General features: G+C 44.4%; 1 protein-coding gene and 1 pseudogene across 4 annotated transcripts; both read left to right on the forward strand.

Moving 5' to 3' along the window:
* Positions 1-23,291: 23,291 nt before the first annotated feature.
* IL17REL (interleukin 17 receptor E like) lies at positions 23,292-268,986 on the forward strand. 4 transcript variants are annotated; one of them, XM_073573470.1, is made up of 10 exons: positions 23,292-23,450; positions 190,865-190,892; positions 193,206-193,355; positions 208,661-208,767; positions 212,234-212,348; positions 231,442-231,486; positions 231,773-231,912; positions 236,296-236,367; positions 236,712-236,766; positions 268,833-268,986. In XM_073573470.1, the coding sequence occupies exons 1-10, from the start codon at positions 23,307-23,309 to the stop codon at positions 268,886-268,888; spliced, it is 912 nt and encodes a 303-aa protein (XP_073429571.1). In that variant the 5' UTR covers positions 23,292-23,306; the 3' UTR covers positions 268,889-268,986. The 4 variants fall into 4 exon arrangements, with proteins under 4 accessions (XP_073429571.1, XP_073429573.1, XP_073429572.1 ...); XM_073573471.1 differs by lacking the exon at positions 23,292-23,450 and adding an exon at positions 129,923-130,078; XM_073573472.1 differs by lacking the exon at positions 193,206-193,355.
* Positions 268,987-406,922: 137,936 nt separating this feature from the next.
* LOC141087834 (uncharacterized) lies at positions 406,923-407,547 on the forward strand (annotated as a pseudogene).
* The last annotated feature ends 169,169 nt before the right edge of the window (positions 407,548-576,716 follow it).

Consider the following 576,716-nt stretch of genomic DNA (forward strand, 5'->3'; position numbering starts at 1 on the left):
AAATGGGGGAGGGGGGAGTGGGGGCTGTACACAATGAAGGGGGGGTGACTGGGGCCTGTATATGATGAAGGGGGGGTGACTGGGGCCTGTATATGATGAAGGAGGGGTGACTGGGGCCTGTATATGATGAAGGAGGGGTGACTGGGGCCTGTATATGATGAAGGAGGGGTGACTGGGGCCTGTATATGATGAAGGAGGGGTGACTGGGGCCTGTATATGATGAAGGGAGGGGTGACTGGGGCCTGTATATGATGAAGGGAGGGTGACTGGGGCCTGTATATGATGAAGGAGGGGTGACTGGGGCCTGTATATGATGAAGGGGGTGTGACTGGGGCCTGTATATGATGAAGGGGGTGACTGGGGCCTGTCTATGATGAAGGGGGGTGACTGGGGCCTGTATATGATGAAGGGGGGGGTGACTGGGGTTGTACAGGATGAAGGGGGTGAGTGGGGGCTTCACAGGATGAAGGGGGGATGAGTGGGGGCTTCACATGATGAAGGGGGGTGAGTGGGGCTGCACATGATGAAGGGGGGGTGAGTGGGGCTGCACATGAAGTTGGGGGGGAAGGGGACTGCACATGATAAAATGGAAGGGGGGATAAGGGGCTGCAAATGATGAAGTGGCACTGCAGATGAAGTGAGTGGGTGATAGGGGACTGCAATGGATGAAGTAAGGGGACTTCAAATTAAAGTGGGGACATTAAAGTGGATCCCCTATGGCCAGGATCACGTTGGGCGATTTTGTGCGTATTGGCCGTAGGCCTACAGCTTATGTGCAACGTCTTTTTAGGCCATGTCCACACGTGGTGGAATGGTGGCGGGTTTTCCGTATGGACCCGCAGCAAACCAAGTGCTGCGGTCCGTACGGCTGTCAATTCCCGCACGGGGACCGCAGCGCTCAGGTGGGAAGGGGGGTACAGGGGCCCAGGTTTTATGAACAGCCCCGGGCCCATAGTCCACTTAATCCGCCACTGGTGACATCAACCCCACAAATGAGAGCACCACTTGCCACCAAATACAGGGCAAGTGGGAAGAGCAGGGAAGAGTGTCAGAATTGGTGCATCTAATAGATGTGCCTTTTCTGGGCATTTAGGGGCTGCTATTTTTAGGCCCTCAACTGTCAGCTTTAGCAAAGTTGGTTGTCAAAAATGTAGGGACCCCATGCCATTTTATTTAAATAAATAAAAAAAAAAACAGCGTACGGACCCCTCTATTCTTGATAACCAACCTTGCTGAAGATGACAATACAGGATGAAGCAGCATCTGCATGCTATAGAAACTGTCAGCTCTGCACTGGAGCTTTTATCTCCATTAGGCTGGTTACACACTAGCATTTGTTCCTGCAGTGTAGGGCTGCGTACTTTTTCCCTTAAGATCCACCTACTGTCTCATGCGTCCTGCGTACCTATATTTAACATTGTGTACGCAGGGACATGCGTTGTATGCAGATGCATTCCCATGCATGGTTTTGAAATGCCCTATGAACGCAAAATGTGAGTCATGCCACACATTTTTTAGACAAGCTCATGCACCAGCATAACAGAGTACAAGTCTGACACATTGTGAAAAACTGGAGAGGACTGTGCAGAAGTATCTGGAGCTCAATATCAATATCAATTCTATCAGGGGGTGGTATGGACCGTTTTGCACTTTGGTCTTTAGAATTGGAAGAGTGGCCTAAGCTCGCCTGTCACACCTTGGAGGTTTTTTCATGCCCGCCAGCCAGCATTCTCTCAGAACGTATCTTGAGGACTGCTGGTGGTATCCTGATGGATAAGCGCATCCGGATGTCCCCTGAAAGTGTACACCGTCCAATCTTTCATCAAAATGAACAAGTCATGGATCTCCAATTACTTTTGCACCCCAGTCACAGACTTGGTGATGACGTAGTTTTTAGTGTCATGCATTGATCTTGCATTATTTCAGCATGTGCCACCTTTGTGGTGTCTTCTGTGCATGATGTTACTACTTTCTGCTGATGTTACAGACAATTTTTTAAAATATGGAGTTGGGTCTTCATCTGGTGGGTTGCCTGTGGTGGAAGGTATGTCAGAGGCCGATTAAATATTTCTACTCTATGGAAATTGATGCCACTTTAGTGGTGTGTGACAATAATTTTTTGAAATGTGGAGAATCCAAGTTGGGTCTCCTTCTGGTGGATTGCCTGTATAAGTAGGACTCCCAGACAGGCAAGCCTGCACTTACTTTCAGTCAACTACCTTTGTTACTTTCCTTACATTATCTACTCTACTAATATTACTGTATGAAACTAATGTTTGTGTCATCTGAGTCTTAAAAAATTGGAGGTGTTGCATGATGTATCAGGTCTGTCTGCTTAGAAGGCTTACACCGCTCCCTTAACCACCAAGTCCTCATTGAAACTTAACTTCTAAGCTGTAAATGGTTGGCCAGACCCTGATATTTGCAAATTTCTACTGTGGGTAAATTGATGCCACTTTTCATGGTGTCTGCCCCTAATTTTAGCTGTTTGGGAAGCTTTTTGTCACCCCTTTAAGGTGTTGTCTATGCGTTTGGTTTAGCCTCTCAATGAATCTAATGGGGTTTGAGTACGTTCATCGAATCGAACCTAACCAACTTTTGAAAGGTTCATCTCTAGTGATAGGCTGCAGTGTTTGCACTGTTTCGTTGTTCTATGCTTCCTCAATAATTGAACAGGGCATATTTATAAGTGTGTTCAAAACAAATTCCTGACAATTTTTATCATGTTCCTGAAACACTCCGGTGATGATAGTCATATTTGATAATCACATGCAGGAATGGTTTGTTCCTCAATAATACTATACTCTCCTCTTTTTGTTTATAAATTGACCAGAAATGCTTCCCCATTTCTTGCCTATGAGGTCAATCAACCTGATTTACTGCAAAGATAAACTCAAGTCTATTTTTACCCATTTCCCTTTTTGCAAATTAGGGCCATGTTCTGTTCAGTTAATGGTTAAATTATTTATTTTTAATCTCTACTTATCAAATTACTATTATTCTTATTTTAAGATTTTAAAGCAGTTGTTCAGCAGTGAAAAATACGTTGTCAAAAAGCTCCAGATCGTACACAGGCCAGTGGGAATGTAAGATGGTGGGGATTAAGGATTATCACTTTTTTTTTTAATGACTGAATACTTTATCAAAAAATTGTCCACACTGGAAAAACTTCATTAAAGCAATCACCAAAGTTTTGTAATTAGTAACAAAGGCCTTATGAATATTTAACCCCACTGTGCTACGCTGAGAAAAGGCTCACTTGTGGCATTGTTTGGGAGCGCATTTAAATTGGAGAGTTGCACAGTCAAGGTATATGTAATCTAATATATAAAGCTCAACGTGTGTGTGTGTGTGTGTGTGTGTGTGTGTGTATGTATGTACAGTATGTATGTATGTATGTATGTATGTATGTATGTCCGGGATTGGCATCCGCACCATTGCAGCCACAGCCATAAAATTTTGCACAGTCACACGTCTTGACCCCGAGAGCGTCATAGGCTATGCTGTGATGTGAAATTTTAACCCCGCGCGTTCCAATTCTCCAAACAATTTTGCCCCTATCTACATAATGGGGAAAAAGTGTATGTATTGGCATCTGCACCGTCGCAGTTACAGCCACAAAATTTTGCACAGTCACACGTCTGGACCCCAAGCGTGTCATAGGCTATGTTGTGAGGCAAAATTTTAACGCCGCGCGTTCCAATTCACCAAACAATTTTGCCCCTATCTACATAATGGGGGAAAAGTGTATGTATTGGCATCTGCACCGTCGTACCTACAGCCACAAAATTTTGCACAGTCACACGTCTGCACCCCGAGAGCATCATAGGCTATGTTGTGAGGTGAAATTTTAGCCCCACGCGTTCCAATTCACCAAACAATTTTGCCCCTATCTACATAATGGGGGAAAAGTCTATGTATTGGCATCTGCACCGTCGTACCTACAGTCACAAAATTTTGCACAGTCACATGTCTGGACCCCGAGAGCGTCATAGGCTATGTTATGAGGCAAAATTTTAACCCCACGCGCTCCAATTCACCAAACAATTTTGCCCCTACCTACATAATGGGGAAAAAGTGAAAGGAAAAGTGTTGGAGGCAAATTGACAGCTGCCAGATGTGAACAAGGGGGACTGAAAGAATGAGAGCGATGGCGCCAAAGAGTATATACCATACAGTTGCTAAGTTGGGGCCCTGACATGAGATACTCACCACACACGGGGATATGAACACACACACAAAATGCGCCACACACTACCACGTGCTTCAACACATATACCACCCTCAGCACACATTTCACCACACATATACCAACCTCGCCACATAAAAGTCAAAACACCAAAGTCGCCACTCAAAACTCACCATGCTGTCCCAGAGCTGTTTAAAAGATGAAAAATGAGCTGTGATTGGTTGCTATCAGCAACAGTTTTCTTTGTAGACAGTTGTGGTAACTGAGGCCTATTATTCTTAGCATTTCTATGGTGTTATCGTCCTTCTGTAAAGCTGGAAATAACACAATTTATTACCGTGCCAATACAGACCACCCTCTGACACAGACTGCAGGGGGAGCCCAGTATCACACAGGATAGGATTAGATACACAGCTCAGCAGTCAGTATCACACAGAATAGTATTAGATACACGGCTCAGCAGACAGTATCACACAGGATAGGAAAAGATACACGGCTCAGCAGACAGTATCACACAGGATAGGAATAGATACACGGCTCAGCAGACAGTACATACAGGATAGGATTAGATACGCAGCTCAGCACACAGTATCACACAGAATAGTATTAGATACACGGCTCAGCAGACAGTATCACACAGAATAGGATTAGATACACGGCTCAGCAGTCAGTATCACACAGGATAGGATTAGATGCACGGTTTTTATGTGCTATATAATCATTATGATTTGTTATAACTCACCACAGTTGGTTACTATGCCCAGGCAACACCGGGTTCTTCAGCTAGTCTAATATATAAAGCTCAATGTGGGTGTGTGTGTGTGTGTGTGTGTGTGTGTGTGTGTGTATGTATGTGTGTATGTCCGGGATTGGCATCTGCACCGTCGCAGCTACAGCCACAAAATTTGGCACAGTCACACGTCTGGACCACGAGAGCGTCATAGGCTATGTTGTGAGGCAAAATTTTAACCCCGAGCATTCCAATTCACCAAACAATTTTGCCCCTATCTACATAATGGGGAAAAAGTGTATGTATTGACATCTGCACCGTCATAGCTACAGCCACAAAATTTTGCACAGCCACACATCTGGACCCCGAGAGCGTCATAGGCTATGTTGTGAGGCAAAAATGTTTTTTATATAACTGGATATTTATTGATTTTCCAATAGAAATTTACAGAATGATAACACATCAAGATACAATGCATGTAATCATTCAATGCAAAACTGTTAAACATAATAGAGACAAATATAATTGACAAGACAGTGAAACACGAGGGAGGGAAGGAGGAAAGATCCCAGGGAAAGATGGCACATTTTGCTGAGTAAATATCGATACTAAGCCTTCCGAGCCCAGTATACGTCCCACAGATTCCACGTTGCTTCAAAACTTTCAAATGTATTATTTATTAAAGCAGTGAGATGTTCCATACTTCGTATGTCCTGTATGCGGGAATGCAACTCGTTAAGGGATGGAGGATAAGCCAGCCTCCACTTCCTTTCTATTAAACATCTTGCGGCTGTGGTCAGATGTAAAAGAATCTGCTGAATCCTACTTCCAATCTGGAATGGGGGGATATTGAGCAAGTAGAATTTATGGTCTAATGGAATATGAAGACCCGTAACTTCGAAGATTAAAGTTTTGACCCTACTCCAAAACCCTTGTATAACTGAACAAGTCCAAAAAATATGGGTTAGGTCTCCATCATCAGAACCGCATCTCCAACATTGCCCAAATATATTAGGCTTAAATTTATGCAATAACGAAGGAATATGATACCAAAACATAAGTAATTTAAACTGGTTTTCCTTATACGTATAACAAGTGGAAGTCTTAGTTGCCCTCCTCCAGACCCCCTGCCACACACCCGGAGAAAGATTCCCCCAAGAAACCCTCCCACCTGTCCATATAGGAGTGTCTTGGAGACTCCTCCAGATACGGGTCTAATAAAATCCTATAGATATCAGACCCTTGGTCGATACTCCTGCCCTGCAGAGTCTCTCAAAGCGGGTTGGTTTGGAGACTACTAAGGAAGAGTAAAGAGACTGCATATAATGCCTAATTTGTAAATACTGATAGAAAGAGTTTGAAGGTAAGTCGAAGCCCGATTGTATCTTATCAAAAGGTAACAAGGATCTAGAGTGACTATCAACTATATCAGCAAAACAAAAAAGTCGCTTATCAAACCACAACTTAATCAAGTTCCCCCTAAAGCTGTCTGGTAGTTTGGGATTAAACAAAAAGGAGGTTAGTGGAGAGCATTTTGACATCAGTGGGAATTTTTTCATACAGGTATTCCAAATCCTCTTAGTGAAAGCTATTGGTCCCAACATGTGAGTCGAGTTTATTTGAGGTAGTTGCCCATAGATAAGAGTTGGGGTGGATTGGAGCCATCCACAACTTCTCAATCGCCATCCACCTAGAGAATGCTCTAGGTGCAGACCAGGCTGGGATACATCTCAAATGAGTTGCCCAATAATATTTGGTAATATCTGGAACACCCAAACCTCCTCTATCTCTGCTAGCTAACATAATTTGGTTTTTGATCCTGTGCCTTTTATGGGCCCAGATAAAGTGGATGATGGAAGACTGAATACCCTTCAGGTCTCCAGGAGGGACCGCAATGGGGAGAGTCTCAAATAAATATAGTAGCTTCGGGAGAATAGCCATTTTAACCGCTGATATTCTCCCAAATAGGGATAGTGGTAAGTTATTCCAATTATTAAGTATTCGTTTCAATTCCGAAAACAATTGGGGTAATTATGTTTGAATAATAAGTTGTATCTAGAGGTCAGCAGCACTCCCAAATATTTCAGGGCAGTATCCTGCCGTTTGTAGTTATACAGTCATATGTTAAAGTTTGGGCACCCATATTAATGTTAACCTTTTTTCTTTATAACAATTTTGGTTTTTGCAACAGCTATTTCAGTTTCATATATCTAATAACTGATGGACTCAGTTATATTTCTGGATTCAAATGAGGTTTATTGTACTAACAGAAAATGTGCAATCTGCATTTAAACAAAATTTGACCGGTGCAAAAGTATGGGCACCTCAACATAAAAGTGACATTAATATTTCGTAGATACTCATTTTTCAAAAATAACAGCCTCTAGTCGCTTCCTGTAGCTATTAATGAGTTCCTGGATCCTGGATGAAGGTATTTGTGACCATTCCTGTTTACAAAACAATTCCAGTTCAGTTAAGTTTGATGGTCGCCGAGCATGGACAGCCCGCTTCAAATCATCCCACAGATGTTCAATGATATTCAGGTCTGGGGACTGAGATGGCCATTCCAGAACATTGTAATTGTTCCTCTGCATGAATGCCTGAGTAGATTTGGAGCGGTGTTTTGGATCATTGTCTTGCTGAAATATCCATCCCCTGCATAACTTCAACTTCATCACTGATTCTTGCACATTATTGTCAAGAATCTGCTGATACTGAGTTGAACCCATGCGACCCTCAACTTTAACAAGATTCCCAGTGCCGGCATTGGCCACACAGCCCCAAAGCATGATGGAACCTCCACCAAATTTTACTGTGGGTAGCAAGTGTTTTTCTTGGAATGCTGTGTTTTTTAGCCTCCATGCATAACGCCTTTTTGTATGACCAAACAACTCAATCTTTGTTTCATCAGTCCACAGGACCTTCTTCCAAAATGTAACTGGCTTGTCCAAATGTGCTTTTGCATACCTCAGGCGACTCTGTTTGTGGCGTGCTTGCAGAAACGGCTTCTTTCGCATCACTCTCCCATACAGCTTCTCCTTGTGCAAAGTGCGCTGTATTGTTGACCGATGCACAGTGACACCATCTGCAGCAAGATGCTGCTGCAGGCCTTTGGAGGTGGTCTGTGGATTGTCCTTGACTGTTCTCACCATTCTTCTCTGCCTTTCTGATATTTTTCTTGGCCTGCCACTTCTGGGCTTAACAAGAACTGTACCTGTGTTCTTCCATTTCCTTACTATGTTCCTCACAGTGGAAACTGACAGGTTAAATCTCTGAGACAACTTTTTGTATCCTTCCCCTGAAAAGCTATGTTGAATAATCTTTGTTTTCAGATCATTTGAGAGTTGTTTTGAGGAGCCCATGATGCCACTCTTCATAGGAGAATCAAATAGGAGAACTACTTGCAAGTGGCCACCTTAAATACCCTTTCTCATGATTTGATACACCTGGCTATGAAGTTCAAAGCTCAATGAGGTTACAAAACCAATTTAGTGCTTCAGGATGTCAGTAAAAAGTAGTTAGGAGTGTTCAAATCAAGAAAATGATAAGGGTGCCCATACTTTTGCATTGGTCAAATTTTGTTTAAATGCAGATTGCACATTTTCTGTTAGTACAATAAACCTCATTTGAATCCAGAAATATAACCGAGTCCGTCAGTTATTAGATATATGAAACTGAAATAGCTGTTGCAAAAACCACAATTGTTATAAAGAAAAAAGGTTAACATTAATAGGGGTGCCCAAACTTTAACATATGACTGTAATTACCTTTTGAGGAGCTTAATGATCTGTCTGGAATATTAAGGGGAAGAGCCTCCGTTTTTGCTTTATTTATTTTATAACCCGAGAGCTGGCCAAACTGTTTTAGAAGTGAATGCAGACTGGGTAGGGTTGTATGTGGCTGGTTCAGAGTTAAGAGCACGTCATCAGCAAATAAAGACAGTTTAAATTCTTTATCTCTAACCATCACTCCCCCAATGTTCGGGTCAAGGCGTATAGCCGCAGCTAGTGGTTCTATACACATAACGAAGAGTAATGGAGAGAGTGGGCAACCTTGTCGGGTGCCAATAAAAATTGGAAAAGGCTGAGACAATGCATGGGGTAACTTTACAGCCGCCGATGGGTGTGTGTACAAACTTTTTAGGGCGGTTATAAAAGGTCCAGAAATGCCAAAATAAGCCAGTGTTTGAAACATAAATGGCCACCCAAGACGATCAAAAGCCTTTTCAGCATCTAAGCTAAGTAAAAGTGCTGATTTCTCTGTTTTATTGATCACTTCAATAAGGTCGATTACCTTTCTTGTGTTATCTCCCCCCTGTCTGCATGTAACAAAACCCACTTGGTCTTTATGAATTAAATGGGGAAGCAGGGTAGACAACCGTAGAGCCACCAATTTGGTAAAAATTTTTAAGTCTGCATTAAGTAAGGCTATAGGCCTATAATTGGCACATTCTAAAGGGTCCCTTCCTGGTTTGGGAATAAGGGTGATATAAGAGTGAAGCATGGTGGGTGGAATTGGCAAGCCTGTCAAGAATTTGTTAAATAACTTGACTAAGTGCGGGGTTAGTATGGTGCTATATGTTTTATAGTAGAAATACGTTAGTACATCTGGACCGGGGGATTTACCATTGGGAAGAAGAGAAAGGACATCCAAAACCTCCTCCTGCGAGATATCCCCGTTAAGAGAAGACAAAGCTTCTATATTAAGTGAAGGAAGATTGCACTTTTGGAGAAAGGATTGCATAACTCTCCTCCCCACATCTGAGTCCGGTGGCAAATTGCTCGGTAAGTTATATAGTTTAGATAAATATCCCTGGAACATATTTGCAATTTTAACAGGGTCATATATTATTGCTCCCTTTTCATCTCTGAGAGCATATATTGAAGACTGACTTTTGTCATCCCTGAGCTATCTCGCCAATAGTGTATGAGACTTATTTCCTTTTTCATAGTATTTTTGTCTACTATAAAGTAACATTTTTTCAGTTTTGTAGTTAATAGAGTTGAGCGATACCGTCCGATACTTCAAAGTATCGGATCGGAATGGATCGGCCGATCTTAAAAAAAGTATCGGTATCGCCGATTCCGATACCGGAAGTCCCATTCAAGTCTATGGGACTTCCGGTATCGGAATAAGAAAAATCCTGTTTTTCTCTTGTACAGCCTCTCTGGGGTCTGTACGGGCCTTTCGGGGGGCTGTGCCGGCCTGCCAGGGGGTCTGTGCAGGCTCCGGTGGTCTGTGCCGGCCTGCCGGGGGGGCTGTGCAGGCTCCGGGGGGCTGTGCCGGCCTGCCGGGGGGCTGTGCAGGCTCCGGGGGGCTGTGCCGGCCTGCCGGGGGGCTGTGCAGGCTTCGGGGGTCTGTGCAGGCATCGTCCGATGGGACTACAAGTCCCATCGGGCGATGCCTGCTACCATGACAGTGATTGACACATTAGCCAATGATGGGACAGTAGTAGTCCCATCATCCGGCTAATGTGTTGAATGTAAAAAAAAAAATTAAAAAAAAATTACATGCTACATACATACAACATGCATACTACATACATGCTACATTCATACTACATACTACATACATGCTACATTCATACTATATGCAACATACATACTACATATATACTACATGCATGCAACATGCATACTACATACACTCACTGGCCACTTTATTAGGTACACCTGTCCAACTGTGTGTTAAGACTTAATTTCTAATCAGCCAATCACATGGCGGCAACTCAGTGCATTTAGGCATGTAGACATGGTCAAGACAATCTCCTGCAGTTCAAACCGAGCATCAGTATGGGGAAGAAAGGTGATTTGAGTGCCTTTGAACGTGGCATGATTGTTGGTGCCAGAAGGGCTGGTCTGAGTATTTCAGAAACTGCTGATCTACTGGGATTTTCACGCACAACCATCTCTAGGGTTTACAGAGAATGGTCCGAAAAAGAAAAAAAATCCAGTGAGCGGCAGTTCTGTGGCCGGAAATGCCTTGTTGATGCCAGAGGTCAGAGGAGAATGGGCATACTGGTTCGAGCTGATAGAAAGGCAACAGTGACTCAAATTGCCACCCGTTACAACCAAGGTAGGCAGAAGAGCATCTCTGAACGCACAGTGCGTCGAACTTTGAGGCAGATGGGCTACAGCAGCAGAAGACCACACTGGGTACCACTCCTCTCAGCTAAGAACAGGAAACTGAGGCTACAATTTGCACAAGCTCATCGAAATTGGACAGTAGAAGATTGGAAAAACGTTGCCTGGTCTGATGAGTCTCGATTTCTGCTGCGACATTCGGATGGTAGGGTCAGAATTTGGCGTAAACAACATGAAAGCATGGATCCATCCAGCCTTGTATCAACGGTTCAGGCTGGTGGTGGTGGTGTCATGGTGTGGGGAATTTTTCTTGGCACTCTTTGGGCCCCTTGGTACCAATTGAGCATCGTTGCAACGCAACAGCCTACCTGAGTATTGTTGCTGACCATGTCCATCCCTTTATGACCACAATGTACCCAACATCTGATGGCTACTTTCAGCAGGATAATGCGCCATGTCATAAAGCTCGAATCATCTCAGATTGGTTTCTTGAACATGACAATGAGTTCACTGTACTCAAATGGCCTCCTCAGTCACCAGATCTCAATCCAATAGAGCATCTTTGGGATGTGGTGGAATGGGAGATTCGCATCAGGGATGTGCAGCCGACAAATCTGCGCCAACTGTGTGATGCCATCATGTCAATATGGTCCAAAATCTCTGAGGAATGCTTCCAGCACCTTGTTGAATCTCTGCCACGAAGAATTGAGGCAGTTCTGAAGGCAAAAGGGGGTCCAACCCGTTACTAGCATGGTGTACCTAATAAAGTGGCCAGTGAGTGTATATACTACATGCAACATACTACATATATACTACATGCAACATATATACTACATATATACTACATATATACTACATACATACTGCATGCTACATACATACTACATGCTACATACATACTACATACATACTACATATATGCTACATACATACTACATACATACTACATGCTACATACATACTACATATATACTACATACATACTACATACATGCTACATACATACTACATGCTACATACATACCACATACATGCTACATACATACTGCATGCTACATGCATGCTACATACATACTACATGCTACATACATACCACATATATACTACATACATACTACATACAATACATTCATACAATACATACATAGACATACAGTACATATAACATAGAGTAACATACTTACCAATACTTGTCACATTGTTCCCCGAAGCCATTGTCTTTTACGGAATAAATATTAACATAACAAACCACAAAAATACTCACCCACGATCCGAAGCAGTCCACGAGTGTGTCCCACGACGATCTTGGGTAGAGAAATGCAGCATCAGCTGTTGCTGCCGTTCTCTACGGGCTGCAGGAATCCAATGACGGAAGGTAGGTATCCTTCCGCACTGTATTCCTCCGCCACTTAAAAAAAAAAAAGTCCCTAGTCTCACTTTATGCCATTACAGCAATGGCATAAAGTGAGACTAGGGACTTTTTTTTTTAAGTGGCGGAGGAATACAGTGCGGAAGGATACCTACCTTCCGTCATTGGATTCCTGCAGCCCGTAGAGAACGGCAGCAACAGCTGATGCTGCAGTTCTTCACCCAAGATCGTCGTGGGACACACTCGTGGACTGCTTCGGATCGTGGGTGAGTATTTTTGTGGTTTGTTATGTTAATATTTATTCTGTAAAAGACAATGGCTTCGGGGAACAATGTGACAAGTATTGGTAAGTATGTTACTCTATGTTATATGTACTGTATGTCTATGTATGTATTGTATGAATGTATTGTATGTAGTATGTATGTAGTATATATGTGGTATGTATGTAGCATGTATGTAGTATGTATGTAGCATGCATGTAGCATGCAGTATGTATGTAGCATGCATGTAGTATATATGTAGTATGTATGTAGCATGTAGTATGTATGTAGTATGTATGTGGTATGTATGTAGCATGTAGTATGTATGTAGCATGCATGTAGTATGTATGTAGTATGTATGTAGTATATATGTAGTATGTATGTAGCATGTAGTATGTATGTAGCATGCATGTAGTATATATGTAGTATGTATGTAGTATGTATGTAGCATGTAGTATGTATGTAGCATGCATGTAGTATGTATGTAGTATGCATGTAGTATATATGTAGTATGTATGTAGCATGTAGTATGTATGTAGTATATATGTAGCATGTAGTATGTATGTAGCATGCATGTAGTATGTATGTAGTATGTATGTAGTATGTATGTAGTATGTATGTAGTATGTATGTGGTATGTATGTGGTATGTATGTGGTATGTATGTAGCATGTAGTATGTATGTAGCATGCATGTAGTATTTTTTTTTTTTTTTAACATTTAACACATTAGCCGGATGATGGGACTACTACTGTCCCATCATTGGCTAATGTGTCAATCACTGTCATGGTAGCAGGCATCGCCAGATGGGACTTGTAGTCCCATCGGACGATGCTTGCACAGACCCCCGGACATCAGCACAGCCCCCCGGCAGGCCGGCACAGCCCCCCGGCAGGCCGGTACAGACCCCCACAGGGTGCACAGACCACCGGCAGGCCGGCACAGCCCCCCGGCAGGCCGGTACAGACCCCCACAGGGTGCACAGCCCCCCCGGCAGGCCGGTACAGACCCCCACAGGGTGCACAGACCACCGGCAGGCCGGCACAGCCCCCCCAGCAGGCCGGTACAGACCCCGGGCAGTCCACACAGCCCCCCGGCAGGCCGGCAGAGACCCCCGGAAGGCCCGAAATGACGGCGCATCATGATGCGCACACACTGCGCATCATGATGACGTCAGGCTGTCAATCAACTTTGAACTTCCGATTCCGATGCCGACTTCCGATATTGAAAAAATATCGGAAGTCGGTATCGGAATTCCGATACAGCAAGTATTGGCCGATACCCGATACTTGCGGTATCGGAATGCTCAACACTAGTAGTTAATAATGTCTTTTAATTGGGAGCGCGTACAGACAATATCCCTTAAGATTCTTTTGGATAGGGTAGCGGCAAGCCTAGCCTCAAGATCCCTCAACTGGGCAACAAGCAAGCCCGTCTGGTGAGCTCTATCCTTTTTAATACGAGAACCTAGGGCTATACAGTCACCACGGAAAACAGCTTTGTTTGCTTCCCACACAGTCGAAAAATCAGAAACTGACTCCTTATTAATGTCAAAATATTCAGCTATCTTCCCCCCCAACTCCTCTCTATGTTGCGGTCTCTTAAGCAGGGTCTCGTTGAGTCTCCAATGGCATACTTTAGTCTGTGCTGAGGATTGAGTGAGGGTGAGCATTACAGGTTCATGATCCGACCACGATATTATCCCAATATCTGTGTCTAATGTCAGTCTGAGGGTTTGTATATTGCCAAAAAAGAAGTCTATTCTAGTATAAGTACCGTGCGGAGGGGAGAAAAAGGTGTAGGTCTGCTGTGTGAGATGGTTAATACGCCAAAGATCAAAAAGGCCAAACCTGCGTATTAGTTTTCTAAAGTCCTCAGATACTCTACGTTGAGATCTGTTTGGCTGCATTCTATGTATGGAGAGCCTATCTAATGTGTCTGAAAAAATAACATTAAAATCCCCTCCAATAACCCAGGCGGACAGGGGTAGTCTGGATAATTTCAAAAATATTCGATTAAGGAAGGAAATTTGTAAGGTGTTGGTACATATATATTACATAGCATAATTGGTATATCCTTGTATGTGCCTTGTAATATAATATATCTTCCCTGGGGATCCAATATCTCTGATGTTATTTGTATAGGGCATGTTCTAGAAATTAGGATGGCCACACCTGCTTTTTTCTTGACTTGAGAGGCTAAGTAAATTTTGGGATATAAATGTTTGGCAAAGTTGCAATTTCCACTAAGATTTAAATGGGTTTCCTGCAAGAAAGCTATATCTGCACCATGCACCCATAACTCATTGAGGACCATACACCTCTTAGTATTAGAGTTGAGACCCTTTACATTTAGTGTTAATATTTTAGCCATTATCTTGGTAGAAAAGAGAAAAGAACAATGCACACAACGTTTTACCCAGGATGCTATGGAACGATTCTCTCCTCTGAGGATCATCAAATTCTGAAACTTCTTTGAGAGAGCAAGAGAATATCATTATATGCCCCACAAACTTGTAGGAGGAGATACAAAAGGAAAGAGGGGAGACAAAGACAAAACAGTACAATAATTTACTACAGATAGAATCCAAAAAATACAACAATGGCTTTACCAAAAAATGAGGAGAGAGAGGAGGCAAAGAGCTAGTCTGTCTCCTCATCTCTCCCCTCTGTGGGTAGGGTGGGCACACCCAACCTTACCTAGTCATTTTTCTAGAAAGGAACTGGGTAAAAAAAAAAAAAACTGCCCCCCCTTTTGTGAGGAAGTCGTGGTAAGAGACACCCAAAACACCGCAAGTGCGAAACACTAAAGAACAAAATATTCTATGCTGTCCTTTACCCACCGTCCAAAACAGAAGAACAGCTAAAAAGAAATTACCAAAATGTCAGAGAGGATGTGTAGTCATAAACTTTAGACTGACATATAGAAGGAGGATCAGTCAGAGCCCAGCTTCCGAAAAAAAAAAAAAAAGGTTGCTGAAGCATATATGATTGGAGTCATCAAGAATCAAAAGGTCAGGGAAAGAGAAAAAAAAAAAAACACAACTCCTCAAGATGGATCCAGTTGTGTGATATCCCGGGAAGAAGGGCCTCTCTTCTTGGACTCAACATTCTGCCAGATTGGCGGAGGTGATATGGGAGGCATGACCAAGTCCCAGTCTGTCAGGTCGGGGAGCGATATCTCCAGATCAGAGCAGAAAGCTGGAAGGTCCTTGAAGGAGCGTAAGGTAGTTGACTGTCCATTTCTCACAACAATGAGAGAAAAGGGGTACCCCCAGCGATACTGTAGGTTTTTATTTTTCAATACGATGAGAAGTGGCTTCAGATGTCTTCTCCTTTGAAGGGTGATCCACGACAAGTCAGGATACAGTTGGATAGAGGCTCCATTAAATTCAAGTTTATGGAGAGCATGAGCCCTGGACATGATGGACTCTTTTGTTTGAAAGTCATGGATGCAGCATATCACATCTCGGGGCTGAGATTGAGCTCCCTTGGGGCGGAGGGTCCTATGTGCTCTATCCAGCTTTATTTTATGGGATGAAGTTTGACCCAGTATTGAATTGAAGATGGATTCGAGTACTGTATACAGATCTTCTGAACCAGCTGCTTCAGGGATACCCCTCACCCTAATGTTATTGCGGCGCCCTCTGTTGTCCAAGTCTTCCAAATGTTTATTTGTCTTGCCCATCACTTTAGCGTATGAAATTATGTGGCGCTGCAGTTTTGAGACATATTGTCTAGTAGCATCGTACTCCGTTTCCACAGCATCCACTCTATCTGCAAGGAGCTTCACATCCTGACGCATGGACTTAATCTCTGCCCTACATGCATCTCTCACCTCGGACACCAGGGACTTGAAATCCTCTTTAGTTGGAAGGTGCCTGAGATATCGCTACAGAGATTTGTTGTCTAGTTGGAGATCTGCATCTCCAGAATCAGCGTCCAACATAGGGTCCTGTGAAGCCCCCTCAGCGTCATTAAGTGAGGCCAGCACTGAGAACGATGAAGCGCCCCTCAGGTCCCCTTCAGGAGTGTCCGACCATGTCCCCTGACCCTTTGTGTTTCCCCTAGCAGATGGCTGCCTTTGTGATTTTGGAGGCATGCTGTCTATTAAGCGAGTTTGCTGAGGTGCAGGAGAAAGAGGAAAATGTGATATAGTGCACGCAGCAGACGAAGTCCCTGCAAGTGTATTTAGATTGTCAGGGTAGAAACAGGCAGCGTGTGGAGATATTTTTACTTTGGTAAACCCTGAATCCACCTTATTTCTGCGCTTTAGCTGTACTGCAGAAAACTCAGCACATGTTTGCAGCCCCTGAGTGCAGGCATTAGGACCCTGTTGCTGCAGCACCAGCTTGTCAGTGTTTTCTCCTAAGGCCGGGGTCACACTGGCGAGGAATACGGACGAGTGAGAGGCGTTAAAAGCACGCATTACACACGGACAAATTATTCTCTATGGGGCAGCTCCCAACAGCCGTATATTTCTCATCCGTATTCTACGGTCCGTGCCAATCGCAGCTTGCTGCGATTGTCAGTGTTCTACACCCGTAATACGCCAATGCAAGTCTATGGGTGCGCAAAAAATACGGATTACACACGGAACACACGTGTGACCTGCGAGAAATACGCACCCGGTGTCTTTTAGACAAGCCGGCAATTCAGTTCGCGATACAGTAAACTCACACTGACAGTTTTAATAAAGAAACGAAAGTATAGATATAGACATATATATATATATATATATATATATATATATATGCATTCTATGTGTCTAAATCTATTCTTTGGTTTCTGTTATAAACCCTGTCATAGGGCTCCATTATATGTCCATTTTGCAAGCCTGCGAGAAAATCTCGCCATACGGATTACATACGGATGCTGACATGCGGAAAATACACGACCACACCTTGCTTACGGATGGCCTACGGAGCACTATTTAGGGGTCATTCATCCGTATTACGCATGTAAAATACGGACCGTATTTTGCGTCGGTTAGTGTGACCCCGGCCTTACACAGCTCTCCTCACTAACCTCCTCCGTCAGGTGTTCTCCTGAGCTAATATCAGAGTCCTGGATCTCCTTCTTCTTCAACACTCTGCACAGCAGAGGCCAGAGAGCACGAAGTGCAGGCTGTTTATCTAGCTTATCAAGATGGCGCCGGAGTCTGTTCAATAGCACAGGGACATGTGCTTCCCTCTTCACGTGATGATTTAAGAAGGTAAGATGATGCAGAATCCTCCCTATCTTCAGAGGAACTCTGGCCGATGTCCTCCCTCTCTTTTTAGCCAATTTGTATGTCAGTTGGGCATGTAATCCTCTCTATAAGGATGGCAGGCTCAGGAGCAGAAGTTCTATACTTCCATCGAGTGCAGTTCCCAGACACGCCCCCGTGAGGCAAAATTTTAACCCCGCGTGTTCCAATTCACCAAACAATTTTGCCCCTTTCAACATAATGGGGAAAAAGTGTATGTATTGGCATCTGCACCGTCGTACCTACAGCCACAAAATTTTGCACAGTCACACGTCTGGACCCTGAGAGCGTCATAGGCTATATTGTGAGGCAAAATTTTAACCCCATGTGTTCCAATTCACCAAACAATTTTGCCCCTATCTACATAATGGGGAAAAAGTGAAAGGAAAAGTGTTGGAGGCAAATTGACAGCTGCCAGATGTGAACATGGGGGACTTAAAGAATGAGAGCGATGGCGCCAAAGAGTATATACCATACAGTTGCTAAGGTGGGGCCCTGACAAGGGATACTCACCACACACGGGGATATGAACACACACACAAAATGCACCACACACTACCACGTGCTTCAACACATATACCACCCTCAGCACACATTTCACCACACATACACCAACCTTGCCACATAAAAGTCGAAACACAAAAGTCGCCACTCAAAACTCGCCACGCTGTCCCAGAGCTGTTTAAAAGATGAAAAATGAGCTGTGATTGGTTGCTATCAGCAACAGTTGTGGTAACTGAGGCCTAATATTCTTATCATTTCTATGGTGTTATCGTCCTTCTCTAAAGCTGGAAATAACACAATTTATTACCGTGCCAACAAAGACCACCCTCTGACACAGACTGCAGGGGGAGCCCAGTATCAAACAGGATAGGATTAGATACACGGCTCAGCAGTCAGTATCACACAGGAGAGAATTAGACACATGGCTCAGCAGTCAGTATCACACAGGAGAGGATTAGACACACGGCTCAGCAGACAGTATCACACAGAATAGGATTAGATACACAGCTCAGCAGTCAGTATCATACAGGATAGGACTAGATACACAGCTCAGCAGTCAGTATCACACAGGAGAGGATTAGACACATGGCTCAGCAGTCAGTATCACACAGGAGAGGATTAGACACATGGCTCAGCAGTCAGTATCACACAGGATAGGATTAGATACACAGCTCAGCAGACAGTATCACACAGGATAGGATTAGATGCACCGTTTTTATGTGCAATATAATCATTATAATTTGTTGTAGCTAACCACAGTTGGTTACTATGCCCAGACAACGCTGGGCTCTTCAGCTAGTCTAATATATAAAGCTCAATGTGTGATACTGTGTATGTATGTCCGGGATTGGCATCCACAGCGTCGCAGCTACAGCCACAAAATTTGGCACTGTCATACATCTGTACATCGAGAGCGTCATAGGCTATGTTGTGAGGTGAAATTTTAACCCTGCGCGTTCCAATTCACCAAACAATTTTGCCCCTATCAATGTGGCACCCCCAGGAGTATGGTCACCACAGTGGCATTACCTTCCTCCTAGGGAGTGTGATGTCATGCTTGGAAGCAATAAAGGGTCTCTCTGTCAGGTAAATACAACACACAGCACAGTTCTCACTCTAGGCCAGCAGAGGGAACTCTGAACCAAAATTGGGGGAGGAGCTGCTCTCTGGGGGCCAGGAAGGGGAAGTTTAGTCAGTTCCTGTGAGGAGGGCGAAGCGCTGGAGGATTGAACAGAGTTCAGGCTCACTTCTAGCGTGGCGCATGGTTTCGGATTCCGGTCTCCGAGTTTGTATGGATACTGATGTTCCTGCAGCAGAAACCGGAGGAATATGAAGCTGTAAATGCTCTGTTTCCACATAAGACTCAGAGGCACAACAGCAACGTGTGAGCCAGAAGAAGGAGGCTACAACTGTCTGCCATACGAGGGGGCTCTAAAAGAGAGTAAGCAAGAGGAACTTCAGTGTAACTCAGTACTGCATGTACCTCAAAGCGCTAGAAAGGAGACTACACAACCCATCTGCATAGAGAGACTCCTGAGTTGCTTCTAGGCTGGCCAACTCCTGTTCCATCTGTAATCTGGAACCTGGACTGCACTTGCAAAGCAAAGTAAAGGTAAAGGAAACTGCACCCTGTTGTGTCATTGCCTTCTTCCTGCAACCCCTTCAGCACTGCTACATCTCTGTGCCTAACATTGCACCCTCTTCCTCAACACCTATTCTCACTGCCCTGGGATTACAGCTCTACCTGTGGGGAGCTATTACATCTTGCTGCCTTATACCATCTGTCCCAGAGGATCTGCCTGCAGCGTCGGCTTAACCCCTTCATTGCCGAGCACCACAGGTGGGGTCACGTATCATCCAATTACAAACTTTAGCCAGCCACGCTTAACCCCTTTTACATGGACGCCCAGGGCCATGGACCGAGTCACTGCTACTGTGACACTTCCCTCTGAGATACCGGCCCGGTACCGAGTACCCCACTGCTCTGGTGGGCGATCCATCTACATAATGGGGAAAAAGTATATGTATGTATTGGCATCTGCACCGTCGTAGCTACAGCCACAAAATTTTGCACAGTCACATGTCTGGACCCCGAGCGCGTCATAGGCTATGTTATGAGGCAAAACTTTAACCCCGCGCTCCAATTCACCAAACAATATTGCCCCTATCTACATAATGGGGGAAAAGTGAAAGGAAAAGTGTTGGAGGCAAATTGACAGCTGCCAGATGTGAACAAAGGGGACTGAAAGAATGAGAGCGATGGCGCCAAAGAGTATATACCGTACAGTTGCTAAGGTGGGTCCCTGACATGAGATACCACACACGGGGATATGAACACACACACAAAATGCACCACACACTACCACGTGCTTCAACACACATACCCCACCCTCAGCACACATTTCACCACACATACACCAACCTCGCCACATAAAAGTCAAAACACAAAAGTCGACACTCAAAACACACCATGCTGTCCCAGAACTTTTTAAAAGATGAAAAATGAGCTGTGATTGGTTGCTATCAGCAACAGTTTTCTTTGTAGACAGTTGTGGTAACTGAGGCCTATTATTCTTAGCATTTCTATGGTGTTATCGTCCTTCTCTAAAGCTGGAAATAACACAATTCATTACCGTGCCAACACAGACCACCCTCTGACACAGACTGCAGGGGGAGCCCAGTATCACACAGGATAGGATTAGATACACGGCTCGGCAGTCAGTATCACACAGGAGAGGATTAGACATATGGCTCAGCAGGCAGTATCACACAGGATAGGATTAGATACACAGCTCAGCAGTCAGTATCACACAGGATAGGAATAGATACACGGCTCAGCAGACAGTATCACACAGGATAGGATTAGATATGCAGCTCAGCACACAGTATCACAAAGAATAGTATTAGATACACGGCTCAGCAGACAGTATCACACAGGATAAGATTAGATGCACGGTTTTTATGTGCAATATAATCATTATAATTTGTTATAACTAACCACAGTTGGTTATTATGCCCAGGCAACGCCGAGCTCTTCAGCTAGTCTATTTATATAATTGCCTTGTAATGTTTTCATTTCCTGTTCTGTCCAGATGTCACCGTATCCCAGAATTCCAAGCGGAGGAAGTTCACCAACCGCCATATTGTGACACCCAAGTGATGGGTATGTCAATATTGCTGCTGGTACCAACCTATTGCGCAGTACCACCAGCGGAACACCGTCGCACCATGCACACACTCTATACGCTGTACTCTCTCACACGGGTGCAGAGTAGAACAATTAGTTTTTAGGTACACTACTCCCACAGACATGGGTTCATAGTAGAACAATTTGTGTTTAGGCACACTAATCCCACAGACACGGACACGGGTGCCAAGTATAAAAAATAATCAACAACTTGGGGCGCTACGTGGGGGATACAATAGCAGCAAATAAACAGACAATGCCACCTCTTTCTCCAGACATTGATAGAATAGTTATAAAAATATAAATATCTGCGCTGATATGTATCCTATACTCCAAAAAATATTTTTTTAAAAGTCAGATAAAACACGCTTACAAATTTCCTATACTACTCTAACATTAAAACCACAGAAAGAGGAAAGAACCTCCAATATTTGAGAAAAAAACAAAACAGACAGAGATGCTTACTTGTATAAGCAGGCCTCAATACAAATGCACTAACAGGGCGCAGCGGACCCAAGTGAAATGGCAACTGCACAGGTGCAATAATACCTAATGAAACAGCCAGCCTACAATCAGGGATTGGCCGTGTGGCACACCAGTGCAGAAGAAATAATCCGCATGTGGCAGTGTTCACACAGGGAATGCAGAGCTTCTGGTTCACAGCCTCTTAGTAACACCATATAGGGGGCTGCCCAGTGCTAACTATAATGCATCCTGTGTGAACAGAGGCCACAGTTTACAGAACCATTTGGGCCCAACTGCACCCTGAAAGGATAAAAAGTGCACAAAAACATATCAATATATGTAAGGTATTGGTTAATATTATGGCCATAATACGTAAGCTGGCAAACTAACGTCAAAGTTCCTTACTCTTGCCAGTCCTACTCTAAAATGAAAACCACAGAAAAGAGGAAAGAATCCTCCAGTATTTGAGAAAAAAAACAAAACAGACAGAGATGCTTACTTGAGGTTCTTTCCTCTTTCTGTGGTTTTCATGTTAGAGTAGGACTGGCAAGAGTAAGGAACTTTGACGTTAGTTTGCCAGCTTACGTATTATGGCCATAATATTAACCAATACCTTACATATATTGATATGTTTTTGTGCACTTTTTATATTTCTTCCAGGGTGCAGTTGGGCCCAAATGGTTCTGCAAACTGTGGCCTCTGTTCACACAGGATGCATTATAGTTAGCATTGGGCAGCCCCCCATATGGTGTTACTAAGAGGCTGTGAACCAGAAGCTCTGCATTCCCTGTGTGAACACTGCCACATGCGGAGTATTTTTGTGCACTGGTGTGCCACACGGCCAATCCCTGATTGTAGGCTGGCTGTTTCATTAGGTATTATTGCACCTGTGCAGTTGCCATTTCACTATAGTCCGCTGCGCCCTGTTAGTGCATTTGTATTGAGGCCTGTCTATACAGGTAAGCATCTCTGTCTGTTTTGTTTTTTCTCAAATATTGGAGGATTCTTTACTCTTTCTGTGGTTTTAATGTTAGAGTAGGTCTGGCAAGAGTAAGGAACTTTGACGTTAGTTTGCCAGCTTACGTAATATGGCCATAATATTAACCAATACCTTACATATATTGATATGTTTTAGTGCACTTTTTATCTTTTCAGGGTGCAGTTGGGCCGGGTCGGACGAAACTCCGACTTTTTTGCCCTAGTCGGACCAGTTTCATCTGAAACAAATTTTGTTTCATGAAACCCGATCCGACTAAAGTCGCTCAACTCTAATAATGAATATTGACATTGAGACTATAAACCTTTCCAATACAAGGACCTTGGCATTTAATGCACATCGTGGGAGCAGTGACCCTGCTAGTTCAACTCTGAATCAGGACTACAGACTATCATCTGAATACGACTTCAGCTGCGAAAAGGTATTCCTTTGTGATAATGGTGACATGGATTTAGGCTTTTGAGATTTGGAACTATCATTAGCCTGTTCTGTTAGGCACAATTTTGATTTGCATCGTAGATTGTTTTATTTTATCATTTATCTGTAATATAGGAAATTTGTAAGCGTTTATCTGACTTTAAAAAAAATATTTTTTGGAGTATAGGATACATATCAGCGCAGATATTTATATTTTTATAAGTGTAAAAAATAGTTTTAGGCAGACTACTCGTACAGACATGGTGTGCAGGATATAAAAATTGGTTTTAGGCACACTACTGCCACATACATTGCATACAGTAGATGTAGAGTAGAACAATTTGGTTTTATTAACACGTCCCACAGACATGGGTGCACTGCAGAGTTTAAAAAAATGTGTTTTAGGCACACTGCTCCCACAGACATAGGTGTAGAGTACAAAAAATTGATTGTAGGTACACTATTCTCACGGACATGGGTGCAGAGTAGAAAAATGGGTTTTTAGCACACTACTCCCACAGACATGGGTGCAGAGTATAAAAAGTTGGTTTTAGGCACATTACTCCACAGACATGGCTTCAGAGTGCACTCAGACAGGCTCTTTTGCAGAGTGTGCACAGAGAACCTAATACAGTCCCTACGCTGAGCAGAGAATTGTGGTGGCACCCATGACCCAGCATTTATACAGGCTGGGTCACATGGTGCGCCTTCCCATCACAGCCATGCCAATACTTGCCACACAGGATACTAGCTAGACTATATAACTAATAAACAACCACCTAGCTAACTACCTAAAATCTAGCATCAAACAGTCCCAGCATTAGAAGCAGCCTCTCTGCGCTTTTACGGTGTCAAAATTGTGCTAAAACAAGATATCTGTTCTTTATATGTAGAGGGACATGTGATTTCAGCAGCCAATGGCACAAGTTGTTGTGTCAGGACATTGTGGATGCTTCCTGCTCCCTGATTGGCTAGCCGCAATGTCCACATATAAGTTATTAAAGTTAAATCAGCCGCACTCTCAGTCATTTGCAAATTAATTCATTTAATTTATGTAAATTTTACACCACAATTAAAAAGAATTTTTTTTTCGTGTGACTGGCAGAAAGATTCTGTAGCGAGTGACGTTTCGACCTTTAATTGATTAATTTGCAAATGACTGAGAGTGCGGCTGATTTAACTTTAATATGTTTGATTGTGGATATGTCCAGTTCAGCTAGCACCTCCTTTACCCTACAAGCTGTGTGCGCCTCCTTTCTACTTTTCCACATATAAAATTCGAAGGAAAATAAAACACAGTTTAAAAGCACACCGATCTTCTGACCTCTGAAAACCCCCTCCCCTCATCAAACACTCATGATACACAACAATTATTGTAGTCAAAGTACTGAAAATACTTTAGTGGCAACGCAAATATTTTTTCGCACTTTACCAAATGTTTCCGATTTTTCACGATTTTATAAAATTCTGCTCATGTTTCCAATCACAAATCCGAATGTGCCATATTCATTTAAAATTTATGTTTGCTAATCGTTTTCCAAACAAATTCACTCATCGCTAATTACTACATCTGTATTTATGTCAGGAGCATAAATTTAACACTTTAGTGACTGAGCAAAAAGTTAAAACTCTAAAGTTTGTAATTTTATGTAATAACTCTGGAATGTTACAACATATCCCAGTGGTTTTGAAATTGTTTTTTTTTTCATGGCACATTATACTTTATGATAGTTGTAAATTTAGGTTGATATGTTTTGCGTTTGTTTATGAAAATATCAGAAATTTGACAAAAATGTAAAAAAACATCAATTTTAACACTTTATACTGTTAATCCAGAGTTGTCAAATGTCCTTTTACTGTGTTAGGATGATACAAGTTTAAAAAATTTTGCAGCAAATTTTTTAGGGAATTTATGAAACTTACTGTATATTTTAGGGATCTATTCCATTTTGAAGTGGCTTTGTGCGACTTGTATGTTGGAAATTGTACCAAAATGATACCATTATAAAAACAGGATTCCTCAACATATTTTAAACTACTGGCAAGTAGTTTATTACCAATTCAGGTGCTTTTTAGTAATTAATGCAAAGTGGCATGACAAGAATGAAAAATTAAACTTCTGCCACTAAAATGTTGTTAACTTCTTAACAAAAAGTAGATTGCACTGGCGATTAGCACTCCGTGTCCGCCCAGCTGCCTAGTTTGATTAGCAACAGTCACCTGTTACCTGGGCATAAACAGTATGTACAAAATTAAAATAAAATTCAAACAGCACTGCAGGGAATAGAAAGATGTACACATAATGCACGTATTGAAACAAAGGAAAAAATATATAAATGTAATGCGGTGTAATATTATGCTATACATGGGTATAAAAAGGAGGGATAAAGTGTACTTAATAGGTACTGAAAATGTGGTGTATAGTGGTATGCCACAATAAACTCCAGAGAACAGTCATAAGTACACTGCGGTCCCGTTAGTAGCAATTAAATAGATATACTGGGAACCGTGCGGTGTAATAAATCAATTCAAGCTCTGCGCTGTTGGTTGACTGAACTTGTCTCATTAGAGGTGGAATAAATATTTTTGAGTCTGTGTTGTGCAATAGAACACTGTGTGCTGCACTATAGGTAAAAGGAATCAGTGTTACTGAAGTATGGTAGTGAAAGGCGCTGTCAATGGTGGTAGGCAGAGTTGCTGATCTTACAGATCGTTAGTCTGTGTGTCAGGATCGTAACAGAATAGAAGAAAAATCACAAGTGAGGATTTGATTCCTTTAACCTGGCGAAAGTATGCCACGGAGGTCCTGTGAAGTCCTCATGGATATTCAGCCCTTCAAGGGGAAAAGGAGGTGAATTGCTTGTCTAAATGTGCCTGCTGCCCGGTGTATGCAGGTTGATCACAGTCAAAACTGCTGCCCCGGCCCGGTGGTGCACCTTGAAGATGGTGATCACTGCTGCTTGACCTCAGTGGTGAGTGATTTGCTGGCTATTGCTGGATACTTGTGTGTGACGTCACTAAGGTCCAAGTTTGAGCCGATTCCAATCTGATGCATTTCAAATGCTACTGCTTTCTTTTTCAGTGATGGCTCAATTTGGATCAATCAGACTTTTAATAGTGGCAGGATTAAATACGTAAATTATCTGAGTTCCTGGCAGCGCTTACACATAAAACAGTTGCAGGTACAGTGGGGCAAAAAAGTATTTAGTCAGTCAGCAATAGTGCAAGTTCCACCACTTAAAAAGATGAGAGGCGTCTGTAATTTACATCATAGGTAGACCTCAACTATGGGAGACAAACTGAGAAAAAAAAATCCAGAAAATCACATTGTCTGTTTTTTTTTCATTTTATTTGCATATTATGGTGGAAAATAAGTATTTGGTTAGAAACAAGCAATCAAGATTTCTGGCTCTCACAGACCTGTAACTTCTTCTTTAAGAGTCTCCTCTTTCCTCCACTCATTACCTGTAGTAATGGCACCTGTTTAAACTTGTTATCAGTATAAAAAGACACCTGTGCACACCCTCAAACAGTCTGACTCCAAACTCCACTATGGTGAAGACCAAAGAGCTGTCAAAGGACACCAGAAACAAAATTGTAGCCCTGCACCAGGCTGGGAAGACTGAATCTGCAATAGCCAACCAGCTTGGAGTGAAGAAATCAACTGTGGGAGCAATAATTAGAAAATGGAAGACATACAAGACCACTGATAATCTCCCTCGATCTGGTGCTCCACGCAAAATCCCACCCCGTGGGGTCAGAATGATCACAAGAACGGTGAGCAAAATTCCCAGAACCACGCGGGGGGACCTAGTGAATGAACTGCAGAGAGCTGGGACCAATGTAACAAGGCCTACCATAAGTAACACACTACGCCACCATGGACTCAGATCCTGCAGTGCCAGACGTGTCCCACTGCTTAAGCCTGTACATGTCCGGGCCCGTCTGAAGTTTGCTAGAGAGCATTTGGATGATCCAGAGGAGTTTTGGGAGAATGTCCTATGGTCTGATGAAACCAAACTGGAACTGTTTGGTAGAAACACAACTTGTCGTGTTTGGAGGAAAAAGAATACGGAGTTGCATCCATCAAACACCATACCTACTGTAAAGCATGGTGGTGGAAACATCATGCTTTGGGGCTGTTTCTCTGCAAAGGGGCCAGGACGACTGATCCGGGTACATGAAAGAATGAATGGGGCCATGTATCGTGAGATTTTGAGTGCAAACCTCCTTCCATCAGCAAGGGCATTGAAGATGAAACGTGGCTGGGTCTTTCAACATGACAATGATCCAAAGCACACTGCCAGGGCAACGAAGGAGTGGCTTCGTAAGAAGCATTTCAAGGTCTTGGAGTGGCCTAGCCAGTCTCCAGATCTCAACCCTATAGAAAACCTTTGGAGGGAGTTGAAAGTCCGTGTTGCCAAGCGAAAAGCCAAAAACATCATTGCTCTAGAAGAGATCTGCATGGAGGAATGGGCCAACATACCAACAACAGTGTGTGGCAACCTTGTGAAGACTTACAGAAAACGTTTGACCTCTGTCATTGCCAACAAAGGATATATCACAAAGTATTGAGATGAAATTTTGTTTCTGACCAAATACTTATTTTCCACCATAATATGCAAATAAAATGAAAAAAAAAAACAGACAATGTGATTTTCTGGATTTTTTTTTTCTCAGTTTGTCTCCCATAGTTGAGGTCTACCTATGATGTAAATTACAGACGCCTCTCATCTTTTTAAGTGGTGGAACTTGCACTATTGCTGACTGACTAAATACTTTTTTGCCCCACTGTATATACATATGATTCATCCAGTTTTTGTACTTATTTGACAAAGTTTTTAACTGGAATACACATCATTTTATTTTTATTGAAATCCAAACAGTTCAACCTTACTGTTAAGGCCATTAAGTCTTAAAGTATTGAGGGCAAAAATCCGTTGGATTTCTTTATGAGACATATTTTTTAATAAAATCACCACTCCTCCCGTCCTCTTTCAATATTTTAATGCCCCACATTTAAGTGTCTGAATTAATGTCGTACGGTTTTTCCGCATAATGGTTGGACAGGGGGTGTTTATCAAATTTTTTTGTGATATTGCGAATATGCTCCACTATTCGTTTGGTCAAAGGTCTTTTTGTACGTCTCACGTATTTTTTGCAATATATCACCCCTTTTGTTTGCTAGGAAATAAAATCATGAATGGTGGATGTGTCCTCTATTCTATTAAATTCCTTTCTTTTCTGGAGGAGTAATGTATGGCACACTTTGCACGGATTACATGGTACAAATCCATTCATGTTAATATATGATGCTATAAGTGCATTGTCTGGTATCGTTCTTTGTGCACTAGGAGCTATCAGGTTTCCAATATTTTGTGCCTTTCTAAAAAAAAAAAAAAAAAAAGTAAGCCTGCTCCAGCAATAACTCACATATTATTTTATCCTTTTTTAATCGGTTCTAATATTTTTTCATTAAAAAATATTGGAAATATTGGAGTTTATTGTGGTATACCAGTATACACCACATTTTCAGTACGTATTGGGTATTCTGTATCCCACCTTTTTATACCCATTTATAGCACAATATTAACACCACATTACATTTATATATTTTTCCTTTGTTTCATTACTTGCATTATGTGTACATGCTTCTATTCCTCCCACAGCACCGTTTGAATTTTATTTTAACTTCTTAACAGGCCATTATAGCTGGCAGCCTCGAAAGCCATTACTTAGCCTTGGTTGCCATGTCAACCTTCAAGGTAACAAAATCATGATCTCAGGGTACCAATGGAGTTAACAGGGGAGCCCCCATGCTCTGCTAACGATGTAGAGCCTGCTATCTCTATTGACAGCAGCATCTATGGGGTTAATTGGTAGGTGCCAACATCAATTGTGGCTGATGCAGCAGGGTATACCATGGAGTACAGGTCTTATATCTAAGATCAGTAAAAAGTCTCATTGGCGGTTATTAAATGGCTAAAAATAAAACTCTGTAGCATGCTTAATCCTAACAGTGTGTAATGTACTCACTGTAATGAATACATTCACTTACAATATATTAAGTACATTACACAATCCAATCCGGTAATAAAACAATTCTATTATTGAGGTAGTTTAAAAAGGTTCAAAAAGACCCCGAAGCCTGACGCGTTTCTGATGTGCAACGACACCCTTACTCATAGGACATAAGCGGTAGAATGAAGAGAGACCATATAAAACAAAATGGAAACGGTTGAACTAATTAATGTCATTGGAGAACAGACCGCTGTGAAAAAATAAACCAAATCAATGACCAAACATTAACATCACCATAGAAGTATACAAATAAATGAATCCATTAGACATTTAATTCTACTGCTGAAAACCATAATGAGTGAATGAAATTTAACAAAATTAATATACAAACAAAAATTAACCTATATATATATATATATATATATATATATATAAATATGCTCAAAATCTGTAGTAGCCCGCTCTATACAATTCCACAATTCTCGCTCAATTTGGGTGAAATTTGACACGCAACCTCTCCACCCACAGGAGCAGAATACTGCGCATGTTACATCTCACTAGCGTCCCCTCGTCATGAGATTGGGGCCCCCGAAGTTAGGCCCTATACATATAATGGGGAAATATGAAATCTGTAGTAGCCCACTCTATACAAATCCACAGTTTTCACCCGATTTGGGTGAAATTTGGCACTCCCCCTCTTCACCCACAGAAGAAGAATACTGTGCACCTTAAATCTCGCTAGCCTCCCCCAGTCATGAGATTGAGGCCCTTTAATTTACGCCCTATACATATAATGGAGGAATGTGAAGGTGAAAGTAAAAATGCTGAGGGGAAAACAACAGGGACGAATTATAGTGACGGCGCCAAAGAGTCGCTGCTAAAGGGGCCACAACACCACACACAACACAAAAACACGGACGGTTAGTGTGCACCAGCACGCGATTCATGGACCTCTACTCGTGGCAATCCACGTTTGTGTGGTTTATGAGATGAACCTCATTCTGTTGTCTATGGATCATTATTCCCACAGATAAATTCTTGAAAAAGGCATTATAGCCGAAACGTCGATTATAATTTTTTTCTGTGGATCATTTATCACATTTTCTTTTGGGTCTATCACTAAATGGAATTATGACACGCAATAAACTTTGCTCTTGGATCATTTGAATTCTCTCTTTTTGTGTGCCGAGGTTGTTTGTAGTATATACAGTATTGAATTTTTACCTCTGAGCACCTGATAACAAACAGTGAGCACCCTGATCATCTCTATTATATTAACACAAAAACATGTCACAAAAACTATACAAACATCACACAGACAGCACACATACTGTACACCAACTCACAAGCACAACACACACAAATGCCACACCACACAAATACCAGATCACTCTATACACACAACACAAACACCACCCCACAAATACCACAATACTACCCCATAAATACCACATGCACAACACACACATGCACACAAGGACCACACACGCATGCAAACACAATCAGATGAATGCACCCTACACACACAGGCGAACATTACTGAGCAGCAATATTGGTCAGGTGAAAAACACCTCATAGTAAGATTGTCATTATTGCTTACTATACAGGGAGCTTTTATCACTGAAGCTGCTGAGGTTAAGTGAAAGCTGAGCTCTGATTTGTTGCTATGGGCAACTAGACAAGTCTGCCTGTGAGGTGGTTTTCATTACTGAGATGTGAGCTCCTTCAGGTCATAGTAATACTGTGTGAGGGCTGCTCTGTATTTACTATTCATCTTATTACATCTCTTATCAGTGTCAGATGAATACTAAAGGGTCATAATACTAAGGACTGTTTTTTAAAATGCCACCCAAAAAGTGACCATCTATTGGGCAAGTTCATCCAAAAGCTAAGAAAGCAAAATTGTGTCAAATCGCTGAGACAAGTTAACAGCGTGACAACAGAGTAACAGGAATATCGTCTTCACAGGAATCGGATAAGGCAGGCTGAAACTTGCAAAGTAATTGTTTGGGATGAATGTACCATGGCGCACAAAAAAGCAGTCTAGGCCCTTGATTGCACCTTGAAAGATCTGAGGGGAACTGATCATTTAATGGGGAGAATTGTAATTTTTGCAGGTGACTTCTGCCAGACATTACCTGTTCTTAAGGGTGCAACACTAGCGGATGAGCTGAATGACTCTCTAAAATCTTCTTATCTGTGGATACATGTTCAGAAGCAAACTTTTACTACTAATGTGCAGGTTCATTTGATGGGAAATACAACTGCAGACAAATTTACACACCAGCTACTATGCCTTGGAAAAGACAGGTTCCCTACTGATCCACTACTGGTCTCATTTCCTTTCCAGAAGATTTTTGTGAAATGACATCTTCAGTAATGGAACTTATTGACCAAGTTTCCCTTTGGGAATGGCATGAATAGTATTTTTAGGATCGGAGCTCGAGGACAGTAAAATAGTGTTCCCAGCAGTGCTTTCTTTGGTATAGTGAAGATTCAACTCTATTAGAGGCAATGTTACCCTGCAAATAAATGTCAAGAAAAAGGAACTGGCAGTGAAATGTAAGTTACATTCATTTGAATTGAGATAGGATATGAAGGCAAGATATGTGGACACTTCTCACTGCCACACCATGAGCACGTCGTCTACATATCTGACATACCAGACTATAGACATATAGAATGGGTTGTTATCGGAAAAAATACAAAAATTCATTCCACCAGGAAACAAACAAAATAGCTAGTGAAGGGGGAAATTTAGAGCCCATCAAGGCACCAAGAATTTGAAGGAAAAAGCATGAATGAAACAAAAAAATTATGCTTTAAAAGATACTCAAGGGACATCAGGATATATTGTTTTAACTGTGTTGAATATGCACTGTATTTGTCAAGATGATATTTAACTGCAACTAATGCTAGAGAGTGGGGAATTGAAGAAAATAAATTTATAACATAGCAAGTAGCAAATTTAAAGGTGAACTTCCATATGAATTTATCAAAGACAAGCAACACCATGGACATGTCCTTGAGAAAACCTAGAGTTCTGGTAATAAGGGGCTGGAGGTGGCCATCAAGCTACTCGCTGAGAATTCTGAATGAAAATCCTAACCGTGTAATGTACTTACTGTAATGAATACATTCACTCAATGTAATGAGCACATTACACACTGTTAGGATTTGGCTCTGCTTGCTGATTCCAGTGGTCATCACGTGACCACGCATATATGATTTTAACACTTACAGTCACATGCCAACTAGCTTCTTATCCTGCTTTTCTCAATGAAGCAGAAGCTATAGGTTTTCAGTGAACATTGAGAGAATCAAGGAGATAAACTAGTCTGTACATGATTGTACATGTGCAAATCATAAATATGAGTGGTCACATGATGACTACTCAAATGTACACGAGGGGGAGCCGAATTGAATTTTTGTGCCTTGTGCATGGAAACCTAGATTTGCTTTTCATTTAATAATACTGTATATAGGCCTGTTGAAGCCACTTTAGAATTGAATTAGTCGCTAAGAAGTAGATTTGGATATCGATTTGAAAAAATTGTTCACAAGGCCGAGTCTGGCTACATCTTTAAGGGGTAAAATGCTGCATTTATTTTGGCACATTTTAAAAGTGGAGTTTCCAAGTCTAGATATTTATGTGTCAAGGTAATTGTAAATAATTATGGGTGTTGCCATATAATACATTTGGATTTTCCAGTTCCTACTTCCTTCATGTTAGCTTACTTGTCATACTAACAGACTCTGAAATCATTTATTATCATGATATATTAGTAAATTACACGTTAGCAACATGATTCTGTATGTCTGTTCAATATTTAGAGCCATCTGCTTCTGAAAAAAGCCACTTCATAATAATGCAGAACCTTTCTGCTATTGGCATACATTTATGGCCGAAAGTGTTGGCACCCATTAAATTGTTCCATAAAACAAAGTATTTTTATCAGAAAATGATTACAATTACGCGTTTTGTTATACACATTTTTTTCCTTGGTGTGTATTGGAGCAACACAAAAAAACAGAATAAAAGGCCAATTGAACAATTTTGTTAGGCACATTTGTGGGGTTTATGTGAAATTATGTCCAATTTGCCTTTTTTCTGTGTTTTTTTTGTGTTGCTTCACTACACATAAAGCAAATAAACATGTGTATAACAAAACGTGTAATTGCAATAATTTTCTGGGCTAAATACTTCATTTTTTGGAGCAATCTTAAGGTGTCAACGCTTTGACTGTATACTAGTCGGTCCATAAATCAGACCAGACAACTACCTACTGTATTTTCTCCACACAGATCATTGGTTTGTGTGAAGAACTGTTGGTGTGTACAGACACATTGGTTATTATTGGATCAGTGAACTGTCTGTTGAGCACAATGACTCAAAACATGACCATCTGTTATGATTGAGTCACCGTAGGAGGCAAAACCAGAAATGCTAGCTAAGTCCAGAAAACCAGAGAGGTTGGCAGCTATCGGATTGCAGACCCCTGATCCTATCCACAACAACTAACAGTAGCCGTGGGGGGTTCCTACGATGCCCTAGACCCCTCGATCACAGCCGGAGAATTAAATAGGCCTAAAGAAAGAAAGGGGAATCTAAACTGCCCCAGAGCAGACCCCAAAGCATTAGGCAGCCCCCAACATATAATGACGGTGAAGCAAGATGAAAACACTAACACAGACAGAAAGATAGACTGAGCAAAGACGGGGCCCAAACTACCTAGATAGGAAAGGACAGGAAGGCTGCTGTCTGCAATCCGTGAAAAACCCTATGAAAATAAGAGCCAACAGACTGACAGTGAAAAAGGCCCTGAAGACGCTAGGCTTCAAAAAAGCTATGTCAGTACTCAGGAATATTCTGAAGACAGAGCAACCGGCAAAAGGAGATTCAGCTCATCCCAGCAGGGAATGGCAGAATCCAGAAAAGCAAGGAAAACAAAAACAAAACATAAATGCAAACAGGCAAAGCAGAAAACTTAGCTTTAGGGAAGCAGGAATCAGACTGGTGTCCTAGAAGTCCACAGAGAAATCACCCGCAGGGCAGAAGGGCGTCGGCAGCCTTATATCCAGTCAGTGACTCCTCTCAGCCAGTCATCCTCATTAGGCTCAGGTGTCTGATAATCAGGCTCATTACCTTCCTTTACCAGAATAGGGAGTTCACCAGACCTCAGTGACGAAGGGGAAAATTAACTCACAACAACCATCTGAACGAGACCCATCTGCCAGCTGAGCTACTGCAATAACAGGTAGTGTCTGTGCCAAATAGATTTAAAAAATTCACAATTTGCCAATGACAACTATACCCTAACTAAAGATTCTTAAATTAAAATATTTTTATTTCTAAATTTAAATTATATCATAAGGAGCAAAGTGCTTATTTAAAATTGCAGTGTCTATATTGTTTTATTTCTTGCCAGTTTATTAGCCACCGGGGGTAGGCAATTCCCTCCCTTTTCAGTATACTATCTATGCTTTTCCATTATCTGTATATTTCCTTGGAGGTAAGTTTTATTCAATTCTTCCCCTCTCAATAAGATCAAGTTCCAGTGGACTAGTTCATGGTTTGGTTGGTATTCCGTAGGGGTAAGTATTATTCAATTCTTCTCCTCTCAGTAAAGTTAAAGTGAATAATTCACTGATTAGGGAATGCTTATTATTTCCCTATATGTAAAGCATAGTATAGGACCTCAACTCAATGTTGTCCATTTAAATAATATCTTTTTAAGAGTGGCTGTTGAGTTTCTAAGACTATTAGTCCTATATTCGGTGTGCTGCACCATTTGCATACCTCCCAACTCCACACCCATTTCCCAACTAGTCACACCCAACCACACCCATTCAGCACTGCTGATCACACTGGTACTGAGGGCACAGTGAATGGCATTATGGGCACAGTGGCTGGTACTGTGGGCACACTGACAGGTCCTTAGGAAAAGAATGAAAGAAAACAGAGAGAAAAAAGAACAGAAAGAGGAAGAACATTGAGAGAAGAAAGGAAAGAGAGCGAAAGAAAGAACAGAGAGCGGGGAAAGAAAGAAAGAAAGAGGGGAAAGAAAAAACAGAGAGAACAGAGACAGAACAGAGAGAGAATGAAAAAAAGAAAGATTAGAGAGAGAGAAAAAAAACAGAGAAAGAAAGAGAACGAACAGAAAGAGAGAGAGAAAGAGAGCAGAGAGAAAGAAAGAGAGGAAAGAAACAGAGAGAGAGAGAGAAGGAAAGAAACAGAGAGAGAAAGATTCTATAAAGATACTGTAGCAGCCCGGCACCCATTGTAATGCCCACCTGGGCCTCCTGGTGCAGGACATATTATGATCCGCTCACATGGCCGGCATCTCCAATTCCAAGGCGATCCCTCTGTCCGCGCTGTCGGAGGAGGACATGGTGATGGATCTGAAGTATTCCCTGAAGTGCCTCCATTGTTCCGTCACAATCTCCTCATGAAATTACCTCACTTCCGGTCAGTTTCCAGCACATCACTTCCGGTGGAATGTCATATACGAGTTTTAAAGTGCTCCTCAGTACTCCTGTGTCCGAGAAAAGCCCGCTTTGTATGTCTCGTACACACTTGGCTCCACTTCGTACACACATGGCTCCACTTCGTACACCTCGTACATGAGGCTGCACTCCGTACACCTCGTACACTCGCGGCTCCGCTTTGTACACCTCGTACACACGCTGCTCTGCTCCGTACATCTTGTACACACACTGCTCCGCTCCGTATACCTTGTACACACACTGCTCCGCTCCGTACACCTCGTACACATGCTGCTCTGCTCCGTACATCTTGTACACACACTGCTCCGCTCCGTACACACACGGCTCTGCTCCGTACACAAGCGGCTCTGCTCCGTACATCTTGTACACACATTGCTCCGCTCCGTATACCTTGTACACACACTGCTCCGCTCCGTACACCTTGTACACACAGCTCCGCTCCGTACACACACGGCTCTGCTCCGTACACCTCGTACACACGCGGCTCTGCTCCGTACACACGTGGCTCTGCTCCGTACACCTCGTACACACGCGGCTCTGCTCCGTACACACGTGGCTCTGCTCCGTACACCTCGTACACACGTGGCTCTGTGTTATAAATTTATGTTAGAATTCTATGGAGCCCGATGACGTGGGTCAGAAATTAAGACAGACACGGTATATCACAGTTCAAGATGTGTATATATATCTTATTGCAGAAATATGCACTTCAGCTGACAGATGCAAAGCAGACAATAAGACAGTCTCAGTAGTATGCACAAGTAATAGTACAGACCGAGGGTGTGAATACCAGTCCAGCAATGGGAGAACAGACCGTAGCAGAGGTGGGTGCAGAGCAGGTATAGCAGCAGAGTCCTTCCGTGGTATGTAGATACGCGAACAAGCGGGGTATCCCGAAGAGTAGAAGGGGCAAACAGGTTGCTAGTCCTTCCAGCTTGGCAGCAAGTAAAGAACAAGATACACAAGCAATGCAGAGTTCCCTTATGTATACAGCAAACAGGAAACAAGGAGTCTCAGACAGGAAACAAGATGGCACCCGTGAAGCCAGCAACTCCATCTTGGTTAAGGGCAGAATCCATAAGAAGTAAGGGCAAGAGCAGACAAAACAGATATACAATCCCAGTCCTTACACACTGCTACGTACACCTCGTACACACATGGCTTCACTCCGTACACTTCGTATACACACAGCTCTGCTACATCCACGCTGTAAATCCGTCCTGACCCCACAGAGAAACTTCACCTCATCCAGCACCATGACAACCAGCACAGCAGAGTTCTGCAGAGTGCAGATACTGAGGCCCCTGATCATGTGACCCCTGACTCCTCCCCTCCTGTGACCTCATCACAGGTCCTGTGCCACAGCCACAGAGCAGCCTAGTGCATCATTGCAGGCTGCGGTGGGTCTCTATGGGAGGGTGAGGATGGGGGTGGTGCATGGGGGGCGTGGCGGCTCAGTGCAGAGTCCCGGGCAGGAAGCGGGGGGGTCAAAAACAGGACTGTCCCGCAAGAATCGGGACGGTTGGGAGCTATGCATTTGTGCTATTTATGTTTTGTGTTTGTGCTTGCATTTATTGCTGTGGGTTCAACTGCAGTCGCCATACTGATCCTGATATTCCTTGTGAGCCTTTACAGTCCTTACTGCCCACGTGCTTACCTCCTAGCTGCATCTTGGAATGCTGAGTCTAAGAATACGTGCAGTGTTTGACACGTGTTCGGTGTCTCACATTTGTTTTCTCTGCACCTGCCACCTGCAACTGCAACTAATTTGATGACTTATAACACCATCTATTATTTTTAAATGACTAAATAAAGACTTCATTATTTTTATGCTTGAAGCTGCATTCGTAGTTTTCCATACTATTTGAATCTACGCTGTTGTGAGTTCATTTTCCCCTTCGTCACTGAGGTCTGGTGAACTCCCTATTCTGGTAAAGGAAGGTAATGAGCCTGATTATCAGGCACCTGAGCCTAATGAGGATGACTGGCTGAGTGGAGTCAGACTGGATATAAGGCTGCCGACGCCCTTCTGCCCTGTGGGTGATTTCTCTGTGGACTTCTAGGACACCAGTCTGATTCCTGCTTCCCTAAAGCTGTTTTCTGCTTTGCCTGTTTGCATTTATGTTTTGTTTTTGTTTTCCTTGCTTTTCTGGATTCTGCCATTCCCTGCTGGGATGAGCTGAATCTCCTTTTGCCGGTTGCTCTGTCTTCAGAATATTCCTGAGTACTGACATAGCTTTTTTTCATCTTGCTTCACCGTCATTATATGTTGGGGGCTGCCTATTGCTTTGGGGTCTGCTCTGGGGCAGTTTAGATTTCCCCTTTCTTTCTTTAGGCCTATTTAATTCTCCGGCTGTGATCGAGGGGTCTAGGGCATTGTAGGAACCCCCCACGGCTACTGTTAGTTGTTGTGATAGGATCAGGGGTCTGCAATCCGATAGCTGCCTACCTCTCTGGTTTTCTGGACTTGGCTAGCATTTCTGTTTTTGCCTCCTACGGTGACTCAATCATAGCAGAATCACCCGCCATACCGCAGATCCTAGGGTACTCAATAGCAGGAAAGAATTGTGTTAAAAAAAAAAAAAAAGTGTGTGTATATTCTTTCCTCTATGTCTCTGAGGCCGTAGGGGGAATTTTTTTTTTCTCTCAATGGAGATAAAGCAATTGTCTGATCGTGTGGAGCAGCTCGCTGCGGAAGTGCGGGGAATTTCTGCCTACCTTGCTCGTTCGCATGCTGTTGAACCAAAGATCCCTACACCTGATGTGTTTTTTGGGGATTGATCTAAATTTTTGAGTTTCAAAAATAATTGTAAATTATTTTTTGCCTTGAAGCCTAACTCGTCAGGGAGCTCCGCGCAGCAAGTTAAAATTGTCATCTCTTTGCTGCGCGGCGATCCCCAGGATTGGGCGTTTTCTTTGAAACCAGATGATCCTATTCTGACTAATGTGAACGCATTCTTTCAAGCTTTGGGGTTGTTGTATGACGAACCTAATGCTATTGATCAGGCTGAAAAGACCCTGTTGGCATTGAACCAGGGTCGAGATTCTGCAGAGTTGTACTGTCAAAAGTTCCGAAAGTGGGCAGTCCTTACTACCTGGAATGATAATGCCTTGGCTGCTCTCTTTCGGAAGGGTTTGTCAGAAGCCGTAAAAGATACTTTGGTGGGATTTCCTGTTCCTTCTGGTATGGACGATTCTATGTCATTAGCCATTCAGGTTGATCGGCGTTTACGTGAACACAGGATTGCACGAGAGGTGTTGCCACCAGTTGAACAGACGTCTGAACCTATGCAATGTGATAGAGTTTTGTCTAAGGCGCAACGTAAGGAGTTCAGAAGGCGTAATAAGCTGTGTTTTTTCTGTGACGATGCCTCGCATATTATTTCTGTTTGTTCTAAACGAGAGAAACGCTTTGCACACACGTTTTCTGTTGGTGGTGTTCAACCTAAGTTTCTTCTGGCAATTACTCTGATCTGCTCCCTGTCCACATTTTCCGCCAAGGCTTTTGTGGATTCGGGAGCAGCGCTAAACCTAATGGACTTGGATTTTGCTAAACGTTGTGGATTTCCAATGACACCTCTGCAGACGCCTATCCCTTTGAGGGGGATTGATGCTACTCCTTTGGCTAAAAATAAACCTCAGTTTTGGACCCAGGTGGTCATGCGGGTCACCCCAGACTATCAAGAAAATTGCAGATTTTTGGTGTTGCATGATGCCGTTGTTCTGGGGTTTCCCTGGTTGCAAATTCATAATCCAGTTTTGGATTGGAAGTCTGTGTCTGTGGTGAGTTGGGGTTGTCGGTGTGCCTTTAGTGAGGCTCCGGTTTTTTCCACCTCTCCTCAGTCGCATGATGTTCCTGACTATTTGGCGGACTTTTATGATGTATTTAGTGAGAATGAGTCTGCGTCCTTGCCTCCTCATAGGAGTTATGACTGTGCAATTGAACTAAGCCCGGGGTGTAAATTTCCCAAGGGTCGGCTCTTCAATTTATCTGTACCCGAGCACGAGGCTATGCGGTCCTATATTAAGGAGGCGTTGGAGAAGGGTCATATTAGACCATCCTCTTCACCCTTAGGTGCCGGGTTTTTTTTTTGTGGCCAAAAAGGATGGTTCTTTAAGGCCTTGTATTGATTATCGTGCCCTCAATAAAATTACTATTAAATATCAGTATCCGTTACCCCTGATTTCGGATCTATTCTCTAGAGTTAGAGGTGCTTGCTGGTTTACCAAGCTTGACCTCAGGGGGGCGTATAATCTTATCCGCATTAAGCAGGGGGATGAATGGAAGACGGCGTTTAATACTCCGGAGGGACACTTTGAGTACCTGGTGATGCCTTTTGGGCTCACTAATGCCCCTTCTGTCTTCCAGTGCTTCATGAACGATATTTTCTGAGACTTTGTTGATAAATTTTTGATTATCTATCTGGATGATATTTTGATCTTCTCCAAGGATTGGGATTCTCATGTGGAACATATTCGGACTGTGTTCCGGATCTTGAGGGAGAATTCCCTGTATGTCAAAGGATCGAAATGCCTTTTTGGAGTACAGAGGATTTCATTTTTGGGATTTATTTTGTCTCCGTCAACTATTGAAATGGACCCGGCCAAGGTACAGGCCATTTATGATTGGGTTCAGCCCACTTCTTTGAAGGCCCTCCAGAAGTTTTTGGGTTTTGCTAATTTTTATCGGAAATTTATAGCAAAATTTTCTAGTATTGCCAAGCCATTGACTGATCTGACTAAGAAGGGTGCTGATGTGTTGAATTGGTCTCCGGAGGCTGTTGCTTCCTTTCAGGAGCTGAAGCGATGATTTACCTCCGCCCCGGTTTTGCGGCAACCTGATGTCTCACTCCCGTACCAGGTAGAGGTGGATGCTTCTGAGATTGGTGCAGGAGCTGTTTTGCCCCAAAAGGATCCTGCAACATCTAAAATGAATCCCTGTGCTTTCTTTTCCCGAAAGTTCTCTCCATCTGAACGTAACTATGATGTGGGGAATCGGGAACTGTTGGCCATGAAATGGGCATTTGAGGAGTGGAGACATTGGTTGGAGGGAGCTAAACATCAAGTTGTGGTCCTCACTGACCACAAGAATTTGATTTACCTAGAGTCGGCTAAACGCTTGAACCCTAGACAGGCTAGGTGGGCCTTGTTTTTTACAGGTTTTGATTTTGTGGTCTCTTTTCTTCCTGGAACTAAGAATGTCAAGGCAGATGCCCTCTCTAGGAGTTTCTCTGCTGATTCTCCTGTGGTGACCAAGCCTGCTACCATCTTAGGCGAAGGGGTAGTTCTTTCTGCCATCTCGCCCGATTTGAGACTTGCTCTGCAAGAGTTCCAGGAGGACAAACCTGAGCATTGTCCCAGTGGAAAGTTGTATGTTCCTGACCAGTGGAAGAAGAGAGTGATGTCTGAAGTTCATTGCTCTGCATTGGCTGGTCATCCAGGTATTTTTGGTACTAGAGATCTGGTGAGTCGCTCTTTTTGGTGGCCCACCTTGTCTCATGATGTCAGGAATTTTGTGCAGTCCTGTGGGACTTGCTCCCGGTCTAAATCTTGTTCTCGCTCTAGTGGGTTGTTGATGCCTTTGCCGGTCCCCAGGAGGCCATGGACCCATATTTCAATGGATTTCATCTCTGATATGCCGGTGTCTCAAAGAATGACTGTTATTTGGGTGATTTGTGATAGGTTCTCTAAGATGGTTCATCTTGTACCACTCCCTAAGTTGCCATCTTCCTCTGAGTTGGTGCCCCTGTTTTTGCAACAGGTGGTCCGCTTGCACGGGATTCCTGAGAACATTGTATCTGACAGAGGAGTTCAGTTTGTGTCTAGATTTTGGAGGACTTTCTGTTCCAAGCTGGGAATTCAGTTGTCCTTCTCCTCTGCTTTTCATCCTCAGACCAATGGGCAGACAGAGAGAACAAACCAGACCTTGGAGTCGTATTTGAGATGTTTTATTTCCGCTGATCAGGATGATTGGGTTTCATTTTTGCCCTTGGCCGAATTTGCATTAAATAATAGAGCTAGTTCTGCCACTTTGATGTCACCTTTTTTTTGTAACTTTGGGTTTCATCCTCGATTTTCTTCAGGGCAGGTGGAGCCTTCTGCCTGCCCAGGTGTTGACACTGTGGTGGAGAGAATGCACCAGATCTGGGACCAAGTGGTGGATAAGTTATCTCTCTCCCAGGAAAAGGCCCAGCGGTTTTCCAATCGACATAGGACCATTGGTCCCCAGTTTAAGATTGGTGATATGGTGTGGTTATCATCAAAATATATTGCTATGAAGGTGGCTTCTCCTAAGTTTAAGCCTAGATTTATTGGACCTTACAAGATTTTGGAGATTATTAATCCGGTCTCTTTTCGTTTGGCTCTTCCTGTCACATTTAAAATCCATAATGTGTTCCATAAGTCCTTGTTGAAGAGGTTTGTTGAACCAGTTGTTCCTGGGGTTGCACCTCCAGACCCTGTATTGGTTGAAGGTAACATGGAATATGAGGTAGAGAAAATACTGGATTCCCGTCTGGCTAGACGGAGACTCCAGTATTTGGTTAAGTGGAAGGGTTATGGTCAGGAGGATAATTCCTGGGTCTCTGCCTCTGATATTCATGCCAAAAGATTGGTGCGTGCCTTTCATCGGGCTCACCCTGATCGCCCTGGTGGCGTGGTTGAGGGTTCGGTGACCCCTCCTCAAGGGGGAGGTACTGTTGTGAGTTCATTTTCCCCTTCGTCACTGAGGTCTGGTGAACTCCCTATTCTGGTAAAGGAAGGTAATGAGCCTGATTATCAGGCACCTGAGCCTAATGAGGATGACTGGCTGAGTGGAGTCACTGACTGGATATAAGGCTGCCGACGCCCTTCTGCCCTGCGGGTGATTTCTCTGTGGACTTCTAGGACACCAGTCTGATTCCTGCTTCCCTAAAGCTAAGTTTTCTGCTTTGCCTGTTTGCATTTATGTTTTGTTTTTGTTTTCCTTGCTTTTCTGGATTCTGCCATTCCCTGCTGGGATGAGCTGAATCTCCTTTTGCCGGTTGCTCTGTCTTCAGAATATTCCTGAGTACTGACATAGCTTTTTTGAAGCCTAGCGTCTTCAGGGCCTTTTTCACTGTCAGTCTGTTGGCTCTTATTTTCATAGGGTTTTTCACGGATTGCAGACAGCAGCCTTCCTGTCCTTTCCTATCTAGGTAGTTTAGGCCCCGTCTTTGCTCAGTCTATCTTTCTGTCTGTGTTAGTGTTTTCATCTTGCTTCACCGACATTAAATCTTGGGGGCTGCCTATTGCTTTGGGGTCTGCTCTGGGGCAGTTTAGATTTCCCCTTTCTTTCTTTAGGCCTATTTAATTCTCCGGCTGTGATCGAGGGGTCTATGGCATCGTAGGAACCCCCCACGGCTACTGTTAGTTGTTGTGATAGGATCAGGGGTCTGCAATCCGATAGCTGCCAACCTCTCTGGTTTTCTGGACTTAGCTAGCATTTCTGTTTTTGCCTCCTACGGTGACTCAATCATAACACTACGCCTTGGTTCGTTTGCCCACATGGACCTAAGGCTTAGAGGACCCACCTTATCTGTTGGGCCTTAAAAAAAACCCTTAGAGTATGTGCACACAGAACATCAATATCAGGTTTATATTGTTTTTCTATTTGTTGCTACTTTTAAAAATGAAAAACACTTTAACCCCTTTACCCCCAAGGGTGGTTTGCACGTTAATGATCAGGCCAATTTTTACAATTCTGACCACTATCCCTTTATGAGGTAATAACTCTGAAACTCTTCCATAGATCCTGGTGATTCTGACATTGTTTTCTCGTGACATATTGTACTTCATGTTAGTGGTAAAATTTCATTCATATAACTTGCGTTTATTTGTGAAAAAAATGGAAATTTAGCGAAAATTTAGAAAATTTCGCAATTTTGCAACTTTAAATTTTTATGCCCTTAAATCACAGAGATATGACACACAAAAAACTTAATAAGTAACATTTCCCACATGTTTACTTTACATCAGCACAATTTTGGAACCAAAATTCTTTTTGTTAGGAACTTATAAGGGTTAAAATTAACCAGCGATTTCTCATTTTTTCAACACCATTTTATTTTTACGAACCCCATCACATTTGAAGTCACTTTGAGGGGTCTATATGATAGAAAATCCCCAAAAGTGACACCATTCTAAAAACTGCACCCCTCAAGGTGCTCAAAACCACATTCAAGAAGTTTCTTAACCCTTCAGGTGCTTCACAAGAATTTTTTGAATGTTTAAAAAAAATGAACATTTAACTTTTTTTCATAAAAAAAATTACTTCAGGTCCAATTTTTTTTTATTTTACCAAGGGTAACAGGAGAAATTAGACTGCAAAAGTTATTGTGCAATTTGTCCTGAGTACGCTGATACCTGATATATGGGGGGAACCACTGTTTCGGCACATGGCAGAGCTCAGAAGGGAAGGAGCGCCGTTTGACTTTTTCAATGCAAAATTGGCTGGAATTCAGATCGGACGCCATGTCACGTTTGGAGAGCCCCTGATGTACCTAAAAAGTGGAAATCCCCCACAAGTGATCCCATTTTGGAAACTAGACCTCCCAAGGAACTTATCTAGATATGTGGTGAGAACTTTGAACTCACAAGGGCTTTACAGAAGTTTATAACGTACAGCCGTACAATTAAACAATTATATTTTTTTTCACAAAAATGATCTTTTCACCCCCAATTTTTATTTTCCCAAGGGTACCAGGACCATAAATGTTATTGTGCAATTTGCCCTGAGTACGCTGATACCCCATATGTGGGTGTAAACGACTATTTGGGCGCATGGCAGAGCTTGGAAGGGAAGCACCGCCATTTGACTTTTTTGGCTGGAAGTGAGATCGGACACCGTGTCGCATTTGGAAAGCCTCTGATGTACCAAAACAGTGGAAACCCCCCACAAATGACACCATTTTGGAAACTAGACCCCCCAAGGAACTTATCTAGATGTGTGGTGAGAACTTTGAACCCCCAAGGGCTTCACAGAAGTTTATAACGTACAGCCGTACAATTAAAAAAAATCACATTTTTTCCACAAAAATGATCTTTTCACCCTCAATTTTTATTTTTCTCAAGGGTAACAGGACCCCAAAAGTTATTGTGCAATTTGTCCTGAGTACGCTGATACCCCACATGTGGGGGTAAACCACTATTTGGGCACAAGGCAGAGCTCGGAAGGGAAGCAGCGCCATTTGACTTTTTTGGCTGGAATTGAGATCGGACACCATGTCGCGTTTTGAAAGCCCCTGATGTACCAAAACAGTGGAAACCCCCCACAAATGACACCATTTTGGAAACTAGACCTCCTAAGGAACTTATCTAGATGTCTGGTGAGCACTTTGAACCCCCCAGTGCTTCACAGAAGTTTATAACACCCGGGCGTGAAAATAAAAAAATCATATTTTTTGCACAAACATGATCTTTTAGTCCCCAATTTTTTTATTTTCCCAAGGGTAACAGGAGAAATTGGACCCCAAAAGTTGTTGCTCAATTTGTCCTGAGTCCGCTGATACCCCATATGTGGGAGAAAACTACTGTATGGGCACACGTCGGGGCTCGGAAGGGAAGTAGTGACGTTTTGGAATGCAGACTTTGATGGAATGGTTTGCGGGTGTCATGTCGCAGTTGGAGAGCCTCTGATGTGCCTAAACTGTTGAAACTCCCCACAAGTGACCCCATTTTGGAAACTAGACCCCCCCATGGAACTTATATAGATGTGTGGTGAGCACTTTGAACCCCCAAGTGCTTCACAGAAGTTTATAATGTCCGGGCGTGAAAATAAAAAATCATATTTTTTCCACAAACATGATCTTTTAGTCCCCAATTTTTTTATTTTCCCAAGGGTAACAGGAGAAATTAGACCCCAACAGTTGTTGTCCAATTTGTCCTGAGTACGCTGATACCCCATATGTGGGAGAAAACTACTGTATGGGCACACGTCAGGGCTTGGAAGGGAAGTAGTGACGTTTTGGAATGCAGACTTTGATGGAATGGTTTACGGGTGTCATGTCGCGTTTGGAGAGCCTCTGATGTGCCTAAACTGTTGAAACTCCCCACAAGTGACCCCATTTTGGAAACTAGACCCCCCCATGGAACTTATCTAGATGTGTGGTGAGCACTTTGAACCCCCAAGTGCTTCACAGAAGTTTATAACGTCCGGGCGTGAAAATAAAAAAATCATATTTTTTTCCACAAAGATGATATTTTTGCCCCCAATTTATTATTTTCCTAAGGGTAACAGGAGAAATTGGACCCCAAAAGTTGTTTTGAAATTTGTCCTGAGTAGGCTGATACCCCATATGTGGGGGTAAACGACTGTTTGGGCGCATGGCAGAGGTTGGAAGGGAAGGAGCACCATTTGACTTTTTCAACGCAGAATTGGCTGGAATTGAGATCAGACGCCATGTTGCGTTTGGAGAGCACCTGATGTGCCTAAACAGTAGAAACCCCCCAATTCTAACTCCAACCCTAACCCCAACACACCCCTAACCATAATCTCAGCCCTAGCCCTAACCCTAGCCCTAACGGGAAAATGGAAATAAATACATTTTTTTTTTAAATTTTATTATTTTTCCCTAACTAAGGGGGTGATAACGGGGGGTTTGATTTACTATTTATGGCAGGTTTTTATTTTTGGCAGCTATCGCACGCTTAAAAACGATTTTTATTGTAAAAATAGTTTTTGCATCACCACATTTTGAGACCTATAATTTTTCCGTATTTTGACCCACAGAGTCATGTGAGGTCTTATTTTTTGCAGGACGAGTTGACGTTTCTATTGGTACCATTTTCGGGCGCTTGACTTTTTTTATCGCTTTTTATTCCAATTTTTTGGGACGCAGAATGAACAAAAACCAGCATTCAAGAATTTCTTTTGGGGGGTGCGTTTACAACGTTCCGGGTGCGGTAAAATTGATAAGGTGGTTTTATTCTTCGGGTCAGTAGGGTTACAGCGATACCTCATTTATGTCTTTTTTTATGTTTTGTCGCTTTTATGCAATGAAAACAATTTTATATAAAAAATAATTATTTTTGCATCGCTTTATTCTGCGAGCTATAACTTTTTAATTTTTTCGCTGATGACACTGTATTGTGGCTCGTTTTTTGCGGGACAAAATGTTTTCAGCGGTACCATGGATATTTATATGCGTCTTTTTGATCGCGCGTTATTGCACTTTTTGCTCGGCGGTATGATAATAAATCATTATTTTTTGCTTCGTTTTTTATTTTTATTTTTTAAGGGGTTCGCTAAAGGGGTTAACTAATGGGACAGTTTTATAGGGCGGGTCATTACGGACGCGGCGATCCAAAATATGTGTACTTTTATTGTTTAGTTTTTTTTATTTCCAAAAATTGAATTTATTAGGGAATTTTTTTTTTTTTTAATTTATTTAGCGATTTTTTAAAAATTATTTTTACACTTTTTTTTTTTCTTTTTTTAACTTTATTAGGTTGTCCCAGGGGGGACATCACTGTCCTGTGACAGATCACTGTTCTGTCACATCACAGATCACTGTGACAGATCAGCAATCTGTCACAGGCATAGACGCAGACTTCCTCATGCCTGCGCTTTGCAGGCACTGAGGAAGCCAGCTCCCTGCAGGCCCGCGAAGGTCCCCGTCGCCATCTTGGATTTGGGGACCTGCAGGGATGGAGCCCCCCGCAGCAGCGCTGCACATTGCGCTGCTGTGAGGGGCTCAGAGAAGCACGGAGGGAGCCCCCTCCCTGCCGATGCTTCCCTTTAACCCCCGGCCCGGTACACCGCGATCGTGTTTGATCGCGGTGTGCAAGGGGTTAACGTGTCGGGGGCGATCTGTGACTGCCCCTGACACATAGTGCCGGGTGTCAGCTGTGATAATCAGCTGACACCCGGCCGCGATTAGCTGCGCTCCTCCCGTGGGTGCAGCTGATCGCGCTAGACGTACTATCCCATCCACGGGCATAGGGGCCCGGGTCCCATGGACGGGATAGTACGTCTGATATCAGAAAGGGGTTAAAAAAACAAATTTGCTTTTCCATTTTTTTGAGTTAAAATGTTTTTATTTTGTCTACTGAAAGAGTTATGAGAGGGCTTGTGTTAGTACTTACTGTATACTGCATGGTGAATGGTGTATAAAAAAAGCTCCTACAAGATATGCGCTCCAATATGGCCCACTTCTGTTCTGAGCTACTGAAAAGTAGTTTTTGACCACATAAGATTATTGGCATGTAAGGAACCTCTCATGATGAGGTTTGCTTTGTGATTTCTAAGCATCCGATTACAGTACTCCTTAATATGTTTAAGAGATCTGGGGGTTTGCTGGCAACCCCTATTCAGGCCACAAATGGTTTGATGGTATGGGGTTCTTGAAAATATGCAATAGAAACCAAACCAAAGTCCTATATAGAAAGATCAAAACATCTTTACTGGAATTCCTTAAATAGAACTGTAACAATCGATAGCAGGAAATATACTTCCATTACAATTCTTCTGTATCAAACAGATGCCTTATTCTTAAACATAAAACACACAACATTTTGATGGCATTAATATTTAATATTATACATGAGTGTCAGAGTACTTCCCATGCTTTCTAGCTATAGTCTTTCCTTTCTTTATCCTCCACTATAGGTGTGCCTTTGTGTTCCCTCCTGGTCAGAATAGAAACTCCTCTCTTCCAGGACCAGCTAACACAGTGCCTTTTGTAGCCCACTTTTTCTAGAAGCCCTGGGGAATTACACAGTCTGGGGCTAAACCAATGTTATATTGAAAAAGATGTAATTTTTCATTTTCACTATCCACATCATGGGAGGTTAGAACAGCGCGCTACCAGTGCTGCGTGCTGTAAATGCCATTGTCATAGATTGACAGCAGCATCTAACAGGTTAACAGCCATGGATGGAGCTCCACTCGTGGCTGTTAAACACAGATAAATAACACGGCCATCATCTATCAGTAAAGAAGTAAATCATATATCGGGGATGGGTTGGAGGCATAAAAAAAAAGCAAGATTCAAAAATTGGGAAATTTTTGGCAAATTTTAGTAAATAATCGCAAATAATATCGACCTTAATTTACCACTAATGTAAAGTTCCATGTGTCATAAAAAACCCTCAAAATCACTGAGACATACAGTATAGAAGCATTTCAGAGATCTTTTCACATAATGTGGCACGTCAGATTTGAAAAATGTGCCCTGGTCAGGAAGGTGAAAACAGGCTTCAGTGGGAAGGGGTCACTTCAGTGAACACAACACAATAATTAGAATTCTCTGTTTTTACAGTGGTGCAATCTGAAATTATGTATGTGTAAAAAATGCAAAACTTTTGGCAAACACCCATGGGGTTTTAATGCTTGCTATATACCTTTATGAATTCCTTGTAGGGCGTAGTTTTTCAGAATGGGATTTATTCTGAGGTTTTCCATTACACTTGTATAGGCCTCAAAGACTCTGTTAATGTGATAAGGTGCCCAAAAACAATTCAAGCAAAATTTGAGTTTCAAATGTCAAACAGCACTCCATCCCTTCTGCATCCCATTGTTTGTGCTACCACTAGTATAAGAACACATATGAGGCAAAACCCCCGAAAAAAAAAAGGAGCATATATAGTGCCCAATTGGGACAGTCCTATGCTGTCTCTTCTATTGAAGCCTTACCTTGGGTCAGTGTAAATGTGGTCAGAGCAGAACAGGGGCTCGACAAACATCTGCCCATGGGACGCTGTACTGATTATTATTTATTTATATAGCACCATTGATTCCATGGTGCTGTACATGAGAAGGGGTAACATACAAAGTACAGATATCACTTACAGTAAACTATTACTCTTTGAAAATTAAAACTATAGGGCTACATAACATTTCCCTGGAAAAAATTACATTTTAATTTTAGCATTTTCTTATTCTTTAATTCCTGTATGTCAGGAGTGATTAACATTTTTTCTGTCAAGGGCGATTTGGATATTTCTACCATAATTCGGGACCACACAAAATTATCAACTTGAAAATTTCCTTGGTATATTTGGTCAAACAATGAATTAAACTCATCCCTAATGTGATGTCTGGAGCTGCTTCTCTTTGATGTGACATGGGATGTTAGGTGATCATGTTGCTTCTCAAAACGTTTCCAGATTTGCGTCGGTTTGGGGAGCATACAACTTTGTGATAAGTTTTGTAAAAGGACTAACTGGAGTAAATAAATCACACAGGAGATGCTGGGCAGGAACATCACACAAGGGAAGATGTGGCTGGAGCAAGGGGCGGACCTACCGCCCTTGCAGACCGTGCATTGCACTGGGGGCCCCGGAGGAGAGGGGGCCCCTCCAGCACCGCATGGCTAATTATGTCAAAATTCAAATTAGCCATGTGTAGTGCAATGAGGAGAGCAGCGCTGCCGGAGGCAAAGGGGCCCCTGTGTACCAGGCAGTGCAGGAGAGTAGACAGGAGCCTGGAGCAACGCAGGCACGAGGAGAAGGTGAGGAGTGTGTTGTTGTGTTTTTTTGTTTTTTTTAAATCAGTGTGAGTACTGGACTGTGGGGCCATGCTGGGGGGACTATATACCATTCTGGGGGGGCTATATACCATGCTGGGGGGCTATATACCATTCTGGGCTGTATTATACCATGCTGGGGGGGGCTATATACCATGCTGGGGGGCTATATACTATGCTGGGCGGTATTATACCATGCTGGGGGGGCTATTTACCATGCAGGGCTGTATTATACCATGCTGGGGGGGCTATATACCATGGTGGGCTGTATTATACCATGCTGGGGGGCTATATACCATGCTGAGCTGTATTATACCATGCTGGGGGGGCTATATACCATGCTGGACTGTGGGGCCATGCTGGGGGGGCTGTATACCATGTTGGGGGGCTATATACCATGCTGGCTGTATTATACCATTCTGGGGGGCTGTATACCATGCTGGGCTGTATTATACCATGGTGGGCTATATACCATGGTGGGCTGTATACTATGGTGGGCTGGGCTATATACCATGTGGTGCTGGGCTATATACTATGCGGCTGTGTTATATACCATGGGGGGTATATTTTACATTATATTCTATAAGGGGAGGCTGTGTTATATAATATGGGGGGCTACATTATATTCTATGGGGAGGTGGGCTGTATTATATTCTATTTGGGGCTACATTATATTCTATGGGGGGCTGTATTTATTATATTGTATGGGGGCTGAATTATACTATATGAGGAGGGCTACATTGTATTCTATGGAGGGGCTACATTATACTATATAAGGGGCTGCAATATATCCTATGAGGGAGTTGCCATATATTCTATGGAGGGCTGCATTATACTATATGGGGGGGACTGCATTATATTCTATGGGGGGGGTTACATTATGTTCTATACAGATATTATATCCAGCCCTGCATAGCCTCAATATTAGATAGCAACAAAATAACAAATAACTTTGTTGCCCTATGAAGGGTTGGGGGGGGGCGAAAAATTTCTCACACTACAGTCTGTGTCCGCCCCTGGCTGGAGCATACACATCACAGGAGATGCTGGGGCTGGAACATATACTTCAAGGGAGACATTTGAGGCTGGAGCACATCACAGGAGACATTGGGGCTGGAGGCTGAAGCATATCATAGGGGATATTGGAGGCTGGAGCACATCACAAGATACATTGAGGCTGAAGCACATCACAGGAGATGTTGGGTCTGGAGCACAACGCAGGAGAAATTGGGGCTGAAGCACATCACAGGATAAATTGGGGTTGCTGCTTATGTCTTCATCTATGGGACGGGAATGCATAAAATATGTTTTGACACTGGCACTGGACAATTTCAGCATGTAATCCTTCGATGCATTAGCACGCAGCATTCAGTAGTGAACACTGCATGCACATGCTTGCAGTGCAAGAGTTTAAAAGGCCAGTGGTGGCAAAACGCGGCTGCAGGTGAAAAACTGCAGTCATTGAAAAAGGTGATTGTTGGCAGAAAAGGTAATCCCCTGCGGCCCGTGGGCCAGAGGTTCCCCACCCCTGTTGTAACTGATGTTCATGAAGGGCTAAGAAACTTACTGAATGTGGTTTTGAATACTTTGAGGCGTCATTTTTAGGGTGTTTATCTAATATATAAAGCTCAATGTGTATGCATGTATGTGTGTATGTCTGGGATTGGCATCCGCACCGTCGCAGCTACAGCCACAAAATTTTGCACAGTCACACGTCTGGACCCCGAGAGCGTCATAGGCTATGTTGTGAGGCGAAATTTTAACCCTGCGCGTTCCAATTCATCAAACAATTTTGCCTATTATTCTTATCCTTTCTATGGTGTTATCGTCCTTCTGTAAAGCTGGAAATAACACAGTTTATTACCGTGCCAACACAGACTACCCTCTGACACAGACTGCAGGGGGAGCCCAGTATCACACAGGATAGGATTAGATACACGGCTCAGCAGTCAGTATCACACAGGATAGGATTAGATACACAGCTCAGCAGTCAGTATCACATAGGATAGGATTAGATACATGGCTCAGCAGTCAGTATCACACAGGATAGGATTAGCTACATGGCTCAGTAGTCAGTATCACACAGGATAGGATTAGATGCACAGCTCAGCAGTCAGTATCACACAGGAGAGGATTAGATACACAGCTCAGCAGTCAGTATCACATAGGATAGGATTAGATACACGGCTCAGCAGTCAGTATCACACAGGATAGGATTAGATACATGGCTCAGCAGTCAGTATCACACAGGATAGGAATAGATACACAGCATCACACAGAATAGTATTAGTTACTTGGCTCAGCAGACAGTATCACACAGAATAGGATTAGATACACGGCTCTGCAGTCAGTATCACACAGGAGAGGATTAGATACACAGCTCAGCAGTCAGTATCACACAGGATAGGATAAGTAGATACACGTCTCAGCAGTTAGTATCACACAGGATAGGAATAGATATACACGGCTCCGCAGACAGTATCACAGGTTAGGATTAGATACACAACTCAGCACACAGTATCACACAGAATAGTATTAGATACATGGCTCAGCAGACAGTATCACACAGAATGGGATTAGATACACGGCTTTGCAGTCAGTATCACACAGGATAGGATTAGATTCACGGATCAGCAGTCAGTATCACACAGGAAAGTATTAGATACACGGGTCTGGACCTGTGTGTTGGTGACTTGGTGTGGTTGTCCTCAAGGAACATTAAGTTGAAGGTTCCCTCTTGGAAACTGGGCCCCTGGTTCATCTATCCTTATAAGATTGTGACCGTCGCCAATCCCGTAGCATTCTGCCTTGCCGTCCGCTATTAGGATCCATAATGTGCTTCATCGATCTCTACTCAAAAAATGTGTTGCGTCCTCTGTACCATCACAGCTAACTCCATCTCCATTCATTGTGGATGGAAATTTGGAATTTTAAATAGCCAAGATCGTTGATTTTCACTTAGTTCGTCGGTCGCTTCAGTATCTGGTGCACTGGAAGGGATACGGTTTTCAAGAGATGATGTGGTTACCAGCATTTGATGCCCATGCGGCCAGGCTGATCCGGTATTTTCAAGTGGAACACCCTGATAAACCCGGTTCTGAGGTTCCGGTTTATGTGTGTGTATTTGTATGATTGGAATTTTCCTTTATCCCTGTTCGTATTACCTGGTTAGTCTGGTTATTATGGTTATTATTGTTACTATGGTACACTACTGCTGCCTTCTTCCCTGAGTGGGGGAAGGGTACTGACTGAAGGCGGGGATTCGGGAGCTAAGGCAAGGTACGTGCCCCTGACGTCTTCACCATCAGAAGTAGTCCAGGGATCGGGGCGAGCTAGGGTGCCCCTATCGTTAGGAACAGGAAAGAAGCCCCTGGTCCTGGGACACCCAATAACAGAATTGTGACACCATCGATTCCACACAGGCAAAAAAATCAAACCATAGATGTCCATAAATTAAATTATGTGCAATAATAAGAAATTGGATCCAGTTGTATAACCACATAGGTGGGTTGCGTTGCTGGAGTAAATCAATTCTTCAGAAAGCATGATGAGGAAAAGGCTTTTTATTCAGAACGTGTTTCAACGTCATACTGGTGTCTTTTTCAAGTGAAAAAGGTACGGCATTGAAACGCATTGTGAATAAAAAGCATTTTCCTCATCATCTTTTCTGAAGATTTAATTTACTTTAGCAGTGCAGCTTACCTACGTGTTTATCCAACTGGATCCAATAGCTCCTGGAAGCTTCTACCAGCCATGGGGCAGCAGCAGCTATTTTTCTTCATGCCTACATAGGAGTTGTGGCTGTTAGAACACCACCAGGTAAGCGTAACCAGCAATTTCCTACTCGCCCTCCAAAGGGTATCACCCTATTGTGCGCTCTGTTTCCCATTCCTAGATTTACACATAATAATAAGAAATGACACAGGTGAAAGGGATTGAACACGCTTACTGAAATTTATTTGATACATCATACAAAAGCCTTCATTGCTGATGACAGCTTCAAGACGCCTCCTTTATGGAGAAAATAGTCGTGTGCTCTGCTTAGGTGCGATTTTGGCCGATTCTTCTGCAAAAACACTCTTAAAATCCTGAAGGTTCTGTAGGTTCCTTCTATGAACTCTGAAATATAGTTCCTTTCATAAATTTTCTATTGGATTCAGGTGAGATGGTTGGCTGGGTCATTCTAGCAGCTTTATTTGTTTTCTCTGAAACCAATTGAGTGTTTCCTTGGTTGCGTGTTTGAGATTATTGTCTTGCTGAAATGTCCATCCTCATTTCATCTTCATCATCCAGGTAGATGGCAGCAGATTTTTATCAAGAATGCCTCTGTACATTTGTCCATTCGTCCTTCTTTCATTTACATGAAGTTTGCCAGGGCAATATGCTGAAAAACAGTCCCACTCTGTGATGTTCTCACCTCCAAACTTCACTGTTGGTATGGTGTTTTTGGGTCTTTTAGCTTCAAACATAGTGAGTATTATGGCATCCAAAGAGTTCAATTTTGGTCTAATTTGACTATTCTGATGTGTCTAAATATCATTGAACAAACTAAACACGCTTCAACATGCTTTTTTGTTCAGCAATGGCGTCTTGTGTGGTGAGGGTGCATACAGGCCATGGAGATTGAGTGCTTTATTTATAGTTTTCTTTGGAAAAATTATACCTACAGATTCCAGGTCTTTCTATAGCTCTCTTCAGGTGGTCCTTGGCTCTTGGACAACTCTTCTGATAATTCTTTTCACTCCTCTGTCTGAAATCTTGCGGTGAGCACTTGGTCATGACTGGTTTATGGTGACATTATATTATTTCCACTTCTGGATTATGGCTACAACAGTGGTTACTTGACCCCTCAGTAGTTTAGGAATTCTTTTGTAACCAATGCCATCTGAATGTTTTGTAACTATAAGGTTTCAAAGGTTTTCAGACAGCTCACAAGTTTTACCCATCATGGCATCTTTATTGTATAGCACCTTGGTAATGAGATACCTTTTTATAGGCCATCAGTTGAATCAGCTAATTTTATTTTTCACTAAGTAGCAGGATTGCTTTCTAATTAATGATAGATTTCAGCTAGTATCATTACTTTCCATGTCTTTTTGCACCAGTCTTTCTTCATGTGCTCATTCCTTTTCCCTGTGCCATTTCTCATTATTACACATAACTTAATTTATGGACATTTATGGTTTGATTTCTTTGCCTGTGAGAATTGGGTGGGGTGTTACCGACATCTGGTGAGAGAATTTAATGTCAACAGCATCTTTGGAAACATATTTACTTAGAAAATTGGTAACATGCTCAATACTTATTTCACCCCACTGTATGTACAGTCATATGTTAAAGTTTGGGCACCCCTATTAATGTTAACCTTTTTTCTTTATAACAATTTTGGTTTTTGCAACAGCTATTTCAGTTTCATATATTTAATAATTGATGGACTCAGTCATATTTCTGGATTCAAATGAGGTTTATTGTACTAACAGAAAATGTGCAATCTGCATTTAAACAAAATTTGACCGGTGCAAAAGTATGGGCACCTCAACATAAAAGTGACATTAATATTTCATAGATCCTCCTTTTGCAAAAATAACAGCCTCTAGTCGCTTCCTGTAGCTATTAATGAGATCCTGGATGAAGGTATTTGTGACCATTCCTGTTTACAAAACAATTCCAGTTCAGTTAAGTTTGATGGTCGCCGAGCATGGACAGCCCGCTTCAAATCATCCCACAGATGTTCAATGATATTCAGGTCTGGGGACTGGGATGGTCATTCCAGAACATTGTAATTGTTCCTCTGCACGAATGCCTGAGTAGATTTGGAGCGGTGGTTTTGGATCATTGTCTTGCTGAAATATCTATCCCCTGCGTAACTTCAACTTTGTCACTGATTCTTGCACATTATTGTCAAGAATCTGCTGATACTGAGTTGAATCCATGCGACCCTCAACTTTAACAAGATTCCTGATGCCGGCATTGGCCACACAGGCCCAAAGCATGATGGAACCTCCACCAAATTTTACTGTGGGTAGCAAATGTTTTTCTAGGAATGCTGTGGTTTTTAGCCTCCATGCATATCACCTTTTTGTATGACCAAACAACTCAATCTTTGTTTCATCAGTCCACAGGACCTTCTGCCAAAATGTAACTGGCTTGTCCAAATGTGCTTTTGCATACCTCAGGCGACTCTGTTTGTGGCGTGCTTGCAGAAACGGCTTCTTTCGCATCACTCTCCCATACAGCTTCTCCTTGTGCAAAGTGCGCTGTATTGTTGACCGATGCACAGTGACACCATCTGCAGCAAGATGATGCTGCAGGTCTTTGGAGGTGGTCTGTGGATTGTCCTTGACTGTTCTCACCATTCTTCTTCTCTGCCTTTCTGATATTTTTCTTGGCCTGTCACTTCTGGGCTTAACAAGAACTGTACCTGTGTTCTTCCATTTCCTTACTATGTTCCTCACAGTGGAAACTGATAGGTTAAATCTCTGAGACAACTTTTTGTATCCTTCCCCTGAAAAGCTATGTTGAATAATCTTTGTTTTCAGATCATTTGAGAGTTGTTTTGAGGAGCCCATGATGCCACTCTTCATAGGAGAATCAAACAGGAGAACTACTTGCAAGTGGCCACCTTAAATACCTTTTCTCATGATTTGATACACCTGGCTATGAAGTTCAAAGCTCAATGAGGTTACAAAACCAATTTAGTGCTTCAGGAAGTCAGTAAAAAGTCGTTAGGAGTGTTCAAATCAAGAAAATGATAAGGGTGCCCATACTTTTGCACCAGTCAAATTTTGTTTAAATGCAGATTGCACATTTTCATTTTACAATGTTCTGGAATGGCCATCCCAGTCCCCAGACCTGAATATCATTGAACATCTGTGGGATGATTTGAAGCGGGCTGTCCATGCTCGGCGACCATCAAACTTAACTGAACTGGAATTGTTTTGTAAACAGGAATGGTCACAAATACCTTCATCCAGGATCCAGGAACTCATTAATAGCTACAGGAAGCAACTAGAGGCTGTTATTTTTGCAAAAGGAGGATCTACGAAATATTAATGTCACTTTTATGTTGAGGTGCCCATACTTTTGCACTGGTCAAATTTTGTTTAAATGCAGATTGCACATTTTCTGTTAGTACAATAAACCTCATTTGAATCCAGAAATATAACATCAGTTATTAGATATATGAAACTGAAATAGCTGTTGCAAAAACCAAAATTGTTATAAAGGAAAAAGGTTAACATTAATAGGGGTGCCCAAATTTTAACATATGACTGTATGTATGTATGTATATATATATATATATATATATATATATATATATACTGCTCAAAAAAATAATGGGAACACTATTCCATTTGCAACATGCTGTTTGTGTTCCCTTTATTTTTTTGAGCATTCAATATATACTGTATTGTTATGTTCAAATACCATATAAGGCCAGGACCGTAGCTCTGTGGTTAGCACTGTAGTTTTGCAGTGCTGGAGTCCTAGGTTCAGATCTCAACAACAACAGCATCAATGAGGATTCTGCATGTTTGTGTGGCTTTCCTCTGGGTACTCTGGTTTCCCCCTACACCAGAAAGACAAACTAATATTAGATTGTGGGCACCATTGGGGACAGTGGTGATGTTTATAAAGCGCTGCAAAATTACTTGCGCTATATAATTGATTAACATAAATAAATGCTCTTATTATGAGTTTTCAAGTGCAACTGAATTCACCATGTTTGCTAAAACTACACCTGGCTGCCTACATCATATTCTGATGCTAACTATTGATAAATGTATTTCAATAAAAATACTTGTCCTTTTTATGTTTTGATAAGATGCTAGATATTGTTCTATATTGTTTCTAGCATATTCAATAAGGGGAAGTAATGAACAATGTAATAAAGGTGGAAAATATATAGAGGAGAGAGCTTTCAATCTATTGGAGTGGGACAATAAGAAGCTGCCTGGGACCCAAAATGGACTAGTTAGGTATCTCCCTATAGTATGGGCCCACTTTCCAGGGTTTTCTCTGAAACATTGCTACATTTCAGTGTAAACCATGTTTGGCTGCAATAGTGCAGCCAGGCTTTGATTCATGCTTACTGTGGTTTGGGCAGCATGAATTGAGTGATAAGTTCTCTTTAAGTTTAATATTAAAATTATAGCAAAGAATTGGAATTGGAAAATAATACTGCCCTGGAATATCTTACCATAAAAAACAGATCCATGTGGAGCTCAAAACAGGATCAGCAGATCAAATGCAAATAATGGTCCTTTTCAATTTGATGCATTTTAATCCAGTGTACTGCTCAATCTGGGCTGCAGAGCGCCAGTCTTAAAGGGGTTGTCCGGGCTTTTCACATAATCTCTGTACATATCTGGGCTGCAGAATTATGACAATAAGTAATTTACTTTCTGTCACTAGCTTGCACGGTTAGGCATGCAAATGATGGAGGGGGTGCTGGAAATGATGGAGCAGGCCTGCAAATGATGGAGGGGGTGCTGGAAATGATGAAGGGGGCTGCAAATGATGGAGGGGGTGCTGGAAATGATGGAGCAGGCCTGCAAATGATGGAGGGGGTGCTGGAAATGATGAAGGGGGCTGCAAATGATGGAGGGGGTGCTGGAAATGATGGAGCAGGCCTGCAAATGATGGAGGGGGTGCTGGAAATGATGAAGGGGGCTGCAAATGATGGAGGGGGTGCTGGAAATGATGGAGGGGCCTGCAAATGATGCAGGGGGCTACAAATGATGGATGGGGTGCTGGAAATGATGGAGGGGGTGCTGGAAATGATGGAGGGGGCTGCAAATGATGAAGGGGGCTGCAAATGATGGAGGGGGTGCTGGAAATGATGGAGGGGGCTGCAAATGATGGAGGGGGTGCTGGAAATGATGGAGCAGACCTGCAAATGATGGAGGGGGTGCTGGAAATGATGGAGGGGGTGCTGGAAATGATGGAGGGGCCTGCAAATGATGGAGGGGGTGCTGGAAATGATGGAGCAGGCCTGCAAATGATGGAGGGGGTGCTGGAAATGATGGAGGGGGTGCTGGAAATGATGGAGGGGCCTGCAAATGATGGAGGGGGTGCTGGAAATGATGGAGGGGGTGCTGGAAATGATGGAGGGGCCTGCAAATGATGGAGGGGGTGCTGGAAATGATGGAGCAGGCCTGCAAATGATGAAGGGGGCTGCAAATGATGGAGGGGGTGCTGGATATGATGGAGGGGGCTGCAAATGATGGAGGGGGTGACGTAAATGATAAAGCCGGCCTGCAAATGATGGAGGGGGCTGCCAATGATGGAAGGGGCTGTAAATGATGGAGTGGGCGTGCAAATGATGGAGGGGGTGCTGGAAATGATGGAGCGTGCCTGTAAATAATGGAGGAGGTGCTGGAAATGATGGAGGAAGCTGCAAATGTTGGAGGGGGTTGCAAATGATGGAGGAGGTGCTGGAAATGATGGAGCAGGCCTGCAAATGATGAAGGGGGCTGCAAATGATGGAGGGGGTGCTGGATATGATGGAGGGGGCTGCAAATGATGGAGGGGGTGACGTAAATGATAAAGCCGGCCTGCAAATGATGGAGGGGGCTGCCAATGATGGAAGGGGCTGTAAATGATGGAGTGGGCGTGCAAATGATGGAGGGGGTGCTGGAAATGATGGAGCGTGCCTGTAAATAATGGAGGAGGTGCTGGAAATGATGGAGGAAGCTGCAAATGTTGGAGGGGGTTGCAAATGATGGAGGAGGTGCTGGAAATGATGAAGCAGGCCAGCAAATGATGGAGGGGGTGCTGGAAATGGAGGGGAGCTGGAAATGATAGTGGGGCTGCAAATGATAGAGGGGGCTGCCAATGATGGAGGGGGGCTGCAGTGCAAATGATGGAGGGATGCTGCCAATGATGGAGGGGGGTGCTGCCAATAATGGAGGGGGGTGCTGCAAATGATGGAGGGGGTGCTGCAGTGCAAATGATGGAGGGGGTGTTGCCAATGATGAGAGCGGGGCTGCCAATGATGAAGGGGGGCTACAAATGATGGAGGGGGTGCTGAAAATGATGAAAGGGGGATGCAAATGATGGAGGGGGTGCTGCAATTTGCAAATTATGGAATGGGCTTGCAAATGTTGGAAGGGGCTGCAAATGAGGAAGGGGGCTGCAAATGACGAAGGGGGCTGCATATCATGATGTGAGGGAGGGGATAGGGGACTGCACATGAATGAAAGGGGACTGCACATAAAGTGAGGGGGTAAGGGGGACTGCAAATGATGAAGAGAGGGGGGAAGGGGACAGCGAATGATGAAGTGAGGGGGACTGCAAATGATGAAATGTGGGATGGGGACAGCAATTGAATTGAAGGTGGGGGATGGGGAGAACAAATGAGGACCTGGGGTGGAGCAAATAATGAATTTTCAGGGTGATGGGAGTAAATGATGTATTGAATGTGGGGTAGAGCAGTTGGTAATGAATAGAGGGTGGGAGAGAAAGACATGACAATGAATTGGGGAGGAAGGGGCATATAAATATAATGAATTGGGGGAGCGGGAGGCACATATTGGGGGACATTGAGGATGCAGTGACTGGTAATGAATTGGAGGAAGAATACAGGGGCTAATTAATGTACTGTATATATTTATTAGGTGGGGAAATTGCTATTTATTGTTGGTGGGGGCGCAGTGGTGAATTATAATTTATATTTGGAATGGTGCATTATTATATATTAATGGTGGGTGCACGTCTGTATTTGGATGTGTAGTGTAGAAGAAAGGGGAAAAATGGGGAATGTGCTCTGGAAGCCGTGCTCAAGGTAACTTTGTGTTATTTTATGCATAGACGAGTCCTGGCTGAAAGAAATGATGGCGGTCTGCCCTGCATAAAAAAGAAAAGCAAAGATGAGGGACATCATCTGGAGACGTCACTGGTGAATCAGTGTGCTACCTGTACACTGACACTATACACTATAACCTGTTCACTGTGCACTATATACAGAGCTTCTGTGTATAATGTCACAGGTAATCACTGTATTACCTGGACACTGACACTGTATACAGAGCGCCTGTGTATAATATCACTGATGAGCTCTGTATTACCTGTACACTATATACAGTTGTGGCCAAAAGTATTGACACCCCTGCAATTCTGTCAGATAATACTCAGTTTCTTCCTGAAAATGATTGCAAACACAAATTCTTTGGTATTATTGTCTTCATTTAATCTGTCTTAAATGAAAAAACACAAAAGAGAATGAAGCAAAAAGCAAAATATTGATCATTTCACACAAAACTCCAAAAATGGGCCAGACAAAAGTATTGGCACCCTCAGCCTAATACTTGATTGCACAACTTTTAGCCAAAATAACTGCGACCAACCGCTTCCGGTAACCATCAATGAGTTTCTTACAATGCTCTGCTGGAATTTTAGACCATTCTTCTTTGGCAAACTTCTCCAGGTCCCTGATATTTGAAGGGTGCCTTCTCCAAACTGCCATTTTTAGATCTCTCCACAGGTGTTCTATGGGATTCAGGTCTGGACTCATTGCTGGCCACCTTAGAAGTCTCCAGTGCTTTCTCTCAAACCATTTTCTAGTGCTTTTTGAAGTGTGTTTTGGGTCATTGTCCTGCTGGAAGACCCATGACCTCTGAGAGAGACCCAGCTTTCTCACACTGGGCCTTACATTATGCTGCAAAATTTGTTGGTAGCTAATTTTTCTTTTCCGTCCACATCTAGGGAGGTTAGCCACAGTGCCATGGGCTTTAAACTTCTTGATGACACTGCGCACGGTAGACACAGGAACATTCAGGTCTTTAGAGATGGACTTGTAGCCTTGAGATTGCTCATGCTTCCTCACAATTTGGTTTCTCAAGTCCTCAGACAGTTCTTTGGTCTTCTTTCTTTTCTCCATGCTCAATGTGGTACACACAAGGACACAGGACAGAGGTTGAGTCAACTTTAATCCATGTCAACTGGCTGCAAGTGTGATTTAGTTATTGCCAACACCTGTTAGGTGCCACAGGTAAGTTACAGGTGCTGTTAATTACACAAATTGGAGAAGCATCACATGATTTTTTGAACAGTGCCAATACTTTTGTCCACCCTCTTTTTTATGTTTGGTGTGGAATTATATCCAATTTGGCTTTAGGGCAATTCTTTTTGTGTTTTTTCATTGAAGACAAATTAAATGAAGATAATAATACCAAAGAATTTGTGTTTGCAATCATTTTCAGGAAGAAACTGAGTATTATCTGACAGAATTGCAGGGGTGTCAATACTTTTGGCCACAACTGTACAAAGCTCCTGTGTTTAATGGCATTAGTGTTGTGTATTTTTTTTATTAATGATCTGTATTGTAGTATTCGGTCACTATATGGTGGTAGTATGTGATCTGGTTAAGGTGTGGCGGTATTTCTCCCTGTATGTGGTATTATTTGGCACTATGTGATGGTAATATGTGGTATGGTTATGGTATGGAGGTATTTGTTCCTTATATATGGTATTATTCGGTCGCTATGTGATGGTAATATTTGGTCTGATCATGGTGTGACAGTTTTTGTCCCTTGTACGTGGTATTAATGGTCATTCTAAAAAATATATGCGACTCATTCCCTTAAAGAAAAATAAATAAAAATAAACCCAAAAAGAGTATTGGATATTTTAGGAAATGTTTAATAAGTAAGAGTAGAATATGGCCCGGCCAAAAGAGTCTACCTTGTTGTGGTGGTGGCTTAAAAATTATTTTGGCCAAAACAAAAGCTGCTGGTTATGTATGTGATCTGGTGTTTGCTGGGAACTGTTAATAGATTGGTGAGGATGTGGTGTAGAAGATGAGTTTTTCCAAGAGCGGGCGGTGGGACTGTGGCAGGCTCGAGGTGTGGAGGCAGAACTGGGGTGGTGCCTGGGTGGAGTCTCAAGGGGTCCCGAAAATTTTGCCAGTATGGGGCCCCGAAATTCCTAGTGGCAGCCCTGACTGTAATCATGTATGTGTTCTGCAGGACTGGTATCTACCAATATACGGTTCCTGTAAGGTGGGACTAGTTCTCTTTTTGGTAGCTTTTTTTTTTTTTATTTATTTAGTAACAGCTTAATGTGTTTCGGTCATTATGTAGTAGAAGGTGTATGGTGGTGTCATTGGTCTGATTAGAGTGTTTTGTTATGTAGAGGTAATGGTCATATTATATTATGTATTCGCGGTGTGGTGGTGATGGTAGTGGGCATTGTGCAGACGTATTGTTTTGGCCTTTTATAGTAGTAATATTGATCATATTGGTCTTTGCATTGTGTGTTTTTGGGTAGCAACAGTGGTATACTTTAATTATATATACATGCTATTTTAAATGGCTAAAGGTTGGTCTCATGGGGAGTCATGCTTTTTGGGGCTTGGGCCCTTGAGCTTTAAGGACCCTGGGAATGCCCCTGCCATATTGTATGTTTGTAAGTAAGCTCAGTTATGGTACCATATCTAAGCAGTAACCTTGGTTCTGATACTGTATTGATGTAGCAATCTAGATTCTGGTTCAATATGTATGCCATAAGCTTGGTTCTGTTTCTGTATCTTGTAGTAGACATAGTAAGCTCTGTTCTGCTTCCTTATCTCTGTAGTAAGCTCTGTTCTGCTTCCTTATCTCTCTAGTAAGCTCGGTTCTGCTCCCATATCTCTGGAGTAAGCTCCGTTCTGCTCCCATATCTCTGTAGTAAGCTTGCTTCTGCTCCCATATCTCCATAGTAAATTCGATTCTGCTCCCTTATCTCTGTTGTAAACTCGGTTCTGATCCCTTATCTCTGTAGTAAGCTCAGTTCTACTCCTTTATTTCTGTAGTAAGCTCGGTTCTGCTTCCATAGCTCTGTAGTAAACTCGGTTCTGCTTCCATACCTCTGTAGTCAGTTTCCTTCTGTTACAGTATCTATGTAGGCAGCAGGCTTGGTTCTGCTCCCATATCTCTGTAGTAAGCTCAATTCTGCTCCCTTACCTCTGTTGTAAACTCAGTTCTGCTCCCTTACCTCTGTAGTAAGCTTGGTTCTACTCCTTTATTTCTGTAGTAAGTTTGGTTCTGCTTCCATAGCTCTGTAGTAAGCTCTGTTCTGTTCCCATATCTCTGCTGTAAGCTCGGTTCTGCTTCCATATCTCTGTAGTCAGCTTGCTTCTGTTACAGTATCTATGTAGGCAGCAAGCTTGGTTCTGCTCCCATATCTCTGTTGTAAGCTCGGTTCTTCCCCCATGTCTCTCTAGTAAGCTTGGTTCTGCTCCCATAGCTCGGTAATAAGCTCGGGTCTGCTTCCATATGTCTGTAGTAAGCTCGGTTCTGCTCCCATATCTCTGCAGTAAGTTGGTTCTGCTCCCATAGCTCTGTAGTAAGCTCTGCTCTGCTCCCATATCTCTGTCGTAAGCTCCGCTCTTTTCCCATTTCTCTGTGGTAAGCTTGGTTCTGCTCCCATATCTCTGTAGTAAGCTCCAGTCAGTTTCCTTGTCTACGTAGCAATCTTGGTTCCGGTCTCGTGTCTATGTAGTCAGCTTGCTTCTGTTACAGTATCTATGTAGGCAGCAAACTTGGTTCTGTTCCCATATATATGCAGCTAGCTCCGTTCTGTTCCCATATCTATGTACCAGCCTGTTATTAAAGTCTATTATCTCTGCCGCTTTAATACAGCGGCCAGAGGTAAGCAGGGCAAAAGCATCACAACAGGAGGGCCACTGGCTTGTGAGTGTCTCCCAGGCTGAAAAGTGCCAGCCGGCCCCTGACGGTTTTCTAGATATTCTGAACAGAACGTCCAAGGGGGGTGTTATGGCATTGAAATGAGAACTAGTTGTAACCTCCTACTCTACTCCAAACATGCCCTCTAGTGCAACAACCCCACCCTCCATAGCTACAGGCCCTCCCCGTCCACATGAAGAAGACCTCATAACACAGTAACAAATCCTCCCCTCCAGCAGCCTCAGTGCAGAGAGAAGCTGCTCCTCCCCCAGACACACGCTGAACAGTGTTCTATGGAAAGTGAAACTAGTGAGGAGGAGGGAAAATCATCCTGTATTCTGGGCCACTTCATGATTACAATACATAACTCATTATCAGTAATTCCTTCCCTCACTGTCCCAGGCTGCTGGCAGCAGTGAGAACAGACTGTGTGATGGCCAGTGATGGGGGTCTGCAGCTTCTAATCTGCACAGGGGATGGCAGTCACTGATGTAATCTGTTGTGTGACAAAGCCTCTGCTGTGTGAATGAGACAGCTCTGTGTCACTGATGTCTTCACACAGCAGCAGATTTGGTGCAGTGTATGTGTGAGCACTGTGTCTCTAATGACACAAATACTGATGGGAGCAGCCTGTCCAATCAGCAGCTGTAACAGTGGGAAGTGTTGGGGGGTGTATGTATGGAGATATATATGATACTATGGATTCTGATACTATAAATAAAGGGCTTGTTTGTGTTGTTGAGGAGCCCTTCCTTCATTCCTTCCTAGCTTTTCACTATTCCTTTCTGACCCTGGCATACCTCCAGCCTGTGTAAGGTGTGTACCTATATCCTATCACTTTATAATGTTTCTAGCAGAAATACATAACCGGTGCACGCGGACCATTCACCTCTGCCAGTGCTGAGAAAGACAAGCTGCAATTTATTGATGTATTTTCCCATCACCTCTGGGCAATTTTCTGTTTTTTCTGTTTTTCCCTCTCCTTCTTCCATAACTTTTCCGTCTCGCTCTACACAAGAAGAAATGCGTAGAGCAAGACAGGGAGTGGGGGAGCAGGTGAATAAGCCCCGCCCAGCGGACCGGACCGTGGCAGTTTACATACATCTGAACCGATATAAAAAAGGTATTTATGCATGAAAGGTGCGGGGTCAGGGGGAAACAAAAGTACTAAGAGAATCTATATGTGACACACAATTGAATGATATCATTATATGATATCTCAAAAAAGGGGTGACAGATTCCCTTTAAGAACTTGTTGGTTAGTTGTTGTAAGCAGACATCTTGTAATGGAGGAATGCTTCACAAGTCTCATGTAATAATAAGCCTGGAGATATCCAAGGAGTTTGATCCATGACAGGAAACAAATGACAGAACAACCTCTGTGATTGTGAACTATGTCTATTGTCACCGCTATGCAGTGGTTATCTGTCACCTCCTACATGTCCTCTGAATCCTGCACAACAGACATGACCTCATCCCAAACAGCCACATGGCACCATGACAGTATTGATTCCACACACCAATCTCATTCTTTTCTCTCATGCAAGGCAAGTTGCTGCCAAGTGGTTTTACAGCTTGAAAGCCTTGGAAATAAAAGCTATATAGATCAGTTTGCATTTTTAGGCATGCACACAACCATGGTAGACTGCACTTTGATAAGCTAAAAGTTGCCTAAAAAGACAGACACCGCCATAACAGAGGCCAGATTGAGTCCAATGAGAATTTGCCTACTTCACTGTAGTATATGGTTCTTTGGGGGTTCAAAATTTGGTTCTTTACGGATTCAGATGGATACCCATAAAGATTGATGTTACAACAAATGCCAGGAGGTAGATACTTGGCAATAACCTATGGTATAGTCGTACGGGGTGCGGGTGCAAAATTGGACTAGTAAAATAGGTACCGTATATTTGTCCCTTTCCTGATTTCCTGTTATTTTGCATGTTTGTCACATTTAAATGTTTCATATCACCAAACAAACGTTAATATTACGCAAAGATAACACACGTTAAACACAAATTTAAATGGTCTTTATTATTAAGGGAAAAAGAAAACCTACAGGGCCCTGTGTGAAAAAGTGAGTGCTCCCCCCCCCCCTTAAAACATAAATTAACTGTGGTTTATAACATCTTTGGGAAGCTGAGTTCAAAATCTGTATCCACATCCAGGTTTGTTTATTGCCACTCCTGTTCTTAATCAAGAAATCACTTACACAGGAAATACCTGACAAAGTGAAGTAGACCAAAAGATCCTCAATAGCTAGACATCATGCTGCTATCTAAAGATATACTGGAAAAAAATGAGAAACAAAGTAATTGAGATCTATCAATCTGGAAATGATTATAAAGCCGTTTCTAAAGTTTAAAGTTTTGGGACTCCAGTGAGCCACAGTGAGAGCCATTATCCACAAATTCTAAAAACATGGACCAATGGTGAACCTTCCTAAGAATGGCCAGCTGACCAAAATTACCCCAAGAGCGCAGTGACGACTCACCCAAGAGGTCACAAAAGACCCCACAACAACATCCAAAGACCTGCAGGCCTCACTTGCCTCAGTTAAGGTCAGTGTTCATGACTCCAAACTAAGAAAGAGACTGCACATTTCTGGAACTTTGACTCAAAGTCAATTCATAGTGGATCAATTCAATCATCTTTGGTCAATATGTTGTATTATTAGCCTGCAGAACAAACTTGCATCGCATAGCACCTACTGGACACTTTACTTAATGGCTATTGCTTTGTGCAAACCCTGTAAATATATTACATTGCTACTGAGTGTAAATATTTTGGGGAAATTTCTTAAGACTAGCCTTTTAAACTAAAGTAATATTATATTATAAAATAGGCCCAATAAATTCCCCCATAGGTTCCCCCTGTGAGCAAGTATGTAAATTATTGAAAAATATGACCTTTTGTGTAAAACTGGACGCAAACAATTACTGACAAAAATTGTTTCCTTTTATTTTATTTACGTAGGAACTTACAGATTGCAGATTGGTTAGTTGGAGTTCAGCCATCACTGATTACTCATTTTACTGATTTTTGGCCAGAACTAAATTGTTTTTATGTGTTTAGACTGGGGAATGGGTGACACAGGGACCATGCATATCTCTTTTGATTTACCTTGCAGGAAAATTAAGTAAAAAAGAACTTGCATAATATTTTGATGCAAATAACATTTGAGAAAATAAACATCCTATTATCCTATACCTAAAAAAAAAAACCTCATAATGAAACAATATTCTGTCCCTTGACATTTCCTGTAGTCGGACCACAAAAGTATTTGGTCAGCGCACATGTTAAATCACATTTAGTCTTGGGCACAGCACTGCAATTTGGCTTACTGTATATACTCGTGTATAAGCCGACCCCCCTAATTTTGCCACAAAAAACTGGGAAAGCTTATTGACTCGTGTATAAGCCGAGGGTGGAATCCATAGACTATGCCCCCATATGCTGCTCCATAGTTTATGCCCCCATATGCTGCTCCATAGAATATGCCCCCATATGCTGCTCCATAGACTATGCCCCCATATACTGCTCCACTCCATAGACTATGCCCTCATATACTGCTCCATAGAATATGCCCCATATGCTGCTCCATAGACTATGCCCCCATATGCTGCCCCATAGAATATGCCCCCAATATGCTGCCCCATAGACTACGCCCTCATATACTGCCCCATAGACTATGCCCCCATATACTGCTCCATAGACTATGCCCTCATATACTGCTCCATAGACTATGCCCTCATTTACTGCTCCATAGACTATGCCCCCATATGCTGCCCCATAGAATATGCCCCATATGCTGCTCCATAGAATATGCCCCCATATGCTGCCCCATAGACTATGCCCCCATATGGTTCCCCATAGAATATGCCCCCAATATACTGCCCCATAGACTATGCCCTCATATACTGCCCCTTAGACTGCGCCCTCATATACTGCCCCATAGACTATGCCCCCATATACTGCTCCATAGACTATGCCCTCATATACTGCTCCATAGACTATGCCCTCATATGCTGCTCCATAGACTATGCCCCCATATGCTGACCCATAGACTATGCCCCCATGTACTGCTCCATAGACTATGCCCCCATATGCTGCCCCATAGAATATGCCCCCATATGCTGCCCCATAGAATATGCCCCCATATGCTGCTCCATAGACTATGCCCCCATATGCTGCTCCATAGAATATGCCCCCATATGCTGCAAAAAATATGCCATACTCACCTCTCCTGGGTCCATCGCCGCGGTCTGCCACTTCTTGTGTCAGTGACTGTTCAGCCAGCAGAGGGGCGGCGCGCACTAATCACGTCACCACGCCCCCTGCTGCCTAAACGTCACTGACACAGGATGCAGCAGAGACAGCGGTGAGCAGCGATGGACCAGGGGACAGGTGAATATCGCTATACTCACCCATCCTGCCGCGGTCTCTGCAGCCTCGCTCGCTTCTCCACTGTCTCCCTTCCCTTCCTGTCTTCAGCGGTCATGTAGTACTGCTCATTACCACTCATGAATATGCGCATATTCATGAGTGGTAATGAGCGGCACCACGTGACCACTGAAGACAGGAAGGGAGACAGTGGAGAAGCGAGCGAGGCTGCAGAGACCACGGCAGGACAGGTAAGTATGATCTGACACCCCCGCTCCCCCTCTCCCACCGACCCCCAGGTATATAACCCGTGTATAAGCCGAGAAGGGGACTTTCAGCCCCCAAAAAATGGGCTGAGAATCTCGGCTTATACGCGAGTATATACGGTAATTCCTACCCAAATATTACATTGAGTTACATGTAATGTACAACTTTTTCTGCTGACAACAATTTGTCATCTAGCAGCAGGCTAAGACTAAGGCCAAACACTGTGCAACTATTAGAAGTTATCTAATGTAATTTTATAAATAGACTATCTTCCTTTTTATTATCAGAATTTTGATAATCCATAAATAATAAGATCAAATCTTCTTTAATGTAGATAAAATTTGTCATGGGAAGCAAATAAACACAGGTGTGGATTTTAAGGTAAGTTTTGCTGGAGGTTGCGTTGTCATTTTCTTTACCAAATTTATCAAACTGTTGCAAGATATTTAAAAAAATTGAGGCAGCTTTACATATAATGTAACACTTGATTACAGTTGATTTTTCACTCCATTACCTACAGGAGTGAAGGTGTGTTTCCACGGGGCGCATTCTTTCAGTATTTGCTGCAGATTGGACGCTGCGTACAGCCACAGCATCCAATCTGCAGCGTCCAGATGTTCCAGCATAGTGGAGGGGATTTTATGAAATCCCATCTCTACTATGTGTACAAACAAGCAGGCGGCAGACCTGAGTAACCGGACATGCGGCGCGCCTTTTTAGAACACAGCATGTCTACTTATCTTGCGGAGACGCTCAGTCTCCGCAAGATAAATAACACATTCTATGAATAGGATGCGGTGATTCCGCATGTGTTCGATGAACATATGCAGAATCACCTGGCGTACAAAAGGGAGCAGCGCTTTGGGTGGAGCCGGGTATCTGCTGCGTCCAAAGCACTACCAATACGCCTCATGGACACATACCCTGAGAAGTGCAATTTTTTAAAAAGTCTATGGCCCAGATTATATTAAAGGGGTTGTCCAGGCTTTTCCGGGCTTTTCACATAATCTCAGTACATATCGCATGCTGTGATTGTACACATATATCGTCCGAGTCTCGCCAATGCAAATCTATGGGTGCGAGAAAAACTCGGACACCACACGGACCACCAGTGTAGCTTGCGACAAATACGCACACATTTTCCTCATTTCAGCCCATTGAGCCATTTAATTCGATGGGGGAAATCAGTGAGAAATGTAAAGCCATATGCATTTCATACGGATGTCATACGGATGGATAGATGCGAGGAAATTGCATCATCGCATTGCACACGGATCACTATACGGAGAACATTGGTGCAATTCTCGACCTAGAGAGTTGGTCCGATTTTTGATACGGCAAGTGTGACTCCGGCCTTACACGTACTCTCATTTATGGACACCTATGGTTTGATTCCTTTGCCTGTCTGGATTGGATGGGTTTTTACTTACATCTACTGAGAATTTCATGTCAATGGCACCTATTTAAAAATATATTTACTTAGAAAATTGGTGACATGTTCAATACTTATTTCTCTAGATGGATTTCCACAAAAGGCAAAATAATAATAAAAAAACCTACTGTACGTTTTTATTTTATGCTGTGGCTCCTATTACATCATCTGTCCAGCATGAAAAATTTGGTGAAAGGTCCTCATTAATATTATCCTTTGACATACGGCAAAGCAGTTTCCTCTTACAGATGCAAAGCAATTTCCAGCTTCCTCTAACCCCTTTATGACCTTAGAAGTATCCATATGTTCAGGTTGGCTAGTGCTTACTGACCTTGGATGTAAGGATGCATCCTGGTGATTTTGCGCACACAGAGGCTGTGTGCACATGATTGCCACCAGGTGTCAGCTGATTCTGACACCTGGCTACGCTCCTGGCACTTTATCCCCCTAAATGATGCAATTAATGCGATTGCAGCATTTAGCGAGTAGGCAGAGGGAAGACAGTCCCTCTGTCCTTGGATCAGCACCTCCGCAATGTTATAGTGGAGGCCCATTCGTTGCCATGGTGACCTGATGTCGTCATGGCGACATCTGGGTCACCAGGCACTAGCAAGCTAGTTACATCAATGCTCATGCACTGCTATGCTTTATAACTATGAACACGCTGCCAAAAGTGAAAGTCCCCATAAGTGGGACTAAGTAAAAAAAAAAGTGAAACAGTTGTAAAAACATTTAAAAAATTACAAACTAGTAAACAAAAAAAAATATTGTACCCATAAAAAAAATTATGAAACAAACAAAAAAATATAAGTAAACATATTTGAAATAGCCGCGTCCGGAACAACCCGACCAATAAAAATTTCCCACCAGATTACCCCTTTAGTGACCATCATAAAAAATAAATAAAAATAAGGCAAAAAATGATGCTTTATCATCATACCGGCAAACAGAAAGTGGAATTAATTTCAATCAAAAGACGAATGTAAATAAATATGGTATTGCTGAAAAGATCATCTTATCCTGCAGAAAACAAGCCACCATACAGCTCCATCTACAGAAAAATAAAAAAGTTATAGCGATGCAAAAATATTTTATTCTATTAAACAGTTTTTATTGTGCTAAAGCGCCAAAACATAAAAAAAATTATATAAATTATATTACTGGGGTATCACTGCAATCGTACTGATCTAAAGACTAAAGCTTATTTATTAATTTTACCATACACGAAATGGCAGAAAAAAATCCAAAAACAGTTCCTGAATTGTTTTTTTATTTATTCTGCCTCCCAAAAGTTTTTGTTGGAAAACTGAGAAATCGCTGGTCAACTTTTAACCCCAGTAACTTCCTAAGGCTATGTGCACACGCTGCGGATTGGTCTGCGGATTTTTCCGCACGGATTTTGCAAAATCCGCAGGTCAGAAAACCTGTGGTTTATCTGCGGATTAGCCTGCGGTTTTGCCCCGCAGAAAAGAATGACATGTCAATTCTTTCTGCGGATTGGAAACCGCAGCAAAAACCGCGTGGAAAATTCTGCACCATGTGCACTGCGGTTTCCATTTTCCATAGGATATTATGGTACTGTACAACGCAGCAGAAAATGCTGCGGATCCGCAGGGCCAAATCCGCTGTGGATCTGCAGCAGAATCCGCAGCGTGTGCACATACCCTAACAAAAAAAAAATACATTTCAAAAATTGCGCTGATATTTAGTAGACATGTGGGAAATGCTATGTATTAACTATTTTGTGTGATATTACTCTCTGATTGAAAGGCATAAACATTAAAAGTTTAAAAGTGACACATTTTTGCCAAATTTCCATTTTTTTCTCAAATAAATGCAAGTTATATCGAAAAATGTTACCAATGTCATAAAGTACAATATGTCATGAAAAAACAATCTTAGAATCAGTGGGACCTGAGGTATTCCAGAGTTAACACTTCATAAAGTGACAGTGGCCAGAATTAGCCGGGTTATGAAGATAAAAAACAGCCTTGTGGAATAAAGGGAATCAATATTATATAGTATTATGTTTATTAAAAATATATATTTTTTTATCAATAAAATTATTGACAGGGGACATATTGTTCCTTATGGAGACATGTGATAAAACTTTTGTGTCAAGTGAAGCTTATATTTTAAAAGAACATGAGCTTTGTTTGAGCCGATGCATTTTTAGAAATAAGAGTAATATAAATGTATGCAAATTTTGTAATCTTAAAACAGTTTTAGTGACTTCAAATAAAGATAAATAGCTTATCTAGATGTATGATATGTTCATTCGTATTATTATTGTCATTTTCAGTAAGCAACAGAGCTTTTCATTCAGGGCTCCTACTTGGTGAGTCCATCAAATATGATATGCAAACACACGCTTGGTCTCATTCAAATACATACTTGTAAAGAAATGCCATCTAAATATATTGTATTAAAGTCATAAATATTGTGTTCAAACTTGTCAGAAGTAAATAGTTAATAAAAAAAAACTTTCCTAGGTGCAGCTAAGTAATAATTGCCATTGGCGTCTTTTCCTATTAATTTTCAAAGTCTTTTACCCTGTTGCACAATATCAGAATTTTACATGTTACTATTATTAGAACAAATTATATATAACATTGCAAATCCTTATTGTTTAAACATGTCCACTTATCAGAAATTAAATATACTGTTTAAAATAACCAGGGCATGATATGCAGGAAAAATAGCCTTTATTCAATGTCAAATATTAAAAACATGATTGGAATATACAGCTTTGGCAAAAACAGAGACCACCGCATCAAAACCCTGTCATGGGCAGCCCATTCTCCAGACCTGAACCCCATTGAAAACCCGTGGAATGTAATCAAGAGGATGATGGATAGTCACAAGCCATCAAACAAAGAACTGCTTTAATTTTTGCGCCAGAAGCAGTGTGATAGACTGGTGGAAAGCATGCCAAGATGCATGAAAGCTGTGATTAAAAATCATGGTTATTCCACAATATATTGATTTCTGAACTCTTTGTCAGTAGTTTATAGAATAAAAGAGCAATTTACATTTTACTCAAAAATATACCTATAAAGAGAAAAAACAGAAACTGAATATTTGGAAGTGGTCTCTTAATTTTTGCCAGCGCTGTATAGCTGGGGAACTATAAAATGCTTTAATTCATTGGTACAATGGTGCATATGTACACCTCACTGTCATTTATTTGTAAGCTTTAGTAAAGTTGCTGTTGTAAAGAATGTTGTAGTACAGCTAGGCTTCCTGAAAGTAGTTTCTGTTCTGTTTTTCCAAATATTACTGACTGACAAACACATATCCCTCCCTATCTCAAACTGTCTCATAAATTCTGTAATATGTGAGTGTCTTCCAAAACAAATCATTTGTAAATCAATTACCATATTTTTTGGATTATAAAACGCACTTTCTCCCCCCAAATTAGGGGAGGGGGGAATGGGCGTGCATCTTATAATGCGGATATACCTTACCGGCGGCGGTGGAGCAGGGTCCCAGGGTCGCTGCTGGAGCAGGAAAGAGTGGAGCGTTGCTTCAAGATGCAGGCTGGGATGAGGGGGTGTCCAGATGTGCGGTGCACCGCTGCAGGTGCTGCGAGTGTCCACCGCTGCGGGGACACTGCCAACACTTTGTGAAAGGCCAGAACCCCCGCAGTACCATGGTTTCCTATGCAGTGGATTCGGGAAAATAGCTGCCAGGGGCCGCCCCCGGTACCCATTTTCCTGGAGTCTACCGCATAGGAAACCTTGGAACTGCGAGGCCTCTGGCCTTTCAAAAAAATGTCAGCAGAGCCCCCACAGCAACGGACACCCGCAGCAGCAAGCTGCACAGACAGACACCCCCTCATCCCAGCATGCCACCTGCAGCAACGCTCCACTTATGCCTCCTCCAGCAGCGACCCTGGGATCCCGCTTCACCACAGCCACCACCTCTGGTAAGCAATAAGACGCATGAATTATAAGAAACATCACTATTTTATGAAAAAAGTTATTTTCCTATTTTTCACCTCAAAATTTGTGGTGCATCTTATAATCCGGAGCGTCTTATAATCCGCAAAATACGGTATCACCTGATGTCTGCCTCAAGCCCTCAAAATCTACAGTATATTTAATATGGTAATTCAGTATTCAATACTAGCTCAAGTAAATGGTGCTTTCCTAATTGGCTTACAATCTATTGCTTTAAATGGTACTTAATTTGCAAAATATTTTTTATATATTATATTATATGGTGGTGGGACGGTGTTCTCTCAAAACACAACTCACCTGCAGGAACGTGCACACAACGGTGTATAAGTGCAGTAGTAAGTCTATGTGTCTATGTAAGTCTATGTGTCTGTAAACCACTCTCACGATAGGTGCACATGCGATGCCCGCTAGAGCATTGGGTTACTTGGTACCGGGCGGGTCAGTTCTTCAGGGGATGTCACGGCAGCAGTGACCCGGTCCGTGGCCCTGGGCGTGCAATACAATGATTTTGGGGAAATGTTTATAGGGTATTAATTCATGACACCACCCGTGGTGTTCGACAATGATAATGTGGCCGACGCTGCAGTTCAGATCCACTGGGGCAGTTGGTGACGCAGCAGAGTTGGTACAGCTCTCCACGGGAAGAGCTAGTCCCTAGGGCAGTTATGGTGCAAAATGTGATCGTGGTGGTTGTAGTGCAAGGCAAGTGAAGCTGTAAATAAATCGGAGGACACCGTGGAGTGCAGTCTTCACACTTTTACTCACAGTTCTTCCAGTTACAATCCCCCAGCCAGGGTGCTGTGTCCTCTGGGTCAGTGGTCCAGCCAGTTCTCAGGTAATTTGGGGTACACTGTACCAGAACCCCCTTCTGATGTTCCTTCCCTGGTCGTCTCACTGTGCTGGCTCCCGTCTCTCCTCCCCCTTCACACACAGTGTCCCAAGCCAGCAGCCTCGGATCCTGTCGGGTGACGTTCTCTTGGTCCTCTTGATCCTATCTGGCTGCCTTTTCAGCGTATCTGTGCGGATTTAGCTGTCGCACATACAGATACTACAGCCTCCGGTTTTCTAGCTACAGTCCTACAGTCTTTCTACTAGTCTGAGGCCGGTCCCCTACTGCGATCTGGTCCCTCCACCCAACTACAGTCGCTGTGGATTCGGGCACCACGGGTGGATTCTTCACTTCCCGTGCTCCTAGGACCCCTTCTTTTTCTTCTCACTCTTCTCTAGTCTTGGGACGAGCTCCTCACTCCTCCAGTCCCCTTCACCAACTGTCCTCTCTTCCTGACGACTACTCCAACTGTCACACCTGTTACCATGACAACTCTCCGCTCCCAACTGTCAGCTTTCTCTCCAGCTGTCCTATCCTTATTCCTTCCTTCACCCACACCCTCTACCAGTTCCTCCCTGGCCTAAAGAGGTCTAGTGTTTTGTACTAGTGTGTGGGTCCTGGATAGTGCTCCCTCCTTACCTGAGAGTGGGGTACCACACCTCTGGCTGAGGTGCAGTACCTTTGTGGCTATTGGACCCTCAGGGGTGCCACACACATGAACGTATTTTCAATCTGAGTGCTGTCCATGAAAAATCCACAGCAAACTCACCAATGTCATTCAATGGGGCAATGCAGACTAGCACATTTTTTTACTGACCCAAATCTGTGTTTGAAAAATATCACAGCCTGCACTAGTTTCTTCGGCTACTTTCACACATCAGGTTTTCGGCGTCAGGCGCGATCCGGCGTCGTGCCGGAACGCCGGATCCGGCAAATGTTTCGTAAAACCGGATGTGACGGATCCGGTTTTCTGCCGGATCCGTCTTTTTCTTGACAGACAAAACCGGATCCGTCTCATCCGGTTCATCCGTTTTTCTATCCGTTTTTCGACGGATTACGCCGGATCCGGTTTTTAAAATTGACCCTTGTGGCCTTCCGAACGGGATTGGCTACTGGAAAACTATATATAGCATGTTCCTACAGCCCTTCTTTGACAGGTTGTAGAGGAGAAAGTGCAGGTTGGAGAGAAGAGCAAGTTACTGGCGAAGATGGATGTTGTCATTGGAAATATTTTGAAGAATTTGGCGGATTTTATAGCGGAGGCGAATCGTTTGAGGGTGATTGTTCTGGAGAAGGAGAGAGCAAGACAGCAGCGCATCAGGCATCGTAGACGACGTTTGTGGATCCACCCCATCACAGCCAAGAGAATGACGCGTGGGGTCTATTCTACACTCTGCATGGACCTTCGACGAAACCCGGATACATTTTTTGGATATGTTAGGATGAAAATGGAGAATTTTGATTACTTGGTGGAGCGCATTGCACACCTCATAAGAAAAGCGGACACCTATTGCCGCTTCTCTGTTTCACCCGCAGAGCGTCTGATGGTGACTTTAAGGTAAGCCACATTTATTGGATATGCTCGCATCAGAGCACACTTTCACTGCAATCTTGTTGGTGGTAGTTTGTATCTCCAAGTGTTATAGGTCAGTTTTGGTATGTAATGCAGTGATTTAAAACTAATTTATTGTTTTTTAATTCCCCACAGATTTCTTGCAACTGGAGAATCCCTTTCGTCACTGCATTTCCAGTACAGACTCGGGATTTCCACCATATCTGGAATTGTGAAGTACACATGCCGTGCACTGTGGGACTCCTTAGCTGAAGAGTTTTTACCAGAGCCCACAACAGAGAGGTGGATTGAAATTGCTGACAAGTTTCAACAGATATGTCAGTTTCCAAACTGCTTGGGTGCTGTGGACGGGAAACATATCCGCATTGTAAAGCCAGCTGGATCGGAATATTTCAATTACAAGAAATATTTTTCAATTGTCCTCATGGCCATCGCTGACGCGGAATACAAATTTATTGCGGTTGATATTGGGGCCTATGGCCGCTCCAATGACTCTCAAGTTTTCAAACTGTCTGCCATGGGGCGTAAACTGTATGGAAACACCTTCCAGTTCCCACCACCTAGACCGCTGCCGCAAACATCTGGTCCACCTATGCCATTTGTCTGTGTAGGGGATGAAGCCTTCCAGCTGTCAGAACACCTTTTGAAACCGTACTCTAGCAGAGGATTGACAAGACCAAAACGCATTTTTAATTACCGCCTCACAAGAGCAAGAAGAATGGTTGAATGTACCTTTGGTATTCTGACAGCCAAATGGCGGGTCCTATTGACTGCGATCAACCTCAAGACAGAAACTGTGGACGAGGTGATCAAAGCGTGCGTGGTACTCCACAATTTTGTTATCTGCAAGGAACCCATTTCCATTGAGGACACCTCTGAAGAAACCACCTTGCAAGATTACCATGACATTACCACTAGAAGTTCTGTGACGGTTTCAGTAATGAGGGACAATTTTGCAATATACTTTGTCACCTCAAGGCAGAGTACACTGGCAGGATGACAGAGTGTGAAAGATTTGTGCCCTAACCAAACTTGTGTACCTTCTGGACCAACAGTATATACCTTTGCCAACCAAAGTTGGCTATCTTGTCATGGTCTTACTATTTTTAGCTTTAGGCCACAGGTGTGTACCTGGTTGTGTTTTATGCAAAGTATTTCACCTTTTAACAAAAGTTGTGTACATTGTTAGGAAATCACCAACAATAAACAACTTTTTAGGTGAAATACTTTGCTTCAAACACAACCAGGAACACAACTGTGGCAAAAAGCTAAAATTTACCCACAGTTATATACCTAGTTTTGAATACCATTTCACCTTTTAAATACCCTGTATTTAACCTTTTTCGCCGCAGAAAGAAATGACAGACAACCAGTGTAAAATAATTTAACTTTTATTGAAAAATGTTTTTTTTAGTAAACTTTTTTAAAATTTTAATAAACTTGTTTAATAAAGCTTTGAAACCATAAAACTGGTCATTTTTATTTAAATACACACATTATAAATCTGTGTAGTGTGTGGTGGAAATACTGCTGGAGGGGCTGCGGGACACTTCGACACTGGGAGTGTGGAGAGAGGACTGGGATCGTGGTGGGGAAGGAACAGTTAGAGGTGAAGGTGTGGAAAAAACTACAGAATGGGTGGACATGTGGGAAGCAGAAGAGGTGGTGGGTGGTGGAGTGGAGGGTTGGGCAGGGACTGTAGGAGCAGATGTTGATGGCAAGTTGTATGGGGAAGGAGTTTGGTACGGGGCAGGTTGCTGGAAGTGGGGAGATGTCTGGTACGGGGCAGGTTGCTGGAAGTGGGGAGATGTCTGGTACGGGGCAGGTTGCTGGAAGTGGGGAGATGTCTGGTACTGGGGAGTTTGCAGGTACTGGGGAGGTTGCTGGTACTGGGGAGGTTGCTGGTACTGGGGAGGTTGCTGGTACTGGGGAGGTTGCTGGTACTGGGGAGGTTGCTGGTGCTGGGGAGGTTGCTGGTGCTGGGGAGGTTGCTGGTGCTGGGGAGGTGGATGGTGCTGGGGAGGTGGATGGTATGTAATAGGAGGGGGAGGATGGAAAGTGGCTGGAGGGGGTGTAGATGTAATAGGAGGGGGAGGATGGAAAGTGGCTGGAGGGGGTGTAGATGTAATAGGAGGGGGAGGATGGAAAGTGGCTGGAGGGGGTGTAGATGTAATAGGAGGGGGAGGATGGAAAGTGGCTGGAGGGGGTGCAGGTGGAGGAACTACTGTGGTGGGAGGAGGAGGTTGGGAGGTAACTTGCTGGAGAGCAGCGTGGCATGAATGCATTACATGCATCTGCTGGGCAGGAGAGAGCGTTTCCATGCGCTCCACAACAGACCTGAAAAAGGTGTGGTTTGGCGAAGATCTTGCTTCTGAATGCATGGTTTGCAGAAGTGTCTTCACCTCCAGAATGCTGGAGTTGATCTGCTGATAGCCTGCGGAGATTTGCTCTGACAAGACTTTTAGACAGTTCTGGAAAGATGCATTCAGATGCAAGAACTCTGGCGCATAAGTCTTTTCCTGACCCCTCTGCCGCTGCCGCCCAGTACCCGCAGTAGCTCACTGTGCTGTGGAATAAAGAGAAAAAAAAAACAATTAAAATACTGACATGGTATGGCCCTGGCTGAAAAAAAAAATTTACATCTAACATTTTTTTTCACATGTGGTGTGTAATATTTACCTTCTAGTGACCATTGTTTCCCGGAGGAACGACAGGGCTTCTGCGTACTTGCTCCTGCGTCCTCCAGATCCACTCGGGGCCCGCATCTCTTTATTGAACTCCTTCTTGAAACGATCCCTCACAGACCGCCACCGATTCACAATTCTGTTCCCTGAAACGAGAAAGGACAAAGTGGTTAGTATACAACATCAGTGTTTCCCAAACTCCAGTCCTCATGGTCCCCAGGGGTCATGTTTTCAGGATTTCCATAGTAAATAGAAATCCTGAACACATGATCCGTGGGGACCACGAGGACTGGAGTTCGGGAAACACTGGTTTACATCAAGCAACCGGTACTGTATATACTTACGCTCTTTAATCTGGGCCCGAACATCGAGGTCCTCCCAGCGGCCCACAAGGAGCGAACAGATTTCCTCCCAGAGTCGTCGGGTAACGATAAGGTCAGCGTGGCGGCGGTCAGCCATATTCCAGAGCGGCTCCCTTTCTCTGACGAGATCGATGAGGTGGTCCACATCGAGTCCTCCATCCTCACCGTCAGAGTCGGGAGCACGCTGTGAAGGCTGTTAAAGAAAAAGACAAAAATAACATAATTAGCCTCCACAAAAGAAATGAAATAAAAAGTGCAAAAAAACAAAGCAAAAATATTTATACTTACACGCTGGTGACCGCCGCGTTGCTGTCGCCGACGACCCTGGGAGGCACTGCGAGGACCTCTTGGCCGAGCACCAGATTGGGAAGACTAGAGAAGAAAACAAAAAATGTTATGTCTTTGGATGTCGGCATTTGTTTGCTGTGTGTGGTCTGCAGAACATTGTTTTCTATGTGTTGTGTGTAGTGTGATGTTGTGTTTCTGTGTTTGATGCAAAAAACTTACCAATTGTGAGCCCACTCCAAGTGTCTGTCCACCCCTTCCTTCTTCTTCTGGGAGCTCCTCTTCATCTTGTGAATCCTGTTTTGAAATAAAAGGCAATGAATAGACATATATTACAGAGATGATGGATTTTGGAAATAAAAACTTACCGTCAAACGCTGACGATGCGAGGGAGGGCTCCCAGAAGATGATGTGCTGTCTTCCTGGTGGCCACACTCCATGCCTGTGGGTGGTGTTCCACCTGCTGCCATTGCTGCTGCTGCTGCTGCATCTATTGGGCGGCTGTTGAATAAAGAGAAACAAAGGGCCAATGAATATCTTGATATTCAATAGCCCTAGTTTGGAGGAATGGGGGATTTGATAATTACCGTCTCTCATCTGCTGCTGGCCTCCCCTCCTCAGCATGTTCCATTTGCTGCTCCATTTGGGGTGGTGGTGGTGCTGATGGTGCTGCAGTGGTCTCCTGCCTTCTCCTGCTGCGCTTGGTTGCTTTCTTGGGTGGCATGTTGGGTGTGGCTGTGGGTCCCACTGTCTTGCTTTTATATATGTCTTGTGGGCAGAGCTTCTGAGCATGCTCAGACCAAAAAAACCGGATCCGGCGCATTGCGGCGCTCATAGGCTTTCATTGTGTGAAAAAGCCGGACGCGCCGGATCCGGCGTGTCCGGCTTTTACGTCGGAGACAAAAAACGTTACAGTAGCCGTTTTTTCCAGATGCCGGATCACGACACATTGCCGGATCCGGCGAAAACCGGATGAAACGCATGGCCATCCGGCGCGATCCGGCGCAAATGCAAGTCAATGGGGGGGAAACCGGATCCGGCATTGCATTTCGCCGGATCCGGTTTCTGTCAAAAGCGCCGGATCGCGCCTGACGGCGAAAACCTGATGTGTGAAAGAGGCCTTCTGCATATCAGATGAGACTCACCATTCACGTCTGTAAAAAAAATATCATATGCCATACACAGACTCAGTATAGAATCCATTTTTTTTCTGGATACATTACAATTCTGTAACATTGCAAACTGTAAGGCCGGAGTCACACTGGTGAGGAATACGGGTGAGTGAGAGGCGCTAAAAGCACGCATTAGACACGGACAAATGATTCTCTATGAGGTCACTCGCACCAGGCGTATATTTCTCATCCGTATCCTATGCTCCGTGCCAATCGCAGCATGCTGCGATTGTCAGCGTACTACGCCCGTAGTGCGCCAATGCAAGTCTATGGGTACGCAAAAAATACGGATTACACACGGAACACACGTGTGACCTGCGAGCAATACGCAGGTCTTTTGGCTGGTGACAGGAAATGGGCCAATCCATCATCAGGAAGCCTAGACATGAAAATGAGCTCAAAAAGCGCTCCAGACATCCAGGAAGTACGCCTCCAAGGAGTACAGCAGCAGCATGGCGTCCATGTACATTAATGTTGAGATGCTCATTGTCCTGGTGCAGGAGCGTCCCGAAATATGGGACCCACGCGATGCAAATTATGCTAACCGGACAAGAAAGGAGGCGTCATGGAGGCGCATCTGTCGCCAGATGTAACATGACTTTGGTGACCGACCACGTGATGAGCAGCATAAAATTCGTAAGTGCAACGCTAAACATCATTAACCTTAGTGCGCAAAAAAAAGGAATATAGAATCAGCACCCCCCTTCCTGTGCATGTACTTTTATTAGCCTCATCAGGCTGTTACATTTGGATGTGACACGTGGCTTCACACAGCCATAATTTGGGGTTAGGCCACAAGCTCCTCATCCTCCTAGCCAAAAAAATTATTTTAAGTATAGCTAATGAGACCCTGTGTATCTGCCCAATTACATATTCCACCATGGGTAGAACGCACACCCCAGAAGGCCCCATGCCTAGACTACTGTTAGAAAATGTGACCTCTCAAATATGTGAATTTGACAATACAGTGGGGCAAAAAAGTATTTAGTCAGTCAGCAATAGTGCAAGTTCCACCACTTAAAAAGATGAGAGGCGTCTGTAATTTACATCATAGGCAGACCTCAACTATGGGAGACAAACTGAGAAAAAAAAATCCAGAAAATCACATTGTCTGTTTTTTTTTCATTTTATTTGCATATTATGGTGGAAAATAAGTATTTGGTCAGAAACAAAATTTCATCTCAATACTTTGTGATATATCCTTTGTTGGCAATGACAGAGGTCAAACGTTTTCTGTAAGTCTTCACAAGGTTGCCACACACTGTTGTTGGTATGTTGGCCCATTCCTCCATGCAGATCTCCTCTAGAGCAGTGATGTTTTTGGCTTTTCGCTTGGCAACACGGACTTTCAACTCCCTCCAAAGGTTTTCTATAGGGTTGAGATCTGGAGACTGGCTAGGCCACTCCAGGACCTTGAAATGCTTCTTACGAAGCCACTCCTTCGTTGCCCTGGCAGTGTGCTTTGGATCATTGTCATGTTGAAAGACCCAGCCACGTTTCATCATCAATGCCCTTGCTGATGGAAGGAGGTTTGCACTCAAAATCTCACGATACATGGCCCCATTCATTCTTTCATGTACCCGGATCAGTCGTCCTGGCCCCTTTGCAGAGAAACAGCCCCAAAGCATGATGTTTCCACCACCATGCTTTACAGTAGGTATGGTGTTTGATGGATGCAACTCAGTATTCTTTTTCCTCCAAACACGACAAGTTGTGTTTCTACCAAACAGTTCCAGTTTGGTTTCATCAGACCATAGGACATTCTCCCAAAACTCCTCTGGATCATCCAAATGCTCTCTAGCAAACTTCAGACGGGCCCGGACATGTACAGGCTTAAGCAGTGGGACACGTCTGGCACTGCAGGATCTGAGTCCATGGTGGCGTAGTGTGTTACTTATGGTAGGCCTTGTTACATTGGTCCCAGCTCTCTGCAGTTCATTCACTAGGTCCCCCCGCGTGGTTCTGGGATTTTTGCTCACCGTTCTTGTGATCATTCTGACCCCACGGGGTGGGATTTTGCGTGGAGCACCAGATCGAGGGAGATTATCAGTGGTCTTGTATGTCTTCCATTTTCTAATTATTGCTCCCACAGTTGATTTCTTCACTCCAAGCTGATTGGCTATTGCAGATTCAGTCTTCCCAGCCTGGTGCAGGGCTACAATTTTGTTTCTGGTGTCCTTTGACAGCTCTTTGGTCTTCACCATAGTGGAGTTTGGAGTCAGACTGTTTGAGGGTGTGCACAGGTGTCTTTTTATACTGATAACAAGTTTAGACAGGTGCCATTACTACAGGTAATGAGTGGAGGAAAGAGGAGACTCTTAAAGAAGAAGTTACAGGTCTGTGAGAGCCAGAAATCTTGATTGCTTGTTTCTGACCAAATACTTATTTTCCACCATAATATGCAAATAAAATGAAAAAAAAACAGACAATGTGATTTTCTGGATTTTTTTTTCTCAGTTTGTCTCCCATAGTTGAGGTCTACCTATGATGTAAATTACAGATGCCTCTCATCTTTTAAAGTGGTGGATAGAGTTGAGCGAAACGGGTCGAAAAAATTCAAAAGTCGCCGACTTTTGGCAAAGTCGGGTTTCATGAAACGAAACCCGACCCTAGGATGAGGTTGGCCACGAGGTCGGCGACTTACGCGCCAAAGTTGCGTTTCAAAAGTTTGTTTTGCGCTCTTTTTCAGCCAATCAGGATCCACGGACACTGTGGGCAACGTGATGACATAGGCACGGGTCACCACCATCTTTCAGAAGGGCATGCAAGTGATTGGCTTGCTTTGGTGGGCGTCACAGGGGGTATAAAAGGGCGTGCACGCCGACCGCCATCTTACTTCTGCCGATCTTAGCATAGGGAGAGGTTGCTGCTGATTCTGTAGGGAGAGCGTTAGGCAGGGAAGAAGACCAAAAAACTGCTTCTGCTGCTAGCGATTTGGCCTGCACAACACACCAGTCACTGTGTGTGCAGTGCAAGGGGAGGCTATATAGTGGTGTATCAGTGGTGTTGGTTGTTGGGCTGCCTCTAAGGCTTCCTGACAGGCTGGCATTGCTGTTTACCCACTGCTCCGCAAACTGCTTTTTTAAAAGCAATCCAATCTCACTTATCCTCTAGTCACTTAGGTCACAGCTGTGCCATCGAGCCTGTCACATAGCGCTCAGATATTCATTGGGCCTCACACAATTCAAAAGTGTCCAGTGTCCAAAAGTGTGTGCAGAGATTCAAACTCTCACTTATCCTCTAGTCACTTAGGTCACAGCTGTGCCATCGAGCTTGTCACATAGCGCTCAGATATTCATTGGGCCTCACACAATCCAAAAGTGTCCAGTGTCCAAAAGTGTGTGCAGAGATTCAAACTCTCACTTATCCTCTAGTCACTTAGGTCACAGCTGTGCCATCGAGCCTGTCGCATAGCGCTCAGATATCAGTGGGCCTCACACAATCCAAAAGTGTCCAGTGTCCAAAAGTGTGTGCAGAGATTCAAAATCTCACTTATTCTCTAGTCACTTAGGTCACAGCTGTGCCATCGAGCCTGTCACATAGCGCTCAGATATCAGTGGGCCTCACACAATCCAAAAGTGTCCAGTGTCCAAAAGTGTGTGCAGAAATTCAAAATCTCCCCTGTCCTATAGACACCTTGTTTTACATACTATATAGTTTGTTGGATTTTGTCTACATTTCTACCAAAAATGAGGAAGGCTGGTGGAAGAGGCCGTGGAATTGGGCGGGGGTTGGCAGCTGGTAATGATGGTGTTGGTGGTGGATCTGATGGTAGTGGCAAGAGCAAAATAGGACCGAATGCAGGAGGTGTTGAGCCTGCGTCATCGTCTGGCTACATAAGGCCTCGAACGCTTAGTTTTCTAGGAGTTGGCAAACCGCTTTTAAAGGCAGAGCATCAGGAAAAAGTTTTGTCTTACATTGCTGACTCAGCCTCCAGCTCTATTGCCTCCTCTTCTTCAGTTGTAAAAAGTAAAAGCACTGAGTCGTCATTGGAGGCTCATGTTCATGAACCACACCTTTCCTTGTGTCCTTCACCCCAACCAAGATTGAAGGATGACGCAGGCCATACTACTGATTACTCCATGGAGCTGTTTTCACATACCATGCCTGGATTATCAAGTGAAATGGTGAATTACCCAGGCCAAGATGAATCTGACATGGAGTGCACTGATGCACAGCCGCTGATGGATGATTCTGCTGGTACATTCACTCAGAGCACTACATTGTCCTCGCAGTGTACAGAGCCAGATTCTGACCCTGATGAGACTCAGGTGCCCCTTCCCGCACACTATACCACCATACACGGTGACACAGAGAAAGGTGCACATGACATAGAAGAGGAGGTGATGGATGACCCAGTTGTTGACCCAGATTGGCATCCATTGGGGGAAGAGGGTGCTGCTTCCAATAGCTCAGATGAGGAGCATCCACAGCAGACATCGACATCGCAACAGCTGTTATCTGGCAGGCCCGGAGCACTCCAAAGACAGGTTCCAAACATCAAAATAGTTGCTGGACAGCTTGTCCAGAGGGTCAAAAGATCCAGTGGCGGATTATAATGAGGTCAATTTGGGCAGTTGCCCCGGGCCCAGTGGGGTTAAGGGGCCCACAGCCCAGGCCAGTAAATTGCCCCATTATAATCCGCCACCGCGCAGGGCCGGATTATAGGCAGGGCAGGCGGGGCTTCAGCCCCGGGGCCCCCACCACAAGAGCTTCTAAGGGGGCCCCCACCACATTCCTGCTGGCTGCTGCAATGGCACTCCATCTTCTCCCCACCTAAAAGTGAGTGACCGTGGGGGCGGCATTATGTGCTCTGCTACCAGCAGCATCTACAAGTAGCGTGAACGCTGATGCTGCTGGTAGCGTGCAAAGGCTTGTGATGAGATCACAGGAGGTAAGGTGTCAGGGCCCCCGATCATGTGACCCCTGTCTCCTCCCCTCCTGTGACCTCATCACAGGTCCTGTGCGCACAGAGCACTGAGAGCAGCCATGTATGTGGAGTGCGGCTCTGCGGGTGGAGGTCGGTGCTGGAGGCTCCATTATTCTCTATGTGGAGTGCGGCTCTGCGGGTGGAGGTCGGTGCCGGAGGCTCCATTATTCTATGGGGAGTGTGGCTATGCGGGTGGAGGTCGGTGCCGGAGGCTCCATTATTCTCTATGTGGAGTGCGGCTCTGCGGGTGGAGGTCGGTGCCGGAGGCTCCATTATTCTCTATGTGGAGTGCGGCTCTGCGGGTGGAGGTCGGTGCCGGAGGCTCCATTATTCTCTATGTGGAGTGCGGCTCTGCGGGTGGAGGTCGGTGCTGGAGGCTCCATTATTCTCTATGTGGAGTGCGGCTCTGCAGGTGGAGGTCGGTGCTGGAGGCTCCATTATTCTCTATGTGGAGTGTGGCTCTGCGGGTGGAGGTCGGTGCTGGAGGCTCCATTATTCTCTATGTGGAGTGGGGCTCTGCGGGTGGAGGTCGGTGCTGGAGGCTCCATTATTCTCTATGTGGAGTGCGGCTCTGCGGGTGGAGGTCGGTGCCGGAGGCTCCATTATTCTCTATGTGGAGTGCGGCTCTGCGGGTGGAGGTCGGTGCTGGAGGCCCCATTCTCTATGTAGAGTGTGGCTCTACGATTCGTGACCCCCGTCACGTGACGAGGGGGGCCCACAGAGTCTGAACTGCCCCGGGCCCTGGCTACCCTTAATCCACCCCTGAAAAGATCACAGCGTGCTAGGCCGCAAAATGTCTGCCAAAGTAGGAAGAGTGCAGTGTGGCACTTTTTTGAACAAAATCCTCATGATCAGGCCAAGGTTATCTGTAAGAAGTGCGCAAAGACCTTTAGCCGAGGGAAAAATCTGAAAAATTTGAATACCAGTTGCATGCTTAGACATTTAACCAGCATGCACTTGCAAGCGTGGACACAACACCAAACCTCAAGTGCCACATGTGCAACTGATCACAACGAAGGTAGTCAGCAACGCTACATTGTTTCCCCCACTGGTTAGCACAGCAGCAAATGTTGAGGTGTCGTTGCAAGGCCACAGCAGTCAGGGAATCCCACTGTTATATCAACGAAAGACTGATTCTAGGCCATCAGAAAGAACACCAACTCCATCACCATCATCAACCCTCTCTCAGTCCGCCCTGTCCACCGCTACTTCCACCATATGCAGCTCTCAAGTCCAGCTCACCCTCCCAGACACTATGAGTAGGTCAAGAAAGTACTCAGTCTCTCATCCGCGTACACTGGGTTTGAACGCCCACATTGCCAAACTAATCTCGTTTGAGATGATGCCCTTTCGGTTGGTGGAAAGCACAGCTTTCCGCGAACTCATGGCCTATGCAGTACCACGCTATGACCTACCCAGTCGCCACTTCTTCTCTCGCAAAGCCATCCCAGCCCTCCACCATCATGTGAAAGACCGCATTGTCCATGCACTCAAGCAGTCAGTGAGCGGAAAGGTGCACCTCACAACTGATGCATGGTCCAGTCGGCATGGCCAGGGCCGTTACGTGTCCATCACTGCGCACTGGGTTAATGTGGTGGATGCAGGGTCCACAGGGGACAGCGGTGGTGGGACAGTGCTGCCTAGCCCACGGTATAGGAAACAGTTGGCTGTAGGCGTTCCACCCTCCTCCTCCTCCAGAAGCGAAAGCTCGTCCACAGAGCGCAGTCGTACGAGCACTCCATCTGCAGCTGCCACTGTTGCACACGATGTGTCCCCCTATCGAGCAGCTAGTGGAAAGCGTCAGCAGGCTGTGTTGCAGATGATGTGTTTGGGCGACAGACATACCGCCGAGGTGCTGGCCGAGTACTTGAAGCGACAAACTGAGTCATGGCTGGGCAGTGTACATCTTGAGGCAGGCAAGGTAGTTAGTGATAACGGCCGTAATTTTGTGGCAGCCATAGCCCTTTCAAAACTCAGCCACATACCTTGCTTGGCTCACACCTTGAACCTGGTGGTGCAGTGCTTCCTCAAAAATTATCCGGAGTTAACAGCCCTGCTCCAGAAGGTGCGAAGACTGTGCGCGCACATCCGCCGGTCGCCTGTACACTCCGTTCGTATGCAGAAGCTGCAGCGATTGCTCCACCTTCCCAACCACTGCCTCATTATCGACATTGCAACAAGGTGGAACTCCACCCTGCACATGGTGGAGCGGCTGTGCGAGCAGAGGCAGGCCATAATGCATTTGTGGGAGGATACACGGCCAGGCACTTTGAGAGCAGACATGGAGTTGACAGGTGTGCAGTGGTCGAAGCTGAAAGACCTCTGTAAAGTCCTTCAGTGTTTTGAGGAATGCACACGGCTGGTAAGCGCAGACGACGCCATCCTAAGCATGAGCATCCCACTTATGCGTCTGCTCACGCAAACTTTGACGCACCTTAAGGAGCAGGCGTCTGCAGCCAATGTTGATGAGGAGGAAGAGGAGGAGGGAATCCTTGATGACATTCAGCCATTGTCTGCTCAGGGACCTCTCCTGGACGAGGTGGAGGAAGAAGAGGAGGAGGAGGATGATGATGGGGATGATTACTTAGGGGAGGAGGATGCATCTCGTGGGGCAAGTGAAAATGTTGGCGTGGCAAGGTCTGGTACAGGGTTTGTGCGTGACTGGAGGGATGTGGATTTGCCAGAAAGTGCTCCTCCAACCAGCACTCGCAGTGCATCATTGACACCGGGAACATTGGCCCACATGTCAGATTATGCCTTGCGGATCCTAAAAAGGGACCCCCGCATTGCCAAAATGATGAATGATGACGACTACTGGTTGGCCAGCATCCTGGATCCACGCTATAAAGGCAAATTACAAAACATCATGCCACAGGAGAACCTTGACCTAATATTGGCTAATAAACAAGCAACTCTGGTAAATCGGTTGCTTGAGGCATTCCCAGCACACAGCAGCGGTGATGGTTCTCACACGAGCCGTACGGGCCGGGGGCAGCTTGGCAGAGGTGTTCGTGGTGCACACAGCAGAAGTGGCGTTGGAGACAGGGGTTTCATGACAATGTTGTGGACTGATTTTTCAAATACCGCTCACACAACTGGTAATACTGCATCGATGGAAAGTGACAGGAGACAGCAGTTGTCAACTATGGTTACAAACTACTTTTCCTCCCATATCGATGTTCTCCCACACAGGTCATTCCCCTTTGACTATTGGGCCGCTAAACTGGACACCTGGCCTGAATTGGCACAATATGCCTTACAGGAGCTCGCTTGCCCAGCTGCAAGTGTGCTATGGGAAAGAGTCTTCAGTGCAGCTGGATCAATCCTGACAGAAAAAATGACCCGTCTGTCAACCCAAAATGTGGATGATCTAACCTTCATTAAAATGAACCATGCATGGGTTTCCAAGGATTTTGTCCCACCTTCCCCTGATGACACATAGGGTGACAGAAAAATGGCTTGCTTTGGTCCACCTCTTCCTGGGACTTCACCTATTTCGCCTTTTGCATCAGCTGAATGTCCAACATCAACATATGCCACTTTCTAAAACTCCCTAACTGTGCTGCCTCCCCCCCATGGCCGGAGTCACCACCTAGCGCACGACACCGTGCGAGTGCCGTTGCCCTGGACAGGTGGGTAGGCCGACTCTTGGGCACGGGCACTGGCACAGGGTCCCTCATAGTGCAATCAAGTGTCTCTGACGGTGGTGGTGCACACCCGCCGTCAGACACACCGCTGTACTATGAGGGGCCCAGTGCCAGTACCGATGCCCACGAGTGGGCCCCCCTTGGTTGGGCAGGGCCCCAGCATTTGCAATCTTTACTTCTCCCTGCTCCTCCGCTGTGTAATCTGGGCCGTCAAATCCATACTGTGCCTGACACCGTCTGAGCCTGCCTCCTGAGACATATATTTTGAATGTGTACGCTATCCATACATGTTATCCGGGGATACGGTACCCTTTCTAACCTTTGTGCAATCACGTGCAATCCATACTGTGCCTGACACCGTCTGAGCCTGCCTCCTGAGACATATATTTTGAATGTGTACGATATCCATACATGTTATCCGGGGATACGGTACCCTTTCTAACCTTTGTGCAATCACGTGCAATCCATACTGGGCCTAACACCATCTGAGCCTGCCTCCTGAGACATATATTTTGAATGTGTACGCTATCCATACATGTTATCCGGGGATACGGTACCCTTTCTAACTTTTGTGCAATCACGTGCAATCCATACTGGGCCTAACACCGTCTGAGCCTGCCTCCTGAGACATATATTTTGAATGTGTACGCTATCCATACATGTTATCCGGGGATACGGTACCCTTTCTAACCTTTGTGCAATCACGTGCAATCCATACTGGGCCTGACACCGTCTGAGCCTGCCTCCTGAGACATATATTTTGAATGTGTACGCTATCCATACATGTTATCCGGGGATACGGTACCCTTTCTAACCTTTGTGCAATCACGTGCAATCCATACTGGGCCTGACACCGTCTGAGCCTGCCTCCTGAGACATATATTTTGAATGTGTACGCTATCCATACATGTTATCCGGGGATACGGTACCCTTTCTAACCTTTGTGCAATCACGTGCAATCCATACTGGGCCTAACACCGTCTGAGCCTGCCTCCTGAGACATATATTTTGAATGTGTACGCTATCCATACATGTTATCTGGGGATACGGTACCCTTTCTAACCTTTGTGCAATCACGTGTAATCCATACTGGGCGTGAGAACGGCTGGCAAGCTACAGCACCTGTGGTTTGCACACGTAAGTTTTTCATTTTTTCAGGAATGACGGTTAGGCCTAATTCCGGAACTGCAGTTGACCTGCACTTACTGGGAAATCATTGTTCGCGGGTAATAATTGTAATCACTCAGTGATCCCCATCACTAACGTTGTTCAGCGGGTTATCTGCACCTGTAAGCGACAAACGCTGGCCTTTTCAGTGTAGCGCACATGCAGCCACGGACATGTAAGGGCATGACACACCAGTTATTGGCCAATCTCATGTTCCAGAGCCTCACGTGTCCCTCTAGTAAGCCGGACTCGGACCGCGGGGCATGACGGAGTCTCGTTCGTTAACGGAATTAAGCTTGCAATGTGTGCATCTGTTCTGTAGCTGGCATGGTTGAGGTTTCCCAGGTGGAGTCGAATTTAACCGTAGGCTCCACTCCTGGTGGTGCACTTCTGGACATTCCTTTAAGGTTCAGCTTTGCAACCATACTGCCCACGTAAAACAAACACTTTGCCTTCATGAACGCTGTTTGGAGGGTCATGACTCGTGGGAATAACGCCGCCCAATCAGTTAACCTGCTAGAGAGATCCTTCGTTGCTCCCAAGCATGACATCACACTCCCTAGGAGGAAGGGAATGCCACTGTGGCGACCGTACTACTGGGGGCGACACAAGTGCACTGATGCCCAGCGACTGCTCGATGAATCTGCTGGTACATTGACCCAGACCACTACATTCCCCTCTCACGCTACACGGCCTGAATCTGACCCTGATGAAACTCAGGTTACCCTTCCCATATACAGTTCCATCTTACACGGTGACAAAGAGGAAGCTGCAGATGAAAGTGCAGGTTTGGCCCACCCGCCATCAGACACACCACCGTACTATCAGGGGCCCTGTGCCAGTGCCGTCGCCAACGAGTGGGCCCCCCCTGCTTGCTCAGGATCACAGCACTTGCAAGGTTGAAATACTGTGCAGTGAGATGGAAGATGGGGACGACGAGGAGTCCAGACTAGTCCAGGGATTCCCTAGCGAGGAGACTTATTTGATTGTTTTCAATGTTGGGACAACAATTTTTGGGGAGCACTATACTCTGGAGAATGATAGATGGGGCCCACCATACACTGGAACATTCCAAAGGTGGACATCAGACACTGGAGCAGCATTTACAGGGCCCATTATACACTAGAGCATTAGAAATGGGGCCCATTATGTTTGGAGCATTATTTGGGCCCATAAGACAGTGGAGCTTCATCCGTGGGAACCAACATATACTGTAGCATTATGTGGAGCTCATCATATACTGTTTCAAACATTATATGGGACCAATGATTCTGTATGGAGAAATAGATGGGCCTCGTCATGAGATGTAAAAAGTGAGGTATTTTTCATTGTACTATACCGCTATTTCTCTGCCGTATCGGAGCATGATGAGTTGTGGTATGTGTTAAAGGGGCGCTCTTTCGCCCAGGGCACATGAAAACCTGCAGCCAGCCCTCCCCCCCCACAACTTTAGCCAAATAACCCCCATTTTTCAGTGCGTAACTTGTATTATGAAGTTAATTAAGGTTGACAAGCTTAAGTAAGAAGAATTGATGTTTTTGGCATTCAAATGGGCACTGTAGGTGTGTTTCCTGTCCTCCTCTCACTGCCGACTTTTATTCCCCATTGACTTACATTGGGTTTCGTGTTTCGGGACGACCCCGACTTTTCCCTATAATCGGACGATCTTGCTCGACCCGACTTTTGGAAAAGTCGGGTTTCACGAAACGAAACGCGACCCTAAAAAACCAAAAGTCGCTCAACTCTAGTGGTGGAACTTGCACTATTGCTGACTGACTAAATACTTTTTTGCCCCACTGTATTTCCTGTCACATTGCAGTGGAAGATGTGATGAAACGCTGGCGAAGCATCCGGGACCAGTTCCGCCGGGAACGCCAGCAGCGGTCCAGGAGTGGGGATGCTGGATATGTCAAAAGAAAGTACATATACTATGACCGGCTGTCCTTCCTCGCCCCAATTCTGGATCTGAGACCGTAAGTACATACCTCACACCACATTACACAAATACATTACACAAATACTTTACAGGGACAAAAATATTGATGTATTTTTGCCTCTGTTCTATTTCATAACAGAACTCAATCCAAACTTACGGATCGAGGAACAGCCTCAGAGGCAGAGCCCATTATAAATCCTGTAGGGGATGAGGTGGCTGGCCCATCTTCTCCCCCTACAAGAAGGATGGCTGAAGATTAGGCATCACAGGACAACACAATGGCTGGCCTACACACAACACCACCAGGACGGTCTGCTGCTGCCACATCACCCATCCTGGAAGAGCCGGGCAACTTGAGCAGCAGCCCAACTGCCCAGATCAGGTCCTCCCCACAGGCTGCTCTTACATCACGGCGAACAAGAAGAAGGCGCCAGGTCACTATTCAAGAGAGCAGGACCAATGTGGACACAGGGGTGCTCAATTATTTGTCTAGAGTAACTACAGATGATGGGGAGGAGGCCTATGCACGTAGCCTCACCCTTTATCTTCGTGCCCTTACCTGTGAGGTCCAGCTCTGTATTAGGGGATGTATTCAGATCCTGCTTGATGCAAGCACCCCCCCAATACCCCATATGAGGTTTTTGAATTTCTGGAGAGGTGGCAGCTCTCACCACAAAATCTAATGCGCATGAGACCATCCACACAGATGCTTGCTCAAGCAGGGTCCGAACAGCCCCTAATACGTGGGCCAACACCTCAACCCCTTCCTCCCCCTACCCAACCTTCTATTCCGCAGCCCCAAATGTCATCCTCAAGCCAACCCCACCAATATGGCCACTTGTACCCACCCAGTGTTGGAGGCTGGTCCCAACCTGGTTGGGGACGATCTGGCTATCTTGGTGGGTATGAGCCACGTGCCTACCACAGCCAACAAGAAGCCCCTCACCATCATCATTACTCTGGCCAGTATCCCCAACAGTCCCAGGAGGCAGGACAATTCCAGCATCATGGGCAACAGTATGGCCCCACACAGAGCGATGTTGGCCACAGTGTCCAGCAGCACCCACAGGCTGTTCTTCCACGTTCCCTTTCCCCAACCTATGAGGATTTATGATTCTGATGGGGGGGAGATGTCCAGTGAGTTTTAACTGGTGCTCCTAATAGAAAGGAAAAAACAGGTGTTCTCCATCACCAACATTTAGAACATAATTTAACATTCACATTTTTAAACAATGTTTTCCAAACATATGAAACAATCCATCATGACAGGCAACGCTACCTCACACCTTTCAGACAGATATTACATGTGTGTACAAAAGAGAATATTTAAACGCGCTATACTGTAAAATGAAAGGATGAAAATACACTACTCACTTGCTAAGGCCTAGGAAAGGCGTGCTGGCCTTAGTGAAGTAGTCACCTTTTTTGCTAGCAATCTCTAGTAAAAAAAATCAAGGCGACCAGCATTCAGAATATCACGCTCTCTCTATGTCTTAACAAGTGAGTTTTGTATTTTCATCCTTTCCAGTATAGCATGCTTAAATATTCTGTTCTACAGACAGGTAATATCTGTATGAAAGCAGTGAGGTAGCCTTGCCTGTCATGGTGGAATCTTTCTATGATTGGAAAACATTATGAGGAAATGTGAGTGTTATCTTGTAGCCTTTATTTTGGTGATGGAGCTCACCTTTTGTTGGCAAATCTAGTTTAATCTAGTCATGCAGCAATGTTGTTATTGCCTAATCTTTGTTGGTGTTTTGTTATGTAATGTTAATTTTAAAAAAAGTTAAAGAAGGCACAAAGGGTCATTTTGCCCATTGCCAAAATTTTCTTATGGCAATATTATGTTTGCCTTTAAGCAAACCAAAAAAAAAAAAGGCAAAACTAAAAATTTGTCTACTCTAGTTAACGACTCTGTGATTTTTCATAATCCCTCACAACATACTAACAGACACAAACCAATACAATGAAACACTCATAGAATCATAAGGGCTTGAGTAATATATATTTAGACACAATTAAAGAAACAAATTAACATATAACATAGACACAGCATGCTCTTGCCAAGAAGTTGCCCCCTCAGGTGAGATAAAGTAATTAGTGAAAATATCACGCACTTTTAGGCCAGAGAGCAGTCTACGTTGAGGGTTCATAGGTGGTCTCACCCTGCGCACATTGTCCGGCCTACGCACAACACCATCAGAGGAGGAACAATCATGTATCCTGGTGAAGTTATGCAGAACAACACAGGCTTTCACAACTTCATTCACATTTTGCTCACTCAACTGAATGGCAGACTGGAGTACCCGCCATTTGGCACAAAGAATCCCAAGGGAACACTCCACCAGTCGCCTAGCACGTGATAGGAGCAAGTTAAAAATTCTGCGCCTGTGGTCAAGGTTGCGCCGGGGATATGGCCTCATGACATTGCGCGATAACTGAAAGGCCTCATCTGCCACAAGGACATAAGGGACTGATTCTTCGGGGGAGCCTGCTAGCTGGCGTGGTGGTGGTAGATCCAACTGGTTGGTGCGTAGCCGCCGAGCCATTATGGAAGTACTGAAGACTCTAGAGTCTCCCGTCCTTCCATAGGCCCCAATGTCAACAATTATAAACTTGTATTGAGGGTCTACCAGAGCCAACAATACAACAGAAAAGTATTGTTTATAATTGAAGAATTGGGAACCAGAGTTCGGCGGCTTACGCACCCTGATATGTTTGCCATCCAGGGCCCCAATACAATTTGGAAACTGGCAGTCCTCCTCAAAGTCCCTTGATATCCTTAACCAGTCTTCCATCCTGGGCTCGGGCATGACCACTTGATGGAGTCTTGTCCAGATTTCTGTACATGTAGACCTCACTATGCCTGAAATGGTTGACTTTCCAATGAGAAACTCATGGTGGAGGGCGGCATAAGACAGGCCAGTGGACAGGAAGCTGTAGAACAACAGAAATAGTTAAGTTTAGAATGGCTAAAGTAAAAAAAAATCAGTTACATGCCGACCAAACTTGGTAGGAATTGAGAGAGAATAACACACACATATTTGGTGGCACAATGACTAAGTGATATGCAGGACATATTGGATGTAACATTCTGGTGTGTCAGTCGAAACATATTTGGAGTAAGATGAGGGCATTAAACTTTGTCCAAGAAGGCCAAAAAACATATTTTAGCACACACATTATGAACATAGAGAATGTGGTTGTGTAGTACATACCGTATTGTGAGTAGAAGTCGCTCCTCTGCAGATATCGCTTTGCGCATCCTTGTGTCCTGAAAGGTTATCCCAGGGCGCACTGTCTCCAAGAGTCGATCAAATATGGAAATGCTCATGCGACAGTACTGGTAAAATTTCTCTGGATGCTCCCGCAGAGAAGAATAGAGGCGGTGAAAATGACCTCTTGTGAGTTGTTGCCTCAAAAGTGGATGGACCCACATGCGTCTCCTCCTCCGTGGATCCACTATCACTGGGTATGGTTGCCCAAAGCGCCGTGACAAAAGCCAGGTAAAGAGAACCTGCTCAGTTGTATTGAATCTCTGACCCTCTGCCATGCTGCACAAAGAACACCAACACACCTCGTGAAAGCAAGGTGACAAATGGACAGAATGGAGGCAGCCACCTGTTTCTGAGTGTCTAAATAGGGTGCAGGCTAATGATTTAAATTGTTTGCAGGCCTCAAAACCGTTAAATGTCCATTTTGCAAGGCTGCGAGAAAATCTCACCATACGGATTGCATACGGATGCCACACGGATTACATACGGATGCAGACATGCGCAAAATACGCGACCTCACCTTGCTTACGGATGGCCTACGGAGCACTATTTAGGGGTCATTCATCCGTATTACGCATGTAAACTACGGACCGTATTTTGCGCAGGTTAGTGTGACTCCAGCCTAAATGGTCTTGTAAATGATTAGAAGCTGCTGCTGTAAAAAACAGATTGCACACGGACTGCAACCAGGTGACAAGTGAGAAAAAATTAATCTGACTTTTCTAGATAAAACTGATAATGTTTTTAATACATTTGTGCACACAGAGAGTATTAATTACATTGGCCACACCATCCTTCATTACACAAATACACATCACCTGATCTGCTTCATACAATAACACAGTTATACATATTTTCAAAATTTGTCAGTTTCAGTTATGAGATGAGCCATTTCCTAATGATTTTGACCTCCTGAATTCAAATCTGACAATGAAAACTTTAGTTGGCTCTTGTTTCTATATTAACCCCTTCACCCCCAAGGGTGGTTTGCACGTTCATGACCGGGCCAATTTTTACAATTCTGACCACTGTCCCTTTATGAGGTAATAACTCTGAAACGCTTCCATGGATCCCGGTGATTCTGACATTTTTATCTCGTGACATATTGTACTTCATGTTAGTGGTAAAATTTCATTCATATAACTTACGTTTATTTGTGAAAAAAACGGAAATTTGGCGAAAATTTCACAATTTTTCAACTTTGAATTTTTATGCCCTTAAATCACAGAGATACGGCACACAAAAAACTTAATAAGTAACATTTCCCACATGTTTACTTTACATCAGCACAATTTTGGAACCAAAATTTTTTTTTGTTAAGAAGTTATAAGGGTTAAAATTTGACCAGCGATTTCTCATTTTTACAACACCATTTTATTTTTACGGACCACATCACATTTGAAGTCACTTTGAGGGGTCTATATGATAGAAAATACCCAAAAGTGACAACATTCTAAAAACTGCACCCCTCAAGGTGCTCAAAACAACATTCAAGAAGTTTATTAACCCTTCAGGTGCTTCACAAGAATTTTTTGAATATTTAAAAAAAATGAACATTTAACTTTTTTTCACAAAAAAAAAAAATTCAGGTTCAAATTTTTTTATTTTACCAAGGGTAAAAGGAGAAATTGGACTGGAAATGTTATTGTGCAATTTGTCCTGAGTACGTTGATACCTGATATGTGGGGGGAACCACTGTTTCGGCGCATGGCAGAGCTCAGAAGGGAAGGAGCGTCGTTTGACTTTTTCAATGCAAAATTGGCTGGAATTCTGATCGGACGCCATGTCATGTTTGGAGAGCCCCTGATGTACCTAAACAGTGGAAACCCCCCACAAGTGACCCCATTTTGTAAACTAGACCCCCCAAGGAACTTATCTAGATATGTGGTGAGAACTTTGAACCCACAAGGGCTTCACAGAAGTTTATAACGTACAGCGGTACAATTAAAAAATCATATTTTTTCCAGAAAAATGATCTTTTCACCGCCAATTTTTATTTTCCCAAGGGTAACAGGACCCTAAAAGTTATTGTGCAATTTGTCCTGAGTACGCTGATACCCCATATGTGAGTGTAAATGACTATTTGGGCGCATGGCAGAGCTCGGAAGGGAAGCAGCGCCATTTGACTTTTTTGGTTGGAATTGAGATCGGACACCATGTCGCGTTTGGAAAGCCCCTGATGTACCTAAACAGTGGAATCCCCCCACAAGTGACCCTATTTTGTAAACTAGACCCCCTAAGGAATTTATCTAGATGTGTGGTGAGCGCTTTGAACTCCCCCAGTGCTTCACAGAAGTTTATAACGCCCGAGCGTGAAAATAAAAAAATCGTATTTTTTCCACAAACATGATTATTTAGTCCCCTTTTTTATTTTCCCAAGGGTACAAGGAGAAATTGGACCCCAAAAGTTGTTGTCCAATTTGTCCTGAGCATGCTGATACCCCATATGTGGAAGAAAACTACTGTATGGGCACACACCGTGGCTCGGAAGGGAAGTAGTGACGTTTTGGAATGCAGACTTTGATGGAATGGTCTGCGGGTGTCATGTTGCCTTTGGAGAGCTCCTGATGTACCTAAACTGTGGAAACCCCCCCACAAGTGACCCCATTCTGGAAACTAGACCCCCCAAGGAACTTATCTATATGTGTGGTGAGCACTTTGAACCCCCAGTGCTTTACAGAAGTTTATAATGCCTGGGCGTGAAAATAAAAAAATCATATTTTTTTTCCACAAAAATGATATTTTTGCCCCCAATTTTTTATTTTCCTAAGGGAACCAGGAGAAAATGGACCCCAAAAGTTGTTTTGCAATTTGTCCTGAGTAGGCTGATACCCTACATGTGGGGGTAAAACACTGTTTGGGCACATGGCAGAGCTTGGAAGGGAAGGAGCACCATTTGACTTTTTCAACGCAGAATTGGCTGGAATTGAGATCAGACGCCATGTTGCATTTGGAGAGCCCCTGATGTGCCCAAACAGTGGAAACCCCCCAATTCTAACTCCAACCCTAACCCGTAACACACACCTATCTCTAATCTCAGCCCTAACTCTAGCCCTAACCCTAAAACTAATGGGAAAATAGAAATAAACACATTTTTTAAATTTTATTATTTTCCCTACGCTGGTGATAAAGGAGGGTTTGATTTACTATTTATAGTGGGTTTTTATGTTTGGCAGCTGTCGCACGCTAAAAGACACTTTTTATTGCAAAAATAGTTTTTGCATCACCACATTTTGAGAGCTATAATTTTTCTATATTTTGACCCACAGAGTCAAGTGAGGTCTTATTTTTTGCGGGACGAGTTGACGTTTTTATTAGTACCATTTTTGGGCACGTGACGTTTTTTGATCGCTTTTTATTCCGATTTTTGGGACGCAGAATGAACAAAAACCAGCATTTCATGAATTTCTTTTGGGGGTGCGTTTACACCGTTCCGCGTGTGGTAAAATTGATCAAGTGGTTTTATTCTTCAGGTCAGTATGATTACAGCAATACCTCATTTATGTTTTTCATGTTTTGGCACTTTTATGCAATGAAAACAATTTTATATAAAAAATAATTATTTTTGCATCACTTTATTCTGCAAGCTATAACTTTTTTATTTTTTCGCTAATGATGCTGTATCACAGCTCGTTTTTTGCGGGACAAGATGACGTTTTCAGCGGTACCATGGTTATTTATATCCGTCTTTTTGATCGTGCGTTATTGCACTTTTTGTTCGGCGGTATGATAATACAGCATTGTTTTTTGCTTTGCTTTTTATTTTTTTTTAAGGGGTTCACTAAAGGGGTTAACTAATGGGACAGTTTTATAGTGCGGGTCGTTACAGATGCGTCGATACTAAATATGTGTCCTTTTATTGTTTTTTTATTTCCAATAAATGAATTTATTAGGGAATTTTTTTATTTAGCGATTTTTTTATAAATTATTTTTACTTTTTTTTAAACTTTATTATGCTAGTTTCACACTAGCATTCTAGCGTTCTCGGGCACAGAGCAGGGCCGCCGCTTACCTCCACCCTCGGCTGCGCCCCCTCCAGTCAGCTCCTCCTAGGTTTGCATGACGCTGCATGCGATCAACGTACCATATATTTAGCATTGGGTACGCTGACCATGCGCTGGTCATGCGCTGGATTAATTTTGCTGGTGCTGCGCCCTTTTGGCTCTGCGCCCAGAGCAAAAAAATGCAACACAGCGTTTTTGTGCGCTGGGCACAGCGCCAAAAGGGTGCAGCACCAGCAAAATCAGACCAGCCCACGGTCTGCGTACTCAACGCTAAATATACGGTACGCTGACCGCACGCAACATCATGTGATCCTAGGAGGAGCTGACAGGAGGGGGCGCAGCCTGGGGCGGAGCTAAGCGGCGGTCCTGCGCTGTGCCCGAGAATGCTAGTGTGAAACTAGCCTTACATTGTCCCAGATGGGGACATCACTGTCATGTGTCAGATCGCTGATCTGACACGTCACACAGCGCTGTGTCAGATCAGCGATCTGACAGGCGCTGCACAAGGCTTCCTCATGCCTGCGCTCTGCAGGCACTGAGGAAGCCACCTGCCTGTAGGCCCTTGAAGGTCCCCGCCGCCATATTGGATCTGGGGACCTGCAGGGAAGAAGGCCCCCAGAGCAGCGCAGCACATCGTGCTGCACTGGGGGTCTCAGGGAAGCACGGAAGGAGCCCCTTCCCTGCCGATTCTTCTCTAAACCCGCGGTACTCTGCGATCATGTTTGATCGCAGTGTGCCAGGGGTTAACGTGCAGGGGCGCCTGACAAATAGTGCTGGGTATCAGCTGTGATAATCAACCCCCCCCAGTAGTGCCACTGATCGCGATGGCGTACTATCCTGTCCCCAGTCATAGGGGCCCGGGTACCGTGGACGGGATAGTACGTCAGATGTCAGGAAGGGGTTAACATCAGCCCACAGTCGTCGGCTTTTCCTCTCCTGATTATGAAAATTATGCGGGAGCCCACGCAATTTTTTTAAATTTTTTTGAGATAATGTGTTTCATGCAGATTTCTGACAGTTACTGTTTTGTTACAGCATATGTAGGTTAATTATGTTAACCTACATAGTCTGGTGACTGTATGTGTGTATATGTCTTTATTTAACTCTTCATGTACCGTTTTATTAATGAGGGTATCTGGCTGACACCTGTTCATTACTAAAATTCGGGCTTGATATAATATGTGCATATATATATACAGTTGTGGCCAAAAGTATTGACACCCCTGCAATTCTGTCAGATAATACTCAGTTTCTTCCTGAAAATGATTGCAAACACAAATTCTTTGGTATTATTATCTTCATTTAATTTGTCTTAAATGAAAAAACACAACTGAGAATGAAGCAAAAAGCAAAACATTGATCATTTCACACAAAACTCCAAAAATGGGCCAGACAAAAGTATTGGCACCCTCAGCCTAACACTTGGTTGCACAACCTTTAGCCAAAATAACTGCGACCAACCACTTCTGGTAACCATCAATGAGTTTCTTACAATGCTCTGCTGGAATTTTAGACCATTCTTCTTTGGCAAACTGCTCCAGGTCCCTGATATTTGAAGGGTGCCTTCTCCAAACTGCCATTTTTAGATCTCTCCACAGGTGTTCTATGGGATTCAGGTCTGGACTCATTGCTGGCCACCTTAGAAGTCTCCAGTGCTTTCTCTCAAACCATTTTCTAGTGCTTTTTGAAGTGTGTTATGGGTCATTGTCCTGCTGGAAGACCCATGACCTCTGAGAGAGACCCATGTTTCTCACACTGGGCCTTACATTATGCTGCAAAATTTGTTGGTAGTCTTCTGACTTCATAATGCCATGCACACGGTGAAGCAGTCCAGTGCCAGAGGCAGCAAAGCAACCCCAAACCATCAGGGAACCTCCGCCATGTTTGACTGTTCTTTTCTTTGAATGCCTCTTTTTTTCTCCTGTAAACTCTATGTTGGTGCCTTTGCCCAAAAAGCTCTACTTTTGTCTCATCTAACCAGAGAACATTCTTCCAAAACGTTTTAGGCTTTTTCAGGTAAGTTTTGGCAAACTCCAGCCTGGCTTTTTTATGTCTCGGGGTAAGAAGTGAGGTCTTCCTGGGTCTCCTACCATACAGCCCCTTTTCATTCAGATGCCAACGGATAGTACGGGTTGACACTGTTGTACCCTCGGACTGCAGGGCAGCTTGAACTTGTTTGGATGTTAGTCGAGGTTCTTTATCCAACATCCGCACAATCTTGCCTTGAAATCTCTTGTCAACTTTTCTTTTCCGTCCACATCTAGGGAGGTTAGCCACAGTGCCATGGGCTTTAAACTTCTTGATGACACTGCGCACGGTAGACACAGGAACGAAATTCAGGTCTTTGGAGATGGACTTGTAGCCTTGAGATTGCTCATGCTTCCTCACAATTTGGTTTCTCAAGTCCTCAGACAGTTCTTTGGTCTTCTTTCTTTTCTCCATGCTCAATGTGGTACACACAAGGACACAGGACAGAGGGTGAGTCAACTTTAATCCATGTCAACTGGCTGGAAGTGTGATTTAGTTATTGCCAACACCTGATAGGTGCCACAGGTAAGTTACAGGTGCTGTTAATTACACAAATTAGAGGAGCATCACATGATTTTTCGAACAGTGCCAATACTTTTGTCCACCCTCTTTTTTATGTTTGGTGTGGAATTCTATCCAATTTGGCTTTAGGACAATTTTTTTTGTGTTTTCTTCATATAAGACTAATTAAATGAAGATAATACCAAAGAATTTGGGTTTGCAATCATTTTCAGGAAGAAACTGAGTATTATCTGCAGAATTGCAGGGGTGTCAATACTTTTGGCCACAACTGTATATTCACTTATATTTGCTTTGTGTGTGTAAACATTATAAATTTTAAAATTTTGACACATATGTAATGACATTATGGTCTTCAATGGAGAATGAAATAGAAGAGGAAATGACATCACAATTCTTTTTTTTTAATAATATATCTATTTGGCTATATGGATTTGCAAAAATGCATCACAAACGTGCATAGTTTCCACTGCGTTTTTCTGCCAAGAGAAGCAGAAACCTTGCAGAAATTTCTGCAAGCAAATACGCAACGTGCGCACATAGCCATAAGTATAGTGCTGTTGGACTGCCCATACTATGTGATCATGGACAGCAGCTTTAATCCAGGAAAGCAGCACAGGCCTTAATTATATGCGCTGTTGTTTCTGCTCAACATCAGGAATCTATGTATTTACCATCTGCAGCTAAAACACTTGTTTATCTTGTGATGTCTTCAGGATGTTTCGTATTATTTGGAAGCATATAAACATATGTAAAGTTTGTGTTCAGGATCTAATCATGTTATTTATGGAAAATATGCATGGAAAAACCCTTCATAAAACTGTCCTGTGTCTTTCTTGGTAAGACTATCAACAATCCTAGGAAATATGTCAACAGCTTCAGTACAAAAGTCCCGTGCTCCTGATGTATTTTGATTAGGGCTCAATTGTTTCCAGAACTCTAAATTGCATAGAGATTGTAAGGTTAAAGAGGCAAATGCAATCACATTAACACTGTACATTTTCTCTTCAACATGTCTGATTGTCTTATACAATTTAATTTAGAAAAAAACACATTTGCTACAAGTTTAATTTGAAAAATATATTTAATTATAAGTTGCAGCTGTTTATCTACTGTGGGAAACTGCAGTTTTTCAATTGATATCCAGAAATGGACCAATAGAGGGCGTTAAACGCCTGTTTACAAAAAGCTACAGAAGAGGTTTGTCTTCAAAAAGATTTGCATAGCTGGAATTTTCCAACAAACTAACCTTTTAAGCAAAAGTAATTCACTTTCTCACACTTAGGCGAAGGTCACAGGAGTGTATTTTCCCTTATCCGAGAAAATCAGTCCAGTTATGCTAATTACACTCTGCTCAAACTCTGTTCAGAATATGGGAAAAAAACATTGTCCTCCATTCTGTCAGTTCGTGAAAAAAACCAATTCAACCCAGTGCATTTCAATTTTTTTCCTATCCGAATATCAGATGCAAATAGTTTTTTTTCCTCTGATGGACTCAAGGCCCTGTTACACATAACGATGTCCCAGCGATCCCACCAACGATCCGACATGGATGGGATCGCTGGGACATAGTTAGCTGATCGTGGGTGAGCTGTCACATAGACAGCCCCTCCAGCGATCAGGACCAGCGAGCAAGCTGGTATCCAACGTAAACATTGGGTTTCTAAGGCTGTGTGCACACGCTGCGGATTCCGCTGCGGACACACAGCGGTTTTGGCCGCTGCGGACACGCAGCAGTTTTAGCTGCGGTGTACAGTACCATTCATTTGAATGGGAAAAAAAAAACGCTGTGCCGACGCTGCGGAAAAAACCGCGCGGATTTGCTGCGGTTTTGAATCCGCAGAAAGAATTGCATGTCAATTCTTTCTGCGGAAACCGCTGCGGGTTCCTATCTCCACCATTGTGGAGATAGTGAATCCGCAGGACCAAACCGCAGGCAAAACCGCAGATAATCCGCAGGTCTTTGGACCTGCGGATTATCTGCGGTTTTTGCAAAATCCGTGCGGATTAATCCGCAGCGGATTCCGCAGCGTGTGCACGTACCCTAAGAGCCACGTATCAGAAACACGATGTTTACGTTGGATACCAGCATGCAGCGTCGCTGATCGCTGGCTCCCGCTGCCACATGCAGCGATGAGCGCTGGCCAGCGGGAGACCAGCAATGAAAAAACGGCCCAGGACGATCCAGCACGATCAGCGATACCCAGTGGGGGGGGGCGGTCGCTGCTGGATGTCACACACAGCGATATTGCTGGAGAGATCGCTGATGTGTCACAAAATCAGCGATCTCACCAGCGATATTGCTGTGTGTAACGGGGCCTTTAGTCTAAGGAATAAAATCGGACATGTAAAGTGTACTTCATAAATTAGCTTTAAAGAGATTCTTTGCTCAGTAGATCATTTCACAATGGGAAGACATGGGGGTGAAGAAGTAAAAGGCATATTCGCCCTTGGACTCTGCTCGACCAATCGGTGACTTCAGCATTCAAGTAATGGTTGATGATGTCCATACTTCTGACCCGCAGAGACCGTTGTAGCAGATACTGCCATCCAGGAGTGTGTATGCCTGTTGTTATTGTTTTACCCCTATTGTTACCCAGTGTGAAATGTAACTATTATGTGAAGAACTACTTTAAAAGAAAAGTTGTTAGGGCTAGCATGTACACAGAGACACCTATAATTGAGCAGCTACCAAAGGATTGGGGCACCTGGCCTCATAAAGACATCCTTTTGTGGAGACAGGGCTGGTTTCTGCTTTTTTGACATGTCCAGTAATCTCCTTACCATTCACACTGACAGTGCGCTCTCTTGCCGACTCATCACTTCTCATCAGAGCTGGCGAGGGAGCGCACTGACAATGCACACTAAGAAGAATAGTTCATAGTGACAAGGGAGCTTGTATTGAGCATACATCAGAATTGACAAATGATGCATGCTCAATAGGAGGATTTGCCCAGCCTCTGAAATGTCCATCACCGATGAACCGTCATTTTAGCAACTGCAGCCTCTGCCCCCTGATTATGGCTCATTTGAGTTTCCCAGCATGCACTGGAGGTTCTCAAGCAAAGCGTCATGAAACAGGAAATAAGCAAAAAAAATAACCAAACAGTTAGTGTAGTGAGAGAATGATAGGGAATTTTTAATTAAAGTATATTAGAAAAGAGATTAGATTAACACATTAAATAGATGGACATGTAGTATATGATTAAAATAAATGTTAGTTTCGAACCAACTCTCACTCTGCCTCTTTTTGTTGTGGAAAGTGAGAGGAAATTTTTACATTGTTTCAAGTTTTTGAAGAGGATTTGGAGTTTTTATTCAGTTGCTGATGCAAGTACTCCTAAAGCCCCCGTCACACACAGCGATCTCGCTAGCGAGATCGCTGCTGAGTCACAAGTTTTGTGGCGCAACAGCGATCTCACCAGCGAGATCGCTGTGTGTGACACTTACCAGCGACCGGCCCCCCGGCCGGGTATCGCTGATTGTCCTGGAATGGCCAGGACATTTTTTGGATCTCTGGTCTCCCGCTGGCCAGCACGCATTGCTGCATGTGGCAGGCGGGAGACCAGCGATTAGCGAGCTGGCGCTTGTAACTAAGGTAAACATCGGGTTTCCGCTTAGAAACCCGATGTGTACCTTAGTTACCAGCGTACTGGTGCAGGGAGCTGGTAACCAAGGTACATATCGGGTTTCTAAGTGCCGCGCGCCGCTTAGAAACCTGATATTTACCTTGGTTACCAGCTCCCTGCACCAGCGCGCTGGTAACTAAGGTACACAGTGGGTAACTAAGCGACGTGCGTCGCTTGTTACCCGCGTGTCGCTGGTGCTGATCGCTGGTGAAGCTGCCTGTTTGACAGCTCACCAGCAATCATGTAGCGACAAACCAGCGATCCTGACAAGGTCATATCGTTGTCGGGATCGCTGGTGCGTCACTATGTGTGACGGGGCCCTAAGAAACCTCATTGTGAACAAATCCTTATTGTTATAATTAAGGTATGTCACTTACTATTTAAGGCTAATTTCTAAATCTTATTTGCCTTTATTAACAGTGAAAAATAGCTAGAAAAAAATGTTCAAAGCCTGTATGCTGAAATTGTTACACTAGATATTGTGTGTGCTGACATCATATGCTATACATACAGGGGTTGGACAAAATAATGGAAACACCTGGAAACATCAACAAAAGTTAGTTTAACATGGTGTAGGTCCTCCTTTTGCGGCAATTACAGCCTCAATTCTCCGAGGTATGGATTCATAAAAGGTGTGACTTGTTTCCAAAGGAATTTTAGCCCATTCTTCAGTTAAAACACCCTCCAGTTCTTTGAGCAACGATGGCGGTGGAAATCGACGTCTAACTTGAGTCTCTAAAACCGACCATAAATGCTCAATAATGTTGAGGTCTGGAGATTGTGGGGGCCAGATGAGATGCTCAACTTCATTACAATGTTCCTCGTGCCATGCTTTAACGATTCGAGCTGTATGAATTGGTGCATTATCATCCTGAAAGATGGCGTTCCCCTTCGGGAACAGTGCTTGAACCATAGGATGCACTTGGTCACTCAAAATGCCTAAACAATCGCGGCTGTTAATTCTTCCATGAAGGGATTTCATTGGCCCGGCGGATCTCCACGAAATAGCACCGCAGATCATCACAGAACCTCCGCCATGTTTTACAGTTGGGAGAAGGCAGTCTGGATGGAATGCTTCTTTCGGCTGTCTCCAAAAATACAGGTCGGAAATAGGGTAAACGATGATTCGTCTGAGAATATCACATGTTTCCACTGCTCGAGGGACCAATTCTGGAGGTTTCTACACCACTCTAAACGCTTGGAAACATTTGTCATTGAGCGCAGCGGTTTTCGAATTGCAGCTCTTCCGTGGAATCCAGATTTGTGCAGCTCCCGACGAACAGTTTTCGTGGAAACTGGGTTCTGTAGGTGTTCATTGAGCTCAGCAGTGATTTTCGGAGCAGTGGTCTTGCGATCCTCTCTCACAATTTGCTTTAGAGTCTGACGGTCTCTCTCAGTCAACTTCGGCTTTCGGCCGGACCTGTGCTTTGCTGCAGACGTTTTTCCTTCTCTTTGAAACGCAGTCATTACATTGGAGACAGTACCTCTTGACACGCCAAGCATTCGGGCACTTTCTGTTACACTAGTGCCTGCCATACGAGCACCAACAATTTGGCCTCTTTGAAAATACGAGAGGTCTGCCATTGGTATCAGGTTCTCATCAATGTTCTTACAATTCTGCAAAACAAACAGTTATTTACATACACATATCACATAACACAAATAATTAACTACAAAACATTACCATATGTCACGGTTTGCATGTTTATAACATGTTCGAAGATAATGATGCCAAAACGTTAGGTGTTTCCATTATTTTGTCCAACCCCTGTATAGTATGTATAACTTCTGGATTGCAGTGTAAAACTGACAGGCAGCTTAACAGGCCCTGCCTCGGGCAGTACATACAGTGTCAAGGGTTATCCTGCCTATTATTTTGATGTAGAACACATGTGAGGTAAAAGCTGTGGTTTGGACTGTTGGTGTTGCTATTTATTTTAATTTCATATTGTCACATTATCCAATGAGTTCCTACAATATTCCCTACCTGCTGACATTCTCATATGTTCACACAGTGGCTACGACCTTGAATTAATGCAGAAAAGTGCTTTACATTGCTATAAAGTAATATTGCAGTGCAATATAAAAGCAGTAAGAATATAAAAATACTTGCGTATGCCAAAAATAAAAAAAGTAAACATACGGTACATAATAACTGCACTCCTATCAACCAGAACTGTAAAGTTATTACATTATTTAATCCATTCAGTGAATGCTGTGAAAATCCAAAAATAAAAAAAAATTTCAGGATTTACCTATATTCTTGGAGCCTCAATCAGGCATCTGTTTTATTGTTTATACGTGAAAAGAAAAATTGGAACAATTTTCGTCAGTGTATTGAATCCAATTTTCAGTCAACTTTGCCATGTGGCATCTGGTTTGCTATGCATTTTTTCCCAAGTTTCTTGGACTCTATAGTGTCCATTTTTTTCAGAGAACCAGTGTTAAGTTAACATGTAGTGACTAGTAAATATCTTCTTAAGGCTCTGTCACTGGAGAAATAAAAAAACATATATTGCTTGACGAAGACAGGGGAAAAAAAATAAAATAGCAACACCTGCAAGGGCAAAACAAGATGGGGTGTAAAGAGGATATATTATTGAGAACCTAACATTGGTTGCCGGCTTACTGTGCAGGAGTAAAGGTGAATCTCATAGGCAATCCACGCATTATAATAATTCAGGACCATTATTCATGGTGACAGATTCACTGCTCTATAAATGGTAAAAATTAAATGATACCCGACTCTACAGAGAGTCATTGGATGGTTTTTACTTCCTGAGGCATTATCAGGATATTTTTATTTAATTAGGCTATTTTAGCTGAATTCTTTTTTTTTTTTTAATAGCGTTCTGACACTGTGCGGCGCACACACTCCAAGCTCCTCTGCCAGGAGGAAATTAACTTTATTCCCCCAGGAAGCGTTCGGCTTCCAGTCATAGGAATGACGCTGGCACAGTGATTGCTCAGCGTATAGAGAGCTGTGACTGTGCCCGTGCCTCCGGTACTGACTGACATCTGGCTCTAATGATGAGCTGTCTGTCAGTTAGTGCCAGGGGGCGCAGTTTCAACATAGAGAGCGGTGACTGAAATTGTGCCAGCGCCACTCCCATGACTGGAAGCCGAATGCTGCCGGGGGAATAAAGTTAATTTTCTTGCGGCAATGGGGCTCTTGGTGCTTTAGCTACATAGTGTCAGAATGCGATTAACCTGCTGATCAACCTCATATCTGCAGGTTAATAGTGTTTTTTTACATGACAGGTTCCCTTTGAAGGCATATTGAACACAGTGGTAGCAGTGCTAATGCATGTTAGTGTGAGGAGACTGCAGGCACGTAGGATGCAGTAACTGACTGTACACAGACCAAGGGTGAAAGGGGTTTATTATACAGTAGAAACTCCACACAGTGAGAAAACTGAGGGATAATATTCCCTAATACAGCAAAAGGCTGACAATACAATAAAATATAACTTATCACTCAGGCGCCAGTCACAGTTGAACTTCTGTCTGTGACTGGTGCTGCCTAGATTGCATCGCAGTGGAGGTCTGTCACAATCCTGAGGTAAATGAATGTAGTATCTTTTGACGTTTGTGGTGTCCTCCCGTGGTCCTGATGATGGCGGCGAATCTTCGGGATCCTGATGTGGGTCTTGGGTCCAGCAGATGAGGTGATGAAGAGGGATACATCCTTATCCTCAGTGGCGAGTGTACCAACACTATGGAGATTTGCAGTACTGCCCAAACACAGTTTGCAATGGGCAGCCTGGTTAGCTGTGCCAAATCGACACACGCCTAAATCCCGTTCACAGACCTTATCTCTGATGGTCAGTATTGTCAGCTGGGGTGGCTGTGGCAGCGTTGTCTGTTGTGTCAGCGGTCTCAGCGAGGGCAGTGGTGTCTGAGCGGTACTCAGTCGACGGTCTCCTGTCAAAGCGCTCTGCCGTCCCAGGCTTTGCTCTGCTCTACCCAGACGCCTCTCAGCTGATTTTACCTCACAGGCATCCCGTGCGCCCGAAGTTCCCGCCCAAACTGTCTGGCCACTCACGCGCTGCAGCTCTGTCCGCTTAGCCACGCTCCCCTTTTCTCAAACACAGTGTACGGTCTGGAGTCTCATGCTTTCTATCGGTGACAGTTCCAACAGTTCTGGACCCCTAACAGGAGTTAGTTCCTTCCCCTTACATGAATAATAATCTTAAAGAGAGCCATCAGAACGTTTTTACATATGGAAGGAATGATATAGACATATAGGCGCTTGTCTCCCAATACGAAATGAAATCTTATTCTGTAGGGATCCAACGTGTGAGTCCTGTTGATTTTAATTTAGAAGCCATATACAAATCAGAATGGAATTATGCAGGGTAGTGTCAATGTATTTGGAAAAAACATGCCCCCAGTGTATTTCGAATCTAATCTGTATAAGGCTTCAACTCTAGATTTCTTGTGACTGGCACATCAAATCTCTACAAAAAAAGATATATTTTTTATTATTGGGGCAAGCGATTATACAGTGATACCACTACTTCCATATGCAAATCCGTGCTGACAGGCTCCCTGTACGCTTACACATACGCTGTTTGGCAATATACCTTTAATGCTTACTTGTTTAGTAAATACAAGTAAAGCATACTGCAAAATTACCGTAGTCAGATTTTTTAATGAAAAAATGTATTTTCATGAAGAATAAGTGCCTAAAGAAGCCATACCACTATTCCACTACTTCTATAGGTAAGATAAGCTGGCAGGTTCCCTTTAAATGACTTTGTGAAGTTGCATGGATCTAGACCCGATTTTGTGTGTGATTATGGCATATGATATATATCTTATTATATCCACATTATGTACTACGTAGTAGGTAATAATACAGGTTTACAACTTTGTAGTGAAGATTTGCCAAAATTTGCAAATTCCTCACAACTGGATTTGATTTGGAGGCTGTAGTAAGTAGTAAGTATAAGCCCTAAAAAATGGTGTTATGTAAATTAGTTTTACTTGTTATGGTTCAGTCTAGGTTAATATTCCCCTTGCCACTCACACACAATGAGGCACAATATTACATACTAGGCTGTCTTGTGACATGTTGTTGCATTATGCCTTTAGTCTTCATTTATGTCTGAATCTCTATATATAAATCTGAATGTGTGTGTGTATGTATGTATCACCAACCAATCACGAAGCACCTTTCATTTCACCAGAGCTGTTCAAAAGAAGCTAAGCTGTGATTGGTTGCTATGACCAACAGTTTTCCTTGCAACCAATCTCTAAGCATCTCTCATTTCACCAGAGCTGGTTAAAAGTAGCTGAGCTGTGATTGGTTGCTATGCGCAGGTTTTCCCACTTGACAACACCTCAGCAGACATTGACATGGTGGGAGAAATCTAACATCCCCAGGAACATAAGCTCCAGCCATCAACTGTCCCCCAGAAAGGAGCAATGAGTACATGACAGAAATGAATCCCTCCTTCCATGTAGTACTTTCCCCACAATTCACCTGAATACACCCATATAACACGTAATGCTTTTCCTATAACAACCCATTCAATATGTACTATACTGCATACAGATGCTTTACATCCATGAGCAACTCAGCTGGACAAATTACAAGTTGACGGTGCATGAAAATGTGTGTGAAGGTTTCTCTACCTGCCTGCCCGTGTCTGATCCCTGTCCTTCCACTCGGGTCCTGTGTCCTTGCTCCATCTTGCCTGTCTCTCTCTGTCTTCTGCTGTCCTAATCCAGTCCATCCCAAGCCGCCCCTCTTGGTACCGGCTGCTGTGGCATTCGAATCCCTGGGCCTGCTCCTAATGGTCCCTGTATAGGGGTCGGCTCCACGTGGTTGCTCGCCCGGGGCCCCTCGGTGCCGTTGTCCAGAGGGTCCACTCCTGGAGTCCTGCCTCGTCTAGCGAAATGCTAACAGTACGATCAGGCCATGGATTCCGCCGGTACTTCTGTCCCTCCTCAAAAGGATTTGCTCTTTCTGCGGGAGAACCAAGGGAGCATAATGTCCGTAATGAAATCCATGGACTCCCGTCTGTCAGCTTTTCAGGCTGCCGATCTGGGAAATGCTGCTCAGCTGGCCAGTCTCCAACAGGAGCTGGGCCAGCAGCGTGACACCCAGTCCCATATCTTAACTTATATGGCCTCAGTAGACAATCTCTTGGTGGCTCTCCAGTCCACCGCCGCGGCATCTGCGCCTGCTCCCTGTCCCGTTTCTTTTCCATCTCCTCGCCTCGCCAAACCACCCCGGTTCAATGGTGACCCCAAACACTGCAGGGGGTTCTTAAACCAATGTAGCCTTCACTTTGAGCTGCTGCCTCACCAGTATCCCTCTGATAGGGCCAAAGTAGCCTTTATTATGTCCCATCTGGAGGGGGAGGCCCTGTCTTGGCTAAACCCTCTCTGGGAGAGGGACGATCCCATGGTCTCGAACCTTCCGGTCTTTTTGAATACGTTCCGGAGGGTCTTTGACGAGCCAGGTTGGCTAGCCTCTCTTACTGAGTCCCTTTTCAACCTCCATCAGGGCGCCCTCACCGTCGGACAGTATGCTATCGGGTTCCGCACACTTTCCTCTGAATTAGGATGGAATAAAGCGGCACTGGTGGGGGCATTCTGGCGTGGTCTCTCGGGCAGGATAAAAGATGAGTTGGCAGGTCAAGATACCCTCACCACTCTCGAGGACCTTATTTCCCTGGCTACCCGCATAGATCTCCGGTTTCAGGAGCACGCCTGGGAGTCAGCTAGAGACAGGAGATCCACTAGACCAGTTCTTTCCGCCAACCGTTCCTCTAGTCCACGTCCAGCTGGGGTTCCCCATACTCCTCCGTCCGAACCGATGCAGGTTGACTGTGTCAAGTTGGCCGAGGTCTGGCAGAGAGAGAGACGGGCACAAGGCCTATGTCTCAATTGTGGTGGAGCTTCGCATTTCATCTGTTCCTGTCCTGAGAGACCGGGAAACTCTTCCGCCTAGGCCAGGTAAGAGAGGCCTCCCTAGGTGTCCATGATTCCTCTCAACCTCTTACAATGTCCGTTCTTTTGATTTCAGGGCAGAGGCGCAGCTCCGAGGTGGCTTACATGGATTCGGGCTCAGCAGGTAACTTCATCCGGCGTGAAGAGGTGGAGAAGTACCAGATTCCCATGGTCACTCTGAAGAATCCTCGGCTAATTGCGTCGGTAGATGGCTGACAGTTACAGGTACCCGTCACCATGGTCACTGAGGAGGTAGACTTGCAAGTTGGCGCCCTACACCGTGAAAGAATGGCCTTCTATGTGCTGCCTAGTCTTTCCCACGTGATCCTCCTGGGGCTTCCGTGGCTACGAACACATCAGCCAGTTCTTGACTGGTCATCCGGGGAGGTTCTTCACTGGGGACACTCGTGCCATGATCGGTGCCTGAACCCTATTCATCCAGCTGGTTCTTCACGTCCACCTTCTGACCTCTCGGGCCTACCCTCGGCCTATAGGTCCTACGTAGACGTCTTTGATAAGAAGGAAGCGGAGATCCTTCCCCCGCACTGGCCTTTTGACTGTCCCATCGAGCTAGTCCCCGGTTCCACCCCTCCTTGGGGTAGGATCTACCCACTGTCTCCTGCAGAGACCTTGGCCATGTCCGAATACGTCTGGGAGAACCTCGCCAAGGGTTTCATACGGAAATCCTCCTCTCCCGCAGGAGCCGGTTTTTTCTTCGTCAAAAAGAAGGACGGGTCTCTGCGGATGTGCATTGATAATAGGGGCTTGAACGACATCACCATCAAGAACAGGTACCCCCTTCCTCTCATTCCGGAGCTGTTTGATCACCTCAGAGGAGCACGGATTTTCTCCAAGATAGACCTCAGAGGAGCCTACAATCTGATCCGCATCCGCGTAGGCGATGAATGGAAGACCGCTTTTAACACTCGAGACGGTCACTATGAGTACCTTGTCATGCCCTTTGGTCTGTGCAATACTCCCGCTGTGTTTCAAGAATTCGTCAATGAGATCTTCCGGGACCTCTTGTACTCCTGTGTGGTAGTGTACTTGGACAACATTCTTGTCTTCTCGCCAGACCTTTTGTCTCATAGGAGGAGTGTCCACTTGGTTCTTCAGCGCCTTCGAGAGAATCGCCTGTATGCTAAGATGGAGAAATGTCTCTTTGAGCAAACCTGGCCTACATCATCTCCGACGCTGGATTGAAGATGGATCCGGAGAAACTGTCCGCCATTCTCAAGTGGCCCCGTCCCGTCGGCATAAGAGCTATCCAACGGTTTCTCGGATTCGCCAATTATTACAGGCAAATTTATTCCTCATTTTTCTTCAATCACCAAAACCATTTCCGCCCTCACCCGAAAGGGGACGAGTCCCAATTCTTGGACCACGGAGGCTGAAGAGGCCTTTCTGACACTAAAACGGGCATTTTCCACAGCTCCAGTCTTGTCCTGTCCCGAGAGCAGCAAACCCTTTGTGCTAGAGGTGGATGCCTCCTCAACAGGAGCCAGGGCTGTACTGTCTCAGAAAACCATCTCTGGTTGCCTACGCCCCTTTGGATTCTTTTCCAAGGCCTTTTGTCCATCAGAGTGCAATTACTCGATTGGCGACCGTGAACTCTTGGCCATAAAATTGGCCTTGAAAGAGTGGCGTCACCTTCTGGAGGGGGCTGTCCACCCTTTTGTGATTTACTCAGACCACAAAAACCTAGCCTATCTCCAGTCCGCCCAGAGACTCAATCCTCGACAGGCTAGGTGGTCCTTGTTTTTCGCTCGCTTCAATTTTGAGCTCCATTTTCGCCCGGGTGACAAGAACACCAAAGCTGATGCCTTATCCAGAGTCTTCCAGCAGTCCGAGGATGGAGAGGAACCTGCTCACATTATTGAACCCTCAAGGATAATCACCATGGCTCCTGTGAATCTGCTTTCTCCACCCCCAGGCAAGACTCTCATGCCCGAGGATGCCAAGAGAAGAGTCCTACTCTGGGGCCATTCCTCCAAACTGGCAGGCCATGCCAGAACCAAGAAGTCTCTCACTCATCTCTTGGCACTACTGGTGGCCTACCCTCCGCCAAGATGTGGCGACTTCGTGGCCTTTTGTCCTTCTTGCGCAAGAAACAAAGTACCACGACGGCCTCCACCCGACTTGCTGCTTCCCCTGCCTGTCCCTACGGTACCTTGGGAACACATCGCCATGGATTTTATCACCGACTTGCCCCGCTCATCTGGCTGCACGGTGGTTCTAGTGGTGGTAGATCGTTTTTCCAATATGGCACATTTTATCCCGTTGACCGGACTTCCCTCTGCTCCTGAACTAGCCAAAATCTTTATCTATCAGATTTTCAGGCTCCATGGTCTACCTCAACGCATTGTGTCGGACTGGGGAGTCCAGTTTACTTCCAAGTTCTGGAGGGCACTTTGCAAACTCTTGGATACATCCTTAGATTTTTCCTCCGCCTACCATCCGCAGACTAATGGGCAAGTGGAGTGAACTAACCAGACGTTGACTGGATATCTACGTCATTTTTCCAACGTCCACCAAAATGACTAGGTCGACCTGCTTCCCTGGGCGGAGTTTGCCTACTACAACTATACCGGCGAATCCTCGACCAAATCTCCATTTTTTGTGGTGTTTGGCAGTCATCCCGGCCTTCCTCTACCTGTAGGCTCTGCTTCCGAAGTACCTGCGGCCAACTCTGTGTCCCTGGAATTCTCTGAGATCTGGGCCGAGACCAACACAGCACTCAAGAAAGCCAGTGAGCGGATGAAGAATCACGCAGACAAGAGGAGATTGGATCCTCCGCCGTTTCATATTGGGGATAAAGTCTGGCTTTCATCCAAATATATCCGGCTAAAATTACCCTCGTACAAGTTGGGCCCCCGGTACATCGGTCCCTTTGAGATTCTTGATTGTGTCAATGAAGTCACCTACAAGTTGAAGTTGCCTGCTTCGCTTCGAGTCCCGAACACCTTCCACGTCTCTCTCCTGAAACCTGTGGTACTAAATCGGTTTCACTCCTCACCGTGTTCCGTGCCTCGGCCGGTTGGTACCGACAACACCATCGAGGTAAGAGATATTCTCGCCATGAAAAGAGTCAGGGGAAGGCCCTTTTTCCTTATTGACTGGAAGGGTTTTGGTTCTGAGGAGAGGTCCTGGGAGCTCCGGGAGAACATCAACGCTCCCCACATTCTCAGGAGATTTTTTGCCAATCGCAGTGGGGGGCGGCTTAAGGGGGGGGTACTGTCACAGCCCCCATCACGCCCCGCTGTACTTACCTGCCCGCTCCCGCGCCGCAGCCTCTCTTCTCCCGTCAGCCGCAGTGTCCTGTGACCGGCCTGCGATGTCCTTGCATGCTTTGCGCATGCGCCGTAGGCCGCGGCCACGTCCTTCCTTCTCTTCTTATGCTCCGGCGGTGCCCTGACTCGGAAGCACCGCCGGACCAATTGGGGCCGCTTCCAGGCTATTTCAGGCCGCCCTCCTGTAATAGAGGTGCCTGATTGTTGTGTTCTTTTCTGCACGCTAGGCCCCCGTGCCCTTGCCCTGTGCACTGTGCCTGGTTCTCACCACTCTCTGCGCTTCCTATTACAGCCCTACTCCGGTCCTGCCCGTGCCTTATTCCTGCCGTCCTACTCCAGTAATGCCTGCCCGTGCTTGATTCATGCCGTCCTGCTCCGGTCCTTCCTGCCCGTGCCTGATTCCTGCCGTCCTACTCCGATCCTGCCTGCCGGTGCCTGATTCCTGCCATCCTACTCCGGTCCTGCCTGCTCATGCCTGATTCCTGCCGTCCTACTCCGGTCCTGCCCATGCCTGATTCTTGCCTTGCTCCATCCTGCCTGCCCGTGTCTGATCCCTGTTCTTCCACTCGGGTCCTGTGTCCTTGCTCTGTCCTGCCTGTCTCTCTGTCTTCTGCTGTCCTACTCCAGTCCATCCTGAGCCGCCCCTCTTGGTACAGGCTGCCGTGGCATTTGAATCCCTGGGCCTGCTCCTAATGGTCCCTGTATAGGGGTCAACTACACCTGGTTGTTTGCCCGGGGCCCCTCGGGGCCGCGGTCCCGAGGATCCACTCCTGGAGTCCTGCCTCGCCTAGCGAAACGCTAACACCATGTTTCTGTGCAATTTCACTATTCTACTTTTACTGGCTCTGAAGTGATAATGTGGGATATTAGGGGTAGTAGTCCGTTGGCTCTGGCTGATGGGATGATGTGGGATATTAGGGATAGTAGCTCTGGCTGACGGGATGATGGGGGATAGTATAGTGAATGTGGCTATGCGGAGTGGGCGGGGCTATACACTCAGCATTATATATATAGATATAATCATTATAATTTGTTATAACTAATCGTAGTTAGTTACTATGCACTGGCAGCAGCGGGCTCTTCAGCTAGTTACTTCTAAAGCTTGTATAGGTAATCATGACAGCAGCGTGCATGTAGAGAACAGTCTTTATTAGTCTGCATATTGATATATGACCATATGTTTTACACTGTGCTGCTAATGGATCAATGTTACATTCTTCTGATGCAACTTAATATAGATTTTTTTTTTAGATTTAAATCTGTAGTTGTGAAAACTTTGAGGTTACATATTATAATGATTGATACCAGTACTGGATACAAGATATAGTGACTGTAAGGGCAGAGACAGACTGCCGTATTTCTTGTGCGAGAATTGCATCGTAAACCTCATACTGGCTGTCGGCTCTCCAGAACCCACGGAGCACTAGGCGGAGGAGGGCATGACTTTGGGAGGGGTGGACCTTTAACTCCTGCAGTTTTGTTTGTATAGTGGTATAGATTCTAAGCAAGAGTGATGTTGCTTTAAGATGATAGTAAAAACTTGGCACTCAAAAGGAAAAATAGATTTGACAGTTCCTTTATTGTACAAAACATCCAGTTCAACACACTTGAACGTTTTCGGTCATACAATAGACCTTCATCAGAAAAGGAATTTCACAGTTGGTTTAACTGAAAGGAGCTGTAATGGAAAATTCCATATATTATTAAAGAGACAGCTGGCATGTGTGGCACTATTCAGTACTGAGTGTATTGGTATACAAAAGTGGGTAAATGGTGTCTGATGAGCAGCAGATAAAGGGGATGAGGACCTTATGAAGCGGAGAAACACTGGATTGCAGGAATAGGACCACAAGGTATCCTGGTAAATTAGTATATATGTCCACAAATGGAGCTGAGATTTATTTAGAAGATATGCCACGAGTTGTGCATAGCAAGCCTGAGTCCCCAATGAGGAAACGGTACTTTTATGCTGAAGGGTTAAGTCCTGTCCAGGTAAGTATGCCCCAGGAGGAGAGGTCGCGCTGGTAAGAAAGGCACAATAAGTGCAAGGGAATAGCGCTGCTTCTGTGTCCGGGCGTGTGTGCAGCTGAGAGAGAGACGCTCCTATATAGTATGCCGCTGCCTGGTGTGTTACTATGAGGAAGGTGAGGCTTATATAGGGTAGGTAACTCAGTCTCTGTGAGGAGGGGGTCGGCTGGTCTCTCTCTGGTAGGAGGGTGGGGGCTGGTCTCTCTCTGGTAGGAGGGTGGGGGCTGGGCTCTCTCTGGTAGGAGGGTGGGGGCTGGGCTCTCTCTGGTAGGAGGGTGGGGCTGGGCTCTCTCTGGTAGGAGGGTGGGGGCTGGGCTCTCTCTGGTAGGAGGGTGGGGGCTGGGCTCTCTCTGGTAGGAGGGTGGGGGCTGGGCTCTCTGGTAGGAGGGTGGGGGCTGGGCTCTCTCTGGTAGGAGGGTGGGGGCTGGGCTCTCTCTGGTAGGAGGGTGGGGGCTTATATAGATTAGATCAGTGGTCCCCAACCTTTTTTGCACCAGGGACCGGCTTGAACCAAGACCATTCTTCCATGGCCCGGCAGGGCGGGGATGGAGGTGTGACAGGGGCGGGGCTTTGGTCATAAGGGGGCGGGGCTATGGACGCGGTTGTAGTTTAGCAGTGCATATTTATCATTTAATTATAACATTTTTAATGTGACTCAACTCACCATAGGTTTTGAATGAGTGGGAGCACCTGGCTTGTTTCTCTGTTTCAGTGGGAGCACTGGGCTACTTCTACTGATGACCGTCACTGCTAATGATGATTGGAACCTACAAGGAAATGGAGCATTGAGCACTTAAGAACAATTGTACTGGAGTACTGTACATGCTGATTATTTTCTAATCATCAGAAAATGTATGTGTGGTCCCCCCCATCCAGCTCTGTGTGGCTCCCCCTGTTGTATGCATGGCTCCCCTGTCCCATCCTGTACACATGGCTCTGCTCCCACTCTCCCTCCCTTGTATATATGGCTCCGTTCCCACTCTCCCTCCCCTGTATATATGGCTCCGCTCCCACTCTCCCTCCCTTGTATATATGGCTCTGCTCCCACTCTCCCTCCCTTGTACATATGGCTCCGCTCCCACTCTCCCTCCCTTGTATATATGGCTCCGCTCCCACTCTCCCTCCCCTGTATATATGGCTCCGCTCCCACTCTCCCTCCCCTGTGTATATGGCTCCGCTCCCACTCTCCCTCCCCTGTATATATGGCTCTGCTCCCACTCTCCCTCCCCTGTATATATGGCTCCGCTCCCACCCTCCCTCCCTTGTATATATGGCTCCGCTCCCACCCTCCCTCCCTTGTATATATGGCTCCGCTCCCACTCTCCCTCCCTTGTATATATGGCTCCGCTCCCACTCTCCCTCCCCTGTGTATATGGCTCCGCTCCCACTCTCCCTCCCCTGTATATATGGCTCTGCTCCCACTCTCCCTCCCCTGTATATATGGCTCCGCTCCCACCCTCCCTCCCTTGTATATATGGCTCCGCTCCCACTCTCCCTCCCCTGTATATATGGCTCCGCTCCCACTCTCCCTCCCCTGTGTATATGGCTCCGCTCCCACTCTCCCTCCCCTGTATATATGGCTCTGCTCCCACTCTCCCTCCCCTGTATATATGGCTCCGCTCCCACCCTCCCTTGTATATATGGCTCCGCTCCCACTCTCCCTCCCTTGTATATATGGCTCCGCTCCCACTCTCCCTCCCCTGTGTATATGGCTCCGCTCCCACTCTCCCTCCCCTGTATATATGGCTCTGCTCCCACTCTCCCTCCCCTGTATATATGGCTCCGCTCCCACCCTCCCTCCCTTGTATATATGGCTCCGCTCCCACCCTCCCTCCCTTGTATATATGGCTCCGCTCCCACTCTCCCTCCCTTGTATATATGGCTCCGCTCCCACTCTCCCTCCCTTGTATATATGGCTCCGCTCCCACTCTCCCTCCCCTGTATATATGGCTCCGCTCCCACCCTCCCTCCCTTGTATATATGGCTCCGCTCCCACTCTCCCTCCCTTGTGTATATGGCTCCGCTCCCACTCTCCCTCCCCTGTGTATATGGCTCCGCTCCCACTCTCCCTCCCCTGTATATATGGCTCCGCTCCCACTCTCCCTCCCCTGTATATATGGCTCCGCTCCCACTCTCCCTCCCCTGTATATATGGCTCCGCTCCCACTCTCCCTCCCCTGTATATATGGCTCGGCTCCCACTCTCCCTCCCCTGTATATATGGCTCCGCTCCACTCTCCCTCCCCTGTATATATGGCTCCGCTCCCACTCTCCCTCCCCTGTATATATGGCTCCGCTCCCACTCTCCCTCCCCTGTATATATGGCTCCGCTCCCACTCTCCCTCCCCTGTATATATGGCTCCGCTCCCACTCTCCCTCCCCTGTATATATGGCTCGGCTCCCACTCTCCCTCCCCTGTATATATGGCTCCGCTCCCACTCTCCCTCCCCTGTATATATGGCTCCGCTCCCACTCTCCCTCCCCTGTATATATGGCTCGGCTCCCACTCTCCCTCCCCTGTGTATATGGCTCCGCTCCCACTCTCCCTCCCCTGTATATATGGCTCGGCTCCCACTCTCCCTCCCCTGTGTATATGGCTCCGCTCCCACTCTCCCTCCCCTGTATATATGGCTCCGCTCCCACTCTCCCTCCCCTGTATATATGGCTCCGCTCCCACTCTCCCTCCCCTGTATATATGGCTCCGCTCCCACTCTCCCTCCCCTGTGTATATGGCTCCGCTCCCACTCTCCCTCCCTTGTATATATGGCTCCGCTCCCACTCTCCCTCCCCTGTATATATGGCTCCGCTCCCACTCTCCCTCCCTTGTATATATGGCTCCGCTCCCACTCTCCCTCTCCTGTGTATATGGCTCCGCTCCCACTCTCCCTCCCCTGTATATATGGCTCGGCTCCCACTCTCCCTCCCCTGTGTATATGGCTCCGCTCCCACTCTCCCTCCCCTGTATATATGGCTCCGCTCCCACTCTCCCTCCCCTGTATATATGGCTCCGCTCCCACTCTCCCTCCCCTGTATATATGGCTCCGCTCCCACTCTCCCTCCCTTGTATATATGGCTCCGCTCCCACTCTCCCTCCCCTGTATATATGGCTCCGCTCCCACTCTCCCTCCCTTGTATATATGGCTCCGCTCCCACTCTCCCTCCCCTGTATATATGGCTCCGCTCCCACTCTCCCTCCCTTGTATATATGGCTCCGCTCCCACTCTCCCTCCCTTATATATATGGCTCCGCTCCCACTCTCCCTCCCTTGTATATATGGCTCCGCTCCCACTCTCCCTCTCCTGTGTATATGGCTCCGCTCCCACTCTCCCTCCCCTGTATATATGGCTCGGCTCCCACTCTCCCTCCCCTGTGTATATGGCTCCGCTCCCACTCTCCCTCCCCTGTATATATGGCTCCGCTCCCACTCTCCCTCCCCTGTATATATGGCTCCGCTCCCACTCTCCCTCCCCTGTATATATGGCTCCGCTCCCACTCTCCCTCCCTTGTATATATGGCTCCGCTCCCACTCTCCCTCCCCTGTATATATGGCTCCGCTCCCACTCTCCCTCCCTTGTATATATGGCTCCGCTCCCACTCTCCCTCCCTTGTATATATGGCTCCGCTCCCACTCTCCCTCCCCTGTATATATGGCTCTGCTCCGCTCCCACTCTCCCTCCCCTGTATATATGGCTCTGCTCCGCTCCCACTCTCCCTCCCCTGTATATATGGCTCTGCTCCCACTCTTCCTCCCCTGTGTATATGGCTCCGCTCCCACTCTCCCTCCCTTGTACATATGGCTCCGCTCCCACTCTCCCTCCCTTGTATATATGGCTCCGCTCCCACTCTCCCTCCCTTGTATATATGGCTCTGCTTCCACTCTCCCTCCCCTGTATATATGGCTCCGCTCCCACTCTCCCTCCCCTGTGTATATGGCTCCGCTCCCACTCTCCCTCCCTTGTACATATGACTCCGCTCCCGCTCTCCCTCCCCTGTATATATGGCTCCGCTCCCACTCTCCCTCCCCTGTATATATGGCTCCGCTCCCATTCTCCCTCCCCTGTGTATATGGCTCCGCTCCCACTCTCCCTCCCTTATGGCTCCGCTGGGCTCCCCCATCCTCCCCATCATACTTACCCTCACGTCGCTGAACTTCCTTCCCGTCGCTCCACGTCCCTGCATCTCGCGGCGCTTCAGCTTCTTCCTGTGCGGAGCGGTCACGTGCTACCGCTCATTAAGGTCCATGAATATGGACGCCACGCCTATGGGAGATGAGTGGCGTCCATATTCATGACCTTAAATGAGCGGTAGCACGTGACCGCTCAGCGCTGGATGAAGCCGCCGCGGGATGCAGGGTGAGTATCAGCTGCTGCACCGCCCCCCCGGCTCCCCTTGTGTCCGCGGACCGGCAAGGGCACTGCAACGGCCCGGTGCTGGGCCGCGGACCGGCGGTTGGGGACCCCTGGATTAGATAATTCTGTCTCTGTCCTTCTTTCTCTCATCAGACGAACTCCGGGAGACATCATCAGGCACATGCAGGGATGTATAATACCAGGGTTATCACTTCACATTACAGCTGATAGGAGCACACTCACCTCAGACATCGTGTATTAGTGTAGTATCAGCACCTACATCATAGATGGGATTAATATTACCTCAGAAATTCACATAGCCACCAGGTTTACCTCATGTGGCTGCTGCAAGTTACTTCACACACTTCAGAGGCGGCCGCTCCTCTGTGATCTCCCTGCAGACATGGCTGGTATATCACATTACTGCTGTATAATACAGAGTCTTCATGAGCTTGGGGTGCTACTGACTGTGTAATATGGAAAACAAGGGACTGTGTGCTGATATTGGCCATGACACATTCACATATGTCTAGAGACTGGTGAGAGGAGAGCAAGTTGGGGGATGGTATATGGAGGATAGGACAGAGCTGGGACACATACAGTGTCTGCCATTACTATGGTGGAGCTGGGCAGTGACCTATTTCTGGAGACTGGTGAGAGGAGAGCAGTCGGGGGATGATAGATGGCGGATAGGACAGAGCATAGAAACATACAGTGTCTGCCATTACTATGGTGGAGCTGGGCAGTGACATATTTCTAGAGACTGGTGAGAAAAGAGCAGTCGGGGGATGATAGATGGCGGATAGGACTGAGCATGGAAACATACAGTGTCTACCATTACTATGGTGGAGCTGGGCAGTGACATATTTCTGGAGACTGGTGAGAGGAGGCAGTTGGGGGATGATAGATGGAGGATAGGACAGAGCATGGAAACATACAGTGTCTACCATTACTATGGTGGAGCTGGGCAGTGGGCAGTGACATATTTCTGGAGACTGGTGAGAGGAGAGCAGTTGGGGGATGGTATATGGAGGATAGGACAGAGCTGGGACACATACAGTGTCTGCCATTACTATGGTGGAGCTGGGCAGTGACATATTTCTAGAGACTGGTGAGAAGAGAGCAGTCGGGGGATGATATATGGAGGATAGGACAGAGCTGGGACACATACAGTGTCTGCCATTACTATGGTGGAGCTGGGCAGTGACATATTTCTAGAGACTGGTGAGAAGAGAGCAGTCGGGGGGATGATAGATGGAGGATAGGACAAAGCATGGAAACATACAGTGTCTGCCATTACTATGGTGGAACTGGGCAGTGACATATTTCTAGAGACTGGTGAGAAGAGAGCAGTCGGGGGATGATATATGGAGGATAGGACAGAGCTGGGACACATACAGTGTCTGCCATTACTATGGTGGAGCTGGGCAGTGACATATTTCTAGAGACTGGTGAGAGGAGAGCAGTTGGGGGATGGTATATGGAGGATAGGACAGAGCTGGGACACATACAGTGTCTGCCATTACTATGGTGGAGCTGGGCAGTGACATATTTCTAGAGACTGGTGAGAAGAGAGCAGTCGGGGGGATGATAGATGGAGGATAGGACAAAGCATGGAAACATACAGTGTCTGCCATTACTATGGTGGAACTGGGCAGTGACATATTTCTAGAGACTGGTGAGAAGAGAGCAGTCGGGGGATGATATATGGAGGATAGGACAGAGCTGGGACACATACAGTGTCTGCCATTACTATGGTGGAGCTGGGCAGTGACATATTTCTAGAGACTGGTGAGAGGAGAGCAGTTGGGGGATGGTATATGGAGGATAGGACAGAGCTGGGACACATACAGTGTCTGCCATTACTATGGTGGAGCTGGGCAGTGACCTATTTCTGGAGACTGGTGAGAGGAGAGCAGTCGGGGGATGATAGATGGCGGATAGGACAGAGCATAGAAACATACAGTGTCTGCCATTACTATGGTGGAGCTGGGCAGTGACATATTTCTAGAGACAGGTGAGAAAAGAGCAGTCGGGGGATGATAGATGGCGGATAGGACTGAGCATGGAAACATACAGTGTCTACCATTACTATGGTGGAGCTGGGCAGTGACATATTTCTGGAGACTGGTGAGAGGAGGCAGTTGGGGGATGATAGATGGAGGATAGGACAGAGCATGGAAACATACAGTGTCTACCATTACTATGGTGGAGCTGGGCAGTGGGCAGTGACATATTTCTGGAGACTGGTGAGAGGAGAGCAGTTGGGGGATGGTATATGGAGGATAGGACAGAGCTGGGACACATACAGTGTCTGCCATTACTATGGTGGAGCTGGGCAGTGACATATTTCTAGAGACTGGTGAGAAGAGAGCAGTCGGGGGATGATATATGGAGGATAGGACAGAGCTGGGACACATACAGTGTCTGCCATTACTATGGTGGAGCTGGGCAGTGACATATTTCTAGAGACTGGTGAGAAGAGAGCAGTCGGGGGGATGATAGATGGAGGATAGGACAAAGCATGGAAACATACAGTGTCTGCCATTACTATGGTGGAACTGGGCAGTGACATATTTCTAGAGACTGGTGAGAAGAGAGCAGTCGGGGGATGATATATGGAGGATAGGACAGAGCTGGGACACATACAGTGTCTGCCATTACTATGGTGGAGCTGGGCAGTGACATATTTCTAGAGACTGGTGAGAGGAGAGCAGTTGGGGGATGGTATATGGAGGATAGGACAGAGCTGGGACACATACAGTGTCTGCCATTACTATGGTGGAGCTGGGCAGTGACATATTTCTAGAGACTGGTGAGAAGAGAGCAGTCGGGGGGATGATAGATGGAGGATAGGACAAAGCATGGAAACATACAGTGTCTGCCATTACTATGGTGGAACTGGGCAGTGACATATTTCTAGAGACTGGTGAGAAGAGAGCAGTCGGGGGATGATATATGGAGGATAGGACAGAGCTGGGACACATACAGTGTCTGCCATTACTATGGTGGAGCTGGGCAGTGACATATTTCTAGAGACTGGTGAGAGGAGAGCAGTTGGGGGATGGTATATGGAGGATAGGACAGAGCTGGGACACATACAGTGTCTGCCATTACTATGGTGGAGCTGGGCAGTGACCTATTTCTGGAGACTGGTGAGAGGAGAGCAGTCGGGGGATGATAGATGGCGGATAGGACAGAGCATAGAAACATACAGTGTCTGCCATTACTATGGTGGAGCTGGGCAGTGACCTATTTCTAGAGACTGGTGAGAAAAGAGCAGTCGGGGGATGATAGATGGCGGATAGGACTGAGCATGGAAACATACAGTGTCTACCATTACTATGGTGGAGCTGGGCAGTGACATATTTCTGGAGACTGGTGAGAGGAGGCAGTTGGGGGATGATAGATGGAGGATAGGACAGAGCATGGAAACATACAGTGTCTACCATTACTATGGTGGAGCTGGGCAGTGGGCAGTGACATATTTCTGGAGACTGGTGAGAGGAGAGCAGTTGGGGGATGGTATATGGAGGATAGGACAGAGCTGGGACACATACAGTGTCTGCCATTACTATGGTGGAGCTGGGCAGTGACATATTTCTAGAGACTGGTGAGAAGAGAGCAGTCGGGGGATGATATATGGAGGATAGGACAGAGCTGGGACACATACAGTGTCTGCCATTACTATGGTGGAGCTGGGCAGTGACATATTTCTGGAGACTGGTGAGAGGAGAGCAGTTGGGGGATGGTATATGGAGGATAGGACAGAGCTGGGACACATACAGTGTCTGCCATTACTATGGTGGAGCTGGGCAGTGACATATTTCTAGAGACTGGTGAGAAGAGAGCAGTCGGGGGGATGATAGATGGAGGATAGGACAAAGCATGGAAACATACAGTGTCTGCCATTACTATGGTGGAACTGGGCAGTGACATATTTCTAGAGACTGGTGAGAAGAGAGCAGTCGGGGGATGATATATGGAGGATAGGACAGAGCTGGGACACATACAGTGTCTGCCATTACTATGGTGGAGCTGGGCAGTGACATATTTCTAGAGACTGGTGAGAGGAGAGCAGTTGGGGGATGGTATATGGAGGATAGGACAGAGCTGGGACACATACAGTGTCTGCCATTACTATGGTGGAGCTGGGCAGTGACATATTTCTAGAGACTGGTGAGAAGAGAGCAGTTGGGGGATGATAGATGGAGGATAGGACAGAGCATGGAAACATACAGTGTCTGCCATTACTATGGTGGAGCTGGGCAGTGACATATTTCTGGAGACTGGTGAGAGGAGAGCAGTTGGGGGATGGTATATGGAGGATAGGACAGAGCTGGGACACATACAGTGTCTGCCATTACTATGGTGGAGCTGGGCAGTGACATATTTCTGGAGACTGGTGAGAGGAGAGCAGTCGGGGGATGATAGATGGAGGATAGGACAGAGCATGGAAACATACAGTGTCTACTATTACTATGGTGGAGCTGGGGAGTGACATATTTCTGGAGACTGGTGAGAGGAGACCAGTCAGGGGATGATAGATGGAGGATAGGACAGAGCATGGACACATACAGTGTCTGCCATTACTATGGTGGAGCTGGGGAGTGACATATTTCTGGAGACTGGTGAGAGGAGAGCAGTTGGGGGATGGTATATGGAGGATAGGACAGAGCTGGGACACATACAGTGTCTGCTATTACTATGGTGGAGCTGGGGAGTGACATATTTCTGGAGACTGGTGAGAGGAGACCAGTCAGGGGATGATAGATGGAGGATAGGACAGAGCTGGGACACATACAGTGTCTGCCATTACTATGGTGGAGCTGGGCAGTGACATATTTCTGGAGACTGGTGAGAGGAGAGCAGTTGGGGGATGGTATATGGAGGATAGGACAGAGCTGGGACACATACAGTGTCTGCTATTACTATGGTGGATAGCACAGGCCTGAGTGGATTACCTGGAGCCTTAGCATATATGTTTAATCACTTAAAAATGTCAGTGAGGTGTCCATATGCACCACTGTACCCATTAATTAAAGCATTTTATAGTTCCCCAGCTATACAGCTCTGTCAAAAATTAAGAGACCACTGCAAAATTTTCAGTTTGTCTGATTATTATTGTTATAGGTATATTTTTGAGTAAAATGTAAATTGCTCCTTTATTCTATAAACTACTGACAACATGTCTTCGGATTTCCAAGCTCTAAATTTTGCATTTATTTTCAGAAAATGAGAAATGGCCAAAATAAGGGCTCATACTCACATGCGAGAAACTGAGTCTCACAAGTCAATACCCGGCACTGTCGCCGGCACTCGGATCGGAGCATTCAGCTGCATAGAAATACATGCTCAGGTCAGGAGAGGTGGCGGTACAGTCCGTGCAGTACAATGGGATTCTCGCATGAGTTATATGGCCGTCTGACTCGGCCCTAAAAGTCATCATATGTTACCTCTGTCTGATCCAATTCAGACTCTACGGGCTCATACCCACTTGCGAGAAAAAAAACGTCCGATTTCCAGACTGAAAAAAATGGACGAGTGTCATGCGAGTACAATGCGATTTTTCTCACATAGCATCCGTATGGTATCCGTATCACATCCGTATTCAATGCGTTTTTTTTCTCTGCAACTATTTTTCTACAGTCATTTACAGGACCATTTACAGTGTTCTATGACACAGAATGGTAATGTATCCGTAAAAAATGGATGGAAAACAGATTGTCCGCTTTTTATCACACCCAATGACTTGCATTGGCGAGTCTCATCTGAAAATCGCAGGAAATCGCGGCATGCTGCGATTTTTTTTCTCAGTCCGATTTTGGCTGAGAAAAAAAAAATCGCAAATGAGATGTCACCTATTGAATAATATTGGCCCGAGTGCAATCCGATTTTTTTAGGGGATTGCACTCGTCCGTATTTCTCTCCAGTGAGTATGACCCCTACATATGATTATCTTATTACAAAATGTACCCAAATTAGGGAACTTTTTTTTCCTGTTGCATCATTAAGGTGTGACAAGGAGGGGTTTAACCCATAAAAGCAAGACTGTGTTCTTCTTCCTCTATGTGCTCAGAGCTTTCACTCACAGTGAGTGTAGTCATGATACCTAACAGCACAAGATGCTCTTTTCTGTGTTGGAAAAGTTGTGGATCTCATTTTCTCATTATATTCTTCTTTGGAATTGCTAACTGTCATTCAGTACAGAGAATTAAAGACTGCGGGATAATGTGCTCTCAGGTAAGAGCTTATCAGGCATGTTAAAGTTCTATTCCTCAGCAGATGAAATGATAGATAATACAACTACATATTCTATTCTGATGTATAGCCTGCAATGTCTTGGAGAATGTTCATTTCTATATTTTATTTCAGAATTATTGCATATTTGTAAATATGTATAAAACAAATTGATACAATTTATATCAAAGCCTATATAGAGAAGTTTATACAGCAATGCATTTATACACTTATGTTAAGATCGGATGATGGACACAGCATTACAAATGACAGATCAGTCTTATGCTCTCATGTATTTTACATCTTTTGGCTGCTTTTTAAAATAATTAAATTTTATGATGAAAAGCTAAGCTTATACTAAACAACCTTTGGTATGTATAGAAAAATTGGGAATGTTGGTAAATTAATTTCTATTCTATCATAATGGTCATATAATTGAAATTACAACAAGAAATGTATGTACAGAAGGTGGAATTAAACACAAACTCCTTGAGAACCACAAATGTTCTTCATTTTCCTAAAGCATACCTGTAAACAGTAGTAATTTTTCCAGCAGATAACACTAGATGTCGCTGGTGCTGAAAGTCTCTGTGCATTACTATAGAATCCTTGTAATGTTTTCCAACACAACCTACCTCTGTTAACTACAGTGGTCTTTTGGAGGGGGCAGTCGGGATTCCTCATACACACTGTCAGCTGATCCTGCCAACAGTCTTTATGGGGGTCTATACAGAGATAATCTTATAATTTTCTTCTCCCTCTTGTACTTATTTCTGTAGTTTGTATTCATTCTGTCCTACTTTTAAAGAAAATTATCAAAACCTCCACTAACTAGTGATGAGTGAACGTGCTCAGATAAAGCGTTATCCAAACATACTTGTGTGCTAACAGAGTGTCTTCAACATGCTCGAAAAATATTTTCAATTTCCCTCGGACTGTTAGGCAATTCCAGCATGTGTTGCAACTGTCAAAAATATTATTCGAGCATGTCGAAAACTATCGGTTGGCATACGAGCATGCTCGAATAACGCTAATATGATGGTGAGCTTCGTCTGTTATAGATATCGCAAAGTGCTGCAGAGTACAGCATGGTGGAAAATGGGAGCATCAGCCAGGGCTTCTGAGGAGGAAGCAAATGTTTTAGGCTGTCCCAGATTTCTATTAGGAAGTACATCTAAGTTACGGTCAATAGACAAAGCTGAGTCCTAAGGGTATATTTACATGTAGCAAACATATCCTTGTTTTTGCATCAAACACATGGAATTCAGCCATTCAGATGAATGGGTCAGTCGCAGAAGTTTCTGCAACAAATCTGCCACATATAAAGGTACAGTATGTTCACATGTGACACAGAACATCCAGTGTGGAATCAGTCAAGGTGTCACGATTTAGCTGTCGGGTGACCCGGGACTAGGGGCTCATTCCAAATCTCTACCACTAGGGAGCTCTCTAGTTCGCCCTATTCCCTGGGATACTTCTGAAGGTGAAGATGCCGAGGCCACCACCCTTGCATTATCTCCTGAATCAGCCCTCCATCTATGTTCTTCCCTCACACAGGGAAGAGGGGCGCTATTGTCCACTGCAGTACACCAACCCGCTGAACAAAGCAACACAAGAGAGGGTAAATTGAAATATAAAGCATACAGATATTCATTCACATATAACAGAGGAATGCATCGGGGAGTGGAGGATGGAGGAATATTCAATGTCAGAGGAGGTAAGGGAATTATCACACTAACAAACCACGCAATAGTCATAGATAACTCCGCCACAACTCTTTCTCATATAAACACCTCTCCATCAAGCCATGCAGCATAAGCTATCTCTGCCATGAGTTTGAATAAGGACCCAGATTATAAAGGGGATGGGAGTGGGTAACTGAGCTCAGCTGAGAGCGCATACTCCCTGAGTTTCCAACATGGCTGATTAACCCCTGTTCTGCCAAAAGAAATAACACCATTTAAAAAGGAGAAGTGTTTGTTTTCAGCACAGGAGTAGGATCAATCAGACGCTGTAGACTTCTGGCTCTTCTCTGCTGTGGTAACCCCGTGACAGTACCCTTTCTTCTACGAGGGACCTCGAAACCTCAGGATCAGGTTTATCAGGGTGTGACTCGTGAAAAGACCGGATCAATCTGGCCACAGGACGTCAGATGCTGTTACCCACATCCTCTAATCAGGACCGTACTCCCTCCAATGTACCTGATACTGAAGTGACCAAAGAAAAAATGAGAATCCATGATTTTCACAATCTGAAACTCCAAGTTTCCATCGACAATGACAGGAGACGGTGGCAGTGGTGATGGTATTGAAGATGTGACATATTTTTTGAGGAGATATGAAAATTAGTAGAGAAAGCTACTGACCAAGAAAACACAGGGATCACCACAAAATATGAATTTTATTAATTTCAGAAAGACAACACCATTATAAAAACATTTAAAAAGTCATAAAATGACACATGCAAAGCACAGAAGGCTCATAATAGAGCCAACAAGACTCACCCCGTTATGAAAACAAGTAAGTTAGCTCGAGAATAAATGATAATACACAGTGATTATACCTATAAGCATATTATGTCACAAGATCCCCCCTTCAACTCCTGCTAATGAAATTGCAAAAGGCCCATGATAATGGACGGGCCACAATAATCAATATGTCTTAATATAAACCAGAGTTTAGACAATATTTGACCAATAAGACACAAGATATAAAAGGACAGTTAGATGCCCACATACAATACCAGGGGGGAGGTTAGACATATTAACAAGATAACAATTAACAAAATGTACCCCTACACTGTGAAGGAGCCACATACATGATCTGACTTCCACCTGATGAAGACGGATCCTCCGTCGAAACACGTTGTGGTTTTAACCCATCTCTTGTCTGAGTCTCTTTCCTGCGCTCCTAAGACCGTTTCCATTTTCTCAAAACATACATGATCTGGGACACAGTGCGACAGATAATGCAGAGGAATTAGACAACCTGTGAAATAAATGACACCTATAGGGAAGCCAATAAGGCTAAGAGTATACAAAACACAAAGATTGTATCCTGCCAGCGCTGTCCCGGAGTAATACTGCTCACATGGGGGGAGCTTGTGGAGTGCCCGACGCGTGTCGCCACCTCAAGGTGGCTTCGTCAGGGGCTGGAGAGTCAGTCTGATCTATGTCCTATAAATATGTTCAATAATCAGAGAAGGTAATGCAATGCAGCCGCGGCGACATACCTGAATAGCCGCATTAAAAATGGAGACCGGGAGACATAGTCACGCTGGAGACAGAGGTGTGGTCTGAGACTCATGGTCATTTCCTGATTGGGGCTGTATGACGTATCAAACGTCAGTGTGCAAGCGCCGAATAGATGGTTGCCACAGTAACAGGGAGGAAGCATTGAAATGCTGTGTGACGTATCAAGTATCAATACGCAAACGCCAAATAGATGGTTGCCACAGTAACAAGGAGGAAGCATTGAAGTGCTGTGTAACGTGTTAGATGCCTAACACGCAGGCGCAGAGCGAGCGGTTACCATAGTAGCAGCAAGGAGGAGTCATTATAGTGCTGTATAAAGTGTAGAGTTACCAATGCGCAGGCGCAGAGCAGACAGTTACCACCATGACGGGTAGAGACACAGTTGTATAATCTAACGTGTCATATCACCAATGTGCAGGCGCAGAACAGGCAATTGCTCGAGTAGCAAGGGCAAATGCTAATGAAATAGTTTAATAGCACTCACAGCATTGTCAAAAGTGAGGCAGGTGAATATCGCAGTAGCAAAAGATGGCGCTGTTGATTAAAGTTAACACATTCTACTCATCATCAATGTTCAATACACCAAATAAGTGAGAGAGCATGTTTAATAAATAATCAATATAAAAGTTCAAAAAAGGCTAAAATAGAGCCTGAACAAGATGGAATATGTTAGAGATCAAAAAACGCCTACTATCATATGCTGGGCCAAATGCACAAGCGATGAGGGGCTCCGCGCACCATACCTGTAAACAAGCAAGTGTACACAGACACCCCCATAATCGCCAATGTACATACGGACCAGACACGATTATTAAAATTGCAAAAGGAAGTACAAATATGAAGCAGCATATGATGCTGACAAAAACAAATGTAAAAACAATGGTGTGCATGATACAATAGTGGCAGACAAATCACCACAGAATGACACGCAATAACACCACCTTTGCTACAGTGCCAAACAGGCACAAGTGGAGGGGGGGAGGGAAAAGGGGGGTGGAAGTCCCTCCATATAATTGTTTTCAAAATAAAAAGACATCCCAAGTCCACTACTCCCACATTTCATGGTTGATATCTCCAGATAATCCTAACAAGTTATAAATGGAACAGAGCGTGCAAAAGTTTAACAAAATATTTAATATAAGTATGCAAACGCTTTACAATGAAATTGCCCAAATAGAGCAAGCGCCAGGTCAGGCCAAGAGTTCAAATAAAGACCCCTAATGATGGTCATGTAATTAGGGATAGTTTTTCACACTAGTTTTAATCAAGTGATAAGCCAAGTAATAAGTAGTATAACTCCACAAGCACCTCCCAGATTTTTCAAAAGATAGATTGCGAATTATAAATTAGGAGTGTGCGATAATGAAACATTTTAATCTAATGATGGTACAAACCATACAGTAGTGAAAAAGGAAGATTCCACAAGCTCCTCCCTGTAACTAAACACACTAAGCCACAGGATATTTACCTGAAGGAATGGCAGATACCATACATAGGAAAAATGAAACTAAACAAGCTCCTCCTCAGTGCCAAAAAAGGTTTGAATAGGCGTTAACAACCATAGAAGGCATAAAATGCCCAAGGACAATGGGGAGACATAAAAGGAAAGCAAAAAAACACACACAATGAGAGGAGATATCAATGAAATACAATATGGATCCTAAAGATGGGTGGCAAAGCAAGGCAGAATGCTACGGGATTGACGATGGCTATGATCTTATACGGATCGATAAACCTGGGACCCAGTTTCTAAGATGGAACCATCAACTTAATTTTCCTAGAGGACAGCCACACTAAGTCACCAACACACAGGTCCAGACCCACTAAACATCTCCGATCAGCCACAGTATTATATTTGGATCCCATCTTTCTCAAATTATTAGTAACTCCCTGCCATATGTAATAGATGACGAAAACCGTTCCTCTTCAGGTAATCCAGAAAGATGATTCTTATTAAATGAGATGAACTGAGGATGGAATCCATACGCCCCCAAAAACGGGGACTTACCAGTAGATTCATGATAACAATTACTTAATGTGAATTCGGCTAATGGTAAATAGATAACCAATCCTCCTGATTCTCAGACACAAAACACATAAGATAAGTTTCCAGATTCTGGTTAACCCGTTTAGTCTGCCCATAAGACTGCGGGTGAAATGCAGAAGAAAATGACAGATGGATCCTCAGATGGGTGCAAAATGCCCTCCAAAACTGTAACCCCTGGTGAGAAACAGTTTCGGTCTGGATCCCATGTAATTTTTCAATTTACCTGATGAAAATTTGCGCCAAGGTGTTTGGTAATGCTGGTAATGCAATAAAATGAGACATCTAAGGCTACTTTCACACATCAGGTTTTCGGCGTCAGGCGCGATCCGGCGTCGTGCCGGAATGCCGGATCCGGCAAATGTTTTGTAAAACCTGAAGTGCCGGATCCGGTTTTCTGCCGGATCCGTCTTGTTCTTGACAGACAAAACCGGATCCGTCTCATCCGGTTCATCCGTTTTTCTATCCGTTTTTCTATCCGTTTTTCGACGGATTACGCCGGATCCGGTTTTTAAAATTGACCCTTGTGGCCTTCCGAACGGGATTGGCTACTGGAAAACTAGATATAGCATGTTCCTACAGCCCTTCTTTGACAGGTTGTAGAGAAGAAAGTGCAGGTTGGAGAGAAGAGCAAGTTACTGGCGAAGATGGATGTTGTCATTGGAAATATTACCACTAGAAGTTCTGTGACGGTTTCAGGGACAATTTTCCATTATACTTTATGTCACCTCAAGGCAGAGTACACTGGGATGACAGAGTGTGAAAGATTTGTGCCCTAAACTTGTGTACCTTCTGGACCAACAGTATATACCTTTGCCAACCAAAGTTGGCTATCTTGTCATGGTCTTACTATTTTTAGCTTTAGGCCACAGGTGTGTACCTGGTTGTGTTTTATGCAAAGTATTTCACCTTTTAACAAAAGTTGTGTACATTAGGAAATCACCAACAATAAACACAACTTTTTAGGTGAAATACTTTGCTTCAAACACAACCAGGAACACAACTGTGGCAAAAAGCTAAAATTTACCCACAGTTATATACCTGGTTTTGAATACCTTTTTACCTTTGAAATACCCTGTATTTAACCTTTTTTTTAAAACATAGTTCGCCGCAGAAAGAAATGACAGACAACCATTGTGAAACGAATTTAACTTTTATTTAAATTTTTTTTTTTTTTATGTTTTTAAAGTGCAAAAACTTTTTTAATAAAGGTTTTAAACCCAATGGGCATTTTTATTACAACAAAAAAACATTACAAATCTGTGTACTGTGGGGTGGAAATACTGCTGGAGGGGCTGCGGGACACTTCGACACTGGGTGTGTGGAGAGAGGACTGGGATCGTGGTGGGGAAGGAACAGTTAGAGGTGAAGGTGTGGAAAAAGCTACAGAATGGGTGGACATGTGGGAGGCAGAAGAGGTGGTGGGCGGTGGAGTGGAGGGTTGGGCAGGGACTGTAGGAGCAGATGATGTTGATGGAAAGTTGTATGGGGAAGGAGTTTGGTACGGGGAAGGAGTTTGGGACGGGGCAGGTTGCTGGAAGTGGGGAGATGTCTGGTACTGGTGAGGTTGCTGGTATGTAATAGGAGGGGGAGGATGGAAAGTGGCTGGAGGGGGTGCAGATGTAATAGGAGGGGGAGGATGGAAAGTGGCTGGAGGGGGTGCAGGTGGAGGAACTACAGTGGTGGGAGTTGGAGGTTGGGAGGTAACCTGCTGTAGAGCACCGTGGCACGAATGCATTACATGCATCTGCTGGGTAGGAGATAGTGTTGCCATGCGCTCCACAACAGACCTGAAAAAGGTGTGGTTTGGCGAAGATCTTGCTTCTGAATGCATGGTTTGCAGAAGTGTCTTCACCTCCAGAATGCTGGAGTTGATCTGCTGAAAGCCTGCGGCGATTTGCTCTGACAAGACTTTGAGACAGTTCTGGAAAGATGCATTCAGATGCAATAACTCTTGCGCATAACTCTTTTCCTGACCCCTCTGCCGCTGCCGCCCAGTACCCGCAGGTGTACTAGAGGCGGCAGGGGCAGAAGGGTGGGGTAAAGGGAAAGCGATCTCCTCACCAGCAGCTTCATGTAATGTAGGCGGCCACGATGCTCCTGTGCTGGTGGATGGGACAGATGGGTCGAATGTGTGGGAAGGCTGGGAAGGTGCAGATGTACCGGGGCGGTCGAAGTGTCCCTCGGTGCCGGTCTCCTCAGGGATCGCCTCAGAAGGGTCCAATCGTGCAGGCTCCCGAGTGCTGCTCACCGTGCTGTGTAATAAAGAGAAAAAAAAACAATTAAAATGCTGACATGGTATGGCCCTGGCTGAAAAAAAAAAGTTACATCTAACATTTTTTTCACATGTGGTGTGTAATATTTACCTTCTGGTGAGCATTGTTTCCCGGAGGAACGACAGGGCTTGTGCGTACTTGTACTTGCTCCTGCGTCCTCCAGATCCACTCGGGGCCCGCATCTCTTTATTGAACTCCTTCTTGAAACGATCCCTCACAGACCGCCACCGATTCACAATTCTGTTCCCTGAAACGAGAAAGGAGTGGTTAGTATACAACATCAGTGTTTCACAAACTCCAGTCCTCATGGTCCCCAGGGGTCATGTTTTCAGGATTTCCATAGTAAATAGAAATCCTGAACACATGATCCGTGGGGACCACGAGGACTGGAGTTCGGGAAACACTGGTTTACATCAAGCAACCGTTACTGTATATACTTACGCTCTTTAATCTGGGCCCGAGCTTCGAGGTCCTCCCAGCGGCCCACAAGGAGAGAACAGATTTCCTCCCAGAGTCGTCGGGTAATGATCAGGTCAGCGTGGCGGCGGTCAGCCATATTCCAGAGCGGCTCCCTTTCTCTGACGAGATCGATGAGGCGGTCCACATCAATCCCTCCATCCTCACCGTCAGAGTCGGGAGCACGCTGTGAAGGCTGTTAAAGAAAAAGACAAAAATAACATAATTAGCCTCCACAAAAGAAATGAAATAAAAAGTGCAAAAAAACAAAGCAAAAATATTTATACTTACACGCTGGTGACCGCCGCGTTGCTGTCGCCGACGACCCTGGGAGGCACTGCGAGGACCTCTTGGCCGAGCACCAGATTGGGAATACTAGAGAAGAAAACAAAAAATGTTATGTCTTTGGATGTAGGCATTTGTTTGCTGTGTGTGGTCTGCAGAACATTGTTTTCTATGTGTTGTGTGTAGTGTGATGTTGTGTTTCTGCGTTTGATGCAAAAAACTTACCAATTGTGAGCCCACTCCAGGTGTCTGTCCAACCCTTCCTTCTTCTTCTGGGAGCTCCTCTTCATCTTGTGATTCCTGTTTTGAAATAAAAGGCAATGAATAGACATATATTACAGAGATGATGGATTTTGGAAATAAAAACTTACCGTCAAACGCTGACGATGCGAGGGAGGGCTCCCAGAAGAAGATGTGCTGTCCTGTTGATGGCCAGACTCCATGGCTGTGGGTATTGCTGCTGCCAGTGATGCCATTTCTGCTGCTGCTGCTGCATCTCTTTGGCGGCTGTTGAATAAAGAGAAACAAAGGGCCAATGAATATCTTGATATTCCATGGCCCTAGTTTGGAGGAATGGGGGATTTGATAATTACCGTCTCTCATCTGCTTCTGGACTCCCCTCCCGTTCAGCATGCTGCTCCATTTGGGGTGGTGCTGATGGTGCTGCTGCTGCATCTCTTTGGCGGCTGTTGAATAAAGAGAAACAAAGGGCCAATGAATATCTTGATATTCCATGGCCCTAGTTTGGAGGAATGGGGGATTTGATAATTACCGTCTCTCATCTGCTTCTGGACTCCCCTCCCGTTCAGCATGCTGCTCCATTTGGGGTGTTGCTGATGGTGCTGCTGCTGCAGATGTCTGCTGCCTTCTCCTGCTCCTGGTTCTTGGCTTGGGTGGCATGTTGGGTGTGGCTGAGGGTCCCATTGTCTTGCTTTTATATATCTCCTGTGGGCAGAGCTACTGAGCATGCTCAGACCAAAAAAACCGGATCCGGCCACCGGATCCGGCTTTCGCCGGATCCGGCGCATTGCGGCGCTCATAGGCTTTCATTGTGTGAAAAAGCCGGACGCGCCGGATCCGGCGTGTCCGGCTTTTTCGCCGGAGACAAAAAACGTTACAGTAGACGTTTTTTCCAGACGCCGGATCGCGACACATTGCGACACATTGCCGGATCCGGCGAAAACCGGATGAAACGCATGGCCATCCGGCGCGATCCGGCGCAAATGCAAGTCAATGGGGGGGAAACCGGATCCGGCATTGCATTTCGCCGGATCCGGTTTCTGTCAAAAGCGCCGGATCGCGCCTGACGGCGAAAACCTGATGTGTGAAAGAGGCCTAACTGAATCTACCATCATCAGAATTACAGTATTCCACGCCGACATTGGTAGATCTGTGATAAAATCAACCGAGTGAGTCCAAGGTCTACTGGGAACTTCCAATGATTGGAGAGACCCCAATGGATGAGTAGGAGAGGTCTTGGAGCATGCACAGACACTGCAGGTGGCTACATACTCCCGAACATCCTGAGGAATCCCTGACCACCAAAAACGCAGAGTAAGACTATCAGTGGTGGCTTTATTACCAGGATGTCCATCCAAGACCGAATTGTGATGTTCACCAAGGAGGACTCTTAGACGAAGATTAACAGGAACAGTTTACCTAGTGGACAGACAGCAGGGTTGTCCTCCTGAGCGTCTCTTTCCAGATAGGATGATATAGATGCTATAGCCACCTCTTTTTGTAGAATAGGAACTGGTTCACAATTATTTCCTCCCCAGGAAAACAATGAGATGAGGCATCTGCCTTAATGTTTTGTTCCAGCCTATATGTGACAAGAAAGCTATACCTGGTAAATAACAATGCCCATCTTGCCTGTTAAGGCATTAGATGTTTTATAGATTCCAAATATATCAGGTTCTTATGATCTGTGATCATCATAACCAGATGAACTGCTCCCTCTAAAAAATGACGATATTCTTCAAAAGCCCACTTGATTGCCAAGAGTTCCCTGTTACCAATGTCATAATTGTTCTCTGTGGATGATAGTTTTTTCGTAAAATAAGCACATGGGCAGGCACCATTTACCAGGAGACACACCCCGCGACAACACAGCCCCACTCCCATCTCAGATGCATCAACCTCAACGATAAAAGGCTGAGAGATGTTTGGCTGTATGAGGATCAGCGCAGATGAAAAATACCTCTTCAAAATATCGAAAGCCTGGACCACTTGAAAAAGTCTGTCTCCTTCCTACTCATATCCGTAAGAGGTTTGGCTACTACCGTAAAGTTTTTGATGCGCTTATGGTAGTAGTTGGTGAAACCTGAAAACCTTTGTAACACCTTCAAATCCTCAGGTTGTTGCCAATCCAATACTGCCCGGACTTTTGCTGGATCCATGCGAAAGCTGGTAGAAAAAAACACATCCTAGGAAAGGGATCTTCTCAACCAAAAACATACACTTTTCGGGTTTGACATATAATTTATTGTATCTGAGTATATGTAACAACTGCCTGACATTTACCTGATGTGACTCAAGGTCAGGTGAATAAATTAATGTCATCCAGATAGATAACCGCAAATCTACCTACCAGGTGACTAAAAATGTCATTTACAGTGTGCTTGTCAACCCAAAAGGCATCACCAGGTTCTCATAGTGTCCCTCAGGCGTATTGAATGCTGTTTTCCACTCATCCCCCTCTTTAATGTGAATGAGATTATAAGCCCCCCTAAGGTCCAGTTTTGTAAACCATTTTGTTCCTACAATGTGATTAAAGAAGTCCCGAATGAGAGGGAACGGATAAGGATCTCGGACTGTGATCATATGGAGTTTGCGGAAATCTAGGCATGGGCATAACCTCCCATCTCTTTTATTTACAAAAAGGACCCCACAGCAATGGGGGACGAGTATGGCCTGATATGACCCTTTGCCTAACTTTCCGCGATATAGCCCTCCTATCTGGACCAGAGATATTATACAGACTGCTTTTATACAGCTTGGCACTAGTAATAAGATTAAGGGTGCACTCATAAGGATGATGGGGAAGAAGTTCATGGCACCCCTGCTCTGAGAACATATCCCCAAAATTAGACAAGTATTTCGGCACAGACTGGGTATCCAGCAAGTCGGGTACTCAAGCAGTGTCCTTGACAATATTTACTCCACTTTAACACTTCCTCAGTCTGCCAATCTACTACAGGATTGTGCAGAATGAGCCAAAGAAGTCCAAGAACCACAGGTCAGGGCAGACCCTCTGGCACATAACAGTTTATCACCTCAGAGTGCTTGGCCCTACCTGAAGATGTAAACCTCGGACAACTTGAGTAAAATACCCTTGTCTCAAGGGGGCGAAGTCGATGGTGATTATGGGCATGGGTCTAGACAGTGTATGTGGATTGAGGCCTTGGACTTGGATTAACCTAGCGTTGATCAAATTAAACCCCGGCCCACTGTCCAGATATGCAGGCACATCTACCTTAATTTCATCCAGGTGAATTTCTACCTTACTGTTAGCCCCTCACAGAATAGGCTACAGAGTGCGACATCATTCCACTTAATGTCCATGGCCCACCATCGAAACTTGGAGGAATACTCCGCCGGCCGGATTCCTTGCTGAAGATGGTGCAGTGTGGGCTCAGCCAAGGAGACATGGTCGGGGTCGTCGTATATAAGGCCCAGCGCCCCCAAAAAATCCTCCACCATCTGAGGCGACTGGGAGTCAGACGGGAGACAAAACATCCATGCTTGGGGTCCCCCTGAAGGAGCGATATTATTATCCCCATACATTACTCCTCTGTACCTGAGGAAGCAGGACATAACTTAAAGTACAGTTTACAGGCCTCCCTGAAAACAGCAAACTTGTCACTCCCCACCCGAGAGAACCTGTCAGACAAAGCAATCTTGGGCTCCACTACGGTTTGCCTGGGAGACGTGATTCCTGAAATACCAAGCATACAAATGTTCACTCACATATATCACAGGAATGCACCGGGGAGTGGAGGATGGAGGAATAACCAAAGTAAGAGGAGGTTATCACACTTACAAATCACACAAACAGGGGAGGGCTGGGCATGGGGACAGAAGGGCAATTGCCCCCTAGTCTGGTCTCCTAGCTGCAGCTTTTGGCCGTTCAGCCACACATCACTTTAGAAGCTGCATTGTACCTTTAATTGCTCTTTCCAACAAGCAGCATCATGCTGAATGGTGGAGTAAAGGTCACTTGAGGCTGTAATGTCCTTCCAGCTCTCTAATTGGTGGAGAAGCCGTCCCTATGTGTTGTACTGTATTCTTCCTGCTCAGTATGCTCCCTTAATCAGAGCAGAAAGCAGACAGTGCAGCACTGCTGAAGAGGCTGTCGGTTGCCCCTATTCAGTGTATACCTGTGTATGTTTGCATGTATGTGTGTGTGATGACATGTGTATGTGTACATACATGTTCTTGTGTTCTTGGAGGTGTGTATATGTGCATCCGTTGTAAAGCAGCGGTGTCCACGCTGTGCAGTTATGAGGCAAGCAAGTTCAAAAACAAAAAGGTTTTTATTGTCCAACAAAACTCACTCAGTGCACAGCATGCTGTATCTTCGGGATCGCAGCCGGGAAGCAACAAAACAGTCCGTGGCAAGTTGCCGTGAGCGACCGCATTGCCTGGGTATGAAAGGGGTGCCAGACCTTGGATCAGCTTGGCCCTGTGTTGCCTCACACAGGGAGCTCTGCAGACCACTGCTCTGTCTCTCTGCAAGTCAGAACTGACACACCCAAAACCCTTTCTGCAGGGTTTTTTTCTCCTTTCTCCAATCTGTGGCCATAGGCCACTTATAAGACCTGGGCTGGAGGAAACGGACTGGACCCCACTACCTTCCTGCAGTCCGTTTCAAAAATAAAAGCCCATACCGGGTTTTCCTGAATAAACTCCTTGGTCCAAATAACTTGACCAGGCTCCAACTCACTTTTATTCTGCCCTGTGAGTCACAGGCACACTGCTGCGACGACAGGGCACTCCAGCGGATCTAATACGCTTCTGAGCGCATTCTGGGGGACACATAGCGACCCTCACATATGACTCCGGTCGCTGCCTCACACCGTGTATATGGTGAAATGTGTGAGTATATTTGGTGACATGTGTACATGTGCATTTTTGTATGTGAACTGTGTATAAGCACAACCGTGTACGTGGTGACCTGCGTGGGTGAGTGTGCACGTAGTGACTTGTGTGTGTATGAATGTGTACATAATGACATGAGTGTGCATGTGGAGATGTGGGTGTGAATGTGCATGTGGTGACGTGTGCATTAAGGTGTACGTGGTGACCTGTGTGTGTATGTGGTGATGTGTGCATCCGTGTACATGGTGACATACTGTATGTAAGTTTGCAGTAACGTATTTACAGTATATGTGCTTCAGTTTACATGGTGATGTGCATATGAATGCATTTGTATGTGTGCATAGTGACATGTGTGTGAGTATATGCGTGGTGATGTTTGTGCCTCTGTGGTGACCTGTGTATGTGTGCATCCTTGTAAATGGTAACCTGCGTGTGTCTCTGTACATGGGGATGTGTAGTTGCAAATCTCTGTATCCCTGTTAATGCGCAGTAAGCTGGGTGTATGCACACCAGATTTATCAATGCACTGTGTGCTTAGTGAAGCAGCGGTGACACAGACTCTGTCAGCCATTAGCGCCAACTTTGAAAATCTCGCGTTTGGCTGTGTCCTTACATCACTGCTGCCTCCTTGGGCATGCGCAGGGCGACAATGAAGCCGGGGTGCATGCATACAGCTTCACTGCGTGTTTGGAGGGTGTTAGAAGCTGTGGGGTGTCAGTGGTGTCACTCACTGCTACTATCTCTGCCCCCTTATGACCTCTTCTTTCAGAGTTAGAAGATGTGATGGCAGAGATAGAAGCACATCTCCCACAGACTCAGTCACCTTGCAAGACATCTTCAGAGGCTAATCTTAAAGAGAACCTGTCAACAGAAAAAATACTATCAACCTGCAGATATGGGGTTAATCTGCAGGTTAATAGAGTTCTTAACCTGCCCAGCGCCTTCAGTTAGCCAAATGCTGCAGGGAGAAAATTAACTTTATTCTCCATGTAGCATTCACGTTTTAGTCATGGAGACTGTGCCGACACAGGTTCAGTCACCACTCTGAATCTACAGAGTGGCGTCTGTAACCGCACACTCGCATTGACTAATGCTCTGCATTGGGGAGGGCTGTCAATCAGGGCCAGGGGCGCAGTTACAGCCATCACTCTGTATACTCAGAGCATTGACTGAACCTGCATCGGCACTTCCCCCTCCCCGTGACTGAAACCTGAACGCTGGAGGGGTGAATAAAGTTCTCGGCTAAGTGAGGGTGCTGGGCAGATTAGTAACACTATTAACCTGCAGATTATTTCCATAGCTGCAGGTTAATAGCATTTTTCTGCAGTCAGGCTCCCTTTAAACAAAACATCACAGGAAAAGACGTAAAAAAAATACTTTTAGAGATTAGATAGGTAGGGAGAATTGTAAGGTGTTGTGTAATAAATCTCATTACAAAGTAGTTAGGGTGGAAGGATAGAAATTTACAAAGGACATTATAGGTACCGAACCATACCGCTAATGTTGGCAGTGCAGGTGTAAGATTCATTAAGAGGTGCACTTAGCACTTAATGAATTAGGCACATCTTATCACTGGTATGCACCTTGCCAAAAGTGTACATTTCTTGCTTAAGTTAGGCCTCTAAATTGTTGTAACTTTTGAAGAATTTGGTTGACGGGCTTCACCATACCACTTGCCGCCCATGTTCTTACTACTTTGGTGTATCTGGCTAAGACTGGTTGAAAATAGCGAAAGTCACAACATTTTTTTAACAACTTAGAGATGTGGACAAATTTTCAGACTTTTCAAAGTGTATTATGCCCGAATTCTAGCAAAAATACTTTGATGAATTGTGGCCTAAGTGTATTAGAGGTTTCAGTACACAAATAAAACTAAAGTTTTTTGACGTCACCGCACGAACACTGCCGGAAAAAGCCGAAGACTGCCGAGTGCAGTGAATACTGCCGGCAGTTAATGAGCGGTCCTGGAAGCAGATGCGGCCAGAGACAGCAGGACGGGAGGACGCGTCGCTGGACAGGTAAGTACGGTGGCTCAGTGGTTAGCACTGCAGCGCTGGAGTCCTGGGTTCAAATCCCACAAAGGACAACATCTGCAAGGAGTCTGTGTGTTCTCCCCATGTTTGCATGGGTTTCCTCCGGGTGCTCCAGTTTCCTCCCACATTCCAAAGACATACTGATAGATTTAGATTGTGAGCCCCATCTGGGACAGCGATGATAATGTGTGCAAACTGTAAAGCGCTGCAGAATATGTTAGCGCTATATAAAAATAAAGATTATTATTATTAAGTATAATTAGAATGGCCCATATCTGTAAAGTTCAAGTTCGGGGTTCGGACGCAAGTTCGTATCATCTCCGGCTCCGAACTCGAACTTTACAAAAAACTCGGGCGAACCCGCCGATCCCGAACCTCGGGGGGGTTCGCCCATCGCTATTGATCGAAATTCCTATTAATTTATATGGTAATTCTGACCACTTCTCTAATGACAGAAAAGTGCAATGTGTTTCTGTTCTTGAAATATGTCAACCTCATTGGTGAGACTTGCATCTATTATAAATTTATGACACATCTTGTGTGTATGTGATAAATGTAAGAGATATAACTAATCCTTTAATTAGGTACATGGTATACTGACATATATTTTATGCAAATCATTTTTTAATTTATAAAAAATTCAGTCATTGTGTACGTATTCACAGTTGGCAGATAAAATAGTCCACAAAGTCCATGTAAAAACACTGTACAATTTCTTGCAATGAACTGGAAGCTGGAATAAGTGTAAAGTCTTGCGTACACACATGCGATGTTTAGGGGACTCTGTCTGAGGATAGCTTCACACTAGCGTTTTGGCCCGCTGGCCGTGCGCTAGTAGGATTTTGTGTGTGCTGCGCCCTTTTGACGGTCCGCCGACGTGCGCAGAACGCACCATGTTGCATTTTGGTGCGCTCGGAGCACCGTCAAAAGGGCGCAGTGCACGCAAAATTCTACTAGCGCACGGCCAGCGCATGGTCTGTGCGATACTAGGAGGAGATGACCGGAGGGGGGCGGGGCTTAGCGGCGGCCGCGCGCTGCGGGCCAGAACGCTAGTGTGAAGCTAGCTTGACACATGCAAATACCCTCTTCAGAGGGACAGAGGACTGGAATACTACTGAAAACTAATGTACCTAGCAATCCTAAAAATCAATATTGAACCCATAAAAGGCCTAGTCATATGATTTAGAATAAGAAGCTGAACCAGAAACTCTATTTGCAGTCATATGTTGCTGGGTGTTTGGCCCTCATCAGTGCAAAGCAGGAGATCTGGTTTGGCTAGGTAAAAAACCTCTGACAGGAGTTCTAAGGGGTAAAGTTTCTTCATATAGACAGTGCCAAGTTGGTGTTGTTGTTTATGCCAATCTGGAACTCTCCACAAAAAGAATTATTACCGCTTAGGTTGCCTGGCATGTTGCATGAATGAGAAAGATTCATGAGCGTATGCATTTAATGGTCATTTGGCCTGGTTATAGATACATAATCTGTTTTTAAGTGGATATTAGTGCATTAGACAACATTGAAATTCTGTGATGTCGGCCGGGGCGTGCACATGGGTACATGGGAGACGTATCAGCACTTATGTGGCTGAAATGGTAAATGATCCACTACATAATGGCGGCGTCAGATAGGAAGTAAATGAAAGGAGGTATTTTTGGGACCTAAAATCATGGCGCAGACGAACTATATGAAGTGGAGACATATAAGGAGCATAAGTACTATGACCCCATTTTCCTCTATCACTTTGACTAGGTTGTAAGGTCGCTATAAATGACCAGTGGTCACCACATACCCATTGATACCTGCAACCAGGCATGACATCTGATGCTCGGAGGGAGCATTCATAAATTAATACATCATGGGCCTCCTGATGAACTCCTTTTACGGGAGGGAAACGCGTCGAGGCGATTTTTCATTGGCCATGAGCTAAGTTCTTACATATTTGTCAATTTTGTTGATTTAATACTTGGGGATAGTGCAATTTGAGCTGGGTGAACAATGGCTTATTGTTTTTGGGCATGAAGCAATATGAAAATATGCTGTTATGGGGGATTAGAGGTAATAGCAGCGGTTGGTGATTTGAGAAATGTTTATCAATGCTGTTTAAGAATACTCAGATGGTTGTATATCTGTTTTGATTGATACCTTACCCCCTTTATTTGAAACTGCCTTTGTCAAAGTACTATCACCCCGCCTACTATATATATTGAGGTGATTTTTCAGTGGCCATGAGCTAAGTTCCTACATATTTGTTAATTTGCTGATTTTTTTTTTTTTTTTTTTTGGGACAGTGCAATTTTCAGCCTGAGCGATCAATGGCTCATTGTTTTGGGCATGATGCAATATGAAAAATGTGTTGTTGGGGATTAGAGGCAATAGCAGCGTTTTGTGATGTGAGAAATGTACATTAATGCTGCTTAAAGAACATTTAAATGATTGTGTATCTGTTCTGATTGATATCTTACCCCCTTTACTTGCAACTGCCTTTGCTAATGCACTATTATCCCATACACTGTACACATCAGTTTGCAGATATATTTTTTTGTTATTATTATTAAAACATTTTTTGTCTTTGGGGGGGATCTTTTCAGGGATAATTCTAAGTTATTACCCCTGTCTCCCTTGGCCATATGTTCTGACACCCTCTTTCCTCTTTCTGGGTGAGAAGTGTAGGGGTCAGTAAGGGTCAGCCCACGTGGAGCGGGGGCACCAGAGTAACGTAGGGTGTAAAAGCTCCGCTGTCAGGCAGGGAGACACCTAAATAGGGTTATTTAGACCCCTTTTCCTCCCAAAGCAAATGTTTACAAATCTGCCAAAAATTAGAGTTTTTTCCAGTTACTATTCCTCACATTTTTGTCTTGGTGGTTTGTGGCATGGGGTTATTATTTATTATATTTTTGTCCCCGGCCATCTGTTGTACTCCAAGCTGATGTCATTTAGATAGGAGTCAACAGGGTGATTAGGGAGAGCCGCCGAGGAGCGGGGGCGCCATTTGCGTATCAAGAGGGTGCCAACCTCCGCTGTCAGGTAGGAGAGAGATATAGGGCCCTATAGGGACAAATAGGTTTGTGACCCTCTACCTGACATTGGGACGACTCTCTAGTGTTTGTGGCTGGATTTTGAAAATCAGCAATAAGCCTATTTTTGTTTGCCTGTTTTTTGAAGTTTTGAAAACTTTTTAATGATTGGTTAATAAAGTATCTTTTAAGGATTGATTTTTTTTGTATATGAGCCGTTGAATAATTAATCCAGAATTATATTTATTAAGAACATTGAAATTCACCAATTTGCACAGCTTTTTCAGGGAAATTGGATTTTGCAGAGAAGTTATTTTCTGCAAATTGGATATCTTTTATTATGCTTTGTGGTCTCTCTTCAGACCCCACAACATAATAAAAGTAATATGTAAAAAATACAAAAGATACTTGTTTTCACCACCGGAGTGGCTTTCCAGCCCTTCTGCTCTTCACTGTCAACTGTTCAGTCTTTGTTGCATCTTCTTATTAATGTTACGAGCGCCGAATCCCTTGGCCTCTTCACGCTAGGCCAGGATTTCTGGCTGTGATGTAATGACACCACAACCTATGCCATGAACTTGTGTGTGCATACACAGACCCATTCCAGACCTGATGAGAACCAGTTCAGGCCTTAGATTTCAGTGCTCGTGGCAGTGATAAGAAGATTTGATGAGTACCGGACAGGTGATGATGAAGAGTGGAGGGGCTGGTGAGCTGGGTGGTAAAATTTTCTTTTTTTTTCTTTTTGATGGTCCTTTGCAGTTTAAAAAACTGTGAGCGAGCGACCATCATTTTGCTGAATCTGCACATAAGCAATTTACAAAAATATTAATATTATATGTAATATTCGAGTAAAATCCACTCAAATATATTAGCTCATCTCTATTGGTTAGCCAATAGCTCCATAGGTCTAAATATATATCATGTGATCTCAGCTTCAAATTTGACTGCTCCTCTAGTCTGGAGACATGTCCTACTTTGTTGATCCAGTGGTGAATAGAGCCAACCTCTGTAGATTTCCTTTTCTATTGAATTCAAATTTGTTTAGCTGCAAGAAATAGGTTTCAGAAATACATTGAGTTGGATCATGATACTGTAGGGAAATATTTTGGGAGGACAGGGAAATGTCGTGTTAGGCCTCTTTCACATGTCAGTGTGTCCGGTACATGTGGTGACAGTTTTCACATATACCGGAGACAATGTGTGTCCGTGGCCAAAATACACTGACATGTCCGTTTTATTAACATCAGCACGGGCTGCAAAACATGCTTCACACATGTACACTGATGGTTGCAGCCCCCAGCTGTCAGTTTTGCCTGGCTGGTTATCAAAAATACAGGGTAACCCATGGCATTTTTTAAATGTATTTAATTATTTATAGCAGAGGTGGCAGCTGATGAATACTCCCATCAGCGGCCACTTACTCTCACTGTTATTAGCAGCAGGTGTAGGCTGATAGGAGTAATAGTCCCATCACCCGCTGCCTGCTCTCATTGTTATCAGCTGAATATAACTCTCAACATTCTCCCCTGTTCGCGATGATCATCGCCACAGCAGGGGAGAATGATGAGAGCCGTCTTCAGCACCCAGAGCCGTGGAACAGCTCTAACTGTACCGCTGCTTCCCTTGCACCATGTCATCTGTGTGTCATCAGTAGAGTTGAGCGATACCGTCCGATACTTCAAAGTATCGGATCGGAATGGATCGGCCGATCTTAAAAAAAAGTATAGGTATCGCCGATTCCGATACCGGAAGTCCCATTCAAGTCTATGGGACTTCCGGTATCGGAATAAGAAAAACCCTGTTTTTGCCTTGTACAGCCTCTCTGGGGTCTGTACGGGCCTTTCGGGGGGCTGTGCCGGCCTGCCAGGGGGTCTGTGCAGGCTCCGGTGGTCTGTGCCGGCCTGCCGGGGGGCTGTGCCGGCCTGCCGGTGGTCTGTGCAGGCTCCGGTGGGCTGTGCCGGCCTGCCGGGGGGCTGTGCCGGCCTGCCGGTGGTCTGTGCAGGCTCCGGTGGGCTGTGCCGGCCTGCCGGGGGGCTGTGCCGGCCTGCCGGTGGTCTGTGCAGGCTTCGGGGGTCTGTGCAGGCATCGTCCGATGGGACTACAAGTCCCATCGGGCGATGCCTGCTACCATGACAGTGATTGACACATTAGCCAATGATGGGACAGTAGTAGTCCCATCATCCGGCTAATGTGTTGAATGTAAAAAAAAAATAAAAATTACATGCTACATACATGCTACATACATACAACATGCATACTACATACATGCTACATTCATACTACATACTACATACATGCTACATTCATACTACATATATACTACATGCAACATACATACTACATATATACTACATGCATGCAACATGCATACTACATATATACTACATGCAACATACATACTACATATATACTACATGCATGCAACATGCATACTACATATATACTACATGCTACATGCATACTACATATATGCTACATACATACTACATATATACTACATGCATGCTACATACATACTGCATGCTACATACATACTACATGCTACATACATACTACATATATGCTACATACATACTACATATATACTACATGCATGCTACATACATACTGCATGCTACATACATACTACATGCTACATACATACCACATATATACTACATACATACTACATGCATGCTACATGCTACATACATACCACATACATACTACATACATACTACATGCATGCTACATGCATGCTACATGCTACATACATAACACATATATACTACATGCATGCTACATACATACTACATGCTACATACATACCACATACATACTACATACATACTACATACATACTACATGCATGCTACATACATACTACATGCTACATACATACTACATATATACTACATGCATGCTACATACATACTACATGCTACATACATACTACATATATACTACATGCATGCTACATACATACTACATACATACTACATGCATGCTACATACATACTACATGCTACATACATACCACATACATACTACATATATACTACATGCATGCTACATACATACTGCATGCTACATGCATGCTACATACATACTACATACATACTACATGCTACATACATACCACATATATACTACATACATACTACATACAATACATTCATACAATACATACATAGACATACAGTACATATAACATAGAGTAACATACTTACCAATACTTGTCACATTGTTCCCCGAAGCCATTGTCTTTTACGGAATAAATATTAACATAACAAACCACAAAAATACTCACCCACGATCCGAAGCAGTCCACGAGTGTGTCCCACGACGATCTTGTGTAGAGAACTGCAGCATCAGCTGATGCTGCCGTTCTCTACGGGCTGCAGGAATCCAATGATGGAAGGTAGGTATCCTTCCGCACTGTATTCCTCCGCCACTTAAAAAAAAAAAAGTCCCTAGTCTCACTTTATGCCATTGCTGTGTGGGAATTTCCCACGCAGCAATGGCATAAAGTGAGACTAGGGACTTTTTTTTTTAAGTGGCGGAGGAATACAGTGTGGAAGGATACCTACCTTCCATCATTGGATTCCTGCAGCCCGTAGAGAACGGCAGCATCAGTTGATGCTGCAGTTCTCTACCCAAGATCGTCGTGGGACACACTCGTGGACTGCTTCGGATCGTGGGTGAGTATTTTTGTGGTTTGTTATGTTAATATTTATTCCGTAAAAGACAATGGCTTCGGGGAACAATGTGACAAGTATTGGTAAGTATGTTACTCTATGTTATATGTACTGTATGTCTATGTATTGTATGAATGTATTGTATGTAGTATATATGTGGTATGTATGTAGCATGTAGTATGTATGTAGTATGTATGTAGCATGCATGTAGCATGCAGTATGTATGTAGCATGCATGTAGTATATATGTAGTATGTATGTAGCATGTAGTATGTATGTAGTATGTATGTGGTATGTATGTAGCATGTAGTATGTATGTAGCATGTAGTATGTATGTAGCATGCATGTAGTATGTATGTAGTATATATGTAGTATGTATGTAGCATGTAGTATGTATGTAGCATGCATGTAGTATATATGTAGCATGTAGCATGCATGTAGTATGTATGTAGTATGTATGTAGTATGTATGTGGTATGTATGTAGCATGTAGTATGTATGTAGCATGCATGTAGTATATATGTGTTATGTATGTAGTATGTATGTAGTATGTATGTGGTATGTATGTAGCATGCATGTAGTATGTATGTAGTATGTATGTAGTATGTATGTAGTATGTATGTAGCATGCAGTATGTATGTAGCATGTATGTAGTATGTATGTAGTATATATGTAGTATGTATGTAGCATGTAGTATGTATGTAGCATGCATGTAGTATATATGTGTTATGTATGTAGCATGCATGTAGTATGTATGTAGTATGTATGTAGTATGTATGTAGTATGTATGTAGCATGCATGTAGTATGTATGTAGTATATATGTGGTATGTATGTAGTATGTATGTAGTATATATGTAGTATGTATGTAGCATGCATGTAGTATGTATGTAGTATATATGTGGTATGTATGTAGTATGTATGTAGTATGTATGTAGCATGCAGTATGTATGTAGCATGCATTTAGTATATATGTAGTATGTATGTAGCATGTAGTATGTATGTAGCATGCATGTAGTATATATGTAGCATGCATGTAGTATATATGTAGTATGTATGTAGCATGTAGTATGTATGTAGCATGCATGTAGTATGTATATAGTATGTATGTAGTATTTTTTTTTTTTTTTTAACATTTAACACATTAGCCGGATGATGGGACTACTACTGTCCCATCATTGGCTAATGTGTCAATCACTGTCATGGTAGCAGGCATCGCCAGATGGGACTTATAGTCCCATCGGACGATGCTTGCACAGACCCCCGGACATCAGCACAGCCCCCCGGCAGGCCGGCACAGCCCCCCGGCAGGCCGGTACAGACCCCCCACAGGGTGCACAGACCACCGGCAGGCCGGCACAGCCCCCCGGCAGGCCGGTACAGACCCCCACAGGGTGCACAGACCACCGGCAGGCTGGCACAGCCCCCCGGCAGGCCGGTACAGACCCCGGGCAGTCCACACAGCCCCCCGGCAGGCCGGCAGAGACCCCCGGAAGGCCCGAAATGACGGCGCATCATGATGCGCACACACCGCGCATCATGATGACGTCATTTCGGCTGTCAATCAACTTTGAACTTCCGATTCCGATGCCGACTTCCGATATTGAAAAAATATCGGAAGTCGGTATCGGAATTCCGATACAGCAAGTATCGGCCGATACCCGATACTTGCGGTATCGGAATGCTCAACACTAGTCATCAGTGTGCACATTTGGGACGTTTTGTGGCTAATGCTGCTGTTAAAACAACTGACATGTCAGCATATTTTGCTGACGGACACATGGTCCGTGAAAACAACTGACATGTGCACATAACCATTCACTTGAATGAGTCTACGTGTGTGTCTGCGATACATATGAAAACTATCATCACATGTACCAGACACACTAATGTGTGAAAGAGGACTAAGAGATAGTTAATTGTCTTAAAAAACTCTTGTCAAAAGGCATGCAATGAGCACATGCCCACCGTGCATCACATAATTCTTATTTTAAAATGAAGACATCCATGTACTATTGTACTTAGTGAGTGAATATGTTCGTATTTGGTTCCAAATACGATCGGCAGCAAATATTGTTTTTGCAATATTCATCAAACACAGCTGAACATCATTAGAGTCAATGGGAGTAGAAATTAGCGAATATGTTAGGAACCGATCATAAGACAAACATACATTCGGCACAAATAGGGTACCCATGTGACACGAATATGGCAAATTCAGATTCGACAACCGAATCCGAACAAATTCGCTCAACTCTAGTAAGGAGTAGGGATTTTTTTGTTCATAAAGAATTATCATTCTGTGATGAAATTATGCAGTATATCTATAATACTTTTTGTTAAAATCATGAATTACTCTACATCCTGATATATGGAAGGCGGCCTCTGAGTGTAAACAAGTATATTTCTATTCACTGACAAAAAACTGAGATTTGAACATAAAAAAACAGAGTATGGTTGAAAGTTGTGGAGTTCTTCATTATTCAGTGATTACGCTTAATTACCAATAAAGTATGTGTGCTATCTTTTGATCAGATATGGTACAATGCATGCATTGCTTTATTCGTAAAAAGGGAATTTGTCATGTCCATAAATGCAATTTATCTGCAGTTGTAGGGTAAATCTGCAGATAAATGGAGGCTAAAATCATGTCTTTTTACTGGAAGCATGGCTGCAGAGTGAAAATGAAGTCATTTTCTACCTGTAGCATCTCGCTAGCTGTTTTTGGGGCAGTGCAGAGAGCAGTGACAATTACCACTTATTATACCCTGAGCGTGGCTGTGGTCGCTCGACAGCACTTTGTGAACAATGTATCTGTGCAGAGCAGGTTGTTAATTAAAATGTTGGAGATTGATTACAGTGCACTCAGTGTGTAGTCCAACCCCTGCAGCGCTCCTCTGACTGGAATCAAGAGGCTGCAGGGAGAATACATTTTCATTTTCTTCCTAAAACCGTGCTTTCAATAAGGTAGGCAGACAAGCAGATGTGATTTTAATGCTATTTACCTGCAGAGTAACTCTATATCTGCAGGTAAATAGTACTTCAGAATGGAGAGTTGACTTCCAGTCAATCAGAAGTTATGGTCAAAAGATGGGGACCCGAACCGGAGCAGTGCTGGGGAAAGCTGAAGATGGCAGGTGGTGAGTATAATATTAGGAGCTGGGATCTTACATTAGTAGCACCACTTCAGTGCTGAAATAAAATTTAAAAACACTGGAGTGGTGCTTTAATGGCACAAGTCCAATTGAACCCAATTTTGCATTAATATATACTTCTACTATCCATGGCACACAACTTTTCCCTGGAACAAGTGGCTTAACACTTGGGACGCACAGGGTGAATGTAGGGATATGTATATAAGGGCTAGATGTGGACAGCCCTTGTAAAGGTGGGAGTCTGGGTGATAGGATTATGCCAGCTTTTACAGGGCTTAACAGGGCTACTTAATCTTTCCCCTCTCCATGAATCCTGGTGATTCAAGAACGGATTCTGACAGCTTACGCCCTTCAACACTTGGGTGAGATTGTTCTATATTGTTATTGGTTTTTCGAAATGAGTTTATTTCTCACCCATCATATGGTCTTTTGATTATGTTGGTACCCGTTTTCTATGGGTTTTAACCATATTTGCATTTGTATTGATTTATTTTTTGTTTTGAGTGGTCATTCCCCCTAACAGTTTCAAGATCAATATTGAATTATATCCAGTCTGTTTGACATGTAGAACTGCGATCAATTGTTATATTTTCTTGGACATTGAGTTTTTGTATTATTCTCTTGGTTAGCTATATATATATAGCAACTAGTGTTCTATACACTCCTTGTTTTTTGTGGTAGCTTTTATACATTTCTTAGTAAAAGTTATGTTTTAAATACTGTCTCGTTGCTGACATTCTATATTTGTGAGAGATTCGTGGGTTTTCATCCAATTTTTGGTTTTCTTTTTAACAAAGGACAGCATTCATGTCTCTTTACTAGAATGGTTTTTGTTGTGATACTATTAATAGTATACTTTTATAATGGGAATCTCATTCTTTATATTTGCTTTTTGAAGTTTCTGTTCTCTTCCTTCGTATCTGGGGCATTCATTATAATGTCACTGAAATAAGGGAACTACTTTAGCTGCAAATATTGTGTAAACTGAGACATCTGCTTGTTTGTGTTATACACTGTCACTCGTCTTTTATTACCCCTAGTGCTATGAGTAACGCGTGAATACAGTTATTCATCCTGAACATTACAATGCTGGTTTATTTATTCCTAGTTTCCTTCTACTGTTTCCTTGTTACACAGAACTTCCCGTTCTGCTACAGTAAATTGTTGGCCCGTGAACTTTTGTTTTGATCATTCACAGACTTCTCTATTTTATTAGCTAATAGAAACTAAAAAATAATTCAGTCATTATAACCCGGAATGGTCTAGTTTTTGGTCTGATTGCCGGAATTCAGTAAGACTGGGGCTTTACAAGGACGTCTTGTGTGACAATGAAATTTCAGCGACACATTTCAACATTGGCTGTAATGAATTCATATGCTGTCAAATTGCAACGTACTGCAACACAGAGTTGAAAATGTTTCCAAATATGTTAGAGTTTCACTCTATTGTCACAAATCGCACGCGGCTCACTTACCATAGACTCCAATAAGAGTCGCGCGCAACATGTGACTTTTTTGCAACTTGGTTGTTTTATTTACCAGGAAATCACAACTCTAAAATAGTCGCAGAAAAGTTGCACAGTTGTTTTTGGACAGGCAACTTGTCTGAGAACTGCTATCGTGTCACGCATGTTACCCTTGCCTAAATATGGGCGTCAAGCAAAAAAATCAATGCTATAGTGTGGCCCCATATGGCATCTGATTTTTTTCTCACACCCATAGACTTCAATAGGTGAGTCTCATCTGATTTTGCACAGCCACACCAAAGCGAAGCAGTTCCAGGAATCACATTAGGGCTAAGTTAATTAAATGTTTGACCAAATATAGAAGGGTAATTTTCAAGTTGATAATTTTGCATGGCCCTTGAAGGATAGTATAAAATATGGTCCTTGGCAGAAAAAAGGTTCTCCACCTCTGATCTACGGGATAAAATGCCTATCGAGTAGATGTTTGACCTTAATGATACAATAACTGTTTGGCGTCGGGTTCCTGCAGCTGCACAGCAGGAATCCAGAGCCATACATCCAGCGGTCTCCCATTCCTTTCCAACCGCTCAGGGACCTGCACAGCAATCTCGGCGATCCAGGCACCCTGCTCAGACCAACTCTCTTGGTCTGGATGTTGCTGCCACCTCTGGACCAGCAATGGTAGTGCAGCCTGTTTTGCAGGAAACCACTCCAGAGGCTAAGTCCTCTCGCAGCGCTACTGGGCATGCTCACGAGACGATCTCCCAGTGGAGATCGGGGGTCACGTGCTCAGGTCCTTGTCCTGATTTGATTGGCCCATTTCAGAGGTCTGGAAGGTCCAGGAAGCGCATGACTATAAAAGGCCGGCATGGCTGCTCGGCCATGCGCTAGTATAGGCTATACTTGCTTTGTGTGAATGGTGACGGATGTATGATTTTGGTGACTTACTCATTATGAAACCCCTTCCCTCTGATATTACGCATGTGGATAGGGTATTAGAGTTATAGTCAGCGCCAGTCAGTGGTAAGCCATACGCCACAGTGCATACCGCACCGCTACACTAGCGTCCGATAGTGTGAAGCCTCACGGCACTGTCGTATAGTGGCAGTAGTAACTGCTGCGCTGCAGTTAGCAGCACTTACCGGCGTCCGCGGTAGCGACGCCGCACGCATGGTTGGTCAAGACGGACACCGACCTCTGTCTTGGGCCGTGTCCTGTGACCATATACCGTGTGTGCACGCCGGCTGAGACCTGTGAAGCTAACAGGCTCGGCATTTATGCTTTAGTGCCTCTGTGAGTTTAACAGAGTCCGCTCTGCGCACCTCGGGTGACGTTTAACCCGAGCGCAGTATACCGCCATATAGCGAGTCTGCCATTACTCAGCAGTGGTTGTTGCACCTACTGCACGGTGGACCCCGGACGGCGAACGCACTTCCTATTATTTATATTTAGTGCGTTCCGCTGTCCCTAACAATAACTCTATAATCTAGTCAACTTCAGTGTTTTGTTTAAGAAATCTAAGATATGGGTACTGCATTAATTTGCAAACAGCCTTGTGTTTGGTAGTAAGATAAAAAAAAAGCAAAAGAAAAAACCCTCAGCTCCACAGGGGTGCAAAAGGTAAGGGTCACGTTCTCACCTCCATAGCTGCAACAAACTTCTGTTGAAGACACACTATGCATTATGATGAGCTATTTGACTGCAGAGGTCCATAAAGTATTCTTGATCAGGTCCCTTCTTAAGTCTGTGTCTGCCCATTGGTGAACCAATTTCCATGCCAGCGTCCTCACAACTTCTGATTAGAAGACCCGGTGTGACATCATACATGTCATTACTCCACAGCGATGTCATCTTACAGGGTCTACTAATCAGAAAAAGCACTGGGAATGCTGGCTGGTAGGAGAATGTTCGCAGGGCACCAACCTTGCGGCCACTACCAATTTGCCTGCTGGTCCAATGGTGAATCTTTTTGCTAAACAATTTTTGGCTTACCAATATAACTAGAAAACATAAGAACGTAATAATGTTGTATTTATTAGATACAGTACCTAAATGCAGAAGGGCTATTTTTTTTTTTAGGTTTTATAAACAGTAATTAAGTTCTTAGCAACATGCATTGTTTTTTTATCCTCAGCTTTTCCCAAATTTTTGACCTATGATAATCTCTTAGAGAACATGTAAAAAGGTTGTCATGCAAATTGCTCCACCAAAGAACAATTTTTTAATTAACATATTTTTTTCCACATATTTTCTTTCAACGTGTATAGATATTGCTGATACATACCTGTTTTGACCCCCTTATGTTCTTTTAATTAATTCTCAGGTCATGTTTTGTACCTCTAACCTTTCATAGAACTGTTGTTGAAGAACATTTTTATTTTTTTTTAACTGCAACAACATAATGAACAGCAGAAATGAAATTGCATTTTTTTGCGACAGACTACATGTCTCATAGAATAAAGGAAATACAGCAGAATCTATCCTTTTCGACACCCAAACTGAGCTGCTCATGTCAAACAGAAGTGTCAAGGGGTTTCTTCAGTAAAGACATCGCTCCAAATTTACTACTTGATGGGAACTTTATACAGGCGCATCTTTTAGACAAAAAATGTTATTGGGCAGATGTGGGAAAGCCCTTTATCATTCTTTGGATGGAAACACTACTGCCCCTTGTCCTGGAGCTCTGGTGGTGTAAATCATTAGGATAAGCTTTGCATAATCCTGTTTCAGTTAACATTTCCGTGTCTAAATTCCATCAAATATATCAGTTAAGCTAACAAAACAATGAATGTAATTAAACAAAACCCCAATGTACTGTTCATACTTCCGAGAACTAGATATATTCTTATTAGGCAACACCCTAAACATACTATTGTGGAAACTAAATTAGCAAAATCTATTTAAGGAAACTGAAAGGGTCATAATGGCAAGGACCGAGTCTGTAAAAATAATATTAACTAAACATAAATACCCCACTCTTTTGGTAATAATTTCATGCATGTTATTTTATTATTGTACTTTAGTTATAAGACATTAACATATTTAGTAACTTTATAGAGTTCAGAATTTTGCTATTGCATTACTAACATACGGTACATTGATGCCAAAAAATCTGTATAATTTGCACATATCCAAACAAGAAGTATACAGCTGTTTGTTAAAGGGCAATTTTATTTTTATTTTCTCTTCAACTCTGTCTGCCAGAAAATTAAAAAGTAACTTTTTTGTTATTTTTATATAAGTCAATTGTACATGTAAAAATAAGCTACTTTGTACTATATCCTATCAGAAAGCTTCTTCCACCTCCTAGACATATCTTTCACTCTCAATTGACAAGTAAAATCTGTCTTCATTATTAATTTTCAGATTGATGAGACAGAAGATGTTGTTGCTGCTTATAAAATTCTATGGCGAGAGGTGTGGACAGAGGAGGGAGGAGATAGAGGCAGACACGGACATTCTGCTGCAAGTTCTCCTGAAACGATCATTAGACCATGTTCACATGTTCAGTATTTGTCAGTATTTTGACTTACAGATACTGATGTAAAATTCTGTCCAAATACTGAACGTGTAACCGTGGCCTTACACTTTTACCGCTTGTGATCTTGGGAATTAACATGAACAACCAGACTTACAATGGCCCAAATTGAACCAGTTCACACATACACAGTGACATACAGGTTTGTTTCCACCTTAGACATACTTCTCATTGAATCAGGAGCATCTAAATGTGGTATGTGCCTCACCACAAGTTTTACTTCAGTCAGGGTCTGTAGTGAGATTTGAGGTGTAGCGACCCCACCTTTTGTCGTGAATTTGATAAGGGTAGGTTGCCACTTCTCTTCTGTCCACTTTGTTGAAGCTGGGCGAAAATGGTGTGAAAACACCCAAAGTCACAATATTTTAGGGCAGCCTCATATTGCACTAAAACTTTGCAATTTTTCAAAGCTTTTGTCACGCTCGCGCCTAAGATGATTGGCGCGAGCCAGGGGGCTGTGGCCCCACTGTTCCACAAACCAGACTACCCTGGAAGGGGCGTGACTACGGCAGCTACCTCAGTCTTCACTGTAGCCTCTGATGGTGAGGTCAGGCTTGTGCGGCAGGTAGCTGCCGGGTGCCACTCCAAGGTGGTGTCTGGCTGTGGCTGCTGATCCCACTCGGGAACAGGACACCTGGACAGGTGTAAGTGACAAGCAGGCTGAGAGACAGGGCAAGCGGGCACGGCTTGAGACACAGGGCAGGCGGGCACAGCTTGAGACACAGGGCAGGCGGGCATGGCTTGAGACACAGGGCAGGTAGGTATGGTGTGCGAAGGAACAGGTAGGGTCCTGTTCACACAGCAGGAGCGGGTACTGGCTGGAAGGAATGGAATATGGAGGAACAGGTAGGGTCCTGTTCAAATAGGAGGTGCAGGTACGGGTACGGATAGGAGAGAGTGGAATATGACAAAAGCAGGAGTGCGGAGTAGGTTGAGCCACAGGAGCATGGAGTAGGCGGAGCTTGCAAGAGCACGGAGTAGGCAGAGCTTGCAAGAGCGTGGAGTAGGCAGAGCTTGCAAGAGCGCGGAGTAGGCAGAGCTTGCAAGAGCGCGGAGTAGGCAGAGCTTGCAAGAGCGCAGAGTAGGCAGAGCTTGCAAGAGCGCAAGGGAGGTGGAGCTTGCAAGAGCGCAAGGGAGGCGGAGCTTGCAAGAGCGCCATGGACAGACAGGGAGGACACAGGGAAAGACAGCAGGGAAAGGAACCACAGACAAGGAGACTGACAGACAGACAGAGGTAAGACAGAGTTCAGACAGAGACACAGTACAAGACAAGGTACAGGGACCGAAGGATACAGGGACCAGGATATTCTGCCTCCTGGAGGGCGAGCAAAGAAGTACCAGGCAAGTACTCAGTCAAAGCTAGGACAAGACAGGGACCAGGATATAAGCCTCCTGGCGGGCACTCAGAGTGTACTAGAAATTTCCAGGGAGCAATGCACCTAGGATTTCACTGATTGAGCACCTTTGCTGGCTGCCGCAGTGTTTTCTTTGACTGGTTTCCTTGAGGTCAGTGATTGTTTTGTGATGTTGGTCTACTAGGCATTGCTCCCACTTAGCCAGAATCCTACTCCACACTGATGAGGGGCAACACCCCAAAACAGCTGTCTGTGGATGGATACCTGGCCTTGGTATTTCCCTTGTCATATCTGTAAACTCGTAAAGAGCTGGATATTGACTTAAAGGGCCACTTAATATGGTGGTAATGGTGGTTTCCTAAAGGAGCCACTCCTTGGCTGGGTCCTTCCCTGGAGGAATATCTGGCTATTCCCATGTTTGAGACTCTTAAATGAGGCTCCATGGACTCTATTTGCATATTAGAAATGCTAGGAGTAAAGCCTCTCAAGGAAGGCAAGATAAAGGACAGGGCCTGGCAAAGGTTAGTGGGTGTGGCGACCCTATATAGTAAAGGGCTCCAGGTGATTGGTCGGGGACAGATTAGACCGCTGTACCCTGACTGCATAAGAAGCAGAGAGTTCAGGCGCCGCCCCCCTATACACACAGTCAGGAAACATGGAGAGCAAGCAGGAAAACAAGAGGCAAAGAGAATGGAGCTGGCAGCAGACAGAAATTACCGCATGACCTGGAGCAGTGAGTAAGTTGGTGTGCGGGGATGGGAGGCCATGCAGTGATGCCAGCAGGGTTGTTACAGCTTTTTAAGCTATAATTCATGTAAAAGCTTTTATAAATCGGGCCCATAGAGCATATTTACAGGATCTAAATATCTGATAGATGTGGGTCTCCATGTTTTATCGAGTTTGGCTGTTGCCTGAACTTCCAAAGAAGTGAATGGAGAGAACTGCATACATCTGCACTTGCACAGCTCTAAAGATTCCATATGTTTTAAGTAGACCCATGTTTGGAAGTAAAACTGGCCAAATACATGAGGCATCTGACAGTCAAATATTTGTTTGGCAGACAGCTATTTCTTCTCACAACTCCATACACATCATTACTCAGCCGTTATTCAACTGGGAGGAAAAAGCCACTACCAATAATTAATCTATACAACTCACACTGCAAGAAGACAGTAGGATCACCCTCCCGGGGCTGTGGGGTACTCGGTACCGGGCCGGTGTCAGCGGGATGTGTCACAGCAGCGGTGACCCGGACCGTGGCCATGGGCGTCCAAATAATAGGGGAGATTGTGAATGGTGGAATGTAGTTAGATGTATAGTTTGTGACGCCACCTGTGGTGATCGGCAAATGAGGTGTTAGGCCGATGCTGCTTGTAGATCCTCTGGGGCTGGTGGTAGGTTGCAGCCAAGATGGTGAAGCTCCCCACAGGTGGAGCTGTAGCCCCAGGGCAGTGTAGGTGTAATGGATGAGGAGAGGCACAGGCGGTGTGGAAGCTGGTACCCAGATGTAGCAGTGCTGAGTGTGTTGGCGCAAGAATCAATGGAGGACACTGGGGCTTGTAGTTCCAAAGCTTTACTCACAGTCTGTAGTACACACAGGTGCCTGCCTCTGGGCCGTGTCCTCCGGGTCAGAGACTCAGTCAACCTCCAGGCAAGATGGAAAGCTCCCCTCCAACACTCCGCCAACATGTACCTTTCTGAACGTCTCCTCTATAGCGCCTTTAAGTGTGAAGATCTCCTAGCACTGAGTTACACTGGAGTTCCTCCTGACAGATGTTCCCAAGAACTCTACTTGTATGGCAGACAGCTGTAGCCTGCTTCGGGGACTCCCTTCTCCTGAGTCCCGGCTCTCTATCCGTGTTGCTGTTGTGCCCCAAGTCTTAGATGGTAGTAGTGCATTTACAGCCGACTACTCCACCGGTGTCTGCTGCAAAACCATAAGTGTCCATACAACCTCGGGGACCGGGCCCCGGCCTTGCGCTTAGAACCTATAGGCAGGGTCCTTCCTCTAACCCACGTCCTCTCTGTTCTCTTTTACTCCTTCGTTCCGTACTAATCTCTCTCTCTTATGGATGCTTAGGTTACAGTTCAATGTCCTTCCTCCTTTCCTTTCCTGTGCCAGCTGGCTCAGATCACTGAGGCAGCTACAGCACTCCTTCCTCCATCCCTTCTTCCAGGGATACCCACTCCTCTCCGAGTGGCTCTCCTTCTGATTGTCCTCACGGACTGCCCTCACGGACTGACCTCCCGGACTGACCTGTAATTCTCAACCTCCCCGCTCTTTTGTGTATTCTAACTCCACCCACCTCCCAGCACGTTTAATGTTCCAAGCAGGGAGCCACCAAAGGTGCTCTGCTATACTCTATGCAAGAGCCGCAATGTGGCTTTGCTAAACTACTGTGTTGTGTGGGGTGTGAGTGTTGGAGCGTGGAAAGGAGTTCCCACCTTACCTGGATTGTGGGGCACTACACCTTAGGAGAAGGTGCAGTACCTCTGTGGCGGCCGAGCCTCAGGGGCACCACACATGCCATTATTCAGCTACAGCTATGGAATTACGGTAATTAATAATTTGTAGTTCTTGCTGCCTTGTAGCATGAGTTGTGAATGTTATTGCAGCCCTGGAAGAGAAAGAAGCTATGCTGACGACCTATGGACAGGTGTAGCACTGTTTATGGATGAAAGTATGTATGTACTTGCAAACCTGTACAATCGTTTAACAGCTTCCCAATGAAGCCTGTGTTCACCTTCCTGACTAGGCCAAATTTTTCAAATCTGATGTGTCAATTTATGTGGTAATAACTTTGGAATACTTCATATCCCAGTGATCCTGAGATTGTTTTTACTTGATACATTTTACTTTGTTAGTAGTAAATTTAGGTTGATATGTTTTGCATTTGTTTATGAAAATATCTAAAATTTGATGAAAATTTAGAAAAATTTGCAGTTCTGAAATTTTGTTATAAAATTAAACTAGATAATCATATCATGCATCATTTTGTAAATGTATTTTCGTTAGTATATTAGAAGGGTTAGCATCAATCTATCCTTTTATGGACCACTTTACTTTTGAAGTGACTTTTAGTGACGTATGTGTCAGAATACCCCCCCGCCAACAAGATTCATTTTTAAAAAATATACCCCTAAAAGTAGTCAGAAAAGCATTCAAAAATATGTTAGCCTTTTAGGTGCAAAATGGAATGAAGAAAATGAAAAATTATATTTTTTCAATCAAAATGTTGCATTTCCCACTGTCGATCCTTGTGTTCTTCCAAGGTATGCACCATTGCTAGACGAGTCTAGTGGTGACTTTTGCATCGAGAATTCAGGAGTATTCCTTTGTATGTGGTGTCGGAAGAGATAGCTGTAGGTCAAATGATTGTTTGGCCGACAGTTGTCTAATGTGTATGGAGGACTTTAGTGAAACATAGGATTGTGAGATGAAATAAAGCTGATCTTCTCGGTAATGTTAATTCTTAATAATTGTTTCAGCTCCAAAGGGTTAAAAGAATGCTTTTTTTTTACATAATTAAAACTTTATAATCCAAGTGAAAAAATAGTAGAAAAAAATCTTCTGAGGCACAAGTAAATGTTTTAACACTAGAATTACCGGAGGGGTCAATTTGACCCTTTCGCTATTTCTTTTTCCTATAATTTCTAAAATTTTAACAAATGAGTTATGACTTTTTGTGACTTTTATTTATTCGTGGTAGTGTATATTTTAGGACACAAAAATGAATTGTAACTTTTTCAGGGGCCCGGATTTTACAATTCATACCTATAAATACTGAAGGGGTCAATTTGACCCCGTACATAAAAGTAGTAGTAGGCAAGTCACCTAATATTACAGAGTACAGAAAATCACAGTGGTTCTCCTTAGTTGTAGAGTGTAATTGTATCTTTGCATATCAGGGATGATTCAGCATTTTGTTTTGTCTAAACTTGTCTGAATATGTTTGACCAATGTCTCTTGTAGCGATTTCTGTCTGCACTTCAGTAGCAAACATTACAGTTGAAGCTACAACTCTGCATGTTTGTACAGTGTCATTTTATTACTTCTGCGATCTTACAAGTCTCTTTTTGCGACGTATATTTGAAGCATGAGTAAGCAGAGGGGTCTGACAAGTGATGAAATTTTGAAATGTCTTCAAAATTTATCTGAAAATGAGTCAGAAGAAGTGGCCCATCATCCGCAATGTCTGAACCACAAACAAAAGGACAAGAAATCCGCAAGCGTCGAAAATGTGGAGTTGGAAGATGCAACGAAAACAAAACAACTAAAACTTGCGCAAGCTGTAACAAACCAGTTTGTGGAAAATGCACTGGGAAAGTGGAAGAAAGTACTGTTTGTGCTAACTGTTGGACACCGCATGCTATGACCATGTAAAAGGAAAATGCGTGCTGTACTTGATCTTAACACTGTTCCTACTAAGCTAAAATAAATGTTCTTTAATTTGTTGGCAACAAAAAAGTTTTTACTCCAGAGTCAGTACTTTTGATTGGGGGTTAAAATGACCCCTAATGTTTGTTATAGGTATTATGAAACATGCGGTAGTTTAAGTGTTAACACAAGAGTTAAAATAATGAAATATATGCAGTACCTGTAGAATATAATATAAAGCAAGGAGGAAATAAAGGACAGACTGGCTGGGTTTTGTGTGCAATATGCTATGAATAATAATTTCCTTGTTTGTAAGATGGCAGTGCAAAATCCTGATTGAGGAAGTAGAAGCAGAAAAACATATTCAAAGCAAGTCATTTAGTGCTCTTTATGTTTTAGGCATTTAGACTATTTAGAGTATGAACTACCTCCATTGTAACAATCGCTTTATATATCATGAAGATCTATTTGTGTGCTTGGGAACTTTCACACATACTGGATTTGCAGAAAAGTTTTGCAGCAAATCAGGATAAAGTTGCAGGGGGATTTATAGCAGCAAATCTGCACCAAATTTTCTGGAGTTTGTTATTGATTTCCCTGCAGAAACAGCCCCTCAAATCAACCAAACATTACACACGCCTCCACTGTAACTCCCATTGCAAAGCTTCATATGTGCCTCCTTTGCTGGTATCTCTGCATGTCATGCCTTCTTTGCTGATGTCTTGTCATACGTGTAAATGTCATGACCGGAGGGCCATGTAGGTGAGACCAGCATGGGACAATGCATGAATGCATTGTGGAGAAAGTATTTTGCTGCAGATATGTATGGCAAAAACTGCTCAGTTGGCTCCCTCATTGAATTCAATGGAAAAATCAAATCTGCTACAAAACCATAGCATACGTTGTCATGCTGAAAATGTAAAAATCTGAAATGCAGGTTAGTTTCTGTATAGTAATTGCTGGCAGCATATACAGTTGTGGCCAAGAGTTCTGAAATTGACCCAGATTTTGGTTTTCAAAAAGTTTGCTGCTTCAGTGTTTTTTAGTCTTTTAGTCAGATACTTACCGATGTACAATTCTAAGTATTTCATACATTTCTAAACTTTTATTAACAAATACATTAGCAGAGATGAGAGAATATTTCAATGTTTGGTTCGGATTACAATCGTCGAATTTGCAATATTCGCCTATTAATTCGTCGAATATTCACCTAACATAACCGAACGCCATTCAGGTCAAAGGGAGGCAAAAACAAGCGCATGCGCAACACCTTATAACAGCCACAAATGCTGTCAAAACACATCAAATGAGGGACAGATACCAGGAAAGTTAGCCAGGCATGAGGTATCGGGTCTGGGACAGCATTTACAGCTTTCAATTGAACATCACAGTGAAGCAAGGTGGGTGAAGGATCAGTATAGGCCTCTTTTGCTGGGAGCCCTGATACCAAATGCAACACCTCTACCTGCTTTCATGCTGAGCCACACTCAGGTGGCACAAATATCAGTTTTGCAGACTACCATTGACAGAAAAATTAAGGATAGTAACATGGATAGTAACACGGACAGTATAATAGGGACTGCTAGGTCTTACACTACACTCAATCCAACAGATGGACACTGTCACGTCGCCGTCAGACACAGGGACTGCTGTTCCTGCCTCGGCCACTGGGAGGCGCCGGACTGTCACGTTGCCATCAGATACAGGGACTGCTGTTCCGGTCTCAACCATTGGGAGGCGCCGGGCGGTCACGTCGCCGTCAGACTCGGGGACGGCTGTTCCTGCCTCGGCCACTAGGAGGCACCGTGGTTTCCCCGTGGGTGGTGGTGACAGAGAAGGGGCTCCTGCGCAGGCATCTGTTGGGCGCAGGCTCCGCTCCTCTGTCAGTCACGAAAGGGTTGGTGCATCACCATCTGGCCTGGTCCTGAGGGCGGTCCAAATGACATCATCAGACTGTGAACCTGTGAGGGATAGCCTGATCCTTCAAATACCTTGGGGCCTGTCTTGTAGCCCGCCAGATATAGTCTTGGTTTCCCCAGTGTGCTAGTTTGTTATTTGCTATCTTTTATTCTGACCTTTGCCTGGATTTCTGACTCTGCTCCTGCCTGACGATTTTGTACCTCTGCTGCCCTCCTGGTTTACGACTCTGACCTTGGCCTGGTTTTTGACGCTGCGACTGCCTAACAATTTTGTACCTCTGCCTCCCTCCCGGTTTATGACTCTGACCTTGGCCTGGATTTGACTCTGTTACTGTCTGCAGTTTTTGTACCTCTGCTGCCCGCCTGGTTTAGACTTGGATTCCTGACTACGCTTTTTTTGGTCCCATTTTTTAATCCCTTTCTGGCGACCGTCCTGCTCTGGTCCGCTGCTCTTATTCAGACAGCTACCTCCTGGGCTCTGCTGTAAATCCAGATCCCTGTATAGGGGTAAAGGGTATCGGGGTTGCTCGGGGTGCTCTCTTACTGCAGCCCAGACCCGCAGACGGACGTCACAGACACCCAACCAGGAGTGTTCAGATTTCCAAAAATTATTGGCAGACACCACCAAAGTGGCAATAATTTCCCCCAGTAGAAATAGTATAATAGGGACCGATAGGTCTTCTACTAAGCCCAATCCAACAGATGGACACCCAACCAGGAGTGCTCATATTTAAACAAATAAAGGCCTTTCACCACAGAAGGTGCATCAATTTCACCACAGTAGAAATAGTATAATAGGGACCGACAGGTCTTCCACTAAACCCAATCCAAGAGATGGACACCCAACCAGAAGTGTTCACATTTCAAAAAATTATTGTCAGACACCACCAAAGTGGCATCAATTTCACCACAATGGAAATAGTATAATAGGCACTGAAAGGTCTACCATCTACCACTAAACCCAATCCAGCAGATGGACACCCAACCAGGAATGTTCATATTTCCAATAATTACTGACAGACACCATCAAAGTGGTATCATTTCCACCACAATAGAAATAGTATAATAGGGACTGACAGGTCTTCCACTACGCCCAATCCAACAGATGGACACCCAACCAGGAGTGTTCACATTTAAACAAATGAGGGCCTTACACCACAGAAGTGACATCAGTTTCACCACAGTAGAAATAGTATAATAGGGACTTATGGGTCTTCCACTATGCCCAATCTAGCAGATGGACACCCAACCAGGAGTGTTCACATTTAAACAAATGAGGGCCTTACACCACAGAAGTGACATCAATTTCACCACAGTAGAAATAGTATAATAGGGACTGACAGGTCTTCCACTACACCCAATTCAGCAGATGGACACCCAACCTGTAGTTTTCACATTTTACAAAATGAGGGCGTGACACCACCTAAGTGGAATAACTGTCACGAAAATAGACATAGTATAATTAGGACCAACACATCATCCACTACAGCTTACCCATTAGATGTAGACCAACCATGACTGTTCACATTTCCACAAATTTGTGTTAACATCAGCAGCAGCAGCCAGAGCATGCACAGAAGCCACACTAAAGATATCACAGAGTGCAGTTACGTGACATTCAAAAATCACACTAAAAAGTGCAATATCACCTAGTCTGTACAGTCTGTGATTGGGGTGCAAAAGTCTTTGGCGATCCATGATTTGTGCATCTTGATGAAAGTTAGGCAGTCTACACTTTCAGGGGACAGCCGGCTGCGTTTATCCATCAGGACACCACCAGCAGCACTGAAGACACGTTCTGAGAGACCACTGGCTGCCGGACACGATAAAACCTCCAAGTCGTGTTAGGCAAGCTCAGGCCACTCCTCCATTTTGGAAAACCAAAATGTGAAAGGGTCCAAACCCTCCCTGATGGGTTTGATATTCAGTTCTTCATACTCCTGCACTATCCTCTCCATTTGTTCACTATGTGCAAGACTTGGATTCTGTTGTGCTGGTGCATGATTTGGTCTAAAAAAAAGTGTCAAAGGACTCACAGAAATTGCTTCTTTCACTTATACCACTGCTGCTGCTGCTAATGTTTTGGCGTTGACAAATTGGCATGCTGGAGGTTGGAAGTCTAGCTGCAATGCGAACTGTGTGCTTCACTGCTGTCTTGGGGAAAAACTCTCTTAAGGTTGTGTAAAAGCATGTTTCCCTACTCCAGCATTTGCAGGTCCCTTTCAAGGGCGGGAAGCATCTGGCAAAATTTTGTTTTATAACGTGGATCTAACAAAGTGGCAACCCAGTAGTCAGCAGTATTGCTAATCATAACTATACGAAGATCATGTTGCAGATAGTGCAGCAAGAAGGCACTCATATGTCAGGCTCTAACAGGTCCAAGTGCATGCTGTGTTGGTGGCTTGGTAACGATGAGGCTTGTTTCTTCTGTCCCCTCCCACCAACCACGAACATCATAGATGGAAGGATCATCCTCTTCATCTGATAGTTGCTTGTCCATCACCTCTTCCTCCTCCATTTATTTCTCAGATCTTGCACCTTCGATAACAGTTTGTTATCTCCAGCCCCTCTCGATCACAGTAATCCACTCTCCCTTGACACCCACCTGTGTGACGACAGTCTTAAACTTAGAGACAATGTTATCCCTTCTGTATCCTCTGCTTCCTCCTCTTCTTTTTGGGACCACCATCTTCTCCCCCAGGCTATTCAAAGTCTGCTCCAGCATATAGATTACTGGAATAGTGATGCTAATGATGGCATAGTCAGTTCTAACCATCTTAGTAGCCATTTTGAAACTGTGCAGAAGGGTACAGAGGTCCTTAATCTGTGCCCACTCTGTAAGTGGGATATGCGCCACATCCGTACTGTGCTAACCCAGGCTATATGACATAACATACGTCAGGGCTATGTCGTTGTTGATGCAACAGTCGCTGCAATATGTGCAGAGTGGAATTCCACTGTGTCGGCACATCTCATATCAGCCTGTTAACTGGCATTGACAAAGACCTTTGTATCGATGCAATTTGATGACCAGAGGGTTGCACATGGTGGAAATAAACACACAGCTTATATGCTTTCTGGGGCAGCTCACCCAGGCCAAGATCGTGGCGGAGAAAATGCTGTATCACCAGGTTGAGGATGTGAGCCATGCAAGGCACATGTGTGAGCTTGCCGTGCCATAGGGCCGCCAGCAGGTTCGCACCATTATCGGACACGGCCTTCCCTGGATGCAGGTTCAGCTGAGACAGCCATTGATCAAACTCAGACTGGAGAGCTGTCCACAACTCTTCAGCTGTATGACTGCAATCTCCAAGGCATATCAATTTTAAAACTGCCTGATTGCGGTGAACCCTGGCTGCGCAGTATGGAGGTGTTGGGGATTTGCTCTGCACTGTTGGAATGCGTGTCTCATTAAGGCAGAGGTTGATGGCACAGGTGGAGGCCCTAGAGGAAATAGAGGAGGCAGAAGCAGTGGAGGAAGTTTTAAATGTAGAGTTTTGTCCTGCAAGCCTTCGGGATTCCAAGACTTGTGGAGCAGAGTCTGTCCCTACAGCCACCAGAGTCACCCAGTTCCTAGTCAGTGAGATAATGCCTTTGGCCATGCTTACTTGTGCAAGTGTCTGTGGTGAAATGCACCCTGGCAGACAGAGATTTAGTCAAGGAACAGGTGATGTTGTCTGGGACATGCTGGTGTAACGCAGGTACATCTTTCTTAGAATAGTAATGGTGACTGGGCAATTGGTACTGGGTGACTGTGATGGCCACCAGCTTTTGGAAACCATCTGTATCTACCAGGTGGAAAAGCAGTATTTCCGTGGCCAACAGATTGGAGATGGTGGGGTTCAACTTCTTAGCTTTGTCATGTGTCAATTAGCAAGGGTATATACACCAATATCAAATTTATCCAGATAGCAATTGGTATGGATTAAATTAAACATAACTTTTATTAAATCATTAAAATCTTGTAAAGTGCCAGCAAAGTGCAAAAAAGTGCTTGTGCATAGTGCGTTAAAAACCACAATCTGTACAATACCGCATCAATGTCCTTTAATGAAGGACCAAAAAATGGTTGCATGCAGGTGCAATTGTATCTCAGTGCACCCTTACTTTAGTTCAGTTGTCAATACCACATAGACACAACTGATATATTCAGGAATTCTTATATTGGACCTATTATATTACTACAACCAGTCTATAGCATTAGGTCTCAAGTTTATCAACAAGTATGTCCTTCATAAACACAGAGCGGACTTTCCATTAGTCAATATGTTTAGAATTATATTCACATGCGTTATTTAATAAAGCAGTATGATTTGCATATCACTCATAAAGCACAGTATGTTGGAGTATATCATTTCTCCACAAAACACTGCAGTATTATCGCTCTCATGGTAGACATTAAAAAAAATCAACTGTATTTATCTTATATGCCATACTCCTGTACAACATTTTCTTGTGATAAGCTCATAGTGGAAGGAATACAAGGTTCAGCATAGTTTCATGCCCACAAGAGTAGCCCTGTTCCTCACATCTGTCACCCAACGCATTTCATCTAATATAGAATCATCAGGGGTGTCCTGACATTGTGGATTGAGAAACTTGTGGTGTGCTCATTCTCTGAGATGGGTCAAAAACAGCAGGCATGTCCGCTTCCGTTACAGCTGACTGGAGCGGGTAAAGAACCCAAGGTTCTGTGGTCGAAGACCTGCATTTCAATAGTTGGCACGGTAACAGAGGAGGAGGAAGAAGCAGCAGATGCAATTGACGGGGCGACTGATGGTGTTGAGCTCCGCATTTTTTTGCAGCAGGATTCCTAGAGTAAAGCATGTTGATTGTGCATGTGAAAGTTCATAAACGTAGAAGTCAAATTATTGCACTTTTTACCTCAACTCAATTTTTTTGCAAAATTTGGCATATTATGTGAGTTGGCTCATTCTTTGCAGTGTCAACAAAGGCCCAGGCTAGGCAACCCTTGCCACCCCTGCAATCTGCAGACCAGCAGACGCTACTGGTCACAGGCACAGTTGTGGCTGAGGATGCATTGCTCGTCGTGGCGGCATCACTACGTGTCGGCAAAACATACAGTGCAACGTATCTTCCACGTGTTCCTCTTCAGATGACCTACTCAGCTGTGTGCCTCTGTGTTCATGCCAACTGGGATCTAACACCTCATCTCATCATCATCATCATCTGTTATCACATTTCACACCCTATAAGTCACCCTCCTCATCTTCCTGCCCTGACAGCACAGACCATCTGCGTGACCCTCAGATATCTGAGTCTCATGAGGATCACCTCCCACCCAGGGGTTAACATCTGATGATGAGGGTCAGGATGCTGTTCGGACCCTACTTCATCCTGCCTGGATCCAAGCTAAAAAAATGTTATGCATCGGTGCATATTTCCTCCTCTTGACTCTGTGAAGCTTTTGAGTACACTTCTGAAGACCATGGCATAAAATGTGTGAACAGCTCTTCAGACTCAGCTATCTGTGGTTCTGTACAGTCAGCTGTATGGTTGGGATGTGGGGAGGGGGGAGCAAGGGGAATTTTGGTGCCACCTCTGTGGACTGTACTGGGTGAGATGTTGAGGTGGAGGAAGTGGAGAAGTCACTTGAAGCCAGGGGCGTATCTAGGGGGGGGCAGCCGGGGCAGTTGCCCCGGGTGCAGCCAGCAGGGGGGCGCAGTCAGGCCGCAGTGTCCCTCCCTGGTGGCTGTGTTCTGCCACCCCCCAGGCCTGAGAGTCGGCGGTTCTCTGTGTCAGCTGTAAAGCTGACAGCTGGCGCAGAGAAGGTGCGCGTGCCGGCTCCCAGGGATCAACCGCACTGGCGTCTACACAGGCACCAGTGCAATTGAAGCTCGGACCGCCGGGTCAGAGCGACGTCAGCAGCATGATCAGGTCATGTGATCATGCTGCTGACGTCACTCCCCGGCGCCCAGAGCGAACGCTCAGCGCTGGTGGTAAGTGTGCTCCAATGTGGAGCTGAAGAAACCACCGAAGATGGGGGTTGTTAATGTGTGGGGGGGTTAATGAGTGGAGATGAGGTTAATGTGGGGATGGGGATTAATGTGTGTGGGGGTTAAAGAGTGGGGATGGGGTTAATGTGGGGATGGGGATTAATGTGTGTGGGGGGTTAATGAGTGGGGATGGGGGGGTTAAAGAGTGGGGATGGGGGTTACTGTGTGGGGGGGTTAAAGAGAGGGGATGGGGGTTACTGTGTGGGGGGGTTAAAGAGTGGGGATGAGGTTAATGTGTAGTGGGGTTAATAAGTGCGGATGGGGTTACTGTGTGGGGGGTAAAGAGTGGGGATGGGGTTAATGTGTAGTGGGGTTAATAAGTGGGGATGGGGTTACTGTGTGGGGGTAAAGAGTGGGGATGGGGGTTAATGTGTGTGGGGTTAATGAGTGGGGATGGGGGTTAATGAGTGGGGATGGGGGTTAATGTGTGGGGGGTTAATGAGTGGGGATGGGGGTTAATGTGTGGCGGGTTAATGAGTGGGGATGGGGGTTATTGAGTGGGGGGTTAATGAGTGGGGATGGGGGTTATTGAATGGGGATGGAATTAATTTGTGGAGGGCTAATGAGTGGGGATGGAATTAATGTGTGGGGGATTTGGAGTGGGGGGGTACATAATGTGTTGGGGGATTTGGGAGTATGGACGGGGGGTTAATGAGTGGGGATGGAATTAATGAGTGGGGATGGGGGTTATTGTTTGGGGGGGTTAATGAGTAGGGATGGGGTTAATATGTGGGGGATTTGGAGTGTGGATGGGGGGTATTTATTGTGTGTTAGGGATTTGGAGTGTGGAGATTTGAGGACACAGAGTATGTATGAAGAAACAGTATGGGGGTTGGGTGCAGACAGTATGGGGAGCGAACGGGTTAATGTACTGTATGTGGACACAATATGGGGAGTCAGGGGTATGTGTGAGCAGACAGTATAGAGAGTGAGGGGGTAAATATATGAGGAGACAGTATGGTGAACAGGTGGGATGATAGAGGAGGGAGGGGAATAGTGTGAGGCGACAGTATATTGCAGATATTTGTATTTAGGAGCATTATAATGACACTTCTATCTTTAAGGCATCGTGTGGAGATTTGCTGCAGAAGACCGGAGAAGATGGAAGTCTGCAGAGGCCGCCTGTGGATGAGAAAACTCATCATGAGGTCTGGACAAGAAGAAGAAAAGGAGAACGACTCCAGAGATGTCATCTATAAGGTATCTGGATGTAAATATTATTTGTGATACTGACTAATTCTCATGTTTTTATTTGTTAAAGGGGTTGTCCAGGTCTGTGCTGAGTCTGCAGACATTCTATGTGACTGCAGACTTCTGAATTCTCACAGTGCTCACTGAACGCTGTCAGGATTCTCTCGTGCCGGTAATTTACATACATACGGTCACATGCTGACTAGACATGTGTGGCCTCACTCAATGAAAATGAACGGAGCGAGGCCGGGCACGTCTAGTCGGAGTGTGGCCAGAAGTATATAAATCACATGCTTGTGCTGACATGACTGTACATCGGCAAGGGAGAATCCTAAAAGTGTGCAGTGCATTTGTTGTGAGAATTCAGAAGCTGCAATGTCAGGATTCAGCTCTGCAGGTTCCAGTAGTCATCACATGGACACTTCACTCATATGCGATTTTCATACTTGACAACGAGCTTCTCTTCCTGCTTTCAGTTTTTTACTGAACATTGAGAGCATTAGGGAGAGCAGCTCGTGGGTACATGGCTAAGTGTGCAAGTCGCATATGTACTTGGTGTGGGGGGGGGGGGGGGCGCGGAACCAAATTCTTGCCCCGGGTGCCAGGAAGCCTAGATACGCCTCTGCTTGAAGCTGCACTTGCCATCCACTCAAGCACATGATCTTTCTGGGCATCAATGACAAGGCGTGCTGCTGTGCATCTGCCAAAGAAAGGTAGTGGAGTAGCCCATCCAGTAACAGAAGTTGTCAGGTGTCTTTGCATAGGATGTGACATTGGTTCACTAGTGCTTCATAAACATTACCACCTACCCCACGTACACCTTGATCATCAAGCCTAATTCCCCTTCCCCTTCCACTTTTTCCCAGTCATGTTGCTCAGATAGTGTGGTAGGAGCACAGTATTAGCAACAAAAAATTAGATTTTAAACTGTGCACCACCTCTGCAAACAGCTGAATTTCAGCGAGAGTAAATTCCAATTTGAAATATGGCATGCTATATCGTGTTAGTCACAGAAAAAATATTTGTTTGAGCGTGAATGAAGCCTGTATGACAAAGAAGATATGCTACAAACAATTTGAAAGTCAGGTCCCCTACTGTATGACACTAGGAACAGAAGGATTTTTTGTTGGCCTGTGTCAGGCCTCTATAACACACTAGATGCTACAAACTATTTGAAAGTCATGTCCCCTACTTTATGACACTAGAAACAGAAAGATTTTTTTTTTGGTGACCTCTGGATCAGGCCTCTACAGCTTAATTTCAACCCAACAAAATAAAAAAGTGTGATACGGCAGGTTGTCTAACTTTTTGCAACTGAAAAATTATAATTTTTTTTAATGTGCCTTAGGTCTGCAGACAGTTTCATATCACCCCAGCACAAAATAACAAGGTGGGATACAACAGGCTGTTTCACATTTAGCTACTCAAAATATATTATTTAGAAAGCTATACTCGTGCATGGAGCACAATAGAAGCAGTGCACAACACACTTGTAGGACATGTGCCCTGCTGGCTTTGTCTGTGGACCTCAATAATGGCCAAAAAAAAGTGCTGGAAGATAAATTTTACAGCCACACTGGACACTAGCTAGCTATACTATCTATACAACCACCTAGCTAACTAGTTAAAATCTTGCTGCTAACAGTGTCAAAATGGCGCTAAAACAAGATGTCCGCTATTTATATGGAGAATAACATGTGACTTCAGCAGCCAATGACACAAGCCGTTGTGTCAGTATATTGTTTGTGATTCCTGCGTCCTGATTGGCTAGTTGCAATGTGAACACATAAAGTTAGAGGAAAAAATGACTGTTTACAAGAACGCCGCACCTCTGAGCTCTGCAAAGCCTCTCCCCTCATCAAACACGTGATACACCACCATTATCATTGCTAAATTGCTGAAAATACTTTTATGGCAATGCAAATATTTTCCCCCACTTTTACTGAATGTTACCGATTTTTTCCGATTTTATAAAATGTTAGTCGTGTTTCTGATCATGAATCCAAATGTGCTTTATTCGTGCCAAATTTATGTTTGGCGATCATTTTCTGAACAAATTCACTCATCACTATACATTTGGCGTATAAAAAAAACTCAATTTTTACAGCGTTGGTCCTTATTTTTGAGGACTTCTGCAATTCGACCTGGCATTATGGTTATCAACTTCTGTGACAAATCCTGTCTAACTGACAAATATTCTTACCTAATCAATGCTTGCAGTTTATCACAATTTCTGTGTTTGATGCACCAAACAGTCTGAAAGGGGCTTCATCAGAGAAAATAACTTTGCAGGGAGCACAGGGATTGGACTGCTGATGTCTGTGTACAGTTATTTTCATTGATGAAGCCCCCTTCAGATTGCTTCATCTGGAAGAATGATTGTCTGGAGAAGTAAAGATGAGCTCTACCATGAGTCCTGTGTTGTGGCAATGAGAAAGCATTATGAGATCATTCATATGTGGAGTTGCTTTTCGTCCAAGGGAATGGGCTCATTCACAATTTTGCCTAACAACACTACCATGAATAAAGAATGGTATTAAAACCATCCTTCAAGAGCAACTTCGCCCAATCTAAGAGCAATTTGGCTATGAACACTGCTTTTTCCAGCATGATAGAGCACCATGTCACAATAAATAGTTAGAACCAAGTGTTTTCGGGTACAAACCATTGAAATTCATTGCCAAGAAACAAACCACATCTCTCTTACGTCTGTCAGAGGCTGCAGGCTCAAAATGGCTACCTCAGGCAGACTTCATGCTAGCCACTCTATATGGCAAAATCCCAGAGAAACCAGGATACCCTTTAAATCATGTACAGGGATCTGGTGTTAAAACAAGATCTAGTGGATTCCACTATAGAAGGACTGCTGGTCAGATGCAACAAAGGTCACCAAGCAGGGTTAAAGCCAAGAAGTTGAGTCAATGACAAAATAATGCAGCAAGCAGGTAGTCAAAATTCAAGCCGCAGACAAAATCAGGAGGTCTGCGCAGGGACAAAATTGTAAACAACGAGAATAGTGAAAAAATCAATCCGAGGTCAAAAGCCAAGACTGTCCATTGGAAAATAGCAAGGCAAGTTATACAGAAGCAGGTCAGAATATAACTGGCAGTGGACAACAGGATTTTAAGATCTTAAATAGTTACCAACCCCAACAAAACCATACACCATTTAACTCTATTTCTCCCATTATGGATGAGACTACAGGGCTTCACGGTGTCTCAGTGCTTAGCACTGCAGCCTTGCAGCGCTGGGTTCCTGGGTTCAAATCTGCAACATCATATGTAATAATAATATATTTCTTATTTTATCTCCAAGAACAAAAAAACATATTGTGTTAACGGTTTAGAAACCTATTTACAACCATTTTATTACAGTCTTTTAATTCTTACAAATAAAGTAATTACTTAACCAAGTTAAACAAATTACGACTCGAGTACTATATAGACATTATTTTGAGTCTGGAATGTATGGACATCACCAAATAGTAACCTACATGCATTAAATTTACCTTCAATGATCACATTACTTAAAAACATTTTAACCCCTTCACAATGCGGCCAATTTTTGCTTTTGTGTCTTAGTTTTTTCCTCCCCTTCTTCCTACGGCCATAACTGTTTAATATTTCTGGACACATAGACATATGAGGGCTTATTTTTTTGTGGGACGAGTTGTACTTTTGAATGACGTAATTAATTTTACCACATAGAACACTGGAAAATGAGGAAAAAAAATCCAAGTGGGGAGAAATTGTGGGGAAAAAACGCAATTCTGACATTGTTTTTGGTATTGTTTTTACAGTGTACATTTGATGTAAAAATTACCTTGCAATATGATTCTCCACATCAGTATATGATTGTGGTGATACCAAAAATGTCCAGTTTTTTTATTATTTTAGTGGCAAAAAAAATCAGAAGTTTGAAAATTACATTTTTTTTTGTATCGCCATTTTCTGAGACTTGTAACGTTTTTCATTTTTTGGCTGATATAGTTGTTTTATGATTTATAATGATGAGCGAATGTTTTTGGGTGTTATCCAAGTATCCATAAAACATGCAACCGCAGAGACTCGAACATATTATCCAAGCATGCCCAAGATACTCGGATAACAACTGAGCATGCTGGGATAATACGTTATCGGAGCACGTTCTTTCATCACTAATGGCTTATTTTTTGCAGGGCAAGACAATTTTTTTAATGATACTATTTTGGGATGCTTTGATCCCTGGTTACAGCAATTTTTGTGGTATTGCAGCAACCAAAAAAACGTATTTAAAAGGAGCTTTGTAATGACAAGCACGGAGGTCTTCAACAGCCCCCCTGCTGTCATAGCAACACATGGGTGACCCGCAATCACGTCACAGTCGTTGATGGGCTCATGGAATGACATGTGGCGCACCCGCCAGTGCAGTGGGGATACTTGGTACCGGTCTGGTCCTTAAAAGCATGTGTCACAGCAGCAGCGACCCAGTCCGTGGCCCTGGGCGTCAAATAAAAGGGAATATTCACAGGGGGAAAATAAAGAGTTTGTAAAGAATTCATGATGCCTCCTGTGGTTTCTAGTCAGAGGTGACCAGCTCTGCAGGACAGATCCTCTGGGACTGATGGTGATGCAGCAGAGTTGGTATAACTCTCCACAGGCAGAGCTTTGTCCCAGGGCACAGCTGGGTGCAGTTCCAAAGGTTTACTCACAGTTCTGGTGTGCACAGATGCCCGCTTAGTGCTCCGTCCTCCAGGTGAGGGTTTCAGTCAACTCCCAGGTAGATCAGGATCCACCTTCCCAGGACTCCCTTCAGTCTGTGCCTTTCCTGGCCATCTCACTGTGCTGGTTTTCTACTACTCTTCCTACCCAACACCTCACAGTCAGTGTCCCTGGCCAGCAGCCGTGGACCTTGTCAGTTAACATCTTCTCTGCGTTCCCTTGCTCACTTATGGCTGCCTTTCTGGAGAAGATAACTGTGTATTGTGGCTGAGGTACTTATAGGTGCCTCTACCTCCGGCTTGCTAGTTGAGTCTGATGATATCTCCACTAGGCTAGAGGGCCGGTACCCCACTGCGACCTGATCCCTCCACCCAACATTAGTTGGCATGGAAAGAGCCACATGGGCAGTATGGTCGCTGTGCCATACCTCTGGGATCCCTTCCCTCTTCAGGGAGCTTCCTTCTGTTTCTTTCCTTCAGTCTTTCCAGGGAGCTGTGTTATGATTGAGTCACCGTAGGAGGCAAAAACAGAAATGCTAGCTAAGTCCTGAAAACCAGAGAAGTTGGCAACTATCAGATTGCAGACCACTGAACCTATCAACACAACTAGCAGTAGCCGTGGGGGGTTCCTACGATGACCTAGACCCCTCGATCACAGCCGGAGAGATACATAGGCCTAAAGAAGGAAAGGGGAAATCTAACTGCCCCAGAGCAGACCCCAAAGCAATAGGCAGCCCCCCACATATAATGACGGTGAAGCAAGATGAAAACACTTACACAGACAGAAAGACAGGCTGAGCAAAGACGGGGCCCAAAAACTACCTAGATAGGAACGGATAGGAAGGCTGCTGTCTGCAATCTGCCAAAACCCTTTCAGAGACAAAAGCCAACAAGCTGATATAAAAATGGCCCTGAAGCAACTAAGCTTCAAAAACTAAATCAGCACTCAGGTACCTTCAAAGACAGAGCTCACGGAACACTGCAAACTCCAGCAGGGAGTGGCAGAATCCAAAAAGCAAGAAAAACAAAAAAACAAATCTTAGATGCAAAAGGCAAAACAGAAACTTAGCTTTAGGAGAGCAGGAATCAGACTGGTGTCCAAGAGTCCACAGAGAAATCACCCGCAGGGCAGCAAGGGCGTAGGCTGCCTTAAATCCAGTCAGTGACTCCACTCAGCCAATCGTCTTCATTAGTCCCAGGTGTCTGATAATCAGGCTCACTACCTTCCTTCACTAGAATAGGGAGTTCACCAGGCCTCAGTGACGGAGGGGAAAATGAACTCACAACAGTACCCCCCCTTGAGGAGGGGTCACCGAACCCTCAACAACGCTACCAGGGCGATCAGGGTGAGCCCGATGAAAGGCACGCACCAATCTTTTGGCATGAATATCAGAGGCAGAGACCCAGGAATTATCCTCCTGACCATAACCCTTCCACTTAACCAAATACTGGAGTCTCCGTCTAGCCAGACGGGAATCCAGAATTTTCTCTACCTCATATTCCAAGTTACCTTCAACCAATACAGGGTCCGGAGGTGCCACCTCAGGCACAACTGGCTCAACAAACCTCTTCAACAAGGACTTATGGAACACATTATGGATCTTAAATGTGACAGGAAGAGCCAAACGAAAAGAGACCGGATTAATAATCTCCAAAATCTTGTAAGGTCCAATAAATCTAGGCTTAAACTTAGGAGAAGCCACCTTCATAGCAATATTTTTTGGTGATAACCACACCATATCACCAATCTTAAACTGGGGAGCAATGGTCCTATGTCGATTGGAAAACCGCTGGGCCTTTTCCTGGGAGAGAGATAACTTATCCACCACTTGGTCCCAGATCTGGTGCATTCTCTCCACCACAGTATCAACACCTGGGCAGGCAGAAGGCTCCACCTGCCCTGAAGAAAATCGAGGGTGAAAACCAAAGTTACAAAAAAAAGGTGACATCAAAGTGGCAGAATCCAAAAAGCAAGAAAAACAAAAACAAATCTTAGATGCAAAAGGCAAAACAGAAACTTAGCTTTAGGAGAGCAGGAATCAGACTGGTGTCCAAGAGTCCACAGAGAAATCACCCGCAGGGCAGCAAGGGCGTAGGCTGCCTTAAATCCAGTCAGTGACTCCACTCAGCCAATCGTCTTCATGAGTCCCAGGTGTCTGATAATCAGGCTCACTACCTTCCTTCACTAGAATAGGGAGTTCACCAGGCCTCAGTGACGGAGGGGAAAATGAACTCACAACAGTACGCTCAGGTTTGTCCTCCTGGAACTCTTGCAGAGCAAGTCTCAAATCGGGCGGGTGATTCTGTTATGATTGAGTCACCGTAGGAGGCTAAAACAGAAATGCTAGCTAAGTCCTGAAAACCAGAGAAGTTGGCAACTATCAGATTGCAGACCCCTGAACCTATCAACACAACTAGCAGTAGCCGTGGGGGGTTCCTACGATGACCTAGACCCCTCGATCACAGCCGGAGAGATACATAGGCCTAAAGAAGGAAAGGGGAAATCTAACTGCCCCAGAGCAGACCCCAAAGCAATAGGCAGCCCCCCACATATAATGACGGTGAAGCAAGATGAAAACACTTACACAGACAGAAAGACAGGCTGAGCAAAGACGGGGCCCAAAAACTACCTAGATAGGAACGGATAGGAAGGCTGCTGTCTGCAATCTGCCAAAACCCTTTCAGAGACAAAAGCCAACAAGCTGATATAAAAATGGCCCTGAAGCAACTAAGCTTCAAAAACTAAATCAGCACTCAGGTACCTTCAAAGACAGAGCTCACGGAACACTGCACACTCCAGCAGGGAGTGGCAGAATCCAAAAAGCAAGAAAAACAAAAAAACAAATCTTAGATGCAAAAGGCAAAACAGAAACTTAGCTTTAGGAGAGCAGGAATCAGACTGGTGTCCAAGAGTCCACAGAGAAATCACCCGCAGGGCAGCAAGGGCGTAGGCTGCCTTAAATCCAGTCAGTGACTCCACTCAGCCAATCGTCTTCATTAGTCCCAGGTGTCTGATAATCAGGCTCACTACCTTCCTTCACTAGAATAGGGAGTTCACCAGGCCTCAGTGACGGAGGGTAAAATGAACTCACAACAGAGCTGCTTGTCAGCACGTCTGCTCCCTTTCACTTCCCCTTCAGTTCTCTCTTCTCCCGCTCTCATCCTACTAGCTCCACCACCCACCTCCCAACACCCTTTACTACCCAGGCAGGGTTGAAATCATCCTCCCCTAGGGTACATCCAGGGTGCCCTGCTGCTATAGGGTGTGTGTTGGCTGCAGGTGTTAGAGTCCTGTGAGGTGCCCCTTCCTTACCTGAGAGTGGGGCAACACACCTCTGGGTGAGGTGCAGTACCTCTGTGGCGACTGAACCCTTAGGGGTGCCACACATGCCCCCATGCTGGTGCGTGTTAAATTGCACCACCAGCGATTGTTGCAGGCAGGTCCTGGGTGTAACACACAGCTGTGACCTGCAGAGTATGGAGCAGGCTTACCCATAAGCCTGCTCCATACACCCATCTCTGAGTTGCGCTGTATACAGCTCTGGCAAAAATTAAGAGACCACTTTTAAATGTTCAGTTTGTCTGATTTTTCTCTTTATAGGTATATTTTTAAGTAAAATCTAAAAATTGTTCTTTTAGTCTATAAACTTCAGACATGTCTCCGAATCTCCAAACAATACATTTTGTATTTTTCTCTGACAAAGATAAATGGTCAAAATTTAAAAAAAAAGCCCAGTGCTTTCAGACCTCAAATAATGCAAAGGAAACAAGTTCATAATCATTTAGAAGCAACAATACTAATGTTTTAACTCAGGAAGAGTTCTGAAATCAATATTTTGTGGAAAAACTATGATTTTTAAAAACAGCTTTCATGCGTCTTGGCATGCTTTCCACCAGTCTTTCACACTGCTCCTGGCACAAAAATTTAAGCAGTTCCTCTTTGTTTGATGGCTTGTGACTATCCATCATCCTCTTGATTACATTCTAGAAGTTAACAATGGGGTTTAGGTTTGGAGAATGGGCTGGCCATGACAGGGTTTTGATGTGGTGGTCTCTTAATTTTTGCCAGAGCTGTATGTATGGCGGATATTGTGAAGGGTTTAAAAATGATTTTGTCTTACCCTTCAACAATCACTAAAATGTTTCAGGTACCTGGTGTCTCCATTCTGGCTAAATAGCTGTCAACTGCCTGCTGTCAAGTGTGATTCATATCTAGCATCAAAGATGCTGAGACGGTTTATAGAAAGTGGGATTGGTCTATGTCTTTCTGCGCTTGCTGTTTTCTTAAGCTGCGTACAGATATAACAAGGAGGCAGGCTATCAGTTCTAAGCAGGCAAACCACTGTGCAATGTGAAGTGCAATGCATGCAGCATATCAAAGTTCATTCCTGAAACTTCTTCAATAAATGATGGACTCATGATCCCCTCCTCTCCATCTTCACTCCCTTCTCATCATTCTGGAATACGTTACTATTAGTTTCATCTCTTCATAAAACTTTGTTGCAGAACTGGTTCGCCTTTTCTAACATAGTCTATCCCATTTCTGATATTTGGGACTATTTGTTAATTTGTGGGGCTCTATCTGCTGAGATCAGTCATTAAAGAGTATTTTATTTAATTAATTACGCTTTGTAATGTTTTTGATCTTTGCTATATACTGCATTACCTTATTCTGTTTCCGTCTACTTTTAATCACATGCTGAAAGTGCTGACTTATCTGTCTACCACTTGCTGGCTTAGCAGCTGATTTGGATTGCAGCTCCAGGTAAGTTACACTAAGTGAAGGAGAGTTTCTATACTCTTCTCCATGCTCAGACACTTTCCTATGAACATTTTTAGCTTGGTTTTAAAGATAAAAGGAAGCAAAACATGGTAATGAAATATATTACAAAGATTCATAACTTTACAAAGGCTGATCAATAATTATATAAAATAAGTTAGTTACTTGTTAACCATTGCACTGCTTTGTGGACAAATTGCTGGTGATACAACAGGCATCCTAGAGGTGGAATACCCTATTACTTAATCCCTTACCGACATATGAAGTACTGGTACATCATATGCCATCTTACTGACTTTGATGCAGTCTCAGGAACTGAGCCTACATCTTTTCCTGCACACGATGGCTGTATTATTCAGTCATCATCAACAGCTGTATTAAACTGCAAGGGAAGGAGTACTAGAAACGCCCCAAGATAAAGAGTAAAAAAAATAACCTTTATTAACCCCTTCCCGACCTGTGACAGCGTATGCGTCATGAAAGTCGGTGCCAATCCGACCTATGACGCATACCCTGTGTCATGAATTCAAAGCCCCCCTGCGGGTCGGGTGACCGGGGTCACTGAAAGGTTACCTGACCCGCAGATACAGGGGGCTTTGTAATTCACCACAGGGGGCGTCGCTTCGCCCCCACGTGGCTACGATCGCTCTGATTGGCTGTTAAAAGTGAAACAGCCAATCAGAGCGATAGTAATATTTCATCAATGAAAATTGATGAAATATTACAATCCAGCCATGGCCGATGCTGCAGTAGCATCGGACGTGGCTGGAGACACCGATTCGACCCCCCCACTGGTGATCGCCCCCCCGCCACTGAATGACAGCGGCGATCTGCTGCCGCTGTCATCATCTGCCCCCCCTCCCACTCCCTCCGCTCCCCGCCAGCTTCCGATAACCCCCTCACCCACTCTCACCTCCCCCGGCACCTTCTAAGTCCCCAAGTCGCTCCCGGTGTCCGGCGGGTCCGGTTCATGGGTGCCGCCATCTTGGAAAATGGTGGGCGCATGCGCAGTGCGCCCGCCCGAATCTGCCGGCTGCAGATTCCATTATTTCATTTTGATCACTCTCACAGTGATCAAAATGAAATAAACAGTAAATGAATCCCCCGATTATCACCCCCATAGGTAGACATAACTAATAAAATAAAGAAAATATTTTTATTTTTATTTTTCCATCAGGGTTAGGGTTAGGGTTGGAAAGAGGGTTAGGGTTAGGGTTGGAAAGAGGATAGGGTTGGAAAGAGGGTTAGGGTTAGGGTTGGAAAGAGGGTTAGGGTTGAAAAGAGGGTTAGGGTTGGAAAGAGGGTTAGGGTTGGAAAGAGGGTTAGGGTTGGAATTAGGGTTAGGGTTGGAAAAAGGGTTAGGGTTGGAATTAGGGTTAGGGTTGAAAAGAAGGTTAGGGTTGGAATTAGGGTTAGGGTTGGAATTAGGGTTAGGGTTAGAATTAGGGTTAGGCTTGTGGTTAGTGTTATGGTTAGTGTTGGGGTTAGGAGTGTGTTGGGGTTAGGTTTATGGTTAGGGTTGGGATTAGGGTTAGGGGTGTGTTGGGGTTAGGGTTGTGGTTAGGGGTGTGTTGGGGTTAGGGTTGGAGTTAGAATTGAGGGGTTTCCACTGTTTAGGCACATCAGGGGGTCTCCAAACACGATATGGTGCAACCTTTGATTCCAGCCAATTTTGCGTTCAAAAAGTCAAACGGTGCTCCCTCCCTTCCAAGCCCCGACGTGTGCCCAAACAGTGGTTTACCCCCACATATGGGGTATCAGCGTACTCAGGAAAAATTTCACAATAACTTTTGGGGTCTAATTTCTCCTGTTACCCTTGGGAAAATAAAAAATTGGGGGCTAAAAAATTATTTTTGTGGAAAAAAAATGTTTTTTTCATTTTCACGTCTCTGCATTATAAACTTCTGTGAAGCACTTGGGGGTTGAAAGTGCTCACCATACATCCATATAAGTTCCTTGGAAGGTCTAGTTTCCAAAATGGGGTCACTTGTGGGGGGTTTCCACTGTTTAGGCACATCAGGGGCTCTGCAAACGTAATGACCGCAGACTATTCCATCAAAGTCTGCATTTCAAAACGTCACTACTTCCATTCTGAGCCCTGACGTGTGCCCAAACAATGGTTCCCCCACACATATGGGGTATCAGCATACTCAGGACAAACTGGACAACAACTTTTGGGGTCCAATTTATCCTGTTACCCTTGTGAAAAAAAAAATTGCGGGCTAAAAATCATTTTTTTTGAGGGAAAAAAATGATTTTTTATTTTCACGGCTCTGCGTTATAAACTTCTGTGAAGCACTTGGGGGTTCAAGGTGCTCACCACACATCTAGATAAGTTCCTTGGGGGGTCTAGTTTCCAAAACGGGGTCACTTGTGGGGAGTTTCTACTGTTTAGGCACACAGGGGCTCAGCAAATGTAACATGATGCCCGCAGACCATTCCATCAACGTCAGCATTTCAAAATGTCACTACTTCCCTGCTGAGACCCAACGTGTGCCCAAACAGTGGTCCCCCCCCACATGTGGGATACCAGCGTACTCAGGACAAACTGGACAACAACTTTTGGGGTCCAATTTCTCCTGGTACCCTTGTGAAAATAAAAAATTGGCGACTAAAAAATTTCTTTTTAGGAAAAAAAAAGATTTTTTATTTTCACTGCTCTGCATTATAAACTTCTGTGAATCACCTGGGGGTTCAAAGTGCTCACTATGCATCTAGATAAGTTCCTTAGGGGGTCTAGTTTCCAAAATGGGGTCATTTGTGGGGGAGCTCCAAAGTTTAGGCACACAGGGGATCTCCAAACACGACATGGTGTCCGCTAACGATTGGAGCTAATTTTCATTTCAAAAAGTCAAATGGCGCTCATTCCCTTCTGCGCCCTGCCGTGCACCCAAACTGTGCCCCCCCCACATATGGGGTACCAGCGTACTCAGGACAATCTGGACAACAACTTTTGTGGTCCAATTTCTCCTGTTACCCTTGTGAAAATAAAAAATAGCGTGCTAAAAAATAATTTTTGAGGAAAAAAAATGTTTTTATTTTCACTGCTCTATGTTATAAACTTTTGTGAGGCACTTGGGGGTTCAAAGTGCTCACTACACATCTAGATAAGTTCCTTAAGGGGTCTAGTTTCCAAAATGGTGTCACTTGTGGGGGAGCTCCAATGTTTAGGCACACAGGGGCTCTCCAAACGCGACATGGTGTCCGATAACGATTGGAGCTAATTTTCCTTTCAAAAAGTCAAATGGCGCTCCTTCCCTTCCGGGCCCTGCCGTGCACCCAAACAGTGGTTTATGACCACATATGAGATATTGGTGTGCTCAGGAGAAATTGTCCAACAAATTTTAGGATCCATTTTATCCTGTTGCCCATGTGAAAATGAAAAAACTGAGGCTAAAAGATAATTTTTGTGAAAGAAAAGTACTTTTTTTTTTTACGGATCAATTTGAGAAGCACCTGGGGGTTCAAAGTGATCACTATGCATCTAGATAAGTTCCTTGGGGGGTCTAGTTTCCAAAATGGGGTCACTTGTGGGGGAGCTCCAGTGTTTAGGCACACAGCGACTCTCCAAAACGCGACATGGCAAGAGCTAAATATTCCAGCATACTTTCCATTCAAAAAGTCAAATGGCGCTCCTTCCCTTCTGAGCCCTGCCATGCGCCCAAACAGTGGTTTATGACCACATATGAAGTATCGGTGTACTCAGGGGAAATTGCCCAACAAATTTTAGGATCCATTTTATCCTGTTGCCCATGTGAAAATGAAAAAATTGATGCTGAAAGGAAATTTGTGTTGGAAAAATTAAAATGTCCATTTTTTCCTTCCACATTGCTTTAGCTGCTGTGAAACACCTGAAGGGTTAATAATCTTCTTGAATGTGGTTTTGAGTAGCTTGAGGGGTTCAGTTTTTAGAATGGTGTCACTTTTGGGTATTTTCTGCCATATAGACCCCTCAAAGTGACTTCAAATGTGAGGTGGTCCCTAAAAAAAATGGTTTTGTAAATTTTGTTGTAAAAATGAGAAATCACTGGTCAACTTTTAACCCTTATAACTTCCTAACAAAAAAATATTTTTCTTCCAAAATTGTGCTGATGTAAAGTAGACATGTGGGAAATGTTATTTAGTAACTATTTTGTGTCACATAACTCTCTAGTTTAACAGAATAAAAATTCAAAATTTGAAAATTGCAAAATTTTCAAAATTTTCGCCAAATTTCTGATTTTAATAAACGCAAAAATTACCGACCTAAATTTACCACTAACATGAAGCCCAATATGTCACGAAAAAACAATCTCAGAATCGCTAGGATGCGTTGAAGCGTTCCAGAGTTATTACCTCATAAAGGGACACTGGTTAGAATTGCAAAAAATGGCCAGGTCATTAAGGTCAAAATAGGCTGGGTCATGAAGGGGTTAAATAATTAGACATAGTCAACATCACATATGACATAAAAAAACAAAAGAAAAAAGAAAAAAATGAGGAAACAATAAGGGAAGGTTACAAGTCCATTGTTAGGCTTGGGCAAGCAAGAGAAGTGTAAATATCTAAACCATCAGACTAAGGTGCAAAAACTATCATTTACATGGTATCACTGAAAGGATTAATAATAAAAGAGGCATCAAGGTGTCAGTCTAAGGGCTCATACTCATGATTCTCGTGTGAGTCTCTCGCAAGAATACCCGGCACTGCCGCCGGCACTTGGACCGCAGCGTGCGGCTGCATAGAAATTCATGTAGTCGCACGCTCCAGTCCGAGTACTGGCGGCAGTGCCAGCTTTTCACGCAAGAGACTAGCACGAGAATCGTGCGAGTCTCTCGCAAGTGAGTATGAGCCTTTATACATGCTAATGCCACTAAAAAATGCTCACCCATAATTAGCCAGGACTGGAGGATGACCTTCTCATGCCCCAAGCTATACAATGGACTTGTAACCTTCCCTCTGTGTACCTGTTAATGTTTCCTCCTTTTTTCTTTTGCTTTTTATGTCATATGTGATGTTGACTATTTGTCTAATCATTTAATAAAGGTTATTTTTTTACTATTTATCTAGGGGTGTGTCTAGTACTTCTTCCCTTGCTGTTTAAAATGTTATTTTTGGAGTATTTCACTTGATAAAATACTTTATTGATATATTGGGAGAGTTGTAATTGAATCATGCTCTCGGCCTTTGGTAACAGAACGTGCTTTTTGATTATTGTATTTGATTATCAACAGCCGTGTCTGGAGCGAAGCTCTGCCCGTGACTGTTAACCTGTTAAATGTTGCTGTTAATTTGTGACATTTGTAACACACGTCCCGAGGGGCGTGCTGTGCTAACTATCCTTAGGCACGCCTGCAATGCAATCGTGGGGTGCCTTTGGGTTAACCTAACAGTCAGGAGTCTACTGAAGACACCTGTGGCTGTTTTGATGGTACTCCTCTGAAAGCCAGACCGTGGCTGGAGTTTATAGGTGACAGTGATTTTTGTTATGTACAGTAATACTGCGGTATAAAATTATAGTATTGGGTTGCAAAAAAGCAGCTCTCATATAGCCACATAGATCAATAATTAAAACATGACGGCTCTCGAAAAATCGAGGCACAAGTGAAAATTTTGTTTTTCCAAATTTAGAAAAACAATTTCACCACTTAAATGAAAAAGAACTATGCATATTTGGTATTATAGTAATTGAACTGCCAGTTCATTCTTACCATATAATGAACACCGTAAATAAAAAAAAATGAAATAAAATTCTTGCAGTATTGCACTTTTTTCATTATTTTGCCACACTAGAAATCTATTTTCTGCTTTCCACTACACAACATAATAAAGTTGATGGTACAACTCAAAAGAGCATCATGCCTCACAAAAAACAAGTCCTCACACGGATATATTGATGGAGAAAAAAGAAGTGGAGGAAAAAAAAGCTCAAAAAATGGAATATTACTTGCTCAGGAAAGGGTTCAAACTGTTGATACAAAAATGTATTTCTTCTTTTCTTTGTAGAAAGAGCTAGTTTACCGGATGGAAAGCTAGCATTCTTTCATGATTAATAACAGCATTTTATTTGTTTCGTGTACTTTCTTTTATTTTAAAACGCCAATGATTTTTTAGTTTTGACTGCACATTTGTAGGAGAATGACATTTTTGTTATTAACATGTTTGTTCTTTTTTAGGGAGTTCATTGCAAGAACAAACCAATCCGTAAGTAAATTAATGTCATAAAAAAATGACATTTTAACATTTATTTGTAACTGATATTATCTATTCATAGCAAAACATCTAGGCGTACCGACAGTAATTGAGCACTTCACACATTTGTGGGATTTTTATGTGTTTTACAGTGTTTTTTCAAAATATAACTATACATTTTTGCAGCATTTGTTTTCTTTTTCATTGAGAAAGTATGCGACTTGTATTACAACAGGTAAATCCAGCAGCATGTTCAATAACCTCTTTTGTGCTGCTAAGTGCAGGTATGATGTATGTTCTAGTTCTTCCGCTTTTTAGAAAGCAGAGCAGTTCTCTGAACTAGTCCTTATGTGCTTTTCTTCGCTTCATTAGAATACTGTCTGCTCATTTGTCTGATCTCATTACCTACACGATAAGAATACGGGGAACTCCCGAATGTGTGTTTTCGTCACTCTCTCCACGTCACATTGTTTCCATTGCACTGGAGAAACTTAGATAGGGCGGCAGAGAGGAAGGAACAGGAATCATCACGTGACAGGTAGTAATGTTTTACTGGCAATAAAATCAATGCAACTTATGTTGTAAGTCAAGTTTGTTGTAAATCATTCTTTGGATTACGGAAGACAATTATCTTGAACCGTGTTAGAGTAATTTACCGTAACATTCTTCCTTCATTTGGAGGTTTCTGAATTTCCTAATATGCGTTTCATTTATACTATGACTGGGCACTTTTTTAATATATTTGCCGAACAAACCCTATGAAGTATAATTAGCTTGTAATAATACAGGCAAAATGCACCAATGATACAGATACAATGTACAATCCAAATATCAATATAAAAATATATAGAACCTTTATTAATAATTAAGAAAAATAATAGCTATTAAAAAAGAAACAGAGGGACACAGATATGGTGGAGAGAACAGGCAAGGACCAAATAAATAGTAAATCCTTAGTTCATAATACACATCAACAAAATTCCTAAACACTAGAACAAGTCTATGTGCAATAAAGGAAGAAATCAGCAGTAATAATTTATTAAACCAAGTGGTCAACAAATAAGTAAAATTCTGATTTAGGAGCTAAGTGTACGTCACAATGGAACTGTCCATGGCACTGTACCTGGCAGCTCTAAAAATGGCTACCACAAACAGGCTTGTTGCTATCCACTCCATTTACCAGATTCCAGGGGTAACTCCAATCTTCAACCTTTAACACAGAGATAAAAACTTTCACAGGGGCCTCTGGGCTGTAGCCATGGAGTCAGTTGCTGTTTGGTGGTACAAGTTGGCAAGAATCATAGTTAGCAGGGTCATAACCAGGAGGGCAGGAGGAACGCGTAGGTACAAAATTGTTGAGAAGTAGTATAGTCATAACATCAGAGCTATGTAGGCTATAATTTGCAGTGGGAGCTGATTCTAAAATATTGAGTAGCCCCAACTATTGCTGACAGCAGGAAGAAAAGACAAACCCAAAGTTTCCAGAGTGGCCAGAGCCCCAGGTACTAGGAGAAAAATTTGCCTACTGAATAGTTGCCCTTCATTGGTCAATGATCGAAACAAGGATAGAGGGGACATTCACTGGTACAGATGTCATAATATGTCAATTGCTCTGGAAATAATTAAAGAATGGAATATACATAAGGGGAAAATGATAAGCCCCAGCGACCCAGCCACACATAAGTATTTTAAAGAGGTAAAAATGTTCATAAATGGTAACCTGTTCTACCCTCAAATGCACCTAATGTGCATTTTGCCAACAGCTTCATCAATATAACAAATACAATTGAACCTGTTACTACTGCCTTATACTTCATCACTCAATAACTTCATACTAACTTCACATATGGACTGTTCCTAGTATCTTATTGTGTCATTTGGTGGAAGAAATATAATGGCATGTGCCAGCTTCTACGATTTGGGCTAGGCTCCTTTTTTCATGAGATATGTAATGTTACTGGTATGACCTCTAAAGTCATTTGAGATAATTAAGTGCTTTAAACTTTGTGGCAAAAGTTTGGGAACGGTCCTTTCCTGTTTTAACATTTTTTGTGTCCTGTGCACAAAGCAAAGTACAAAAAGACATAGTTTAACAAGTTTATTGAAGAGGTACTAGAATGCCTTCCACAGTGCCTTGATCTTCCTTTGAACATATATGTGATGAATTGGAACCCAGATTACAAGCCCATTATTCTTGTCCAACATCAGCCCCAACACTGTCTTCAGGCATCCAGAAATTTTTTGGAATACAGTTTATTTTTTAATTTACACTCTTTAACATTTTAAACAAATCACATCATCACTTTAATTTCACTTTATTTACAGATGATATGTTGAACCTATTTTGCCGGACAGCCCCTCAATCATTAAAAACTAGTATTCTGGAACATATGAAAATATCTACAGTTATGCAGTGTCCACAGTCTGGTCGATGTTCTCTTCATTTAAATATAATTGGAACGGTAAATCTTGATGGTATGAACTCCGTGTAATTTTGCCAATAGTTAGTAATTGATCATATTGATTTGTTTGAAGGGGCCCTGCCAGACAACTTATGAATCACTCCCATGTGCAGTATAAAGTAAAAATACTGTATACCATATATACTCGAGTATAAGTCGATCCGAGTATAAGTCGACCCCCCTAATTTTGCCACAAAAAACTGTGAGAACTTATTGACTCGAGTATAAGTCTAGGGTGGGAAATGCTCCATAGATTATTCCCCCATATGCTTCCCCCATAAGAAGCTCCATAGATTGTTCCCCCATATGCTGCCCCCACAAGAAGCTCTATAGATTGTTCCCCCATATGCTGCCCCCACAAGAAGCTCCATAGATTGTTCCCTCATATGCTGCCCCCACAAGAAGCTCCATAGATTGTTCCCCCATATGCTGCCCCCACAAGAAGCTCCATAGATTTTTCCCCCATATGCTGCCCCCACAAGAAGCTCCATAGATTGTTCCCCCATATGCTGCCCCCACAAAAAGCTCCATAGATTTTTCCCCCATATGCTGCCCCCACAAGAAGCTCCATAGATTGTTCCCCCATATGCTGCCCCCACAAGAAGCTCCATAGATTATTCCCCCATATGCTGCCCCCACAAGAAGCTCCATAGATTGTTCCCTCATATGCTGCCCCCACAAGAAGCTCCATAGATTTTTCCCCCATATGCTGCCCCCACAAGAAGCTCCATAGATTTTTCCCCCATATGCTGCCCCCACAAGAAGCTCCATAGATTGTTCCCCCATATGCTGCCCCCACAAGAAGCTCCATAGATTTTTCCTCCATATGCTGCCCCCACAAGAAGCTCCATAGATTGTTCCCCCATATGCTGCCCCCACAAGAAGCTCCATAGATTGTTCCCCCATATGCTGCCCCCACAAGAAGCTCCATAGATTGTTCCCCCATATGCTGCCCCCATGCTGCTGCTGCTGCTGCATGTAAAAATAAAAAAAATGACATACTCACCTCTCCGTCGCTGGGTGTCAGATACTCACCTGTCCTGCGTCCATGGCTGCTCACCGCTATCTGCCACGTCATCAGTCAGTGACGTTCAGACTGCAGGGGGCACGGCGCGCACTAACCACGTCACCGCGCCCTCTGCTGTCTGAAGTCACTGACCGATGACAGACAGCAGCAAGCAGCCATGGACGCAGGACAGGTGAGTATCGCTATACTTACCCGTCCTGACGCTGTGTCTTGAGCCCCCAGCTTCTCCCCGTGCTCTCTCTTCCTGCCTTCAGCGGTCATGTGGTACCGCTCATTAAAACTCATGAATATGCGCTGAAGGCAGGAAGAGAGAGCACGGGGAGAAGGGGGGCTCAAGACACAGCGTCAGGACGGGTAAGTATGACCTGACACCCCCACCCCCCCTCCGACCCCCCGGTGTATATGACTCGAATATAAGACGAGAGGGGGACTTTCAGCCCAATTTTTTGGGCTGAAAATCTCGACTTATATTCGAGTATATACGGTATTTTTGTCCCGTTCCACTGATCTCTGCATTGTATCTCTGGAGCATACAAACGTCACGTGACTGCAGTAGCCAATCAGTGCCCTCTGATGGGCTGCAGTCTTCACTATTCCATTAAATGGAATAGGAAAGGCTGCAGCTGATAAGCATCAAGTGACTGGCGGCAGGGGTATCAAGAAATTGTTAAACAACATGACTGATGATGGACATAGCGACCATCTGGGAGGTACATATAATGTGTTTTTATTTTATATTGCACATGGGAGCTATCCAGGAGGAGATATCCTGTAATGGGCTACCATCTAAATGTTGTGAGATTCTTATATTTTATGTTTGCGAGAGATATGTTTAGTTTTGATTCATAATACATATTTATATGCCGGGGATCAATATCACTAGTCCTTTTATAATTATAAGGCCATGTTCACATGTCAGTATTTTACACCATTATATGTAAGCCAAAATCACTAGTGGAACAGTCAGAGGAAAAGTATAATAGAAACACGTCAACACTTCTGGATTTATCACCCACTCCTGGTTTTAGCTTACACATACTGATGGAAAATACTGACCAAATACTGAACATGTGAATGTGGCCTAGCTGTGGCATTGTGAGAAAGCAGTGCACCAGGAACTATTAAATGATAAACAACTTCATAGACACATAATCACAAAATCACAATATAGCACATAAAAACTATTAAAAAGGCAAGTGGGCCACTCTGCTCAGTAGTAAGCCAAGAAATGTGGCGCCACAGCCAGACAGGAAAAACTATATTGATACTACCAGCAGAAAAAGTATGTATATATCATGTAAACATTGGACATCGCATAAGGATATCCTAGTCCCAAAGCATAGTATAGGAAAGCAGAGCTAGTTAGATGCTAAAGTGCATATGCTCTTTATACAGTATAAAAGAGACCTAAAAGTGTTGCCAAAGTACCATAATGCATAAAGCTATGCTGCAAGACCTAAAACATGACTAACCTGTACTGTAGCAATGGTGCCACTTCCTCTACACGTGCTTCGGTGGCGTGCCTTCATCACTTCTAGGTCTCTTTTCTATAGAGAGAGCATATGCACTTTAGCAGCTAACTAGCTCTGCTTTCCTATACATGATATATACAGTGAAGGAAATAATTACTTGATCCCTTGCTGATTTTGTAAGTTTGCCCACTGACAAAGACATGAACAGTCTATAATTTTAAGGGTAGGTTAATTTTAACATTGAGAGATAGAATATCAAAATTAAAATCCAGAAAATAGCATTGTATAAATTATATAAATTTATTTTAATTTCGCAGTGAGAAATAAGTATTTGATCCCCTACCAACCATTAAGAGTTCTGGCTCTTACAGACCAGTTAAGGGCCTGTCACACTAAGCGATATCGCTAGCAATATCGCTATAACGTCACTGGCTTTTGTGACGTTATAGTGATATCGCTAGCGATATCGCTATGTCTGACACTTACCTCTGACCGCTCCCCCGCTGGTTATCGCTGATCGGGCGAGAACGTCCTGAGCCGTTTCTCGTCGTCAGCTTCCTGCTGTGACGACGAGCGACGCGTGGACGCGGGCGGGAGGACGTCAGGATCGCCTCGTCTGACAGGTAAGTAGCGACCCCCGACCCTGCGATGTCGCTGGTGAGATCTGCCTTTGTGGCAGCTCACTAGCGATGTACCAGAGATCCTGACCGCGTCATATCGCTGGTCGGGATCGCTGGTACATCGCTAAGTGTGACAGTACCTTTAGACGCTGCTAATCAACTCGTTATCTGCATTAAAGACAGCTGTCTTACATAGTCACCTTTATAAAAGATTTTTGTCCACAGACTCAATTAATCAATCAGACTCTAACCTCTGCAACATGGGCAAGACCAAAGAGCTTTATAAGGATGTCAGGGACAAGATCATAGACCTGCAAAAAGCTGGAATGGGTTACAGGGAAAGAGTCCTGAGGAGATCATTTGCATATTCCCAGTGCCTTCTGGGATAAGTGAAGAGTCTCCGCGAGCTCAACGATCACTGGGTTTTGGCCGTTGCAGCTGAAAAGCGGAAATTGGAAAACCAGGGGAAGAGTCCTGAGGAGATCATTTGCATATTCCCAGTGCCTTCTGGGATAAGTGAAGAGTCTCCACGAGCTCAAAGATCACTGTGTTTTGGCCGTTGCAGCTGAAAAGAGGAAATCGGAAAACCAGGGGAAGAGTCCTGAGGAGATCATGTGCATATTCCCAGTGCCTTCTGGGATAAGTGAAGAGTCTCCACGAGCTCAAAGATCACTGTGTTTTGGCCGTTGCAGCTGAAAAGAGGAAATCTGTAAACCGCGCGCCTGTCGGGGCACGAATTTTGGCTCATCTTTCATCGTTTTTAAGAAATCTCAATATGGAAGAGGCCAGGAGCCATTTGGTGAGCTGCATTTCTTGCTACATGTTCACAGACTTACCAGTGGAAAAGCCAAACTTCACATGCCACAAATGCAAGCTTGTGTCCCTTTTGGAGGAAAAGTTGCAAAATCTCGAAGAGAGGTTAGCTACGTTGAAGATCATTAAGGAAGGAGAAGAGTTCTTAGACAGAGCAGAATTATCTCTTCATGTTACAGAAAGAGAAGATATTTGAAGTGCACCTGAAGAAACAGAGGAATGGAAACATGTGACCCAGAGAAGCAGGAGGACCGGGAGGCATTCAACACCCATACTGCTCAGGAACCAGTACAGGCTCTTACGCAGGAAAACGATGAAGAAATCATCAGGACAAGACTTTGCCCACAAACAGCAACCTTGTACGCCTTCAGAGTCCTTCTGGATGGAGAAAGAAAAATGTTGTGAAGAAGAAACGGAGAGTGGTGGTCATGGGGGATTCCCTGTTGAGAGGAACAGAGGCCACTATCTGCAGACCAGATATAACTTCAAGAGAAATATGCTGTCTTCCAGGTGCAAAAATTAAAGATGTGTCTGACAGGATATCAGGACTCTTCAGACCTACAGATGACTTCCCATTCCTGCTACTACATGTGGGGACAAATGACACCGCAAGAAACAACCTGGAAACCATCTGCAGAGACTTTGAAAACTTAGGCAAGAAAGTGAAAGAACTGGGAGCGCAGGTGGTCTTCTCTTCCATCCTCTTCCATCCTCCCAGTGGATGGCCATGGAACAAGGAGGTGGAATAAGATTCTGCAGGTGAACAACTGGCTACGTCGATGGTGCCGTCAGCAACGATTTGGATTTCTGGATCACGGAGTGAATTACCTATACGATGGACTACTTGCTAGAGATGGGGTGCACCTTGCGAAGACTGGAAAACAAGTATTTGGAAGTTGCCTTGCTACACTTGTAAGGAGAGCTTTAAACTAGAACAATGTGGGAAGGGAAGCAAAAGACCAGAAAAAGCCATACACCTGACAAATGCTATTGAGAACTATGCTATTAGAAGTGGAAAGGAAGAACAAAGACAAAAGAATCTAAATAATAAAAATATTGGAGAAAGAGAAAACAATCACAAACTAAAATGTTTCTATACTAATGCACAAAGCATGGGCAACAAACAAGGAGAATTGGAACTACTAACACAGGAAAAGAAATATGATGTCATTGGAATCACTGAAACTTGGTGGGACGATACACATGATTGGAATACAAGACTAGAAGGATACAACTTATTTGCAAGAAAAAGATTTGATAAACGAGGAGGGGGTGTCGCATTGTATGTTAGAAACGCGTATATCTGCACAGAGATTGAAGCTTCAGAGACTGGGAGTTCTGTGGAAACTGTTTGGGTAAGAATACAAGGACAGAACAATGGAAAAGACACCATTGTAGGCATTTACTACAGGCCGCCTGTGCAAGCTGAAGATATGGATGAACTCTTTATGCATCAAATGGCCAAGTTCTCCAAAAAATATGACATAGTTGTCATGGGAGATTTCAACTATCCAGACATTTGTTGGGAATCTCTCTCAGGCAAAACTAACAGGTCAAGGAAATTCTTATCCTCTCTTGCTGACAACTTTATCTTCCAAAAGGTAGGGTAGAAAGCAAGGGGAACTGCTACCTTGGATCTAATCCTTATAAACAGGGAGGAAATGGTTGAGGAGGTAATAGTGGCTGGGACCCTAGGAGGTAGCGACCATGCTATTTTAGATTTTTGGATAACTAGAGGAGGAAGACCTGTGAAGACTCAGACGTCAAGGTTAGATTTCAGAAAGGCAGATTTTAAGGGATTCAGAAAGAGAATTGGAGGGATCCAATGGCTGGATATCCTTAAAGACAAAAATGTCCAGGAAGGATGGGAAATCTTGAAATTCTCAAAGCACAATTGTTAACAATTCCGAAAAGAGGGAAGAATAGGAAGCATTTAAGGAAACCAGGATGGATGAACACAGAACTTAAGCACATGCTAAAAAGGAAGAAAGAAATGTTTATAAAATGGAAAGAGGGAGGCATATCTAAAGAAGAATGTAATGATGTCTGCAGAACCTGCAGGGCACAAATCAGATTATCTAAAGCTGACAATGAATTGAGGCTTGCAAGAGATGTCAAAAGCAATAATAAAGGATTTTGGGGATATTTCAAAAGCAAAAGAAAAGTCAAAGATGCTATAGGATTTTTACAGGATGGAAATGATGAAATGGTAAGACAGGATGTTGAGAAGGCCGAACTTTTAAATTCCTATTTTGCATCTGTTTTCTCTCAGAAAGGAAATGTAACATCAACTGTTCTCCACTGTCATATTAAGGGAATAGAAGAATCCAGGATATCTATAAACAGAAAGATAGTGAGGAAACACTTAGCTAAGCTAAATGAATTCAAGTCTCCAGGTCCAGATGAATTACACCCCAGAGTACTGAAGGAGATAGCAGAAGAAATTTTTGAACCTCTCTCCATAATCTTTGAAAATTCTTGGAGAACAGGAGAAGTCCCAGAAGACTAGAGAAGAGCAAATGTTTTTCCTATCTTCAAAAAAGGGGAAGAAGGTGGACCCAGGCAACTATAGGCCGGTGAGTCTTACTTCTATACCAGGAAAGATCTTTGAACAAATTATTAAACAACATGTATGTCAGTGCCTGGATAAGAATGAAGTGATTAAACAGAGTCAGCATGGGTTTGTATCTAATAAGTCATGTCAGACTAACTTAATTTCCTTCTATGACGGAATCACTGATTGGGTGGATCAAGGAAATGCTGTAGATATAGTATATCTTGACTTCAACAAAGCATTTGACAAAGTATCTCATACAATCCTTATTGAAAAAATGACTAAGTATGGAATGGACAAGGCAACTGTTAGGTGGATTCATAACTGGCTTAGTGATCGGACCCAAAGAGTGGTCGTAAATGGCTGCACATCCAGTTGGAAGAATGTCTCAAGTGGGGTACCACCGGGCTCTGTCCTGGGCCCTGTATTGTTCAACATCTTTATCAACGATTTAGATGAAGGAATTGAGGGTAAACTGATTAAATTTGCTGATGACACAAAGCTAGGAGGGATAACTAATACTAGCGAAGAGAGAGAGAGGATTCAAAAAGATATAAATAAACTGGAGCAGTGGGCAGCAACTAACAGAATGTTTTTTAACAGGAAAAATGCAAAGTACTACATCTGGGCAATAAAAATGAAAAATGCATAACAGAATGGGAGGAATAGGGCTAAGCAACAGCACATGTGAAAAAGACTTGGGTATACTAATAGATCACAGACTGAATATGAGTCAACAGTGTGATGCAGCAGCAAAAAAGGCAAATGCAATTCTAGAATGTATTAACAGAATCATACAGTCTAGATCACGTGAAGTCATTATTGCCCTCTACTCCTCTTTGGTCAGACCTCATCTGGAATATTGTGTCCAGTTTTGGGCACCACATTTTAAAAAAGACATCAACAAACTGGAGCAAGTTCAGAAAAGAGCGACCAGAATGGTGACCGGTCTGCAAGCCCTGTCTTATGAGGAAAGGTTGCAGGATTTGGGAATGTTTAGTTTGCAAAAGAGAAGACTGAGAGGAGACTTAATAGCTGTCTACAAATATCTAAAGGGCTGTCACATTGTAGAAGGATCATCTTTATTCTCATTTGCACAAGGAAAGACTAGAAGCAATGGGATGAAACTGAATGGGAGGAGACACAGATTAGATATTAGAAAACTTTTTGACAGTTAGAGTGATCAATGAGTGGAACAGGCTGCCGCGAGAAGTGGTGAGTTCTCCTTCAATGGAAATCTTCAAACAGAGGCTGGACAGACATCTGACTGGGATGATTTAGCAAATCCTGCTTTGAGCAGGTGGTTGGACCAGATGGCCCAGGAGGTCCCTTCCAACTCTATGATTCTATGATTCTATGACATAAGACGCTGGGTGAGAAGGAGACAACTGTTGGTGAAATAGTAAGAAAATGGAAGAAATACAAAATGACTGTCAATCGACATTGATCTGGGGTACCATGCAAGATCTCACCTCATGGGGGGGTATCCTTGTTAATGATCTCAAGGCACCTGGAATCACAGTCACCATGAAAACCATTGGTAACACATTACGCCGTAAAGGTTTAAAATCCTGCAGTGCCGCAAGGTCCCCTTGCTCAAGAAGGAACATGTGCAGGTCCATCTGAAGTTCGCCAATGAACGCCTGGATGATTGTGAGTGATTGGAAGAAGGTGCGTTGATCAGATGAGACAAAAATTGATGTTTTTGGCATTAACTCAACTCGCTGTGTTTGTAGGAGGAGAAATGCTGCTTATGACCCAAAGAACACCGTCCCCACTGTCAAGCATGGAGGTAGAAACATTATGTTTTGGGGGTATTTCTCTGCTAAGGGAACAGGACTACTCAACTGCATCAATGGGAGAATGGATGGAGCCATGTACCATATTAACCTGAATGACAACCTCCTTCTCTCCACCAGGACATTAAAAATGGGTCGTGGTTGGGTCTTCCAGCAAGACAATGACTCAAAACATACAGACAAGACAACAAAGGAGTAGCTAAAAAAAAGCACATTAAGGTCATGGAGTTGCCTAGCCAGTCTCCAGATCTTAAAGCCATATAAAACTTATGGAGGGAGTTGAAGCTCCGAGTTGCCAAGCGAAGCCTCAAAATCTTAATGATTTAGAGATGATCTGCAAAGAGGAGTGGGCCAAAATTCCTCCTTACATGTGTGCAAACCTCATCATCAACTACAAAAAACGTCTGACTACTGTGCTTGCCAACAAGAGTTTTGCCACTAAGTATTAAGTCTTGTTTACCAGAGGAATCAAATACTTATTTCTCACTGCAAAATGCCAATAAATTTATATAATTTACAAAATGAGATTTTCTGGATTTTATTTTTGATATTCTATCTCACAATGGAAAAATTAACCTACCCTTAAAATTATAGACTGTTCATGTCTTTGTCAGTGGGCAAACTTACAAAATCAGCAAGGGATCAAATACTTATTTCCCCCACTGTATATACTTTTTCTGCTGCTAGTATCATTAAAGTTTTTCCTGTCTGGCTGTGGCGCCACATTTCTTGACTTGTCCCCTGACTTTCCACTTGTTTTTATGTGCTATATTGTGAATTTGTGATTATGTGTCTATAAAGTTGTTTACAATTTAATAGTTCCTGCTTTCTCTATATGTTCACATTTGCCCTTTTTGGCGCTGATCTATATCTTAACAGAAATAGGTATACATGGTATACATGACCAGATATATTTAGAGACACTATTTTTCCACATATTTGGTTAAGAGCTATTTGGCCATGGATATTACAGTATGTGGTTAATTTGTTCTTGTTGTTATCTAACTTTGGCATTTCAGAATATTATCAAACTTCTAAAAATTGTAGGTGCAGAAATTTTAAGGCCTGCACATATGGCTTAAAAGAAACTCATCATCAAATTCATAGTGCCCAAATCACAAGCAGTAAGCATCATGCACTGACTGAATCACAAGCAGTACGCATCATACACTGGCTGAATCACAAGCAGTATGCATCATACACTGGCTGAATCACAAGCAGTATGCGTCATGCACTGGCTGAATCACAAGCAGCACGCATCATACACTGGCTGAATCACAAGCAGTAAACATCATACACTGGCTGAGTCACAAGCAGTACGCATCATACACTGGCTGAATCACAAGCAGTACGCATCATACACTGGCTGAGTCACAAGCAGTAAACATCATACACTGGCTGAGTCACAAGCAGTAAACATCATACACTGGCTGAGTCACAAGCAGTACGCATCATACACTGGCTGAATCACAAGCAGTACGCATCATACACTGGCTGAGTCACAAGCAGTAAACATCATACACTGGCTGAGTCACAAGCAGTACACATCATACACTGGCTGAATCACAAGCAGTACGCATCATACACTGGCTGAGTCACAAGCAGTAAACATCATACACTGGCTGAGTCACAAGCAGTAAACATCATACACTGGCTGAGTCACAAGCAGTACGCATCATACACTGGCTGAATCACAAGCAGTATGCATCATACACTGGCTGAGTCACAAGCAGTAAACATCATACACTGGCTGAGTCACAAGCAGTAAACATCATACACTGGCTGAGTCACAAGCAGTACGCATCATACACTGGCTGAATCACAAGCAGTACGCATCATACACTGGCTGAGTCACAAGCAGTAAACATCATACACTGGCTGAATCACAAGCAGTATGCATCATACACTGGCTGAATCACAAGCAGTATGCGTCATGCACTGGCTGAATCACAAGCAGCACGCATCATACCCTGGCTGAGTCACAAGCAGTAAACATCATACACTGGCTGAGTCACAAGCAGTAAACATCATGCACTGGCTGAGTCACAAGCAGTAAACATCATACACTGGCTGAATCACAAGCAGTATGCATCATACACTGGCTGAATCACAAGCAGTATGCGTCATGCACTGGCTGAATCACAAGCAGCACGCATCATACCCTGGCTGAGTCACAAGCAGTAAACATCATACACTGGCTGAGTCACAAGCAGTAAACATCATACACTGGCTGAGTCACAAGCAGTACGCATCATACACTGGCTGAATCACAAGCAGTACGCATCATACACTGGCTGAGTCACAAGCAGTAAACATCATACACTGGCTGAGTCACAAGCAGTACGCATCATACACTGGCTGAATCACAAGCAGTACGCATCATACACTGGCTGAGTCACAAGCAGTAAACATCATACACTGGCTGAATCACAAGCAGTATGCATCATACACTGGCTGAATCACAAGCAGTATGCGTCATGCACTGGCTGAATCACAAGCAGCACGCATCATACCCTGGCTGAGTCACAAGCAGTAAACATCATACACTGGCTGAGTCACAAGCAGTAAACATCATGCACTGGCTGAGTCACAAGCAGTAAACATCATACACTGGCTGAATCACAAGCAGTATGCATCATACACTGGCTGAATCACAAGCAGTATGCGTCATGCACTGGCTGAATCACAAGCAGCACGCATCATACCCTGGCTGAGTCACAAGCAGTAAACATCATACACTGTCTGAGTCACAAGCAGTAAACACAATACACTGGCTGAGTCACAAGGAGTACGCATCATACACTGGCTGAATCACAAGCAGTACGCATCATACACTGGCTGAGTCACAAGCAGAAAACATCATACACTGGCTGAGTCACAAGCAGTACGCATCATACACTGGCTGAATCACAAGCAGTACGCATCATACACTGGCTGAGTCACAAGCAGTAAACATCATACACTGGCTGAATCACAAGCAGTATGCATCATACACTGGCTGAATCACAAGCAGTATGCGTCATGCACTGGCTGAATCACAAGCAGCACGCATCATACCCTGGCTGAGTCACAAGCAGTAAACATCATACACTGGCTGAGTCACAAGCAGTAAACATCATGCACTGGCTGAGTCACAAGCAGTACGCATCATACACTGGCTGAATCACAAGCAGTATGCGTCATGCACTTGCTGAATCACAAGCAGTAAACATCATGCACTGGCTGAGTCACAAGCAGTAAACATCATACACTGGCTGAATCACAAGCAGTATGCATCATACACTGGCTGAATCACAAGCAGTATGCGTCATGCACTGGCTGAATCACAAGCAGCACGCATCATACCCTGGCTGAGTCACAAGCAGTAAACATCATACACTGGCTGAGTCACAAGCAGTAAACATCATACACTGGCTGAGTCACAAGCAGTACGCATCATACACTGGCTGAATCACAAGCAGTACGCATCATACACTGGCTGAGTCACAAGCAGTAAACATCATACACTGGCTGAGTCACAAGCAGTACGCATCATACACTGGCTGAATCACAAGCAGTACGCATCATACACTGGCTGAGTCACAAGCAGTAAACATCATACACTGGCTGAATCACAAGCAGTATGCATCATACACTGGCTGAATCACAAGCAGTATGCGTCATGCACTGGCTGAATCACAAGCAGCACGCATCATACCCTGGCTGAGTCACAAGCAGTAAACATCATACACTGGCTGAGTCACAAGCAGTAAACATCATGCACTGGCTGAGTCACAAGCAGTAAACATCATACACTGGCTGAATCACAAGCAGTATGCATCATACACTGGCTGAATCACAAGCAGTATGCGTCATGCACTGGCTGAATCACAAGCAGCACGCATCATACCCTGGCTGAGTCACAAGCAGTAAACATCATACACTGTCTGAGTCACAAGCAGTAAACACAATACACTGGCTGAGTCACAAGGAGTACGCATCATACACTGGCTGAATCACAAGCAGTACGCATCATACACTGGCTGAGTCACAAGCAGAAAACATCATACACTGGCTGAGTCACAAGCAGTACGCATCATACACTGGCTGAATCACAAGCAGTACGCATCATACACTGGCTGAGTCACAAGCAGTAAACATCATACACTGGCTGAATCACAAGCAGTATGCATCATACACTGGCTGAATCACAAGCAGTATGCGTCATGCACTGGCTGAATCACAAGCAGCACGCATCATACCCTGGCTGAGTCACAAGCAGTAAACATCATACACTGGCTGAGTCACAAGCAGTAAACATCATGCACTGGCTGAGTCACAAGCAGCACGCATCATACACTGGCTGAATCACAAGCAGTATGCGTCATGCACTTGCTGAATCACAAGCAGCACGCATCATACCCTGGCTGAGTCACAAGCAGTAAACATCATACACTGGCTGAATCACAAGCAGTATGCATCATACACTGGCTGAATCACAAGCAGTATGCGTCATACACTGGCTGAATCACAAGCAGTATGCATCATACACTGGCTGAGTCACAAGCAGTATGCATCATACACTGGCTGAGTCACAAGCAGTACGCATCATACACTGGCTGAATCACAAGCAGTACGCATCATACACTGGCTGAATCACAAGCAGTAAGCATCATACACTGGCTGAATCACAAGCAGTAAACATCATACACTGGCTGAATCACAAGCAGTATGCATCATACACTGGCTGAATCACAAGCAGTATGCGTCATACACTGGCTGAGTCACAAGCAGTATGCATCATACACTGGCTGAGTCACAAGCAGTACGCATCATACACTGGCTGAGTCACAAGCAGTACGCATCATACACTGGCTGAATCACAAGCAGTACACATCATACACTGGCTGAATCACAAGCAGTAAGCATCATACACTGGCTGAATCACAAGCAGTACGCATCATACACTGGCTGAATCACAAGCAGTAAGCATCATACACTGGCTGAATCACAAGCAGTACGCATCATACACTGGCTGAATCACAAGCAGTAAGCATCATACACTGGCTGAATCACAAGCAGTACGCATCATACACTGGCTGAGTCACAAGCAGTACGCATCATACACTGGCTGAGTCACAAGCAGTACGCATCATGCACTGGCTGAGTCACAAGCAGTACGCATCATGCACTGGCTGAGTCACAAGCAGTAAGCATCATACCCTGGCTGAATCACAAGCAGTATGCATCATACACTGGCTGAGTCACAAGCAGTACACATCATACACTGGCTGAATCACAAGCAGTAAGCATCATACACTGGCTGAATCACAAGCAGTAAACATCATACACTGGCTGAATCTCAAGCAGTACGCATCATACAGTGGCTGAATCACAAGCAGTACGCATCATACACTGGCTGAGTTACAAGCAGTACACATCATACACTGGCTGAGTCACAAGCAGTACATATCATACACTGGCTGAGTCACAAGCAGTGTGCATCATACACTGGATGGGTTATTGCAGGTGTATTTATTTTTCAATGAATGATTGAAAAAGAACCAGTTGTAGACTATGTGATGACTAGTCCAGGCCAATCTCAGGAGGCCTCTTCTTACTCCACTCCCCTAGACTGACTCTCTCTCTATATACACACATAGAGAGACCTAGCAGCGGAGCAGATTGAAGCTTCCAGTGACCTTGTTATCCCAAAATAATGGTCACAGGCAAACTTTACGCAAAGTTTTTTCTGAATCGCTGCAATAATTTAGGGTAACACGTAAACATCTGCATTAATACTGCCCAACTCTGATTCATGGTGCCTATAGTTCAGGCTACATAAATTGCCCTGTAAATGAATTGAGCGTATCAGAATATATATTCCTTCACTGGGGAATTTTAGTTTTGATTATACACTGATATTGTTAATGAGTTAATTATCCACCAATTTTTGTTTTTCTTGTTTTCTCCTTGAATATTATATAATTTGATGGTAGAATGAGCTTGTTTACCTTTGACTGATTCAATGGAAATTATCATAAAATCCTAACTATATTTCATTGATTTCCAGGTATTGTGTTTATACAAAGCATACGCTGGCTTATGCTTTGATAAATAAAATGTCTTAAAGGGAATCTGTCACCATTTGATCTAACAGCAGCATAATGTAGAGACAGAGGCACTGATTCCAGTGATGTGTCCCTTAATGGGCTGTTTGTTGTGGTTTCAATGTCAGGAGATTATCACTAGAAAACTAGTAAACCTGCTGCCATGAAGCCCTCCTTGTTCATAAGCTGTACATAACCCCACCCCCAACACTTATTAGCAACTTTCTGCCTATGCACAGTGTACATAGAAAGAGGCCAATCAGTATTTTGGCCAGGGTTATACAGAGCTCAGCATTCAGAGAACTGGTAAAATTTGATTTTATCAAAACTACGGCAAGCAGCGCAGTAAGTGATACATTTATGGAGCCAGGGTCTCTGCCCCTATATCATGCTGCTCTCACATAGGCTAGCAAAGCCTAGTGACAGATTCTCTTTAAAGAATGCCTCCGGTGGGGAGTTTATATCTTACTTTTGCCTCTGCATAATGGCAAACTATATATTTAATTGCTACTATATTCTCCTCTAAGATGCAATAGTGCCCCCTGTGTATTATAGTGGAACAAGGCAACTGCTCCTCTCTTTTTGGGTATTGCTTAGTGATCTCAATACTTGTACAAATTGTTCATCATTATGAAATCTCAAATGAAAACTAAAAGTTTTTTTTCAGGTTTCCCTTTTTAGTGTTACCTATAGAATAATATTGATTTGTGAAGGACAAGATATAATTATATCCTGATATACCAAACTTTTTTTCTAACCACATATTAAGAAATTAGTATATAGTATACATGGCCAATAGAATGACTTATTGCATTTCCTTGAATTCCCTGCACAAAGATTATGGTATGTTGTATTGTATTTCTTTACCTAATATGTCTCTTTTCTATCATTAGTTAAATATGTAGCCAAGTAAATCTAGCTAGTAAAAGCCTATTTCTTTCTAGATAACATCCGTGGGGTTGAAATCTGTACTATGTCAATGAGCTCTCAACAGAATCAGTGTATGCACATAAGGTTTACGAAGAGTAAAGTGAAGAAACATGAACATAAGGTAAATGGAAATGATCTCTCAATGAGCTACAGTTAAACAGGCTGCCAATCACACAACAAATGGGCAAATCACTGGGTGAAATGATCTTTTTTGGTTTTCTTAAGAAAATCGCTGTCCTCGGCAGCACATCATCCTGTGCCTATGTGCTGCGGAGAACAATGACAACCTATTCTCATGAAAAGCTTTGTTAGGCTAGGTTCACACTATCATTCGGCAGAGCTGCGGAGGCCTGCGTAGTTCCTCCGTTAAGCCCCGCCCACTGCCGCACCTCTTCCTTTAGCTCCGCCTACATTTGCATGCGTCCTGCGTGCCCTATCTTTAACATTAGTTACACAGGCCATGTAAATGTATGCGGATGCCTGCGCATGTATAGTTTTGACGCTGCGCCGACCGCAACAAAATGCAACATGTTGCATTCGGCGCAGCGTCAAAATGACGCATGCGAAGGCATCCACGTACATTTGCATGGCCTGTGTAACTAATGTTAAAGATAGGGTACGCAGGACGCATGCGGATGTAGGTGGAGCTGAAGGAAGAGGTGCGGCAGTGGGCGGGGCTTAACAGAGGAACTACGCAGCCCTCCGCAGCTCTGTCAAACACTAGTGTGAAACTAGCCTTACTGATCTTTCTGTCTGCTTTGTTAGCTTGTTCTGCCTGTTTAAAGAGGCCAAGAAAAGATGACTGATTGGCAAACGTGTAGCCGATCATTGGTCACATAATACAGCAGATTGAGTGGCGTAAAGTCACTAATCTGGCAGGAGTTCAGAAGGTAGGTTTCCTGCCACATACTGTATATAGACAGGGGTATGAGTGCAGTCTCTAACTCATGGGGATAGTTAGGGACAGGTGTACTTGTAGCAAGCATACACATGTAGGGGCATATACACATGGATACACTGAAGCTCATTTCACTGGGTAAACCATGCTGCTGGACACGGCCAAACTAATGCATTAGAATCCCACATCGTGAATATGACTCCTTCATCACACCCAAAATTGAATACAACCTAGACCCATTCTCCATAAAAGTAGACAAGAATTGACTAATCTGGTCCGATTTATCAGAACACTGCATGCAGTATAAAAGGTAGCTCTGACTTCTGTCCACAACGTGGATGAGCACATGGAGCCAATCACATTGGCAATTTGCCAATACACCTGGCCAGTTTTTAAATATGGCTTGCACCTTTTATCTTGCCTCTTTAAAAAAAATCAGAAACGTAATGGAAATGTTATATACAGTTGTGGCCAAAAGTATTGACACCCCTGCAATTCTGTCAGATAATACTCAGTTTCTTCCTGAAAATGATTGCAAACACAAATTCTTTGGTATTATTATCTTCATTTAATTTGTCTTAAATGAAAAAACACAAAAAGAATTGTCCTAAAGCCAAATTGGATATAATTCCACACCAAGCATAAAAAAGAGGGTGGACAAAAGTATTGGCACTGTTCGAAAAATCATGTGATGCTTCTCTAATTTGTGTAATTAACAGCACCTGTAACTTACCTGTGGCACCTAACAGGTGTTGGCAATAACTAAATGACACTTGCAGCCAGTTGACATGGATTAAAGTTGACTCAAACTCTGTCCTGTGTCCTTGTGTGTACCACATTGAGCATGGAGAAAAGAAAGAAGACCAAAGAACTGTCTGAGGACTTGAGAAACCAAATTGTGAGGAAGCATGAGCAATCTCAAGGCTACAAGTCCATCTCCGCAGACCTGAATGTTCCTGTGTCTACCGTGCGCAGTGTCATCAAGAAGTTTAAAGCTCATGGCACTGTGGCTAACCTCCCTAGATGTGGATGGAAAAGAAAAATTGACAAGAGATTTCCATGCAAGATTGTGCGGATGTTGAATAAAGAACCTCGACTAACATCCAAACAAGTTCAAGCTGCCCTGCAGTCCAAGGGTACAAAAGTGTCAACCCGTACTATCCGTCGGCGTCTGAATGAAAAGGGACTGTATGGTAGGAGACCCAGGAAGACCCCACTTCTTACCCCGAGACATAAAAAAGCCAGGCTGGAGTTTGCCAAAACTTACCTGAAAAAGTCTAAAACATTTTGGAAGAATGTTCTCTGGTCAGATGAGAGAAAAGTAGAGCTTTTTGGGCAAAGGCATCAACATAGAGTTTACAGGAGAAAAAAAGAGGCATTCAAAGAAAAGAACACGGTCCCTACAGTCAAACATGGCGGAGGTTCCCTGATGTTTTGGGGTTGCTTTGCTGCCTCTGGCACTGGACTGCTTGACCGTGTGCATGGCATTATGAAGTCTGAAGACTACCAACAAATTTTGCAGCATAATGTAGGGCCCAGTGTGAGAAAGCTGGGTCTACCTCAGAGGTCATGGGTCTTCCAGCAGGAAAATGACCCAAAACACACTTCAAAAAGCACTAGAAAATGGTTTGAGAGAAAGCACTGGAGACTTCTAAGGTGGCCAGCAATGAGTCCAGACCTGAATCCCATAGAACACCTGTGGAGAGATCTAAAAATGGCAGTTTGGAGAAGGCACCCTTCAAATATCAGGGACCTGGAGCAGTTTGCCAAAGAAAAATGGTCTAAAATTCCAGCAGAGCATTGTAAGAAACTCATTGATGGTTACCGGAAGCGGTTGGTCGCAGTTATTTTGGCTAAGGGTTGTGCAACCAAGTATTAGGCTGAGGGTGCCAATACTTTTGTTTGGCCCATTTTTGGAGTTTTGTGTGAAATGATCAATGTTTTGCTTTTTGCTTCATTCTCTTTTGTGTTTTTTCATTTAAGACAAATTAAATGAAGATACTAATACCAAAGAATTTGTGTTTGCAATCATTTTCAGGAAGAAACTGAGTATTATCTGACAGAATTGCAGGGGTATCAATACTTTTGACCACAACTATATACAGTACTCCAAAATGGGGTATATGGGGTCACACATATGTAACCTTAATAAAAAATATTTTCTCATCATGCAAAAAACAATCTCTTACACAATTTAATTGGTGGAAAAATAAAAAAAAATATGACTTTGGGAATGCAGTGACACAAAAGTATTTTTTTATCTTTTATCATAGAAAAGTAGTAAAATATTGAAAACCTATGCATATTTGCTATTGAAGCAATGATGATGACAGGAAATGTATAAATAATGCTTACTGTGAATGAAACAATGTCACGCCAAGGTGAAAACCCCTTTAAGTCCCAAACTAATTAGGGGAATATACGTACATTAATTATTCTGCAGGCTATATCATTATGTTATCTAAAAGTGGATTTTCCTTTAAGGAAGTGTCTTCTTTGCTCTTGGCAAACAGTATGGGGAATCCCAGAGACTACAGAAATTGAGAAGTAAACATGAAAGTAATCTAGTTCACACTAGTCTTGAATTGGCAAGCTGACATGTTATCAAGTCTGGTGCCAGTAAAGCATGATGTAAATAGCAGCCTTTTTCGGAAAAATTGAATGTTGAGGGTGTTCTTTCCAAATGCAGGTACATGTTCAAGCTAATTGCTTTGAAGTGGGTGTTTCTGAGCATGTTTTTGTAACTATGAAAACAGTACCAGATTATTGTGGCATTGAAATAAGCAAAGATTATCATGTACAAGGTAAGCTAATACAAATATTTTTCAGCCAAAATGTATACTTGTATAGGATGCGTAATAAAAATGCTCAAAGACGTAATAATTAATTGACTGTGATTACATGTTTATGATTTGTACACATTATGCTATACAGAATTAGAATTTATTGCTTTTTCTCTCCTCTACAAGCTTCCTCCCAAAAAGTTAATTTGGCTCATTATATGAGTTGTAGGTTCCTAAAGTTTCTCTTATTTTCATTTCTCGTTGGTGATTTAGTACAATGCACTACTCTTGTGAAAGAAACACAGCAGCCTATCACAGGAGGCAGAACTGCATGGGGAGGGAGATACCAGCAAACTGAACCAATGACGAGATAGGAGGTGTTTTTATGATTTTGACAGACTTCCTGTAGGCACTGCAATCCCACAACTAACAGGGAGTGAACAGAAAAAGCATATATAGAAAAAATTATTTTTTTCAAATAAGTATCAATTTATTGAATATTATTAAAAACAGAATCAAAATTAAAACACACATAGTGTTCTCAGATGTGAGAGACATTGTAAGCTAGAGACACATTTAAACACACCCAGACTAAATGTAGTATATTGCAATAGTTTTTTTATGCAAATAAAGTCCGTGGAGCCTCATTTAAGAGTCTCAAACACGTGTTTGAGACTCTTAAATGAGGCTCCACGGACTTTATTTGCATATTTGTATTTCCTAGGGAGCAATGCACCTAGGATTTCACTGATTGAGAGCCTTTGCCGGCTGCCACAGTGTTTTCTTTGACTGGTCTCCCTGAGGTTAGTGATTGTTTTGTAATAGTTTTTTTATAGAATATCAAAAGTTCAAAGAGGGAAGCAGCCTAATTATGCTATGTGCAAAATAATGCAGTATAAAAAAGTGCTTGTGCTGAGATTGGGATAAGGTATATACCTATGCTTTACATAGACTATTGCCAGGCAACTTGTATTACCTGAAATAATGTCCTGAATGTTGGTGCAGCTAATCCCTAAAGTTTACGCAGTAAACCGCAATTTGCAACATATAAAGCATACACACATGGAGCCACTAATTTATACTTACTGGGTGTGTAGAGTCGGTGCCGTGTCCCTCCACCTCGACGCATGTTTTGTTCACACTTCTTCTGAAGATGTCCTCCAGATCGCAGCTGGGTATGCATAAACACAGTCCAGAACTCAGAACCTATTGCCGTGGACAATGGCACAGCCATGTCTTTTGGGTGTGTATGCCACCTGGTAGTCCCTGGCTCTGTGTTACCTCCACACAGACCATGGTTGTTCAGAGCAACCTGCTGTGCAGCTTGCAAACTCCAACACTGACACACCCAAGGCAAAACTGACAGATTTAAATGTAATTGTGGCTATAGAGCTACTTCCAAAACCGGAGTGGAGAGATGGATTCGCTCCACTACCAAACCTGCAAATCCCTCTAAAAATAAAATCCCTTAATGGGTTTTCCTAAAAATCTGACTGAGTCACTACTTAGACCCAATTCAATCTCTCTTTTATTTTGCCTTGTGACTCACAGGCGTCCTGCAGTGAACACAAAGTACTCCTGCGGGTTTAATATGACTCCGTCCGCATCCTTGGGGACACATATCGATCCTCATATATGATCCCCCTCACTGCCTCACATGGGTATAACTAAAGCAGTAATGCTGGAAAAAAAAGACTCTATGGTCCCAGTTCATTATTTGCCATTTTTTTAAGTCACAATTTCTTTTGTCAAAGGAAAGTCAAGCTTACCCACATGAAAGTCCGTGGTAAATAAGCCAGTCTGAAACGTGTTTGGTAGATATCTCTACAAGGGATTGTGACTTTTTTATACTTACTCCACAAAAATTGTGGTTTTAATTGAAGATTTTGACACTAGAATCCTTTACTCCTTCTCCACTTTTTCTTTTTTATCTTGTAGCATTTATTGACATGTTTTTGGGACAAATTCTTCAAAATGGTACGCATGGTTTTTGACTTGTGGCAAGCTAAAAATGGCCTTTATTTTTGTATTTTACCTTTTTTATATATATTTTTTATTCAAATTTGCATATTTTGTAAAATGTCACAAAAATTGTGCCAAAAAAATACTTATTTAAAAAAATTGTGACTTTTCAAAAAGTTGCAAATGATGAATCAGGGGATAACTGCTGGGAAAACTAAACCCTTACCACAATAGAGAACTAATAAAGTCAGACAAACACATAAAAAGTGAATAAAAATATACAAATGAAAACAAGAATATATTATGTTAGAAAAAGGTCCATGCAGGGATGCCGGCTGTCATGGAGTGACTGGCCCAGTGTGACACGACCCACCAATCGGTCGTTCACTAAACGGCAAAGCAAGAAAACACACCAGAAAACACCAGGGAAATCTTTAACAACAGTGGGCTCTGCGATAGGGAACGGGGGAATGGACACCTCCTGCACTCACCCCGTCATTGAGCAGGATACCTAAACCCTCACTTGCCCAGCTCCTATCCCTAAGTAGGGAATTGGCAAGTGAAGACACTAATCCCACTGCTGCACTAAGACAACACAAGGTAAGGTAAGACAAACACCACAGGGAATAGGAAACACAAAAACAACACTTAGCTTTCTCTGCTGCAATGCACCGCATCACAGAGTAAGGCACCAGATCACAGCATTCAGCTGAAGCACCACTGCACCAGCAACCTCCGGTCTTCAGCATGGTTGGTATCCAAAAGGACTTGTATCACCAACAGTTAGCTGATGCATCAGGTGACCTTTTGAAGGAAGGTGGGAGTGGTCACCACCTGTATCAGCAAACTCAGTAGCAATGTAATTACCCCAGCTGCCACCGAGGGGGGAAAACTGACATTAACCCCTGATGGCCTGAAACGAAAAAAGTTTTACTATGAAACGCCAAATCTGCCACAGATCCAAAACTGGATCATGACACTGGCTTACTCATTGCCCCAGCTCCACGGTGTAGCCTCCCGGTGTGTCCCTCTTGCTTCACGCCTAGTATGCGCATGTGCGCCCTTCCTTGTTCTTAAAGCGGCAGTGCGCACATAATATTAAACGCCCTAAGCTTGTTGCACCTGCAAGATGGCACCCAGCCAGTATCTGGGAGCCATCTTGTATAAAAATCTCCCTTTCTCCTAGGGAGTTGTCAAGCAACATGTAAAGTCATTAGTGACATGCAGTACTAGTGAGTTGTAAGGTTCCCTAGTCCCGGCGCAGCCAGTGTCCTGAACCTGTTTTCCTGGTCCCAGTGTGGTCAGTCCTGTGTCCAAAGTCCCCTAGTTCCAGTGTGGCCAGTGCCTGCACCTTGTCCCCTGGTCCTGGAGCGGCCAGTGCCTGGACCTCGTACCCTTGTCCTAGAGCAGCTAGTGTCTGAAACTTGTGCTTTTGTCCTGAAGCAGCCACCCTGAACCTCATCTCCTGGTCCTTGAGAGGCCAATGCCTGAACATTGTCACCTGGTCCATGTGAGATCAAACTCTGATCCAGTATCTTAGACTGGCATGTCTGAACTGAGCCTTATTTCGTGTCAGTAACCATCCTGTAGAGGTGCGAGAACTTACTAGTCTGAATGGAGATCTAACAATATTCAGTGTAAGCAAACCTCAGCAGCTGCAGTACCGGGTTCTGCCCAGGAGTGGTACCTAAGGGCTACCTGAAGCTCAGTCTGTCTCCACAATCTGGAGCTCCAGTGAACACCAGGTAGTCACTTAGCTGCACCCCATCCGAGCAGGCCCGGTTCTGAAGCACAAAGAGGCAAAAAAAAACAAGTTTTAGGTTAAATTTGCTGAAGTCAGAAAATTTGAATTTCAAAAGATCCTCACATCTCTAAGAATTTAACATTTTATGACCTTCACACAGAGCCATGGTTTTCCTATCCTGCAGTGATCAAGGCTATCTACGTATCTTTAGACCAAAGTCCATATTTTTTTGTTCATTGTAAATGAGAATGTAAACAATCTTTCTCTAAACAATCTGTTAGCTATTCTGATTAACATCTTTCATGTCAAATGCTACATTTTACCATAAACATATGCTTTTTGATTTTTTGTCTAGTGTCAAACCACAAGCAATAGCATTTCTCAATCTTTGAAATGAGAATATAACAATAATATTGCATAATCTGTTAGAAATTAGAGTAAAATATATTACACAGTAGATAACTAGAGGAGTGAGGGCCCTTTTTGCAAGTTTACAATCTATGAAAAAGAAGGGGAAAAACAAAAGGTAAATGGTAAAAAAATGCTTGTATTGTATGGTCAGCCATCAATATAATAAATAGCCAAATAAGCCCTAAGAGTAATAGGTATTGATACACAAACACAAAACAAATCCAATTATGTAAAAGACACCTATAGAGAATGTCTAAACATGAATAACCTTTATTGAATGACAGAAAAAAAATTATAAAATTCATTAAAATGCAAGTAAATATGGAGTAAATATGACACAGAGAAAAATAATGATAACACATGATAAACAGATCAATTACATAGATGAGTCATATGACTTTCTATGCCTTACAGTATAAGGGTGTGTGCACACGCTGTGGATTCTGCTGCGGATTGATCTGCGCGGATTTTGCAAAATCTGCAGGTAAATCCGCAGGTCAAAAGACCTGTGGTTTATCTGCGGATTAGCTTGCGTTTTTGCCCTGTGGTTTATCACCTCTACAATGGAGGAGATGGTAAACCGCAGCGGAATCCGCAGAAAGAATTGACATGTCGATTCTTTCTGCGGGTCAGAAACCGCAGCAAATCCGCGAGGAAAAATCTGCACCGTCTGCACTGCAGTTTCCATTTCCCATAAGATATTATGGTACTGTACAACGCAGCAGAAACTGCTGCGGATCCGCAGGGCCAAAACTGCTGAGGATCTGCAGCAGAATCCGCAGAGAGTGCACACACCCTAAGGAAAAAAATGGTAGCCTAATTAGTCAGTGAAAAATCAGTGAAAATAATTCATAGAAAAAAATACATCAATTGATGATTAGTCAAGCTATCTAACAATATAAAGGTGCTACTTTAATAGTGGATTCCAATATAAAAAGCACATCTTTCCAATATAGTCATGGCCAAAAGTGTTGGCACCCTTGAAATTGATTCATAAAGTGAAGTATTTCTCTCAGAAAATGATTGCAATTATACACATTTTGTTATACACATGTTTATTTCCATTGTGTGTATTGGAACAGCACGAAAAAACAGAAAAAATTACAAATTGGACATAATTTCACACAAAACCCCAAGAATGGGCTGGACAAAATTGTAAGCGCCCTCAACTTAATATTTGGTTGCACACAATTTGGAATAAATAAATGCAATCACTAGCTTCTTATAGCCATCAGCAAGCATCTTACACCTCTCAACTGGAATTTTGGACCATTCTTCTTTTGTAAACTGCTCCAGGTCTCTCATATTTGAAGGGTTTCATTCTCGCAACAGCAATTTTAAGATCTCTCCACAAGTGTTCAATGGGATTTAGATCTGGACTCATTGCAGCCCATTTCAAAAATCTCCAGCACTTTGTTTCCATTCTGTTCTGTTTGTTTCTTCATGTATGTTTGGTTCATTGTCATGCTGGAAAGTCCATGATCTAGGATGCAAACTCTGCTTTGTGACAATGGGCACTACTTTGCAACCCAGAATTTTTTGGTAATCTTCAGAGTTCATAATGCCTTGCACAGTCAAGGCACCCAGCGGCAGCAAAATAACTCCAAAGCAATAATGATCCTCCACATTATTTCACTGCAGGCACTATGTTTTTTCTCATTCCCGTTTTTTCATTCAAAGCGGCCTCATTCTGTTTTTGATAAACAGTAGAATGATGTGCTTTACCAAAAAGCTCTATCTTGGTCTTATCTGTCCACAAAACACTTTTCCTGAAGGATTATGGCTTACTCATGTACATTTTGGCTAACTGCAGTCTAGCTATTTTATGTTTATGTGTCATCAGTGGGGTCCTCTTGGATCTCCCACCATAGCGTTTCTTTTCATTCAAATGTCAAGATATAGTTCATGCTGACACTGATGCACCATGAGCTTGTGGGATGGCTTGAATTTCTTTGGAGCTTGGTTGGGGCTGCTTATCCACCTTTCGGACTGTCCTGTGTTCCAACCTTTCATCAATTTTTCTCTGCCGTCCTTGCCAAAGGAGAATAACTACAGTATCATGGGATGTATACTTGATTATGTTGTACCCCGTGGACAAAGCATCATCAAGATCTCTGGAGATGGACTTGTAACCTTAAGATTGTTGATATTGTTCAGCAATTTTGGTTCTCAAGTCCTCAAACAGTTCTCCTCTCCTCTTTCTGTTTTCCATGCTTAGTGTGGCACAGACAGGTACACAATGCAAAGAGTTTGAATGAGCATCACATGCTAGTAACAAATTATGTCTGTTTTGCCTTTTATCTCTGTTTTTTGCATTGTGTGACATGCTAAGAAAATAAACATGTGTATAACAACATGTGTAGTTGCAATAATTTTCAGGGAAAAATAAGTCATTTTCTGGAACATTTTCAAGGGTGCCAACACTTTTGGCCATGACTGCATATGTACACCATTCATAAATTTGTGTATATGAAGAAAAGGATTCTATTATACATGTCAATTAGGTGACATTGCCTATGGTGGTGGAACCCATGAGTAGAAATAATTGCTCCCAATTTACGTGCATTTTAATGTTTTTATAAATTTTTTCTGTTATTCAATAAACATTATTCATGTTTATAGATTCTCTATACGTAGTTTTTTTTTTTTATTTATTGGATTTGCATCAATATAATGAATAGGGTATTCAAATAACACTGTTTCAAACAGTCACTAACCAATGTGTGAATAAGCACAAAGTACTATTAAAAGTGCTATTAAGTGCATGGAGGATGTGTAAACAGATGCTATGAGTGACCAGATTTGAAATAAAATTTTGGAATGGCAAAACTAGAATAGTTACATAATGAGATGAGGCAATAGGCCAATCTGAAGAAGTGCGTTTTTAGTCCATGCTTAAAACTATAGTTATTGGGAATTAATAGTACTTTTCCAGTACATTCCAGTGAAGTGGTGTAGCTCACGAAATGTCTTTGAAATCGTAGTGGGAGGTTTGGATTATTGAGGATGTTAGTCTTAGTTCATTAGTGGAATGGAGGGCACAGGTAGATAGAGATGAGGGAGGAAATGTAGGGTGATGCAGAGCTGTGGCGAGCTTTGTGGGTGAGAGTGATACATTTATATTGAACTCTGTAGCAAACAGGCAACCAGTGCAATGGCTGGCACAGGATAGAGACATTGGTGTAGCAGTTGGAGAGAAATGTGAGCCTGGCTGCTCCTTTCAGGACAGATTGAAGACGGGACAGTTTAGTACAAGGGAGACCGATTAGTATAGAGTTGCAGTAGTCCAGATGAGAATGATTGATTAAGAACGCTTTTGCAGAGTCAGTTGTAAAAAATTGTCAAATTGTAGAGATGCTGTTGAAGTTTAGATAATATGAGCGAGTGAGTGATCGGATGTAGGGGGTGAATGAAAGATCTGAATCAAATATGACCCCAAGACAGCGGACATGGAATTGGCAATATTAGGTTAGGACATGGTTAGTAGAGGGAGGAAACACAAGGAATTCAGTTTTAGATAGAGTGAGAAAATGATGTTGGGTACAGCCGGGACCAGCTGCTTGGAAAGCATCGCCAAACCAGGGATTGAACCTTGAGGAGGACAATTTGCATATTCCAGGTGCCTTCTGGGAAAAGTGAAGAGTCTCCCTCAGCAAGAAGATCGTTGGGTACAGCCGGGACCAGCTGCTTGGAAAGCATTGCCAAACTGCGCACTGGAATTTTTGCCTCCAGGACATTATTGCAAGAAATGCTTGGCTGATTGAGTAGATTGCACAAGAAGGTTACACAAAGTAGATTACACAAGAAGGAATACACACAGCAAGTCAGCAGGATCTAGGAGCAACATGGCAGATGTGACAACCTACATGCTGAGCTGCAATATGTGCTACATGTTCACAGATCGACCAGAAGAAGAATCCAACTTCACCTGCCAGAAGTGTAGACTACTGGCCCTTTGAGTAGAAAAGGTGCGGGGTCTGGAAGAAAGAATTGCAACTTTGAAACTCATCAAAGAAAATGAAGACTTCTTAGACAGAACAGAAGCATCTCTACTGGTCACAGAAGGTGAAGAAAGTGACAGAGAACCTCCAAAAACAGACTAGTGGAAGCACGTGACCAAAAGAAGCAAGAAGACAATGGAGACATCACCAATCACACAACTGAGAAACCCATACTAAGGCCTTGTGGAAGACAAAGATGGCACACCTAAGGATGAGGCACTACCAGCAAGCAAAGAATCATAGAATCATAGAATCGTAGAGTTGGAAGGGACCTCCAGGGCCATCTGGTCCAACCCCCTGCTCAAAGCAGGATTCGCTAAATCATCCCAGTCAGATGTCTGTCCAGCCTCTGTTTGAAGACTTCCATTGAAGGAGAACTCACCACTTCTCGTGGCAGCTTGTTCCACTCATTGATCACTCTAACTGTCAAAAAGTTTTTTCTAATATCTAATCTGTATCTCCTCCCATTCAGTTTCATCCCATTGCTTCTAGTCTTTCCTTGTGCAAATGAGAATAAAGTTGATCCTTCTACAATGTGACAGCCCTTGAGATATTTATAGACAGCTATTAAGTCTCCTCTCAGTCTTCTCTTTTGCAAACTAAACATTCCCAAATCCTGCAACCTTTCCTCATAAGACAGGGTTTGCAGACCGGTCACCATTCTGGTCGCTCTTTTCTGAACTTGCTCCAGTTTGTTGAAAAGAGGAAAAGGACACACAGCAACACCCAGAAGTGACAAGAAAAAGTACAGCCAAGAAGCGAAGAAGAGTGGTAGTGGTGGGAGACTCACTACTGAGAGGCACAGAAGCAACCATCTGCAGACCTGACATAGCCGCAAGAGAAGTATGCTGCCTCCCAGATATGAAAATCAAGGATGTGACTGATAGGATACCAAAACTCATCAGTTCCAAGGATGTCCACCCGTTTCTTCTGATACATGTTGGCTCCAATGACGCGGCAAGGAAGAACCTACTGACAATCTGCAAGGATTTTGAAGGGTTGGGGAAGAAAGTAAAGGAACTTGATGCACAGGTAGTTTTTTCTTCTATCATTCCAGTAGATGGGCATGTCACCAGGAGATGGAACAGGATCCTTGATGCGAACAACTGGCTAAGGCGATGGTGCAGACAACAAGGATTCATATTCCTGGACCACAGTGTGAATTAGCAGGACAACGGACTCCTCGCCAGAGTCATAATAGATTAGAGGGCACCACACTGAAGGGATACACAGAAAGTCTGCAAATAACAATCATGAAAAAGGAAGAAAAGCTACAGACTTAAACCAGGATCACCTAAATACATAAATATATCATTTTATTGGATACAAACATGGTATAACCCATTAAAACATTTAAAAGTCACAAACATGACACAAATAACAAACCCTGTTAGCCCAAAAGTAATCATGTAAATATGTGGTTGATAACGCCCACTCACTCAAATAGCAATATACAGGAAAAATACATTAACGTGCATATCCATAATAACAGACACAATATAAATGATATAAGGGTTTATACTCTAGCCATGAGGAGAAGAGGAAAGCATTGTCACCTTGATACTTGTATGTCATAGGGGAATATACTCATGCCCCAGATAATTTCAACCACTACATGAGAAACAAACTAGACTTAGTCCACATGAAAAAGGAATAAATTTTCCTAAAGCCACAAAGGTGGATACCACAAATTATATGCAAAGGGAAATGAAGGTACGCATAAATACAATACTTATCCCACGCAAAAAGGACTTGATATAGAAGTCTATTGGTATCTAAGATTGGGGGAGCCTGTGGAGACGCCTGACGTGTGTTGCCACCGCTAGGACGCACTACACCTCAACAAACCTGGGAAACACACATTCACCCAGAAGACTCGCTACACTCATCAGGAGGGCGTTAAACTAGAAGAAGAAGGAATGGGAAGAAAAACATTAGACTCAAACATGCAGCCAGAAAATATACTGATGAAGGATATGAGGTGTGGCAAAGTAGACCCAAGACAACATACTCAGAAAGGAGGTAAGAACATTTCTAAAACAATCCATAGGGAGGAGATTGGAACAAAACAAAATCCTCTGCATGCTCACAAACGCCAGAAGCCTGAAAAACAAGATGAAAGAACTAGAAACAGAAATATCTACAGGTAATTATGACATAGTGGGAATAACCGAGACATGGTTAGATGAAAGCTATGACTGGGCAGTTAACTTACAGGGTTCCAGTCTGTTTAGAAAGGATCGTAAAAATCGGAGAGGAAGAGGGGTTTGTCTTTATGTAAAGTCTTGTCTAAAGTCCACTATAAGGCTGCTTTTACACTTGCTGTTTTTGCGTGCCATATTGCCGTGATTTTCATGGTACTCCGCAAAAACGGGCCGCAAAAAACCTTCTCGGATCGCCGTTTTTCCCTGTTATAACAAATAGCAGGGAAAAAACGGTGATCCGCAAATACAGTGTACAGCAAAAACAACCTAACATTTTTGCAGTACCATTGAAATGCATTGCGGCCATGTCCGTAAGCCGTGAAAAATATCGAGCAAGCTCGATATTTTTTCACAGCCTCAAATATGGCCCTCACAGCCATACAGAGCATGGCCTTCCTAGTAATTTTTACGGGCCATTTTTACAGCCCCATAGAAATGCATTGGGGCCACAAAAACGGCCAGCAAAAACACGGCAAGTGTAAAAGAAGCCTAAGTGAGGATATTAGCGAAGGGAATGAGGATGTCGAGTCCATATGGGCCAAAATGCATGGAGGGAAAAATAGTAACAAAATTCTCATTGGGATCTGTTACAAACCCCCAAATATAACAATAATCATGGAAAGTCTACTACTAAGGCAGATAGATGAGGCTGCAACCCATAATGAGGTCCTTGTTATGGGGGACTTTATCTACCGGATATTAAGTGGGAAACAGAGACCTGCAAAACCCATAAAGGCAACAGGTTTCTGCTAATAACCAAGAAAAATTATCTTTCACAATTGGTGCAAAATCCAACCAGAGGAGCAGCACTTTTAGACCTAATACTATCTAATAGAACTGACAGAATAACAAATCAGCAGGTTGTCGGGCATCTAGGAAATAGCTACCACAATATTGTACAGTTTCACTTGTCTTACACTAGGGGGACTTGTCAGGGAGTCACAAAAACACTGAACTTTAGGAAGGCAAAGTCTGACCAGCTTAGAGATGCCCTTAATCTGTCAGGGTATTCAGAGTATAATACAGCCGAACATGTACCGTATTTTTCGGACTATAAGACGCACCGGACCATAAGACGCACCCCAATTTTCAGAAGGAAAATAGGGAAAAAAATAATAATGTGTCAAATGGGGGTCCGTCTTACAGTCCGAATTCAGCTTACCTGGGAAGGGATCCGGCGCAGGTGGATGAGTAGTCACAGGGGTCATTCAGTGGTCCAGGCTCATGCGGTGGCGGCTCTGTGCTGGGGCAGGTTGGTTGTGCTGGGGCAGCTGTGCTGGGGCAGGGGCAGCTGTGCTGGGGCAGCTGCGCTGGGGCTGGGGCAGGTGGGCTGTGCTGGGGCAGCTGTGCTGGGGCAGGGGCAGCTGTGCTGGGGCAGGTAGCCTGTGCTGAGCTGGGGCAGGTGGACTGTGCTCCGGTGCAGGGGCGGCAGCTCCACCGGCATTTCCTCGCAGCCCGGAGGCCCCCGCTGCCACCACCGCACCGCAGAGCCCCGCCCGCTGCCACCACCGGAGGTTAGTATATTGCGACCATAAGACGCACCCCCCACTTTCCCCCAAAATTTTGGGGGAAAAAAGTGCGTCTTATGGTCCGAAAAATACGGTAAGTACTAGATGAGGTGGAATCAGTAGTACGTAGAAAACACGCATTCCCCAAATTTCCATTTTTTTCACAAATAAACTCAAGTCATAGCAAAGAAATTTTACCACTATCATGGAGTACAATATGTCATGAGAAAACAGTGTCAGAATCACTGGAATTCATGGAAGCGTTCCAGAGTTATTATGTCATAAAGGGACAGTGGTCAGAATTGTAAAAATTGGCCTGGTCATTAACATGCAAACTATCCTTGAGGGTAAAGGGATTAAATGGCTTGCATGGCTTACCTGGTTCCAGCCTTTTCCAAGTTTACTGTTTAACTGTCCTGGCACTTTGAATAATTTGGCACTTGGATAAAATCTGCACAAGATTAATTATTTATTTTACTCATTTATATAGCGCCATTAATTCCACCATTTTCACTCATTGTTTCATTGCAGCCATTTGGTAAATTCAAAAAAGTTCATTTTTTTTCTCATTAATGTACACTCTGTACTGGAAAAAAACAGAAATTTGCAAATTTATTAAAAAAGAAAAACTGAAATATCACATGGTCATAAGTATTCAGACCATTTGCTCACACACACATATTTAAGTCACATGCTTTCCACATTCCCTGTGATCCTCCTTGAGATGGTTCTACTTCTTCATTGGAGTACAGCTGTGTTTAATTAAACTGATTGGACCTGATTTGTAAAGGCACACACCTGCCTATATAAGACCTCACAGCTCACAGTGCAGGTCAAAGGAACTAGCTAAGGAGCTCAGAGACAGAACTTTGGCAAGGCACAGATCTGGCCAAGGTTATAAAAGAGTTTCTGTAGTGTTCAAGGCTCCTAAGAGTACAGTGGCCTCTATAATCCTTAAATGGAAGAAGTTTGGGACCACCAGAAGTCTTCCTTGACCTGGTCATCCAGCCAAACTGAGCAATCGTGGGAGAAGAGTCTTGGTGAGAGAGGTAAAGAAGAACCCCAAGATCACTGTGGCTGAGCTCCACAGATGCAGTAGGGAGATGTGAGAAAGTTCCACAAAGTCAACTATCACTGCAGCACTCCACCAATCAGGCCTTTATGGCAGAGTGGCCCAACTGAAGCCTCTCCTCAGTGCAAGACATATGAAAGCCTGCATAGAGTTTGCTAAAAAACACATGAAGGACTCCCAGACTATAAGAAATAAGATTCTCTGGTCTGATGAGATGAAGACAGAGACCTTTTTGGTGATAATTCTAAGCGGTATAGAAGAAAACCAGGCACTACTCATCACCTGCCCAATACAATCCCAACAGTGAAACATGGTGGTGGCAGCATCATGCTATGGGGGTGTTTTCAGCTGCAGGGACAGGATGACTGGTTGCAATTGAAGGAAACATGAATGTGGCCAAGTGCAGAGATATCCTGGATGAAAATCTCTTCCAGAGTGCTCTGGACCTCAGACTTGGCTGAAGGTTCACCTTCCAACAAGACTAAGACCCTAAGCACAAAATTAAAATAACAAAGGAATGGCTTCAGAACAATTCTGTGACCATTCTTGACAGGCCCAACCAGAGCCCTGACCTAAACCCAATTGAGCATCTCTGGAGAGACCTGAAAATTGCTGCGCACCAACATTCACTATCCAGCCTGATGGAACTGGAGAGGATCTGCAAGGAAGAATGGCAGAGGATCCCCAAATCCAGGTGTGAAAAACTTGTTGCATCATTCCCAAGAAGACTCATGGTTGTACTAGCTCAAAAGGATGCTTCTACTCAATACTGAGCAAAGGGTCTGAAAACTTATGACCCTGTGACATTTCAGTTTTTCTTTTTTATTAAATTTGCAAAAATGTCCGTTTCTGTTTTTTGTTAGTCAGTCAAAATGAACTTTTTAGAATTTACCAAATGGCTGCAATGAAACAAAAAGTGAAAAATTTAAAGGGGTCTGAATACTTTCCGTGCCCACTGTTTAGGGAAGTTTGTGCTTAGATAAAGCATTAATTTAACTATTTAACAATCAATCAACTAGTTTAAGACATTAGGTAACAATAAAATGCAGATACAAACAAACAAACTTGCAGACCAACATGGATCATAAAATCTTTGAGCTAGTGAGGTGACCTTACAGCATCAGGAAACAAACTGAGCAAGATTAAGGACATGTATACCAGCAATACAAGGCTTCCAAAGATGGAAGTGAGGGTGCAGGCTTTAAAAGGATAAACGCGGAAGATGAATGAAATATATGCCATTAGTATGGGAAGCCTAAGAACAAATTACTGACCTGAATAATAATGAAAAAAAGTTATCTGTCACAATTAAAAAGGCTCATGTGAAAAGTTACATGTACATCAAGAGAATATAAATAGCTATATATACCAGGAAGAGGTGGCCTAGTGACCATTTTAATAGCAGTAATAGATGGTAATTTCATATTGCAGAAAAGGTCAAATGACCATAAGATTAGAAAAAATGACTGGGCTAGTAAAAGAGCCAAGTGGCTAATCACAGTATTACCTCTAGTTAAATAAATCCAAAAAGACCAAGTAGCCAAGCAATATACGCACGTTGAAAAGCTACCAAGTCAGACACTGTGCAGAGTATAAGGAATACAACCACAGATAGCGAGATGAAATAATGAAAGGGCAAAACCTGAGTGGATAAAGAAAGGAAACACCCCAATGTGTATTTCATGTTTAGCCAGTCTCTTCCATAATTATGTTAGGGTGGAAGCAACACCTTTTTATATATACTAACTTGCCCCAACACGCGTTTCACCCAGTGTGATGAAGATGGGTGAAATTGTCGAGGGAGGATCTGAAATGACCCTTCACGGTTGACCAAGTGATTTCCAAATTAATCCAGAGTGTTGCTAGCAGCTGAGAATGACCAGACGAAGATGTGTCTCTGTTTGGGAGGATCAGGGCAGATCGCTAACCCCGTTTATTATGTCATCTCTTTTATAATATTTTGCTTAATTATACAAAGTACACAACTACCAATAGCATCGTCGTAACACATTTACTTTATAAGCCAATAGTATTGCAAGAAATCCGGAAACTACTTTTATGTCCCTAGTTACGTGGCATAGAGAATAGAACAATAGCACATTCATCAGGGTCTCATATCTCATATCTTGTTCAGGCTAGAACAATCTGGTTTCATAACAGCCGTAAACTTTCCCCTAGTTACAAAATTTATATGGTAAACAACAAAATGGCGTCCCAAGCACAAAAATGGAGTCTTTGAGAACAAGATGTCCTGTACATCTGAATACTGTACTTCACAAAATGTATCTTGGTGTGTCGGGATAGACACTTGCAGGGCTTCAAACTCACACCATGTGAGTTCAGTAGAAGTCTCTTTTTCATTGTCCCTTATGCAAACCATTGTGGATTATACAGTGCACCTTAATATATCTGGACTCTTTTTTACTTTTACTTCCTTATAATATGCTGCCCTTTAGTCCCTCACTGCTATTACTTTAGTCCTTCATTGATCTACTCTTTTTTTTTATAATTGTTTTGTGTTTAATATAATAATAAAGATTATTTGATTTGGAGTCATTTTTGTAGTACCTTTTCTCCAGGTTTAATTGTTTGGCATTTAGGTGTGTATTTGTCACTTTGCCATTTACATAGGCCTTAGGACTTATGAATCCCCCCAGCTCACACATTGTGCGCTTCAGGGATCCACTGGTTTCTTAGCCAGGAAGGGCAGTGAAGCAAGTCATATGCTTACTGCCGGCCAGAGCCTGATACTTATATTGAGCGAGGCTACACCCACTACTCGGCAATGCTCACAGAGTGACTGCAGACTTTTCATTTTGGGCCGGACAACCCTTTTAACTATAGCGACTAACATTATAAAATTTGTTTTCAACTATGTCTTGATGCAGGTGGTCTATTTATTCCAAACAAGAACATATAACCAATATAAAAGCTGTTTTCCCTGAACTGTTTAGCAATGTATGGTACACACATGTTATGTGGGGAAAGAGAAGTTTACGATGGACATAATTATTTCCTTACTGTAAATATTTTCAGTGGGGTTTAGTAAAAAAATATATATTTCCTGTCCTGAAAGATTGAAAGATGGATATACACTATTTGCATGGGGATGTAAACTGGATAATTATATACACAGCATTTATTTGTTATGTATATCTAATGTCTTCCACCACAATCACATGTAATAAAACTTAGTATAACTATACTAAAAAGCTAATAATTCTAAAAAAGCCATTATTTTGTTACAAAACATAACCTGAAAAAGGTAGAACTCTTTTACCAGGGTGCACATAAGGCTGGGGTCACACTTGCGAGAAACTTGCACGAGTCTCGCGTCTCAATACCCGGAGCTGCAGCCGGCACTCGGGACCGTAGTGTGCGGCTGCATGTATTTCTATGCAGCTGAGCGCTCCGGTCCGAGTGCCCGCGACAGTGCCAGGTATTGAGATGTGAGACTCATGCGAGTTTCTCGCAAGTGTGACCCCGGCCTAAGCCAGTAATCAGTTTGATCGTTAGGGCCAATATATCTCTGGGAATTGGGAATCCTCCATGAACATTTATACAAGAATTACATGTTGATGTCTGTTTTTTGCAGGTTTACTCACAATGTCATATCAGACAGCACATGGCTGGGTCTGTCATTCAAAAGGATGGGATGTACAATGTGGTGACATAATGTTCGATGTTGACATGTGGTTTTAGTCAAAGCTCCATAAAAAAAGTTTTAAATAGTTATGGTAAAAAATACTGCATTTCTCGCTAATGAAGTAATACAATCTGACAGAGTGGCACCCTGGAGAAAATTAACAGTCATTTTTAGAATTATTGGATGCTTGTGTTCTGCGGAAAAAAGGAAAATAAGCTGTGAATGCAAATACATACTGTATGTAGCAATGTTAGATATATTGCTCTGTGTGTAAAATTTGGGTCATTTTTGTGGTTTTTATGACTATATTTACAGTTTGTGAAAGTAATATTAATGATACTAAAGAAAAAAGAAATTAATGGAAATCACTGTCCCAATAGATAATTCAGTAGCTATCTTGACTTATTAGGTTTTGTATTGCCAAGTTTTTAACACTAAGTTTCAGATACGGCTTTAAAGAAGGCTACTACTTGCGATATAATGCAATTTTATTTCAAGGTACAAAATTAAAGGAATAGTATGATTGGATAGTATGATTGCGTACACTTTTGTATATTTTAAGATACAAAGGTTAAGTACATATAAAAGGTTAAGTACATCATAAATCACCAAGAGGTTTTTAAAGATCATCCATCTGGAATATCAGAGAAGCAACGCCAAGACAGAGAACCCCTGGGAGATTCACAACACTGCACGGGCATCCCCATTTATGCAGGTATCAACACTGTACATGTGTACAGGTATACAAGATGTGCTTCTGTCTTAGTCATGTTTCTCTGGTCTTATATAGCAAATTACACTTATGTGTAACTATTTTCACCCAGCCCTTCAAGTGGCCAGCCTTCAAGGTCGGATGAAACAAATAACATGGCATCATCAGACAATGGGTCGTAAACCCTTAGAATATAAAAGCCACAATGGATTTAGATAAAACTACCACAGACAAACCTTAATGTTTTACATTGACAAACAACAAACATAGATAAACATAGTACTGTTTGTGAAACAACAGTTCTCAAGATTGTGTAACTGTGACCATTGTCTCTGTCTGTAACTGTTTGACCAGAAATGCAGCTCTGTCATGGTCTGAATGCATTTTGTATGTTTCAATATGGACTCAAAATAGCCATTTTTATATTCGCACTACAGGTTTATAGTATGTTGTTTTCTAGGCCATGCGGTAGTGAGGTTTTCCTTCACCTACAAGTGGTCATACACTCTCCTTGTGTCTTCTCCTTCTAATCTTCCCATACACATACTTGCTTGGTTTGGATGAGCATGTATGAGTTCTCAGTTCTGAGAGGATAATAAAGCTCCATAGATATTAGTGTTGGCTGTGAAACTTGGTGTGTCTGTCCTTGAGGGGTGCACTTATTTAGAACTGGGGAGCTCACCAGCGCTAATTGCATGGGCATGACCAGTAGGCTGTGAGCCAGACATTGAGCACTACACATACCTGTGTGATTGATGCCTTATACAAGTCTTATCCGTGTGCATTTATAATACTGAGCAACCATTCTCCTCATATTGTAGGTGTGTGAATGGTTGTTTCATCATTATTTTGTAACTTTTCTTCCTCCATTTTTATCATGGTTGCCTGCTGCATCCCATAGTGCATTAGTATTGTGACCCGGTTTGGATAAATAAAGCTGCTTTTTTCTGAGCTTTCTAGTCTAATGTGGTCAGATATTAGCCATATTAGCTTTGTGTCTAAATACTCTGCTTTTTTGGATCTCAGTGAAACACCCAGCATCCAGGGCAAATGCCCCATCAATGCACTTCTAATTAGCTATATTTTTTCTCTTTATACACAACAAGCACAGGATTTTATTAGTTAATTAAATAAAAGGACTCTCAAAGGAAATCTGGGTTATTACAAAACTTAAAGAGATGCTCTCTTCAGATTCCATATGTACTCACTGGGAGGGACTTGTCAGTCAAAGGAATTTAGGTGGAGAGAAGCCAACTGGTGACTGCATCAGACTAGTCAGGCAATACACAAACCCAACTCATCAAAGCAATTAAACCAGAATTCTGGCATGGCATAAATCACTTTGAAAAGTCTCAAATTTTTACACAACATGGAGTTGAGTAAACATGTTGTGACATTTGTTTTTTTTTCACATCAATTTCACCCAGCTCCAAAAAAATGGATGGAGATGGGGTGGGACAGGGGTGCGACAGAGGCGTGGCACCACAGCTTCCGTAATTCATGATGCGCTGCTGTGTACCTTATGCTACAAGTTTTACTCCAATCCAAGATTAGAGTAAGTTTTGTAGCAAGGTGCAATGAGGCACTTCTTGATGATTTAGGAGCGTCTGACTCCAACATACCCTCTCGTCAAGGCCGGCATCAGCAGTTTACTCATTGTTTTGAGGTCAATCATGCCTGGCAGCACAGATGCAGCCAGCGTCTGATTCATGCTGCCTGTGGTTTCGGCATTATGTATCTCAAGACATGTTTCGTTTCACCAAATTTTTGAGTTCAAAATATAAAATTGTAATGTGATTGCAACACAGATTGTGGAATAAAATATGTGCTGTAATATTTCTGTTTTATTTCCAGATTGTCACAACAAAGATGTAGGAAAACACATACTTCCATGTCTAAGTAAGTAATAATGAGCTCTTACTAATGCAAATAATATATGTATCCCCAATTGTTTTAAATTACTTACTATCAGGATGCAATGTGCCTAATATTTTACAAGATTTTGGTGCAGAACCAACCTGGCTCTTTATAAGCTTCAAGGAATGTATACCTGATAATGGATGTACACATTAACGGAGCCTGTGAAATGCATTGCATAAATAATTTCTACTTTTATTGTGTAGTGCTAATTTACTTCCACATATCTGGAAAGAAAGTAATGGAATCAATTATTTTCTTATTTTAGCTGGGAAACTAGATTACATGGTCAATGAGGATAAGAAAAATATAATAGTTTATGTATCAAATATTCCGGAAGACTATGATTACAATGTACGTCTATGTTTGAAACACATCAGTTGTCATGATACTGGAGCTCATGCCCTGGTCAGTACAAACATTTTACATATGATTTTGAATGTCCTTTGTATAGTTTTTAAAAGTTTTGTTTTTGACTTTTCAACAAAAGTTTCCCAGCTAATGTATGTATTTCTATTAAATATAAAAAGTGCTTTACTTGTATTTAAAGACTAGAATGCAAAAGTAATGCCTATGCTACAAAGACTATGCTTTCTGTTGAACCTGTGCTCTTTGTGTGTTCTCTCCTATAGCCAGAGCTGTGCACTCCGGTAGCCTGAGCTGTGCATTCCTGTAGAGTAATCTGTGTTCTCCTGTAGTTTGAACTGTGCATTCCTGTAGCCTGAGCTGTGAGCACTTGTAGACTGCGCTGTGCTTGTCTGTAGCCTGAGCTATGTGCTCTGGTAGCTTGAACTGTGCTCTAATGTAGCCTGAGCTGTGCACTCCTGCAGCTTGAACTGTGTGCTTCTTAGTCTGAGCTGTGCGATCCTGTATGCTGAGCTGTGCGCTCCTGTAGCCTGATCTGTGCACTCCTGTAGCCTGTGCTTGTGTGCTCCTATAGCCTTAGTTGTGCATGCCTGTAGCCTGAGCTGTGCACTCCTGTCGCCTGAGCCTGTGCACTCCTGTAGTTTGAACTGTGCACTCCTGTAGTTTGAGCTGTGTGTGCCTGTTGCCTGAGCTGTGCACTCTTGTGGCCTGAACTATGCACTTCTGTAGCCTGAGCTGTGCACTCATGTAGCCTGAGCTGTGCACTCCTGTCACCTGGGCCTGTGCACACCTGTAGCTTGAACTGTGCACTCCTGTATCCTGAGCTGTGCACTCTTGTCACCTGAAATATGCACTTCTGTAGCCTGAGCTGTGCGTTCCTGCAGCTTGAACTATGTGCTTCTTAGTCTGAGCTGTGCGCACCTGTAGCCTGAGTTGTGTGCTCCTGTAGCCTGTGGTTGTGTGCTCCTATAGCCTTAGCTGTGCGTGCCTGTAGCCTGATCTGTGCGCACCTGTAGCCTGAGTTGTGCGCTCCTGTAGCCTGTGCTTGTGTGCTCCTATAGCCTTAGCTGTGCGTGCCTGTAGCCTGATCTGTGAAATCCTGTTGCCTGAGCCTGTGCACTCCAGTAGTTTGAACTGTGCACTCCTGTAGCCTGAGCTGTGTGTGCCTGTTTCCTGACCTGTGCACTCTTGTGGCCTGAACTATGCACTTCTGCAGCATAAGCTGTGCACTCCTGTAGCCTGAGCTGAGCACTCCTGTAGCCTGAGCTGTGCACTCCTGTAGCCTGAGCTGTGCATTCCTGTAGCCTGAGCTGAGCACTCCTGTAGCCTGAGCTGTGCACTCCTGTAGCCTGAGCTGTGCACTCCTGTAGCCTGAGCTGTGCATTCCTGTAGCCTGAGCTGAGCACTCCTGTAGCCTGAGCTGTGCACTCCTGTAGCCTGAGCTGTGCATTCCTGTAGCCTGAGCTGTGCCCTCCTGAAGCCTGAGCTGTGCACTCTTGTGGCCTGAATTATGTACTTCTGTAGCCTGAGTTGTGCACTCCTGTAGTTTGAGTTGTGCGCTCCTGTAGCCTTAGCTGTGCAATCTTGTGGCTTGAGCTGTGCACTCCTGTAGCCTGAGCTGTGCACTGCAGTAGCTTTACCTGTGCACTCTTGTAGCCTGATCTATGCACCTCTTATATCAGTTGAGGTTTCAGGACCCAGACTCCCACTAAGCTGCTGGAAATCAAAATGGAAGTCCAGTATAGACAAAGTTTTAAAGGTATAGCTACTCTTTAAGTAGAAATCAATGGCACTTTAGGGTTTATTCACATATTTTTTTTCATTTATTTAAAATACATGAAAAAAATTATGAATGTTAAGTGATCTTAGTGGTGTATTTTGCATATATTTTTGCCTATATTTGCTTATTAATGTCTCCCTGCATATTTATTTGTCATTTATAAGTTCTATAGAGAACATAAGAGCCTATACAAGTAACACCATTCTCACAGCTTAGTGACATTTGTTAAAAAAAAAAATGCCACTGACCCTAAACAACAAAAAATAAACATTGTGATGCACTATAGAGAATTGTAAACACTGACTCCTGGTTGACCTAAGAGTTCACAATGGAATATTGAGGGTCCTAGCTGAAATACGCTTTGGGTGTAAGGGTGTATTTACACCAGCCAATACGTTACGTTAACCTCTTCCTGCAAAAGGAGGTTGCATTATTGTCCTTGGAAGAGGTCCTCATATGTGCAGGGGGCTAAGGAGCTGAGCTTCCTCAACACACGGCAAATACTGGCTATTTTATATTAGCTGACATTTGTTTCTAACCGCTGCAACTATGATTGAAGTCCCTTAAGGGGACTAAAAATTAATATAGAAAATAAAGAAAAAAGTTTTTTTAAAAAAATATAAAAATATATATAAAAGTTCAAATCGCTCCCTTTTCCCCCCATTAATAATGAAGAAAGGAGAAAATTAATCATATTTGGTATCACCACAGTCTGATGTAATAACATACTGAAATTAATTAACCTTATGGTAAACACCATAAATTGAAAAATCTAAATGTCAGAATTGTGGGTTTTTTTGGTCATGTCAACTCTCGAAAAAAATGTAATAGTAAGCAATCGAAGCATCGTATGTACACACAATTGTTATCAGTAAAAGATCAGTTTAACGTTCAAGAAACAATGTTACGACTCTTGAAAATTGGCAACCCAGAGCAAAACACAAAGTTTTACAATATTCAGAAGTTTTTTCACCACTTAAACAGAAAAACATACATGCATGTTTGTAATTTCCGTAATCGGAATGACCTGGAAAATCATGTTTCCAGGTAATTTTTACCTCACAATAAATGTAATAAAAACAAAGCCCAAATACAATGTCGTAACTGCATTTTTTTCACCATTTCATCACACTTTTAACTTTTTCCCTTGTTTCAGTACATCCTATGGTAAAATCAATAGTGTTATGCCAAACCACAACTCGTCCAAAAAACAAGCTCCATGTCAATGGAAAAATAAAAAAGCTATGGCTTGAAGAAAGGCGAGGAAAAAACAAAGGAGCAAAAAAAGAAAAGTTCCCAGGGCCTTACATAGTTAAAGGGATTTCCCCATGAACAAAGTTAATTTTAATCTACATTTTAATGAATTCATATTGGAATATTAATAAGTTACACAATTGGATGTGTTTATAAAAACGTTCCTGTGCTGATATAATCTTATAAATGTGCTCCTGCTGTGTACTGTGTAATGGCCGTGTCTGACCGTACAGGTTCATGGTCTGATCATACCACAGCTCCTGGGCAGGGAGAGGGGAAGCAAAAGAGTATACAGACATTACTGTATGGGATTGCAACTGATTGCTTATTTGAAGTAAAAGCATTGCTTAAAAACAGACAGGGAAATGTTTTACCTCACAAATAGAATCAGCTGCAATCCCACGCTGTCCTGTCAGTATACTCTGTTTTGCTTCCCCCCCATTCAAGATCTGTGGTATGACCAGACCACGTTCCTGCAGGGTCAGACACGGCCATTACACAGTACACAGCAGGGGCACATTTATAAGATTATCTCAGCACAGGAACATTTTATTTACCCACATCCAATTGTGGAAGTTATTTTTATTTTAAGATTTTGTGATTAAAGTGTACTTTGTTGTTCATGTAAACCCATTTAAAGAACTCCTAGTCAGCAACATGTTTCTCAGCGATTGCTTAATACTTTGTTTAGTCTGTCAGACAACACTTCAGATGTGCCCTGTAGGATCTGTAATGGATTGTTCGCATAGTAAACGCACAGGCTGCTATTGTTCTTGGCAAGGTAGTTGTAGTTTACACAGGATGGTTTACATTGGAAATTAGCGTTCTTAGTAAAGGGGGTTTTACACTAAGCGATATCGCTAGCAATATCGCTAAAAAGTCACCGGTTTTGTGACGTTATAGCGATATTGCTAGTGATATCGCTATGTGTGATACTTACCTCCGACCGGCTCCCCCGCTGTCCATCGCTGATCGCGCGAGAATGTCCGGCTCCATTTCTCGCTGTCAGCTTCCTGCTGGGCTTCCTGCTGTGTGAGACGAGCGACGCGTGGAGGCGGGCGGGAGGACGTCAGGATCGCTGTGTGTGAAAGGTAAGTATCCTCCGCTGTATCGCTGCTGCATCGCTGTGAAATCTTTCTGTGTGGAAGCTCACTAGCGATCATTTAGCGATGCACCAGCGATCCTGACCGGGTCATATCGCTGGTCGGCATCACTGGTGCATCGCTAAATGTAAAAGGGCCTTAACACTCGTTCTAGATAGTCGTACAGTGTAAGGAGGTAACATATTGTGAAGATTCCTGAGTGACAACACCTTTACCTCGCTATCAACATTATATACAGATCCTCATTTTGTGTTCCTTTTATGCTCATTTTCAATTTTGTGTTTTTAGATAAAAAAGGACAACACTACAAAGTCTGTCATATTGACATATTCAGAAATTCTACCTTGTTTGTGCATCGAGGTAATTTATGCCATATACATTATCAATACCCTATAATCACTGAACAAGATATGTTTGTCATGTGTATAAATGTTACATAATATGTAACATTTTCAGTTTCCACTATTTATTCCACCTATGTTACACAATACCAATAAGTCTTAATTTACCCCATTTAACCATACCTTGTTTTGTCATTATGTTCCATGGACTTTGTTATACTGTATAGCTAAATTATATAAAAAAATGAGATTTTTTACTTCAATAAGTCTATTTCCTTCAAAGCTGCATGATTTCCCACACGATTCATTTTTTTTTTTGTGTATGAAGTTATTTTAATGTTGCAACTTAATTTATTCTTTAAGGGTTGGCTACTATTTCCTGATTCTAGAAGAACACGACTTTGTCCATTTAAAAACGGTAAGTATTAATAAATTAAATATTTCTCCATTATAAATCTAGTTCTTGAGCCGGATATGTAATGTTGAAAATTACATGTTTGCCACGCAGAGTGTTAATCCTGTGTTTCTGATTTATTGGGATAGTTACTCAGTACATCTACTCTATCAGTGATAGACTAAAGCCGCACTTACAAGAAGCTAGTACTACCATACTATTTACTAGTGATGGGCGAGCACTAAAATGCTTGGGTCGAGCAAATTGGAATACTCGAGTACTCAACCCGAGCAACGAGCCCAATGTAAGTCTATGGAAAACTCAATCATTTTTACAGCGGCCGCCCCGGCAGTCTTTAGAGGGACTAGAAATTGCAGATATCGATGGGAACAGTGCTCAAATGACATGGGAACAGTATGGGGAAGACAATCTGAAATGGAGACTTTCCAGAAGATTCACTTACTTGATTGTTGTAAGAAAATTCAGCCCAGGACAGTAAGTCTACCCAGTCGTCATGATGGGCGTTGACAAAGTGACGCAGGAATCTAGCCAGGATTTGATTTGTCCTCTCCACTTGTCCATTGGACTGGGGATGGTACGCTGAGGAAAAATTCAGTTCAATTCTTACCAGTTTACAAACTGCTCTCCAGAATCTTGAGGTGAACTGGACTCCTCTGTCGGACACGATGTGGAGAGGGAAACCATGGAGACGGAAGATGCGCCGGATGAACAGGTCCGCCAACTCAGGAGCAGTTGGAAGACCGGGTAGTGGAACGAAGTGAGCCATTTTAGAGAAGCGATCCACCACTACCCACACCACAGAACAGCCAGATGAGATCGGGAGATCTGTGATGAAGTCCATTGCGATATGTTGCCAGGGAGCAGACGGAATTGGAAGAGACTGAAGCCTACCTGCGGGTAGATGCTTGGCCGACATGTTACAAGCACAGGAAGGACAGGCTGTGACGTACTCCAGAATGTCCTTAGCCATGGCAGGCCACCAATAGTACCGGGAGATGAGTTGCAGAGTCTTTCTCTGGCCGGCGTGACCAGCCAACTTGGATGAGTGACCCCACCAAAGGACACGAGTACGCTCAGAAGCTGACACGAAAGTCTTCCCGGGAGGCAGCTGGGCAAGATCAATAGAAGCGACTGCGACTAACCTTGAGGGTTCAATGATGTGCTGCGGTTCTTTTTCTTGATCAGGAGGTAGAAAGGCTCTGGAAAGTGCGTCTGCTTTGACATTTTTGTCAGCTGGGCGAAAATGAAGGACAAAGTTAAAATGAGCAAAAAACAAAGCCCAGCGGGCTTGACGAGGATTCAGCCTTTGGGCAGTTTGGAGGTAAGCAAGGTTTTTGTGATCGGTGTATACTACTACCTGATGAAGAGCTCCTTCTAGAAGATGCCTCCACTCCTGCAGAGCCAATTTGATAGCAAACAATTCCCGATCTCCAACAGAATAATTCCTCTCTGCGGAAGAAAAAACCTTGGAAAAAAAACACAGGAATGCATTCGCCAGGAGGACGATTTCTGGGTTAGTACAGCTCCCACACCTACTGAAGAGATATCGACCTCAAGAAAAAATTGTTCATTGGAGTTAGGACGATGAAGAACAGGTGCGACAGCAAAGGCCTTTTTGAGAGAAACAAAGGCCTCCTCAGCCTCAGGAGGCCAATCCTTTGGATTTGTACCTTTCCGGGTTAGAGCTGAGATGGGCGCCACTCGGGTGGAGAAGTTAGGAATGAATTGCCTTCAACCCAGATGGACGAGGCCACTTGAGTACAGCCGATAACTTCTCTGGATCCATTTTTAATCCTGTGGAAGAAACAATGTAACCGAGGAAAGGCAAAGAGGATTGTTCAAAGAGGCACTTTTCAAACTTGGCATACAGTCTGTTCTCCCTGAGCCTCTGTAAGACCAGGCGCACTTGTCTGCAATGAGAGACCAAGTCAGTAGAAAAAATCAGAATGTCGTCTAGGTAGACAACAACACAGGTGTAAAGCAGATCCCTGAAAATGTCATTGACGAACTCTTGGAAAACAGCAGGAGCATTGCTTATACCAAACGGCATTACCAGGTACTCGTAGTGGCCATCACGGGTGTTGAAGGCTGTTTTCCATTCGTCTCCATCTCTGATTCGGATCAAATTGTAAGCCCCTCTGAGATCCAGCTTGGTAAAGATCCTGGCCAATTCGGAGACGGTCAAACAGTTCTGAAATTAGAGGCAAAGGGTACCTGTTTTTTACCGTAATCTGGTTCAGTCCTCGGTAGTCGATACAGGGCCGCAGGGATCCGTCCTTTTTCTTCACGAAGAAGCCTGCTCCTGCCGGTGACGATGATTTTCAGATAAATCCTCTGGCCAAGTTCTCCTGGATGTAGTCTGACATAGCCTGAGTCTCTGCCTGGGAAAGAGGGTAAACTCTCCCACGGGGAGGAGATGTTCCAGGAAGAAGGTCTATTGGACAGTCATACGACCTGTGGGGAGGAAGTTTTTCAGCCTCCTTTTTCCCGAAGACATCCGAGAAGGACCAGTAAGGGGATAGTAATCCAGGCAGGGTAGTAGGTTGGACCGGGGGTGAAGCTGGTTCAATCCGGGTTAAACAACGGTCCGAGCAGGAATCTCCCCAACGTAGACGTTCGCCTGTTCTCCAATTAAGGACTGGTTCATGTTTCTGAAACCAAAGAAAACCTAGAAGCAAGGGGTGAGACAAACCAGGGTACACATAAAAATGGATTCTTTCAGAATGCATAAGACCTACCCGGAGTTCCACTGGCTCAGTCTGGAATTGGACGGGTTCGGTCAGAGGCTGGCCATCGACAGTGGTTACCTGCAACGGGTTGGAAAGAGCCTGAACTGGTAAGTGGTAGCGATCCACAAGCGTCTGCTGGATAAAGCTTCCGGCGGCTTCGGAGTCCAACAGACAGAGTCCAGAAAATTTTATTGCTCCGCAGGTCACGGAGACTGAGATCTGCAACGAAGGAGAGGAACGTTCTCTACCTAGGGTGGCTTCTCCTGCTGAGCCTAGGCACAGGAGTTTTCCGACTTCTTTGGACAGGAGCGGATCAGGTGTTCGGAACTACCACAGTACAGACGGCTTCCGTTTTTGAGACGCGCCTCCTGGCGGTGGCTGGCCAGAGTTACTCGATCTACCTCCATAGCTTTGGGAGAAGAGGATGAGGTAGACATCTTGGAAGAATTAGAGTCCAGGTGGTAGGACCTCCTGTCACGCTAAATCTCCATGGAATGCTCCTGAAAACGCAGGTCAATCCGGGTCGCCAAGGAAATCAGGTCATCCAAGATGGTAGGCCTGTCCCGTCCCACCAGCTCATCCTTAATTTTTCCAGAGAGACCCTCCCAGAAGGTAGCCAGGAAGGCCTCATTGTTCCAGGATAACTCAGACGAGAGGGTGCGGAACTGAACAGCATACAGAGCCACCGTGAGGGTTCCTTGGCGTAAGCGAAGCAGGGCAGAAGCGGTCGACATGACCCGGCCAGGTTCATTAAATTTCCTGCTAAAAGTTCCTAGGAAAGATTGAAGATCATTAACCAGCGGGTCTCCTCTCTCCCATAACGGATTCAGCCAGGCGAGAGCCTCTCCTGCTAGATGTGACATAATGAAGCCCACTTTGGCATGGTCAGAAGCAAACATATGCCCCAAGATTTCGAAGTGTAGGGTACACTGATTGAGAAAACCCCGACACTGAGTGGGATCACCATGGAAGCGGGTAGGAGCCGCCAGGCGGGGGCCCTTGCTTGTCATGACAGCAGGTACCTGGGTGTTGCTAGGTTAATCAGGAGCAGTCGGGTTTTGCAGAGAATCCATGCGGGTGGACAGGTTACGTAGATACGTTGTGATCTTATCCTGTTGATCTCTTAAACGGGTTACCTCTTGGCACAACTCCAACGTCGGAGGCCTCTGGGGTCCAGCAGATTCCATGGCCGGAGCAATCTGTAACGAATAGAACCGGAGGCAGAGATGGTGAAGTTCACATTCGTTTTTATTTTTTAAGTGGAACCTTGGGACCACGGTCCGGGGGGCTCTGAAGGGGGCGTGATTAGTGAGCCCCGGGCACCCGTAGTAAAGCCCCTCAGGCAGGGCCAGACTGGAATACCCGGAGGACACAGGTGCTACCTCCAGTTATACCCCAAACACATGACAGCTGTCCCAGCGGGACCAAAAGGGATAACAAAAGTTACAGCAGAGTCCGTAATGTGCTGGGTCCTGGATCCGGTTAGTTGGTAAGGAGTCGGTTCCAGTGACCTTCACACAGTCCTTGGACTCGGATGGCTGTAGGTGGAATGGGATATAACCAGGTAACACAGGATACTGATATGCTGTGGAAACAGAGAGCATTAGACAATGCACAGAGACTGCAGATGCAGCGCAGACAGGTTAGCATGAGAACCGGATGTAGCAATGATAGATACTCGTTGCTCCGGCGCTCTCCCTATGGAGGAGAGGCCAGAAATAGCAGCCAGTGCGCTGCCATTGGTTAATTGCACTTTTTGAATAATGCACACCGCCCCTTTAAGAAGGCAAGAGAGCGGGCGGGTGTGCCCTAATAGCCTTAGCTACAGATCTCCTCACAGGACGCCAGGAGGAGGAGGCAGGAGGGAGGACAGAACGCTGAGCAGCAGCATGAGAGGCTCGAGGTGAGTGCCCAGAACGGAGAGCAGCGGCAGGCCTGGACGCAGCGCCAGGACGGGGGCCAGGTGTAACTGTGGCAGACCTGGGTGCAGTGCCAGGATGGGGACTGGGTGTAACAGTGGTTCTCCCATACTGTTTGCCTATGCAGTGAATGCAAGGCCTGTCCAAAATTTAGACGCACCCCAATACCCCTTTGAAGAGACATACAAGAGGGCCTCCTGAAAACAATGTTCCCATTATTAGGAAGTGGATCTCTCATACTGTTTGCCTCTGCAGTGAATGCAAGAGCTGTCAAAAATGTGGAAGCACCATAATACCTGTGGTATGGCGACTTTGACAGACGGTTTGACTGTCAGAGACGACTAAGAAGGGTCTCTGGTTGGGTAATAGAAAGTGCCAAACCCCATGGCTTTAGGCATAGGGGGAGGTATGGTCTGGTGGTATCTCGACTGGCCATGTGGTTAATGGGAGGTATGTATCACAGAGGTGTGTGGTCCTGTGATGGAAGCTTGGGCTTGTTTTGGCTCAGCAGATCTACTGCTGAAGATTAATATACATTGGGAAGGCTTCCAGGTAACTTGGAGAGATGGGTGGGTCCAGTCACCTACATACCCCACCCAAGGGGATGTGTCTAGACACTCAAGATGGAACCTGTGTGTTTGGGCAGTAGTGCTGGCTACTATAAGCCAGAGTGAGGAGGCCTGTGATTTACCTCTGGTTAGGACGCATCTGAGGATAAGAGGTATCCGGGAGCTTGTGCGGTCGGCACGGACAGTGAACGGACACTAATCTGTATTAGACATACCAGGGCTCAATGAGGACCGTGGGTACTGTAGAGCCGAATGGTTGCTGTACGATGCATGAAGTCCTGCTTGTTACCAAGTTCCTGAGATTCAGTTTATGCTGTGTCTTAATAAAGCGAATGGACTTTTTAATCCTGAGTGTCCCAGCGTGTTCCTCAACGAATATAAACCAAACAGATCAGGGAAGCATATAGCTATAAAATAACATAGCTTTATTGAAATACATACCAAAAAAGACATAGACAATCATTAAAAAGAGATAGATATGCAATAAGATACCAAAAAGTACATATGCATAGCAATTATGTAATATTGTGCCTAACACTACATCAAGGGGTACACTCACAAATGTCCAAAAATACTCAGAGTCGTAGTATAATACAATCAATGTTCAAAAAATATAAGATACCAGTAGAAATGTGACAGACATGATGTGTATACTGCATAAAACACCACTGATATATACGTCATAAGAGTGTAGTTTCTCTGCAAACTATGTAAATGCTATGGTTAAATTACACCTATGTGGGTAAGTACCCATCAGAAGGCATTGGTATAAGAATATAGTAAGTCCCATAGTTCAGACTACAAGCAGAAATCGCACTATAAGGTGCATAGCAATAGTGTCATACTATAAAAATCAAATAGCAACAGAGTATATGACGGTATATAGCAGAGGTTTTGATAAAACTAGACCGGGATGGTTAGCACATAAGATTCCAGCATAAATGCCCAAGTAAATGGCCCATAGGGTGCACTAATCCTATTCCCTAAGTGTGCTGCAGCAGTCCCAAAGAAACATAGTAACCAGCATACGACCTTGTGGTATCGCGGTCCCTGACGCGCGTTTCGCGTGAGCTTCGTCCTGGGGGGTAAGTGAGTGTGGCTACATGTCAGCCATGACCCTATATATAAGGCCATAATCATGGAAATACCTTACATGTGTATGAATGTAATTACACAGCACCCGGCGTGTCACATCATCTCGGGACGCGCCTCCCGGCCACCCAGCCACTTCCCCATCCGACACGTCATGATGAGGAGGCGGCTGCAACAAGCCAGGAAGACCGCGTCACCATGGCATCGCACCACACTACGCAATAATGTCGCGGGCGGCTAAGCCGTGCCTCCGCCTGGCGTGTCAGGACAGAGAGGTCACCTCAGCTCAACCAGCGAACATATCCACACAGAGTGTGCAGGGAGTGCTAGTAAATAGTGTGCAAATGGAGGGGCGCAATTGAAAGGATGAATGCTAGCATTATTATTGCCTACAAAAAAAAAGGATTTTTTGCACAGTTACGTGACATAGATGAAAAAACACATTGTGCACACTGCTGTGTTATACAATGAATTAATGCAAACAGTTTATACACAAAAGACCCCAAGTATATCTTGCAGAGCCATGCATCTCTTAGGGTGCCTGATAGCATAGAGTGGCAGGTTTGTTGAAAAGACAGGCAATTCATAAAAATTGCAGATATAAACGAAACTGCTTGCAGAGATAGCCTGTCACCTCTCACCCTTCTATAATCTCTACATACAATATGCATATTAAGTCCATATGTAAATATAGGTTCCCAAATGGAAACATTTTTATGTGCATTTTTTTATGTTTTTAGAAGAAACCAAATAATCCAATTTCCTCCTAGTATCCACAAAGATGGAAGCAGGTTTCTTCAAGGTGAGGTCCAATGCTTGCGGAAAGATGATGAAATCCCAAACTACTTGCAAGGGTCTAAGGCACCCCAGATAATTTGCCCAATACTCCATACATTCCATGTAGAGGGTCACGCAATGGATATGGAAAAAGTGGTTAACTAGAATAAAAACTGAAAAATAAAAGGATTAAAAACATGTACACCAAACAAAACACTTACAAGAAAGGGGCCAATCTCAGGACCTCATTGAGTCCTCTAGGTGGTACTGTTCCCAATTTGAATATCCACTCAGCTTCTATTTGGGCCAGTCTCCTCCTCCAATTACCACCACGTTGGTCAATAAAAACCTTATCTACGAAACTTTAAGCAACTTTGGATTACTATCATGGAACATCTTAAAATGTCTCAGAACTGATTTGAGGGTGGTGTTATCCTCAATTTCAGAGGCATTTTTAATGTCCCTATAATGTTCCCTCACTCTAGTTTTTAAAGGTCTGGAGGTCATGCCGACATATATTCTCCTACACGGACATGTGGCATAATAGACCACACCAACTGAGTTACAGGTGATGTGCTGGGTGATATTGTACGTTCTGCTACCATCACTTGACAAGAAGGAAGATGCCTGTATCATTTTGGGGCATGAGATGCATTCTTTGCAGAGAAAGAATCCCCACTTGGGACCCTTTGACCCAAATGTTTTCTCAGGTTTTTGGCCCCCGTGATAGCTGTGCACCAAACTATCCCGGAGATTACTCAATCTTCTGTATGTAAGAGGAGGGATGTCTAGGAACGAATCTCTCCAAGGTCCTATCGGTCATAAGAATAGGCCAATATTTTCCAGAGCTTTCCTAACCTCATGCTATCTATCATTTAAATTAGAGATAAATCTCACTTTATGCATTTCAATGGGCTTTTTCTTTTGCACAAGTAGATCTACTTGTTCCAATGAACTGTGACCTCTGCCACCAGCGTTTTCAGATGGGAATTTTTTTTAATAGTTCCACAACAAGGGCCCTCTGGTACTGCCCCATTTTAGTAGACTTGTCTGCCTCAGGAATAAGAGATAGAAAGTTCTCCTTGTAGCGTGGGTCTAGAAGTGTCACCAACCAGTAATGACTGTCACCCAAAATTTTAAGAACGCGAGGGTCACGTGAAAGGCATCGTAGCATAAACTCTGCCTTGCGTGCCAGACTGTTAACAGGCATGACTTCCGTGTCATCACCAAAAGAACGACTGACCATGCTCTCCTCCTCCTCCCTGTCCTCAGGCCATCCACACTGAGCAGACGGTATGACAGTTGTGAATGTAGTACCGTCCATAGCACATGAAACTAGCTCCTGCTCTTCCTCCTCATCCTCTTCCTCATTGTCACCCAATCCACGTTGGGATGAGATGAGGCTGGGCTGTGTGTAATCACCCTCTATGGTTCCTTTCTCCATCTCCGCATAATCCACCTACAATGCATCCTCTTTGATTTTGAGCAGAGAGTATTTCAGAACACAGAGAAGTGGGATGGTGATGCTAATTATGGCGTTATCAACGCTCATCATCTTGGTGAAGTTCTCAAAGTTTTGGAGGATGATGCATATGTCTGACCTCCATGTCCACTCCTGAGGTCTTATGTGTCGAGTCTGAACTGAATACTGACGCCATTGTTGATGCTGGTAGTCAGCAATTGCCCTCTTCTGCTCACAAATCCTTTCCAACATCTGCAGTGTAGAGTTCCAACGCATGGGGACATCACACGCCAGTTGGTGAGCCAGAAGCTGCAAACGCAGCTGAAGCACGACAAGAGTGGTGGAAGCTGTAGCTGACTTCCTAAAATGGGCACACAGGTGACATACTTTGACAGGCAGATCCAGCAGCTCCGGGTAGGTTTTTAGAAACCGCTGAAACATGAGGTTAAGCACATGGGCTAGGCATGGTACGTGTGTGAGCTCGCCACACCTCAGAGCTGCCACTAGGTTCTGGCCATTGTTACACATGACCATGCCTGGCTGTAGGTTCAGTGATGTCAGCCACAGATCTGCCTGCTCTTTCAGAGCTGTCCACAACTCTTCAGCAATGTGCGATTTGTCATTTAAGTATATTAGCTTCAGCACAGCCTGTTGCTTGGCTGAGGCAGTTCTGCAGTGCTTCCAGCTTGTGACTGATGTGGTCATTTCGGAGATGAAGGCTGAAGAGGAGGAGGATGAGGTGCATGAGCTGTAGACTGTGGGGGCCACCCTGATTGACATAGGGCCCGCAATCCTTGGTGTCGGGAGGACGTGTTCCATCCTATGGTCCGACTAGGTCCCGAATTCCACAATGTTAACCCAGTGTGCAGTCAGCGAGATGTATCGTCCCTGCCCACAACCACTTGTCCATGTGTCCGTGGTTAGGTGGACTTTCCCAGCAACTGCATTAAAGAGGGCACAGCTAATGTTGTGGGACACGTGCTTGTGTAATGCAGGGATGGCACACCAGGAGAAATAGTGGTGGCTGAGGACCAAGTACCGAGGGATGGCCGCCACCATCAGGTTGCGGAAAGCTTCCATCTCCACTAGCCTAAAAGGCAACATTTCAAGTGCAAGCAGTCACGAAATGTGGGAATTTAGTAGTGTGGCCTGTGGGGCATTGGTTGCGTATTTGCACTTGCATTCTAAGGATTGGGGTATGGACAACTGAACGCTGTGTTGGGACAAGGATGTGGACGTGCTTACTGATGGTGCTAGTTGAGTGTGTGCAATGACAGGTGCAGGGCAGGAGGCATCTTCGCATGCACCATGGACAGGGGATTGGCTTGCATACACAACAGAGGAAGAAGTAGTAGTGTCACCCGCAGAAACTGTTCTTGGACCCTGGGGTTCAGCTCTCAAAGTCAGGTGCTTTGCTGCCATGTACCTGATCATGCTGGTGGTGGTCAGGCTGCTACCCCTACTGATGCTGGCCTGGCAGGTGGTGCAAATGGCCTTTTTTTCAGAGTCTTTAAAAAACAACCAGACTTGGGAAGACCTAACAGTTGGACTGGCAACTTCCATCGTGTTGGTGCTATGGGGAACTGTTGCCCGCCTTCTGTCTGCTGCCACCACACTGCTTCTTCCTGTCTGTTGCGGTGCTACGCCTCCGTCCCCCAGTATGCTGCTGTCCTCGCTCTGCATATCCTCCTGCCAGCTTGGGTAGGTTACTATATCATCCACCACTTTGTCCTCCACTTCCGCACCATGGTCCTCCTCTTGACTTTCTGGCAATTGTGTCTCATCATCATCCACTTCTTGTGACACTTTCCCACTATCACCTTCGTGTGATCATGGCTGCTCAAATATTTAGGCATTGATACATGCAATCTCCTCTTGCCCCTCTTCAAGTGGACCGGGCGAGAGACCCGAATCTATAAATGGAAAAGTGAACAGCTCTTCGTAGTGTCCATATGTGGGATCAGTTTTCTCCGGGCACTCAGCATGCTGGGAGGAAGGAGGATCAGGGTGAGGAATATGCGGTCCAGACTCAAGGCTACTTAGACTTGACCGTGTGGAAGACAGGGTGGTGGTGGCAAGTGAATGGAAGCATTATCTGCTATTCAACCAACAACCTTTTGAAACTGCTCTGGGTTCAGTATTGGTGTGCTGCTGCAGTCCCCTAGTAATTGGGACAGGAAGGTCGAGCACGAACATGTGGGTGTTTGTTGTGGCACAATTTCAGCTTGCCCACTGTCTCGGCCTCTGCATGCACCATCACTATCACGTCCAGTTCCCCGTCCTTTGCCACGCACCTTGCCCATTTTAAATGGAGGACAATATTTTCCACGTTCACTACAAATGGCTGAATTTGGAGCAAACTTATATGTGGTCCATGTGATGGGAAAAACCACAGTGTAAAATATCTGGCCTGTAGGTAATTTTTTTTTTCAGAAAACTGGTGTCAATAACTTGGCTAAGACACTGCAGCAAAATTTAAATGGAGGCCTGAAATGGAACATTTTTGAGCGCACTGATATGTGAGCCGTGTGACGGACAAATGCCAGTTTAAAATATTTGGTCTGTTTTTTTTTCAGCAAACTGATTTCAATAACTTGGCTAAGACACTGCAGCAAAATTTAAATGGAGGCCTGAAATGGCACAATTTTGAGCGCACTGATATGTGATAGCTGTTTTTTTTAATATGGAAAAGATCTGGCTGTATTATGCAGTGCCAACAAGCAAATGGAGCCAAAAAAAACAGTGTTCTCTGGATTGCTTTTAAAGCAAATAATCAGGATTAAAATCCCAAAATAAATTCCTGGCCCCTGATACCTGGGGCTATGTCTAGACATATCTGTAACAGGCAGCAGCAGCAACAGACAGAACTGGAATGGACCCTCTTGCTATATGCACTGAAGTCTGCCACATACACTGCCTGCCTGCCTGCCTAGCACTGATATCTATGCAGCTTTATTAGTCCTCAGAAGGACTGTTAGTTGAGACTGTGTATTGTATATGGTATATCCACACTAAGTACAAAGCAAACAAATCTCTCCCAAGCTCAGCAGCAACTCTCCCTACACTGTCTGACTCCAGAGCAGACTGTGATGAGCATGACGGCGCCAGGTCTGATATAGACCTGATGACGCTGTGCAGCCAGCCAATCACTGTAATGCCGCAACCAACATGGCTGTGGCATTAGTGTGTGGCAGACAATCCCTGCATGTTCAATGGCTCTTTAAAGAGCCCCAAACATGCAAGGCGGGGACCCAAGCTCCCGCCAAGCAACCCCGGAAATACTCGGCGAGCACCGAGCATCTCGAGCAGTGAGATGCTTGGGCAAGTACCGAGTAGTGGCAAGCATGGTCGCTCATCACTACTATTTACCACTCAGGTATTTTTTTTCAATTTCACCCCTGAAGTGATATCAGTAATGTGTATTCCCTGCACGTACTTAACAGCCACCATCTTCTGCTATACCTGGTGCCGCTCCAGTCCTTTTCTGTACCATGTGGTTGAAGTTGTGACTGCCAGTGTGTTTGGTGGGCAGACTGGAAGTCACTTTTCAATATAAGGCTGTGAGACTCTGTATTAAGCTCTCAAAGACTTTAATTAAGAGAAACAGTAACTATTAGGGCTCGCTTACATGAGTGTATACATTGTATGAGAGCTATCCGATAGTTTATCAGATAGCACTTGGACCAATGTTATAATATGGGTCAGTGCAGATTTGTGAGTTTTAAGTCATACCGATTCAGCTTGAGAAAAAAAATTGCTGCATGCTGCTAGTGGCTCTGCTAATCGAATGGCATACATCCATTCAAGTCTATGGGTGCGTTTAAAACATTGGACTGCACTAGACTATCATTTGAGTACAATCTGATTTCCACAGACTCAGACAATGGAAAAGATGGAAAAATTAAATTCTCCATCTTCTCTGCACCTGTGCTGTGATACTCTGATGCAAGATAATTGGATCACACTAAGTTGGCACTCTGCTCAAACTCAGAGCAGGATTTGAGCAGAGTGTTATCAACATAAAGGATTCGGTTTTCTCAGGGAGAGAATATACGATTGTATGACCCCAGAAACAGTAGAAGATGGCAACCGGTGAGTATTCTACTATACACAGGGAACATACACTACTGATACCACTTCAATGATAAAATAATATCCCGGGGATGGTACTTTAAGACTTCTATTTAATCTTGGAATGTACAACAGTATACTTTATTGAATGCATGGAAAGTGATAAAACTTGTTTATAGCTGTTTATAGTGTTTTCTATATCTGTAACTATGTTTAAAATCTGATATCATAGTTTCCATGTAAACATCTGTAACAAACAATGTTGAGATATTGCATATCATGCATCCCACAGTGGATATTTCAACATTTTGAAATCTTAGGAAGTAAAAATGTATCGTTAGTTAGAGAACAATGAAATATAATCTTGTTGTAGATTTCATTTTATCAGATATAGTTTAGGGGACCTTAAAACATGGTTTGGTCCAATGAACCCATTTATTATGGGAAAATGATAAACTACTACAAGTGCTTGTCACTAAATTAGAATATCATCAAAAAGTTAATTTATTTCTGTTCTTTAATACAAAAAGTGAAACTCATATTACAGAGTCATTACAAACAGAGTGATCTATTTCAAGTGTTTATTTATGTTAAAGTTAAAGATTTTGGCTTATAGCCAACGAAAACCCAAAATTCATTATTTCAGTAAATTAGAAAACTTTCTAACACCAACTTAAAAAATTATTTTAAAATCCAAAATGTTGGCCTACTGAAATGTATGTTCAGTAAATGCACTCAATACTTTGTCGGGCTCCTTTTGCATCAATTACTGCATCAGTGCGACGTGGCATGGAGGTGATCAGCCTGTGGCACTGCTGAGGTGTTATGGAAGCCCAGGTTGCTTTCATAGCAGCCTTCAGTTCGTCTGCATTGTTGGGTCTGGTGTCTCTCATCTTCCTCTTGACAATACCCCATAGATTCTTTATCGGGTTAAGGTCAAGCGAGTTTGCTGGCCAATCAAACACCGTGATACTGTTGTTTTTAACCCCTTAGCGACAGAGCCAGTTTGCAGGTTAATGACCAGGCCAATTTTTACAATTCTGACCACTGTCCCTTTATGAGGTTATAACTCTGGAACGCTTTTATGGATCCTGCTTATTATGAGAATGTTTTTTCGCGACATATTGTACTTCATGTTAGTGGTAAAATCTATTTGATAAGTCTTGTATATTTATGAAAAAAATGGAAATATGGTGAAAATTTTGAAAATTTTGCAATTTTAAAACTTTAAATTTTTATGCCCTTAAATCAGAGAGATGTATCACAAAAATTTCTTAATAAATAACATTTCCCACATGTCTACTTTACATCATCACATATTTGGAAGCAAAATTTTTTTTTGTTAGGAAGTTATAAGGGTTAAAAGTTGACCAGCGATTTCTCATTTTTACAACAAAATTTACAAAACCATTTTTTTTAGGGACCACATCATATTTAAAATCATTTTGAGGGGTGAACATGACAGAAAATACCCAAAAGTGGCACCATTCTAAAAACTAGACCCCTCAAGGTGCTCAAAACCATATTCAATATTCAAGAAGTTTATTAACCCTTTAAGTGCTTCACAGGAACTAAAGCAATGTGGAAGGAAAAAATTAACATTTAACTTTTTTTGCAAAAATTTTTCTTCAGAACCAATTTTTTTTTATTTTCACAAGTGTTAAAAGAGAAAATCAACCACAAAATTTGTTGTACAATTTCTCCTGAATACGCCATATGTGGGGGTAAACCACTTTTTCAGCACACAGCAGAGCTCGCAAGGGATTGAGCGCCGTTTGACTTTTTCAACGCAGAATTGGCTGGAATTGAGATCGGATGCCATGTTGCGTTCGGAGAGCCCTTAATGTGCCTAAACTGTGGAAACCTCCAACAAGTGACCCCATTTTGGAAACTAGACCCATTAAGGATCTTATCTAGATGTGTGGTGAGCAATTTGAACCTTCAAGTGCTTCACAGAAGTTTATAACGTAGAGCCGTGAAAATAAAAAATCCATTTTTTTTCCACAAAAATGATCTTTTCGACCCCAAATTTTTATTTTTACAAGGGTAATAGGAGAAATCATACCCCCTCAGTTGTTGTGCGATTTGTCCTGAGTACGCCGATACCCCAAATGTGGGGGGGAACCACTGTTTGGGTGCATGGGAGAGCTCGGAAGCGCAGGAGTGCCATTTTGGAATGCAGACTTTGATGGAATGTCTGCGGGCATCATGTTGCGTTTGCAGAGCCCCTGATGGGCCTAAACAGTGGAAACCCCCACAAGTGACCCCATTTTGGAAATTAGACCCCCTAAGGAACTTATCTAGATGTGTGGTGAGCACTTTGAACCCCCAAACGCTTCACAGAAGTTTATAAATGCAGAGCCGTGAAAATTAGTCTTTTTTATTTCCACAAAAGTGATTTTTTAGACTCAATTTTTAGACCCCCAAAGTTGGTAAATAGTGGAAACCCCTCAATTCTTGCTCCAACCCTAACCCCAACACACCCCTAACCCTAATCCCAACCCTAACCTTAATCCCAACCCTATTCCCTAATCCTAATTGTAACCTTAATCCTACTTCGTCCTAACCCTAATCCTAGCCCTAACCCTAGTCCAACCCTAACCCTAGCCCTAACCCTAGCCCAACCCTAACCCTAGCCCAAGAAACCCTAACCCTAACCCAACCCTAACCCTAACCCTAGCCCTAACCCTAGCCCAAGCCTAACCCTAACCCTAGCCCAAGCCTAACCCTAACACTAGTCCAACCCTAACCCTAGCCCTAGCCCTAACCCTAACCCTAATGGAAAACTGAAAAAAAAAATATTTTCTTTATTTCGTTATGTTGGCCTAACTAAGGTGGTGATAAACTGGGGGATTATGTACTATTTTGTTTATTTTGATCACGATGATAGCTTATCATCGTGATCAAAATGAATGAATGGAATCTGCCAGCCGGAGCCTGCAGATTCCAGGCGGGCGCACTGCGCATGCGCCCACCGTTTTCTCCGGATCCAACGTCGGCGGGACGCAGGACCACCGGGAAGGGACAGAGGACCACGGAGAGGTACCAGGGGGGATCGGGGACCCTCTTTCTCTCTCCTCTGATGTGTGATCACATCAGAGGAAAGAGAAATTTAATGCACAATCGCGGTTTTTTTTTTTTGCGGTCGCCGTTACAGGGTTAATAACGGCGATCGCAAAAGTGGGGTCAGTAAAAACCGACCGATTCATGTTCTCTGGGGTCTCGGCTACCCCCCCAGTGTCGGAGAAAATCCGACACTGGGGGGCGCTATTCACTTTCTCCACAGCGCCGTGAATTAGCGGCGCTGTGGTTTTAGTACAGTCAAATACCGCCGTTAAAAGGCGTATCGGCGGTTGCCAGGTATTGGTACTTTTGGCAGTGTGGACAGTTGCCAAGTCCTGCTGGAGAATGAAATTTCCATCTCCCAAAAGCTTCTCAGCAGAGTGAAGAATGAAGTACGTTTTGCTCCAAATAATTGTCTGAGTATCTTGTAGCTGAGGTCCTTAGAAGGACATCTATAGGATCTTTAAAATGGGAGACTGATTAAGCAGAGTTTTTGTAAAAAGAATACCTGATTCCTCTGTCAATCCAGCGTACATGCTTTGGCATTCCCCAATTAGTTTTTGTTTTTTGACAGCTGTAGTCAATCAGTGACCTCATCAATCATTTGCCAGGAAAAACTCATCTCTAGATTTCAACCTCTGTCCTATAACTTGGGATAAGAAGGAAAACTTTGGAGGTTGGTATAGGAGATGGTACTTAAAGTGACTGTCCAGACCCGAGTGCTGCATACATTTTAGAAATTCTATACTCACCTCCAGGATTGACACCCCTCCTCTGCTCCCAACCTTGTATCGACTGTCACTTGACATAAAGTACGGTATGTCACATGACCACTGCAGCCAATCAGAGGCTGCTAATCAGCTGCAACCTTTACATTTCCTCGAAAGTATAAGAAATACTGTTTTTCTGCTCAGATGGAATTGTGGAAGCTGCAGTAGAAGAATGATTCACATCTGCTATATGAATGTGGATGTTCTGATATGCACATCTGAAGCTACAGTATATGTAATAAATAAAGTTAAAGGGGTTTTCAGCTTTTGGGTACAAGTCTGCAGTCACTTTATGTAACTGCAGACTTGTGAATAATCACAACGTGCACACTGCGCGCTGTGAGGATTCACCAGTGCCGGTGTTGGGTCATGTGACAGCTAGTATATGATTTGCATACTTCTGGCCACATTCCGCCTAGCGGTGTCTGAACTCGCTCAATACATTTCCAATAAGTGAGGGCTCACATGTCTAGCCAGCAACGGAGATCCTCACCACACGCAGTAAGTGTGATTTGAGGATTCATAAATCTGCAGTCACATAGAATGGCTGCAAACTTGTACCCTAATGCCGGATAACCCATTTAAGCTTAAGAATTGGTTAACCAACTTTTCTCTATTTTTTATCTGCACTTAAAGGAATGCAGATAAAGCATTACAGAGGTTTTTATAAGAAATAAACACTTTACAAATGATAAAATAATGTCTAACTGTTGTCAATGAAGACTCCCAATATGATGACTTGTTATCCCTTGAGATTGCATATCACATCACATCACTATGTATCTGGTGTCCATGATATTATTTTACCATTATAGACCAATTAAAACAGTTAACTTTACCATGAAGGCTGTCCTTGAACTGGTTTCTTATATACTAAAAAAGAAATCACATTGTCTTCCACTAAGTTACTAATGTGATGACTACTGTTACAGGTTTGAACTGAAGCTTCCTTATCAGATTTCTGCAGATTTGATTCCCTCTTGTGTTAGAGTTGTGGGAAAAACGAAACAATAGAAGCCCTCATAGTTGTATCGTGTGTCTCTACACATTACTGAAATATGCAAAACAAAGCACTAAAAATAGACATCATAGTCGCTTTCTTCTGAATGAGAGTATTCTTTCTTAACCCCTTAATGACCACTGATACGCCTTTTAACGGCAGCAGTTAAGGGGCCTTATTCCTCAGCGCCGCTTTTTAACGGCGCTGAGAAATAATTGTATAGCACCCTCTAGTGTCAGAAAATCTCCAGCAGCATGGTGGCTCAGTGGATAGCACTGCAGCCTTGCAGTGCTGGAGTCCTTATACAGGGAGTGTCAGGAGCAAGACCAAGGGGGTGAGCCACCACGACTGCTGGGACCAGACGGCCGGCTCAGGGGGACACTATGGGAGTGTCTGACGACCAGAGACAAGCAGGAAACAAGACAAGACAAGAGGTAAGTGCAAGGTATCTTCATTAAGATCTTCAGGATCACATTCAGTGAAAACGTGAAAACAAGCAAAACGTGCAAGGTGCGCGCGTGGGCACGCCAAGGTCCATAGCATAGTACGTGCCAGGTGGCACGCCTAGGTACAGGTAAAGGCACAATGGCATCGGACTCCGGACTGCTGGCGACGATCGACATGATCAAGGCATCAGGCTGCGAACATCAGCTCCAGACATCAGGCCGCAGTCATCCAGCTTACGATCTCTGGCAGCGATCGGCAGGTTCCGGGCATCCGGAAGGCAAACCAGGGTTCGGGCAAGGCGGCACGACAGATATCCAGGCATGGTGCGTGTTAGGGAACACGCCAAGGTCCAAGGGTAGGTGCGTGTGTAGGGGACATGCCAGGGTTCAAGGCTAGGTGCAAGGCAAGGTGCGTGTGTAGGGGACACGCCAGGGTTCAAAGCTAGGTGCAAGGCAAGGTGTGTGTGTAGGGGACACGCTAGGGTTCACAAAACGAGACAGGGTTCATGTGTAGAGACACGCCAAAGCACAAGGTACAAGACAGAGTGCGTGTGTAGAGACACGCCAAAGCACAAGGTACAAGACAGAGTGCGTGTGTAGAGACACGCCAAGGTCAGGGTTCAAGGCAGGGTGCGTGCTAGGAGCCACGCCAGGGTTCAAGGCAGGGTGCGTGCTAGGAGCCACGCTAGGGTTCAGAGCAGGATGCATGCTAGGAGCCACGTGGGACGCACACCTCACTGGCCAGTGCACACGGCTGTAACGCCAGCACGAGGCACGACCTTGGCACAGGAGGCTGGCAAAGGAACCTTCGTGCTAGGAGCCACGCCAGGTTCAGGGCAGGGTGCGTGCTAGGAGCCACGCCAGGCGCCAGGTTCAGGGCAGGGTGCGTGCTAGGAGCCATGCCAGGGTTCAAGGCAGGGTGCGTGCTAGGAGCCACGCCAGGGTTCAAGGAAGGGCTGCGTGCTAGGAGCCACGCAGGAGGCACACCACACTGGCCAGTGCACACGGCTGTACACAAACACGAGGCACTTACCACGGCACAGGAGACGGCCAAGGGGAACCCACACCGGGGTTCAAGGCAAGGAACAAGGCAAGAAACAAGGTACGGAACACGGAGCGGAACATAGGCAGAAACAGAGCCAGGTCAGAGCGAGGACAGAGTCTAGCAGCAGAGCGTAGGCCGAAACCCAGAGCCGGGCCAAGGGAGAACCTTGGGACTAGACTTCGAAATGTGTAAGAGAGCACCAGAGGACAGAGTGGAAAACCAGGCTGAGACAAGAATATGAGAAGTACTACAAGGCTCAGAATAGCAAAGACCAGACATGGCGAAACAGGCAAGGCAGAGAACAGAGGAAGGAATACAAGTCAAAGAATAGCTAGGGCGAGACATAGCAAAACAGACTAAGACAGAGAACAGCAGGAGGACTACAAGGCAAAGCAAGGCAAGGACAAACATGGCACGAGAGACAACACAAGACATGGCACAAGACAAGAGACGGAATACGAGCACGGCGCGTGTGCAGTCACATGATCAGGGCCTCAGACATGACGAGATGATCACTGAACCAGACAGTGTAGGACCTTAGGAAACGTCACATGATCAAGGTTTCAGACATGACGAGATGATTGCAGAACCAGACAGTGCAGGATCCTAGGAAACATCACATGATCAAGGTTTCAGACATGACGAGATGATTGCAGAACCAGACAGTGCAGGACCCTAGGAAACGTCAGACGATCAGGTATTCTAGACATGACGAGAAGATCACAGAAGGCAAAGCAGAAACGCAGGCATCTTGCAGCTCAGCAGACATGAGGTGAGTGTGCACACTGCTCTAGGGAACAAGCAGGATAGCAGACACAAGGTGCGCATGCACACCGCTCCAGGGGTTCATGAGGCAAAACAGACATGGCGGACATGGCGGACGTGACAGACAACATCTGCAAGGAGTTTGTATGTTCTCCCCGTGTTTGCGTGGGTTTCCTCCGGGTACTCCAGTTTCCTCCCACATTCAAAAGACATACTGATAGGGAATTTAGATTGTGAGCCCCATCGGGGACAGTGATGAAAATGTGTGCAAACTGTAAAGTGCTGCGGAATATGTTAGCGCTATATAAAAATAAAGATTATTATTATTATCTCTGAGATCTCAGCTACCGGGGTAGCCGAGACCCCGTAGAAAATGATTCAGGTCAGTTTTTACTATCCCCGGTCACGTTATCACCATTATTCACCGAATAATGGTGATCACAAAAAAAGTCAGATCTATAATTCAGTCTCTCTCCTCTAATATGATCTAGTATTGTGAGGAAAGAGGGAGACACAAGCGCAATATAGGGTCTTATCCCACAAATAAAGTAAGCGGTTTGACAAAAAACTGCTCACCTGGTAGCAGGTATTCAAAGCATGTATAGATAAGGGCTGCTGCAGATCCACAAGTCGGTCACCGACTAACTGAAACAGAGCTCTGCAAAGGAATACGTGGATTTCGTCCGCGCTGCCCAAATGATGAAATTCCAGAAGGTTAATAAAGTTTGACAGTGGTTTATTCTACGCGTTTCAAGGTTTTTTGCAACCTCTTCTTCAGGAAATACCACCTATTATTTCCTGAAGAAGAGGTTGCAAAAAACCTTGAAACGCGTAGAATAAAGCACTGTCAAACTTTATTAACCTTCTGGAATTTCATCATTTGGGCAGCGCGGATGAAATCCACGTATTCCTTTGCAGAGCTCGCTAATATGATCTAGCATACCAGAGGAGAGAGAAATGGGGTCCCCCAAGCCCACCCGGTACCTCTGCCATCCGCAGACTCTCCTCCGTCCTCCGGCCCTCCACGCCATTTCTGGAAGAAAATGGAGGGTGTATACGCAGTGTGCCCATCAAAATCTGCCAGGCAGTACCTGGCAACAAAAGTAAATTTTATCTGTTGGTTCATTTTGATCATTGTGATAGGGTCTATCACAGTGATCAACATAAAAAAAAGTAAATCAAACCCCCCTTTGTCACCCCCTTAGTTAGATAAAAATAACAAAAACAAATTTATACTTTTTTTCCATTCTTTATAGTTATGGTTAGGATTGTGGCTAGAGTAGGGCTAGGGTTGGGGTTAGGGTTGTGTTAGTTTTAGGGTTGTGTTAGGGTTAGGGTTATGTTAGAGTTAGGGTTGAGGTTAGGGTTGTGTTGGGGTTAGGGTTGTATTAGGATTAGGGTTAGGGTTGTGTTAGGATTAGGGTTAGTGTTGTGTTAGGATTAGGGTTAAGGTTGTGTTAGGATTAGGGTTAGCGTTGTGTTAGGGTAAGGGTTGTGTTAGGGTTAAGGTTGGGGCTAGGGATATGGTTGTGGTTTGGGTTAGGGTTGTGGTTAGGGCTGTGTTATGGTTGGAGTTAGAATTGGCGGGTTTCCACTGTTAAGGCACATCAGGAGGTCTCCAAATGCGATATGGTGCCCTCCATCGATTCCAGACAATTTTGCGCTCAAAAAGTCAAACAGCGCTTCCTCTCTTCTGAGCCCTGCCAAGCGCCCAAACAGTAGCTTTCCTTCACATCGGCATACTCAGGAGAAATTGTGCAACAAATTTTGTGGTCCATTTTCACCCTTGTGAAAATAAAAAAATTAGGTCTAAAGTAATTTTGTTCTGAAAAAAGTTAAACAATAATTTCTTCCTTCCACATTGCTTTTGTTTTTTTGTAGTATAAATGTAATTACTTTTTCTTCACTTCCCAATAGAATACATTTCTGTGACACACCCCTGGTGTCACTATGAATGATCACTGCATCCCTACATAAATTCATTGAAATGTTTAGTTTGTAAAATGAGGTCACTTATGGGAGGATTCTAATGTTCTGGCACCTCAGGGGCTCACCCAGTGATTCTTGGCACCCGCAAACCAGTAAAATCTGCACTATGATATGGCCCTTCCTCCCTTCTGAGCATTCTGTTCCTGAAAAGTAGTTGACGATTACATGTATGGCATTTGCGCAATCAGGAGAAATTGCACAACAATCTGAGAATTCCATTTTTTTCTTTTAGCTCTTAAAAAATTTAAAAATTTGGGGCTAAAGCTAAATTTTAGAGGTAAAATTGTAATTACTCTTTCTTCATAAACTTCTGTGAAGTGCATTGGGGTTCAACGTGCTCACCACACATTGGCTTAATCAGGAGAAATTGCACAACACATTTTGCTATCCATTTTCTCCTGTTACTCTTGTGAAAATAAAAAAATTGGGGGCTAAAGGAACATGTTTGTGGGAAAAGTGTTATTTTTTATTTTCACGGCTCTACGTTATAAACTTCTGTGAAGCACCTGGAGGTTCAATATGCTCACCACACATCTAGATACATTTTTTGAGGGGTCTAGTTTCCAAAATGGGGTCACTTGTGGGGTGTTTCCACTTTTTAGGCTCATCAGGAACCCTGCAAAACAACACAGCATCCACTAATAATTCCAGCCAATTTTGCGCTCCAAAAGTCAAATGGCAATCTTTCCCTTCCGAGCCCTGCAGTATGCCCAAACAGTTATATTCCACTATGGGGTATCTTTGTACTTAGCAGAAAATGCAAAACACATTTTGGGGTCCAATTTTTCCTGTTGCCCTTGTGAAAATAAAAACATTGGGGCTAAAAAAACATTTTTGTGGGAAAATGTGATTTTTTTTATCTTAATGGCTGTACGTGTACGTTATAAACTTCTTTGAAGAATCTAGGGGTTTCCAGGTGCTTATCACACATCTAAATAAGTTTCATGAGGGGTCTAGTTTCCAAAATGGTAACCACAACAAATTTTAAGGTTCATTTTCTTCTTTTCTCTTGTGAAAATAAAAAAATTGGGGGCTAAATTAAGTTTTTGTGAAAAAAGTAAAATGTTCATTGTTTCCTTCCATATTTCATTAATTCCTGTGAAGCACCTGAAAGATTAATAAACCTTGATGAATTCAGTTTTTAATGGTGTCATTTTTGGGTGTTTTCTGTCATATATGCCCCCCATAGACACTTCAAATGGTATGTGATTCCTAAAAAAATGATTTTGTAAATTTTTTTGTAAAAATTAGAAATTGCTGATTAACTTTTAACTCTTCTAACGTCCTAACAAAAAAAGTTTCAAAAATTGTGCCGATGTAGACATGTGGTAAAAGTTATTTCTTAACTATTTTGTGTGACATAACTCTCTGGTTAAGGGCATAAGAATTAAAAGTATAAAAATTGTGACATTTTTAATATTTTCACCAAATTGGTGATATTTTCACAAATAAACGCAAGTTATATAGAACAATATCAAGAAGTGCAATATGTTATGATAAGACCATCTCCGAATCACTGGGATCCGTTTAAGCATTCCAGAGCTATTATCTCTTAGGTTAAGTACACACTAGGCATTTTTGCAGCGTTATTTTGATGCTTTCTTTGTTATGCAAATTTTCTGCTGCATTTTACAGTACATCAACAGTTACATGTTTTTTTGCACAATGGAATATGTCACTTCTTCCAGCGCTTTCCACCCATTGTAATCAGGTGTCAGGTTTTTTCCTGCGTTTTTTGTGCCAAAACCTGATTTTATAGAGTGGTACTTTTTTTTCAACACTAAACTTTATCGGCATGAAAAAGAGACAAATCTAGCTTGCCAAACCGCAGCAAAAAATGCAAGAAAAAACAAGGAAAACATGCTATTATTCTGCAGCTTCTTGCCTGACAAAAAAATCAGGTTTTGCTGCAGAAAAATACTCTGAAAAATGCCGAGTGTGAACTTACCCTTAAAGTGACACTGGTCAGATTTAAAAAAGGCTCCTTCACTAACATACAAAGTGGCTCAGTCTTGAAGGGGTTAATCCACGTGGATTTATGTGTAGTGGACATACCTTATCTTTGTTTTTTTTGACACATGTTGATTGGCAATTTTTCTGATATCTTTAGCAGTATTGATTTTTGCTGATATATAGGTGTTTATATAAATACATACATTATCTGTCTATTTTATATATTTGTATATATATTCCTCAACATTGAAATGTCAATACCAAGAAAAAATGTTGTGGAATTATGAAAATCACAGGATCAATAAACATGTTAATGACATGCAAATGATGAAAAGAATGGAAACAAACATTTCCAAACATCTCTCTTTATTTAGTATTGAGCATGAGCACTATGTGCAGAAATACATGAACTTCCCTTGTGAAGGCTTCTTCATCATTGTATTGACCACGTGTTTTCCAGACCAGTGTCTGCCTATAACCGCATCAAAGACAAAAGCAGGACTCATCGCTAAAGAGAGACCTCCATTCCAGACTCCACTGCCGTTTTGCTCTACACCATGATAGCCTTAGAGAGTGGTAGTGTGAGGTCAATAAAGACTTTCATGAATTAAAGTCACACTGATCCTACTCCTGGGATTATGGTATGGTAAGGGGTAGCATAATAGTACGGTAGTCAGGCCCCTTAAGTTTTCATTCCATGTACACTAACATCTCAGTGTAACATTGATTTGGTTGTCGAATGTACTGCCATACTGAATGCAGTTGGTATGCAAATCATCAAGATCCGCTGACGGCAGCTTCATTAGAATTTGCTGAACATTGATATCCCAGATGTGCTTAATGGGAGACAAGTCCAGAGGTGCTGCAGGCCATACAGTCTACTCACAAGGAACATGCAGCCTGATGTCACGTTCAAAAATGGCTCATTGGACACTTTGTCTGAAGAATGTTTGGTCATGGAGTAACGCTAACAGCACGCCAAGGCGTCCATGAGTGACGCATACTCAATGCTGAATAATTCAAGATGTTTGAAAAATTTTGTTTACATTTTAAAAATAGAGAATATTATGACAGCATGCTAAAATACATTGACACCATTTTATTACATAAGTGCATTCATTTTTTTTCTAGAAGTACTACATATTTTCTGGGGGTGTGGCTTGAGCTCTGCCCATGTGAGCAGCAAGAGCTTAGGGCTCCTGCATGGACCCACACAAAAGTGACTAAAAGCTTACTAGAGGAATTTTATTTTTGGCCATAACTCGTTGGATTACCTCCCTGAAACTGGACTGAGCATTTTGACTTCTGGATCCCTCATTTTGGGTGAGGGAAGCCCATTTTATGAATATTTTACACTTTGTGACTGGGAACAAAGAGGAGGCGGAGGGATCTCTTGCTCTCTTTGTTATACCTTTGTCCTGGCCTGGGAGCCTGCTATAGGATCCAATATCTGAAGGACACTATAGAAATACCCCTGGATTGCTGAGAAATGGCCTGTGATTGATTTGGTGCCAGTACTGCTGTTGGGAGGTGAGGCACACAGAAGATTTGCTGGAAGAAGCTGATGGTGCAGAGTGGGACATTGTGGAGCTTCTATCAGCCCTTTGAGGGAGGAGATCCCGGCTGCTTTCTCTGCCCTGTACTGCTGCACTATTTTATTGGTGCTCCTGGTCTAACCAGGTGCTGTGAAGATTCCTGCACTGTTGATGCTGTCCCTGCTTGCCCTCTGAGAGCTGTGGAGCCTGAGTCAGGACACAGAGGTGAGACACCTTGAAGCTGCTGCCTGTCTACTCCAGCAATCTGAAGCGTGTCTGGAGGAGCTTCCTTCAACTGCAGTTCCGGCCTGCCCTGTGCCTGGCTCACAGTCAGGTTACAAGTGCTGCCTGGGCAGAAGAGGGGAATCCCCAGTGACATAATTCCATCTCCTGCGCTGCTAGTTGGCTGTGGGAGAGCAACATAAGCTGCCTGAGTGATTGACATTGCTTCTATTTGATGTGCTGTGTTGTGCAGTGCATGAGAATTCTTCTTGTGCTATCCTGCCTGGGAGGAAGGACTGAAAGACTTTCCCTGCATACTGTATCCTGGGAGAAGTGTCTGGAAATAATTTTCCCCTGCTTCACAACTTACCATTGAATTTAGATTCCAAGACGTGTGTCAATCTGTCAAATAGATTTTCCTGTTGAACCTGTTTTTTGAGGCTTGCTTTATAATTCTAGCATACTTTCTTTTACAAAACCTGCTGAATTGATAGGTGGAGATCTGTCTTTCTCCTGTTGCCTTCACAATTAATGCTGCAAGTCCAATACCTTATTTGCTGGGCTACAACACACTGATTTATTACTTGCTAAGTGAACAATTCTTTTCACAGGTGTAAGATTGCTGTAACCATAGACAGGTTGTGCAGTTTGCCATTTATATTAATCTATATATCTTCTCCTTTTCATAGGCGTTGTTACATTTTGCTTACACGTAGATTTTATTCACCAGTATCTATTACATTTTACTAAACATAAGTCATGTCTTCAGAGAGAAAACCAAACTACAAATCACAAAGAGATAGGCCCTCATCCCGATATAATTCAAAATCACGGGGGGGATGTAACTAACTTAGTTAGCCCATTTAAGTCGAGGTCCCCTTTAAAGAAGGACCACCAACTCAAAGGTGACACTGCTATAAAATCCCTTTCTACAACCTATGGCAATGTTGTGAAAGGGTGAGCCGTCTCCAAAGTTGCTCTGCCCTCCTCTCAGTCAGCTAGCAGTACCAGGAGAAAAACCTCAAGCATAGCCTCTGGGGAAACCCCCAATGTGACTGAAGAAATGGACACCTCAAAGTCAGCTAAGAGGGCGGGCCCAGATAGTCAAGCTGATAAGACCCATTTGACTGCAGAGGACTCGGACTGTTCATCTGACTGATATTCTCCCAATGATAGTCCGAGAAGGCAAAAAGCTAAGAGAATACACACAGAGTATCCTCTTCCAACTGTAATTCCGCCCCTATGATAAATTTTGAGGAGTTTATGGGCTCCTCCAAGCAAATTACGGAGGTTTTTATGGCGAATCTCTTCAAAGCCTTTAATGACTCTCTGAGACTAGGCTTTGAAGCACAGAACAAAACTTTGCAAGAAACATGCAATGCCATGAATAAGAGATTTGAAAAAATAGAGGAAAGGATGGAGGTAATGGAGAAGGATTCAAATTTTCTCTCCAAGCAAAATTTGTTGCTTCAGGCAGAAATAATTACTTTAAAATCAAAGATGGCAGATTTGGAGGACCACAGTAGGCGGAACAACTTGAAGATTAGGGGAATTCCAGAAAGTGTATCTCAGAGTGACCTTTCAGGATATGCAAAAAATATGTTCAAGAAGGCCATTCCATCACTTTCAGATCTAGATCTTACCATTGATCGGATACATCGTCTTCCTCGCCCTAAGGGTTTACCTCAAAATAAACCTAGAGACGCTATCATGCGCATCCACTTTTTTGAAACCAAAGAGAAAATAGTGCAAATCATTAGAGAGGAGGGTTCCTTCCCAGAACCTTACAGAGAAATCAAGATCTTCTCTGCCTTTTCAAGGGAGACGATGGAAGCTAGGAGATCCTTTATGGATATCACTGCTAAATTAAGAGATCTTGGAGTGCCTTATCGGTGGGGTTTCCCAACAAAATTGTTAATATGGTACATTAACAAAAACTATGTAATTAATACGGTTCAGGATGGTTCCAGGTTTTTAAAATTCCTTTTAAATGAACTATAGTTCAGAGACAGAGACTAAATATCTATTCTCTATCAAGGTATGTTTGCTTACATACACAACTAGTGGGATCCATGGAGGACCTCTGCCACAACTTGTACCTTTTACTCCCACAAATAGGTGAGACCCCTACTGTTGGGAGTCCGCCAGGAGGGCTCTTATAGTCCATTTTGATAGGTTTTGGGCCTTGTGAGGCCAACTATTCTTTTTTTTTTTTTTTTGGGTTTACATTTTCTACCGGTTATTTTTTCATTACTGTATTTAATGAAGATTTTATCATACAACGTTAGGGGCCTTAATAGCCCCAATAAAAGATATACCTTATTGAGAGAAATTACCAGTACACATGCTGATTTAGTTTGTTTGCAAGAGGTCAGGCTGGCGAAGGACAACCACCCGATTTTTAAACATAAAACCTTTCCTCACATGTTTAAAGCGCTCTCTCCATCAAAGAAAGCAGGAGTGATTACAGTGATCAGTAGCGCTGTCCAATTTCATTTTGTTGATGAGGTAGTGGACCCGTTGGGAAGATTCCACGTTCTCATCTGCACTTTAAATAACACGTCTTGCACAGTGGTGAACATCTACGCTCCAAAGAAAAATCAGGTCTCCTTTTTGAATAAGCTACTCAAAATAGTTGACAGGGTTAAGTCGGGAGACGTGATTTTTTTGGGGGACTTTAACATTGTTCCCGACAGTGAATTAGATTCATCTTCCAAGGATCGCCACAGAGCTCCTGTGCTGAAAAATTGGTTAAAACAGAACAAACTGTTTGACATTTTCAGATGTTTAAACACTTCCTCCAGAGAATACTCGCACTACTCAGACGTTCACGGCACAGCCTCTCATATTGACCTAATTCTTACGAATGTTTTCACATTGAGTAAATTCAAAAGTTTTACATTTCTAAGAAAGACACTGTCAGACCACTCACCGGTTCTGGCAGAGTTTTTATTAGGCCCTGTCTCTGAAAATACATATCTTTGGAAATGCATCCCAACTTTGTTTAAAATGCCGGAATATAGACAGGAGATTGAGAATTTGATAAATAATTATTTTAGGGAAAACACTTTTCCTGAGATAGACGCATTTACACTGTGGAATGCGCATAAAGCAGTTGTTAGGAGTGGCCTTATCCAGATTGCTTCCAGGCACAAGAAAAAGAATAGAGAAAATATCTTGAATCTACAGGCTCAAATTTATAATAAGGAGGAACCACAGTGCAGACTACCAACTCCATCTTCTGCGATTCAGGTGGAAATTATGAGACTCAGACAAAGACTGAGATCCGAAATTTTTCTTGAATACGATTCTATCATTAGGGCTTCCAAATTTAAGTCTTATACGTCTATTAATAAACCAACAAGATATATGATGACGAGACTTAAAAAGGAGAGAATCAACAGGAATCTATATAACCTTAAAGAAGACCCTAATACTCCTAATGTTGATTCAGGCTCTATCAATGCAATCTTATCTAGCATTAATCTCCCTAAAATTACCCCGGCAGATTTAGATTTTATTAATGGCTCTTTTGGCGAGAAGGAGATAGTCGACACCATACATAAACTCAAAATTCAAAAATCCCCAGGCCCTGATGGTTTTTCCAATGAATACTTTAGGTCATTTGCGGAAATTCTTTCTCCCCACTTGGTTTCGGTCTTTGGTGCTGCTTCCTCTCTGGGCTCGTTCCCGAAAGAAATGTTGGAAGCGACAATAATTATGATCCCAAAAGGGGGGCAGACCCGAGAGGATTCAGAGCTATAGGCCAATATCATTGATTAACAGTGACATAAAAATTTATTCCAAAATTTTAGCAGATCGACTAAAAGGTATTTTGCCATCTTTGCTTTTGGACGATCAGATCGGTTTTACGGAGGGGCGTCAGGCATCGGACGGAACAAGGGGAGCTTTCTGGTTCACAAGCGGTTTTTCTGACACTGGACGCCGAAAAAACTTTTGGTAGGTTGAACTGGGCCTATCTCAAGGCTGCTCTTGAGAAATTTGGTTTCGATCAGAGATTCCTGTCTACAATATTTGCATTATATTCGGCGCCCAGTGCAAGAATATACGCTAACAACTCCCTATCAGAGAAATTCTCCATCTCTAACGGAACAAGGCAGGGATGCCCCCTGTCATCTCTCTTGTTTGTCCTTGCTATTGAGCCTTTGGCCAAGAGAATAAGATCTAACTCTGATATAAAGGGATTTGCCACCTCACTTCGAGAATATAAACTTGGACTGTTTGGAGATGACCTGTTTCTGACGCTACTCGATCCTAATAAATCTATGGCTGCATTGTCCTTGGAACTGGAGCTCTTTACTAAGGCCTCCTACTTCAAAATTAACAATCACAAATCTAAATATCTGACTTTTAATATTAGCAGCATGGAGATTGAGGAACTAAAGAAACATTATGAGTTTACCTGGGAAGAAAGGGGGATAACATACTTGGGGATAACCATCTCAAACAATATATCGCATACTGTCAAAACCAACTTGAAAGATATTTTTGAGTCTCTCTCTCTCGCTGTTTCTTCTACGCTAAAATAGACCTCTTTTTGTTTGGAAGAATATTAACGGTTAAAACAACTATTTTGCTGAAGGTTCTTTACGTTTTTAGGGCTCTTCCTTTGATTATCCCTTATAAATTCATTGGCAAGATTCAGAACCTGATTAATTCATTTATCTGGGGTGGAAAAAAGCTAGAATCTCACTGGATTTGCTGTACAAAAATAAGAGCAATGGAGGTGCCGGCCTTCCAAATCTATTTGCATATTGCCAAGCATTGTTGGTTAAGCAAAGCTGGTTTTGGTTCAGCGGAAATAATCGGCCTGCCTGGCTTAACTTGGAAAACGAAGTGGGTAAACAGGTTACAGCAAGAGAACATTTTTTCAAGTTTATGTTCCACAATCCAAGGATGATTCCCTCCCATCCAATCTTCCACTCTATTGTACATGCCTGGAGAGCACTTTCAAAACCCACAAAATCCTTTAATAAGAAAACGCAGTTCGAGAAATTCCCCTTACATCTCCTAGCGTTAGTTTACAATATTCTTTTATCTGAGTCCTGGTTAAATTCAAACATCAAAAGAATTGGAAATCTCTTTGAGGGAGATGAATTTTTTAGTTTCAGTAGGATTAGGTCTCAATACAACTTGCCATCTTCTGAGTTCATACCCTTTATTATCTTAAAGGAGAGTGTGCAGAAATTCATGCACATTAAAACTATGAACCTGGAGATGTTGATCTCATTGCTAGGCAACACAAACAACAAAACTGCTGGGAGTCTGAGAAATAACTACAAATATTTTAATGGAGATGTGGTCAGCCCAAAAAACGTGTACATGAGGAGATGGGAGTCTGACTTGAATATAGTTATGGCGGATGAACAGTGGGACAGCGCTATTAGGTCAACTTACCGATCTGGTATCTCAATGGCGCTTCACGAGTCATATTTTAAGATCTTAACCAGGTGGTATCTCACTCCTATTAGATTAGCCCATATAAATAAGGAACATTCCCCTCTTTGTTGGAGAAACTGTGGACAACAAGGAAACTTGTTTCACTTATTTTGGGGTTGTACAAAGATCAAAGACCTCTGGAAGAAAGTGTCACTCCATATAAATTCTTTTTCCCAAAACTTTGAAGTCACACCCCAAAGAGCCTTACTATCTCTGGATTTGGAACTTGTTGACCCTTCAGTTAAATTTATCATTATTCATATCTTTTTAGTGGTCAAAAACGCAATAGCGTAGTGGTGGAAGAAAACAGACCCCCCTCTTTTCTCAGAAATTCTAGATAAGGTTCACCAGCATAGTTCCCTAGAAAAGAGGTTTGCTCTAATTAATGATGGTATGACTAGATACACTGTGAAATGGAAAATGTGGAATGCTAAATTTTGTAATACTTAGCTATTTTTTTTATATTGGTTTGAGTTTAGTAGCTTGGCTTCGTCTGCACGAACATTGCATGATGTCTTGTTATTCTATTTAATTGATTAGCTGTGTATTTGTAAGGTATTTTAACATGAACTTGAGTTCTGTAGTTTTTATTCCCTTCTCTTTCCATTCCCATCCCTTTCCCTTAGTGTTAATTCCCTTCCTCTCCCCTCCCTTTCAACCCTATATTATTACTAAAATTCAATAAAAATGTTTGAAAAGAAGTACTACATATTTTCTAAACATCTAAAATAAGATTTACTGACCTACATAGAAAGCATGACTTGAAAACATACTTTCAATAATGAATATACCTTCTATTTTGCCATACTATAACTATGTTCACACAGATTAGTTTGTGTGCCTATTGACTGGATTGAGTAATGCATTCTCAGATAGTTTTCAGGTAAACTTCCTTGTTTGATAAAAAATGAATCTACCCTTTATTGCTCCATACAAGCAATACCTTCCTTATCTTTAGAGCTGCGTTAAGAATTTGTATTCTACGGTTCCCATAGAATCTATGTGCCAATATTGTACTTCCATGCACCTTTGATTAAAATTGCTTAAGACCTATCCTATGCACATAAATCATTTGGGTGCAAAAATTACATAGTTAATGTATTTATTACTAGCATCAATACACATTGATTTTGGTGATGGGTTTTCCCACAGTATGGACAATTAGACTTTGATTTGTAGAGTAACATTTCCTTTTATTTTAGGTCATCTCAATGATCCTGTGAATTCCATTCTCCCTGAATCTCATCAGTGTACCTGATTGGAGTTTGTGACATTTCGTTTTTTGTACAAAGCTGTAAATAATAGATCTTAAAAAGTATAGTTAATATTTTAATAAATTCTTACAATAAAAATTTATTTTTTGTAATAGCATTTTATTTATAGCATTCTTTTACATAATAAAAACCTATAGACATAGTAATGCAGTATGTTTTTTATTTGTTCACATTAGTGATGAGCGTAAGTGCGTGTTACTGGAATTTGTCGAGGGTGCTCAGGTATGCACTGAGTATCGTGGGTGCTCTAGTGACATGTTCGAGTCCCTGCGGCTCCATATAGATTGTTAGATAGCCACAAAACATGCATGTATTGCATAACCTAAATATGTATGTCCAACAATGGGGTAAAGATTTGTTAGGACTGTGACTTAGTTGAAAGGTGTGACCTAAATGTGACACCATGCACCCTAAAGTTTCTCCTCAATTTTGGTAAGCTTGAATGAGACAATCTAAAGAAGCAGCTATTTTATCAAACCGTATAAACCACACTGATAAATTTGGCAAATTTTAAGAATAGTTTGTTGTTTTTAAAATATTAAACAGTATTGAAAAATTTATGATCCAGAGAGATTTAATAAAAATGCTGCGTTTTTTGCTGCATTTTCTATGCTTTTTTACAGTGTTTATTTTTCTCAAGAAACACTCAAGTCAGAAGTCAATATGTGAATATTAAATGAACCATAAACAATGATGCAAATCTACAAATAAAAAAATAAGTATTTTGGGGACTTTAATATACACTGCTCAAAAAATTAAAGGGAACACTTAAACAATAGAATATAACTCCAAGTAAATCAAACTCCTGTGAAATCAAACTGTCCACTTAGGAAGCAACACTGATTGACAATCAATTTCACATGCTGTTGTACAAATGGAATAGACAAAAGATGAAAATTATTGGCAATTATCAAGACACCCTCAATAAAGGAGTGGTTCTGCAGGTGGGGACCACAGACCACATCTCAGTACCATTGCTTTCTGGCTGATGCTTTGGTCAGTTTTGAACTTTGGTTGCGCTTTCACACTCATGGTATCATGAGACGGACTCTACAACCCACACAAGTGGCTCAGGTAGTGCAGCTCATCCAGGATGGCACATCAATGCAAAATGTGGCAAGAGGGTTTGCTGTGTCTGTCAATGTAGTGTCCAGAGGCTGGAGGTGCTACCAGGAGACAGGCCAGTACACCAGGAGATGTGGAGTGGGCCATAGGAGGGAAATTGTCATGATCCAGGTTGGATATGACAGAAAAAATACACAAGTAACCTTTCTTTTCTGTGAGCTGTTTTGCTCAAGGTTGGTTTTGCCCCAGGTGGCCATTAAGGGTTATTACACAGTGGTGTCTTTTTCTTAGTTTCCCCCCGGTAGCCATTAGGGTCATTGCACTTTGGTTACTTTAGTTTTGTGCACGTAATTATAAAACAGGTGTGATTGCTCTATAAAAGAGTGTCAGGTGTGATAATCCCTGTTGGTGATAGTCCTCAGTTACAAGCAAGTCTGGGTGAAGGATAGAGCTGAAGGAGAGTCCCAGGCAGCTCAGTGAGAGTCCTGGAGTGGCAGCTATGGTGTCAGCAAGGAGTTCTTGCATGGCTTGGTGGAGTGGCAGCTATGGTGTAGAGCTGCACTCATGATGCTGGACTCCTTTTCTGGAAAGCTAGACTCATATGCTGGACTCTATTTCTGGACAGCTGCATGCAGGTGGTGGACTCTGTTTGCTCCAAGGCTGCACTATGGTGTTGGACCCGGTCGGAGGAAAAGATGCATGCAGGTGGTGGGCTCTGTTGCTGGCAGCGTAAGCAACAGAGCAAAGCTAAGTGGTGTTTCCCTGTTTTGTCTCTTTTCCTTATGTGTGTTTTAGTGCAGTGGTGGGATTAGTTTCTGCACCAGCCATTACACTAGAAAGGGGTAGGTGGAGGGCGAGCTAGGGTTTAAAGGTATACTGAGTGGCACCCGGTGCAGAACCTGCCTAGGGAACGTTAGGAGTGTAGAGACACTGACTCAGGGGAGTGCAGGAGGTCTCCACTTCCCCGTTCCCTATCGCAGAGCCACCATTGTTATTGTTACCCAGGTTTTCCCTTTTATTGTTTAAATTCGCCTTACTGGAGGCGGGGTTTCCAGACATACGTGTATTTCCGAAATTCGCCTGTTGGAGGTGGCGTATCCAGCTGCACGCTTTATTATTTAAATTTGCCCAACTGGAGACGGTTTATCCAGGGTCACGCGTGTCATCTAAATCCGCCCTGCTGGAGGCGCGGTGTCCAGCCACATGTGACCGTGACATAAATAACCCAGCAGCAGGACCGCTACCTCCGCATTTGTGCAAGGAGGAACAGGAGGAGCACTGCCAGATCCCTGCAAAATGACCTCCAGCAGGCCACAAATGGGCATGTGTCTGCACAAACGGTTAGAAACCGACTCCATGAGGATGGTCTGAGTGCCTGACGTCCACAGATGAGGGTTGCGATCAGAGCTCAGGGTTACTGTTAGGGTTAGTGCTATAGTTAGGGTTAGTGATAGGCTAAAGTTAGGGTTACTATTAGCATTAGTGTTACTATTAGCGTTAGGGTTACTGTTAGGGTTTGGGTTACTGTTAGGCTAAAGTTAGGGTTACTGTTAGTTAGGGTTTTTTTTACTGGTAGGCTAAAGTTAGGGTTACTGTTAGGGTTATTATTACTTTTAGGGTTACTGTTAGGATTATTGTTACTGTTGGGGTTAGGGTTACTGATTGGCCAAAGTTAGGGTTAGGCTAAAATTAGGGTTATGGTTAGGCTAAAGTTAGGGTTATTGTTAGGCTAAAGTTAGGGTTATTATTAGGCTAAAGTTAGGGCTATTGCTATGCTAAAGTTAGGGTTATTGTTAGGCTAAAGTTAAGGATATTAGGCTAAACTTAGGGTTAGGCTAAAGTTAGGGTTGGGGCTAAAGTTAGGGTTAGGGTTGGGGATAAAGTTTGGGTTAGGATTGAGGCTAAAATTAGGGTTAGAGTTGCGGCTAGGGTTAGGGTTGGGATTAGGGTTAGGGGTGTGTTGGGGTTAGGGTTGTGGTTAGGGTTAAGGTTGAGATTAGGGTTAGGGGTGTGTTGGTGTTAGGGTTGTGGTTAGGGTTATGGTAAGAGTTGGGTTAGTGTTAGAGGTGTGCTGGGGTTAGGGTTGGAATTAGAATTGGGGGGTTTCCACTGTTTAGGCACATCAGGGGCTCTGCAAATGCAACATGACACCTGCAGACCATTTCATCAAAATCTGCATTCCAAAACGTCACTACCTCCCTTCTAAGCCCCACTGTGTGCCCAAACAGTAGTTTTCTCCCACATCTGGGGTACCAGCATGCGCAGGACAAAATGGGCAACATCTTTTGGGGTCCAATTTCTCCTGTTACCCTTGTGAAAATGAAAAAAATTGGGGGCTAAAAGATCATTTTTGTTATTTTCACGGCTCTACATTATAAACTTTAAGGAAACACTTGGTTGGTTCAATGTGCTCACCACACATCTAGATAAGTTCCTTGAGTGGTCTGGTTTCCAAAATGGTGTCACATGTGGGGGGTTTCCACTGTTTAGGCACATCAGGGGCTCTGCAAACGCAACATGGCGCCCCATCTCAATTCCAGCCAATTCAGCATTGAAAAAGTCAAACGGCGCTCTTTCCCTTCCAAGCTCTGCTGTGTGCCCAAATAGTGGTTTATCCCCACATATGGGGAATCGGCGTATTCACGAGAAATTGCAAAAAAAATTTTGCTGTTCATTTTCTCTTTTTAAACTTTTGAAAATGAAAACATTGGTTCTGAAGTAAAATGTTTGTGAAAAAAAGTTAAATGTTTATTTTTTCCTTCCACATTCCATTCATTTAGGTGAAGCACCTGAAGGGTTAATAAACTTCTTGAATGTGGTTTTGAGTACCTTGAGGGGTGCAGTTTTTAGAATGGTGTCACTTTTGGGTGTTTTCTGTCATATTGACCCCCAAACTCACTTCAAATGTGTGGTCGTCCCTAAAAAAATGGTTTTGTAAATTTAGTTGTAAAAATGAGAAATCGTTGGTCAACTTTTAACCCTTATAACTTCCTAACAAAAAAAATTTGTTTCCAAAATTGTGCAGATGTAAAGTAGACATATGGGAAATGTTATTTATTAACTATTTTGTGCAATATGACTCTCTGATTTAAGGGCATAACAATTAAAATCTTAAAAATTGAAAAATTTTCAAAATTGTCACCAAACTTCCATTTTTTTTAACAAATAAACGCAAGACATATCAAAGAAATTTTACCACTATCATGAAGTAGAGTATGTCACAAGAAAACAATGTCAGAATCACCGGGATTCGTTGAAGCATTCTAGCGTTATGACCAGGTCAGAATTGAAAAAATTGGTCTGGTCACGAAGGCAAAAACAGGCTCTGGTGCAAAAGGGCGAAAGGGAACCTGTCACCACTTTTTTGGCCTACCAGCTAAAAATATCATTTAATTGAGTGTCAGGTATGCATTCCACAACTAGTTCTGAAACCCTCTGACTCCCCATGTATCACTCATAAAAAGATTTTTTCTTTGTCCTGCACTGTATGTTAATCTATTCTGTCCAGTCCGATGGGTGTTGCCTCTGTTCCGTCACTCGCACTACTGATTTTTGGCTTTGCCCTTAGTTGGGCAAAGCATACTGTGCACGCGTGAGGTCACATTTCAATGAGCACGCGCCAAATCTATGCGATCTGCGATCTTCACAGCGAACAATGCATACAGCAAGCCGAGGAGGGGTGGAGTGACAGAACAGAGGCAACGCCCATTGGACCGGACCGAACAGATTAACATACAGTGCGGGACAAAAAAAAGGTTTTTATGAGTGATACATGGGGAGTCAGGGGGTTTCAGAACTAGATGTGGAACGCATAGCTGACTAGCTGACACTCAATTAAATAATATTTTTAGCTGATAGGCCAAAAATGTGGTGACAGGTTTCCTTTAAATAAAACAGCAAAAAAAGCTAACAGTTCCACTCTGTGTGACAGCAGTGTTAAGCATCACACAATGCACACAGTTAAGCAAATTGTCACGCCACCTGTCACATCGCTCTCACCTGGGAGTGGGACCTCGGGCCCGACGTCACCTCTTCCGGTGCCGCGGCTGCTCCATGGGTCCCGTTGGGTGCGCATGTGCCCTTCTCGTACTTAGTTCCATGTCTGCACAAGGTTCTTTGTGCGCACGCATGCTCTTCTTTGCTCTGCCTCCGGTCATGTCTTGTCCACCACCGAGTCACTCTTTAACCTCCATCAGAGTACTCTATCGGTAGGACAATATGCCATCCGTTTTCGCACCTTGTCCGTTGAACTCGGTTGGAAAAATGAGGCGCTCGTAGTGGCCTTTTGGCGTGGCCTGTCCAGTTGGAATAAAGAGGAACTGGCAAGTGGGGATACCCCACACCTCTTTAGAGGATCTGATCTCTCTAGCCACACTCATTGATCTGCGCATCCAAGATCGTACCTGTGAAGCGGCCAGAGAGAGAAGGTCTCCCCGTCTCCCTCCGACCACCCGCAGACCTCTCCACTCGCACCCCGTGCCTTCTACGATCCCCGTATCCGAGCCTATGGAGGTGGATCGTTTCAAGATGGCCAAACGGCATCGCAAGGAGAGGCATTCACTAGGTCTCTGCTTTTTCTGTGGGAGTCCCTCTCATTTCCTTCGCTCCTGTCCCAAGAAGCCGGGAAACTTCTCCACCTAGGATTGGTAGGAGAGGCCTCCCTAGGTATACGTGACACCTCTCCTCCCCTGGTCGTGTCTATTTTGCTGAATCTTGGTACCAAGCGTTATTCAGAGGAGGCCTTTTTAGATTCAGGCGCGGCTGGGAATTTTATCAGACTCCAGGAGGTTAAAGAATGCCGGATTCCTGTCAGATCCCTGGAGACTCCGCGGCTGATAGTTTCGGTCAACGGTAAACCCTTGCAGGAAACCGTTATCCAGGTCACCAAAGAGATTAAGATGCAGATTGGAGCCCTGCATTGAGAAAAGATCTCCTTCCTCGTCTTGTGGACTATGTCTCACATGCTTCTTCTTGGTCTCCCTTGGCTATGGAATCATGAGCCAACCCTGGACAGGCGGTCGGGCGATATACTCTGCTGGGGACCATCCTGCCAGATGAAGTGCCTGTTGCCCGTCCATCGGGTGAATTCTGCCTGTCCATCCTCGGCACCTACAGGTCTGCTATCGGCTTACTGGTCCTTTGTAGATGTCTTCGACAAAAAGGAGGCCGAGACTCCGCCTCTCCACCGGCCATACGATTATCCGATTGACCTCGTTCCTGGTTCTACTCATCCCAGGGGTAGAATATATCTGCTATCTCCTGCTGAAACCCAAGCCATGTCTGAGTATATCCAAGAGAACCTTGCCAGAGGTTTCATCCGTAGGTCCTCCTCACTCACAGGAGCGGGATTTTTCTTTGTCAAAAAGAAGGACGGCTCCCTCCATCCTTGCATAGACTACCGAGGACTGAATGATATCACGGTCAAGAACAAGTACCCACTGCCACTGATCCCGGAACACTGACTGGCTTAGAGGAGCTCGAATTTTCACCAATCTAGATCTTCGTGGAGCCTACAACTTGATCCGTATTCGTTCCGGTGATGAGTGGAAGACCACCTTTAACACCCGAGACGGTCACTATGAGTACTTGGTTACGCCCTTTGGCCTCTGCAACACCCCAGCGGTATTCCAGGAGATCGTGAATGACGTCTTTCGAGATATGCTGTACTCCTGTGTGGTAGTCTATTTGGACGACATCCTCGTTTTTTCTCCAGATCTTTCTGTTCACAGAAAGAACGTGCGCCAAGTCCTCCAGAGGGAGAACCGCCTTTCCGCCAAGCTCGAGAAATGTGTCTTTGAGCAGACGCCCTTGCCATTCTTGGGGTACATTATCTCTGACTCTGATCTATGCATGGATGCGGCGAAAGTGTCCGCCGTTCTCGACCGGCCACGGCCCCATGGGGTGAAGGCAATCCAATGCTTCCTGTTGTGAGTTAATTTTCCCCTTCACCAGTTTTTCTCTTTGCTCTGTCTTCAGAATTTACCTGAGTGCTGATATAGTCTTTTTGAAGTCCTAGCGACTTCAGGGCCTGTTTTTCCTATCAGACGGTTGGGACATTTTTTGGTAGGGTTTTTTGCGGATTGCAGACTGCAGCTTTTCTATCCTGTCCTTTTTAGTTAGCTTGGGCCCCATCGTTTGCTCAACCTATCTTTCTATCTGTGTTAGTGTTTTCATCTTGCTTCACCATCATTATATGTTGGGGGCTGCCTATTGCTTTGGGGTCTGCTCTGGGGCAGTTTAGATTTCCCCTTTCTTTCTTTAGGCCTATTTAGTTCTCCGGCTGTGATCGAGGGGTCTAGGGCATCGTAGGAACCCCCCACACCTACTGTTAGTTGTTGTGGATAGGATCAGGGGTCTGCAATCCGATAGCTACCAACCTCTCCGGTTTTCTGGACTTAGCTTGTATTTTTGTTTTTTCCTCCTTCGGTGACTCATTCATAACAGAAAACTGATCAGAGACAAAAATGGAACTGAGCACACCCCCGACCGAGGATGGCTGAACTCCAAAAAACAAGTTAAACAAAACAAAACTAATAAGTTCACTAGCAGAGCAAAAACGTATCTTTGGGAAGCAGGAATCAGACTGGTCTCCAAGAATCCAGCAGAGAAATCACCAGCGACTCAGAAGGGCGTCGGCTGCCTTATATCCAGTCAGAATTTCCTGTTACCCAGTCATCATCTACCAGATTAGGTGTTTGGTAATCAGCCTCACTACCTTCCTTCACCAGAAGAGGGAGTTCATCAGACATCGACGGTGAAGGGGAAAATGAACTCACAACAGCTTCCTTGGTTTTGCGAACTACCGCCAGTTCGTTCCCCAGTTCTCCTCGCTGGTTCTCCCTATTTCATCCCTTATCCACAAAAGAGCTAACCCAAATGCTTGACGCCCTGAGGCTGAAGATGCTTTCCAGTCCTTGAAACAAGCCTTCGCCTCTGCTCCAGCGCTTCATTGTCCTGAGGTTAGTAAACCTTTCACTTTCGAGGTGGACGCATCCTCTACCGGAGTCGGCGCAGTCCTTCTGCAGAAGACTTCTGGACGATTTGTCACATGTGGCTTCTTTTTCAAAGTATTCTCCCCAACTGAGCAGAACAACTCCATTGGCGACAAAGAGCTATTGGCCATTAAACTGGCCTTGGAGGAATGGAGATACTTACTGGAAGATCCGTTCAAAATCTTCATGGACCTTAAGAACCTGGCTTACATCTAGTCCGCACAGAGGCTCAACCCTCGGCAAGCCAGGTGGTCCTTGTTCTTTGCCCACTTTGACTTTGAACTACATTTTCAGCCCGGCGATAAAAACGTTAGAGCAGATGCGTTATCAAGATCTTTCCAGTCATCTGATACTGAAAAAGAACCATCTCATATCATTGACCTGTCAAAGGTAATTACCATGGCTCCTATCAAGTTAACCACATTACCTCCAGGGAGAACCTTTTTGGCTGAGAACAACCAAAACTGAGTGTTAAACTGGGGACATTCATCCAAGATTGCCGGCGACATTAGTGTCAAAAGTGTTAAAAAGACTTTTTCCCTAATCTCTCGCTACTATTGGTGGCTATCCCTTTCCCTGGATGTTAAAGACTTTGTTGCATCTTGCCCTTCCTGTGCCCAGAACAAGGTACCCAGGCAACCACCCTCGGGTCTTCTGCTCCCGCTTCCTGTACCGTTGGCTCCATGGCAGCACATAGCCATGGATTTCATTACTGATCTGCTTCGTTCCTCCAGTTGTACTGTGATCCTAGTGGTTGTAGACTGATTCTCCAAGATGGCCCATTTAATTCCCCTTCCTGGTCTACCCTCTGCACCTGAATGGGCGAAGATCTTCCTTTCCCACATCTTCAGAATTCACGGCTTCCCTCTGCATATCGTGTCAGACAGAGGGGTCCAATTCAACTCCCGGGTTTGGAGACCTCTATGCGGACTCATGAAAGTGTCATTGTACTTCTCATCCGCCTATCACCCCCAAACCAATGGGCAGGCAGAACGTACCAACCAGATCCTTACATCTTATCTCCGGAACTTTTCAAATGCACATCAGAATGACTGGGTCAGTCTACTTCCTTGGGCTGAGTTTGCCTACAATAACTACTCCAGTGAATCGTCCACCAAGTCTCCCTTCTTCATGGTCTTTGGACAACATCCCAGTGGGCATCTACCGGTACTTCCTGTCTCAGGGGTACCTGCGGCCGACTCTCTATCCATGGAGTTCTCCAGGGTATGGCAGGAGACTAAAACCGCTCTTGAGAAAGCACGTGGCAGGATGAAACTACACAATGATAAGAGGCACCTGGACGTTCCTCCGTATCTCCCTGGTGACAAGGTGTGGTTTCCTCCAGATTCATTCGCCTTAAGGTACCATCTTGCAAACTAGGTCCCTGTTACATTGGTCCTTTTGAGGTCCTTAGGCGTATTAATAATGTTGCTTACAAACTGAAGTTACCCCCTTCGTTCCATATTCCCAATTCCTTCCATGTGTTTCTCCTCAAACCTGTGGTACTTAACCGGTTTCATCCTTCTCCAGGCCACACTCCCCAGGCTGTTGACATGGGGAATGAGTTTGAGGTGAACTACATCTTGGCCATGAAGAAGGTAAGAGGGAAAACTCTCTTCTTAATTGATTGGAAGGGTTTCTGCCCTGAAGAAAGGTCATGGGAACCCAGGGAGAATGTTCACGCACCCCAGATTTTGTCTAAGTTCCTCTTCAGCCTAAAAAAGATGGGGTGTAAAGGGGGGATACTGTCATGCCGCCTGTAATGTCGCTCTCACCTGGGGGTGGGACCTCGGGCCCGATGTCACCTCTTCCGGTGCCGCGGATGCTCCGGGGGTCCCGTCGGGTGCGCATGCACACTTCTCGTACTTAGTTCCATGTCTGCACAAGGTCCTTTGTGCGCACGAGCGCTCTTCTCTGCTCTGCCTCCGGTCATGTCCTCTCTATGGTATTGGAGGACCTGACCTGGAAGTCCTAGCGCTCATGTGCTATTTCAGGCTACCTCTTCCTATGGGAGGTGCCTGATTATTGTTGTGCTTCCTGTCTTGGTCTGCCTTGTCCTTGCCTGACTGTGTGCTGTATTCAGGTCCCCTGCCTTGTGCTCTGTCATGCCTCCTGGCCTATGCTCTGTTCTTGTATCCTGCCTTATGCTCTGTCGTGCCTTCTGGCACATGCTCTGTTCTTGTAGCCTGCCTTATGCACTGTTGTGCCTTCTGGCATTTGCTCTGTTCTTGTATTCCACCTTATGCTCTGTTGTGCCTCCTGGCACATGCCCTGTTCCTGTCTTCTGCCTGGTGCTCCGTTCCTGTACTCGGCCTAGTGCTCTGCTCCTGCACTGTGTTCAGTTGTGCCTCTCGGCAAACGCTCTGCTCTATGCTCTGTTGTGCCTCCTGGCACACCTCTTGCCTAGCCTTGCGCTCTGGCATGCTTCTCTGTGCACGCTCTGTCTAACTCTGCACTCTGACGTGCTCCTTTGCACATGCCCTGCTTTGCTCACACCCGGGCGTGCTTGTCTGTGCATGCCATACATGCACTCGTGTACCTGCCTTGTACTAGCCTGTATCTAGTGCACTCCTGTATACTCCTCTCATACTGTCCTGTACCCTGTGTGTCCCTGTGTCCACTCTTTGCACGTTCCTGCAGACACACTCACTCATGTGTTGTGAGTTCATTTTCCCCTTCACTACTGAGGCCCGATGAACTCCCTCTTCTGGTAAAGAAAGGTAGTGAGCCTTATTATCATGCACCTGAGCCTAATGATGATGACTGGCTGAGTGGAGTTACTGACTGGATATAAGGCCGCCGACGCCCTTCTGCCCTGCGGATGATTTCTCTGTGGGATCCTTGGAGACCAGTCTGAATTCCTGCTCTTCTAAAGCTAAGTTTTCTGCTCTGCCTTTTGCATTTGTGCTTTGACTTTGTTTTGCTTTGTTTTTCTGGAATTCTGCCATTCCCTGCTGGGGTGAGCTGAATTCCTTTAGCTCTGTCTTCAGAAAGTACCTGAGTGCTGATATAGCTTTTGAAGCCTAGCTGCTTCAGGGTCTTTTTCCATATCAGCTTGTTGGCTTATGTCTTTGATAGGGTTTTGGCAGATTGCAGACAGCAACCTTCCTTTCCTGTCCTGTGTAGTTAGCTTGGGCCCCATCGTTTGCTCAGCCTATCTTTCTGTCTGTGTGAGTGTTTTTTCATCTTGCTTCACCGTCATTATATGTTGGGGGCTGCCTTTTACTTTGGGGTCTGCTCTGGGGCAGTTTAGATTTCCTTTTCTTTCTTTAGGCTATTTAGCTCTCCGGCTGTGATCGAGGGGTCTAGGGCATCGTAGGAACCCCCCACGGCTACTGCTAGTTGTGTTGATAGGTTCAGGGGTCTGCAATCTGATAGTTGCCAACTTCTCTGGTTTTCTGGACGTAGCTTCTATTTTTGTGTCTGCCTCCTACGGTGACTCTTTCATAACAGAATCACCCGCCATACCGCAGATCCTAGGGTACTCAGTAGCAGGAAAGAATTGTAAAAAAAAAAAAAAGTGTGTATATTTTTTCCTCTATATCTCTGAGGCCGTAGGGGGAATTTTTTTTTCTCTCAATGGAGATAAAGCAATTGTCTGATCGTATGGAGCAGCTCGCTGCGGAAGTGCGGGGAATTTCCGCCTACCTTGCTCATTCACATGCTGCTGAACCAAAGATTCCTACACCTGATGTATTTTTTGGGGATCGGTCTAAATTTTTGAATTTTAAAAATAATTGTAAATTATTTTTTGCCTTGAAGCCTAACTTGTCAGGGAGCTCCGCGCAGCAGGTTAAAATTGTCATCTCTTTGCTGCGTGGCGATCCCCAGGATTGGGCGTTTTCTTTGAAACCAGATGATCCTATTCTGACTAATGTGAATGCATTTTTTCAAGCCTTAGGGTTGTTGTATGACGAACCTAATGCCATTGATCAGGCTGAAAAGACTCTGAAGCAGCTAGGCTTCAAAAGCTATATCAGCACTCAGGTACTTTCTGAAGACAGAGCTAAAGGAATTCAGCTCACCCCAGCAGGGAATGGCAGAATTCCAGAAAAACAAAGCAAAACAAAGTCAAAGAACAAATGCAAAAGGCAGAGCAGAAAACTTAGCTTTAGAAGAGCAGGAATTCAGACTGGTCTCCAAGGATCCCACAGAGAAATCATCCGCAGGGCAGAAGGGCGTCGGCGGCCTTATATCCAGTCAGTAACTCCACTCAGCCAGTCATCATCATTAGGCTCAGGTGCATGATAATCAGGCTCACTACCTTTCTTTACCAGAAGAGGGAGTTCATCGGGCCTCAGTAGTGAAGGGGAAAATGAACTCACATCACTCATGTCTCCTGTGAGCCGGCCACCTGGTGCCAGCAGTCGTGGTACCTTACCCCTTTGGGCTTGCCCCTGACACTGACACTCTCTGTATAGGGGGTGGTCCTCACTAGATCAGCTCGCCCTTGGAGGGTTGGTGTCACGACTCAGAGGGTCCACTCCAGGAGTCGTCACACAAATGATTGCAATAAAGCTAATATTGAAATATTAAAATACTCTTGTTCAGACTTATGCAGGAGTTTGTTTTTCTTCATTAACATTCTAAGCAGAATACTGTTGCATCAATGACGACCGGCAGTCTTTTATGATAGCTGTGAATGAGTCCTTCAGTTTCACAATTGTAGTAAAACTGCAATTTCTCATTACAAAAATCCTCTAAATTCTGCAATTTCTTTAGGAGTCTAGCATCAAGTGCGTGCTTGAGTTCTCAAAAAGACTGATTGATTTTGAGGCCAGGAGACTTTGGTGGTCACTCCAAATCCTTCACTTTCTTTTGCAGCCATCTCTAGATTTTTTTAACCCCTTCATGACCAAGCCTATTTTGACCTTAATGACCAGGCCATTTTTTGCAATTCTGACCAGTGTCCCTTTATGAGGTAATAACTCAGGAACGCTTTAACGGATCCTAGCGATTCTGAGATTGTTTTTTTCCTGACATATTGGGCTTCATGTTAGTGGTAAATTTAGGTTGATAATTTTTGCGTTTATTTGTCAAAAAATCAGAAATTTGGCGAAAATTTAGAAAATTTTGCAATTTTCAAATTTTGAATTTTTATTCTGGTAAACCAGAGAGTTATGTGACACAAAATAGTTACTAAATAACATTTCCCACATGTATACTTTACATCAGCACAATTTTGGAAACAAAATATTTTTTTGTTAGGAAGTTATAAGGGTTAAAAGTTGACCAGCGATTTCTCATTTTTACAATAAAATTTACAAAACCATTTTTTTTAGGGACCACCTCACATTTGAAGTCACTTTGAGGGGTCTATATGGCAGAAAATACCCAAAAGTTACACCATTTTAAAAACTGCACCCCTAAAGCTACTCAAAACTACATTCAAGAAGATTATTAACCCTTCAGGTGTTTCACAAGAACTAAAGCAATGTGGAAAGAAAAAATGGACATTTTAATTTTTCCAACAAAAATTTTGTTTTAGCATCAATGTTTTCATTTACACATGGGAAACAGAATAAAGTGGATCCTAAAATTTGTTGGGCAATTTCTCCTGAGTACAACGATACCTCATATGTGGTCATAAACCACTGTTTGGGTGCACGGCAGGGCTCAGAAGGGAAGGAGCGCCATTTGACTTTTTGAATGGAAAATATGCTGGAATATTTAGCGGTTGCAATGTCGTGTTTGGAGAGCCCCTGTGTGCATAAACATTGGAGCTCCTCCACAAGTGACCCCATTTTGGAAACTAGACCCCCCAAGGAACTTATCTAGATGCATAGTGATCACTTTGAACCCCCAGGTACTTCACAAATTGATCTGTAGAAAAAAATAATACTTTTTTTTCACGAAAATTTTCTTTTAGCCTCAGTTTTTTCATTTTCACATGGGCAGCAGGATAAAATGGATCTTAAAACTTGTTGAGCAATTTCTCCTGAGTGCACAGATACCTCATATGTGGTCATAAACCACTGTTTGGGTGCATGGCAGGGCCCGGAAGGCAAGGAGCACCATTTGACTTTTTGAATGGAAAATTAGCTCCAATCGCTATCGGACACCATGTCGCGTTTGGAGAACCCCTGTGCACCTAAACATTGGGCTCCACCCCATTTTGGAAACTAGACCCCCTAAGGAACTTATCTAGATGTGTGGTGAGCACTTTGAACCCCCAAGTGCTTCACAAAAGTTTATAACACAGAGCAGTGAAAATAGAAAATAATTTTTTTTCCTCAAAAATGATTTTTAGCACACTATTTTTAATTTTCACAAGGCTAACAGGAGAAATTGGACCACAAATCTTGTTGTCCAGTTTGTCCTGAGTATGCTGCTACCCCATATGTTGGGGGGAACCACTGTTTGGGCACACAGCAGGGCTCAGAAGGGAAGGAGCGCCATTTGACTTTTTGAAATGCAAATTACTTCCAATCGATAGCGGACACCATGTCGTGTTTGGAGAGCCCCTCTGTGCATAAACATTGGAGCTCCCCACAAATGACCCCATTTTGGAAATTAGACCCCCTAAGGAACTTATCTAGATGTGTGGTGAGCACCTTGAACCCCCAAGTGCTTCACAAAAGTTTACAACGCAGAGCCGTGAAAATAAAAAAATTATTTTTCCCTCAAAAAATTATTTTTTAATGCGCAATTTTAATTTTCACAAGGGTACCAGGATAAATTAGACCCCAAAATTTGTTGTCCAGTTTGTCCTGAGTACGCTGGTACCCCACATGTGGGGGGGAACCACTGTTTGGGCACATGTCGGGGCTCGGAAGGGAAGTAGTGACATTTTGAAATGCTGACTTTGATGGAATGGTCTGCGGGCATCATGTTGCATTTGCAGAGCCCCGGATGTACCTAAACCGGAGAACCCCCCACAAGTGACCCCATTTTGGAAACTAGACCCCCCAAGGAACTTATCTAGATGTGTGGTGAGCACCTTGAACCCCCAAGTGCTTCACAGAAGTTTATAACGCAGAGACGTGAAAAAATTTTTTTCCTCAAAAAAAATTATTTTTAGCCAGCAATTTTTTTTTCACAGGTGTAGCAGGATAAATTGGACCCCAAAAGTTGTTGTACAGTTTGTCCTGAGTACGCTGGTGCCCCATATATGGGGGGGACTATTGTTTGGGCACACGTAAGGGCTCGGAATGGAAGTAGTGGTGTTTTGAAATGCAGACTTTGATGGAATGGTCTGCGGTCGTCGTTACGTTTGCAGAGCCCCTGATGTGCCTAAACAATAGAAACCCCCCACAAGTGACCCCATTTTGGAAACTAGACCTCCCAAGTAACTTATCTAGATGCCTGGTGAGCACTTTGGACCCCCAATTGCTTCACAGAAGTTTATAACGCAGAGACGTGAAAATAAAAAAAAAAATTTCCACAAAAATATTTTTTTAGCCCCCAATTTTTTATTTTCCCAAGGGTACCAGGAGAAATTAGACCCCCAAAGTTGTTGTGCAATTTTTCCTGAGTACGCTGATACCCCATATGTTGGGGTAAACCACTGTTTGGGCACACGTCGGGGCTTGGAAGGGAGGAAGCACCGTTTAACTTTTTGAACGCAAAATTGGCTGGAATCATTGGTTGCACCATGTCGCGTTTGGAGACCCCCTGATGTGCCTAAACAGTGGAAACCCCACAATTCTATCTTCAACCCTAACCCCGACACATCCCTAACCCCAACACATCCCTAACCCTAATCCCAACCCTAACCATAACCCTAACCACAAGTCTAACCCTCTTTCCAACCCTAACCCTCTTTCCAACCCTAACCCTCTTTCCAACCCTAACCCTAACCCTCTTTTCAACCCTAACCCTAACCCTCTTTTCAACCCTAACCCTAACCCTCTTTTCAACCCTAACCCTCTTTTCAACCCTAACCCTAACCCTAATAGAAAAATACAAATAAAAATATTTTCTTTATTTTATTAGTTGTGCCTACCTATGGGGGTGATAATCGGGGGGTTTATTTACTTTTTCTTTCATTTTGATCACTGTGAGAGTGATCAAAATGAAAGAATGGAATCTGCAGCCGGCAGATTCGGGCGGGCGCACTGCGCATGCGCCCGCCATTTTCCAAGATGGTGGCGCCCATCATCCGGACCCGAAGGACACCGGGAGGGACGGGGGGACTCAGGAGGTACCGGGGGGGATCGGAGGCTGGCGGGGAGCAGAGGGAATGGGAGGGGGCAGATGATGACAGCGGCGGCAGATCGCCGCTGTCATTCAGTTGCGGGGGGGTGCGATCGCCGGTGGGGGGGTGGAATCGGTGTCTCCAGCCATGTCCAATGCTACAGCAGCGTCAGACATGGCTGGATTGCAATATTTCATCAATTTTCATTGATGAAATATTACTATCGCTCTGATTGGCTGTTTCACTTTTAACAGCCAATCAGAGCGATCGTAGCCACGTGGGGGCGAAGCCATGCCCCCTGTGGTGAATTACAAAGCCCCCTGTATCTGCCGGTCGGGTGACCTTTCAGTGACCCCGGTCACCCGATCCGCAGGGGGGCTTTAAAGTCATGACGCCACATAGGCGTCACTGGTCAGATTTGTACCAGGTTTCATGACGCCTATGTGGCGTCATTGGTCGTGAAGGGGTTAAACCACTGTCATGTTTTAAAATCTACTTATGCCTAGGATTGCTACCCAGCTATAAAGCCACATTCCCTACCAGTATTATTATATTATATTATATTCCAGGATCCTGGTACCGGTATTTAAAGGGAATTTGTCTTCACATTTGAGAAATGTAAACTAATAATATGGGCATGCAGATTATAGATTCATGTAAAATAAGCTCTAGAGGCAGAGTTATCTTCCGGGCAACATTCTCCCCATCCTCCCCTGTGAGAGGTCATTTATATAAAGTTATACAAGAGGATTTCTCAACAACAAGGTATCTGATATGAGACATACAGATATCACTTTTTTCAGCTATCTATAACCTGCATGCCCATATTAATAGTTTAGAAAGGTCAAATGTGGTGACAGACTTCTTTTAATTTGCCCTGTCCATAATAAATGCCATTATTTTTCAGAAAAACCTGGACATTTGTTTACACTGAATTTTTGAATAATCTAAAAACCATGAGTTTTTCATGCAGAAACTTCTTCATGAAACTCTCCTGTTTTGGTGAGGTTTAAGAGGAGTTTTCTTTTCCATAAACGCTTTCTGAAGTGGTTTTGAAAAGTTTTGGAAGAATTTCTTTTTCTTGAATTAAACAGTACCTAGTTTCGAGAAGTTTCCTTCAGATTTCTCTTCAAATAAATTACTTCCACTTTCTTTTTTCCAGCAATTCGTTTTTCAAATCTTCACAAAAAATAGCTAAAAAAAACTAGTGATATCAAGAGGAAAGTAGATTTCCCACAGAGATACACTACCGTTCAAAAGTTTGGGGTCACCCAGAAAATTTTGTGTTTTCCATGAAAATTCATACTTTTATTAATCAAATGAGTTGTCAAATGAATTTAAAATCTAGTCCAGACATTGACAAGGTTCAAAAAAAAGATTTTTATTTGAAATAATAATTTTCTCCTTCAAACTTTGCTTTTGTCAATGAATGCTCCCTTTGCAGCAGTTACAGCATTGCAGACCTTTGGCATTTTAGCAGTTAATTTGCTGAGGTAATCTGGAGAAATTTCACTCCATGCTTCCAGAAGCCCCTCCCACAAGTTGGTTTGGCTTGATGGGCACTTTTTGCATACCATAAGGTCAAGCTGCTCCCACAACAGCTCAATGGGGTTGAGATCTGGTGACTGCGCTGGCCACTCCATTACAGATAGAATACCAGCTGCCTGCTTCTTCCCTAAATAGTTCTTGCATAATTTGGAGGTGTACTTTGGGTCATTGTCCTGTAGTAGGATGAAATTGGATCCTATCAAGCGCTGTCCACAGGGTATGGCATGGCATTCCAAAATGGAATGATAGTCTTCCTTATTCAAAATCCCTTTTACCTTGTACAAATCTCCCACTTTACCAGCACAAAAGCAACCCCAGACCATCACATTATGTCCACCATGCTTGACAGATGGCGTCAGGCACTCTTCCAGCATCTTCTCACAAATGATCTTCTGTGTGATCCAAACACCTCAAAGTTGGATTTGTTTATCCATAACACATTTTACCAATCTTCCTCTGTCCAATGTCTGTTCTTTTGCCCATATTAATCTTTTCCTTTTATTAGCCAGTCTCAGATATGGCTTTTTCTTTGCCACTCTGCCCTGAAGGTTTGCATCCCGGAGTTGCCTCTTCACTGTAGATGTTGACACTGGCGTTTTGTGTGTACTATTTAATGAAGCTGCCAGTTGAGGACCTGTGAGGTGTCGATTTCTCAAACTACACACTCTAATGTACTTGTCTTATTGCTCAGTTGTGCATTGGGGCCTCCCACTTCTCTTTCTACTCTGGTTAGACCCTGTTTGTGCTTTACTCTGAAGAGAGTAGTACACACCGAAATCTTCAGTTTCTTGGCAATTTCTCTCATGGATTAGCCTTCATTTCTAAGAACAAGAATAGACTGTCGAGTTTCACATGAAAGTTCTTTTTTTCTGGCCATTTTGAGAGTTTAATGGAGCCAACAAATGTAATGCTCCAGATTCTCGACTAGCTCAAAGTAAGGTCAAGTTTATAGCTTCTCTAATCAGTCAAACTGTTTTCAGCTGTGCTAACATACTTGCACAAGGGTTTTCAAGGGTATTCTAACCACCCATTAGCCTTCTTACACAGTTAGCAAACACAAAGTACCATAAGAACACTGGAGCGATGGTTGTTAGAAATGGGCCTCTATACACCTATGAAGATATTGCATTACAAACCAGATGTATGTAGCTAGAATAGTCATTTACCCCATTAACAATGTATGGAGTGTATTTCTGAATCGTTTAATGCTAGCTTCATTGGAAAAAACTGTGCTTTTCTTTCAAAAATAAATAAATTTCTAAGTGGCCCTAAACTTTTGAACGGTAATGTAAATTGACAGATTTTTACAAGTGTTTTTAACCCCCTTTGTGACCGAGCCAATTTTGACTTTAATGACCAAGCCAGTTTTATAATTCTGACCACAGTCACTTTATGAGGTTATAGCTCTGGAATGCCTCAATGGATTCCACGATTCTGAGATTGTTTTTGTGACATATTGTACTTCATGTTAGTGGTAATATTTCTTCGAAATGACTTGCGTTTAATTATGAAAAAAACAGAAATTTGGCAAAAATTTTGAAAATTTAGCAATTTTCAAACTTTTAATTTTTATGCCCTTAAATCAGAGTCGTATCACACAACATAGTTAATAAATAACATTTCCCACATGTCAGCTTTACATCAGCACAATTTTGAAAGCAATTTTTTTGTTAAGACGTTATAAGGGTTAAAAGGTGACCATCGATTTCTCATTTTTCCAATGATATTTGCAAAACCATTTTTTTAGGGACCACATCACATTTGAAGTGAGATTGGGGGGGTCAATATGACAGAAAATACACAAAATTAACATCATTCTAAAAAATGCACCTCTCAAGGTGCGCAAAACCACACTCAAAAAGCTTATTAACCCTTCAGGTGCTTCAAGAGAACTAAAGCAATGTGGAAGGAAAAAATGTCACAAAAAATTTACTTTAGGCCCAAACTTTTTTATTTTCACAAGGGTATCAGGAGAAAATGGACAATAAAATTTGTTGTGGTATTTCTCCTGAGTATGCCAATACCCCATATGTGGAGGAAAGCCACTGTTTCCGCGCATGGTAGGGCTCAGAAGGGAGGAAGCACCGTTTGACTTTTTGAATGCAAAATTGGCTGGAATGGTGGATGACCCACTGATGTACCTAAACAGTGGAACCCCCCAATTCTAACTCCAACCCTAATCCCAACACACCCCTAACCCTAATCCCAACCGTAACCCTAACCAGAACCATAACGCTAAATCCAACCCTAACCATAACCCTAACCCTAAAACACCCCTAACCCTAATCCCAACCCTAACCACAACCCTAACCTCAATCCTAACCCCAATGTCATTCTAACCCCAACACGACAACCCTAACCCCAACACAACCCCAACCCTAACCCTCGCCCTAACTCTAGCCCCAACCCTAACCCTAGCCCAATTCTAACCCTAGCTCTAGCTCCAAACCTAACCCTAGCCAAACCCTAACCCTAGCCCTAAGCCCAACCCTAACCCTAAACCTAATGGTAAATGGAAATAGATGTAAATCCATTACCTCCAAAAGAGGTAAATGGAAACTGAGGGAACTCGGGGGAGCGGATTTCTATCTCTGATGTGCTAGATCATATCAGAGGTGAGAGAAATTAAATTAGAATTTGAATTTTTTGTGGTTGCCGCTATTCGGTGAATAACCGTGATTGCAACACTGGGGTTGGTAAAAACCGACCCGAATCATGTTCTCCAGGGTCTCAGGTACCTCCAGTAGCTTAGACCCCCAGAGAATTTCCAATGCCGGGGGGGCACTAAAACCTTATTTCTAAAAAGCAGCGCTGATGAATAAGAACCCTTAACTGCCGCCTTTAAAAGGCGTATTGGCGGTCGTTAAGGGGTTAAGTAATTTTCCTATCCACATTTGTTTACAGGACAATTGTCCTGCTCTTACCCACATTTTTCATCCTTTTATAGCAACATAGCCCTTACTCAGACCCTTTTACAGCAGTGAAGGTCGGGTCCCCTTTGACTTACTGTATATGAAATTTTGAGTTTGGGTCAAGTTTGGGTCCCAAACCAGACGCCTGTCCAAACTTGGCTAACCCAAACATCCATGAGTTCACTCATCACGAATTGTAATATTTGTTTTAACCTTTGTCAATATAGGTTTCCACATGAATTATAAATACACAATGTTTAGCTGATTATGTGAACAATAAAAGTTAAATACTTAGGTACTTTCCAATAGTAACATACAAATTTGTATTAATGTGTCACCCGTGACTTGTACTTGAATGTTTAATCTGTGAAATGAGAACCTAAGTACCTAGGAGGTATTATATGACTGATGTGAAAAGATTCTGCATAAAGGAGTAAACAATGTACAGTATCTGCTTTTATATTGTACATTAGTTACAATCCCTCGCCTTTGGCACGTATAGTGTTTTTGATTGTTACTGTCATAGCAAAATAGTTTTCACAATGCATGAAATAATGCCAATTTCTATTGGATCTTCAGTACACTTTTGTAATTTTGTATGCTCAAACTCTATAAGCATACTGGATTTCACGCAAAACATACTTTACCTTCTGCTTCCTATTGATCCATTTCTGACTCAACATATGTATATTAAACCTGCTGTCTGCTTTTTTCCCTCAAACAATACTACCCTTAGGCCATGTTCACTTGTTGAGTATTTGTTCAGTTTTTTACCTCAGTATTTGGAAGCCAAAATCAAGAGTGGAACAATCGGAGGAAAAGTATAATAGAAACACGTCACCACTTCTGGATTTTTTTTACCCACTCCTGGCTTACAGATACTGAGGTAAAAAACTCACCAAATACTCAACATGTTCATGTAACCTTAGGGTAAGTGCACACTATGTCTTTTATACTCAGGTCAACCTGTCAAGTTTTTCAAGCAGAAGTTGCTTCAGAAAACTGGCGTTTTTTCTTGAAATTTTTTTTTTTTAACGATGCCGCATGTTAATTCAGCACATTTGCAGTTCAACGAGGATTTAAAAAGTGCTCAAAAACACAGTTTGATTTTTATATGCATTTTTCATACTTTTTTTTGTTATTTTACTGCCCTGAAAAATGCAGGTGAGGGTTTCAGATAAGAGGCTATTGCATCAACCAGAGGAGGAAGAGTGAGATAATTACACTTTTTAATCCACAGCAAAAAAACAAAACGCATTAAAAACCATAATAAATTGAATTGTGAAAAAAGCATTAAAATGCATGTAATGTACACAGTGTTTTCCTTGTGAAATCTCTGCTTATTTCATGCAGAAAAACATTGCAAAAACAATGCATGTAATCATACCCTTTGTCATTGTAAACATATATAATGGCATGTAAAAGTTTGGGCACCCCTGGTTAAAATTACTGTTATTGTGAACAGTTAAGCAAGTTGAAGATGAAATTATCTCTAAAAGGCCTAAAGTTAATTATGACACATTTCCTTTGTATTTTAGGCAAAAAATGTATATAGTAATTTTTTACATTTTAAAAAACTAAAAAAGAAATATGGGCCATTGCAAAAGTTTGGCCACCCCTGGAGATTTTTGTGCTCAGGAATCTTTGACCATGGTTTCAGACCGTAATTAGCTTGTTAGGGTTATGGTATGTTCACTATCATAGTTATAAAAGGTCAGATCAAAATTCACAATAGACTACCTCAAAAGGCTCAAGCTGAAGGTTTTACAATGGCCCTCACAATCCCCTGATCTGGACATTATTGAAAATCTGTGGCTAGACCTCAAAATAGCAGCACATGCAAGAAGACCCAGGAATCTCACAGAACTGGAGGAATTTCCCAAGAACTGAAAGACTCGTGGCTGGCTACAAAAGTGTTTACAAGCTGTGATACTTGAAAACTTTTACATGCTCTGCAGATCCTGCATATTTTCTGCTGCATTTTTTTACGTGCAGAAAATCTGCTGCGTTTAACTTTTTAACTTTTTAACTGCAAGGAACCTTAACTCTCCTTAAAACTTCTCCCTGCCTACTGCCCTGGGATGACAGGTCTCTGCCTACATGTGTGTATTAGGAGAGACCTGTGGGAATAGAGAAACCCTCTCATGCGGCTCGATCACCAGTGACTTTTAAAGTATGTTTTTTCTGAAACCCTGCAGCATTTCAGAGTTGGTCATGCAACAAGCCTCTGATACACGATTCAACAACAAATAATTTCTTGCTTTTTCACAGACCTTGAAAATCTTTGGAACAACATAACATATAATCCTAGAACTAATAATCTTGCTTGGAAATCAACCTGTCTTGTTGATGCTACAGTTAACCTGTGTAGGATGAAAGATGAAAAATGTGTGAATATTCCCGATTCAACAAGTGTTAAAAAAGATCAGGTGAGGGTAATTTATTGTTCCCTGATTTAGAGATTGTTAGAAACTTTTCAAAAGTGACAGGCAATATAATTAAAGCTAAGGAGTACATTGTACGTAAAGCAAGTAAGATACAATAACATTTGTAATCTATATGGCAGCTAATGAAGCCACATTTTCCTTTACCACTAAGGGTATGTGCACATGTTGCGGATTTGCTTGTGGAATTTTCTGCACAGATTTTTCCTCTCAGCAGAAAACACAGTTAAAAATCTGCGCCTTTTTGATGCAGAATTTCATGTCCTTTTTTCATGCAGATTTTTATGCATTTTGTAAACTAAATAAAGATCTATTATTTAACAAAAAAAAAGAATTGTGATGTAATTTCTTTGTCCAACCTCTTTTACGTACTTCATTGAATACCATATCTTCACCAACCATGTACACAAAGCAAATATAAGTGAATATCTATAGGTAGATAGATATATCTATAGATAGATAGAGCTATAGATAGCTCTATCTATCTACAGATATATCTATCTATCGATATATCTATATATAGATATATCTATGGATAGATATATCCATAAATAGATATATCCATAAATAGATAGATATATCTATCTATAGTTATATCTACACGGGAGATCGTCGTGGGACAATCATTATTACATGGATTATGTCGGAACAGTGAGTATACTGTTGGTTTATTAGTTTATTTTTTTTTGCAGGTGATCGAGGGCGTCAGGGATTAGCTGTATTGTGAGTATGCACAGTATGTGTGTATGTGTTTTTTTTTTACTATTCAACACAGTAGCCGGATGATGGGACTACTACTGTCCCATCATTGGCAAATGCTGACACTGTAGCAGACATAGCCGGATGGGACTAGTAGTCCCATCAGATGATGCCTGCCTACAGACAGACTCTCACACATGCACACACATAGCTGCGCACACACCCGCAGACCCCCGCACACACACAGATACACACAGACATCCGCAGACAGACCCGCACATATTCACCGCACACACATAGTCTCTGCCCACACACTTAGTCTCCACCCACACACTCTTCCTCCTCCCATTCTGCAGCGGTTCTCGCACACAGTTCCACAGCAAAACCACAGATGTTTTTACACCTGCGGTTTTGCTGCGGATTTGACTGTCTCAATGGAAGTCAATGTGTGCAAAAACGCTGCAGATCCGCAAAAAGAATTGACATGCTGTGGAAAATAAAACTCTGCAAATCCATGCGTATTTTTACACAGCATGTGCACATCAATTCTCAATTTTTATTGACTTACATTGGTTGTGCACTACACTGCAGATTTTGATGCAAATCCGTGCATCCAAAAACGCTGCGGATCCGCATCAAAATCCAGAATGTGTGCACATAGCCTAAGGCTGAAATCACACATTCAGGTTTCATGGAAGTTTTTTTATACAGTTTTGTATTGTGAATACGCTTTCTGGCCTACCTTTGGTTTCTACAGAAGGTAGTGGAGCTGGTCATATTGACAGAGGGGTTGCGAGTTCTCTTTCTGGGCTCCCTCTGGTGGTTACTGGAGGTAATGGAGCTGATCTGATTAACAGAGGATTGCCACCTGATAATGATGATGACGATTGGAGATCTGGGGTTTCAGACTGGATTTAAGACAGCCGACTCCCTCTATCCCTGCTGGTGATTTTTTCCTGCCTCCTGAGGTCTTAGTTTACAGCTCAGTCCCTGCATGCTCAGCTAAGTGTTCTTTTGCTATTCTGTTCACATTTGATCTGGTTTTGTCTATTTCAGTTTTGTGTGGGTCAGTCAGCTCCGGCTGCGACTGTGCTGAATCACCATCCATATGTTACTGCTTGTGCCAGTTTGTTTTTATCCCTTATTAGATTGGCCTCTTTTTGCTCTGCTTTCAGAATATACCAGAGTGCTGATATAGTGCGACTTCAGTATTTTTTGCATCAGACGTGTTGGGCATTTTTTGCAGGGTTTTTTACATGACTGCAGACAGTGTCTTTCCTTTCCTGTCCTGTCTAGTCAGTGTGGGCCCCATCGTTTGCTCAGTCTATTTTCCTACCTGCGTTTGTGTTTTCATCTTGTCTCACCGACAATATATGTTTGGGGGCTATCTATTCCTTTGGGGTCTGCTCTGGGGCAGTTTAGATTTCCCCTTTCTTGCTTTAGGCTTAGTTAGCTCTCTGGCTGTGCTGAGGCATCTAGGAACATCGTAGGAACGCTCCATGGCTACTGCTAGTTGTGTGGATAAGGATCAGGGGTCTGCAATCCGCTTAGTTACCAACCTCTCTGGTTTTCTCTGGCTTAGCTTGGGCTTACTCTCCTCCACGGTGACCCAATCTTAACAGTTTTGATGCAGTTTTTAAGCAAAAACAAATACTTGGTTTTACATAAATTTTGCATATAAAGAAAAGACTTCTACTTATTCTAGCTGCTGCATTTATTTCTGGTTTGGGTTAAAAAACATTACTGTATCTGAAACTACACTTAAAAATCTACATGTTTCAAGTCGTAAAGTTGCAAAGACTTACTGTATAATATGATTCATATTTTCAGTACGGTTTTAGATTAGCAATACACATTGCACAAGTTATTGGGAAGGTCACAGTTTAGTTTTCAATGCATTATTTTACATTAGATTAATATGTTGAAAAATATAGTTTGTAGTTTGCGGAAGTGTTGGAGACCAAAAGCATTACACTATTGAAACTCATTTATATAATATTTTTTAAGTTAATTGGATACATTATATTTTTTTAATATCTAATATTTTCATGTAAATATTAGATGACATGAGCAGCTTTCCTTAAACCGCAAAGTAAACCGTAATCAGAAAATGAACTACTGTTTAAATCATTTTTATCTGTTAAATGTATTTTTTTTACGTTTTTCCATTTTTCAATTCATTTTTCCATTTTCACTTCATTTAATTTTTCATTTTCTCATTTTTTCATATACAGTATATGCAAAAATCTTGTATTTTTTACACTGGCCACTGAGCGAGTGAGCTGTGATACCACATTTTGGAAATGGTGGCCCCTGTGTGATCTACTAAATATGAAGATGTTACCTTTTATTATGATCCAATGTGTGAGGGTAATGAGACGGATACTGAAAAGTTTTCTGCACAGACCAGGAAGTATGATTCTAGCATTAGGTTTAGTGTGGAAATTGTAAAGATTCCCAATTGTAGTTTATTATATACATAGCGTTTTGGAAAAGTTTAAATAAACATAATGCAAACGTTTAAATATAAATGTTTAAATATACATATAAGAGTTCATACCCATATGTGTGAAAAAAAATGTTCCAATATCAGGACCGAAAAAAAGGACAAATGTCATGCAAGTGCTGTGCATATTTTAAACGCAACATCCATATGACATGCATATGCAATCCGTATGCAATGCGATCTTAACATGAGCAGTTCTCTGTCATTTACACATCATTTTAAAATGAAATATTCTTCAAAACACACACACACACATATATATATATATACATACAGTACATATAGCGCTGACGTCACTGTGGCTGCGCTCCCTCACAACCTGGACTGCGGCGACCTCATCACTGGCATTTTCCCATGGTCCAGAGGTCACCACAGTTCAGGTTGTGAGGGAGTGCAGCCTCGGTGACGTCAGCGCTAGTCATTGAAGCTGCGCTAGCAGCATCTCCTCATTCACCAGTGTTTTTCAGCCAGGGCGGTCACATCTTGGCACATCCAGATTGAAAACTGTATATGCCCCAGATATGGATTGCAGTGTGGGAAAGAATGACGGACAGGTATGCTATATTGCTGCTTTTTTATTTTACTTTTATTACAGGAGATCGAGGGCTTCGCGCGAATTAGGTGAGGTTGTAAGTATGGTTTAATTAAGAATAATAAAGGGGTCTGTGTCATTATTTCAAATAAAGGACTTTATTCTGGGTGTTTTTTTTTCTTACAAGGTGACTATGGGGTTAGTAATGGGGTGTCTTATTGAGGCCACTCCGTTACTAACCTCAGGGCTTGATGTCACCTGACAGTGAGATCAACCCACCAACTATTACCCCACTTGCCACCGCTACAGGGCAAGTGGGAAAAGCGAAGCTAAGTGCCAGAATTGGCGCATCTTAGAGATGCTCCTTTTCTGGGCCGGCTGAGAGCTGATGTTTTTAGCCATCAGGGAGCAATATCCATGGCCATTCCTAGGCTATTAATATCAGCCCGTAGCTGTCTGCATAGCCTCTGCTGGTTATTAATTATAGTTGGACCCCACATCATTTTTTGGGGGGTCCCCTATTTTAATAGCCAGTAAAGGCTAAGTATACAGCTGTGAGCTGATATAAATAGCCTGGGAAGATCCATGTGTATTACCCCCCTTCCTGGGCTATAAACATCTGCCCCCAGTCATCGGCTTTCCCTCTGCTGGTTACAAAAATTGCGCAGGAGCCCACGCCATTTCTTCCCCCAAAATAATCTTTTATTAATTAAATACACATCCAGTAATTTGCACACACACTGTACTAATTGTATTTGTCACTGACATCTATATAACTGCCTATTCTGTATGTATGTACTGTATGTAATCCATCTCTTCTATCCTGTCGGCTCCTGCTGTGATTTTACCCTACCGGGGCTGCTGAATTACTGGCTTTTCTTCTATCTATCTATCTATCTATCTATCTATCTATCTGTCTGTCTAATATAAATATATATATATATGTATGTGTTACTGACATCTACACTCACTGGCCACTTTATTAGGTACACCATGCTAGTAAGGGGTTGGACCCCCTTTTGCCTTCAGAACTGCCTCAATTCTTCGTGGCAGAGATTCAACAAGGTGCTGGAAGCATTCCTCAGAGATTTTGGACCATATTGACATGATGGCATCACACAGTTGGCGCAGATTTGTCGGCTGCACATCCCTGATGCGAATCTCCCGTTCCACCACATCCCAAAGATGCTCTATTGGATTGAGATCTGGTGACTGAGGAGGCCATTTGAGTACAGTAAACTCATTGTCATGTTCAAGAAACCAATCTGAGATGATTCGAGCTTTATGACATGGCGCATTATCCTGCTGAAAGTAGCCATCAGATGTTGGGTACATTGTGGTCATAAAGGGATGGACATGGTCAGCAACAATACTCAGGTAGGCTGTGGCGTTGCAACGATGCTCAATTGGTACCAAGGGGCCCAAAGAGTGCCCAGAAAAAATTCCCCACACCATGACACCACCACCACCAGCCTGAACCGTTGATACAAGGCAGGATGGATCCATGCTTTCATGTTGTTTACGCCAAATTCTGACCCTACCATCCGAATGTCGCAGCAGAAATCGAGACTCATCAGACCAGGCAACGTTTTTCCAATCTTCTACTGTCCAATTTCGATGAGCTTGTGCAAATTGTAGCCTCAGTTTCCTGTTCTTAGCTGAGAGGAGTGGTACCCAGTGTGGTCTTCTGCTGCTGTAGCCCATCTGCCTCAAAGTTCGACGCACTGTGCGTTCAGAGATGCTCTTCTGCCTACCTTGGTTGTAACGGGTGGCAATTTGAGTCACTGTTGCCTTTCTATCAGCTCGAACCAGTCTGCCCATTCTCCTCTGACCTCTGGCATCAACATGGCATTTCCGGCCACAGAACTGCCGCTCACTGGATTTTTTTTCTTTTTCGGACCATTCTCTGTAAACCCTAGAGATGGTTGTGCGTGAAAATCCCAGTAGATCAGCAGTTTCTGAAATTCTCAGACCAGCCCTTCTGGCACCAACAATCATGCCACGTTCAAAGGCACTCAAATCACCTTTCTTCCCCATACTGATGCTCGGTTTGAACTGCAGGAGATTGTCTTGACCATGTCTACATGCCTAAATGCACTGAGTTGCCGCCATGTGATTGGCTGATTAGAAATTAAGTCTTAACACACAGTTGGACAGGTGTACCTAATAAAGTGGCCAGTGAGTGTATATACTTTATATTTATGCATTCTATGTATATATAGCTATTCTATCTATTCTATACTAACCTGTCAGTGTGATTTTACTGTGCCCGCTGTTGGCTTTTCAAAGGACACAGATGCGTAAAAATTGAACAGCACTCGCATGATCCGAGTGCTGTGCAATTTTTCTCTCGCATCCATTGACTTGCATTGGCAAGTCTCGTCCGAGATACGCAGCAATACGGTCCGATGTCAGCTGAAAAAAAAAATCGCAGATGAGATGTAACCCGTTGAATAAAATTGGTCAGAGTGCAATCCGATTTTTTATCGGACTGCAGTCGTCTGTTTTTCTTGCAAATGAGTATGAGCCCTAACATAAAAAAACTGATTGCAGCAATAGGTCATTTTCTTATCACACATTTCTTATAAATCTGCTTCCCCCTATGCTTCTTAGGTGGGGTAGTGGCTGTAGGCTTCTGAAATTGCATCTTTCCCTGGGTGTTTAGATTTCCTTATAGGAATATAACTCATAACCATGAACCATCTCTGATAAGACATAATTAGCATCTGAATAAAAGAAAAGTTTTCTGCAAAACAATTAGTTCCTTTTTTAACAATTTTCATCATTTAGGCTTTGTATCAAGTGGACTCTCAACCAAAGATTTGTATGAAGGTAAGTACTCGAACATTTCCAGTGTTTCAAGTCTTCATGATATTGTAAAGTAACAAGCAGGAACTCGGGATGCAGTGACGGGACGCAGGCAAAGCAAGGGTTAACAGGTTTATTTACAGGGGAATGTACTGCACTCAGGGAGTGAGGGATTGTAGGATGATGATAAGGAATAGGGCAGAACTGGGAGAGTGGCAGGGTAGGTCAGGGACAAATAAAAGTTCAGTAATAAAGAGGTTAAACTTATCAGTCTGTAGTCTTCGTGGGTGCAGCGCCTCAGAGTTTCAACGGTGGCACCAACAACAGCGGCACATGATGTCTCGGTGAGGTCTGTAACAGGCGGGGATCCAACGGTGGCACCGACAAGAGTGGTGAAGTCTCTGGGAGGAAGATTTCCCGTGCTCAAACGTATCTAGCACGGTACTGAGTCTAGTGTGGGGAACAGCCGGAATGGGACTTTGCTCCGCAGTGTACACAAGTCCTTGGTAGCGAGGCTCTGTCCTAGCCGTCTGTCTCTCTGTCTTTGTGCGTCACACTCACAGTGCAGTCTCTGCCTTCACCAGGGTCACCTCCTAGTGTCGAGGGTAGCAGGGTGCTGACAGTCAGTAGTCCACAAACGGTGGACCTGTATGCAGGGGTCTGTCAAGTATGCGGTCACTCTTGGGCAGAGCGTGTGCAGTACTCACTATCACTCCAGGTATGGCACTCAGCTCAGCTCTGCTCTGCTGGCATGGCACTGCACGGCTCCGCTCTGCTGGCATGGCTCCACTCTGCAGGTGACGGGGGCCCCTTCTATACAGCCCATCGCCACACCGGTACTTTCTGGTGGGGGAAGCAGAGCACACTGTTCTTTGGTTTGCGTGCTGCTCTCTGCGTTGTCCTCGGCACTGCTCCGCACTGGCGCGAGACTGAACTTTTTGGCGCACTTCTCCCTTTTATCCCCCTGCTGCTGCGCACGCTTTCCCAGCTCTCCTCGGTGATCAGGAAGCGCCATCTCTCTCTTCTTTCCCTCCTGCAGCAGGGGAAGTTCTGCCCCACTCAGGCTTCCCCCGGGAACAAAGGATGCAGCCTTTCTAGTTCTAGACCTGGCATGCAGGTACCCGCAGTCTGGTCTATCTCCTTACATTCCCCCTCTCTTTTAACTCGCCCTTCCATGGGCGAGGATTCGTCGTACTCCAGGATGCTCACCTGAGGGCCTACAGCTGCCCACAATTTTCGCAACTCTTCCTGCCTTTCTGTCTCCATCATCTGCCAGTAAGGTTTGTAGAGGTCACTCCAAGTCACTTCGAGTGGAGTGGTAGGGACTTTAGTCACTTTTATCACATCTTCAGTCTCATCGAATATCTCTGCAACATCAGTCACTTTCACACCTTTTTCTTTTTTCTTTTCTTAGCTTTGTTGCCAGCAGATGGTTCGTCCTTTTCCTTGTCTTCTTCGGAAACCTTAGGGACTTCTTGCTCGGACTCCTCAGTATGTGGACTAAGTACTGGCAATTCTTCTCCAAAGCACTCCCTCTCTTTGACAGGCGCACTCCCATCAGGACTGAAATCGGATGGTTTAAGACCATGCAGACCGGACCTTTCATCGTCCTTGCTGGGTGCTGCGGGCATCACTTCCCATTGCTTTTCAGCCACACTCTCTGCCTCACCCAGTTGCTTTGCCTCCTCCAATCGGTCAAGATCTCTGGGGCTGTTGGGCGGCGAACTTTCCACTTCCAAGCCAGTGGTTCTTCCTCTTCACAAACGGGAACCATTGAAGTGAGCATACTGGTAACACTTGACACTTGTTCCCATAACAGGCAGGGACACAACAGGCTTTGGTGGATCATTCAGTTAGTCACCTCTTCTTCCCTTTCAGGAGGGTCTTCATGGACATCACCCTTGGATCCAGTTTGGAGTGTCATCAGACTTGCCTCTTCATATTCTAGAGCTGCCGAAGGTAATGTTTCAGGACCTTCTTCCTCTTCATAGTCTACTGTTTCTGGAGGGAGTACCTTAGGGGCACCTTGCAGGTTTTCCATCGGATCAGGGTCCCCTGAACTGACGGCCGGCAAACTGTCCACTTCAGAGGACAAAGTTAAGTGATTCTTCCTTCTCGCAAACAGGAAGCGTGGTGTCATGATCTCAGTGCAGGTTTGACTCGCACACGTGGGGTTAATGTCTGGAACTAGTGCTGATGACTGGCATTTCGGGGGTTAAAGGTTGTGATCCCATTGCAGGCTTACCTGCACACCTGGGGCTTATGATTGTGGCCTCTCCCTGGTTCTGGGATAGCTTCTTATAGCCTCAGGACGCTCCCATCCCTGTCAGTTATACTTTTGCCCTTGGCATAGTGTAGTGACCCCCGAGTGTGTTTGTGCTGTGTTCTTGTTTATCTGATACTCTGTGTATGACTCGGTCTGTTCTCTGGATACTGCTTGTTGGATTCTGCTTGGTACCTTCTATGTCTGTTTGGTTTTGATCTCTGCTTGGCCCCGACTCTCTGTTCTGTCTCATCCCTGGTACTCTACTGTTATCTCTGTGTATGACCCGGTTTATCTGACTTTGAGAATTACTGTATTAGCGTCCTGCTATCAGAGATAGACAGAACACTAAGCCCCACCCCTTTGTGGTCACATGACCATAGGTCCTTCACTGCTCACTGACTTTAGCTTCTCCAGGTCCTGTTTGCTTGAACTATCCGGCCGTGTCTGACTCCGGGCCCCTCTGCAGTGTGGGTGAGTCCTTGCTCAACGGTGGCTGCACGCCGACCTTAACAGGACCGTGACACGTGGGAGTGGAAGATTCAGGGACATCTGGCTCTTTCTCTTCTTCAGGCTGAGTCTCACAGACGGAACCTTCAGACCCAAGTTGGAGTTCCACCAGGCTCGCCTCCATGCCCCTGACCAACGCAGACACCTCACCATAGATAGCCGACCCCTTCTCCATATCTTCTTGGGCAACCAAAGTCGTGGCTCTGTCTGGCTCTGGGTGTGTTTGCTCTCTTCTCACCGTACCGTTTCTCCCAGGGGGCGGCGTTCTCTCCAACTCGCAGAACCTTCGGAGGGATGAGCGAACATTCCCCTTCATCTGTCTTGGGTAGGGCAACTTCTGGACAGGTGTCCCATTCTTCCACATGTCCAGCAGCCTCGTCTGCGTCTGTCTGCTGGGCACCTCAGTCTGGATCGTCGGCCTCTGCTGGAAGCGTATTCCTTCTGTTTCCGGTCTTCACCTCAGGATACGGGGTTAGACTCTGGAGCTGCTACTAAAGTTGCTTTCATGCTCCGCACCTCCCCTCTGACTTCTTCCGCCTTTAAACATGAGTTACCTCAGGGTAGAATGCTGGACTCCAGGGCAGCAGCAAGGCTTTCCTTCAGGCCTTTGACTTCTTCCTAAATTCTTCTCATTCCCTGCCGTAATTCACAGGACCACTTCAGCTCTTCCTCGCTCTGGGCGGGTACTCCACAACATCGGACCATCCCTGTCAAGGCTGCAACCCCCTGCTCCTGCTCGCCTATGCGCGCCTCTGCCTCAATGTCTGCAAAAGTCATGCGTGGGTTAGCTCGCAGGTGCTCACGCAAAGCCCGCCCAAGAAGCACATCTCTTAGGCCAGTCAATAACGCATCTCACAGCACTACGTCAGGGGGTCCTATGCCGTCTTTTTTTAGAATTTCGGTGTGTAACTCCTGTAGTGTGTTCATTTACTGCGCAACAGTCTCCCCCTTTCTTTGAATATGCCTAAATAAACACGTGCATAACTCTCCTACATCTGTAGGGGTGGGGTCTCCATGCATCTCTTCAAGTATTTGCAGTACTTTGTCAAAGGTGTCTCATGCCTGGGGGGTCGTAGCATGATGGAATTCCTCACCTCTCCATCTAGGGCCATCACGGCAACCTCTGCCTCTAATGTAGGAGTCATGGGGTACATCCTCATCATCCCCCTGACACGCTCAGTCCAGCTCCATAACTGAACATTGCTCCCTGTGAACTTGGGGAGATTGCTCAAAATTGTTCCCAGTGATATACTGGCCCTTGGAGAACCCCCAACTGCTTGGTCTGCCACCCCTGCGCCCGTAGACTGCATCCTGCTGACTACGCCAAGTATAAAGTAACAAGCAGGAACGCAGGATGCAGTGACAGAATGCAGGCAGAGCAAGGGTTAACAGGTTTATTTACAGGGGAATGTACTCCACAAGAGAGTGAGGGACTGTAGGATGATGATAAAGAATGGGACAGAACTGGGAGAATGGCAGGGTAGGTCAGGGACGATCGACAGTTCAGTAATAAAGAGGTGAAACTTGGGTGCAGCTTCTCAGAGTTCCAACGTTGGCACCAACAACAGTGGCACATGACATCTCGTTGAGGTCTTTAACAGGCGGATATCCAATGGTGACACCGACAACAGTGGCGCGGGACATCTCGGTGAAGTCTCTGGGAGGCAGGAAGGTTTCCCGTGCTCAAATGTATCTAGTATTGTACTGGGTCTACTTTCTGGTGGGGGAAGCAGAGCATGCTGTTCTCTGGCTCTGCGCCGGTGCCAGACTGACCTTTTTGGCACGCTTCTCACTTTTATCCCCCTGCTGCTGGGTGTGCTTTCCCAGCTCTTGTCGGTGAGCAGGAAGCTCCGTCTCTCTCCTCCTTCCCTCCTGCAGAAAGGGAAGGTCCGACTCTCTCAGGCTTCCCCCAGACAGCAGTAGAAGGTCTGCCCCACTCAGGCTTCCCCCCGGGAACAAACGATGCAGCCTTTCTAGTTCCGGACCCGGCATGCAGGCACCCGCGGTTCGGTCTATCTCCTTACAATATCTAAGCTTTTAACCTGAAGAATTAAGACTTGGTTATGTATTCTCATTTTATTCTTGGTTTATAAATATCAACTTCTTGCTTTCATGATTATAACATATGAATCACTTCACATCATGTAAACCGATTGTCCAGTTACACCATACTGATGACCTACTCATTAGATACTAAAAAGAAATGTCAGCAGAACCATCAGTAGTGAGAGTGAAAAAAATTGTTAAGAATCCACTTGTCTCTGGCAGTAGTTAAAATAAAATCGTAGCAGCACTCATTGGGAGTACTAAAAAAAGTAGAAAATAATTATTTCCTCCATACGAAAATGACAAAAAAAAGAAGCAATGTTTTGAGCTACATGGTCTTTATCAAACTGATGAAACCTGATGAATACCATGTAGGTCAAAACGTTGTCTTTTTTCTCATTTCTACATGAAGGGATAAATTATTTTCTACTTTTTTGGTACTCCCGATGAACACTGTTATAATTTTCTTTTAGTGAGTATCCAATTGAAAGGTCCTCAATATCAAATCAGTGGTGGAAAAACAGCCAGTGCCCCTATCAATGAGTAGTTATTCGTTCCAGCGGAGCTGCAAGGCACAGCTTCATTAAATGTGTAGAGACTGCTGCTGGGTACTGCAGAAAATGTAATCAATATCTTTGGGATAGGTCATCGTTGTGAAGTGATCTAACAACCCTTTAAGGACACATACTGTCTAGATAACTGCCATTATGATTGTTTAAATAGTGTTAGAATTGCCTAAATCAGTGATAATTATCCTACAGGAAAGAAGTATATCTTTGTACCGTGTTAGCCAGTAGATAGAAAAATATTCAGAATTGAGAGTCCTCAGTGGTTGATACCTTTTAATGGCTAACTGAAAAGATGGTAACACATTGCAAGCTTTCGAGACTACTCTTCAGATTTTGTATTATTCTAGCCTGAAGAAGAGACCTGAGTAGTCTCGAAAGCTTGCAATGTGTTACCATCTTTTCAGTTAGCCATTAAAAGGTATCAACCACTGAGGACTCTCAATTCTGAATATTTTGATAATTATCCTATCACTGACCCATAGCTTTTACCCTTGACCTTAATACTGGACACCACAACAAGTCTAGCTTGTCTTGGTTGGGCAAAAGAACAGCTACTTAATGTTTATGGCTATGTTTGTGATCAGTATTCCTTCCAATTATGTTAGGCTAAAAATTGAATACCAGTCAGAAATTAATACCAGAGAGGAAAGATAGAGAAAAGTTTCCAAAACAATGGTTTGACTGCTTGCCACTACCAACATCTGCTATTATTTCCAGCAAAATATATACAAAAAAGTACATGAACCATAAATGTAGCCAAGTGAGCTATATCTGGAGAAGTTATTCATGAGTTGGCAGAACACTCAATTAATAGGATTTCCCCTGCGTGTAAAACTAATAGAAGTTACTTTAATGAAGGGAGGGATGAAGAGGGAGTGAGCTGTAACATCACCTATTGAGAGTGGTGGATCCTGTGTGATCTACTAAAAATAGAAATGTTACCTTTCATTATGATCCTACTGTATGTGTGAGAATAATGAGACTGCTGATTGAAGCATTAGTTTTAGTGGCCAGTGAGGATATTGCATAAATTCCCAATACCAGTTTATTTTATAGATATTGTTTTGGAAAAAAGTAAATGAACATTATAAAAATGTTTCAAAATATATTTAACATAAAAGTGGACTTCTGCAACAAGGAATTTTCTGACTACACAAAAAGAACATGAACAAAAAATACAGTCGAGTGAGCCATATCAGAAAAAATTATTCATGAGTTGGCAGAGCAGTCAATTCATAAGATTTCCCCTGTATATAATTATTATAGGAGAATTTAGTTGCGCCCTATACAGATGACTCCTTCTAGGTCATGAACTGCATGGCAGAAACATTTTTTTTGCATGATGGCCTCTGCTTTGGATTTTCTATAAACCTAAACACTGCTTAGTCAAAAAGATCACTCAAAATATGTTTGGCACTTGTAACATGGCCAATAAAAATGCGGGGATTGCCTGCCGGTCAATGTACTGCTCAAGCCATTTTGGTAGTGGCATTAGTGTTATTGGCTGGCCGCATTACCTCTTCAGCAGTTGTAAAAGGACTGGTGCCGCCATGCTCGGCTTACTGACTCCATTTCACCGGTCAGGGACAGTTGTGATTGGAGGGAGAGCGTAGTTGCCCAGGCCAGTGTGTGCAGTTTCTTTAATCCGAGCCCTCTAGTGGTGCTAATGGTGCTGATGCTGAACCATCATACTAAAAGTCCTTCTCGGGGATAGTTTTGTTCATTTTTTGCTTCTATGAGATATGTTCTAAATTTAGCCTAGGGACAACTGCTGGAGTAAAGAGTGGCTGAATACAGCCCCTAGGCAAGGATTAAGGCTTTGCAGTGGGTTGCTAAATATATAGCTGGTGCAGGTGACCACATTTTTTGGGGTGAAAATATTGACTTAATTGTCATCCATACAGTTTAACCTTATCAAGGAACTTGGTTTCCAGAGACCCAGCAATTACAAAATACGTAAAGCATGCAGTAAGGGAAGGGGAAGTGCTGATCCACATGGTCCAGTATTATCTCCCAAGAATCTAGATAATTTAATCTTCACCCTGATCCTTCTTCCTCCCACAGTGTCGAGTTCCAGGAGACCAGTGACCCCACAATAGGACACTCCAACAAGCTCTTTACATCTTCATTTCTTGATTGTGGATTCTCATCCTGCATGTTCCAAGAGGGACAGGAGGACATGCTGTTTAGTGATGCAAAAGAAAAAACAGAGCAGCCACGATCACAAGAAGATGATAACATAAAATTTTTGTCTGAGGAGGTAGATGATGATGAGACACATTTGCTGATAAGTCAGGTTGTTAAGTCACCAAGTCAATAGGAAATGGTTGCAGAGGTGGAAGGCGAGGTGGTGGATAAGTACGTCACTGACACAATCTGAGAATCTGGCAGTGCTGAGGGGGAGGGATCGGCCACACCAAAACAGGCAGGAAGAGGCAGTGGGGTGATCAGAGGAAGAAGGTGAGCAACTGTTCCACAGACCACAGTCACCCATGAATTTCTCTGATGAAGAGTTAGGTGTTCCCCAGTCTAGGACTTTTTTTTAAAAGAGATTTCTGAGACAAAAAATGGTCATTTGCAACCTGTTCCATGCCAAGATCAACAGAGGCCTGACCACTAAGAGCTCAATCACCGCCGGCATGATCAGGCACATGTCATCTAAGCACATGACTGTCACTAGTGTGTCACGCCAACTTTGGAGATCTGGGGGTAGAAGATCACTGTATTTTGTGAATCGTAAATCTTCCATTTAGCCTGTGCATTTGGATCCCATATTAAATGAATTTGTTTTTCTTTAGAGCTGAAGGTATTAATGACCCTTTATATGCTGTTCAGAAACATGTAGCTCCATTTCAGCTACTTCTGATCTGGTCAGTAACTCTTCTAATAAAACATGGCCAGACCCTTTTGGTCCTGCTAATGAAAGCTCTGCTTCCTTGCTCTTAGGAGACGCTTTGCTGATTAAGAGTTCACTGTTGCAATAGAAGATTCGTCTTCCTGTGCTGTGTGCTAAAGCTAAGTAGTTGAAGTTTGGAGTTGTGGTGTTCTGTAGTTTTCTGTTGTACGTGTGTGTTATCTCCTGGTCCCTTTTCCCATTTTGTTTATTCCTCCAAGTCCCTATCTTCTTCCCTGTTCTTGGTTAGTGCTTTTGGATGATAGAGGTTTTCTGCAATGCCTGTTTTGTCTTTGCATCTGGTGTAGCTGTCATTTTTGTCCCATGCCTCACGTGGTGGGGGAGGGGACACATTAGGGTTTTTACAGAAGCATAGTAAAGTCACAGACTCTCTACTAGAGATGAGCGAACTTGTTTGGAAAGCGTTCACCAATCTCAAATTCGGCACGAATGTAGCATATTCGGTTTTGTGTTGTGAATTCGCTTTCTGGCCTACCTCTGGTTACTAGTGAAGGTAGTGGAGCTGGTTATATTGACAGAGGGGTCGCAAGTTCTCTTTCCGGGCTCCATCTGGTGGTTGCTGGAGGTAATGGAGCTGATCTAATTAACAGAGGCCTGCCACCTGATAATGAGAGGATGACTGGAGATCTGGAGTTTCTGACTGGATTTAAGACAGCCGACTTCCTCTATCCCTGCTAGTGATTTTTTCCTGCCTCCTGAGGTCTTAGTTTCCAGCTCAGTCCCTGCATGCTCAGCTAACTGTTCTTTTGCTATTGTTCACATTTGATCTGTTTTTTTCTATTTCAGTTTTGTGTGGTCAGCCAGCTCCGGCTGGGGCTGTGCTGAATTTCCACCCTTATGTTACTGCTTGTGCCAGTTTGTTTTTGTCCCTTATTTGATTGGTATATTCTGAAAGCAGAGCAAAAAGAGGCCAGAGTGCTGATATAGTGGGCGAAGTCTAGTGACTTCAGTATTTTTCTATCAGACGTGTTGGGCATTTTTTGCAGGTTTTTTTGTGTGATTGCAGACAGAGTCTTTCCTTTCCTGTCCTGTCTAGTTAGTGTCGGCCCCATCATTTGCTCAGTCTATTTTTCTACCTGCGTTTGTGTTTTCATCTTGTCTCACCGACAATATATGTTTGGGGGCTATCTATTCCTTTGGGGTCTGCTCTGGGGCAGTTTAGATTTCCTCTTTCTTGCTTTAGGCTTGTTTAGTTCTCCGGCTGTGTCAAAGTGTCTAGGATCATCGTGGGTACGCTCCACGGCTACTGCTAGTTTTGTGGATAGGATCAGGGGTCTGCAATCCGCTTAGTTACCAACCTCTCTGGTTTTCTGTGACTTAGCTTGGTCTTGCTCTCCTCCTCGGTGACCCAATCATAACAGAATCACCAGCCTAAACCGTAGATTCTAGGGTACTCAAAAGCAGGAGAGAATTGTAAAAAAAAAAAAAAGTGTCAGAATTTTTTTTTTTATATATTTTTTCCTCTTTTTCACTGGGGCCGTAGGAGGATTTTTTCTTTAATGGAGATTAAGCAATTGTCTAAGCGTGTTGCGCAGCTCGCTGCTGAAGTGCGGGGAATTTCTGCCTATCTCGCTCAATCATCTGCTGTTGAACCAAAAATCCCTACTCCTGATGTGTTTTCTGGGGATCGGTCTAAATGTTTGAATTTTAAGAATAATTGTAAATTATTTCTTGCCTTGAAGCCTAACTCATCGGGGAGCTCTGTGCAGCAGGTTAAAATTGTCATCTCCTTGCTGTGCGGCGATCCCCAGGATTGGGCTTTTTCTCTGACACCTGGAGATCCTATTCTGACTAATGTGGACGCATTTTTTCAAGCCTTTTGTTGTATGATGAACCTAATGCTATTGATCAAGCTGAGAAAACCCTATTGGCATTGAACCAGGGTCCAGATTCTGCAGAGTTATACTGTCAAAAATTCCGAAAGTGGGCGGTCCTTACTACATGGAATGACAGTGCCTTAGCAGCGCTCTTTCGGAAGGGTTTGGCAGAACCCTTAAAAGATGTTATGGTGGGATTTCCTGTTCCCTCTGGTCTTGATGATTCTATGTCATTAGCCATTCAAGTTGATCGGCCTTTACGTGAACGTAAAACTACACGAGAGGCATTGCCGCCTTTTGAATGAACGTCTGAACCCATGCAATGTGATAGGGTTTTGTCTAGGGTGCAAGTCAGGAGTTTAGAAGGCGTTATAAGCTGTGTTTTTTCTGTGGAGACGCCTCTCATACTATTTCTGTCTGCCCTAAATGAGAAAAACGTTTTGCGCACACATTTGCTGTGGGCAGTGTACAACCTAAGTTCCTTTTGGCAATTACTCTGATCTGCTCCTTGTCTACATTTTCCGCTAAGGCTTTTGTAGATTCAGGAGCAGCTTTGAATCTGATGGATTTAGACTTTGCTAAACGTTGTGGTTTTCCCATGCGGTTTTCCCTGCGGACTCCTATCCCTTTGAGGGGTATTGATTTTACTCCTTTGGTGGAGAATAAGCCCCAGTTTTGGACCCAAGTGATAATGCGGGTCGCCCCAGACCACCAAGAAAATTGTAAATTTTTGGTGTTGCACAATTTGCATGATACTATTGTTCTGGGTTTTCCCTGGTTGCAAACTCATAATCCTGTTTTGGATTGGAAATCTGTGTCTGTGGTGAGTTGGGGTTGTCAGTGTGTTCTTAGTGACACATCTGTTTTTTCCACCTCTCCCCAGTCTCATGATATTCCTGATTATTTGGCTGATTTTTCTGATATATTTAGTGAGAGTAAGTCTGCGTCTTTGCCTCCTCATAGGAGTTATGACTGTGTAATTGAGTTAATGCCCGGGTGTAAATTTCCCAAGGGTCGGCTTTTCAACTTATCGGTACCTGAACATGAAATTATGTGATCTTATATCAAGGAGTTGTTGGAGAAGAGTCATATTAGACCATTCTCTTCACCTTTTGGTGCTGTTTTTTTGTGGCCAAGAAAGATGGTTCATTAAGGCCTTGTATTGACTATCATTCCCTTAACAAAATCACTGTTAAATATCAGTACCCGTTACCCCTGATTTCTGATTTATTTTCCAGAGTTAAAAGTGCCTGCTGGTTTACCAAGCTTGACCTCAGGGGGCATATAATCTTATTCGCATCAAGCACGGGGATGAATGGAAGATGGCGTTTAATACTCTGAAGGGACATTTTGAGTACCTGGTGATGCCTTTTGGGCTCATTATTGCCCCTTCTGTCTTCCAATCTTTTAAGAACGATATTTTCCGGGACTTTGTGGATAAGTTTTTGATCATTTATCTGGATGATATTTTGATCTTTTCCAGTGATTGGGATTCTCATGTGGAACATGTCCAGACAGTGATCCGGATTTTGAGGGAAAATTCCCTGTATGTTAAGGGATCGAAGTGCCTCTTTGGTGTACAGAGGATTTCATTTTTGGGATTTATTTTGTCCCAGTCGTCTATTGAAATGCACCCGACCAAGGTACAGGCCATTTATGATTGGGTTCAGCCCACTTCTTTGAAGGCTCTCCAGAATTTTTTGGGTTTTGCTAATTTCTGTCATAAATTTATAAGTAATTTTTCTGGTATTGTCAAACCACTGACTGATCTGACCAAAAAGGGTGCTGATGTGGTGAATTGGGCTCCAGAGGCAGTCTTGGCATTTCAGGAGCTTAAGTGGAGATTCACTTCTGCTCCGGTTCTACGGCAACCTGATGTCTCACTCCCATTTCAGGTGTAGGTAGATGCTTCTGATATTGGTGCAGGAGCCGTTTTGTCTCAAAAAGATCCGGTGACTTCTAAAATGAGTCCCTGTGCCTTCTTTTCTCGAAAATTCTCCCCATCTGAACGTAACTATGATGTGGGGAATCGGGAATTGTTGGCCATGAAATGCGCATTTGAAGAGTGGAGACATTGGTTGGAGGGAGCTAGACATCAAGTTGTGGTCCTCACCGACCACAAGAATTTGATTTATCTTGAATCAGCCAAACGCTTGAATCCTAGACAGGCTAGGTGGGCCTTGTTTTTCACGCATTTTAATTTTGTGGTCTCTTTTCTTCCGGGCACTAAGAATGTTAAGGCGGACGCCCTTTCTAGGAGTTTCTTTGTGGATTCTCTTATTGTGACCGAGCCTACTACCATTCTAAATGAGGGGGTAGCTCTTTCTGCCATCTCACCCGATTTGAGACAGGCCCTGGAGGAATATCAGGAGGACAAACCTGAACGTTGCCCTATGGTAAAAATTGTATGTTCCTGACCAGTGGAGGAAACGAGTAATGTCTGAAATTCATTGCTCCGCATTGGCTGGTCATCCAGGTATTTTTGGTACCAGAGATTTGGTGAGTCGGCGGTCTTTTTGGTGGCCTGCCTTATCTCGTGATGTCAGGAATTTTGTGCAGTCCTGTGGGACTTGTTCTCAGTCTAAATCCTGTTCTCGTACTAGTGGGTTGTTGATGTCCCTGCCGGTGTCCAAAAGGCCATGGACCCATATCTCAATGGATATTATTTCTGATCTTCCTGTCTCTCAGAGAATGACTGTTATCTGGGTGATTTGTGATAGATTTTCTAAGATGATCCATCTTGTACCACTCCCAAAGTTGCCATCTTCTTCAGAGTTGGTGCTCTTGTTTTTACAACATGTGGTTCGGTTGCATGGGATGCCTGAGAACATTGTGTTGGACAGAGAAGTCCAGGTTGTTTCCAGATTTTGGAGAGGTTTTTGTTCCAAACTGGGAATTCAGTTATCTTTCTCCTCTGTATTTCATCCTCAGACCAATGGGCAGACTGAGAGAACAAACCAGATTTTTGGAGTCCTATTTGAGATATTTTATATCTGCTGATCAGGATGACTGGGTCTCATTTTTGCCCTTGGCCGAATTTTCTCTAAACAATAGAACGAGGGGTCTAGGTCATCGTAGGAACCCCCCACGGCTACTGCTAGTTGTGTTGATAGGTTCAGGGGTCTGCAATCTGATAGTTGCCAACTTCTCTGGTTTTCTGGACTTAGCTAGCATTTCTGTTTTTGCCTCCTACGGTGACTCAATCATAACAGTGCCCATTTCAATGCCAAAAACATCAATTCTTATTACTGAAGCTTGTCAACCTTAATTTACTTCATAATAATAGTTACGCATTGAAAACTGGGGGTTATGTGGCTAAAGTTATGGGGGGGTAGGGCTGGCTCCAGGTTTTCGTGTGCCCTGGGCCAAAGAGTGTCAGTGCGCTCATTTAACACATACCACATCTCATGATGCTCCGATTTAGCACAGAAATATAGGTATAGTAGAATGACAAATACTTCACTGCTTACATGACATGACTGATCTATTTTAAATTGTACAATAGCTCATAAAAAGGACAGTATATTACTCCATACAGTATTATGGCCACCACATTGTGCGCCATACAGAATAATGAGCCCCATATATTTCACCATACAGAATAATTGGTCACATATAATGTTCCATACAGTATATGATGAGCTCCACATAATGCTCCAGTATATGATGGGCCTCATGGATGATGCTCCATTGTATGATGGGCCCTAATAATGCTCCATATATAATGGGCCCCATTTCTAATGCTCCAGTGTATCATGTGCCCCATAGATGCTGCTCCAGTGTCTGATCTGCCCCATTTATAATGCTCCAGTATATGATGGGCCTCATGGATGATGATCCAGTGTATGATGGGCCCTAATAATGCTCCATATATAATGGGCCCCATTTCTCATGCTCCAGTGTATAATGGGCCCCGTAAATGCTGCTCCAGTGTCTGATGTCCCCCATTTGGAATGCTCCTGTATATGATGGGCCCCATTTTTAATTAACCCAGGCATGGTATGTGAAAAGAGCTCCATGTAGTAATCTGAAGTGTGTGCTGCCGCATCCTTCACTTTCGGTGTGGGTGAAGGACACAAGGAAAGGGGTTGCTCCTGACCAGAAGCCTGCACTTACAACTCAGTGCTTGCATTTTGTTAAACTTCAGAAGAGGAGGCGATAGAGCTGGAGGCTGTTTCAGCAATGTAAGCCAAAAACAGTTCCTGATGCTCCGGCTTTAAAAGCAGTCTACCTACTCCCAGAAAACAGAGCCTTACAGGCCTTCCAGAGCTACACCATGATGCAGGCTCAACACCTCCTGCCTTAGCTGTTATTGTGTTTTTGGCACTACCAGCAGATGCACCACCACCTCTATCAGTACCAGGTGGCCCCCCACGGCCACGTACACATCCTCTTCCACCATACTTCCTCATGTTTTGGAAAATGGACCCAAACTACCAGCAGATATATGGTACTGTATCAGAAGCGTACAGTTCTATACAGTCTAGGGATAACGGTAAATCTCCGTATATATTTCATGATTCATACACAGATGCTCACAGGCTCAGTATGGATTGCCCAATAAAATAAAAAGTTGAAAAAGGGTACAGTATCACCAGATACAAGGTATATATAGTATAGTGTAAACATTCTGAATCTCCGTACATATTTCAGGAGGCAGACACAAACGCTCTCAGGCCCAGTATGGATTACACAAGAATATGAAAAACTGTAAATGGGTAATGTAACACAAGCGTACAGCTGTATACAGTGTTGGGGTAATCTTAAAGCTCCTAATATATTGCCGGAGTTACAGACAGAAGTTCACAGGCTCATTATGGATTACACCAGAATCTAAATAGCTAAAAAAGGTTACTGTATCAGAAGCATACAGCTGTATACAGTGTTGGCCAAGTTTGAAATCTCTTTATATATTTCCGGAGTCACCCTCAGACGCTCACTCAGTCTGGGTTTGACCATAATAAAAAATGTTGTAAAAAAGGTACTGGATAACATGATAGCAAGTATATATATTATAGGGTACAAATGAAATCTCCATATACACAGTCCCATAGTCACTGTCAGACGCTTACTCGGTATGGATTTGACCGTAATACTAAATGTCGAACAAAGGTACTGTATAACAAGATACAAGCTGTATCGAGTATAGGGTAAAAATTGGTATCTCCGATTCACCGTATATATAGAAGGTGTAAACCACACACGCTCGCTCACTATGTGTTAGGAGTGGCGGAAGGCACTAAATAAAAAATATAAATAAAGTGCCTTCGCCACTCGGGGTCCACCGGGCGGTAGGTGGAGAAACCGCAGCTAAGTGACGACAGAGCAATCTGGCGGTAATGTGCACAGGGTCAGATGACACCCAGGTGCACTAAGGAATCTCTGTTAAACGCACAGAGCAGGTAAAGAAAATATAACAACACTGAGCCTGTTAAGAACACAGGGACTCAGCGGTGCACAAGCGGTATATGGTCACCGGAGTAGTTAAAAAACAGCACTCACTCCGCCAGGACCTACCGTAAACTCTCGTGAAAATAGGCGCTGCAACTGCAGATGCAAATAATAGCTGCTACAGCAGCGTGGCATGAGACTGGCCGCAAGGTAACACCGCAGTAACGCAAGCACGATGTTAGACGCTAGCAAGTGCAATAGTGGAGCAATGGCGCGCTGGCGCTATTTACTGGCTGTAACTCATTCCCTCACACAACCGTAATATCCAAGGAAGGGGGTTTCAAATGAGTCACTCACCAGAACATGCATCCATCCACATACACACAGCAGCAAGTATGACTATACTAGCGCATGGCGCAACAGCCATGCGCGCTTTTTATAGCAAGCGGGACCTTCCAAAGGCTTCCAGATCTCTGAGCTGAGCCAATGGAATCTGGAGCAGGACCTGAGCACCTGACTCCTGAGCTCCAATGGCCGATTATCCCATGAGCATGCTCAGAAGAAGGGACGAAGGACTTAGCCTCCGGAGAGAGTTGCTGTAAAGCAATCTCCTCTGCAATCTCCTTTGCATTAGGCAAAGAGCAGGAGATTGCAGCATGTGAGGATCTAGATTCCTGCCTAGTAATGGCCAAAATCTGACTCCTAACACTATGGATGATACCATAATGCAAAATTTTGACAAAGGTACTGTATCAGCACATAGCAGGTGTATCCAGTCTAGGGGTAATTGTAAATTTCCATCTATACATCCGGTGTCAGACACAGACACTCACAGGCTCACTATGTATTACACCAGAATTTAACAAGTAGAAGAAGGGAAAGGTAGTCGAAGCGTACAACAGTATACAGTGTTGTGGTACTTTTAAATCTTCGTATATATTTCAATCTCAGTAAGCCAGTCCAGACTCTCCGCCACTGGAAACTACATAGATACAAGTACAGACGGAAAGTCGAGTGTTAGGAGAAATTTGGGAATTACTCATTGCGGGAAAACCTCCCGGTAGATGTTGCAGATGCGATGCAGACCCTCAATTACTGTGTCTGTGGAGACAGCGAAAATGGTTCTTTGTGAAGAAAGGATTGCTTTATCGCAGTTGCGTGGATCACATCACCGCTACTCGTCTCCATCAAATTGTGATCACAGGGAGAGATGTAGACATGGTCCTCACTGCCTATCATGATGTGTTTGGTCATTTTGGAGTGCAAAAGACAGAAGCCACAGGCCGTAGGCGATTCTATTGGATTGGCATGAGAGGAGACATTGAAAAATGGTGGCAGGAATGTCACATGTCTGTGACTATCACAGCTGTGAAAGGTGATCATAAAGCACCACTGCATCCGCTTGTAAGTTGACGTCCATTACAAATGGTAGCCATTGATCATCTGAAGGTAGAGGCCAGCAGGACAGGCCATAGCTACATCTTAACCATCATCGATCAATTCACCAAATTTCTAGTGGCCGTCCCTGTGAAGGATTTAACTGCCCAGACTACACAGCGGTGGAGCAGGGAGAGGTAAGTATTGCAATTTGCAATTGCTGTGGCCATGACCAAGCAGGGGGGGCACACTCATGGTCGACAGAACTGGCACAGGGCCCCTCATAGTATGCTGGTGTGTCTGACGGTGAGTGGGCCCCCCCCCACCGTCAGAGACACTATATTGTACTATGAGGGGCCCTGTGCCAGGGCCGTTGGCCATCAGTGGGCCCATCCACCTGTTCAGAGCAATGGCACTTGCCCGGGTGTGCCAGGTGTTGACCCCAGCCATTGGGGGGTGGGTGGGCAGCCCACTTAGGGAGGTTTAAAAAATGGCATATGTTGATGTGTTGGCTGCACATTCAGCTGCGGCAAAGGGCGGAATTGGGCAAGTCCGAGGAAGAGGAGGACAAAAACGAGGCAGTTTTCGGGCAAGCTATGTGTCATCAGGGGAAGGTGGAACAAAATCCTTTGAAATCCATGCATGGTTCATTTAAATGAAGGTTAGATCATCAACATTTTGGGTCGACAGACGGGTCCTTTTTTCTGTCAGGATTGATCCAGCAGCACTGAAGACTCTTTCAGATAACACACTAGAATAGCAGCAGGGCAAGCGAGCTCCTGTACATATTGTGCCAATTCAGGCCAGGTGTCCAGTTTAGAGGCCCAATAGTCAAAGGGGAATGACCTGTGAGGGAGAACATCGATATGGGAGAAGTAGTTTGTAACCATAGTTGACAACTGCTGTCTCCTGTCACTTTTAATCGATGCAGTATTAGCAGACGTGTGAGCGGTACTTGAGAAATCATTCTACAACATGGTCATTAAACCCCTGTCTCCAATGCCACTTCAGCTGTGTGCACCACGAACACCTCTTCCATTGTGCCCACTATGGCTCGTGAGAGAACCAGCACTGCTGCTGTGTGCTGGGAAAGCCTCAAACAAACGGTTTACCAGAGTTGCTTGTTTGTTAGCCAATATTATCTCTAGGTTCTCCTGTGGTATGATGTTGTATAATTTGCCTTTGTAGCATGGATCGAGGATGCTGGCCAGCCAGTAGTCATCATCCCTCATCATTTTGGCAATGCAGGGGTCCCTTTTTAGGATCCGCAAGGCATAATCACACATGTGGGCCAGTGTTTCAGGTGTCACTGCTAAACTGCCACTGCTGGGTGGAGGAGCACTTTCTGGCAAATCCACATCCCTACAGTCACGCACAAACACTGTACCTGACCTTGGAAGGCCAACATTTTCTCTTGCCCCCTGAGAAGCATCCTCCTGCCCAAAATAATCATCCCCCTCCTCCTCCTCCTCTTCCTCTTCTTCCTCCACCTCGTCCAGGACAGTTCCCTGACCAGACAATGGCTGACTGTCATCAAGGCTTCCCTCCTCCTCTTCCGCTGCAGACGCCTGATCCTTAATGTGAGTCAAACTTTGCATGAGCAGACGCATAAGTGGGATGCTCATGCTTATGATGGCATCATCTGCGCTTACCAGCTGTGTGCATTCCTCAAAACACTGAAGGACTTTACAGAGGTCTTTCAGCTTTGACCACTGCACACCCGACAATTCCATGTCTTCCGTCAAACTGCCTGCCCGTGTATCCTCCCACAAATGCATTACAACCTGCCTCTGTTCACACAGCCTCTCAACCATGTGGAGGGTGGAGTTCTACCTTGTTGCAGCGTCTATGATTAGGCGGTGCTTGGGGAGGTGGAGCAATCGCTGCAGCTTCTGCATACGAGTGGAATGGACGTTTGAGCAGTCTTTGCACCTTATGTAGCAGGGATGTTAACTCCGGATAATTATTAAGGAAGCACTGCACCACCAGGTTCAAGGTGTGAGCCAGGCAAGGTATGTGTGTGAGTTTTGCATGGGCTATGGCTGCCACAAAATTAGGGCCATTATCACTGACTACCTTGCCTGCCTCAAGATGTAGACTGCCCAGCCATGACTCAGTTTGTCGCTGCAAGTAGTCGGCCAGTACCTCTGCGGTGTGTCTGTTGTCGCCCAAAGACATCATCTTTAACACAGCCTGCTGACGCTTACCACTAGCTGTTTGATAGTGGGACACCTCGTGTGCAACACTGCCAGCTGCGGATGGAGTGCTCGTGCGACTGCGCTCTGCGGACAAGCTTTCACTGATGGAGGAGAAGGAGGAGGGTCGAAAGCCTACAGCCAACTGTTTCCTATACCGTGGGCTAGGCAGCACTGATCCACCACCGCTGTCCCCTGTGGAGCCTGCTTCCACCACATTAACCCAGTGCGCAGTGATGGACACATAATGGCCCTGGCCATGCCTACTGGTCCATGCATCTGTTGTGAGGTGCACCTTTCCACTCACTGACTATTTTAGTGCATGGACAATGCGGTCTTTCACATGCCGGTGGAGGGCAGGGATGGCTTTTCGAGAAAAGAAGTGCCGACTGGGTAGATCATAGTGTGGAACAGCGTAGGCCATGAGCTCGCGGAAAGCTTCACTTTCAACCAAACGGTAGGGCATAATCTCTAATGAGATTAGTTTGGCAATGTAGGCGTTCAAACACAGTGTACGCGGATGAGAGGTTGAGTACTTTCTTGTCCTACTCAGAGTGTCTGGTAGGGTGAGCTGGACAGGAGAGCTGCATATGGGGGAAATAGCGGTGGACCGGATGGAGTGAGAGGGGGTTGGTGATGGTATTGGTGGTGATGGCCTAGACTCAGTGTTGTGTTGCAAAACCATTGTGATTCCCTGAGTGCTCTGGCCTTGCGATGACACCTCCACATTTAGTGCTGGTGGTGTGCTTAACGGTGGCAGTAGTCTTACAGTGGGGGAAGCGATGGAGCGTTGCTGGCTACCTTCAGTCGGAGCAGGTGCACATGTGCTACCTGAGGTTTTGTAGTCCTTCCACGCTTGCAAGTGCATGTTGATTAAATGTCTAAGTATGCAACTGGTATTCAAATTTCTGAGATGTTTACCTCGGCTAAAGGTCCTTCCGCACTTCTTACAGGCAACCTTTGCCTCAGTAGGATTTTGGACAAAGAAGTGCCACACTGCACTCTTCCTACTATGGTATACATTTTCTGGCCTTGCACGCTGTGCTAAGTTGACCGTCTAGCCAAGCTGTCCTGCAACTCTTTTAGTTTTTGTTTCACGTTTTCGGACAGCTACGGGCCTGTCAGTTAACCACTGCTGCGATGTCAGTGCCTGCTGCGGATCCTTCTCCTTATCTGAACTATTGTCAGCGCCACCTTCCTCCCCCAATGGATGCCAATCCGGGTCAAGAACTGGGTCATCCATCACCTCCTCTTCAAAGTCATCTGCACTTTCCTCTTTACCTTCCTCTGTGTCACCGTGTAAGGTGGTATAGCATGTGGGAAGGGGCACCTGAGTTTCATCAGGGTCAGATTCTGGCTCAATAGACTGCGAGGGCAATGTAGTGCTCTGGGTCAATGTACCAGCAGAATCATCTAGCAGTGGCTGTGCATCAGTGCACTCCATGTCAGATTCGTCTTGGACTGGGGAATTCAGGATTTGACTGGATAACCCAGGCATGGTATGTGAAAATAGCTCCATAGAGTAATCTGAAGTGTGGGCTGCCGCATCCTTAACTTTTGGTGGGGGGTGAAGGACACAAAGAAAGGTATTTTTCCGGACCAGAACCCTGCACTGACGACTCCGTGTTTGCAGGTTTCGAACGTTCAGAAGAGGAGGCAATAGAGCTGGTGGCTGTTTCGGCAATGTACGCCAAAACCTGTTCCTGATGCTCCGGTTTTAAAACCGGTTTTCCTACTCCAAGAAAAGGCAACCTTACAGGCCTTCTTGGGCCAGATGATGACACAAGCGCAACACCTCCTGCCTTAGCTGCTATTGTGCTTTTGCCAGAACCAGCCAATGCACCACCACCATCAGTACCAGCTGCACCCCCCTGCCCACGTCCGTGACCTCTTCCACCATACTTCCTCATGTTTGGGAAAATGTACCAAAAATACCAACAGAGAGATGGTACTGTATGAGGAGCGTCCACCTGTGTAAGGTGTATTAAAAAAAATTAAATCTACGTATATATTTTGTTAGTCACAGACGCTCTCACAGTATGTATTTGACCGTAATCCATCAAGCAGATATACGGAACTGTATCAGAAGTGTTCAGCTGTATGCGGTTTTTGTATAACTAACAATCTCCGTATATGTATTTACAGAGTGTCACACACACACACGCTGACTCTGTATAGATGTGACTCTAATGCGAACGGCAGATATACAATACTGTTTGAGAATCGGACAGCTCTACACGGTGTCTGTATGGAAAATTGTCAATCTCCGTCTATTTTTCTACAGAGTGACACATGCTGTCTCTGTCTAGTTTTGACAGTTATCAAACAGCAGATATACAAAACTGTTTGAAAAGCCGACAGCTCTTTAAGGTGTGGGTCTGGAAAAATGGAAAATCTCCTCTGTTTGTTTTTCCAGAGTCACACACAGATAGCTTCTATTTGTCCGTGATACCAGCTGGTACATGGTAGTGTTTGAGGAGCGTACACTGCTATACGGTGTCAGTATGGAAAATTGTCAATCTCCATCTATTTGTATACTGACTGACACACGCTGTCTCTGTCTAGTTTTGAGCGTTATCAAACAGCAGATATACGAAACTGTTTGAAAAGCGGACAGCTCTATAAGGATAAGGTCTGGAAAAATGAAAAAACTCCTCGGCTTGTTTTTCCAGAGTCACACCCAGATAGCTTCCATTTGCCCGTGATACCAGCCGTTACACGGTAGTGTTTGAGGAGCGTACACCGTTTTACGGTGTCTGTATGGAAAATTGTCAATCTCCGTCTATTTTTATACGGACTGACACACGCTCTCTGTGTCTAGGTTTGACCGTTATCAAACAGCAGATATACTAAACTGTTTGAAAAGCGGACAGCTCTATAAGGAGTAGGTCTGGAAAAATGGAAAATCTCCTCGGCTTGTTTTTCCAGTCACAAACAGATAGCTTCTATTTGTCCATGATACCAGCCGGTACACGGTAGTGTGTGAGGAGCGTACACCGCTATATGGTGTCTGTATGGAAAATTGTCAATCTCCGTCTATATTTATATGGACTGACACGCTGTCTCTGTCTAGATTTGACTGTTATCAAACAGCAGATATGCAAAACTGTTTGAAAAGCGGACAGCTCTCTAAGGTGTAGGTCTGGAAAAATGGAAAATCTCCTCGGCTTGTTTTTCCAGAGTCACACACAGCTTCTATTTGTCCGTCATGCAAGGTGGTACACGGTAGTGTGAGGAGCATACACCGCTATACGGTGTCTGTATGGAAAATTGTCAATCTCCATCTATCTTTATACGGACTGACACATGCTCTCTCTGTCTAGTTTTGACCGTGATAAAACAGCAGATATACTAAACTGTTTGAAAAGCTGACAGCTCTATAAGGTGTAGGTCTGGAAAAATAGAAAATCTTCTCAGCTTGTTTTTCCAGTCACACACAGATAGCTTCTATTTGTCCATGATACCAGCTGGTACACGGTAGTGTGTGAGGAGCGTACATCGCTATGCAGTGTCTGTATGGAAAATTGTCAATCTCTGTCTATTTTTATATGGACTGACACACGCTGTCTCTGTCTTGTTTTGACCGTTATCAAACAGCAGATATACAAAACTGTTTGAAAAGCGGACAGCTCTCTAAGGTGTAGGTCTGGAAAAATGGAAAAACTCCTTGGCTTGTTTTTCCAGAGTCACACACAGATAGCTTCTATTTGTCCGTGATACCAGCCTGTACACGGTAGTGTGTGAGGAGCGTACACCGCTATATGGTGTCTGTATGGAAAATTGTCAATCTCTGTCTATTTTTATATGGACTGACACACGCTGTCTCTGTCTTGTTTTGACCGTTATCAAACAGCAGATATGCAAAACTGTTTGAAAGGCGGACAGCTCTATAAGGTGTAGGTCTGGAAAAATGGAAAAACTCCTCGGCTTGTTTTTCCAGAGTCACACCCAGATAGCTTCTATTTGTCCGTGATACCAGCCGGTACACGGTAGTGTGTGAGGAGCATACACCGCTATACGGTGTGTGAAAAAATTAAAGTTCAGTAACTCACCAGAACAAAATAATAAAAGTTGGAGTGCTTTGAAAAAAGCAGTTTGAACAGCAGTGTGCACACAGCAATGCAGCTAGCAGGTAGCCTTAAAAGGCAGCCTAATCACCATCAGCGCTGCTGCATACAACAAAATCTTCCCCTTTCACTGCACACTAACTGTACAGTGAAAAGCGCTATCAGCAGAAGCAATTTTTTTTCTTCTTCCCTGCCTAACGCTCTCCCTATTCAGAATCAGCAGCAGCACCTCTCCCTATTCTAAGATCGGCAGAAGTAAGATGGTGGTCGGCGGTCACAGCCTTTTATACCCACTGTGACGCCACACAAAGCCAGCCAATCACTTCAATGCCCTTCTCTAAGATGGTGGTGGCCGCTGCGCATGTCATCGCGTTGCCCACAGTGTTCGTCCTCCATCATTGGCTGAGAAAAGCCGCTGGAAGCATTAGTTGAAACGCAACTTTGGCGCTCTGCTCAGCGACCTCATGGCCGACCTCACGCTATGGTCGGATTTCAATCGGCGAAACCTGACTTTAGCTAAAGTCGGCTATTTTTTAATTTGACTGAACCGTTTCGCTCAACTCTACTCAATGTTTTTAATCAGTTGTTTTTATGGCACCATTTTCTCAATGTCAAAGTGCTGCAAGTTAACTTGTCATTTAGCTAGATAGAATCCTGACCTGTGTGAACTCGATCTTCCAGCATCTAACTAGATTGTGCGAAAACTGTGTTGCAATCTTAGGAGGCCACATTTACTACTCCAAATCGTTTGTGATTAAACTGTGTTTCAGCAAGAAATCAGAAGACTTGATCTTGACTTGAAAATCATTAGACCTAATATTGGGGTGTAGCCAGGTGGCCGAATTAGCTAATCCAAATCATTTGTGATAAAACTCTTTCAGTGACAAGTCAGAAGACCAGATTTCCACTTAAAAATTCTTAGGTATAAAAGTGTTATTCAGGAACATTATCCAAGAAAATAAATAGTGATTGTTCTTTTAGTGACAAGTTACTGACATCTGTGGGTCTAAGGTTGTGAAATAGCAGGTTACAAGAGGGGAAGACTACATACAACATGAGTGGGAAAAATGAGGTTGTGGTGGAACGGGGAATAGCTTTGTGGATGACGTGTACGTGGGTTAAGTGTTAATGTTAATGAAAGCTCAAATGAACAAACACCATCTAATCCTATCCAAAGACCACTGACAACATCTAGTACTGGATGGGCCATTCCACTCCCTTTCTTTGGCAGACACACAGCGGTATGCCTTGTAGATGAGGCTCAGAAAGAGCATGTGCTCCAGTGGATGGCAAGCACTGCATCAAGTGGCCTCTCCTCCTCTTCCTCTACCTTAACATCACACACAGTACAATTCTCAGATGTGGTGCCCCAGTCACCCTTGTTTTCTCCTATGTCACAAATTTCCAAACTCCCAATTGACTATGGAGAATCACAGATGGGCCATTCTGCAGAGCTGTTGACACAATCTAATCCATGAGCATCAGAGGTCTGTTCTGAAGATTCACAGAATCCAGAGGAGGAAAGCATCTGCACCGATAACCAAAATTTTTTCATGTTGGATCTGGGGCTGGACGAAGTAGGGTCCGAGCAGAACCCGGAATCTCGTCACCAGGCGTTAAACACCAAGAGTGGAGGTGATCCTGATGAGACTCAAATGCCAGAGGTGCATGCGTACTGTGCTATGGTGTCAGGGCAGGTAGAGGAGGAAGATGACTATCATGGTGAGAAGTGTTAGCACAGAGAGGATGACAATGAGATCGTAGATCCCACTTGTTGTGAACCCAGAGATATGCAGCTGAGTAGCTCAGCAGAGGGGGTGGAAGAGGATGAAGATGAGTAGGTTATGTTGAGGCTTTCCACACAGACATGTAGTGATGCAACCATGACAAGCACTGCATCCTCAGCCCCAACTCTGGCTGTCGCCAGCATCGATCGAGAGTGTGCAGTTAACAGGGTGGCAAGGATTTCCTAGGCTGGGCCTTTTTTGAGACCACAAAGGCTGACCCAACTCACGTTATCTGCCAAAATTGCAAAAAAAAAAAAAACTCAATAGAGGCAAAAATTGCAATGATTTTACAACTACATGCATGAAGCGACACATGCGCGATCAACATACCTTAGTGTGGGGATCTCACTGCGCTAAAACGCGGATTAGCTGGCCTGGCTAACCACTGGCTACCCCATAAACCACATTTACTGCTTCTACTTCCTTCGTCACCATTCCAAGTCTTCTCACACAGGTGTCTGGCCGCAGAAACTCCACTTGTTTACCGCCTACACTTTGAGTGAAAGCCCATCGGCTGTTACGGATGTAGACATGACTGCTGTTTTCATGTTACCTAACACAACACATCTTTCTCAATCCACCATAACATCTCTGCCTGCACCTCACTCACTGTCCAGCAGTTTGTCCTGTTCTCCGTACTCCACCCTCTCTCAGCATAGCTGCCAGCCCTCGGTCCCTCAGTACCATGTCCCAGTCACCATTACTTCTCTAAGAAAGCTGTGCCTGTGCTACAACATCATGTCGCAAACAACATCACCCATTCTTTGAAAAAAATCTCTGCTTGCCAAGGTTCATTTCACCACTGACACCTGGACGAGCAAACATGGGCAAGGGCATTACATCTCACTGACTGGGCACTGGGTGACTCTGGTGGCTGTGGGTCCAGGTGGACAAGAGACTGCTCCACAAGTCTTTGAATCCTCAAGGTTTGTGGGGCAAACCTCTGTATCTAACAGTTCCTCTACTGCTTCTGGCTCATCCACCTCATCAAGGGCCTCCACCTATGCCCCCAACCTCTCCCTTGATCAGACATGCATTACCACAGTGCAGATAGAATCCCCCCACCTCCATACTGTGCAGCCATGGCTCACCACAATCAGGCACTGCTCAAATTAATATGCCTTGGACATCATAGTCACACATCTCAACAGTTGTGGACAAATATCCAGGCCGAGTTAGTGCAATGACTGTATCCACTGAATCTGGAGCCAGGGAAGGTCATGTGCAATAACGGTGCAAGCCTGGTGGCGGCCATACGCTCAGGCAACCTAACACAAGTGCCTTGTATGGCTCACATCCTCAACCTGTTGTTACAGCAGTTTCTCTGCCACTATCCCGGCCTAAATGTGCTGCTGCAGAAAGCACAGTTGCTGTGTGCTCACTTTTGACGATCACACTCCACAGGTCATCGACTTGCATCGCTACAGAGGTCTTTCGACCTACCAGTTAACCATTTGAGTTGCGATGTTCCGATCTGCACTTGTTTAGCAACTGTGGCAGCAGCAACGAGTCCTAGTGCAGTATGGCCTTTTGCATAGCCTGGGCCAATGCAGTATGGACGTGGTGCAAATCATGCTTGAGGAGTGGGGACAGATGAAGGACCTCTGCACTCTTTTTCACAGTTTTGAAATGGCTACTAAAATGGTTATCTGTTATGAATGGGTCACCGAGGAGAAAAAAGCAAAACAAGCTAAGTCACAGAAAACCAGAGAGGTTGGTAACTATGCAGATTGCAGATCCCTGATCCTACCACACAACTAGCAGCAGCCGTGGAGCGTACTTACGATGTTACTAGACGCTTCGTCACAGCCGGAAGACTAAATAAGCCTGAAGCATGAAAAGGGGAAAACTACCTGCCCCAGAGCAGACCCCAAAGGAATAGATAGCCCCCACACATGTATTGACAGTGAAACAAGATGAAGGCACAAACACAGGTAGGAAAATAGGCTGAGCAAACGATGGGGCCAAAACTAACTAGAAAGGAAAGGAAAGGAAAGACACTGTCTGCAACCTGCAAAAAACCCTACAAAAATAATGTCCAACACTTCTGATAGCAAAATTAACCCTGAAGTCACTAGACTTCTCCCACTATCTCAGCACTCTGAAATATTCTGAGACAGAGCAAAAAGAGACCAAACTAGTAAGGGACAAAAAGCAAATTGGCAAAATACTGATAAATAAGAGTGGAAATTCAGCACAGCCCCCAGCCGGGGCTGGCTGACCACACAAAAAACTGAATAGACCAACAAAATCAAGTGTGAACATTAGCAGAAAAACTTAGCTTTAGATGACTGGAACAGAGCTAAAAACCAAGAGCTGACAAGCCAGAAGGAATCACCAGCAATTGAATAGGGTGTCGGCTGTCTTAAATCCAATCTGAGACTCCTGAGGTCCAATCGTCACCCTCATTCTCAGGTGGCAGATCTCCACCGATCAAATCAGTCTCACTACCTCCTGTTACCACCAGAGGGAGTCTGGAAGGAGAACTCACAACTGGTGAACCAGAGAATGAACTCACAACAGTACCCCCCTTGAGGAGGGGTCACCGAATCCTCATCCTCGCCACCAGGCCGATCAGGATGGGCCCGGTGAAAAGCACGAACCAATCTATTGGCATGAATATCGGAGGCAGAGACCCAAGAATTATCCTCCTGACCATAACCCTTCCATTTGACCAAATACTGGAGTCTCCGTCTAACCAAACGAGAATCCAATATTTTCTCTACCTCATATTCCACATTGCCTTCAACCAACACAGGGTCAGGAGGTGCTGCCATAGGAACCACTGGCTCAACAAACCTCTTCAACAGAGATTTGTGAAATACGTCATGGATCTTGAACATAACTGGAAGAGCCAATCAAAACGAAACAAGATTAAGAATTTCCAAAATCTTATAAGGACCAATAAATCTTGGCAAAATACTGATAAATAAGAATGGAAATTCAGCACAGCCCCCAGCCGGGGCTGGCTGACCACACAAAAAACTGAATAGACCAACAAAATCAAGTGTGAACATTAGCAGAAAAATTTAGCTTTAGATGACTGGAACAGAGCTGAAAACCAAGAGCTGACAAGCCAGAAGGAATCACCAGCAACTGAATAGGGCGTTGGCTGTCTTAAATCCAATCTGAGACTCCTGACGTCCAATCGTCATCCTCATTCTCAGGTGGCAGATCTCCACCGATCAAATCAGCCTCACTACCTCCTGTTACCACCAGAGGGAGTCTGGAAGGAGAACTCACAACTGGTGAACCAGAGAATGAACTCACAACAGTTATCATTGATAATGCCATCATCAGCATCACTCTTCCAGTCATCTACATGCTGGAGCACACTTTTTAGTTTGCTCCCACTCGCTTTAATGGTGGTCCCGCTCAGTGTCGGAGGTACACTTTGAACTCCTGGGGCATATGTTTGCTTCTGAATGGGCCAAGGTGGGCTTCATTATGTTGCACCTCGCTTGAGAGGGTCTGGCCTGGCTGAATCCATTGTGGGAGAGAGGCGACCCTCTGGTTAATAATCTTCAGTTTTTCTTAGAGGCGTTCCGCAGGACCTTCAACGAACCGGGTCGCTCTTCTTCGACAGCTTCTTCGCTTCATCGTCTATGCCATGAGAGTCTAACGGTAGCCCAGTATGCAGTTCGTTTCCAGACCCTTTCTTCAGAGTTATCCTGGAATGATGAGGCCTTGGTGGCTACCTTCTGGGAAGTTTTGTCTGGGAGAATGAAGGACAAGTTGGTGGGTCGAGATCCTCCTGCGACTCTGAATGATGTGATATCCCTTGCAATCTGGATCGATCTTCGGTTCCAAGAAAGTTCCAAGGAATCCAAGCGGAGAAGAGGTCTTATTGTCTGGTTCCCAGTCTTCAGAAACTGTCTGCTTCCCCATCCCCAGCCTCCTTTCCTTAAGCTATGCAAGCAGATCAAGTGAGCTTGGCTAATCAGCACCAGGAGGCGCGCCACTTGGAAGGGAGTTGTTTCTACTGCGGCAGTTCTGAGCATAGGATCCGCTTCTGTCCAGAGAGGTCAGGAAACTCCAGAAGCTAGGGTCTGTAGGAGAGGCTTCCCTGGGTAAGCACCATTCCTCTCCCTCTCTGCAGACGTCTGTCTCCGTGTCCTTTGGCAGTTACATTTTTGGAACTTTGTCACTTGGATTCTGGAGCTGCCGGAAATCTCATCCAGCAAATGGTTGTGGACCGTTACCACACTCCAGTCCAGCGACTTCCAAATCCATTGCGGGTGACTTCTGTAGATGGCAAACCCTTGACTGAGCCCGTTCGGTTTCAGACTGAGCCAGTGGAACTTCGGGTAGATCTTACGCATGCTGAAAGAATCTGTTTTTATGTTTTGCCTGGTTTGTCTCACCCCTTGCTTCTAGGTTTACCATGGCTCCAAGCACACAAGCCAGTTCTAAACTAGAGGATGGGAGAAATCCTGTATTGGGGTGATTCCTGTTCCAATCGGTGCATCGCTCCCATCCGTCCTGTACATCCTCCAGTCCAGCCAACTGCCCCACCGGATTTACCATCCTCTTACTGGGTCTTATCTGACGTCTATGGGAAAAAGAAAGCAGAGAGGCAGCCTCCTCACAGGTCGTATGACTGTCCCATTGATCTGCTTCCCGGAACATCTCCCCCCGGGGGCGAATATATCCTCTTTTCCATACAGAAACCCAGGCCATGTCAGAGTACATCCAGGAGAACCTGACTAGAGGATTTATCCGGAAATCATCTTCTCTGCCAGGGGCAGGATTCTTCTTCGTCAAGAAAAACAATGAATCTCTACTGCTCTGTATCGATTACAGGGGGTTAAACGAAATCACGGTAAAAAATAGATACCCATTAGCACTTATTTCAGAACTGTTTGATCATCTCAGAAGGGCTAAGATCTTTACTAAACTAATGTAGATCTCAGAGGAGCCTACAACCTGATTCGTATACGTCAGGGAGACGAATGGAAAACAGCCTTTAACACTACAGTATATATATATGTGTATCCTAAGTGTATATATCTCTTCTTTCGATTCTAACATGTCAGTATGATTTTAATGTACAGTGCACTGAATTGCCAGCTTTTAAAAAATGGATCTGTCGAAAAACGTAAGAAATGGATGGAAAAAATGATGCGACGGATATGTTTTTTCACCGGATCCGCTAGCCAACGGATTGTGACTGATGGCAAAAAAACATTATGTGTCTCAGATATTGGTGGAGGAAAATGAATGGTTTCGCATGTATTATACTAATAAAAAATATGTTTATTCTAATATTTTGTAAAAAATCCATTTAAACAAAGTTTAGCTTTCTTTTTTTCTTTTACAGAACAAGTGACAAGTATCTGATCACTGGGCGACCCAAAATGGGATCCCCATCAATCCTGAGAACAGAGGTTTGGAACATGTGTAGCGCTGTTTCATTCATACTGCTTGAGAGTGTAAAAGATAGCTAATAGCAATCCCACAAACTTTGAGAAAGAAAGCAGTATGCTTTACCCATGCTCTATTCAAATGAATAATTCAGGATCCACCTTCTCATATTCAGTTGGGTGTCCATATGGAGGCAGCGATCAGGCATTTTTATTTGATCTCGTAAGCAGGTGATACTTGGATGTAATCTTGGTACAACCCCTGTAAGAGAATAACCTCATAAGAAGATATGAAGTCATTATGGATCAGATTTGCAGGGGCACTATTCGTTTAGCTGGGCACAATTGGGACTAGATAAATAAAATCTTTATAGGGTCTGTTGATTGCCAAAAATCGGTGTGATATGTTTTGTCTGTTGTTAAACAATGCAATATAGAGTCAGAACAGGAATACCTACCCTGGAGGAAATGTGTAGCAAAGGTGACAACATAATGTAAAACTACCTCGTGGCTACAACAATACCAAATACCAAAGCTTTTCTTTAAACTGAAGCACAGAATATTAAAAGTTTGCATAGCGTGAAGCAGTGAGTCTATTAGATATTATTTTCTGTAACATTATACAATTTACTAAAACATTTTTTGATCTTGATGCATGTCAGATATGCAAGCATTCAGCATTTTTAGAGTCAGCAGATCAAGGAAATTCCCACACATTAGTCATGTGATGTTTCTATAAGGGCTCCTTCGCACACACCTTTTTTAACTCCTTCCTGAAAATGGACCTACTATTGCACCGTAATTGTGGTATTTTAATGACAATAGAGCATAAAATACAATACTGGTGATGTTAGGGGCACAGAATTGTGGGCATTGCATAATAAGAGCCTGGATGCAGAATTCTAGACAGATTCTGTAAAATGCTTCAGCGTATCAGAGAAAACATAGATTAAAGAGATGAGGCTATTCCATCTCTCTCTGTGGATAGCATGGTATAGAGAGAGAAGCTGAGCTGAATGATAAATACAGTTGGAACTAGAAGTTTACATTCACTCAGATGTTGCCAAAAAAGCTTCCAAACACATGACATCATCATATGGGCAGTCCAAAATTGTTTAACCCCTTAGCGACGGAGCCAATTTGCAGCTTAATAACCAGGCAATTTTTTACAATTCTGACCACTGTCAATTTATGAGGTTATAACTCTGGAACGCTTTAACGGATTCTGCGATTTTTTTTTGTGACATATTTTACTTCATTTTAGTGGTAAAATTTCTTCGATATGACTTACGTGTATTTCTGAAAAAAATGGAAATATGGCGAAAATTTTTAAAATTTTGCAATTTTCAAACTTTTAATTTTTATCAGAGAGGTATATCACACAAAATACTTAATAAATAACATTTCCCATATGTGTACTTTACATCACCAATTTTGGAAATACAATTTTTTTGTTAAGAACTTATAAGGGTTAAAAGTTGACCTGCGATTTCTCATTTTTACAACAACATTTACAAAGCCATTTTTTTAGGGATCACATCACATTTGAAGTCACTTTGAGGGGTCAATATGACAGAAAATACCCCAAAGTGACACCATTCTAAAAACTGCACCCTTCAAGGTGCTCAAAATCACAGTCAAGAAGTTTATTAAGCCTTTAGGTGCTTCACAGGAACTAAAGCAATATGGAAGGAAAAAATTAACATTTAACTTTTTTTTAAACATTTTACTTCAGAAACATTTTTTTTATTTTCACAGGTGTAAAGAGAGAAAATGAACCACAAAATTTGTTGTGGAATTTCTCCTGAATACGTCGATACCCCATATGTGGGGGGTAAACCACTATTTGGGTGAATGGCAGCGCCTGGAACGGAAGGAGCGCAGTTTGACTTTTTCAATGCAGAATTGGCTGGAATTGAGATCAGATGACATGTCGCGTTTGGAGAGCCGCTGACGTGCCTAAACAGTGGAAACCCCCCACAAGTGACACCATTTTGGAAACTAGACCTCTTAAGGAACTTAATTAGATGTGTGGTGAGCACTTTGAACCCCAAACTGCTTCATAGAAGTTTATAACGCAGAGCCATGAAAATAAAAAATCATTTTTAGTCCACTATTTTTTATTTTCACAAGGGTAACAGGAGAAAATGGACCACAAAAGTTGTTGAGCAATTTGTCCTGAGTACGCTGATACTCCATATGTGGGGGGAACCACTGTTTGGGTGCATGGGAGAGCTTGGAAGGAAAGGAGCACCGTTTGGAATGCAGACTTTGATGGAATGTTCTGCGGGCATCATGTTGCATTTGCAGAGCCCCTGATGTGCCTAAACAGTAGAAACCCCCACAAGTGACCCCATTTTGGAAACTAGACCCCCAAGGAGCTTATCTAGATGTGTGGTGAGCACTTTGAACCACCAAGTGCTTCACAGAAGTTTATAATGCAGAGCCGTGAAAATAAAAAATCATTTTTTTCTCAAAAATGATTTTTTTAGCCCACTATTTTTTATTTTCATGAGGGTAACAGGAGAAATTGGACCACAAAAGTTGTTGTGCAATTTGTTCTGAGTATGCTGATACCCCATATGTGGGGGGAACCACTGTTAGGGCGCATGGCAGAGCTCGGAAGGGAAGGAGCGCCGTTTTGGAATGCAGACTTTGACGGGATGGTCTGCAGGTGTCATGTTGCATTTGCAGAGCCCCTGATGTGCCTAAATAGTGGAACCCCCTCAATTCTAACTCCAACCCTAACCCCAACACACCCCTAAGCCTAATCCCAACCCTATCCATAATGCTAACCACAAACCTAACCCTAACACACCCCTAACCCTAATCCCAACCCTAACCATAACTCTTACCACAAACCTAACCCGAACACACCCCTAACCCTAATCCCAACCCTAACCTTAACCACAACCCTAACCCCAACACACCCCTAACCTTAATCCCAACCCTAGCCATAACCCGAACCACAACCCTAATCCCAATCCTAACCATAACCCTAACCCTAACCATAAGCCTAACCACAAACCTAACCGCAACACACCCTTAACCCTAATCCCAACCCTAACCCTAATCCTAATCGCTAACCCTATTCCTAACAGTAATCCCAACCCTAACCCTAATTCTAACCCTAACCCTAATGGAAAAATGAAAATAAATATATTTTCTTTATTTCATTATTTTTAGCTAACTAAAGGGGTGATAAAGGGGGGTTTATTTACTATTTTTTTATTTTGATCACTGTGATAGAGTCTATCACATAATTAACGGCGTTGTGGTTTAAGTACCCTTAACTATCGCCGTTAAAAGGCGTATCGGCAGTCGTTAAGGCGTTACATGCATAGTAATCTTAGAGTATGTAATCTTTTGACTTTGCAGTAAGTAATAAAAATGCCTTAAAACATACTCTCTCATTATTCTGGCATTTGGGAAATAATAATTATGGTAATCCTAATTGACCCAAAACGGGAAAAGTTTATTCTGATTTCATGTCAGATATTGAGAAAAACATGTACAGTATATGTGCCTTTCCTACATTAACACTTTACCAACAATACTTATACTAACACACTAATAGGCCACCACTGCCTATCTTAATCTATCTGTAACTACTCTTGATCCTAAAGTTCCAATCTATCACTGCCTAAATATTAACTTACAGGTGCTTCTCACAAAATTAGAATATTATCAAAATGTTAATTTGTTTCAGTTTTTCAATACAAAAGTGAAACTCATATTAGATAGAGTCATTACAAACAGAGTAATCTATTTCAAGTGTTTATTTCTGTTAATGTTGATGATTATGGCTTACACCCAATGAAAACCCAGAAGTCATTATCTCAGTAAATTAGAATACATTATAACACCAGCTTGAAAAATTTTAAAATCCGAAATGTTGGCCTACTGAAATCTATGTTCAGTAAATGCACTCAATAATTGGTTGGGGCTCCTTTTGCATCAATTACTGCATCAATGTGGTGTGGCATGGAGGCGATTAGTTTGTGGCACTGCTGAGGTGCTATGGAAGCCCAGGTTGTTTTGAAAGCAGCCTTCAGCTCGTCTGCATTGTTGGGTCTGGTGTCTCTAATCTTCCTCTTGACAATACCCCATAGATTCTCTATTGGGTTAAGGTCAGGTGAGTTTGCTGGTCAATCAGTGGGGTGATCAGAGGAAGAAGGTGAGCAACTGTTCCACAGACCACAGTCACCCATGAATTTCTCTGATGAAGAGTTAGGTGTTCCCCAGTCTAGGACTTTTTTTTAAAAGAGATTTCTGAGACAAAAAATGGTCATTTGCAACCTGTTCCATGCCAAGATCAACAGAGGCCTGACCACTAAGAGCTCAATCACCGCCGGCATGATCAGGCACATGTCATCTAAGCACATGACTGTCACTAGTGTGTCACGCCAACTTTGGAGATCTGGGGGTAGAAGATCACTGTATTTTGTGAATCGTAAATCTTCCATTTAGCCTGTGCATTTGGATCCCATATTAAATGAATTTGTTTTTCTTTAGAGCTGAAGGTATTAATGACCCTTTATATGCTGTTCAGAAACATGTAGCTCCATTTCAGCTACTTCTGATCTGGTCAGTAACTCTTCTAATAAAACATGGCCAGACCCTTTTGGTCCTGCTAATGAAAGCTCTGCTTCCTTGCTCTTAGGAGACGCTTTGCTGATTAAGAGTTCACTGTTGCAATAGAAGATTCGTCTTCCTGTGCTGTGTGCTAAAGCTAAGTAGTTGAAGTTTGGAGTTGTGGTGTTCTGTAGTTTTCTGTTGTACGTGTGTGTTATCTCCTGGTCCCTTTTCCCATTTTGTTTATTCCTCCAAGTCCCTATCTTCTTCCCTGTTCTTGGTTAGTGCTTTTGGATGATAGAGGTTTTCTGCAATGCCTGTTTTGTCTTTGCGTCTGGTGTAGCTGTCATTTTTGTCCCATGCCTCACGTGGTGGGGGAGGGGACACATTAGGGTTTTTACAGAAGCATAGTAAAGTCACAGACTCTCTACTAGAGATGAGCGAACTTGTTTGGAAAGCGTTCACCAATCTCAAATTCGGCACGAATGTAGCATATTCGGTTTTGTGTTGTGAATTCGCTTTCTGGCCTACCTCTGGTTACTAGTGAAGGTAGTGGAGCTGGTTATATTGACAGAGGGGTCGCAAGTTCTCTTTCCGGGCTCCATCTGGTGGTTGCTGGAGGTAATGGAGCTGATCTAATTAACAGAGGCCTGCCACCTGATAATGAGAGGATGACTGGAGATCTGGAGTTTCTGACTGGATTTAAGACAGCCGACTTCCTCTATCCCTGCTAGTGATTTTTTCCTGCCTCCTGAAGTCTTAGTTTCCAGCTCAGTCCCTGCATGCTCAGCTAACTGTTCTTTTGCTATTGTTCACATTTGATCTGTTTTTTTCAATTTCAGTTTTGTGTGGTCAGCCAGCTCCGGCTGGGGCTGTGCTGAATTTCCACCCTTATGTTACTGCTTGTGCCAGTTTGTTTTTGTCCCTTATTTGATTGGTATATTCTGAAAGCAGAGCAAAAAGAGGCCAGAGTGCTGATATAGTGGGCGAAGTCTAGTGACTTCAGTATTTTTCTATCAGACGTGTTGGGCATTTTTTGCAGGTTTTTTTGTGTGATTGCAGACAGAGTCTTTCCTTTCCTGTCCTGTCTAGTTAGTGTCGGCCCCATCATTTGCTCAGTCTATTTTTCTACCTGCGTTTGTGTTTTCATCTTGTCTCACCGACAATATATGTTTGGGGGCTATCTATTCCTTTGGGGTCTGCTCTGGGGCAGTTTAGATTTCCTCTTTCTTGCTTTAGGCTTGTTTAGTTCTCCGGCTGTGTCGAAGTGTCTAGGATCATCGTGGGTACGCTCCACGGCTACTGCTAGTTTTGTGGATAGGATCAGGGGTCTGCAATCCGCTTAGTTACCAACCTCTCTGGTTTTCTGTGACTTAGCTTGGTCTTGCTCTCCTCCTCGGTGACCCAATCATAACAGAATCACCAGCCTAAACCGTAGATTCTAGGGTACTCAAAAGCGGGAGAGAATTGTAAAAAAAAAAAAAAGTGTCAGAATTTTTTTTTTTTATATATTTTTTCCTCTTTTTCACTGGGGCCGTAGGAGGATTTTTTCTTTAATGGAGATTAAGCAATTGTCTAAGCGTGTTGCGCAGCTCGCTGCTGAAGTGCGGGGAATTTCTGCCTATCTCGCTCAATCATCTGCTGTTGAACCAAAAATCCCTACTCCTGATGTGTTTTCTGGGGATCGGTCTAAATGTTTGAATTTTAAGAATAATTGTAAATTATTTCTTGCCTTGAAGCCTAACTCATCGGGGAGCTCTGTGCAGCAGGTTAAAATTGTCATCTCCTTGCTGTGCGGCGATCCCCAGGATTGGGCTTTTTCTCTGACACCTGGAGATCCTATTCTGACTAATGTGGACGCATTTTTTCAAGCCTTTTGTTGTATGATGAACCTAATGCTATTGATCAAGCTGAGAAAACCCTATTGGCATTGAACCAGGGTCCAGATTCTGCAGAGTTATACTGTCAAAAATTCCGAAAGTGGGCGGTCCTTACTACATGGAATGACAGTGCCTTAGCAGCGCTCTTTCGGAAGGGTTTGGCAGAACCCTTAAAAGATGTTATGGTGGGATTTCCTGTTCCCTCTGGTCTTGATGATTCTATGTCATTAGCCATTCAAGTTGATCGGCCTTTACGTGAACGTAAAACTACACGAGAGGCATTGCCGCCTTTTGAATGAACGTCTGAACCCATGCAATGTGATAGGGTTTTGTCTAGGGTGCAAGTCAGGAGTTTAGAAGGCGTTATAAGCTGTGTTTTTTCTGTGGAGACGCCTCTCATACTATTTCTGTCTGCCCTAAATGAGAAAAACGTTTTGCGCACACATTTGCTGTGGGCAGTGTACAACCTAAGTTCCTTTTGGCAATTACTCTGATCTGCTCCTTGTCTACATTTTCCGCTAAGGCTTTTGTAGATTCAGGAGCAGCTTTGAATCTGATGGATTTAGACTTTGCTAAACGTTGTGGTTTTCCCATGCGGTTTTCCCTGCGGACTCCTATCCCTTTGAGGGGTATTGATTTTACTCCTTTGGTGGAGAATAAGCCCCAGTTTTGGACCCAAGTGATAATGCGGGTCGCCCCAGACCACCAAGAAAATTGTAAATTTTTGGTGTTGCACAATTTGCATGATACTATTGTTCTGGGTTTTCCCTGGTTGCAAACTCATAATCCTGTTTTGGATTGGAAATCTGTGTCTGTGGTGAGTTGGGGTTGTCAGTGTGTTCTTAGTGACACATCTGTTTTTTCCACCTCTCCCCAGTCTCATGATATTCCTGATTATTTGGCTGATTTTTCTGATATATTTAGTGAGAGTAAGTCTGCGTCTTTGCCTCCTCATAGGAGTTATGACTGTGTAATTGAGTTAATGCCCGGGTGTAAATTTCCCAAGGGTCGGCTTTTCAACTTATCGGTACCTGAACATGAAATTATGTGATCTTATATCAAGGAGTTGTTGGAGAAGAGTCATATTAGACCATTCTCTTCACCTTTTGGTGCTGTTTTTTTGTGGCCAAGAAAGATGGTTCATTAAGGCCTTGTATTGACTATCATTCCCTTAACAAAATCACTGTTAAATATCAGTACCCGTTACCCCTGATTTCTGATTTATTTTCCAGAGTTAAAAGTGCCTGCTGGTTTACCAAGCTTGACCTCAGGGGGCATATAATCTTATTCGCATCAAGCACGGGGATGAATGGAAGATGGCGTTTAATACTCTGAAGGGACATTTTGAGTACCTGGTGATGCCTTTTGGGCTCATTATTGCCCCTTCTGTCTTCCAATCTTTTAAGAACGATATTTTCCGGGACTTTGTGGATAAGTTTTTGATCATTTATCTGGATGATATTTTGATCTTTTCCAGTGATTGGGATTCTCATGTGGAACATGTCCAGACAGTGATCCGGATTTTGAGGGAAAATTCCCTGTATGTTAAGGGATCGAAGTGCCTCTTTGGTGTACAGAGGATTTCATTTTTGGGATTTATTTTGTCCCAGTCGTCTATTGAAATGCACCCGACCAAGGTACAGGCCATTTATGATTGGGTTCAGCCCACTTCTTTGAAGGCTCTCCAGAATTTTTTGGGTTTTGCTAATTTCTGTCATAAATTTATAAGTAATTTTTCTGGTATTGTCAAACCACTGACTGATCTGACCAAAAAGGGTGCTGATGTGGTGAATTGGGCTCCAGAGGCAGTCTTGGCATTTCAGGAGCTTAAGTGGAGATTCACTTCTGCTCCGGTTCTATGGCAACCTGATGTCTCACTCCCATTTCAGGTGTAGGTAGATGCTTCTGATATTGGTGCAGGAGCCGTTTTGTCTCAAAAAGATCCGGTGACTTCTAAAATGAGTCCCTGTGCCTTCTTTTCTCGAAAATTCTCCCCATCTGAACGTAACTATGATGTGGGGAATCGGGAATTGTTGGCCATGAAATGCGCATTTGAAGAGTGGAGACATTGGTTGGAGGGAGCTAGACATCAAGTTGTGGTCCTCACCGACCACAAGAATTTGATTTATCTTGAATCAGCCAAACGCTTGAATCCTAGACAGGCTAGGTGGGCCTTGTTTTTCACGCATTTTAATTTTGTGGTCTCTTTTCTTCCGGGCACTAAGAATGTTAAGGCGGACGCCCTTTCTAGGAGTTTCTTTGTGGATTCTCTTATTGTGACCGAGCCTACTACCATTCTAAATGAGGGGGTAGCTCTTTCTGCCATCTCACCCGATTTGAGACAGGCCCTGGAGGAATATCAGGAGGACAAACCTGAACGTTGCCCTATGGTAAAAATTGTATGTTCCTGACCAGTGGAGGAAACGAGTAATGTCTGAAATTCATTGCTCCGCATTGGCTGGTCATCCAGGTATTTTTGGTACCAGAGATTTGGTGAGTCGGCGGTCTTTTTGGTGGCCTGCCTTATCTCGTGATGTCAGGAATTTTGTGCAGTCCTGTGGGACTTGTTCTCAGTCTAAATCCTGTTCTCGTACTAGTGGGTTGTTGATGCCCCTGCCGGTGTCCAAAAGGCCATGGACCCATATCTCAATGGATATTATTTCTGATCTTCCTGTCTCTCAGAGAATGACTGTTATCTGGGTGATTTGTGATAGACTTTCTAAGATGATCCATCTTGTACCACTCCCAAAGTTGCCATCTTCTTCAGAGTTGGTGCTCTTGTTTTTACAACATGTGGTTCGGTTGCATGGGATGCCTGAGAACATTGTGTTGGACAGAGAAGTCCAGGTTGTTTCCAGATTTTGGAGAGGTTTTTGTTCCAAACTGGGAATTCAGTTATCTTTCTCCTCTGTATTTCATCCTCAGACCAATGGGCAGACTGAGAGAACAAACCAGATTTTTGGAGTCCTATTTGAGATATTTTATATCTGCTGATCAGGATGACTGGGTCTCATTTTTGCCCTTGGCCGAATTTGCTCTAAACAATAGAACGAGGGGTCTAGGTCATCGTAGGAACCCCCCACGGCTACTGCTAGTTGTGTTGATAGGTTCAGGGGTCTGCAATCTGATAGTTGCCAACTTCTCTGGTTTTCTGGACTTAGCTAGCATTTCTGTTTTTGCCTCCTACGGTGACTCAATCATAACAGTGCCCATTTCAATGCCAAAAACATCAATTCTTATTACTGAAGCTTGTCAACCTTAATTTACTTCATAATAATAGTTACGCATTGAAAACTGGGGGTTATGTGGCTAAAGTTATGGGGGGGTAGGGCTGGCTCCAGGTTTTCGTGTGCCCTGGGCCAAAGAGTGTCAGTGCGCTCATTTAACACATACCACATCTCATGATGCTCCGATTTAGCACAGAAATATAGGTATAGTAGAATGACAAATACTTCACTGCTTACATGACATGACTGATCTATTTTAAATTGTACAATAGCTCATAAAAAGGACAGTATATTACTCCATACAGTATTATGGCCACCACATTGTGCGCCATACAGAATAATGAGCCCCATATATTTCACCATACAGAATAATTGGTCACATATAATGTTCCATACAGTATATGATGAGCTCCACATAATGCTCCAGTATATGATGGGCCTCATGGATGATGCTCCATTGTATGATGGGCCCTAATAATGCTCCATATATAATGGGCCCCATTTCTAATGCTCCAGTGTATCATGTGCCCCATAGATGCTGCTCCAGTGTCTGATCTGCCCAATTATAATGCTCCAGTATATGATGGGCCTCATGGATGATGATCCAGTGTATGATGGGCCCTAATAATGCTCCATATATAATGGGCCCCATTTCTCATGCTCCAGTGTATAATGGGCCCCGTAAATGCTGCTCCAGTGTCTGATGTCCCCCATTTGGAATGCTCCTGTATATGATGGGCCCCATTTTTAATTAACCCAGGCATGGTATGTGAAAAGAGCTCCATGTAGTAATCTGAAGTGTGTGCTGCCGCATCCTTCACTTTCGGTGTGGGTGAAGGACACAAGGAAAGGGGTTGCTCCTGACCAGAAGCCTGCACTTACAACTCAGTGCTTGCATTTTGTTAAACTTCAGAAGAGGAGGCGATAGAGCTGGAGGCTGTTTCAGCAATGTAAGCCAAAAACAGTTCCTGATGCTCCGGCTTTAAAAGCAGTCTACCTACTCCCAGAAAACAGAGCCTTACAGGCCTTCCAGAGCTACACCATGATGCAGGCTCAACACCTCCTGCCTTAGCTGTTATTGTGTTTTTGGCACTACCAGCAGATGCACCACCACCTCTATCAGTACCAGGTGGCCCCCCACGGCCACGTACACATCCTCTTCCACCATACTTCCTCATGTTTTGGAAAATGGACCCAAACTACCAGCAGATATATGGTACTGTATCAGAAGCGTACAGTTCTATACAGTCTAGGGATAACGGTAAATCTCCGTATATATTTCATGATTCATACACAGATGCTCACAGGCTCAGTATGGATTGCCCAATAAAATAAAAAGTTGAAAAAGGGTACAGTATCACCAGATACAAGGTATATATAGTATAGTGTAAACATTCTGAATCTCCGTACATATTTCAGGAGGCAGACACAAACGCTCTCAGGCCCAGTATGGATTACACAAGAATATGAAAAACTGTAAATGGGTAATGTAACACAAGCGTACAGCTGTATACAGTGTTGGGGTAATCTTAAAGCTCCTAATATATTGCCGGAGTTACAGACAGAAGTTCACAGGCTCATTATGGATTACACCAGAATCTAAATAGCTAAAAAAGGTTACTGTATCAGAAGCATACAGCTGTATACAGTGTTGGCCAAGTTTGAAATCTCTTTATATATTTCCGGAGTCACCCTCAGACGCTCACTCAGTCTGGGTTTGACCATAATAAAAAATGTTGTAAAAAAGGTACTGGATAACATGATAGCAAGTATATATATTATAGGGTACAAATGAAATCTCCATATACACAGTCCCATAGTCACTGTCAGACGCTTACTCGGTATGGATTTGACCGTAATACTAAATGTCGAACAAAGGTACTGTATAACAAGATACAAGCTGTATCGAGTATAGGGTAAAAATTGGTATCTCCGATTCACCGTATATATAGAAGGTGTAAACCACACACGCTCGCTCACTATGTGTTAGGAGTGGCGGAAGGCACTAAATAAAAAATATAAATAAAGTGCCTTCGCCACTCGGGGTCCACCGGGCGGTAGGTGGAGAAACCGCAGCTAAGTGACGACAGAGCAATCTGGCGGTAATGTGCACAGGGTCAGATGACACCCAGGTGCACTAAGGAATCTCTGTTAAACGCACAGAGCAGGTAAAGAAAATATAACAACACTGAGCCTGTTAAGAACACAGGGACTCAGCGGTGCACAAGCGGTATATGGTCACCGGAGTAGTTAAAAAACAGCACTCACTCCGCCAGGACCTACCGTAAACTCTCGTGAAAATAGGCGCTGCAACTGCAGATGCAAATAATAGCTGCTACAGCAGCGTGGCATGAGACTGGCCGCAAGGTAACACCGCAGTAACGCAAGCACGATGTTAGACGCTAGCAAGTGCAATAGTGGAGCAATGGCGCGCTGGCGCTATTTACTGGCTGTAACTCATTCCCTCACACAACCGTAATATCCAAGGAAGGGGGTTTCAAATGAGTCACTCACCAGAACATGCATCCATCCACATACACACAGCAGCAAGTATGACTATACTAGCGCATGGCGCAACAGCCATGCGCGCTTTTTATAGCAAGCGGGACCTTCCAAAGGCTTCCAGATCTCTGAGCTGAGCCAATGGAATCTGGAGCAGGACCTGAGCACCTGACTCCTGAGCTCCAATGGCCGATTATCCCATGAGCATGCTCAGAAGAAGGGACGAAGGACTTAGCCTCCGGAGAGAGTTGCTGTAAAGCAATCTCCTCTGCAATCTCCTTTGCATTAGGCAAAGAGCAGGAGATTGCAGCATGTGAGGATCTAGATTCCTGCCTAGTAATGGCCAAAATCTGACTCCTAACACTATGGATGATACCATAATGCAAAATTTTGACAAAGGTACTGTATCAGCACATAGCAGGTGTATCCAGTCTAGGGGTAATTGTAAATTTCCATCTATACATCCGGTGTCAGACACAGACACTCACAGGCTCACTATGTATTACACCAGAATTTAACAAGTAGAAGAAGGGAAAGGTAGTCGAAGCGTACAACAGTATACAGTGTTGTGGTACTTTTAAATCTTCGTATATATTTCAATCTCAGTAAGCCAGTCCAGACTCTCCGCCACTGGAAACTACATAGATACAAGTACAGACGGAAAGTCGAGTGTTAGGAGAAATTTGGGAATTACTCATTGCGGGAAAACCTCCCGGTAGATGTTGCAGATGCGATGCAGACCCTCAATTACTGTGTCTGTGGAGACAGCGAAAATGGTTCTTTGTGAAGAAAGGATTGCTTTATCGCAGTTGCGTGGATCACATCACCGCTACTCGTCTCCATCAAATTGTGATCACAGGGAGAGATGTAGACATGGTCCTCACTGCCTATCATGATGTGTTTGGTCATTTTGGAGTGCAAAAGACAGAAGCCACAGGCCGTAGGCGATTCTATTGGATTGGCATGAGAGGAGACATTGAAAAATGGTGGCAGGAATGTCACATGTCTGTGACTATCACAGCTGTGAAAGGTGATCATAAAGCACCACTGCATCCGCTTGTAAGTTGACGTCCATTACAAATGGTAGCCATTGATCATCTGAAGGTAGAGGCCAGCAGGACAGGCCATAGCTACATCTTAACCATCATCGATCAATTCACCAAATTTCTAGTGGCCGTCCCTGTGAAGGATTTAACTGCCCAGACTACACAGCGGTGGAGCAGGGAGAGGTAAGTATTGCAATTTGCAATTGCTGTGGCCATGACCAAGCAGGGGGGGCACACTCATGGTCGACAGAACTGGCACAGGGCCCCTCATAGTATGCTGGTGTGTCTGACGGTGAGTGGGCCCCCCCCACCGTCAGAGACACTATATTGTACTATGAGGGGCCCTGTGCCAGGGCCGTCGGCCATCAGTGGGCCCATCCACCTGTTCAGAGCAATGGCACTTGCCCGGGTGTGCCAGGTGTTGACCCCAGCCATTGGGGGGTGGGTGGGCAGCCCACTTAGGGAGGTTTAAAAAATGGCATATGTTGATGTGTTGGCTGCACATTCAGCTGCGGCAAAGGGCGGAATTGGGCAAGTCCGAGGAAGAGGAGGACAAAAACGAGGCAGTTTTCGGGCAAGCTATGTGTCATCAGGGGAAGGTGGAACAAAATCCTTTGAAATCCATGCATGGTTCATTTAAATGAAGGTTAGATCATCAACATTTTGGGTCGACAGACGGGTCCTTTTTTCTGTCAGGATTGATCCAGCAGCACTGAAGACTCTTTCAGATAACACACTAGAATAGCAGCAGGGCAAGCGAGCTCCTGTACATATTGTGCCAATTCAGGCCAGGTGTCCAGTTTAGAGGCCCAATAGTCAAAGGGGAATGACCTGTGAGGGAGAACATCGATATGGGAGAAGTAGTTTGTAACCATAGTTGACAACTGCTGTCTCCTGTCACTTTTAATCGATGCAGTATTAGCAGACGTGTGAGCGGTACTTGAGAAATCATTCTACAACATGGTCATTAAACCCCTGTCTCCAATGCCACTTCAGCTGTGTGCACCACGAACACCTCTTCCATTGTGCCCACTATGGCTCGTGAGAGAACCAGCACTGCTGCTGTGTGCTGGGAAAGCCTCAAACAAACGGTTTACCAGAGTTGCTTGTTTGTTAGCCAATATTATCTCTAGGTTCTCCTGTGGTATGATGTTGTATAATTTGCCTTTGTAGCATGGATCGAGGATGCTGGCCAGCCAGTAGTCATCATCCCTCATCATTTTGGCAATGCAGGGGTCCCTTTTTAGGATCCGCAAGGCATAATCACACATGTGGGCCAGTGTTTCAGGTGTCACTGCTAAACTGCCACTGCTGGGTGGAGGAGCACTTTCTGGCAAATCCACATCCCTACAGTCACGCACAAACACTGTACCTGACCTTGGAAGGCCAACATTTTCTCTTGCCCCCTGAGAAGCATCCTCCTGCCCAAAATAATCATCCCCCTCCTCCTCCTCCTCCTCCTCTTCCTCTTCTTCCTCCACCTCGTCCAGGACAGTTCCCTGACCAGACAATGGCTGACTGTCATCAAGGCTTCCCTCCTCCTCTTCCGCTGCAGACGCCTGATCCTTAATGTGAGTCAAACTTTGCATGAGCAGACGCATAAGTGGGATGCTCATGCTTATGATGGCATCATCTGCGCTTACCAGCTGTGTGCATTCCTCAAAACACTGAAGGACTTTACAGAGGTCTTTCAGCTTTGACCACTGCACACCCGACAATTCCATGTCTTCCGTCAAACTGCCTGCCCGTGTATCCTCCCACAAATGCATTACAACCTGCCTCTGTTCACACAGCCTCTCAACCATGTGGAGGGTGGAGTTCTACCTTGTTGCAGCGTCTATGATTAGGCGGTGCTTGGGGAGGTGGAGCAATCGCTGCAGCTTCTGCATACGAGTGGAATGGACGTTTGAGCAGTCTTTGCACCTTATGTAGCAGGGATGTTAACTCCGGATAATTATTAAGGAAGCACTGCACCACCAGGTTCAAGGTGTGAGCCAGGCAAGGTATGTGTGTGAGTTTTGCATGGGCTATGGCTGCCACAAAATTAGGGCCATTATCACTGACTACCTTGCCTGCCTCAAGATGTAGACTGCCCAGCCATGACTCAGTTTGTCGCTGCAAGTAGTCGGCCAGTACCTCTGCGGTGTGTCTGTTGTCGCCCAAAGACATCATCTTTAACACAGCCTGCTGACGCTTACCACTAGCTGTTTGATAGTGGGACACCTCGTGTGCAACACTGCCAGCTGCGGATGGAGTGCTCGTGCGACTGCGCTCTGCGGACAAGCTTTCACTGATGGAGGAGAAGGAGGAGGGTCGAAAGCCTACAGCCAACTGTTTCCTATACCGTGGGCTAGGCAGCACTGATCCACCACCGCTGTCCCCTGTGGAGCCTGCTTCCACCACATTAACCCAGTGCGCAGTGATGGACACGTAATGGCCCTGGCCATGCCTACTGGTCCATGCATCTGTTGTGAGGTGCACCTTTCCACTCACTGACTATTTTAGTGCATGGACAATGCGGTCTTTCACATGCCGGTGGAGGGCAGGGATGGCTTTTCGAGAAAAGAAGTGCCGACTGGGTAGATCATAGTGTGGAACAGCGTAGGCCATGAGCTCGCGGAAAGCTTCACTTTCAACCAAACGGTAGGGCATAATCTCTAATGAGATTAGTTTGGCAATGTAGGCGTTCAAACACAGTGTACGCGGATGAGAGGTTGAGTACTTTCTTGTCCTACTCAGAGTGTCTGGTAGGGTGAGCTGGACAGGAGAGCTGCATATGGGGGAAATAGCGGTGGACCGGATGGAGTGAGAGGGGGTTGGTGATGGTATTGGTGGTGATGGCCTAGACTCAGTGTTGTGTTGCAAAACCATTGTGATTCCCTGAGTGCTCTGGCCTTGCGATGACACCTCCACATTTAGTGCTGGTGGTGTGCTTAACGGTGGCAGTAGTCTTACAGTGGGGGAAGCGATGGAGCGTTGCTGGCTACCTTCAGTCGGAGCAGGTGCACATGTGCTACCTGAGGTTTTGTAGTCCTTCCACGCTTGCAAGTGCATGTTGATTAAATGTCTAAGCATGCAACTGGTATTCAAATTTCTGAGATGTTTACCTCGGCTAAAGGTCCTTCCGCACTTCTTACAGGCAACCTTTGCCTCAGTAGGATTTTGGACAAAGAAGTGCCACACTGCACTCTTCCTACTATGGTATACATTTTCTTGCCTTGCACGCTGTGCTAAGTTGACCGTCTAGCCAAGCTGTCCTGCAACTCTTTTAGTTTTTGTTTCACGTTTTCGGACAGCTACGGGCCTGTCAGTTAACCACTGCTGCGATGTCAGTGCCTGCTGCGGATCCTTCTCCTTATCTGAACTATTGTCAGCGCCACCTTCCTCCCCCAATGGATGCCAATCCGGGTCAAGAACTGGGTCATCCATCACCTCCTCTTCAAAGTCATCTGCACTTTCCTCTTTACCTTCTTCTGTGTCACCGTGTAAGGTGGTATAGCATGTGGGAAGGGGCACCTGAGTTTCATCAGGGTCAGATTCTGGCTCAATAGACTGCGAGGGCAATGTAGTGCTCTGGGTCAATGTACCAGCAGAATCATCTAGCAGTGGCTGTGCATCAGTGCACTCCATGTCAGATTCGTCTTGGACTGGGGAATTCAGGATTTGACTGGATAACCCAGGCATGGTATGTGAAAATAGCTCCATAGAGTAATCTGAAGTGTGGGCTGTCGCATCCTTAACTTTTGGTTGGGGGGTGAAGGACACAAAGAAAGGTATTTTTCCGGACCAGAACCCTGCACTGACGACTCCGTGTTTGCAGGTTTCGAACGTTCAGAAGAGGAGGCAATAGAGCTGGTGGCTGTTTCGGCAATGTACGCCAAAACCTGTTCCTGATGCTCCGGTTTTAAAACCGGTTTTCCTACTCCAAGAAAAGGCAACCTTACAGGCCTTCTTGGGCCAGATGATGACACAAGCGCAACACCTCCTGCCTTAGCTGCTATTGTGCTTTTGCCAGAACCAGCCAATGCACCACCACCATCAGTACCAGCTGCACCCCCCTGCCCACGTCCGTGACCTCTTCCGCCATACTTCCTCATGTTTGGGAAAATGTACCAAAAATACCAACAGAGAGATGGTACTGTATGAGGAGCGTCCACCTGTGTAAGGTGTATTAAAAAAAATTAAATCTACGTATATATTTTGTTAGTCACAGACGCTCTCACAGTATGTATTTGACCGTAATCCATCAAGCAGATATACGGAACTGTATCAGAAGTGTTCAGCTGTATGCGGTTTTTGTATAACTAACAATCTCCGTATATGTATTTACAGAGTGTCACACACACACACGCTGACTCTGTATAGATGTGACTCTAATGCGAACGGCAGATATACAATACTGTTTGAGAATCGGACAGCTCTACACGGTGTCTGTATGGAAAATTGTCAATCTCCGTCTATTTTTCTACAGAGTGACACATGCTGTCTCTGTCTAGTTTTGACAGTTATCAAACAGCAGATATACAAAACTGTTTGAAAAGCGGACAGCTCTTTAAGGTGTGGGTCTGGAAAAATGGAAAATCTCCTCTGTTTGTTTTTCCAGAGTCACACACAGATAGCTTCTATTTGTCCGTGATACCAGCTGGTACATGGTAGTGTTTGAGGAGCGTACACTGCTATACGGTGTCAGTATGGAAAATTGTCAATCTCCATCTATTTGTATACTGACTGACACACGCTGTCTCTGTCTAGTTTTGAGCGTTATCAAACAGCAGATATACGAAACTGTTTGAAAAGCGGACAGCTCTATAAGGATAAGGTCTGGAAAAATGAAAAAACTCCTCGGCTTGTTTTTCCAGAGTCACACCCAGATAGCTTCCATTTGCCCGTGATACCAGCCGGTACACGGTAGTGTTTGAGGAGCGTACACCGTTTTACGGTGTCTGTATGGAAAATTGTCAATCTCCGTCTATTTTTATACGGACTGACACACGCTCTCTGTGTCTAGGTTTGACCGTTATCAAACAGCAGATATACTAAACTGTTTGAAAAGCGGACAGCTCTATAAGGTGTAGGTCTGGAAAAATGGAAAATCTCCTCGGCTTGTTTTTCCAGTCACAAACAGATAGCTTCTATTTGTCCATGATACCAGCCGGTACACGGTAGTGTGTGAGGAGCGTACACCGCTATATGGTGTCTGTATGGAAAATTGTCAATCTCCGTCTATATTTATATGGACTGACACGCTGTCTCTGTCTAGATTTGACTGTTATCAAACAGCAGATATGCAAAACTGTTTGAAAAGCGGACAGCTCTCTAAGGTGTAGGTCTGGAAAAATGGAAAATCTCCTCGGCTTGTTTTTCCATAGTCACACACAGCTTCTATTTGTCCGTCATGCAAGGCGGTACACGGTAGTGTGAGGAGCATACACCGCTATACGGTGTCTGTATGGAAAATTGTCAATCTCCATCTATCTTTATACGGACTGACACATGCTCTCTCTGTCTAGTTTTGACCGTGATAAAACAGCAGATATACTAAACTGTTTGAAAAGCTGACAGCTCTATAAGGTGTAGGTCTGGAAAAATAGAAAATCTTCTCAGCTTGTTTTTCCAGTCACACACAGATAGCTTCTATTTGTCCATGATACCAGCTGGTACACGGTAGTGTGTGAGGAGCGTACATCGCTATGCAGTGTCTGTATGGAAAATTGTCAATCTCTGTCTATTTTTATATGGACTGACACACGCTGTCTCTGTCTTGTTTTGACCGTTATCAAACAGCAGATATACAAAACTGTTTGAAAAGCGGACAGCTCTCTAAGGTGTAGGTCTGGAAAAATGGAAAAACTCCTTGGCTTGTTTTTCCAGAGTCACACACAGATAGCTTCTATTTGTCCGTGATACCAGCCTGTACACGGTAGTGTGTGAGGAGCGTACACCGCTATATGGTGTCTGTATGGAAAATTGTCAATCTCTGTCTATTTTTATATGGACTGACACACGCTGTCTCTGTCTTGTTTTGACCGTTATCAAACAGCAGATATGCAAAACTGTTTGAAAGGCGGACAGCTCTATAAGGTGTAGGTCTGGAAAAATGGAAAAACTCCTCGGCTTGTTATTCCAGAGTCACACCCAGATAGCTTCTATTTGTCCGTGATACCAGCCGGTACACGGTAGTGTGTGAGGAGCATACACCGCTATACGGTGTGTGAAAAAATTAAAGTTCAGTAACTCACCAGAACAAAATAATAAAAGTTGGAGTGCTTTGAAAAAAGCAGTTTGAACAGCAGTGTGCACACAGCAATGCAGCTAGCAGGTAGCCTTAAAAGGCAGCCTAATCACCATCAGCGCTGCTGCATACAACAAAAATCTTCCCCTTTCACTGCACACTAACTGTACAGTGAAAAGCGCTATCAGCAGAAGCTATTTTTTTTCTTCTTCCCTGCCTAACGCTCTCCCTATTCAGAATCAGCAGCAGCACCTCTCCCTATTCTAAGATCGGCAGAAGTAAGATGGTGGTCGGCGGTCACAGCCTTTTATACCCACTGTGACGCCACACAAAGCCAGCCAATCACTTCAATGCCCTTCTCTAAGATGGTGGTGGCCGCTGCGCATGTCATCGCGTTGCCCACAGTGTTCGTCCTCCATCATTGGCTGAGAAAAGCCGCTGGAAGCATTAGTTGAAACGCAACTTTGGCGCTCTGCTCAGCGACCTCATGGCCGACCTCACGCTATGGTCGGATTTCAATCGGCGAAACCTGACTTTAGCTAAAGTCGGCTATTTTTTAATTTGACTGAACCGTTTCGCTCAACTCTACTCAATGTTTTTAATCAGTTGTTTTTATGGCACCATTTTCTCAGTGTCAAAGTGCTGCAAGTTAACTTGTCATTTAGCTAGATAGAATCCTGACCTGTGTGAACTCGATCTTCCAGCATCTAACTAGATTGTGCGAAAACTGTGTTGCAATCTTAGGAGGCCACATTTACTACTCCAAATCGTTTGTGATTAAACTGTGTTTCAGCAAGAAATCAGAAGGCTTGATCTTGACTTGAAAATCATTAGACCTAATATTGGGGTGTAGCCAGGTGGCCGAATTAGCTAATCCAAATCATTTGTGATAAAACTCTTTCAGTGACAAGTCAGAAGACCAGATTTCCACTTAAAAATTCTTAGGTATAAAAGTGTTATTCAGGAACATTATCCAAGAAAATAAATAGTGATTGTTCTTTTAGTGACAAGTTACTGACATCTGTGGGTCTAAGGTTGTGAAATAGCAGGTTACAAGAGGGGAAGACTACATACAACATGAGTGGGAAAAATGAGGTTGTGGTGGAACGGGGAATAGCTTTGTGGATGACGTGTACGTGGGTTAAGTGTTAATGTTAATGAAAGCACAAATGAACAAACACCATCTAATCCTATCCAAAGACCACTGACAACATCTAGTACTGGATGGGCCATTCCACTCCCTTTCTTTGGCAGACACACAGCGGTATGCCTTGTAGATGAGGCTCAGAAAGAGCATGTGCTCCAGTGGATGGCAAGCACTGCATCAAGTGGCCTCTCCTCCTCTTCCTCTACCTTAACATCACACACAGTACAATTCTCAGATGTGGTGCCCCAGTCACCCTTGTTTTCTCCTATGTCACAAATTTCCAAACTCCCAATTGACTATGGAGAATCACAGATGGGCCATTCTGCAGAGCTGTTGACACAATCTAATCCATGAGCATCAGAGGTCTGTTCTGAAGATTCACAGAATCCAGAGGAGGAAAGCATCTGCACCGATAACCAAAATTTTTTCATGTTGGATCTGGGGCTGGACGAAGTAGGGTCCGAGCAGAACCCGGAATCTAATCACCAGGCGTTAAACACCAAGAGTGGAGGTGATCCTGATGAGACTCAAATGCCAGAGGTGCATGCGTACTGTGCTATGGTGTCAGGGCAGGTAGAGGAGGAAGATGACTATCATGGTGAGAAGTGTTAGCACAGAGAGGATGACAATGAGATCGTAGATCCCACTTGTTGTGAACCCAGAGATATGCAGCTGAGTAGCTCAGCAGAGGGGGTGGAAGAGGATGAAGATGAGTAGGTTATGTTGAGGCTTTCCACACAGACATGTAGTGATGCAACCATGACAAGCACTGCATCCTCAGCCCCAACTATGGCTGTCGCCAGCATCGATCGAGAGTGTGCAGTTAACAGGGTGGCAAGGATTTCCTAGGCTGGGCCTTTTTTGAGACCACAAAGGCTGACCCAACTCACGTTATCTGCCAAAATTGCAAAAAAAAAAAAACTCAATAGAGGCAAAAATTGCAATGATTTTACAACTACATGCATGAAGCGACACATGCGCGATCAACATACCTTAGTGTGGGGATCTCACTGCGCTAAAACGCGGATTAGCTGGCCTGGCTAACCACTGGCTACCCCATAAACCACATTTACTGCTTCTACTTCCTTCGTCACCATTCCAAGTCTTCTCACACAGGTGTCTGGCCGCAGAAACTCCACTTGTTTACCGCCTACACTTTGAGTGAAAGCCCATCGGCTGTTACGGATGTAGACATGACTGCTGTTTTCATGTTACCTAACACAACACATCTTTCTCAATCCACCATAACATCTCTGCCTGCACCTCACTCACTGTCCAGCAGTTTGTCCTGTTCTCCGTACTCCACCCTCTCTCAGCATAGCTGCCAGCCCTCGGTCCCTCAGTACCATGTCCCAGTCACCATTACTTCTCTAAGAAAGCTGTGCCTGTGCTACAACATCATGTCGCAAACAACATCACCCATTCTTTGAAAAAAATCTCTGCTTGCCAAGGTTCATTTCACCACTGACACCTGGACGAGCAAACATGGGCAAGGGCATTACATCTCACTGACTGGGCACTGGGTGACTCTGGTGGCTGTGGGTCCAGGTGGACAAGAGACTGCTCCACAAGTCTTTGAATCCTCAAGGTTTGTGGGGCAAACCTCTGTATCTAACAGTTCCTCTACTGCTTCTGGCTCATCCACCTCATCAAGGGCCTCCACCTATGCCCCCAACCTCTCCTTTGATCAGACATGCATTACCACAGTGCAGATAGAATCCCCCCACCTCCATACTGTGCAGCCATGGCTCACCACAATCAGGCACTGCTCAAATTAATATGCCTTGGACATCATAGTCACACATCTCAACAGTTGTGGACAAATATCCAGGCCGAGTTAGTGCAATGACTGTATCCACTGAATCTGGAGCCAGGGAAGGTCATGTGCAATAACGGTGCAAGCCTGGTGGCGGCCATACGCTCAGGCAACCTAACACAAGTGCCTTGTATGGCTCACATCCTCAACCTGTTGTTACAGCAGTTTCTCTGCCACTATCCCGGCCTGAATGTGCTGCTGCAGAAAGCACAGTTGCTGTGTGCTCACTTTTGACGATCACACTCCACAGGTCATCGACTTGCATCGCTACAGAGGTCTTTCGACCTACCAGTTAACCATTTGAGTTGCGATGTTCCGATCTGCACTTGTTTAGCAACTGTGGCAGCAGCAACGAGTCCTAGTGCAGTATGGCCTTTTGCATAGCCTGGGCCAATGCAGTATGGACGTGGTGCAAATCATGCTTGCGGAGTGGGGACAGATGAAGGACCTCTGCACTCTTTTTCACAGTTTTGAAATGGCTACTAAAATGGTTATCTGTTATGAATGGGTCACCGAGGAGAAAAAAGCAAAACAAGCTAAGTCACAGAAAACCAGAGAGGTTGGTAACTATGCAGATTGCAGATCCCTGATCCTACCACACAACTAGCAGCAGCCGTGGAGCGTACTTACGATGTTACTAGACGCTTCGTCACAGCCGGAAGACTAAATAAGCCTGAAGCATGAAAAGGGGAAAACTACCTGCCCCAGAGCAGACCCCAAAGGAATAGATAGCCCCCACACATGTATTGACAGTGAAACAAGATGAAGGCACAAACACAGGTAGGAAAATAGGCTGAGCAAACGATGGGGCCCAAACTAACTAGAAAGGAAAGGAAAGGAAAGACACTGTCTGCAACCTGCAAAAAACCCTACAAAAATAATGTCCAACACTTCTGATAGCAAAATTAACCCTGAAGTCACTAGACTTCTCCCACTATCTCAGCACTCTGAAATATTCTGAGACAGAGCAAAAAGAGACCAAACTAGTAAGGGACAAAAAGCAAATTGGCAAAATACTGATAAATAAGAGTGGAAATTCAGCACAGCCCCCAGCCGGGGCTGGCTGACCACACAAAAAACTGAATAGACCAACAAAATCAAGTGTGAACATTAGCAGAAAAACTTAGCTTTAGATGACTGGAACAGAGCTAAAAACCAAGAGCTGACAAGCCAGAAGGAATCACCAGCAATTGAATAGGGTGTCGGCTGTCTTAAATCCAATCTGAGACTCCTGAGGTCCAATCGTCACCCTCATTCTCAGGTGGCAGATCTCCACCGATCAAATCAGTCTCACTACCTCCTGTTACCACCAGAGGGAGTCTGGAAGGAGAACTCACAACTGGTGAACCAGAGAATGAACTCACAACAGTACCCCCCTTGAGGAGGGGTCACCGAATCCTCATCCTCGCCACCAGGCCGATCAGGATGGGCCCGGTGAAAAGCACGAACCAATCTATTGGCATGAATATCGGAGGCAGAGACCCAAGAATTATCCTCCTGACCATAACCCTTCCATTTGACCAAATACTGGAGTCTCCGTCTAACCAAACGAGAATCCAATATTTTCTCTACCTCATATTCCACATTGCCTTCAACCAACACAGGGTCAGGAGGTGCTGCCATAGGAACCACTGGCTCAACAAACCTCTTCAACAGAGATTTGTGAAATACGTTATGGATCTTGAACATAACTGGAAGAGCCAATCAAAACGAAACAAGATTAAGAATTTCCAAAATCTTATAAGGACCAATAAATCTTGGCAAAATACTGATAAATAAGAATGGAAATTCAGCACAGCCCCCAGCCGGGGCTGGCTGACCACACAAAAAACTGAATAGACCAACAAAATCAAGTGTGAACATTAGCAGAAAAATTTAGCTTTAGATGACTGGAACAGAGCTGAAAACCAAGAGCTGACAAGCCAGAAGGAATCACCAGCAACTGAATAGGGCGTTGGCTGTCTTAAATCCAATCTGAGACTCCTGACGTCCAATCGTCATCCTCATTCTCAGGTGGCAGATCTCCACCGATCAAATCAGCCTCACTACCTCCTGTTACCACCAGAGGGAGTCTGGAAGGAGAACTCACAACTGGTGAACCAGAGAATGAACTCACAACAGTTATCATTGATAATGCCATCATCAGCATCACTCTTCCAGTCATCTACATGCTGGAGCACACTTTTTAGTTTGCTCCCACTCGCTTTAATGGTGGTCCCGCTCAGTGTCGGAGGTACACTTTGAACTCCTGGGGCATATGTTTGCTTCTGAATGGGCCAAGGTGGGCTTCATTATGTTGCACCTCGCTTGAGAGGGTCTGGCCTGGCTGAATCCATTGTGGGAGAGAGGCGACCCTCTGGTTAATAATCTTCAGTTTTTCTTAGAGGCGTTCCGCAGGACCTTCAACGAACCGGGTCGCTCTTCTTCGACAGCTTCTTCGCTTCATCGTCTATGCCATGAGAGTCTAACGGTAGCCCAGTATGCAGTTCGTTTCCAGACCCTTTCTTCAGAGTTATCCTGGAATGATGAGGCCTTGGTGGCTACCTTCTGGGAAGTTTTGTCTGGGAGAATGAAGGACAAGTTGGTGGGTCGAGATCCTCCTGCGACTCTGAATGATGTGATATCCCTTGCAATCTGGATCGATCTTCGGTTCCAAGAAAGTTCCAAGGAATCCAAGCGGAGAAGAGGTCTTATTGTCTGGTTCCCAGTCTTCAGAAACTGTCTGCTTCCCCATCCCCAGCCTCCTTTCCTTAAGCTATGCAAGCAGATCAAGTGAGCTTGGCTAATCAGCACCAGGAGGCGCGCCACTTGGAAGGGAGTTGTTTCTACTGCGGCAGTTCTGAGCATAGGATCCGCTTCTGTCCAGAGAGGTCAGGAAACTCCAGAAGCTAGGGTCTGTAGGAGAGGCTTCCCTGGGTAAGCACCATTCCTCTCCCTCTCTGCAGACGTCTGTCTCCGTGTCCTTTGGCAGTTACATTTTTGGAACTTTGTCACTTGGATTCTGGAGCTGCCGGAAATCTCATCCAGCAAATGGTTGTGGACCGTTACCACACTCCAGTCCAGCGACTTCCAAATCCATTGCGGGTGACTTCTGTAGATGGCAAACCCTTGACTGAGCCCGTTCGGTTTCAGACTGAGCCAGTGGAACTTCGGGTAGATCTTACGCATGCTGAAAGAATCTGTTTTTATGTTTTGCCTGGTTTGTCTCACCCCTTGCTTCTAGGTTTACCATGGCTCCAAGCACACAAGCCAGTTCTAAACTAGAGGATGGGAGAAATCCTGTATTGGGGTGATTCCTGTTCCAATCGGTGCATCGCTCCCATCCGTCCTGTACATCCTCCAGTCCAGCCAACTGCCCCACCGGATTTACCATCCTCTTACTGGGTCTTATCTGACGTCTATGGGAAAAAGAAAGCAGAGAGGCAGCCTCCTCACAGGTCGTATGACTGTCCCATTGATCTGCTTCCCGGAACATCTCCCCCCGGGGGCGAATATATCCTCTTTTCCATACAGAAACCCAGGCCATGTCAGAGTACATCCAGGAGAACCTGACTAGAGGATTTATCCGGAAATCATCTTCTCTGCCAGGGGCAGGATTCTTCTTCGTCAAGAAAAACAATGAATCTCTACTGCTCTGTATCGATTACAGGGGGTTAAACGAAATCACGGTAAAAAATAGATACCCATTAGCACTTATTTCAGAACTGTTTGATCATCTCAGAAGGGCTAAGATCTTTACTAAACTAATGTAGATCTCAGAGGAGCCTACAACCTGATTCGTATACGTCAGGGAGACGAATGGAAAACAGCCTTTAACACTACAGTATATATATATGTGTATCCTAAGTGTATATATCTCTTCTTTCGATTCTAACATGTCAGTATGATTTTAATGTACAGTGCACTGAATTGCCAGCTTTTAAAAAATGGATCTGTCGAAAAACGTAAGAAATGGATGGAAAAAATGATGCGACGGATATGTTTTTTCACCGGATCCGCTAGCCAACGGATTGTGACTGATGGCAAAAAAACATTATGTGTCTCAGATATTGGTGGAGGAAAATGAATGGTTTCGCATGTATTATACTAATAAAAAATATGTTTATTCTAATATTTTGTAAAAAATCCATTTAAACAAAGTTTAGCTTTCTTTTTTTCTTTTACAGAACAAGTGACAAGTATCTGATCACTGGGCGACCCAAAATGGGATCCCCATCAATCCTGAGAACAGAGGTTTGGAACATGTGTAGCGCTGTTTCATTCATACTGCTTGAGAGTGTAAAAGATAGCTAATAGCAATCCCACAAACTTTGAGAAAGAAAGCAGTATGCTTTACCCATGCTCTATTCAAATGAATAATTCAGGATCCACCTTCTCATATTCAGTTGGGTGTCCATATGGAGGCAGCGATCAGGCATTTTTATTTGATCTCGTAAGCAGGTGATACTTGGATGTAATCTTGGTACAACCCCTGTAAGAGAATAACCTCATAAGAAGATATGAAGTCATTATAGATCAGATTTGCAGGGGCACTATTCGTTTAGCTGGGCACAATTGGGACTAGATAAATAAAATCTTTATAGGGTCTGTTGATTGCCAAAAATCGGTGTGATATGTTTTGTCTGTTGTTAAACAATGCAATATAGAGTCAGAACAGGAATACCTACCCTGGAGGAAATGTGTAGCAAAGGTGACAACATAATGTAAAACTACCTCGTGGCTACAACAATACCAAATACCAAAGCTTTTCTTTAAACTGAAGCACAGAATATTAAAAGTTTGCATAGCGTGAAGCAGTGAGTCTATTAGATATTATTTTCTGTAACATTATACAATTTACTAAAACATTTTTTGATCTTGATGCATGTCAGATATGCAAGCATTCAGCATTTTTAGAGTCAGCAGATCAAGGAAATTCCCACACATTAGTCATGTGATGTTTCTATAAGGGCTCCTTCGCACACACCTTTTTTAACTCCTTACTGAAAATGGACCTACTATTGCACCGTAATTGTGGTATTTTAATGACAATAGAGCATAAAATACAATACTGGTGATGTTAGGGGCACAGAATTGTGGGCACTGCATAATAAGAGCCTGGATGCAGAATTCTAGACAGATTCTGTAAAATGCTTCAGCGTATCAGAGAAAACATAGATTAAAGAGATGAGGCTATTCCATCTCTCTCTGTGGATAGCATGGTATAGAGAGAGAAGCTGAGCTGAATGATATATACTGTTGGAACTAGAAGTTTACATTAGCTCAGATGTTGCCAAAAAAGCTTCCAAACACATGACATCATCATATGGGCAGTCCAAAATTGTTTAACCCCTTAGCGACGGAGCCAATTTGCAGCTTAATAACCAGGCAATTTTTTACAATTCTGACCACTGTCAATTTATGAGGTTATAACTCTGGAACGCTTTAACGGATTCTGCGATTTTTTTTTTTGTATTTCTGAAAAAAATGGAAATATGGCGAAAATTTTTAAAATTTTGCAATTTTCAAACTTTTAATTTTTATCAGAGAGGTATATCACACAAAATACTTAATAAATAACATTTCCCATATGTGTACTTTACATCACCAATTTTGGAAATACGATTTTTTTGTTAAGAACTTATAAGGGTTAAAAGTTGACCTGCGATTTCTCATTTTTACAACAACATTTACAAAGCCATTTTTTTAGGGATCACATCACATTTGAAGTCACTTTGAGGGGTCAATATGACAGAAAATACCCCAAAGTGACACCATTCTAAAAACTGCACCCTTCAAGGTGCTCAAAATCACAGTCAAGAAGTTTATTAACCCTTTAGGTGCTTCACATGAACTAAAGCAATATGGAAGGAAAAAATTAACATTTAACTTTTTTTTAAACATTTTACTTCAGAAACATTTTTTTTATTTTCACAGGTGTAAAGAGAGAAAATGAACCACAAAATTTGTTGTGGAATTTCTCCTGAATACGTCGATACCCCATATGTGGGGGTAAACCACTATTTGGGTGAATCGCAGGGCCTGGAACGGAAGGAGCGCAGTTTGACTTTTTCAATGCAGAATTGGCTGGAATTGAGATCAGATGACATGTCGCGTTTGGAGAGCCGCTGACGTGCCTAAACAGTGGAAACCCCCCACAAGTGACACCATTTTGGAAACTAGACCTCTTAAGGAACTTATTTAGATGTGTGGTGAGCACTTTGAACCCCAAACTGCTTCATAGAAGTTTATAACGCAGAGCCATGAAAATAAAAAATCATTTTTAGTCCACTATTTTTTATTTTCACAAGGGTAACAGGAGAAAATGGACCACAAAAGTTGTTGAGCAATTTGTCCTGAGTACGCTGATACCCCATATGTGGGGGGAACCACTGTTTGGGTGCATGGGAGAGCTTGGAAGGAAAGGCGCACCGTTTGGAATGAAGACATTGATGGAATGTTCTGCAGGCATCATGTTGCATTTGCAGAGCCCCTGATGTGCCTAAACAGTAGAAACCCCCCACAAGTGACCCCATTTTGGAAACTAGACCCCCAAGGAGCTTATCTAGATGTGTGGTGAGCACTTTGAACCACCAAGTGCTTCACAGAAGTTTATAATGCAGAGCCGTGAAAATAAAAAATCATTTTTTTCTCTATTTTTTATTTTCATGAGGGTAACAGGAGAAATTGGACCACAAAAGTTGTTGTGCAATTTGTTCTGAGTATGCTGATACCCCATATGTGGGGGGGAACCACTGTTAGGGCGCATGGCAGGGCTCGGAAGGGAAGGAGCGCCGTTTTGGAATGCAGACTTTGACGGGATGGTCTGCAGGTGTCATGTTGCATTTGCAGAGCCCCTGATGTGCCTAAATAGTGGAACCCCCTCAATTCTAGCTCCAACCCTAACCCCAACACACCCCTAAGCCTAATCCCAACCCTATCCATAATGCTAACCACATACCTAACCCTAACACACCCCTAACCCTAATCCCAACCCTAGCCATAACTCTTACCACAAACCTAACCCGAACACACCCCTAACCCTAATCCCAACCCTAACCCTAACCACAACCCTAACCCCAACACACCCCTAACCTTAATCCCAACCCTAGCCATAACCCGAACCACAACCCTAATCCCAATCCTAACCATAACCCTAACCCTAACCATAAGCCTAACCACAAACCTAACCACAACACACCCTTAACCCTAATCCCAACCCTAACCCTAATCCTAATCTCTAACCCTATTCCTAACAGTAATCCCAACCCTAACCCTAATTCTAACCCTAACCCTAATGGAAAAATGAAAATAAATATATTTTCTTTATTTCATTATTTTTAGCTAACTAAAGGGGTGATAAAGGGGGGTTTATTTACTATTTTTTTTATTTTGATCACTGTGATAGAGTCTATCTAACGGCATTGTGGTTTAAGTACCCTTAACTATCGCCGTTAAAAGGCGTATCGGCAGTCGTTAAGGCGTTACATGCATAGTAATCTTAGAGTATGTAATCTTTTGACTTTGCAGTAAGTAATAAAAATGCCTTAAAACATACTCTCTCATTATTCTGGCATTTGGGAAATAATAATTATGGTAATCCTAACTGACCCAAAACGGGAAAAGTTTATTCTGATTTCATGTCAGATATTGAGAAAAACATGTACAGTATATGTGCCTTTCCTACATTAACACTTTACCAACAATACTTATACTAACACACTAATAGGCCACCACTGCCTATCTTAATCTATCTGTAACTACTCTTGATCCTAAAGTTCCAATCTATCACTGCCTAAATACTAACTTACAGGTGCTTCTCACAAAATTAGAATATTATCAAAATGTTAATTTGTTTCAGTTCTTCAATACAAAAAGTGAAACTCATATTAGATAGAGTCATTACAAACAGAGTAATCTATTTCAAGTGTTTATTTCTGTTAATGTTGATGATTATGGCTTACACCCAATGAAAACCCAGAAGTCATTATCTCAGTAAATTAGAATACATTATAACACCAGCTTGAAAAATTTTAAAATCCGAAATGTTGGCCCACTGAAATCTATGTTCAGTAAATGCACTCAATAATTGGTTGGGGCTCCTTTTGCATCAATTACTGCATCAATGTGGTGTGGCATGGAGGCGATTAGTCTGTGGCACTGCTGAGGTGCTATGGAAGCCCAGGTTGTTTTGATAGCAGCCTTCAGCTCGTCTGCATTGTTGGGTCTGGTGTCTCTAATCTTCCTCTTGACAATACCCCATAGATTCTCTATTGGGTTAAGGTCAGGTGAGTTTGCTGGTCAATCAAACACAGTGATACTGTTGTTTTTAAGCCAGGTATTGGTACTATTGGCAGTGTGGACAGGTGGCAGGTCCTGCTGGAGAATTAAATTTCCATCGCCAAAAAAGCTTGTCGGCAGAGGGAAGCATGAGGTACTCTAAAATTTCCTGCTAGATGGCTGCGCTGACTTTGAGCTTGATAAAACACAGTAGACCTACACCAGCAGATGACATGGCTCCCCAAACCATCACTGATTGTGGAAACTTCACACTAGACCTCAAGCAGTTTGGATTGTGTGCCTTTCTACTCTTCCTCCATACTCTGGGACCACTGAGAAATAGTCCAGTCCTTTTTCTCCTTGGTAAGTTACTTCTGGTGTTGTCTATTGGTCAAGAGTGGCTTGACACAAGGAATGCAACACTTGTAGCCCATGTCCTGGATACGTATGTGTGTAGTAGCTCTTGAAGCAATGACTCCAGCAGCAGTCCACTCCTTGTGAATCTCTCCCTAAATATTTGAATGGCATTTTTTTTAACAGTCCTTTTAAGGCTGTGGTTATCTCGGTTGCTGGTGCATCTTTTTCTACCACACTTTTTCCTTCCACTCAATTGTCCATTAATATGCTTGGATACAGCACTCTGTGAACAGACAGCTTTTTTAGCAATGACCTTTAGTGGCTTACCCTCCTTGTGGAGTGTGCCAATGACTGCCTTCTGGATACCTGTCAAGTCAGCAGTGTTCCCCATGATTGTGGAGCCTACGGAAACAGACTAAGGGACCTTTCTAAATGCTTAGGAAACCTTTGCAGGTGTATTTTGTTAATTATCCTAATTTACTGAGATAATGACTATTGGGTTTTCATTCGCTGTAAGCCATAATCTTCAACATTAACAGAAATAAATACTTGAAATAGGACACTCTGTAATGACTATATATAATATATGAGATTCAATTTTTGTAGTTAAGAACTGAAATTAACTTTTTGATGATATTCTAATGATGTGAGAAGCACCTGTATATCCTATTATTTTCCCCTGAGTGTACCAGGTTACCTTAGGCAATACCAATACAGTATCCACACAGCAACATCAGTACTTATAACATTCTATGCATTTTATACATTTTCCATCACGCAATGAAACACTATAACCCAAGTCAATATTCACACTACAATGGTTACTTTCATGGGAAGGTATAGGACAGTCAATGTCTTACCACTACAGACAGAGCCTTTCTGACTTCTCAGGGGCTCTGCCAATGTGACGTGGCATCCTCAAATCATTCCAGGAAAATCTGCACTTCTTCCCTTCTGAGTCTTGCATTGTGCCTCAAAATTAGTTTTCAACCTCATATGGGTTATTGGTGTACTCAAGAGAAATTGCTTAACAAATTTTAATGTTTGCTTTCTCCTATTACCAATTCTCAAAATTTAAAATTTGGAGCCAAAGAAACTTTTTAGTGGGAAAAAAATTATAATTTTCCATTTACTCAGCCCAATGTCATACAATTCTGTGAATTGCCTGAGGTTTAAAAATGCTCACTACACACCTTCACTACACATAATTTTCTCTAAAGGTGTAGTTTCCAAATGGGGTCACTTGTGGGGGTTTCTGCTTTTTTAGCATGCCAGGGGCTTGTCAAATGGGACAAATGTGACATGACATTCACAATCTGTTCCAGCCAAAATGGCGCTCCAAAATTCTCTTCTGAGACCTGCTGTGCAAACAAACAGTAGTTTTCCATTACATATATGAGCCTATTCATGAGAAATTGCACAACAAATTGTATGGTCTGTTTTCTCCAGCTAACCTTGTGAAAATGAAAAATGTGCAAAAACAACATTTTTGTGGGAAAAATGTATTTTTTCTTTTCACAACTTAACATTATAAAGTTCTGTGTAGCAACTTTGGGTTCAAAGTGATCACCACACCTATAAATAAATTCCTTGAGGGGTGCAGTTTTCAAAATGGGGTCATTTTGGGGGGTTTGGTGGTTTCCACTGTTTTGGCACATCAGAGACTCTGCAAACCCAACATAGCATCTATTCTAGCCACTTTTGCCCTCCAAAAGTGAAATGCCGTTCCTTCTTTTCCGAGCCCTGCTGTGCACCAAAACAGTAGTTTTCTACCACATATGGGGTATCCATGACTCCTTAGAAATTACACAACAAATTGCATGGTCCATTTTTTCCCATTACCCTCATGAAAATGCAAATTTTGGGATTAAAGCAACATTTTTGCAGGAAGAAGTTAAATTTAATTGTTTGCTTTCCGAATTGCTTTAATTCCTGTAAAGCACCTGATGGGTGAATAAACTTACTGAAAGTGGTTTTGAGCCCTTTGAGGGTTGCAGTTTTCAAAATGGCATTATTTGGGTATATATTCTGATACATAGGCACTCAAAGCCACTGGAAAAGTGATGTGGTTGGTAGAAAATATTGGTTTTGTAAATTTTAACCGCTTCCTGACACAACAAACAGTAAAAAAACAGCGCCATAAAAGGGCCCATAACACAATTTTTCAGGCTATGATAAGGCACAAATCATCCACAACTGACTATCAATACCAGTACCAATGGCATATAGTGGAGGGACCTCAAAGGGTACTATATAGAGGCAATAGATTGAAACAATCTCAACCAATTTCGGTCCACACTTAGGGGATCTAACAGATGACTTTAGACATCCATTTGGATCATATTGGCATCAAGCCATCATGTAAATATCCATCTCATGCGTCAAAATTACAAAGTGTCAATAGTAGGAGGATAATGATCTCCCAGTGCCGCTATTTTAACCGCTTCCCGGCAGAACAAACAGTAAAAAATCAGCTCCCTAAAAGGGTCCGTAAGACAATTTTTCAGGCTATGATAAGGCACCAATCATCCACAACTGACTACCAATACCAGTACCACTGACATATAGTGGAGGGACCTCAAAGGGTACTATAAAGAGGCAATAGATTATGTTTTAATCCCCCCTTTTTTTTTTGCTAAAATGATCTTAATACCTTGTGGGATATAAATATTTCTTGTTTCTTTTGTTAAATCAAAATTGCTATTTTTGTTTTGTAAATTTTGTTGGAAAAACAAGAATTTGCTCATCACCTTTTAACCCCTTAGTGACAGAGCCAATTTGCTACTTAATGACCAGGCCAATTTTTAGGCTATGGGCCCACGTTGCGTGTTAAAACGCACACTGAAAACCGGACTCCTTCCCAGAAATTGCGCACTTTTTTCCTCGCGATTTCACCGCAATTCTGTTTGCGATTTTGCCGCGATTTTCTCAAGCACTTTCCAAGCGATTTGAAGCATTGCTTGGAAAGTGATTGACAGGTTGGTCACACTCGTCAAACATAGTGTTTGACAAGTGTGAGCAGCTTTTTACTATTGAGGCCGCCTATGCGGCATCAATAGTAAAAGATAAAATGTTAAAGATTATAAAAAAATAAAAAATCGGGGTATATTTACCTTCCGACGTCCCGCGCTGCCATCCCGGGCCTCAGCGTTCCCAGTAATGCCTTTCGAGACCTGTGATGACGTTGGTCTCGCGATACTATAGCGATCTCACGAGACCGCTAGAGTCACGCGAGACTACGTCATCACAGGACCTTGCCGCAAGGCATTACTGGGAACGCTTAGGCCGGGAATGCAGCGCGGGATGCCGGAAGGTAAATATACCCCAATTTTTTATTTTTTATTCTTTTTTTTACAGGGGTATGGTACCCAGGGCCTGGAGGACAGTCTCCTCTCCTCCAAACCGTGGGTACCAACCGCACATGAGACGCTTAACTTCCCGCATGGTGGGCATAGACACATGCGGGAAGTAAGCGATTCTCATGCATTCTTATGGGTGCGGAATCGCGGCAATTCTTTGTGATTCCGCACAAAAGAATGATCATGCTGCGATTTTTTCCGCTATGCGATTCCGCCGCGGAAAAAAGCGCAGCATTAGCACAGCATGTGCGGAATGCCATAAGAATGCATGGGGTGCGTTCTGTTCACGATTTTTAAATGTTTTCGCAGCGTTTTCGTGCCGAAAATCGCGGCAAAAATGCTTAAAAATCGCATCATGGGCACACAGCCTTACAATTCTGACCACTGTCACTTTATAAAGTAATAACTACTTTGCACAACCGACTACATGCACAACCGACCCCATTCCCTCACATCTCCTCCAGTCTCTCTCTCCAGTCGTCACAACTCACCTAACTACAATCTTTAATCTCTCCCTCTCCTCTGGCATTTTCCCCTCCTCCTTCAAACACTCTATCATTACTCCATTACTAAAGAAACCCTCCCTCGACCCATCCTGCACAAACAACTACAGACCAGTCTCCAATCTCCCCTTCATCTCTAAACTCTTGGAGCGCCTGATATACTCATGCCTTACCCGTTACCTCTCCACTCACTCCCTCCTAGACCCTTCACAGTCCGGTTTCCGCCCCCTACATTCGACAGAAACTGCACTCATCAAAGTGACGTAATGGTGACCACTCTCTGCTCATTCTTCTCGACCTTTCTGCAGCTTTCGACACTGTTGACCATCCTCTCCTACTCTCTAGGCTCCAGTCACTAGGCATTAAGGACACTACTCTATCCTGGTTCTCCTCCTATCTTTCCGACCGCTCCTTCAGTGTTCTGTTTTCTGGCTCCACTTCATCTCCTCTTCCTCTCACTGTTGGGGTACCTCAGGGCTCAGTCCTTGGCCCCCTTCTCTTCTCTCTCTATACGGCCCCAATTGGACAGACCATCAGCAGATTTGGCTTTCAGTACCATCTTTATGCTGATGACACACAACTGTACACATCATCCCCTGACCTTACCTCCGCTGTACTACAGAACGCCACTGACTGTCTGTCTGCAGTCTCCAACATCATGTCTGCTCTCTATCTGAAACTCAACCTCTCCAAAACTGAACTTCTTCTGCTCCCACCATCTACTACCCTCCCTAAATCTGACATTTCCCTCTCTGTGGGTGGCACCATAATAACACCCCGACAGCAGGCGCGCTGTCTGGGTGTTATGTTTGACTCCGATCTCTCCTTCACCTCCCATATACAATCTCTTGCCCGCTCGTGCCGCTTACACCTAAAGAACATCTCTAGAATCCGCCCTTTTCTCACCATGGAAACAACAAAAACTCTCACTGTCGCCCTGATCCACTCCCGCCTGGACTACTGTAATGCTCTATTAATTGGCCTCCCTCTCACTCGACTCTCCCCTCTCCAGTTTATCCTTAATGCAGCAGCCAGGGTTGTCCATCTGGCTAATCGTTACTCAGACGCGTCCGCTCTTCACCAGTCGTTACACTGGCTGCCAATTCATTACAGGGTAGAATTCAAAGTACTTGTTCTCACCCACAAAGCTCTCCACAGTGCGGCACCCCCTTACATCTCCTCCCTCATTTCTGTCTATCGGCCTAACCGACCGCTGCGCTCTGCAAATGACTTTCGACTAACCTCTGCCCTAATCCGTACCTCCCACTCCCGACTCCAAGACTTCTCCCGTGCTGCGCAAATCCTCTGGAATGCTCTACCCCAAGATATTAGGACCATCCACAATTTGCATAGTTTTAGGCGCTCGCTCAAGACACATTTGTTCAGAGCGGCCTATCACATTCAGTAATCAAAGTCATGTTATGTTTGTGTGTGTAGCCCATTCACTATCTCCATCTAACCCCCACCCCCTGAAGATGGCTGGACCATCATTGTAAATACATCATTGTAAATACAAACCTGTGCTTTATATCTCCCCCACCTCATTGTAGATTGTAAGCTCCACGAGCAGGGTCGTCTTATTTCGCTTTAATTATTGTATTGTTAATGTTGTTACTTATGACTGTTGTGTTTGAAACTGTTCAACTGTAAAGCGCTGCGGAATATGTTGGCGCTATATAAATAAAGATTATTATTATTATTATTATTATTATAACCTTGCAACGCTTTAACGGATCCTGCTGATTCTGAGATTGCTCTTTCATGACATATTGTACTAGTTATGTTATGTTAGTGGTGACATTTCTTCAATATGACTTGCATTTATTTATGAAAACATGGAAATATGGCAAAAAATTTTAATATTTTGCAATTTTCAAATTTTAATTTTTATGCCCTTAAATTAGAGAGATATGTCACAAAAGATACTTAATAATTAACATTTCCCACATGTCTACTTTACATCAGCACAATTTTGGAAACAAATTGTTTTTTTTAGGAAGTTATGAGGGTTAAAAGCTGACCAGCGTTTTCTCATTTTTACAACAAAATTTACAAAACCATTTTTTAGTGACCACATCACATTTGAAGTCACTTTGAGGGGTGTACATGACAGAAAAAAAACAAAAGTGACACTATTCTAAAAACTGCACCCCTCAAGGTGCTCAAAACCACATTCAAGAAGTTAATTAACCCTTTACGTGCTTCACAGGAACTGAAGCAATGTGAAAGGAAAAAATGAACATTTAACTTTTTTTTCACAAACATTTTACTTCAGAACCAATTTTTTTTATTTTCACAAGTGTAAAAAGAAAACATGAACCACAAAATTTGTTGTGTAATTTCTCCTGAATACGACGATACCCCATTTGTGGGTGTAAACCACTGTTTGGGTGCACGGCAGAGCTTGGAAGGGAAGGAGCACCGTTTGACTTTTTCAATGCAGAATTGGCTGGAATTAAGATCAGACGCCATATCGCATTTGTTGAGCCCCTGATGTGCCTAAACAGTGGAAACCCCCCAATTCTGACTCCAACCCTAAACCGAACACACCTCTAACTCTAATCCTTACCATAACCCTAACCACTACCCTAACACCATCACACCCCTAACCCTAATTACTACCCTAACCATAACACTAACCACAACCCTAACCCCAACACATCCCTAACCCTAATCCCAACCCTAACCATAACCCTAACCACAAACCTAACACTAACATACCCCTAACCCTTAGTCCCAAACCTAACCCTAATCGCAACCCTTACCGTAATCCCAACTCTAGCCCCAACCCTAACCCTAACTTTAGCACTAACCCAAACCCTAACTTTAGCCCCAACTCTAACCATAACTTTAGCCCAACTCACTTTAGCCCAACTCTAACCCTAATGAGAAAATAGAAATAAATACATTTTTTTATTTTATTATTTTCCCTAACTAAGGGGGTTATAAAGAGAGGTTTGATTTACAATTTTTTTTATTTTGATCACTGTGATAAAGTCTATCTCAGTGATCAAAATGAAACAATAGGAAAAAATTCCTATTGTTGCCGGGTGCCCTCTGTCAGATCTCAGCAGGCACACTGCGCATGGGCCCACCATTTTCTTCCCAGAACAAGATGCTGAAGGACATGGGGGGATGCAGGAGGGCCCAAGTACACAGGGAGGTACCGGGGGGATCGGGGACCCTATTTCTCTCTCCTCTGATGTGCGATCACATCAGGGAATTGCACTGTACTGTATGTGGGGGGAGCTGCACTGTACTGTGTTTTGGGAGGAGCTGCACTATACTGTGTGTCGGGGAGCTGCAGTATATTGTGTGTGTGGAGGGGGGCTGAATTATACTGTGTGTGGAGGGAGCTGTGTAAGGTGAGGGATAGGACTGTAGTCATGCCTGAACAATTGCCATATACATGTCCAGTCCTTCCCCTACAGGAAAATGTACTCTTCTCTTCTGCATACCTGCATCTCCAGAATCAGCTTCCTCTGGGCACTTCCCAGGCAATAATGGTCCCTCTTTCAGGTGACCTCCATCAATGGAGACACAGTCCAAAATAACTTTAACACTTTCTTTACTGAGTACTTCACACGTTACATCCACAGTTGGTACATGGTTACATTTGCTTGTTTCCTCATCTTTCCCTTTCTGGCTGTCGCTTGTGTGCAGTACATGCCCGGACCGGACTGTCCTAGACTGCTCCCCAGTTCCTTCCTGGCCTAATCTTGCCATGATGACAATTCATCTGCCTGTTTCACCCCAGACTCGAAATCATCAGCCACCAGGTTTGGTTGTATCTGGTAAAGCATCCGGCCAGTCTGTATTGAACTCGTCGAAGCTCCAGCTCCCTTCACTTCAGCTGTCCAGCAGACTCCTGCCCTAAAAGCATTGGCCCAGGTGACAAGTCGCCACATCCTTCCGTTTCTGTACTGGCCCACTGCTATGACACACAGTGGCCTTGGGTTACGGGGCAGCAGCGCTTGAGCATTGCATGGTTGCCAAGCTGTCCGGACCTATAGCCCATGTGGACACTAGAGCACCATGGCCCCATCTGACCTAACTTCCTTCAAGGTCCCCGCTTACTAACCGGCAGCCCCTCCTACACTTAACTCTCTCATGAATGTCCTATCAGCTATACCTATAGAGCCCACTAGTATGCCCTCATCTAGTGGCCCGTAGCAGAAATATACTTACCCATGACTATGTAAGCTATATACTAAAGTGCCCTCCTCTAACGTCCCCAAAAGGATGCACTAACTTTCCCTAACTGTAAATGCACAACAGGTACACTATATTATACAATAATATAATACAGAAACACAAGACATTATGTTACAGTTGTCTATACAATGGTAACACATACATTTGACAATACCATTAAAGACGAGCGATAATACATATTTTCTATGTAGCAGTACCACAGACATTTATCATAAACATTATCACTTAGCAATATATATACAAGATCTAGGCAATTTTGGTGTGCCAGGCTTTGCCATATATGTACCACTTATTGAATAGATATTCTCTGTGTTACATAGTTATATCTTTGGATACAAATCAATCTTTCTTTTAATGTCAATAATTGGATTGTGTCCTGTTCTAAAGGCCCTTTTACATATAGCGATGCACCAGCGATCCGACCAGCGATCCGACCCGGTTAGGATCGCTGGTGCAACACTAAATGATCGCTAGTGAGCTTTCATACAGAAAGATCTCACAGCGATGCAGCAGCGACGCAGCGCACGATACTCACCTTTCACACACAGCGATCCTGACGTCCTCCCGCCCGCCTCCACGTGTCGCTCGTCGTCACAGCAGGAGGTCTCAGCAGGAAGCGCCCGACGAGAAATGGAGCCGGACATTCTCGCGCGATCAGCGATGGACAGCGGGGGAGCCGGTCGCTGGTAAGTATCACACATAGCAATATTGCTAGCGATATCGCTTAGTGTAAAACCCCCTTTATCCTCTACCTACTATCCTGGGAATTTGTTCACTGATTGCTATATGTACAAACAATCATATTGTAATAATTATTGTATGTAAATGTGTCAATTTTATTCTTTTTCTAATAATAAAAACTCAAACTAAATTTGTATTAGCAATACAGCCCTCCTTTTTTATAGAAATATAGATGCAACATTTTTGTCTTTTATAACCTCACCCATCGATCTCAGTTTTGCAATTACTTACAGCTGTGTGATCAGATAATTATGTCCTTTTCTTTTCAGAATCTCATTAACTTATCAGAAGTTAACTGATTTTTTAGTCTGATTCTCTGATGCAACTTTTGCAGTGCATTCCAAATGCCTTTAGCACTGTTCTCATGTCTTAAGTGGATCAGTTGATCCTCCTCCTCTAAAAAAAGCTTATAATGGCTCTTGTCTATTTACTTGCTCCATTCCTGATTATTAATCTGTGGTCTTTCTGTATTAACCTCTGACAAGTCATGTTTTCATCTCTGGAGAGTAACAATTTTAATTTAAATAGCTCATAATTGTCAGTGTTCAAATTGGCCACTAAGTTAAACTTTACTTTGCCAGATATTTTGCTTCTCTCCATTATACAGTATGTTTATACTGAGCTTCTTACTTGTATTCACAGCACTATAAGAGCCTTAGTTGGAGAAGAAAATCTTCCAGATAGAAATCCACTTCAGAGGAGATAAGGCGATATGTGAGCTATGCTTGTGGGAATGAAGAATCCTCGATGCAGAATTGTGCCTCTTTTTACCTTGAAAAAGGCACTAGTTTGGCGCTTAAACATGTTGGTTGAATGAAAATCTAAATTTTATACAATCGCAGATTCTTCATTCCCACAAGCGTAGCTCAGGTGCCGTGATATCTTTACAGAACTAAAAATTGATGGCATCATAGCATAGTAAAAATAAGCTTTCTCCTTCGCCTCATTGGGGGACACAGGACCATGGGTGTTATGCTGCAGCCACTAGGAGGACACTAAGTAAACTCCTCCTCTGCAGTATACACCTTCCTACCGGCTGTAAGTGAACCAGATCTTGCTTTGTGTCTGTAGGAGGCACTCAAGTCTGGGATTCAGACCCCAACTTTATTATTTTTATTCTTATTTTTCATTTTTTTCCATGGATTAAAGGGGTGATGGGTCCTTTCAAGGTCCCAATCTCCCCATACCTTCAACAGGTGGGAGCATGGAGTGTCGCCTCTCCGTACCCCCTCCTGCAATGCTACAATGCCTGGGCTCATTTCAGGGGCGACAGGTCCCTCCATGGCTCCGGTCTCCCCACATCACCAAGAGATGGAAACATGGGGTGTCGCCCCCACGTATCCTCTTCTGGAGCCAGGCCTACAGCCAGATGATTACCCTGTTCCATCCCAAGGGATTGAACCCACAGGATGCACATAAGCTCCAGCAGAGTCCATGCAGCCCCCACTACATCACCTCTAAGAGAAAGCGGATGATGATGGGAGGCAGATGGTCTCTCTCCACCTCCCTGTTAAAGGGATGGTGAATTGAGGGTGAACTATGTGGCCAGTACCTGTGGATCCAGCTCTGCTACATCCGCACCGACATCAATGAGTACAAGAGGGGTCCTGGCCCCAGCACCCAAGGATGGCAGGAGGGCTCCTTACACAATATGTCCTGACCCTGGGAAGGGATGCGTGTCCCGACGTTCTGCCCGCGATCGCGCGTCCTCGCCACCACCGCAAATTTAGTCCCCGGCTTCTGGCCGGACTAGGCCTCGTGTCATCATAACTCCGCCCACTAGATGAGAAACACCACGGCTGTAACCCTGCCCACCGGGCTGGCCCTACCCTCGTCTTCTGGCACTCTCGTTCCTAACGAGAAGCGCCACTGTTAACCTCGGTGGCCATTTTCTCTGCGCTGACTGCAGACAGGCACCTGTTCCTGCAAGCTCAGCACATCACAGCAGATCTTCCACGGCGGGCCCTGGCAGACACACTTCAAGGCTGACAGAAGCCAGACATCATCCCTGGGGGCACAGAACACAGGACCTGGGTAAGCTGCAAACGGAGCTTAACCCCTTCCCTAGTTTTGAAACCTGTGTACCTCTGAGCAGCTCTAGAGGGCCAATATGTCCCAACAAAAGTCTGCTAAGAAGGCCACCAAAACACACACGGTAGTGTTGTCATCATGTACCACGTGTAATGCCGTATTGTCCCGGGGCCACAGTACTCCATTCTGCACGGCCTGCGACCCTGCATGCGCACAGGAGCCCTCCGCTACGACCAACCCTTGTGGACCTAGCCCCCCCTAAGTGGGCCACATCCCTAGCACAATCACATGGCTTCTCTGGCTAAAGCAATAGTATCCTTCCGTGATTCCTCCTCAAGCCAGGGCATCTGTTTGTCCGGCGTGGAAAGTCGCCCAGCCACGCAGGAGCCATCCTCAGACAGGGGTCATCCTGCAACAAAGGATATGCAAACTTCTAGGAAGCGAATCCATAGCGCGTCCCTCAGGCCCTCTCATGCTTCGGCATCCGCAACTTCCGTTTCCCACTCCTCCTCACCAGGGGATCGCAACGAACATGACTCAGAATACGAGTCTGATGTGTCCTTGGACCAGACTCGCAGGAGTAGCAGGAGTCACTGGATTCCCTCATTGAAGCAGTCAATAAGGCTCTGCGGGTGGACGAGGACCCTGCAACTAGTCCAGATCACACAGTGTCCTTTAAGAGAATTAAACATCCTCATAGAGTGTTTGCTACGGACATTATTCGGAGGCACAGGAGTCGCCCGGATAAGCGATTCTCAGGGCAAAAGCCCCTCGAGACACGATATCCGTTCGCTTCTAATCTGAAGGAGTGGACTGAGTCCCCCTCAGTGGATCCCCCTATATCATGTCTCGCATCTAAAACCCTCCTATCTTTGTCTGATGGCTCCTCAATTAAGAACCCCACTGACTGACAGATTGATAATCTCGCTCAGTCAGTTTATGAAGCCACTGGCTCAGCACTCTCTCCATCCTTCGCCGCAACATGGGTGGCTAAAACCATGGTGGCTTGGGCGGAGGCTCTGGCCGAAATCACAGTAACCTGCCTTCTGAGGCAGTGAGTCTGGCCTACCAGATTGCACGGGCCAGAAATTACATTGTATATGCCTCGCTAGATGCAGCCAACTGCGCCGCACTAGCAGCCGCAAACGCCATCACTATCAGGAGAGTATTATGGCTTAGAGAGTGGCGAGCGGATTCTGCTTCCAAAAAATCCTTAACATCTCTGCCTTACCAAAGCAGGCGCTTGTTCGGAGATAAACTGGATCAACTTATCTGTGACGCTACGGAAGGGAAGAGCAAATTCCTTCCCCAACAAAAGCCCAGCCGGCCTTTTCAAAATCAACACCAGGTCTGGTTTCAGCCCTTTCGCGGCACCACAAGCTGGTCCTCTATGACCGTTTCCGCTGGCTCGACTCATCCCCCCGCATAGAGACAGGGGTTCCCAGGCTTCGTACAAACCCACTCATTCCTGGAAAAGCAGGTACAAACAGTCTGGATCCAAAGGATCCAGATCCCATAGATTCTCTGCGGAATGACTCGTTGCCGTATCCGGTGGCCACCAACAAGTTAGGCGGCCGTTTGCTCTTGTTCCTTCAAGTCTGGCTTGCAGTCGTTCACGATCAGTGGGTCAGAGATGTGGTGTCCTCTGGATACAAAATAGAGTTTCCTTCCCCCCTCCAGCACGGTTTTTCCTGTCTCACACCCCAAGGCAGAAGCAAGAGCAGCCCCATTCTACCGAGCCATAAATGCACTCCGCAAAGACGGAGTCATAGTTCTGGTTCCGCAAGACGAAAGATTCAAAGGGTTTTACTCAAACCTGTTCGTTGTTCTGAAAAAAGATGGAACAGTGCAGCCTATTTTGGACCTAAAACTGTTGAACAAGTTTGTCAAGGTTCGTCACTTCAGAATGGAGTCCCTCCATTCAATCATCACCTCAATGGAGAAAGGGGAATTTCTCGCATCCATCGACATCCAGGATGCTTATCTTCATATCCCAATCTTTCCTTCCCACCAAAGATTCCTGCCCTCTGCGGTCTGTGAGGAGCACATTCAATTCACTGCCTTGCCTTTTGGTCTTGCCACTGCCCCAGACTGCTCACCAAGGTCATGGCGGCCGTCATGTCCATTCTACACTCTCGGGGCATGGTAATCCTACTGTACCTAGACGATCTGCTCATCAGGCCTGCGCAGAGTGTGTGGGCATCACTGTGAACACTCTTTCTCGTCTGGGCGGGCTGGTAAACTTAAACAAGTCTTCCCCGGTACCAGCTCAAAGTATTTCTTTTTGCGGATGATCCTAGACACTTCCCGAGGGTTGGTGATTCTCCCTCCAGAAAAAGGTCTCAGCCTTGCAGCGGGGAGCCCTGAGGCTTTCCCTCCCCAGTCCTCACTCCTTGCGGTTCGGCATGTGGGTACTTTGCAGGATGGTGGCAGCAATGGAGGCGGTTCCATTCGCTCAACTATACCTCTGCCCTCTGCAGCAGGCTCTTCTGACAGCCTGGGACAGGAATCCGCTTTCTCTGGAACGTCGGTTCCTGCTGTCCCAGCGGGTCAGGCAGACCCTCAGGTGGTGGACTTTGAGGTCCTCACTGGATCAAGGAAAATCCTTTCTCCCAATACGTTGGCTAGTGGTGACCACCAACACCAGTCTTCTCGGATGGGGTAGCGGTTTCCTGTCACCACACGGCCCAGGGACGCTGGTCCACTGCGGAATCGAGTCTCCCGATCAGCTTTCTGAAAATTCGAGCAATCAAGTTAGCCCTCCTGCGATTTCATCATCTCCTAGCAGGTCGCCCCATTCGGATACAGTCGGACAAAGCCACGGTGGTGGCATAGATCAACCATCAGGGGGGCACTCTGAGCAGAAGGACCATGCTCGAAGTGACTCACATCCTCCGATGGGCCGAGAAGAATCACTCAGTCATTTCAGCAGTTCATATCCCGGGGGTAGAGAATTGGGTGGCAGATTTTCTCAGCGGTCAGGGTCTTGCCTTGGGAGAGTGGTCCCTTCATCTGGAGGTCTTTCAGCAGATCTGCCATCGCTGGGGGTCGCCAGACGTCGATCTCATGGCCTCAAGGCTAAATACAAAGGTTCCAGTGTTCATAGCCCGTTCCCGCAACCCAATAGCCATCGGGTTGGATGCACTAGTCCTCCCGTAACATCAGTTTCGCCTCCCTTATGTATTTCCCCAGCTCCCACTACTTCCGAAGATCATCAGGAAGATCAGAGCCAAAGGGATTTCGGTGATCCTTGTCACCCCAGATTGGCCACGCCGGGCCTGGTACGCGGAGCTAGTGCAGCACATCACTGACATTCCCTGACGGCTGCCGGACCTCCCGGATCTGCTCTCCCAGGGCCAGATTTGCCACCAGAACTCTAGAGCCCTGAGTTTAATGGCCAGGCCATTGAATCCTTGGTTTTAAACCAAGCCGGTTTCTCCCAGCAGGTGATTTCCACCATGATAAGAAACCGACATCCATGCACATTTATCATCGCACTTTGAAGACCTTTTCTCTTGGTGCAGGGCCCATGGATGTTCTCCACTTGCTTTTTTCATCCCATCCATGTAGGAGTTTCTCCAGGCAGGCCTAGACTCTGGTCTAGCGTTTGCTTCCCTCAGGTGCCAAATTTCAGCCCTATCCATCCTGTTCATATGCAGGGTAGCTACCAGATCACAGGTGAGGACCTTCATGCAGGGAGTTTCCCATGTGGTGCCTCCCTACAAAATGCCATTGGAGTCTTGGGACCTTAATTTGGTCTTAGGGGTTCTTCAAGAGGCCCCTTTCGAGTCACTGCAGGATGTGTCATTGACTCTTCTTTTTTGGAAAGTAACCTTTCTAGTGGCGGTAACGTCAATCAGACGCGTCTCGGAATTGGTGGCCTTGTCTTGCAGGCCTCCGTTCCTGACTTTTCACGAGGAAAAGGTGGTGCTGAGGACGTCTCCATCCTTTTTGCCTAAAGTCATTTCCTCTTTCCATCTGAATGAGGACATAATTCTCCCCTCATTCTGCCCAGTGCCAGTCCATCATATTGAAAAGGCTCTCCACTAGTGTTGAGCGATACCATCTGATATCGTGAAGTATCGGATTGGATCGTACCGATACCCAAAAAGTATTGGGTATCGCAGATTCCGATGCCGGAAACCTATGCAAGTCAATGGGGCACAAATATCGGAATTAAAAAAAACCCTTTCTTTACTTGCACATCCAGTTCGGGAAGGGGGAAGAGTGTGGGCGGTGCGTGGGCGGACACTGTGCATGTCTGTGTGTGCGGGCGGGGTCTTACGGGCATCTCGGGGGTCTGTGTGGGCCTGCCGGGGGACTGTGCGGGCTGCCAGGAGTCTGTGCGGGCTGCCGGGGGTCTGTGCGGGCCTGCTGGGGGTTTGTACGGGCCTGCTGGGGGTCTGTGCGGGCTGCCGGGGGTCTGTGCGGGCCTGCCGGGGGTTGTGTGTGTGTGCCTGCTACAATGACAGTGATTGACACATAAGCCAATGATGGGACAGTAGTAGTCCCATCATCCGGCTAATGTGTTGAATGTAAAAAAAAAAAAACCCCATACATACTGCATACATACTACATTCATACAACATACATACATACTACATACATACTACATATATACTACATTCATACAACATACATACATACTACATACATACTACATTCATACAACATACATACATACTACATATATACTACATTCATACAGCATACATACATACTACATACATACTTCATATATTCTACATTCATACAACATACATACTACATACATACTACATATATACTACATTCATACAACATACATACTACATACATACTACATATATACTACATTCATACAACATACATACATACTTCATACTACATACATACTACATATATACTACATTCATACAACATACATACATACATACTACATATATACTACATTCATACAACATACATACATACTGTACATACATACATAGTACATGCATACTACATATATACTACATTCATACAACATACATGCATACTACATACTTACATACAATGCAGAAACATTGATCATTTAATGGACACAGAATGGTCAGATTTTGGCAAGACAAAAGTTTTGTCGCCTGGTCATATAATGCACCCAATCCTAGTTTACATCCTCACCTGTGTTCAGTAAATGATCGGTTAATTAGTGGGTGTGCATAAAAAGAAACCCAGCACCCCAGACCTTCACTTGAGCTGCATCTTGAGCTCTGACAACATGCCAAAAATCCACCCTGCGACCAAAGCCTGGATTATCAAGAGGCTGAAGACCAGATCCACTGCAGAGGTGGCTGGCACCTTTAATGTGTCTCAGCATCAAGTACAAAGAATTAAAAAACGATTCTAAGAGACTGGAGATGTGTTTGACAAGCCCAGGTCCGGCAGGCCCCGCAAGACAACTGCTCAGGAGGAACGTTTGTTGGTTAGAAAATCCAAAGCAAGCCCCTCTTCCACTGCAGCAGAGCTCCAACAGGCCTGGTCACCTCAAGTCCCTGTGTCAACTAGAACAGTTTGTAGGATTCTGTCTCGAAATAGCCTCCATGGTCGAATCAGTGCCCAGAAGCCAACACTAAACAAAAGGCAAATAAAAAAAGTGTGGTATTTGCAAAGTCCCACAGCCTGCTAAATAGATGGATGCTGTAAAAGTGGCAGAAGGTGGATTTCTCTGATGAATCTTCAGTAGAATTACACCACAGCCGCCGCAAATACTGCAGGAGACCTACTGGAGCCTGTATGGATCCCAAATACACCCAGAAAACAGTTACATTTGGGGGTGGAAAGATCATGGTCTGGGGGTTACATTCAGTATTGGGGTGTGGGAAACATTTGCAAGGTGGAAGGCAATATCATTAGCATAAAATATCCAGAAGTATTAGCTACCTCTTATATTCCAAATCATAAAAGGGGTCAAATTCTGCCGGAGGATGGTGCTCCATCTCATACATCCATCTCTACAACAAAGTTCCTCCAGGTAAAAAAGATCAAGGTGCTCAAGGACTGGCCAGCCCAGTCACCAGACATGAACATCACTGAGCATGTTTTGGGGTAGGATGAAAGAGGAAGCTTGGAAGACAAAAATAAAGAATCTAGATGAACTCTGGGAGGCATGTAAGACTGCATTCTTTGCTATTCCTGATGACTTCATTAATAAATTGTATGAATCATTGTTGATCTGCATGGATACAGTCCTTCAAGCTCATGGAAGTCACACAAAATATTAAATATGACTCTAATAGCACCACAACTTCTTTCCCCAATGTTATGCAAGATATATTTATATTTTAAGTTAATTATTTGTTTGAATATCACATTACTTTCTGTGGGCGAGAAAACTTTTGTCTTGCCAAAATCTGACCATTCTGTGTCCATTAAATGATCAATATTTCTGCATTAATGCAAATTTATTATCTTAATCTAAACCACATTTCGGACGGTTTCAGCTTTCAAAAGGATAATTTATACAACCAATGGATGAATTTAATCTTTTATTTACATAACATGGATAAGTGACATAACTTCTGTCAGGGAGTGTATACTGCAGAGGAGGAGTTAATTTATTCTATGTTTACTTAGTGTCCTCCTAGTAGCAGCAGCATAACACCCAAGGTCCTGTGTCCCCCAATGATTGGCTTGGAGAAAAGGATTTTGCGGTGAGTGCACACAAAAATCCCTGTATTACAATTAAAGGTGCATATTTGAAAAAAAATGGAGATGCCACACATTATAAATCTTTTTTGCAATGAGACCTATACAAGGTATACAGTGGGGAAAAAGTATTTAGTCATCCATCAATTGTGCAAGTTCTCCCACTTAAAAAGATGAGAGGCATGTAATTGATTTCATAGGTAGACCACAACTATGAGAGTCAAATTGAGAAAAAAAATCTAGAAAATCACCTTGTCTGATTTGGCAAGATTTATTTTGCAAATTATGGTGGAAAATAAGTATTTGGTCACCTAATAACATGCAAGATTTCTGGCTCTCAGAGATCTGTAGCTTCTTCTTTAAGAAGCTCCTTTGTCCATCACTCATTTCCTGTAGTAATGGCACTCTTTTGAACTTGTTATCAGTACAAAAGACACCTGTCCACAACCTCAAACAGTCACACTCCAAACTCCACTATGGTGAAGAGACCAAAGAGCTGTCAAAGGACACCAGAACAAAATTATAGGTCTGCACCAGGCTGGGAAGACTGAATCTGCAATAGGCAAGCAGCTTGGTGTGATGAAATCAACTGTGGTAGCAATAATAAGAAAATGGAAGACATACAAGACCACTGATAATCTCCCTCGATCTGGGGTTCCACGCAAGATCTCACCCCGTGGGATTAAAATGAGCACAAGAACAGTGAGAAAAAATCCCAGAACCACATGGGGGACCTAGTGAATGATCTGCATAGAGCTGGGACCACCGTAAGAAAGGCTACCATCAGTAACACACTATGCCGCCAGGGACTCAGATCCTGCAGTGCCAGATGTGTCTCCCTGCTTAAGCCAGTACATGTCCAGACCCGTCTGAAGTTTGCTAGAAAGCATTTGAATTATCCAGAAGAGTATTGGGAGAATGTCATATGGTCTGTTGAAACCAAAATAGAACTGTTTGGTAGAAACAAAACTCGTCGTGTTTGGAGGAGACAGAATGCTGAGTTACATCCAAAGAACACCATACCTACTGTGATGCATGGGGGTAGCAATATCATGCTTTGGAGATGTTTCTCTGCAAAGGGAAAAGGATGACTGATCCGTGTACATGAAAGAATGAATGGGGCCATGTATTGTGAGAATTTGAGTGCAAACCTCCTTCCATCAGAAAGGGCATTGAAGACGAAATGTGGATGGGTCTTTCAGCATGATAATGATCCCAAGCATACCACCAGGGCAACGAAGGAATGGCTTCATAAGAAGCATATGAAGGTCCTGGAATGGCCTAGCCAGTCTCCAGATCTCAACCCCATAAAAAACCTTTGGAGGGATTTGAAAGTCTGTGTTGCTCAGCAACAGGCCCAAAACATCACTGCTCTAGAGGAGTTCTGCATGGAGGAATGGGCCAACATACCACCAACAGTGTGTGCCAACCTTGTGAAGATTTACAGAAAACGTTTGACCTCTGTCATTGCCAACAAGATATAACAAAATATTGAGATGAACTTTTGTTAATGACCAAATACTTATTTTCCACCATAATTTGCAAAAAAAAAAAAAATCGCAAAATAAATGTTGCCATATCAGACAAGGTGATTTTCTGGATTTGTTTTCTCATTTTGACTCTCATAGTTGTGGTCTACCTATGATGTCAATTACAGGCCTCTCTCATCTTTTTAAGTGGGAGAACTTGCACAATTGGTGGCTGACTAAATGCGGTACTTTTTTCCCCACTGTACATCATGGGCTTCTGTTGGAGGGATGCATCGTTAGCTTTTCCTCGGATATATATGAAATTAAAACGGACATTCTTTTTTTATTCTTTTTAAAAATGCTAATAACTGACATATCTTGTATACTGTATATGCTTTACAGCTATATGACAAACTTGCAATACATCCCATGATTTACGAGGAGTGTCATTTATTATTTATTCCAGCATCCCACCAAAAGAAAATGCAAAAGAAAAAAATTACTAAAATCAACAATGAAAAGTTTCCCAGAAATAGGTACGTGTATTGCAGTATCCAACACGATACATGTGTGACTTGATGTACTCTATACACAACCAAATAATGACCACAGGATCAATCTGCACGTGGCTAAAATATATAGTTCTGCATAAAATAACTCTTTTTAGTTATCTGCTGTAAGGATTTTCTGCACAACCGATAGCCAGGACACTTTTCCCAGGAGTTTCTATTCATGATTTTTTTGTAACAAAAATGCATGGGAAATCATGTTTGTTACTAAAGGACTGGGTCCTACAGAGCCTAAGGCTATGTGCACACGTTGCAGATTTTGTTGCGGATCCACAGCGTTTTTGATGAGCGCAATTGCACCAAATCCACAATATAGTTCACAACCACGGTTAATCAATAGGAATCCAGAATTGGTGTACACATGCAGCAAAAAAATTCACGCTGATTCGCTGTGTTTTATTTTCTGCAGCACATCAATTCTTTTTGCGGATCTGCAGCCCCATTGACTTACATTGAGTCAGTCAAATCAGCAGCTTAACTGCAGGTCTGGGAATTAGCTGCGGATTTGCGTGCCAAAAACGCTGCAGAGAGTGTGAATAGAGAATGTGTGTGGGCGGAGACTATGTGTGAGCGAAGAATATGTGCGTGACCGTGTCTGTGTGCCGGTGTCTGTCTGCGAGTTTGTATGTCTGTCTGTAGGTGTCTCTGTGTGTGTTTGTCTGCGGGTGTCTGTGTATGTGTTTGTCTGTGGGTGTCTGTTTGTAGCCAGGCATCGTCTGATGGGACTACTACTCCCATCCAGCTATGTCTGGTGTCAGTACTAATTCTATCATCTGGTGACTGTGTTCAAGTGTAAAAGAAAACAAAAACACATTCATACTCACCAAACACCTAATTCCCCGACGCCCTTGATCTCTTGTAATAAAATAAAATATTAAACCACCATAAATACTCCCTTATCCGCAATAGTCCTAAATAGCGATTGTCCCATGATGATCTCACATGTAGAACAGTCACATTGGGAGATGTGACCGCTCTACACGGCTCCGGTGATACAGTGAGAGGAGGTATCCTCCCGCACTGTATCACTACACTGCCATGAGAGGTCACCAGAGTTCATGCTGTCACTTGCTGCACCGCTGCGTGAGAAAATTCTCACACAGCAGTAGTGCCATAAAGTGACAGCACAAACTCCGATGACCTCTCAGTGTATCACTGGAGCCGTGTAGAGCAGTCACATTTCCCGATGTGACTGTTCTACATGTGAGATCACCGTGGGACACTCACTATTTTGGACTACGTCGGACCAGGGAGTATTTCTGTTGGTTTATTATTTTATTTTTGATGCAGGAGACGAGGGATTCAGGGATTAGGTGTTCAGTAAGTATGGTTAATTAAGATTAATAAAGGAATCTGTGTGATTATTTCAAATAAAGGACTTTATTCTGGGTGACTGTCTTTATTTACCATATCACTATAGGATTAGTAATGGATAGGTATCTTTTAGACGCCTGTCCATTACTGAGCCATGAGCTTGATGTCAATACAAAGGTGACATCAACCCCACAAATATTACCCCACTTGCCCCCGCTACAGGGCAAGTGGAAAGAGTGGAGGCTAAGTGCCAGAATTGGAGCATCTATAAGATGCGCCATTTCTGGGGCTGCTGATAGCTGATGCTTTTAGCCTGGGGGGGTAATATCCATGGCCCCTTTTCAGGCTATTAACATCGGCCCTCAGCCATCGGCATTCCCTCTGCTGGTTATGAAATTTACGCGGGAGCCCATGCAATTTTTTTTTAATTTTTGGTAAAATATATAGATATTGTGTTTGACGCAGATTTTGTGTGTGTATGTCTTTTATTTAAATCTTTATGTACCATTTTATTAATGAGGGTATCTGGCTGACACACACAAATATATCTAATATATAAAGCTCAAGTGTGTGTATGTATGTATGTATGTATGTGTGTATGTCCGGGATTGGCATCCGCACCGTCGCAGCTACAGCCACAAAATTTGGCTCAGTCACACGTCTGGACCCCGAGAGTGTCCTAGGCTATGTTGTGAGGTGAAATTTTAACCCCGCGCATTCCAATTCACCAAACAATTTTGCCCCTATCTACATAATGGGGAAAAAATGTGTGTATCAAGCCCCGCCCCTCATTATGATGTCATAATGGTTGCCATGGCGATGCTGATGTCATCCTAGGTTGCAAGCCCTGCCACTCATTATGATGTCACAATGGTTGACTATGGGATGGAGGATGTGTGATGGGTATATGGGCACTGGACTATGGGATGGCGGATATGTATGATGGGTATATGGGCACAGGACTATGGGATGGAGGATATGTATGATGGGTATATGGGCATGGGACTATGAGATGAAGGATGTGTGATGGGTATATGGGCACTCGACTATGGTATGGCGAATATGTATGATAGGTATATGGGCATGGGACTATGGGATGGAGGATGTGTGATGGGTATATGGGCATGGGACTATAGGATGGAGGATGTGTGATGGGTATATGGGCACTCGACTATGGGATGGAGGATATGTATGATGGGTATATTGGCACTGGCCTATGGGATCATGGATATGTATGATGGGTATATGGGCACGGGACTACGGGATGGAGGATAATTATAATTTGCTATAACTAACCACAGTTAGTTACTATGCCCGGGCAGCGCCGGGCTCTTCAGCTAGAATATATATATATATATATATATATACACACACACAGTATATACAGCTCTGGCAAAAATTAAGAGACCACAGCACAGTTTAATAAAAATCAGCTTCTCTACATGTCTGACAGCCATTCAATTCTAGTGTCAGTTGAATTCCAACAAGAGTACACCTCATTCTACTTAATGTGCTTCTGATTAGGTGATCACCTGAACCAAATCTTATTTAATGAGGGAAAGTATAAAAAACCCTGCTGTTGTGTTCACAATGCTCTAGCAATAGGATAAGCTGGATGGCAAAACAAGTGCTAGTAATATCCCAAAAGTAATAGGAATGGAAAAATAACTTTTAACCATGCCAAAGGAGTTGAAAAGACAAGTCTTGAGTGAGGAAAAGAAGGGCTCAATTCAGGCTGTACTAGCAGAGGGATACAGTGAGCATCATGTTGCCTTCATCCTTAAAATTTTTAAGATGGCAGTCCATTACAACAAAGTCAAGCAGCAGACATTGTGGACAACAAAGCTACAGACCGGCAGAGGGCAAAAACGACTCTCCACTGACCGGGATGACCGTCATCTTATTTGAATGTCACTCAGCAACCACAAGATGATATCAAGTGACCTCTAAAAGGAATGGCAAATGGCAGCTGAGGTGAATTGCATGGCAAGAACAGTTCATAACAGGCTCTTAGAGGCAGGGCTCAAGTCTTGTAAGGCTAGAAAAAAGACTTTCATCAATGAGAAGCAAAGGAGAGCCAGGCTGAAGTTTGCCAAAGACCATAAGGATTGGACCATAGAGGACTGGAGTAAGCTAATCTTCTCTGATGAATCTAATTTTCAGCTTTGCCCAACACCTGGTCGTCTAATGGTCAATGTATTTAAAACCTGACCATGTGAATAGTACCTATATGAGCAGGATTCAGAGAGGTAATGTCTGATGTGGACATGCGGTGTGAGACGGCTTTATATGTGCATGGCCCACTTACTTTTGCAAGTTTTTGGGAGGTCTCCACCCCTCTCATGTGGGCCATGCAAATATAAAGCCGTCTCTCACAGCATGTCCACATCAGACATTACCTCTCTGAATCCTGCTCATATAGGTACTGTTCACATGGTCAGGTTTTAAATACATTGATAGGACTGCTCTGAGAGGTATGCCTTGGCGTTTGGTAGAGCGACTTTGTATACATTTTTTGCAAAAAACATATCAACTAAATACCCTGTTTTGTTATCATCTTTTTACTGGCACTTGCTGTTCATTGTTGGAATTTTTTTAAAGCAGAGCATTTTTTCACGCTTGTTGCACTGTTTCTCTGTGTTCCAAACTGAAAATTTTGCAGTGGTCTCTTAATTTTTTTCAGAGCTGTATATGTATATACATGTATATGTTCATATGTATGTATATTTATATATGCATATGTATATATGTACATATATGTGTGTGTGTGTGTGTATGTATGTATATATATATATATACTGTATATATACTGTGTGTGTGTGTGTGTGTGTGTGTATATATATACAGTGGGGCAAAAAAGTATTTAGTCAGTCAGCAATAGTGCAAGTTCCACCACTTAAAAAGATGAGAGGCGTCTGTAATTTACATCATAGGTAGACCTCAACTATGGGAGACAAACTGAGAAAAAAAAATCCAGAAAATCACATTGTCTGTTTTTTTTTCATTTTATTTGCATATTATGGTGGAAAATAAGTATTTGGTCAGAAACAAGCAATCAAGATTTCTAGCTCTCACAGACCTGTAACTTCTTCTTTAAGAGTCTCCTCTTTCCTCCACTCATTACCTGTAGTAATGGCACCTGTTTAAACTTGTTATCAGTATAAAAAGACACCTGTGCACACCCTCAAACAGTCTGACTCCAAACTCCACTATGGTGAAGACCAAAGAGCTGTCAAAGGACACCAGAAACAAAATTGTAGCCCTGCACCAGGCTGGGAAGACTGAATCTGCAATAGCCAACCAGCTTGAAGTGAAGAAATCAACTGTGGGAGCAATAATTAGAAAATGGAAGACATACAAGACCACTGATAATCTCCCTCGATCTGGTGCTCCACGCAAAATCCCACCCCGTGGGGTCAGAATGATCACAAGAACGGTGAGCAAAAATCCCAGAACCACGCGGGGGGAACTAGTGAATGAACTGCAGAGAGCTGGGACCAATGTAACAAGGCTTACCATAAGTAACACACTACGCCACCATGGACTCAGATCCTGCAGTGCCAGACGTGTCCCACTGCTTAAGCCTGTACATGTCCGGGCCCGTCTGAAGTTTGCTAGAGAGCATTTGGATGATCCAGAGGAGTTTTGGGAGAATGTCCTATGGTCTGATGAAACCAAACTGGAACTGTTTGGTAGAAACACAACTTGTCGTCTTTGGAGGAAAAAGAATACTGAGTTGCATCCATCAAACACCATACCTACTGTAAAGCATGATGGTGGAAACATCATGCTTTGGGGCTGTTTCTCTGCAAAGGGGCCAGGACGACTGATCCGGGTACATGAAAGAATGAATGGGGCCATGTATCGGGAGATTTTGAGTGCAAACCTCCTTCCATCAGCAAGGGCATTGAAGATGAAACGTGGCTGGGTCTTTCAACATGACAATGATCCAAAGCACACCGCCAGGGCAATGAAGGAGTGGCTTCGTAAGAAGCATTTCAAGGTCCTGGAGTGGCCTAGCCAGTATCCAGATCTCAACCCTATAGAAAACCTTTGGAGGGAGTTGAAAGTCCGTGTTGCCAAGCGAAAAGCCAAAAACATCACTGCTCTAGAGGAGATCTGCATGGAGGAATGGGCCAACATACCAACAACAGTGTGTGGCAACCTTGTGAAGACTTACAGAAAACGTTTGACCTCTGTCATTGCCAACAAAGGATATATCACAAAGTATTGAGATGAAATTTTGTTTCTGACCAAATACTTATTTTCCACCATAATATGCAAATAAAATGAAAAAAAAAACAGACAATGTGATTTTCTGGATTTTTTTTTCTCAGTTTGTCTCCCATAGTTGAGTTCTACCTATGATGTAAATTACAGACGCCTCTCATCTTTTTAAGTGGTGGAACTTGCACTATTGCTGACTGACTAAATACTTTTTTGCCCCACTGTATATATATATATATATATATATATATATACACACATATACAGCTCTGGCAAAAATTAAGAGACAACCACAACAAAACCCTGTCATAGGCAGCCCATTCTCCAGACCTGAACCCCATTGAAAACCTCTGGAATGTAATCAAGAGGATGATGGATAGTCACAAGCCATCAAACAAAAAACTGCTTAAATTTTTGCACCAGAAGCAGTGTGATAGACTGGTGGAAAGCATGCCAAGCCGCATGAAAGCTGTGATTAAAAATCATGGTTATTCCACAAAATATTGATTTCTGAACTCTTCCTTAGGTAAAACATTAGTATTGTCATTTCTAAATTATTATGAAATTGTTTTCTTTGCATTATTTGAGGTCTGAAAGCGCAGTTTTTTTTTTTATTTTGACCATTTCTCCTTTTCAGAAAAAAAAAATCTTGCTTGGAAATTCGGAGACATGTTGTCAGAAGTTTGTAGACTAAAAGAGCAATATATATTTTACTCAAAAATATATCTATGAAGAGAAAAATCAGACAAACTGAACATTTGAAAGTGATCTCTTAATTTTTGCCAGAGCTGTATACACACACACACACACACACATACATACATACATACATACTGTTCAAAAAAATAAAGGGAACACTTAAACAACACAATGTAACGCCATCTGCAGCTTCCATCTCTTCTTTTGGCCAGCACACAATGCAATGCCAGTAGAGTATCTGATAACTGGCAGGGCATATGTATTGATGACGCAGATTTTATTCTTCCCATTGAGCTGGCTGTTCTGGACCGGTCTTACCCTTTGATGGAATTTAGATGTTGCTGCTTTCCTTGCCTCCTCATCATGGGTACTGTATTCCTGTGGAATGCCAAGGTACTTGTAGCATGTCGGTACATCTGCTATGTGCCTTGCTGGTAATTCCCCCACAGGGCAAGTGGGAAGAACCAGGCGTAGCTCCAGAATAAGTGCATCTAATAGATGCGCCTTTTCAGGGCAGATGAGGGGCTGCTGTTTTTAGGCTGGGGGGAGCCAAGATCAATGGACCCTTACCAGCCTGAGAATATCAGCCCTCAGCTGTCAGCTTTAGTCAGGTTGGTTGTCAAAAATAGGGGGGACCCCACGCCGTTTTTTTAAATTATTTATTTAAAAAATTAAAAAACCAGCGTGGGGACCCCTCTATTCTTCACAACCAACCTTGATGAAGCTGACAGCTGAGGGTTGTAAGTTTCGTCTGGTTGGTTCAGAAAATGAGGGGGATGCCACGTCGGGTTTTCATTCATTCTTCTCTCCTGCCGGCAGAGCAGGAGAGAAGAATCAGAGCCGAGTTGAGCACCAGCCGCCGGGAACAGCGGCTTACAGTAGCCACTTCTTCCCAGCGGCCGTCCGTGAGCACGGAGGACAGTGGGAACTGTTCTCTGTGTGCACGTGTGAAGCACATGTTGCGGGCGTGTGTCCGTGTTAAAACGGACATGTCAGTGTATTTTGCACATGGACACACGGTCCATGAAAACACGCTGACATTTGCATAGACCCAGTCATTTGAATGGGTCTACGTGTGTCAGTGTCTCCGGTACGTGAGAAAACTGTCAATACACATACCGGAGCCACTGACATGTGAAAGAGGCCTAAGTGTACTATTAAACTAGTATAGTATATTAAACTACTATTACTAGTATTTTTGATCAGTATTTCATCAGTATTTGTATGCCAAAACCAGGAGTGTGTCCAAAACAAAGAACAGACATCAGTCTTTCAATTATATTTTTTCTCTGTAAGTTCCATTCCTGGCTTTGGCATACAAACACTGATGCAAAATACTGACCAAATACTGACGTGTGAATGAGCCGTAAGGGTGTGTGCATACGGTGTGCGCATACGGTGTGCATTTTGCTGTGGATCTGCAGCGGATTTGCCTCTGTGGATCTGCTGCAGATGCGCAAGCAGAGTACAGTACAGTGTTATCCAATGGCTTTTAAAAATGGCAGTGCACATGCTGCGGATTTTTCCACGCGGATTTGCTGCGGTTTTAAATCTTCAGCATGTCAATTCTTTCTGCGGATTCCGCTGTGGTTTGACACCTGTTCCATTGTCCAGGTGTCAAAGTGCAGGAGGAATCCGCAGGTAAACCGCAGGTCATTTTACCTATGGATTAACTACAAATCCACGTGGAAAAATCCACAGTTGAATCAGCACTGTGTGCACTCACCCTTAAAACTACAGAAATTCAAATCATCTTTTTGCACCATTAAAAATAAAATAAAAAATAAAAGTACACATATTGGGTATCACTGCATTCAGAAATGTCCAATCAAAATATAAAATAAATTAATCTGATCGCTAAACTGCGTAACGAGAAAAAAAAACAAAACGCCAGAATTACATCTTTTTTGGTCGCCACAACATTGCAATAAAATGCAATAAAAGGCGATAAAAACATTGTATCTAACCTAAAATGGTATCAGTAAAAATATCAACTCAGGTTGCAAAAAATAAACCAGAACCCATACTCAGATCACGCAAAATGAGAACATTATGGGTCTTGGAAATTGGCAACAAAAGCTACATTTTTTTTTAACAAATCACACTTGTACTGACCTGGGGAATCATATAGCCAGGTCATTTTTACCATATATAGAACATGGTAAATAAAAAAAAAATATTGTGTAGTAGCTATTTTTTTTTTTGCAGTTTCACGGCAATTAGAATTTTTTTCTTGCATTCTAGTACACTATGTGACAGAATAAATGGTGTCATTCAAAAGTAAAACTTGTGCCACAAAAAACAAGCTCTCATATGGCTATATGGCTTGAAAAAAAAAGTTATGGCTCTTGGAAGAAGGGAATGAAAAAACAAAAAAATGGAAAATTGCCGGTGGTGAAGGGGATAAGCCCACTTGCTGTTTAGCAGGTAGCTGTAACTATCAAATCATGCAATTAAGAAAAATTGCTGGAGTGGTGTATACCCCTCTCTGTAGTGGTGAGATTAAAGTGTAATATGTGAAGGAGATTTTGTAATAATTAAACTTTACCCTTTAAACCTCCACCTTTACTTAAGTGTGTTAGTCATACCATACAGCTACAGCTGCTATTCTTGTGCATCTGACTCATACCTGTGGGAATCCCTAGTTTCACAAGATTTACATAGATCACATTGTTATTATCACGAGGCATTTCTTGCTACATCACAAGGATATTTCGTTGACTCATGATGAAAACTAAGGCCTCTTTCACACATCAGTTTCTTGGCGTCAGTCGCAATCTAGCAGTTTTAGAAAAAAACTGATCCAGCAAATGATGCCGCCGGATCCGTTTTTTTCTCATAGACTTGTATTAGCGACGGATTGCCTCGCGTTTCATCCGCTGTTCGCCGGATCCGTCAGAAATTTTGTGTCCGGCGGCCGGAGACGACAGACAAAGTAACGTTTTTTATCTCCGTCGAGAAGTCGGAAAGCGACGTATCCGGCGCCGACCGTCATTTGCTATGCTAGAATGGAAGCCTACGGGTGCTGGATCCGGCGCTGTCAGTCCGATGACGGAATCCAGCGACGGACTCTGTTTTTTTAAAACTGACAGGCTCCAATTATTATTATTATCAGGTAGAGCAGTCGGATCAGTCGAAAAAATGGATCCATCGCATCAGTTTTTCACAATCTGCGACGGAAAAACTGATGTGTGAAAGAGGTCTATTGAATCATCACTGACGCTTGCAATGCAAACGTCATAAGATAATGTTTTGAGACGTGGTCTAAGTATTTCACAAAATCTTTTCATATAATAATATTTTGTAAAAGCAATGTCATGAAAAAGTAAGGAGGGTTTGTGGATAATCTGCTCTGCTGGTATCCCATATAATAAATCCAAATCCAGACAAAAAGTACATGCGGCTATTCTTTATTTAGTTTACGCGTTTCGAAGTACTTTCTGTCTGGATTTAGATTTATATCGGATACCAGCAGCACAGATTATCCACAAACCCACCTTATCTGTGTTTTCCTGGTCTGCAGACCCATTGGACCTGCAGCAGCTGGATGTATTGAAATGTTGTGTACACACAACTAAATCAGGTTAGTGTAACCTTATTTAACCCCTTCACCCCCAAGGGTGGTTTGCACGTTCATGACCGGGCCAATTTTTACAATTCTGACCACTGTACCTTTATGAGGTCATAACTCTGGAAAGCTTCCATGGATCCTGGTGATTCTGACATTGTTTTCTCATGACATATTGTACTTCATGTTAGTGGTAAAATTTCATTCAAATAACTTGCGTTTATTTGTGAGAAAAACGGAAATTTGGCAAAAATTTTGAAAATTTTGCAATTTTCCAACTTTGAATTTTTATGCCCTTAAATCACAGAGATATGGCACCAAAAAAACTTGATAACTAACATTTCCCACATGTTTACTTTACATCAGCACAATTTTGGAACCAAAATTTTTTTTTGTTAGGAAGTTATAAGGGTTAAAAGTTGACCAGCGATTTCTCATTTTTACAACACCATTTTATTTTTACGGACCACATAACATTTGAAGCCACTTTGAGGGGTCTATATGATAGAAAATACCCAAAAGTGACACCATTCTAAAAACTGCACCCCTTAAGGTGCTCAAAACCACATTCAAGAAGTTTATTAACCCTTTAGGTGCGTCACAGGAATTTTTTTGAATATTTAAAAAAAATGAACATCTAACTTTTTTTTCACAAAAAAAATACTTCAGGTTCAATTTTTTTATTTTACCAAGGGTAACAGGAGAAATTGGGCTGCAAAAGTTATTGTGCAATTTGTCCTGAGTACGCTGATACCTGATATGTGGGAGGGAACGACTGTTTCGGCGCATGGCAGAGTTCAGAATGGAAGGAGCGCCGTTTGACTTTTTCAATGCAAAATTGTCTGGAATTCAGATCGGACGCCATGTCACGTTTGGAGAGTCCCTGATGTACCTAAACAGTGGAAACCCCCTACAAGTGACCCCATTTTGGAAACTAGACCCCCCAAGGAACTTATCTAGATATGTGGTGAGAACTTTGAACCCACAAGGGCTTTACAGAAGTTTATAACGTACAGCGGTACAATTAAAAAATCATATTTTTTCCACAAAAATGATCTTTTCATCCCAATTTTTATTTTCCCAAGGGTAACAGGACCCTAAAAGTTATTGTGCAATTTGTCCTGAGTACGCTGATACCCCACGTGTGGGGGTAAACCACTATTTGGGCGCATGGCAGAGCTCGGAAGGGAAGCAGCGCCATTTGACGTTTTTGGCTGGAATTGAGATCGGACATCATGTTGCGATGGGAAAACCCCTGATGTACCAAAACAGTGGAAACCCCCCACAAATGACACCATTTTGGAAACTAGACCCCCTAAGGAACTTATCTAGATGTGTGGTGAGCACTTTGAACCCCCAAGGGCTTCACAGATGTTTATAACGCCCGGGCGTGAAAATAAAAAATTCGTATTTTTTCCACAAACATGATCTTTTAGTCACCATTTTTTTTATTTTCCCAAGGGTACCAGGAGAAATTGGACCCCAAAAGTTGTTGCCCAATTTGTCCTGAGTATGCTGATACCCCATATGTGGGAGAAAACTACTGTATGGGCACACGTCGGGGCTCGGAAGGGAAGTAGTGACGTTTTGGAATGCAGACTTTGATGGAATGGTCTGCGGGTGTCATGTGCGTTTGGAGAGCCCCTGATGTACCTAAATTATTGAAACTCCCCACAAATGACCCCATTTTGGACACTAGACCCCCCATGGAACTTATCTAGATGTGTGGTGAGCACTTTGAACCCCCAAGTGCTTCACAGAAGTTTATAACGCTCGGACGTGAAAATAAAAAAATCATTTTTTTCCACAAAAATGATATTTTTGCCCCCAATTTTTTATTTTCCTAAGGGTAACAGGAGAAATTGGACCCCAAAAATTATTTTGCAATTTGTCCTGAGTAGGCTGATACCCTACATGTGGGAGTAAAACACTGTTTGGGCGCATGTCAGAGGTTGGAAGGGAAGGAGCACCATCTGACGCCATGTTGCATTTGGAGAGCCCCTGATGTGCCCAAACAGTGGAAACCCCCAATTCTAACTCCAACCCGAACCCCAACACACACCTAACCCTAATCTCAGCCCTAGCCCTAACCCTAGCCCTAGCCCTAACCCTAGTCCTAGCCCTAACCCTAGCCCTAGCCCTAGCCCTAACCCTACCCTAACCCTAACCGTAATGGAAAAATGGAAATAAATACATTTTTTTTATTTTATTATTTTTCCCTAACTAAGGGGGTGATAACGGGGGGTTTGATTTACTATTTATGGCGGTTTTTATGTTTGGCGGCTGTCGCACGCTAAAAGACGCTTTTTATTGTAAAAATAGTTTTTGCATCACCACATATTGAGAGCTATAATTTTTCCGTATTTTGACCCACCGAGTCATGTGAGGTTTTATTTTTTGCGGGACGAGTTGACATTTTTATTGGTACCATTTTCGGGCACGTGATATTTTTTGATCGCTTTTTATTCCAATTTTTGGGACACAGAATGAACAAAAACCAGCGTTTCATGAATTTCTTTTGGGGGGGTGCATTTACACCGTTCCGCGTGCAGTAAAATTCATAAAGCGGTTTTATTCTTCGGGTCAGTACGGTTACAGCGATACCTCATTTAGGTCGTTTTTTTTATGTTTTGTCAGTTTTATGCAATGAAAACTATTTTATATAAAAAATAATTATTTTTGCATCGCTTTATTCTGCGAGCTATAACTTTTTTATTTTTTCGCTGATGATGATGTGTGGCAGCTCGTTTTTTGCGGGACAAGATGTTGTTTTCAGCGGTACCATGGATATTTATGATATTTATATGCATCTTTTTGATCGCGCATTATTACACTTTTTGTTTGGCGATATGATAATAAATCATTATTTTTTGCTTCGTTTTTTATTTTTATTTTTTAAGGAGTTCGCTAAAGGGGTTAACTAATGGGACAGTTTTATAGGACGGGTCGTTACGGACGCGGATATACCTAATATGTGTACTTTTTTTTTTTTTATTTTCAAAAAATGGATTTATTTGGGGGAATATTTTTTTTTTTTGTAATTTATTTGGCGATTTTTTTTAAAATTATTTTAACACTTTTTTTTATTTTTTTTTACTTTATTTAATAGTCCCAGGTGGGACATCACTGTTCTGTGACAGATCCCTGATCTGTCACATCACAGATCACTGTGACAGATCAGTGATTTGTCACAGGCAGTGCACAAGGCTTCCTCATGCCTGCGCTTTGCAGGCACTGAGGAAGCCAGCTTCCTGCAGGCCCCCGAAGGCCCCCGTCGACATCTTGGATTCGGGGGCCTGCAGGAAAGGAGCCCCCGGCAGCAGCGCTGCACATTGCGCTGCCGTGGGGGGCTCAGGGAAGCACGGAGGGAGCCCCCTCCCTGCCGATGCTTCCCTTTAACCCCTGGTACACCGCGATCATGTTTGATCGCGGTGTGCAAGGGATTAACGTGTCGGGGGCGGTCCGTGACCGCCCCTGACACATTGTGCCGGGTGTCAGCTGTGATAATCAGCTGACACCCGGCCGCGATCAGCGGCGCTCACCACGGGCGCCGCTGATCGCGGTAGACGTACTCTCTCGTCCATGGGCATAGGGGCCCGGGTCCCATGGACGGGATAGTACGTCTGATGTCAGGAAGGGGTTAAACAGCTTTATCTCCCCTGGATAAAGCCCTATTGCGCTGTCTTTTTCCTCCTAGTTTTTCTATAAAAATAAGGTTAAACAATTTTGAAAATGTTAACGTTTTGATGTTTAAATCAAAAAGATATATAGATATATACATACACACATATATATATATATATATATATATATATATATACACACGCACACACACAAACTCACGCTCTGTATATATTTATATTAGAAATATATATAAGTTTTTTTTACATGACAAGTAATATGAAAAGAATTTCAAAGATTTGATATTTTAAATTTTTAAACTCTAGGGGGAACTGCTGCTGACATTTGACATAAAAACCAAGTGTAAAGCTAGCTCACATTATGACATTTATATCAGTAAAAATAATTTTTCTTTCTTGTTTTTTGGACTTTGTTTATTGTGTTTATTGTATGGTAACATGATTATTCAGATCCGTTTGATTACTGCATTACCAAACTTGCATAGATTTTCTTTGTTGTAATTTTTATTTTGATGTGAAAAAATTCAGAAGTTTTACAAAAATTTGGTGTGTGCAATCATATTCCAAGAACCATAGTGTTTTTTATTTTTCCATCAATAGAGATATGTTAGGGCTTGTTTTTAGCAAAGTGAGCTAACATTTTTATTGATACCAGTAGGAATGGAGTAGATAAGATATATGCATTGGTTTGAATATTGTGAGGTGGGGTGACCAAAAAATTGCAATTCTGGCAATTTGATTAGCGTTCTGTATGGCACTTACTGTAGGGTTTAATTGCCGTATCTTGCAGATGATAAGATTAACCGGACCATAAGACGCCCCCGAAATTCATAAAATGGTGGTGCGTCTTATAATCCGCTTTTACTGTAACTTACTGAGGGGGACAGCTGCAGTGGAGCGGGATCCCTGGAGGCAGGTTCAATGCTGCAGGAAGCTGGCATCAGTGGCAGGAATGGGGTGATACTACGGGCCCAGGATGGGAGGAGGTGGTGTGAGGCTCTGGTGGGCTTTGGGCTTTTCAGAAAATGTCAAAAGAGTCCTCTCACTTCCCATCGTTTTCACTGTGGTGGGCTCCAGGAAAATGGACTCGAGAGCCGAGATCTCAGTCTGCTCATGCGCCGCCTCTGGCTGTCATTTTCCTAAAGTTCACCAATGTGAAAATGAAGGGAAGTGCTGGGATTCGACTGGCCTTTAGTACAAGCCATGGTCCTAACACAGCCTCGCACCACTGAACCCCCTCTTCCCCCAGCGCGGAACTCACAGCATCGACCCCATTCATGCCACCGCCAGCTTCCTGCAGCAGCGACCCTGTCTGTTGGGACACCACTCCACCGCAGCCACAACCCCCTGAAGGCTGTAGTCGTATTATAAGATGCACCACCATTTTCTCAACAAATTGTAGGAAAAAATGTTCTTCTTATAATCCGAAAAATATGGTAATTATTTTGGTAGACTGGCCTTTTACCTTTGTAGCATTGCCAACTATACTTTTTTCGTTATTTTTTTCATGTCTTTATTTTAATGAGGGAGTAATGATGGGTGGTCCAAATTACACACACACACACACACACACACACACACACACACACACACTTTTTTTTTTTTTCTTTTTACTGATTATGCAGAGTTCGGCAGTCAAATCATCATGGCTGCACTCTGCGCATTGAACACTGACTGAGGTTTGGTATGTCAGTGTAACTGCTGTCTCTGCAGACTACAGCACACAAGCTGACAGTCACTTGCTACATAGCTCTGTATATTGAAGTTGAATCTGCAGAATGCAAAAGCTAGGGACAAAATCATCTTGTCTGCTATGCTTTGCAGAATAAGCAGTTAGGCCGGGGTCACACTACCCAACGCAAAATACGGTCAGTATTTTACATGAGTAATATGGATGACAGACCCCTAAATAGTGCTCCGTATGTCATCTGTAATCAAGGTGTGGTCACGTATTTTGCGCATGTCAGCATCCGTATGTAATCCGTATGGTATCCGTATGGCGAGATTTTCTCGCAGGCTTGCAAAATGGACATATAATGGAGCCCTATGACAGTTTTAATAAAGAAATGAAAGAATAGATATATACTCATAGTATATATATATATATATATATATGTATTCTATGTGTATATATCTATTCTTTCGTTTCTTTATTAAACCTGTCAGTGTGAGTTTACTGTATCGCGCACTGAATTGCCGGCTTTGCTAAAAGACACCTGGTGCGTATTTCTCGCAAGTCACATGTGTGGTCCGTGTGTAATCCGTATTTTTTGCGCACCCATAGACTTGCATTGGCGTACTACGGCCGTAGTACGCTGACAATCGCAGCATGCTGCGATTGGCACGGACCATAGAATACGGATGAGAAATATACGGCTGGTGCGAGGGACCCAATAGAGAATCATTGGTCCGTGTCTAATGCGTGCTTTTAGCGCCTCTCACTTGTCCGTATTCCTCGCCAGTGTGACCCCGGCCTTACACTCACTCTCACAAAGAGGTTAGTCAATGTTCAGAGCATAGCAGTCATAATGATTTGATGCTGAGCTCTGAACATTGTAGCCATGAGTGTAAACAGCAGGACTGGTCACCAGAGCAGTGACTGTGAGATCAGGTCAGGCAGCATGACATTTTACTACTAATGCCAGGCTACCTACCTGTTGTCACCACTGGAAGAAGGAATTGCTGAAGCTCTTGTGCCCACCTTGCTCTCACCACTATATATAGTATGTCACGCGCCCCAGAGGCCGTTGGATACTCGACACTGGGCCCGTTAACTTCAATGGAAAATGTCACAGTGGCAGTGACCCGGTCCGTGGCCTCAGATGGTCATGTAAAAGGGGTAGAATTGAATGGGGATAAAGTTTATGTAGTGATTCATGACGCCAGTTGGAGTGTTCGACTGTAGTATAGCCGGCACTGCAGATGATCCCTAGGGGAGTAGATGGTGTTGGCAGTGCAGATGTTAAACCCTCTCCAACCAGGGCTAACCCCCAGAGATTGTGATGGAAGTAGAAGGCATGGAGTAATAAGCAGGAGAAAAGGAAAGTCACTTTATCATTTACTGTAGTTCAGGTGCAGTTCAAAGGAGATATTACAACTCTCACCAGGTTACAGTCTGCCCTGAAGAATGGGAGGTATCCTTCAATCTGCTTGTGACTCAATGTAAGCTTCCTGCTAATCTAATCCCTTCTGAGACCAAGGCTTCCCAGAGTCTAAAACTTCCAGTATAGCCTCTACTCATTGTGTATTTCTCCTTTGTCAACTTGAAGCATGGATCCTGTGTTAGTCGTCGGGTTCCTGCAGCTGCACAGTGGGAATCCAGAGCCTTGCATCCAGCGGTCTCCCATTCTCCACCGACCACTCAGGAGCCTGCACAGCAATCTAGGCATCCCAGACGCTCTGCTCAGAACAACTCTGTAGGACTGGTTGTTGCGGCCACCTCTGGGTCAGCAATAGCAGCGCAAGCTGTCCTACAGCAAGCTACCCCAGTGGCTAAGTCCTCTCATCGCGCTACTGGGCATGCTCACGAGACGATCTCCCATAGGAGATCGGGAGTCACCTGCTCAGGTCCTTCTCCTAATCTGATTGGTCCATCGCAAAGATCTGGAAGGTCCTGGAAGCGCACAGCTATAAAAGGTCCACATGGCCGCTCGGCCATGCGCTAGTATAGACTCTACTTGCTACCTGTGTGTATGATGACGGATGCATGTGCCTGCGAATGACTCATTAAGACTCCCCTCCCTCTGATATTACGTGTGTGGATAGGGACTTAGTATTAGAATCAGCGCCAGTCAGTGGCATGATACAGGCCACAGTGCATATCTTCACCTAACTAACGTCCGACAGTGCGCCTCCTCTGGGCACTGTCGTATAGCGGCTGAGTCAGTCACCGCTCTGCAATCAGCAGCATCTGTGGGCGTCCGCGGTAGCGATGCCGCACACACGGTAGGTCTAGACGGACCCTGACCCTCTGCTTTGGGTTCACCTCCTGTGACCATATACCGTGCAGGCAGTTCCCTGAGACCTGTGAGTCCAACAGGCTCAGTACTTACGTTCATGTTCCAAGCATCTTTGTGGAGATAACAGAGTACGCCCTGTGCACACCGGGTGACGTTCAACCCATGTGCGATATACTGCTATATTGTGCGTCTGCCATTATCTAGCAGCGGTGTAACACCTACTGCACGGTGGACCCCGAGCGGCGAACGCACTTGTTTTTATTTATTTATTAGTGCGTTCCGCCGTCCCTAACATCCTGTGTGTGAGCAGCTCAAGTTCCCACTTGCACTCTCCTTCACTGATCCTAGTTCGCTGCAGTCTTTCCGGGGAGCAAACACGATGCTGTTGGTTGTATAAATCCACACAGTCTCTCAGCTTACCACCCTGCTCTGAAAGCATGGATGGTCTTGGGGCTGGCACCCTGATGCTTCTACTCCTGGGTCGAGCACATGTCTAATGGCTCCCAAGAGCTTCTCCTCTTTCTTCTTCACACTGAAAACAACAAGTCTGCTCCTCCCCCTCCTAGTTAGGGTGTGTCTGCAAAGCTCTATGCTTCAGACAAGTGAGGGAGTGAGGTGAATTGTGTGTGTATGTTGTGGACTCTAGCAGAGAAAGCATAACTCCCATTGCTCACAAAACACATACAAAACAGTACATATTTAACCCTTTCATGGTTGTAAAGATGCAGGGTGCCACATATGCAGATTGCAGCTGTTAGGCATCAGGTTCCTGTCACTGCAAAGCAGGAATCCCAAGCCTTGCCTTCAGCGGTCTCCCATGCCTCTCAGGCCACAGAGAAGAGGAGGCTGCTCAGAGGGGTTTGGTTGCTGCTGCCACCTCTTGCCCAGCTATAGCAACACATGCTGGTCAGCAGCGAGCTACTCCAGGGACTAAGTCCTCCTTTCCGTCTACTGAGCATGCTCGTGGGACGATCTCTCACTGGAGATCAGAGGTCACATGCTCAGCTTCTTCTCCAGCTCGGATTGGATCATCAGGAAGGTCCCAGAAGGACGCTGCTATAAAAGGTTTACATGGCCGCTCGGCCGTGCGCTAGTATTGACAGTAATTGGTAGTGATGTGTATGATGATGGATGCTTGTGAACCGCTGAATGACTCATTATGAAACCCCTTCCCTTTGATACACATGTTGGTAGGGTTTAGAGTCCTGAGTCAGCGCCAAGTGGTGGCACTGCATAGGACCGCAGTGCTTCCAGCGTCTCTCACACGTTATGCCAGAGAGTGTCATCTGCATGAGACACCTCCATGCCGCAGCGTCCGTCTCAATGATGCCATGTGCAGTTACTGCGCTTTCCAGCGCTAAGCTTAGGCTGGCTAGTGGCATCCGCCAGGGCGGCACTGTACACATGCAGTGCGGTAACACAACTGTCGACTGCACCCTGTGACTGCTAACATGGCACAGCGTTTCTCTAGGGTTAATCCCTGGCGCCGCAGTAGTGGTTCCCTAAGCCATAGTCTGTGAGGTAACAGGCTTTGGTGTTTCTTTCTGTGGCTCTGTGCTGTAACAGAGTTCGCTCCTGCGCATGCCGGGTCAGCGGTTACTCTACCGGTGTTCAGCTAGTGTCCGCCATTACCGAGTAGCAGTTTACCATCTCTGCACGGTGGACTCCGGGTTGTGACCGCACTTTATTATATTTTATATTTAGTGCGATCCACAACCCTAACATGCAGCAACCAATAAAAGTAGGTTACGCACCAGGTCTGCCACAGTGACTCCTTCCAATGGTGATAATAGTAATGATGAGGAGCAAAAATCATGGAAATGGTGAACCCTGCTAAGAAATTGATAATCCAAGGGAGGTATAACAATATTTTATTGTTAGGACCACGCTTTTTGGAGTCAATCAAACCTCTTCAGGTACATAATGACAGGATATTTATATAGGTCAACAGGGTCACCATCAGGGCATTACTGCCCTGACTGGTGTATGGGGCCGAATATCAGATTATCCGTCTCTCTTGGTTATCGGTCCCTAGCGGCAGGCTTCTGCGGTGCAGAAACTGAACCTGCGTCCGAGCGGCAGGTTCAGTTAAACTCTATTTCCATGCGGGCCCGCATGGCAATAGTTAAAAGCCACCAGCCAATCGGAGGCTGGCAGCTGATGTCAGCATGCACGTCACCTGGGGTGGACATTGGCGCTGGAGAAGTAAGGAGAAAGTGTTTTTATTTTTTTATTGTAAGTGGCAAGCCCAGAGCAGAATGGAGACACAGGGGCAGGATGGGAGACTCGAGGGCAGGATGTAGACACATGGGGCAGAATGGAGATGTGACGGACTCGGCTTCTGCTGAGCCCATCTTCCTTTTTAGAGTGGACCCTCTGGGCCGTGGCACCCACCTAGGGCGAGCTGACCTAGTGAGAACCCACCCCCTGTAAAGGGAGTGTCAGGGGCAAGACCAAGGGGGTGAGCCACCACGGCAGCTGGACCAGACGGCTGGCTCAACGAGACACTATTAAGTGTCTGACAACAGGACGGACAGGATACCAAACATAAAGCGAAGTCACGCAGTTTCTTCCTCAAACGTGGATTCACACTTTATTCAGGTGCAAAGCATAACAGGGAATCAGGTGCAGGGCACAAACAGTGAAACACGGCAGGATGCGTGCAAGGGCACGCCAAATGTTCCAGGCATAGTACGTGCACGAAAACATACCAGGGTCCAGGACAGGATACGTGATAGGGATCACACAAGAGTTCCTAGAAGGGATGCATGCTAGGACATGCCAGGATCCAAGACGGGGTGAGATGGCATCGGACTCCGGACTACTGGCAACGACCGACAGGGTCCAGGCATCAGGCTGCGGACATCAGCTCCGGACAACAGGCCGCAGTCATCTGGTTCCGGACCTCTGGCAACGGTCGTCAGGTTTCGGGAATCCGGCAGGCAAGCCAAGGTTCAAGGCAGGGTGCGTGCTTGGAGCCACGCCAGGGTTCAAGGCACGGTGCGTGCTTGGAGACACGCCAGGGTTCAAGGCAGGGTGCGTGCTTGGAGACACGCCAGGGTTCAAGGCAGGGTGCGTGCTTGGAGACACGCCAGGGTTCAAGGCAGGGTGCGTGCTTGGAGACACGCCAAAGCACAAGGTAAGACAGAATGCGTGTGTAGAGACACGCCAAGGCACAAGATACTAGACAGAGTCCTGCGCGTGCAGAGGCACGCCAGGGACAGGCGAGGAAGAGTCCTGCGCGTGCAGAGAGGCACGTCAGGATCTGGGTTCCAGGACAGGGTTAGGGCCTGTGCGTGCAAGAGGGCACGACAGGGGACATGGCAAGGCCTGCGCTTACTTTTAAAGAAGCACGGGGAGGTATGCCATGGGCAGGCGAGGGCCTGCGCGTGCTTTAGAGAGCACGCAGAGCACAGTGCGGAAACAGCGTGAAGTGCAAGGGAGCACAGAGGGCACAGCTGGGGCACTGGTTAGCTGATCGGGCTGCGGCACTGACAGACAGGCAAGACTCCAGCGAACCCGGCTGAGGCATGGCAGGCGATACAGCTGTCACTGACCGATGAGCACGGTTGAGGCACAAGCAGGCGGGCACGGCTAGGGCGGGCACGGCTGAGGCACAAACAGGAGGCTAGGAAGGCCTGGCGCATGCAAAGAGCATACGAAGCAGCAAGGGAAGACAAGAAACCAGGCAGAGCTTAAACAGAGTACAGAACCAGGGACGGAAGCATAGGCAGAAACACGGAATCAGGTCAGAGCAAGAACAGAGCTAGCAGAGAAGCGTAGGCCGAAGCCCAGAGCCGGGCCAAGGGAGAACCTTGGGACTAGCCTAGAAAAGTGCAAGAGAGCATAATAGGAAAGAGTTGCAGTGGAGCGTAGGCCGAAGCCCAGAGCTGGGCCAAGGCAGAGCCTTGGGACTAGACATGGAAAAGAGCACGAAAGGAAAGAAAGGAGGGATGGTGCGTGTGCCAGGGAGCATTACAGAGCACCATAGGAGAGAGCGAGGCAGAGCAAGCAAAGACTGAGACCATAGGGAGGAACAAGGCAGAGCAAGGCAAGGTACGAAACAAGGCATAGCAAAAACAGGCAAGGCAGAGAATAACAGAAGGACTACAAGTCCAAGCAGGACAAAGACGAACATGGCACAACGGACAAACATAAGACAAGGCACGGGACCAGAGATGGAGTACGAGCACGGAGCGTGTGCAGAGACGCACAACAGAGCAGAGTGCAAGGGCACAGAATAGAGGGAGCAACCCCACAGACCTAACAGCCATGCAGAGAAGCAACACAATACTCAGGCCCTGAGCATAGGAAGGGGCGGTCTAATATAGGGCATAGCACCTCCTCTTCTGGGTCAGGACCAGGGGAGAACTTCCTAGTTCAGATTTTCCAGGATCACAGAGCGCAGTCACATGATCAGGGTTTCAGACATGACGAGATGATCACAGAACCAGACAGTGCAGGATCTTAGGAAACGTCACATGATCAAGGTTTCAGACATGACGAGATGATTGCAGAACCAGACAGTGCAGGATCCTAGGAAAGGTCACATGATCGGAGTTTCAGACATGACGAGATGATTGCAGAACCAGACAGTGCAGGATCTTAGGAAAGACATGATCAGGGATTCTAGACATGACGAGAAGATCACAGAAGGCAAAGCAGAAGCGCAGGCATCTTGCAGCTCAGCAGACATGAGGTGAGTGTGCACACTGCTCTAGGGAACAAGCAGGATAGCAGACATGAGATGCGCGTGTACCGCTCCAGGGTCATGAGGCAAAACAGACATGGTGAGCATGACAGGAGACATGGGGCAGAATGGAGACATGGGGCAGAATGGAGAAATGGGGCAGGATGAGAGACACGGGGCAGGATGGAGACAAGGGGCAGAATGGGAGACACGGGGTAGAATGGGAGACACAGGGAGAATGGAGACACTGGGCAGGATGGAGACAAATGTGGCAGGAATGCGGAGCAGGATGGAGACAGATGGGGCAGGATCATGGTGCAGGATGGAGACACATGGTGCAAGATCATGGGGCAGGATTGATACGTTGGAGATAGATGGGGCAGGATCTTGGGACAGATTGGGCAGGATGGGGAGATTATATGGGGGCAGAATGGATAATCATGAGGGCAGGATGGGAGAACATATGGCTGGAGCCAGGAATGAGATACACGGGGCCAGGATGTGGGATATTATTACCATAGGGGATAATAAGGGATATTATTACAGCATTTGATGTATTTATTTTATTTTTTTGAGGATACTGTTTTAAATGCGGGTGGTCCTGTTACTATGCAGAGCCTTTTTTTTCATTTAGTGTAGTGCAGAAGGAAAAAATAAGTAAAAAATATAAGTAATGTGTTCTGCAAATGGAGCTCTAGATAACTCTGTTATTTCCTGCAGAGACGAGCAGTGGCTGGAAGATGTGATGGCGGTCTGTGCTGGATGAAGATGAAAAGTGAAGATGAAGGACTTCACCTAGAGTTGTCACTGGTGAGTTAGTGTGTTTCTTGTAACCAGACACTATACACTATATTCAGAGTACATATTCAGAGTACATGTGTACAATGTCACCAGTGATCACTGTATTACCTGTACACTGGCACTATATACAGAGGTCCCGTGTATAATGTCACCGGTGATCACTGTACTACCTGCACACTATATACAAAGGTTCTGTGTATAATGTCATTGGTGATCACTGTATTACCTGTACACTGTCACTATATACAGAACTCCTGAGAATAATGTCACCAGTGATCACTGTATTACCTGTACACTGACTCTATATGCAGAGCTCATGTGTGTAATGTCACTGATGTTCAGCATATTACCTCTACACTGACACTATATGCAGAGCTCCTGTGTATAATGTCACCGGTGTTCACTGTATTACCTGTACACTGACACTGCATACTAGGTACAGATCTCCTGTGTACAGTGGGGCAAAAAAGTATTTAGTCAGTCAGCAATAGTGCAAGTTCCACCACTTAAAAAGATGAGAGGCGTCTGTAATTTACATCATAGGTAGACCTCAACTATGGGAGACAAACTGAGAAAAAAAAATCCAGAAAATCACATTGTCTGGGTTTTTTTCATTTTATTTGCATATTATGGTGGAAAATAAGTATTTGGTCAGAAACAAAATTTCATCACAATACTTTGTGATATATCCTTTGTTGGCAATGACAGAGGTCAAACGTTTTCTGTAAGTCTTCACAAGGTTGCCACACACTGTTGTTGGTATGTTGGCCCATTCCTCCATGCAGATCTCCTCTAGAGCAGTGATGTTTTTGGCTTTTCGCTTGGCAACACGGACTTTCAACTCCCTCCAAAGGTTTTCTATAGGGTTGAGATCTGGAGACTGGCTAGGCCACTCCAGGACCTTGAAATGCTTCTTACGAAGCCACTCCTACGTTGCCCTGGCGGTGTGCTTTGGATCATTGTCATGTTGAAAGACCCAGCCACGTTTCATCTTCAATGCCCTTGCTGATGGAAGGAGGTTTGCACTCAAAATCTCCCGATACATGGCCCCATTCATTCTTTCATGTACCCGGATCAGTCGTCCTGGCCCCTTTGCAGAGAAACAGCCCCAAAGCATGATGTTTCCACCACCATGCTTTACAGTAGGTATGGTGTTTGTTGGATGCAACTCAGTATTCTTTTTCCTCCAAACACGACAAGTTGTGTTTCTACCAAACAGTTCCAGTTTGGTTTCATCAGACCATAGGACATTCACCCAAAACTCCTCTGGATCATCCAAATGCTCTCTAGCAAACTTCAGACGGGCCCGGACATGTACAGGCTTAAGCAGTGGGACACGTCTGGCACTGCAGGATCTGAGTCCATGGTGGCGTAGTGTGTTACTTATGGTAGGCCTTGTTACATTGGTCCCAGCTCTCTGCAGTTCATTCACTAGGTCCCCCCGCGTGGTTCTGGGATTTTTGCTCACCGTTCTTGTGATCATTCTGACCCCACGGGGTGGGATTTTGCGTGGAGCACCAGATCGAGGGAGATTATCAGTGGTCTTGTATGTCTTCCATTTTCTAATTATTGCTCCCACAGTTGATTTCTTCACTCCAAGCTGGTTGGCATTTCGGATTCAGTCTTCCCAGCCTGGTGCAGGGCTACAATTTTGTTTCTGGTGTCCTTTGACAGCTCTTTGGTCTTCACCATAGTGGAGTTTGGAGTCAGACTGTTTGAGGGTGTGCACAGGTGTCTTTTTATACTGATAACAAGTTTAAACAGGTGCCATTACTACAGGTAATGAGTGGAGGAAAGAGGAGACTCTTAAAGAAGAAGTTACAGGTCTGTGAGAGCCAGAAATCTTGATTGCTTTTTTCTGACCAAATACTTATTTTCCACCATAATATGCAAATAAAATGAAAAAAAAACAGACAATGTGATTTTCTGGATTTTTTTTTCTCAGTTTGTCTCCCATAGTTGAGGTCTACCTATGATGTAAATTACAGACGCCTCTCATCTTTTTAAGTGGTGGAACTTGCACTATTGCTGACTGACTAAATACTTTTTTGCCCCACTGTATAATGGCACTTATGGTGATAGTATTGTGTTTTTCTTTATTAATGATCAGTATTGTAGTATTTAGTCAACATGTGGTAGTAATATGTGAATTGGTCATGGTGTGGTGGTATTTGTCCCTTGCATGTGCTATTATTCGGTCACTGTGGTGGTCTGGACATGGTGTGGCTGTATTTGTGCCTTGTATGTGGTATTATAGGTCACTATGTGGTGATAATATTGTGTCTGGTCATGGTGTGGTGGTATTTGTCCCTTTAGATGTGATGTTATTGGCCATTTTAAAAATTGAAAAATAAATAAAAATATACCTAAATTGTATTGGATACTTTAACAAATTTTAATTGGTTAGAGTAGAGCTTGGCCAGAGGAGTCTACCTTGTCTTGGTGGCAGATTAAAAAAATCTTTGGCCAAAACAAGAGCTGCTGGCCATATGTGTGATCTGGTGATGGGAACTGTTAATGTGTGATTGGTGATAAGTAGAGTTTTTCTAAGAAACAGCGGTGGGATTGTGGATAGTTTGAGGGGTGGAGGCAGGGCTGGGGTTGAGTCTGGGCGGAGTGTCAAGGGGGCCCCGATAATTTTGCCAGTATGGGGCCCCGAAATTCCTTGGGGCAGCCCTGTAGGTCAACAATGACAAAGTAATACATTACATAAATACACAATAAATAAAACATGATTGAACCACAGTATTGCACAACCTTATGAAATCTTATAAACTAATAGAACCTAAATCGGGATATCACTCGAGTACCTGGGTGCTCGGATGTGCTCATCACTCAGTGAGCATTAGCTGGTGCTCAATTTGAAACTTGAATCCCTGCCCTCCTTGCTTGAGGCCTGCTACACAGCCAATAAGCATGGTGAGATTGCCTGTGAGTCTGTAATGCCGTAGCCATCTTCATAGTGGCATTACTGTGATATAACATCATTAGGGGTTATAAAATGACAGATGCCACCAGGCTCAGCGCATTGACGCCATTGCACAGCTTTGTGACAGTTCTTATTGGAGGGAGAGAGTGCTTTTCCAGCGTGTGTGCAGTTTATCGAACCACAGTCCTTGTAAGGGCTAATTTTGTGCTTTGTCGTTTGTATCAGATACATTCTGCATTTAGTCTGTGGAGGGAGAGTTGCAGGAGCAGGAAGCGTGGCTGAATACTGTCTGTAGGCAGGGATTATGGTTTTAGCAATGCAGTTTGATTAGCACTGCAGTCCGTTGCTAAATATATTGCTGCGGTAGTTGACCACATTTTTTGGGGGAGTGAAAAAATTGACTATAGCATCATCCATAAAGTATTATGTGCTTTGCTGTACATTTCAGTGTTATGTAACACTCTCAAAAAGCGTTGAAATATTTTTTGGGATTCAATTACGCATCCTTAGAGTATTACGTGTGCTGTGGGAAACAAAGATGGCAGAATCATGTGAGACTTCTGAGGGAGTGATCAAGCAAATATCGAAGCAAGAGGAAGCTGGCGCGACAGTGGAGGTTGCAAGAGCCAGTGGTCCGGAACCATCAGCTTTCCCATTCTCACCAAGCTCGAACCCAGGCCGCAGTCTTCACTGCTGGGGTTCTTGCATACTGGGGATGGGAGAGCCAGGATCCAGGAACTGGAAAGCAGACTGTGGGGCCTAGGCTGGTTGGAAAAGACAAGGAAGTGAGCCAGGACCAAGGCTGGAGGAATGTAGGGGGCCCACTAGCTGCAAGGTACTGACAGTTGGAATCCCGGGTTGAGGTTGCTTCATATGACCAGCAGTGGAAAAGGGGGTCCACTGAAGTATTTGGAATCCATCATCAGATCTCGATCAACCAGCAAGCAGTACAGACAGAACACTTGCCTTGAAGGCTGCAAGAGCCGACGTCTGGAACCAGGGTCATGTTCCTCAAAATGGTGGGGCAACATGGCTGGTATGTGGTGAGTGTGATCCAAGAAGGAAAGGAGCAGGATAAACCCATCTTGAGAAATGAGCAAGTCTGGAAGAGGCTCCTTAAGGTGGCTCAACACTGGGCTACCACCCCTGAGAGATCGTACAGTCCTTGGGGTTCCCCACCTCCTATGCAGTAACTGGCGATGGTGCAGGTGATACAAGGGGCTGTCACAATTCTATATGTCAGGGGCTCCCACACAACCTGAAGCCTGGTCGGTTGGAATATGTTTGGTGCAACAACTCCATTACTGTCTATGAGTGTTTAGTTGCTAGATTTGTTTGCGGTTTATAAAATTAGAAGAAAAAAAAACTCCTAGAGGCTCACACAGGGAGAGCATGTGACTGTATTTCCTTTTTTCCTGTGTCTGTGTATGAGAGAAGCAGCCTGCTGTAGATGATGCACAGATAGAAACACACAATTGATTTATTTCTGATCTGTTAAGCTTATAATATATTGTTCCTGATTGTTCCTGAATAAACAAGTTCTGCTGTCACACGCTTGGATAGTATTGTGAGTAATCTGCTGCCAACATAAACAAAGGTATCCCAGCTAGATGCCTTTCTTATATGGTCAGAACACTTCCTAAACCAGTTTGGAATGTCAGAAGCCAAAGGTGCATCAACACCAATGAATCCGTCCTACTTAAAGTTGGAAGGAGAAGAAGATCTGCTACCCACCAATGAGAATTGCAGATAAGCAGTGGGGATCTTTCTGTACATAGCAGCCACAACTTGTTCGGATATCACAGCCGCAGTCGGAATTCTCTGCCGGCGTGTAAGCAAGCCACACCAAACAGACTGGAAAGCAATTAAGAGAATTCTTCAATATCTTAATGAAACTCAAAGGCTAAATTGTAAGATATCTGCATCAGGAGATCTCACTCTCAGAGGTTATGTGGATGCAGATTGGGCTGGAGATTCAAGTGATCGGAAATCAACAAGTGGTTACTTGTTCAAGTTAGGAGAAAACTCAGTTTCTTGGTCCAGCAGAAAACAAGTGTCAGTCGCATTGTCTTCTACAGAAGCAGAATATATGTCTGCTGCTTATGCAAGTCAAGAAGTAATTTGGTTTAAGCAACTTTTGGAAGATTTTGGCAAGCCATTAGCACAACCAACAGTTATCTATGAGAACAACCAAGGATGCATTAAACTTGCCCGCAATGAGAAGATTAGTGCAGGGACTAAGCACATTGATCTAAAACATCACAACTTCAGTGACTTAGTTGAACGTGGTGTACTCGAGTTTGTTTGTGGCGAGTCTGACAAGATGATAGCTGATGGTATGACAAAGCCATTATCAAGAGCCAAGTTTGTGGACTTCAGAACCGCAATGGGACTAATAGGATAAGTAGTTGTTGAGTGGGAGTGTTGGAATATGTTTGATGCAACAACTCCATTCTTGTCTATGTTTGAGTGTTTAGTTGCTAGATTTGTATGCTGTTTATAAAGTTAAAAGAAAAAACTCCCAGAGGCTTACACAGGTAGAGCATGTGGCTGTATTTCCTGTTTTTCCTGTGTCTGTGTATGAGAGAAGCAGCCTGCTGTAGAAGCTGCACAGATAGAGACACACAAATGATTTATTCCTGATCTACTAAGCTTATCATATATTGTTCATGTTTGTTCCTGAATAAAGAAGCTCTGTTGTCACACGCTTTATGAGTATCCTGAATAATCCTATGCCAACATGGTCACTTGCAGCCAAGGCACCTAGGAATCAGGCTTCCGTAAGCAGTTGGATGCACTCCTCCCACCCTCCTGAGGAAGGAGAAGAAGTGGACACCTAAAGAAGATTGCTGTATTACCCTCCTTATAATTTTTTCTTGGCTTTTACACTCATGAAGATTTTGCATGAAGGGAAGAGTAGAGAAGCTTCAATTAAAAAATATTTGAATGAGGCCTGCCAGTTGTTAACTTTTAACAGTCTATAGATGACCGTCCTACACTGAATAGGTTACTCCACTGAGGTTGGACACTTGAACTCGGCTGCAGGAATTGGTGGAATGGCTCCAATCTCTTGACTGAGTATAATATTATTAATATTAAAATGTACCCACTATGGGAAACCTTTGAATCATATACCATAGAGGTCCTTAGTGATATATGAATGCAACCTGGAGGTATAGATGAATTCTATGTTACCAAGTGGGATAATATCTGTTGCATAAATTATCTGAATAAGTAAGACTGATGTGAATATCAGATGCTTATCTTTTTACCATTTGTTGTTATGCAGGTCTAGCAGCTGAAATACTGCCATATTTTCCACTTATAACAGATTTTATATAGGTTAATAGAGAGCTCTAAGAGGACATCATAAGGGTTTCTGTCACCCCCTCATGGAGTAGCATAACTTATCATGTGGTACATGATGTCTCTCTGTGCACACATAAATCGTTTTGCATAACTGAATTGTTGAGTACAACATAAACCATCAAATGCATGTGACACAGATTGTTTTTATGAATAGGAGTTTCCTAAATATTGAATATAAGTGAATGTTACTAGAATCCTTTGTATATTTGAATGTGATTTTGGATGTCATAGAATCATAGAATCATAGAATAGTAGAGTTGGAAAGGACTTCCTGGGCCATCTGGTCCAACCCCCTGATCAAAGCAGGATTCGCTAAATCATCCCAGACAGATGTCTGTCCAGCCTCTGTTTGAAGACTTCTATTGAAGGAGAACTCACCACCTCTCGTGGCAGCCTGTTCCACTCATTGATCACTCTAACTGTCAAAAAGTTTTTTCTAATATCTAATCTGTGTCTCCTCCCTTTCAGTTTCATCCCATTGCTTCTAGTCTTTCCTTGTGCAAATGAGAATAAAGATGATCCTTCTACAATGTGACAGCCCTTGAGATATTTGTAGACAGCTATTAAGTCTCCCCTCAGTCTTCTCTTCTGCAAGCTAAACATTCCTAAAACTTGCAACCTTTCCTCATAAGGCAGGGTTTGCCGACCGGTCACCATTCTGGTCGCTGTTTTCTGAACTTGCTCCAGTTTGTGGATGTCTTTTTTAAAATGTGGTGCCCAAAACCGGACACAGTATTCCAGATGAGGTCTGACCAAAGAGGAGTAGAGGGCAGTAATGACTTCATGTGATGTAGACTGTATGCTTCTGTTAATACATCCTAAATTGTATGCCTTTTTTGCTGCTGCATCACACTGTTGACTCGTATTCAGTCTGTGATCTATTAGTATACCCAAGTCTTTTTCACATGTGCTGTTGCTTAGGCCTATTCCTCCCATTCTGTATATGCTTTTTTCATTTTTATTGCTCAGATGTAGTACTTTGCATTTTTCCCTGTTAAAAACCATTCTGTTAGTTGCTGTCCACTGTTCCAGTTTATTTATATCTTTTTGAATCCTCTCTCTCTCTTCTCTAGTATTAGCTATCCCTCCTAGCTTTGTGTCATCAGCAAATTTAATCAGTTTACCCTCAATTCCTTCATCTAAATTGTTGATATGTTGATAAAGACATTGAACAATACAGGGCCCAGGACAGAGTCCTGTGGTAGCCCACTTGAGACATTCTTCCAACTGGATGTGCAGCCATTTATGACCACTCTTTAGGTCCGATCACTAAGCCAGTTATGAATCCACCTAACAGTTGCCTTGTCCATTCCATACTTAGCCATTTTTTCAATAAAGATGGTGTGAGATACTTTGTCAAATGCTTTGCTGAAGTCAAGATATACTATATCTATCGCATTTCCCTGATCCACCCAATCAGTGATTCTGTCATAGAAGGAAATTAAGTTAGTCTGGCATGACTTATTAGTTACAAACCCATGCTGACTCTGTTTAATCACTTCATTCTTATCCAGGTACTTACATACATGTTGTTTAGATCTTTCCTGGTATAGAAGTCAGACTCACCGGCCTATAGTTGCCTGGGTCCACCTTCTTTCCCTTTTTGAAGATAGGAACAACATTTGCTCTTCTCCAGTCTTCTGGGACTTCTCCTGTTCTCCAAGAATTTTCAAAGATTATGGAGAGGGGTTCAAAAATTTCTTTTGCTATCTCCTTCAGTACTCTGCGATGTAATTCATCTGGACCTGGAGACTTGAATTCATTGAGGTTAGCTAAGTGTTTCCTCACTATCTTTCTGTAGATATCCTGGATTCTTCTATTCCCTTAATAGGACAGTGAAGAACAGTTGATGTTACATTTCCTTTCTGAGAGAAAACAGATGCAAAATAGGAATTTAAAAGTTTGGCTGTATCAACACCCTGTCTTACCATTTCATCATTTTCATCCTGTAAAAATCCTATAGCATCTTTGACTTTTCTTTTACTTTTGACATATCCCCAAAATCCTTTATTATTGTTTTTGATGTCTCTTGCAAGCCTCAATTCATTGTCAGGTTTAGATAATCTGATTTGTGCCCTGCAAGTTCTGCAGACAGCATTATATTCTTCTTTAGATATGCCTCCCTTTTTCCATTTTATAAACATTTCTTTCTTCCTTTTTAGCATGTGCTTAAGTTCTGTGTTCATCCATCCTGGTTTCCTTAAATGCTTTCTATTCTTTCCTCTTTTTGGAATTGTAAACAATTGTGCTTTGAGAATTTCATTTTTCTAGATTTCCCATCCTTCCTGGACATTTTTGTCCTTAAGGATATCCAGCCATCAGATCCCTCCAATTCTCTTTCTGAATTCCTAGAAATATGCCTTTCTGAAATCTAACCTTGACATCTGAGTCTTCACAGGTCTTCCTCCTCTAGTTATCCAAAATTCTAAAACAGCAAGGTCGCTACCCCCTACGGTCCCAGCCACTTTTACCTTCTCAACCATTTCCTCCCTGTTTATAAGGATTAGATCCAAGGTAGCAGTTCCCCTTGTTTTCTCCCCTACCTTTTGGAAGATAAAGTTGTCAGCAAGAGAGGATAAGAATTTCCTTGACCTGTTAGTATTGCCTGAGAGAAATTCCCAACAAATGTCAGGATAATTGAAATCTCCCATGACAACTATGTCATATTTTTTGGAGAATTTGGCCATTTGATGCATAAAGAGTTCATCCATATATTCAGCTTGCACAGGCGGCCTGTAGTAAATGCCTACAATGGTGTCCTTTCCATTGTTCTGACCTTGTATTCTTACCCAAACAGTTTCCACAGAACTCCCAGTCTCTGAAGCTTCAATCTCTGTGCAAATATATGCGTTTCCAACATACAATGCGACACCTCCTCCTCGTTTATCAAGTCTGTTTCTAGCAAATAAGTTGTATCCTTCTAGCCTTGTATTCCAATCATGTGTATTGTGCCACCAAGTTTCATTGATTCCAATGACCTCATATTTCTTTTCCTGCGTTAGTAGTTCCAATCCTCCTTGTTTGTTGCCCATGCTTTGTGCATTAGTATAGAAACATTTTAGCTTGTGATTGCTTTCTTTTTCTCCAATATTTTTATTATTTAGATTCTTTTGTCTTTGTTCTTCCTTTCCACTTCTAATAGCAGAGTGCTCAATAGCATTTGTCAGGTGTACGGCTTTTTCTGGCCTTTTGCTTCCCTTCCCACATTGTTCTAGTTTAAAGTTCTCCTGATGAGTGTAGCAAGGCGACTTCCAAATACATGTTTTCCAGTCTTCGTAAGGTGCACCCTATCTCTAGCAAGTAGTCCATCCTATAGGTAATTCACTCCGTGATCCAGAAATCCAGATCGTTGCTGACGGCACCATCAACGTAGCCAGTTGTTCACCTGCAGAATCTTATTCCACCTCTTTGTTCCATGGCCATCCACTGGGAGGATGGAAGAGAAGACCACCTCGGCTCCCAGTTCTTTCACTTTCTTACCTAAGTTTTCAAAGTCACTGCAGATGGTTTCCAGGTCGTTTCTTGCGGTGTCATTTGTCCCCACATGTAGTAGCAGGAATGGGTAGTCATCTGTAGGTCTGAAGAGTCCTGATATCCTGTCAGACCCATCTTTAATTTTTGCACCTGGAAGACAGCACATTTCTCTTGAGGTTATATCCGGTCTCCAGATAGCGGCCTCTGTTCCTCTCAATAGGAAATCCCCCATGACCACCACTCTCTGTTTCTTCTTCACAAAATTTTTCTTTCTCCATCCAGGAGGATTCTGAAGGCGTACAAGGTTGCTGTTTGTGGGCAAAGTCTTATCCCATGAACCCATAAACCACAAGCTTTACCCGAATGTGGATATCTATGGTATACATATAAGATCCGGTACTATCCCATGCACATAAATAAGATTGCATTTCTAGTAAGAAAAAACATATATGCAGTAAGTGATGGTACAGTGTTTTAAATGCAGGATTTAACCCCTTCCTGACATCAGACGTACTATCCCGTCCATGGGACCCGGGCCCCTATGCCCATGGACGGGATAGTACATCTACCGCGATCAGCGGCGCCCACGTGGTGAGCGCCGCTGATCGCGGCTGGGTGTCAGCTGATTATCACAGCTGACACCCAGCACAATGTGTCAGGGGCGGTCACGGACTGCCCCCGACACGTTAACCCCTTGCACACCGCGATCAAACATGATCGCGGTGTACCGGGGGTTAAAGGGAAGCATCGGCAGGGAGGGGGCTCCCTCCGTGCTTCCCTGAGCCCCCCACGGCATCGCAATGTGCAGCGCTGCTGCGGGGGGCTCCTTTCCTGCAGGCCCCCGAATCCAAGATGTCGACGGGGGCCTTTGGGGGCCTGCAGGAAGCTGGCTTCCTCAGTGCCTGCAAAGCGCAGGCATGAGGAAGTCTGCAGCAGTGCCTGTGACAGATTGCTGATCTGTCACAGTAATCTGTGATGTGACAGATCAGCGATCTGTCACAGGACAGTGATGTCCCACCTGGGACTATTTAATAAAGTAAAAAAAAAAATAAAAAAAATCGCCAAATAGAAAAAAAAAAAAAATTTCCCCAAATAAATCCATTTTTTAGAAATAAAAAAAAAACAAACAATAAAAGTACACATATTAGGTATCGCCGCATCCGTAACGGCCCGCCCTATAAAACTGTCCCATTAGTTAACCCCTTTAGCAAACCCCTTAAAAAATAAAAATAAAAAATGAAGCAAAAAATAATGATTTATTATCATACCGCCAAACAAAAAGTGTAAAGTGTAATAATGCGCGATCAAAAAGACGCATATAAATATCCATGGTACCGCTGAAAACGTCATCTTGTCCCGCAAAAAACGAGCCATGACACAGCATCATCAGCGAAAAAATAAAAAAGTTATAGCTCGCAGAATAAAACCGCTTTATCAATTTTATCGCACGCGGAACGGTGTAAACGCACCCCCCAAAAAGAAATTCATGAAACGCTGGTTTTTGTTCATTCTGCTTCCCAAAAATCGGAATAAAAAGTGATCAAAAAATGTCACGTGCCCGAAAATGGTACCAATAAAAACGTCAACTCGTCCCGCAAAAAATAAGACCTCACATGACTCGGTGGGTTAAAATACGGAAAAATTATAGCTCTCAAAATGTGGTGATGCAAAAACTATTTTTACAATAAAAAGCGTCTTTTAGCGTGTGACAGCCGCCAAACATAAAAACCGCCATAAATAGTAAATCAAACCCCCTTTTATCACCCCCTTAGTTAGGGAAAAATAATAAAATAAAAAAAAGTATTTATTTCCATTTTTCCATTAGGGTTAGGGTTAGGACTAGGGTTAGGGCTAGGGCTATGGTTAGGGCTAGGGTTAGGGTTAGGGCTGAGATTAGGGTTAGGGGTGTGTTGGGGTTCAGGTTGGAGTTAGAATTGGGGGTTTCCACTGTTTGGGCACATCAGGGGCTCTCCAAATGCAACATGGCGTCTGATCTCAATTCCAGACAACTCTGAGTTGAAAAAGTCAAATGGTGCTCCTTCCCTTCCAAGCTCTGCCATGGGCCCAAACAGTGTTTTACCCCCACATGTAGGGTATCAGCCTACTCAGGTCAAATTGCAAAACAATTTTTGGGGTCCAATTTCTCCTGTTACCCTTAGGAAAACAAAAAATTGGGGGCAAAAATATCATTTTTGTGGAAAAAATGATTTTTTTATTTTCACGTCCGAGCGTTATAAACTTCTGTGAAATTGTATTCACTAAAAGGTTGAAACAAGAGCGCAATAGGGTCTTATCCGGGTAAAATGTACAAATACTAAAAGTATTATACTCACCTTCTCAAAGAGAAAGTAAAGCCTGCATAGTATGTCAGCCTGCTGCACGTCCAACGGTCCACAGCGGAACCGCACCACAGTTCAATAAGGAATAAATTCTTGGACTTTAAGTGCGCTGCCAGACAGATTCCATGACCACACAAGGTTAAAAAAGTTAAACCTTTAATCCCTACGCGTTTCGAAGCATAACGCTTCTTCTTCAGGGGTCAACCCCTGAAGAAGAAGCGTTATGCTTCGAAACGCGTAGGGATTAAAGGGTTAACTTTTTTAACCTTGTGTGGTTATGGAATCTGTCTGGCAGCGCACTTAAAGTCCAAGAATTTATTCCTTATTGAACTATAAACTTCTGTGAAGCACTTGGGGGTTCAAAGTGCTCACCACACATCTAGATAAGTTCCGTGGGGGGCCTAGTGTTCAAAATGGGGTCACTTGTGGGGAGTTTTAATAGTTTAGGTACATCAGGGGCTCTCCAAACGCACATGACACCCGCAGACCATTCCATCAAAGTCTGCATTCCAAAATGTCACTGCTTCCCTTCCGAGCCCCCACGTGTGTCCATACAGTAGTTTTCTCCCACATATGGGGTGTCAGCTTACTCATGACAAATTGGACAACAACTTTTGGGGTCCAATTTCTCCTGTTACCCTTGGGAAAATAAAAAAATTGGGGACTAATTGATCATGTTTGTGGAAAAAATACGATTTTTTTATTTTCATGCCCGGGCATTATAAACTTCTGTGAAGCCCTTGGGGGTTAAAAGTGCTCACCACACATCTAGATAAGTTCCTTAGGGGGTCTCGTTTCCAAAATGGGGTCAATTGTGGGGGTTTCCACTGTTTAGGTACATTAGGGGCTCTCCAAAGGCAACATGACACCCGCAGAACATTCCCTCAAAGTCTACATTCCAAAACGTCACTACTTCCCTTCCGAGCCCCGACGTGTGTCCATACAGTAGTTTTCTCCCACATATGGGGCGTCAGCGTACTCAGGACAAATTGGACAACAACTTTTGGCATTCAATTTCTCCTGTTACCCTTGGGAAAATAAAAAAATTAGCGACTAATTGATCATGTTTGTGGAAAAAATACGATTTTTTTTATTTTCATGCCCGGGCATTATAAACTTCTGTGAAGCCCTTGGGGGTTCAAAGTGCTCACAACACATCTAGATAAGTTCCTTAGGGGGTCTAGTTTTCAAAATGGGGTCATTTGTGGGGGGTTTCCACTGTTTAGGTACATTAGGGGCTCTCCAAAGGCAACAAGACACCCGCAGACCATTCCATCAATGTCTGCATTCCAAAACGTCACTACTTCCCTTCCGAGCCCTGACGTGTGTCCATACAGTAGTTTTCTCCCACATATGGGGTGTCAGCGTACTCAGGACAAATTGGACAACAACTTTTGGGGTCCAATTTCTCCTGGTACCCTTGGGAAAATAAAAAAATGGTGGCTAAAAGATCATGTTTGTGGAAAAAATGCGAATTTTTTATTTTCACGCCCGGGCGTTATAAACTTCTGTGAAGCACTGGGGGGTTCAAAGTGCTCACCACACATCTAGATAAGTTCCTTGGGGGTCTAGTTTACAAAATGGTGTCATTTGTGGGGGGTTTCCACTGTTTTGGTACATCAGGGGTTTTCCAATAGCGACATGATGTCCGATCTCAATTCCAGCCAAAAACGTCAAATGCCGCTGCTTCCCTTCCGAGCTCTGCCATGCGCCCAAATAGTGATTTACCCCCACATGTGAGGTATCAGCGTACTCAGGACAAATTGCACAATAACTTTTAGGGTCCTGTTACCCTTGGGAAAATAAAAATTGGGGTGAAAAGATCATTTTTGTGGAAAAAATATGATTTTTTAATTGTACCGCTGTACGTTATAAACTTCTGTAAAGCCCTTGTGGGTTCAAAGTTCTCACCACATATCTAGATAAGTTCCTTGGGGGGTCTAGTTTCCAAAATGGGGTCACTTGTAGGGGGTTTCCACTGTTTAGGTACATCAGGGACTCTCCAAACGTGACATGGCGTCCGATCTGAATTCCAGACAATTTTGCATTGAAAAAGTCAAACGGCGCTCCTTCCATTCTGAGCTCTGCCATGCGCCGAATCAGTCGTTCCCCCCCACATATCAGGTATCAGCGTACTCAGGACAAATTACACAATAAATTTTGCAGTCCAATTTCTCCTGTTACCCTTGGTAAAATAAAAAAAATTGAACCTGAAGTATTTTTTTTGTGAAAAAAAGTTAGATGTTCATTTTTTTTTTAAATATTCAAAAAAATTCCTGTGACACACCTAAAGGGTTAATAAACTTCTTGAATGTGGTTTTGAGCACCTTAAGGGGTGCAGTTTTTAGAATGGTGTCACTTTTGGGTATTTTCTATCATATAGACCCCTCAAAGTGACCTCAAATGTGATGTGGTCCTAAAAATAAAATGGTGTTGTTAAAATGAGAAATCGCTGGTCAACTTTTAACCCTTATAACTTCCTAACAAAAAAAATTTTGGTTCCAAAATTGTGCTGATGTAAAGTAAACATGTGGGAAATGTTAGTTATCAAGTTTTTTGTGTGCCGTATTGCTGTGATTTAAGGGCATAAAAATTCAAAGTTGGAAAATTGCGAAATTTTCAAAATTTTCGCCAAATTTCCATTTTTCCCACAAATAAACGCAAGTTATTTGAATGAAATTTTACCACTAACATGAAGTACAATATGTCATGAGAAAACAATGTCAGAATCACCGGGATCCATGGAAGCGTTCCAGAGTTATGACCTCATAAAGGTACAGTGGTCAGAATTGTAAAAATTGACCCGGTCATGAACGTGCAAACCACCCTTGGGGGTGAAGGGGTTAAAGATATATGGCAGTAGACTGCTTTTTGGTCCTGTATTTGCACTATTTGTTTGCACGTTTGCACTTTATATGTCTTGTATGTTGGGAGTTTTTTAGAGTAACTCAATAAAGGCTTTCTTTATTTAATTCCAAATTACTATTAGTCACTCATATAATAAATGTTTTGTGTTATATTTTGGGTTTATACAGCACTCCAAAAAAGCATTGAAAAATATTTCTGGATTCAATTAGTCATCCATAGAGTATTACATGCTTTCTGCTACATTTTGGTGGTATACAACAACAAGCCAAAAGAGCGTTGACATTTTTTTCATTTACTCATCCATAGAGTATTACTTGCTCTGAGGTACATTTCTGTGTTGTATAACCCTCAAAAAATAATGAAAAAAGGTTTATGTATAAATCTCTGAAATACGTGATTCAGACAGAACCCCCGGCAGAAAATCACCTATAATGAGGCAGATGGAGGCGCTGTGGATGCCGTAGGACCTTTTAGGTGTGTATAAAAGCATAGTCAACCACAATTTTGTGCACTTCTGAAAAGAAAGTCACAAAAGAACAAAGGCCATTATAGTGAATGGATCCATTGTCGGATTCATCTGAATCACGTCACTTGGAGATTTGATGTAAGCTCCCAAATAAGCGCTCAGCGTAGAGCACAGGATAAATGTGATCCTGAATGTTGTGTAAAAAATGTTCCCAATAAAAGCTTCAACCCAATCCATGTCAATGGAAATATAGGTGACATTACTGGTAATACAAAGGTTCTGGAAAAGCGAAATGGCTCCTCGCCCCCAAAAAAGCAAATTCTGTGCTCCCAAATTCAATTGCCCCCTCCCTTCTGAGCCCCAGTGTGTCTAAACCACATTTAGCGCCCACATGTTTGGCATTTCTGTAGTGATAAGAGCCCACCTAATTTACAGGTACAAGTCTTCAGAAGCATGAGCTGGTCACTACACCGTACTGGGCACTGCAACGTACTGGTCACTAAAGTGTACTGGTCACTACAATCACAGTTTGCAAATTTCACTCAGCAACATCCACTACTGCTTGCTTCTGGAAAACATCTGGGTCAGCCCGTCCCAGGGCTGTGGGGTACTCAGTACTGGGCCGGTGTCAGGGGGATGTGTCATGGCAGCTGTGACCCGATCCGTGGCCCTGGGCACCCAAATCAATTTTGGTTTGTAATATAGTTTATATGATAGTTCGTGATGCCACCTGTTGTGCTTGGCAAGCAAGGTGTTAAGCCAATGCTGCGTGCAGATCCTCTGGGGCTGATGGTGTGTTGCAGCATAGATGGTGTAGCTCCCCACAGGTGAAGCTGTAACCCCAGGGCAGTGTAGATGTGGGGACACTTTGATGGTGTAGTGTCCGGCGCAGGGGATGTGAGGAATGTTGGTACCCAGATGTAGCCGTGCTGGCGATGTTGGCGCACAATTGAATGGAAGACACCAGGGCTTGTAGTTCCAAAGCTTTACTCACAGTTCCTGGTACACACTGGTGCCTGCCTCCGTGCCTGCCTCCGTGCCGTGTCCTCCGGGGCAGAGACTCAATCAACCTCCCGGGCAAGTCAGGCTTCTCCTCTCCCACACTCCGCCAACATGTACCTTCCCTGAACGACTCCTCTATTGCGCCTTTTAGTGTGAAGAGCTCCAGTACCGTGGTACTCTGAAGTTCCTCCTGTCAGATGTTCCTAACAACTCTACTTGTATGACAGACTGCTGTAGCCTCTCTCGGGGACTCCTTTCTCCAGAGTCCTGGCTCTCTATTCAGTTGCTGTTGTGCCCCAAGTCTTAGATGGGAGTAATGCATTTACAGCCAACTACTCCACCGGTGTCTGCTGCAGAACCATAAGTGTCCATACAACCTTGGGGACCGGGCCCCGGCCTTGTGCTGAGAACCTATAGGCAGAGTCCCTCTTCCAACCCACAACTCCTCTCTGTTCTCCTACTCCTTCGTTCCGCGCTGTTCCTTCTCTCTCTCTTATGGAAGCTTAGGTTGCAGTTCTACGTCTTTCTCCTTCTGTTCCTTTCCCGTGCCAGCTGGCTCAGATCACTGAGGCAGCTGCAGCACTCCTTCCTCCATCCCTTCTTACGGGGATCCTCACTCCCTTCCCTCTCACTCTCCTGTGAGACTGACCTGTCATTCTAAACCTTCCCAACCTTTTATATATCTCAACTCCACCCACCTCCCAGCACATCTCGTGTTACCACGAAAGGTGCTCTGCTACCCTCTAAGCATGAAGCCGCAATCTGGTCCATTGCTGAACTATCCTGTGTGTGGGTGCAGGTTTTGGAGTGTGGAAAGGAGTTCGCAACTTACCTAGGTGGTGGGGCACTACACCTTAGGAGAAGGTGCAGTACCTCTGTGGCGACTGAGATTCAGGGGCGCCACACAGCCATGGCGTCAAAATTGTCAATGCACCTGTATATAAATTCCCAAAGGGGTATAATTTACAAAATGGGGTCACTTGAGGGGGATTCTGCTTTTCTAGCACTTACGGGCTCTGTTTATGGAGTCCACACACTATTCTAGGAAAATCTGCACTCCAGGAGGCAAATAGTCATCCGTCCCTCCTGAGTCTCACCATGTGGCTAAGCAGTACTGTACAGCCACATATAGGGTATTTTGGCATTCAGCAGAAATTGTGGGACAGATTTTGGTGGTATTTTTACCCATTTCCCAGTATGAAAATGTAAAATCTGGGGCTAACACAAAATCTTCGTGGCAAAAATGTAATTATTTTTTCTTCACTGCCCAATGGCATAAAATTCTGTGACCCACCTGTGGTGTCAATATGATCACTGTACCCCTACATGAATTCATTGAGAGGTGTAATTTGGAAAATGGGGTCTCTTATGGGGGGGTTCTGCTGTTCTGGTACCTCAGGAGCTCTACCAATGTTACATGGCACCCTCAAAGCAGTCCAGCTAAATCTCAACTTGAATATGGTGCTTCTTCCCTTCTTAGCTTTATACTGTGCCTCAAAGGTCGTTTTTAACTACATATGGGGTTTCTGTGTACTCAGGAGAAATTGCACAACAAATTGTGTGGTTTATTTTATTCTGTTACCCTTATAAGCATGAAACATTTTGGCCACATCACTGACCGGCCTCTGGTGCCTGCTTTTTTTTCTTTTTTTTATTCTTTAGAAAAAAGATAAGTTTACACCAAGCACTCACACACACACAAATAAAATTTTTTACTCACATCACATACGTAAAAAAATATCCCACACGTTCTAAACCCAATATTCAGCGAAGGAGGCATATGCTTTCCTTGCCTCTGACACTGACAGTGAGGGAGAGGATCCCACCTTCCTTTACTTTTCTCTTCCTCATCCTCTTCCTTCAGTGATACCGAACTGCCACGTAGATGTCCCAGGACAGACACTGAACCACCACCCACAGTTTCTGACCCTGTATGGACCTCTCCCCCTCAAAGCTTACAACCCACTAATTCCTGATTTTGTGGCGAAATCAGGAAGAAAATTTGACATCACTGGCCTCACAGAAATAGACTTTTTCAAAGTCTGTCTCTGAGGATTTTGTAAGCCTCAAAGTGAGCCAAGCAAATTTGTATGCCAAGTAATTTTTGTCACAAAACAGCCTGTCATCATATTCTAACTGGACCACTGTGGGCACAGTAGAAAAGATGTTTTGGGGCCTGGTCCTTCATATGGGGCTACTGAAGAAGCCAGAACTTCGGCAATATTGGAGTGTTGATGCTTTTTAAAACACTCCAGTATTCCGAATGGCCATGACCCGTAAATGTTTTGAGGGAGGCCATCCAAAAATGTTTACATTATAATGATAATGCACAATGTCCTCCTCAAGGTGACCCCAACTTTGACCATTAGTTTCCAAAATGGAGTCACTTATGGGGGTTTACACTGTTTATGCACAAGAGGTGCTCTCCAAATGCAACATGGCATCCGCTCTCAGTTCCAGACAATTTTGAGTTGAAAAAGTCAAGCGGAAGTCCTGCCCTCCAGTGCTCTGCCGTGCGCTTAGTGTTTTTTTTTCCAACATACAGGTTATTGATATACTCAGGACAAATTACACAACAACTTTTTGGGTCCAATTTCTCCTGTTACCCTTGTGAAAATCAAAAATTGTGGCCTAAAAGATAATTTTTGTGGAAAAAATGTGATTAATATTTTCACGGCTCTATGTTATATAGAAAGAACACCGTGAGCACAACTCAAGATGGTGCTAAGGTTAGGTTCCCAAACCGTTAAAGCAACCACACGTAACTAAAGAAGGTCACATTGACCGAAACGTCTTTTTTCGTGTACTACAATAAACCGCCTTACAAATACCTTTAAGATGAGTGCTAGGTTCATATTTGTGGCTCTACGTTATAAACTTCTGTGAAGCCCTTGGGGGTTTAAAGTGCTCACCACACATCTAGATAAGTTCCTTGAGGGGTTTAGTTTTCAAAACGGGATCACTTGGGGGAGGTTTCCCCTATTTAGGCATGTCAGGGGCTCTCCAAATGCGACATGACATCAGCTAATAATTCCAGCAAATTTTACATTCAAAGAGTCAAATGGCACTCCTTCCCTTCCGAGCCCTGTCGTGCGCCCAAAAAGTGGTTTTCCTCCATATATGAGGTATCGGCATGTTCATGAGTAATTGAAATATAAATGTTCGGCTTTATTTTTTCCTGTTACCCTTATGAAAATAATAAAAATGAGGTCTAAATTAACATTTTTCACGTTCCATTAATTCCTATGAAGCACTTGAAGGGTTAGTAAACTTCTTGAATGTGGTTTTGAGCACCTTGAGAGGTGCAGTTTTTAGAATGCTGTCACTTTTGGGTATTCTCTATCATATAGACCAGTCAAAGTCACTTCAAGTGTGATGCAGTCTCTAAAAAAAAAATTGTTTTGCAAATTTTGTTGGAAAAATGAAAAAAAGAAAAAAAAAAATCGCTGGTCAACTTTTAACCCCTCTTTAAATTCTTAACCAAAAAGTTTTTTAATTTAAAAAATTGTGCTGATGCAAAGGAGACATGTGGGAAATGTTATTTATTAACTATTTTGTGTGAATTAAAGTTTGAAAATTGCAAAATTGTGCACATTTTCATCAAATTTCCATTTTTACACAAATAAATGAGTCATATTGAAGACATTTTACCACTATCATTAAGTACAATATGTCATGAAAAAAACAATCTCAGAATCAGCGGATACATTGATGCGTTCCAGAGTTATTACCTGTTGTAGCTGTTTTCATTCTGACCCAGATTCAGATATGCCAGATCACCAGTAAGGCCAAATTAGGAGTTTACGCCCTTAATTTACAAGCGCTTGGAGACAAAAGAGACTGCACACAGGCCGTGGGCAAATCACTTTATCTGACGTAATGAAACACAAGGCAATCTTTTATACAATTTACAACAATATGTATTTCTATGGAGCTCATGTTGCCCCCACTGTTTACCCAGGGTTATACCTTGTTTACCATGTACCCAGAACACGTTGTGGCTGACTATTGAGAACATATATGATAAGAAGCATATTTTCCTTGAAGAGGAGACAGGCAAAACTGCTGTGTCATGAGAATAAATTCTAGCAATGAAAAGCAAAAGGCAATTGAAGCATTAAAGGCATTTAAAGGCAACTCATTAACCCTTCTATATCATACCTCATAAATCACCGGTCAGAATTGGAGAAATTGGCCTGGTCATTAACGTGCAAACCACCTTGGGTTGTAAAGGAGTTAACCCCTTTACCACTTGAGATGTATCCATGCGCCGCTGTGACCTGGGACGTATGGATACGTTTCAGCCATTTAGCGCTCACAGATGCTGTGTGCGCGCGATCGTGGCCAAGTGTCAGCTGATTCTGAGAGCTGGCATCTGACACAAAATGCTACAATCAAACACGATCACAGCATTTTAAGAGCAGGCAGAGGGAAGACAGCCCTTCTGGCCTTGGATCTGAGACCCCGCAACATCATCGCAGGGGTCATTGTCATAACCCGATGTCATGGCAATATCCAAGTCACCAGAACTAGCAAAGTTGCTTGATCATCCTCTGAGCATGATGAATCAAATTTGTCAGTTCAGCGCTGACTGTTTACATAGCATAGGGATGCTCCTGCAACTTTATGCTATGCAAGTAATCAGCCTGAAAAAAAATGAAAGTCCCATAGTGCGCCAAAGTAAAAAAGTAAAAAAAAAAAGTTTTAAAAAATATATATAAAAAAAAAAATTGTACCTATGAGTAAATATTTTTATGGAAAAAAAAATAAAAAAATATACACACATTTGTTATCGCCACATCCAGAACTACCCAACCCATGATACTGTCTCACTAGCTAACCCCTTTAGTGAACATCATAAAAAAATAAAAATAAAAAATAAGACAAAAAAATGCTTCATCATACCGTTAAACAAAAAGTGGAATAAAACACGATCAAAAAGAATATAAATAAAAATGGTACAGCTGAAAACTTCATCCTGTTTTGCAAAAAAACAAGCCAACATACAGCTCCATCAGCAGAAAAATAACAAAGTTATAGATCGCAGAATATGACCCTGACCTGCAGTTCACAGGGGCGGCAAGGGTTGCATAGCCTGGGCATTTTTTTGAGACCGAAAAGGATGACTCAACACACTTTATCTGTCAAATTCGCACAAAAAAACTCAGTGGAGGCAAAAATTGCAATAATTTGACAACTACATGCACGAACCGGCACATGCCTTAGTGTCGGAATCTCACTGCGCTAAAATATGGACTAGGCCTCGCCAACCACTGGTCATCCCATCAACCCCATCTGTTGCTTCAACCTCCTCTGTCACCATTCCAAGTCTCCACACACAGGTCTCCAGCCACAGAAACTACAGTTGTTTACCCACCACAGTCAGGGTGCATGAGAGCCGGTCAGATGTTACAGAAGTAAACAAGACTGCTGATTTTTGTCACCTTGCACAACACATCTTTCTCAATCCACCATAACATCTCTGCATGTCCAGCACTTTGTCCTGTTCTCCGTATTCCACCCTCTCTCAGCACATCAGCCAGCTCTCGGTCTCACAGTTGTGGCCATGTAAAAGAATGTTTTGTCCTACACATTGCAAAGCTAAGAGTTTGAACTTCACCATCTCCAATCTGTTGGTCATGAAAATGCTGCCTTTCAGCCTGGTGGAAACAGGCAGCTTCCGAAAGTTGATGGCTGTCGCAGTCCCCCAGTACCAGTTGCCCAGTCAGCATTACTTCTCTAAGAAAGCTGTGACTGCGCTACAACAGCATGTCAGCGACAACATCACCCATTCCCTCAAAAAAATCTATGTCTGCCAGGATCCATTTCACCACTAACACCTGGATGAGCAAACATGAGCAGGGGCGTTACATATCACTGACCGGGCACTGGGTGACTCTGGTGGCTGTAGATGCAGTTGGTCAAGGGGATGCTCCACAAGTCTTGTGGGACAAACCTCTGTATCTAACACTTCCTCCACTTCCTCTAGGGCCTCCACCTGTGCCCTCAACCTCTCCCTTAATCGGACATGCATTCCAAAACTGCAGATAGAATCCCCCCTCCTCTGTATTGCACAACCATTGCTCACAGCAATCAGACAGTGTTCAAACTAATATGCCTTGGAGATCACAGTCACACAGATCTAGAGTTGTGAACAGGTAGCCAGGCCGAGTTAGAACAATGGTTGTCTCCACTAAACCTGGAGGCAGGAAAGGCTGTGTGCGATAACTGTGCAAACCTGGTGGCGGCCCTGCACCATGGCTACCTCACACGTTCCCACTTCCACTGATCAATCAGGTCATTGCAACAGAGGTCTTTTGGCCTACCATTTAACCATTTTATTGGCAATGTTCTGACACTCTGGAATTTCACTCTACACATGTTGCAGCAGCTGTGGCAGCAGCGACGAGCCCTGGTGCAGTATGTCCTTTTGTAGAGCCTGGGCCAACACAGACTAGACGTGGTGCAAATCACACTTCCAGAGTGGGCACAGGTTAAGGACCTCTGCACCCTTCTCCACAGTTTTGAAATAGAGAGCATATAAGGAGAGGCGTAAGATGAACAATAAAAGTGCAATACTTTATTAGAAATTATTTAAAAGACAAACAATATGTTAAAAAAGTGTTAATATAGTGCATGGTGATGAGCCAAAGAAAGTAAGTGGCACCACCAGGCAAGAGCAAGATGTAATGCTAATAGACAATGTAGTAAAACATTGAAAATACACAAATAAGTTCCAACATAAATGAAAATTGCATCCAGAGGCTGGAAAAAATAATATAGTGTATTGACTATATTCCCATAACCCTCAAAATTACGGCTACAGTGCCTGCAATACACATTGGATAGAATGCTGGAGTCTAGCTGTGAAGACCATAGTATCCTACATTGATGTAATGAATGTAATAAACTTATCTTACCTGACCATGCGATGGTGCCTCTTCCCCACTTCAGTTTTGAAATGCCTACAGTACTAAGATGGTAAGTGCTGGCAATGCTGTCATCAGCAGTGGAAGCAGAGGATGCGGAAGGGATAACAATATCTTAAATTTCCAGACTGTCGTTGCACAGGTGGGTGCCATGAGAGAGTGGCTTACAGTGATCAAGGGGGGGCTCATGGTACCAGACAGTTAGTGAAGTTACAGTAGCCGAGGAACAAATTGAAGAGGACGAGGTGATGGACGTGCAACAGTCTGAAGATGGAGGATAATGATACGCTCTGTTTACCGTGGTTGGCTGGAAGGGATGAAGGAAGCAACCTTGAGTGTTACCCCGCCACCAACACAGCATGGACTTGGACCTCATGGAAGCACCCCGCACATGGGCGCCTTCTTGCTGTACTATCTTCAACACAATGCCTGAATTCTTATGGTTAGAAATAGTGTTGACTACTTGGCTGCCACCCTGTTAGATCCACAATACAAGAGTAAATTTAGCCAGATCCTCCCCCCCCTTGGAAAGGGATGCACGCATGCTGGAGTATCAAAATACACTTGTAGACAATCATAAGAATGGTTTTCCCCAAGACTGCAGTGAGGCACACAGTGTGCATCCCAGTTGTAGACATCCAATCCCAGGAACGTCAAGGTGTCATCACCAAAACATTAGCAGCAGCGAAAGTGGCATAATTAATTTCTGTGAGTCACCAAACGTATTGCCAAACGTAACCGAACGCCATTCAAGTCAGTGGAAGGCAAAAACAAATGCATGCACAACACCTTCTAATGATCCCAAATGCTGCCAAAACACATCAAATGAGGGACAGACACTAGGAAAGTGGCCTCAATTCACCTACAGGGCCACCACCAGGTTAGCACCATTATCGCACATGGCCTTCCCTGCCTCCAGGTTGAGTGTAGACAGTCATTGCTTAAATTCGGCATGGATAGCTGTCCACAACTGTTGATCTTTGTGACTGCAAACTGCAAGGCATATTATTGCAAACTCTGTGCAGTACGGAGGTGGTGGAGGGATTCTCCCTGCAGTGTTGGAACGTGTGTTTAATTTAAGCAGAGGTTGAGGGCGCAAGTGGAGGCCTTAAAGGAGGTGGAGGAAGCAGAACGAATGGAGGAACTGTTACATACAGAGGTTTGTTCTGCAAGCCATGGGGATTCTAAGACTAGGTGTCTTTTGACATCTTGGGGTCTACTGCTTTAGTTCTCCATCCCCTAGTGTGAAACTAGTTTAGTTCTCCAACCCAAGCTGTTTAGTTCTCCAATCCTTGTTGTCTAGTAGTTTAGTTATCCATCTTATGGTGTGTATTGGTTTATTTCTCCATCCCCAAGCTCCCTGCAAGCCTTGGGGATTGCAAGACTTGTGGAGCAGCCCCTTCCCCGACTGCCCTTACAGCCACCAGAGTCACCCAGTGCCCAGTCATCTAGATGTAAATCCTCTGTCCATGCTTGCTCATCCAGTTGTCATTGTTGAAATGAACCCTGGCAGACATAGAATTTTTCAGGGAATGGGTGATGTTGTCTGCGACTTGTTGCTGTAGGGCAGGCACATCTTCTTAGAGAAATAATGGTGACTGGGCAACTGGTACTGGGGGGACTGCGATAGCCTTCATCTTTTGGAAACCATCTGTATCCATAAGGCTGAAAGGTTGTATTTCCATGATCAACAGATTGGAGTGGCCATGCAATAATCACAGAGATCACAGGCCATGAGTTATACAGAACCAAGCTCTTTGATCTTTGTAGCGAATAGCTCTCAGCTGGCCCCTATCGTCCACACAATGACACGATTGGGTGACGAATCATCCGGGAAGGCCACAGGCTGTTCACAATAATTAGTTCTCAGAAAAGTAAGTGAGCATACTGTTTATCCACGTCCAGATTAGAGCACATGGAATATGTGTGTACGAGTATATACGGTATATAGCTTATTCTCTACTTCACTGAAGATTATTCACCATCAAACTCAACCGTACCCAAAAGGCTCATGCAGCGTTTATCTACCCCCCATTTCCTCAAGATGGTTGTACCATCATTGTAAATAAGCACCTGTAATTGGTGTCACCTCCCACCTAATTGTAGATTGTAAGCTCTGAAGAGCAGGGTCGTTATAATTTTTGCTTTCATTGGGTAACTTTTGACTGTTTGTATGACCTGCTGGCATGTAAAGCTATGTGGAATGTGTTTGCAATATATATAAAGGTTATTATTATTAGTAGATTGAAAATGGTGAAATTCAAGCTGTTATCTTTGCCATGCGTAGGAGTATAGAATCTTTAATGAGAGCACAACTGCACAAATGAAGGTTTGCTGCTGTGCTGAGTAGAGTTGAACATGTCAAACTGCTGGACTGTGAAAGAGGTGCAGACGGATATGTTACGGTGGATTGAGAAAGATAGGGCGTGCTTGTTATGTAAGATCAGTCAAAACAGCAGACTTGTCCAATTTCATATCAGCTGACAGGCTCTCAGTCACCACAACTGTAGGGGGTAAACAAGAGGAGGATCTTCTACCGGAGACCTGTGTGACAACACTTGCCATGGTGAGAGAGTAGGAAGCATCAGAAGATGCTGTTGATGGGGTAGACAGTGGTTGGCGAGACCCACTAGTCTGCATTTTAGCATCGTGACATTACCAGATTAATGCATGCAGATCGTGCATGTGCCAGGTCATGCATGTAGTACTGAAATTATTTAATTATTTTTTTTATTCTACTAGGTTGTTTTTTTTTTACAAAAAAATTGACAGATTACATGAATTTTGAGATTTTTGCCAGTCTGTAAAACAGACCCAAACTAGGCAACTGCAGAACCGCGAATGCTGCTGTCCACTGCCAGAGTTGGGCCTCAGGATGCATTGGTTGTCGTGGTTGAATTACTCTGTGTCTACGTAACCTCCTCATCTTCCACCTCCTCCTCTGCTGAGATACTCAGCTGCATGCCTCTGGGTTTACACCACGTGTGATCTACTACCTCACCTTCATCCTCTGCTCTCCCACCCCCCACCGACTTCTTATCCCTCATTTCATACCTGTCTCACAACCCTAAACAGCTATTAAGTACTTTCAATTCTTTCCTGTGTCCACCAGTTCCCCCTCCCTCTTTTCAGCTGAATACTTTGCCTCACCACCTGTGAACTTGACATAATAACGTCCCACCTCATTCCAAACCTTACCACAGTCTTCATCACGAGCCTAACCCAATTCTTCAACCTGTCCCTAACAACTGGTGTCTTCCATCCTGATTGAAGCATACCTGTCACACCCATCCTCAAAAAACCCACCCTTGACCCATCCTCTGTGTCTGCCCTATATCATTTCTCCCCTATGCCTCCAAACTACTGAAACAACACGTCCATTTTGAACTGTCCTCCCATCTCTCCTCTTGCTCCCTCTTTGACTGCTTACAATTTGACTTCAGACTGTACCATTCCACTGAAACTGCCCTGACTAAAGTCACCAACAAACTACTAACCGCCAAATGAAAGTGAAGTGAGTTTGTTCTCCTCCTTCTCCTGGACCTAGCATCTGTCTTTGACATGGTAGACCATTTCCTCTTACTACAGACTTTCTGATCTGTTGACATTACAGACTTGGCCCATTGTTGGATCTCCTCATACCTAACAGACAGGACATTAGGTGTCTCCCACTCACAATCTGAGGTTCAGTTGTAGGACCGGGAACTATTCTTAGAGGGCACACGCGCATGCTCCCTCCATCTTAAAGAGACCGCCCGTATCGTCCTAAGGTATTCCCAACCTATAGCTGGGCGACACCTTCCATTTAAGGCTTCTGCTCCAATATGGAGGTGCCTGAGCTACGTTGTTAGTTTGCTTTGGATGCTTGCTAGTTGTCAGGTTCATAACACCATAGAGAAAACACCCATACAAAATGAACTTTATTGTGTACTCAATTAGCTAGATATATTACAAAAAAAATACTAAAGGCGCCTATTTGTCAGGTAGGTTTTGAAACCAATAACCACAAGTGAGAATAATTTCCCACCATTAGTTTTTCTCCTTTATTTAAACGTGAATATCTAAAATAGTCCCTTATAGATAAAGGGGTAACACATAACACAATAGAAAATGCAAAAAGACAAAACTGGACTAAACCACACCTAGACCACAAAACTGACACACATATGATGCTGAGTAACCAATGGCAAATTAAATTGTATATAATATTTGTGACACCTGAGTGTGGCTGAGTATTAAGGCAAGTAGAGATGTTGCATGTGGTAGCAGGGCTCCCAGTACAGGATGCCTACCCCGATCCCTCACGCACCTCGTCTTACTGTGATGTTCAATTGAAAGCTGTAATGCTGTCCCAGTGCCATGCTATAATTAGTACTGTGGGTGAATTGAGGCCACTTTCCTGGTGTCTGTCCCTTATTTGATGTGTTTTGGCAGCATTTGGGGCCATTATAAGGTGTTGTCCATGCGTTTGTTTTTGCCTCCCATTGAGCTGAATGGTGTTTGGTAATGTTCAACAAATATTCAACGAATTAATTGGCGAATACTGCAAATTCGGCAATCGTAATCTGAACCGAACATTGAAATATTCGCTCATCTCTAGTCACCACTATTTCAAATCATAACTATACGGGGATCATGTTGCAGGAAAAACTCCCTATAATGAGGCAGCTGGAGTCACTCTGTACACCATATAACCAGGGGAAGAGTCTTGAGGAGATCATTTGCATATTCCCAGTGCCTTCTGGGATAAGTGAAGAGTCTCCGCGAGCTCAACGATCACTGGGTTTTGGCCGTTGCAGCTGAAAAGAGGAAATCGGAATTTTGGCTCATCTTTCATCGTTTTAAAGAAATCTCAATATGGAAGAGGCCAGGAGCCATTTGGTAAGCTGCATTTCATGCTACATGTTCACACACTTACCAGTGGAAAAGCCAAGCTTCACATGCCACAAATGCAAGCTTGTGTCCCTGTTGGAGGAAAAGTTGCAAAATCTCGAAGAGAGGTTAGCTACGTTGAAGATCATTAAGGAAGGTGAAGAGTTCTTGGACAGAGCAGAATTATCTCTTCATGTTACAGAAAGAGAAGAAATTCGAAGTGCACCTGAAGAAACAGAGGAATGGAGACATGTGACCCAGAGAAGCAAGAGGATCAGGAGGCAGTCAGCACCCATACTGCTCAGGAACCAGTACCAGGCTCTGATGCAGGAAAACGATGAAGAAATGCATCAGGATAAGACTTTGCCCACAAACAGCAACCTTGTACGCCTTCAGAGTCCTACTGGGTTGAGAAAGAAAAATGTTGTGAAGAAGAAACGGAGAGTGGTGGTCATGGGGGATTCCCTGTTGAGAGGAACAGAGGCCGCTATCTGCAGACTGGATATAACTTCAAGAGAAATGTGCTGTCTTCCAGGTGCAAAAATTAAAGATGTGTCTGACAGGATATCAGGACTCTTCAGACCTACAGATGACTACCCATTCCTGCTACTACATGTGGGGACAAATGACACTGCAAGAAATGACCTGGAAACCATCTGCAGAGACTTTGAAGACTTAGGCAAGAAAGTGAAAGAACTGGGAGCGCAGGTGGTCTTCTCTTCCATCCTCCCAGTGGATGGCCATGGAACAAGGAGGTGGAATAAGATTCTGCAGGTGAACAACTGGCTTCGTCGATGGTGCCGTCAGCAAAGATTTGGATTTCTGGATCACGGAGTGAATTACTTATACGATGGACTACTTGCTAGAGATGGGGTGCACCTTACGAAGACTGGAAAGCATGTATTTGGAAGTCGCCTTGCTACACTTGTAAGGAGAGCTTTAAACTAGAACAACATGGGAAGGGAAGCAAAAGACCAGAAAAAGCCATACACCTGACAAATGCTATTGAGAACTCTGCTATTAGAAGTGGAAAGGAAGAACAAAGACAAAAGAATCCAATTAATAAAAATATTGGAGAAAGAGAAACCTATCACAAACTAAAATGTTTCTATACTAATGCACAAAGCATGGGCAACAAACAAGGAGAATTGGAACTACTAACACAGGAAAAGAAATACGATGTCATTGGAATCAGTGAAACTTGGTGGGACAATACACATGATTGGAATACAAGACTAGAAGGATACAACTTATTTGCAAGAAACAGACTTGATAAACGAGGAGGAGGTGTCGCATTGTATGTTAGAAACGCGTATATCTGCACAGAGATTGAAGCTTCAGAGACTGGGAGCTCTGTGGAAACTGTTTGGGTAAGAATACAAGGAGAGAACAATGGAAAGGACACCATTGTAGGCATTTACTACAGGCCGCCTGTGCAAGCTGAAGATATGGATGAACTCTTTATGCATCAAATGGCCAAGTTCTCCGAAAAATATGACATAGTTGTCATGGGAGATTTCAACTATCCAGACATTTGTTGGGAATCTCTCTCAGGCAAAACTAACAGGTCAAGGAAATTCTTATCCTCTCTTGCTGACAACTTTATCTTCCAAAAGGTAGGGGAGAAAACAAGGGGAACTGCTACCTTGGATCTAATCCTTATAAACAGGGAGGAAATGGTTGAGGAGGTAAAAGTGGCTGGGACCCTAGGAGGTAGCGACTATGCTATTTTAGAATTTTGGATAACTAGAGGCGGAAGACCTGTGAAGACTCAGACGTCAAGGTTAGATTTCAGAAAGGCAGATTTTAAGGGATTCAGAAAGAGAATTGGAGGGATCCAATGGTTGGATATCCTTAAAGACAAAAATGTCCAGGAAGGATGGGAAATCTTGAAAAATGAAATTCTCAAAGCACAGTTGTTAACAATTCCGAAAAGAGGGAAGAATAGGAAGCATTTAAGGAAACCAGGATGGATGAACACAGAACTTAAGCACATGCTAAAAAGGAAGAAAAAAATGTTTATAAAATGGAAAGAAGGAGGCATATCTAAAGAAGAATATAATGCTGTCTGCAGAACCTGCAGGGCACAAATCAGATTATCTAAAGCTGAAAATGAATTGAGGCTTGCAAGAGATGTCAAAAGCAATAATAAAGGATTTTGGGGATATGTCAAAAGTAAAAGAAAAGTCAAAGATGCTATAGGATTTTTACAGGATGAAAATGATGGAATGGTAAGACAGGATGTTGAGAAGGCTGAACTTTTAAATTCCTATTTTGCATCTGTTTTCTCTCAGAAAGGAAATGTAACATCAACTGTTCTTCACTGTCCTATTAAGGGAATAGAAGAATCCAGGATATCTATAAACAGAAAGATAGTGAGGAAACACTTAGCTAACCTAAATGAATTCAAGTCTCCAGGTCCAGATTAATTACACCCCAGAGTACTGAAGGAGATAGCAGAAGAAATTTTTGAACCCCTCTCCATAATCTTTGAAAAATCTTGGAGAACAGGAGAAGTGCCAGAAGACTGGAGAAGAGCAAATGTTGTTCCTATCTTCAAAAAGGGGAAGAAGGTGGACCCAGGCAACTATAGGCCGGTGAGTCTGACTTCTATACCAGGAAAGATCTTTGAACAAATTATTAAACAACATGTATGTCAGTACCTGGATAAGAATGAAGTGATTAAACAGAGTCAGCATGGGTTTGTAACTAATAAGTCATGTCAGACTAACTTAATTTCCTTCTATGATGGAATCACTGATTGGGTGGATCAAGGAAATGCTGTAGATATAGTATATCTTGACTTCAGCAAAGCATTTGACAAAGTCTCTCATACAATCCTTATTGAAAAAATGACTAAGTATGGAATGGACAAGGCAACTGTTAGGTGGATTAATAACTGGCTTAGTGATCGGACCCAAAGAGTGGTCGTAAACGGCTGCACATCCAGTTGGAAGAATGTCTCAAGTGGGGTACCACAGGGCTCTGTCCTGGGCCCTGTATTGTTCAACATCTTTATCAACGATTTAGATGAAGGAATTGAGGGTAAACTGATTAAATTTGCTGATGACACAAAGCTAGGAGGGATAGCTAATGCTAGAGAAGAGAGAGAGAGGATTCAAAAAGATATAAATAAACTGGAGAAGTGGGCAGCAACTAACAGAATGGTTTTTAATAGGGAGAAATGCAAAGTACTACATCTGGGCAATAAAAATGAAAAAATCATATACAGAATGGGAGGAATAGGGCTAAGTGACAGCACATGTGAAAAAGACTTGGGTATACTAATAGATCACAGACTGAATATGAGTCAACAGTGTGATGCAGCAGCAAAAAAGGCAAATGCAATTCTAGGATGTACTAACAGAAGCATACAGTCTAGATCACGTGAAGTCATTATTTCCCTCTACTCCTCTTTGGTCAGACCTCATCTGGAATATTGTGTCCAGTTTTGGGCACCACATTTTAAAAAAGACATCAACAAACTGGAGCAAGTTCAGAAAAGAGCGACCAGAATGGTGACCGGTCTGCAAACCCTGTCTTATGAGGAAAGGTTGCAGGATTTGGGAATGTTTAGTTTGCAAAAGAGAAGACTGAGAGGAGACTTAATAGCTGTCTACAAATATCTAAAGGGCTGTCACATTGTAGAAGGATCAACTTTATTCTCATTTGCACAAGGAAAGACTAGAAGCAATGGGATGAAACTGAATGGGAGGAGACACAGATTAGATATTAGAAAAAACTTTTTGACAGTTAGAGTGATCAATGAGTGGAACAGGCTGCCACGAGAAGTGGTGAGTTCTCCTTCAATGGAAGTCTTCAAACAGAGGCTGGACAGACATCTGACTGGGATGATTTAGCGAATCCTGCTTTGAGCAGGGGGTTGGACCAGATGGCCCAGGAGGTCCCTTCCAACTCTACGATTCTATGATTCTATGATTCTATGATTCTAACCAGTGATCGGTGGTGTCCGTGTTTTTAGAATTGCACAGTTTTGTGCACTTCTGAAAAGGACACTTCTGAACAGAGGCCAGAGGGAGTCCAGAGTAAATCTGCTGCCTCATTATAGTGAATGGATCCCTCAGGGTTTTCATCTGTCACATCATTCAGAGATTTAAATGGAGTCCCCAAAGTAAGTGATCAGCATAGACCACCAGATAAATCTGATGCCAAATGCCATGTAAAATGTTCCCAATAAATTCTTCAACTTAATCCACAAAAAATCAAGTCTCCACTCAGATCTATCATCTGTTAACGGAAATATAGGGGGCTTCCACGATACTGGTAGCACAAAGGCTCTGGAAATGCTAAATGGTTCCTCACCCAACAAAAGAAATTCAGCAAATTCTCTGCTCCCAAATCCAAATGCCCCCCTCCCTTCTGAGCCCCAGTGTGCCTAAGCAATATTTAGTGCTCACGTTTGGCATTTCTGTAGTGATGAGAGCCCGCCTAATTTACAGGTGCGTATCTCCAGAAGCATGAGCTGGGAATAACGTACTGGTCACTACAATGTACTGGTCACTAGAGTTGAGCGAAAAGGGTCGAAAAAATTCAAAAGTCGCCGACTTTTGGCAAAGTCGGGTTTCATGAAACGAAACCCGACCCTAGGATGAGGTCGGCCACGAGGTCGGCGACTTACGCGCCAAAGTCGCGTTTCAAAAGTTTGTTTTGCGCTCTTTTTCAGCCAATCAGGATCCACGGACACTGTGGGCAACGTGATGACATAGGCAGGGGTCACCACCATCTTTCAGAAGGGCATGCAAGTGATTGGCTTGCTTTGGTGGGCGTCACAGGGGGTATAAAAGGGCGTGCACGCCGACCGCCATCTTACTTCTGCCGATCTCAGTATAGGGAGAGGTTGCTGATTCTGTAGGGAGAGCGTTAGGCAGGGAAGAAGACAAAAAAACTGCTTCTGCTGCTAGCGATTTAGCCTGCACAACACACCAGTCACTGTGTGTGCAGTGCAAAAGGAGGCTATATAGTGGTGTATCAGTGGTGTTGGTTGTTGGGCTGCCTTCTAAGGCTTCCTGACATTCCTGCATTGCTGTTTACCCACTGCTCCGCAAACTGCTTTTTTAAAAGCAATCCAATCTCCCTTATCCTCTAGTCACTTTTGTCACAGCTGTGCCATCGAGCCTGTGACATAGCGCTCAGATATCAGTAGGCCTCACACAATCCAAAAGTGTCCAGTGTCCAAAAGTGTGTGCAGAGATTCAAAATCTCCCTTATCCTCTAGTCACTTTGGTCACAGCTGTGCCATCGAGCCTGTCACATAACGCTCAGATATTCATTGGGCCTCACACAATCCAAAAGTGTCCAGTGTCCAAAAGTGTGTGCAGAGATTCAAAATCTCCCTTATCCTCTAGTCACTTTGGTCACAGCTGTGCCATAGAGCCTGTCACATAGCGCTCAGATATTCATTGGGCCTCACACAATCCAAAAGTGTCCAGTGTCCAAAAGTGTGTGCAGAGATTCAAAATCTCCCTTATCCTCTAGTCACTTTGGTCACAGCTGTGCCATCGAGCCTGTCACATAGCGCTCAGATATTCATTGGGCCTCACACAATCCAAAAGTGTCCAGTGTCCAAAAGTGTGTGCAGAGATTCAAAATCTCCCTTATCCTCTAGTCACTTTGGTCACAGCTGTGCCATCGAGCCTGTCACATAGCGCTCAGATATCAGTGGGCCTCACACAATCCAAAAGTGTCCAGTGTCCAAAAGTGTGTGCAGAGATTCAAAATCTCCCTTATCTTCTAGTCACTTTGGTCACAGCTGTGCCATCGAGCCTGTCACATAGCGCTCAGATATCAGTGGGCCTCACACAATCCAAAAGTGTCCAGTGTCCAAAAGTGTGTGCAGAGATTCAAAATCTCCCTTATCCTCTAGTCACTTTGGTCACAACTGTGCCATCGAGCCTGTCACATAGCGCTCAGATATTCATTGGGCCTCACACAATCCAAAAGTGTCCAGTGTCCAAAAGTGTGTGCAGAGATTCAAAATCTCCCTTATCCTCTAGTCACTTTGGTCACAGCTGTGCCATCGAGCCTGTCACATAGCGCTCAGATATTCATTGGGCCTCACACAATCCAAAAGTGTACAGTGTCCAAAAGTGTGTGCAGAGATTCAAAATCTCCCTTATCCTCTAGTCACTTTGGTCACAGCTGTGCCATCGAGCCTGTGACATAGCGCTCAAATATCAGTGGGCCTCACACAATCCAAAAGTGTCCAGTGTCCAAAAGTGTGTGCAGAGATTCAAAATCTCCCTTATCCTCTAGTCACTTTGGTCACAGCTGTGCCATCGAGCCTGTCACATAGCGCTCAGATATCAGTGGGCCTCACACAATCCAAAAGTGTCCAGTGTCCAAAAGTGTGTGCAGAGATTCAAAATCTCCCTTATCCTCTAGTCACTTTGGTCACAGCTGTGCCATCGAGCCTGTCACATAGCGCTCAGATATTCATTGGGCCTCACACAATCCAAAAGTGTCCAGTGTCCAAAAGTGTGTGCAGAGATTCAAAATCTCCCTTATCCTCTAGTCACTTTGGTCACAGCTGTGCCATCGAGCCTGTCACATAGCACTCAGATATTCATTGGGCCTCACACAATCCAAAAGTGTCCAGTGTCCAAAAGTGTGTGCAGAGATTCAAAATCTCCCTTATCCTCTAGTCACTTTGGTCACAGCTGTGCCATCGAGCCTGTGACATAGCGCTCAGATATCAGTGGGCCTCACACAATCCAAAAGTGTCCAGTGTCCAAAAGTGTGTGCAGAGATTCAAAATCTCCCTTATCCTCTAGTCACTTTGGTCACAGCTGTGCCATCGAGCCTGTCACATAGCGCTCAGATATTCATTGGGCCTCACACAATCCAAAAGTGTCCAGTGTCCAAAAGTGTGTGCAGAGATTCAAAATCTCCCTTATCCTCTAGTCACTTTGGTCACAGCTGTGCCATCGAGCCTGTCACATAGCGCTCAGATATTCATTGGGCCTCACACAATCCAAAAGTGTCCAGTGTCCAAAAGTGTGTGCAGAGATTCAAAATCTCCCTTATCCTCTAGTCACTTTGGTCACAGCTGTGCCATCGAGCCTGTCACATAGCGCTCAGATATCAGTGGGCCTCACACAATCCAAAAGTGTCCAGTGTCCAAAAGTGTGTGCAGAGATTCAAAATCTCCCTTATCCTCTAGTCACTTTGGTCACAGCTGTGCCATCGAGCCTGTCACATAGCGCTCAGATATTCATTGGGCCTCACACAATCCAAAAGTGTCCAGTGTCCAAAAGTGTGTGCAGAGATTCAAAATCTCCCTTATCCTCTAGTCACTTTGGTCACAGCTGTGCCATCGAGCCTGTCACATAGCACTCAGATATTCATTGGGCCTCACACAATCCAAAAGTGTCCAGTGTCCAAAAGTGTGTGCAGAGATTCAAAATCTCCCTTATCCTCTAGTCACTTTGGTCACAGCTGTGCCATCGAGCCTGTGACATAGCGCTCAGATATCAGTGGGCCTCACACAATCCAAAAGTGTCCAGTGTCCAAAAGTGTGTGCAGAGATTCAAAATCTCCCTTATCCTCTAGTCACTTTGGTCACAGCTGTGCCATCGAGCCTGTCACATAGCGCTCAGATATTCATTGGGCCTCACACAATCCAAAAGTGTCCAGTGTCCAAAAGTGTGTGCAGAGATTCAAAATCTCCCTTATCCTCTAGTCACTTTGGTCACAGCTGTGCCATCGAGCCTGTCACATAGCGCTCAGATATCAGTGGGCCTCACACAATCCAAAAGTGTCCAGTGTCCACAAGTGTCTGCAGAAATTCAAAATCTCCCCTGTCCTATAGACACCTTGTACCTTGTTTTACATTACTATATAGTTTGTTGGATTTTGTCTACATTTCTACCAAAAATGAGGAAGGCTGGTGGAAGAGGCCGTGGAATTGGGCGGGGGTTGGCAGCTGGTAATGATGGTGTTGGTGGTGGATCTGATGGTAGTGGCAAGAGCAAAATAGGACCGAATGCAGGAGGTGTTGAGCCTGCGTCATCGTCTGGCTACATAAGGCCTCGAACGCTTAGTTTTCTAGGAGTTGGCAAACCGCTTTTAAAGCCAGAGTATCAGGAAAAAGTTTTGTCTTACATTGCTGACTCAGCCTCCAGCTCTATCGCCTCCTCTTCTTCAGTTGTAAAAAGTAAAAGCACTGAGTCGTCATTGGAGGCTCATGTTCATGAACCACACCTTTCCTTGTGTCCTTCACCCCAACCAAGATTGAAGGATGACGCAGGCCATACTACTGATTACTCCATGGAGCTGTTTTCACAAACCATGCCTGGATTATCAAGTCAAATGGTGAATTACCCAGGCCAAGATGAATCTGACATGGAGTGCACTGATGCACAGCCGCTGATGGATGATTCTGCTGGCACATTCACTCAGAGCACTACATTGTCCTCGCAGTGTACAGAGCCAGATTCTGACCCTGATGTGACTCAGGTGCCCCTTCCCGCACACTATACCACCATACACGGTGACACAGAGGAAGGTGCACATGACATAGAAGAGGAGGTGATGGATGACCCAGTTGTTGACCCAGATTGGCATCCATTGGGGGAAGAGGGTGCTGCTTCCAATAGCTCAGATGAGGAGCATCCACAGCAGACATCGACATCGCAACAGCTGTTATCTGGCAGGCCCGTAGCACTCCAAAGACAGGTTCCAAACATCAAAAGAGTTGCTGGACAGCTTGTCCAGAGGGTCAAAAGATCACAGCGTGCTAGGCCGCAAAATGTCTGCCAAAGTAGGAAGAGTGCAGTGTGGCACTTTTTTGAACAAAATCCTCATGATCAGGCCAAGGTTATCTGTAAGAAGTGCGCAAAGACCTTTAGCCGAGGGAAAAATCTGAAAAATTTGAATACCAGTTGCATGCTTAGACATTTAACCAGCATGTACTTGCAAGCGTGGACACAACACCAAACCTCAAGTGCCACATGTGCAAATGATCACAACGAAGGTAGTCAGCAACGCTACATTGTTTCCCCCACTGTAAGCCCACCGGTTAGCACAGCAGCAAATGTTGAGGTGTCGTTGCAAGGCCACAGCAGTCAGAGAATCCCACTGTTATATCAACGAAAGACTGATTCTAGGCCATCAGAAAGAACACCAACTCCATCACCATCATCAACCCTCTCTCAGTCCGCCCTGTCCACCGCTACTTCCACCATATGCAGCTCTCAAGTCCAGCTCACCCTCCCAGACACTATGAGTAGGTCAAGAAAGTACTCAGTCTCTCATCCGCGTACACTGGGTTTGAACGCCCACATTGCCAAACTAATCTCGTTTGAGATGATGCCCTTTCGGTTGGTGGAAAGCACAGCTTTCCGCGAACTCATGGCCTATGCAGTACCACGCTATGACCTACCCAGTCACCACTTCTTCTCTCGCAAAGCCATCCCAGCCCTCCACCATCATGTGAAAGACCGCATTGTCCATGCACTCAAGCAGTCAGTGAGTGGAAAGGTGCACCTCACAACTGATGCATGGTCCAGTCGGCATGGCCAGGGCCGTTACGTGTCCATCACTGCGCACTGGGTTAATGTGGTGGATGCAGGGTCCACAGGGGACAGCGGTGGTGGGACAGTGCTGCCTAGCCCACAGTATAGGAAACAGTTGGCTGTAGGAATTCGACCCTCCTCCTCCTCCTCCTCCTCCAGAAGCGAAAGCTCGTCCACAGAGCGCAGTCGTACGAGCACTCCATCTGCAGCTGCCACTGTTGCACATGATGTGTCCCCCTATCGAGCAGCTAGTGGAAAGCGTCAGCAGGCTGTGTTGCAGATGATGTGTTTGGGCAACAGACACACCGCCGAGGTGCTGGCCGAGTACTTGAAGCGACAAACTGAGTCATGGCTGGGCAGTGTACATCTTGAGGCAGGCAAGGTAGTTAGTGATAACGGCCGTAATTTTGTGGCAGCCATAGCCCTTTCAAAACTCAGCCACATACCTTGCTTGGCTCACACCTTGAACCTGGTGGTGCAGTGCTTCCTCAAAAATTATCCGGAGTTAACAGCCCTGCTCCAGAAGGTGCGAAGACTGTGCGCGCATATCCGCCGGTCGCCTGTAGACGCCGTTCGTATGCAGAAGCTGCAGCGATTGCTCCACCTTCCCAACCACCGCCTCATTATCGACATTGCAACAAGGTGGAACTCCACCCTGCACATGGTGGAGCGGCTGTGCGAGCAGAGGCAGGCCATAATGCATTTGTGGGAGGATACACGGCCAGGCACTTTGAGAGCAGACATGGAGTTGACAGGTGTGCAGTGGTCGAAGCTGAAAGACCTCTGTAAAGTCCTTCAGTGTTTTGAGGAATGCACACGGCTGGTAAGCGCAGACGACGCCATCCTAAGCATGAGCATCCCACTTATGCATCTGCTCATGCAAACTTTGACGCACCTTAAGGAGCAGGCGTCTGCAGCCAATGTTGATGAGGAGGAAGAGGAGGAGGGAATCCTTGATGACATTCAGCCATTGTCTGCTCAGGGACCTCTCCTGGACGAGGTGGAGGAAGAAGAGGAGGAGGAAGAAGAGGAGGAGGAGGATGATGATGGGGATGATTACTTAGGGGAGGAGGATGCATCTCGTGGGGCAAGTGAAAATGTTGGCATGGCAAGGTCTGGTACAGGGTTTGTGCGTGACTGGAGGGATGTGGATTTGCCAGAAAGTGCTCCTCCACCCAGAACTCGCAGTGCATCATTGACACCGGGAACATTGGCCCACATGTCAGATTATGCCTTGCAGATCCTAAAAAGGGACCCCCGCATTGCCAAAATGATGAACGATGACGACTACTGGTTGGCCAGCATCCTGGATCCACGCTATAAAGGCAAATTACAAAACATCATGCCACAGGAGAACCTTGACCTAATATTGGCTAATAAACAAGCAACTCTGGTAAATCGGTTGCTTGAGGCATTCCCAGCACACAACAGCGGTGATGGTTCTCACACGAGCCGTACGGGCCGGGGGCAGCTTGGCAGAGGTGTTCGTGGTGCACACAGCAGAAGTGGCGTTGGAGACAGGGGTTTCATGACAATGTTGTGGACTGATTTTTCAAATACCGCTCACACAACTGGTAATACTGCATCGATGGAAAGTGACAGGAGACAGCAGTTGTCAACTATGGTTACAAACTACTTTTCCTCCCATATCGATGTTCTCCCACACAGGTCATTCCCCTTTGACTATTGGGCCGCTAAACTGGACACCTGGCCTGAATTGGCCCAATATGCCTTACAGGAGCTCGCTTGCCCAGCTGCAAGTGTGCTATCGGAAAGAGTCTTCAGTGCGGCTGGATCAATCCTGACAGAAAAAAGGACCCGTCTGTCAACCCAAAATGTGGATGATCTAACCTTCATTAAAATGAACCATGCATGGGTTTCCAAGGATTTTGTCCCACCTTCCCCTGATGACACATAGGGTGACAGAAAAATGGCTTGCTTTGGTCCACCTCTTCCTGGGACTTCACCTATTTCGCCTTTTGCATCAGCTGAATGTCCAACATCAACATATGCCACTTTCTAAAACTCCCTAACTGTGCTGCCTCCCCCCCCATGGCCGGGGTCACCACCTAGCGCACGACACCGTGCGAGTGCCGTTGCCCTGGACAGGTGGGTAGGCCGACTCTTGGGCGCGGGCACTGGCACAGGGTCCCTCATAGTGCAATCAAGTGTCTCTGACGGTGGTGGTGCACACCCGCCGTCAGACACACCGCTGTACTATGAGGGGCCCAGTGCCAGTACCGACGCCCACGAGTGGGCACCGCTTACTTGGGCAGGGCCCCAGCATTTGCAATCTTTACCTCTCCCTGCTCCTCCGCTGTGTAATCTGGGCCGTCAAATCCATACTGTGCCTGACACCGTCTGAGCCTGCCTCCTGATGTATAGACATATATTTTGAATGTGTACGCTATCCATACATGTTATCCGGGGAAACGGTACCCTTTCTAACCTTTGTGCAATCACGTGCAATCCATACTGGGCCTGACACCGTCTGAGCCTGCCTCCTGAGACATATATTTTGAATGTGTACGCTATCCATACATGTTATCCAGGGATACGGTACCCTTTCTAATCTTTGTGCAATCACGTGCAATCCATACTGGGCCTAACACCGTCTGAGCCTGCCTCCTGATGTATAGACATATATTTTGAATGTGTACGCTATCCATGCATGTTATCCGGGGATACGGTACCCTTTCTAACCTTTGTGCAATCACATGCAATCCATACTGGGCCTAACACCGTCTGAGCCTGCCTCCTGAGACATATATTTTGAATGTGTACGCTATCCATACAAGTTATCCAGGGATACGGTACCCTTTCTAACCTTTGTGCAATCACGTGCAATCCATACTGGGCCTAACACCGTCTGAGCCTGCCTCCTGAGACATATATTTTGAATGTGTACGCTATCCATACATGTTATCCAGGGATACGGTACCCTTTCTAACCTTTGTGCAATCACGTGCAATCCATACTGTGCCTGACACCATCTGAGCCTGCCTCCTGAGACATATATTTTGAATGTGTACGCTATCCATACATGTTATCCAGGGATACGGTACCCTTTCTAACCTTTGTGCAATCACGTGCAATCCATACTGGGCCTAACACCGTCTGAGCCTGCCTCCTGATGTATAGACATATATTTTGAATGTGTACGCTACCCATACATGTTATCTGGGGATACGGTACCCTTTCTAACCTTTGTGCAATCACGTGCAATCCATACTGGGCCTAACACCGTCTGAGCCTGCCTCCTGAGACATATATTTTGAATGTGTATGCTATCCATACATGTTATCCAGGGATACGGTACCCTTTCTAACCTTTGTGCAATCACGTGCAATCCATACTGTGCCTGACACCGTCTGAGCCTGCCTCCTGATGTATAGACATATATTTTGAATGTGTACGCTATCCATACATGTTATCCGGGGATACGGTACCCTTTCTAATCTTTGTGCAATCACGTGCAATCCATACTGGGCCTGACACCGTCTGAGCCTGCCTCCTGATGTATAGACATATATTTTGAATGTGTACGCTATCCATACATGTTATCTGGGGATACGGTACCCTTTCTCACCTTTGTGCAATCACGTGTAATCCATACTGGGCGTGAGAACAGCTGGCGAGCTGTTAAGCAAGCTACAGCACCTGTGGTTTGCACACGTAAGTTTTTCATTTTTTCAGGAATGACGGTTAGGCCTAATTCCGGAACTGCGGTTGACCTGCACTTACTGGGAAATCATTGTTCGCGGGTAATAATTGTAATCAGTGATCCCCATCACTAACGTTGTTCAGCGGGTTATCTGCACCTGTAAGCAACAAACGCTGGCCTTTTCAGTGTAGCGCACATGCAGCCACGGACATGTAAGGGCATGACACACCAGTTATTGGCCAATCTCATGTGCCAGAGCCTCACGTGTCCCTCTAGTAAGCCTGACTCGCACCACGGGGCATGACGGAGTCTCGTTCGTTAACGGAATTAAGCTTGCAATGTGTGCATCTGTTCTGTAGCTGGCATGGTTGAGGTTTCCCAGGTGGAGTCGAATTTAACCGTAGGCTCCACTCCTGGTGGTGCCCTTCTGGACATTCCATTAAGGTTCAGCTTTGCAACCATACTGCCCACGTAAAACAAACACTTTGCCTTCATGAACGCTGTTTGGAGGGTCATGACTCGTGGGAATTACGCCGCCCAATCAGTTAACCTGCTAGAGAGATCCTTCGTTGCTCCCAAGCATGACATCACACTCCCTAGGAAGAAGGTAATGCCACTGTGGCGACCGTACTCCTGGGGGCGACACAAGTGCACTGATGCCCAGCCACTGCTCGATGAATCTGCTGGTACATTGACCCAGACCACTACATTCCCCTCGCACGCTACCCGGCCTGAATCTGACCCTGATGAAACTCAGGTTACCCTTCCCATATACAGTTCCATCTTACACGGTGACAAAGAGGAAGCTGCAGATGAAAGTGCAGGTTCGGCCCACCCGCCATCAGACACACCACCGTACTATCAGGGGCCCTGTGCTAGTGCCGTCGCCAACGAGTGGGCCCCCCTGCTTGCCCAGGATCACAGCACTTGCAAAGTTGAAATACTGTGCAGTGAGATGGAAGATGGGGACGACGAGGAGTCTAGACTAGTACAGGGATTCCCTAGCGAGGAGACTTATTTTATTGTTTTCAATGTTGGGACAGCAATTTTTGGGGAGCACTATACTCTGGAGAATGATAGATGGGGCCCACCATACACTGGAACATTCCAAAGGTGGACATCAGACACTGGAGCAGCATTTACAGGGCCCATTATACACTAGAGCATTAGAAATGGGGCCCATTATGTTTGGAGCATTATTTGGGCCCATAAGACAGTGGAGCTTCATCCATGGGGACCAACATATACTGTAGCATTATGTGGAGCTCATCATATACTGTTTCAAACATTATATGGGACCAATGATTCTGTATGGAGAAATAGATGGGCCTCGTCATGAGATGTAAAAAGTGAGGTATTTTTCATTGTACTATACCGCTATTTCTCTGCCGTATCGGAGCATGATGAGTTGTGGTATGTGTTAAAGGGGCGCTCTTTCGCCCAGGGCACATGAAAACCTGGAGCCAGCCCCCCCCCACAACTTTAGCCAAATAACCCCCATTTTTCAGTGCATAACTTGTATTATGAAGTTAATTAAGGTTGACAAGCTTAAGTAAGAAGAATTGATGCTTTTGGCATTCAAATGGGCACTGTAGGTGTGTTTCCTGTCCTCCTCTCACTGCCGACTTTTATTCCCCATTGACTTACATTGGGTTTCGTGTTTCGGGACGACACCGACTTTTCCCTATAATCGGACGATCTTGTTCGACCCGACTTTTGGAAAAGTCGGGTTTCACGAAACGAAACTCGACCCTAAAAAACCAAAAGTCGCTCAACTCTACTGGTCACTACAACGGCAGTTCACAATTTTCACTCAGCAACTGCTGCCTGTTTCTGGAAAACACCCATGGAGTCAAAATCATCACTACATCTGTAGATAAATTCCCAAAGGGTTATAATTTCCAAAATGGGGTCACTTGTGGGGGGTTTCCACTGTTTAGGCACATCAGGAGGTCTTCAAACGCGACATGGTGTTCGCTAATTTTTCCAGCATGTTTTACATTCAAAAAGTCAAATGGCGCTCCTATCCTTCCAAGCCCTGCTGTGCGCCCAAACAGTTGTTTTCCTCCACATATTGGGTATCTACGCACTCAGGAGAAGTTGCACAATAAATTTTAGAGAGCAATTTCTCTTGTTACCCTTATGAAAATGCTAAATTTGGAGATAAAAAAAGATTTATCTGGGAAAAATCAGATTTTGTTTATTTTCTTGGCTTAACGTTATAAACTTCTGTGAAGCAACTGTGGGTTCAAGGTGCTCAATACACATCTAGATAAGTTCCCTAAGGGGTCTAGTTTCCAAAATAGTGTCCAGTATTTAGGCACCTCAGTGGCTTTCCAAATGCAACATGGCAACCGCTAATTATGCCAGCATACAGTGGGAAAAAAAGTATTTAGTCAGCCACCAATTGTGCAAGATCTCCCACTTAAAAAAATGAGAGAGGCCTGTAATTGATATCATAGGTAGACCACAACTATGAGAGTCAAAATGAGAAAACAAATCCAGAAAATCACCTTGTCTGATTTGGCAAGATTTATTTTTAAAATGATGGTGGAAAATAAGTATTTGGTCATTAACAAAAGTTCATCTCAATATTTTGTTATATATCCTTTGTTGGCAATGACAGAGTTCAAACATTTTCTGTAAGTCTTCACAAGGTTGGCACACACTGTTGATGGTATATTGGCCTATTAATCCATGCAGTTCTCCTCTAGAGCAGTAATGTTTTGGGCCTGTATCTGGACAACATGGATTTTCAAATTTCTCCAAAGGTTTTCTATGAGGTTGAGATCTGGAGACTGGCTAGGCCACTCCAGGTCATTCATATGCTTCTTCCGGTGTGCTTAGGATCATTATCATGCTGAAAGACCTCTCCACATTTCATTTTCAATGCCCTTGCTGATGGAAGGAGGTTTGCACTCAAAATCTCACGATACATAGCCCCATTCATTCTTTCATGTACACGGATCAGTCGTCCTGGTCCCGTTGCAGAGAAACAGCCCCAATCATGAGGTTGCCACCTCCATCCTTCACAGTAGGTATGGTGTTCTTTGGATGCAACTCAGCATTCAATCTCCTCCAAATATGATTAGTTTTGTTTCTACAAACAGTTCTACTTTGGTTTCATCAGACCATATGACATTCTCCCAATACTATTCTGGATAATCCAAATGCTCTATAGCAAACTTCAGATGGGTCCGGCCATGTACTGGCTTAAGCAGATGGACACGACTGCCACTGCAGGATCTGAGTCCCTGGCAGTGTAGTGTGTTACTGATGGTAGCCTTTGTTATGAGATTTTTGATCACCATTCTTGTGATCATTTTGACCCCACGGGGTGAGATCTTGCGTGAAGCCCCAGATCGAGGGACATTATCAGTGGTCTTGTATGTCTTTCATTTTCTTATTATTGCTCCCACAGTTGATTTCATCACACCAAGCTGCTTGCCAATTACAGATTCAGTCTTCTCAGCTTGATGCAGGCTACAATTTTGTTTCTGGTGTCTTTCGACAGCCCTGCTGTGTGCCCAAACAGTAGATTTCCCCCACATATGGGGTATCGACATGCTCAGGAGAAATTGCACAACAAAATGTATGGTCCATTTTCTACTGTTACTGTTGCAAAAGTAAAAAAAAATTAGGTCGAAAGGAAAATTTTTGTGAAAGAAAAGTAAATGTTTATTTTTTCCTTCCACATTCCAAAAATTCCTGTGAAGCACCTGAAGGGTTAATAAACTTCTTGAATGTGGATGTGAGTACATTGAAGGGTGCAGGGTTCCGTTGAAGCGCTCTAGAGTTATGACCTCATAAAATGACAGTGGTCAGAATTGGAAAAATTGGCCTGGTCAGGAAGGTGAAAACAGGCCTTGGGGTGAAGGGACTAAAGATAGGACGTTCCCATATGTCCAAGGTTGGTAAGCTTGCGAGCAGGGCCCTCATAATAATAAAAATTTTATTTCTATAGCACCAACATATTCTGCAGCACTTTACATTTCAGAGGGGACTTCTACAGACAATAGACATTAAGCATACAGTAACAATAATCACATAGATTATAACAGATACCAAGAGGAATGTGGGCCCTGCTTGCAAGCTTACAATCTATGAGTACTGACCAACCTGGATGTATGGATAAGTTCAAGGTTGTGAAGGGATTACATTTATTTCACTTTAGTTGTAAAGTGGAAGAGAAATGTTCTCTAAGGATTGGTTGTTTCACCTCTATAAGCATTTACTAGTGTTATGAGGCTGGCATTATTTCATTTGTGTACCAACATCGCCATCTAGTGATTATAAAGCATTTTTATAATAGTAGCTTTAAGAAAATGTATTCTTACAGCCATGAGTTATAGAAGACATTAATGCTTGACTGATGTTTTTAAAAAAATCAATTATGTTTAATATAGACAGGTGTAACTCTTGATTATAACATGTTGCTCTAACAACATTTTTACAACAAACATATCATACAAATCATGTGTAACACTGAGCAACCATAAATGATAACTGATCTGGAGTTTTTTTCACTACAAATACATGGATTTAATTAATGGAAAATATTTAAAAACTTGAAATTTGGACAAGAGAGTGTCAACAGAAACTATATAAATTAGTCCTTACAAGTGATGAGCGAGCATATTTGGTAATGCTTGGTACTCACCCGAGCATCGCGCATTTCCGGGATTGTTAGGCGGAAGCTTGGGTCCCCGCCCTGCATATTTAGCGGTCTTTAGAGCGCCAATCAGCATGCAGGGATTGTCTGCCACGCATTGTAATGCCACAGCCATATTTGTTGTGGTATTACAGTGATTGATTGGCCACACAGTGTCATCAGGTCTATATCAGACCTGACGCCGACCTGCTCGTCCCAGTCAGCTCCGGAATCACCAGTGTAGGGAGAGTTGCTGCATTGATAGAGACAAAATAGGTGGGGTATCAGTTACTATGGGTATACCACAAATGAATACACAAATCCAGCTAAATCAACAGTCCTTCTAAGGACTAATTACGGGGTATATAGATTGCAGCGCTAGGTAGGCAGGGAGTGTATGTCCCTATATACATATCAGTGCAAGGCATACAGCTATCACTACTAGTCAGGCAGGTATTGTATGTGGCATACTTCATTGCATACATCAAGAGGGTCCATTCCATTACTGTCTGCTGCTGCTGCCTATTACATATATTGACCGTATATGCATAGCCCCAGCTATTAGTTGGCAGTAATAATTTTTTTTGCATCTTAATCCTGATTATTTAATTTAAAAGAAATCCAGGGCACATGTTTTTTTCTCCATCTGCTTGTTGACACTGCAGAATACAGCCAGATCCTTTTCATAGTACAGCGAGAAAATCCAGCTATTTTAAACGGGTTTGACTGTCCCTGTGATCAACTCTGATTGAGCGGAAAATTCTGCCATTTTTGTGGTACTCTAAAAATGTTTAGGAATGTCTTATATAATTTCTTAACACCATTTTGCTGCCAAAAACAATATTTAGCTGCCAAAAAAATATTCAGCTGTAGGGCACATATTTTCCATGGGGTTTTGTCCACCACACGGATCGCATATCATTGCGGTCAAAATTGTGCCATTTCAGGCCTCCATAGAATTGTTTTTGTTGTGTCTTAGCCTACTTATTGACACCATTTTACTGGCCAAAAATAAAAAATAAAGGCCACATATTTTACAGTGTAGTATCTCCGTCACACGTCTCAGCTATCTGTGGGCTACAAATTGTGGCATTTGAGGCCTCTATTCAACTATATTTGCTGTGTGTTACTTCAATTATTAACACTATTTTGCTGTAAAAAAATAAAGGCCACATATTTTACAGTGTGGTATCTCCTTCACACATCTCAGCTATCTGTGGGCTACAAATTGTGGCATTTGAGGCCTTTATTCAACTGTTTTTGCTGTGTGTTACCCTAGTTCTTGACACTATTTCCGTGTCAAAAAAATAAAATTATAGGCCACATATTTTACAGTGTAGTATCTCCGTCACACGCCTCATCTATCTGTGCGCTACAAATTGTGGTATTTGAGGCCTCCATTCAACTGTTTTTCCCTGTGTCTTAGCCTAGTTATTGACACCAGTTTGCTGAAAAAAAAATCTACAGACCAGATATTTTAAATTGTGGTTTTCCCGCATACGGATCACATATACGTTCGCTCCAAATTCAGCCATTTGTAGTGAACGTGGAAAATATTGTAGTCCATTTAAAATGGGCAAGGCACGTGGCAAGGGACAAGGAAGTGGACATGATGGTGGTGGTGCATGCAGAGGCCGAGGCCATGGGCAAGCTGAAGTTGTGCCACAACAAATACCCACATCTTCTCGCCCGACCTTCCTGTCCAAATTACTAGGGGACCGCAGAAGACCACTATTGAACCCAGAGCAGTGTCAAAAGGTTGTTGGTTGGATAGCAGATAATGCTTTCAGTCACTTAGCCACCACCACCTTGTCTTCCACACGGTCAAGTCTGAGTAGCCGTGAGTCTGGACTGCATATTTCTCACCCTGATCGTCCTTCCTCCCACCATGCTGAGTGCCCGGAGATCCTACACTTGGACACTCCGAAGGTCCACTTGAAGCGGGGCAAGATGAGATTGCATGTAGCGATGCCCAAATATTTGATCAGTCACGGACACACCAAGGCGACAGTGGGAATGTGTCACAAGAGGTGGACGATGATGACACACAATTACCAGAAGGTCAGGATGAGGACCAGGGTGCGGAAGTAGAAGACGAGGTGGTGGATGATATAGTAACTGACCCAACCTGGCAGGAGGGCATGCAGAGTGAGGATAGCAGCACACAGGGGGAGGGAGGTATAGCACCCAAACAGGCAGGAAGAAGCAGTGTGGTGGCCGCAGACAGAAGGCAGGCAAACGTTCATCGTAACACCAACACGACTGAAGTTGGCAGTACAATGGTTAGGTCTTACCGAGACTGGCTGTTTTATAAAGACTCTGGCGATAAGCCCAAACAGTCCATTTGCACCACCTGCCAGGGCAGCATCAGCAGGAGTAGAAAAACTATAAGGCTGAATACCACCTGCATAATCAAGCACATGGCAACAAAGCTCCCGACTTTGTGGGCCGAATCCCAGGGTCCAGGAACACTGTCTGCGGGTGACACCACTGCTTCTTCCTCTGTTGTGCATGGAAACTAATCCCCTGTCCATGGTGCATGTGCCTCCTGCCCTGCACCTGTCGTTTCACACACTCAACTAGCAACTAGCACCATTATGAAGCACGTCCACATCCTTGTCCCAGCGTTCAGTTTAACATACCGCAGTCCTTGGAACACAAGTGGAAATTCGCTGCCAACGCCCCACAGGCCACCCTACTAAATTCACATTTATTGTATGCGTGTGTTCGAAATGTTCCCTTTTAGGCTCATGGAGACAGAAGTTTTCCACAACCTGATGGCGGTGGCCATCCCAAGGTACTGAAACTACAGCCAGGCATGGCCATGTGTGACAATGGCAGGAATCTGGTGGTGGCTCTGAGGCGAGGTGAGTTCACACATGTACCATGACTGGCCCATGTACTTAACCTCGTTGTTCAACGGTTTCTCAAAAGCTACCCGGAGCTGCCAGATCTGCTTGTCAAAGTACGCCGCCTGTGTGCCCATTTTAGAAAGTCAGCTACAGCTTCCGCCGCCCTTGCTGTGCTTCAGCAGCGTTTGCAGCTTCTGGATCACTGACTGGTGTGTGATGTCCCCACGCATTGGAACCAGAGTATACACTGCATATGTTGGAAAGGATTTGTGAGCAGAAGAGGGCAGTGGTTGACTACCAGCATCAACAAGGCCATTGGTATTCAGTTCAGACTCCACACATAAGACCTCAGGAGTGGACATGGATGTCAGACATATGTACCATCCTACAAAACTTTGAGGAGTCCTCCAAGAAGGTGAGCAGTGATGATGCTATAATTAGCATCACTATCCCATTTCTCTGTATTCTGAAAAGTTCTCTGCTCACAATGAAATAGAATGCATTGCAGGTGGAGCACGATAAAATGGAGCAAGGACTCATACAGGGTGATTACACACAGCCCAGCCTCATGTCATTCCAATGTGGATTGGTTGACAATGAGGAAAAGGAGGAGTGAGAGGAAGAATAGGAGCAATTTTCAAGCACTATAGACTGGACTGTTATCAGTCTGCCATGCATGCCTGACTTTATGTTGAGCTGCTTTTCCGTGACCCTCGTGTTCTACAAATTTTGGGTGACAGTCATTACTGGTTGGTGACACTTCTAGACCCACGCTACAAGAGGAACTTGCAATCTCTTCTTCCAGATGCAGACAGATGTACTAAAATGGTGTAGTACCAGAAGGCCATTGTTGTGGAATTATTCAAAAAATTCTCATCTGAAACTGCTGGTGGAAGAGGTCACAGTTCGTTGGACAACCAAGGAGTACAGGCGAGAGAGACAACTCCAATCCAGCAGAGGTATTGAAACACTGGCAAAGTTCTGGGAGAGTTTTCTCAGACCCTCCCATCACAGTGGCCCGGCCCCTGAGGCGTGTGGTACTCTCACAAGGAGTGCAAAGTTTTGGAAGATGCTGAGGGAGTACCTTGCTGACCTTACCAATGTCCTCTGTGCCTTATAATTATTGGGTATCCGAGCTGGACACATGGCATGAATTGGCTCTCTATGCCCTGGAGGTCCTGGCCTGCCCTGCTGCTAGCATTTTATCAGAGCGGGTTTTTAGTGCCGCTGGTGTATTTATAACTGATAAGCACATCCGCCTGTCAAGTGAAAATGCTGACAGGCTGACTCTTATAAAAAGGAACAAGGGCTGGATTGGGCCTGACTTCTCTACACCACCGAATGATAACAGCGAAACATAACCTCAAATCCAGTGTCATTTTTTGGGAGGTATATTCCCATGCACCTCTTCACACCCACACATGGGTATATGTTTCCTTATTTTGCCTATTTACTGTTATCCTCCTCCTTCTCCTCATCCTCATCAGTCACCAGCCACGTCATTGTGTTAAAGGGTGTTTTTGATGCCCATACAAAAATGTTTACACAGTATGTTGTGGTGTACTCCCAAGGGGGAAATGTTTGTCAGTTCATACACTTAGTATATGGGTGTTTCTTGTATAGGAGACCCGCTCCTTTAAACTGGGAAAACCTTTTTAGGAGGCCATCGTCCACATTTATTCCAAGGGGGATTGGGGTGCATGCAAATTTGGGGCAGGCCTTGCATTCACTTCATGGACAAACTTTATGGTAGTACCAAATTATTAATAATGGGAGCTTTGGTTACATGTGTCCATCCAGGACGTTGGATCAAAGGCTTATTGGGGTGCTTGTAACTTTTGTGCAGGGCAGGCCTTGCATTCAATGCATAAGCAAACAGTATGTGAGTACCAAATGAATAATGGACACTTTGGTTTTATGTGGCCATCCAAGACATCTGTTCAATGGGTTATTGGAGTGTGTCCAAATTTGTAGCAGGCCTTGCATTCACTTCATGAGCAAACATTATGGGAATACCAAATGATTAATAATGGGAACTTTGCTTTCATGTGGCCATCCAGTACGTTGGTTTAAAGGCTTATTTGGGTGCATGTAATTTTTGTGCACTGCAGACCTTGCATTCAATGCATAGACAAACAGTATGGGAGTACCAAAATGACTAATAATGGGAACTTTGCTTTCATGTGGCCATCCAGTACATTGGTTTAAAGGCTTATTGGGGTGCGTGTAACTTTTGTGCAGGGCAGACCTTGCACTCAATGCATAGACAAACAATATGGGAGTACCAAATGAATAATGGAAACTTTGTTTTCATGTGGCCATCCAGGACATCTGTTCAATGGGTTATTGGGGTGCGTCCAAATTTTGGGCAGCCCTGCCACTCAATGCATACGCAATAACAGTATAAGAGACCCATTGTTTAACCCCTTAGCGACAGAGCCAGTTTGCAGCATAATGACCAGGCCAATTTTTACAATTCTGACCACTGTCCCTTTATGAGGTTATAACTCTGGAACGCTTTAATGGATCCCGCTGATTCTAAGTTTGTTTTTTCGTGACATATTGTACTTCATGTTAGTGGTAAAATTTCTTCGATAAGTCTTGTGTTTATTTATGAAAAAAATGGAAATATGGCGAAAATTTTGAAAATTTTGCAATTTTAAAACTTTAAATTTTTATGCCCTCAAATCAAAGAGATGTGTCACAAAAATTTCTTAATAAATAACATTTCCCACATGTCTACTTTACATCAGCACAATTTTGGAAGCAAAATTTTTTTTTGTTAGGAAGTTATAAGGGTTAAAAGTTGACCAGCGATTTCTCATTTTTACAACAAAATTTACAAAACCATTTTTTTTAGGGACCACATCATATTTAAAGTCATTTTGAGGGGTGTACATGACAGAAAATACCCAAAAGTGGCACCATTCTAAACACTAGACCCCTCAAGGTGCTCAAAACCACATTCAAGAAGTTTATTAACCCTTTAAGTGCTTCACAGGAACTAAAGCAATGTGGAAGGAAAAAATTAACATTTAACTTTTTTTTGCAAAAAATTTACTTCAGAACCAATTTTTTTTATTTTCACAAGTGTTAAAAGAGAAAATCAACCACACAATTTGTTGAACAATTTCTCCTGAATACGCTGATACCCTATATGTGGGGGTAAACCACTTTTTCAGCACACGGCAGAGCTCGCAAGGGATGGAGCGCCGTTTGACTTTTTCAACGCAGAATTGGCTGGAATTGAGATCGGATGCCATGTTGCGTTCGGAGAGCCCTTAATGTGCCTAAACAGTGGAAATCTCCAACAAGTGACCCCATTTTGGAAACTAGACTCATTAAGGAACTTATCTAGATGTGTGGTGAGCACTTTGAACCTTCAAGTGCTTCACAGAAGTTTATAACGTAGAGCTGTGAAAATAAAAAATCCATTTTTTTTTCCACAAAAATGATCTTTTTGCCCCCAAATATTTATTTTTACAAGGGTAACAGGAGAAATCATACCCACACAGTTGTTATGCGATTTGTCCTGAGTACGCCGATACCCCATATGTGGGGGGGAACCACTGTTTCGGCGCATGGGAGAGCTCAGAAGGGAAGGCGTGCCATTTTGGAATGCAGACTTTGATGGAATGGTCTGCGGGCATCATGTTGCTCTTGCAGAGCCCCTGATGGGCCTAAACAGTGGAAACCCCCCACAAGTGACCCCATTTTGGAAACTAGACCCATTAAGGAACTTATCTAGATGTGTGGTGAGCACTTTGAACCTTCAAGTGCTTCACAGAAGTTTATAACGTAGAGCTGTGAAAATAAAAAATCCATTTTTTTTCCACAAAAATGATCTTCTCGACCCCAAATTTTTATTTTTACAAGGGTAACAGGAGAAGTCATACCCGCACAGTTGTTATGCGATTTGTCCTGAGTACGCCGATACCCCATATGTGGGGGGGAACCACTGTTTGGGCGCATGGTAGAGCTCGGAAGGGAAGGAGTGCCATTTTGGAATGCAGACTTTGATGGAATGGTCTGCGGGCATCATGTTGTGCTTGCAGAGCCCCTGATGGGCCTAAACAGTGGAAACCCCCCACAAGTGACCCCATTTTGGAAATTAGACCCCCTAAGGAACTTATCTAGATGTGTGGTGAGCACTTTGAACCCCCAAGCGCTTCACAAAAGTTTATAAATGCAGAGCCGTGAAAATAAAAAGTCTTTTTTTATTTCCACAGAAGTGATTTTTTTAGACCCCAATTTTTAGACCCCCAAAGTTGGCAAATAGTGGAAACCCCTCAATTCTTGCTCCAACCCTAACCCCAACACACCCCTAACCCTAATCCCAACCCTAACCCTAATCCCAACCCTAATCCCTAATCCTAGTTCTAACCCTAATTCTAGTTCACCCTAACCCTAATTCTAACCCTAGTCGTGACCCGAGCCCTAACCCTAGCCCAGCCCTAGCCCTAGCACAACCCTAACCCTAACCCTAGCCTAACCCTAGCCCTAACCCTAACCCTAGCCCAACCCTAACCCTAGCCCAACCCTAGCCCAACCCTAGCCCAACCCTAACCCTAGCCCAACCCTAACCCTAACCCTAGCCCGACCCTAACCCTAACCCTAGCCCATCCCTAACCCTAGCCCTAACCCTACCCTAACCCTAGCCCTACCCCTACCCTAACCCTAGCCCTAACCCTAGCCCTAACCCTACCCTAACCCTAACCCTAGCCCTAACCCTAATGGAAAACTGAAAAAAAAAATATTTTCTTTATTTCATTATATTGGCCTATATAAGGGAGTGATAAACAGGGGGGTTATGTACTATTTTTTTTATTTTGATCACTATGATCGTTTATCATAGTGATCAAAATAATGAATGGAATCTGCCAGCCGGAGCCGGCAGATTCCCGGCGGGCGCACTGCGCATGCGCCCGCCATTTTCAAGATGGCGGCGCCCATCGGAGGATGCCGGCGGGACGTGGGACCACCGGGAGGGGACGGAGGGCCACGGAGAGGTACCGGGGGCGGATCGGGGACCCTATTTCTCTCTCCTCTGATGTGCGATCACATCAGAGGAGAGAGAAATTAAATGTAAAATCACGGCTTTTTTTTTTTGCGGTCGCCGTTATAGGGTTAATAACGGCGATCGCAAAAGCGGGGGTCGGTAAAAACCGACCGATTCATGTTCTCTGGGGTCTCGGCTACCCCTGGCAGCCGAAACCCCGGAGAAAATCTGACACTGGGGGGCACTATTCACTTAAATCACAGCGCCGTGAATTAACGGCGCTGTGGTTTTAGTACCCTTAATTACCGCCGTTAAAAGGCGTATCGGCGGTCGTTAAGGGGTTAATAATGGGAACAAAACTTAGCCACCTCATGGCTTTCTAAGAATACTGAGGGCCGACTTCTGGACCTATAAAAATAGGTTTGTGACTTTCAGAGTCCCTCTTTCATAAATGAAACAGGATGTGTCTGATGATGTATCACACACCACATGGCCAGATAAGGTTGGAAAATGTTCAAATGACATATGTGAATACATTTTTTCTTGGTTGAAAGCAATGCTAAAGTTGAAAAACGCATCAAAAACGCGACGTGTGAACATAGCCCAATTTTTGGAGGAACATTTTTGTTTTGGTTTACTTATTTTGCCTTACATACAAATCATTACCCTGGAAAGGATGTTCCTTAACATATTACCCAAGAAAATCCATTTTGGTTTCGTTTTTGTATGTTTTATTGTGTGCCTGCAAATATGGCCTAAGACTCTGACAGCATTGTTCACAGCTGTGACCTGGGAGTCAGAAATGCTTCCATGTGTTTTCCCCATGATGTTCCCATGTCATTTCAGCACTGTTCCCTTCGATTTCATAAGTTTTTAAACCCTAAAAGGACCCGGGGGTCATGGCAAAAATGCTCGGGTTTCCCATAGACTTACATTGGGCTCGTTGCTTGGGTTGAGCACCCGAGTTTTCCAATTTGCTCGGCCCGAGCAACGAGCACCCGAGCATTTTAGTGCTCGCTTATTACTAATGTAATACCTTCCTCCCAAAGGACAGGTCAACAGAGGAGGACAGTTTGAGGTGATAGTGTCTACAGAAGTTAGAAGGGGAAGACAATGTGGCCGCCTTACATATTTCATCAATGGACATCTCCGCACTCAGCTCAGGAAGTCGCTGCAACCCTGGTGGAATGGGCTTTCAGATTTCCAGGAACTGGTCAACTGCTAGAGGTGTAGGCTAAGCTGATGACGTCCCTTATCCATCTAACCTATGTCCCTCTTGTAACAACAAACCTCTTCCTGATTCCCTGGAATGACATAAATAAGGCCTCATCCTTCCTCCATTGTCTAGTTCTGTCTAGGTACTGTATCAGGGTCCTCCTGACATCTAATGTGTAGTGATGGGCGAGCACTAAAATGCTCGGGTGCTCATTGTTCGAGTTGAGCAAATTGGAATACTCGGGTACTCAGACAGAACAATGAGCTCAATGTAAGTCTATGGGAGACCGAGCATTTTTACCACAATCCCCACCGGGGGTCCTTTTAGGCTCTAAAAACATCTGAAAATGATGGAAACACTGCTCAAATGACACGGGGACATCATGGGGATTGCCCCTGGAAGCATTCGTGAGTCCTAGTTCAGAGCTTTAAACAATTTTTTCAGCGTTTCATGCCATTTTTACTGGTGCACCAAAAAACATATCAAAACGGATTTTGCTCGGAAATATGTTAAGAACCATCATTTCCAGATTAATGACTTGTTTATAAGGCAAAATAATCAACCCCAGACCAAAATGTTCCTCCCCCACTTGGGCTATGTTCAGACGCAACATTTTTGAAACGTTTTTCAACTTTAACATTGCTTTCCAACCAATACTAATCCATTCACTGTGAAATGTCATTGTAACCTTTAACAAGCTTAGCTAGCCATGTGTTGTGTGACACATAAGGAGACACATCTTGCTTCATTTCTAAAGGAGGGACTGTTAAAGTCACAGAGCCTATTTTTACAGGGGCATCAGGCAGCATTAATCTGCTTAAAGGGCCATTATCAAACAGTGGGTCTCCTAAACTGATATAGACCTGAGAACAGCGAGCCACCATGCAGGCACCAAGAAGGCCTAGCAAGGAAGCAAAAGTGATAATCAGGTGCCGCCTACAGGATGTACAGATAGGTTGATGTGCGTGTCATCGGCGTAGTGATGAGATTGCAATCCGTGCCATTACATCAGCTGTCTCAGGCTGAAGGTGTAGATGGAGAAGAGTAGTGATCCTAGAACTGAGCCTTGGGGAACACCGAAAGACAGGTGTCGAGGTGAGGAGGTGGTGTGGGAGAGGGAGACAATGAATGTCCCCCTAAAAGTCTTGCTGGTTTTTAAAGACTGCCGATAACCCCAAAAAGACCATTTGCACCACTGGCCATGCCCTCATCAGCAGGGGTAGCAAAACTACCAGCCTTACCACCACCAGCATGATCAGGCACATGGCAGCAAATCACCCAACGTTGGTTGAATACCAGGCTCCATGAACAGTGTCTGTGCGTGATACCACTGTTTCTTCCATTGTTGTGCGTGCAAGCCAATCCCCTGTCCACGGTGCATGCAAAGATGCCTCCTGCCCTGCATCTGTAGTTGCACACAAACTCAACTAGCACCATTAACAAGCACGTCCATGTCTTTGTCCCAACACAGCATTCAGTTGTGCATACCCCAGTCCTTGGAACTAGAGTTGAGTGACTTTGCCTATTTTTGGGTCGAATCGGGTTTCATGAAACCCGACTTTTGCAGAAGTCGGGTCGAACGAAATCGGACGATTTTTGTGAAAAGTCGAAGGCCGACTGAAACACAAAACCCAATGCAAGTCAATGGGGAAGCAAAGTCGGCAGGGAGTGGAGGCCAGGAAACACACCTACAGTGCCCTTTTGAATGCCAAAAACATCAAATCTTATTACTGAAGCTTTTCAACCTTAATTTACTTCATAATACTAGTTCCGCACTGAAAAATGGGGGTTATTTGGCTAAATTTGTGGGGGGGTAGGGCTGGCTCCAGGTTTTCATGTGCCCTGGGCCAAAGAGCACCCCTTTAACACATACCACAACTCATGATGCTCCCATACGGCAGAGAAATAGCGGTATAGTACAATGAAAAATACTTCACTTTTTACATCTCATGACTGATATCCATTTTAAATTCTCCAACAGCTCCAAAAACGGACAGTATCTTACTCCATACAGTATTATGGCCACCGCATAGTGCGCTATACAGAGTAATGAGGCCCATATATTTCACCTTACAGAATCATTGGTCCCATATAATGTTTGAAACAGTATATGATGAGCTCCACATAATGCTACAGTATATGTTGTTTCCCATGGATGAAGCTGCACTGTCTTATGGGCCCAAATAATGCTCTATATAATGGGCCCCATTTCTAATGCTCTAGTGTATAATGGGCCCTGTAAATGCTGCTCCAGTGTCTGATGTCCACCTTTGGAATGCTCCAGTGTATGGTGGGCCCCATATATCATTCTCCAGAGTATAGTGCTCCCCAAAAATTGCTGTCCCAACATTGAAAACAATTAAATGTCTCCTCAAATAAGTCTCCTCGCTAGGGAATCCCTGTACTAGTCTGGGCGTACAGACGTGATGTCATTGTGCTCTCTGATCAGAATATCACTGTCAGGAAACGCGGAAGACGTCATGGCGGTGGAGCAGGGAGAGGTAAGTATTTCAACTTTGCAAGTGCTGTGATTCAGAGCAAGCAGAGGGGGCCCACTCGTTGGCGACAGCACTGGCACAGGGCCCCTCATAGTACGGCGGTGTGTCTGACGGCGGGTGGGCCGAACCTGCACTTTCAGCTGCACCTTCCTTTTTGTCACCGTGTAAGGTGGTACAGTATAAGGGAAGGGTAACCTGAGTTTCATCTGGGTCATATTCAGGCTGTGTACAGTGCGAGGGGAATGTAGTGGTCTGGGTCAATGTACCAGCAGAATCATCTAGCAGTGGCTGGGCCTCAGTGCACTTGTGGCGCCCCCAGGAGTACGGTCACCACAGTGGCATTACCTTCCTCCTAGGGAGTGTGATGTCATGCTTGGGAGCAACGAAGGATCTCTCTAGCAGTTAAACCAACACACAACACATTTCCCACTCCAGTCCAGCAGGGAGACCTCTGAACCTGACTGTTTAGGAGCTGCTGTCTGTGGTCGGGAGGAGGTAAGTTAGGGCAGTCTGTGAAGGGAAGGGGAAGTGTGTGGGTGTGAGAAGGGGAGCTGGAGGATGAGCAGAGTTAAGGCTCACTCCTAGCTTGAGCGCATGGTCCGGATTCCGGTCTCCGAGTTTGCAGGGACACTGACGTTCCTGCAGCAGAAACCGGAGGAAGTAGCAGCTGTAAATGCTCTGTACCCAACTAAGACTCGTAGGCCCCAGCAGCGACATGTGGGAGCCAGAAGGAAAAGGCTACGGCTGCCTGCCATACGAGAAAGTTCCAAGAGAGAGTCAACAGGGGGAACTTCATTGAACTCAGCACTGCAAGTACCTCAGATAAGTGCTAGAACAGAGGCCACACTACCTATCTGCAGAGAGAGAATTCCAAATTGGCTTCCAGGCTGACCAACTCCTTCTCTATCTGTACTCTGGGTCCTGGACGGCACTTACCAAGTACAGGTAAAGGAACTGCACGACTGTGTCTGTCCTCTTTCTCCTGCACCTGGTGCACGGCTCTGCTACATCCTGCACTGCACACCATCTACCAACTCTTTCATGTGCCCTGCGACAATGGCCATACCTGTGCAGGGCTTCTACATCTTAGCTGCACCACAACTTCTGTCCCAGAGAAATGCCACTGCAGCGCTGGTCAATCTACTCAGAAACCACAGGTGGCGTCATGTATCATTCACCTATAAACGTAATTCACCCCTTTGCATGGACGCCCAGGGCTACGGAACGGGTCACCACCACTGTGACACATCCCAGGGAGACACCGTCCCGGTACCAATTAACCCCACTGCCCTGCCTGGCCACCCACACTCCATGTCATATTCATCTTGGACTGGGGAATTCACGGTTTGACTTGATAACCCAGGCATGGTATGATAGAAAGAGCTACATGGACTAATGTGAAGTGTGGCCTGCTGCCTCATTCAGTTTGGGTGGGGGTGCAGGACACAAGGAAAGGGGTTCTTCCTGACCAGGAGCCAGCACTTGACAACTCAGTGCTTGCATTTTTTGAAACTTCAGAAGAGGAGGGCATATTTTCTGGAGTCTGTTTCGGCAATGTAAGCCCAAACCAGTTCCTCATGCTCCGGCTTTAAAAACGGTTAACCTACTCCCAGAAAAGGTAGCCTTCCAGGCGTTCCATAGACAGACCATGACGCAGGCTCAACACCTCCTGCCTTAGCTGCTATTGTGCTTTTGCCACTACCAGCAGATGCACCACCACCATCAGCACCAGCTGGCCCCCCCACACCCACGTCCGCGGCCTCTTCCACTAAACTTCCAAATTTAGCACAAAATAGACACAAAATAACATCACATATATGGTATGGTACTGTATCAGAAGCGTACAGCTCTATTCAGTCAAAGGATAATTGTCAATCGCCATATATATTCCATCAGTCACACAGAGACACTCCCAGGCTCAGTATGGATTAGACAAGAATATAAAAAGTAGACAAAGTGAACAGTATCATCAGATAGCAGGTATATATAGCATAGTTTGAACATTAACAATGTACGTCTATAAATCATGAGTAGTGTTGAGCCACCCCGCTAGTGTTTTGGTTCGTCGCACAGGAGGCAAGTAGGAGGCAAGTTTGTCGAATGTTCGTCAAACCACATTGAAAACAATGGCAGGCAAACACAAACACATACTAACACATAGAAAACAATTACAAAACATCTTAAAAGGTGTCCCAAAGCCGACAAAATGCTCAGAAGCCAAAAATAACATATGGAAAAGGGCAACTACATTTACAAAAGAGGTGGAGGAGTAAAAGGAGGAGGTGGAGGAGACACAGATCTAGGCTTGTCATGAAGTCAAGAAAGTCTGGACTAAAAATGTAAAAACCAAACCCAAAAAAACAAAATCTGAAAACGAACATGATCATATACCGTCGTACTTCCCACCAATAAATTATGGCAACTGGCGATCGGGCGGCGTTATTCCCATGAACCTCCAAACAGCGTCCATGAAGGCAAAGTGTTTGCTTTCCGGGGGCAGTATGATTGCAAAGCTGAACCTTAAAGGAATGTCCAAAAGGGCACCACCAGGAGTGGAGCCTGCGGCTTAATTGGACTCCACCCGGGAAACCACAACCATGCCACCTCAAAAAAAGATGCACACATTGAAAGCTTTGTCGATTGTGTGTGTGGTGTGGTATGTCCGTTTGTAGTTGTGCTAGCGATTTGTCAGCTTTATTCCGTTAACGAACGAGACTCCGGCAAGCCCCTGCGGTACGCGTAAAGCTTACTAGAGGGATACGCGAGGCTCTGGCACGTGCGATCGAGCAATAACAGGGCTATCATGGCCTTCCATGTCCGTGGCTACATGCGCGCTACACTGAAAGGACCATCTATTGTCGCTTACAGGTGCAGATAACCGGCTGAACACCGTTAGTGATGGGGATCTGGGATTCCAATAATTCGCCGTGAATGATGATTTCCCAGTAAGTGCAGGTCAACAGCAATTCCTGATTTCGGCCTAACCTCCATTCCAGAAAAAATGCAAAACATTACGTGTCCAAACCACAGGTGCTGTAGCTTGCTTAACAGCTCTGCAGCCGTTCTCAGGCTCAGTATGGATTCTACAAGATTCGAGAAAGTTGATAAAGGGTACAGTTTCACCGGATAACACATATATATGTTGCATAGTTTACACATTAAAAACCTACGTGTATCGATCAGGAGGCAGGCTCAGACGGTCTCAGGCCCAGTATGGATTAGACCAGATTGTACAAAGTTGAGATAGGGTACATTATCACTGGATAGTAGGTATATAGAGCATAGTTTAAACATTTAAAATCTCCGTGTTCTCTGCATGGATTACACAACAATCTAAAAACTAGAAAAAAGGAAATGTATTTAAAGCGTACACCATGATACACTGTTGGTGGTATTTTTAAATCTTCATTTATATTTCTGTCTCAGTAAGACAGCCCAGACTCTCTGCAATAGGAAATTATATGCATACAATTATTTACCTAAAGTCTAGTGATTGCAGAAATCTACGAATTACTATTCACGGGAACAACTTCCGTCACAATTCTCAGAGGCGATGCTGACCCTCAATTAATTAGTGTGTGGACACAGCAAAAACCTTTTTTTGTGAAGAAAGTGTTGCTGTATCGCAGTACCGTTGATCCCATCGCCGTTACTCATATCCATCCAATTTTGATCACAGGGAGAGATGTAAACATGGTGCTCACTGCCTATCATGATCTGTCACGTAACTTTGGAGTGCAAAACACAGAAGCCACAGGCCGTAGACGATTCAATTGGATTGGCATGAGAGGGAGGGCACATTTAAAAATGTGCGCTGGAATGTCACACGTCTGTGGGTAGGAAAACTGTTGAAGCTGATGAGAAACCACCACTGCATCTCATTGTGAGTCGACGTCCATAAGAAATGGAAGCCATTGATCATCTGAAGCTGCATCCTGGCCAGCGGGACAGGGCATAGATACGTCTTAACCATCATCTTCTATCAGTTCACCAAATTTGAAGTGCCAGTCCCAGTGATGGTTTTGACAGCCCAGACTACACAGCGGAGGAGCAAGGAGAGGTAAACATTGCAAATGCTGGGGCCCTGCCCAAGCAAGGGGGGCCTACTCGTGGGCATCGGCACTGGCACTGGGCCCCTCATAGTACGGTGGTGTGTCTGATGGCGGGTGTGCACCACCACCGTCAGAGACACTTGATTGCACTATGAGGGACCCTGTGCCAGTGCCGCGCCCATGAGTCGGCCCACCCACTTGTCCAGGGCAATGGCACGGTTGCATGCGCTCGGTGGTGACCACGGCCATTGGGGGGAGGAGGCTGCCCCGTTAGGGAGGTTTACAAAATGGCATATGTTGATGTGGGACATTCACCTGCTGCTAAAGGCGAAATTGGTCAAGTCCCAGGAACAGGCGGACCAAAGAAAACAATTTTTCTGGCAACCTATGTGTCATCAGGCTAAGGTGGGACAAAATCCTTGGAAACCCATGCATGGTTCATTTTAATGAAGGTTAGATCATTGACATTTTGGGTCGACAGACGGGTCCTTTTTTCTGTCAGTATTGATCCAGCAGCACTGAAGACTCTTTCCGATAGCACACTTGCAGCTGGGCATGTGAGCTCCTGTAAGGCATATTGTGCCAATTCAGGCCAGGTGTCCAGTTTAGCTGCCCAATAGTCAAATGGGAATGACCTGTGAGGGAGAACATAGATATGGGAGGAAAAGTAGTTTGTAACCATACTTGACAAGTGCTGTCTCCTGTCACTTTCAATCGATGCAGTATTACCAGTTGTGTGAGCGGGACTTGAAAAATCAGTCCACAACATTGTCATGAAACCCCTGTCTCCAACGCCACTTCTGATGTGTCCACCACCAACACCGCTTCCAAGTTGCCCCCGGCCCCTACGGCTCGTGTGAGAACCATCACCGCTGCTGTGTGCTGGGAATGCCTCAAGCAACCGGTTTACCAAAGTAGCTTGTTTGTTAGCCAATATTAGGTCAAGGTTCTCCTGTGGCATGATGTTTTATAATTTGCCTTTATAGTGTGGATCCAGGATGCTGGCCAACCAGTAGTCATCATTAGAGTTGAGCGAAACGGGTCGAAAAATTTCAAAAGTCGCCGACTTTTGGCAAAGTCGGGTTTCATGAAACGAAACCCGACCCTAGGATGAGGTCGGCCACGAGGTCGGCAACTTACGCGCCAAAGTCGCGTTTCAAAACTTTGTTTTGCGCTCTTTTTCAGCCAATCAGGATCCACGGACACTGTGGGCAACGTGATGACATAGGCAGGGGTCACCACCATCTTTCAGAAGGGCATGCAAGTGATTTGCTTGCTTTGGTGGGCGTCACAGGGGGTATAAAAGGGCGTGCACGCCGACCGCCATCTTACTTCTGCCGATCTCAGTATAGGGAGAGGTTGCTGATTCTGTAGGGAGAGCGTTAGGCAGGGAAGAAGACAAAAAAACTGCTTCTGCTGCTAGCGATTTGGCCTGCACAACACACCAGTCACTGTGTGTGCAGTGCAAGGGGAGGCTATATAGTGGTGTATCAGTAGTGTTGGTTGTTGGGCTGCCTTCTAAGGCTTCCTGACATTCCTGCATTGCTGTTTACCCACTGCTCCGCAAACTGCTTTTTTAAAAGCAATCCAATCTCCCTTATCCTCTAGTCACTTTTGTCACAGCTGTGCCATCGAGCCTGTGACATAGCGCTCAGATATCAGTGGGCCTCACACAATCCAAAAGTGTCCAGTGTCCAAAAGTGTGTGCAGAGATTCAAAATCTCCCTTATCCTCTAGTCACTTTGGTCGCAGCTGTGCCATCGAGCCTGTGACATAGCGCTCAGATATTCATTGGGCCTCACACAATCCAAAAGTGTCCAGTGTCCAAAAAATGTGTGTGCAGAGATTCAAAATCTCCCTTATCCTCTAGTCACTTTGGTCACAGCTGTGCCATCGAGCCTGTCACATAGCGCTCAGATATCAGTGGGCCTCACACAATCCAAAAGTGTCCAGTGTCCAAAAGTGTGTGCAGAGATTCAAAATCTCCCTTATCCTCTAGTCACTTTGGTCACAGCTGTGCCATCGAGCCTGTGACATAGCGCTCAGATATTCATTGGGCCTCACACAATCCAAAAGTGTCCAGTGTCCAAAAGTGTGTGCAGAGATTCAAAATCTCCCTTATCCTCTAGTCACTTTGGTCACAGCTGTGCCATCGAGCCTGTGACATAGCGCTCAGATATTCATTGGGCCTCACACAATCCAAAAGTGTCCAGTGTCCAAAAGTGTGTGCAGAGATTCAAAATCTCCCTTATCCTCTAGTCACTTTGGTCACAGCTGTGCCATCGAGCCTGTCACATAGCGCTCAGATATCAGTGGGCCTCACACAATCCAAAAGTGTCCAGTGTCCAAAAGTGTGTGCAGAGATTCAAAATCTCCCTTATCCTCTAGTCACTTTGGTCACAGCTGTGCCATCGAGCCTGTAACATAGCGCTCAGATATTCATTGGGCCTCACACAATCCAAAAGTGTCCAGTGTCCAAAAGTGTGTGCAGAGATTCAAAATCTCCCTTATCCTCTAGTCACTTTGGTCACAGCTGTGCCATCGAGCCTGTCACATAGCGCTCAGATATTCATTGGGCCTCACACAATCCAAAAGTGTCCAGTGTCCAAAAGTGTGTGCAGAGATTCAAAATCTCCCTTATCCTCTAGTCACTTTGGTCACAGCTGTGCCATCGAGCCTGTCACATAGCGCTCAGATATTCATTGGGCCTCACACAATCCAAAAGTGTCCAGTGTCCAAAAGTGTGTGCAGAGATTCAAAATCTCCCTTATCCTCTAGTCACTTTGGTCACAGCTGTGCCATCGAGCCTGTCACATAGCGCTCAGATATTCATTGGGCCTCACACAATCCAAAAGTGTCCAGTGTCCAAAAGTGTGTGCAGAGATTCAAAATCTCCCTTATCCTCTAGTCACTTTGGTCACAGCTGTGCCATCGAGCCTGTGACATAGCGCTCAGATATCAGTGGGCCTCACACAATCCAAAAGTGTCCAGTGTCCAAAAGTGTGTGCAGAGATTCAAAATCTCCCTTATCCTCTAGTCACTTTGGTCACAGCTGTGCCATCGAGCCTGTCACATAGCGCTCAGATATCAGTGGGCCTCACACAATCCAAAAGTGTCCAGTGTCCAAAAGTGTGTGCAGAGATTCAAAATCTCCCTTATCCTCTAGTCACTTTGGTCACAGCTGTGCCATCGAGCCTGTCACATAGCGCTCAGATATCAGTGGGCCTCACACAATCCAAAAGTGTCCAGTGTCCAAAAGTGTGTGCAGAGATTCAAAATCTCCCTTATCCTCTAGTCACTTTCGTCACAGCTGTGCCATCGAGACTGTGACATAGCGCTCAGATATTCATTGGGCCTCACACAATCCAAAAGTGTCCAGTGTCCAAAAGTGTGTGCAGAGATTCAAAATCTCCCTTATCCTCTAGTCACTTTGGTCACAGCTGTGCCATCGAGCCTGTCACATAGCGCTCAGATATTCATTGGGCCTCACACAATCCAAAAGTGTCCAGTGTCCAAAAGTGTGTGCAGAGATTCAAAATCTCCCTTATCCTCTAGTCACTTTGGTCACAGCTGTGCCATCGAGCCTGTGACATAGCGCTCAGATATCAGTGGGCCTCACACAATCCAAAAGTGTCCAGTGTCCAAAAGTGTGTGCAGAGATTCAAAATCTCCCTTATCCTCTAGTCACTTTGGTCACAGCTGTGCCATCGAGCCTGTCACATAGCGCTCAGATATCAGTGGGCCTCACACAATCCAAAAGTGTCCAGTGTCCAAAAGTGTGTGCAGAGATTCAAAATCTCCCTTATCCTCTAGTCACTTTGGTCACAGCTGTGCCATCGAGCCTGTCACATAGCGCTCAGATATTCATTGGGCCTCACACAATCCAAAAGTGTCCAGTGTCCAAAAGTGTGTGCAGACATTCAAAATCTCCCTTATCCTCTAGTCACTTTGGTCACAGCTGTGCCATCGAGCCTGTCAAATAGCGCTCAGATATCAGTGGGCCTCACACAATCCAAAAGTGTCCAGTGTCCAAAAGTGTGTGCAGAGATTCAAAATCTCCCTTATCCTCTAGTCACTTTGGTCACAGCTGTGCCATCGAGCCTGTCACATAGCGCTCAGATATTCATTGGGCCTCACACAATCCAAAAGTGTCCAGTGTCCAAAAGTGTGTGCAGAGATTCAAAATCTCCCTTATCCTCTAGTCACTTTGGTCACAGCTGTGCCATCGAGCCTGTGACATAGCGCTCAGATATTCTTTGGGCCTCACACAATCCAAAAGTGTCCAGTGTCCAAAAGTGTGTGCAGAGATTCAAAATCTCCCTTATCCTCTAGTCACTTTGGTCACAGCTGTGCCATCGAGCCTGTCACATAGCGTTCAGATATTCATTGGTCCTCACACAATCCAAAAGTGTCCAGTGTCCAAAAGTGTGTGCAGAGATTCAAAATCTCCCCTATCCTCTAGTCACTTTGGTCACAGCTGTGCCATCGAGCCTGTGACATAGCGCTCAGATATCAGTGGGCCTCACACAATCCAAAAGTGTCCAGTGTCCAAAAGTGTGTGCATAGATTCAAAATCTCCCTTATCCTCTAGTCACTTTGGTCACAGCTGTGCCATCGAGCCTGTTACATAGCGCTCAGATATCAGTGGTCCTCACACAATCCAAAAGTGTCCAGTGTCCACAAGTGTCTGCAGAAATTCAAAATCTCCCCTGTCCTATAGACACCTTGTACCTTGTTTAACATTACTATATAGTTTGTTGGATTTTGTCTACATTTCTACCAAAAATGAGGTAGGCTGGTGGAAGAGGCCGTGGAATTGGGTGGGGGTTGGCAGCTGGTAATGATGGTGTTGGTGGTGGATCTGATGGTAGTGGCAAGAGCAAAATAGGACCGAATGCAGGAGGTATTGAGCCTGCGTCGTCGTCTGGCTACATAAGGCCTCGAACGCTTAGTTTTCTAGGAGTTGGCAAACCGCTTTTAAAGCCAGAGCATCAGGAAAAAGTTTTGTCTTACATTGCTGACTCAGCCTCCAGCTCTATCGCCTCCTCTTCTTCAGTTGTAAAAAGTAAAAGCACTGAGTCGTCATTGGAGGCTCATGTTCATGAACCACACCTTTCCTTGTGTCCTTCACCCCAACCAAGATTGAAGGATGACGCAGGCCATACTACTGATTACTCCATGGAGCTGTTTTCACATACCATGCCTGGATTATCAAGTCAAATGGTGAATTACCCAGGCCAAGATGAATCTGACATGGAGTGCACTGATGCACAGCCGCTGATGGATGATTCTGCTGGTACATTCACTCAGAGCACTACATTGTCCTCGCAGTTTACAGAGCCAGATTCTGACCCTGATGAGAGTCAGGTGCCCCTTCCCGCACACTATACCACCATACACGGTGACACAGAGGAAGGTGCACATGACATAGAAGAGGAGGTGATGGATGACCCAGTTGTTGACCCAGATTGGCATCCATTGGGGGAAGAGGGTGCTGCTTCCAATAGCTCAGATGAGGAGCATCCACAGCAGACATCGACATCGCAACAGCTGTTATCTGGCAGGCCCGTAGCACTCCAAAGACAGGTTCCAAACATCAAAAGAGTTGCTGGACAGCTTGTCCAGAGGGTCAAAAGATCACAGCGTGCTAGGCCGCAAAATGTCTGCCAAAGTAGGAAGAGTGCAGTGTGGCACTTTTTTGAACAAAATCCTCATGATCAGGCCAAGGTTATCTGTAAGAAGTGCGCAAAGACCTTTAGCCGAGGGAAAAATCTGAAAAATTTGAATACCAGTTGCATGCTTAGACATTTAACCAGCATGCACTTGCAAGCATGGACACAACACCAAACCTCAAGTGCCACATGTGCAACTGATCACAACGAAGGTAGTCAGCAACGCTACATTGTTTCCCCCACTGTAAGCCCACCGGTTAGCACAGCAGCAAATGTTGAGGTGTCGTTGCAAGGCCACAGCAGTCAGGGAATCCCACTGTTATATCAACGAAAGACTGATTCTAGGCCATCAAAAAGAACACCAACTCCATCACCATCATCAACCCTCTCTCAGTCCGCCCTGTCCACCGCTACTTCCACCATATGCAGCTCTCAAGTCCAGCTCACCCTCCCAGACACTATGAGTAGGTCAAGAAAGTACTCAGTCTCTCATCCGCGTACACTGGGTTTGAACGCCCACATTGCCAAACTAATCTCGTTTGAGATGATGTCCTTTCGGTTGGTGGAAAGCACAGCTTTCCACGAACTCATGGCCTATGCAGTACCACGCTATGACCTACCCAGTCGCCACTTCTTCTCTTGCAAAGCCATCCCAGCCCTCCACCATCATGTGAAAGACCGCATTGTCCATGCACTCAAGCAGTCAGTGAGCGGAAAGGTGCACCTCACAACTGATGCATGGTCCAGTCGGCATGGCCAGGGCCGTTACGTGTCCATCACTGTGCACTGGGTTAATGTGGTGGATGCAGGGTCCACAGGGGACAGCAGTGGTGGGACAGTGCTGCCTAGCCCACGGTATAGGAAACAGTTGGCTGTAGGCGTTCGACCCTCCTCATCCTCCTCCAGAAGCGAAAGCTCGTCCACAGAGCGCAGTCGTACGAGCACTCCATCTGCAGCTGCCACTGTTGCACACGATGTGTCCCCCTATCGAGCAGCTAGTGGAAAGCGTCAGCAGGCTGTGTTGCAGATGATGTGTTTGGGCAACAGACACACCGCCGAGGTGCTGGCCGAGTACTTGAAGCGACAAACTGAGTCATGGCTGTGCAGTGTACATCTTGAGGCAGGCAAGGTAGTTAGTGATAACGGCCGTAATTTTGTGGCAGCCATAGCCCTTTCAAAACTCAGCCACATACCTTGCTTGGCTCACACCTTGAACCTGGTGGTGCAGTGCTTCCTCAAAAATTATCCGGAGTTAACAGCCCTGCTCCAGAAGGTGCGAAGACTGTGCGCGCACATCCGCCGGTCGCCTGTACACTCCGTTCGTATGCAGAAGCTGCAGCGATTGCTCCACCTTCCCAACCACCGCCTCATTATCGACATTGCAACAAGGTGGAACTCCACCCTGCACATGGTGGAGCGGCTGTGCGAGCAGAGGCAGGCCATAATGCATTTGTGGGAGGATACACGGCCAGGCACTTTGAGAGCAGACATGGAGTTGACAGGTGTGCAGTGGTCGAAGCTGAAAGACCTCTGTAAAGTCCTTCAGTGTTTTGAGGAATGCACACGGCTGGTAAGCGCAGACGACGCCATCCTAAGCATGAGCATCCCACTTATGCGTCTGCTCATGCAAACTTTGACGCACCTTAAGGAGCAGGCGTCTGCAGCCAATGTTGATGAGGAGGAAGAGGAGGAGGGAATCCTTGATGACATTCAGCCATTGTCTGCTCAGGGACCTCTCCTGGACGAGGTGGAGGAAGAAGAGGAGGAGGAGGATGATGATGGGGATGATTACTTAGGGGAGGAGGATGCATCTCGTGGGGCAAGAGAAAATGTTGGCGTGGCAAGGTCTGGTACAGGGTTTGTGCGTGACTGGAGGGATGTGGATTTGCCAGAAAGTGCTCCTCCACCCAGCACTCGCAGTGCATCATTGACACCGGGAACATTGGCCCACATGTCAGATTATGCCTTGCAGATCCTAAAAAGGGACCCCCGCATTGCCAAAATGATGAACGATGACGACTACTGGTTGGCCAGCATCCTGGATCCACGCTATAAAGGCAAATTACAAAACATCATGCCACAGGAGAACCTTGACCTAATATTGGCTAATAAACAAGCAACTCTGGTAAATCGGTTGCTTGAGGCATTCCCAGCACACAGCAGCGGTGATGGTTCTCACACGAGCCGTACGGGCCGGGGGCAGCTTGGCAGAGGTGTTCGTGGTGCACACAGCAGAAATGGCGTTGGAGACAGGGGTTTCATGACAATGTTGTGGACTGATTTTTCAAATACCGCTCACACAACTGGTAATACTGCATCGATGGAAAGTGACAGGAGACAGCAGTTGTCAACTATGGTTACAAACTACTTTTCCTCCCATATCGATGTTCTCCCACACAGGTCATTCCCCTTTGACTATTGGGCCGCTAAACTGGACACTTGGCCTGAATTGGCCCAATATGCCTTACAGGAGCTCGCTTGCCCAGCTGCAAGTGTGCTATCGGAAAGAGTCTTCAGTGCAGCTGGATCAATCCTGACAGAAAAAAGGACCCGTCTGTCAACCCAAAATGTGGATGATCTAACCTTCATTAAAATGAACCATGCATGGGTTTCCAAGGATTTTGTCCCACCTTCCCCTGATGACACATAGGGTGACAGAATAATGGCTTGCTTTGGTCCACCTCTTCCTGGGACTTCACCTATTTCGCCTTTTGCATCAGCTGAATGTCCAACATCAACATATGCCACTTTCTAAAACTCCCTAACTGTGCTGCCTCCCCCCCATGGCCGGGGTCACCACCTAGCGCACGACACCGTGCGAGTGCCGTTGCCCTGGACAGGTGGGTAGGCCGACTCTTGGGCGCGGGCACTGGCACAGGGTCCCTCATAGTGCAATCAAGTGTCTCTGACGGTGGTGGTGCACACCCCCCGGCAGACACACCGCTGTACTATGAGGGGCCCAGTGCCAGTACCGACGCCCACGAGTGGGCCCCCCTTGCTTGGGCAGGGCCCCAGCATTTGCAATCTTTACCTCTCCCTGCTCCTCCGCTGTGTAATCTGGGCCGTCAAATCCATACTGTGACTGACACCGTCTGAGCCTGCCTCCTGATGTATAGACATATATTTTGAATGTGTACGCTATCCATACATGTTATCTGGGGATACGGTACCCTTTCTAACCTTTGTGCAATCACGTGCAATCCATACTGGGCCTAACACCGTCTGAGCCTGCCTCCTGAGACATATATTTTGAATGTGTACGCTATCCATACATGTTATCCGGGGATACGGTACCCTTTCTAACCTTTGTGCAATCACGTGCAATCCATACTGGCCCTAACACCGTCTGAGCCTGCCTCCTGAGACATATATTTTGAATGTGTACGATATCCATACATGTTATCCGGGGATACGGTACCCTTTCTAACCTTTGTGCAATCACGTGCAATCCATACTGGGCCTAACACCGTCTGAGCCTGCCTCCTGAGACATATATTTTGAATGTGTACGCTATCCATACATGTTATCCGGGGAAACGGTACCCTTTCTAACCTTTGTGCAATCACGTGCAATCCATACTGGGCCTAACACCGTCTGAGCCTGCCTCCTGATGTATAGACATATATTTTGAATGTGTACGCTATCCATACATGTTATCTGGGGATACGGTACCCTTTCTAACCTTTGTGCAATCACGTGCAATCCATACTGGGCCTAACACCGTCTGAGCCTGCCTCCTGAGACATATATTTTGAATGTGTACGCTATCCATACATGTTATCTGGGGATACGGTACCCTTTCTAACCTTTGTGCAATCACGTGCAATCCATATTGGGCCTAACACCGTCTGAGCCTGCCTCCTGAGACATATATTTTGAATGTGTACGCTATCCATACATGTTATCCGGGGATACGGTACCCTTTCTAACCTTTGTGCAATCACGTGCAATCCATACTGGGCCTAACACCGTCTGAGCCTGCCTCCTGAGACATATATTTTGAATGTGTACGCTATCCATACATGTTATCTGGGGATACGGTACCCTTTCTAACCTTTGTGCAATCAAGTGCAATCCATACTGGGCCTAACACCGTCTGAGCCTGCCTCCTGAGACATATATTTTGAATGTGTACGCTATCCATACATGTTATCCGGGGATACGGTACCCTTTCTAACCTTTGTGCAATCACGTGCAATCCATACTGGGCCTAACACCGTCTGAGCCTGCCTCCTGAGACATATATTTTGAATGTGTACGCTATCCATACATGTTATCTGGGGATACGGTACCCTTTCTAACCTTTGTGCAATCACGTGCAATCCATACTGGGCCTAACACCGTCTGAGCCTGCCTCCTGAGACATATATTTTGAATGTGTACGCTATCCATACATGTTATCTGGGGATACGGTACCCTTTCAAACCTTTGTGCAATCACGTGCAATCCATACTGGGCCTAACACCGTCTGAGCCTGCCTCCTGATGTATAGACATATATTTTGAATGTGTACGCTATCCATACATGTTATCCGGGGATACGGTACCCTTTCTAACCTATGTGCAATCACGTGCAATCCATACTGGGCCTAACACCGTCTGAGCCTGCCTCCTGAGACATATATTTTGAATGTGTACGCTATCCATACATGTTATCTGGGGATACGGTACCCTTTCTAACCTTTGTGCAATCACGTACAATCCATACTGGGCCTAACACCGTCTGAGCCTGCCTCCTGAGACATATATTTTGAATGTGTACGCTATCCATACATGTTATCTGGGGATACGGTACCCTTTCTAACCTTTGTGCAATCACGTACAATCCATACTGGGCCTAACACCGTCTGAGCCTGCCTCCTGATGTTTAGACATATATTTTGAATGTGTACGCTATCCATACATGTTATCTGGGGATACGGTACCCTTTCTAACCTTTGTGCAATCACGTGCAATCCATACTGGGCCTAACACCGTCTGAGCCTGCCTCCTGATGTATAGACATTTATTTTGAATGTGTACGCTATCCATACATGTTATCTGGGGATACGGTACCCTTTCTAACCTTTGTGCAATCACGTGCAATCCATACTGGGCCTAACACCGTCTGAGCCTGCCTCCTGAGACATATATTTTGAATGTGTACGCTATCCATACATGTTATCTGGGGATACGGTACCCTTTCTAACCTTTGTGCAATCACGTGCAATCCATACTGGGCCTAACACCGTCTGAGCCTGCCTCCTGAGACATATATTTTGAATGTGTACGCTATCCATACATGTTATCCGGGGATGCGGTACCCTTTCTAACCTTTGTGCAATCACGTGCAATCCATACTGGGCCTAACACCATCTGAGCCTGCCTCCTGAGACATATATTTTGAATGTGTACGCTATCCATACATGTTATCTGGGGATACGGTACCCTTTCTAACCTTTGTGCAATCACGTGCAATCCATACTGGGCCTAACACCGTCTGAGCCTGCCTCCTGAGACATATATTTTGAATGTGTACGCTATCCATACATGTTATCCGGGGAAACGGTACCCTTTCTAACCTTTGTGCAATCACGTGCAATCCATTCTGGGCCTAACACCGTCTGAGCCTGCCTCCTGAGGTATAGACATATATTTTGAATGTGTACGCTATCCATACATGTTATCTGGGGATACGGTACCCTTTCTAACCTTTGTGCAATCACGTGCAATCCATACTGGGCCTAACACCGTCTGAGCCTGCCTCCTGAGACATATATTTTGAATGTGTACGCTATCCATACATGTTATCTGGGGATACGGTACCCTTTCTAACCTTTGTGCAATCACGTGCAATCCATACTGGGCCTAACACCGTCTGAGCCTGCCTCCTGAGACATATATTTTGAATGTGTACACTATCCATACATGTTATCCGGGGATACGGTACCCTTTCTAACCTTTGTGCAATCACGTGCAATCCATACTGGGCCTAACACCGTCTGAGCCTGCCTCCTGATGTATAGACATATATTTTGAATGTGTACGCTATCCATACATGTTATCTGGGGATACGGTACCCTTTCTAACCTTTGTGCAATCACGTGCAATCCATACTGGGCCTAACACCGTCTGAGCCTGCCTCCTGAGACATATATTTTGAATGTGTATGCTATCCATACATGTTATCCGGGGATACAGTACCCTTTCTCACCTTTGTGCAATCACGTGTAATCCATACTGGGCGTGAGAACGGCTGGCGAGCTGTTAAGCAAGCTACAGCACCTGTGGTTTGCACACGTAAGTTTTTCATTTTTTCAGGAATGACGGTTAGGCCTAATTCCGGAACTGCGGTTGACCTGCACTTACTGGGAAATCATTGTTCGCTGGTAATAATTGTATTCAGTGATCCCCATCACTAACTTTGTTCAGCGGGTTATCTGCACCTGTAAGCGACAAACGCTGGCCTTTTCAGTGTAGCGCACATGCAGCCACGGACATGTAAGGGCATGACACACCAGTTATTGGCCAATCTCATGTGCCAGAGCCTCACGTGTCCCTCTAGTAAGCCGGACTCGGACCGCGGGGCATGACGGAGTCTCGTTCGTTAACGGAATTAAGCTTGCAATGTGTGCATCTGTTCTGTAGCTGGCATGGTTGAGGTTTCCCAGGTGAAGTCGAATTTAACCGTAGGCTCCACTCCTGGTGGTGCCCTTCTGGACATTCCTTTAAGGTTCAGCTTTGCAACCATACTGCCCACGTAAAACAAACACTTTGCCTTCATGAACGCTGTTTGGAGGGTCATGACTCGTGGGAATAACGCCGCCCAATCAGTTAACCTGCTAGAGAGATCCTTCGTTGCTCCCAAGCATGACATCACACTCCCTAGGAAGAAGGTAATGCCACTGTGGCGACCGTACTCCTGGGGGCGACACAAGTGCACTGATGCCCAGCCACTGCTCGATGAATCTGCTGGTACATTGACCCAGACCACTACATTCCCCTCGCACGCTACCCGACCTGAATCTGACCCTGATGAAACTCAGGTTACCCTTCCCATATACAGTTCCATCTTACACGGTGACAAAGAGGAAGCTGCAGATGAAAGTGCAGGTTCGGCCCACCCGCCATCAGACACACCACCGTACTATCAGGGGCCCTGTGCCAGTGCCGTCGCCAACGAGTGGGCCCCCCCTGCTTGCCCAGGAACACAGCACTTGCAAAGTTGAAATACTGTGCAGTGAGATGGAAGATGGGGACGACGAGGAGTCTAGACTAGTACAGGGATTCCCTAGCGAGGAGACTTATTTGATTGTTTTCAATGTTGGGACAGCAATTTTTGGGGAGCACTATACTCTGGAGAATGATAGATGGGGCCCACCATACACTGGAACATTCCAAAGGTGGACATCAGACACTGGAGCAGCATTTACAGGGCCCATTATACACTAGAGCATTAGAAATGGGGCCCATTATGTTTGGAGCATTATTTGGGCCCATAAGACAGTGGAGCTTCATCCATGGGGACCAACATATACTGTAGCATTATGTGGAGCTCATCATATACTGTTTCAAACATTATATGGGACCAATGATTCTGTATGGAGAAATAGATGGGCCTCGTCATGAGATGTAAAAAGTGAGGTATTTTTCATTGCACTATACCGCTATTTCTCTGCCGTATCGGAACATGATGAGTTGTGGTATGTGTTAAAGGGGCGCTCTTTCGCCCAGGGCACATGAAAACCAGCCCTCCCCCCCACAACTTTAGCCAAATAACCCCCATTTTTCAGTGCGTAACTTGTATTATGAAGTTAATTAAGGTTGACAAGCTTAAGTAAGAAGAATTGATGCTTTTGGCATTCAAAGGGGCACTGTAGGTGTGTTTCCTATCCTCCTCTCACTGCCGACTTTTATTCCCCATTGACTTACATTGGGTTTCGTGTTTCGGGACGACCCCGACTTTTCCCTATAATCGGACGATCTTGCTCGACCCGACTTTTGGAAAAGTCGGGTTTCACGAAACGAAACGCGACCCTAAAAAAACAAAAGTCGCTCAACTCTAGTCATCATCGTTCATCATTTTGGCAATGCGGGGGTCCCTTTTTAGGATCTGCAGGGCATAATCTGACATGTGGGCCAATGTTCCCGCTGTCAATGATGCACTGCGAGTGCTGAGTGGAGGAGCACTTTCTGGCAAATCCACATCCCTCCAGTCACGCACAAACCCTGTACCAGACCTTGCAAAGCCAACATTTTCTCTTGCCCAATGAGAAGCATCCTCCTCCCCTAAATAATCATCCCCATCATCATCCTCCTCCTCTTCCTCTTCTTCCTCCACCTCGTCCACGACAGTTCCCTGACCAGACAACGGCTGACTGTCATTAAGGCTTCCCTCCTCCTCTTCCTCCTCATCAACCTCACCTGCAGACGCCTGCTCCTTAATGTGCGTCAAAGTTTGCATGAGCAGATGCATAAGTGGGATGCTCATGCTTATGATGGCGTTGTCTGCGCTTACCAGCCGGGTGCATTCCTCAAAACACTGAAGGACTTTACAGAGGTCTTTTAGCTTCGACCACTGCACACCTGTCAACCCCATGTCTGCCCTCAAAGTGCCTGCCCGTGTATCGTCCCACAAATGCATTGCGGCCTGCCTTTGTTTGCACAGCCACTCAACCATGTGCAGGGTGGAGTTCCACCTTGTTGCAACGTCGATAATTAGGCGGTGCTTGGGAAGGTGGAGCAATCGCTGCAGCTTCTGCATACGACTGGAGTGTACCGGCGACCGGTGGATGTGCGAGCACAGTCTTCGAACCTTAAGGAGCAGGCCTGTTAAATCCGGATAATTAGTGAGGAAGCACTGCACCACCAGGTTCAAGGTGTGAGCCAAGCAAGGTATGTGTTTGAGTTTTGAAAGGGCTATGGCTGCCACAAAATTCCGGCCGTTATCACTAACTACCTTGCTTGCCTCAAGATGTAGACTGCCCAGCCATGACTCAGTTTGTCACTGAAAGTAGTCGGCCAGTACCTCTGCGGTGTGTCTGTCGCCCAAACACATCATCTACAACACAGCCTGCTGACGCTTTCCACTGGCTGATCGATAGAGGGACACCTCGTTTGCAACACTGTCAACTGCGGATGCAGTGCTTGTGCGACTGCACTCTGTGGACCAGCTTTCGCTTCTGGAGGAGGGTCGAACGCCTACAGCCAACTGTTTCCTATACCGTGGGCTAGGCAGCACTGTGCCACCACCGCTATCCCCTGTGGACCCTGCATCCACCACATTAACCCAGTGCGCAGTGATGGACACGTAACGGCCCTGGCCATGCCTACTGGACCATGCATCAGTTGTGAGGTGCACCTTTCCACTCACTGACAGCTTGAGTGCATGGACAATGCGGTCTTTCACATGAAGGTGGAGGGCTGGGATGGCTTTATGAGAAAAGAAGTGGCGACTGGGTAGTTCATAGCGTGGAAATGCGTAGGCCATTAGTTCGCGGAAAGCTGCGCTTTCAACCAACCGATAGGGCATCATCTCTAACGAGATTAGTTTGGCAATGTGGTGTTCAAAGCCAGTGTACGCGGATGAGAGGATGAGTACTTTTTTGTCCTACTCATAGTCTCTGGTAGGGTGAGCTGGACTTGAGAGCTGGATATGGTGGAAGTAGCGGTGGACATGGCGGACTGAGAGAGGGTTGATGATGGTGATGGAGTTGGTGTTATTTCTGATGGCCTAGATTCAGTCTTTTGTTGTAATAACAGTGTGATTCCCTGAATGATTTGCCCTTGCGATGACAACTCAACATTTGCTGCTGGTGGTGTGCTAACCGGTGGACTTACAGTGGGGGAGACAATGTTGCGTTGCTGACTACCTTCTTTGGGAGCAGTAGCACATGTGGTACGTGAGTTTTGGTAGTCCATCCACGCTTGCAAGTGCATGGTGGTTAAATGTCTTAGCATGCAACTGGTATTCAAATTTCTCAGATTTTTCCCTCGGCTAAAGGTCTTTGCGCACTTCTTACAGATTACCTTTGCCTGATCATTAGGATTTTGTTCAAAAAAGTGCCATACTGCACTCTTCCTACTAGGGAAGACAGTTTGAGGCCTTGCACGCTGTGCTTTTCTGACCGTCTGGCCAAGCTGTCCTGCAATTTTTTTGGTTTTTGTAACCCGTTTTTGGACTGCTCCGGGCTTGCCAGATAACAACTGTTGCGATGTCGATGCCCGCTGCGGATGCTCCTCCTCCTCTTCTGAGCTATTGGCAGCGGCACACTCTACCCCCAATGGATGCCAATCTGGGTCAACAACTGGGTCATCCATCACCTCCTCTTCAGTGTCATGTGCACCTTCCTCTGTGTCACCGTGTATGGTGGTATAGTATGCGGGAGGGGGCAACTGAGTTTCATCAGGGTCAGATTCTGGCTCAGTACACTGCGAGGACAATGTAGTGCTCTGAGTGAATGTACCAGCAGATAAATCTAGCAGTGGCTGTGCATCAGTGCACTCCATGTCATCTTGGCCTGGGTAATTCACGATTTGACTTGATAACCCAGGCATGGTATGTGAAAACAGCTCCATGGAGTAATCTGTAGTGTGGCCTACAGCATTCTTCAATTTTGGTTGGGGTGAAGGACACAAGGAAAGGTGTGGTTCATGACCATGAGCCTCCAATGATGACTCAGTGCTTTTATTTTTTAAAACTTCAGAAGAGGAGGCGATAGAGCTGGAGACTGAGTCAGCAATGTAAGCCAAAACTTGTTCTTGAAGCTCCGGCTTTAGAAGCGGTTTACCTACTCCCAGAAAAGGGAGCCTTCGAGGCCTTGTGGAGCCAGACAATGATGCAGCCTCAACACCTCCAGTATTAGGTGCTATTTTGCTTTTGCCACTACCAGCAGATCCACCACCAACACCATCATTACCAGCTGCCAACCCCCGCCCACTTCCACGGACTCTTCCACCACACTTCCTCATTTTTCGGAAAAATTTACCCAAATTTACACCAACTCTCTGGTACTGTAAAACAAGGTACAAGGTGTATATAGTACTGGGGAGAATTGGAATGTCTCTACACTTCAGGACACTGTGGGATTCTGTCAGGCCCTGTTTATTTAACACCGCAATATGACAGGCAGATTCTCTATGCTGTTGGAAAGGTTTATAGAGGACTGTGGAGAATTGGAATGTCTCTACACTTCAGGACACTGTGGGATTCAGTCAGGCCCTGTTTATTTAACACCGCAATATGACAGGCACATTCTCTATGCTGTTAGAAGGGTGTATGGAGGACTGTGTAGAATTGGAATGTCTCCACACTTCAGGACACTTTAGGATTCAGTCAGGCCCTGTTTATTTAACACCGCAATATGACAGGCAGATTCTCTATGCTGTTAGAAGGGTGTATAGAGGACTGCGTAGAATTGGAATGTCTCTACACTCCAGGACACTGTGGGATTCAGTCAGGCTCTGTTTAACACCGCAATATGACAGGCAGATTCTCTATGCTGTTAGAAGGGTGTATAGAGGACTGTGGAGAATTGGAATGTCTCTACACTTCAGGACACTGTGGGATTCAGTCAGGCCATGTTTATTTAACACCGCAATGTGACCAGCAGAAATTGCCTAGTGTATGACAAACTACAAGGTGCATATAGAATTGGGCAGAAGTGGAATCTCCCTACAGTGTAGGTCTGTAAGAACGGAACAACTCCTCGACTTATCCTTACAGAGTCACACACAGCTTCACTGTGGCCGTGATAACAGCCGTTACACAGCACTGAGAGAGGAGCGTGCATGTACACCGCTGTCCAGTGTATGTAAAATTGTCAAGCTCCGTGTTTTAGTATACGGACTGACACACGCTGTCTCTCTATAGTTTTGAATGTAATCAAACAGCAAATATACTAATCTGTTTGAAAACCAGACAAAACTACAAGGTGCAGGTCTGTAAGAACAGAACAACTCCTCGACTTATCCTTACAGAGTCACACACAGATAGCTTCACTGTGGCCGTGATAACAGCCGTTACATGGTACTGAGAGAGGAGCGTGCACGTACACCGCTGTCCAGTGTATGTAAAATTGTCAAGCTCCGTGTTTTAGTATACGGACTGACACACGCTGTCTCTCTATAGTTTTGAATGTAATCAAACAGCAAATATACTAAACTGTTTGAAAACCAGACAAAACTATAAGGTGGAGGTCTGTAAGAATGGAACAACTCCTCGACTTATCCTTACAGAGTCACACACAGATAGCTTCACTGTGGCCGTGATAACAGCCGTTACACGGTACTGAGAGAGGAGCGTACACCGCTGTACGGTGTGTGAAAAATGAACGCTCAGTAACTCACAAGGACAAAACAATAAAATCTGGATTGCTTTGAAAAAAGCAGTTTGCTCAGCCGTGGGCACACAGCAATGCAGCTACCAGGTAGCCTTAAAAGGCAGCCTAATAACCAACAGAGCTGATGCACCAAAATATAGCCTCCCCTTGCACTGCACAGTGACTGGTGTGTTGTACAGGCAAAATCGCCAGCAGCAGAATCAGTTTTTGGTATCTTCTTCCCTGCCTAACACTCTCCCTACAGAATCAGCAGCAGCTCTCTCTATTCTGAGATCAGCATGAGTAACATGGCGGTCGGTGTCCCCGCCCTTTTATACCCCCTGTTATGCCCCACAAAGCAAGCCAATCACTTGCATGCCCTTCTCCAAGATGGTGGTGACCGCTGCCTATGTCATCACATTGCCCACAGTGTCCGTTCTTCCTGATAGGCTGCAAAAAGGGCGCTCAACCATCTTTTGAAACGCGACTTGGGTGCTAAAGTCGCCGACCTCTTGGCCGACCTCACGCTAAGGTCGGGTTTCGTTTCATGAAACCCGACTTTGGTGAAAGTCGGCGACTTTTCAATTTTTTCGACCCGTTTCGCTCAACTCTACTTGGAATGCAAGCGGAAATACACAACCAACTCCACAGTATTAAATTCACACATTTCTCATCTGCTTGTGCTTGAAATGTTGCATTTTAGGCTCATGGGAGATGGAAGCTTTCTGCAACCTGATGGCGGTGACCGTAACTAGATACTCGGTCCACACCCGCAACTCTTTCTCCCAGTCTGCCGTCATGACATTATGCAAGCAAGCACGTGTCCCACAACGTTACCCGGGCCCTCAACAATGCTTTTACAGGGAAAGTGCACCTTACCACGGACTCGTGGACAAGTCCTTGTGGGCAGGGACGGTACATCTCGCTGATGGCGCACTGGTTTAGGGTGGAAGAAGTCATGACCCAGTCGGACATTTGGAGACCATGTTACAGATGTATGGAGGAGACAGGTTGTGCAAGGCTTTGCATGTCATATTTAGGTTTTTGAACTGTAGCATATGGGCAATAGGAAGGCAGTAAAGGGCCTGGCAGAGAGGAGAGGCTGGGGAATAATGGAGGGAAAGTTGGATTACTCTGGCAGCAGAGTTTAGGATAGATTTGAGTGTTGCAAGAGTGCTAGAGGGGAAGCCAGAGAGTAGAAGGTTGCAATAGTCGAGGCGGGAGAGCATGAGGGTGTGCACAAACATTTTTGAAGTTTCTTGGAATGTACGGATCCAGGAAATGTTGTAGTGGGCAGGATAAGTAGCTTGAAAGAGAAGGCAGAGTGGAGTATCACCCCAAGGTGATGAACATGCGGGACTATTTGTCCCGGTGTGCCGTCCTGGCATTACACAGGCGCATGTCCCACAGCATTACCCATGCCCTCCACAATGCTGTTGCTTGTTAAGTGCACCTAACCACACTTGGTTAGCATAGTGGAAGCCGGGACCCACTCTGACCTTGGTATGGTGCACGCCCTCCCAACTCAGAGTATTGGGGGCCCTACGTCAGTCTGGGTTGCCCCCACAGTCTACAGCTCCTGCAACTCCTCCTCCTTCGCTTCCTCTTCAGCCTCCATCTCTAAAAGTAGCACATCAGTCACCAGCTTGAAGCACTGCAGCACTGCCTCATCAAAGCGGCAACAGGCTGCCGTGAAGCTAATATGCTTAGGTGACAAACAGCACAATGATGAAGAGTTGTGGACAGCTCTGAAAGAGCAGGCAGATCTGTGGCTGACACCGCTGAACCAACAGTCAGGCATGGTTGTGTGTGACAATGTCTGGAACCTGGTGGCTGCTCTGTGGTGAGGCCAGCTCACACACGTGCTGTGCCTGTCTCATGCACTTAACCTCATTGTTCAATGTTTTCTGAAAAGCGACACGGAGCTGCCAGATTTGGTAGGAAAAGTACAACGCTCTGCATACCCATTTTAGAAAGTCAGCTACAGCTGCATTCGCCCTTGCTGTGTTTCAGCAGCGCTTGCAGCTTCTAGCTCACCGACTGGTGTGTGATGTCCCCAGGCATTGGAACTCTACATTGTAGATGTTGAAAAGGATTTGTGAGCAGAAGAGGGCAGTTGGTGACTAGTCTACCAGCATCAACAAGGTTGTTGGTATTCAATTTTGACTTCACACATAAGATCTCAGGAGTGGACATGGATGTCAGACATATGGATCATCCTCCCAAACTTTGAGGAATCCACCAAGATGGTGAGCGGCAAGGACGCCATAATTAATGGCTCCATCCTGCTTCTCTGTGTTCTAATAGTAATTATAGCTCTTTATATAGCGTAAACATATTTTCAGTTTAACATTTTCAAACAAAACAGTCCTAAGTATCAACGGTAACAATAATACAATAATTAAGCAAAAATAAAACGACCTTGCTCATGACAGCTTACAATCTACATTAAGTAACAATGATAACAATAATACAAGAAGTAAATAGAAATAAAACGACCCAGCTTGTGACAGCTTACAATCTACACTAAGTAATAACGATAACAATAATACAATAATTATACAGAAATAAAACAACCCTGCTCTAGACAGCTTACAATCTACACTATGTAACAACGATAACAATAATTAAACCCCCCAAAAAACAAAAATGCTCTGGACAACTTACAATCTACAGTGAGGTAGATAAAAACAACAGGGATGTATTTACAAAAATGTATTAACAATGATGTTTTTACAATGCTATTACTGAGGTTGGTCGAAAGTCGTGGAGGCCTGAGGGTGAGGAGGAGATCATGGTCAGTCAACCTCTTGGTGAGGACACAGAAGTATTGACTGTTAGCAGTCTTGCACACATGGCTGAGTTTATGTTACGCTGCCTTTCACGTCACCCTCACATTCTCAAAAATTTGGGTGATGGCCTGGGCAATACTGATTGGTGACAATTCTAGAATCACGCTACAAGGAGAACTCTATATCTCTTATTCCAGAGGCAGACAGGTGTACTAAAGTGTTGGAGGACCAGAGGGCCCATCTTGCAGAATTATTAAAAATATTCCCATATGAAACCGCTGGCAGCAGAGGTCACAGTTCATTGGCCAAGCAAGGAGTACAGGTGAGAGACACACAACTCCAATCCAGCAGAGGCACACTGCTTGCTGCTTCTGGATCACGGACTGCTATGTGATTCCCCCAGGCCTTGGAACTCTACACTGCAGATGTAGGAAAGGATTTCTGAGCAGAAAAGGACAGTTGGTGACTAATCTACCATCCAGCATCAACAAGGTTGTCAGTATTCAGTTCTGTCATCACACATAACATGTGAGGTGTGAACATGGATGTCTGACATGTGTACCATTCTCCCAAACTTTGAGAAATCCACCAAGAGGGTGAGCGTCAATGACAACATAACTAACGTCTCCATCCTGCTTATCTGTGTTCTAATTTGAATATTAAAAGTTATTATAGAGTGAAAACATGTTTACAGTTTAACAATATCAAACACAACAGTCCTAAAAAACAACGATAACAATAATCCAATAATTAAACACAAATAAAACTACCCTGCTCGTGACAGCTTACAATCTACACTAAGTAACAATGATAACAGTAATTGAAACCAAGCAAAACAATCCTGCTCGTTACAACTTAAGGGGGTTTTACACTAAGCAATATCGCTAGCAATATCGCTAAAACGTCACTGGTTTTGTGACGTTATAGCGATATTGCTAGTGATATCGCTATGTGTGATACTTACCAGCGACCGGCTCCCCCGCTGTCCATCGCTGATCGCACGAGAATGTCCAGCTCCATTTCTCGTCGGGCGCTTCCTGCTGAGACTTCCTGCTGTGACGTCCAGCGACGCGTGGAGGCGGGCGGGAGGACGCAGGATCGCTGTGTGTGAATGGTAAGTATCGTGCGCTGCGTCGCTGCTGCATCGCTGTGAGGTCTTTCTGTATGAAAGCTCACTAGCGATCATTTAGCGATGCACCAGCGATCCTGACCGGGTCGGATCGCTGGTCGGATCGCTGGTGCATCGCTAAATGTAAAAGGGCCTTTACAATCTACACTAAGTAACAATGATAACAATAATTTAAATCAAACAAAACAATCCTGATCGTGACAACTTACAATCTAAAATGTGGCGGGGAGCATAAAACTACAGGGGTGTATTTACAAGAAGGTATTTACAATGATGTTTGTACTATGATCTTACTGAGGTTCATTGTAAGTGTTGTAGGCCTGAGGACAAGGTGGTGGAGGACAGCATGGTGAGTCATCCTGTTGGTGAAGACACAGAAGTGCTGCCTGATAGCAGTCTGCTACGCATTTGGCTGACTTTATGTTGCGCTGCATTTCCCGTGACCCTCGCATTATAATAATTTTCGATAACACTCATTACTGGTTGGTGACACTACTATACACACGCTACAAGGAGAACTTTCAATCTCTTCTTCCAGAGGCAGAGAGGTGTACAAAAATGTTGCTCTACCAGAGGGCCCTTGTAGCGGAATGACTGCAAAAAATTCCCATGTGAGAACGCTGGCAGCAGACATCTGAGTTTGTTGTACAACTAAGGAGTCCAAGGGACAGAGACAGAAGTACAATCCAGCTCAGGCAGGGGAACAATGGCAAAGTTCTGGGACACTTTTCTCAGACCCTCCCATCGTGCCGGCACAGAGGCAAGGGGTGCTGGCACAAGATGTGCAATGGGAATATGCTGAAGGAGTACCATGCAGATCGTACAAATGTCCACTGGGATTCCTCTGTGCCTTTTAATTATTGGGTATCCAAGCTGGACACGTGGCATGAATGTGCTCTCTACACCTTGGAGGTCCTGGCCTGCCCTGCTGTTAGCGTTCTGTCAGAGGGGTTTTTAGTGCGGCTGGTGGAATTACAACAGATAAGCGCATTCACCTGTCAGCTGCTAATGCTGGCAAGATGACTTTTATAAAAATAAACAAGCCCTGGATTAGGACAGACTTCTGTACACCACAGAATGAAAGCAACAAAACATAACCTCAAATACATTGTCTTTTTTGTGGAGGTGTATTCTCATGCACCTCTTCACAACAACACATGGGTAGCCGCTTCATGATTTGGTCTGTTTGGTGTTTTCCTCCTCCTTATCCTCATCCTCATCATCCACAACCAGTAGAACACCCGGGTGAATGTATTCCGTGATGCAAAAGTCACTCAATTTTTGTACAAGGGTGTTTTTATGATGCCCGTAATAAATTTGAAACCAAAGCAAATGTTACTCCCCCAGGGGGGAACTGTCATACTAATGAGATGTACGTTTATTCTTCCCACTTATTCTTGTATTTTCCAGTTTTACTATCTCTGGACCATCCTCCTAGGACCTAGTTTATAGCTCTCCAATAGAAAAATATTGAAATACTATTATATTATATTTTAATTTATATCCCTGTCTCTGAGCTGTTGCTAGGGACATACATATCTTGTTGGACACATAATGGCTTCATATCTATGAACCTGTGTTCGCCCATGCCTTTTGTTTTTTCTGTTTTTTTCTTTCATAGGTGGATTCACATTTTTATTTATTTGTTTGGTATCAGTATGCTTTATCATTATGTCTCCTCATTCTCTGCCACTAAATCACCAGGGTTAACGTGTTCTGTGCTGCTACAGGCTGTCCAATTTTTGCCAAGGGTGTCTATGATGCCCATAGTATATTTTTAAAAAATGTACCCCCTATGGGGAAATGTTTGTCAGCCCAGGCACTGGGTGTATATAACGAAAGTTACAGACTGGCCAAAAAAGGGAATTTAAGCCTAAAATGCCTCAATTTTTGGCACACGGATGTATGAGGCGTGTCAGAGATAGACACCAATCTAAAATGTGGCCTGTTTTTTAAAAGAATGCAACATAGTGCTGTATATAACTTGAGTACCAGACAGGAAATCACTATGGTACCCTCCTAAAATCCGCAAATTGTTATCATACGGACATATGAGGCGTGTCACAGATATACTACACTGTCAAATATGTTTATTTGTCTTTTGGTGGATGCAAAAAACTGCTGGATATAACAAGAGTGACAGACTGGCCCAAAAAGGGAATTTAGGCCTCAAATGTCTCAATTTTTGGCACACGGATGTATGAGGTGAGTCAGAGATAGACCCCACGCTAAAATGTGGCCTGTTTTTAACCCCTTCACGACCCATAGGACGCCTACATCGACCACCGATGGACGTGGGGCCGATCGCTCCCCCACACCTTCCGATTCCCCCACGGTACCTCCGATGTCCTGTTGTGGCTCCCGGTGTCCTGTCGTCCGGATCATGGGTGCCACCATCTTGCAAAATGGCGGGCGCATGCGCAGTGCGCCTGCCATTGTCCAAGATGGCAGCGCCCATGAATTTGCGGGCTGCCCATTCATTTTTCACTTTGACCACTGTGATAAACTCTCACAGTGATCAAAATGAAAAAAAAAAGTAAATACACCCCCTGTTTATCACCCCCATAGCCAGGCACAAATAATAAAATAAAAAAAATATATATTTTTTTCCATTTAGAGTTAGAATTAGGGTTAGGGTTGGAATTAGGGATAGGGTTGGAATTAGGGTTATAGATAGGGTTAGGGTTAGAATTAGGGTTAGAGATAGGGTTAGGGTTAGAATTAGGGTTAGGGTTGGAAATAGGGTTAGGGTTAGTATTGAGCGATACCCTCCGATATTGTGAAATATCGGATCGGATTGGATCGGTCCAATACCCAAAAGCATCGGATATCGCCGATTCGGATACCGGAAACCAATGCAAGTCAATGGGACAGAAATATCTGAATTAAAAAAACCCTTTCTTTCCTTGTAGGTTAATTCTACATGAAGAAAAACAAGTAAGAATAATGTAGAATGTATTAGGGGAGGTGGAGGAGATATTAAAGACATAGAAGTTTAGCCCAATCAAATGGAATAGCAGGAATTAATTTTTTTTTAAGACGTTCGGAATTACAAAGATATTGACTATATTAAGTTTTTTTATATTTTGTTAGATATGTATGTTTCACTACTTCCATGCTCTTCACCTTTTTTACTTGTCACACACTTTCTCCTTCATGATCCTCAGCAGCAGCATCTTTTTCATCAACTTCTTCTTCACCTTATTCATCTTCTTCTTCTTCACCTTCTTCCTATTCTTTTTTTTTTACATTCTTCATATTCTTCTTATTCAACTATTAGTCTTCTTCATATTCTACTTCCTCATCTTCTTCCTAGTCTTCTTCTTCATCATATTCTTATTTGTGACAGGCATTCCTGTAGTTGTTATCTGTAAAAGTTTGAAGATTACACCTTCCATTCTGCCTGTCACAAAAGATTTACAACAGGATTTGTCCACGTTCAGTTTGGCCTGCAGTAGCAGGCATTTTCTAGGGGCACCACCAGGAGGAACGGACTCACCCCCATGCACTGCTTAGGCTTCTTCTGCTTATAATTTAGATAATATCTTTTGCTCTGATTTTTAGTCTTCTTTTTGTTCTTCTGCTTTTTGTTCTTCTGCTTTTTGGTCTTCTGCTTCTTGGTCTTCTGCTTCTTGGTCTTCTGTCTCTTGTTGTTCTGTATCTTGGTGGTTGTCTTCATGTTCTTTGTCCTCTTGGTCATCTTCTTCAGGGTCATCTTTTTGGTCTTCTTTGGGGTGGTTTTCCGAGTCTTCGTCATCAGGGTCATCGTTTTCGTGGTCGTCGTCTTCTTCGGGGTGGTCTTCAGGGTCGTCGTCTTCAGGGTCGTTGTCAGGGATATCCAGAGTGATAACCATAAACCATTTCCAAAAGCTTGAACTTGGAAATGTAGCAGAAGGTACAAGAAGGCTGAGGAACTGCTGAGAACCAGCTGACAGTATTGGAACCCGGATGGGTAGCAGAAGCTGCAAGAGCCAATGGAACTAGCGAGGACCAGCTGACAGTGCTGGGACACAGAGGGACAGCAGAAGGAACAAGAGCCAATGGCACTACCGAGGACCAGCTGACGGTGCTGGAACCTGGTGTCATGCGGGGCTTAGTTCAACTAAGGCTGAAATACCCAGGGCCCCTGTGATGTCCCTTTAACTAGGGGAAACCCTGTCTGACCCTCAACCCAGGGTTTTTGCTGAGGGTGCAAATGCCTGAGCCTCCAACCTTTCCTTATCTCCTGCTCAGCCCTGCACTTAACCCTCCACCCAGTGAGGAGACACACCACCAAAGCCCCCACACAAATTATGACAGACAGGGAGAACTTAAACTGCACTGCGCCGCACACACACAGGAATATACAGTAATGTGAACAGGGCACAACTAAACACAAATATGGGAAGCAGAAAGGATAACAACGGATCATACGCCACCAGATACGAATCTCTCTCTCTTCAACACCTCCACTCCAGACCGGAACCACTTGGTATGAAACACAAGCTATAATCGGCGACGCCCATAGGCCAGCATGACTATTTAAAGACCGTGGGCGTGACTAACCATCCATCCTGGTCTCCAGCAAGGTTAACCCCCGAGAGCCTGAAGATCAAGCCGGCGCCACTGAGGCTATAGTGGATGGAGGTGGAACTACCTCTGCCTGCCGGACGCTGTGGTGTGAACAGCGTCCGACATGACATTACCCCGTCTTCTACGAGGGACCCCCGGACCCTCAAGACTCATCGGACCCGGCTTGTCCAGATGACGATGGTGAAAGGAACTGACCAGCCGATTCGCATGTATGTCTGAGGCTGGAACCCAAGACCTCTCCTCCGGACCATACCCCCGCCAGTGCACCAAATACTGAAGAGTACGGAGTACTACTCGAGAGTCCACTACCTTGGCGACCTCAAACTCTAAATCGCCATCCACCATGACTGGAGGTGGCATCGGCGTCGTGTCCACCAAGCCTACCACCTTTGTCAATAAAGCCCTGTGAAACACGTTGTGTATCTTGTACACCGCAGGAAGTTCCAACCGATAAGCCACTGGGTTAATGATGGCAGAAATCCTAAAAGGCCCAATAAACCTTGGACCCAGTTTTAAAGATGGAATTTTGAGTTTTATGTTCTTCGTAGCTAACCACACCCATTCACCCACACACAGGTCCGGACCTGGCACGCGTCTACTGTCAGCCACCCGTTTGTACCTAGCACTCATGCTCAACAAACGCTGTTTCACCCTCCTCCAGACCGATGACAATTGGGCTCCTAGCTGATCCTCCTCCGGGACACCCCCCGAGTCACCCTGACGTAAGGTACAAAACTGAGGATGTTGACCGTACACACAAAAGAATGGAGACTCTCCCGATGACTCTTGGCGGTGGTTATTTAACGCGAATTCGGCCAGAGGAAGGAAAGTAGACCACTCCTCCTGGTTGTCGGACACAAAGCATCGTAAATACTGTTCTAGATTTTGGTTCATGCGCTCAGTTTGTCCATTAGACTGTGGATGAAATGCCGATGAATGTGACAACTTGATCCCCAAACGTGAGCAAAAAGCTTTCCAAAACCTCGCCACAAATTGCGTACCCCTATCAGATACTATGTCCGACGGAACTCTGTGGAGTCTGACCACCTCCTTCACAAATACCTGAGCCAACGTCTTTGCATTGGGCAATGAAGACAACGCCACAAAATGCGCCATCTTTGAAAAACGGTCAACCACCACCAGGATGACCGTGTTCCCCGCCGAGGCTGGAAAGTCAGTGATGAAATCCATGGAGATTTCTGTCCATGGCCTATTGGGTACCCCCAGAGGCTGTAGCGTGCCAGCAGGACGGGTTCGGGGTGACTTAGCCCTAGCGCACGTGATGCAAGCTGCCACGTAGGAGACCACGTCCTGCCGGATTTTGGGCCACCAGAAACGACGCGATACCAGCTCTAAGGTGCTCTTCACCCCTGGATGACCAGCCAGTACCGAGTCGTGGTGTTCCTTCAACACCTTAAGCCGAAGATGCAGGGGTACAAATGATTTGTTGGCGGGAAGTCCTGGCAGTACCTCCTCTTGGGCCTCGGCAATCTCCGCCTCTACCTCCGTCGTGAGAGCCGAGACCACTACCCCTTCCTGGAGGATGGGTACCGGCTCTCCCCGAGGTTCTCCCCCCGGAAAACACCTAGACAAAGCATCCGCCTTGGTGTTTTTAGCCCCGGGACGGTAAGTCACAAGAAAATTGAAACGAATAAAAAACAATGCCCAGCGGGCCTGCCTAGGAGACAGACGCTTGGCCGACTCCAGATAGAGCAGATTCTTATGGTCGGTGATGACTGTGACCTGGTGAGCCGCCCCCTCCAAGAAGTGTCGCCATTCCTCAAAAGCCAATTTGATGGCCAACAACTCCCTGTTGCCGATATCATAATTCTGTTCGGCCGGCGACAGCTTCTTGGAGAAGTAGGCGCATGGATGCATCTCGCTCAAGGACGAGCCTTGAGACAGTACTGCCCCCACTCCCACCTCCGACGCATCAACTTCCACCACAAAAGGTTTAGACACGTCTGGTTGCACAAGAATGGGGGCTGAAGCAAAACTATTCTTCAGACGCTCAAATGCACGTATAGCCACCTCAGGCCAGCTCGCCAGATCGGCACCTTTTTTTGTCATGTCCGTGAGCGGTTTGGCGATAGTCGAAAAGTGTTTTATAAATTTCCTATAATAATTCGCAAACCCAAGGAACCGCTGGAGCGCTTTCAGACTCTCCGGCCTCTCCCATTGCAGCACCGCTTGCACCTTAGCGGTGTCCATTTTAAACCTGGCTGCGGACACAATATATCCCAAAAAGGGCAACTCCTGGACAAAAAATAAACATTTTTCCAGCTTAGTATAGAGCTGGTTCTCCCGGAGCAACTGTAACACCTGCCTGACATGCTCCAAATGAGTGTCCCGATCGCTAGAATAAATGAGGATATCATCCAGGTATACAATCACAAATCTCCCCAGGACATGAGCAAATACATCATTAATAAAATGTTGAAAACGGCAGGCGCGGTGGTCAACCCAAACGGCATAACCAGACTCTCAAAATGACCCTCAGGAGTGTTAAACGCCGTCTTCCACTCATCCCCCTGATGGACCCTTATGAGGTTATACGCCCCCCTGAGGTCCAGCTTGGAAAACCATTTCACCCCCGCTACCTGGTTGAACAAATCCGGGATCAACGGCATTGGGTAGGGATCACGGATAGTAATCTGGTTTAACTCTTGGAAATCCAGACACGGGCATAACCCCCCATCATTCTTCTTAATTAAGAAAAACCCCGCGGCTACAGGCGAGGACAAAGGCTGGATGTGTCCTTTGCTCAGACTCTCCGCGATGTAGTCTTTCAGAGCTTGTCTCTCAGGACCAGAAATATTAAACATCCTGGCCTTAGGTAATTTGGCCCCGGGTTTTAACCTAATCGCACAGTCATAGGCCCTATGTGGAGGCAGTTCTGAGCAACCCTTCTCAGAGAAAACATCCGCGAAATCCTGCAAAGCCTCCGGCAGGCTGGGCGTCACGGCGGACACACATGTGGCCAAGCAATTGTCTTGGCAGAAACCACTCCATTGTACTATGTCCTGAGTTTTCCAATCAATTACCGGGTTGTGCCTGGACAACCATGGAAAACCCAGGACCATTTGTGCTGGGAGATTACGGAGGACCCTACATGTAACCGACTCAGAATGTAGGAACCCAATGTGGAGTTTCACCTCTGCCACAAACTCCGTAATCTCCCCTTGAGGGAGGGGAACAGCATTAATGGTAACCACCTGTATGGGGTGAGGAAGTCTTTCGATCTTAAACCCGGCGGTGTGTGCAAACTCCTCATCTATGAGATTGGTGGCGGAACCGCTATCCACAAACACTGATATTGGTAGCTCTCTGCCCGTGATAATAACCTTGGCAGGGAGCATACATTGAGATACCATCATGGAGGATATGCATACGCTCAGTTGGGTCTCCTCCATACCCTCTAAGCTTAACAGTTTTCCGGCGGTGTGACCCTCTTAGGTAGTACCGGGCAAACGTTAACATAATGACCTCTTTTACCACAGTAGAAACATGCTCCGGGCTTCCGGAATCCCGGAGCGCGACGCTTAACCTGTGCCACGCCAGCAATCTGCATAGGTTCAGGGGACTCATCTACTTCAACCACACTTGCACCTCTGCTTTCCCCCAGAGGTAGCGTCTCCTGTGCCCCATGACGAAAACGGCGATCAATACGTATCACCAAACTCATGGCAGACTCCAACGATGCCGGAGTCTCATACATCAGGATGGCTTGTTTAACCTTCCCTGATACCCCATGAATAAACTGGCTCCGCAGTGCTGGGTCATTCCACTGTGTGTCTACGGCCCAACGGCGAAATTCCGAACAATAGTCCTCTGCCAAGCGCTCCCCCTGGCGGAGGGCGCGGATTTTAGATTCCGCTAGAGCCAGTCGGTCAGGATCATCGTAAATGAGCCCGAGGGCAGAAAAAACATTATCGACAGAATGAAATGTAGCAGAGTCAGCTGGTAAGGAAAATGCCCATGCTTGGGGGTCACCACTCAGTAATGACAACACCAGCCCTACCCGCTGGGCCTCATTACCTGAGGAGATAGGGCACATGCGGAAGTATAACTTGCAGGCCTCCCGAAATACGACAAATTTGCTGCGATCCCCTGAAAATCGTTCTGGCAGCGGAAACTTCAGCTCTGCACCGATACCTGCAGATGCCGTTTGCACCTTCGCTACTACCAGGCCCTGCTGCTGAACTGCCCCTTTCAAATCGGAGACCTGTAAGGACAGCGCCGCCAACTGGCGGGTTATGGAATCTAATGGATCCATGGACTCCTGAAAAATGTAGGCCGATTATAATGTCACGCGGGGCTTAGTTCAACTAAGGCTGAAATACCCAGGGCCCCTGTGATGTCCCTTTAACTAGGGGAAACCCTGTCTGACCCTCAACCCAGGGTTTTTGCTGATGGTGCAAATGCCTGAGCCTCCAACCTTTCCTTATCTCCTGCTCAGCCCTGCACTTAACCCTCCACCCAGTGAGGAGACACACCACCAAAGCCCCCACACAAATTATGACAGACAGGGAGAACTTAAACTGCACTGCGCCGCACACACACAGGAATATACAGTAATGTGAACAGGGCACAACTAAACACAAATATGGGAAGGAGAAAGGATAACAACGGATCATACGCCACCAGATACGAATCTCTCTCTCTTCAACACCTCCACTCCAGACCGGAACCACTTGGTATGAAACACAAGCTATAATCGGCGACGCCCATAGGCCAGCATGACTATTTAAAGACCGTGGGCGTGACTAACCATCCATCCTGGTCTCCAGCAAGGTTAACCCCCGAGAGCCTGAAGATCAAGCCGGCGCCACTGAGGCTATAGTGGATGGAGGTGGAACTACCTCTGCCTGCCGGACGCTGTGGTGTGAACAGCGTCCGACATGACACCTGGTTACTAAGCAGTAGGTACCTGTGCTAGAAAGCACTACCAAGGACCAGCAGACGCTGCTGGAACTTGGATACCGAGAAGGAGGCACCTAAGCCAAAGGCACTGCCGAGAACCAGCTGACGGTACTGGAACCTGGATGGGTAGCAGAAGCTGCAAGAGCCAATGGAACTAGCGAGGACCAGCTGACGGTACTGGAACCCGGAGGGGCAGCAGAAGGAACAAGAGCCAAAGGCACTACCGAGGACCAGCTGACGTGCTGGAACCTGGTTACTAAGCAGGAGGTACCTGTGCTAGAAAGCACTACCAAGGACCAGCAGACATTGCTGGAACTCGGATACCGAAAAGGAGGCACCTAAGCCAAAGGCACTGCCGAGAACCAGCTAACGGTACTGGAACCCGGATGGGTAGCAGAAGCTGCAAGAGCCAATGGAACTAGCGAGGACCAGCTGACTGTGCTCGAAAATGGAGGGGTAGCCGAAGGAACAAGAGCCAATGGCACTACCGAGGACCAGCTGACGGTGCTGGAACCTGGTTACTAAGCAGGAGGTACCTGTGCTAGAACGTACTTGACGTTGCTGGAACTCGGATACCGATAAGGAGGCACCTAAGCCAAAGGCACTGCCGAGAACCAGCTGACGGTGCTGGAACCTAGATGGGTAGCAGAAAGTACCCATGAAAAACAAAGTTGCAAGGCCGCGAGCCGGCCGCAGTTGCCGAAACCCACAGTCCTACAGGGGCTGCTTGTCCTATTGGCACTACGGAACCAGCCTTTGTTGCCAGATCCTGCAGCCCACATAGGAAGCCCATAAACTGCAGGCACCATAGATTTGGCTAACCTGACCGCAACACAACAGGACAGCATATTGGTGGCAAAGTGACGTTGACACTACCCGGAAACAGCAGGCGTCCTGGAACCAGGCTGAGCAGGAGGGAGCACCTGTGCCAAAGACAATGCCGGGAAACAGCTGGCGGTGCTGGAACCCAGGGAAAATACTACAAACAGAGTGGAGACAGAGGCCTAATTGGAGCAAGTTTAAAATCTGTAGTTGTGTGAGTGTGGACAGAGCAGGAGAAATTGCTGGACACACAGCTGGGGATCAGATGACATTTCTGAACCCCAATAACACTGGAGCATATGTTGACTGTGCAGACGGCACTTTTGAGCAGCAACTGGCGATGTTGGAGCCCAGGGTCAATCACAGTGTAGGCTGAGGCCTAATTTCATCAAGTTTAATATCTGTTGTAGACTACTACTGATTTTAAACGTGCTCCAATTAGGCTTCTGGCTCCACTTTGCCTCTAGTATTTACCCTGGCCTCCAACACCACCAGTTGCTGCTCAGAAGTGTCGTCTGCACAATCAACACTTGTTCCTATGTTACTGGGGTTCAGTAGCGTCAGCTGATCCCCTGATGTGTGTCCGGCAATGTCTCAGCAGGAGGTACCTGTGCTAGAAAGCACTACCAAGGCTAAGGCCTACTTGGAGCAAGTGTAAAATCTGATGTAGTTTGAATGTGGAGGGAGCAGGAGGTATCGCCGGACACACAGCAGGGGAGCAGCTGGCGTTACTGAACCTCACCAACACAGGAGCTAGTGTTTTTCTCTGTGCAGACGGCACTTCTGAGCAGCAACTGGCAGTGTTGGAGCCCAGGGTCAATCAGGGTTTAGGCTGAGGCCTACGTGGAGCAAGTGTAAAATCTGAGGTAGTTTGAATGTGGAGGGAGCAGGAGATATTGCCGGACACACAGCAGGGGAGCAGCTGGCGTTACTGAACCCCACTAACACAGGAGCTAGTGTTTTTCTCTGTGCAGACGGCACTTCTGAGCAACAACTGGCGCTGTTGGATCCCAGGGATTACAGTTCAGGTGGTAGAAACATGAACACAACAGGAGACCTGGATACTGTTGCCAAACAATTATTTATTCTGGAAGAGGACTGGCAAATTCCGGCGAGATCCAGGCCTTGTTCATTTTCAGAAAAGTAAGCCAGTCAACGTTATCGGAGGATAGTCATGTGCGACGGTCTGTTAGTACACCACCTGCGGCACTAAAGACGCGTTCCGATAATACACTAGCAGCAGGGCAAGCCAGCACCTCCAATGCATACTGGCTAAGCTCTGGACATGTATCCAGCTTAGAGACCCAAAACTTGAAGGGGGAAGAGCCGTCTGGGATTACACTGACAGGGCAAGACATGTAGTCTGTCACCATCTGACGGAAACGTTGCCTCCTGCTGACTGGAGCTGTCTGTGATGGTGTAGACATTTGTGGCGGGTAGAGTTGAGCGAAATGGGTCAAAAAATTTCAAAAGTCGCCGACTTTTGGCAAAGTCGGGTTTCATGAAACGAAACCCGACCCTAGGATGAGGTCGGCCACGAGTTCGGCGACTTACGTGCCAAAGTCGCGTTTCAAAAGTTTGTTTTGCGCTCTTTTTCAGCCAATCAGGATCCACGGACACTGTGGGCAACGTGATGACATAGGCAGGGGTCACCACCATCTTTCAGAAGGGCATGCAAGTGATTGGCTTGCTTTGGTGGGCGTCACAGGGGGTATAAAAGGGCGTGCACGCCGACCGCCATGTTACTCATGCTGATCTCAGAATAGGGAGAGCGTTAGGCAGGTAAGGGTGGTTTCACATTAGCGCTTTTTAAGCGCACGCACGGCCGGGGGTAGCTCCGCCCCCGAGCCGGCTCTCTGCCCAGCGTGCCCGCCCCTTGCTTGTAGCGCCGCCTCCTAGCGCACAGCGGCGCCTGCGATCAGCGCACCCTATCTTTAGCATAGGGTGCGCAGATCGTGCGCAGGCCGTGCGCTAGTTGCGCTTTGACCTGCGCTGCGCACTTTTGACGGTGCGCCGTGCGCGCCAAAATCAAACTTTTCGGTTTTTGGCGCGCACGGCGCACCGTCAAAAGTGCGCAGCGCAGGTCAAAGCGCAACTAGCGCACGGCCTGCGCACGATCTGCGCACCCTATGCTAAAGATAGGGTGCGCCGATCGCAGGCGCCGCTGTGCGCTAGGAGGCGGCGCTACAAGCAAGGGGCGGGCACGCCGGGCAGAGAGCCGGCTCGGGGGCGGAGCTACCCCCGGCCATGCGTGCGCTTAAAAAGCGCTAATGTGAAACCACCCTAAGAAGACACCAAAAACTGCTTCTGCTGCTGGCGATTTTGCCTGTACAACACACCAGTCACTGTGTGTGCAGTGCAAGGGGAGGCTATATTTTGCTGGATCAGTGGTGTTGGTTGTTAGGCTGCCTTCTAAGGCTTCCTGACGGCTGCATTGCTGTTTACCCACTGCTCTGCAAACTGCTTTTTTAAAAGCATTCCCAATTTTTTTTTTGTCCTGCTGAGGTACTCAGCGTGCGTTTTTCAGTGCGTAACTAGTATTATGAAGTTAATTAAGGTTGACAAGCTTAAGTAAGAAGAATTGATGCTTTTGGCATTCAAATGGGCACTGTTGGTGTGTTTCCTGTCCTCTCACTGCCGACTTTTATTCCCCATTGACTTACATTGGGTTTCGTGTTTCGGGACGACCCCGACTTTTCCCTATAGTCGGCCGATCTTGCTCGACCCGACTTTTGGAAAAGTCGGGTTTCACGAAAGGAAACTCGACCCTAAAAAAACAAAAGTCGCTCAACTCTAGTGGCGGGCACAAAAAACTTTGCCACATTTGGGCCATACTGGTCTTGCCTTGTGCTGAGGCGCTGCCTCTGCTCACTCTTTGTGCAGAGCTTCCTCCATTGCCTCGACGCACAGAGCTGCTTTATAAAGCACTAGCAGCACTGCTCTCGAGTGGAATGGAGAACATGATGGAATGCACCAGTGTGTCTTGGTACTCCCGCATTTTACACTCCCGGTTCAACGGTATTATGAGGCTTTGTAAGTTGTCCCCCTGGCGAGGATCTAGGAGGGTGTACACCCAATAATCAGCCGTGTTGAGAATGTGGGCGATGCGGCGGTCGTTTCTCAGGCACTGCAGCATGAAATCAACCATGTGCTGCAGGCTCCCAATTGCCCAAGAAACGCTGTCCCCTGCTTGAGTCATCATCTCTGCCTGCTCTGCATCACCCCACCCTTGCTGTACATACTGACTACAAGAGCATTGTGTACCTCCCTCCTCTGGAGAGATGTCTTCCTCCTCCATTGACTCCTCTTCATCCTCCTCACAAAGTATCCCCTGCCTAGGCCTTTGTGAGGAACCACGTTGTGCAGACTGTCCAGAAGCAGATGGCATTTGTGACTCCTCATCCTCCACCTCTTCCAAAACCTCCTCCCTTAGTGCTTGCAGTGTTTTTTGAAGCAGGCAGATAAGGGGGATAGTCATGCTGACTAGTGCATCATCTGCACTCGCCATTCGAGTGGAATCATCGAAGGCACGCAAAACGTGGCAGATGTCCTTAATAGAGGCCCACTCAGTGGTGCTGAAGTGTGACTGGCGCACAGTGCGACTTGTTTGTGCCTGATGCAGCTGGTACTCCATTACTGCTGCCTGCTGCTCACACAACCACTCCATCATAGTGTATGTAACGTTGAATTCCACCTGGTGGGTAGGTCACATATGATGCGATGTTCTGGAAGGCGGAATCGACGTTGCAGAGCTGCAATGCACAATCTTGCCATGCTGGAACGCCGCAAGTGAGCGCACTCTATGCGGACCTTGTGCAGCAGTGCATCAAGATCCGGATAGTCCCTCAGAAAGCTCTGCACGACCAAGCTGAGCACATGTGCCAGACATGGGATGTGAGTGAGGTTGCCTAGGCCCAGAGCTGCCACCAGATTTCAGCCATTGTCACACACTACCATGCCTGGCTGGAGATTTGCTGGCACAAACCACACATCGCTCTCCTGCTTGATGGCATTCCAGAGCTCCTGAGCTGTGTGGCTTCGATTCCCCAAATAAATTAATTTCAGTACGACCTGTTGACGTTTGGCCACGGCTGTGCTCATATCGGTCGTAACAGGCTCCTGCAGCGCTGATTCTGAGGACCTGGAGTATGAGGAGGAGTCAATGTGTACAGACTGGATTCCTGCAATCCTTGGAGTTGGCAGAACACGTACAGCGCCACTCTCAAGATCTGTACCTGGCTCCAAAACATTGACCCAATGGGCAGTGAGGGAATGATATCGTCCCTGTCCATGGTTACTGGTACACGCATCGGTAGTCAGGTGAACCTTGCTACTGACGGCATTTAGTAGCGCATGTTTAATTTTTCCCTCCACATGCTTTTACAGGGCAGGGACGGCTTGCCTGCTGAAATAAAAGTGGCTGGGCACGTTGTATTGTGGGACTGCCAATGCCATGAAGTTACGGAAGGTGTCAGTCTCCACCAGCCTGAATGAGAGCATTTCATGGGACAGTGGTTTTGCAATGCCAGCATTCAGAGCCTGTGCTCGGGGGTGGTTTGCCGAATATGGGCGCCTTTTCTCCCATGCCTGTGCTACCGATGGCTTTAGACTGGCCTGGGAGTGTGAGGATGACAGCGAACGTGGTGCTGTGGGTGGAATGACACTGTCTCTGTACAACAGTGCCAGAGGTTCTTCCATGGTGATCCTGTGAGGAAGCCGAACCAGCTGTGTGTGAGCTGGAGGAAGAGGCTACAACACGAGCTGAAGAGGTGGTAGGTAGCGCTGTAGGTTGGCCTAGGTCTTCAGTGTGTCTTTGTAACTCCACCACCTGCTTGGTCCGCACATGTTTCCACATATTTGTGGTATTGAGGTTGCTGACACTTTTCCCTCTTTTCAATTTCTGATTACACAGCTTGCATTTGACAAAGCAAATGTCATTTGCAACTGTGTCAAAAAAGGACCAGGCACTGCAAGTATTGGGAGCGCCCGTTTTGGGTTTTGGAAGAGGCATGCTCCTAATGGGTGCCAAAGTGGAGGCTACAGGCAACCGAGTCTGCCCTCTCCCTCTCCCTCCTTTTTTGGCCGTTCTGGGGAATCTCTTCCTCAGAGCTGCTCCCACCCCCTTCCTGTACCTCACGCCATGATGGGTCAAGGACCTCATCCTCTACACTACCCTCTTCAAACAACTGCTTCTCCTGGGTAGTCTTGACATCACAGTACACACCAGAAAGTGGCACCTGAGTCTCATCATCAGATGCGTACTGAGGTGTGCTGACCATAGACACTGGCCCACCCGCCTCTTCAGATTCAGAGAGACAAAGCTGTTGCGCATCACAGCATACTACCTCTTCTTCAAATTCTCGAATGCTGCTTGGCTGGCCCCCTCTTTCCAAGCCAAAAAATTCAGAGAATAGAAGTAGAGATGGCTCCTGTCCAGGGCTCTCTGACTGCCTGGGCAATTTGGCAGGTGGTGAAGAGACAGATGGGTGCTCTTCAGTGCTCTGGACCTGAGAGGATCTGGAACTAATTGAAGTCGATGCGCTAGCTGCCATCTATCCGACAACGGCTTCAATTTGTTCGTCCCGCAGCAGTGGGGTACGGCGAGCTCCTGCAAAGCTGCGCATAAAAGACTGTTCCCTGGTAAAACTGGGGATGCTGAGTCACTGGTGCCCGCAGCAGGCACAGAATCCCCACTTCCTATCCCTGCAGAAACTCCACGCTCCACTCTTAGGTCTGGAGCACTGAAGAGCACCCATCTGTCTCTTCACCACCTGCCAAATTGCCCAGGTAGTCAAAGAGCCCTGGACAGGAGCCATCTCTACTTCTGTTCTCTGAATCTGTTGGCTTGGTACAAAGAGAAGGCTGGTAGTGCAATAAGAGAATGTGCTGCTGTGGTAGAATTCAAGATATCTTTATTGAATCTGTTGGCTTGGAAAGAGGGGGCCAGCCAAGCAGCATTTGAGAATTTGAAGAAGAGGTAGTATGCAGTGATGCGCAACAGCTTTGTCTCTCTGAATCTGAAGAGGCGGGTGGGCCAGTGCCTATGGTCAGCACACCTCAGTACGCATCTGATGATGAGACTCAGGTGCCACTTTCTGGTGCGTACTGTGCTGTCGAGACTACCCAGGAGAAGCAGTTGTTTGAAGAGGGTAGTGTAGATGATGAGGTCCTTGACCCATCATGTCGTGAGGTACAGGAAGATGGTGGGAGCTGCTCTGAGGAAGAGATTCCCCGAACGGCCAAAAAAGGAGGGAGAGGGAGGGGGCAGACTCGGTTGCCTGTAGCCTCCACTTTGGCACCCATTAGGAGCATGCCTCTTCCAAAACCCAAAACGGGCGCTCCCAAGACTTGCAGTGCCTGGTCCTTTTTTGACACAGTTGCAGATTACATTTGCTTTGTCAAATGCAAGCTGTGTAATCAGAAACTGAAAAGAGGGAAAAGTGTCAGCAACCTCAATACCACAAATATGTGGAAACATGTGCGGACCAAGCACGTGGTGGAGTTACAATGACACACTGAAGACGTAGGCCAACCTACAGCGCCAACTACCACCTCTTCAGCTCGTGTTGTAGCCTCTTCCTCCAGCTCACACACAGCTGGTTCGGCTTCCAAACAGGATCGCCATTGAAGAACCTCTGGCACTGTTGTACAGAGACACAGTGTCCTTCCACCCACAGCACCACGTTCCCTGTCATCCTCACTCTCCCAGGCCAGTCTACAGCCATCGGTAGCACAGGCATGGGAGAAAAGGCGCCCATACTCGGCAAACCACCCCCGAGCACAGGCTCTGAATGCTGGCATTGCAAAACTACTGTCCCTTGAAATGCTCTCATTCAGGCTGGTAGAGACTGACACCTTCCGTAACTTCATGGCATTGGCAGTCCCACAATACAACGTGCCCAGCCACTTTTATTTCAGCAGGCAAGCCGTCCCTGCCCTGCAAAAGCATGTGGAGGGAAAAATTAAACATGCGCTACTAAATGCCGTCAGTAGCAAGGTCCACCTGACCACCGATGCGTGTACCAATAACCATGGACAGGGACAATATCTTTCCCTCACTGCCCATTGGGTAAATGCTTTGGAGCCGGTTATAGATCTTGAGAGTGGCGTTGTACGTGTTCTGCCAACTCCAAGGATTGCAGGAATCCAGTCTGTACACATTGACTCCTCCTCATACTCCAGTTCCTCTGAATCAGCGCTGCAGGAGCCATCATAGTCTACCTCCACATGGACCTGTGAACGCTTAACTGTTACGACCGATATGAGCACAGCCGTGGACAAACATCAACAGGCCATATTGAAATTAATTTCTTTGGGGAATCGAAGCCACACAGCGCAGGAGCTCTGGAATGCCATCAAGCAGGAGAGTGATATGTGGTTTGTGCCAGCAAATCTCCAGCCAGGCATGGTAGTGTGTGACAATGGCTGAAATCTGGTGGCAGCTCTGGGCCTAGGCAACCTCACTCACATCCCATGTCTGGCACATGTGCTCAACTTGGTCGTGCAGAGTTTTTGAGGGACTATCCGGATCTTCATGCACTGCTGCACAAGGTCCGCTCACTTGCGGTGTTCCAGCATGGCAAGATCGCGCATTGCAGCTCTGCAGTGCCGATTCCGCCTTTCGGAACATCGCATCATATGTGACCTACCCACCAGGTAGAATTCAACGTTACATATGTTGGAGAGGTTGTGTGAGCAGCAGGCAGCAGTAATGGAGTACCAGCTGCATCAGGCGCAAACAAGTCGCACTGCGCGACGTTCACACTTCACCACCACTGAGTGGGCCTCTATGAAGGACATCTGCCACGTTTTGCATGCCTTCGATGATTCCACGCGGATGGCGAGTGCAGATGATGCACTAGTCAGCATGACTATCCCCCTTTTCTGCCTGCTTGAAAAAACACTGCAAGCACTAAGGTACGAGGTTGTGCAAGAGGTGGAGGATGAGGAGTCACAAATGCCATCTGCTTCTGGACAGTCTGCGCAACGTGGTTCCTCACAAAGGCCTAGGCAGGGGACACTTTGTGAGGAGGATGAAGAGGAGTCAATGGAGGAGGAAGACATCTGTCCCGAGGAGGGAGGTACACAATGCTCTAGTAGTCAGTATGTAGAGCGAGGGTGGGGTGATGCAGAGCAAGCAGAGATAACGCCTCAAGCAGGGGACAGCGTTTCTTGGCCAGTTGGCAGTCTGCAGCACATGGTTGATTTCATGCTGCAGTGCCTGAGAAACGACCACCGCATTGCCCACATTCTCAACACGGCTGATTATTGGGTGTACACCCTCCTAGATCCTCGCCAGGGGGACAACTTACAAAGCCTCATAACACTGTTGAACCGGGAGTGTAAAATGCGGGAGTACCAAGACATACTGGTGCATTCCATCATGTTCTCCATTCCACCCGAGAGCAGTGCTGCTAGTGCTTTACAAAGCAGCTCAGTGCGTCGAGGCAGTGGAGGAAGCTCTGCACAAAGAGGGAGCAGAAGCAACGCCTCAGCACAAGGCAAGACCAGTATGGCCCAAATGTGGCAAAGTTTTGTGTCCTCGCCACAAATGTCTACACCATCACAGACGGCTCCAGTCAGCTGGAGGCAACGTTTCCGTCAGATGGTGACAGACTACATGTCTTGCCCTCTCAGTGTTCTCCCACACGGCTCTTCCCCCTTCAAGTTTTAGGTCTCTAAGCTGGATACATGGCCAGTGCTTAGCCAGTATGCATTGGAGGTGCTGGCTTGCCCTGCTGCTAGTGAACTATCGGAACGCGTTTTTAGTGCCGCAGGTGGTGTACTAACAGACCATCGCATGCGACTATCCTCCGATTGCATTGACCGGCTTACTTTTCTGAAAATGAACAAGGTCTGGATCTCGCAAGAATTTGCCAGTCCTCTTCCAGATTAAATAATTGGTTGGCAACAGTATCCAGGTCTCCTGTTGTGTTCACGTTTCTACCACCTGAACTGTAATCCCTGGGCTCCAACACTGCCAGTTGCTGCTCAGAAGTGGCGTCTCCACAGTCAACACTTGCCCCTGTGTTATTGGAGTTCAGTAACGTCAGCTGATCCCCTGCTGTGTGTCCGGCAATTTCGCCTGCTCTGTCCACATTCACACTACTACAGATTTTAAACTTGCTCCAATTAGGCATCTGGCTACACTCTGTTTCTCCTGTAATCCCTGGGCTCCAACACTGCCAGTTGCTGCTCAGAAGTGTCTTTGGCACAGGTACTCCCTCCTGCCCAGCCTGGTTCCAGCACGCCAGCTGTTTCCGGGTAGTGTCAACGTCACTTTGCCTCCAATATGTTGTCCTGTCGTGTTCGGCCAGGATAGCCGACTCTATGGTGCCTGCAGTTTAGGTGCTTCCTATGTGGGCTGAGGGATCTGGCAATGAAGGCTAGTTCCGTAGTGGCAATAGGACAAGCTCCCCCCTGTAGGACTCTGGGTTTCGGTAACTCCGGCCGGCTCGCGGCCTTGCAACTTTTTTTTCATGTGACCTTCTGCTGCCTATCTGAGTTCCAGTACCATTAGCTGGTTCTTTGGAAGTCAGTCTTGAATATGTCCCCCTGGGTTCCAGTAACGTCAGCTGGTTCCAGGCAGAGCCTTTGGCTTAGGTGCCTCCTCTGTATCCGAGTTCCACCAACGTCTGCTGGTCCTTGGTAGTGCTTTCTGGCACAGGTACCTCCTGCTTAGTAACCAGGTTCCAGTACCATCAGCTGGTCCTCAGTAGTTCCATTGGCTCTTGTACCTTCGGCTACCCATCCAGGTTCCAGTACCGTCAGCTGGTTCTCAGCAGTTCCTCAGCTTTCTTGTACCTTCTGCTACATTTCCAAGTTCAAGATTTTTAAAATGGTTTTTGGTAATCACTCTTGATCTCCCTGACGACGACCCTGAAGACGACGACCCTGAAGACCACCCAGAAGAAGACAACGACCCCGAAGATGACGAACCTGAAGACCACCCTGAAGAAAATGACCAAGAAGACAAAGAACAAGAAGACAACCACCAAGATACAGAAGAACAAGAGACAGAAGACCAAGAAGCAGAAGAACAAGAAGCTGCAGAACAAAAAGAAGAAGAACATTAAGCATAAGACTAAAAATCAGAGCAAAAGATGTTATCTAAATTATAAGCAGAAAAAGACTACGCAGTGTATGGGTGTGAGTCCGTTCCTCCTTGTGGTGCCCCTGCAAAATACCTGCTGCTGCAGGCAAAACTGAACGCGGACAAATCCTGTTGTAAATCTTTTGTGACAGGCAGAACGGAAGGTGTAATCTTCAAACTTTTATAGATAACATCTACAGGAATGCCTGTCACAAATAAGAATATGATGAAGAAGAAGAATATGAATAAGATGAAGAAGTAGAATACGAAGAAGAATAATAGTTGAATATGAAGAATGTAAAAAAAAGAATAATTGGAAGAAGGTGAAGAAGAAGAAAATGAAGAAGGTGAAGAAGTTGATGAAAAAAATGATGCTGCTGAAGATGATGAAGGAGAAAGTGTGGGAGAAGTAAAAAAGAAGGTGAAGAGCATGGAGGTAGTGAAACATAAATATCTGACAAAATATAAAAAGGCTTAACATAGTCAATATCTTTGTAACTCCGAACGTCTTAGAAAAAAATAAATTCCTGCTATTCCATTTGATTGGGTTAAACCTCTATGCCTTTAATGTCTCCTCCACCTCCCCCAGTACATTCTACATTATTCTTAGTTGTTTTCCTTCATGTAGAATTAACCTACAAGGAAAGTAAGGGTTTATTTTCATTCCGATATTTGTGTCCCATTGACTTGCATTGGTTTCCGGTATCGGAATCGACGATATCCCAGATTTCTGGGGTATCGGTCCCATCCAATCCGATCCGATATTTCCCGATATCGGAAGGTATCGCTCAACACTAATTATGATGTATACGCTGAATATGGTGGTCTGTTATGAGCTCATTTTCTGCTCCACCAGTTGAGAGTTCTCCTTCCGTTCTCCCTCTGGTGGTGACAGGAGGTAGTGATGTTGGTTTAATTGGTAGTAATCTGCCACCTGGTGAGGAGGATAACGATTGGATCTCTGGAGTATCAGACTGGATATAAGATAGCTGACGCCCTATCCTGGTGCTGGTGATTCAGTCTGCTTCTCAGGTCTTGGACTCAGCTCTGTTCCAGTCTTCTCAAGTTAAGTTTGTTTTTGCTAATGTTCACACTTGCTCTTGTTGGTCAATTCAGTTTTTTGTGTGGTCAGCCAGCCCGACTGGGCTGTGCTGAATTTCCACTCTTATTTATCTGTATTTGCCAATTTGCTTTTTTTGTACCTTATTAGATTGGCCTCTTTTTGCTCTGTCTCAGAATATTTCAGAGTGCTGATATAGTGGGAGAAGTCAAGTGACTTCAGGGTTAATTTTGCTATCAGATGTGTTGGACATTATTTTTGGTAGGGTGTTTGGCAGATTGCAGACAGTGTCTTTCCTTTCCTGTCCTTTCTAGTTAGTTTGGCCCCATCATTTGCTCAGCCTATTTTCCTGCCTTTGTATGTGTTTTCATCTTGTTTCACCGTCAATACATGTGGGGGGCTGTCTTTCCTTTGGGGTCTGCTCTGGGGCAGTTAGTTTTCCTCTTTTCCTGCTTTAGGCTTATTTAGCTCACCGGTTGTGACGAGGCGTCTAGGACCAACGTAGGAACGCTCCACGACTGCTGCTTGTTGCGTGGTTAGAATCAGGGATCTGCAGTCTGCATAGTTACCAACCTCTCTGGTTTTCTGAGACTTAGCTTGTGTTGTTTTTTTTCCTCGGTGACCCATTCATAACAGAATCACCAGCCTTACCGCAGATTCTAGGGTACTCAAATGCAGGAAAAAAAAGTGTCAGAATTTTTTTTTTATATAAATGCATTTTTTCCTCTTTTTCTCTGGGGCCGTAGGAGGATTTTTTCCTTAATGGAGATTAAGCAATTGTTTGATCGTGTGGAGCAGCTCGCTGCTGAAGTGCGGGGAATTTCCACCTATCTCGCTCAATCACATGCTGTTGAACCCAAAATCCCTACTCCTGATGTGTTTTCTGGGGATCAGTCTAAATTTTTGAATTTTAAGAATAATTGTAAATTATTTGTTGCCTTGAAGCCTAACTCATCGGGGAGCTCTGAGCAGCAGGTTAAAATTGTCATCTCCTTGCTGCGCGGCGATCCCCAGGGTTGGGCGTTTTCTCTGACACCTGAAAATCCTATTCTGACTAGTGTGGATGCATTTTTTCAGGCCTTGGGGTTGTTGTATGATGAACCTAATGCGGTTGATCAAGTTGAGAGAACCCTGTTGGCATTAAACCAGGGTCAGGATCCTGCAGAGTTATATTGTCAAAAATTCCGAAAGTGGGCGGTCCTTACTGCATGGAATGATAGTGCAATGGCAGCCCTCTTTCGGAAAGGTTTATCAGAGACCGTAAAATATGTTATGGTGGGATTTCCTGTTCCCTCTGGTCTGGATGGCTCTATATCATTAGCCATTCAAATTGATCGGCGTTTACGTGAATGTAAAACTACACGGGAGGCGCTGCCACCTTTTGAACAAATATCAGAACCTATGCAATGTGATGGGGTTTTGTCTAGGGCGCAACGTCAGGAGTTTAGAAGGCGTAATAAGCTGTGTTTTTTTCTGTGGAGACGCCTCTCATACTATTTCTGTCTGCCCTAAACGAGAGAAACGTTTTGCACACACATTTGCTGTGGGCAGTGTACAACCTAAGTTCCTTTTGGCAATTACTCTGATCTGCTCCTTGTCCACGTTTTCCACTAAGGCTTTTGTGGATTCAGGAGCAGCTCTAAATCTGATGGATTTGGACTTTGCTAAACGTTGTGGTTTGTCTATGACACCTCTGCAGATGCCTATTCCTTTGAGGGGTATTGATGCTACTCCTTTGGTGGAGAATAAACCTCAGTTTTGGACCCAGGTGATAATGCGAGTTGCCCCAGACCACCAAGAAAATTGTAAATTTCTAGTGCTGCATAATTTGCATGATACTATTGTTCTGGGGTTCCCCTGGTGGCAAACTCATAACCCAGTTTTGGATTGGAGATCTGTGTCTGTGGTTTGTTGGGGTTGTCAGTGTGTTCTTAGGGATGCTCCTGTGTTCTCCACCTCTCCTCAGTCTCATGATATTCCTGATTATCTTGCTGATTTCTCTGATGTATTTAGTGAGAGTAAGTCTGCATCTTTGCCCCCTCATAGGAGTTATGACTGTGCAATTGAGTTGATGCCTGGGTGTAAATTTCCCAAGGGTCGGCTTTTCAACTTATCTGTACCCGAACATGATGCTATGCGATCCTATATTAAGGAATCGTTGGAGAAGGGTCATATTAGACCATCCTCGTCACCTTTAGGCGCTGGCTTTTTTTTTGTGGCCAAGAAAGATGGTTCATTAAGACCGTGTATTGATTATCGTTCCCTTAACAAGATGACGGTTAAATATCAGTACCCGTTACCTCTGATTTCTGATTTATTCTCCAGAGTTAAGAGTGCCTGCTGGTTTACTAAGCTTGACCTCAGGGGGGCGTATAATGTTATTCGCATCAAGCACGGGGATGAATGGAAGATGGCGTTTAATACTCCGGAGGGACATTTTGAGTACCTGGTGATGCCTTTTGGGCTCTCTAATGTCCTTTCAGTCTTCCAGTCCTTTATGAATGATATTTTCCGAAACTTTGTGGATAAGTTTTTGGTCATCTATCTGGATGATATTTTGATCTTTTCTAGTGATTGGGATTCCCATGTGGAACATGTCCGGACTGTGTTCCGGATTTTGAGGGAGAATTCCCTGTTTGTTAAGGGATCGAAATGTCTCTTTGGTGTACAGAGGATTTCATTTTTGGGATTTATCTCCATCGACTATTGAAATGGACCCGGCCAAGGTACAGGCCATTTATGATTGGGTTCAGCCTACTTCTTTGAAGGCTCTTAAGAAGTTTTTGGGTTTTGCTAATTTCTATCGTAAATTTATAGGTAATTTTTCTAGTATTGTCAAACCACTGACTGATCTGACCAAGAAGGGAGCTGATGTGCTCAATTGGTCTCCTGAGGCTGTATCAGCATTTCAGGAGCTTAAGCGGAGATTTACTTCAGCTCCAGTTTTATGGCAACCTGATGTCTCACTTCCATTTCAAGTGGAGGTAGACGCTTCTGAGATTGGTGCAGGAGCTGTTTTGTCCCAAAAAGACCCTGTGACTTCTAAGATGAATCCCTGTGCCTTCTTTTCTCGAAAGTTCTCCCCATCTGAACGCAACTATGACGTGGGGAATCGGGAATTGTTGGCCATGAAATGGGCATTTGAGGAGTGGAGACATTGGTTGGAGGGAGCTAGACATCAATTTGTGGTCCTCACCGATCACAAGAATCTGACTTATCTGGAGTCGGCCAAATGCTTGAATCCTAGACAGGCTAGATGGGCCTTGTTTTTCACGCGTTTTAATTTTGTGGTCTCTTTTCTTCTGGGCACTAAGAATGTTAAGGCAGACGCCCTTTCTAGGAGTTTCTTTGCTGATTCTCTTAATGTGACCGAGCCTACTACTATCCTAGGTGAGGGGGTAGTTCTTTCTGCCATTTCGCCCGATTTGAGACGCGCCCTGGAGGAATTTCAGGAGGATAAACCTGAGCGTTGCCCTATGGGAAGATTGTATGTTCATGACCAGTGGAGAAGAGTGATGTCTGAAGTCCATTGCTCCGCATTGGCTGGTCATCCAGGTATTTTTGGTACCAGAGATTTGGTGAGTCAGTCGTTTTGGTGGCCTTATCTCGTGATGTCAGGAATTTTGTACAGTCCTGTGGGACTTGTTCTCAGTCTAAACCCTGTTCTCGTTCTAGTGGGTTGCTGATGCCCCTGCCGGTGCCCAAGAGGCCATGGACCCATATCTCAATGGATTTTATTTCTGATCTTCCTGTCTATCAGAGAATGACTGTTATCTTGGTAACTTGTGATAGATTTTCGAAGATGGTCCATCTTGTACCACTCCCAAAGTTGCCATCTTCCGCTGAGTTGGTACCCTTGTTTTTACAACAGGTGGTTCGGTTACACGGGATTCCTGAGAACATTGTGTCCGATAGAGGGGTCCAGGTTGTTTCCAGATTTTGGAAAGCCTTTTGTTCCAATCTGGGAATTCAGTTATCCTTCTCCTCCGCGTTTCATCCTGAGACGAATGGGCAGACTGAGAGAACAAACCAGACCCTGGAGTCTTATTTAAGATGTTTTATATCTGCTGTTCAAGATGATTGGGTCTCATTTTTGCCCTTAGCCGAATTTGTGCTGAACAATAGAGCTAGTTCTGCCACCTTGATGTCACCCTTTTTCTGTAATTTTGGGTTTCAGCCTCGATTCTCTTCAGGGCAAGTGGAATCTTCGTCCTGCCCAGGTGTGGACACTGTGGTTGTGAGAATGCAGCAAATATGGGACCAAGTGGTAGATAAATTGTCACTCTCTCAGGAAAAGGCCCAGCGTTTTTCCAACCGGCATAGGACCATTGGTCCCCGGTTTAAAGTGGGTGATATGGTTTGGTTGTTGTCTAAGAATATTCTTATGAAGGTTGCATCTCCAAAATTTAAGCCAAGATTTATTGGACCTTATAGGATTTTGGAGATTCTTAATCCTGCTTCTTTTCGATTTGCTCTTCCAGTTATGTCCAAAATCCATAACGTATTTCACAAATCACTGTTGAAGAGATTTGTTGAGCCAGTAGTTCCTGTGGTGGCACCTTCTGACCCTGTATTGGTTAAAGGCAATGTGGAATATGAGGTAGAAAAAATATTGGATTCTCGTTTGGTTAGACAGAGACTCCAGTATTTGGTCAAATGGAAGGGTTATGGCCAGGATAATTCTTGGGTCTCTGCCTCTGATATTCATGCCAATAAACTGGTTCATGCTTTTCACTGGGCCCATCCTGTTCGGTGACCCCTCCTCAAGGGGGGGTACTGTTATGAGCTCATTTTCTGCTCCACCAGTTGAGAGTTCTCCTTACGTTCTCCCTCTGGTGGTGACAGGAGGTAGTGAGGTTGGTTTAATTGGTAGTGATCTGCCACCTGATGAGGAGGATAATGATTGGATCTCTGGAGTATCAGACTGGATATAAGACAGCCGACGCCCTATCCTGGTGCTGGTGATTCAGTCTGCTTCTCAGGTCTTGGACTCAGCTCTGTTCCAGTCTTCTCAAGTTAAGTTTGTTTTTGCTAATGTTCACACTTGCTCTTGTTGGTCAATTCAGTTTTTTGTGTGGTCAGCCAGCCCGGCTGGGCTGTGCTGAATTTCTACTCTTATTTATCTGTATTTGCCAATTTGCTTTTTTTTTTGTCCCTTATTAGATTGGCCTCTTTTTGCTCTGTCTCAGAATATTTCAGAGTGCTGATATAGTGGGAGAAGTCAAGTGACTTCAGGGTTAATTTTGCTATCAGATGTGTTGGACATTATTTTTGGTAGGGTGTTTGGCAGATTGCAAACGGTGTCTTTCCTTTCCTGTCCTTTCTAGTTAGTTTGGCAACATCGTTTGCTCAGGCTATTTTCCTGCCTTTGTATGTGTTTTCATCTTGTTTCACCGTCAATACATGTGGGGGTCTGCTCTGGGGCAGTTAGTTTTCCTCTTTTCCTGCTTTAGGCTTATTTAGCTCTCCAGTTGTGATGAGGCGTCTAGGACCAACGTAGGAACGCTCCACGACTGCTGCTAGTTGCGGTGTTAGAATCAGGGATCTGCAGTCTGCATAGTTACCAACCTCTCTCGTTTTCTGAGACTTAACTTGTGTTGTTTTTTTTCCTCGGCGACCCATTTATAACAGTGGTCCTTGCCCATGCTGTGTGATCATGTAATGGCACGCTTTTTCATAACCGGTGCACCTTGATTCGTACCGTCTGATCTCTGTTTTTGTTTATCACATTAACTAAATAAGTGTAGTCTGTTCTTACATATGTGTATAATTAAAAGCATTTTCATATTTATACCTCTTCAGACTTTTTTTTACTGTGGATTATAGGCTCCATGTTCTCTGTGTGTTTATTGCTTCCTGGAAAAGCATAATCTTCCCCTCCAGGCATCCAGCCAGCTTCCTTTCCCATTCTAGGACATCCTGCTGAAAGGCCCTGGAATGACATTGGGCCCAATGTACTGCTGGAATGCATAATGTCATTGATCCTAGGAGAGAGATGGATTTCCTCAGAGACATGATAGGGTAGGTCTAAACTGCTGACACTAGGGCTATAATCTTGTCCTTCTTTTCCTCTGGTAGGAGACAGACCTGTTTCTCTGAGTCCAAAATAAGTCCCAAGAAGGATTAAACCTTCAGGGGCTGCAACCTTGACTTTTCGATATTTATCATCCATCCAAGATTGGACATAGTGTTTCGGATGTAATTTAGTTGAGTAATGCATTCGGGTTCTGTTCTGCCAATCACTAAAAAATTGTCCAGATATGGTACCACTAGCATTTTTTTTCCTGTAAATGTGCTGTCACCTCCAGAACAATCTTGGTGAAGATTCTCGGGGCCATGGACAGACCAAAGGGCAGCACTCTGTACTGAAATGTCTGAGTTGTCCTTTTACATATACAGCTACCCTTAGGAATTTCTGGTCTTCCTGATGACTGGGGACATGGTAATATGTGTCCTTTTAATTCAAGACACTCATATAACAGCCCGGGAACAAGATCTTGATTGCCGCCTTTATTGACTCCATTTTGAATGGTCTGTAGACCAGGAATCTGTTGAGGCCTTTCAGATTGATAGTCATGAATAACAGGTCTGGCTTCTTTATCAGAAACAGGGGAGAATAAAATCCCCTCCCCTGCTGCTGAACAGGCACCTCCACTAGCACCCTCTTTTGAAGCAAGAGCGACACCTCCGCTTCCAGGGCCTGTTGTTCCTTCCAGGATCTGGGGACAAGATCCTGAAGCTGTGCCTGGAGATAGATGCGACCTCTAGTCTCAGCTCCAATTTTATTATACTGTGCACCCAGTCAATGGCCGAGATTTTTTCCAAGTTTGATAGTGAGACAGCCTTCCTCCTACCTGGGGCTGGTCATCACTTGGAGGATTTTTGGCTCCTTGACGAGGAACCCCCAAACATGAAACCCTTGCATTTTGGCTTCTTATCTCTCCAGTTGCCTTGCTCCTTAGGTGGTCTACTCCTGTTATATTTTCTCCTCAAAAAGGAACTTTTAAACTGAGGATGTGATACACTAGGGAATCCATTCTTTTCTGCTGCCTAGAATATCTTCCAAAGCTTGACCAAAAAGATATTTGCCCTAACACGGAATAGAGCATAACCTTGTCTTGGACTGAGCATCCCTCGGTCAGATTTTGAGCCATAGTGCCCTACGGGCAGCATTAGAGAGGTTTGCTGATCTTGCCGCTTACCTAACTGAGTCAGTCAAAGCACCGGCCAAAAAGGAAGCTGCTCCCTGCAACAGTGGAAGATCCACCAGAATCTCTTCCCTTGTGGTATTGTCTCTCAGATGGTTGCCTAGCTGTTGTAGCCACAAAATCTTTGATCTTGCCGTGCATGTTTCAGCTATCGCCGGTTTTAATGAACACACTGAAGACTCCCAGACTTGCTTTAGGAAGGTCTTGACCTTCTTGTCTAAAGGATTTTTTAGAGTCCCTAGGTCTTCAAAGGGCAACGTGGATCTTTTAACTGATTTAGCCACTGCGACGTCAATTTTTTGGGTCTTCTCTAGTGATGAGCGAGTATACTCATTGCTCGGGTTTTCCCGAGCATGCTCAGGTGTCCTCCGAGTATTTCGGCGTGCTTGGAGATTTCGTTTTTGTCCACGCGGCTGCATGATTTGCGACTGCTAGACAGCCCAAATTCATGTGGGGATTCCCTAACAAGCAGGCAATCCCCACATGTATTCAGACTGTCTAGCAGCCTCAAATCGTGCAGCTGCTTTGACAAAAACTAAATCTTCGAGCACTCCAAAATAATTAGAGGACACCCGAGCATGCTTGGGAAAACCTGAGCAACGAATATACTCGCTCATCACTAGTCTTCTCCCATATGCCTGACTCTTCCTCATCAAAAGGATATCTCTTTTTTGAAGAAGATGGTAGCGGCCCTTTCCTTTCTGGCTTCTTCCATTCTTTGTTAATGAGTATCTTGATGTTTTCATTAACCAGAAAGGAACGCCTCTTCCCCTGACCCAAACATAATGTCCTAAACTGTCTTAGTTGACTTGGGATTAGAAATTCCCATAGTGGACTTTGTAGCTCTAACCAATCTGTCTGTATCTTCTGTTGGAAAGCAGGGCCTACCCCCCGTGTCCTCATTGGAGGAGGAAGAGGAGGATGACTTTCCGGGTCCGAAATCTCCCCTTCGAGCACCACTCATTCTTCAGAATCTGAAGACAGTGGTTCTGGCTTTCCCTTTCCTCTTTGCCCCATCAGGTCCTTTAAGGTCTCCAGGACCTCTGATCTAATGATGGACTTTAGATAAATAGCAAACCCGGGTGTCTCCTCTGAGATTGTCTGCTGTATGCATGCAGGGCAGAGTCTCTTATTATAAGAGCTGGGTAGATCCCCCTTGCACAAGGTGCACTCCCTATTTTGCTTGGAACTGCACTTCAGGGGTGTTCCCTATCAAGGAAAACAGAGAGAAAGGGGGGCTGTTTTTAGTATAGTGTACATTCACATAGATCACTCAACATCCAGCTGATCAATCTACGGTACTGGAAACGGAGGCTGAGCTGGTTCTGAAGAATGTCTCCCCCTGGCAGTGGGATTATGACCTGCCGTACTCTTCAGGCTGGTCCTGCTGCCTGTACAACTGCCATTGCGCCCTTCATGATGCTTCTTGATGGTGCTGAAGGAGCTCCTGTGTTGATTGCAGCAAAGAAGATGGTGGTAGTGGTGGCGACTGCTGCCGCGGTGATGTTGGACGACACTACTGCTGTGGTTCATCCATTTCTGAATGCTGCAGAAAATGCCACCATCTTCCTGGGCCCTTCCCTTTAAATATTGAGTGGACCCACCTCCTCTGTTGCTTGAAGTTTTAAATCCGGTGCACTGTGCGCAGGGGGTCCCCTAGTCCTGCACACGCACAGACCCGGATGGCCGCTGACGTCCCCGGCGCACTACGTCAGTGGAACGTGCCAGATCCCCTCCTGTGTCCCGCACGTGTGCAGACCTGGGGGTCTCGCTTTCCGGCGCACTCGGCTTCAGGCCAAGCCGGCTCTCCAGCATCCCCGGATGTGCACAGACCTGGAAGCGCATCCTGGCACACATCTCTGGAATGCTGCTGCAATCACCAACACGCACAAACCTGGGACCCGTGTCGGCAAGAGAAATTTAGACAAATGGTCTCCACCTACACAGCATTGCACCATCCCCCGGTCGGCGTTACCGCACCTATGGACGGCATCCTGAGTTCCTGGACACCCTCCCGGGTAAGTGTACTGCTTTCTTCTGCAGGTTCCCATGAGGACAGGAAACCAAACTGATGCGGAGGAGAGGTACTGCCTTTTTACTCAGTAGGTTTTCTGTCCTGGTGGGTGGATACCCTCTTTCAGGTGGTGCTGTCATGGGAGAAGGGAAAAAAGTAATTACACTTATCTTCCAGGCGTTCTCTCACAGCATGTTTTTCCAATGCCAGCAGCTGCTTTATGCTAGTAAGCAGCGCATGGCAGGGACGTCATGCACTGCTTGCAAGCCAAGCAGCAGCTGCCGGAATATTCACTGCCACACCGGGACAGTGTGTGCAGAGAGCAGTGGGTATTCATTGCTCTTCAGTAGCATGCACAGTGTCAGCCGGAGCCTTTCTGCAGCTGTTGGGTGGTCAAATGTGCCGCTACTTAACAGAAATGAATATTCACCTCTCTGGGCATAGAGAGGTGTGAATATTCATTCCTCTTAAGTAGCGGCACACATGACTGCCCTGCAGCTGCAGGAAGGCTCTGGCTTATACTGTGCGCTATACTGAAGAGTAATGAATACTCACTCCTCTGCACGCTGGGACTGTGTGTACAGTGAGGAGTGAGTGTAGTGAGTGTATTCTGGCAGCTGTCCTTCAGCTTGCAAGCAGCGCATGACATCCCTGTCATGCACTGCTTACAAGCATAAAACAGCTGCTGGCAACAGAGCAGGATGCTGTAAGGGAGCCCAGGAAGGTAACTACATTTTTTTAATGTTTTCTGATGGGGTCATGCATACCAGGATGGGGATGGGGGCCAATCATAAGGGTGGGGCCAAGCTAACCAAGACCAAGGTTGGGGGGCATTCATACCAAGATGATATTAAAGAGAAATGAATATTCATTGCCCAACACGCCCCTGGGTGTGGAATGCAGTGAATATTCATTTCTCTTTAGCAGCGGGTATAGGAGTTAGCCCCAGCAGCTGTCTCCTGCCTCTGTGACTCGCTGATCCGCCGCTTCCACTCCCCCACCTCCCCACCACAGCCAGATCTGGTGTATCTGGACTATAAGATGCACCCCCCATTTCCTTCCACATTTTTGGAGGAAAAAAGTGCAACTTATAGTCCGAAAAATACACTAGTATGGCAATAGATGTTGGTTTTTCCCCACTCAGCTGTGTGTAATATGTAATGCACGTATGCTTCAAAAAGAAGGCTACAAATGGAACATATACGCTCAGGCCATGGAAGATGTTGTAGGATAAAAAATGTAAAGCACTATGTAATACCCCAGAGTTGGGTATTACTATAACTCTGTACTTTCATTATTGAAGTTTAGTATTATTTCAAATAGGGATTTATATTGTTATCAATGTGAATCAGCATATTTAGTGCAGCAGCCCAGGTAGAAAGGAGCTAGACTCCCCAATGAGACAGTTGCAAGCTTGGTGGGTGGAGACTCCGGGTGAACTAAAAATAGCTGTAACCGTTATTCCAGTCACAGTGAGCGCCTCAGTACAGTCACAAGCCTGAAAACATGTGGAGGGGATTATTTTTCCCCCTTCTAGGGGGCCGAATAGAGATTGACCGGCCAGAGAAACCTGTAGGATGTACTGAGGACTAGGACCCTTGAGGCAGATGAAGTTCTCTAGTCTTCCCAGCACCCTTAACCTACCAGAATACTACGCTGTGAATGCAGGAGAAGTACAGGCTTGGGAGTTGGTCCCTCGTAATGGAGATGGGAAAATAGGAATCCTACATGTCAGAGGAAGAAGGATAAGGGGTCCTGCTGGGGAACGTTACCTCAGTGAAATAGAAGGCTATTTTGTCTGCTTGGATCCGGCTCTGTATATACTTGTTGTTTATCATGAATGTACTGTTTCCGGTATTTGTCACTAAATGCCCATCTGAGGCACTTTCTCATCTGCATATGTTATGTTGTACCATCTATGGCTGTGATCCTTTATGGCTGTGTTACAAGTAAAAGTTTCATCTGTTTTTAAAGTTCATCTGCCTCCTGACTCTCCGGTCTCACTCCTCACAACACCACTGGGGACACCACCATTACCACTGCACAAAGAGGGAACAGTATAAGAACCAGTGTTAGCCCCAGCAAACCCATAGACATGTGACCATTTTTCACTGGCCACCAGAGAGTCAGGCACAGTCATCAAGCCTCATGACAGCAAGAAAGGATCCAACCCTTGCCCATGTAATGGGTGGCCTGCGTTCAGGGGTGTCACAAATATGCTTTGAACATATTAAAGAAAAACGGTGAAACAAATCAATCAGCAATGGCCAATGAACTAATGCTGGTGGCTCTTTTGTTTTCCTGAAAAAATCAATCAAACGTCTTCAGTAATTTATGATATGGGTTTCAGATTGAACAAAGGACCAGATAAGATGGAAAGTATTACCTCATCAGGCAGTGCACAAGTTTTGCCCACTTTTCTCATTCCATGGATAGAAAAAAGGTCCGGTGACGATGAAGTCATTGTTCAGAATTATAATGCATATTGCCACAGAGTAAAGAGCTGTTCTGCAAAGTTGATCTGTCAACTGCTGAACAAGCACAATAAAATGCTAATTAGGATTGCTCCCCTACTTGATGTTGAAAATAACATAGTATATAACAATTTGATTTATTTATTAGTCATGCTTTATGAAGCCAGAAGCTTCAGCTAATATATGAAGGGTTACATACTAAGAGTCTAACAGTGGTGATTCCATATTTTGCCAGAGGTTATTAGATTTTTCTTAAAAAGAAAAACACTTTTTTAAATTTAGAAAAAACCCAAAGTCTTAGGAACTGAGATGGCTGCACTTCCTACTGTTCCTTTTATTTATCAATGATGTGATAAAGATCAGCATTAATATGGTAAATACAGACACAATCTATCTCTTGGATAGATATTTCATGTTCTCTTCTGTCTCATCTTCACTGTGAGACGTTTCTTACTTCTTTGTCTCCAGACAGGAAAACCAGACAAAGTCATTTATCAATACTGCTCCAAAACGTCTGATTTTATTAGATATTGCATTTTAGCAGCACAGCATAGAAATTTGAGGGTTTTTTTCAGCACATAAACTACAGCAGGTGAATATTACAACTAAAATCCTAGTAAACATTGACTATAGATTACAGCAAGTAACTGGTTCTTCCTTTGAGCATCGGGTTTTATAATCTGGTCACTATGTGATAAGCAGAATGTGTTGGGAATAATTGATACAACTATTAATTGCAGAAAATCATCATTTTCTTAGCTTGGGAATCTGTAGAAAAGAATGATCGGAAAGTTTTAAGACTATTTTCCACATCTCTTGTTGTTCAATCCCACCTCATCTTCCCATTTATTAAAAATGCAATGGATGCTACGTGAAAAAAAAACAGAGCCCTCATATAGTGATAGAGGAAAATATGTTCATCTGCTTTGGATGTGTGTGAAAGACACAACTATATTCGCATATGAAAACAAAAGCTTCCGTCAGGCTATCACTGTTGATTTAAAAAAATATCAGCTTCTCAATAGGAAACAATGTAGACAAGCAACAATACCAGAATCCATAGAAATCAGTACTTGAGTCTCTTCAAATAAAATTGCTTAAGAATGTAATATTTTGGAGAATACAGTACCTCTTCTATTCTAAGAGGTGCTGTAAGCTCGAAATGTGCTATAATCTTGAAATCCAATAACTAAAGTACTGGTCTCCGTAGCAGATCATGCAGGTGTAGGAGGGACATTCCCCGCTGTGTAACTGGACCGGAACCAAGAAGACTGTCACCAAGGTTCCTAGAGAGACTGTTTCTGGGGGATGTAATTAGAGGATGGATCAGAGACAGTTCTAGATGGAGAGGGGATGGAGCAGGTATAAAAGGGGCAGAGAACGCCAGCAGGGGGCACTCGACAGAGCGGGAGAGAAGGAGCAGGAAGTGTAGGTGGCGCTAGAGAGCCAGAGGGAGTGAGGGACTACCAGAGGGACTACAGAGAGACTCACCATGGATGGAGAGGAGACAGCACCGAGTAGCTCAGCAGCAGGACACCGACCGAACGACTGCGCTCCCGTCACTCCAGCCCGCGGCTCCGGCCTGTCTGCTGCCACCCGCGGCCGCCACTGCCCGACTACAGCCCGTGGCTGCGGCCTGTTCACTGCTGCCCGTGGCCGCCACTGCTCGACTCCAGCCAGCGGTTGCGGCCTGCCTGCCACCTCCCGTGGCCGCCACTGCTCGATCACAGTCCGCTGTTGCGGCCTGCCTGCCACCACCCAACTCCGGCCTGCGGTTGCAGCCTATACGCCCCGGGCCCCGGCTGTCCCTAGTCCGCCTCCACCGGTAGGCGCAACGCAGAGGAACTCTTCAGGGGCCTGTTGTGCCCACACTCCACCTGGGAGTAGGAACGCCGGAAGCTTGCACCAACTCCTCGTCGGCTGGGCCCTGTGGCTGAGATGCCGAAGAGACACCGACCACCACTCTGCCGGATGTCAGAGGAGGATAAGTGACACGTTATAGTTGATAGCTCATAGTTCCTAGACCCGTAGTCAGCCATACCACGGCCTCATAGTTACCGACTCCGACCGGGGAGTCGTTATCGTGTTACCCTTTGTATTATTGCTCTGATCCCTGCTAGGATAACTGTTGCTAGCTTACTGGTACAAATATATATATATATATATATATATATATATAAAAGTTACATTCTAAGTTCATTCCAGCTCCCGTCTCGTCACTGCATCCCGCGTACCTGCAATTACTACACAGGGACAAGTTTTTAATGATTGTCTATACATTTACTAAAAACATCAAAGTCAGCACTAACTATAGCATCAAAGAAGTATGCCGGTGTATGTAAGCTGTGACTGCAATACAAATTTAAAAACAAGATACTATGCAACAGTAATCTGCAAATATTGAACTCATGAATTACATTGCTATCAGATACTTAGGCTCAGACACTTTGATAAAAATATGGGCTATGTGCCAGCAATAAGGTGACAACTTAGATCAGACAGACCTTATAGTAGACAGACTCCTTTCACCTAATAGTCAGGCCTCAAATTAATATATCTTAATAAAATATCTATGGTTTCCTTTAGAGTTGAGAGGATAGATCTGCCGCAAATTAAATAAGAGGGTCAAATTCCCTGAAATTGCCAGGTCTGGTAAATTTGAACAAATTGTGATTCAATTTGTGACGATCACAAAAAATAAAAAAAATGCCAGTTCAACCATTGGTGAAACTTGCACCAGCCAGAGAGGGGGCTCATGAGTCAAGTGCATCCATGTGGGCTTCCCAATAAGCCATGTGCCTTGCAGCCATCACCTAACATGCTCTAGTGTAGCCAATCACATAGACTATATAAAAGGTGAATAGCAGAGAAAGCAGTGGCCATTGTATGTTTTTACAGCATAGTGACTCTTCGCACCCTGCAAACCTGACGAGCAGCTTAATGCCCCTTTGAGTCCTGACGAGCAGTTTAATGCCCCTTTGAGTCTGTCGTAATTTTGAAAATAAATCCTTAAGCCAAGGCTTGTGTGTCAGAAAAAGTATCTAGCTTTTATTGTACTGTCCTTTTTGGTGAAGACTCAGTTGTGTCATTTTTATAAACTTAAAAAAACACATTAACATAACATGCAAAACAGGTTAAAGGGACCTAACAGGTGATACATGCTGCCCAAACCGTTGGCAGCATGTATCATCAATTGACTGTATGATCACAGCCATGTATGTATGACTCTGAAACACTGCAGTGTTTCAGAGAAACCTGTTAATCACTGTCTGCAGGCAGAGAGAAGCCACTGGGGACCCACCACGACTAGTGCACAGTGTGGCTTGGACCGGCATCTACTAAAAGTATATTTTTCTCTGAAAAGCCAGTGTTTCAGAGTTAGTCAAACAAGGCTGCGATCATATAGCCAGTATCTGATACATGCTCCCGAATCCTGACTGTACAAGTGCATATATATATAGATAGTTTTCAACGAAATGCTCCAGTGTTTCAAAGATCTTATACTTTAACCCCTTCACCCCCAAGGGTGGTTTGCACGTTCATGACCGGGCCAATTTTTACAATTCTGACCACTGTACCTTTATGAGGTCATAACTCTGGAATGCTTCCATGGATCCCGGTGATTCTGACATTGTTTTCTCGTGACATATTGTACTTCATGTTAGTGGTAAAATTTCATTCAAATAACTTGCGTTTATTTGTGAAAAAAATGGAAATTTGGCAAAAATTTTGAAAATTTCGCAATTTTCCAACTTTGAATTTTTATGCCCTTAAATCACAGGGATACGGCACACAAAAAACTTGATAAGTAACATTTCCCACATGTTTACTTTACATCAGCACAATTTTGGAACCAAAATTTTTTTTTGTTAGGAAGTTCTAAGGGTTAAAAGTTGATCAGCGATTTCTCATTTTTACAACACCATTTTATTTTTAGGACCACATCACATTTGAAGCCACTTTGAGGGGTCTATATGATAGAAAATACCCAAAAGTGACACCATTCTAAAAACTGAACCCCTTAAGGTGCTCAAAACCACATTCAAGAAGTTTATTAACCCATTAGGTGCGTCACAGGAATTTTTTTGAATATTTAAAAAGAAATGAACATCTAACTTTTTTTCACAAAAAAAATACTTCAGGTTCAATTTTTTTTATTTTACCAAGGGTAACAGGAGAAATTGGACTGCAAAAGTTATTGTGCAATTTGTCCTGAGTACGCTGATACCTGATTTGTGGGGGGGAACGACTGTTTCGACGCATGGCAGAGCTCAGAATGGAAGGAGCGCCGTTTGACTTTTTCAATGCAAAATTGGCTGGAATTCAGATCGGACGCCATGTCACGTTTGGAGAGTCCCTGATGTACCTAAACAGTGGAAACCCCGTACAAGTGACCCCATTTTGGAAACTAGACCCCCCAAGGAACTTATCTAGATATGTGGTGAGAACTTTGAACCCACAAGGGCTTTACAGAAGTTTATAACGTACAGCGGTACAATTAAAAAATCATATTTTTTCCACAAAAATGATCTTTTCACCCCAATTTTTATTTTCCCAAGGGTAACAGGACCCTAAAAGTTATTGTGCAATTTGTCCTGAGTATGCTGATACCCCACATGTGGGGGTAAACCACTATTTGGGCGCATGGCAGAGCTCGGAAGGGAAGCAGCGCCATTTGACGTTTTTGGCTGGAATTGAGATCGGACATCATGTCGCGATTGGAAAACCCCTGATGTACCAAAACAGTGGAAACCCCCCACAAATGACACCATTTTGGAAACTAGACCCCCTAAGGAACTTATCTAGATGTGTGGTGAGAACTTTGAACCCCCAAGGGCTTCACAGAAGTTTATAACATAAAGCCGTACAATTAAAAAATCATATTTTTTCCACAAAAATGATCTTTTCACCCTCAATTCTTATTTTTCCAAGGGTAACAGGACCCTAAAAGTTATTGTGCAATTTGTCCTGAGTACGCTGATACCCCACATGTGGGGGTAAACCACTATTTGGGCGCATGGCAGAGCTCGGAAGGGAAGCAGCGCCATTTGACGTTTTTGGCTGGAATTGAGATCGGACACCATGTCGCGATTGGAAAACCCCTGATGTACCTAAACAGTGGAAACCCCCCACAAATGACACCATTTTGTAAACTAGACCCCCCAAGGAATTTATCTAGATGTGTGGTGAGCACTTTGAACCCCCCAGTGCTTCACAGAAGTTTATAACGCCCGGGCGTGAAAATAAAAAATTTGTATTTTTTCCACAAACATGATCTTTTAGTCACCATTTTTTTATTTTCCCAAGGGTAACAGAAGAAATTGAACCCCAAAAGTTGTTGTACAATTTGTCCTGAGTACGCTGACACCCCATATGTGGGAGAAAACTACTGTATGGACACACGTCAGGGCTCGGAAGGCAAGTAGTGACGTTTTGGAATGCAGACATTGATGGAATGGTCTGCGGGTGTCATGTTGCCTTTGGAGAGCCCCTAATGTACCTAAACAGTGGAAACCCCCCACAAATGACCCCATTTTGGAAACTAGACCCCCTAAGGAACTTATCTAGATGTGAGGTGAGCACTTTGAACCCCCAAGGGCTTCACAGAAGTTTATAATGTCCGGGCATGAAAATAAAAAAATCGTATTTTTTCCACAAACATTATCAATTAGTCCCCAATGTTTTCATTTTCCCAAGGGTAACAGGAGAAATTGGACCTCAAAAGTTGTTGTCCAATTTGTCATGAGTACGCTGACACCCCATATGTGGGAGAAAACTACTGTATGGACACACGTCAGGGCTCGGAAGGGAAGTAGTGACGTTTTGGAATGCAGACTTTGATGGAATGGTCTGCCGGTGTCATGTTGCCTTTGGAGAGCCCCTAATGTACCTAAACAGTGGAAACACCCACAAATGACCCCATTTTGGAAACGAGAACCCCTAAGGAACTTATCTAGATCTGTGGTGAGCACTTTGAACCCCCAAGGGCTTCACAGAAGTTTATAATGCCCGGGCATGAAAATAAAAAAATCGTATTTTTTCCACAAACATGATCCATTAGTCCCCAATTTTTTCATTTTCCCAAGGGTAACAGGAGAAATTGGACCCCAAAAGTTGTTGTCCAATTTGTCATGAGTACGCTTACACCCCATATGTGGGAGAAAACTACTGTATGGACACACGTCGGGGCTCGGAAGGGAAGCAGTGATGTTTTGGAATGCAGACTTTGATGGAATGGTCTGCGGGTGTCATGTGCGTTTGGAGAGCCCCTGATGTACCTAAACTATTGAAACTCCCCACAAGTGACCCCATTTTGGACACTAGACCCCCTCACGGAACTTATCTAGATGTGTGGTGAGCACTTTGAACCCCCAAGTGCTTCACAAAAGTTTATAACGCTCGGACGTGAAAATAAAAAAATCATTTTTTTCCACAAAAATGATATTTTTGCCCCAAAATTTTTATTTTCCTAAGGGTAACAGGAGAAATTAAACCGCAAAAATTGTTTTGCAATTTGTCCTGAGTAGGCTGATACCCTACATGTGGGGGTAAAACACTGTTTGGGCGCATGGCAGAGCTTGGAAGGGAAGGAGCACCATATGACTTTTTCAACTCAGAATTGGCTGAAATTGAGATCAGACGCAATGTTGCATTTGGAGAGCCCCTGATGTGCCCAAACAGTGGAAACCCCCAATTCTAACTCCAACCCGAACCCCAACACACCCCTAACCCTAATCTCAGCCCTAACCCTAACCCTAGCCCTAACCCTAGCCCTAACCCTAGCCCTAACCCTAACCCTAACCCTAGCCCTAACCCTAGCCCTAACCCTAACCCTAGCCCTAACCCTAGCCATAACCCTGGCCCTAACCCTAGCCCTAATGGAAAAATGGAAATAAATACATTTTTTTATTTTATTATTTTTCCCTAACTAAGGGGGTGATAACAGGGGGTTTGATTTACTATTTGTGGCGGTTTTTATGTTTGGCAGCTGTCGCACGCTAAAAGACGCTTTTTATTGTAAAAATAGTTTTTGCATCACTACATATTGAGAGCTATAATTTTTCCGTATTTTGACCCACTGAGACATGTGAGGTCTTATTTTTTGTGAGACGAGTTGACGTTTTTATCGGTACCATTTTCGGGCACGTGACATTTTTTGATCGCTTTTTATTCCGATTTTTGGGACGCAGAATGAACAAAAAACAGCGTTTCATGAATTTCTTTTGGGGGGGTGCGTTTACACCGTTCCGCGTGCGGTAAAATTGATAAAGCGGTTTTATTTTTTGGGTCAGTACGGTTACAGCGATACCTCATTTAGGTCGTTTTTTTATGTTTTGTCGGTTTTATGCAATGAAAACTATTTTATATAAAAAATAATTATTTTTGCATCGCTTTATTCTGCGAGCTATAACTTTTTTATTTTTTCACTGATGATGCTGTGTGGCAGCTCGTTTTTTGCGGGTCAAGATGACGTTTTCAGCGGTACCATAGATATTTATATTCGTCTTTTTGATCGCGCGTTATTACACTTTTTGTTTGGCGGTATGATAATAAATCATTATTTTCTGCTTCGTTTTTTATTTTTATTTTTTAAGGGGTTCGCTAAAGGGGTTAACTAATGGGACAGTTTTATAGGGCAGGTCGTTACGGACGTGGCGATACCTAATATGTGTACTTTTATTGTTTTTTTTATTATTATTTTCAAAAAATGAATTTATTGGGGAATATTTTTTTTTTTTTTTACTAATTTATTTGGCGATTTTTTTTAATTTATTTTTACATTTTTTTTTAATTTTTTTTTTACTTTATTACATAGTCCCAGGTGGGACATCACTGTCCTGTGACAGATCACTGTCCTGTGACACATCACTGTCCTGTGCTTCGTTTTTTATTTTTATTTTTTAAGGGGTTCGCTAAAGGGGTTAACTAATGGGACAGTTTTATAGGGCAGGTCGTTACGGACGTGGCGATACCTAATATGTGTACTTTTATTGTTTTTTTTATTATTATTTTCAAAAAATGAATTTATTGGGGAATATTTTTTTTTTTTTTTACTAATTTATTTGGCGATTTTTTTTTATTTATTTTTACATTTTTTTTAAATTTTTTTTTTACTTTATTACATAGTCCCAGGTGGGACATCACTGTCCTGTGACAGATCGCTGATCTGTCACATCACAGATCACTGTGACAGATCAGCGATCTGTCACAGGCAGTGCCGAAGGCTTCCTCATGCCTGCGCTTTGCAGGCACTGAGGAAGCCAGCTTCCTCAGGTCCCCGAAGGCCCCCGTCGCCATCTTGGATTCGGGGGCCTGGAGGATAGGAGCCCCCCGCAGCAGCGCTGCACATTGCGCTGCCGTGGGGGGCTCACGGAAGCACGGATGGAGCCCCCTCCCTGCCGATGCTTCCCTTTAACTCCCGGTACACCGCGATCATGTTTGATCGCGGTGTGCAAGGGGTTAACATGTCGGGGGCGGTCCGTGACCGCCCCTGACACATTGTGCCGGGTGTCAGCTGTGATAATCAGCTGACACCCGGCCGCGATCAGCGGCGCTCACCACGTGGGCGCCGCTGATCGCGGTAGACGTACTATCCCGTCCACGGTCATACGGGTCCGGATACCGTGGACGGGATAGTACGTCGGATGTCAGGAAGGGGTTAAAGATCAAGGACCATATTCGTTGACAATAATAGTCTGGCTTTGTCTTTCACCTTTTGTCAGTGCCATTACAAGTGAATCCCAGGTCTCAAGCTACTGTACTGGAGAGACCAACTGTAGATCTTTAAAATGTATCATCTATAAAATGGTGGTTCATTTTAAAGAAAAATATACACTACCGTTCAAAAGTTTAGGGTCACTTGGAAATTTCCTTATTTTTGAAAGAAAAGCACAGTTTTTTTCCAATGAAGCTAACATTAAATGATTCAGAAATACACTCTATACATTGTTAATGTGGTAAATGACTATTCTAGCTGCAAATGCCTGGTTTGTAATGCAATATCTTCACAGGTGTAGATAGGCCCATTTCCAACAACCATCACTCCAGTGTTCTTAAGGTACTTTGTGTTTGCTAACTGTGTAAGAAGGCTAATGGATGGTTAGAAAACCCTTGAAAACAATGGTGCAAGTATGTTAGCACAGCTGAAAACAGTTTGACTGGTTAGAGAAGCTATAAACCTGACCTTCCTTTGAGCTAGTTGAGAATCTGGAGAATTGCATTTGTTGGTTCCATTAAACTCTCAAAATGACCAGAAAAAAATAACTTTTGTTAGAGTTGAGTGAAACGGGTTGGTCAAATTCATAAGTTGCCGAATTTCGCTAAAGTCGGGTTTCATGAAGCAAAACCCGACCATAGCGTGAGGTCGGCCATGAGGTCGGCGACCAGAGCGCCAAAGTCGCATTTCAAATTATGCTTCCAGCGCCCTTTTTCAGCCAATGATGGAGGACACACACTGTGGGCAACATGATGACATGGGCAGCGGTCACCACCATCTTTGAGAAGGGCATGCAAGTGATTGGCTTGCTTTGTGTGGCGTCACAGGGGCTATAAAAGGGCGTGCACGCCGACCGCCATCTTACTTCTGCCGATCTTAGCATAGGGAGAGGTGCTGCTGCTCGTTCTGAATAGGGAGAGTGTTTAAGTGAAGGAAAAAAAAACTGCTTCTGCTGGTAGCGATTTTCACTGTACAACACAACAGTTTGTGTGCAGTGACAGGGGAGGATATATTTGTGTGCATCAGCTCTGTTGGTTATTAGGCTGCCTTATAAGGCTCCCTGATAGCTGCATTGCTGTTTGCAAAAATACTTTTCTTCCTCTTTTCTGCACAGTTACCAAGCGTTCATTTTTCCACACTTTTGTGTGCAGTAGTCCTGCTTATTAGGCTGCCTGCTACCATACTTGGACTGAGAGCATCATTGTCAGCCTCCTAAAATCTCTAGGGAGATTCAAATTCTCCCCAATACTATATACACCTTGCACCTTTCCATACACCAGCCAATTTCAGCCTGTTAAATTGAGGTGTAATCTATAGTGGGCCTGAGATAATAGTTCAGCCTCCTAAAATCTCTAGGGAGTTTCAAATTCTCCCCAATATTATATACACCTGGTACCTTGTCATACACCAGCCAATTTCAGCCTGTTAAATTGATGTGTAATCTATAGTGGGCCTGAGATAAAATCTCTAGGGAGATTCAAATTCTCCGCAATACTATACTTTATACACCTTGTACCTTGTTTTACAGTACCATATAGCTGGTGGTATTTTGGGTACATTTTCCCAAAAATGAGGAAGTATGGTGGAAGAGGCTGTGGACGTGGACGGGGGGTTGCCAGCTGGTACTGATGGTGGTGGTGGTGATGCATCTGCTGGTAGCGGTAAAAGCACAATAGCACCTAAGGCAGGAGGTGTTGAGCCTGCGTCATCATCTGGCTCCACAAGGCCTCGAAGGCTCCCTTTTCTGGGAGTAGGTAAACCGCTTTTAAAGCCGGAGCTTCAGGAACAAGTTTTGGCTTACATTGCTGACACAGCCTCCAGCTCTATCGCCTCCTCTTCTGAAGTTTCAAAAAATAAAAGCAAAGTCGTCAGTGGAGGCTCCTGGTCAGGAACAACACCTTTCCTTGTTTCCTTCACCCCTACCAAAAGTGAAGGATGCGGCAGGCCACACTTCAGATTACTCCATGGAGCTCTTTTCACATACCATGCCTGGGTTATCAAGTCAAATCGTGAATTCCCCAGTCCAAGATGAATCTGACAGGGAGTGTGGGTCGCCAGCCAGGGAAGTGGGGTTAATCAGTACCGGGTCAGTGTCTCAGAGGGATGTGTCACGGTGGTGGTGACCCGTTCCGTGGCCCTGGGCGTCCATGCAAAGGGGTGAATTACATTTATAGGTGAATGATACGTGACGCCACCTGTGGTTTCTGATCAGATTGACCCGCGCTGCAGTGTCGCTTCTCTAGGACAGATGTTGTGGTGCAGCTAAAATGTAGAAGCCCTGCACAGGTAGGGCCGTAGTCGCAGGGCAGATGAAAGAGTTGGTAGATGGTATGCAGCGCAGGATGTAGCAGAGCCGTGCGCCAGGCGCAGGAGAAAGATGACAGACACAGTCGTGCAGTTCCTTTACCTGTACTTGGTAAGTGCCGTCCAGGACCCAGAGTACAGATGGAGAAGGAGTTGGTCAGTCTGGAAGCAAATTAGGAATTCTCTCTCTGCAGATAGGTAGTGTGGCCTCCGTTCTAGCGCTTATCTGAGGTACTTGCAGTACTGAGTTCACTGAAGTTCCCCCTGTTGACTCTCTTTTGGAACTTTCTCGAATGGCAGGCAGCCATAGCCTTTTCCTTCTGCACACACGTCGCTGCTGGTGCCTCCGAGCCTTAGTTGGGAACAAAGCATTTACAGCTGCTACTTCCTCCGGTTTCTGCTGCAGGACCGTCAGTGTCCCTACAAACTCGGAGACCGGAATCCGGACCATGCGCTCCGGCTAGGAGTGAGCCTTAACTCTGCTCATCCTTCAGCTCCCCTTCTCACTTTCACACACTTCCCCTTCCCTTCACAGGCTGCCCTAACTTCCCTCCTCCCGACCACAGAGAGCAGCTCCTCAGCAGTCAGGTTCAGAGCTCTCCCTGCTGGCCTGGAGTGGGAACTGTGCTGTGTGTTGGTTTAACTGCTAGAGAGATCCTTCGTTGCTCCCAAGCATGACATCACACTCTCTAGGAGGAAGGTAATGCCACTGTGGCGACCGTACTCCTGGGGGCGCCAGAAGTGCACTGATGCCCAGCCACTGCTAGATGATTCTGCTGGTACATTGACCCAGACTACTACATTCCCCTCGCACTCTACACAGCCAGAATCTGACCCTGATGAAACTCAGGTTCCCCTTCCCGCATACTATACCACCTTATACCGTGACAAAGAGGAAGGTGCAGATGAAAGTGCAGGTTCCTTGAGCAGGTGGGGGGGCATACTCATGGGCGATGGCACTGGCACAGGGCCCCTCATAGTACACAAAAGTGTCTCTGCCGGTGGGAGGGAGGGCCGTCAGACACACCACCGGGAGGGCCCACCTGCCGTCAGACACACCGCCGTACTATAAGGGGCCCTGTGCCAGTGCTGTCGCCAATGAGTGGGCCCCCCCTGCTTGCTCAGGATCACAGCACTTTCAAAGTTGAAATACTTACCTCTCCCTGCTCCACCGCCGTGATGTCTTCCGCATTTCCTGACAGTGACATTCTGTTCAGAGAGCGCGATGACATCACGTCTGTACGCCCTCTGCCTAAACAGTCCAAGTGCAGAGAGATGGAAGACGGGGACGACGAGGAGTCCAGAGTACAGGGATTCCCTAGCGAGGAGACTTATTTAATTGTTTTAAAGGTTGGGAGCAATTTTTGGGGAGCATTATACTCTGGAGAATGATATATGGGGCCCAAAATACACTGGAGCATTCCAAAGGTGGACATCAGACACTCGAGCAGCATTTACAGGGCCCATTATACACAGGAGCATTAAAAATGGGGCCCATTATACAGTATATGGAGCATTATTTGGGCCCATAAGACACTGGAGCATCATCCATGGGGCCCATCATATACTGGAGCATTGTAAATGGGGCAGATTATATATGGAGCATTATTTGGACCAATCGTACACTAGAGCATCATCCATGAGGCCCATCATATGCTGGAGCTTTCCAAATGGGGGACATTAGACACTGGAGCAGCATTTATAGGACCCATTATACACTGGAGCATTAGAAATGGGGCCCATTATATATGGAGCATTATTTGGGCCCATAAGACATTGGAGCTTCATCCATGGGGACCAACATATACTGTAGCATTATGTGGAGCTCATCATATACTGTATCGAACATTATATGGGACCAATGATTCTGTATGGAGAAATATATGGGCCTCATTACTCTGTATGGCGCACTATGCGGTGGCCATAATACTGTATGGAGTAATATACTGTCCGTTTTTGGAGCTATTGGAGAATTTAAAATGGATATCAGTCATGTGATGTAAGAAGTGAAGTATTTTTCATTGTACTATACCGCTATTTCTTTGCATTATCAGAGGATCATGAATTGTTGCATGTGTTAAAGGAGCCCAGTGACACTCTTTGGCCCTGGGCCCACAAAAATCTGGAGCCAGCCCTACCCCCCCACAACTTTAGCCAAATAACCCCCAGTTTTCAATGCCTAACTATTATTATAAGGTAAATTAAGGTTGACAAGCTTAAGTAATAAGAATTGATGTTTTTAGCATTAAAATGGGCACTGTAGGTGTGTTTCCTGTCCTCCACTCACTGCCGACTTTTCTTCCCCATTGACTTGCATTGGGTTTCATGTTTCAGTTGGCCATCGACTTTTCACGATAATCAGCCGATTGCGTTCAACTTGACTTTTGCGAAAGTCGAGTGGTCCGAACCCGACTCGACCCGAAAAAAGGGAAAGTCGCTCATCTCTAACTTTCATGTGAAACTCGACAGTCTATTCTTATTCTTAGAAATGAAGGCTATTCCATGCTAAAATTGCCAAGAAACTGAATATTTCCTACAACGGTGTGTACTACTCCCTTCAGAGGAGAGCCCAAACAGGCTCTAACCAGAGTAGAAAGAGAAGTGGTAGGCCCCGCTGCACAACTGAGCAACTAGACAAGTACATTAGGGTCTTTAGTTTGAGAAATTGAGCCTTACAGGTCCTCAACTGGCAGCTTCATTAAATAGCACACGTAAAATGCCAGTGTCAACGTCTACTGTGAAGATGCTGGCCTTCAGGGCAGAGTGGCAAAGAAAAAGCCATATCTGAGTCTGGCTAATAAAAGGAAAAGATTAATATGGGTAAAAGAATACAGACATTAAACAGAGGAAGATAGGAAAAAAATGTTATGGACTGACGAATCCAAGTTTGAGGTGTTTGGATCACACAGAAGAACATTTGTGAGATGCAGAACAACTGAAAAGATGCTGGAAAAGTGCATGACGCCATCTGTCAAGCATGGTGGAGGTAATGTGATGGTCTGGGGTTGCTTTGGTGCAGGTAAAGTTGAAGATTTATACAAGGTAAAAGGGATTTTGACTAAGGAAGGCTATCACTCCATTTTGCAACGCCATGCCAAAACCTGTGGACAGCGCTTGATTGGAGCCAATTTCATCCTACAACAGGACAATGACCCGAAGCACACCTCCAAATTATGCAAGAACTATTTAGGGAAGAAGCAGGCAGCTGGTATTCTATTTGTAATGGAGTGGCCAGCGCAGTCACCAGATCTCAACCCCACTGAGCTTTTTGACTGTATGGTACGCAAAAAGTGCCCATCAAGCCAAACCAACTTGTGAGAGGGGCTTCTGGAGGCATGGGGTAAAATCTCTCCAGATTATCTCAGCAAATTAACTGCTAGAATGCCAAAGGTCTGCAATGCTGTAATTGCTGCAAAGGGAGCATTCTTTGACGAAAGCAAAGTCTGAAGGAGAAAATTATTATTTCAAATAAAAATCTTTTTTTCAGACCTTGGCAATGTCTGGACTAGATTTTACATTCATTTGGCAACTCATTTGATTAATAAAAGTACCGTATATACGTGTGTATAAGCCGACCCGTGTATAAGACGACCCCCTAATTTTGCCATAAAAAACTGGGAAAACGTATTGACTCGTGTATAAGCCTAGGGTTAAATGGTGGTCCAAGAAGATGCTTCATAGGTAAAACCCCCTCATATGCTGCTGCACAAGGGATAATGCTGGCCCAAGAAGATGCTCCATAAATATCCCCCATATGCTGTTGCACAACGGTTAGTGCTGCTCCACTACGGTTAATGCTGCCCCATAAATACCTCCCATATGCTGCTCCACAAGGGTTAATGCTGCCCCATAAATATCCCCCATATGCTGCTCCACAATGGTTAATGCTGCCCCATAAATACCCCCATATGCTGCTCCACAATGGTTAATGCTGCCCCATAAATACCCCCATATGCTGCTCCACAAGGGTTAATGGTGCCCCATAAATACCCCCATATGCTGCTCCATAAGATGCTCCATAAATACCCCTTATTTGCTGCTGCTGCAAGAAAATAATAATGACATACCTCTCCATCGCTGGGGGCCAGGTGCCGGTGTCGGTGAGCCCCTGGCAGTGGTGATATTCATCTGTCCCTGTTCCAAGCCGTGCACCACTGTGTCTCCCGGATCTCTGCATTGACAGCAGAGGGCGCGCACTGACTACGTCATTGCGCCCTCTGCCATCACAGCAGGAGGACCTGGAGACACAGCGGTGCACGGCTTGGAACGGGGACAGGTGAATATCACTCTGCCCCCGTCTTCTCTGCAGCAGCAGCCCCTGATTCTCCCTCTGTCGTCTGCTTCCTGCATTCAGCTGGTCATGTGGTACCGCTCATTAAATATGCACATATTCATGAGTTTAATGAGCAGTACCACGTGACAGCTGAATGCAGGAAGCAGACGGCAGAGGGAGATGCAGGGGCTGCGGAGAAGTGCCGGGAGAGGTGAGTATGGTCTCTGCCCCCCCGCCCACCCCCGGTATATGACTCGCGTATAAGCCGAGAGGAGGACTTTCAGCCCAAAAACATGGGCTGAAAATCTTGGCTTATACACGAGTATATACGGTATAAGTTTTCATGGAAAACACAAAATTGTCTCGGTGACCCCAAACTTTTGAACGGTAGTGCATCTGGTTGCAATTGTGCAGCTAGGCTCTGATGCATACTTTCCATAATGTGACAGCTTTCCCTTAAAGTTTTTCAATTGTCATTCGCAGGTGAATGCGCGCTTGAAATGCCTGAAGGGATCAAGGGATCATCACCGCAGGAGTGCGGCCAGGTAAGAAGAAAGTTTTTTTTTTTTTAATCGAAAGCAGCAATATGTTTCACAGGCAGGATGGAAACACATGGACCACGGGGGCAGGATGGGAGACATGGGGGCAGGATGGGAGACACGGACGCAGGATTGGAGACACGGAGGCAGGGTGGGAGACAAAGGGGGGCAGAATGGAGACAAGGGGCAGAATGTAGTCAGGGGGCAGAATGGAGACATGGGGGCAGGAATAGAGACAAGGGGGCAGGATGGGAGACATGGGGGCAGAATGGAGAAAGGGGGCAGAATGGAGACACGGGGCAGAATGGATGACACATTGTGCAGGATAGAGACACATGGTGCAGGATCATGGGGCAGATGATTGGAGATGATTGCATAAGCCTTCAGAATAGGTGATGATTTATTAAGGGCCTCTTTTATATGGGCAAATTGAGAATGGAAGTTGGTGACAAATAGTACTTTTTCATCAAATTTTTTGTCACATGGTTTGTAAACCAAAGCATTGTGGTCCTCCATGATGCGTGCTGTGTCATTGCTCTACACGTCGGCTCTCTGTGTCGTTCAGTGAAGGCTGATGTCGGATCACATGGTCCATGTCTTCCTGACGTCACCTGCCACGTGACGCAGATGCTGGCTGGCATAGCGGTTGCCACGGCAGCGCATATGTCACTTCAGGTCCGCATGGTGGCCTTGTTAGCATGCATGCTGTGGCTCTGCTGTGCTTGCCGGCCCTGCACGTCTCATCATGGCGGCTGGCGTCGGGTCATGTGGCCACATGTGTTCCCGACGTCACCTCACCTAATGCTCTATGTATGACAAATTGAATACAGACAAATTTTTAATTATTTTTTGAAGTATTATATACCCCCGATATTTATCAAAAAGCATCTAATATTTTATGGATGACTAATGGAATCCAAGCTAATTTTTCAATGCTTTTTTGAGTTATTTATATCACTGACATGTCACAGAAAGCACCAAATAACATATGGATGATTAACTGAATCCAGACTAATTTTTTAATCCCTTTTTGAAGTCTTATATGCCACCAAAATGTCACAGAAAGGACCAAAAACATATAGATGACTAATTGAATCTAGAAGAATATTTAGAATTGAGAGTCCTCAGTGGTTACCTTTTAATGGCAAACTGAAAAGATGGTAACATATTGCAAGCTTTCGAGACTACTCAGGTCTCTTCATCAGGCTACACTAATACAACATCTGAAGAATCACATATTTATACACAAAACAGCACAGAAATAACGGCAATAGATAAGACAAGTGATGTGAAGCAGAATTGTCATTATGGGAGAAGGATAAGCATAAATATTGGAACAGTTCATAGATAAGCAGTGTGAAGGTTTTATTGCCCTCTGATTGTGGTCTAGTTCTGTGTTGTGTAATGACCCCAGAAGGTCTGAAGAGCAAATTCCTTAATTGATATAAAAAGACATAAATCCATGAGACACATTCATTCCTGCAATGAGAGTGTCAAAAGTTTTCATAAATTTGTATTCAGAAACTCTTCTGTCTCTTCGAGACTTGAAGTTACATTTTAATACAAGAAAATTAATGTCCATCATGCTATGGCCAGGAATACAAAAATGTTTTGCCACAGGTAAATCCATTCTTTTTTCTCTTATTGTGTGACGATGAGCATTCATCCTTGTTCTCAGCTTTTGCCCTGTCTTTCCCACATACAGACCCCCAGTTGGACATTTAGTACAAATAATTAGGTACACCACATTAGATGTGATGCAGCTGAAAGTACCTGGGATCTTGTAGTCCTGATGTGAGTTGGGGATCTTTATCTTGTCCGTGGTCATTATAAATGGACAGGTTTTACATTTTTTCTGGTTGCAAGGAAAGGTTCCTGCAGCTGTTGGAGAGGACAGGGAGCTTCTGACAATGATGCTTCTTAAATTTGGGGGCTGCCTAAAACACAGCAGTGGGGGGGTCTGGAAATATGGATTGTAATCGGGCATCTTTTTGTAGTAAACGTTGTAATTTCCGTGCAGCTCCCCTTAACACCTCCAGATTTGGATTGTAGGTGACCACTAGAGGCACCCGGTTATTTTCTTCTTTAGCTTTGTAATGTAGCAGGTGATTCCTTGACATTCTGGTGGCTCTTGTAATTTGGTTTTCAATTGTTCTTGGATGGTAGCCCTGATTACAAAGATATATACGGTATAAAGATATATTACGGTACAAAGATATATATCTTTCCTGTAATTGAATCTAGAATTACTTTTAAATGCTTTTTTTGGCATTATATACCATCAAAATGTTACTGTAAGGCTGTGTGCCCACGATGCGATTTTTAAGCGTTTTTGCCACGATTTTCGGCGCAAAAACGCAGCAAAAACGTTTAAAAATCGTGTACAGAACGCCCCCCATGCATTCCTATGGCATTCCGCACATGCTGTGCTAATGCTGCGCTTTTTTCCGCGGCGGAATCGCATCGCAGAAAAAAATCGCAGCATGCTCATCCTTTTGCGCAGAATCGCAAAGAATTGCTGCGATTCCACACCCATAGGAATGCATGAGAATCGCTTACTTCCCGCATGTGGCTATGCCCATCATGCGGGAAGTTAAGCGTCTCATGTGCGGTTGGTACCCACGGTGTGGAGGAGAGGAGACTGTCCTCCAGGCCCTGGGTACCATACCTCTGTAAAAAAAAGAATAAAAAATAAAAAATCGGGGTATATTTACCTTCCGGCGTCCCGCGCTGCATTCCCGGCCTAAGCGTTCCCAGTAATGCCTTGCGGCACGGTCCAGTGATGACGTAGTCTCGCGTGACTCTAGCGGTCTCGTGAGATCGCTATAGCAACGTGAGACCAACGTCATCACAGGTCTCGCAAGGCATCGCTGGGAACGGGAGCGTCGCTGAGACTGCGCGGGACGTCGGAAGGTAAATATATCCCGATTTTTTATTTTTTAATTATTTTTTACATTCTTTCTTTTACTATTGATGCTGCATAGGCGGCCTCAATAGTAAAAACCTGGTCACACTTGTCAAACACTATGTTTGACGAGTGTGACCAACCTGTCAATCACTTTCCAAGCGATGCTTCAAATCGCTTGGAAAGTGCTTGAATATCGCACACGAAAATCGCGGCGAAATCGCGGTGAAATCGCATGGAAAAAAACGCGAGATTTCTGGGAAGGAGTCCGGTTTTTGGTGTGCGTTTTAACACGCACCGTAGGCACATAGCCTAATGCTCGTTCGATAACTAATTGAATACAGACAAATTTTAAATGCTTATTTTCAGTCTTACATACCACCAAATGTCACAGAAAGTGCCTAATGCTCTATGTATGACTAATTTCATCCAGACACATTTTTTAACGATTTTTTTGGAGTTTTATGTACCACCATAATGTCCTTGAAAGCACCAAATCCTATACGGATGACTAATTCAATCCAGACAAATTTTTCAACACTTTTTTGGAGTCTTATATAGCACCAAAATGTCACAGAAAGCAGCCAATACTATGTGGATGACTAATTGAATCCAGTCAAATTTTTCAACACTTTTTTTTGAATCTACCACTGAAATGTTACAGAAAGCACCTAATGTTCAATGGCTGAGTAATTGAATCCAGACAAAGTTTTTAAGTGCTTTTTTTATTTAAATATTTTTTATTAACGTTTCAGAATTTTTTAACAGGAAAGGAAAGAAAGTGGGAAAAGGTTAGGTGAGAAAAGGATACCCCCTGTAAGTACAGGGAGACCCCCAGATGGGGGATAGACAGGTATACAAACATAAAGTACCATATTACGTCATATGTACAAAAAGCTATAGTTGCATGTTACCTGTCCCGTCCATAACCACTAAGTGGTCTAGGACCTGTTTGGAGGCTTTACCCCCCCATCCTAAACCACACAAGGTGGCTCTAGGACCGATTGGGGTAAATAAGGTTCAAACAAAGCTACAAAGCAGATACCTGCTTATTCTACATAAATATAATATATATATATATAATTATAATTATACTTCTTAATCTTCCTAGGTCTAATCTGTTAAACACAAATAATTTGCCCTTTTAAAACGTATTACTATTATTAGTGCCCGAATCTTTGTAGATTTAAAAACATGAATAATTTTACTCCTAAAAAAATAAAATAATATAAAGAAGAACAAGTCTGCCACCATCTTAAAGTTTTGTAATCTTTAGACATCTTCACGGAGGGTTGATGTCTGCTTTAAGAAGTCTCGAGATCCCAGGTGAGTCCGCCGAGGGCAATCTTCCAATATTTTTCAAAAATTTCATACCCTCTTCCAAGGAAGAAATGACAAACATCTTTGCTGCAAACTTTATCTGGAGGGAGGAATTTTGGGTCCAAGTATAAGAAATATTAGCACAACGAAGTTCCTTCGTTATTGCTTGGAATGATCTTCTTTTCTTCCATGTGTCCTTGGAAAAATCTTTATAGAAGGATAGGTGGCTGTAAGATGACGAGAGAAACAGCGGATCTTTAGCAATGTTCAGCAATGTATTTCTAATCCAATTAGGATAAAATGAGACAATGACATCTCTGGGAGCGTCAGACGGGAGGGAAGGAGGTCTGCGGACTCTAAAGGCTTTCTCAATCAGGTTTATCTTGCTTGTGTGAGGGATAATTTGATGAATCATTGAGGAGATATAATTGTTTAATTGAAAGGCAGGGACTTTCTCTGGGATTCCCCTAATCTTAACGTTGTTTTTCCTCTTAAAGTCTTCATATATAGCCAGATTATTTCTGAAGAAGTCTATGCCTTCTTGAATTTTTTCTACAGATTTTGCAAGTGAAAATAAATTCTTGGTTTCTTCAGGACGTAGAGTTTCGAGTTTCAACTGAGAAATATCATTTGTTCTGAAATTTTGAGTAGGAATAACTGAGGTTGTTGTAGGTTCAGAATTAAGTCCTTCCAGGAAGGAAAGCAGCACTTTTTGGAAGAGTTCTTTTAAGAAAAGCTCTGACGTACAAGTTGCTTCTGAATTTTTCCCTATAATAGAATTCCCCCGTAGTGTTTCAACAGATATTAATAAAGCTTTAACTAATTTAATTAGGAAATCCTCTGTAGGATAACCATCAGATGCAGGTATTGTGTCAATTAATGATGTGATAGGTGTACTATATTTTTCCTTCCTATGGTCATTCCCTTCATAATCAGTTACCCTCTTGCCCATCTTCTGAAGAAAAATCTGGAGGATTAAATTCAAAATCTGTACTAACAGATATATCACTACGTCTATGTTCAGGTGACCCCATCTCCGAAATGTCCTCTAAATGTATACCCTGCAAATCCTCTAATGAGTTATACGAATTATTTGCTCGATCAGATAAATCCCCTGAGTGGTCACTGGGCCCAGAAAATTCAAAACTTTGAGTCTCTATTTCTTCCTCTTGCCATGACCCATAAAGTACCTTCTCATCCTTTTTTGGGATAAATATTGGTGCTTCATGTCTAAGTCTACCATCAATAATTAAAATGGGTGAAAGGGGCCTATGTTGGTTATGTCCTATTAAGGTTGTAGTGTAATCCTGCTGGTCTTCGTCCCCCATCACCACCTTGTCACATAACTTAAAGCTATCCCCTATCCAAAGCTTATATCATTAGAAACATTTAATTCCTCCCCCCTCCTCTTGGGATCATCTCTATTATTATGTGTCTGTTCCACTGTAATAGAGCTTATCATTTCCATTGCCTCCGTTAATACCAATCTCTCCCTCTTAGCCATCTCATCCATTATAAACAATGCTGTTTCACCCCACCTTTCCTCCATTCCCTTCTCATCTAGCTCCCCCATTGAATTAAGTGTTATTCCAGTAGCTGCTTTAAATTTTGTTATAAATTCTCTTTCAGCTTCTTTCATAATATATGTAATTCTTTCTTCATTTGTAAAGCTCCCATCTGATTCTTCATTAGCTTTTAAATTTACTGTAAAGTCTCCAGATCTTGTATCTGTTACTACTTTCGTGTTTTCCATTGTTCCCACAGCCACTTTTGGAACTGCCGCCATTACTACCGGTTTCACCGCTATTGATGACAACGCTGTCTTCCCCAGTCTCCCAACAGTTCCATTCTCCATTTTTAAATTTCCCGCCAATTCCTCCATTTTTAAATTTCCCGCCATTTCCTCCATTTTTAAATTTGCCGCCATTTCCTCCATTTTTAAATTTCCCGCCATTTCCTCCATTTTAAAATTTCCCGCTATTTTCTCTAATCTTCTGGCTGCTCCGGCAGTCTCTGTAATCGACACCACAACATCCCCTGGGTATCTTGCTGCTCCCGAAGCCCCCGACAGACTCACCTCCACCTCTCCAGCAAAGCCAGCTTCTTCATCAGCCACGGACACAGTTCCCGCCGCTTTTCCCCGTCTTTTGATAGCTCCCGCCGCTGCCGGCGGAGAGACCGCCGCCTCCTTCAAGTCCCCGGCTGCTCCTGCGGTCGCCGACGCTCTCACCGCTGTCAATTCTGGATCCCGGACCTCCTGTGACGCTACCTCCGCGCCGCCGATCGCTCCCGTGGCCGTTGACGTTACCGCCGCCTTCCTCGGAACCCGTCCTGCACCTGCTACCAGCTTGATAGAAGCGGATTCATGCCGGTTTCTTCCTCCCACCGGCGCCGCTGCTTTTACTGGTCCCGTCGCTGGTCCTGCTGCTGTACTTGGCCTCCTAGGATTGTTTTCCCTCCCTGCATTAGGCTTTCCTCCTCTCCGGCCCAGTGCCGTCCCCGGGGAGGTTTTTCCTGTAAATCTCCCCGGGATCTCCCGACGCTTCAGCAGGCTTGACCATTGAAGTACTGGGGTCGCTGTCTGCAATGTTTCTTTAGCGCCTTCAGCCCAGGGAGTCTGCTGGTCAAGCTGAGTCATCTCCTTCCACTTCTCTTGGCCGGGTGCTGTAAATCCAGGCCGCGGCTTTGTTTTGGAAGGCAGGCCTCCTTCAGATCTCTTCAGAGAACTGTTTAATCCAGTATTAAAGTTGTTTTTCTTCAGATCCGGGTTCTTCTTTATTCCAGGCATTCTTAGAAAGTTTAAGAGTCCAAAGGTCTGCTTTAAAAGTAAGCTTTTGCAGGCTTAAATAGGGGAAATAACAGGAGCTCAGCAAAACACGTCTGCTCCTGTCCCCTGCAAACCACGCCCCCCCTTTAAGTGCTTTTTTGGAGTCTTATATATTCCTGATCTTTAAAAAGATTCATCTAATATTGTATGGATGATTAATTGAATCCAGACTAATTTTTAAATATTTTGGAGTCTTATATACCACTAAAATGTCACAGAAAGCGCCAAATACTATATGGGTGACTAACTGAATCCAAATAATTTTTTGAATGCTTTTTTGAAGTCTTATAAAAAAAACTTGTCTTTGAGCTGCAAAATGCACTGCACAATAGTCAGCAACTATGGGCAGGAAAACTACATGAGTTTCAAAATCCACTAGATGGATGTTTTAAGTGATAATGATGCACTGTAGTCATCGGGACAGGCAGTGAAGCCTTCGTGACAGAGAGCTACATCTGTTTCCAAAGCTGCAGTTAACTGTCTACTTCCACACATCCTCTGAATCCTATTTAACAGCCATGATCCTATCCCAACAGTGTGTAGTATTTGAAAGACAAAGCTCACCTATGGAACATAATCAATCATATAATATTACTTCCTAATTTCCGTCAGAAAACATTTCAGCGTGTTTAGCGTTTTAATTGTACTGCTCTAGAAATTATCATATTGAAGGATTTCCACCAGTTAAACCTTGTCTGGAATTACAATTAGTATTTATCATGGGTTAGTTCCAAGTTACTATTTCCAGAATTACATTTGTGTATACCTAAACTCTACTCACATCATGTTATGTGTTTTTGTACCGTAATTATTCTGCCTGATATAAATGAATAGAATTGATAGGCAAACTGATACGATTTTCCCAGCTGAAGTGTGACAAATGTGATGAATGGTTTCTAATAAAAAGTATTGCTGGAGAGCTTGCTCTTATCTACTCTGACAAAACTAGACATGCCTCCATCACAAACTGACCTAGAAATATTTATTGCTCAGTAAATAAAATTTTGATTAACCCTTTCAACACCTTGCAATTTTTCATTTTTTTGTGCTTTCATATTTCCTCTTGCTCTTTCAAGTCATAGCATTTTTATTTTTTTGTCAAAATATGAGTAGGGATGAGCGCACCCAAACTATAAATTTCTGAGTTCATACCGGACACCTAGTGTCCAGCACCGAACACTGAATATGGACTTCTTGCTGTGCATCCTTGTTATTGTTTGGGTGCATAATAAAGCTTGTTGAAAGGTTGCAGCACAGCCAATCAACAAGCTTTAAGGCTGTGGCCACTTCCGGTCCCATCACAGGTTTTTGTACTGAAACCCGCAGTATGGGGAGATATATGGAAGGCACAGGATGCAGACATATGGGAGCAGGATGGAGACATATGGGGGTCATGATGGAGACATATTGGGGTCATGATGGAGACATATGGGGCAAGGATGAGAGGACATATTTGGGGGCAGGATGGAGACATATGGGGGGCAGGATGGAGACATATGGGGCAAGGATGAGAGGACATATTTGGGGCAGGATGGAGATATATGGGGGCAGGATGGAGATATATGTAGGGCAAGATGAAGACATATGGAGGCAGGATGGAGATAAATGGGAGCAGGATGGAGAAATATTGTCACTGGGTTACCGTGACAGTGTGGAGCCAGAAGACAGCAGCGTCTGATTGCTACTACTCCAGCGCTGAGATGAAGCTCTTCTTCTTCATTTTAAATGTGTTTATTTCTTCTGGCAGAACAGGGGATAATCGGCCATGTTGGAAATCCCTGTGCTCACAGCTAAGCTCAGTTAGCCACTCCTTTCTCCTTTATAACCTCGGCTTTGTTACAAATCCTTATCAGAGCAAGAATTTTCTGCATGGCTAACGGATATAGTGGCATTCATATCAGAAGGAGAGTTGGAGGAGTTATCTGTAACTGTTGTTTGGGTTGTATGTTTGGTAATTCCCTATTTTGGTTTATTCCCCTACCTCCACGTCCCGGTCAATTCTCTGTTATATGTGAGTGAATATTTTGTATGCATGGAGTTTTATTTTAACCCTTGTTTCTGTTGCCTTGTTTGTCTAGTTGATGTACTAACATGCACAGTAGTGCCCCTCTTCCCTGGGTGGGGGAAGAGAACAGACTGAGGGCTAACTCAGGACATAAACAAGGGTGTAGGCCCTGGCATCTTCACTTTCAAAAGTACCCTGGGTAGTAGGGTGAGCTAGGTTGCCCTCTAGTGTTAGGGATTGGGTAGGAGCCCCTGGCTAGGGATCACCCAACAGCAGTGTTGACACATATGGGGACAGTATGGAGACATACGGGGGCTAGTGATGAGCGAGCGTGCTTGCCACTACTCACTACTCACCCAAGCAACTCACTGCTCGAGATGCTCAGAGCTTGCGAGTATTTCTAGGGTTGCTCAGGTCGCCTTCTTGCATGTTTGGCACTCTTTACAGAGCCAATGAATATGCAGGGATTGTCTGCCACACAGTGTAATGTTGCAGCCATGTTGGTTGTGGCATTACAGTGATTGGCTAGCCGCACAGCATCATCTGGTCTTTATCAGACCTGGCACCGCCATGCTCATAACAGTCTACTCCGGAATCAGGCAATGTAGGGAGAGTTGCTGCAAAGCTAAGGAATACCACAATATATTCTGCACATATCCATCTTAACTAACAGTCCTTCTGAGGACTAATCCAGCTGCATAGATATCAGTGCTAAGCAGGCAGTGTATGTGGCAGACTGCAGTGCATATAGCAAGAGGGTCCATTCCAGTTCTGTCTGCAGCTGCTGCTTTTAAAGATATTTCTAGACATAGCCCCAGGTATCAGGGGTCAGGAATATTTTTTTATCTTAATCCTGATTATTTGCTTAAAAAGCAATCCAGAGAACACCTGTTGTGTGCTCATTTTCGGGTTTGCCTCTGGCTTCTGGTGAGGGTTATGGAGCTGGCTGTGCTGACAGAGGAGTAGTGAGTTCTCTATCTGAACTCCCTCTGTTGGTGAAGGGAGGTAATGAAGCTGATCTAAATGGCAGAGACCAGCCACCTGAGGAAGAGGACTGCGATTGCACATCAGGAGTTTCTGATTGGATTTAAGGCAGCCGACTCCCTAGTTTCTTGCTGGTGATTTTTCCTGACTGTGGCTCCTGGTTTTCAGTTTGGTTCCTGCCTTCCTAAAGCTAAGTTTTCTCTGCTATTGTTCATATGAGTTTTTGTCTAGTTTACTTAGTTTTTGTGCTCAGCCAGCCCTGGCTGGGATTGGGCTGAATCCCCATTTTGTCTCTGATCAGTTGATCTCTTTTGCTCTGTCTTCAGAATATACCTGAGTGCTGATATAGTGATTTGAAGTCTAGCGACTTCAGGGCCTTTTTCTATCAGACCTGTTGGACATTTTTTTTGGCAGGGTTTTTTGCATGATTGCAGACAGCAGCTTTTCTTTCCTGTCCTTTCTAGTTAGCGAGGGCCCCATCGTTTGCTCAGCCTATCTTTCTATCTGTGTCTGTGTTTTCATCTTGTTTCACCAACAATACATGTTGGGGCTGTCTATTGCTTTGGGGTCTGCTCTGGGGCAGTTTAGATTTTCCCTTTCTTTCTTTAGGCTTATTTAGTTCTCCGGCCATGACGAGGCGTCTAGGACCACCGTAGGCACGCTCCACGGCTACTGTTAGTTGTTGTGGATAGGATCAGGGGTCTGCAATCCGCTAGTTACCAACCTCTCCGGTTTTCTGGACTTAGCTTGCTTTTTTGTTTTTTCCTCCTCGGTGACTCATTCATAGCAACACTGTTTTACTGCTTCATTTGCTTGTTGGCACTGCAGAATACAGCCAGATGCTTTCCATATTACAGTGCTAAAAATCGATCTATTTAAAACTGTGGTTTGTCCGTCACACGGATCATATATAAGCGCGCTCAAAATTCTGCCATTTCTGGCCTCCATTTAAATTTTGTTGCAGTGTGTTAGCGAAGTTATTGACACCAATTTGCTGTTAAAAATTGCTACCTACAGGCGATCTATTTCAAACTGTGGTTTGTCCATTACACTGATCACATATAAGTGCTATTAATATTCTGCCATTTCGGGCATCCATTTAAATTTTGCTGCAGTGTGTTAGTAAAGTTATTGACACTAGAGATGAGCGACTTTGCCTTTTCTTGGGTCGAGTCGGGTTTCATGAAACCCGACTTTCGCAAAAGTCGGGTAGAACGAAATCGGACGATTATTGTGAAAAGTCGAAGGCCGACTGAAACACAAAACCCAATGAAAGTCAATGGGGAAGCAAAGTCGGCAGGAAGTGGAGGACAGGAAACACACCTACAGTGCCCTTTTGAATGCCAAAAACATCAATTCTTATTACTGAAGCATTTCAACCTTAATTTACTTCATAATACTAGTTACGCACTGAAAAATGGTGGTTACTTGGCTAAATTTGTGGGGGGGTAGGGCTGGCTCCAGGTTTTCATGTGCCCTGGGCCAAAGAGCGACCCTTTAACACATAGCACAACTCATGATGCTCCGATACGGTAGAGAAATAGCGGTATAGTACAATGAAAAATACTTCACTTTTTACATCTCATGACTGATATCCATTTTAAATTCTCCAATAGCTCCAAAAACGTACAGTATATTACTCCATACAGTATTATGGCCACCGCATAGTGCGCTACACAGAGTAATGAGGCCCATATATTTATCCATACAGAATCATTGGTCCCATATAATGTTTGAAACAGCATATGATGAGCTCCACATAATGTTACAGTATATGTTGGTCCCCATGGATGAAGCTACACTGTCTTATGGGCCCAAATAATGCTCTATATATAATGGGCCCCATTTCTAATGCTCTAGTGTATAATGGGCCCTGTAAATGCTGCTCCAGTGTCTGATGTCCACCTTTGGAATGCTCCAGTGTATGGTGGGCCCCATATATCATTCTCCAGATTATAGTGCTCCCCAAAAATTGCTGTCCCAACATTGAAAACAATTAAATAAGTCTCCTCACTAGGGAATCCCTGTACTAGTCTGGGCGTACAGACGTGATGTTATTGCGCTCTCTGATCAGAATATCACTGTCAGGAAACGCGGAAGACGTCATGGCGGTGGTGCAGGGAGAGGTAAGTATTTCAAATTTGCAAGTGCTGCGATCCTGAGCAAGCGGGGGGCCCACTCGTTGGCGACGGCACTGGCACAGGGCCCCTTATAGTACGGCGGTGTGTCTGACGGCAGGTGGGCCGAACCTGCACTTTCAGCTGCACCTTCCTTTTTGTCACCGTGTAAGGTGGTACAGTTTTAGGTGAAGGGTAACCTGAGTTTCATCAGGGTCAGATTCAGGCTGTGTAGAGTGCGAGGGGAATGTAGTGGTCTGGGTCAATGTACCAGCAGAATCATCTAGCAGTGGCTGGGCATCAGTGCACTTGTGGCGCCCCCAGGTGTACGGTCACCACAGTGGCATTACCTTCCTCCTAGGGAGTGTGATGTCATGCTTGGGAGCAACGAAGGATCTCTCTAGCAGTTAAACCAACACACAACACATTTCCCACTCCAGGCCAGCAGGGAGACCTCTGAACCTGACTGCTGAGGAGCTGCTCTCTGTGGTCGGGAGGAGGTAAGTTAGGGCAGTCTGTGAAGGGAAGGGGAAGTGTGTGGATGTGAGAAGGGGAGCTGGAGGATGAGCAGAGTTAAGGCTGACTCCTAGCTGGAGTGCATGGTCCGGATTCCGGTCTCCGAGTTTGTAGGGACACTGACGTTCCTGCAGCAGAAACCGGAGGAAGTAGCAGCTGTAAATGCTCTGTACCCAACTAAGGCTCGGAGGCCCCAGCAGCGACGTGTGGGAGCCAGAAGGAAAAGGCTACGGCTGCCTGTCATATGAGAAAGTTCCAAGAGAGAGTCAACAGGGGGAACATCATTGAACTCAGCACTGGGAGTACCTCAGATAAGCGCTAGAACGGAGGCCACACTACCTATCTGCAGAGGGAATTCCAAATTGGCTTCCAGGCTGACCAACTCCTTCTCCATCTGTACTCTGGGTCCTGGACGTCATTTACCAAGTCCAGGTAAAGGAACTGCACGACTGTGTCTGTCCTCTTTCTCCTGCGCCTGGCGCACGGCTCTGCTACATCCTGCACTGCACACCATCTACCAACTCTTTCATCTGCCCTGCGACAACGGCCCTACCTGTGCAGGGCTTCTACATCTTACCTGCACCACAACATCTGTCCCAGAGAAGCGCCACTGCAGCGCTGGTCAATCTAATCAGAAACCACAGGTGGCGTCACATATCATTCACCTATAAACGTAATTAACCCCTTTTACATGGACGCCCAGGGCCACGGAACGGGTCACCACCTCCGTGACACATCCCTGTGAGACATCGGCCTGGTACCGATTAACCCTACTGCCCTGGCTGGCCACTCACACTTCATGTTAGATTCATCTTGGACTGGGGAATTCACGATTTGACTTGATAACCCAGGCATGGTATGATAGAAAGAGCTACATGGACTAATGTGAAGTGTGGCCTGCTGCATCATTCACTTTGGGTGGGGGTGCAGGACGCAAGGAAAGGGGTTCTTCCTGACCAGGAGCCATCACTTGACGACTCAGTGCTTGCAATTTTTGAAACTTCAGAAGAGGAGGGCATATTTGCTGGAGTCTGTTTCGGCAATGTAAGCCCAAACCAGTTCCTCATACTCCGGCTTCAAAAGCGGTTATCCTACTCCCAGAAAAGGTAGCCTTGCAGGCGTTCCAGAGCCAGACCATGACACAGGCTCAACACCAGCAGATGCACCACCACCATCAGCACCAGCTGGCCCCCCCACGCCCACGTCCGCGGCCTCTTCCACCAAACTTCCAAATTTAGCACAAAATAGAGACAAAATAACATCACATATATGGTATGGTACTGTATCAGAAGCGTACAGCTCTATTCAGTCAAAGGATAATTGTCAATCTCCATATATATTCCATCAGTCACACAGAGATGCTCACAGGCTCAGTATGGATTACACAAGAATATAAAAAGTAGACAAAGTGTACAGTATCAGCAGATAGCAGGTATATATAGCATAGTTTAAACATTAACAATGTACGTCTATATATCAGGAGTAGTGTTGAGCCACCCCGCTAGTGTTTTGGTTCGTCGCACAGGAGGCAAGTTCATCGAATGTTCGTCGAACCACATTGAAAACAATGGCAGGCAAACACAAACACATACAAACACATAGAAAACAATCACAAAACACCTTAAACGGTGTCCCAAAGCCGACAAAATGCTCAGAAGACAAAAATAACATATGGAAAAGGGCAACTACATTTAGAAAAGAGGTGGAGGAGTAAAAGGAGGAGGTGGCGGAGACACAGATATAGGCTTGTCATGCCCTTATGAAGTCAAGAAAGGCTGGACTAAAAATGTAAAAAACAAACCAAAAAAAAAATGAAATCTAACACGATCATATACCGTCGGACTTTCCACCAATAAATTATGCCAACTGGTGATCGGGCGGCGTTATTCCCACGAACATCCAAACAGCGTCCATGAAGGCAAAGTGTTTGCTTTCCGGGGGCAGTATGATTGCAAAGCTGAACCTTAAAGGAATGTCCAAAAGGGCACCACCAGGAGTGGAGCCTGTGGCTTCATTGGACTCCACCCGGGAAACCACTACCATGCCACCTCAAGAAAAGATGCATACATTGAAAGCTTTGTCGATTCTCTGTGTGGTGTGGTATGTCCGTTTGCAGCAGTGCTAGCGATTTGTCAGGTTTATTCCATTAACGAACGAGACTCCGGCATGCCCCCGCGGTACGCATCAAGCTTACTAGAGGGATAAACGAGGCTCTGGCACGCGAGATCGAGCAATAACAGGTCTATCATGACCTTACATGTCCGGGGCTGCATGCGCGCTACACTGAAAGGACCAGCTTTTGTCGCTTACAGGTGCAGATAACCAGCAGAACACCGTTAGTGATGGGGATCTGTGATTCCAATTATTCCCCGCTAACGATGATTTCCCAGTAAGTGCAGGTCAACAGCAATTCCTGAATTAGGCCTAACCGGCATTCCAGAAAAAAGCAAAACATTACGTGTCCAAACCACAAGTGCTGTAGCTTGCTTAACAGCTCGGCAGCCGTTCTCAGGCCCAGTATGGATTCGACAAGATTCTAGAAAGTTGATAAAGGCTACAGTTTCACCGGATAACACGTATATATGTAGCATAGTTTACACATTAAAAACCTATGTGTATAGATCAGGAGGCAGGCTCAGACGGTCTCAGGCCCAGTATGGATTAGACGTGATTGGACAAAGGTGAGAAAGGGTGCCGTATCACTGGATAACAGGTATGTATAGCATAGTTTACACATTAAAAACCTATGTGTATAGATCAGGAGGCAGGCTCAGACGTTCTCAGGCCCAGTATGGATTTGACCAGATTGTACAAAGTTGAGAAAGGGTACATTATCACTGGATAGCAGGTATATATAGCATAGTTTAAACATTTAAAATCTCTGTGTTCTCAGTATGGATTAGACAACAATCTATAAAGTCGAAAAAAGGAAATATATTTGAAGCGTAGACCAGTATACACTTTTGGTGGTATTTTTTAATCTTCATTTATATTTCTGTCTCAGTAAGACAGTCCAGACTCTCCGCAATAGGAAATGAGATGCATACAATGACATAAAGTCTAGTGATTGCAGAAATCTAGGAATTACTATTCACGGGGAAAACTTCCGTCACAATACTCAGAGGCGATGCTGACCCTCAATTAGTGTGTGGAGAGAGCAAAAACCTTTCTTTGTGAAGAAAGTGTTGCTGTATCGCAGTACCCTTTATCCCATCGCCGTTACTCATATCCAATTTTGATCACAGGGAGAGATGTAAACATGGTGCTCACTGCCTATCATGATCTGTCACGTAACTTTGGAGTGCAAAACACAGAAGCCACAGGCCATAGGTGATTCAATTGGATTGGCATGAGAGGGCACATTTAAAAAAGTGCGCTGGAATGTCACACGTCTGTGGGTAGGAAAACTGTTAAAGCTGATGACAAACCACCACTGCATCTCATTGCGAGTCGACGTCCATAAGAAATGGAAGCTGTTGATCTTCTGAAGCTAGATCCCGGCCAGTGGGACAGGGCATAGCTACGTCTTAACCATCATCTTCTATCAGTTCACCAAATTTGTAGTGGCAGTCCCAGTGAAGGATTTGACAGCCCAGACTACACAGCGGAGGAGCAGGGAGAGGTAAACATTGCAAATGCTGGGGCCCTGCCCAAGCAAGGGGGGCATACTCGTGGGCGTCGGTACTGGCACTGGGCCCCTCATAGTATGGCGGTGTCTGACCACGGGTGTGCACCCCCACCATCAGAGACGCTTGATTGCACTATGAGGGACCCTGTGCCAGTGCCCGCGCTCAAGAGTCGGCCCACCCACCTGTCCAGGGCAACGGCACTCGCACAGTTGCATGCGTTAGGTGGTGACCCTGGCCATGGGGGGAGGAGGCAGCCCAGTTAGGGAGGTTTACAAAATGGCATATGTTGATGTGGGACATTCACCTGCTGCTAAAGGCAAAATTGGTCAAGTCCCAGGAAGAGGAGTACCAAAGAAAGCCATTTTTCTGGCAACCTATGTGTCATCAGGGTAAGGTGTGACAAAATCCTTGGAAACCCATGCATGGTTCATATTAATGAAGGTTAGATCATCCTCATTTTGGGTCTAGAGACGGGTCCTTTTTTCTGTGAGGATTGATCCAGCAGCACTGAAGACTCTTTCCGATAGCACACTTGCAGCTGGGCAAGCGAGCTCCTGTAAGGCATATTGTGCCAATTCAGGCCAAGCGTCCAGTTTAGCGGCCCAATAGTCAAATGGGAATGACCTGTGAGGGAGAACATCGATATGGGATGAGAAGTAGTTTGTAACCATAGTTGACAAGTGCTGTCTCCTGTCACTTTCAATCGATGCAGTATTACAAGTCATGTGAGCGGGACTTGAAAAATCAGTCCACAACATGGTCATGAAACCCCTGTCTCCAACGCCACTTCTGATGTGTGCACCACCAACACCTTTTCCAAGTTGGCCCCGGCCCCTACGGCTCTTGTGAGAACCATCACTGCTGCTGTGTGCTGGGAATGCCTCAACCAACCGATTTACCAGAGTTGCTTGTTTGTTAGCCAATATTAGGTCAAGGTTCTCCTGTGGCATGATGTTTTGGAATTTGCCTTTATAGCGTGGATCCAGGATGCTGGCCAACCAGTAGTCGTCATCGTTCATCATTTTGGCAATGCGGGGGTCCCTTTTTAGGATCTACAAGGCATAATCTGACATGTGGGCCAATGTTCCCGGTGTCAATGATGCACTGAGAGTGCTGGGTGGAGGAGCACTTTCTGGCAAATCCACATCCCTCCAGTCACGCAAAAAGCCTGTACCAGACCTTGCCACGCCAACATTTTCTCTTGCCCCACGAGAAGCATCCTCCTCCCCTAAATAATCATCCCCATCATCATCCTCCTCTTCCTCTTCTTCCTCCACCTCGTCCAGGAGAGGTCCCGGAGCAGACAATGGCTGACTGTCATCAAGGCTTCCCTCCTCCTCTTCCTCCTCATCAACCTCGGCTGCAGACGCATGCTACTTAATGTGCGTCAAAGTTTGCATGAGCAGACGCATAAGTGGGATGCTCATGCTTATGATGGCGTCGTCTGCGCTTACCAGCCATGTGCATTCCTCAAAGCACTGAAGGACTTTACAGAGGTCTTTCCACTTCGACCACTGCACACCTGTCAACTCCATGTCTGCCCTCAAAGTGCCTGCCCGTGTATCCTCCCACAAATGCAAATGTTCGCACAGCCGCTCAACCATGTGCAGGGTGGAGTTCCACCTTGTTGCAACGTCGATAATTAGGCAGTGCTTGGGAAGGTGGAGCAATCACTGCAGCTTCTGCATACGACTGGAGTGTACCGGCGACCGGCGGATGTGCGAGCACTGTCTTCGGACCTTCTGGAGCAGGCCTGTTAACTCCGGATAATTATTGAGAAAGCACTGCAACACCAGGTTCAAGGTGTGAGCGAAGCAAGGTATGTGTCTGAGTTTTGAAAGGGCTATGGCTGCCACAAAATTCCGGCCTTTATCACTAACTACCTTGCCTTCCTCAAGATGTAGACTGCCCAGCCATGACTCAGTTTATCGCTGAAAGTAGTCGGCCAGTACCTCCGCGGTGTGTCTGTCGCCCAAACTCATCATCTTCAACACAGCCTGCTGACGCTTTCCACTAGCTGATCGATAGGGGGACACCTCGTGTGCAACACTGGCAGCTGCGGATGGAGTGCTCGTGCGACTGTGCTCTGTGGACGAGCTTTCGCTTCTGGAGGAGGAGGAGGAGGGTTGAACACCTACAGCCAACTGTTTCCTATACCGTGGGCTAGGCAGCACTGTCCCACCACCGCTGTCCCCTGTGGACCCTGCATCCACCACATTAACCCAGTGTGCAGTGATGGACATGTAACGGCCTTAGCCATGCCTACTGGACCATGCATCAGTTGTGAGGTGCACCTTTCCACTCACTGATTGCTTGAGTGCATGGACAATGCGGTCTTTCACATGAAGGTGGAGGGCTGGGATGGCTTTGCGAGAAAAGAAGTGGCGACTGGGTAGGTCATAGCGTGGTACTGCGTAGGCCATGAGTTCGCGGAAAGCTGCGCTTTCAACCAAGCAATAGGGCATCATCTCTAACGAGATTAGTTTGGCAATGTGGGCGTTCAAACCCAGTGTACGTGGATGAGAGGATGAGTACTTTCTTGTCCTACTCATAGTCTCTGGTAGGGTGAGCTGGACTTGAGAGCTGCATATGGTGGAACTAGCGGTGGACATGGCGGACGGAGAGAGGGTTGAGGATGGTGATGGAGTTGGTGTTCTTTCTGATTGCCTAGATTCAGTCTTTTGTTGCAATAACAGTGTGATTCCCTGACTGATTTGCCCTTGCGACGACAACTCAATATTTGCTGCTTGGGGTATGCTAACCGGTGGGCTTACAGTGGGGGAAACAATGTAGTGTTGCTGACTACCTTCTTTGGGAGCAGTTGCACATGTGGTACGTGAGTTTTGGTAGTCCATCCACGCTTGCAAGTGCATGGTGGTTAAATGTCTTAGCATGCAACTGGTATTCAAATTTCTCAGATTTTTCCCTCGGCTAAAGGTCTTTGCGCACTTCTTACAGATAATCTTTGCCTGATCATTAGGATTTTGTTCAAAAAAGTGCCACGCTGCACTCTTCCTACTATGGAAGACATTTTAAGGCCTTGCACGCTACGCTGTGCTATTTTGACCATCTGGCCAAGCTGTCCTGCAACGCTTTTGGTTATTGTAACCTGTTTTTGGACTGCTCCGGGCCTGCCAGATAACAGCTGCTGCAATGTTGATGCCCGCTGCGGATGCTCCTCCTCCTCTTCTTAGCTATTGGCAGCAGCACCCTCTTCCCCCAATGGATGCCAATCTGGGTCAACAGCTGGGTCATCCATCACCTCCTCTTCAAGGTCATGTGCACCTTCCTCTGTGTCACCGTGCACGGTGGTTTAGTATGCGGGAAGGGGCACCTGAGTTTCATCAGGGTCAGATTCTGGCTCAGTACACTACGAGGACAATGTAGTGCTCTGAGTGAATGTACCAGCAGAATCATTTATCAGTGGCTGTGCATCAGTGCACTCCATGTCAGAATCATCTTGGCCTGGGTAATTCACGATTTGACTTGATAACCCAGGCATGGTATGTGAAAACAGCTCCATGGAGTAATCTGTAGTGTGGCCTGCCGCATCCTTCGATTTTGGTTGGGGTGAAGGACACAAGGAAAGTTGTGGTTCATGACCATGAGCCTCCAATGACGACTCAGTGCATTTATTTTTTAAAATTTCAGAAGAGGAGGCGATAGAGCTGGAGGCTGAGTCAGCAATGTAAGCCAAAACTTGTTCTTGAAGCTCCGGCTTTAAAAGCGGTTTACCTACTCCCAGAAAAGGGAGCCTTCGAGGCCTTGTGGAGGCAGACGATGATGCAGGCTCAACACCTCCTGCATTAGGTGCTATTTTGCTTTTGCCACTACCAGCAGATCCACCACCAACACCATCATTACCAGCTGCCAACCCCCGCCCACTTCCACGGACTCTTCCACCACACTTCCTCATTTTTGGGGAAAAGTGTCCCCAAAAAAACAACATCTCTATGGTCCTGTAAAACAAGGTACAAGGTGTATATAGTAGTGGGGAGAATTGGAATCTCTCTAGACTTCAGGACACAGTTGGATACTGTCAGGCTCTGTTTATATTACACCGCAAGGTGACAAGCAGATTCTGGATGGTTTTAGAAAGGTGTATAGAGGACAGGTGAGAATTGGAATCTCTCTAGACTTCAGGACACAGTTGGATACTGTCAGGCCCTGTTTATATTACACCGCAATGTGACAGGCAGATTCTGGATGGTCTTAGAAAGGTGTATAGAGGACAGGTGAGAATTGGAATCTCTCTAGACTTCAGGACACAGTTGGATACTGTCAGGCCCTGTTTATATTACACCGCAATGTGACAGGCAGATTCTGGATGGTCTTAGAAAGGTGTATAGAGGACAGGTGAGAATTGGAATCTCTCTAGACTTCAGGACACAGTTGGATACTGTCAGGCCCTGTTTATATTACACCGCAATGTGACAGGCAGATTCTGGATGGTCTTAGGCTACTTTCACACATCAGGTTTTCGGCGTCAGGCGCGATCCGGCGTCGTGCCGGAATGCCGGATCCGGCAAATGTTTTGTAAAACCTGATGTGCCGGATCCGGTTTTCTGCCGGATCCATCTTGTTCTTGACAGACAAAACCGGATCCGTCTCATCCTGTTCATCCGTTTTTCTATCCGTTTTTCGACGTTTTACGCCGGATCCGGTTTTTAAAATTGACCCTTGTGGCCTTCCGAACGGGATTGGCTACTGGAAAACTATATATAGCATGTTCCTACAGCCCTTCTTTGACAGGTTGTAGAGAAGAAAGTGCAGGTTGGAGAGAAGAGCAAGTTACTGGCGAAGATGGATGTTGTCATCGGAAATATTACCACTAGAAGTTCTGTGACGGTTTCAGTAATGAGGGACAATTTTGCACTATACTTTATGTCACCTCAAGGCAGAGTACACTGGCAGGATGACAGAGTGTGAAAGATTTGTGCCCTAACCAAACTTGTGTACCTTCTGTACCAACAGTATATACCTTTGCCAACCAAAGTTGGCTATCTTGTCATGGTCTTACTATTTTTAGCTTTAGGCCACAGGTGTGTACCTGGTTGTGTTTTATGCAAAGTATTTCACCTTTTAACAAAAGTTGTGTACATTGTTAGGAAATCACCAACAATAAACACAACTTTTTAGGTGAAATACTTTGCTTCAAACACAACCAGGAACACAACTGTGGCAAAAAGCTAAAATTTACCCACAGTTATATACCTGGTTTTGAATACCTTTTTACCTTTGAAATACCCTGTATTTAACCTTTTTTTTAAACATAGTTCGCCGCAGAAAGAAATGACAGACAACCATTGTGAAACGATAATTTAACTTTTATTTAAAATTTTTTTTTTTTTGTAAAATGTTTTTAAAGTGCAAAAAACTTTTTTAATAAAGGTTTTAAACCCAATGGGCATTTTTATTAAAAAACACACATTACAAATCTGTGTAGTGTGGGGTGGAAATACTGCTGGAGGGGCTGCGGGACACTTCGACACTGGGTGTGTGGAGAGAGGACTGGGATCGTGGTGGGGAAGGAACAGTTAGAGGTGAAGGTGTGGAAAAAGCTACAGAATGGGTGGACATGTGGGAGGCAGAAGAGGTGGTGGGCGGTGGAGTGGAGGGTTGGGCAGGGACTGTAGGAGCAGATGATGTTGATGGAAAGTTGTATGGGGAAGGAGTTTGGTACGGGGAAGGAGTTTGGTACGGGGAAGGAGTTTGGTACGGGGCAGGTTGCTGGAAGTGGGGAGATGTCTGGTACTGGGGAGGTTGCTGGTACTGGTGAGGTTGCTGGTATGTAATAGGAGGGGGAGGATGGAAAGTGGCTGGAGGGGGTGCAGATGTAATAGGAGGGGGAGGATGGAAAGTGGCTGGAGGGGGTGCAGATGTAATAGGAGGGGGAGGATGGAAAGTGGCTGGAGGGGGTGCAGGTGGAGGAACTACAGTGGTGGGAGGTGGAGGTTGGGAGGTAACCTGCTGTAGAGCACCGTGGCACGAATGCATTACATGCATCTGCTGGGTAGGAGATAGTGTTGCCATGCGCTCCACAACAGACCTGAAAAAGGTGTGGTTTGGCGAAGATCTTGCTTCTGAATGCATGGTTTGCAGAAGTGTCTTCACCTCCAGAATGCTGGAGTTGATCTGCTGAAAGCCTGCGGAGATTTGCTCTGACAAGACTTTTAGACAGTTCTGGAAAGATGCATTCAGATGCAAGAACTCTTCCGCATAACTCTTTTCCTGACCCCTCTGCCGCTGCCGCCCAGTACCCGCAGGTGTACTAGAGGTGGCAGGGGCAGAAGGGTGGGGTAAAGGGAAAGCGATCTCCTCACCAGCAGCTTCATGTAATGTAGGCGGCCACGATGCTCCTGTGCTGGTGGATGGGACAGATGGGTCGAATGTGTGGGAAGGCTGGGAAGGTGCAGATGTACCGGGGCGGTCGAAGTGTCCCTCGGTGCCGGTCCCATCAGGGATCGCCTCAGAAGGGTCCAATCGTGCAGGCTCCCGAGTGCTGCTCACCGTGCTGTGGAATAAAGAGAAAAAAAAACAATTAAAATACTGACATGGTATGGCCCTGGCTGAAAAAAAAAAGTTACATCTAACATTTTTTTTCACATGTGGTGTGTAATATTTACCTTCTAGTGACCATTGTTTCCCGGAGGAACGACAGGGCTTGTGCGTACTTGTACTTGCTCCTGCGTCCTCCAGATCCACTCGGGGCCCGCATCTCTTTATTGAACTCCTTCTTGAAACGATCCCTCACAGACCGCCACCGATTCACAATTCTGTTCCCTGAAACGAGAAAGGAGTGGTTAGTATACAACATCAGTGTTTCACAAACTCCAGTCCTCATGGTCCCCAGGGGTCATGTTTTCAGGATTTCCATAGTAAATAGAAATCCTGAACACATGATCCGTGGGGACCACGAGGACTGGAGTTCGGGAAACACTGGTTTACATCAAGCAACCGGTACTGTATATACTTACGCTCTTTAATCTGGGCCCGAACATCGAGGTCCTCCCAGCGGCCCACAAGGAGCGAACAGATTTCCTCCCAGAGTCGTCGGGTAACGATAAGGTCAGCGTGGCGGCGGTCAGCCATATTCCAGAGCGGCTCCCTTTCTCTGACGAGATCGATGAGGTGGTCCACATCGAGTCCTCCATCCTCACCGTCAGAGTCGGGAGCACGCTGTGAAGGCTGTTAAAGAAAAAGACAAAAATAACATAATTAGCCTCCACAAAAGAAATGAAATAAAAAGTGCAAAAAAACAAAGCAAAAATATTTATACTTACACGCTGGTGACCGCCGCGTTGCTGTCGCCGACGACCCTGGGAGGCACTGCGAGGACCTCTTGGCCGAGCACCAGATTGGGAAGACTAGAGAAGAAAACAAAAAATGTTATGTCTTTGGATGTAGGCATTTGTTTGCTGTGTGTGGTCTGCAGAACATTGTTTTCTATGTGTTGTGTGTAGTGTGATGTTGTGTTTCTGCGTTTGATGCAAAAAACTTACCAATTGTGAGCCCACTCCAGGTGTCTGTCCACCCCTTCCTTCTTCTTCTGGGAGCTCCTCTTCATCTTGTGATTCCTGTTTTGAAATAAAAGGCAATGAATAGACATATATTACAGAGATGATGGATTTTGGAAATAAAAACTTACCGTCAAACGCTGACGATGCGAGGGAGGGCTCCCAGAAGAAGATGTGCTGTCCTGTTGATGGCCAGACTCCATGGCTGTGGGTATTGCTGCTGCTGTTGCTGCTGCCAGTGATGCCATTTCTGCTGCTGCTGCTGCTGCTGCATCTCTTGGGCGGCTGTTGAATAAAGAGAAACAAAGGGCCAATGAATATCTTGATATTCCATGGCCCTAGTTTGGAGGAATGGGGGATTTGATAATTACCGTCTCTCATCTGTTGCTGGACTCGCCTCCTCAGCATGTTCCATTTGCTGCTCCATTTGGGGTGGTGGTGGTGCTGATGGTGCTGCAGTGGTCTCCTGCCTTCTCCTGCTGCGCTTGGTTGCTTTCTTGGGTGGCATGTTGGGTGTGGCTGTGGGTCCCACTGTCTTGCTTTTATATATGTCTTGTGGACAGAGCTACTGAGCATGCTCAGACCAAAAAAAACGGATCCGGCCACCGGATCCGGCTTTCGCCGGATCAGGCGCATTGCGGCGCTCATAGGCTTTCATTGTGTGAAAAAGCCGGACGCGCCGGATCCTGCGGGTCCGGCTTTTTCGCCGGAGACAAAAAACGTTACAGTAGCCGTTTTTTCCAGACGCCGGATCGCGACACATTGCCGGATCCGGCGAAAACCGGATGAAACGCATGGCCATCCGGAGCGATCCGGCGCAAATGCAAGTCAATGGGGGGGGAAACCGGATCCGGCATTGCATTTCGCCGGATCCGGTTTCTGTCAAAAGCGCCGGATCACGCCTGACGGCGAAAACCTGATGTGTGAAAAAGGCCTTAGAAAGGTGTATAGAGGACTCTTGAGAATTGGAATCTCTCTAGACTTCAGGACACAGTTGGATACTGTCAGGCCCTGTTTATATTACACCGCAATGTGACAGGCAGATTCTGGATGGTCTTAGAAAGGTGTATAGAGGACAGGAGAGAATTGGAATCTCTCTAGACTTCAGGACACAGTTGGATACTGTCAGGCCCTGTTTATATTACACCGCAATTTGACAGGCAGATTCTGGATGGTCTTAGAAAGGTGTATAGAGGACAGGTGAGAATTGGAATCTCTCTAGACTTCAGGACACAGTTGGATACTGTCAGGCCCTGTTTATATTACACCGCAATGTGACAGGCAGATTCTGGATGGTCTTAGAAAGGTGTATAGAGGACAGGTGAGAATTGGAATCTCTCTAGACTTCAGGACACAGTTGGATACTGTCAGGCCCTGTTTATATTACACCGCAATGTGACAGGCAGATTCTGGATGGTCTTAGAAAGGTGTATAGAGGACTGTTGAGAATTGGAATCTCTCTAGACTTCAGGACACAGTTGGATACTGTCAGGCCCTGTTTATATTACACCGCAATGTGACAGGCAGATTCTGGATGGTCTTAGAAAGGTGTATAGAGGACTGTTGAGAATTGGAATCTCTCTAGACTTCAGGACACAGTTGGATTCTGTCAGGCCCTGTGTATATTACACCACAATGTGACAGGCAGAAATTGCCTAGAGTATCACAAACTACAAGGTGTATATAGAATTGGGCAGAATTGGAATCTCCCTAGAGTGTAGGTCTGTAAGAACGGACAAACTCCTCGGCTTTTCCTTACAGAGTCACACACGTATATAGCTTCAATTTGGCCGTGATAACAGCCGTTACACGGTACTGAGAGAGGAGCGTACACGTACACCACTGTACGTTGTATGTAAAATTGTCAAGCTCCGTGTTTTTGTATACAGACTGACGCACGCTGTCTCTCTCTAGTTTTGAATGTAATCAATCAGCAAATATACTAAACTGTTTGAAAAACGGACAAAACTATAAGGTGTAATTCTGTAAGAACGCACAAACTCCTCGACTTTTCCTTACAGAGTCACACACGTATATAGCTTCAATTTGGCCGTGATAACAGCCGTTACACGGTACTGTGTGAGGAGCGTACACCGCTGTACGGTGTGTGAAAAAATGAACGCTCACTACCTCACCAGGACAAAACAATACAATTTGGATTGCTTTTAAAAAAGCAGTTTGAACACCAGTGTGCACACAGCAATGCAGCTAGCCTTAAAAGGCAGGCTAATCACCACTAGCGTTGCTGCACAAAAGCAAAAATCTTCACCTTTCACTGCACAGTAACTACAGTGAAAAGCGCTATCAGCAGAAGCAGTTTTTTATTTCTTTTTGCCTCCCTAACGCTCTCCCTACAGAATCAGAAGCAGCAGCAGCTCTCCCTATTCTGAGATCAGCTTGAGTAACATGACGGTCAGCGTGCACACCCTTTTATACCCCCTGTGACGCCCCACAAAGCAAGCCAATCACTTGCATGCCCTTCTCCAAGATGGTGGTGACCGCTGCCTATGTCATCACGTTGCCCACAGTGTCCGTTCTTCCAGATTGGCTGAAAAAGGGCGCTAAAGCATCTTTTGAAACGCGACTTTGGCGCTAAAGTCGCCGACCTTGTGGCCGACCTCACACTAAGGTCGGGTTTAGTTTCATGAAACCCAACTTTGGTGAAAATTGGCGACTTTTGAATTTGGTCGACCCGTTTTGCTCAACTCTAATTGACATCAGTTTGCTGTTAAAAATAGTTACCTACAGGCCAGCTATTTAAAACTGTGGTTTTCAGCCACATGGATCACATATAAGTTCGCTCCAAGTTCAACCATTTGTAGTGAACGTGGAAAATATTGTCCTCTATTTAAAATGGGCAATGCGAGTGGCAAGGGACGATGAACTGGATGTGATGTGATGGTGCATGCAGAGGCCGAGGCCATGGGCAAGCAGAAATTGTGCCACAACAAACACACACATCTTCTCGCCCTACCTTCCTGTCCCAATTACTAGGGGACCGCAGCACACCACTACTGAACCCTGAACAGTGTCAAAAGGTTGTTGGTTGGATAATGAATAATGTTTCCAGTCACTTTGCCACCACCACCATCACCACCCTGTCTTCAACACCGTCAAGTCTCAGTAGCCGTGAGTCTGGACCGCATATTCCTCACCCTGATCCTCCTTCCTCCCTCTATGCCGAGTGCCCGGAGACAACTTATTCCACACTTGGACACTCCGAAGAGCTGTTCACTTTTCAATGTATAGACTCGGGCCTCTCACCCGGTCCACTTGAAGCGGGGCAAGAAAAGATCACATGTAGCGATGCCCAAATATTTGAACAGCCACGGTCACACGAAGGTGACGGTGGGAAAGTGTCACAAGAGGAAGACAATGTGGTAGATGATATAGTAACTGATCCAACCTGGCAGGAGGACATGCAGAGTGAGGAGAGCAGCACACAGGGGAAGGGAGGTGTAGCACCCCAACAGGCAGGAAGAAGCTGTGTGGTGGCCACAGACAGACGGCGGGCAACCCTTCCCCATAACACCAACACGACGGAAGTTGACAGTACAACTGTTAGGTGTTCCCAAGTCTGTTTTTTTTTAAGGGCTCTGCCAATAACCCCAGGCCAGCATCAGCAGGGGTAGCAAAACTAGCAGCCTGACCACCACCAGCATGATCAGGCACACCCGACTTTGTGAGCAGAAACCCAGGGTCTAGGAACAGTGTCTGCGGGTGACACCACTGCTTCTTCCGCTGCTGTGTGTGCAAGCCAATCCCCTGTCCATGGTGCATGTGAAGATGCCTCCTGCCCTGCACCTGTCTTTGCACACACTCAACTAACACCAACAGAAAGCACATCCATGTCCTTGTCCCAGTGAAGCGTTCAGTTGTCCATACTCCAGTCCTTGGAACGTAAGCGCAAATAAGCAGCCAATGCCCCACAGGCCACACTACAAAATTCCCACATTTCGTGACTGCTTGTGCTTGAAATGTTGCCTTTTAGGCTCATGGAGATGGAAGCTTTCCACAACCTGATGGTGGTGGCCGTCCCTCGGAACTCTGTTCCCAGCCACCACTATTTCAACCGGTGTTCTCCCCGTATTACACAAGTACTGTACGTGTCCCAAAACATTAGCTGTGACCTCAACAATGCAGTTACTGGGAAAGTCCACCTACTCACGGACACGTGGACAAGTGCTTGTGGGCAGGGATGGTACATCTCACTGAGGGTTAACATAGTGGAATCCGGGACCCAGTCGGACCTTGGGATGGATCACATCCTCCACATGCTGAGGATTGCGGGCCCTAGGTCAATCAGGGTAGCCCCCACATTCTACAGATCCTGCACCTCATCCTCCTCCTCCTTTTCAACCTCCCTCTGAAATGACCACATCAGTCACAAGCTTGAAGCACTGCCTCAGTGAAGCGGCAACAGGCTATGCTGAAGTTAATATGCTTTGGTGACAAACCGCACAATTCTGAAGAGTTGTGGACAGCTCTGAAAGAGCAGGCAGATCTGTGGCTGACATCGCTAAACCTACAGCCAGGCATGGTTGTGTGTGACAATGGTCAGAACCTGGTGGCAGCTCTGATGCGAGGCAAGCTTACAAATGTAACATGCCTGGCCCTTGTGCTTAACATCGTGGTTCAGCGGTTTCTCAAAACCTACCCGGAGCTGCTGGATCTGCTTGTCAAAGTACGCCACCTGTGTGCCCATTTTAGAAAGTCAGTTACAGCTTCCACTGCACTTGCTGTACTTCAGCAGTGTTTGCAGCTTCCGGCTCACTGACTGGTGTGTGATGTCCCCAAACAATGGAACGCCACACTGCAGATGTTGGGAAGGATTTGTGAGCAGAAGAGGGCAGTTGTTGACTATAAGCATCAACAAAGCCATCGGCATTCAGTTCAGACTCAGGAGTGGACATGGATGTCAGACATATGTACCATCCTTGAAAACTTTGAAGATTCCATCAAGATGGTGAGTGCTGATAATGCCATAATTAGTGTCACCATCCCGCATCTCTGTGTTTTGAAATGCTCTCTTCTCACAATCAAAGAGGATGCATTGCAGGCGGAGCATGATGAGATGGAACATGGAGCCATACAGGGTGATAATACACAGCCCAGCCTCATCTCATCCCAACATGGATTGGGTGACAATGAGTTAGAGGAGGAAGAACAGGAGCTAGGTTCATGCACTATAGACTGTACTACCTACACAACTGTCATACCGTCTGTTCAGCATGGAAGGCCTGAGGACAGGGAGGAGGAGAGCATGATCAGTCGTCCTCTTGGTGAGGACACAGAAGTCTCACCTGTTAACAGCCTGGCACAAATGGCTGAGTTTAGTACACTACCTTTCCCGTGACCCTCGTGTTCTCAAAATTTTGGGTGACAGTCATTACTGGTTGGTGACACTGCAAGACCTACACTACAAGGAGAACTTACTATCTCTTATTCCCAAGGTGGACAGGTCTACTAAAATGGGGCAGTACCAGAGGGCGCTTGTTGCGGAATTATTAAAAAAATTCCCATCTGAAAACGCTGACAGCAGAGGTCACAGTACATTGGACAACCAAAGAGTACAGGCGAGAGAGACACAACTCCAATACAGCAGAGGCAGGGGAACACTGGCAAAGTTCTGGGAGAGTTTTCTCAGACCCTCTCATCGCAATGACCCTGAGGTGTGGGGTAATCTCACAAGGAGTGCAAAGTTTGGGAAGATGCTGAGGGAGTACATTGCTGACTGTACCAACGTCCTCCATGATTCCTCTGTGCCTTATAATTATTGGGTATCCAAACTGGACACGTAGCATGAACTGGCTTTCTATGCCTTGTAGAACCTGGCCTGCCCTGCCGCTAGTGGAATTGGAATTATAACTGATAAGCACATCCGACTGTCAACTGACAATGCTGACAGTCTGACTCAGGTCAGTCTCACACGTCAATACCCGGCACTGCCTCTGGTACTCGGATCGGAGCGTTCAGCTGCATGTATTTCTATGCAGCTTAACGCTTCTGTGCCGGCAGCAGTGTTGGATATTGACGTGCGAGACTTCGAGTGTCTCGCAAGTCTCACCCCGGCCTTATAAAAATAAACAAGGGCTGGATTGGGCCCGACTTCTCAACACCACCAAATGATTGCAGCATAATATAAACTCAAATCCAGTGTCCCTATCAAACATGATCGCAGTGTACCGGGGGCACAGGGAAGATTTGCGCAGGGAGGGGGCTCCCTGCATGCTTCCCTGAGACCCCCGGAGCAGCATGATGTGATCGCGCTGTCCCGAGGGCCTCCTCCCTGCAGGCCCTCAGATCCAATATGGCCGTGGGGGCATTCGGGGTCCTGCAGGGAGAGCAGGCGTTGAGAAAGCCTGCAGCAGTGCCTGTCAGATCGCTGATCTGACAGTGCACTCGCAAAGTGTCAGATCAGTAATTTGACACTTTTTTGTATTGTCCCACACTGGGATAAAATAATAAGTAAGAAAAAAAAAATCAAGTGTAAAAATAAAAAAAAATCCTAAATAAATGAATAAAAAATAAAAAAATTCCTTAATAAATTATTTTTTTGTAAATAAAAAAACAATAAAAATCCAAATATTTAGTATCACCGGGTCCATAACGACCCGCCCTATAAAACTGTCCCACTAGTTAAACCCTTTAGTGAACCCCTTAAAAAAATACAAAAGCAAAAACAATGCTTTATCATCATACAGCAAAGTGCAATAACGCGTGATCAAAAAGATGAATATAAACAAACATGGTACCTCTGAAAACATCATCTTGTCCCACAAAAAACGACCTGCCATACAGCAACATCAGTGAAAAAATAAAAAAGTTATAGCTCGCAGAGTAAAGTGATGCAAAAATAATTATTTTTTATATAAAATGGTTTTTATTGTATAGAAGCGCCAAAACATAAAAAAATTATATAAATGAGGTATCACTGTAATCGTACTAATCCGAAGAATAAACCCACTTTATAAATTTTAGCACACGCGAAACGGTGTAAATGCACCCCCCAAAAGAAATTCATGAAATGCTGGTTTTTGTTCATTCCTCGTCCCAAAAATCAGAATAAAAAGTGATCAAAAATGTCACGTGCCCAAAAATGGTATCAATAAAAACGTCAACTTGTCCTTCAAAACATAAGACCTCACGTGACTCCGTGGGTCAAAATACGGAAAAATTATAGCTCTCAAAATGTGGTGATGCAAAAACTATTTTTACAATAAAAAGCATTTTTTAGCGTGTGACAGCTGCCAAACATAAAAAACTCACCATAAAGAGTAAATCGAACCCCCCTTTATTAACACCTTAGTTAGGGAAAAATTATAAAATTAAAAAATGTATTTATTTCCATTTTCCCATTAGGGTTAGGGCTAGTTTTAGAGCTAGTGTTAGGGCTAGGGTTATGGCTGAGATAAGGGTTAGGGGTGTGTTGGGGTTACAGTTGAAGTTAGAATTGGGGTGTTTCCACTTTTTTGGCACATCAGGGGCTCTCCAAATGCGACATTGCTTCTGATCTCAATTCCAGTCAATTCTGCGTTGAAAAGGTCAAACGGTGCTCCTTCCCTTCCAAGCTCTGCCATGCACCCAAACAGTGGTTTACACCCACATGTAGGGTATCAACCTACTCAGGACAAATTGCACTTGGGAAAATAAAAAATTGGGGGCAAAAATATCATTTTTGTGGAAAGAAATATGATTTTTTTTATTTTTACGGCTTTACGTTATAAACTTCTGTGAAGCACTTGGGGATTCAAAGTGCTCAGAACACATCTAGATAAGTTCTTTGGGGGATCTAGTTTCCAAAATGGGGTCAATTGTGGGGGGTTGCCATGGTTTAGGCCCATCAGAGGCTCTCCAAACGTGACATGACACCTGCAGACCATTCCATCAAAATCTGCATTCCAAAATGTCACTAATTCCCATCCGAGCCCCGACATGTGCCCATACAGTAGTTTTCTCCCACATATAAGTATCTGCGTACTTAGGACAAATTGAACAACAACTTTTGGAGTCTAATTTCTCCTGTTACCCTTGGGAAAATAAAAAGATTGGGGACTAAAAGATCATGATTGTGGAAAAAATATGATTTTTTTATTTTCAGACCCAGGCGTTATAAACTTCTGTGAAGCACTTGGGGGTTCAAAGTGCTCACCACACATCTAGATAAGTTCCTTAGGGGGACTAGTTTCCAAAATGGGGTCACTTGTGGGTGGTTTCCACTGTTCAGGCACATCAGGGGCTCTCCAAATGCAACATGGTGCCCGATCTTAATTCCAGCCAATTTTGCATCAAACGGTGCCCCTTCCCTTCTGAGCTCTGCCATGCGCCCAAACAGCGGTTTACACCCACATATGGGGTATCGGCGTACTCAGGTCAAATTGCACAATAACTTTTGAGGTCCTGTTTCCCTTGGGAAAATAAATATTGGGGATGAAAAGATCACTTTTGTGGAAAAAAATATGATTTTTTAAATTGTACGGCTGTATGTTATAAACTTCTGTGAAGCACTTTGGGGTTCAAAGTTCTCACCACATATTTAGATAAGTTCTTTGAGGGGTCTAGTTTCCAAAATGGGATCACTTGTGGGGGGTTTCCACTGTTTAGGCACATCAAGGGCTCTCGAAACGTAACATGGCATCCGATCTCCATTCCAGCCAATTTTGCATAGAAAAAGTCAAATGGCGCTCCTTCCCTTTTGAGCTCTGCCATGTGCCAAACAGTGGTTCCCCCAACATATCAGGTTTCAGTGTACTTAGGACAAATTGCTCAATAACTTTTGCAGTCCAATTTCTCCTGTTACCCTTGGTAAAATAAAAAAAATTGGACCTGAAGTAATTTTTTTGTGAAAAAAAGTTAAATGTTCATTTTTTTGAACATTTAAAAAAATTCCTGTGAAGCACCTGAAGGGTTAATGAACTTCTTGAATGTGGTTTTGAGTACCTTCAGGGGTGCAGTTTTTAGAATGATATCACTTTTGGGTATTTTCTATCATATAGACCCCTCAAAGTGACTTCAAATGTGATGTGATCCCTAAAAAAAATTGGTGTTGTAAAAATGAGAAATCGCTAGTCAACTTTTAACCCTTATAACTTCCTAACGAAAAAAAATTTTGATTCCAAATTGTTCTGACGTAAAGTAAACATGTGGGAAGTGTTACTTATTAAGTTTTTTGTGTGCCATATCTCTGTGATTTAAGGGCATAAAAATTCAAATCTGGAAAATTGCAAAATTTTCTATATTTTCATCAAATTTCCATTTTTTCACAAATAAACGCAAGTTATATGAATGAAATTTTACCACTATCATTAAGTAAAATATGTCACAAGAAAACAGTGTCAGAATAACCAGGATCCATGGAAGCGTTCCAGAGTTATTACCTCATAAAGGGACAGTTGTCAGAATTGTAAAAATTGATCCGGTCATTAACGTGCAAACCACCCTTGGGGGTAAAGGGGTTAAACATCCCAAGGAGCACTGTGCAAGCGATCATATTGAAATGGAAGGAGTATCATACCACTGCAATTCTACCAAGACCTGGTCCTCCATCTAAACTTTCATCTCAAACAAGGAGAAGACTGATCAGAGATGCAGCCAAGAGGCCCATGATCACTCTGGATGAACTGCAGAGATCTACAGCTGAGGTGGGACAGTCTGTCCATAGGACAACAATCAGTCGTACACTGCACAAATCTAGCCTTTATGGAAGAGTGGCAAGAAGAAATCCATTTCTCAAAGATATCCATAAAAAGTGTTGTTTAAAGTTTGCAACAAACCACCTGGGAGACACACCAAACATGTGGAAGAAGGTGCTCTGGTCAGATGAAACCAAAATCAAACTTTTTGGCAACAATGCCAAACGATATGTTTGGCATAAAGGCAACACAGCTATTGACTCTGAACACACCATCCCCACTGTCAAACATGATGGTGGCAGCATCATGGTTTGGGGCTGCTTTTCTTCAGCAGGGACAGGGAAGATGGATAAAATTGATGGGAAGATGGGGAAGATGAATGGAGCCAAATACAGGACCAATCTTGAAGAAAAGCTGTTGGAGTCTGCAAAAGACCTGAGACTGGGATGGAGATTTGTCTTCCAACAAGACAATGATCCCAAGCATAAAGCAAAATCTACAATGGAATGATTCACAAATAAACGTATCCAGGTGTTAGAATGGCCAAGTCAAAGTCCAGACCTGAATCTAATCGAGAATCTGTGGAAAGAGCTGAAAACTGCTGTTCACAAACGATCTCCATCAAACCTCACTGAGCTCAATCTGTTTGCCAAGGAAGAATGGGCAAGAATTTCAGTCTCTATGTACAAAACTGATAGAGACATACCCCAAGCAACTTGCAGTTGTAATCGCAGCAAAAGGTGGCGCAACAAAGTATTAAGTTAAAGGGGCCGAATAATATTGCACGCCCCACTTTTCAGTTTTTGAATTTCCACAAAAATTTAAAATAACCAATAAATTTCATTCACCTTCACAATTGTGTTCCACTTGTTGTTGATTCTTCACCAAAAATTTACATTTGGTATCTTTATGTTTGAAGCATGATATGTGGGAAAAGGTTAAAAAGTTCCAGGTAGCCGAATACTTTCGCAAGGCACTGTGTGGGGTCAGTAAGGAATGACATATATGGGGTCAGGATGGGAGAACATATGGGGGCCAGGATAGAAACATATTGGGGGGCAGGATGGAGACATGAAGGGTCAGGATGTAGACATACTGTGTGGGGCCAGGAAGGGAGAACATGTATGGGGCAGGATGGATATATATGGGAGCAGGATAGAAACATTTGGGGGCAGTATGGAGACATATGGGAGATAAAATGGAGACATATGGGTCAAAATGAGAGGACATATGAGTGGGTAGGATGAAGGTCATGTGGTTAGCAGGATGGAGACATATGAGGGGGTATAATGAAGACATATGGAGACAGGATGGAGACTTATGGGGGGGAAGATGGAGACAGGAGGTGGGCAAGATAGAGACATATGGGGGACAGTATGGAGACATATGAGGACAATATGGAGACATATGTAGCCAGGATGGAATGACATGTCTGGGGCCAGGATGGGAGAACATATGGGGGCAGGATGGTCACATATGGGGGTCAGGATGGACAATTAAGGGGTCAGGATGTAGACATATATGGCCAGGAAGGTAGACATATGGGGCCAGGATTGCAGAACATATGGGGGGCAGGATAGAGACACATGGAGCCATGATGGGAGGACATATAGAAGCATGATGGAGACACATGGAGATAGGAGTAAAACACATAGAGGCCAGGATGGGGGACATTATTACAGGACCGAGCCATAATCTATATAGTATATATAGAACTCCTTTGTATAATGTCACTGGTGAGTCACGATTATCTGTACACTTATAATAATAATAGTATTGTGTTTTTTTATTAATGATCCGCATTGTAACATTAAGTCACTATGTGGAAGTAATATATGGACTGGTAATGGTGTGGCAGTATTTGTCCCTTGTATGTGGTATTATTTGGTCACTGTGTGGTGGTAATATGTGATTTCGTCATGGTGTGGTGGTATTTGTCCCTTTTATGTGGTGTTGTTATTGGTCATTTTTAAAAATGTATGTGACACATTCCCTTAACCCCTTCCTGACATGAGACGTACTATCCCGTCCATGGGACCCGGGCCCCTATGCCCATGGACGGGATAGTACGTCTACCGCGATCAGCGGTGCCCACGTGGTGAGCGCCGCTGATCGCGGCCGGGTGTCAGCTGATTATCACAGCTGACACCCGGCACAATGTGTCAGGTGCGGTCACGGACCGCCCCGACACATTAACCCCTTGCACACCGCGATCAAACATGATCGCGGTGTACCGGGGGTTAAAGGGAAGCATCGGCAGGGAGGGGGCTCCCTCCTTGCTTCCCTGAGCCCCCCACGGCAGCGCAATGTGCAGCGCTGCTGTGGGGGGCTCCTTTCCTGCAGGCCCCCGAATCCAAGATGGCGACGGGGGCCTTCGGGGGCCTGCAGGAAGCTGGCTTCCTCAATGCCTGCAAAGCGCAGACATGAGGAAGCCTTCTGCAGTGCCTGTGACAGATTGCTGATCTGTCACAGTGATCTGTGATGTGACAGATCAGCGATCTGTCACAGGACAGTGATGTCCCACCTGGGACTATTTAATAAAGTAAAAAAAAAATAAAAAAAAGTGTTAAAATAAATTTAAAAAAAATCGACAAATAAATTAGAAAAAAAAAAAAAAATATTCCCCCAAATAAATCCATTTTTTAGAAATAAAAAAAAATAAACCAATAAAAGTACACATATTAGGTATCGCTGCGTCCGTAACGACCCGCCCTATAAAACTGTCCCATTAGTTAACCCCTTTAGCCAACCCCTTAAAAAATAAAAATAAAAAACGAAGCAAAAAATAATGATTTATTATCATACCGCCAAACAAAACGTGTAATAACGCGCGATCAAAAAGACACATATAAATATCCATGGTACCGCTGAAAACGACATCTTGTCCCGCAAAAAACGAGCTGCCACACAGCATCATCAGTGAAAAAATATAAAAGTTATAGCTCGCAGAATAAAGCGATGCAAAAATAATTATTTTTTATATAAAATAGTTTTCATTGCATAAAACTGACAAAACATAAAAAAAGACCTAAATAAGGTATCTCTGTAAGCGTACTGACCCAAAGAATATAACCGCTTTATCAATTTTATCGCACGCGGAACGGTGTAAACGCACCCCCCCAAAAGAAATTCATGAAACGCTGGTTTTTGTTCATTCTGCGTCCCAAAAATCGGAATAAAAAGTGATCAAAAAATGTCACGTGCCCGAAAATGGTACCAATAAAAACGTCAACTCGTCCCGCAATACGGAAAAATTAGAGCTCTCAATATGTGGTGATGCAAAAACTATTTTTACAATAAAAATCGTCTTTTAGCGTGTGACAGCTGCGAAACATAAAAACCGCCATAAATAGTAAATCAAACCCCCCCCGTTATCACCCCCTTAGTTAGGGAAAAACAATAAAATTAAAAAAATGTATTTATTTCCATTTTTCCATTAGGGTTAGGGTTAGGGCTAGGGTTAGGGTTAGGGCCAGGGTTAGGGTTAGGGCTGAGATTAGGGATAGGGGTGTGTTGGGGTTCGGGTTGGAGTTAGAATTGGGGGTTTCCACAGTTTGGGCACATCAGGGGCTCTCCAAATTCAACATGGCGTCTGATCTCAATTCCAGCCAATTCTGAGTTGAAAAAGTCAAATGGTGCTCCTTCCCTTCCAAGCTCTGCCATGCGCCCAAACAGTGTTTTACCCCCACATGTAGGGTATCAGCCTACTCAGGTCAAATTGCAAAACAATTTTTGGGGTCCAATTTCTCCTGTTACCCTTAGGAAAATAAAAAATTGGGGGCAAAAATATCATTTTTGTGGAAAAAAATGATTTTTTTATTTTCACCTCCGAGCGTTATAAACTTCTGTGAAGCACTTGGGGGTTCAAAGTGCTCACCACACATCTAGATAAGTTCCGTGGGGGGCCTAGTGTCCAAAATGGGGTCACTTGTGGGGAGTTTCAATAGTTTAGGTACATCAGGGGCTCTCCAAATGCACATGACACCCGCAGACCATTCCATCAAAGTCTGCATTCCAAAATGTCACTGCTTCCCTTCCGAGCCCCGACGTGTGTCCATACAGTAGTTTTCTCCCACATATGGGGTGTCAGCGTACTCATGACAAATTGGACAACAACTTTTGGGGTCCAATTTCTCCTGTTACCCTTGGGAAAATGAAAAAATTGGGGACTAATTGATCATGTTTGTGGAAAAAAAACGATTTTTTTATTTTCATGCCCGGGCATTATAAACTTCTGTGAAGCCCTTGGGGGTTCAAAGTGCTCAACACACATCTAGATAAGTTCCTTAGGGGGTCTCGTTTCCAAAATGGGGTCATTTGTGGGGGGTTTCCACTGTTTAGGTACATTAGGGGCTCTCCAAAGGCAACATGACACCCGCAGAACATTCCCTCAAAGTCTGCATTCCAAAACGTCACTACTTCCCTTCCGAGCCCCGACGTGTGTCCATACAGTAGTTTTCTCCCACATATGGGGCGTCAACGTACTCAGGACAAATTGGACAACAACTTTTGGGGTTCAATTTCTCCTGTTACCCTTGGGTAAATAAAAAAATTGGCGACTAATTGATCATGTTTGTGGAAAAAATACGATTTTTTTATTTTCATGCCCTGGCATTATAAACTTCTGTGAAGCCCTTGGGGGTTCAAAGTGCTCACCACACATCTAGATAAGTTCCTTAGGGGGTCTCGTTTCCAAAATGGGGTCATTTGTGGGGGGTTTCCACTGTTTAGGTACATTAGGGGCTCTCCAAAGGCAACATGACACCCGCAGAACATTCCCTCAAAGTCTGCATTCCAAAACGTCACTACTTCCCTTCCGAGCCCCGACGTGTGTCCATACAGTAGTTTTCTCCCACATATGGGGTGTCAGCGTACTCAGGACAAATTGGACAACAACTTTTGGGGTTCAATTTCTCCTGTTACCCTTGGGAAAATAAAAAAATTGGGGACTAATTGATCATGTTTGTGGAAAAAATACGATTTTTTTATTTTCATGCCCTGGCATTATAAACTTCTGTGAAGCCTTTGGGGTTCAAAGTGCTCACCTCACATCTAGATAAGTTCCTTAGGGGGTCTAGTTTTCAAAATGGGGTCATTTGTGGGGGGTTTCCCCTGTTTAGGTACATTAGGGGCTCTCCAAAGGCAACATGACACCCGCAGACCATTCCATCAAAGTCTGCATTCCAAAACGTCACTACTTCCCTTCCGAGCCCCGATGTGTGTCCATACAGTAGTTTTCTCCCACATATGGGGTATCAGCATACTCAGGACAAATTGGACAACAACGTTTGGGGCCCAATTTCTCCTGGTACCCTTGGGAAAATAAAAAAATGGTGACTAAAAGATCATGTTTGTGGAAAAAATACGAATTTTTTATTTTCACGCCCGGGCGTTATAAACTTCTGTGAAGCACTGGGGAGTTCAAAGTGCTCACCACACATCTAGATAAGTTCCTTGGGGGGTCTAGTTTCCAAAATGGTGTCATTTGTGGGGGGTTTCCACTGTTTAGGTACATCAGGGGTTTTCCAATCGCGACATGGTGTCCGATCTCAATTCCAGCCAAAAACGTCAAATGGCGCTGCTTCCCTTCCGAGCTCTGCCATGCGCCCAAATAGTGGTTTACCCCCACATGTGGGGTATCAGCGTACTCAGGACAAATTGCACAATAACTTTTAGGGTCCTGTTACCCTTGGAAAAATAAGAATTGAGGGTGAAAAATCATTTTTGTGGAAAAAATATGATTTTTTAATTGTACGGCTGTTGTGAGTTCATTTTCCCCTTCGTCACTGAGGTCTGGTGAACTCCCTATTCTGGTAAAGGAAGGTAATGAGCCTGATTATCAGGCACCTGAGCCTAATGAGGATGACTGGCTGAGTGGAGTCACGGACTGGATATAAGGCTGCCGACGCCCTTCTGCCCTGCGGGTGATTTCTCTGTGGACTTCTAGGACTCCAGTCTGATTCCTGCTCCTCTAAAGCTAAGTTTTCTGCTTTGCCTGTTAGCATTTTTGTTTTGTTTTTGTTTTCCTTGCTTTTCTGGATTCTGCCATTCCCTGCTGGGGTGAGCTGAATCTCCTTTTGCCGGTTGCTCTGTCTTCAGAATATTCCTGAGTACTGACATAGCTTTTTTGAAGCCTAGCGTCTTCAGGGCCTTTTTCACTGTCAGTCTGTTGGCTCTTATTTTCATAGGGTTTTTTACGGATTGCAGACAGCAGCCTTCCTGTCCTTTCCTATCTAGTTAGCTTGGGCCCCATCTTTGCTCAGTCTATCTTTCTGTCTGTGTTAGTGTTTTCTTCTTGCTTCACCGTCATTATATGTTGGGGGCTGCCTATTGCTTTGGGGTCTGCTCTGGGGCAGTTTAGATTTCCCCTTTCTTTCTTTAGGCCTATTTAATTCTCCAGTTGTGATCGAGGGGTCTAGGGCATCGTAGGAACCCCCCACGGCTACTGCTAGTTGTTGTGGATAGGATCAGGGGTCTGCAATCCGATAGCTGCCAACCTCTCTGGTTTTCTGGACTTAGCTAGCATTTCTGTTTTCGCCTCCTACGGTGACTCAATCATAACATACGGCTGTATGTTATAAACTTCTGTGAAGCCCTTGGGGGTTCAAAGTTCTCACCACACATCTAGATAAGTTCCTTAGGGGGTCTAGTTTCCAAAATGGTGTCATTTGTGGGGGGTTTCCACTGTTTTGGTACATCAGGGGTTTTCCCAATCGCGACATGATGTCTGATCTCAATTCCAGCCAAAAACGTCAAATGGCGCTGCTTCCCTTCCGAGCTCTGCCATGCGCCCAAATAGTGGTTTACCCCCACATGTGGGGTATCAGCGTACTCAGGACAAATTGCACAATAACCTTTAGGGTCCTGTTACCCTTGGGAAAATAAAAATTGGGGTGAAAAGATCATTTTTGTGGAAAAAATATGATTTTTTAACTGTACCGCTGTACGTTATAAACTTCTGTAAAGCCCTTGTGGGTTCAAAGTTCTCACCACATATCTAGATAATTTCCTTGGGGGGTCTAGTTTCCAAAATGGGGTCACTTGTAGGGGGTTTCCACTGTTTAGGTACATCAGGGACTCTCCAAACGTGACATGACGTCCGCTCTGAATTCCAGCCAATTTTGCATTGAAAAAGTCAAACGGCGCTCCTTCCATTCTGAGCTCTGCCATGCGCCGAAACAGTCGTTCCCCCCCACATATCAGGTATCAGCGTACTCAGGACAAATTGCACAATAACTTTTGCAGTCCAATTTCTCCTGTTACCCTTGGTAAAATAAAAAAAATTGAACCTGAATTATTTGTTTTGTGAAAAAAAGTTAGATGTTCATTTTTTTTTAAATATTCAAAAAAATTCCTGTGATGCACCTAAAGGGTTAATAAACTTCTTGAATGTGGTTTTGAGCACCTTAAGGGGTGCAGTTTTAGAATGGTGTCACTTTTGGGTATTTTCTATCATATAGACCCCTCAAAGTGACCTCAAATGTGATGTGGTCTTAAAAATAAAATGGTGTTGTAAAAATGAGAAATCGCTGGTCAACTTTTAACCCTTATAACTTCCTAACAAATAAAAATTTTGGTTCCAAAATTGTGCTGATGTAAAGTAATCATGTGGAAAATGTTAGTTATCAAGTTTTTTGTGTGCTGTATCTCTGTGATTTAAGGGCATAAAAATTCAAAGTTGGAAAATTGCAAAATTTTCAAAATTTTCGCCAAATTTCCGTTTTTCCCACAAATAAATGCAAGTTATTTGAATGAAATTTTACCACTATCATGAAGTACAATATGTCACGAGAAAACAATGTCAGAATCACCGGGATCCATGGAAGCGTTCCAGAGTTATGACCTCATAAAGGTACAGTGGTCAGAATTGTAAAAATTGGCCCGGTCATGAACGTGCAAACCACCCTTGGGGGTGAAGGGGTTAAAAATAAATAAAAATATACCTAAAAAGAGCATTATATAGTTTAACAAATGTTTAACAGGTTAGGGTAGAGTAGGGCCCTGATTGTTGATTGCTGTATATGTCATCTGGTGTTTGGTGAGAACTGTTAATGTATAATTGGTGAGGACATGGTACAGTGGGGTGGAGTGGGCAGTGGAACTGAGGAAGATTTGTGGAAGATTTGCAAAGCTGGGGTGGAGCCTGGGCAGAGCCTCAAGGAGGCCCAAAGATTTTGCCAGCATGGCGCCCTGACATTCCCAGTGGCAGACATGGTGGTGACATCACCTGTCAGCTATGGACGCCTGTTTAGACCATGCCTGGTGCTAAAAGGCTTCTGTCAGGTATAATGCACTGACAGGTATAATTATTGCAATGATGGTG

This window comes from Dendrobates tinctorius, unplaced genomic scaffold, assembly GCF_039654945.1.
Source record: "Dendrobates tinctorius isolate UK_male_01 unplaced genomic scaffold, ASM3965494v1 ptg000035l, whole genome shotgun sequence".
In the NCBI taxonomy this organism is placed as follows: Eukaryota; Metazoa; Chordata; class Amphibia; order Anura; family Dendrobatidae; genus Dendrobates; species Dendrobates tinctorius.

Coding starts and splice junctions, on each gene's coding strand:
- IL17REL (XM_073573470.1), top strand. CDS start 23,307: ATGAATATTGACATTGAGACTATAAACCTTTCCAATACAAGGACCTTG. Junction 23,451..190,864: donor ACGACTTCAGCTGCGAAAAG/GTATTCCTTTGT, acceptor GTTCTTTTTTAG/GGAGTTCATTGCAAGAACAA. Junction 231,913..236,295: donor ATACTGGAGCTCATGCCCTG/GTCAGTACAAAC, acceptor TTGTGTTTTTAG/ATAAAAAAGGACAACACTAC.